This window comes from Heterodontus francisci, chromosome 20 (assembly GCF_036365525.1).
Source record: "Heterodontus francisci isolate sHetFra1 chromosome 20, sHetFra1.hap1, whole genome shotgun sequence".
In the NCBI taxonomy this organism is placed as follows: domain Eukaryota; kingdom Metazoa; phylum Chordata; class Chondrichthyes; order Heterodontiformes; family Heterodontidae; genus Heterodontus; species Heterodontus francisci.
The window spans coordinates 72747286-73324001 of record NC_090390.1 but is presented as its reverse complement, the minus strand read 5'-3'; the positions used below and the strand labels follow the sequence as shown (position 1 = coordinate 73324001).

General features: G+C 42.9%; 4 protein-coding genes and 2 long non-coding RNA genes across 12 annotated transcripts in view; 2 read left to right on the top strand and 4 right to left on the bottom strand.

Annotated features, from left to right (window-relative positions):
• The window catches only part of cusr (Copper-only SOD repeat protein), a 196554-nt gene extending 185062 nt beyond the window's left edge, over positions 1-11492 (bottom strand). For both annotated transcript variants that reach the window (XM_068053024.1, XM_068053025.1), the window contains exons 1-2: positions 11413-11492; positions 9122-11201 (exon numbers count right to left, since the gene is read on the bottom strand). In XM_068053024.1, the coding sequence (XP_067909125.1) occupies positions 9122-11201; positions 11413-11470 (2138 nt within the window). In that variant the 5' untranslated portion in view covers positions 11471-11492. The remainder of the gene's footprint in view (positions 1-9121; positions 11202-11412) is intronic.
• An 86715-nt stretch (positions 11493-98207) lies between these two features.
• Positions 98208-435275, top strand: add3a (adducin 3 (gamma) a). 6 transcript variants are annotated; one of them, XM_068053019.1, is made up of 15 exons: positions 98208-98301; positions 328879-329100; positions 367029-367167; positions 367249-367418; positions 372348-372428; positions 375738-375887; positions 375993-376136; positions 387834-387932; positions 393195-393368; positions 400020-400277; positions 417988-418107; positions 422467-422556; positions 424991-425123; positions 430452-430535; positions 432606-435275. In XM_068053019.1, the coding sequence occupies exons 2-15, from the start codon at positions 328906-328908 to the stop codon at positions 432875-432877; spliced, it is 2109 nt and encodes a 702-aa protein (XP_067909120.1). In that variant the 5' UTR covers positions 98208-98301; positions 328879-328905; the 3' UTR covers positions 432878-435275. The 6 variants fall into 6 exon arrangements, with proteins under 6 accessions (XP_067909120.1, XP_067909119.1, XP_067909123.1 ...); XM_068053018.1 differs by having other exon boundaries at positions 98245-98331; XM_068053021.1 differs by lacking the exon at positions 98208-98301 and adding an exon at positions 99028-99193 and having other exon boundaries at positions 367267-367418.
• On the bottom strand, positions 291610-303117 carry LOC137380968 (uncharacterized). Its single transcript, XR_010977098.1, has 3 exons — positions 302879-303117; positions 297303-297433; positions 291610-293461 (listed from the first exon to the last, which is right to left on the bottom strand). It is a non-coding gene; the product is annotated as an uncharacterized lncRNA (long non-coding RNA).
• A 9883-nt stretch (positions 435276-445158) lies between the features above and the next one.
• On the bottom strand, positions 445159-471082 carry LOC137380736 (uncharacterized). The gene is made up of 3 exons (XR_010977074.1): positions 470749-471082; positions 460044-460183; positions 445159-445317 (listed from the first exon to the last, which is right to left on the bottom strand). It is a non-coding gene; the product is annotated as an uncharacterized lncRNA (long non-coding RNA).
• A 176-nt stretch (positions 471083-471258) lies between these two features.
• On the top strand, positions 471259-547937 carry mxi1 (max interactor 1, dimerization protein). The gene is made up of 6 exons (XM_068053023.1): positions 471259-471515; positions 471768-471855; positions 478639-478668; positions 538202-538316; positions 538801-538972; positions 539679-547937. The coding sequence occupies exons 1-6, from the start codon at positions 471443-471445 to the stop codon at positions 539840-539842; spliced, it is 642 nt and encodes a 213-aa protein (XP_067909124.1). The 5' UTR covers positions 471259-471442; the 3' UTR covers positions 539843-547937.
• Positions 547938-548288: 351 nt separating this feature from the next.
• smndc1 (survival motor neuron domain containing 1) lies at positions 548289-576422 on the bottom strand. The gene is made up of 6 exons (XM_068053016.1): positions 576304-576422; positions 574134-574253; positions 556878-557020; positions 554997-555158; positions 550520-550673; positions 548289-548744 (listed from the first exon to the last, which is right to left on the bottom strand). Exons 2-6 carry the CDS (start codon positions 574251-574253, stop codon positions 548607-548609), a joined length of 717 nt encoding a protein of 238 aa, XP_067909117.1. The 5' UTR covers positions 576304-576422; the 3' UTR covers positions 548289-548606.
• Between the last annotated feature and the right edge of the window lie 294 nt (positions 576423-576716).

The window sequence follows — 576716 nt, the reverse complement described above, 5'->3', positions numbered from 1 at the left end:
CCTTCAATCGCTTTACTGATGATTGAGAGTAGGCTCATGGGGTGGTAATTGGCCAGCTTGGACTTGTCCTGCTTTTTAATGTACAGGACAAACCTGGGCAACTTTAGACATTGCCGGGTAGATGCCAATGTTGTAGCTGTACTGGAACAGCTTGGCTAGGGGCGCGGCCAGTTCTGGAGCAAAGGTCTTCAGTACTATTGCCGGAATATTGTCAGGGCCCATAGCCTTTGCAGTATCCAGTGCCTTCAGTCGTTTCTTGATATCACGCGGAGTGAATCGAATTGGCTGAAGTCTGGGATCTGTGATTGCTGGGGACTTCAGAAGGCTGAGATGGATCAACTTGGCACTTCTGGCTGAAGATTGTTGCAAATGCTTCAGCCTTATCTTTTGCACTGATGTGCTGGGCTCCCCAATCATTGAGGATGGGGATATTTTTGGAGCCACCTCCTCCAGTTAGTTGTTTAATTGTCCGCCACCATTCACGGCTGGATGTGGCAGAACTGCAGAGCTTAGATCTGATCTAAAAGCAAAATACTGCAGATGCTGGAAATCTGAAACAAAAACAAGAAATGCTGGATTCACTCAGCAGGTCTGGCAGCATCTGTGGAAAGAGAAGCAGAGTTAACGTTTCGGGTCAGCGACCCTTCTTCGGAACTGACAAATATTAGAAAAGTCACATATTATAAACAAGTGAGGTGGGGGTTGATCTGTTGGTTATGGGATCGCTTAGCACCATCCATCACATGCTGCTTACGCAGTTTGGCACGCAGATAGTCCTGTGTTGTAGCTTCACCAGGTTGACACCTCATTGAGGTATGCCTGGTGCTGCACCTGGCATGCCCTCCTGCACTCTTTGAACTAAGATTGGTCTCCTGGCTCGATGGTAATGGTAGAGTGAGGAAATATGCCAGGCCAAGAGGTTACAGATTGTGGTAGAGTACAATTCTGGTGCTGCTGCTGATCGGCCAGTTTCTCATGGATGCCCAGTTTTGCATTGCTAGATCTGTTCAAAATCTATCCCATTTAGTGTGATGGTAGTGCCACACAACACTATAATAGAAGATACTAAATATGATCTGTAACAAAGTTAAAGAAGCCAACCAAACTAACTGATATAGGTGTATCAACATAATCTTTTTAAATAATTTATTACCATCTGGCCTGGAACTGCAGTATCACATGGATTTCCCAGCTTAAATACCAGCCTCTGTTCTCCAGAAAAAGGAAACATGATCGAACATCGAGCAACAAATGTTCTTGTATTTTACTGTGTTACAATCTAGTCGGGAAACCAGTTACTATTTTCAATACAAAACAAATTCCACAATTTTTAGACAGAGGGCATGGTCAGCATTTTAGAAAGACATTGGCACAGGGTTGTGTTAGACTCTGGGGAAGAAGCATAGAGTTGCACTGTGCAAGCATATTCTGCATCCCAAGTCTTTGCCAGTCTTCACCCAATTCCCTAATTTTCTCTACCTGCTTGAATCTCTGCCTGTCTCATCACCGCCCATAGAAAAAGTTAGTAGTTCATATCACAATTCACAAGTGCTTCATTCACCAACACTTTAAATACATTCCTGTTCAAAGCTAGCATTGAAGGTGCTAGCGAGTAAAACCCATGACAAATATTGATAGTCACAGACTTGCAACTTATTCTTTCCAGGAGGTACAAGAGAGAATAGATACATCATACAACAGACCGCACTATCCCATTATCTTTAACGCACTAGGCGGAGTCAGTACTTGTATTGTCATTTGCAGATAGATCCTACATCTGACAGACAGTCTGTCATTTCAAAGCATTGCCAAACTCAAATAGGTGAGCCCAGCCTAATATGTGCAAATTAGCTGAAGGCAACTTTCCCGCCTAGCTCAAATGCAAACTTCTGCTGCTGTTGATTTAAAATTGGATGCAGGAAGTGGAACCACAACATGCATCATATAATGCATTTAACACAGTAATATGCACTACATATTTCAAAAACAGATACGGAGTTGCAATGTTCCCTTTAATTTCCCTTTGTTTTGCACAGCCCAGTTAAGATAATCATGCAGCTCTGCACGTACACATCTTAAAAAGGGATCATTTCTTCTGCGCGGCCTGTTTGTCCCCTGCATGGCAAGTTCTGGACTGTTGTGCGGCTGCGCACTCACGCAGCTTAGAGAGAATGTTGCTGATTAGTAACGGGAAAAGAATTGAGGTAATGAAATGCATGTAGAGAGGGAATAGAGTCATTTGTGGCACAGAAGGGGGCCATTCAGCTCCTCGAGCCCATAACAGCTATCCGCAGAGCAATCCAGTCAGTCCCACTCCCCCATTCGATCCCCATAGCCCTGCAAGTTTATTTCCTTCAAGCGCCCATTCAATTTCCTTTTGAAATCATTGATTGTCTCTGCTTCCACCACCCTCGTGGGCACAGAGTTCCAGGTCATTACCACTTGCTGCTCTTCCTCACATTCCCCCTGCATCTCTTACCTAAAACCTTCAATCTTTGTCCTAGTACCAGTTAATGGCAACTGTTTTTCGTTGTTTAAGTCAGCCAAGTCTGTCATAACCTTGTCTTTGGCCTCCTTGTCTCGAGAGACAATAGGTAAGCGCCTGGAGGTGGTCAGTGGTTTGTGAAGCAGCGCCTGGAGTGGCTATAAAGGCCAATTTTAGAGCGACAGGCTCTTCCACAGGTGCTGCAGATAAAATTGGTTAGCAGGGCTGTTACACAGTTGGCTCTCTCCTTGCACTTCTGTCTTTTTTCCTGCCAACTGCGAAGTCTCTTCGACTCGCCACGCTTTAGCCCCGCCTTTATGGTTGCCCGCCAGCTCTGGCAGTCGCTGGCAACTGACTCCCACGACTTGTGATCAATGTCACAGGACTTCATGTCGCGTTCGCAGACATCTTTAAAGCGGAGACATGGACGTCCGGTGGGTCTGGTACCAGTGACGAGCTTGCTGTACAATGTGTCCTTGGGGATCCTGCCATCTTCCATGTGGCTCACATGGCCAAGCCATCTCAAGCGCCGCTGGCTTAGTAGGGTGTATATGCTGGGGATGTTGGCTGCCTCGAGGACCTGTGTTGGAGATATGGTCCTGCCACCTGATGCCAAGGATTCTCCTGAGGCAGCGAAGATGGAATGAATTGAGACGTCTCTTGGCTGACATACGTTGGCCAGGCCTCGCTGCCATACAGCAAGGTACTGAGGGCACAGGCTTGATACACTCGGACTTTTGTGTTCCGTGTCAGTGCGCCATTTTCCCACACTCTCTTGGCCAGTCTGGACATAGCAGTGGAAGCCTTTCCCATGAGCTTGTTTAAATTGTGCATTGAGAGACTGGTTACTGGTGATAGTTGAGCCTAGGTAGGTGAACTCTTGAACCACTTCCAAAGTGTGGTTGCTGATATTGATGGATGGGGCATTTCTGACATCCTGTCCCATGATGTTGGTTTTCTTGAGGCTGATGGTTAGGCCAAATTCATTGCAGGCAGCCGCAAACCTGTCGATGAATTGCTGCAGACACTCTTGTGAGAGATGTTAATGCAGCAAAGAGGAGTTCCCTGATGAAGACTTTCCATACTTTGGTCTTCGCTTTTAGACAGGCAAGGTTGAACAACCTGCCCCCTGATCTTGTGTGGAGGAAAATTCCTTCTTTTGAAGAATTGAACGCATGAGAGAGCAGCAGGGAGAAGATCCCAAACAGTGTAGGTGCCAGAACATAGCCCTGTTTCACGCCACTCAGGATAGGAAAGGGGTCTGATGAGGTGCCGCTATGCTGAATTGTGCATTTCATATCGTCATGGAATGAGGTGATGATACTTAGTAGCTTTGGTGGGCATCCAATCTTTTCTAGTAGTCTGAAGAGACCACGCCTGCTGACGAGGTCAAAAGCTTGAGATCAATGAAAGCAATGTAGAGGGGCATCTGTTGTTCACGGCATTTCTCCTGTAGCTGGCAAAGGTAGAACAGCATGTCAATGGTGGATCTCTTTGCTCGAAAGCCACACTGCCTCAGGATAGACACGCTCAGCCAGCTTCTAGAGCCTATTTAAGGCAACACGAGCGAAGAAGTTCCCCACTATGCTGAGCAGGGAGATTCCACGGTAGTTGTTGGTCACCGCGGTCACCCTTGTTCTTAGAGGGTGATGATATTGGCATCGCGCATGTCCTATGGTACTGCACCCTCGTCCCAGCACAGGCAAAGCAGTTCGTGCAGTGCTGAGAGTATAGCAGGCTTGGCACTCTTGATTATTTCAGGGGTAATGCTGTCCTTCCCTGGGGCTTTTCCGCTGGCTAGAGAATCAATGGCATCAGAGTTCCGATTTTGTTGACTGCACATCCAGCTCATCGATGACTGGTAGAGGCTGGGCTGCATTGAGGACAGTCTGTGACAACATTCTCCCTGGAGTACAGTTCTAGGTAGTGTTCCACCCAGCAGTCCATTTGCTTGTGTTGGTCAGCGATTGTTCCCCTGCTTTAGATTTGAGGGGGGGCAATCTTCATGGTTGGCCCAAAATCTCTTAATGCCAATATACATTCCTCTGATATTTCCTGCGTCAGAAGCCAGCTGAATATGACTGCATAGGTTTTGCCAGTAGTCATTTGCGCAGCGCCTGGCTGTTTTGTGCCTGTCTTCTGGCAGCTTTAAGTGCTGCGGATGTTAACTCGTTAGGGGCTTCCTTGTGGTTCAGTAGTGTGATGCGCTTAGCGGCTATGACAGGTTCCAGCTTTTCAAAGTGAGATTGAAACCAGTCTGCATTCCGCTTCACACAATTGCCATAGGTGGTCATTGCTGAGTCACAGATGGAGTCTGATGTGGGCCCACTTGGTCCCTGCATCCCCTGTGGGAGTGTTTTGGAGGGCTTTTTCCAAGTGAATTTAGAAACTTACGTAACAGCTGTGGATGAGAAATTCTGCTCGTGTTGATGCGCGGGCGGCCCTTCTGCTTGGAGTGATGCAGCTTCTTTGGTTTGAGGCTAACCTTGCTGCACACCAGGGAGAGTGGTCGGTGTCACAGTCCGCACTGTGGAAGCTGCGTGTGATTTGAACGCTGTTTAAAGAGGCTCGCCTTGTGATGAGGTCCAGCTGGTGCCAACAACGTGATCTTGGGTGCATCCAAGAAACCTGGTGACAGGGTTTAGTGAGAAAAGAACGAGTTGGTGATGCAGAGGTTATGATAGGTACACAACTCAAGCAGTCTCTGCCCATTCTCATTCATCCTTCCAATGCCAAAGCGCCCAAGGCAGGAGGGCCATGGGTCATGGCCGGCCCCAACCCTGGCATTAAAGTCCCCCAGCAGGAACAGGTGTTCGGTATTGGGGATGCTACTAATGATATTATGGAGTTCCTCGTAGAACTGGTCTTTAGCTTCATGTTGGGAGCAGAGTGTTGGAGCATAGATGCTGAGTAGGTGTACTATACTAGAGGTGGTGAACAGTCGGATGGACAGTATGCATTCGATCCATTTGAGGGTGGCTCTATCATGCTGAGCAAAGAGTTTCTGATGGCAAAGCCCATTCCGTGCTGTCCTGGTTCTTCAGGATTCCTACCCTGCCAGAAGATGTAGTCTTGCTCTTAGAGATCCACTTGCAGGGAGGCATGTCTCCTGAAGTGCTGCAGTGTCCACATTGAGTCTACGGAGCTCGTTGTTGATGCTGGCAGTCTTCCTAGAATCGTTGATTTGTGCAAGGTCTTCCGACAGGCCGGGACATAGTTCTGACGTTCCAGCTTGCAAAACGAAGGGCTGGTACCTTCTTTCCTTTTTTGTTCGTGCTGTTTGGTGCGGTGTTACAGTCCACTTTTCGGGCAATGACCCTGAGCTCCAAGCACCCATTGAAGCAGGTGGGCTGTGGCGGGACAGAACCTCACTGACCGGGAGCTGCCCGGTTTGAGGCGGGCGGTAGCTGTCCATTGAGATGCGATCACCTTTCCCACCGACAAAGGCAACCCGTGGTGCCCAATCTCTACGCCAATTGAGCTGGACTTATAACCCGTAACTGCTGCCTTCCATGTTGATTTGGTCACTGTGAGGCGACTATGGAGTGACCTCTCCATGGCGCACGCCTGGGCGTATGTATGGAGGTTGCGAGTTGCCCAAGCGTCAAAACCCCCCTCTCGGCCTTCCTGGTGGGGTCCAAAGGAGTGCACAGCATGACATGTGGCACCAGTATGGCGGCAGGAACTGCCGGAAACATGCCAAAGGTGACACATGACCGCCTTCGGGGTTCTGCTCCGGATTTTCTGTTTGGGTTTACTCCCTTAGCCTTGGTCTCTCCAGCGATGCCCAAAAGGCAGTGGGGTTGTTGGGGCCGTTGAGGCCCCTACACAGGGGTAGGTGGATGCCGGTGGGGTGGGGGAGCGAGGAGGGTGAGGTGTAGGCAATAAAACATTGCATCAGCTCCAACCATTGTCCCTTTTACAATGGTGTACTACTGGGATCGGGATCCGGGAGCCGAGCCAGAGTTGTGGGAAAAAGTTTGTGTGGAAACAGCGCAGAATCAGCGAGTGAGCGGGAGCCACTTCCGGGACCATGTGGCCACTCTTCCTCCTGATCGCTGCCATGGACGGGCTCCCTGAACACAGCCAAGAGGCCTTCCTGTCCAGATGGCAGCGTCCAGGGTGGTGGTCACATAAGGCTGGGAGAGTACTTCACCGCAGAGAGAGGGTGAACGGCTCGCAATCCGGGAAGGGAATGCTGATGAAGACCCTGCCAGTGGTGACCAAGCTTGGCCATAATCTTGTACACCTTTATTAAATCTCTCCTCAATCTCCTTTGCTCCAGGGAGCACAACCCCAGCTTCTCCAAGCTAACCCTGTAACTAAAATCCTCCAACTTGGAGCCATTCTGGTAAATTTCCTCTGCACCCTCTCAAGGGCCCTCAAATCCTTCCAAGTGTGGTGACCAGAACTGGACACAAACCTCTAGTTGGGGCCTAACCAGAGCTTCATAATGGTTTATCATAACTTCCCCACTTTTGTACTCAATACCTCTATTCATGAAGCCAAGATCCCATATGCCTTGCTAACCACTATGTCCTGCCACCTTCAAAGATCAATACACATGTACCCCCATGTCCCTCTGTTCCTGCACACTTTAGAAATGTAACATGAAGTCTATATTGCATCACCCTACTCCTTCTGCCAAAATGCATCACCTCACACTTGTCTGTATTAAATTCCATCTGCCACCTATCTGCCCATTCTGCTAGTATATCTATGGCCTGTTGCAAATGGTTCGTATCATCCTCATTGTTTGCCACATCTTCAGATTTGGTATAATTGGTAAATTTTGAAATTTTACTCTATTCCAAGATCCAAGTTATTTATATACAACAAAAAAAGTGGTCCTACCACTGACCCCTGGGGAACACCACAGACTACCATCTCCAGTCTGAAAAACAATCATTTAATCACGATTTGCTGGTTTGTCTTAAGCCAATTTTTTTATCCATTAAACACTAAACTTCCTATTCAATGAGCCTCAATTTTGTTAACCAGCCTTTTATTTGGTACTTTATCAAATGCCTTCTTACAAGCCACATAGGCAACATCCACCGCATTCCATTCAGAATGCTTCTCTGATACTCCATCAAAAAATTCGATATTTGGGTAATTAAAGTCTCCCAATCTCACCATTCTATAGTTTGTGCACATTGGATTTCCCTGCAGATCTGCTCCTCTATATCACTCACTATTTGGAGACCTATAGAATACCTCTAGTACCAAGATCAGATCCTTTTTACTTCTTAACTCTCAGACATATGAATTCTGTTTTGTCCCCCTTCAAGGGCATCCCTTCTTTCCAATGTCTTCCCTAATCAGTACTGCCACCCCACCTTAAAGGCCTGCATGGGTCTGAAATTGAAACCCCACCCAGGCCTGACCCTACCACATCCAACCAGAATCCGATCCGGGCCCAAGTCCTTTGATTTTTTTCCCGCACCCAACCCGACTACTGTAATAAAGTTAATTATATCAAAATATACCTTGTCCAAATGTTGTGATCTTCCATTCCAGCAACAGGCTATTCCTGCAGAATCGTGCAGAAGTTCGCTCCCTGAACAAGGCAGCACTGTATCTGCGTCCAGCCTGAACTGAGCCCGAATGCTGGACCCGGAAGACAGACCTGACCCAAATCCAACACATGACGTAGGTTCTGGTCAGGTCGGTTAGCTATGCTTTACCCCACCTCCCTTTTTTCCTTCTCTCTTTTCTGAACACTTTGTTTCCTTGTATATTAAGCACCCAGTCTTCACCATTTTAAGCCATGTTTCCATTATTGCCAAATCATATTCCCATATGGCTATTTGTGCTTGTAGCTCACCAACCTTATTTACCACACTTTGTGCATTTATATACATGTATTGTAATCCTGTCTTTGCACTCCTCATAACCCTTTTCAGTCTGCTCTTATCGAATATGGAACTACTCCCTTCTCTAGTTCTGTTGAACACATGCACCTCTTTTCTAATTCTATGTTGGTGCCCATCCCCCTGCCAATTTACATTGCACATTTTTCAAAGTTGGGGAGAAGTTAAATGAAAAGGTAGCATTTGGCATTCCAGAATGTAAGGCCAACCTGGTTAGAAGGATCTGTCAATGAATTTGCCTTACTTTTTGAAATGTTAAGCCTCTCCCCAACTTTGAAATCCATTGAGCCATACAATCAAGAAAACCACAATTGATCTTTGGTTCATGCTCAGTTATCACATTTCAGTCAGGGTGGCAGTATGGTTGAGCCAATCCTTCAAAATTAGTAGGAGAAATAATCAGCTAGGACCTTCATTCCTCATCTCCATCCAGTTACCTCTGATGGAAAGTATGCATATGGATGCTGGGTGAAAAAAAAAGACTGGGCTAAAACATTCCCCAAAGTTCAGTCAGTTGCAGTCACTCATGATCTAGGATTATGCATATAAAAACCAGCCACCTGGGCAAGGTAGTGAGTAGCTACCGGTCAGTGCCCCTGGAACTGGATCCCTATCTGAGACACATTTTTGAAGAGATTAGTAAATTGGAGAAAAGAAAAAATACTTTTGAATACCTAGAATCCAAAGCCTAAAATGTCTAGAGTATTGAGAAGAGTAGTGAACCATTCCAATCAGCAAAAATGTACAACTTTGTAAAACTTACCGTGATCCATTTGTCCAATAAATAACCAATGAACGTCTTACAATGCTGTAAGGTCCAAACAAGGGCATGTTCATGTCCATGTATTTTACAGCGGTTTGGTTCAGCTCATTCAGTGTTCCAAATTTCCCACTGATATCACCCACTTCATATTGGTCAACTGTACCATTGCCTGGCTCAGGGGACAAAGATCCATTCACATTGAATGGGTTGTAACAGCCTTCAACACTCATGTCAGAACAGGCATCTATGTTAGAAGAACCAGCCTTGATGGGAAGAGTGTGGATGTTGTAAATTCCTGCTTCCCCATTCAGATCTGTTAAGTTAACCTGCACAATAGTATGGTCTAAATCAGAAAGTTGTTTGATTGCCACATTTCCATTTACTTTTTCAACACCCCTCCACGAGTCAACCTCCACTGAAGCTGGGCGAAGAAAGGTTACATTAGCACAAGCTAAGCTAGAGGTTACAAGATTTGCTTTATAAATGACAACTGACCGAGGAACAATGGACAGTGGCCCAGCAAGTGCTGAAGTACTGTCAGTAAAGAAGTACTTGGTGTCAACTGCACTGGTGTGGTTGGTGAGCTTTATTGTTTCATGTTTCTTAGCATAGTCTCCAACTTCACATCGGAAAGGGCTGTCTGGGCTACAGTCAGTGTTATACTGACTGCCAACATCTACTTTGAAAGGGTTAAAATGCCCCTTGGTACTTAAGCAAATATTTGAGTCAGAATCCAATTCAGAGCTGATTGGATATTTATGAATGTACCAAAGGTGATCAGCTGTTGTCGGAGCAGCCGAGTTGGCATAAGAAAGGTCCATAAAAATGGATAAGTCTGAATACGGATTGTTTTGCAGCTGTCGAAAAATGATTCTTCCTGCCACTGGGCTCTTAAATATGGCCACTGCTGTTATGACTTCCCCAGGGTATCCAATTGTAGCACACAGCCATCGTGATGCATCGGGGTGGTGGATAACTACAGAACGCCCAACAATGCTATTCCTCCCAAACAATGGGAGATTCCAGTCCTTAAAAGTGCTTTGAAACTTGTTCAACCCTTTTAAAAAGCCATGTCTTGCACTCAAGTCCCCTATTTCATACTGATCATGGGTTTCGTTTGTGTCTTGGGGATAGGAAGGGCTGGAAGCAACCTTTTTAAATGGATCCCAGTGCCCTCCTAGATTATCATTTCCACAAAGTTTATCTTCTGGAGTACGCTGCTGAGGCACTGGGAAATTGTGAACATGGTAGGAACTGGCCATCTGACGCAGATTCATCAGGGATACAGTGTAGTCTGTTGTATCAAATGGGGAAACTTGGCGAAACATGAAAGTGCCTTTGACAGCTTTCATATTTATGTAAGCCCAGACTTGCTTTGCCTCTATTTCCCGAACTTCAGTGCAAGACCACTCCGTGCCGTCGTACATGTACAGGAATTGTTTGGGGTTCCTGTCTGGTAAAGTGACTCCATCGCTGCGACTTTTTACAGGGTTTAAAGGGGTGCCCACTTTGAATATGCCGAGTAATGTCCAAGTGTTTGGCCCGTTGGTCTGTGCTGGGAGGGTACAGCTCTCTGCCCCTACTTGCAGGTAGAGAGACACGTTCAGTTCCATCTTGTTGTTAATTGCCATCAAATCCGTCAGTATCCTTGCTGAGCTTTCTTTATCATTCTGGCGGATGTAAACATCTCCGGCTATGGAAGAGAAAAATTTCCCCTGCCAGGTTTTAGTGTTCCCAACTTTCCTCACAGTGGCGCACGCTTTGCTTGCGTTTCGGCAGCCGTCAATGGTGACTGACAGATCGGAGAGGTCAGATTTGATCTGAAAAAGCATACTCTCCATCAGTGTCTTGTCCGTGCCGTTCGCCATGAATCCATAAATTTTCTCACCGATATTTGACTCGTTGCAGGGGTCCTCGGAATTACCGTACATGACGGGGAATTCATGTAAAGAAATGTTAAACTGGTCGCAATCCGCTGGCAAATTTATCAGGATCCACTGGGAAGAGGAATTAAACTCCACTGTACCCTGAATTCTTGCCATGTTTATATCAGCTATGTAGCGTTCGGAAAATACCGATCCTTTAAAGAAACAAAATACAATTATTTTCCGTCCTTACGCTGAGGCATACCAGCTTCCTTGACAAAAAAAAACACTATTTGCGTCAACTGTTAAAAAGTCTTAAACGAATCATCCCGGTACACTGTAGCACTCAAGTACTGTTTGGTTCCTGACAACTCAAAAGTATTAGAAAATCAAGTTGAAGTACTGTACAGAACAAAGATTACTTACCTAACACTGCAACAAGCAGCAAACTCCACATTAAAGCCATGATGGATGGTGCTCCCATGAACCACACAATGTATGCAGACTCCAGGCAACCAAATGCAAGACCTTTAGCTTTCACGAGTTTTATAACTCAGCTCATTCGAATAACTGCCTTGCGATTGGGTAGTTGAAATGTTGCTCAACCCACTTTGCTGACTGTGGCTGTCTTAACGTGGTTTTTAAAGATGGAACATTTTAAAGCTTGTTTTTGTTTTTTTAATTTAACATAACCTGTACAGTTTTTTGAAACACAAATTTTCTACACAATGTTAATTTATTTCAACCCAACGTTTTGGAATTTCCAGTGTGCCCGTTATTTCTGAACCGTTGTTAATTCTGTTGTTTGTTCTAGTTTAACAGTAACTGCAGTTGTGAATTAAGTCACTGGTGGCTCCGAACTTTTTGTGGGGCTGGCTTCCAAGTTATGCTGGACTGCAAGCTGCATGAATCATGTAACCAGACGGCAGATGTTCATGCAGAACATCACCCTGAACTGTGTTTCAGGGAAATATGCAAATAAATTTGGTGTTGCCACCCATTTACCAAATATTAGCATTGGGCCGAGCGGAGCCAGAGCTGCTGGCTACCTCTGTGCTCAGCAGAAAGCCTAGCAGTAGTGCTCATAGCAAGTGGTGCAGCCAGCCTTCTGTTCTCAAAGGCAGTCTATCCCTCTTAAAGGGAGGCTGCGCTGAATTAAAGGAGGCTGTTGTTGTATACTATTGTTGCAATTCTAAACAAGGAAAATAGAACACCAGGGCAGAGAGAGAACTCCAGACTCACATAAAATCATACGTGTGGAAAGAGATGCAGTGGTTTTTGTCAAGGTTCATCCCAAGCAGTTCTGTAGCACAGGAGCCTGTGCTCTACGGGCTGTTCCCAGGGACACACACCGAGATAAACATCAACTGCTGCTGGAGGACTATCAATTCGGTGAAAGATGCCCTTTGGTTTGCCCGAAACTTGCTGGTCTTCCAGCGCAAAGAATTGTCCGCGACCGAATGTTGCAGACTGGCACATTCCAAGGTCCAGGACTAAGTGCTGAGGGATGCACTAAAGCTTGGGGCAGCCGCAGCAAAGGCTCAATGGGGAAAGACCACAGTGTAAGGTCCCCCCACCAAGCTGAACTGAGGGGCTGGATCCATGGGAAACCCCTCAAACTGTATTGGGAAAATTTTCATGTGCTGTAAAATGTATATGGCATGAAAAATGAAATGGAAGGGCTGTGAGGCAACTTACTCTTGTATTGAAGGAAACTGACCTCCTTTGTACTGTTCATATTTTTTGGCTTGGTGCTGTTTGGAACTGTTTTGTCATGTATTTTTTGCAGATTTTTATGAATAAAGTATATTTTGGAAATAAAAAAAAATAAAATCGTAGATATAGAATCATAGAAAGCTTAAGGCACAGAAAGAGGCCACTTGGCCCTCGTGTCTGTGCTGACTGAAAAAAGATCCACCTATTCTAATCCCACCTTCCAGCATTTGGTCCATAGCACTGCAGATTATGGCACTTGAGGTGCATATCCAGACTCCATTTGAATGAGTTGAGGGTTTCTGCCTCAACTACTCTTTCAGGCAGTGAGTTCCAGACCTCCACCCTCTGGGTGAAAAAGTTGCCTTATCGCCCCTCTAATTTTTCTACCAATCACTTTAAATCTATGCCCCCTAGTCACTGACCTCTCTGCTAAGGTGAATATTCCTATCACCTCCACTCTATGCAGGCCCCTCAAACTTTTGTACATTTCTATTAGATCTCCCCTCAGCCTTCTCTGTTCCAAGGAGAACAACCCCAGCCTATCCAATCTTTCCTCAAAGCTGCATTTTTCTAGTCCTGGCAACATCCTCGTAAATCTCCTCTGTACCCTCTGAGTGCAATTTCACCCTTTCGTAATGAGGTGACCAGAACTGCACACAGTACTCAAGTTGTGGCCTAACCAATGAGTTATACAGTTCCAGCAAAACCTCCCTGCTCTTATATTCTATACCTCGGTAAATAAAGGAAAGGATTCCATATGCCTTCATAACCACCTTATTGACCTGTCCTGCTACCTTAAGAGATCTGTGGACATTCACTCCAAGGTCCCTCACTTCCTCTACACTTCTCAGTATTTTCCCATTAATCGTGTTCTTTGCCTTGTTTGACGTCCCCAAATGCATCACCTCACACTTATCTAGGTTGAATTCCATTTGCCACTTTTCTGCCCATCAGACCAGACCATCAATATCTACCTACAGCTCACAGCTATCCTCCTCGCTATTTACCACACGGCCAATCATTGTGTCGTTTGCAAATTTCCCAATCATGCCCCCTACATTTATGTCCAAATCGTTAATATATACCACAAAAAGCAAGGGACCCAGTACTGAGCCCTGCGGAACACCACTGGAAACAGTCCTCCAGTCATAAAAACACCCGTCAACACCCTTTGTTTCCTGCCACTGAGCCAATTTTGTATCCACCTTGTTTCATTTCCCTGGATCCCATGGGGTTTTTTTTAACCAGTCTGCCATGAGGGACCTTGTCTAAAGCCTTCCTAAAATCCATGTAGAGCACATCAACTGCACTACCCTCAACTATCTTCCTTGTTACTTCTTCAAAAAATTCAATCAGTTGGTCAAACAAGATCTCCCCTTAACACATCCATGCTGAACATCCTTGACTAATCTGTGCCTTTCTAAGTGACAGTTTATCTTGTCTCTCAGAATAGATTCCAATAATTTGCCCACTATTGAGGTTAGACTGGCTGGCCTGTTTCAGTTTATCTTTCGCTCCCTTTTTAAACAGAGTTACAACGTTAGCAATCCTCCAATCCTCCGGCACCACACCTGTATCCAGTGAGGACTGTAAAATGATGGTCAGGCCTTTTGCTATTTCCTCTCTTGCTTCTTTTAACAGCCTGGGGTACATTTCATCTGGCCTTGGTAATTTATCAAATTTCAAGGTGGCTAATCCCATTAATACTTCCTCTCTCCCTATGTTTATCACATTTAATACTTCACACTCCTCCTCCTTAACTACAATATCTGCATTGCCCCCTCTTTTATGAAGACAGATGCAAAGTATTCATTAATAACTATATCAACATCTTCTGCCCCTACATATAGGTTTCCTTTTTGGTCTTTTATGGGCCCTACTCTCTCCTTAGTTATCCTCTTACTCTTAATGTATTGATAAAACATCTTTGGGTTCATCTTGATTTTGCTTGCCAATATTCTTTCATGCCCCCTCTTTGCTTTTCTAATTTCCTTTTTGATTTCACCCCTCCACTTTCTATACTCCTCTCAGCTTTCTGTCGTATCGAGTTCTCGGTGTCGGACGTAAGCTTTCCTTTTCTGCCTTATCTTACCCTGTAGGCTTCTTGACATTCATGGAGCGCTAGATTTGGCCATCTCACCCTTTTTCTTTGTGTGAACGTTTACTCTGAACCTCTTGAATGGTCCCTTTGAATGCCTCCCACTGCTCTGACACTGATTTACCTTCAAGTAGCTGTTTCCAGTCCACTTTCGTCAAATCACTCCTCAGTTTAGTAAAATTGGCCTTGCCCCAATTGATAACTGTCACTCCTGTTCTATCTCTGTCCTTTTCCATAATTATGTTAAAACTGACTGAAGTATGATCACTACCACCAAAATGCTCTGCCACTACCACTCCTTCCACCTGCCCATCTTCATTTCCTAAAACTAAGTTTAAAACTGCACCCTCTCTTGTTGGACTTGCTGCATATGCGACACTAGAGGCCTTAGTGGTGGAGGTGGACAGGAGGAGAGGTGCCATGGTTCCGAGGGGCTCAAAAGGCCCTCAAGGACACCCTCAGAAGGGATTGGGAGCAGGTGGCCAGGAAGATCAATTCCCAGCACTTGGATCCGAGGACCTAGCAGCAGTGCCACAAGAAGTGTAATGACTTGACCATGCAAGTGGTCAAGGTCAGTGAATGCATCTTCACATGACATCTACTATCCACCACACTAAAAGCCTCTCACACTGTGCAATGCACCACATCCCCATCACTCACCCAGCAATAGTCCCTGGCACTCAGGACTCAGGCCTAGCATTCAGATACTCCACCTTACCCCCACACAGTTACCAGTGCTGCCAGCCGCACACCCACCTCTAACTGCCTCCACATACCTCCAGCTATTCAGTTATCACTGAGAACATTGAGGATGATGGTATGTTCCTGCCTTATGCCCCTTCTCAATATGAAGCTCACTCTTATTGTGCTATCTAGCGAATGAGCAAGCTGCATATGTTGTCAGCATGATACCCTTGCTTCACCCAACCCACTTCCCTCATCGCATCTTTCCCTTTCTGATTTTCTGCTTCCAGATATCCCAAGAACTGTCACCTGCCCAGCCACAGCAGCCCCAGGAAGAGGACAGAGAGAAACAGCACAGCACTGATGAAGAGACCCAGTCACTTGATCTGACACACGCAGCCACTAGCCCAGATATTGGCACTGAATATACCTTGGAGGTGACTATGAAATTAGGATCTGCATGTGCTGAGTCACCAGCATGACTGGGCTGCAGCCAAGCCAAAGGTAAAGGATGGTTCGTTTGCCAGCTCACCTGAGGGTGAGGTCGCAGATGAATTCTGCTACAGAGATCTCGATGGGGCAGCATACAGGAGAACACTGGTGGGCATGCACACCCAGATGCTGGGCGCATTGGCTAGCCTGTGACAGAACCTTCTGTCATTGTCAAGCAGCATGGATGAGTCAGGTTTCAACTTGGCAGAGGGTATTGTGCAGACCTTGCCCTCTCTGCAGCTTCTATTCTATTTCCCTGTCATCCTGCAGATGCAGAGGCACTGAAACTGCAGTCCGCATGCCTGTTGGAGTTTTGTGTGGACGGGTCACCAAATCCTCTGCCCTCCCTGTGAGGATGAAGCAATACTCCTTGCCAAATCCAGGAACTCACCAAAACACCTCCAGAAACACTCCATGGCACTTCCAGACACTTTAAAATAGCAGAAGTTCTTCAAATTCATCTTACCTGCAAGTTAGGTGGCAGGTCCTTTAATAACACTATTGCTGGGCCCGTCTTGCAGCAGAACGCTTGATCTTTGGTAGGTAATGTACAATTTAATTGAATGGGCCTGCAGGGTCCAAATTACAGCAATGGACCAGTTGGGCTGTGTGATGTCAGGACAGTACCAGTTCAGCTGCTTCCAGGGCATACAGCGGACGCCATTGCATGCACCCTTCTCAAGAGGGCATGCTGCTCTGACTGCACCTGCAGCAACTAGCAGCACTGCGCACACAACCCCCCCACTGCACCCCCCCCTCTCCACCGCCCCCCATCCCCAGGGATGGAGATTGGCTTCTGTATTGCCACTACGGATATGAATTTTGCGTCCTACATTTCTTCATTGTAAAACCCTGTTGCAAAACGGAGTGTGATACAATGAGCCTTAGCTCATTGGTAGCATTCTCACTTGAAACAGAAAGTCATTCAAACACTGCCTCGGACAATTAAGCACATAATGTAGTACAATACCTAGGGCAATATTTCACTATTGGAGGTGTCATCCTTGTGATGAGATGTTACACAAAAGTCTCATCAAGCCTCTCAAATGAAATTAAAAGATCCTATGGCCCAAACCAAGAAGAACAGGGGGGGTTTTCTGGTGTCCTGACCAACACTTATCCTTCAACCAACACCAAAATAGATGATCTGGTCAGTTATTCCATTGCTGTTTGTGGGATCTTGCTATGTGCAAATTGCCACATTTCCTGCATTGTATCAGTGATCACACTTCAAAAGTACTTCATTGGCTGTAACACATTTTGGGAGATCCTGAGTTGGTGAAAGGTGCTACATAAATGGAGGTCTGTGTTTCAAGAGCTGTCAATCTGGTAAATGGTATGGATGAGATTTACCATCTAAAAGAATGAGGCAGACTGCAAACACTTCTTACTTTTAGGAGTGCTAAACTTGAAAATAGGCCATACTTTAAACCAAAAAAAATGAATGAGTTTCACTTCAAATGAATTGGAGTTGGAAGCCTTGTGCTTTCATTCTGTATAATGACAACAACTTTGTAGAGGGGTTTAATAACAAGTGGCTAACTATGCTCAACAGCATTTAATTTGTTTTAATAAACAAATTAGGCCTTTTGCATCAAATACAGCCAAGCAAATTTTGGTATTGATTTCATTTTATGGAGCTTTATAAACAGAAAATCCCCCAAAAAATCTACAAAGTTGTTATTAGACAATCTTGTCTTGTCATGTAGCACTGAGGGCTAAATATTACAAAGTTCTATCTTTGGCTTCAACATTCCTGAGCTGTTTGAAAAAGCTTCAGTTTACTTTAATCACTGTACATAAACATAGATTATTTTCACACACGGTATAAATAATTCCCTATTTAAGTTGATGTACTGTCCCTTATATGACAACACACAGTTCGTCAGCTCAGAGACAGGAAACAGAGCTGTCAAGTTTATAATCAAAAAAGAGCTTAGCAGAATGAATTTTCTTAGTTTTTTTTTCTTTAATTTTCCAAGAAAAATGTCTTCCCCCACTTCACTCCTGAAGTTGTCGACACTTTCCTAGAATATCCCTCCCATTCTTTGATGAAGTATTGACTCTTGTCTTCTTTGCTGAAGGCATTGACTCTTTGCTAGGATACTGTTCCATGGATATTGCTCTTCCTTCAGTACCTTATCCAAGTTGCCAATATTTATGTGTAAGCTTTGAAGATGAACTTTTAGCAGACTGTTACCATATCCAACTCTGATCACCTCCTGATGCAAATTATGCTGGTCTTATATTGCTTCACTGTTCTGATCTGTATGGTTCAGTGCCATTCTATTTAGTGCATTTATCCACTGAGATTTTTGTATATCTATCGACCTCCTGTATTTGTCCCATGATTTTACTAATCCCTCTTTGTAACTGCCAGTTCTTGAAAGTGATCCAGAATCATAAGTGCTCTAATCTCCTGTCTTTCCTGCAAGAAAGTTCATTCCTCTGACAGCATAGTTGAGGTCAAGACAGCCTACTGAAGGAACCAAAAGTGAGGAATTAAACAGGACTGGAACTACAGCAGCAAAGCATATCAGCAGCAAAGCATATCAGCAGAAGCAAAGCAGCCAATATCTGGCAAACAGAGGGAAAAACTCAAATAGTGGCATCATAGCACAGAGTGCGGAGTGCATTAATAAATTTAGAGTAAGTATTTAGTATATTGGTTAGTGTATTTGGTAGCTAGTGTATTTATTTTATTGGTTTTGTTTTTAGTGATTAGCATTTTTTTAGTGGTCTACGTTTTATGGAGTTAAATTGGATAGCGATTAGCCCATACTCGTTGATTGCAATGCAGGCAGCACGCTAACTTCATGTTGACTGCTTATTTGAATGATCGCCGCGTACAGCCAGTAATAACCATACTGATCACTGGCTGAGTGCATCAGCATGGGGACAATATTGTGAGTGGCTAGTACCACTTAAAGCTAGCCTGCACGGCTTAAAGCTAAGCTGCACCTCTTAAAGGGAGGTGCATTGTTGCTGGAGCAGGTTCTGGGAATTATGGTTGAAGAGAATTTGACCTGGGAATGAGTGAGGAATAGCACTACTCAGGAGACAGTGGGTTCCAAGTCTTTCAGGGGCTGCAATGGAGATCTCAGTGGAAGAGGTGCAAAGGATATCCTATGTCCGCAGTGGGGAAGAAGGCCCTCCAGACACACAGTCAAAAGGCAGTGGGAGCAGATAGCTATGGAGGTCAATGCCAGGAATCAAGTGCTGAGAACCTGGATGCAGTGCTGCAAGAAGTTCAATGACCTCACGTGAGTAGTCAAGGTCAGTAAATGCATCTTCAAATGCCATATCCTACCACCTGCACCAGTGAACTCGCCACTACTCAAATCACCGCTGTCAATTCAAACTCATTCCTAATATTCAGATGCTTAATCGCACCCTCACACATTTAGTACTGCTGCAAGCCTCATATCTCACAAGTGCACACACTGCCAGCTATTCAACCATGATAGCAACATCATCCAGACTGTACAGCAATTACTGACACACTTCCCTCTCTCTTGCAGGACAGTGTGGTGCACAACAAGAGGCTGCAGGAGCTAAACAGAGGGGCACGGATGTGCCATCATGTCCTAACCCCCGTGGTGATGCTGGCCATTAATAGGATAGCCACCGCTGAAGCTAGCGGCGGGGCTGAAACCATCGCGATCCTCCTTCTCACATCCCACTTCCCCCTCATCCCACACTCTCTTTACAATCTGGAGATGACATAAGCATGCATTTACTTTAGTTGCATCCCCGCACCACAGCTTTACCCTTGTGCCTTTTTTCTTTTTCTCTTTAGATACCCAAGAGGTCCAACCTTGCCAGATAGTGGAGGAACACCAAGAAAAGAGTGATGATGAAGATACTGCACCATCACTTGATTTCATATTTACAGCCATCAGTTCAGATACTGACATTATGTGTATCTCAGAGGATAGATTAGTGGGGAGACACCAGGCACCAGTGGGCTACAGCATGTGTGGGGGCAAGGGTAGTGCATGTGCCAGCTCATCAGAGGGCAAGGTTGCACAGCAGTTCCACTGCAAAAGACTGAGATGAAGCAGCCTACAGAAGAATGCTGCTGGGTATGCACAACAGAATTCTTGGTGCTTTCGGAAGCAGCATGGCAAGCAGCATGGAGAAGTCCAGCACAAATGTGGCATGAGGCTTTGTGCAGAGCTGGGAGCCCATCCTGTCCAACATGGAAATGGTGGCCAACTCCATTCACACAGTTGTGGACCCAATCATGATGCAGTGTCTGATGGCCGATGTCGCACCTTTCACTGCAGCAGCCATCCAACATCTGGGTGACGCAGTGGAAACTCAAACCGCTGTCATGCAAGACTAGCTTGCTGCCATGCAAGCTCAGACACTTTTTTTCCAAATTCGTTAGTAGGATGTGGGCATCGCTGGCTAGGCCAGCATTTGTTGCCATCCCTAATTGCCCTTGAACTGAGTGGCTTGCCAGGCCTTTTCAGAGGGCATTTAAGAGTCAACCACATTGCTGTGTGTCTGGAGTCACATGTCAGCCAGACCAGGTAAGGACTGCAGATTTCCTTCCCTAAAGGACATGAGTGAACCAGATGGGATTTTACAACAATTGACAATGGTTTCACAGTAAATTCCAGAATTATTAATTGAATTCAAATTTCACCATCTGCTGTGGTGGGATTCGAACCCATGTCCCAAGAGCATTTGCCTGGGGCTCTGGGTTACTAGTCTAGTGACATTACCATTACACCACCACCTCCCTGACTGCTACCATTATGGCTGTGGATTACTGTCTGCAAAGGGGCTTGCAGAGTGTCACAGCAGTCCAGCAAACTGTCCTCCAATGGATTACTAGGATTGCTGAGGTGCCACCCCGATGGAGTGGCAGTAGCTCCATGGAGCATAAACCCACTGTCCTCTCCCATGAAGACAGCATTTGTCCTCCTGCCCCTGCCACTCCACCAGTGCCGTTGCTGCTGCCTGTCAGCCAGCCAGCATAGACCGCTGCCACCCATGCCGAGATGATGCAGTCCATAGCCAGGCCTTCTCAGCCTAGAGATGCTCCAGGTCATCCTCCAAGGCTATTTGCAGTTTGTTCCACTAAAGGTCATCAGTCTTCCACCAGTCATGCTGCAGCCACTAGGGTAGCACTGCATAGAAGCACTAGGACAGGCAAAGGCACACTGAAGACAGGCAATTAGGGAATGCAAAAGGGTGATTAGTTGACTTTTCTATGCAATATAGCATGATTTCATTTATAAATTTGGTTTGGAATGTTTATTTTGTGGTGGCTCTTAATTTTTCAACTTGGCACTGTGATGGTGAGTGACAGAGGAAGATAAGGTGTGAAACTGCTGGTGGATAAGAAATTGAGGTTGCATTTACTGGTATAGCACTCAGATGAGTTCTTCAGAAAAAGATTAGTGAAGACAAATCCCTTACAGTCAGAAACAGGGGAATTTATTACGGGGAACAAAGAAACGGCTGACGAACTAAATGCATACTTTGGTTCTGTCTTCACAAAGGAGGATACAAATAACATACCAGAAATGTTGGGGAACACAGGGTTTAGTGAGAGAGGGGCACTGAAGGAAATCAGTATTAGTAGAGAAATGGTATTGGGGAAATTGATGGGATTGAAGGCCGATAAATCCCCAGGGCCTGATGGTATGCATCCCAGAGTACTCAAGGAAGTGGCCCTAGAAATAATGGATGCATTAATGGTCATCTTCCAAGATTCTATAGACTGTGGAACAGTTCCTACAGATTGGAGGGTAGCTAATGTAACCCCACTATTTAAAAAGGGAGGTAGAGAGAAAGCAGGGAATTATAGGCCAGTCAGCCTGACGTCAGTAGTAGGGAAAATTCGAGATTTTATAGCAGAGCACTTGGAGAACACTGGTAGAATCGGACAGAGTCAGCATGGATTTACAAAAGGGAAATCATGCTTGACAAATCTACTAGAATTCTTCGAGGATGTAACTAGTAGAGTTGATGAGGGGGAGCCAGTGGATGTGGTTTATTTGGACTTTCAGAAGGCTTTCGACAAAGTCGCACATAAGAAATTAGCATGCAAAATTAAAGCGCAGGGAATTGGGGATAATGTATTGCGATGGATAGAAAATTGGTTGGCAGATAGGAAACAAAGAGTACAGATAAATGGGTCTTTTTCCGAATGGCAGACAATGACTAGTGGGGTGCTGCAGGGATCGGTGCAAGGACCCCAGCTACTCACAATATATATTAAAGATTTTGATGAGGGAACTAAATGTAATATCTCCAAATTTGCAGATGATACAAAACTGGGAGGGAGGGTGAGTTGTGAGGAGGATGCAGAGAGGCTTCAGGGTGATTTGGACAAGTTGAGTGAGTGGGCAAATGCATGGCAGATGCAGTATAATGTGGATAAATGTGAGGTTATCCACTTTGGTAGCAAAAACAGGAAGGCGGGTTATTATCTGAACGGCTATAAACTGAGAGAGGAGAATATGCAACGAGACCTGGGTGTTCTCGTACAAAGTATGAAAGTAAGCATGCAGGTGCAACAGGCAGTAAAAAAGGCAAATGGTATGCTGGCCTTCATAGCGAGAGGATTCGAGTACAGGAGCAGGGATGTCTTGCTGCAATTATACAGGACCTTGGTGAGGCCACACCTAGAATATTGTGTGCAGTTTTGGTCTCCTTATCTGAGGAAGGATGTTCTTGCTATAGAGGGAGTGCAGCAAAGGTTTACCAGACTGATTCCTGGGATGGCAGGACTGACGTATGAGGAGAGATTGAGTTGGTTAGGATTATATTCGCTGGAGTTCAGAAGTGTGAGGGGGAATCTCATAGAAACCTATAAAATTCTAACAGGGCTTGACAGAGTAAATGCAAGAAGGATGTTCCCGATGATGGGGGAGTCCAGACCAGGGGTCATAGTTTAAGCATATGGGGTAAACATTTCAGGACTGAGATGAGGAGAAATTTCTTCACCCAGAGAGTGGTGAACCTGTGGAATTCACTACCACAGAAAGCAGTTGAGACCAAAACATTGTATGTTTTCAAGAAGGAGTTAGATATAGCTCTGGGGTTTAAAGGGATCAAAGGATATGGGGCGAAAGTGGGAACAGGTTATTGAGTTGGATGATCAGCCATGATCATAATGAATGGCGGAGCAGGCTCGAAGGGCCGATGGCACACTCCTGCTCCTATTTTCTATGTTTCATTGACAGCCCAGGCAAAAAGGGGCTGCCAAGATAGCCTTCTTTACTTTTCCTGTTCTTCTCTCCTCTTCGTCCTCCTCATGCTCCTGATCTACTTTCCATATAGTGGTGGCAAGGACTGTCCCCTCATGTTGGCAAGGTTTTTTTTTAATTCATTCATGGGATGTGGGCATCGCTGGCTAAGCCAGCATTTATTGCCTATCCCTAATTGCCCTTGAGAAGGTGGTAGTGAGCTGCCTTCTTGAACTGCTGCAGTCGTTGGGTTGTAGGTACACCCACAGTGCTGTTAGGAAGGGAGCTCCAGGATTTTGACCCAGCAACAGTGAATGAATGGCAATATAGTTTGCGTGACTTGGAGGGGAATTTGCAGGTGGTGGTGTTCCCATGCATCTGCTGCCCTTGTCCTTCTAGGTTGTAGAGGTCGCTGGTTTGGAGGGTGTGGTCAAAGGAATCTTGGTGAGTTGCTGCAGTGCATCTTGTAGATGGTACACACTGCTGCCACTGTGCGCGGTGGTGGAGGAAGTGAATGTTGAAGATGGTGGATGGAGTGCCAATCAAGGAGGCAGCTTTGTACTGGATGGTGTCAAGCTTTTTGGGTGTTGTTGGAGCTGCACCCATCCAGACAAGTGGAGAGTATTCCATCACCTTGTAGATGGTAGACAGTCACTGGGGAAATAGGAGATGAGTTACTTGTCGCAGAATTCCTAGCCTCTGACCTGCTCTTGTAGCCACAGTATTTATGTGGCGGGTCCAGTTCACTTTCTTGTCAATTGTAACCCCATTACAAAATGTTGATAGTGGGGGATTCAGCAATGGTAATGCCGTTGAACATCAAGGGGAGATGGCTAGATTGTCGTGTGGCATGAATGTTACTTGCCACTTACCAGCCCAAGCCTGGATGTTGTCCAGGTCACGCTGAATCTGGACACACTGCTTCAGTATCTGAGGAGTCACGAATGGTGCTGAACGTTATGCAATCATCAGCGAACATCCCCAATTCTGACCTTATGCTGGAGGGAAGGTCATTGATGAAGCAGCTGAAGCTGGTTGTGCGACATGTAGCAGACCACCACAGACCTTGAGACCCACACTGCCAAGTACTGTAGGATTCCTCCAGAGCAATCCAGGCAGCAGCACATTGTTTCAGCACGCTAGTGGTGAGCTCTATCACATTTTGTGAGACAGCATGGCATGCGTGGATAAGCAAATGGTGCAGGAGGGAAGGCTTCAGATTCTTAGGGTATTGGGACCAGTTCTGGGGCAGGAGGGGCCTGTACAAGCTGGGCTGCTTGCTCCTAAACCAGGCTGAGACCTCTCAGGGAGGTTAACTAGTGCCGTGAGGGAGGGTTTAAACTAATTTGGTAGGGGGGAGAGGCATCAGCATGTAGCAACAGAGAGGAGAGACAAAATGCATATAAAACTAGGAGGGACAAAGCTACAGAACAAAGAATAGTGCAGAAAGAGCAAGAATTAGATGGAGGAAAAAAGCAAGGACTGTTACAAATAAGGTTGATGAGTTACATACTCAAGTGGCTAAATGGGGTTATGATATCATGTCTATAACAGAGATCTGGCTTAAACATGGGCAGGAATGGGAACTAAACATTCCTGGTTACAATGTATTCAGGAGGGATAGGGAAGGGAAAAGGATTGGAGGAATGCCAGCATTGATCAAGGATAATATTACTGTTCGACAGAGGGACAATATGCCAGAGGGTTCAAAGATTGAAACTATGTAAAGGAGTTGTTACATTGCTGGTTGTTTACTATAGACCCCCAAATACTGAGGAGATAGAGGAGCAAATATGTGGGCAAATTTCGGAGAAGTGTAAAAATAATACAGCAGTAATAGTAGGGGACTTCAATGTTGAAGTTAATGTTGCGGTCGAGAAGTGGGGTGTAGAGATATTGAATAGGATAAAAATAGAAAGGAGGTGCTAAATAGGTTAGTATCACTCAAAGTTAACAAGTTACCTGTTGCAGATACTTTGTACCTCTCAAGATTTGCATAATCCTAGATCACTAGTTTCCTATGCACTTTATTTCTCTCCAAGCCACTTCAATTATTAATGCACCACACTTAAATTTTGCTTAGATAGGCAGAGGTTAGCCTCTGGCTTGTCTTCCAATTCAGCATTCTTCATCTATGACCTCATACAGTAAGTGATGAAGAGCTAGTTGACTTAAAAAATAAGAAAGACTTGCATTTATAAAGTGCCTACATGACCTCAGGACATCCCAAAGCTCTTTACAGCCAATGAAGTGCTTCTGAAGTGTAGTCACTGTTGTAATACAGGAAACGTGGCAGCCAATTTGCACAAAGCAAGCTCCCACAAGCAGCAAAGGTGACTAGATAATCTGTTTTTGAGGGAAAATATTGGCCAAGACACCGGGCATAACTCCCCTGCTCTTCTTCAAAATATTGTAGAACTTAGAAATAAGAAAGGGGTGATCAATTTGATGGGATTATACTATAGGCCCCTCAATAGTCAGAGGGAAGTGGAGGAGCATATATGTAGGGAAATCACAGATATGTGTAGGAATTATAGGATTGTAATAGTAGGTGATTTTAACTTCCCTAATATTGACTGGGACTGCCTTAGTGCTAAGGGATCAGATGGGGAAGAATTTGTTAAGTGTGCCCAGGATAGTTTTCTGAAGCAGTATGTGGATGGCCCAATGAGAGAAGGGGCTACACTCGACCTCCTCTTAGGAAATGAGGATGGGCAGGTGGTTGATGTGTCAGTGGGGGAGCACTTTGGGATCAGTGACCATTACTCTAGTAGCTTCAAGATAGTTATGGAAAAAGATAGGACTGGTCCTCAGGTTGAAGTCCTAAATTGGGGGAAGGCTAATTTCGATGGCATCAGGCAGGAACTCTCAAAAGTTGAATGCGAGAGGCTGTTTACAGGTAAAGGGACGTCTGGCAAGTGGGAGGCTTTTAAAAGTGAGACAGGAAGAGTTCAGGGACGGCATGTTCCTGTTAGATGGAAGGGCAAGGCTGGCAAGTTTAGGGAACCTTGGTTGACAAGGGATATTGAGGGTCTGGTCAGGACAAAGAAGGAGGTATATGTCAGATATAGGCAGCTGGGATCGAGCGAGTCCCTCGAGGAGTATAGGGGATGTAGGACTACACTTAAGAAGGAAATTAGGAGGGTGAAAAGGGGCCATGAGATTTCCCTGGCAGATAAGATAAAGGAGAATCCTAAAAGATTCTATAAGCATATTAAGAGTAAAAGGGTAGCTAGGGAGAGAGTAGGTCTCCTTAAGGATCAGTGTGGCAATCTATGTGTGGAGCCACGGGAAATGGGCGAGGTCTTAAATGAATATTTCTCATCCGTATTTACCGTGGAGAAGGTCATGGAGGCTAGTGAGTTCAAGGGAGGGAACAGCGATATCCTGGAGCATATCAACATTACAAAGGAGGTTGTGTTGGAGGTTTTGAAGCGCATTAAGGTGGATAAATCCCCAGGGCCTGACCAGGTGTATTCAAGGATGCTATGGAAAGCAAGGGAGGAGATTGCTGGGGCCCTGGCAGAGACTTTTGTATCATCGTGAGCCACGAGTGAGGTACCGGAAGACTGGAGGATAGCTAATGTTGTGCCTTTATTTAAGAAGGGCAGCAGGGATAAGCCAGGGAACTACAGGCCGGTGAGCCTTACATCAGTGGTGGGAAAGTTATTGGAAGGGATTCTGAGAGACAGGATTTATATGCATCTGGAAAGGCATGGTCTGATTAGGGATAGTCAGCATGGCTTTATGCGTGGGAAATCATGTCTCACAAATTTGATTGAGATTTTCGAGGAGGTGACCAAGAGGATTGACGAGGGCAGGGCGATGGACGTTGTCTATATGGACTTTAGCAAGGCCTTTGACAAGATCCCGCATGGTAGGCTGGTCCAGAAGATTCGAACACATGGGATCCAGGGTGAGCTCGCAAATTGGATACAAAATTGGCTTGGTGATAGGAGGCAGAGGGTGGTAGTGGAGGGTTGTTTTTCAGATTGGAGGCCAGTGACCAGTGGTGTGCCGCAGGGATCGGTGCTGGGCCCTCTGTTGTTTGTCATATATATTAATGACTTGCATGTGAATGTAAGGGGCATGATTAGTAAGTTTGAAGATGACACCAAAATTGGTGGTATAGTGGACAGTGAAGAAGGTTGTCTTAGGTTACAACAGGATATAGAGCAACTGGGAAAGTGGACAAGGGAGTGGCAAATGGAATTTAATGCAGACAAGTGTGAAGAGATGCATTTTGGGAAGTTAAACCAGGGCAGGACATATACAGTGAATGGCAGGGCCTTGGGGAGTGTTATTGAGCAGAGACCTTGGGGTGCAAGTACATAGTTCCCTGAAAGTGGCAACACAGGTAGACAGGGTGGTGAAGAAGGCGTATGGCATGCTTGCCTTCATCGGCCGAGGCACTGAGTACAAGAGTTGGGACATCATGTTACAGTTGTACATAACGTTGGTTAGGCCGCATTTGGAGTACTGTGTGCAGTTCTGGTTGCCGCACTACAGTAAAGATGTGATTAAGCTAGAGAGGGTGCAGAAAAGATTCACAAGGATTTTGCCTGGTTTGGAGGGCTTGAGTTACAAAGAGAGATTGGATAGGCTGGGTCTGTTTTCCCTGGAGCGAAGGAGGCTGAGAGGGGACATGATAGAGGTATATAAAATTATGAGAAGCATAGATAGGGTAGATAGCCAGTGTCTGTTTCCCATGGTAGGGGTGACTAAAATGAGAGGGCACAGATTTAAGGTGAGAGGGAGGAGGTTTAAAGGGGATCAAAGGTGTAAGTGTTTCACACAAAGAATAGTGGGTATCTGGAATGAGCTGCCTGAGGAGGTGTTGGAGGCAGGAACAGTCAGTAGCGACATTTAAGAGGCATCTGGACAGGTACTTGAATGAGCAAGGCATAGAGGGATATGGAATTAATGCAGGCAGCTGGGATTAGTATAGATAGGCATTATGGTCGGCATGGACACGGTGGGCCAAAGGGCCTGTTTCTATACTGTACGACTCTATGACTCTATGACTCTATTGCCATGGGATTTTTTACATCCATCGAGAGCAGATGGGCCTTGATTTAACATCTCATCTGAAGGACAGCAACGCTGACAGTGCAGCACTCCCTCAGTACTGCACCAGACTGTCTGCCTGGATTCTTGAGCTCATGTCTCTGGAATGGGACTTGAACCCATAACCTTTTGAGTCAGAAGTGAGAGTGCTACCAACTAATCCATGACTGATACTTAAAAAAACTTAAATTAACTAACTAGATTTATTTACAGGAATTAAACAAGTGTGACACATTCTGAGTAACACAAGTTTATGTACAATGATAGCAGTAAATATCTTGAAGTTTCACAATTATGTTCCACTCCAATGAATGTGGCCAGGGTATCTTCACCAGGGTAACTGTAAAATGGTCCAGCACTCAAGTTCAGTTCTGTTTATTCAGGACCACCTTGATTCCCATGCTTTTGTAGTTCAGTGTTCTGTGTTTATTCAGGCAAAAGACTTAAATGTTTGAATAACCTTTCAATTTCTGGAATGTATGGCAAATTCTGGGTGGACATAAAACAACGCATATCGTTATTACAAATTTGATTGCATTATTGTTCTGATAGGTTGAATGAATCAAAGGGGAAACTTGTTCATGCTTCCCAGAGGATTTTTTCCAGTCTAGTGGACACATTAAAAGGATGAAAACTGAAATCATAAGCCATCTTTTGAATTTGAGAGCCAGACACACAGGAGCTGTGGCCATCTGAAACCTTCCCCAGCCTTAGTTTTACAATGTATAAATATATAAATGGATACAGAGATAATTCTGTTTCTATCTACTCCAATGCAGTGACGACAATACAATGGAGTTCAACACAATTCCTAGAAATCCAAAGTACTCTTTAGGTTGCTGTTCCCAAACAAAGCAAAATGGGGCTGATTTTCAATGCCTCCTTCAGGCACTAAAGAGCCTCCAAGATGGCCAAGATGGGGTCTTAAGCTGAAACTCCGATTTAGCCTGTGTTTGACACAAGACACCACCTTGGTAAAGGAGTTGAAGCTTGTGCTAAGAATGACCACCCCGATGATCTTTAAGGGGCTGTTTGCCACTTTAGTTACCTGCTAGATTGTGAGTAAACATGTCGTTGCTGAAGATGTCAAGCTTGACTTAAAGGCAAATCATCTTTTACTGTTCACTTGCTGATGGAGGTTTGAAGAAAACTTTTGAAACGCATTCGGAGACTTTCTGGGACAATGTCAAGACTTCACTAACACTCTATCAGTATTTATTCCGGAAATTATCTTAAGACTTCACCTAAAAAGGAGTGAGTGCTTTCCTCCTCTACCTTATTGGATATCTTACAGGAGTCACCAGGAAAAAGGGAGTGCTTGATTATGGGCACCTTACTAGGGGTTCCCATTGGTCTGCAGGAGGAATGGGAGAATGGGAGGAGAACATGAGGCCAGGCAGAGCAGCACCAGCTGCTGCAGGAGAAGGGGCCAGGAAGGTGAGATGGACTTCTACCCGTGCCACCAACGCCCCCACCCCCACCGCCACCAACTGCTATGGACATCCACCCTGCTCTGGACCTCCACCACCAGGACCTTCAGTGTCGCCCCCAAGAAACTGTGCACCCTCTCCCTCAGTCCCTGAGCTATTCTGAAACTTGCCACTGTGTGTCAGCCAGTGCACTGCACACTTTCAGTAGAACATGGTGCATGGAGCCCACATATACTGCTCCATGAAAATTGTATCACATCAGTCCTTGGATGCGAAACCTGTGGGTATCTCTAATTTCGCACCACCAGGCACATTCAAATTATACTAATCAGCAATTAGGACCAAAATCTCACTTTCAAACAGGTGCACCTTATTACCACAGCACCCATTTTCACCTGTTTGCACTCTTTCATCAAAATAACACCCACTGTGTATGCTTACAGATTGCAGAAATATTCCCAATTTTGAGCCTGAAAATTAAAAAAAACAAAACTATTTTTTTAGAATCAGAAATATTGCATCTGGACCTCACCATGCAATCGAAAAAGATTTTTTATTTCAATCAAATGTTATGTAAAGATAATGACATCACTTTCCCCGAAGTAATAAACTATCATTAAGAATAGTGTAACGGCGATCATACTGATGGATCGCTGCAGTGTTCAAGATGCTATCTCTCAGATGTGACATTAAACCTGTGCCCATCCACCCTCTCAGCTAGACTACATTTACCATGACAATATTCATAGAACTGGAGTTTTGCATTGTGTCCTTGGGCCTCATTATAATAAAAGAGGAAAAACTATGACTCTGTTTCTTGTTTTCCCACCAGTTCTGATTCCTACTTCAATGTCCTCCACACTGTTAGTGATCAGTGGTATCACCCCCTCATCTGACTCATGGTTTCAACCCCTTTCCAGAGACTTGACTACAGTTCAGATTAACACTTCGGTGTCGTACTAATGGAGTGCTGCACTGTCAGATGTGTGCCTTTCAGATGAGAGGTTAAACTAAAACCCGGCTTCCCTCTCAGGTGGGCATAAAAGACTGCACATCACTATCTGAAGAAGAGCAGGGTGTTCTCCCAGTGTTTTGGGCAACACCTAAAGCAGATGAGTTGGTCATTTATTTCACTGTTTTTTGTAGAACCTTGCTGTGCAAATTGGCTTCCACGTTTGCTGTATTACAACAGTGAATACACTTTCCAGGTACTTAATTGGTTTTGAAATATCCTGAAGTCATGAAAGGTGCTATATAAATGCAAGTTCTTTCTTCCTTAGGTCCAATGAAAGATTTGGATGTATTCCCCAAATCTCCGTGCTGCAATGGCAACTCCAACATATCCACAGCTGAAAACAATCAAGAGGAATATTCTCGCATTCCTTGTTATTGCAGTCATCAGTGTCAGTATTACTCTGTCATTATTTCAGAGATGGTAGCTGCCACTTTGTGGCCATTAGAGTCTGGGCATATAATGCCATTTTAATTCCACCTTTTTATTTTCACTGGGAGTACTTTATCATGTTGGACTCAGTCACCAGAACTGCTTTGTTTGTGCTCCAAAAGTAGTAAACCTTAATAATTTGTCACAAAGCTAAAATTTTTAGACTCATGCCATTGTAAATATAATTATAACTCTATTGAAAATTATCTTGAGGAAGGAACTGTTTTGGATACCGTCTTCCTGTTACTGTAAGTTTGAGAAAATAATACATATCAATAGTGATAAAATGTGTTTATATAATTGTAATCATTAGAGTATTAAATTTTGAGATAAAATTTAAAGTAACTCTAAAATGTAAACTGTTAGGGGTATATTAATGGACATATTAAAACATCCTCCCCATTTACAATGAGCCAGATTAAAATAAAATTGATTGAGTAAAAACATATATTTTTTGAGTATGATGATTTTATAGTTTTACATCATGTGAATTTGCTCTGAAAAGAGCAGTTGTTTCCTTGAAAAAGGAGTTCTTAGAAGAACTGGCAGGCCTTGACATTTCGGGCAGCATACTGTGCCTGTCATCTGGAGAAAAAACTGGAACAGGTGGAAACAGTAGGTTTATATATGGTGGAGAACAGGAATGCAGGCGGGATCTTACTCCTGATAGGTCATTACATGTTTTTGTTCTTGCTGGTACTGGGCGGCTAATTGTGTTCCGTGATAGGTCACTACATGCTATTGTTCTTGCTACTGTTTGGTCAGTTATTGTATCTTGTGTTAAGTCGATACATACTATTGTTCTTGTCAGGGTATGTTGGCTGTAGAGCAGGTGGTGATGTGTTTCTTGAGTAGGAGTAGCCAGATACCACCGATGAGTAGGCCACTGTCTTGGGGGACAGTGTGGTGTTGATAGACCTCCATAGCCTCTGACATGTCTTCTATGCCAGTGCATAAAGATGAGATGAGTATGGAATTGGACCATTCGATGCAACAGTTATTGAGTTGAGTGCGCTTGACGATGGCTGACTTGTCCTATTCATTGTGTTTTTTTCTTTCTTGGGAGGTGTGCGTCACTGGCAAGGCCAGTATTTGTTGCCCATCCCTAAATGCCCTTGAACTGAGTGACTTGCTCGGCCATTTCAGAGCACAGTTAAGAGTCAACCGCATTGCTGTGGGTCGAGTCACAAGTAGGCCAAACAAGGATGGCAGATTTCCTTCCCTAAAGGGCATTGGTGAACCAGATGCGTTACGACAATCGATGATAGTTTTTTCATCTCAGCACCATTACTGAGACTAGCTTTCAATTCCAGATTTTTATTAACTGAATTTAAATTCCACCAGATGTTGAGCTGGGATTTGAACTTGTGTCCCCAGGGTATTAGTCCAAGGCTCTGGATTACTAGTCAAGTGACATTACCACTGCACCACTGTCTCCCCTAGTTTGAAGCAGGCTGGGTGATCCTTGAGTCTAGTGTGTAGGCTGCGGCCTATTTCTTCAATGTAGACAAGTCCACAGTTGCATGGTATGCTATAAATGCGTGGTTTATTGTGACATGGTTTTTTGTCTTTTTGGGTATGAAGGATGGAGTGGAGCTTCTTGAATGACTTGTGTAGGACATCTATGTCCACTGACTTGAGTATGCATTGTAGTTTGTGTGAGTTGGAGCCGACGTATAGAAGGCTGACTCCTGTCTTGGTTGAGGTACTTGTTGCAGTGCAAGTGACAGGTGGATGTGTGTTGATCTTGTGGGAAGGAAATCCATTGAGTTGAAGTGTAAACTTGAAATGGCGCAGTTTTTGTAATGTTTCTTAACACTAATGGAGTAGGCTCTTCTGAGGAGGGTGTTGGAGACTAACTGAAGAGTGGACAGATGATGAAAAGAACAGCAATTCAGGTATCTGTCAGTATGAGTGGGCTTGCAGTAGACTTGGTATGCTGATATGCCGTTATGAGACTTGGCAATGAGAACATCAAGGAATGGTATGGAAAGTTGTTGTTCCATGTCAGTGATGAAATTGATGTTTGGATGTTGATTATGAAGATATTGTAGAAAACTATGGAGATCTCTCCTATCATGTTCCCTATAACGAAAGTGTAATCAACATACTGGAGCCAGAGTTTAGGTTGAAGAGTAGCTGAATGAAGTACTGTTTCTTCGAACTCTTCCATGAAAATGTTGATGATGATTGGTGACAGTGGAGATCCCACAGCAGCTCTATTTGTTTGAAATAGGAACCTCGCCATTGAAATGATGTTGAGGCACATCAGTAGAAGATTGTAAATCTGATCAGGTGACATCGCAGTTCGATTGGATAAGGAAGTGTCTTCTTCTAAACGTTGTTTAATGATAAGGCAAGTTTCCAGGTCAGGTACACTGGTAAACAGTAATGCGACATCAAAACTGACCATTGTATCTGACAGACTGATTTTGGTTTGCTGTATCCTTTCAATGACGTGCTTAGAGTTGGTGATATGGTGCATGGACTTTCCCATTTGTGGCTGGACAGTCTTAGCTAGGTGTTGGGCTGTCTTGTATGTTGTAGAACCTTTGGTGGAAAAAATAGGTCGTAGTGGAGCATCTGGTTTATGATTCTTGGGTTATCCAAATAAATCAGATAGGAAGAAGTAGTGATACTGAGTTTTTTGTATAAAGGCTTGGATAGAGCATTGTCCTTGTGTAGAGATGGAAGTTTACTGTTGATCTTCCTCTCGTTGTCTAGGGTACGGTTCTGTATATATTTTTTTCCACTCAAAGTAAGCTGCTAAATACAGAGCCTATCTCCGAGATGAAAAGGATCTTCACAATTCAGTCATCCTCTACTCCCTCATTTTTGGAATATTATATTTTCAATATAGTTTACTACTGACTATGATCAATTTGGGGACAGTGTTATAGAAATAAACGGTCTCCTATTCTAGTAAACTCAACAAAAATAAACAGCAAAATACTGCAGATGCTGGAAATCTGAAACAAAAACAGAAAATGTTGGAAGTACTCAGCAGGTTTGCCAGCATCTGTGGAGATAGAAACAGAGTTAATGCCCTGCCTGTCTTAAAAACTATTCTATTTCTAAGTAATCCCACTTCTAACAAAGGGAACTGAAATCATTTCTATCAGTGAGGCAGCTCAGTTTTTTAAATTCAACAGCATATTGAAAACTAGAGATTGTCAAAGAAAATGCAAAGAGTGACATCTGCTGGTAAATCCATGCATTAAAAAGTTTAAAATTCCTCAGCATGAAAGTAACTAGTTTCTAGATAGATTCATCAATTTTCTCCTTTATCCTAGCAATCCTCTGATAACTCTCGCTAGCAGTCGTTCTTCAAGTATAAGCTTAGGTACTGAGTACTGACTGTGAAATTGTGGGATGCTGTTATAGCCAAACTTGATACTGTCTTTGCCGATGTGATCCTGATGTTTTCTCAGCATACATCAGGCAGGCGATGGGCAGAGTGATCAGAATGCTCAATCTTCCACACATGATGCAACAAAACCTGGGATTAAACTTGGAATCTTTCCTGATCTGAGTAGCACCAAATCCCACAGCACATTTACCCAAGACAGATAAAGATGTTTGGCCTCCTTTGTTTCAGCAATATAACATAATGCTTTTAAAAATACTTATATCTCATATCAAGTGTCAGATTGGCTCAATTGATACCTTTTGAATCAGAAGATTATGAGTTCCAGCCTCACTCCAGGACTTGAGTACTTAATATGTACAAAAACTTACATGCTGTCGTGAGTGCTGCAATGTCAGAGGTGCCACCCTTCAGATGAGATGTTAAACTGAGACCCCATCTGTGTCCTGGTGGTTCAGATTAGAATTAATAGATCCCATGGTGATAGTCAAAGAAAAGCAATGTGATCCAGTATCCTGGTCAGCCTTCCTCTCTCAACCAACAGCACCCAAAAAAAATCAGATGAACAGATAATTCAAGCACTGCTGTTTGTGGAACACTGCTGTGTTTTCTTACATGACAACAGTGGCTGCAGTTCACTGTAACAGACTTTAGGACATTTGTGAGTTGTGTAAAGGCACAGTGGCGCAGTGGTTAGCATCACAGCTCCAGCGACCCGGGTTCAATTCTGGGTACTGCCTGTGTGGAGTTTGCAAGTTCTCCCTGTGTCTGTGTGGGTTTCCTCCGGGTGCTCTAGTTTCCTCCCACAGCCAAAAGACTTGCAGGTTGATAGGTAAATTGGCCATTATAAATTGCCCCTAGTATAGGTAGGGGAATATAGGGACAGGTGAGGATGTGGTAGTAATATGGGATTAGTGTAGGATTAGTATAAATGGGTGGTTAATGGTCGGCACAGACTCGGTGGGCCAAAGAGTCTGTTTCAGTGCTGTATCTCTAAATCAAATCAAAAATCACTACATAAATGCAAATTCTTTGTTAATTCAATCTATTTCACCTTTCGAAAGGATTTTTTTCTGCAACAGTTATAGCAACAATTAAGTGGAATTCAGGTTTGTTACCAAAAATATTTAATCTAAATCTAGAACTATTTCAATATTTTTAGCAGGCCTACAGCAATACACTTTTACTTTTTACCTAGCTCACTTTTGTAAGTTTAGGCCAAGAAATTCTCTCAAACCACAAATATCAGTTCCAAACAGCTGAAAAAAAATCAACATCCTGTTCATGTAACTGAAGTCATGGATAGAGTAAATAAATGATTGTGTCCTTGGAGAGATGACTCACTCACTACAAACTGTAGCTTCATTCTATGTCTTACACATTAGATAGGCTGCCTTTATACTGCCCCACTGTTCTGAGACCAGTGGTTTGCAACCAGCAGCACCATATTATACTACAGGCAAATCATTCCAAATCTACACTCCTGCTGCCATTCGAGAATTTTACACAGAAACATTAAAGAAAGATTTGTATTTATATCGCGCCTTTCAAGACTACCGGATGTCTTAAAGCACTTTACAGGCAATGAAGTACTTTTGAAGTGTAGTCACTGGTGTAATATAGGAAATGCAGCAGTTAATTTGCACACAGCAAGTTCCCACAAACAGCAATGTGATAATGACCACATGATCTGTTTTTGTGATGTTGATTGAGGGATAAATATTGGCCAGGACAACGGGATAACACTGCTGCTCTTCTTAGAAATAGTGCCATGGGATCTTTTACATCCACCTAAGCGGGCAGACAGGGTCTCAGTTTAACATCGTACCCAAAACACAACACCTCCGATAGTGCAGCACTCCCTGAGTACTGCACTGGAGTGTCAGCCCTGAATTGTGTGCTCAAATTCTGGAATGGGACTTGAACTAGAACCTACTGACTCAGAGGCAAGAGTGCTACCAACCGAGCCACAGCTGACACAGTCAAGTAAAAAATAGAAATTTTATGGCACAAAGGGAGGCCATTTGATGTGCCGTTCGATAAAGAGCTATCCATCCTATATCACTTTCCTGCTTTTGGTCTGTAGCCCTGTATGTTACAGCACTTCAAGTACAAATCCAAATATTTTTTAAATGCGTTGAGGGTTTCTGTCTCTGCCACTCTTTCAGGCAGTGAGTTCCAAACCCCCATCACTCTCTGGGTGAAAAAAATTTTCTCAACACCCCTCTAATCCTTTTGCCAATTACTTTAAATCTATGACCCCTGGTTATTGACCTCTCCGCCAAGGGAAATAGATTCTTCCTATCCAGACCGTCATAATTTAAGACACCGGAATTACATCTCCCCTCAGCCTCCCCTGTTCCAAAGAAAACAACTCCAGCCTATCCAATCTTCCTCACAGCTGAAATTTTCCATGCCTGGAAATACTCTCGTAAATCTTCTCTGTACCCTCTCTAGTGGGATCACCTCCTTCCTGTAATGCAGTGACCAGAACTGTGTGCAGTACTCTAACTGTGGCCTAATGAGTGTTTTATACAGTTCTAGCATAACCTCCCTGCTCTTATAATCCAAGCCTCAGCTAATAAAGGGAAGTATCCCATATTTTTTATTTCCAAAATATACTTTATTCATAAAAATCTGTAAAAATTACATTGCCAAACAGTTTCCAAACAGCACCAAAAAATACAAACATTGCAAGGGAGATCAGTTTCCTTCAATACTGTCATGAGTTTCTTCCCAACCCTTCCATTTCACAATTGTCATGTCAATTACAGTTATACATTTACAGCAATTGAGAATATTAACGATACAGTTCGAGGGGTTTCCATTGGATCCAGCCCCTCAGTCCAGCTTGGTGGGGGAACCTTACACACCTTCTTAACCTTTATCTACCTTCCCTGCTACCTTCAGGAATCTGTGGACATGCACTCCAAGGTTCCTCTGTTCCTCTACACTTCTCAGTATTCTACCATTTAATGTGTATTCCCTTGCCTTGTTTGCCCTCCCTAAATGCATTTCCTCACACTTCTCCAAATTGAATTCCATTTGCCATTTCACTGTCACCTGACAAGTCCATAGATATCTTCCTGCAGTCACTATCAATCACACAGCCAAATTTTGTATCATCAACAAAGTTCTTCCTGTGACCGCATGGGTTTCCGCCGGGTGCTCCGGTTTCCTCCCACAGCCAAAGACTTGCAGGTTGATAGGTAAGTTGGCCATTGTAAATTGCCGCTAGTGTAGGTAGGTGGTAGGAGAATGGTGAGGATGTGGTAGGGAATATGGGATCAATGTGGGATTAGTATAAATGGGTGGTTGTTGGTCAACACAGACAGTACAGGCCGAAGGGCCTGTTTCAGTGCTGTATCTCTCTATGACTCTATGATTCTATGACTTCTTAATCATGCCCTCACATTTAAGCCTACACCACTGATACATGCCACAAAAAGCAAGGGATCTAGAATTGAATCCTATTGAACCCAATGGAAACAGCCTTCGGGTCACAAAAACACCCAACAACCCATTACCCTTTACTTCCTGCCATTAAGCCAATTCTGGATCCAACTTACTACTTTCCATTGGATCCCATAGAATTTTACTTTCCTGAACATTCTGCCATGTGGGACCTTGTTAAAAGCCTTGCTAAAATCCATATAGACTACATCAAATATGCTACCCTCATTAACTCACCTTGCTACCTCCTCAAAAAAATTCAGTCAAGTTAGTCAGTCTTGGCCTTCCCTTAACAAATCCATGCTGACTGTCCTTGATTAACCCATGCCTTTCTAAGTGTCGATTTTGTACTGTCCCTCAGAAATTTTTCCAATAATTAGCCCACCACTGAGGTTAGGCTGACTGACCTTTAATTATTTGGTCCATCCCTTTCTTCCTTTTTAAACACTGTACCACATTAGCAGTCCTCCTGTAACACACCTGTAGCTAGAGAGGATTGGAAAATGACGGGTCACAGCCTCCAATATTTACTCCCTTGCTTGTCTTAGCGATACATTTCTTCTGGGCCAAGCAATTTATCTTCTTTCAAAGATGCTAAACCCCTTAATATTTCATCTCTCACTATGTTTATCCACTCCAATATTTCACACTCCTCCTGGTTAACTACAATATCTGCAATGTCCCTCTCTTTTGTGAAGACAGACACAAAGTATTCAATAAGAACAAGGCTCAAATCTTCTGCCTCCACACAGAGGTTCCCTTTTTGGTCTAATTGGCCCTAATTTTTCTTTAGTTATCCTCTTGCTTACAGCGTGCTTACACGCATCCACAGAACTTTGGTTCCAGGCATTAAATTACAAGGCCGCAAAATTGGATTCTGTAGTGTCCCTTGTGCCACCACAACAGAAGCTCGGAAGTGAAAAAATGATGCACACAGCATAACCAACCATTTTCAGTGGGGTCTGTGCAGCACCCCAAGCTGAGAAGGGCCTAGCGCAGGCGTGCCATGCGTATGTCAAAAGCTTTCACAGTGGGAAAATTGTGACATCAAACAGCTATTCTGCCTGATATGATGCACATTCAGAAAGTTGGACCACACAGTGAATGAATGCCTGTACTAACCACTCACAGCTGCATGAAGGGCCACCCCCACTTGCGCTATTTGAAAGGCCAGCCATCCAAGTTGCCGGTGAAGTGCTTTTGACTTATTTTTGCTCTTACAAAGTTCGTGAAAGTATTGTGCCTTTTTGGAGCTGTTGTGGTGAGTTTCTGGACTTGGAAGTGAGTGTTGCTGCATCCTGACAGGGAAGACAGAGAGGTTTTGTGACCTGTCCACACAAAGGCTGTAACAGTTATGGGAGTATGGTTGCAGTGCCTCTGGGTCTGCAACGCAACAGGCAAATGGAACAGAAACTGCATAAAGGGGAAGCTCTGTTGGCATCACTGTAGATGTGTGAGGGTGAGGTGCAGCATGTGAATGTTAGGCCTGAGTCTTGACTGCTGGGGACTGCTGATGGGAGTGTAGTGCATTGAGCAGTGTGAGAGGTTGGTGGCTGGGAGATGTTGTGTGAAGATGCACCCATTGACTTTGACCTACCCACACGAGGTCACGGAACTTCTTGTGGCACTGCTGCCAGGTCCTTGGGGCTTAGACCCTGTGAATTGGCCACCCTGGCCACCAGCTCCCATTCCTTTCTGAGGGTGTTCCTTGAGGGTTTTCTGGCCCCCTGCAGAAACAGTCTCTCTCCTCCTATGGACCTCCTGGACTAAGGCCTCCAGCGTGGTATCCAAGAACCTGGGAGTTCTCTCTCTTCCCTATTGCTCCATCTGGAGTTCTTTTCTTTCCACTCAATTCCTGCAGGGACAGTCATCAGAAGCTTCCTTCTAATTAGTGCCACTGCCCTTTAAGAGGTGCAGTCTAGCTGGAACACATGCAAGCCATACACACTGCTGGGCTCCCTGTGGAGTGTTCAGCCAGCCAGCAGTGTGTACCCGTATTAGAGACTTGACGGCAGAGTGGAAAAAAGCTTTAGGTCCTCAAGCTTTTGTCTCTTGCTCTCTCTCTTGTAGTTTCTTCTTGGTGTTGTTGTTCTCTGCCGCGCAGTAGCAAGGACAGAACTAATTTTATCCTGGCAACTTTCCAGTGAACCCTCCCCTTTCCCAATCAGTGATTAGTCTTGTATTAAAGGATGCCTTTCTTAACAAACCAAGGATCGTTTTGTGATGGTTGCTAACCTTTCGGATTTACACAAGTAGTACACAACAGAGGTCTTTGTGTTGACTACTTTTATCTCAATGCTTTTACTTTTCGAGAATGCCTTATCTCAATACGAGACAAATCTACGCAGAAGCTGGTTTCACTGTCTGTTCCCATGGTCTCACTTTTGCTGTAAGTAAGCATTTTAAAACTTGACATAATCTCCCAGAATCCCTCTGCCTTGACTATACTGTGCACTATTTCCTAAGTTTTTCCACTTTATCATACTACAAAGAAGGCCAGTTAGCTTAACATCTGTCTAGAGAAAATGTTAGAAGCTATTATTAACGACGTTATAGCAGAGCACTTAGAGAAATTGAAGGTAATCAGGCAGAGTCAACATAGTTTTGTGAAAGGGAAATCATGTTTAACCAATTTATTGGAGTTCTTTCAGGGAGTTACATGTGCTGTGGATGAAGGGGAACCGGTGGATGTATTGCACTTAGATTTCCAGAAGACATTCGATAAGGTTATTGCAAAAAATCAAAGCCCATGGTGTAGGGGATAACATATTGGCATGGACAGAAGATTGGCTAGCTAACAGGAAACAGGGAGTAGGCATAAATTGGTCATTTTCTGGTTGGCAAGATGTAATGAGTGGTGTGCTACAGGGATCTGTGCTGGGGCCTCAACCTTTTACAATTTATATAACTGACATAGATGAAAGGACCAAAGGTATGGTTGCTAAATTTGCTGATGACACAAAGATAGGTAGGAAAGTAGGTTGTGAAGAGGACATAAGGAGGCTACAAAGGGATATAGATAGGTTAGGTGAGTGGGCAAAATCTGGCAGATGGAGTATAATGTGGGAAAATGCAAAGTTGTCCATTTTGGCAGGAAGAATAACTGTTACAACTGACCGCTCCTGTCAAAACCCCCAATCAAAATATACGATTCTGATTGTGGTGAGACCAACGCACTGTTAATTCAATCCCGTTGTTCCACAGATCAGCTAACATATCATTTAAAACTTTCCAAATTAAAGAAAGACCCAACCAAATTGTACCATCTATTAACCCCCCACCACCCCCCCCCCCCCAGAATGAGGCTAACCAAACCAGGTGTCTTTAAATCAATAAATGAACTCTTTAATTAGAAGAACTAAATTTTTAACCACTATGAAGATATAAACAATATTTAAAATAAAAAAATTAGAGTCCTTGCAAATTTACAGTCCAATGTTGCTCGAAGTCCTCACAGAATGTTGCTCGAAATCCTGACAGGATGTTGCTCGAATTCCTCACAGGATGTTTCTTTCCTTCTCCAGCGAATTTCAACAATTAACGACTTGCAAACACTAGCAACAGAATCAATCTAACTTCAGAGTTTTTGAGGGATAAAAGATTGTCACAGTCTAATTTCCCTTTCTTCAATTTAAATTACCAGAGATCTGTGTTTTGGCTTGACTTTTTCTTAGAATTTTGAGAGATATTAATAAACAGACTAAAATCCTCTTCCTTCAGTTTAAATGGTTGAGAGCTCTTTTGCAGGTGTGCTCATCACAGCTATGTCCTCTGTGTCTGTCTGGATGAGAACAAACTGTCTTACTAACTGCCAGTTCAAAACTGAATTGTAACAGATGTATCGCATCTGGCTCATTCCCAGTGGCTATATCTATGGCAAAGAGAATGCACCCTTTGAATCACAGCCTCCAAATAGCTGTTTCTAAGGCAACGAAAATGCACCTTCCTATAACTCCCAAGGCTTGCTGGTTCTTAAAGCAATACTGATACTTTGCAAGCCTTAAAAGCAAACCACATATTCCAAAAAAAAACCTACAGGACCATGTCGTAACAAAGATGCATATTATCTAAATGGGGAGAGATTGCAGAGCTCTGAGCTGCAGAGGGATCTGGGTGTCCTAGTGCATGAATCGCAAAAGGTTAGTATGCAGGTACAGCATGTAATTAGGAAAGCTAATAGAATGTTATCGTTAATCACAAGGGGAATTGAATACAAAAGTAGGGAGGTTATGCTTCAGCTATACAGGGCATTGGTGAGACCACATCTGGAGTACTGTGTATAGTATTGGTCTCCTTATTTAAGGAAGGATGTAAATGTATTGGAAGCAGTTCAAAGAAGGTTTACTAGACTGATACCTGGAATGGGCGGGCTAGATTATGAGGAAAGATTGGACAGGCTAGGCTTGTATCCGCTGGAATTTAGAAGAGTAAGAGGTGACTTGAATTAAACATATAAGATCCTGAGGGGTCTTGACAGGGTGGATGTGGAAAGGATGTTTCCTCTTGTGGGAGAATCTAGATCTGGGAGTCACTGTTTGAAAATAAGGGGTCGCCCATTCAAGACAGAGATGAGGAGAGGGTCGTCTGCCTTTGGAACTCTTTTCCTCAAAAGGAGCAGAGTCTTTGAATATGTTTAAGGCAGAGGTAGATAGATTATTGATAAGCAAGGGGATGAAAGGTTATCAAAGGTAGTGGTAAGGTGGAGAAATCAGTTCAGGCTTGAGGGGCCGAGTGGCCTACTCCTGCTCCTAATTCGTATGTTTGTATGGTTCTAATAAAGGTAAGTGTTAGTTTATGATAAGTCATTTGTTACTTTATAATAGCTAGATTTTTACAATTAGTATGCTGGTTAGTAAATTTTAGCAACTTAATAATCTTACACACTCCATATGATGTAAAACAGAGAAAAGTTTGTTTTACTGTAAAACGACTGACATTTGCCCTTGGAAAAATAACACTGCGATATTTTGAGAAAACACACAAAATTGATATTACTAACGAGGACCCTAGCCTTGACCAACTTTCTGATGCCACTTCATCTGGAAGCTTACTGTTTCCCACAGCCTCTCCTGTCTATTATTTAGAGAGCTTTTTTTTATATCCAAAATATACTTTATTCATAAAATCTGTAAAAAAAAATACATTACAAAACAGTTCCAAAAAGCACAAAGTCAAACAATACAAAGAGTGCAAAGGAGATCAGTTGCCTTCAATACAGGAGTGAGTTGCCTCACAACCCTTCCATTTCATTTGACATGCCATGTACATTTTACAGCAAACAAGTATTTTCTGGCTACGAGGGGTTTTCCATGGATCCAGCCCCACAGTTCACCTTGGTGGGGGGTACCTTACACAGTGGTCTTTTCCCACTGAGCCTTTGCCGCTGCTGCCCCTAGCTTTATTGCGTCCCTCAGCACATAGGACCTTTGAATGTGCCAGTCCGCAACATTCGGTCTATCTATTATTTAGAGAGCTTCCTGCTCATGTGGACTCAGGAGTTTTCAATAGTAATGTCCTTTTCCTCAATTACATTCTCTGTCAGTGGTTGCGCATCACCTTTTCCCTATGGGGAGCAAAGACAGTAATAGAAAAACTTGATGGCATGGGGACTTGCTTTTGCCCCATATGAGTGAATGTATAATGAGAGATGGATGGGCATTGTCCCTTTAAATTAACTATTTTTGAAGACTAACAGAAACCTTTGTAACTATGTGATTGAGAGTTCAGCCTGTGCTTCAGCGTTCTACTTGGCATAAGTGAATTTTCCAGGTATATGAACGATAGTGAGGTTAGCAAAGTTACAGGATGTGGATTAGTTAGCAGTGTCTGCCGTACCTGGTCCATTCACAAGAGGTCATTGAACATCTTCCTGCATTGTATATCAGTTCTCGGGATAGTGGAAGTTGTATTGACTGCTTCTAAAACCTCCCCCATACAACCTGAAATCTCCATCTTTAGGAGTTCCTGCTCTCAGTGCCAAGCAAGCAATCACTTTTGACCCAAACTTTGGCTAACAACAACTCTATGGATGCAACTGTGAATCTGGGAACCCTTCCTGCTGCTGACATTCCTCTCCCCAAGGCTGCTGAAATGTAATGCCCCTCCTTAACTGGCTGCATTCTTTGAAAGACGGCATCTGCACTATAATTCCCTCTCCCTACTGGTAGTAACCCAGTCAACTGCAACCCACCCTGAATTACCAAATGACTACCCAAAAAGAAAATTTCAACAAGTCAGTAGCAGAGAGACAGAGGCAGGTGGAAGTCCTGCCCCACAGTTAGCTGGCCAATCGGAGGAGAATTCGGCCAAAAAGTTCAAATTATGACTGGTCAAAAGAAATTTAAACATGCATTTTGTAAATGTCACTAAAACTGCAAATCAAACATATATTTTTTTTAAAACTCACAGAACACTTATAATCATATTGAATGGCTTGGACCCTCCTTTGAATACTTGATACAGGTTCAGGCGGCACTTGAATTTACCATAAAGCTGCAGGCATCAAATGATTCTCTACTGCAGCTTCCCATTTTCAGAATGCCAAAACTCATCTGACTGCTGCACAGAGGTGATTTGCAGGTCAGGCCTTGTCCACCACTGAATGTTGCAGACTGGCACATTCCAAGGTCCAGGACTACGCGCTGAGGGACGCACTAAAGCTTGGGGCAGCTGCAGCAAAGGCTCAATGGGGAAAGACCACAGTGTAAGGTCCCCCCACCAAGCTGAACTGAGGGGCTGGATCCATGGGAAACCCCTTGAACTGTATCGGGAAAATTTTGTGTGCTGTAAATGTAAAAATATCTATGGCATGACAATGAAATGGAAGAGTTGTGAGGCAACTCATGATTGTATAGAAGGAAACTGATCACCTTTGCACTGTTTGTATTTTTTGACTTGATGCTGTTTTAACTTGTTTGGGAATGTAATTTTTACAGATTTTTATGAATAAAGTATATTTTGGAAATTTTTAAAAAATTTGCAGGTCAGGCCTGTTTGGGGGATAGGGGCGGGGGAGCTGATACTTGGTAGGACGAGAGTGAGCTGCTATAGTTTGTGGAGTCCAGAGGAGCAATCCTGCTCTTCCAAGCCCCATAATAATTTCACAGACCATTTTGGAGCAGCCTCCAGGAGTCCCTTTATGGATTGCTGGTTAAGCTGCTCAACACCTGATAAAACTGGACCTAGTGCAACAGCACCCCTCCCTCCATTTGTAAATGAAAATGGCAATTGGAGTCCTACAACTGGTGTAGTATCCCCTGATTTACATATTGAAACAGCTTCCCACCTGATCTGGGCAAGAATGCTGGGCACTCAATTAAGGTCTGCCTGAAAGTTGATTCAGGCAGACCTTGGGCCTCAAAGGAATTTCCAAGGTGTCTGCCCATCCATTTTTCCCTCTGCCGGTTGCTCATTTTTCAGGCAAGAAACGAACAAGCCAAAGTTAAAAATTGTCCTCAAATTCTAAATAGCTAACAAAATTTCTATTTTATTTGTTGGTTCAGAATTCTTATTAAAGTACCCTGTTTGCTTTTAAAATGGTCAATGACTCCAACATCTGTGTAAACATTTCCTCCTTTGGCACGCATTCTAAGCAGATTACTGTTATATGCTTCCTCTTTTGAGCCCATTAAAATTATTTTGCAGGCTCTAGCTTGCTAGAGACTTAGTAGTTGGCAGGAAAAAAGACAGAGGCGCAAGGGGAGAGCCAACTGTGCAACAGCCCCGACAAACAAATTTCTCTGCAGCACCTGTGGAAGAGCCTGCCACTCTAGAATTGGCCTTTATAGCCACTCCAGGCGCTGCTTCACAAACCACTGACCACATCCAGGCACATATCCATTGTCTCTCGAGATAAGGAGGCCCAAAAGAAAGAAAGAAAGAAATACACCATATTGTCATACCGTTTATTCTTTTTTGGTGTTTGTGCCAGTTCCAGCTGTTATATTGGAATCAGAAAAATGCTACTCCAATGTCAGATCACGAACCTGTGGTGGTCTCATTGAAGGCAGTCCAGCTACACCAGTTTTGTATTCAGCACTGAGTTCAGTAAAAACATTCATAGCAGAACACATTAGGGTCCCAAATGTTATAATGCTTACTCGTAATTACAGCTTTTGGGGACAGTAAAATTGCAGATTGGTGTTATCTGCTGCCAGTTTGGAACATCAACCCAACAAAAGTAATTAGAGTGATTAAGCAGTAATTAAGCTAAAAATGAAGTAGAATGGAAGGAACCACAATGACCTGCAATTAGCAATGACAAATCCCAGCATTAACAGGAAGCAGCATTTTGCCCAGGCTGAAGTTTTATTGAATCCCTCTCATGTTCTATAAGGAGTGTACTGTATGAACCTTGCATGCAGCAAGAACTGTTCACCAACAAGATACTCAGAAGAATGAACCTAGGAGGTGGAAGTACCAATTTACTATGCCCCTATGAAGTTTGTGACTCTGAATCACAGTGGTGCCAAAGGCTCTCAGGCTTAGCAAACAATTCTGAGCTAAATTATATTAGAAATTGCAAAGTGAGTGAAAACACCATGGTCAAACTTTCCTGCTGTCAGTCACCCTTAAAGTGACAATAGCCAGCAACCTTCATGATGCTAGCTTCATGCAGACATTTACTAGGCTCCCCTGATGGCTCCAAGTGCAAATGAACTGCTGAGCCAAACAGACCAAGAAAATCCTAGGTTTTCCCCTCATGTTTCTCCATTCCTTTCCAAAAGCATGTAATTATAAGTACAGTCCTGTAAGTGCTAGTTACCTCTTGTAGCTGGTCATTCTTCATGCCAGATACTTCACAATAAATTACAGCAGGCTATTTTTCCACGAGAATAATCGAAATGCCCGATACTGTTCTCACCTGATGTTCATGCACATGCACTTCCAAGTACATATCAGTGGATGCTGATCAAGACCATAATTATTTTCCCTTCCAACCAACTGTAGAACCCTGCTACCACCATAGCTGACATCAGCTAACCCAGAGTAGAGCAGTGATTAAAACGTGAGACATTCAAGGTCCACGTGTCTCAGTACAACACTATACATACATTTGTCCAGGAAATATGCAGAGGAGCTCATGAAAATCCTAGGTTTGCGTGCGTGAGAATTGACTTGTTCTGATGGTCCTATGGTCAAATAGCTAACCAACAAACACTAGATTGGCTCATATGTGAAAAAAGGAGACTGAGACAGGTATTGGAGGATTTTAGACCTCCGTGAAACCATATCCCATCATGGATAACTACCCTCAGTGCAGAGGTAGGGAAGTTAAAGATGTTTCAGACCTTCATTTGTATTAACACAAAAAATAGGAACACAAGTAGACTATATGGCCCATCGAGCCTGCTCTGCCATTCAATATGATCATGGCTGATCTTGGGCTTCAATTCCACTTTGCTGCCCACTCCCCATATCCCTTGATTCCCTGCGAGATCAAAAATCTATCTATCCCAGCTTTAAATGTATTCAATGATGGAGCATCCACAACCCTCTGGGGTAGAGAATTCCAAACATTCACAACCCTTTGAGTATAGTAAATTCTCCTCATCTCAGTCCTAAATAATTGGCTCCTTATCCTGAGATTGTGTCCCTGTGTTCTAGATTCCCTGACCAGTGGGAACAATCTCTCAGCTTCAATCCTATCAAACCCTTTCAGAATCTTGTATGTCTCAATTAGATCACCTCTCATTCTTCTAAACTCCAGAGAATATAGGCCCAATGTACTCAGCCTCTCACCATAGGGCAACCCCCTCATCTCAGGGACCAATTTAGTAAATCTTCGCTGCATTGCCTCCAGTGCAAGAATATGCTTTCTTAAATGTGGAGACCAAAACTGCACATAGTATTCCAGGTGTGGTCTCACCAAAGCCCCATACAATTTTAGTAAGACTTCTTTATTCCTGTACTCCAATCCCCTTGCAATAAAGGCCAACATGCCATTTGCCTTCCTAATAGCCTGTTGCACTTGCATGTTAACTTTGTACATTCATTGTACAAGTACCTCTAAGTCTCTCTGAACAATTAACACTTACAAGTTTCACAGCTCTTAAAAAAATATTGCTTTTCTATTTTTACAACCAAAGTGAATAACTTCACACTTCCCTACATTATACTCCATTTTCCAGCAGAAATTTCCTCCAATTAAATATTGGAAAGACTGAAACCATTGCCTTCAGTGCTCACCACAAACTCTGTTTCCCAGTTATCGACTCCATCCCATTCCTGGCAACTATCTGAGGTTGAACCAGACCATTCGTAAACTTGGTGTCCTACTTAACACTGAACAGAGCTTCCAATCACATATCCTCTCTATCACCAAGACTGCCTATTTTCACCTCTGTAACATTGCCCGTCTCTGCTCCTGTCACAGCTCATCTGCTTCTGAAACTTTCATCCATACATTTGTTATCTCAAGACTACTAATCCAATGCTTTCCTGGTCAGCCTTCCTCTTTGCACCCACCATAAACTTGAGATCACCCAAAACTCTGCTGCTCAGACCCTAACTCGCACCAAATTCCATTCAACCATCAACCTTGTGCTCACTGACCTACATTGGTTTCTGCTCTGGCAACACCTCAATTTTAACATTCTCATCCTTGTTTTCAAACATTACCATGGCCTTGCTGCTCCCTATCTCTGTAGCATCCTCCGAGATATCCATGCTCCTTTATTTCTGGCCTCTTGGTTATCCTTGATTTTCATTGTTCCACCATTGGCAGCCTTCAGCTGCCTAGCCCTTAAACATTGGAATTCTCTTCCTAAATCTCTCCTCCTCTCTTTCTCCTCCTTTAACATGTTCCTTGAAATATATCTCTGACCAAACTCTCGGTTACCTGTCTGAATATCTCTTATGTGGTGCAGTGTTAAACTAACATCCAGTAAACTCATTGGGCTTCTTTCTAGTTTTTTAAACAAATAGCAGAAAATATATTTTAATGTTAAGGATCTGTAGAAACTTCAGTTATATTGCAAACAATGCAAAAATTGTAGTGAATTTCAAAATAAATTTTATCAAATTGCTGCCTTGTTGCTAATGAGTTCTGGCTTGACATACCTTTTTACAGTCCTTTCCAAACTGCAACTGTAGATAGATCTGAGCAGTTTTGCTTTGCATCAGCACTGAAGTTATACTGTAAATACACCCTGGCCAGAGTTAGAGCCTGAACTAGCAAAATTCCACTTCACTTTGGAGTCAGTTTGGACCTTGATGCCTGATTCATGCTTCACAAACTTCAGCTTAGTGCAAAACCAAAACAGCTTTGCATCAAAGTTAAACTTATAGTGTGAATGGATTGCGAATCAATGCACAGGTAGTATTTGGCTGTCTAAGGAGGCAAAACTATTATTTGATGATAAGCAATGCCATTGACAATCCTGTGTGCTAAATTAATAGCTGGCAACCATTACAAACCTTGATGTAAACATGCCTGTGGCTAGTTTGCTTGCCATTAGATTACAAGTTTATCATATGTCATATGCCTTTTGCCAAGCTGTTCCACCACAGCTACAATTCTGACATCTACCAGACAAAGTGGATAATTGCCTAGGTATGTCCTATCCACAAAAAACAGGACAATTCCAATCCAGCCAATTACCATTCCATCAGCTTACTCTCAATCATCAGCAAAGGGATGGAAGGTTCGACAACAGTGCAATCAAGCAGCAGTTACTCACCAATATCTTCTTCTCTTCTTTGGCCTCCTTATCTCGAGAGACAATGGATAAGCGTCTGGAGGTGGTCAGTGGTTTGTGAAGCAGCGCCTGGAGTGGCTATAAAGGCCAATTCTAGAGTGACAGGCTCTTCCACAGGTGCTGCAGAGAAATTTGTTTGTCAGGGCTGTTACACTGTTGGCTCTCCCCTTGCGCCTCTGTCTTTTTTCCTGCCAACTACTAAGTCTCTTCGACTCGCCACACTTTAGCCCCGTCTTTATGGCTGCCCGCCAGCTCTGGCGAACGCTGGCAACTGACTCCCATGACTTGTGATCAATGTCACAGGATTTCATGTCGCGTTTGCAGACGTCTTTAAAGCGGAGACATGGACGGCCGGTGGGTCTGATACCAGTGGCGAGCTCGCTGTACAATGTGTCTTTGGGGATCCTGCCATCTTCCATGCGGCTCACATGGCCAAGCCATCTCAAGCGCCGCTGACGCAGTAGTGTGTATAAGCTGGGGATGTTGGCTGCCTCAAGGACTTCTGTGTTGGAGATACGGTCCTGCCACCTGATGCCAAGTATTCTCCGGAGGCAGCGAAGATGGAATGAATTGAGACGTCGCTCTTGGCTGACATACGTTGTCCAGGCCTCGCTGCCATAGAGCAAGGTACTGAGGACAATATACTCACTAGTATACTGTTCACCAATGCTCAGAATGGGTTTTGCCAGGATCACTTAGCTTCAGAGCTTATTAGCTCTTTTGTCCAGAGGAGAGGTGAGAGTAACTGCCCTTGACATCATGGCAGTCCTTGGCTGAGTATGGCACCAAGGAGCCCTAGTAAAATTGAAGTCATCAGGCATTGGACAAAAATTCTTCACTGGCTGGAGTACATACCTAGCATAAAAGATGGCTGTGGTTATTGGAGACCAATCATCTCAGTCACAGGACATTGCTGCTGGAGTTCTTAGGGCAATGTCCTAGGCCCAATCATCTTCAGCTGCTTCATTAATGACTTTCTCTCCATTATAACATCTGAAGTAGAAATGTTTACTGATGATTGCAGAGTGCTGAGTTCCATTTACAATTCCTCAGATAATGAAGCAGTCTGTGCCCAAATGCAGTAAGATCTGGACAATATTCAAGCATGGTCTGATAAATGGCAATAACATTTGTGCCACACAAGTGCCAGGCAGTGACCATCTCCAACAAGAAAAAGTCTAACCATCTCCCCTTGATATTCGACAGCATTACCATCGCTGAATTCCCCACCATCAACATCCTGGGTTGGGGGTTATGATTGACCAGGAACTTAACTGGGCCAGCCACATGAATATTGTGGCTACAACAGCAGATCAGAGGTTGGATATTCTGTGGTGAGTGACTCACCTCCTGACTCCTGATTTATTAATCATCTGGACGGAAGTGTTGAGGCCACAATCTGCAAATTTGCAGATAATCCGAGTATTAGAACTGTAGACGATGCTCGACTGCTTCAGGTGGATCCTAATATGTTGGGAAATTGGGCTCAGGATTGATATTTGAAATGATATTTAATTTGTATAAGTGTGGTATTATGCATGTGGGCAAAGCAAATGCTCATGATTAATGCTTTCTGTACAGGCTGTTTGAAAGAAGGTGGAGAACAGAAAAACGTCTGGTCGTTCTAGTGCATGGATCTCAAAAGGTACATGAGGAAAGTCACGAAGCGCTCGCTGGAACAAATAGGGTGTTGGGTGCATTCATAGGACAATTAGTTACAAAATGAGGCATACTATTTTGTCTTTGTACAAGACATTGGTCAGGCCTCACTTGGAATACTGAATCCAGTTATGGTCTCCTCAGATGGTGTGTGATATTGAGGTTTTAGAAAGGGTGCAGAGGAAGGTCCAGTATAATGCATCATAGTTATCAAGATAGGCTAAAAGGGTTGGGACTCTAAACTTTAGAGAAACGTAGACTTAGGGGTGATCAAATTAAGGTTTATCAGGTGATGAAGGGAATAGATCGTGTTCCAGTTGACAATTTGTTCCAATTAAATAGATTAAGGATGACAGGGGTTCATATAAAGCCTGGCTGCCCAACCTGGACCCAACCAACCCCGACTACGTGTCGGGTTTGGGTCAGGTCGGGTCTATATTCTGTGTCCAACATTCGGGCTCGGGTGGGGTCGGGCTGGACTGTACTGTTTTGTTTTATATTGTTTTCTTTTTAATCAATGTTTTGACGCAATTTTTTTCTGTACTAATAACATGTTTGATATTTTCGGGTCGGGTTGGGCATGAAAAAAAATTAAAAGACTTGGGCCCGGGTCGAGTTGGCTGTGGTCAGGTCGGGCCCGTGTCAGGTTTTAATCTTATACCCGAGCCAGGCTTTAGGGTCATAATTTTAAGTTGTGTAAGACCAGATCTAGGTGAGATGTCAGGAGGGGAGTCCTTTCCCAGAGAATAGTGGATCTATGGAACAGGTTGCTGTCTTGTGTGGTGAACACCAATTCGCTGAATTCCTTCAAATGAGAGATGAATCTATTTCTGGTTCGGGCAGGCTTCACTTCTTACAAAAGATAGGTACTTTCGGAAATTCTGGACTAGTGTTGCTCACCTAGAAGGGTCAGAGAGGAATTTCCCAGATTTTTTCCCCCCAAATTTGCTTGGGTTTTTATCTGTTTCTTTTGCCCCTCCTAAGAGATCACATGGTTTTGGGTGGGGTAGACAGTACATATATTGTAAAATATGAGATATCACAATTGTATCGGACATTGCTTGTATGTTCATATAGAGTCCCCAAAACCTTTCCACCATGTACAAGGCACAAGTTAGGAGTGTGATGCAATACTTTCCAATTGCCTGGATGAATGTAGCTCCAACAACACTCAAGAAGCTCAACACCATCCAGGACAAAACAACCCTCTTCATCGACTCCCAATCCACCCCCTTAAATATTCTCTCCCTCCACCACCAGCACCATCAACAAGATGCACTGTAGCAACTCGCCAAGGCTTCTTCAACTGTACCTCCCAAACCCACGACCTCCACCTACTAGGACAAGGGCAGCAGAGGCATGGGAACACCACCACCTCCAAGTTCCCCTTCAAGTCAAATATCATCCTGACTTAGAAATATATCAATGTTCCTTCATCATCGTTGGTTCAAAATCCACATTTCGTGCAAAAACAAAATATAAAAAATGGTATGGAAGCAATTTATGCTATTATAGAACTCCTGTGGCATTACACATGGTAAATTAGCGAATATGATTTCTCTTTCACCATTATGTTGCTATTTCTCTTGCCTTCTTACCTCTCCTTTTCGCTTCTGTCTTTTCGTTTTCTTCTTTCATGTGGGAGGCAGTGAGGGAGATGTGCAATGACATAGTATGGAATGAGCTGCTCAGGTTGCATTTACACTGTGATCTCATCACATACTTCACCCTGAGGCTTCACTCCAATTCTTTATGCCATTGGCTTCCCAATACCCTCTGCCCTTTCTGTCATCTCCAAACTTTCCATTACAACCAATATTTTTTCTGTATTAAAACATTCTTGTATCCTTCCCTCCCTGTCACTCTGTTTTCATTAACTTCACCCTTAACCTTCCCCCCTCCTTGGGGCGGGGGGCGGGGGGGTGGTGGGGGTCGTAGTGGTAATGTCACTGGACTAGCAATCCAGAGGCCTAGGCTAATATGCTGGGGAAATGGGTTCAAATCCCACCATGGCAGCTGGTGGAATTTAAATTCAATTTGGTCTGCACTGAGTTTGACGAAAGGAGTTTGGTAAGTGAATGAATTTTAAGGGTTAATCTCTCAAGACTGGTTTTTCTTTTGTTTCATTTACATCTAGCAATTAGTTGAAATTCCTCTTTCAGTTAAGAGGTTAAGTTAGGTTTCTTGCAGTTTTAAACAGTCTGAGAGTAGCTCTAGCTAGTTATTTATGTAGCTAGCTTAAACTGGTTTCTGAGCTCTAGCAGAGCTGACACAGAATTGCTTTCAGAGTATAAATTCAGGGGACTCTCAGTGCTGCTTGCCGGCACTGAGTGCTGCTGGAGGGCACTGAGTGTGAAGAAGGGAGTTTGGTAATTGATGGAGTTCGGTACAGAGAGGAACTATAAATTAAGAAAAAAATTAATTTGAGTGCACAGACTGTAAAGTGGGAGTTTGGTGCGTGAGGGAGGGGCTCCTTTCTTTCTTTCTTCTACATTTTTACAGCCTCCAGTAGCTGCCCCTTTCTTCGTTACAGGGGTCAAACCTGATCGGTGCGTAACAGGTAAGTTATTTTACTTCTCATTGTAATAAAAAGTTTTTAAAGTTACATTATGGCAGGTCAGCTCGGCAAAGTGGAATGTATGTCCTGCAGTATGTGGGAAGTCATGGATGCACCACGTGTTCTAGACGAACACATCTGCAGGAAGTGTCATCGGCTGCAGAAGCTTGAGCTCCGAGTTTCGGAACTTGAGCGGTGGCTGGAATCACTGTTGTGCATCCGCAAGGCAGTGGATTACATGGATAGCACGTTTAGGGAGGTGATCACACCACAGGTTAGGAACATGCAGGCAGAGAGGGAATGGGTGACCGCCAGGCAGTCTAAGAGAACCAGGCAGGCAGTGCAGGAGTCCCCTTAGCCTATCTTGCTTGATAATCAGTTTTTCACTTTGGATACTGGTGAGAGCGATGATTCCTCGGGTGAGTGCAGCCAGAGCAAAGTCCATGGCACCACGGGTGGCTCAGCTGCACAGGAGGGGAGGAAGAAGAGTGGAAGAGCAATCGTTATAGGGGATTCAATAAGTCAGGGAATCAAACAGGCATTTCTGTGGCAGTAAACGAGACTCCAGGATGGTGTGTTGCTTCCCTGGTGCCAGGGTCAAGGATGTCATGGAGTACATCCTTCTCGGGGAGGGTGAACAGCCAGAGATCGTGGTCCATATTGGTACCAATGACATCGGTAGGAAGAGGGATGAATCACAGAATAATACAGTGCAGAAGAGGCCCTTCGGCCCATCGAATCTGCACCAATACATTAAAGACACCTGACCTGTCTACCTAATCCCATTTGCCAGCACTTAGCCCATAGCCTTGAATGTTATGACGTGCCAAGTGCTCATCCAGGTACTTTTTAAAGGATGTAAGGTAACCTGCCTCTACCACCCTCCCAGGCAGTGCATCCCAGACCGTCACCACCCTCTGGGTAAAAAGGTTCTTCCTCAAATCCCCCTTAAACCTTCTGCCCTCACCTTAAACTCGTGTCGCCTCGTAATTGACCCTTAAACTAAGGGGAACAGCTGCTCCCTATCCACCCTGTCCATGCCCCTCATAATCTTGCACACCTCGATCAAGTCACCCCTCAGTCTTCTCTGGTCCAGCAAAAACAACCCAAACCTATCCAACCTCTCTTCATAGCTTAAATGTTCCATCCCAGGCAACATCCTGGTGAATCACCTCTGCACCCCCTCCAGTGCAATCACATCCTTCCTATAATGTGGCGACCAGAATTGCACACAGTACTCCAGCTGTGGCCTTACCAAAGTTCTATACAACTCCAACATGACCTCCCTGCTTTTGTAATCTATGCCTCAATTGATAAAGGCAAGTGTCCCATATGCCTTTTTCACCACCCTACTAACCTGCACTTCAGCCTTCCGAGATCTATGGACAAACACGCCGAGGTCCCTTTGTTCCTCGGAACTTCCCAGTGTCAGGCCATTCATTGAATACTTCCTTGTCACATTACTCCTTCCAAAGTGCATCACCTCACACTTTTCAGGATTAAATTCCGTCTGCCATTTTTCTGCCCATTTGACCATCCCGTCTATATCTTCCTGTAACCCAAGACACTCAACCTCACTGTTAACCACAATGATGTGGGATGAGGTCCTGAAAGCAGATTTTAGGGAATTAGCAAGGAAAGTATAAAGCAGGACCTCCAAATCAGTAATCTCAGGATTACTCCCAGTGCCACATACTAGTGAGCATAGGAATAGGAGGATTGATCGATTGAACACGTGTCTGGAGAATTGGTGTAGGAAGGAGGGCATCAGATTTCTGAGGCATTGGGACTGGTTCTGGGGCAGGTGGGACGTTAACAAGATAGACGGGCTACACCTTAACAGGACCAGAACTAACATCCTCGTAGGGAGATTTGCTAGTGCTGTTGGGGAAGGTTTAAACCAGTTTGTCAGGCGGATGGGAACCTGAGGGGTAGCTCAAATTGGAAGCAAGTAAAGTTGGTAACAGGAGGTAGAAAAGTAGCAAGTGACATTAGAAGGCAGGTGAAACAAAGTCGAGCATCAACTAGACTTAGAATGCAAATGACAAGAAGACAAGGTTAAAGGCACTCTACCTGAATGGACGCAGCATTCGCAACAAGGTAGATGATTTAAAGGCCCAAATGGAGGTCAATGGGGATGAGCTAATTGCCATAATGGAAACGTGGCTACAAGGTGACCAAGACTGTTCAATATTCAAGGATATTCAACAGGAATTTAGGAAGGACAGGCAAAAAGGAAAAGGAGCTGGTGTTGCACTGATAATAGGGGATGGGAGCAGTACATTAGTAAGGGAGGATCTCAGATCGCAAGAACAAAATGTGGAATCTGTTTGGGTGGAGCTAAGAAATAGCAAGGGACAGCAAACATTGGTAGGAGTTGTTTATAGGCCACCAAACAGTAGTGGTAGTGTGGGCATGGTATTAATCAGGAGATTAGAGAAGCATGTTGCATGGGTAATACAGTAATCATGGGTGATTTCAATCTGCATTTACACTGGGTAAACCTAATGAGCACTAATGTTGTGGAAATCAAATTGCTGGAGTGTGTTAGGGATGGTTTTCTAGAGCAGTATGTTGAGGAACCGACTAGAGAACAGGCTATTTTAGATCTAGTTTTATGTAATGAGAAAAGGCTAATTAATAATCTTGTTGTAAAAGAACTTTTAGGGATGAGTGACCATAATATGATAGAATTTTACATTATGTTTGAAAGTGAGGTCGTTCACTCTGAAGCCAGGGTGTTAAATTTGAACAAAGGAAATTATGAAGGTATGAGGGGTAAATTGACTGTGGTGGATCGGAAAAGTACATTAAAAGGTATGACAGTACATAGGCAATGGATAGTCTTTAAAGAAACATTACATAGTTTACAGCAACTATACATTCCTTCAAGGCACCAAAAGCCCAAAAGTAAAGGCAATTAACCATGGATAACAAAGGAAGTTAAGGAGTGTATAAGATTAAAAGAAAAGGCCTATAAAGTTGCCAGAAATAGTGGCAAACCTGAAGATTGGGAGGATTGTAGAATACAGCAAAGGAGGACGAAGAAACTGATAACGAAAGGGAGAATAGAATATGAATGTAAGCTAGCAAAAAATATAAAACGGACTGAAAAACTTCTATAGGTATGTAAAAAGGAAATGTTTGGCTAAGACAAATGTGAGTCAGTGTGACGGAAACCACACCTGCCAAAATGAGGCATATTAATTTCATCATTTGGAACATTATTTTTGACCTGTTACTGGACTTGAAATAACTTGTTTAAAAAGACCACAGCAATGGCTGAAAACATAGCTGCACATTTGCATTCTAAAAGACAGTTGCATGAAGAAGACAATGGGAGTACTCCCTGATTCAATTAGCCAGATGGGTTTTGTCAATAGTGATGAACAAGAGATATTGAGAGTCATTAAGCCAGCATTCCACCCCCACCACACCAACCCCCCCCCCCTCACCACCCCCCCAACTGAGACTGTCTGGTAAGCTTGAAGGAATCCACAAATCTCGCAGGCGAGGCTGCTCTAAACAAGGAGCTAGTCACATGGCTAACCTGCTCGCCAACCTGGGGGTTTTTGAATTGTGCCTGACACAGAACAGTTTTGGAAGAGACTGCAAGTGAACTATGAGAAAAGTGCACCTCTCTGTCTCTCGGTCCCTCTCTCTCACACAAAGTTCCAGGGATCCATGGAAGTAACTCAAGCCTCAAGACAGAAGACCAATGAAACAAGTTTGAAAGTGTGCACTGGGCCCCAACGAGAACTGCAAGATTTAACTTCAATCAAAGACTTTACATCCAACCTAGAACCAGTAACTGAATCCCATCTATTGCTTAAAACCTTTCCCCCTTAATTATTTCTATTCCTCTATCTCTGCTTGTGTGTGTTTATCGTGTATGCATGCAACCGTGGTCATGTCGCGTATTTTTTGTCGTTTTAACTGAATTGGAGTTTTAAGGTTAATAAACTTACACCTTTCTTGTTTAAATCTAAGAAAGCCTGTCTGTTTGATTTCTTTGCAATTACCATTACACAGTTGTAAGCAAGAACTCACTGAGAAGAAGCTATAAACACGGTGTTTTTAAAAATTAAACCAAAATTAATCCAGCCAAACCAAGAAAAGGCTGAGAGGGGAGCCCTAGAGCCTGTCCTCACCTGGTCGTAACAACCGGCAGAATCAGAAGAATTTATAATGGGGAATAGAGAAATGGCAGAGAAGATAAATGATTACTTTGTGTCTGTCTTCACTGAGGAAGATACAAGAGATCTCCCAGAATTAGAGATCCAAGGGATTAGGGGGGGATGAGGAATTGAAGGAAATTAGTATTAGTAAGAAGGTTGTATTGGAGAAATTAATGGAGCTGAAGTTTGATAAGTCCCCAGGACCTGATATTCTACATCCCAGAGTGTTGAAAGAGGTAGCTACAGAGATAGTGGATGCATTGGTGATCATCTTTCAAAATTCTAGGTTCTGGAGGTTCCTGCAGATTGGAAGGTCGCAATTGTCACCCCACTATTTAAGAAGGGCGGAAGAGAGACAACAGGGAATTACAGACCTGTTAGCCTTACATCAGTCGTTGGGAAAATGCTAGAATCTATTCTAAAGGATGTGATAAACGGACACTTGGATAATAATGATCTGGTTGAGCACAGTCAACATGGGAAATCATGGTTGATGAACCTGTTGGAGTTTTTTGAGGATATTACTAACAGAATTGATAAAGAGGATTCAGTGGACATGGTATACTTGGACTTTTAGAAGGCTTTTGATAAAGTCCCCCACACGAGGTTGGTTAGCAAAATTAAAGAACATGGGATAGGAGGTAGTATACTGGCATGAATTAAGGATTGGCTAACAGGCAGAAAGCAGAGAGTAGGAATAAACGAGTCATTCTCGCATTGGCAGGCTGTGACTAGTGGGGTACCACATGGATCAGTGCTTGGGCCCCAGCTGTTCACAATATATATCAATGATTTGGATGTGAGGACCAAATGAAGTATTTCCAAGTTCGCGGATGACACAGAACTAGGTGGGAATGTGTGTTTTGAGGAAGATGCAAAGCGGCTTCAAGGGGATTTGGACAGACTTAGTGTGTGGGCAAGAACGTGGCAGATGGAATATAATGTGGAAAAATGTGAGGTTATCCACTTTGGTAGGAGGAATAGATGTGCAGAGTATTTCTTAAATGGTAAGAGATTAGAAAGTGTAGATGTACAAAGGGACCTGGGTGTCCTTGTCAATAAGTCACTGAAAGCTAACATGCAGGTGCAGCAAGCAATTAAGAAGGCTAATGGTATTTTAGCCTTTATCACAAGAGGATTTGAGTACAGGAGTAGTGAAGTCTTGCTTCAATTGTATAGAATCTTGGTTTGACCACACCTGGAGTCTTGTGTGCAGTTTTGGTCCCCTTACCTTAGGAAGGATATTATTGCCATAGAGGGAGTGCAACGAATGTTCACCAGACTTGTTCCCGGGTCGGCGGGACTGTCCTAGGAAGGGAGATTGGGGAAACTGGGCCTGTTTCGAAGAATGAGAGGTGATCTCATTGAAACCTACAAAATACTTAAAGGGATAGACAGGGTAGTTGCAGCTAAGATGTTTCCCCTGGTTGGAGAGTCTAGAACCAGGGGACACAATTTCAAAATAAGGGGAAAGCCACTTAGGACAGAGATGAGGAGAAATTTCTTTACTCAGAGGATTGTGAATCTATGGAATTGTCTACCCCAGAGGATTGTGGAAGCTCAGTCATTGAGTATGTTTAAAACAGAGATTGACAGATTTCTAAATACCAATGACCTAAGGTACCTGAGGATAGAGTGGAAAAAAGTGTAAGATCAGCCATAATCGTATTGAATGGCAGGGCAGACTCCGATGGGCTGAATGGCCTATTCCTGCTCCTATGTTCCATATACTCCCCCCTCATTTCCAATGACTTCCCAAGTTTGGATGGCAAGATCCCAAAAGTTCCCTCACTGTCAATGTTTTCTTATTTCAGCTCCTGTTTCCCTGTGTTTGCTTTGATAGTTCAACTTTTGTGTAAGAATTAAAATAAAGATAAGAATTAACAATGGGCTGCATTTTAAGTCTCCGTGACCGGAGCAGGCGGCAGACGTCAAAAAATGTGGCCTGCGCATCATGGAGCCGCCACAATTTCAAACACGGCAGCTCATTTGCATGGCCACGTGTCCGCCCCGTGATGGCACGGTGCCATTTTTAAAGGGCTTACTATATATCTAAAATTTAAAGGGTCAGTTAATGGAAAGTTTTGGAAAAATGATTGAGATGACCTTTCCATGCATTTTCCCAGCCCTCCCAATAGTATATCACAAATTCCTGCCCTTTCTCCCCCTGAAATTCCGATATTGAAAATTTGACCTTCCCTCCCACCCCCGAAGTTCAGCACCTTTGTCCTTTACCACTTTCCATCACCCCACCGACCAATCTGAGGCGTTCTAACCCCGCTCCCCCACCCCCCCCCGCCCACACAGAGAAAAAACCTCCTCCCCCTTCCCCACAGGTGTCGTGCCACGTTTCCCCGAAAGGAGATTCGAAGGCGCGGCAATGTCGGCGGCAAGAATGAAGATGGCAACATGATGGCAGAATTGCTGCGGGCTGCATGGTAAGTAGGCATTTACATATTTTAATGGGGCTCCCACTGTCGAGCAGCAGGGTGGCTGCAAGAAGGCCTTGCCACTACCGCCGAGATTTGTTTTGGGGTCTGCCGATGTCGGGGTCAGTTGCAGGCTTCCACCGCACCGATCTTCATTGCCCCCCCACCGCCACTGTTCCCGGCAGCAGAGGGCCTTTAAAATCCAGTCCAGTATGTCTGTCAATATTCACAGGTGTCAGTAAGAAAGTTTCCATTTTATAACACTGTCGTGGTTCTGGGAGGGAGGGGAAGGAGTGAGGGTAGAAGTGCGGGAAATGGGCCGGACACGGTTGAGGGCCCTGTCAACCACTGTGGGGGGGAATCCTCGGTTGAGGAGAAAGGAAGACGAAGGATGAAATGAAACTCATTGAGGTGGGGGCATAAGGGGATAAAACTGAGTCCTTTGCTGAGTACAGAACGTTCATGCCAACACCTTCTCTTTTGTTATCTCTTGTCCCACCCCTGCTTTACTTGCTTAAAACCTTTTATATTTCTAATATTTGCCAGTTCTGATGAAGGGTCACTGACCTGAAACATTACCTCTGCTTCTCTCTCCACAGATGCTGCCAGACCTACTGAGTATTTCCAGCATTTCTTGTTTTTATTTCAGATTTCCAGCATCTGCAGTATTTTGCTTTTATTTTAGTGTTTACTTTATTGCCACTTCTTCTCCAGGAATGCCTACCTTGAAGAAGTTCTGCTCTTCTCTCCAATGGGATTTTCGTTTGTCTCTTTTACCTTGTTCACCTTCATTGCTTTCTATTTCCCTCCTGGTGTTTGATAAAGTGGCTACCAAAACTTGTTTTCACAGCCACATCTTCCTCAGTGACTGTCTCCGCTCCGACTTATTCCATGTGGATTCCAATTGCAGTTTCACCCACCATGTTTTGAATCCACTCAGGATTACAGGTATCTCCAAGATATACAACATTCCTCGGACAGCTGTTCTCGCCGCATCCTGAGATCCACACTCAGTGCTATGCGCCACCACATGTACACACGGGACCTCTCTCTCCAGAAGTAGCGCCTCACCTTATCTCAAAGCTGTTCTACTCTGCAGTTTCATTTCATGCTTGGTCTTATCCGACGCATTAACAATAAACATTTTTTCTTCCTTTCAGGTGTTAAGGAACTCAAGCTCCAGCAGCTGATTGGGACTAATGCCCCTCCAGATCCTTCTTCCCTTTCACTTCCCTCTGACTCCACCACTTCTAATATGACCCATTGCCATGTATTCACTATACCCTCTGACCTTCCCTTCTCTGATGCTGAACGTTCTGTACTCCCTCCACAATACCTTGGTCCACTCCTCCATTACCCCCACCACCTCGTCCCCTTCCCATGGCACCTTCCCCTGCAATCGCAGGAGGTGTAATACCTGCCCATTTACCTCCCCTCTCCTCACTATCCAAGGTCCCAAACACTCCTTTCACATGAAGCAGTGATTTACTTGTACTTCTTTCAATGTAGTATACTGTATTCGCTGCTCACAATGCCGTCTCCTCTACATTAGGGAGACCAAACGTAGACTGAGTGATCGCTTTGTGGAACACCTTCGCTCAGTCTGAAAGCATGACCCCGAGCTTCCGGTTGTTGGCCATTTCAACACTGCCCCCTGCTCTCATGCCCACATCTCTGTCCTGGGATTGCTGCAGTGTTCCAATGCAAGCTCGAGGAACAGCACCTCATTTACCGATTAGGCACGCTACAGCCTGCCGGACTGAACATTGAGTTCAATAATTTCAGAGCATGACGGGCCCCCTTTTTGATTCTTAGTTATTTTTTCTTTTTGATGTGCTTATTTAATTTTGTTTGTTTAGTTTGTTTCTACTGTGTCTACCCACTGTTTTTTTCATGTTTGTGCTTGGGGCCAGGCTGTTCAGTTTTCATTCCATTAACACCTTTGTCAGTTATTCTCTGTGACCTTGTCCTATCAACACATTCCCTTTTGTTATCTCTTGCCCCACCCCCGCTTTACTTGCTTAAACCCTTTTACACTCCTAATATTTGCCAGTTCTGATGAAGGGTCACTGACCTGAAACGTTAACTCTGCTTCTCTCTCCACAGATGCTGTCAGACCTGCTGAGTATTTCCAGCATTTCTTGTTTAATGCAGAACCATTTATTAGTTTCATCAGTGTACTGAAGTCAGTTTCTTTGTAGATTTTTTTTTCATATTCAAAAGCTTTTAAAATTAGCCTTTTAGTGCCCTTGCGCAGAAAAATGCTTAATTTTAAGAACTTGAAGGCCCGCAAATGGGCGCAGTTAGCGGAAACTTACAATGGTGATTGATTTGATCTGTGGCCGTGGCCAAATTTGTGGGAAGGGCTAGCTTCCCATGCAATGTTTTTTAAACTACCGCAAAAGATTGCAGAAACTCGAATTGCATTGAACATAATTTGTGCTTGAAATTCCTCGAGCTATTGTGCTGATTTGGCCGATTGCAGGCAAATTACACTGAAAGAAAAAGCACTATCTAGCTGAAAGGTCAGGCCATTTGTTCCATACACAAGTCTCTTGACTTGTTGTCTCCATGCTGCATAAGACCCAGATAGTATCTAATAGTCTCCTGACATAAAATAAAAACAGAAAATGCTGGATATACTCAGCAGGTCTGGCAGCATTTGGGGAGAGAGAAACAGGGGTGAGCCTGCCTCCATCTGCCCTCGAAGCCATGGCCGCATTTTACATGGCTCAGGCAAATAATTGCCCGCAATTGTGGCTTCTGGCCCCATGAGGCAGGATGTCCCACCTCCAAGAGCTGCTGACTCAGAGGGGCAGCAGCTCTACAGTGCTAGCAGTGCCACCAGGAGCGGTGGCCACTGATAGGACTGCACCCAGTGAGAAATGCCACCATGGACGCAGCCTCAGAAGCAGATAAGTGGGATCTGAGCTCACCGGGGCCAATGAGGCAGGCCCCAGCGAGCGGGGGGGTGGGGGGGGCGGCTAGTTGATCATGAGCACACAGGGGGAGGGAGGGGGGGTTGTTCCAGCGGGGTTGGCCAATGCCACTGGGGAGGCCCTCTGTGGAGCACAGGTTGTTTGATCAGGAGCACGCCCCCCACAACTCCCCCACAGCCAGCAAGGAGGCCCCTCAGGTATTACTTGGGGTAGCCTCCTTAGGTGGTGGTACCCATCCACCGCTGGTAAAATACCTTGATTGGCCTAAGGGCAGGCAGGGGGTCTGCCACCTCCCCCGCCACTGGTAAGATACCTGTAGGGGCGGGTAGGCGGCAGACACGCACCCATGTTATCCTACCCGATTTTACAACTTCCGCCTCGCAGCCCGCTGGCGGAGGGTAAAATTCCTGCCAGAGTTAACGTTTCAGATCTGTGACCTTTCATCAGAACTTGAAAAAGTCTAGAATGTGGACTCAACATTGAGTTCAACAACTTTAGATTGTAACCTCTGCCCCCATTTTGTTTTGCTTTTTTTTGCTTTTTTCCTTTGCTTTCAGATGGCAGCTATTCAGCATTGTGCAATTCACACCTCCTCTAGACTCAGCTTTTGTTTCTTTACTTGTCCCTTTGGCCTTGCAACATGAACCCCTTTGTCATTTAATCTCTCCTGCCTTCCACCCAATAACAGACCTTCCCTTTTGTTCTTCTTCCCACCCTCCCCCCTCTCACTTGCTCAAAACCTATTTTTTCTAACTTTTCCCAGTTCTGATGAAAGTTCACAAACCTGAAACATTAACTCTGTTTCTCTCTCCACAGACCCTGCCTGATCTGCTGAGTATTTCCAACATTTTCCGTTTTTATTTCAGATTTCCAGCATCCGTAGTATTTTGCTTTTGTATTGATCTCCTGACTGATCCTTTTGACCAAAAGCAACCTAAAAGTGACTTACCTAACCACACCCAAGCATAAAACAACCAATAGCAACTCAAACTTGTCTGAAGGGATGTTATGACTGAATTGTGTCATGTGAGGTATGATATCATTGGATGAATAATGATTGTAGAAAATAAATAATTGGCATTTAGGCAACCTTACACAGTCAAGAGCCATTCCAATGCAGTACCAGTTTTGGAAGTGAAAGTCCTGGCTAGCTTGCCTTGTTGTCAAAACAGAAATGCTAGATACAGTAAATTGAGATGCACCCAATATAGGTACTGTTCATGGAAACCTAAGAGAAGCTCTGACACTAGCAAGGAAAGTAGTCCTTAACTGAACCTCTGAGACATTTAATCGCTAAACATGACAATCAAGGATTAGTTATTGTGTTATGTGCTGCTTTTTTACTGAGCTACCCAAGGACTGCTTTCCATATGACACAAATAACAGTAGGACTTGCTAAAGTGTTGAGTTTGATAAACATAAAAACAAGGTGCTCTGCACCCATTTACATACTGTCACAGAACTATTTTTTTCTCCTCTGTTTAAAAACAGTGTGCTTTTAAGACTGAGCACAGTGTGCCAGCAGCTACACCTTTTCCTAGGTCACAGCAGGAGAGAAGGTCACATGGTGTATGGTAACATTTAACTGTGGATAAAGGCTGGCTTCAACCGATATGAACTACAGACCGGCGAAGCGTGCTTCACTGAAAGGAGGGATGCCTCTCTCTTAGCTGGAAAATCGATATTTATCTTCAGGCTCTGCATTGCCTAAGGAGAGAAAAAAACACTGGAAAAAAATTGTCTTCAAGAGGGACTCTGTCGTTTGTTTGTGTTTTCTGGAATTCTCAGTAAAGTTTCTACTGAAAAACTACCAATTTTAAAATCGAAATAGACCTGTGGCTAAACTCTTTGTTAAAAGAACTGTGTGATGCCTGTTGTAACCAAGTGCTTCGAATGCCTATCTATTTCGTTGAATTTGCCTGGAAACTTCGAGCGGCATCTGATTGTTCTAATCTGGGACACCTCACCAACCAGGAATGTAACTCACCAGGACTTACAACCCAGCTACTTACTTTATTCCGAAGAAATACTATTTTTAAAACCAGTTAACCGTTGATTTTTGAATGTATGTGTGTGAATGGCAGGGTTAGGATAAATAAGAAGTTATAAAGTCTTTAGACATAAATTTATCTTAATAGTGTTTAAGATTTCGTTTATTAATAAATAGTAATTAGTTGTTGTTTAACGATACCTGGTTTGGTCTGTTTTATTCTAGGAGTTACTAAAGTGTTTTAATTTGGCTAATTTCCAGTACGTGGGAAAACATTAATAACATGCTGTGATCTGTGGAGTATTGGGACTGAATTGACAGTGCATTACTCCCGCCTTGGTCATAACAATATTGAAACCCATGATGCCCATCCAGTTGATGTGGAAGCAGATAAAATCCTTCTTCAGTATGTACAATGAAGTTATATAATTAATATAAAAACAAGAAATGCTGGAAATACTCAGCAGGTCTGGCAGCATCTGTGGAGAGAGAAGCAGAGTTAAGGTTTCAGGTCAGTGACCCTTCATCAGAACTGGCAAATATTAAAAATGTGAAAGGTCATAAGCAAGTAAAGCGGGGGTGGGGCAAGAGATAACAAAGGAGAAGGTGTAGATAGGACAAGGTCACAGAATAGCTGATCAGAAGGTCATGGAGCAAAGGCAAACAATATGTTAATGGTGTGTTGAAAGACAAAGCATTAGTACAGATAGGGTGTTAACGGACTGAAAATTGAACAGCCGCAAGTACAAACATGAAAGAAAACAGTGGGTAAGCAAACTGAACAAACTAAGATGAAATAAAATAAAATAAACACAAAAAAATATAAAAAAGAAAACTAACTAAAAATAAAAGTAAAATGGGGAGGCCCGTCATACTCTGAAATTATTGAACTCAATGTTCATGTCCGGCAGGCTGTAGTGTGCCTAATTGGTAAATGAGATGCTGTTCCTCGAGCTTGGTTGATGTTCACTGCAGCAATCCCAGGACAGAGATGTGAGCATGAGAGCAGGGGGGAGTGTTGAAATGGCCAGCAACCAGAAGCTTGGGGTCATGCTTTCAGACTGAGCGGATGTGTTCCGCAAAGTGGTCACCCAGTCTGCGTTTGGTCTCCCCAATGTAGAGGACACCACATTGTGAGCAGCGAATACAGTATACTACATTGAAAGAAGTACAAGTAAATCGCTGCTTCACCTGAAAGGAGTGTTTGAGGCCTGGGAGAGTGAGGAGAGGAAGTAAATGGGCAGGTATTATATAATTAATATCTCTAACATCTGTTTGAGGCAGCTGGTGACACAGCATGTTGGTGTTCCAACATGCTATACAACAGAGTAGTAGTGCATGATGTTTATGCTTGCATTTCCCCACACAGTGATTTCATGATCTCTGGCTAACCATCTGCGGAAGAGGGATTGTGTTTAAGCTGGAAAACCATCCTGTGTTTAACCACAGAGAAAGAACCAAAATGGTAAAGAAGTCACATCTCATATCTCACCATAGTCATTGGCTTGGCTTTTAACCTGCAGTCGAGTTCTGTGAAGGGAACAAGGATGGTGGCTGCTATTATGAGGTCAGGAAACCCAGAGGAATGGGTTGGTCACCCACCCCTTGTCCGCCTCCGTTAAAATCAGAAGTGGGCAGGTACAGGGTTGGTCCGGTTCCTGTTCCAGATTTTTTTGCAATTTGACTTCTGATATGACCCTAACCCAACCACTTTTGGGAATTAAGATTCAGCCCATTACTTCACAGAAAATGTGCACATTTCTGAAGTATATCACTCTTAAATATAGATCCAAGTGCTCAACAAGGGTTACAACTGTGTCACTCATGCTAATCATCAATGATTCTTGATAGTTCCCAGTGATGGAAACTCTATAGTGAGCAATTGAAGACCTATATTGGGAACAGGTCATATCTCACTGTCTCAGCGAAAGAATGTGTGCACATGAAACACAATGCCTTAATAGATGGTAGTGGGAAGTGGAGGGGATAGAATAAATAAGAAAAACAGGGTACAAGCAACATTGTGTTGGATTTGATACTGTAATAATGGTAGGTAGAATGCAATCTGTCTCTGGTTCCTTTTTTCTTTGGCCTCCTTATCTCGAGAGACAATGGATACGCGCCTGGAGGTGTTCAGTGGTTTGTGAAGCAGCGTTCTTCCACAGGTGCTGCAGAGAAATTTGTTTGTCGGGGCTGTTGCACAGTTGGCTCTCCCCTCGCGCCTCTGTCTTTTTTTCTGCCAACTACTAAGTCTCTTCGACTCGTAATATGAGCTAAATTACCAAAGGTAAAGAAAAATGGAGACACTGCTCTTCTTGCTTGCACTATTGCCAAAATACTGTCAGTACTGGAGCCAGATCAATCAAGATGGGACAAGCTCCGGTGCTTTGTGAAGGATGTCTGAATGATGGAGAATGCTTTCATCAAGGTGCGGTGTATATGTGTACACTAGCCCTATGTGTTTAAAAAAATCTTACCTTGTTTTTGGATAGCATCTTTTACATAGTAAACTTTTTAAAAATTCATTCATGGGATGTGGGCATCACTGGCCAGACCAGCATTTATTACCCATCCCCAATAGCCCTCGAGAAGGTGGTGGTGAGCTGCCTTCTTGAACCGCTGCAGTCCATGTGCTATTAGGAAGGGAGTTCCAGAATTTTGACCCAGCTACAGGGCTGGGTTTGCTGTTGTTGTTTCCGGTGCCTAGGTCGATGCCGGGTGGTTCGTCCGTTTCATTCCTCACCGACTGTGTTGCAGTTAGATACAGCTGAGTGGCTTGCTAAGCCATTTCAGAGGTGTTACGGCTGACCGCTCCAGTCAAAGCCCCCAATCAAAACATATGATTCTGATTGTGGTGGGAGAAACGCACTGTTAATTCAATCCTGTCCCTCCACAGATCGACTAATATATCATTTTTAAACGTTCCAAATTAAAGACCCAGCCAAATTGTATCATCTATTAACCCCCGAATGAAGCTAACCAAACCAGGTGTCTTTAAATCAACAAATTAAATGTTTAATTAGAAAAACTAAATTCTTAAACACTACTAAGACATAAACAACATTTAAAATAGAAAAAATTAGAGTCCTTGCAAATTTACAATTTGCAATGTTGCTTGAAGTCCTCACAGCCATCCGATGGGGAAAAAAAGGTTCTTCAACAGTAGAACAATCCGTAGTCTAATTCCAGCAGTAAGTGATGCTTTCCTTCTCCAGCAATGAATTTCAACAACTTGCAAACACTTTCAATAGAATCAATCTGACTTTAGAGTTTTTTGAGGGATAAAAGATTATCACAGTCTCATTTCCCTTCCTTTAGTTTAAATTATCAGAGATCTGTTTTGGCTGGACTTTTTTGTGAATTTTGAGAGAGAATAATGAATAAACAGACTAAATTTTCTTCCTTCAGTTGAAATGGGCTGAGAGCTCTTCTTTCAGGTGCTAACACATAGCTGTCAGTCTGTATTTTGTTAGAACAGTCTGTCTCAACTAAAAAGCCAGTTCAAAAGATTATTGCAACATTGTATATCCGGTCCTGGGTCTCTGAATGGCTGTTGCTGGGTAACCAGGATGGATTCTTTGAAGCTGGTTGGTTCCCTCTCCATATGCTTGTATCCAACAGCAACCAAAATGCACTTTCTCTAACTCCTGAGGCCTGCTTGTTCTTAAAGCAGTACTGATCCTTTGCTGTCTTAAAGATACACCACATATTTCCCAGAGAGGAAAAAAGACAGGATCATGACAGAGGGCAGTTAAGAGTCAACCACATTGCTGTGGGCCTGGAGTCACATGTAGGCCAGACCAGGTAAGGACAGTAGATTTCCTTCCCTAAAGGACATTAGTCAACCAGATGGGTTTTTACGACAATCAACAATGATTTCATGGCCATTATTAGACAAGCTTTTAATTCCAGATTTATTAATTAAATTCAAATTCCATCTTCTGCTGTGGTGGGTTTTGAACCCCTGTCCCCAAAGCAATACCCTGGGTCTCTAGGTTACTAGTCCAGTAACAATACCACTACACCACTTAACATCCTAGTCCACATAAACAGAGAAAAAAATGGATACAAAGTTATCGTAGCAGATTAGTTGGGGAGCTAACCAATGGTATGGTTGAAAGGATAGATTTTGAGGATTTTGAAATTGGGGAGAGGTAGCAAGAAAGAGGAATTTACAGAGAGAGTCCCAGAGTACAGAGCCAAGATTCCTGAAAGCTCTGCAATCAAAGAGAGAGTAGAGGGAGGTATATGTGGATAACATATACGAACATGTAAGGCAGGAGAAGTTTGCAAGTGCAGGGAGGGCAATTTATAGACAAAGACTTTGAATTCCATTGGCCAAATTTTCATTTGTCTGTGGAGGTGGGACTGGAGGCAGGTGGGCTGGCATTTACCCACTACCAGCTGATGTGCTGGTTTGCCAGCATGCTCCCACCACCTGGCCATTTTCAATCAGGCAGGATTGGCCGGGGTGTGGGTGGGGAATGGTTACCCATCGCTTCCAATTAAAGGGCCTATTTTCCAGTCGGCATGCCAGCCCACCCCTGCTGAGGCTGAAACAAGGCTGAGGGATGGAGGCGGCCTCTCAGCAGCAGACCGGGGGGACCAGCACTCCATCCTGTATGGAAACCACCCCGCCCCCCCGCCATGATAACAGCCTGACAGCTGTGGCCTCTTTGATTTTAAAAAATTGTAAAGACTCTTTAGAGGGTACCTCCAGAGGCGGTCACTTAATTGACTGCCTTCTCGAAAATCGGCCTCTAGGTCCCAGCGCCGACACGTAAGAATTCCTAACTCATATTTCCTCCCGATAGCGGGCTCAGGACCCACAACAAAAATCCCGCTCCATGTATTAGGAGGAGGGGAGCCACTGCCTCACTGCTTCCTCCTGGAGCCTTCTGCTGGATACTCCCTTCCCACCAGTTGCATGCAAATGGCAGCAGAGTGTACAGGGCCCATATTCCCGGTGGATTTCCTTTTAGCTAGTCCAGTTACTGCTGCTTCCCAAGATTTTCCAGATCTGAATGGCTCAGTTTCACATTGCATTTACCAGCTCATTTATTTCCAATACTCACCACATTGTATCAATACATTGTATTGGCAACAACAGAACTTTAGAAACACTGAACATTGCAACATAAAGCAGCACATTCAAGCCTGTATCATTATGATCAACTAAAGGGGTTGTTAAATTTAGGAGGGCAGGAAAGGAAAAGGAGGCAGCTAATAAAAATAGATTAGGAATATTGTCACAATTACAATTGAACAACTGTAAGGAGCTTTCTCTCAAATCCTACAAATGAATTTTTACAGCTGTGTACTAAATTGCCTGAAGGGGGTGCTCAAATATCACTTTAAATGAATTTCTAAATTTCACAAACTGACATGACAACAACAACTTGTATTTATATAGCGCCTTTAACATAGTAAAATGTCCCATAGCGTTTTACAGACATGTTATTGAACAAAATTTAACAGCAAACCACATAAGGAAATATTAGAGCAGATGACCAAAAGCTTAGTTTTCAGAAGTGTCTTAAAGCAGGAAAGAGAGGTAGGGAGGCAAAGAGGTTTGGGAGGCAATTCCAGAGTTTAGTATCTTAGCATCTGAAGGCCAACAGTAGAATAATTAAAATTGGGGATGTTCAAGAGGTCAGAATTGGAGGAGCGCAAATATCTTGAAGGGTCATATGGCTGGAGGAGATTAGAGATAGGGCGGGGGGGGGGGGGGGGTGGGGGTGGGGGGCGGCTAGACCATGGAGGGATTTGGAAACAAGGATGAGAGTTTTAAAATTGAGGCATTGCTTAACCAGGAGCCAATGCAGGTCAGCAAGCACAGGAGTAATAGGTAAACAGGACTTGTAGCGAGTAACACATGCAACAGTTTTGGATGGCCTCAAATAATGGAGGGTACAACATGGGAGATCAGCCAGGAGTATGTTGGAATAGTCAAGTCTAGTGGTAACAAAACATGGATGAGGGTTTCAGCAGCAGATGAACTGAAGCAGGGACACAGTCCGACAATGTCACAGAAGTGGAAATAGGCAGGCTTCATGATGGTGGGGATATCTGGTCAGAAGCTCATCTCAAGGTCAAATATGACACCGTGGTTGCAGACAGTCTGGTTCAGCCTCAAGCAATTGACAGGAAGAGAGAGATGGAGTCAGTGGCTAGGGAACGGAGTTTGTGGTGGGAACCAAAGACAATAGCTTTGATCTTCCCAATAATTAGTTGGAGGTCATTTGTGTTCATCCAGTACTGGATGTTGGACAAGCAGTCTGACAATTTAGAAATAGTGCAGGGGTTGAGAGAGGTAGTGGTGAAGTAGAGCTGGGTGTCATCAGCAAAAATGTGGAACTGACACTGTGTTTTCAGATGATGTTACCGAGGGGTAGCATATAGATGAGAAATGGCGGGGGTGGGGGGGGGGGAGGAATGATAGATCCTTGGGGAACACCAGAGGTAATGGTGTGGGGGCAGGAAGAGAAGCCACTACAGGTGATCATAGAATAGAATCATTGGTTACAGCACAGAAAGAGGTCATAGAAAGTCTAAGGCACAGAAAGAGGCCACTTGGCCCATTGTGTCTGTGCCTGCTGAAAAACAATCCAGCCATTCTAATCCCAAGTTGCAGCATTTGGTTCTTTTGCATGAGTTGAGGGTTTCTGCCTCAACTACCCTTTCAGGCAGAGTTCCAGACCCCCACCACCCTCTGGGTGAAAAAGGTTTTCACCATCTACCCTCTAATTTTTCTACCAATCATTATAAATCTGTGCCCCCTCGTCACTGACCTCTCTGCTAAGGTTAATAGGCCCTTCACCTCCACTCTATCCAGGCCCCTCAAAGTTTTGCACATTTAAATCAGATCTCCCCTCAGCCTTCTATGTTCCAAGGAGAACAACCCCAGCCTATCCAATCTTTTCTCATAGCTGCATTTTTCCAGTCTTGGCAACATCCTCGTAAATCTCCTCTGTACCCTCGCTAGTGCAATTACATCCTTTCTGTAATGAGGTGACCAGAATTGCACACAGTACTCAAGTTGTGGCCTAACCAATGAGTTATACAGTTCCAGCATAACCTCCCTGCTCTTATATTCTCTTCCTCGGCTAATAAAGGAAAGGATTCCATATGCCTTCTTAACCACCTTATTGACCTGTTCTGCTACCTTAATCGATCTGTGGACATTCACTCCAAGGTCCCTCACTTCCTCTACATTTCTCTGTATTTTCCCATTAATCGTGTATTCCTTTACCTTGTTTGACCTCCCCAAATGCATCACCTCACACTTCTCCAGGTTGAATTCCATTTGCCATTTTTCTGCCCATCTGGCCAGACCATCAATATCTTCCTGCAACCTACAGCTATCCTCTTCGCTATCTACCACACAGCAAATTTTGTGTCATCTGCAAACTTATGATCATGCCCCTACATCTACATCAAAATTGTTAATATATAATACAAAAAGCAGGGGACCTACTGCTGAGCCCTGTGGAACGCCACTGGAAGCAGCCCTCCAGTTGCAAAAACACCCAGCAACAATTACCCTTTGTTTCCTGCCACTGAGCCAATTTTGTATCCACCTTGCTGCATTTCCCTGGATCCCATGGGATTTTATTTTTTTAACCAGTCTGCCATGTGGGACCTGGTCAAAAGCCTTGCTAAAATCCATATAGACCACATCAACTACACTACCCTCATTTATCTTCCTTGTTACTTCAAAAAATTCAATCAAGTTGGCCAAACAATATCTTCCCTAAACAAATGCATGCTGACTATCCTTGATTAACCTATGCCTTTCTAAGTGACAGTTTATCCTGTCTCTCAGAGCAGTTTCCAATAATTTCCCCACTACTGAGGTTAGACTGACTGGCCTGTAATTATTCGGCCTATCCCTCGCTCCTTTTTTAAACTGAGGTACAACGTTAGCAGTTCTCCAATCCTCTGGCACCACACCTGTATCCAGTGAGGACTGGAAAATGATGGTCAGAGCTTCTGCTATTTCCTCTCTTCTTTTAAAAGCCTGGGGTACATTTCATCCTGCCCTGGTGATTTATCAATTTTCAAGGATGCTAATCCCATTAATACTTCCTCTCTCCCTATGTTTATCACATCCAATACTTCACACTCCTTCTCCTTAAATAAAATATCTGCATTGTCCCCCTCTTTTGTGAAGACAGACGCAAAGTATTCATTAAGAACCATACCAAAATCTTCCGCCCCTACACATAGGTTACCTTTTTGGTCTTTTATGGGCCCTACACTCTCCTTAGTTATCCTCTTACTCTTAATGTATTGATAAAACATCTGTGGGTTCACCTTGATTTTGCTTGCCAATATTCTTTCTTGCTCTCTCTATGCTTTTCTAATTTCCGTTTTGATTTCACCCTTCCAGTTTCTATATTCCTCTCGGCTTTCTGTAGTACTGAGTACTCGGTGTCGGACATAAGCTTTCCTTTTCTGCCTTCCCTTACCCTGTAAGCTCCTTGACATCCATGGGGCTCTAGATTTGGCCGTCTCACCCTTTTTCTTTGTGGGAACATGTCATTCCTGTCATTCGGCCTGTCATGTCCATGTAGGTTCTCTGGAAGAGCTACTTAACTCGTCCCACTCCCCTGCTTTTCCCTGTAGCCCTGCAAATTTTTCTCTTCAGTTAATTATCCATTCCCTTTTGAAAGCCATGATCGAATCTGCCTCCACCAACTCTCAGGCAGTGCATTCCAGATCCTAACCACTCGCTGTGTAAAAAAGGATTTTCCTCATGTCACCTCTGGTTCTTTTGCCAATCGCCTTAAATGAGTGTCCTATGTTTCTTGACCCTTCCACCAATGGGAACAGTCTCTCCCTATCCACTCTATCCAGACCCCTCATGATTTTGGTCATCTCTATCAAATCTCCTCTCAACCTTCTCTTCTCTACAGAGAAGAGCATCAGCTTTGCCAATCTATCCCTGTAACTGAAGTCTCTCATCCCGGAACCATTCTTATAGTCTTTTCTGCACCCTCTCCACATTGCCTACACATCCTTCTTAAAGTGTGGAGCCCAAAATTGGATACAATATTTCAGTTGAGGCCGAACCAGTGTTTTATAAAGGTTGACCACAACTTCCTTGCTTTTGTACTCTATTTATAAAGCCTAGGATCCTGTATGCCTTATTAACAGCTTTCTCAATATGCCCTGCCCTGCCACCTTCAATGATTTGGACACATATACCCCCAGGTCCTCTGCTCCTACACACCCTTTAGAATTGTATCCTTTATTTTCTATTGCCTTTCCTCATTCTTCCTATGGCTATGACTGGATAGACAAGAATGGAACCAGGTGGGTGCTGTCATACCCAACTGGATGATGGCGGAGAGGCGTTGGAAGAAGATGGTGGTCAACGATGTCAAAGGCTGCAGACAGATTGAGAAGGACAAGGAGGGACAGTTTACCTTTCTCACTGTCACATAGGATGTCATTTGTGACTTTGGTAAAAAGCCATTTTGGTACTGTGGGAGGAATAGAAACCTGATGGGAGGGATTCAAACATGAACTCTGGAAGAGATCAAGGACTTTGTAAAGGAAAGGGGGATTGGAGATGGTGTGGTAGTTTGCAACTTGGAGGGGCAAGGTCTTCTTTTTGAGAATGGTGACAGCAGATTTGAAGGAGAGAGGGACAGTGCCTGAGGAGTAAGAACATACTTACATGGGAGTCAGGAAGGGAAGTTATAATGTCCTCTCCTTGACTATTTTTTAGAGATGAATGTGTTGTATACAACATGGGAGCCAGGAAGGGAAGTTATTTCATCTCTCTGACTGCTTTTTAAGGAAGAATGTATTGCGTACACAGTGTCATATCATCTGATGTGCTCAAAAGAGGAGTATTCAAGAATATACAAAAATTGGTGTCTGTAAAGCTGTATAAATATCTCAGAAAGAGTAACTATTAATTTCTGATACTATCATATTATATAAGGGGCTAGAGTGGGTAAGCAGTGCCCTGCAAAAGGCAGGAACAATAGCACAACCTCAGTTTGCACAGCTGTCGTACTGAAAAGGCACTGTTGAGCAGGGATATGGCAGCAACTTCATCAGGATAGCTGTAGCACTTTGAGGTAGTGCTCATAGCCCAATGAAATAAAATAGTAATATCAAGCAATGGCTGAGTGCAACTGACATAGCAAAGGCTATGAATCCCAAAAACATCCCAGCTGTAGTGCTTCTAGCAAAACTGTTCCAGTGTAACTACTGGCATGTTCCCCAAAATGTGGAAAATTGCCAAAGCTGTTCACAATAAGCAGGACAACCAGGCCAATCACTGCCCTAACAGCCTAGTCTCAATCATCAACAAAGTGATGCAAGGTGACATTAATAGTGCTATCAAGCAGCACTTACTCAATAATCTGCATGTTTGGTTTGACTTCTGCCAGGACCTCTCAGCTCCAGACCTCATTACAGGGTTGATCAAAACATGGACACAAGAGCTGAATTCCAGAGGTCAGGTGAGAGTGACTGCTCTTGACATCGGGGCAACATTTGACCAGGTGTGGCACCAAGGAAACCTCGTGAAATGGGAATCGGAAGGAAAATTATCATGGTTGGAGATATACCTGACTCCCATTAGCTGACATCCAAATGCCAATATAATTCTGTTTGTATAAACATTTCTAAAGTCAAGAGTTTTGATTGGTATATTTCTGTCAAGGAAGATCAATAAAAAAGGTACTCAATAAAAATACTGGACTGTCCTATCCTTTTAATCATATATAAAAAAAACTTCCATTTATATAGTGCCTTTCACGACCTCAGGACATCTTAAAGCACTTTACAGCCAATAAAGCATTTTTGAAAATACATGCTGTTATAATGTAGGATATTTCAATGTTGTAGTATTGCAATATTGTGGTGATTCACTTATAATTTGAGTTTGTTGCCTGAGATACTGTACCAACAAATCATTTTACAATCTTCCATTATGGTAGTCACACAGGAGAAAGAAACAATCGCCACAAGGACAGAAGGATTTCACAACACGACTTCCAAAACAAATTTGATAAGTTTTTTGAGGAACTCACTAGGGGAGTGGATGAGGGAAATCCAACAGAGATTGTCTACCTGGGCTCTCAGAATGCCTTTGATAAGGTTCTTCATACAAGGTCACTTCACAAAATTAAATCTTAAACATAGAAACATAGAAAATAGGAGCAGGAGTAGGCCATTCGGCCCTTCGAGCCTGCTCTGCCATTCATTATGATCATGGCTGATCATCCAACTCAGTAACCTGTTCCCACTTTCGTCCCATACCCTTTGATCCCTTTAGACCCAAGAGCTATATCTAACTCCTTCTTGAAAACATACAATGTTTTGGCCTCAACTGCTTTCTGTGGTAGCGAATTCCACAGGCTCACCACTCTCTGGGTGAAGAAATTTCTCCTCATCTCAGTCCTGAAAGGTTTACCCCATATCCTTAAACTATGACCCCTGGTTCTGGACTCCCCCATCATCGGGAATATCCTTCCTGCATCTTCCCTGTCAAGTCCTGTTAGAATTTTATAGGTATTTATAGGAATCGTCTGGTATTAGTAGAGATTTGAAACACTGATGTAGCAAATTTTACCAATCCCGCAGCCAAAATGTCGTAGTTGATGGATGTGAATCAGCTTGGTGGCCTGTTACTAGTGGTGTCTCCCAGGAATTGGTACTAGATCCACTGCTCTTCATGGCCTTTATTAATGACCTGGACAGCGGTGTTGGGAATATGGTAAGTTTGCAAATAATACCAAACTCTATGCAAGAGTTAAGATGGTAGAGGAGTGCAATCAAATCCAAAAAAAATTTAGGTGCGTTAGGGGAGCGGGCCACATAATGCCAAAACAGAATGCACATATCATTTGCAGGGAACAATACTGAAAGAGGTCAAGAGAGAAAAAGATCTTGATGTTATTGCAGACAAGATCGCTGAAGGTTCATGACCAATGCAGAGAGACTGTACCTAAAGTTCACAAGATATTGGGTTGTATTAATAGAATCATTCAGTATTAATCAAAGGACATTATTTTGAAACTGCACAGGTCGCTGGTTAGACCGCATCTAGAGTACTGTGTCCAGTTTTGGTGGGTGAAATCATAGCCTTGGAAAAGGTGCAGAGGAGAGTTTAAAGAACATCAACTACACAGATAGGCTCAAGGACCTTAGTCTAATTACTTTAGAGCAGCATAGACTTACAGATGACCTGATAAAGATCTATAAAATAATTAAAAGGCATCCCTGCTGATAGGTTATTCCAGTTTAACAAATTGAGGGCGACCAGGGATCATGAGTTTAAACAAAGTAAGAGTAGGAATAGATTGGATATTCGGCAGTTCATCCTTTCCCTAGGAATTGTGAGCCTCTGGAATACATTGCCAGTTGGTATGGTGGGTGCTGACTCTCTGCATGCATTCAAGAGGGAGCTGGACTGGTTCTTTGCTGGAACAGAGATCACATCATATAAAAGCTAAGTGGATTAACAGTTAACATATGCATGGTCAATATGATCTCCTGGACTTGTTTTGATCCCCTGAGGGGTCAGAAAGGAAGTTTCCATGGATTTTTGTTTCTTATTGGCCCTGGGGTTTTTTCTGTACTTTTGCCATGCCCAGGAGATTACATAGCTGCAGGAATCAGGGGTAAGGAAGACTTTGGTGCAGACTAGATGGGCTGGCTGGTCTTTTCTGGCCATCAGTTTATATTTGTAGATTGAGAGACAGTGGGCAGCAAGAGATCAGGAAAAATTAGATCAATGGTAGGAGACTCTCAAGGATGGCCCTGTAGGCACAGGCCAATCCGTTTGTAGCAGAAACAAGGCCATGAAGAGCTAAGGTGAAAAACCATTATTATAATAAAGAAATCCAACAAGCCCACATCCCGGCACATCTTCTGAATTTGGTTGAGCTAAACAGATCACTCAAAACGTAATGGATATTTGGATCACATGATTTTATAGAGCAACCAAAATAAAAGATGATATGAACTGAACATTTTTAATAATATAGGATGGGCCTCAGTAAATTGAACCCATTTGTGTAATTCAAAATCAGGATTCCTTTGTTTTAATTTCATCATATTGTTTCATTGAGATTGTCTCGTTAAACTACCATTGCTATGTGGAGCAGTGGTTGTGGCCAAGCATTAATTTTCAAAGTGCTATTTTATTATATTTTTATTTTTTATACCCTTAAAGTTTGCTTGTGATCATTATTATTAATACATAGGTCCATACACTGTGCAGCAAGCTAAAATGTACAGATTTCTGTTTCTAGACACTCTAAAGTTCCATTGCAGCAACCCAATTGGTTTTCACAGAATCACAGAATTGTTACAGCACAGGCAAAGGCCATTCAGCCCATCGTGTCTGCATCAACTCTCTGAATGAGCAATTCACCTAATGCCATGTCCCTGCCTTCTCCCCGTAACCCTGCACATTCTTCCTTTTCAGATAACAGTCTAATTTCCTTTTGAATGCCTCGATTGAACCTGTCTCCACCACACTCTCAGGCAGCGCATTCCAGATCCTAACCACTCGCTGACATGAAGAAGTTTTTCCTCACGTTGCTTTTGCTTCTTTTGCCAATCACTTTAAATATGTGCCTTCTCGTTCTCGATCCTTTCATGAGTGAGAACAGTTTTTCCCTATCCACACTGTTCAGACCTCTCATGATTTTGAATACCTCTATCAAATCTCCTCTCAGCCTTCTCTCCTCCAAAGAAAACAGCCCCAATTTCTCCAATCTGTCTTCAGAACTGAAGTTCCTCATCCCTGGAAGCATTCTCTTTTCTGTACTCTTTCCAATGCCTTCACATCTTTCTTAAAGTATGGAGTCCAGAACTCCAATACTCCAGCTGAGGCCGAACTAGTGTCTTATACAAGCTTAACATAACCTCCTTGCTCTTGTACTCTATGCCCCTATTATAAAGCCCAGGATATTGTATACTTTATTAACCGCTCTCACAACCTGTCCTGCCACCTTCAATGACTAATGCACATATACACCCAGGTCCCTCTGCTCTTACACTCACTTTAAAGTTGTACCCTTTATATTATATGTCTCTCCATGTTCTTCCTACCAAAATGATGACTTCATATTTCTCCGCATTGAACTTCATATGACACTTTTCTGCCCATTCCATCAACTTGTCTATGTTCTTTTGAAATTCTACACAGTTCACAATTGTTCCAAGTTTTGTATTAACCACAAATTTTGAAATTGTGCCCCGTACACCAAGTTCTAGGTCTTAATATATATCAGGAAGAGCAAGGGTCCAAAAACAAACCCCTGAGGAACTCCACAACAACTTTCCTCCAGCCCGAAGAACATCCACTAACCATTACTCTGTTTCCTGTCACTCAGCTAATTTCGTATCCATGTTGCTACTGTCCCTTTTACTCCATGAGCTATAATTTTGCTCACAAGTCTGTTGTGTGGCACTGTATCAAAAGCCTTTTGGAAGTCCACGTACACCACATCAACAGCATTGCCCTCATCAACCCTTTCAGTTACCTCTTCACAAATCTTCAGCAAGTTAGTTAAACATGATTTTCCCTTAACAAATCTGTGCTGACTTTCCTTAATTAACTCGCATTTGTCCATGCGACTATTAATTTGGTGCTGATATATTGTTTCTAGAAGTTTCCCCACCACTGAAATTTTAAATTAGTCCAGAGTTTTTGCTTCCACTAGTCAGAGAGTCCATTCCATTTCATGTGAATAAAGAAGAGCCTCCTAATAACAATCCTAATTGGTACAATTTTGGAAAATTTACCATTGGTGGTCGTACCTTCAGCTGTCTATGTGCTAAACTCTAGAATTCCCTCCGCAAACCTCTTTGCCTCTCAACTTCTCTCTCCTCCTTTAAGACGTTGCTTAAAACCTACCTTTTGATCAAAGTTTTGGGTTACTTGTCTTAAAGTCTCCTTCTTTGGCTCAGTGTCAGGTTTTGTCTGATTACACTCCTGTGAAGCATTGTGGCATGTTTTACTACATTGAAGTGATATAGAAATGCAAGTTCTTGTACACCTCAAAAAGATCACCTTTTAGTCGTCTCCTTTTAAGTCTGAAGAATTCAAGTTACTCTTATATTTCCTCATAACTGAGACTGGGGTCAGCCTCTTGGGTCTTCTCTGCATTATCTCAGTGCTTAATAATCTCACTGGTGTCAGTGTCTCAGCACCTAGAACTGGACGCAGAAGTGGCAGACAGCCATGAGACCCCAATCAGGCTGGTTCTTTTGGCATATCAGAAATGCTTAATTCTGAAAGAAATCAGTAAGAAACCTACTGTAAGTCTGTGACAGTGTGCATTTTAATACGTACATGACAGTGGGATTGTTTAAAGCCCTGAGTTACTAAAGAAATAAATAACAAATGTTTTATTCATAATTTATTGAAAGAACATAATTATTTAAAACATTTTATATTACAGATAAGTGCATTTTCACCTCCTCTTCTTTAAGTTGGGCAACCCAAAGTAATTATTGTATTCAATATAACCTTCCTTCAGAAATTCACTGCTCCAAGACAACCTTCTCCAAATTTATCACTATTCCAATTGTACCAAGAATTGTTGGCACAAGCTAGAACTCTTAAGGTTATGCCCAAGAACTTAATAGCCTCAATCTAAGAAGTCCACATGAAATACCAGGGCAAACTATATATAGCACTTCTACTGGCAATAGAATCCTCTTGTTCAAAGGACTATCTGGAAACTTAACTCTTGTTTGCACAATTTCAAGTGCAGAATAAATCATCACTTAATGGCTCACTCTTTTGGCAGCATGAATAAAGTCTTAGAATATCTGAACCACACACATTAAACTTGGTGTACATTGGTGACTTTGTGACTACTTAATGCTGACAATGTGTACATTTAACATAAAATGCATCACTTAATGATATTTATATGATAAACGGCATTTTCTTTGCCTTTTATTGGTTCTCTGTGCAACATATTCTGCAGCTAGAATAAAGGCCAGCAACCTGCTTCCAGGGCCATTGCCTACACTACATCTATTTTCCCTCTCTTCCTTTGCAATCAGCTGAGATGCCATCAGGAATTATGGGCACAAACCCACATCCTACCACTCCTGGTATACTTCACAGGTGCACTAACTTACTGCATCACCTTTTATAGTTTTAGCATTTACCTTCCAATTTGACCACGTTTCTTCTTTCTTATGTTTCCACTCCCATTCCAAGGTCAAACAACAGTAATAGCCAAGAGATTAAGCAAAAGATCTGTTCCCAGACTTCTGGGAACCGATTGGCAAAAGGCAATTGGGAGCAGCTATTCTCTCTGACTTTCCCAACATATAAGGAAGTGCCGAGATTTGAAGTGGAGCCTTTCCCAAGAAAGATATCTCAGATTGGGAACACATTCAGACCTAAATAGGGAACTGAACATGCATTGTGGCATTGATGCTCAAACACACTGCATCATGGACACGGTAACATGGTCATTATGTTACTGAAGCAGTAAATTATAGGCCTGGCCTAATAATTTAGCAGATTGCAAGTTCAAATGGCATCATGGCATGAATTTGAAATCAATTTAAAAATAAAGCAAATAAATCTGGAATATAAAGCTGATATCTATAAAAATGCCCTTGAAGCTGACGGATTGTCGTAAAACCCCAACTGTTTCACGAATGTCCTTTAGGGAAGGAAAACTGTGGTCCTTACCTGGGGTCTGGCCTACATGTGACTCCAGTCATTCACAATTGTGGTTGGCTCTTAACTGACCTCTGAAATAGTCTAACAAGCCACTCAAAAGATTCAAACCACTACAAAAAAGCAAGAGAACTTCCTATCTAACAGCACTGTGTGAATATCTTCACCATTTGGAGAGCTGCAGTTTAAGAAGGCGGCTCACTGTCACCTTTCCAGAGCAACCTGGAAAGGGCAATAAATACTGGCCTTATTAACTTCACCACATTGAGACTGAATATTTAAAAAAATTATTGAATTTACATAGCAACTTATAGGTGTTGATTTTAAAGGGAGGGGTACAGGAGGTTTCAGGAGGTGGTCACCCCACAGCTTAAGTGTGTGCAGGCAGAGAGGGACAAAAAAAGGGCAGCCAGTTAGTTCAGCAGACCCCTGAGAGCTCTCTAACTAGTATTTGGCTCTGATTACTGATGGGGGAGGTTTCTCTGGCAATTCCAGTCAGAACCAAGACCATACAACATAGGTGACTCAGCTAGGGCAGCACAGTGGTGCAGCAGCTCCAGCGACCAGGGTTCAGTTCTTGGTACTGCCTGTGCAGAGTTTGCAAGTTCTCCCCGTGACCGCGTGGGTTTCCGCCGGGTGCTCTGGTTTCCTCCCACAGCCAAAGACTTGCAGGTTAATAGGTAAATTGGCCATTGTAAATTGTCCCTAGTGTAGGTAGGTGAATGGTGGGGATGTGGTTGGGAATATGGGATTAATGTAGGATTAGTATAAATGGGTGGTTGTTGGTTGGCACAGACTCAGTGGGCTGAAGGGCCTGTTTCAATGCTGTATAACTCTATGGAGGGAGGAGAAAGGTCAAGAGAGCAATAGTTATAGAGGACACCATAGTTAGCAGAGCAGATACATGTTTCTGTGGTAACAGATGTGATTCCAGGATGGTGCCAGGGTCAAGGATACTACCAAGCGGCTGGAGGAGGGTGAACATCCAGAGGTCATGGCTCATATTGGTACCAATGACAAAGGTAGAAAAAGGGTTGAGGTTCTGCAGGCAAATTTTATGGAGTTAGGAGAGAGGTTAAGAAGCAGGACCTCAAAGGTAGTAATCTCAGGATTACTCCCAATGCCACGTATTAGAGTGTACAGAAATAGGATACAACAGATGAAGGCATAGAAGAGATGGTGCAGGGGCATTGGGACCAGTTCTGGAGAAGGTGGGATCTGTACAGGCTGGATGGGTTGCACTTCAAAAGGGCTGGGACCAATATCCTCACAGGCAGATTTGCTAGTGTTTTTTTTTGCCAGTGCTGTTCGGGAGGGTTTAAGCTAGCTAGGCAGGGGGATTTTATTTATTTATTTATTTGTTCCTGGGCAGTGAGTGTTGCTGGCAAGGCCGGCATTTGTTGCCCATTCCTATTTACCCTTGACAAGGTGGTGTGAGCCGCTTTTTTGATTCGCTGCAGTCCATCTGGTATAGGTACACCATCGTGCTGTTTGTGAGGGAGTTCCAGGTTTATGAGCCAGCGACAGCAAAAGGACAGCGTTATAGTTCCAAGTCAGGATGGTGTGTGGTTTGGAGGGGCACTCACAGGTGGCGGTGTTCCCATGCATCAACTGCCCTTGTCCTTCTAGGTGGTAGAGGTCATGGGTTTGGAAGATGCTATCAAAGGAGCCTTTCTGCAGTGCATCTTGCAGATGGTACACACTGCTGCCAGTGTTCGCTGGTGGTGGAGGGAGTGAATGTTTAAGGTGAGGCTGGGGAGCTGATCAAGCGGGCTGCTTTGTCCTGGATGGTGTTGAGCTTCTTGAGTATTGCCACAGAATTCCCAGCCTCTGAACTGCTCTTATAGCCACAGTATTTATATGGCTGGTCCATTTCAGTTTCGGGTCAATGGTAACTCGCAGGATGTTGATGGTGCGGTTTCAGCGATGGTAATGCCATTGAACATGGGAGATGGTCAGATTCTCTCTTGTTTGAGCTGCTCATTGCCTAGTATTTGTGTGGCACGAATGTTACTTGCCACTTATCAGCCTAAGCCCGAACGTTGTTCAGATCTTGCTGCATGCGGCCAAGGACTGCTTCACTATCTGAGGAGTCGTGAATGGTATGGAACACTGTGCAATCATCAGCAAACTTCCCCACTTCTGACCTTAGGATGGAGGGAAGGCCATTGATGAAGGAGCTGAAGATGGTTGGGCCTGGGACACTGTCCTAAGGAACTCCTGCAGCAATGTTCTGGGGCTGAGAGGATTGGCCTCCAACAACCACAACCATCTTCTTTTATTCCAGGTGTGACTCCAATCAGTGGAGAGTTTTCCTCCTGATTCCCTTTGACTTCAATTTTGCTCGGGCTCCTTGATGCCACATTAGGTCAAATGCTGCCATGATGTCAAGGACAGTCTCTTTTACCTCACCTCTGAAGTTCAGCTCTTTTGCCCATGTTTGGACCAAGGCTGTAATGAGATCTGGAGCCGAGTGGCCCCGGCAGAACCCAAACTGAGCATCGGTGAGCAGATTGTTGGTGAGCAAGTGCTGCTTGATAGCACTGTTGACAACGTCTTCCATCACTTTGCTGATGGTGGGAGTGGCAATTTGCTGGAATGGGATTTGTCCTGCTTTTTTGTGGACAGGATGGGAAACTGAGCATAGATTAGAAGAAAGAGCAGAGCTGGAAATGGAAGGCAGAAAATTAGGAAGAGAGTTTGGAAAGCAGAGCAAATAAAGGTTGGAAAACAGACAAAAAAGGAGTCTGGTTGTGCTTAATGGTATATACCCTAAATGCAAGGAGTATAGTGAATAGGGCAGATGATGTGAGGGCACATATTGACACATGGAAGCATGATATTTTTTTAGCTTTTACTGCAATAAGGCTTATAAGGGTTACAGGGTTTTCAGACAAGATAGAGAAAGGGCTAAAAAAGGAGGCGGAATGGTACTATTGATTAAAGAAACAATTTCTTTTGGGCCTCCTTATCTCGAGAGACAATGGATACGCGCCTGGAGGTGGTCAGTGGTTTGTGAAGCAGCGCCTGGAGTGGCTATAAAGGCCAATTCTGGAGTGACAGGCTCTTCCACAGGTGCTGCAGAGAAATTTGTTTGTTGGGGGTGTTGCACAGTTGGCTCTCCCCTTGCGCCTCTGTCTTTTTTCCTGCCAACTACTAAGTCTCTTCGACTCGCCACAATTTAGCCCTGTCTTTATGGCTGCCCGCCAGCTCTGGCGAATGCTGGCAACTGACTCCCACGACTTGTGATCAATGTCACACGATTTCATGTCGCGTTTGCAGACGTCTTTATAACGGAGACATGGACGGCCGGTGGGTCTGATACCAGTGGCGAGCTCGCTGTACAATGTGTCTTTGGGGATCCTGCCATCTTCCATGCGGCTCACATGGCCAAGCCATCTCAAGCGCCGCTGACTCAGTAGTGTGTATAAGCTGGGGATGTTGGCCGCTTCAAGGACTTCTGTGTTGGAGATATAGTCCTGCCACCTGATGCCAAGTATTCTCCGAAGGCAGCGAAGATGGAATGAATTGAGACGTCGCTCTTGGCTGGCATACGTTGTCCAGGCCTCGCTGCCGTAGAGCAAGGTACTGAGGACACAGGCCTGATACACTCGGACTTTTGTGTTCCGTGTCAGTGCGCCATTTTCCCACACTCTCTTGGCCAGTCTGAACATAGCAGTGGAAGCCTTTCCCATGCGCTTGTTGATTTCTGCATCTAGAGACAGGTTACTGGTGATAGTTGAGCCTAGGTAGGTGAACTCTTGAACCACTTCCAGAGCGTGGTCGCCAATATTGATGGATGGAGCATTTCTGACATCCTGCCCCATGATGTTCGTTTTCTTGAGGCTGATGGTTAGGCCAAATTCATTGCAGGCAGACGCAAACCTGTCGATGAGACTCTGCAGGCATTCTTCAGTGTGAGATGTTAAAGCAGCATCGTCAGCAAAGAGGAGTTCTCTGATGAGGACTTTCTGTACTTTGGACTTCGCTCTTAGACGGGCAAGGTTGAACAACCTGCCCCCTGATCTTGTGTGGAGGAAAATTCCTTCTTCAGAGGATTTGAACGCATGTGAAAGCAGCAGGGAGAAGAAAATCCCAAAAAGTGTGGGTGCGAGAACACAGCCCTGTTTCACACCACTCAGGATAGGAAAGGGCTCTGATGAGGAGCCACCATGTTGAATTGTGCCTTTCATATTGTCATGGAATGAGGTGATGATACTTAGTAGCTTTGGTGGACATCCGATCTTTTCTAGTAGTCTGAAGAGACCACGTCTGCTGACGAGGTCAAAGGCTTTGGTGAGATCAATGAAAGCAATGTAGAGGGGCATCTGTTGTTCACGGCATTTCTCCTGTATCTGACGAAGGGAGAACAGCATGTCAATAGTCGATCTCTCTGCACGAAAGCCACACTGTGCCTCAGGGTAGACGCGCTCGGCCAGCTTCTGGAGCCTGTTCAGAGCGACTCGAGCAAAGACTTTCCCCACTATGCTGAGCAGGGAGATTCCACGGTAGTTGTTGCAGTCACCGCGGTCACCTTTGTTTTTATAGAGGGTGATGATGTTGGCATCGCGCATGTCCTGGGGTACTGCTCCCTCGTCCCAGCACAGGCATAGCAGTTCATGTAGTGCTGAGAGTATAGCAGGCTTGGCACTCTTGATTATTTCAGGGGTAATGCTGTCCTTCCCAGGGGCTTTTCCGCTGGCTAGGGAATCAATGGCATCACTGAGTTCCGATTTGGTTGGCTGTATGTCCAGCTCATCCATGACTGGTAGAGGCTGGGCTGCATTGAGGGCAGTCTCAGTGACAGCATTCTCCCTGGAGTACAGTTCTAGGTAGTGCTCAACCCAGCGGTCCATCTGTTTGCGTTGGTCAGTGATTATGTCCCCCGATTTAGATTTGATTAAAGAAACAATTACAGCCATGAAAAGGGATGATATATTAGAGGGATCATCAAATGAGGCTATATGGATTGAACTAAGGAACAAAATAGGGGCAATCACACTGGTGGGAGTGTAAAATGGACCTCCAAACAGTCCGACGGAGATAGAAGAGCAAACTTGTGGGCACATTTCTGACAAATGCATAAACAATTCCGGCAGTAATATGGAGGATTTCAAATACTCTAATATTAACTGAGATACATTTAGTGTAAAAGGAACACGGAGCATAGAATTCCAAAATTGCATTCAGGAGAACGTTTTTCGCCAGTATGTGGCAAGCCCAACAAGATGGTAACAATTCTGGACTTAGTTTTAGGGAATGAAGCTCGAAAGGTGGAAGGGGCACCTGGGATCTAACCAAGAATGGCAAATTGGTTACAAAATTGGCTTAATGGCAGGAAGCAAACGGTAATTGTTGATGGGTATTTTTGCTGTTACAGAGGGGTCCGCAAGGCTCAGTACTCAGTCCCTTGCTTTTTATAACTTATATTAAAAGATTTCGCCTCCAATGTATGGGGCATGATCAAGAAATTTGCAGATAATACAAAAGTTGGCTGTGTGCTTGACAGTGAGGAGGAAAGCTTTAGGTTTCAGGAAGATATAGATGGTCTGGTCAGTTGGATAGAAAAGTGGAAAATGAAATTCAATCTGCACGTGAGGTAATGCATTTTGGGAAGTGCAACAAGGGGATATACAATAAATGGGAGGATACTGTGGAGGAACAGAGGGACCTTGGAGTGTATGTCCACAGATCTTTCAAGGTAGCAGGACAGGTCGATAGGGTGGTTAAGGCGGCATAGGCATGCTTTCCTTTATTAGCTGAGGCATAGAATATAAGAGCAGGAACATCCCGAAGGGGAAGGACTGGGACTAGCGAGGACAAATGGTATGGGAAGCAACAACTAATTTTTAGTAAAAAATGGGTGTAAGAATTGCTTCCATTAATGTGCGTAGCATTAAATCGACTACGCGATGTGTTTCAACCTTGGATTACCTTGCCAAGGTCAAAGCTGACCTACTGTTTCTGCAGGAGTGTGGAATACCACACCTCAGCACCTACAGGCAGTGGTCGCGATGGTGGTCCCACGGGCCATCGATCTGGTCGGGGGGTAATGACTGCCGTTCCTCCGGCCTGGGTATTCTGCTGCGGGGAGGTAACTTCACCATCTCCGAAGTTAAGGAGGTGGTGGGCGGCCGCCTCCTCGTAGCAGACGTGATGTACAACAACGCTCCGCTCCGGTTGATCAACGTGTACGCCCCGGTACAACGCAGCGAGCGGCTGACCGTCTTCCAGCAGCTCCCACTGCTGCTGGCGACGTCCAGGCCGGTCATCCTAGGCGGTGACTTCAACTGCATCATCGATGCGGCTGGACGATCCGGCAGTGACGACAGCAAACTGGACGCTACGTCCAGATTCCTAGTAGAAACAGTTAAGGATGGCAAACTGCACGACGTCTTCAGCAAACCTGCAGACGGAGCGCAGCGCAGATACACATGGTCAAGATCGGACGGGTCTGCCCGTTCCAGGATTGACTTCCTGTTTGTGTCCCGTGCTGTCACGGTCGGATCCACCGACGTCAAGCCGGTGTTCTTCTCCAACCACTGCCTCTTACTGGCCGACTGTCACTTACAGGACGACCAGCGGGTTGGCAGAGGGACGTGGAAGCTCAATGCGACACTGCTGACCCCAGAGAACGTTGAGGAACTCAAAAGGGATTACAAAGGTTGGAGGACCGTGAAACCCCTCTTTGAGTCTCCAGTTCACTGGTGGGAAGCGATAAAGGAGAACATCAAGAGGTTCTTCATCCACAAAGGTGTTCAGAAGGCGAGAGAGAGACAGAGGGAACTGTCCCGACTCCAGAAAATTATGCAAAATCTACTCCGGTTGCAGTCAATGGGGGTCGAGGTCAAGGAGGACCTCCAAGAGGTGAAGAGCCAGCAGGCCTCGCTCTTTGCCAAGGAGGCCTCCAAGATCATCTTCCGGTCCAGAGTCCGCTCCATCGAGCAGGATGAGACGTGCTCGCGTTACTTCTTCCAAAAGGTACACAGAGAGAGCTCTGTTATCAGCAGACTGAAGGAAGAAGATGGCTCGGTAACGTCTTCGCAGTCCGACATACTAAGGATCAGCAAATCCTTTTATGCTGGGCTGTATGACGCGAAGCCCACAGACAGCAGAGCCTCCCAGTCCTTCCTGTCATCTATCACAGAGGTCCTAGATGACAGCAGGAGGGAGAGACTGGACAAGCCGCTAATTCTGGACGAGCTGACACAGGCCGTCGAGTCTTTCGAGACGAGTAAAACCCCCGGGAGCGACGGCTTACCGGTCGAGTTGTACTCGGCCCTGTGGGACTGGGTCGGCCCGGACCTGCTGGAAGTATACGAGAGTATGCTCCTGGCCGGCAGCATGTCAGAGACCATGAGAAAAGGCATCAAAACCCTCATTTACAAGCAGAAGGGGGAGAGGGCAGAAATAAGAAATTGGCGGCCCATCTCACTGCTTAATGTTGATTACAAGATTCTGTCCAAAGTCATAGCCAGTCGAGTCAAGTCTGCTCTGGAGTTGGTGATTCACCCCGATCAGACCTGTACTGTACCCGGCAGGAAGATCTCTGATAGTCTCGCGCTACTCAGGGATACGATCGCCTACGTACGGGACAGGAGGGTGGACACCTGCCTCATCAGTCTGGACCAGGAGAAGGCTTTTGACAGGATATCGCACACCTACATGATGGACGTGCTTTCCAAAATGGGGTTTGGGGAGGGAATCTGCAATTGGATCCAACTGCTCTACACAAACATCAGTAGCGCAGTGTCAATCAACGGGTGGGAATCTGAAAGTTTCCCGATCAAATCTGGAGTCAGACAGGGCTGTCCTCTGTCCCCGGTCTTGTTTGTTTGCTGTATTGAACCCTTTGCTGAGTCTATTAGGAAGGATGCGAGCATAAGAGGGGTGACAATCCCAGGCAGCGGAGGCACTCAGGTCAAAACCTCCCTGTACATGGATGACGTCGCCGTCTTCTGCTCGGATCCGCTGTCCGTGCGCAGACTGATGAGCATCTGCGACCAGTTCGAACTGGCCTCGGGAGCCAAAGTTAACCACGGCAAGAGCGAGGCCATGTTCTTTGGGAACTGGGCTGACCGATCCTTTGTCCCCTTCACCGTCAGGTCAGATTACCTGAAGGTGCTGGGGATATGGTTCGGAAGTGCCGGGGCGTGCACCAAAACATGGGAGGAGCGAGTAGCCAAGGTACGACAAAAGTTGGGCATGTGGGGGCAGCGATCTCTCTCCATTGTGGGTAAGAACCTGGTCATCAGGTGCGAGGCGCTCACGTTGTTGCTCTACGTGGCGCAGGTCTGGCCCATACCCCACTCCTGCGCCGTGGCAGTCACCCGAGCCATTTTCCGCTTCGTCTGGGGATCTAAAATGGACCGGGTCCGGAGGGACACGATGTTCAAATCTCTGGACATGGGCGGGAAAAATGTACCCAACATGGCCCTCATCCTGATGACCACCTTCGTGTGCGGCTGCATCAAGCTATGTGTAGATCCCCAGTACGCAAACTCCAAGTGTCACTACGTGCTGAGGTTCTATCTGTCCCCGGTGTTGCGAAGGATGGGCCTGGTCACATTGCCGCGGAACGCACCATGCAGTTGGGCGGCGCCGTACCACCTATCCTTCGTGGAGCAGTTTCTGCGGAAAAACACCTTTGACTACCGGTCCATCAGGCAGTGGTCTGCACGGAATGTCCTCAAGGCCCTACGGGAAAAGGAAACGGTGGATCCTGTCGGATGGTTCCCCGAGCAGACCGTCAAAGTCATTTGGCGGAATGCCTCATCACCAGAACTTTCAAACAAGCACCAAGACGTAGCTTGGCTGGTGGTGAGAAGGGTCCTCCCCGTCAGATCCTTCATGCACACCCGAAGTCTCGCCCCCTCCGCACAGTGCCCCCGCGTTGGCTGTGGTGGGGAAGAGACGGTCGCCCACCTCCTCCTGGAATGTGCCTTTGCAAAGCAGGTGTGGAAAGAGATGCAGTGGTTTTTGTCAAGGTTCATCCCAAGCAGCTCTGTAACACAGGAGTCTGTGCTCTACGGGCTGTTCCCAGGGACGCACACCGAGACAAACATCAACTGCTGCTGGAGGACTATCAATTCGGTGAAAGACGCCCTTTGGTCTGCCCGAAACTTGCTGGTCTTCCAGCGCAAAGAGTTGTCCACCACCGAATGTTGCAGACTGGCACATTCCAAGGTCCAGGACTACGTGCTGAGGGACGCACTAAAGCTTGGGGCAGCCGCAGCAAAGGCTCAATGGGGAAAGACCACAGTGTAAGGTTCCCCCACCAAGCTGGACTGAGGGGCTGGAACCATGGGAAACCCCTCGAACTGTATCGTTAATATTCTCAATTGCTGTAAATGTAAAACTGTAATTGACATGACAATTGTGAAACGGAAGGGTTGGGAAGAAACTCATGACATTATTGAAAGAAACTGATCTCTTTTGCAATGTTTGTATTTTTTCGTGCTGTTTGGAAACTGTTTGGAAATGTTGAATAAAGTATATTTTGGAAATAAAAAAAAAAATAGAATATAAGAGCAGGGATGTTATGCTCGAACTGTATACAACACTAGTTTGACCACAGCTTGAGTATTGTGTCCAGTTCTGGTCACCACATTACAGGAAAGATGTGTTTGTACGAGAGAGGGGGTAGAGGAAATTGATGAGGATGTTGCCAGGACTGGTAAATTTTAACTATGAGGAAAGATTGGATCGGCTGGGGTTGTTTTCCTTGGATCAGAGGAGGCTGAGGGGTGACTTAATTGAGGTGTATAAAATTCTGAGGGGCCTAAGTAAATAGGGATGACCTATTAACTAGGGGGCATAGATTTAAAGTAATTAGTAGAAGGATTAGAGGGGAGGTGAGGAAACATTTTTCACCCAGAGGGTGATAGGGACCTGGAACTCACTGCCTGAAAGGTAGAGGTAGAAACTCTCACCACATTTAAAAAGCACTTGGATGTCTACTTGAAGAGCGGTGACCTGCAGGGCTACAGACCTAGTGCAGAGAGGTGGGATTAGGCTGGGTAGCTCTTCATTGACCGGCACGGACACGATGTGCCCAATGGCCTGTGTCGTAAATTTTCTACGATTTCTATAATTCTATTTCTATGTGCGTGGCAAATGCAGGAAGTCTGGCTAAGTGGAGGGCCTGACCATAAATGACCCATAAGGAAACTTAAAATTAAATTTACTGGCTTAACTGCCTGAACCTCTTCTGGCCCATGATCCACCTCTGGTAGATGTGGCCTGATGGGAAAGGCATCATGGTTCTCCTGCTCAGGCGTCCAACTAAAAATTGCAGATGGGGTCCCGATGACTTCACTGGACCCTAATCTGCACATTTAAAGAGAATTTTGCATCATTCCTATGGGTGTCCGATTCTAGTTCTCCAAAGAGCAGGCTAACAATGGGATGTGGCAGGAAGGCAGCAGGATCTGAGAGGGTAAATTTCAAGTGCCCCCCATGCAGTTTCCACCAGATGAGGAGTTAAAATTGAGTGTATTGTGTCCTCAGGATATCTCAAAATGCTTCACAACCAATGAATTACTTTTGAAGTGCATTATTGTTATGCAGGCAAATGGAACAGCTGATTTACAGAACAGTTGAATGAGAAAAACATCTGATTAAACATGTATTTTGCTATAATTTGCTATGTCGGTTTGGATAGAGTGTTGGCCAGGGCACTGAGAGAACCCCTTGCTCTTCTTCATATTGCCTTAAGATCTTTTAAGTGCACCTGACCAGGCCCTGGTTTAAAGTCTCATCTGTAGGACAGCACCTCATATAATGCAGCACTCTTTTAGCATAACACCAGAAAGTCAGTCTATGGCTGGGATTTTGTGTGGCCCTGAGCTGGGGAGGGGGCACGGAGTATCGCAACAGGTGGCCGAGGCGGGGGGAGGGGGGGGGGCCGTTACTTCCTGGTGGCCGTGATCGTCCTGGGGACGGGATAGGCTGATGACAGCCTTCCCGTCCAGAGGCCAATTGAGGCACTTAAGTGGCTTATTAACGGCCAATTAAGGGCCTCTTCTTGCTGCCTCTGAGATCTTACCAGCGGCGGGATGTGCCTCTGCCACGCTGGGAGGATGCCTTGTAAAACAAGGCGCCCTCCCTGTGGGCTTGGGGGGGGTCCTCCTTTCTAGGCATTTTGTGGCCCTTGGAGGACCCACACCAGGAACCACTTTACCCCCATGGGACCAGCCTGGACTGCATGACCACCCCCAGCCTTCCCTCACCAGGGCCTTCCAGACTGACCCCAGCCTCACTTACATGAGGTGCGGAGGTTCCAGCACTGGGCCTGGGTCCAAGGCCTCTGCAGTATCGGCAGTGGCCACCACTCCCAGTGGCGCTGCCGATACCACTGAGCTGCCTGCCCTCTGATAGGCCAGCAGCTCTTGGAGGCAGGATCCCTATCTTTAAAGGGACAGGGATCCTGGCTCATGAAACTTATAAGTTAAAAGACTGGAGGAACACGAAAAGGCTGAGGAGGGGCTCCCCCTGCCTTTTCGGCCAGGTGCCAGGAGCCCCGGCTCCAGCACAAAATCCAGCCCTATATATCCAAGTTCTGGAGTGGAGTTTGAACCCACAATGCTCCGATTCAGATCAACTAAGCCAAGTTCGAATTTGTGAGGGAAAAGTAGTTTGAATGTGATTTTTTGAAGTCTGTAAGTAATATAATTTTGAAACCATGTTTTAAAAAATTTGGGTAAGTGGGTAGCTTCTCTCTTCACTTATGAACCTATATGTACTCCTAATTCTTATGAAGAGCCATTAGATTCTTTTGTGTTACAAATACACGTGTGCATACATTTTCATTCCAAGGCCATTCATAATCCGATTACACTATTTACATTCTATCATTGATTTAAACACATCAATGCATTTTAAAGCTGTTTCTGGACTTTCCATTTATATATAATTTATATTGCTAGAACAAGGATATTAGCAATTTATCTGATGAATGGCATATATTGTTTTTCTCATTATACCTTGATAGCTGTGAAGACTGAAAGAGTGCAGTTAAACTCCAGTGAATGCCTGATATAATGCACCAAGCAAGGAAGTTATATTGAACTTGTACAAGACACTAGTTCGTCCTCAGCTGGAGTATTGCATCCAATTTTGGGCGCCGCACTTGAGGAAAGATGTGAGGGCATTGTAGAGAGTACAGAAGAGATTCATGATAATGGTTCCAGGGATGAGGAATTTCAGTTATGAAGATAGATTGGAGAAATTAAGACTGTTTTCCTTGGAGAAGAGAAGGCTGAGAGGTGATTTGATAGAGGTATTCAAAATCATGAGGGGTCTGGACAGAGTAGATAGAGAGACACTGTTCCCAAACTCGTGGAAGGATCGAGAACGAGAGGGCACAGATTTAAAGTATTTGGTAAGAGAAGGTAAAAGTGACATGAGGAAACGCCTTTTCACACAGCAAGTGGTTAAGGTTTGGAATGCGCTGCCTGAGAACGTGGTGGAGGCAGGTCCAATTGAAGCATTCAAAAAGGAATTAGACAGTTATATGAAAATGAAAAGTGTGCAGTGTTATGGGAAGAAGGCAGGGGAATGGAACTGAGGGAGTTGCTCTTTCAGAGAGCCTGTGTGGACATGATGGGCCGAATGGCCTCCTTTTGCACTGTAACAATTCTGTGATTCTGTGACTTCGTTCTCTTCTACAATTCAAAAGGTGCTCCTGCCAGAAAATTCTTTGGCTAAATTAGGTACAAAGAATTCATAGTATACAAATCACTGGTTGCCATGAACAATTTATACATCTTGGATTTAAGTACAAAGGAATTATTTACAAAATGCCATATTATTTGGGAAAATTTTAAACACACTGTAATATCCATGCTGTGCTCTTCTGAAATTACTTTAAAGTCTGAGTAAATCACCATTTTTAAAAATTATTGATGAGTAATAGCATTTCCAGTGAAAAATACTGATTTGACTCAGTTGAACATATTATACCTAAAAAGCTGGACATGTAAATATACCTAATTTCAAGTAGTTTTATAAATGGTAAAAAGAAAAGCTCCCTGATGCCTATTTGGGTAAAGTTACCACCTGGTCTAATACTCAGTGAAGACAACCTAACAGGTCCCAGTTCAGGACACCTTTAGTTGATTTCAGCTCAGCAATTAGCAGTGTTACTACAATGGGCTTCAATGTCGTTGAGCTAAGAAAGCAAAGGGTCAGATAAGTGCTATCAATTGATGGAAAGTGCTATGTGTGGACAGGATTAGGGCATAGCTGTGAAGCAAACTAAAGCTGAATACCAAGGAATTGTAACCGACTGAGTACCTTCATATGGACGAGAAAATTAATTCAACACTGACCATGGAACGAACTTCGGACCATGGCTTCATGGATGACTGCCACATTAGGCAGTCTGTTTACATATATACTCACACATAAAATAATAAATCTATGCTATTTTGGGGAGTTAAAATAGTACAGTGGATCATTTTGGATGAAGGTAAAACCCAATGACTGCTGATGGTGAAAACACTACTTTGCAGTTATGGTAATGGTAGCTTTTAAATGAAATAAAATATACAGGGAAGATTAGAAATTTTTAGCACTGTAACTGCCAAACATACTTGTGGTTGTAACTCATTCTGTGTTCACCTTCTCCTCAATTAAACTCAGGTTGTATACAAGGGAGTGAATTTTCACCGGGCAATTTTCCTCCACCTCTCCTCAATGCACTGCCTCTTACTGAGGCCCCACATTCTGAATGATAGCAGTTTGGTATATGTCAAATGAAAAAAAGAAGCTACCTCTATCTGACCTCCAATGGCACCCTCATCGCCAGCACCCCACCAACATTTTGGGAGTCACCACTGACTAGAGGTTTAACTGGAACAGCTCTATCAACACCATCAATACATTAACAGGACGAAGCTGAGTACCCTGTGATGAGTGGTTCATCACGCAAAGCTTTTCCATTATCTGCAAGGGTCAAATCAGAAGGGTGATAGAATACTCAACTGCAACAGTACTCAAGAATCTCAATATCATCCAGGACAGAGCAGTCTATTTGATCGCCATCCCTGCCAATTGACTGAATATCCACATCTTCCACCGCTCGCACACCAGGGCTGCAGTATTTACTAAGCATTGCAACAGTTCACCAAATTTACTTTAATAGCACCTCCTAGCCCAAGAATAGCGAGATAATGGGAACACCTTCAAGTTGCCTTCAAAAAACCATTATAACCATTCTCAATTCATTCCATCTTCGCTGCCTCCGGAGAATACTTGGCATCAGGTGGCAGGACCGTATCTCTAACACAGAAGTCCTCGAGGCGGCCAACATCCCCAGCTTATACACACTACTGAGTCAGCGGCGCTTGAGATGGCTTGGCCATGTGAGCCGCATGGAAGATGGCAGGATCCCCAAAGACACATTGTACAGCGAGCTCGCTACTGGTATCAGACCCATCGGCCGTCCATGTCTCCGCTTTAAAGACGTCTGCAAACGCAACATGAAATCCTGTGACATTAATCACAAGTCGCGGGAGTCAGTTGCCAGCGTTCGCCAGAGCTGGCGGACAGCCATAAAGGCGGGGCTAAAGTGTGGCGAGTCGAAGAGACTTAGCAGTTGGCAGGAAAAAAGACAGAGGTGCAAGGGAAGAGCCAACTGTGTAACAGCCCCAACAATCAAATTTTTCTGCAGCACCTGTGGAAGAGCCCGTCACTCTAGAATTGGCCTTTATAGCCACTCCAGGCGCTGCTCCACACACCACTGACCACCTCCAGGCGCTTACCCATTGTCTCTCGAGATAAGGAGGCCAAAGACATTCCTTTCTCACCACTGGGTCAATATCTTGACATTCTCTACCTAACACTGTTATGAAAACACTATTAGCACAAGAAGTATAATTCAAAGGGATGACCATACTTTCCAATCAAGCAGGGTTGGGCCTTTCCAGTGTCAACCACATCTCAAGATTTTTTAAAATTGTTATTAAAAGACACTTTTATGGTGGTGCTTGTTTCATTCCATTGTAAGCGACCAACATTTGTGCAGTTGATTTAGACATTTACAATGCTAAAACCAGCTCCCTTATATTGGTGACAGAAGTAATTTTGCACCAGTATAACAAAGCTGGTTTTAGCAGCTGTTGCACAGGTACTTAGGACTTTTGTGATCTGACGTAAACTAAAAGCACAGTGTGAAAATAGTTGGCTGCACAGATGTCTGAGAAATATTCAGCTGGAAATGCTGACCATATTGTTATGAAATACATTGTACGGGAAAGAATTGATTGCTAAGGGTAGTGCCAATGTTGGACAGCAGTGAATAATTTTTCTACTTCTGGGACCCACTTCAAAATTAAGTAAAACTAAAATGGTAATGGGGATTTAGGTAGGCTTCATTTTTTAAAGCAAAAATAGAAGTTTCAATTTGAGGATGCAATGTACATTCATTATTTTTTTCCAGAGGGGAGGGAATACTCAAATTTTGGAATGCAGGCTATATCCACACCAAAATGGCACTTAACAACTGACAATTTTTTCTAACAGTTCCCAATTTTATCCCCGCTAGTTATTGTCTTTTTAAAAAATAAGTTATGATTTTTTTTTCTTGGCATTCTACGCATAGCTTGAAGTTTCTGGTTGTTTTTGTGTTTTGCAGCTGTAGTAGACACCACCCCTCCCCCAATTCACTGCAGAGTTCACTAAATTCTCCCATTGTGTGGTCCCCACCCAGTACACATTAGGGGTCAACAGTGCTGGCAACTATGTTCAAAGCAACACTGAGAAAGTTGCAGCAGTTTTGACTCAGTCTATACTGTAACTATTCACGATTTTGCTTATTATATCCTCCGCATTATTGAAGTTGGTTGGGGGGGGCTGAAAAATGTTGCATACTGTATTGTGCCTTGTTTCCTCACCCCCTCCTAAAATACAGATAACACAACAAACTTTAAAAAATGCAAAATGAGATTTTTGCACAGCCCATACTAAAGTATACATTTCTCATTATATTTCACGTCTTGTAATACTGCAGTCTTCCAGCTGTTGACCACATGATGACTGCTGTTAACAGAGTAGTAAAATTTCTGCACCAATTGAAGCTGGTCAATGCTGGAAGGCTTTATCAGCTATTGCACGTACAGTTAAGAAAAACAGATCACACCATACAAAAAAAAAACCTCACATACTGGATCCACGCCTACTTCTTTCTGTTACAGCTTCTCAGGAGGATAAAGATAAGGGGTAAGAATAATCGGAAAACTAACAACTCTGGTGAGCAGTAATTTGATTTTCTTGCAGACTTGGGCATAATTCTAGTTAATGCTAACATTTGTCGAAGGACTGAAGATTTATGAGAAGGGGCTTTGGTGTTAACCACATCTGGGTGGCCAGATCTCTGCTTCTGTCCCAGGTAGTGGTTATTCGACCAAGACCTCGGGAAATTTAATTCGCTAGTGGTGCATATGCCTCGACAGATTTCCGACTTAAGAAAATAAAATTATTTAAGTTTCTTCCGTCAGATAGTCACCGCCCCTCTTTTCACCGCAAGCCTTTTTGAATGAACCACCCCTCAGTGGTCGAGTTTAAAAAGCCTGAGCTAGCCTGGTGTTTTTTTCTTTCACACTTTGCGGGTTAGTAATGACATTTAAAAAGTAAATTGCATATGGGGTGGTGGGATGGCGAAATACGCATTTATTTCTTTTCAAAGAACTGCAATTATATAGTGCACCCTGGGAGCCGCCCCTTTAAACGCACTAACAAGTCCAAATTTCAGTTGAATTGTCAAATGCAATGCATGGAGTAGAGCTTACCATCAGCTAAGCCTGTTCTAAGTATTTTAACCGGTTCTTAAAATACCATTGGGGAGATAACAGGAAAGACTTAACCGTTTTTTTTTTCAAATTGGCCTCGAGCGTTTGATCTCGCGCGAATCCCTCCCGCCCCTCCCCTGGCCGTGAGGGCGGGCGGCCCAGTGGTGCGCCGGCGCAGTGACTTGCGGCCGGGCGTCGTGTCTGTCTTTGCTGCTGTGTAAAGCCGTTCGAGCCCAGGCGAGGGGCCGTTTGCCGGAGGGAACTTAAAGCGTGAGGAATGCTTCTGTGGACGCGTTGTGGGCTAAAGAAGGACTTCACAATCGGTAATGGTTCACCTTCCGCTATCCTCCCGTCTCTTTAAAAGCTTCAATGTTTTGTTTTAATGCAAGGGAGAGGAAAAACTAATCTGTCTTGTGTCTGTTTACAAAGGACATGCTTTTATATGTACGCGTGTTCTAAAGTGGTGCTGGAGAGGTTTTTTTTTTCAAGTTAAGAGCAATCTTTCTGTCCTCCACGTCAGTGATTTAACTGTATAAAAGATTGTTGTATAAATAGCCTTGCAGTTGTACAACTCAGTGGAACGGACGCTTGCCGTCACCCCCCCCCCCTTTCTCCGCCCACAGTTGTATGATCTGTTTTGGCTATTAAATAGTTTTGATGCCGCAACGAGTTTAAACCAGTTTTAATAAGTAGGTTCTGATTTGTGATAGTTTTGGTTTGTCCAGACTCAGATGGGGGTTTCATGGAGTATTTGCGTGGGTTGCACGGATTGTGGCTGCTCATCTTTTCTTGGGGTTGAAGTGGATGAATTTAAATTCCAAATATGTTGACTGACTTTCATAAGTAACTTTTTTAAAGTAAAAAAACCTTAATCGCAGAGGATCCTTTTTATTAATATCTGCTTTGTAAATGGACTTTCCGTGAGTTATCAATACAACAAATGAAATTTGTAAACAGTAACACGATTTGTTTTCCAACTTGTATTGTAATGTGTTAAATGATTGTATTGGCGAAACTTTATGCACTTGACGTATTGCCTCAAAAACACAACATAATTAGCATTGATTGTTTCAAATATTTTACTAATGCAGAATAATTTTCGTTGGGATTTATTGAAGTGTGTGATCTGTGTCTGGGAGAAGTCTCCCAGTGTCCTCCAGGCTTGTTTTAATTATATAAAAGCAAAATACTGCCGATGCTGGAAATCTGAAATAAAAACAAGAAATGTTGGAAATACTCATCAGGTCTGGCAGCATCTGTGGAGAGAGAGCAGCAAGAGTTCAGTGACCTTTCATCAGAACTGGCAAAGGTTAGAAATGCAATAGGCTTTAAACAAATAAAGCGGGGGTGGGGCAAGAGATAACAAAAAGGAAGGTGTTGAACGATTGTTTTAATTATTACGGATTATCACTGGTGGTTGCCAATTAATTTTTAGAGTATTGGCCTTTCTTTATGCAGACTGGATTGGAAAGGCTTTGTCTCATTAAGTGACAGAAGTTACAGAAAAACTGTTCTCTTCACAATTGTACACAGGTTTAGGTATTGAATTAATGTTGCCTAATAAAATGTTGCAATGGCTTTAATTGTTATTTGACTGAACAGAGGTATGGTATACCTTTTGTACAGTTTATACAGTATATGTTTGCTATACTGGTAAATTATTTTTGATAGTGTGTATATCTACAGAAACAAATTTCTTTTCAAATTGTTGGAACGTACATCTTCTGGATTTTTTAAACTGTCTGGTCTTGGATGCATTTTCATATTTAACCAGAAGTCTGATTAACAGTAATCAGGCACATGGTGGCATATGCCTTCCATACTTAAAAATGGTTGTCATTATTTCACCTTTTCTTTTAGATTATGCTAGAGTGTGCCAATGCATGGGAATGTAATTATAATATTCATTCCAAAAAATAGTTACAAGTCAACAATTCAAGCTTCTGGCTCTGTTGATGTTTGTAGCTTATTTGAGCTTCACATATAGTTTATAAAGCTAACGGGGGATTGAACTAGCACATCTATCCTCATAAAGGAGGAGTTATGGTGGTATCCATTATATGATGTGATGTGCCTTTACATTGAACATTGTAATCTGGTTTATTGGTTTGTTATGCTATGTGCCTAGTGTAAAACATTGTTGAATTTCTGAAGCTGTTATCTGGTGGTGTGTTCTGCACACCATGTGAAGAAATAGTGTATTAATTTAACATTTTGGCATGTGACAATCAGCTACCTATTGTGATGCTTTTGGAAGAAATCATGTTTCATAGTGATCTAATTGGCCTGTGGGAAGCATGTAACCAGTGCTTTGCAATCTTTGGGGGTTGCATGCAGTCTCAGTGGTGGTTTCACTGTTTACTACTTCAAACACTTTGTGAGTAGGAACGTTTGTAATATGTCCTCTTCCGATGGTGCGTCAATATTAAGCTGTTGGAAATTTTGGATAGAAGTTTAGGGCGATTATTAAGCAAAATAAAAGCTCCTGGTTGCTTGGTGGGTGAATACATTGCCTGGTTTGACATTAAGTCAGGCAAGTAGAGAAAGTGTCAGATCTGGCTAGGGCATCCTTAGAGTATGAAGTAAAAGGTAACTTTAATTATCCAACTCCTGAGATTAGGTTTGTCTGAATGTCTGTGAAGAAAGCACCAAACTTCGCTGAAGTGCCACTTTCCAAGATGCAGTCGACTGCCAATGTTGATAACACTTCAAGGATAGTCACTTGGAAAGGTGACTGCTGATACAGTTCTTAGGTCATCATATCTCAGTAGGAATTCAGTTTTGCTTTTGGGAGGAATGAAAACTTTGAGCTGCAGATAGTGATATTTTTAGCTTGTGTTATATGCAAAAAGCTGCCTTCTGAGCACTAACTATATAATTGAATCTCTAATTTCAGATGCCATTAATTGTCAATGAAACTCATCAATTTGAAGCACACCCTTGTAACTTACTGCTGGATTTGACATAAATCAAATGCAAGATGTTGAGCTTGGTGACTATAGTATACATTACTTCACACTTCTGTCTCCAAAAATGGGATGGCCCATGGGAATAATATGCTACCCTTTCATCCCTAGCACAATAATTTTGAACTCAGATTGGGATTGTAATCTCTGCCTTCTGGGACATAGTGAGGATGTGAATGGTTTTAGATAAGTTCAAGTTCTTTGATTTCTCTTTCTAGCTGTAATGGTGCCACAATATATTAATTTGTCTGAGCAGTTTAATCCAGTTCTTATATTTTGGCACACAGAACAAATTGCTTTAATTTGGCATATTCACTTAAGAATGGCTCATAAGTTTTTCCAGTCTCATAACATGGATGCTGTGGAGGGTCCTGTTATAATATTGATGCCAAAGAGCATTCGGTTAGAACAAGGTGGGAATATACTCAATCTGGCTGTAAACACTAACAAAAGGAGTGGTTGATGCTGATTGTGGCTGTCGAAAGTGCAAAATTGTCCAATGTATCTTGAGTGCAAAACTGATGAAATAATTCTGAAATGTCAATTTTTTTTTTTTGCCATGGAAGCGCAAGCAAAGACGATTTTTTTTTTTGTTCCTGAGTCTCAGTTACAATTATGGAATTTTGTGAGTAATTTTGTTTTCTCCATCATAAGAGTAAATTCATTTACCCGAATACATGTTTCCATCAAACAATGGTGTGTAGTTTAAGTTGGGTGGAAATGGGAAAGACAGAATCATCACCAGCAACTGCTTTGCAAAAAAAAAATGGTGTCAGAGGTTATGATCTAATATTATTGAACTCAATGAGTCCGGAAGGCTGTAGAGTGCCTAATCAAAAGATGACGTGCTGCTCCTTGAGCTTGCATTGAGCTTCGTTGGAACAGTGTACGAGAGTGAGGACAGAGGTCCGAGTGGGACGGAGAGTTAAAATAGCAGGTAACTGAAAACTTGGGGTTATACTCGTGGACTGAACAGGGGTGTTCTGCACATTGGTCATCCAATCTGCGTTTGGTTTCCCCAATGTAGAGCCCACCACATTGATGCGCAGTGAATACAGTATACTAAATTTTAAAGTAGTATACAGTAGTTGTTTCAGACGGAAGGAGTATTTGGGGCCTTGGACAGTGAGAAGGTAAAAGGGCAGGTGTTGCATCTACTGCGCTTGTGTGGGAAGGGTTGTTGGATGGTTGAGGAGTGGACCAGGGTGTTGCAGAGGGAACAGTTCATTCAGAGGGGAAGGGAAGATTTTTAAAAAAAAAATATTTGTTCATGGGATGTAGGATTCTCAGGCAAGGCCAGCATTTATTGCCCATCCCTAATTGCCCTTGAAGGTTGTGATTAGCTGCTGCCTTGAACCGTTGCGGTCCATGTGGTGTAGGGACACCCACATTGCTGGTAGGAAGGGATTTTCAGGATTTTGACCTTGCAATAGCAAAGGAATGGCAATTATAGTTCCGAGTCAAGATGGTGTGTGACTTGGAGGGGAACTTGCAAGTGGTTGTGTTCCCATGCATCTGCTGCCCTTGGTCTTCTAGGTAAGTGGAGGTCATGGGTTTGGAAGGAGTTGTGTAAGGAGCCTTGGTGAGTTGCTGCAGGGCATTTTGTAGGTGGTACACACTGCAGCCACTGTGTGCTACTGGTGGAGGGAGTGAATGTTTAAGGCGGTGCACGGGGTGCTGATCAAGTGGGCGGTTTTGTCCTGGATGATATTGAGTTTCTTGAACGTTGTTGGATTTGCACTCATCCAAGCAAGTGGAGAGTATTCCATCACACCACTGGCTTGTGCCTTTGTAGATGATGAACAGGCTTTGGGGAGTCAGAAGTTGAGTTACCCACTGCAAAACTCCCAGCCTTTGACCTGCTCTTGTAGCCACAGTGTTTATGTGGCAGGTCCAGTTCAGTTTCTGGTCAGTGGTAACTCTCAAGATGTTGACGGTGTGGGATTTGACAATGGTAATGCTGTTGAACGTCAAGGGGGAATGGTTAGATTCTCTTGTTGAAGATGGTCATTGCCTGCCACTCGTGTGTTACTTGCAGATGTTATTTGCCCAAGCCTGAATATTGTGCAGGTCTTGCTGCATGTGGGCTTGGACTGCTTCAGGAGTTGCGAATGGTACTGAACACTGCAGTCATCAGCGAACGTCCCCGCTTCTGATGGTGGGAAGGTATTTGAAGCAGCTGAAGATGGTTAGGCCAAGGACACTACCCTGAACTCCTGCAGCGATTGTCCTGGGCTGAGGTGATTGGCCTTACCAATAACCACAAACTTTGAGCTTGGTATAGCTCCTACCAGTGAAGCATTTTCCCCTGATTCCCTTTGACTTCAATTTTGTTAGGCTCCTTGGTGGTTCAAGTGCAGTCACTCTCTCTCACCTCACCTCTGGAACTTAGTTCTTCTGTCCATGTTTTGACCAAGCCTGTAATGAGATCTGGAGCCGAGTGGCCCTGGCAGAGCCTAAATTGAGCATCGGTGAGCAGGTTAATGAGTAAATGTTGCTTGATAGCACTCAGTGACAACTTTCATCAGTTTGCTGATTGAGAGTAGGCTGATGGGGCTGTAATTGTCAGATTCGATTTGTCCTGCTTTTTGTGGACAGGACCTACCTGTGCAATTTTCCACATTGTCGGTTAGATGCCAGTGTTGGTGTCGTAGCTGTACTGGAACAGCTTGGCTCAGGGCATGACTAGTTCTGGAGCACAATTCTTTAGTACTACAGCCAGGATGTTGTCAGGCCCCATAGCCTTTGCTGTATCCAGTGCCTTCAGCTGTTTCTTGGTCACACATGGGGACCTCAGGAGGGGGCTGAGATAGATCATCCACTCGGTGCTTCTGGCTGAAGATGGTTGCAAATGCTTCAGCCTTTTCTTTTGCACTACACCATCGTTGAGGATGGAGATGTTTGTGGAATTTCTTCCTCTGGTTAATTGTTTAATTGTCCGCCACCATTCACGACTGGATAGTGTAGGATTTCAGGGCTTTGATCTGATCCATTAGTTGTGGGGTTGCTTAGCTCTGATGGTATCATGCTGGATGTGGTGGAACTGGTGTGGGATGAGCCATTTGAATGTGGGGAACCCTATCATGGTTCTGGGAGGGAGGGGAAGTGGCGAGAGCAGAAGTTCAGGAAATGAAACGGACACAGTTGAGGCCCCTGTCAGCCACAGATAAGGGAGCCCGAGGGGAGTCCTTGGTTGAGTAAAAAGGAAAATATATTGGAAGCACTGGTATGGAAATGGCATTGGCAGAACAGATGAGACTGAGAACCTGTAAGAATGAAGTAGTATACTTACAGAAAGTGAGATGGGAAGCATGTATAGTCAAGGTAGCTGTTGGAGTCAGTGGGCTTATATTGGATATTAGTTAGTGGCCTATGCCCAGAAATGGGGACAGGGAAAAGTCTGAGATGGACCATGTAAAGGCATGGTAAGGGTGAAAAATTGGCAACAAATTAAAATGTTTAAGTTTGGCTTTGGAACAGGAAACAGCACCAGTATAGTAATCAATGTACTGGTAAAAGCGAACCATGAAATTGGAGATATTTACAGCACGGAAGGAGGCCATTCGGCCCATTATGTCCATGCTGGTTGACAAGTAGCTATCCAGCCTAATCCTACTTTTAATTTCTTGGTCCGTAGCCTTGTAGGTTATGGCATTTCAAGAGCATATTCAAGTACTTTTTTTAAATGTTAAGAAGGTTTCTGCCTTTACCACCCTTTCAGGCGGTGAGTTCTAGATCGCCACCACCCTCTGGGTGAAAAAAGTTCCCGTCGAATTCCCTCTAAACTTCCTACCTCATAATCTGTGCTCGCTGATTATGGACACCTCGACCAAAGGGAATAGAAACTTCCTAGCCACACTATTTAGACCCCTCAAATTTTATACACTTCAAACCCTCAGCCTCCTCTGTTCCAAAGAAAACAGCCCTAGCCTATCCAATATTTCCTCAAACTAAAATTATCTAATCTAGGCAACATCCTCATAGGTCTCCTCTGTAACCTCCAGTGCAATCACATCTTTCCGGTAGTGCGGTGACCAGACCTGCATGCAGTACTCCAGCAAAACTCAAGAAGCTTGACACCATTCAGGACAAAGTAGCCCACTTGATTGGCACCCCATCCACAAACATTCACAAACATTCACTCCCTCCACCACCGACGCACAGGCAGCTGCATGTACCATCTATAAGATGCACTGTAGCAACACACCAAGACTCCTTAGACAGCACCTTCCAATCCCACAACCTCTAGAAGGACAAGGGCAGCAAATTAATGGGAACACCACCATCTGCAAGTTCCCCTCCAAGCCACACGCCATCCTGACTTGGAACTATATCACCGTTCCTTCACTGTCGCTTTGCCAAAATCCTGGAACTCCATTCCTAGCAGCACTGTGGGTCTACCTTCCCCACATGGACTGCAGCAGTTCAAGAAGGCAGCTCACCACCGCCTTGTCAAGGGCAAATAGGGTTGGGCAATAAATCCTGGCTGGCCAGCGACGCCCACATCCCATGAAAGAATTAAAACAAAAAAAAGCTGTGGCCTAACTAGTGTTTTATACAATTCCAGCATAACCTCCCTGATCTTACATTCTGTGCTTCGGCTAATAAAGGTATGTATCCTGTATACCTTCTTGACCACCTTATCTACCTGTCCAACCACCCTCTGGGATCTGTGTACATGCACTGCTAGGTCCCTGTGGTCCTGTACACTTCTTAGTATCTTACCATCTATTGTGTATTTCCTGGCCTTCTAGCCTTCCCCAAATGCATTACCTCACACTTCTCGGGATTGATCTCTATTTGCCACCGTTCTGCCCACCTGATTAGTCCATTGATATCTTCCTGCAGTCTGCAACTTTCTTCATTAACAACCACAAGGCCAATTTTTGTATCATCTGCAAACTTCTTAATCTTACCCCCTGCATTCAAGTCCAAATCATTGATGTATAAGTTACGAGCAAGGGACCTAGTACTGAGCCCTGCAGAACTCCACTGGAAACAGCCTTCCAGTCATGGAAACAGCCTTCCAGTCATGGAAACAGCCTTCCAGTCATGGAAACAGCCTTCCAGTCATGGAAACAGCCATCAACCGTTACCCTTTGCTACTGCCTCTGAGCCAATTTTGCATTTAACTTGCTACTTCCCCTTGGATCCCCTGTGCTCTTTGTTTTCTCACCATTTGCCATGTGGGACCTTTATCAAAAGCCTTGCTAAAATCCATATAGACTACATCAAATGCACTACCCTCATCAACTTTCCTTATTACCTCCTGAAAACATTAAATCATGTTAGTTAGACACGACCTTCCCTTAACAAATCTGTGCTGACTGTCTTTGATCTGTGTTTTTCGGTAATTTTCCCACCACCAAGGTTGGGCTGACTGGCCTATACTCCATCTATCCCTTTTTCCCTTTTTTAAACAATGTTACAATGTTAGCTGCCCTCCAGTCCTCTGACATCACGTCTGTAGCCAGAGAAGATAGGAAAAGGATGGTCAGAGCCTCTGCTATTTCTTCTCTTGCTTCCCTTTTAAGTTGTCAGGAAAACATGCTCCATCAAATAATTTTTTTTAATTCACTGGCTGGAAACCTGAACATTAAACTGGTGGAGATGAGCCACTCAATCCTTGCAAGCTTCGAACTCCGCCTGCTGACTGTGAGCATCGAGCCATATTCCCAGCTGCAGACTGTAGTGTTCGTTGGTTTAATTGATTTGTGTTCACCAATCGATGCTGACTACGCTTAATTACTTAAGTCTGAGGCGGAGAACTTCCCGGAAAGAGCAGATGGAGAACCATTCTCAAAGGAAGTCAGCTGCATTTGCTGTCTCCTGGAGAACCACTGAGTCAGCGTCTACATCTTTAAACCAGAAGCCTCAGAACTACCAAAGGAAGGTTGAGCGACTACCGAATTCAGCCTGAAGCTAGCAGAGTCATCAACCTCCACAGACAGTTATTTCTCTGGACTCTAATTCGACCAAATTATCCTTCCCCACTCTAACCTGTGTGCGTGTGTATAAAAATTGGAGTGTATTTTATTTTGCTTCGATCGGTTTAAATACAATAAAGTTAACCTCTTTTTTTTCTTTTTAAAATCGAGAAAACCTGTCTGATTTGGCTCTTATATGATCACGGCGCATAAGCAGTTAAACACTCGCTGAATTGGCCAGTATATACACTTTAAAAAAAATAAATAAATAAATAAACCTGTTGTGGTCAAATAAGGAGAGGGGGAAAAAAGGGAAGCCCTTCGACCCTACCTAACCCGATAACACAGTTAGGGACTCATTTCTTCCAGGTCTGGTGCTTAATCCATTTTTCAGAAGTCAAACAGCTTAATACTTCCCTCTCACTGTTAATTTCATCTAATATTTCACTCTACTCCTCCCTGATTGTAATGTCTGTATTATTTTTTTCTTTTGTGAAAACGGACACAAAGTATTTATTTAAGAACCGTACCAACGTCCTCCACTGTAACCATATGGTTCCCAACAGTCTCTATCCTCTTGCTCTTTATGTATTTCTAAAAAATCTTTGGGTTTTCCATTTATTTTACTTGCCAATAATTTTTCATGCCTCTTTACTTTCCTAACTGCCTTTTTAAAATTTCACTCCTACACATTTTGCACTCCTCTAGGTTTTCTGCAGAAGTGAGGGAGGGGACTGGTATAGGATTGGAGCAAAGAATGTTCCACAAATCTGACAAAAAGTCAGGCATGGCTCGGACCCATACTGGTTCCCGTAACAACCTGTACTAAATCTCCTCTTCATGGCCCTCAATGGGTTGGCTGCCTCTTTGTTGACCAGCTCAATAATTCCTTTGCATCCAGTTCAATAGATACACCTATCGCAGTAATGATAAATGTAACAGTTTTTTTCTGAATTAAATTCAAATCTTTATTTTGTGTATCAGTTTTGTTATCAAGGGAAAACAGCAGATGGAACATTTTGAGAAAACATTTTGAGCAATTTTTGGACAAACAACTAAGTAGTGCTAGCTAATCAGAGCCTATAATGCCATGAATCTGTTGGTATAGGGTGCTCCATTTTAAATGTGAACATGGTTATATTGAGGGGAAAAAAATGAGACGGCAAGTGTCTGTCATTTTTAAAGTACGGCATCCAGCAATATGGGTTTGTGGCATACATGTGGATTTAATATTTTTAATCTATATCTATAATTTTGTTATTTACATTTCCTGTCAACTTTCCCATTACAAATAGCTATGTTCACATTTCTGCCTCTATAAAATTGTAACTTTGTGATTACACTCCTGTTAATGGAAGCCTTTGGTACCACCACTGAAGTTTGCAATTACAGCATAAATTTGCATAGTTTCCATTTTAAAATGTGAACGAAGGAATTTATGATGGAAACACAAGGACAGAACCATTACTTTAAAATGAGGACTGAATTATGGCCTAATGCCATTTCTACCCTTGCTTCACCTGAGAAGTACACTTGATCTCAACATCCTGTGTGCATTGCCTTGCTAACGGTACAAGCGTGCACCATTCTGTTAATCCAACTGCTTGCCCCCCAACCCAAAAGTCATTGGCTAGACTTTCCCCTTCCCCATGGAAAATAGTGAATAATTTGGCTAAGATATTGGTCTGTATCCAGGAATATGATCCAAAAAGAAATTTGGGTGAATGTGTTATTTTCAGTGTTTAATTCAGTACTAATTAGAAATTCTAAACACATGATTTGCTGTCTTGCTATGGAGATCTATATGTGACTTCTTCACAAGGTAAATATGTATTAGGCAGACTGGTAAGCCCATTAACAAAATTCTACAGTCAAAGTTATGGTCTCAACTAACTTAGCTGGAAATTCAATCCTTGAATTGATTATACTTTGCACAAAGAAATACCCAACATTGGTGTTAAATTTGTTGTACACCAATTTGACTTTGTTTTCTGCTCTACCTAAAAGTTTGCCTGAAGGAGTGCCCTGGATTTACTTCTATTTAATCACAAGAATCAGTACAGATGAGTGAGGCCATCAGTCAGGTTTTGACTTACCCAACCAAATATCACTCTTTTCTTATTTTCATTGCATTGAGCTGGAATTTGGAGTAGCTTGGCTGATGGTTAACATCATCTTGCGCACATACATTGGAAGTCAGCTCTAAGGGAGACACAGAATATGGTTTATGAAGTGAAAGCATGCAGGTTGTTGCATTGCCCAACCTGTGGTTTGAGAGCAACTAGGAAAAATGACTTGGGTGAATAACATAAGAGCAAAAGAAGCTGTTTTGTTTTAGGTTTTACCTCTTGGGTTTAGCCGACCTTGCATCCCCTCTGATCCATAGAGTACCTTTTTTACCTATTAACTAGGTAAGTGATCATAAAGGAGAGCCTCTGTGCACCAGTTTTTACAATGTGTCGTGTCCTACTATGTGAGTTTTCTCTACAGTCTGAGATTTGGGTTTTGAGCCAGTAAATAAGACCGGTAGAATGAATAGTAAATGGTGTACAACGAGAATTATACTCTACTCTTTTTCAAACTATAAAGCAATAAGGCCACCATTCATTTGATCTCTCAAATATACTTTTAAATAGTTTTCTTGCTGTGGTTTCCATCTGACCCGCTCAGCTTAAAACATGCAGTCCTTTGACTGCAATGCTTTTTTTAGTCTTGCAGCCAAGATTAGACTATTCAATAACCTGCAACAGGCATCAGACTGTTGAGCTGACCATCAGAGGATTACAGCCAATATGTGACTCTTCACTGTTCACAAAGATCTGTTTATCAGACCGCTATCTGAGGGTTTACCTGTTTGAATTGTGCCAAGGTGGTTTGGAACCATCGTTGCATTTGTGCTTGGCCCACAGAAATATGATCCGGAATAAAATGCATCAGACAAGCACATCTCATTATTACCTTGGATCCACAGATAAGCACCAATATTGAAAGAACAGCTAATATTTAACTAGGGCCAGGATGTTTTTCTGTTTGATGTTGTGGAAGTTAAGCAGTTAGCATCTGCAATAGGTCCATTGTGCTTGCTTGTCTGTTCTGAGCTTTATTATTGAGAGGGGTTCTGTTGATAACCCACTGACCTTGGGTGTCAACCCCTTGCATGCAGTTTCTAGCAATGCAAAATAAGTTTAAAAATCCATTTTTATTATAGAAGCCATGGTGCCTGAAACCTGAAAAGTTATATTTATTGTACAGAAAGAAATTTTCCCATATTTATCTAAATCTATGAAAGAATTTTAGCATTACATTGCTAGATGAGATCACCCTAGTTAGATATGTTAATTTGGTGCTGCATGTATTTAAGCAATGACCACTTCCTAGTACTAATGCTATATTGTGAGAACTGAGAGAAACCTGTTTCACAAAGCAGTGATTTGTGGTTCATTAAGTGAGGCTTTGTCTTCTAAATTGAAAAGCACTTTGGAGGGTAGATGACTTAACAAAAATAGGTCCATACTCAGAACAAAATTATCGCAAGAAAACTAAATGTATTTGAAAGAAAGGAAAAACAAAGACTTGTATTTATACAGCATCTTTCATGAACTCTGGCTAGGACATCCAAAGAAGTACTTTGATGTGCAGTCACTGGAGCTCATTTAATCTAAAGCATTCTGTACCTTCCCTTGGCTGAAACCATATGCTTGGAGAATGTTAGCAAGCTTGATCAGTTAAGAAATTTGTGCTATGATTTGTTTTATGCGAACTCTCACTCACATTATAGTTGCCATAGCTTAGCTAAGAGGTGTTGCAGTGAGTGAGAAGGCTGCTTTCAGATTCAGTTTGTTAAGCAATAAGTTTGACATTATGTCTTGAGTATAACACTGGACTTGTTAATGCAGTGTTCCAGTAATTTGAATTCTCAATATTGCATTTTCTATACACAAATTTAAATAGTCTATAAAACTTACACTGGTAAAGAGGTTTATGTAGATTGAAAGAGGCAATTATTTAAGCAGATACCAAAGCATAGTTTTTTGGATTTTTAATATGCTAATAAACCCCATGAGCCACTATAAAATACAATTAATAAAAATCTGGAATTAAAATCTTGTCTCAGTAATGCTACCATGAAATTATCATCGTCATAAAAATCCATCTGGTTCACTAATGTCCTTTTTAGGAAAGGAAATCTGCCATCCTTACCTGGTCTGGTCTACATATGACTCCAAACGCACAGTAATGCGGTTGACTCTTCCTATGTTCCATTCTCCCTCTTCAGCTACCGTCTTAGGCTGAACATGATTGTTTGCAGTTTCTGCATCCAATTTGACCCTGAGCTAGGACGAGAGGTAAGGATCGTGCATAATATGAGGGTGCCTTTCCTCCATGGTTAGTAGCTTTTTAACACTCTCATGTTCTCAGATTTGTGTATGTAGAACAACCATTTGGTTGTGACCGTGGAGGTTGCAGAATTCTATCCCAGTGTGAGATTACTGTCAGAGTTTGGAGGATGGGAAGTAGTAGCTGTGTTGCGGGTCGTTGTTTTTCTGTTTAACTCCATCTGTGTCCTTAATCTTGAAAATGTTAAAGATTTGTAACCACAGAACATCCTAAAGGGATTTACAACCAGTGAAGTGCAGTGACTGTTGTAATGCAGGAAATGCAGCAGCCAATTTGCGCACAGCAAGCTCCCCACAAATAGCAATGTGATAATGACCAGATAATCTGTTCGTTGCGATCTGATTGAGAGATAAATATTGGCCAGGGTATCGAGAATAACATCCCTGCTCCTCTTCGAGATAGTGCCACGGGATCTTTTACATCTACCTGAGAGGGCTGACGGGCCCTTGGTCTAATGTCATCCAAAAGGCAACACCTCTGACAATGCAGCCCTCCTTCAGTACTGCAGTGGAGTTCAGCCTTTTTTTTGTGCTCATGTCCTGGAGTGAGGCTGGAACCCACAACCTTCTGACTTCGAGGCGTGAGTGCTACCAACTGAGCCACTGGAGTCATACCTTCACCAAGGTGAAGGTAGTAGTTTATCAGCAACCTGCATATCCCAACAAATAAAATAGCTCAAAATGAGAAAGTAAATGTGACTCTTTGCTCATGGTGCTTTTTTTAAAGATCTATATTGGTTCTCTTTTACTTTGTCCGGCAAGCCTCCTTACCAAACGAGTATGCAGACTGGCCTGCTTCCACAGCATGGTCACCACTGCTGTATTGCATTTTTTGAAAGTTCTTCTATTTCCCATGTGAACCCTGTGGCAGCCAAATGCAGACTGAATTTCGCAACTTTACAAGGCTGTACTTCAGTTGAATTGTTTTGTTTTCAATTTTAGCCCTGCAATCTGGTCTTATTCCTTCCAAACAAAGCTACTTAAACAGGATATTATGGGTGGAGTCCATAGTAAAGTTTCATGAATGTAGAATTAAGATGATTTGTAGAGGCTTTACTTTTCCTTGATTTATGGAGTAGATATTTATGTCCCCTGTGTCAACGAAGAATAGGCTGTCTTCTGTCTTTTCAGACACGAGACCACTGATCATCCAGTCCTGCAGTCGCACATCCTGCAGAAACTCCTCCACTTTGGTCTCAGCTTGTCTCAGTGATAGCCCAATTACCTCTGAGATGGAAGGTTCTGGCTTCAAGCCCCATGCCAGGACCTAAGTTGATACTTCAGTACAATATTGAAAGAGGGAGGGGGGGGGGGGGGTTGGCGGTTGCAGTGTTGTTTGTGCTGACTTTTCAATCAGATGTACAACTGAAGCTCCCATCTGTCTGCTTAGGATTTTTAAAAACCAAGTCAGTTTTTGGCAGAGCAGAGTTCTCTTGGCCAACATTCATCCCTCAACCAACACAAACAGAACAAATTAATTGGTCATTCATCTCATTGCTGGTTATGGGATCTTTCTGTGACTGCACTTCAAAAATAATTCATTGGTTGTGAAGCACTTTGGGACTGCCTGAGGACATAAGCACTGCATTAATGCAAATTTCTTCATATTTTTCAAGATTGCAAAATGCCAGTTCTGAAGACAGCAAAGGGAAAAACTACACCAGAGAATCAGAAAGATGGAGTGATGTCTGCTTCTGTATTCATTTTTCTTATACAATGAACAAGAAGAATACTTTTTTTCTGATGTCATTGATCTATGCTAATTGCATGAACACTAAATATGAACTGTTTCTGTGCAACCTCTTGTTAATGTGTTTTAAAATATTTGGTGTTATGAGCTTTCTTGATGCAACTCAGTGAAGGGGCCATCTGGACAGGATCTGGATTGGGTTGCAGATAAATTCTACTCCAAGCCTTCTCTTTGCATAATGATGTAATCATCCCAGTGTACTAAAGTGTGGCTTAACTCGCTTTGAGATGGACCAGAGAGCTTCCAGCACTGATTACATATCAGGAGACCCAAAAGCAAACTCTTCCTCTGCTGTCAAAACCAAGAGTGAAAGACAAGTGCAAGTAGAGACTATAATCTGACTAGCCTTTTTAGGTTGTTTTCAATTATTTTGCACTCCGGCTGCTTTGAAGGCTGCCAGACACCCTTGTAGTTAAGTGGGCTCTGGATAATGGCAGGCTTGTTAGAAACTGACCACTAACACAAATTGTTGGTGAGGGCTGGGACTGGATAAGGGGGTGAGAAACAGGGCACTTTGCTTTGGGGAGAGTTTTAGTAGTTGCCTTCTCAAATCATTCTAGTGTCAGTGTCTGTTTCCAGATGTGAATGCTATTTTTCATACTGTCTGAATTGGTAAGGAGAAATGAAAGTAACTTGTGATCATGCAGCTTGACTGTGACACCGAGGAGTCCTCGTAAAACGGAGTTAACTGAAGACCATGTAGAAATCTACCAGTGGCTGGAGCTGTACTAGATCCACAGGAAAGGAGGTTGTGGTTGTTGGAGGCCAATTCCTTTCACTTTTAGATAATGCCCAGATTTGTGCTGACACGTGGCAACTAATATTCATGCTGCATAAGTGTAATTTCCAGCAAGAAGATCACAGCCACTTCCCTCTAATCTCGATTGGCACCATCTTTGCTGACCTTCCCTGCCCCTAATCTCCATCACCATCTTGGGGATGGATCACTTCTGACCTGAAGCTTAACTCGACCAATAATATCATGCTAGAGTAAGACAAAGGCTTGGCACTCTGAGCTTCTCAGCTGCTGACCCCTTAAAACTTGTCCACCATTTACAAAGCTCAAGTTGGCAGTGTGATGGAATGTTCACCACTTCTGGATCAGTGCAACCACAAGTACACTCTAATTTGAACTCATCCAGGACAAAGTATTCCACTTGGTCGTTCACCCTGCCACTGGTCTCTGTTTCCATCCTGTCCACGACCGGTGCACTGGCTGTAGTAGTATTATCTACAGGACACACTGCAATAACTCAGTGATCTTTGCTACCTCCGAGCCCTGCATCCTGTGCAACTGATACAAGAGCAGCACCATCATGGAAATGCTATCACTTCAAGTTGTCTCCCTTGTATTCCGAATTGGATATACTAAGACAGGCAGATGGACGGTGCCAAATGGTTGCTCTGCTGCAGCTTGCTAGATCTGGGAGGGTGGGACATTGGCTGGCCACCATGCTAATCTGGCCAGTGGCCAGTAGTGGAGATTAGGGTTGAAGGGTGAAGGCAATGCAGGGGGTGTGGGGCAGCAGTGGCCGTGGACAGCCTGGCAACAGCATTGATTATAAAAAGTTTACAACATTATGCACGTGGGACTGGCTGCATTTTCTAGTAACAAATGAGCAGAATGGCACTACACCCACTTTGCCAATTTGTCCAAATAGGTGAGCAACCTAACCAGTGCCCTCCGGCGGTCCCTTTTTAAGGACGAGTGATTAGGTTCCTCACCTGGTTCAAGTGGGCAAAGCAGGTGCAGTCTTACTGTGCTCATGTGTACCTTGAAGTTGCAGTCAGTCCCAGGTGTGTCGTTGGACATTAAGGTTTACAAAATAATGAGGCATCTGCTAGTTTCAAATGGAGACCTGAGCTGTAAAGTTCGAAGAAAAATGTGGCTTGGTAGTAACTGCAGCATTCTGATTTTAGGGCTGCCGTGTTCCCATTCCTGCTTGGCGGATCAGGTTAAAAGTTGACCCTAATGGCTTTTGGACATGATCTTGTGCTGTTCCAATTGTGGATCTCTTCTAACAGCATAAAATGATCTCCTGAATCTTTGCTTCCAGCTTCTAGCCAAAGCCTGCATTTTGCAATGACCATTTTAAAACATGGAGAACCTCTGGAGAATTTTATTTAGTAGTATTGGGAGGATGAATGGATTTAACTTTTTTTTTGGAGTAGTTCCATGTTTGTGATTTGGAAGAATTGAGATGGGGATTCTTCACTTTGGCTGTACTGCAGTGGAATTGCAGCAGCTGGGAAAAGGAGAATTAGTGGAAGAACTGGAGAAGGTGTGACTCATCGGATTACTGGTGCCTGGCAGCATTGGGTGTGGGGAGAAATCCCATTCCTAACAGCACTAGTTAGTAATTTTTTTCTTGTTTCTTGGTTTCTGATTGTGTAACTCTCATAGAACCATAGAAAGTTTCTGGCACAGAAAGAGGCCACTTGGCCCATCGTGTCTGCGCTGGCTGAAAAATGAGCCACCCAGCCTAACCTACCTTCCAGCATCTGGTTCATAGCCCTGCAGGTTACGGTATTTGAGGTGCATATCCAGACTCCTTTTGAATGAGTTAAGGGTTTCTGCCTCAACTGCTCTTTCAGGCAGTGAGTTCCAGACCCCACCACCCTCTGGGTGCAAATGTTTCCTCATCTCTGCTCTAAACCTAATCACTTTAAATCTATACCCCCTGGTCACTGACCTCTCTGCTAAGGTAAATAGGCCCTTCACATCCATTCTATACAGGCCCCTAACAATTTTGTACATTTCAATTAAATCTCCCCTCAGCCTCCTCTGTTCCAAGGAGAACAACCCCAGCCTATTCAATCTTTCCTCATAGCTGTATTTTTCCAGTCCTGGCAACATCCTCGTAAATCTCCAATGTACCCTTGCTAGTGCAATTACATCCTTTCTGTAATGAGGTGACCAGCACTGCACACAGCACTCAAGTTGTGGCCTAACCAATGAGTTATACAGTTCCAGCATAACCTCCCTGCTCTTAAATTCTGTACCTTAGCTAATAAAGGAAAGGATTCCATATGCCGCCTTAATCATCATATCGACCTTCAGGGATCTGTGGACATTCACTCCAAGATCTCTAACTACTTCTGCACCTCTCAGTATCCTCCCATTTATTGTGTTTTCCTTTTGCCTTGTTTGCCCTTCCCAAATGCATCACCTCACTTCTCTGGGTTGAATTCCATTTGCCACTTTCTAGTCCACCTGACCAGTCCATTGATATCTTCCTGCAGCCTACAGTTATCCTCTTCACCATCAACAACCCAGTCAATTTTTCTGTCGTCCACAAACTTCTTGATCATGCCCCCTACATCTGCATCCAAATTGTTGATATCACAAAAAGCACGGGACCCACTACAGAGCCCTGCGGAACGCCACTGGAAACAGCCTTCCAATCGCAAAAACACCCTTCCAATCGCAAAAACACCCTTCCAATCGCAAAAACACCCATCTGCAAATATCCTTTGTTACCTGCCACTGAACCAATTTTGTATCCACCTTGCTACATTTCCCTGGATCCCATGGGCTTTTTTTTTAACCAATCTGCTATGTGGGTCCTTGTCAGAAGCCTTGCTAAAATCCATGTAGACCACATCAACTGCACTACCCTCATCTATCTTCCTAGTTACTACTTCAAAAAAATTCAATCAAGTTAGCTGGACATGATCTTCCCTTAACAAATCCATGCTGACTATCCTTGATTAATCTGTGCCCTTCTAGGTGATAGTTTATCCTGTCTCTTAGAATTGATTCCAGTAATTTGCCCTGCTCTCTCCTGTCAGTAAATGCCAAATGTTCAAAATGTTGGGTCTGTTGGAAACAGTTTCTCGGGTTCAGTAATACTGACGATGTTGGTTAGTGTATTCCCAGCCCTTCTGTGCCAGTTTTAGTCTGCACTGCTTACTGGTTATAATAACGATCACTTGCATTTATTTAGCACCTTTAATGTAGTAAAACAAATGAAGGCACTTCACTGGAACATTATCAAATAAAACTTTACACTGAGCCACATAAGGAGCTATTAGGACAGGTGATCAAAAGCTTTGGCAAAGAAGATTTTACGGTTTGCCTTGAGAGCATGGTCGAGAGGCAAACTAGTTTCGGGAGGGAATTCCAGAGCTTAGGGCCTAGGCATGGCTGCCAATGATGGTGTGATGAAAATTGGGAATGTGTAAGAGGCTAGGATTGGAGGAGTGCAGAGATCTGAGGGTTGTGGGGCTTGCAGATATAGGAGGGGCTATGTAGGGATTTGGGAACAAGGATGAGCAATTTAAAATTGTTGCTTTGCTGACTTTGAGCCATTTGTAGGTCAGTGAGTGCAGGCATAATGGGTGAACATGACTGGATGTGCGTTAGGATACGACCAGCAGACTTTCGGATGAGCTCAAGTTTACAGAGGTTTCAGGATGGGAGGCTGGGTAGGAGAGCATTGGAATAGTCAAGTTATGATGAAACAATTTTGTGTTCTGTGAACTGGATATTGTGTTTTGAGCACTTGAGCTCACATGCTTTCCCAAGTAGAACTGCTGAACAATTTTGTACCTTGATGTGACTGTAATTCAAAAAGCTGTTTTAATTTGCAGGATGCATGTGACTGAACAAGGTAGTAGTTCCAGCTTCCTCTAACATATAAAAGAATAAAGCACACTCTGGTTCGTAGATTCAAAGCTTTTTAAAAAAAAAACAATTTATAGTTGGTCCTTGGTAGAATCTAACCCACTAATATGTTAATTTCCTGCCTTGCCGTACACTGTCTCTAAATAGCTTTATTGGAACTGACCTTGAGCATGTGTCTTTGTTCTTTTGTGAGGCCTCCAAGGACAGGAAATGTAATTTTATTCATGACTCTTCTCTTGAAGTGTTGGTCAGTAGAGTTGTCATAATCCCATTATGTTCACCTCCATTATAGCAGTCACTACACTTCAATAGTACTTGGTTGGCTGTAAGATGCTTATGGATTTTCCTGGGATCTTAAAAGTGCTAAAGAAATGCAAATTCATTTTCAGTTCATAATTATCTTCTCCCAGAAAGCCAGTTGAAGGACAGAACTGGAGGCAATCTTTGCACATTGTTTAAATGCATTTATTTACAGAGATACAAATTGCAAATATGCACCTCCCAACCAAACAACCAGATTTTCAGTCTGTTCCGGGGGAGGAGGTGGTGTCGTGTCTCTGAACTAGTAAGCCAGAGGCCCAGGCTAATGCCCTGGGGGCATGGGTTCAAATCCCACCCTGTCAGCTGGTGGAATTTAATTTCAATTTTTAAAAATACATCTGGAATTGAAAACTAGTCTGTTTCATGGCACCATTACTATCATTGATTTGTCATTAAAAACGCATCTGGTTCACTAATGTCCTTTGGGAAAGAAATCTGCTCCCCTTACCTGGCCTGGCCTACATGTGACCCAGACCCACAGCAATGTGGTTGACTCTTAACTGTCCTCCTGAAATGGCCAGCAAGCCACTAAATTATCAAGGGCAATTAGGGTTGGGCAATAAATGTTGGCCTTGCCAGTAACGCCCACATCCCATGAAAGAATTTAAAAAAAATTATAAGAGCACAAGTGAATCCTCAGTTAATGTTCACCACCTGCATACAATTAAACACAATTAATATACAGTTAACAATGATTTCCTTTTTCTTTGGCTTATTCTATGTTTCCAACAGGTGAGAGAGCTGTTCCATGTTCAGTGATTCACCAGTAGTCATTAAAACTGGATGCTGTTGTCCATCCATATCTACTCCTTGGGGTATGGTTCTTAGGCAGCTTGTTATTTAAAGGGGGTGGAAGAAAAGAGAGACCAGGGGTGCTTGTGCACAAGTCTTTGAAGCTGACAGGACAGTTTAACGAAGTGGTAAAGTATATGGGATCCTGTGGCTTTACAAGTAGAGGCTCAGAATATAAAAGCTAGGAAGTTGTGCTAAAATCTACATAAAATAGTAGTTTGATCTGAGCTGGAGTATCTTGTCCAATTCTGGGCACCACATGTTGGGAAGGATGTGAGGGCTTTGGAGAGGGTATGAAAGAGACTTACTGGAATATGAACATAGATATACATACCAAACAGGAGTAGGTTATTCAGCCCCTTGAGCCTGCTCTGCCATTCTATAAAATCATGGCTGACCTGTTTGTGGGCTCAACTCCCCTTTCCTGCCTATCCCTGATACCTTTGACTCCCTTGTTTGCCAAGCATCCGTCTACCTCTGCCTTAAATACATTCAATGATCCTGTCTCCACCGCTGTCCAGGTAAGAGTTCCACAGACTCGCGACCCTTGGAGAGAAAATATTTCTCCTCATCTCTGTCTTAAATGCGAGACCCCTTATTTTTAAAACTGCACCCCCTAGTTTTCTGTCCCACAAGGAGAAACATCCTTTCAATAAAATTACCTCTCATCCTTCTAAACTCCAATGAGTACAGACACAACATGTCCAACCTTTCCTCATAAGATAACCCTCTCATCCCAGGAATCGATCGAGTGAACCTTCTCTGAACTACTTCCAATGCATATATCCTTTCTTAAGTAAGGATATCAAAACTGTACACAATTCTTGAGATGTCCTCCAATGCCCTTCATGTACAACTGTAACAAAACATCTCTACTTTTATATTCCACTCCCCTTGCAGTAAACAACAACTTGGCCATTGCCGCCTTAATCACTTGCTAAAACTGCATACTATCTTTTTGTGTTTCGTGTATCAGGATACCCAGATCACTCTGCATCTGAGTTATTTAATCTTTCGCTATTTAAATAATATGTTTTTCTATTTTTCCGGCCAAAGTGGATAAGTTCACATTTGCGCACATTATACTTCATCTGCCAAATCTTTGCCCACTCTCCTACCTATCTTGGCATCATCAGTAAATTTAGCAATCATGCATTCTGTCCCTTCATTCATGTCATTGATATCGATTGTAAATAGTTGATGCCCCAGCACTGATCCCTGTGGCACTCCACTAGTTACAACATGCCAACCTGGAAATGACCCATTTATGCCTACTCTCTGCTTCCTGTTAGTTAACCAATCCTCTATCCATACTAATATGTTACCCCTTATACCATGGGCTCTCATTTTATTTAGTAACCTTTGATGTGGCACCTTGTCAAATGCCTTCTGGAAATCCAGTTATACCACATCCACAGGTTCCCCTTTATCCACATTGCTTGTTACTACTTCAAAGAACTCCCATAGGTTAGTCAAACACGATTTCCCTTTCACAAAACCATGTTGACTCTGCCTGATTGCATTGAGATTTTCTAAATGACTTGCTATAACCTTAATAAATTCCAGCATTTTCCCTATAGCAGATGTTAAGCTAATTGGCCTGTGGTTTCCTGCTTTCTGTCGTCCTCCTTGAATAGTGGAGTTATATTAGTTATTTTCCAATCTGATGCGATCTTTACAGAATCTAGGGAATTTTGGGAAATTAAAACCAATGCGTCCAATACCTCTTTTAAGACCCTAGGATGAAGTCCATCAGGACCTGGGGACTTGTTCGCTTTTAGTTCTAATAATTTTATCAGTACCCTTTCCCTGGTGATGGTAATTGTTTTAAGTTTCCCCCCTCCCTCCCTTTCAACTGTTGATTCACAATTATTTCTGGGATGTTATTTGTATCCTCTACAGATGCAAAAAATTTGTTCAATTCCTCTGCCATTTCCTTATTTTCCATTATTAACTCCTCAGTCTCTCTAGAGGACCAATACTCACTTTACTTGTTCCTTTCCTCCTTAAATACCTGTAGAAACTCTTACTCTCCATCTTTATATTTCTAGTTAGCTTGCTCTCGTACTCTAATTTCTCTCATTATTCTTTGTCATTTTTTGCTGTTTTTTATACTCTGTCCAATCTTCTGACCTGCCACTACTCCACTGAATTGTATGCTTTTTCTTTCAATTTGATACTATGTTTAACTTCCTTAGTTAGCCACGGATGGTGCATCCTTCCTCTAGAGTCTTTCTTTCTCAGTGGAATGTATCTTTGCTGAGTGTTATGAAGTATCTCCTTAAATGTCTGCCACTGCATCTCTACTGACCTATCCCTTAACCTATTTTCCGAGTTTATTTTAGCCAGCTCTGTCTTCAAACCCTCATAATTACCCTGATTAAAGTTTAAAACACTAGTCTTAGTTCCAGGGTGAGAAGAGTGGATCTGAATGTGAAATTCAATCATGTTGTGATCAGTGCTACCTCGAGGCGCCTTTACTTTGAGGTCATTAATTCATCCTGTCTCACTACACATTACCAAATCTAGAGTAGTTTGCTCTCTGGTTGGTTCTAGAATTTGCACCAAGAAACTGTCCCGAAAACGCACCATGCAATTATCTTCCAGGCTACCTTTGCCAATCTGATTCGTCCAATCTATCTGTAAATTAAAATCACCCATGATTATCGCCAGACCTTTTTCGCAAGTCCCCATTATTTCTTCCTGCATACCCTGTCCTACAGTGTGGTTACTGTTCGGGGGCCTATAAACTACTCCTGTAAGTGACTTCCCACCTTTACTATTTCTTATCCTTCCAGCGATGAAGAATCACAGTTAAATGAATAGATTGGAGAAGGTGGGATTGTTCTCCCCGGAGAAGAGAAGGTTGAGAGGAGATTTGATGAGGTATTTAAAATTATTAAGTGTTTGGTAGAGTAAATCACGAAAAACTTTCCAACAGCTAAGTGTCAATAACCAGAAGGCATCAATTTAAGATGATTTGGCCAAAGAACCAGAGGCACTTTGAGATAAGGTGCTGGATACAGATTCAACAACCTTAAAGGGACTTGGATAACTACTTGGAATGATTGCAGGGGGAGGGGGGAAAAAGAGTGGACTAACCGTGCGGCGCAGTGGTTAGCACCACAGCCTCACAGCTCTAGCGACCCGGGTTCGGTTCTGGGTACTGCCTATGCGGAGTTTGCAAGTTCTCCCTGTGACCGCTTGGGTTTCCGCCGGGTGCTCCGGTTTCCTCCCACAGCCAAAGACTTGCAGGTTGATAGGTAAATTGGCCATTGTAAATTGCCCCTAGTGTAGGTAGGTGGTAGGGAATATGGGATTAATGTAGGATTAGTATAAATGGGTGGTTGTTGGTCGGCACAGACTCGGTGGGCCGAAGGGCCTGTTTTAGGGCTGTATCTCTCTGTTTCTAACTGGATTGCTCTTCGAAGATCTGGCACAGGCTCAATGGACCATATACTACCTCCTGTGTTGTACTGTTGTGATTCTGCATGAGTGGGAACCATCTGATTTGATTCTGTGTTCCATTTTGAGGTAGATGATTGGTGACATTTCACAAACTGACTCGACTAGTTTTGCAGCACAAAATTCCTGAAAAGTGGCTGGCAGTAATTGGTGCTTTAAAAGGATTGTTCACAGTCTGTGGGAAAATATTAAGATCTTATTTGCATAATTTGCCTATGATGATTTTTGATTTTTCACTGTTTAGGCTATTGAGATTTGTATCTTGGAAAATACCTTGGGTCTTAAGCCTTGCATGGTGACTGCTATGTTTTAATTTCAAAGCATAGCTTTTAAAACTCTGCTTCAACATCATAGCATTTATTAAACAAACTAGTTGATCAACTGTGGTGTTGCTATTGGCACAAAAATAATTTTGCCTCCCCTGCTCTATTTCAGAGGTTTCCAAACTGGTGTGCGTACCCCTAGGGGGACGGTAGACATCTCTGTGGCGTACGCAGAAGAAATTGTCTAATGGTGGAATTCAAGCTAATGCATATGACCTTTTTTTTTCCTGTCTGGATGTTTGTTCTGCTTGTATTTTTCCCAAGTGCAAGGGCATGTGATGTGGCTAGGGACAGGCTGGTGACTTTGTGACAGGGGGACAGGTTTCTGTGCAGTTTGGTCACCAGTGACCCCTTATCCTGCTCATTCAGTTTCATATCATCGGTCAGAGGACTTGCCCTCTTTTTCAAATTATTTGGAGCTGGTAGGGTCACCCTGGAGCATTGTCCAGGAGGCGTAGACCATCAGTGGCACTGCATGGAGAAGTGAGACAAACTGTCAGCCACCGGCGCTTTCCTGAGAGGTTGGGACTCACGGCTGGAGATGGATCTGTAGGGTCTGGCGGAGATGGGGGTCAACTTCTGTAGCCCGTTAACCTCAAACATCTCTCACAGGCTCTGAGAGATCCCGTGCCTCCAACTGGCTCCTCTAGCGAAGGAGGAGCACATCACCTGCCCCTGTGGGAGTCTGTACACCAAGAGGAGTGTGGTTCCTCTGGGATCGGTGCAAAGGAGCCAGGAGGAGTGGGCGAGCCTGGACGATTCCCGGTATATGGTGCAGGGCGAGCGACTCTGCTGAAAACTGATTTAGGTAACAAATTCAGAGTTTTTAATTTTTAAGTAAAACTAACTATCGTAGAAATAAATCTACATGTCACTTAACACTCCATTAACGCAATATACCATTTACATTATATATGAATATATGCATGACAGTAGTTATAAGGTCTTGATGAGAAAACATTTAATTGATTTGTGTGCAGATACAACACAATTACCTGAAAGCAAATTCAGCAAAAGTTTGCATTTGTATAATGCCTCTTAAATAAAGAAAAATGTTCCAAGGGACTTCACAATTGGAAGTTGGCAAGCAAAGGGATGTGAGCCATGGAGTGAGAGATTAGGAGAGAATGACTAAAATCTGGCCAAGAAGATGGGTTTTGAGAAGACTTTTAAAAGAACAGAAATTGGCTCCACTCTTCCTTCCCCGTGCCCCCCCCCCCCCCCCAATAACAAAGAACAAAGATAATTACAGCACAGGAACAGGCCCTTCGGCCCTCCAAGCCTGCGCCGATCCAGATCCTCTCTCTAAACATGTCGCCTATTTTCTAAGCTTCTGTATCTCTTTTCTTCCTGCCCATTCATGTATCTGTCTAGATACATCTTAAAAGACTCCATCGTGCCCGCATCTACCACCTCCGCTGGCAATGCGTTCCAGGTGCCCACCACCCTCTGTGTAAAGAACTTTCCACGCATATCCCCCCTAAACTTTTCCCCTTTCACTTTGAACTCGTGTCCTCTAGTAATTGAAACCCCCACTCTGGGAAAAAGCTTCTTGCTATCCACCCTGTCTATACCTCTCATGATTTTGTACACCTCAATCAGGTCCCCCCTCAACCTCCGTCTTTCTAATGAAAATAATCCTAATCTACTCAACCTCTCTTCATAGCTAGCGCCCTCCATACCAGGCAACATCCTGGTGAACCTCCTCTGCACCCTCTCCAAAGCATCCACGTCCTTTTGATAATGTGGCGACCAGAACTGTACGCAGTATTCCAAATGTGGCCGAACCAAAGTCCTATACAACTGTAACATGACCTGCCAACTCTTGTACTCAATGCCCCGTCCGATGAAGGAAAGCATGCCGTATGCCTTCTTGACCACTCTATTTACCTGCGTTGCCACCTTCAGGGAACAGTGGACCTGAACACCCAAATCTCTCTGGACATCAATTTTCCCCAGGACTTTTCCATTTACTGTATAGTTCACTCGTGAATTGGATCTTCCAAAATGCATCACCTCGCATTTGCCCTGATTGAACTCCATCTGCCATTTCTCTGCCCAACTCTCCAATCTATCTATATTCTGCTGTATTCTCTGACAGTCCCCTTCACTACCTGCTACTCCACCAATCTTAGTGTCGTCTGCAAATTTGCTAATCAGTCCACCTATACTTTCCTCCAAATCATTAATGTATATCACAAACAACAGTGGTCCCAGCACGGATCCCTGTGGAACACCACTGGTCACACGTCTCCATTTTGAGAAACTCCCTTCTACTGCTACTCTCTGTCTCCTGTTGCCCAGCCAGTTTTTTATCCATCTAGCTAGTACACCTTGGACCCCAAGCGCCTTCACTTTCTCCTTCAGCCTGCCATGGGGAACCTTATCAAACGCCTTACTGAAGTCCATGTATATGACATCGACAGCCCTTCTGTCATCAATCAACTTTGTCACTTCCTCAAAGAATTCTATTAAGTTGGTGAGACATGACCTTCCCTGCACAAAACCATGTTGCCTATCACTGATAAGCCCATTTTCTTCCAAATGGGAATAGATCCTATCCCTCAGTATCTTCTCCAGCAGCTTCCCTACCACTGACGTCAGGCTCACCGGTCTATAATTACCTGGATTATCCCTGCTACCCTTCTTAAACAAGGGGACAACATTAGCAATTCTCCAGTCCTCCGGGACCTCACCCGTGTTTAAGGATGCTGCAAAGATATCTGTTAAGGCCCCAGCTATTTCCTCTCTCGCTTCCCTCAGTAATCTCCTCTGCATGTCCACCAATGTGTAGCAAACAACTTAGGGCTCAAACTATCACTCCGAACATTGTACACCTACCCTCAACCAATCAGCCTCAACTATCACATTAATGGCATTTGGACTGTTGAACCATTTTTTAAGTTGTATATTGAATTTTAATCTGTACATTTTGGGCAATGTTTAGGCATTAAAGAAATGACAATATTAAATCTGTATGCTGGTAAGGGTATTTGGGCAGCTGTTAGATCTGGAAATGGGGTGTGCAATAAGTTTTGAGAACCTCTGCTCTATAACCAGTTTTTCCTGCCATTTCATCCCTTTTCTGTATAAGTCTTGCACTTTTGTAATTATTTCTGCTATTTCCTGGCAATATTTTTCTGCAAGCCTACCCGCTCTTTGTATACCTCTTCCATTTTCTCTTCACAGAATCACAAAATTGTTACAGTGCAGACGGAGGCCATTCGGCCCATCGTGTCTGCACTGCCTGTCCAAAAGAGCAATTCCCTCAGTTCCATTCCCCTACCTTCTCATAACCCTGCACATTCTTCTTTTTCATGTAACTGTCTAATTCCCTTTTGAATGCTTCAATTCAACCTGCCTCCACCACGTTCTTAGGCAGCGCTTTCCAGACCTTAACCACTTGCTACATGAAAAAGCTTTTCCTCATGTCACTTTTGCTTCTCTTACCAAATACTTCAAATCTGTGCTCTCTCGTTCTCGATCCTTTCACGAGTGGAAACAGTTTCTCTCTGTGTACTGAGTCCAGACCCCTCCTGATTTTGAATACCTCTATCAAATCACCTCTCAGCCCTTCTCTTCTCCAAGGAAAACAATCCTAACTTCTCCAATCTATCTTCATAACTGAAATTAGTCATCCCTGGAACCATTCTCATGAATTTTTTCTGTACTCTCTCCAGTGCTCTCACACCTTTCTTCAAATGCGGTGCCCAGAATTGGATGCAGTACTCCAGCTGAGGCCAAACTAGTGTCTTATACAAGTTCAACATAACTTGCTTGCTCTTGTACTCTATGCTCCTATTAATAAACCCCAGGATACTGTGTGCTTTATTAACCGTGCTCTCAACCTGTCCTGCCACCTTCAGTGACTTATGCATATATACACCCAGGTCCCTTTGCTCCTGCACCCCCTTTAGAATTGTACCCTTTATTTTATATTGTCCCTCTGTGTTCTTCCTACCAAAATGAATCACTTGACATTTCTCCGCATTGAACTTCATCTGCCCATTCCACCAACTTGTCTATGCCCTTTTGCAGTTCCACACTATCCTCCTCACAGTTCACAATGCATTCAAGTTTCGTATCATTTGCAAACTTTGAAATTGTGCCCTGTACACCAAGGTCTGGGTCATTAATATATATCAGGAAAAGCAAGGATCCCAACACTGATCCCTGGGAACTGCGTTACAAACCTTCCTTCAGCCTGAAAAACATTTATTAACCACTATTCTTTGTTTCCAGTCACTCTGACAATTTCATATCCATGTTGCTACCTTCCTTTATTCCATGAGCTACAGGTTTGCTCACAAGTCTGTTGTGCGGCAGTGTATCAAATGCATTTTGAAAGTTCATGTATGCCACATCAACAGCATTGCCCTCATCAACTCTGTTACCTACTCAAAAAAAACTCCAGCAGGTTAGTTAAAAATGATTTTCCCTTAAGAAATCCATGCTGACTTTCCTTAATTAACTTGCATTCCATTAACACAGTCCATGTGACTATTGATTTTGTCCCGAATTAAGTTTTCCCACCACTGGAGTTAAACTGACTGGCCTGTAATTGCTGGGCTTATCTTTACACCCTTTTTTTGAACAGGTGTGTAATGTTTGCAATTCTCCAGTCCTCTGGCACCACCCCCGAGTCGTAGGAAGACTGAAAAATTATGGCCAGTGCCTCTGCGATTTCTGCCCTCACTTCCCTCAGTATCCTTGGATGCATCTCATCCAGCCTTGGTGCTTTATCCACTTTAAGTACAGACAGCCTATCTAATACTTCTCTTCATGCACCTTGTCTGCAGATGACTTTCAAATCTCAGGTATCATCCATTCAATGGCACCAAATACCAAAATATAAACAAAAACAACCAATCATATTTGCATAACACATTTTGAGGCAGTAAAATGTTCCAAGGCTCTTCTGAAATATCCCTCTAGGTTGTCTTTACTCTAATTCTGGCCTCTTGAACATTCCTTATTTTAATCACTCTGCTATTGATGGCTGTGCCTGCAATTGCCATGGAGCTAGGCTCCCCTCCCTAAACCCCGCTCTCTTTTTTTTTTTGAAAAAACCTCCCTGCCCCGTTTGACTAAGCTTTTGGTCATCTCTCATATCTTGATGTGACATGGTGTCAGCATTTGTTTGGTAACGCTCCCGTGAAGCACCTCGGGATGTTTTACTATATTAAAGGTGCTATATAAACATTAGTTGTAGTTGTTGTAGAACATCACCACAAAAATTGATGCTGAACCAAAGAGTGAGCAACTGAGGCGAGTGACAAAATTCGGTCAAAGGTGTAAGTTTTAAGGAGCAACTTAGAGGGGAAAGTAATAAGGCAGAGGGGTTCAGGGAACAAATGCCAGACCTTAAGCTTTCAATAGTTGAAGGGACAGTCTCCAATAGTGAGATAAAGGAAGGGAAGGATGCACACCAGGCCACACTTTGAGGAACATAAAGTTCTCGGAGGGTTGTATGGCTGGAAGAGTCATAGTAATTACAGCACAGTAGGAGGCCATTTGGCTCATCGGGTCCCTGCCAGCTCTCGAGCAATCCAGTTAGTCCCATTGCCCCGCGCTATCCCCATAGTAGCCCTGCAAGTTTATTTTCCTCCAGTGCCCATCCAATTTTCTTTTGGAATCATTCATCATCTCTGTTTCATTCACCTTCAGAGGCAGCGAGTTCCGAGTCATTATCACTTGATGTGTTTTTTTAAAAAAAAGTTCTTCCTTTCATCCCCCATAGATCTGTTCCCCAAAACCTTAAATCTGTGTCCCCTAATCCTTGTATCATGAGGTAATGGAATAGCTTTTCCTTGTCTATCTTATCTAACCTTTCATAATCTTGTACACCACTATCAAATCTCCCATCAGTCTCCTTTGCTTCAAGGAGAACAACCCCAGGTTCTCCTACCTAACCTTGTAACCAAAATCCCTCATCCTTGGAGCCATTCTGGTAAATCTCCTCTGCACCCTCTCTCAAGGGCCCTCACATCCTTCCTAAAGTGTGGTGACTAGACTGGATGCGTACTTTAGTTGGGGCCTAACCAGAGCTTTATAAAGGTTCAGCATAACCTCCCTGCTTTTGTACTTAATGTCCCTACTAATGAATTCCAAGATTCCATATGTGTTGCTCACCATTCTCTCAATATGTCCTACCACCTTCAAAGATCATGCACATGATTCCCCAGGACCCTCTGTCCTTGTATGCTCTATAGAACTGTGCCATTAAGTCTCTCTTGCCTCTCCTTCTTCCAAAATGCACCACTTCACACTTCTCTGTATTAAATTCCATCTACCACTTGTCATCCCTGTTCTGCTAGCCTGTCTGTCATGTTGCAGTTGATTGGCATCATCTTCACTGTCTTCCACACCTCTCAAGTTAGGTGTCATTGGCAAATTTTGAAATTTTACTCTGTCTTCCAATATCCAAGTCAGGAAAAGCAGTCTCCCAACACTGACCCTTGGAACACCATTGTCTACAATGAAGATGGAGAGTGAGAGAGCTGATTCCGAGACTAGGGTCCTGAATCTAAATAAAGGAAACTATGAAGGTATGAGGCACAAGTTGGCTATGATAGATTGGGGAATGTTACTTAAAGGGTTGACAGTGGATAGGCAGTGGCTAGCATTTAAAGAACGCATGGATGAATTACAACAATTGTTCATTCCTGTCTGGCGCAAAGATAAAACAGGAAGGATGGCTCAAGCGTGGCTTACAAAAGAAATTGGGGATAGTATTAGATCCAAGGAGGAGAAATATAAAATGGCCAGAACAAGCAGCAAACCTGAGGATTGGGAGCAGTTTAGAATTCAGCAAAGGAGGACAAAGGGATTGATTAAGAAGGGGAAAATAGAGTATGAGAGTAAGCTTGCAAAGAACATAAAAACTGACTGTAAAAGCTTCGATAGATGTGTGAAGAGAAAAAGATGAGTGAAGACAAATTTGGGCCCCTTACAGTCAGAAACGGGGGAACTTATAATGGGGAACAAAGAAATGGCAGACCAATTAAATACGTATTTTGGTTCTGTCTTCACAAAGGAGGACACAAATTACCTCCCAGAAATGTTTGGGAACATAAGGTCTAGTGAGAAGGAGGAACTGTATGAAATCAGTATTCGTCGAGAAATGGTGTTCGGGAAATTGATGGGATTGAAGGCCGATAAATCCCCAGGGCCTGATGATCTACATCCTAGAGTACTTAAGGAGGTGGCCCTGGAAATAGTTAGATGCATTGCTGGTCCAAAGCTCTACTTCAAGGATGCTTGCAAGTGTGACCCTAAATGTCAACTATCGCACCTGGGAGCCACTAGCTGGCGAAAGAGGGAAGTGGCAACACATCCTGTGGACTGGTGTGCACCACCACGATGACCAATTGCTACAGCAGCTTGGCAACAGGCACCAAGGTCAAAAATGACCACTCTCAGCGTGACTTGGCGGCTTCATGTGCAGCACTTGCGGCAGAACCTGCCTCTCTAGGATTGGCTTTCACAGCCCATCAGCACACATGCACCAAGAGAAGATACCCCACCTAAATGGATTGTTTGCTGCGTATCCGTCATCTTTCGTAGATGGAAGGATGCCAACCTGTAACTATGGGGCAATGTCCTTGCACCCTTTCTTGAATAAAGGTGTTACATTTGCCATTATTCAATCCTCTGGTACCTCCCCCATATCTAGGGAAGGTTGGAAGATTATGGCAAGCCCTTCTGCTTTCTCCACTCCCACTTTCTTTGAAAACCCGGGATGCAAGCCATCCAGACTAGGGGACCTATCCACTCTAAGCATAGCCAGCCTTTCCAGTGCATCCATTACCTCTAACAGCATCTTGTTCCTCAATAAACACCGATACAAACTACTCATTAAGTATTCTAGCCTCGTCCTGCGCCTCTAAGTATATTATCATGGTTAGATATAGAGGGGAGCAAGACCATGGAGGGATTTGAACACGAGAGTGAGAATTTCAAAATTGAGGCATAGGGAGCCAATGTACGTTAGCAAGCGCAGTAGTGATTGGTGCATAGGACTTGGGTGCGCTTTATGTATAGGACAGCAGATTTTGGATGAGGTCATGTTTATGGAGGGTGAAAGATATTCTGATCTTTTGCTGATGCTGGGATGCTTCCATTTTTGGTCCATCTATAAATACCACATATGGTTACGGTTGAATTGTCTAAGAAACCACTGGTGCATTACTCTTCAAACTGTGCTATGGTGCATAAGTTTTTATCATATGACTACAAAGCTCTGCCTTTTAAGGATATAGCTAATCTGTAGTGGATAAATAATCCACTCGTTGCTTGAAACTTTTGCATACAATTTTTATGAGCTAAAAACTTAGATTCAGTGTATATGCTGTTAGAGTATTCCAGATGCTATCAAATCAAATTGCTATTTCTTATGTTTCTCATCTCACTTGTAGCAGTGGTGTGTTTATTTAAATCCATAAATATTCCAGCAAAATGGTGACAGTTGTGTGGATACCTTGCACAGTTCTGCTGAGGCAGTGTGGGTCGTGGAGACACATCACTGGACCACCCAACGTCAATCCAGTTTGTGCGCTGGTATTGAAACTGGTAGGCTTGATGTTTCTTCAGTAGGACTTCTCATTTGAACTTCCTACTATTTGAGTCTTCATTCCAATATATTTCGAGGTACAAGTTTAAGATAACTTTCAGCTTGCAATAAATCAATAAGAATAATTGAAGGTACCCAGATATTATTGAAGTGCTAGAACTGAACTTGTGGTTTTATTTTTTATTTTTTTAATCTGGCTTTTTTCTTCCAGAATTAATGACATGATGTAAGTGCCATGGAGCAAACATTGAGATTTTTTGCCATCCAGTGCCATTGAGAATGCACTGGAAAGGGTATATAGGCTGCTCACTTGCGTCGCTGACTGACCAATGTAGCTCAAGTAAAATTATACAGAAGCTACATCAAAATAACAATGAAGTCCTTGATTCTTGCTATGTGAGGCCAACATATTATGCATTCCAGTATCCTCAATCAGTTTCTCATCATTTGAGATTATATGTACCACCTATAGGCATCTGGAATCCTGGATGGCATTATAGGTGGAACCATGCAAAGGAATGACATTAATTGCTGAGCTAGCGAAAGGTCTTTTGGTTACTTAAATTAAGCATTGGTGAGAATTAACGCCAGTGTTTTCATCTGATTTATCGCTTTCCTTCTGTATTTTAATCTTGCTCTTTTTGCGCGTAGAGAAGCCTTCGGGTACGTGATTCATGCTAGTGTTCCACTTCCAGGACACGGAAAAACTTACATAATTGATTCTCACAGCAGGGTGATTGGAAAGGTGATTAGAGTCCATATCTCTGATTTGCTGAACAGTGGCAAACTCTCCTACATTGAGAAAAAAATCAAACCATTTTCTTTTATTTAGAGATACAGCAGTGAAACAGGCCCTTCGGCCCACCGAGTCTCTGCCGACCATCAACCACCCATTTATACTAATCCTACACTAATCCCATATTCCTACCACATCCCCACCTGCCCTATATTCCCCTCCCACCTACCTATACTAGGGGCAATTTATAATGGCCAATTTACCTATCAACCTGCAAGTCTTTGAGAGGAAAAACCGGAGCACCCGGCGAAAACCCACGTGGTTCACAGGGAGAACTTGCAAACTCCACACAGGCAGTACCCAGAATTGAACCTGGGTCGCTGGAGCTGTGAGGCTGCGGTGCTAACCACTGTGCTGCCTGAAAAAGGAATGGTCTACAAGTGATACTTACATTTGTTTATCTTTCTTTGAAGCTGACACTTGCATTCTCAACAAGGTTTGCATATATATTCCCCTTCCTACGCATATTCATGCTACCAAAGTCCTGGTCATAAATTTTTGTTTCTGCTCCTTCACCTGCTAAGGACAGACAATATTAAGAAACTTTGTAGTAGATTGTAACACATCATTCTGTATATACTGGATGTACTTCTTTGACATCATTCTACCCTCGTCTGAAGAAGCTGACACTGGGGAGGAATACCTTTCCACTGGTGGCAGATATGTCCTCTATTGCTTTTCCAAAGTTGCTGTTTTTCAGGTGAGTCTAGATAATGTGTATTGGCAGGTCATTTGTACTTTATGGATGCCACAACTGCTTTCCTATTCTGTTCCTGCCCATCATTCACACTTTTCTTTCCCCACATGTCAGTAGATAGCTATTGAACACAATTCCTAGGCAGCTTTCTCCTGCTTCTGACCCACAGTTGCTGAAGACAGTTGTAGTAACCCAACTGCAGTCTCAACTGAGATTACAATTTAGTTTTCTATCCTGACATCTCTACTACGCCAAATAGAATGCTGCTACAATTTTTGATGGAAATGGGATAGAAAATAGTGAATGGCAAAAACGTTTTTAATAGATGTACTGACATCGAGAAGTCGTATCATTTATCCTAATCAGTGCTATTGATCCTACAAACAACCTAATATACAGTTTGCAGGTGAAATGTAAATTTTCAGTATGGTCTAATTTAAAAAGTACGATATGCAGAGATCAGTTGCTACACTGAATAAATACTACAGTGTATAACCAGGAGACTTGAATTAGTATAATGTTCAATGACCTCTGGATGTCCCAATGCTCTTTATAGCCAATGAAGTACTTTCTGAAGTAATTACACTTCAGAATGTAGGGAAATGCAGCTGCCAATTTGCATACAGCAAGGTCCCGCAAACAATGAGATACACAACCCATCTAATTTGTTTCTCGTGATGTTGGTTGAAGGATACATTAGCCAATACATGGGGAGCACTCCCCTGCTGCTCTTTGAATAGTGCCATGGGATCGTTTACGTCCTGTTATTTAACATCTCCGCATAATGCCAAAGACATGGCATTCATTATAATGCAGAGCTATATACAAGGGCAGTATTTTAATACCAGGTTGCTGCTATTCGGCACAGGAGTAGCCTGTTCAACCCCTCAAGCTTGTTTTGCCATTCATGAATTTCATATAGCTGACTTGTACCTCCACTCGATTTTACCCGGCCTTGATCCATATCTCTTGATAGATTTTTACTGGGCAAATCTGTCTCAGTCTTGGAAACTTCACTTGACCTAACCTTTATAGCCTTTTGTGGGAGAATGTTTCAGATTTCCATTACCCCTTTGTGTGGAGGGAGAAAAGCCCTTTTATCTTTTTAAATACTTCAGTTAGATCACACCTCAACTCAAGGGAATACGAGCCAAATGTATTCAACTTGCCCTTATGTTATTCTGGTGAACCCCATCCAATGTCATTATATCCTTCCTGAAGAAGATGATGCCAAATAGAGTGGGGGCAAGGACACAACCCTGTTTCACTTCATACTTCACTCCAAAACTGCTGGAAGTGGAGCCATCAAACTGTACTGTGCAGTGCACTTTGTTATGGAAGGAACGGATGAGATTGAGGAGCTTCAGTGGACAGCCAATTTTTCCCAAAATTTTGGAAATTTGAATGGCTGTGTATTGATTTTATTTTAATCTATAGTGGAAAATTATTTAAGTAGACCCTTTAGTAATCGAAACAGACAGGCAAGCCCCTATATCGCAGTTGCCAAAACACGCAGTTGAACAGCAGGTTAAGGTAATGGATCAATCTCACTCTGAAGAAACATAGCATAACAGTTTTCATTGTACTAGTAAATCCCATCGATCTGTAAGTGTTCAGATGGCTCATAGGAATGGTGACACGATATGTAAAATAACAAGTTACTGATGAATAAAATATTATCATAATGGCCTGCACCTACCTTCCTTAAAAATGACCCTGAGCTCCTTCGATGGCTTACTGCTTAAATGCAAGGTATAATAAACAAATGGCATATAAAATGGAAGGGCTCCAAATTAAATCTTTGGTCTCCACTGATTAGTATCCCAACCACTGTCTCAGAAGAGATTAAGATTGCTTTCATCTCTTCTCCCACCAGCCCCCCAATCCCCACTCTTGGTTGGGAAGAGAGGGTTAAGGAAATTAGCGAGTGGTGGTTGGCGACTGTAGAAAATACACTTGTGTTGCAATTGGGTGATGGTGTATTTGGCTTGGCCCTTTAGGTATTGCCAGCTTATTCAACTGTATTGTCTAGCCACAAATGTAAATGATGGCTACTTGAGATGAGGTATGGGACAGCAGTAGATATCTTTAAACCTGCTGTAAGTAATTTACTTCCATCTATAAAAGAAAGCAGAAGAAAACTGAGGGGGAATAAAGCTTGAAAGTACATTTTTGAAGAAAACGTGTGTAAGAGCTAAAACCTGTACATAGATATGAAACCTAGAAGATGGAATGAGAGGAAGTGACAAATTTAAAATTCATTTTCATTTAAATTTGTATGTAATAGTATACTAGCATGAGCAGATGCCTTAAAAAGATAAAGGAGTGGGTTGAAATTTTTTCTTCAAAGTAGGTAGCTGGCGGGCAGCCATAAAGACGGGGCTAAAATGTGGCGAGTCAAAGAGACTTAGTAGTTGGCAGGAAAAAAGACAGAGGCGCAAGGGGAGAGCCAACTGTGTAACAGCCCCGACAAACAAATTTCTCTGCAGCACCTGTGGAAGAGCCTGTCACTCTAGAATTGGCCTTTATAGCCACTCCAGGCGCTGCTTCACAATACACTGACCACCTCCAGGCGCGTATCCATTTTGTCTCGAGATAAGGAGGCCAAAGAAAGAAGAAAGGTGCTATCAGCAATTTGTGCAGTTAACGATGTGCCTTTTAAAATTCAAGTATTCACTATTTTTCCTTGCCCTAGCCTAATGGGAGACTACTGGTTTTGAATTGTAAGCCCTAAACTATATGGAACAAAGCATTACATTGAACTTAATTTTCCTTTGGGACTATAAGTGAACTATTTCCATAGTGAACAGGCCTGTGAAGTTGCATCGTGTATGCCGTAAGTTCAACTGATCAATCGCTCATTGTACCTGATGCCTTTTTGTGGACCAAAACTACTGAATGTAATTACTTTCTAGAAACATACATTGGAAAGTAATTTTATTGAGGATTCAAATTGGTGTATGACTTTACTTCACTGTTTGCCAAACCCTAAGAGTTTAGGAGTATCCTATGAAAAATATTTTAATCTGGTTCTCCAATAAATGTAATTCAGGGTAAAAAGTAAGAATGGAATAAAATTATCCTATTTCTCGTCTACATGCTGTCCCTCGACGACATCATCTGAAAGCTTGGCATTAGTTTTCACGCACATGCTATGTAAGCTCCACCTTACCAGCACTTCTCTCGACTCCTCCCTATTGCTAAATTACCAGATTGTTTATCTGATGTCCAGTACTGGATGAGCAGAAATTTCTTGCAATTAAATATTGGGAAGACTGAAGCCATTGTCTTTGGTCTCTTGTGCAAATGCAGTTCCCTGGCTACCGACTCCATTCCTCTTCCTGGCAACAGTCTGAGATTAAGCCAGGCTGTTTGCAACCTTGGTGTCACATTTGACCCCCGAGATGAGCTTCTGACCTCATACATATTCATGCCAACACAAAGACCGTCTATTTCTACCTCCGAAACATCGCCCAACTTTGCTTGTGTTAGCTCATCTGCTGCTGATACCCTCATTCATGCCTTTGTTACCTCGACTTAACTATTCCAGTGCACTGCTAGTTGGTCTCCCACATTCTACCCTCCATAAACTTGAGGTCATCCAAACCTCGGCTGCCCATATCTTAACTCACAGCAAATCTTGTTCCCCTGTCACCTCTGTGTTCGCTGACCTACATTGGCTCCCGGTCAAGCAACATCTTGATTTTTAAAATTCTCGTCCTTGTTTTCAAATCCCATCCCTAGCCTTGCCCCTTACTATCTCTGTAATCTCCTCCAGTCCCACAACCTCCTAAATATCCGCGCTCCTCTAATTCAGGCCTCTTGTGCATCCCTGATTTTAATCAATCCACCATTGGTGGCTATGCCTTCAGTTGCTTGGGCCCCAAGCTTGGGAATACCCTCCCTACACCTAGATTTCCTCCTTTTTAAGAAGCTCCGTAAAATCCATCTCTAATCAAGCTTTTGTTCTCTTTTTATGGCTCGGTGTCATCCTTGGCTTTATAATGCTCCTGTAAAGCGCTTTGGGACATTTTTATTATGTTAACGGCACAAGGTATATATAAGTTGTGTGTTTTAATTTCCTATCTTATGATCAAGTTTGTTGTCTGTAGATTATGGAAAGCAGAATTCAGTATCCTGTTTAATCCTTATCCTAAAACAGGGTGGTGGGGGTGGGGGGGAGGGTGTGGTGTGGTGATGGTATGTGTTTGGATGACATTCATTCTTGGAGTTATTCTTGTTTGCAAAATGTCATTAAAATGCATCCAATGTAACTTGAATACTTTGCTCTTGCAGCATATATTCTATACCATTTTCCATCATAGGATGGATTAAATTTTTAACAATATTTGTAGACAAATATTTGGGTTCTGTGGATTGTTAATGACTATTCACTTGTTTTTCTCGTGATTTTTTTTAATGCTTTGGAAGGTGTGATATGTGATGTTGAATTTCAGTATTCTGGCATGTCATTGGATAAAACTTTGCTTTCATGGTTTGAAATACTGTCTGACACCTTGACTGGACCACTGCCTTATAATCATTGGACTGCCATCCAGCATTCCTTTTTATAGTTGCCTGTAGCTCTAGTTCTTTGAACAGGAGAGATTCGATATAATCTATTTGTACTGTGGTTCATTCATTGTAGATATCCAGAATAAGTTTTGTTATATCAGCATGACCACTGCATAGATCTCTATAACTTGATACAGTTGAAAATGCCCATCTAGAATCTTTTTTATTCTAGTTTATTTGAGAATAAAGCGCATGATGATTTAATTCTTCAAATATGTAAATATAGTTATGATTTTATATATTGGTGTCTTAACAGCTTAGAAGCACAAAAAAATGTTCCCAGTGTCTTTTGGTAACTGCTCAGGATCAATCTGAGCTGTAAATCTCAAAAGATGTTTTCCACTACCTATTTTAATTGTTACTGTTCCTTTCTCTAGACCTGGCTCCTCCCCAATTTAACTTGTTGAGTTGGGTGTTGTTACTGCAGAGTTCCACTTTTTATAAGTCAGAATTCAATTGCAAACGCAAGGGACCGACTTCCAGATGAATTTTTGTGGGTCTATTATAATTTGGGTCAACCAAAGCTTCTCTATTTTGATGGGGTCAGTCAGTCAGTTGTGGAAGTAGTCCGAGTGTCTGTATTTCTGTGATATTTGACTTGAACTGCCTTATATCTACTTAAATAGTAGCATAATCTAGGAATGTAACAATAGTACTGTCGTGATCTGGACTGGATATTTGTGCACTTAATCTCCTCCAAAGGCAAACTGAGCAAGCACATGGTTAGACAAGGCGTTGTATGAATTGCTACTTTATTTCATAGTGAAGTGAACATACAGAATAACTGATCGAATTCCTTTAATCCTATCCTTGCAACTAATCTTCAAGTAATAAAATAAAGCAACAAATATGATATGCTACCCCACATTTGTGGTTTGTTTTGTATAAACAAGAGGGCTTTCAACTGTCAGTCATAGAGAGATACCGCACTGAAACAGGCCCTTCGACCCACTGAGTCTGTGCCGACCAACAACCACCCATTTATACTAATCCTACATTAATCCCATATTCCCTACCACATCCCCACCATTCTCCTACCACCTACCTACACTAGGGGCAATTTACAATGGCCAATTTACCTATCCGCCTGCAAATCTTTGGCTGTGGGAGGAAACCAGAGCACCTGTCGGAAACCCACGCGGTCACAGGGAGAACTTGCAAACTCTGCACAGGCAATACCCAGAATTGAACCCGGGTTGCTGGAGCTGTGAGGCCGCGGTGCTAACCACTGCGCCACTGTGCCGCCCTCGAAGATTTCTATCTTCTTGACACTCATGACTGCCTCTGACTTCGCAGCCTTCCTGTTTCATGAAGCTGCATGTATCTGTTTTAAAATTTGCTCTTAACTAGAAAAAGGAATAAAAGGCTTCAGTGCAGTGGAGGTGAGGAAGCTTCTGATTGTTGAGACTGAGTAATGAATTAGTTATTTACATTCCGAGTGAATAAGTAAAAGCTTAAATTTCATTATGAAGTCCCTTTCTGGACAAGTTTTTTTTAAAAAATAAAATATCAGCAACTTGGAGGGCAGCAGAACTACAGGAGCCAATGAATGTGCTGCATTGGATCTGATTTAATTCTGGAATTTTGTTATTTGGCATAGTTTCCTGGAGCATAGGTTTAGTAGGTACACATTTAATAAGCAGAAGAATTACGAGAAGATGAGACTACAAAAAAAATGAACATTGCTTTTGTTGAAAATCAGTTGACTAGAACTGCGGAATACTTCCTTGTTTACTTCTTTCCTTGCTGATCCAGATATCAAATTCCAAGTTTTCATAATGTGGCATTTTCTTTCTTGCATACATCCACTTCCCCATAGACCAGAAATTGCTTGTTTGCTTTTCTTCTGTTCTTGTCATTCGTCACATTCGTGACTTTATGAAGTCAGAATTTCTGTGCACCAACTAAATTTGTTTGGAACATAGGAGCAGGAGTAGGCCATTCAGCCCATCAAGCCTGCCCTGCCATTCAATATGATCATGGCTGATCATCCACTTCAGTGCCTTTTTTCCCCATATCTCCTTATGTCATTTTGTATTTAGAAATTTGTCAATCTCTGCTTTAAATGTATTTAATGACTGAGCTTCCCAGCCCTCTGGGGTAGAAAATTCCAAAGATTCACAACCCTCTGAGTAAAGAAATTTCTTCTCATCTCTGTCCTAAGTACATAGTCAGGATGGCTTTGTCAGGGGGACATCGTGTCCAATAAACTTGATTGAATTTTTCGAGGAGGTGACTAGAAGTGTAGATGAGGGTAAAGCAGTTGATATAGTTTACATGGACTTCAGTAAGGCTTTTGATAAGGTCCCGCATGGGAGATTGGTTAAGAAGCCAAGAGCCCTTGGGATCCAGGGCAATTTGGCAAATTGGATCCAAAATTGGCTTAGTGGCAGGAGGCAGAGGGTGATGGTCGAGGGTTGTTTTTGAGATTGGAAGCCTGTGACCGGTGGTGTACCACAGGGATCAGTGTTGGGACCCTTGCTGTTTGTAGTCTATATTAATGATTTAGCCGTGAATATAGTAGGTGTGATCAGTAAGTTCGCAGATGACACGAAAATTGGTGGTGTCGTAAATAGTGAAGAGGAAAGCCTTCGGTTACAGGGTGATATAGATGGGCAGAGCAGTGGCAAATGAAATTTAATCCTGAGAAGTGTGAGGTGATGCATTTTGGGAGGACTAACAAGGCAAGGGAATATACAATGGGTGGTAGGACCCTAGGAAGTACAGAAGGTCAGGGACCTTGGTGTACTTGTTCATAGATCACTGAAGGCAGCAGCACAGGTAGATAAGGTGGTTAAGAAGGCATATCGGATACTTGCCTTTGTTAGCCGAAGCATCGAATAGAAGAGCAGGGAAGTTATGATGGAGCTGTATAAAACGCTAGTTAGGTGACAGCTGGAGTACTGTGTACAGTTCTGGTTGCCACACTATAGGAAGGATGTGATTGCATTGGAGAGGGTGCAGAGAAGATTCACAAGGATGTTGCCTGGGCTGGAGCATTTCAACTATGAAGAGAGGCAGGATAGGCTGGGGTTGTTTTCCTTAGAGCAGAGAAGGCTGAGGGGGGACCTGATTGAGATATACAAAATTATGAGAAGCATAGATGGGTTAGATAGAAAGAAACTTTTTCCCTTACCGGAGGTGTCAATAACCAAGGGGTATAGATTTAAGGTAAGGGGCAGGAGGTTTAGAGGGGATTTGTGGAAAAAAAAATTATCACCCAGAGGGTGGTTGGAATCTGGAACACACTGCCTGAAGAGGTGGTAGAGGCAGGAATCCTCACAACGTTTAAGAAGTATTTAGATGAGCACTTGAAATGCCGTAGCATGCAAGGCTATGGGCCAAGTGCTGGAAAATGAAATTAGAATAGTTAGGTGCTTGATGGCCGGCACAGACACGATGGGCCGAAGGGCCTGTTTCTGTGCTGTATAACTCTGACTCTAAGTGGCTTTCCATTTATTTTGAAATTTTGAAATTCTACACTGCACAGCCAGGGAAAATGTCTTAGCTGCATTTACCCTGTCTATCCCTTTAAGTATTTTGTAGGTTTCAATGAGATCACCTGTCATTCTTTGAAACTCTAGAGAATACAGGCCCTGTTTCCCCAATCTCTCTGCATTGGACAGTCTCACTATTCCGGGAACAAGTCTTGTGAACCTTCATTGCACTCCCTCTATGGCAATAATATCCTTCCTAAGGTAAGGGGACCAAAACTGCACACCGTACTCCAAGTGCGATCTAACCAAGGTTCTATACAATTGAAGCAAGACTTCACCACTACTCCTGTACGCAAATCCTCTTGTGATAAAGGTGATACTATTAGCCTTCCTAATTGCTTGCTGCACCTGCATGTTAGCTCTCAGTGACTTATTGACCAGGACACCCAGATCACTTTGTATATCGACACCTTCTAATCTCTTGCCATTTAAGAAATACTCTGCACATCTATTCCTCCTACCAAAGTGGATAACCTCACATTTTTCCACATTATTTTCCATCTGCCACGTTCTTGCCCGCACACTAAATCTGTCCAAATCTTCTTGAAGCTGCTTTGCATCTTCCTTGCAACGCACTGTCCCACCTAGTTTTGTGTCATCCGCGAACTTGAAAATACTACATTTGATCCCCACATCCAAATCATTGATATGTATAGTGAAAAGTTGGGACCCAAGCACTGATCTCTGCGGTACCCCACTAGTCACAGCCTGCCAGCGCGAGAATGACCCGTTTATTCCTAATCTCTGATTTTTGCCTGTTAGCCAATCCTTAATCCATGCCAGTATATTCCCTCCTATTTCATGTGCTTTAATTTTGCTACCCAACCTCCTGTAGGGAACTTTATCAAAAGCCTTCTGGAAATCCAAGTATACCACGTCCACTGGCTCCCCTGTTGGTAACATCCTCAAAAAAGCTTCGTCAAACATGATTTCCCATTCATAAATCCATGTTGACTATGCCCAATCAGATCATTATTATCCAAGTGTCCATTTATCACATCCTTTAGAATAGATTCTAGCATTTTCCCAACAACGGATATAAGGCTAACAGGTCTATAGTTCCCTGTTTTTTTTCTCTCCCTCGCTTCTTATAGTGGGGTGACATTTGCGACCTTCCAATCTGCAGGAACCACTCCAGAATCTATAGAATTTTGGAAGATGATCACCAATGCATCTACCTCTTTTAACACTCTGGAATGTAGAATATCAGCTCTTGGGGACTTATCAGCTTTGGCCTCAGTAATTTCTCCAATACGACCTTCTTACTAATGCTAATTTCCTTCAATTCCTCATTTCCCCCTAATCCCAAAGAACAGTACAGCCCAAGAACAGGCCATTGGGCCCTCCAAGCCTGCGCCGATCTTGATGCCAGCCGAAACTAGCACCTTCTGCACTTCCGGGTCTCATATCCCTCTGTTCTCTTCCTATTCATATATTTGTCGTGTTGTCTCTTAAACGTTGCTATCGTATCTGCTTCCACCATCTCCCCTGGCAGCAAGTTCCAGGCACTCACCACCCTCTGTGTAAAAAAAAAAAAACTTGCCTCGCACATCCCCTCTAAACTTTGCCCCTCGCACCTTAAACCTATGTCCCCTAGTAACTGACTCTTTCACCCTGGGAAAAAGCTTCTGACTATCCACTCTGTCCATCCCTTGGATCTCTAATTCTGGGAGATTTTTTGTATCTTCCTCAGTGAAGACAGACACAAAGTAATCATTTAGCTACTCTGCCATTTCTCTGTTCCCCATTATAGATTCTGCTGACTGCCTGTAATGGACCCACATTTGTCTTAGCCTGTCGAAGCTTTTCCAGTCCGTTTTTATATTTTTTGCTAGTTTACATTCATATTCTGTTCTCCCTTCCTTTATCAGTTTCTTCATCCTCCTTTGCTGTATTCTAAAATCCTCCCAATCCTCAGGTTTACTACCATTTCTGGCAACTTTTTAGGCCTTTTCTTTTAAACTTATACAGTCTTTAACTTCCTTTGTTATCCACGGTTGACTGCTTTTACCTTTGGGCTTTTTGTGCCTTGAAGGATTGTATATTTGCTGTAAACTCTGTTTACAAGACTATCCATTGCCTATTTATTGCCAGACCTTTTCATGTATTTTTCCAATCCACCTCAGCCAATTTGTGCTTCATACCTTGTTAATTTCCTTTGTTTAAATTTAACACCCTGGCTTCAGATCGAACTACCTCACTTTCAGACATAATGTAAAATTCTATCATATTATGGTCACTCATCCCTAAAAGTTCGTTTACAACAAGATTATTAATTAGCCTTTTCTCATTACATAAAACTAGATCTAAAATAGCCTGTTCTCTAGTCGGTTCCTCAACATACTGCTCTAGAAAACCAACCCTGACACACTGCAGAAACTTGTCCTCCACAGCATTAGTGTTCATTAGGTTTACCCAGCATATATGCAGATTGAAGTCACTCTTGATTACTGTATTACCCATGCCACATGCTTCTCTAATCTCCTGATTAATACCATGCCCCACACTACCACTATTGTTTGGTCTATAAACAACTCCCACCAATGTTTGCTGCTCCTTGCTGTTCCTTAGCTCCACCCTAACAGATTCCACATTTTGATCTTGCGATCTGAGATCTTCCCTTACTAATGTACTGATCCCATCCCTTCTTATCAGTGCAACACCACTTCCTTTTCCTTGGTGGTGTGATTCAGTAGTACTTGGTCTCTTAAATTTGTACAGATGTTCTTATCAGTCTAGCTTGTCTCCCAAAACACAAGTGAAAAGTTGGTTTCATATTTGTATGTGGATGCATCCAGGGCCACTTAATGTGTTAAATCCAATTGGCCACTTGCATCCAACAGAGACCTAACATTTGTATAAGTCTTACAAACAAAGCATTTTACTGCAATTAATGGAATGAATCCACTATCACCACAAAAGTTATCATGGTGACAGTGTTTGCTATCCACTACATTTTGGCAGATTCTAATCCTGATGAGTTTAACAGAACTGCACTGTTCTTTTGGCTCCTATTTAGACAGGTTTCAATTATATTCCTGCCAGTGTTGCTTATTTGAACTAGGAAAGATAAACATGTTGCTGGCATGTTTGATACCTGCCTGAATTAAGGCACCAAGCTTCAGCAGATATGCAAGAGGTAAGATTTACTTGGTCTCGTTTTATGTTCCCTCTTCTTGTCACCCTCTGCCCCTGCATGTCAGATCCTGTGCAGAAAGTTCACTTTAAAATGATGAAATGTGGAACTGAACAAAAAGCAAATCATCTTTTGTAGAATGGACTACGTTTTTAATGCACCATCAGGTTTCCAACTTTTTTCTTTTTCCTTTTTTTGCCAACTTCTTTATTTCCTCCCTGTGCGTCTCTTGAACACTTTAGCAGGGTTCCACAGATGACACTCAGTATCTTACTCGAATGACTACACTGCTTTATGCTAGGCTTGTCAGTAAAGGCTGGCTCAGGTCTGCAAATGAAACTCTGCCTGAGCCCGACCCGACCATCAGTCAACCTAATTGTTCATTTATCTCAGTGCTATGTGTGCATTGGCTTACACGTTTGCCTACAGTATTATGAAATTACTTCCACTTTTTAATATTTTGGGAGGAATTGTGTTGTAAAATTGTGGAAATGGATTTCTTTGGAGGACTGAAGAGATTATATAGATGCTGGACGTTTTTTTTTTAAAGAAGTCACTGGAAGGACTTTGGGAATTGGTTTAGAAACACACTTAGTGGAAGTCACATGTCTTAAACTAAATAAACTGTTGCCTTGGTGACGAGGGGGAGTTGTTTACAGAGGAATGACATGTCAAGCTTTATGGTAGTCAAGATTTGGTTTAACTTTGGATTGTTGAGAGATCAGTTGGGGGGTAAGCCTGCCAAGAGGTAAGCAACCAGCTCATCCTTTCTCAATCTCTCTGAAAAACCCTGAGAATCCAGTGTGTGATGGCTGAAACCCCTGATGTCGCATTTCACCTGGAAAGTCTGCCAGACTAATCCTCAACGTCGTCTGAAGAGAACTCCAGAAAGATCCCAGTGACAGCCATCTACGTGTATTTGGGACAGCAGAATAAAGGGACCACTGATATCATACCATATCTTCTCCTTATCCTTCAAGAATTAACAAGTATTTGGCCAAAATATTTTTTAAATCTTTTTTGTAAAGAGATCTCTGCAGATTGTAAATTGGCCATTGTAAATTGCCCCTGGTGTAGGTAGGTGGTAGGAGAATGGTGGGGATGTGGTAGGGAATATGGGATTAATGTAGGATTAGTATAAATGGGTGATTGGTCGGCACAGACTCAGTGGGCCGAAGGGCCTGTTTCAGTGCTGTATCTCTCTATGACTCTGACAGTTGAAAGCCCTCTTGTTTATACAAGACAAACCACAAATGTGGGGTAGCATATATTTGTTGGGCAGCGCAATGATTAGCACCACAGCCTCACAGCTCCAGCGACCTGGGTTCAATTCTGGGTACTGCCTGTGCGGAGTTTGCAAGTTATCCCTGTGACTGCGAGGGTTTTTGCCAGTTGCTCCGGTTTCCTCCCACAGCCAAAGACTTGCAGGTTGATAGGTAAATTGGCCATTGTAAATTGCCCCTTGTGTAGGTAGGTGGTAGGGGAACTGAGGGAAGGTGGGGATGTGGTAGGAATATGGGATTAATGTAGGATTAGTATAAATGGGTCGTTGATGGTCAGCACAGACTCGGTGGACCGAAGGGCCTGTTTCAGTGCTGTATCTCTAAATAAAAATTTCTTTTAGTTTTTTTCTTTAACTGGTATGTGTACGTACGCATTGGGCTAATTCAATCTGTGTGTTATTGCTTTGCTTCTTTACTGAATAAGTCTTGTTTTATAATTTAATAATTGCTGAAAGTAGAGACATGTCGAAGCTTTTTGTCTTGCACTCACTCGGACAATACGCAAGAATAACCAATGTAAGAGAAAACGACAACTTATACTGCATGAGAAGAGAGTGCTGATTGTCTGTTTGGCAAGCAAATTCTGGTAGAGGCGCCATGGAGAATGCACCAGTTTACGGTGACTGACAATTAACTGCCAAGCTTTGTTTGAAATTTAAACTGGGCAGCTTGACTCTGTTCAAGGCATTGCCCTGAGGAATGAACCAGTGAATGACTGTCAGTTATTTGTTTAGCTGAAACAGGTGCAATGTATGTACGTGTTCGTTCTTTTTGCAAAGAACAGGGCCCTGTGTATTAAAATATATTCCAGTACGTGTAAATGTGCCACACTGCGCGCCCTACTGACAATCTTAAATTGCTTGTCAGCGTACATTGTGGATTATTTAGCAAATGTTGTCCAATCATGGAATCACATCTAATGTTGGACACTGTTTTGAGTTTTGCAAGCACAGGTTGGTTGGTTGTGGCCTGTACCTTGCCCATGGCGAACAGCAGAAGGGCCATGCTTCATCCGATTTGCCAGTCTTTGGGATGTAGGTCCTATATACCTAGCATCACACTGACATTGAAATTCATATATCACATTACTCATTGGTCTATTAGGACGTCTTTTTGGCTTGATGGCAGAATCCTGTTAGTGGTGAACACCGCTGCATAGCAGCATGAAACAGCTAGCAGCTTAGCTTGGCAGTTAACTGTCAGTCACTGTAAACTGGTGCATTCTCCATAGCAATGTCTCTGCCAATCAGAGTTCACTTGCCAACCAATCAGCGCTCTCTTGTGCAGTAAAGTTGTTGTTTTCCCTTACATTGGTTATTCTTGCGTATTGTCCTGATGAGTGCAAGACGAAAAGTTTTGACGTCTCTATTTTCAGCTGTTCTCAAGTTCTGTACTGCCAGATGACTATTAATAAATTAATAATTTTGTTTATGAAAGAAACCTGGTTGGTGTATTTAATCTGAAATAAGAATATAGTATATAGTTGGCTGTATTGTTAACTGGATAAACATTTAAAAATATGTTGTAACCTGTGGAGAAGTGGAACTAGAGGAAGACAGGGCAGCTCTCCCGCCTCAGTTGCAACATATAATTGGGGGTACTGTGTGGGATAACCCAAAGCCAACAGCGTGCAATTGTAAGTGGGGTAATAATAATTGAAAAGGGGAAAAGGAAAGCAGCATGTTTCTTATGCATTAGAGTAAAGTTTACACCACTGGAATGGCGTTGTCAGTTGCTACGACCTTTCTAGAAAGGGAGGAATTATCCCTGAGTGATTTGCAAATCTTAACCAAGGCTAGACTAAAAGCATTGGCAGAAAAGTTGGAGTTACAGTTAAAACCAGGGGCCAGGAAAGCAGACATAATTGATATAATAGCACAGAATTTGAAATTCTAAGAAGGAAAAGACAATTCAGATAGTAAATTAACTACGATTCCGTTGTAGATGAAGCAGCTTGAACAGGAAAAAAAGTGAAATTCATGTTTTTTCAAAGAGAAAAAGAAAGGGAAAAGGAAAAAGAGAGAGCATTTCAAAAGGAAAGGAGAGAGAAAGGGAGCGAGAAAGGAAATCCGAATGAAAAAACGTGGAACTAAAGCAGAAGGGTGGCTTTGACTCCAGTGCAAGTTCTGAGGAGGAAGAATCTGATCAACCTAGGACCCAGTGGAGAGCTGCTTACATTTATGGAAGCCCTCCCGATGTTTGAGGAAAGGGATGTAGAAGCATTTTTCATTTCTTTTTGAAAACCTAGCGAAACAGATGAGGTGGCCGAAAAAAAAATTGGACACTGCTCATGCAAAACAGGTTGATGGGTAGAGTTCATGAGTTTTATGCCATGCTTTCTGAGGAAGCTTCTGCAGATTGAGATGGCAAAAAAGGCTATTCTCACTGCTTAGTCCCTGAAACTTGCAGGCAGAAATTTCAGAACCTCCGGAAACAGCCTGGGCAGACTTGTATAGAATTTGAGAGGGGAACTAGAATTTGATCGTTGGATGCGGGCAGTAAAGGAAGATGCCATGTATGAGACCCTTAGGGAAATAATTCTTCTGGAGGAATTTCAAAATTCACACCCTTCCTTAGTAAGAACCTACATAGAAAGCCAGAAGGTTTCAACAGCCTGACAGGCAGCTGAGATCACTGATGATTGCAAACTTGTTTGCAAGTCCAAACCTTTTTTCCATCACCCCCACAAACCCAAGAAAGATCGAAGGCGGAAGGATGAAAGGAAGGCTAGTAACCAGGGACAAGAAGGAATAGTTGGGAATGCCCCGGGACCACCTCGGGCCAGAAAGGAAGATGCTGAGGGTGGAAGTGAGGTCTGAAAGTCCAAGTATTTCCATTGCCACAAGGTGGAAAACCTTGCTGCAGAATGCTGGAAGTTGTGGGGTAAACCCATGGGACTTATTTGGGTACACGAGGCCAATGCAGTAAAGGGTCCCTGTCTGAGAGTATGACGGATCAGGCTGTAGCTCTGATTGCCGCTGAGAGTGCGGGAGATGTGAACAAGCAGAGAGCTATAGGGAATTACTTTTCCTTTTGACAATAACTCCTTACCCCTCAACTGAGGCAGGTAAACCTATAATAAAAACAAGAAATGCTGAGAATATTCCGCAAGTCTGGCAGCATCTGTTAAGAGAGAAGCAGAGTTAACGTTTCAGGTCAGTGACCCTTCATCAGAACTCATGAACAGCAGAACTAAACCTATAATTATACTTGGGGATACAAGAGCCACCCAAGCTCTTTTGCTGGGAAAGGCATAACCCTTCCACCAGAGAGCATATGGAATGCCAAGGTTTAAGTGAATGGTATTAGCGGGAAGTACATACCCGTACCTTTGTATCAGGTACACCTGGAGTGTGACCTAATGTCTGGAACAGTAACTGTAGGAGTTGTCCATTGTTTGCCTGTAAACGGAGTTGACCTACTCCTGGGGAATGATTTGGCCTGAGTGTAGACACAGAAAGACCAAGTCAAAGAGACAGGACAGTTACAGGAAAAGGTTCCAGGAGTTTTTCTTTCATGTAGTGACCTGAGCAATGGCTAAACAAGTTCCATTGTTGGAGGTCAAATTGGCATCGCCGACAGATAGCCGAATAGCTGAAACTTTCTTTGGGGATTTGGATAATTCGAAGGAAGTGTTCAATAAGTCTTCTCTGATTGAGGCTCAGCAAGCTGATCCAGAGTTAAGTAAAGTGGCACAATAGGTTCTAACTGAAGCTGAAGCAAAGGGAGTTCCGGAAGGCAACTATATTAAAAATGAAATTCTGATGAGGTAGTGGAGACCACCTCACAGACCTGCAGACGACGAATGGACGGTAGTTCACCAGATAGTAGTACCACCAGGAAATATTAAGGATAGCCCATAAAATTGCGATGGCGGGACATGTGGGAATCCAAAAGATCCAATCACATAAAAGTCAATATTTTTACTGGCCAGGTCATTCTAAGGACGTGGTGCAGTTTTGTAAAAGTTCTGTATGTGCCAGATTGTGGTAAAACCACAACCCGTCATAAAACCAGCACTTCTAGTTCCCATACCAGTTTTTGAGGAACCAATTAGTAGGGTATTGGTAGACTGTGTGGGACCTTTACCGAAAACAAAAATAGAACATCAATATATACTCGCTATTCTGGATATGGCTACTCTCTTCCCAGAGACCATTCCCTTTAGAACAATTTCTAATAAGGTAATGGTAGAAAAGTTAATTCCATTCTTCACTGGATATGGGTTACCAATTGAGTTTCAGTCGGATTAAGGTTCCAATTTTATGTCTAAAATTTTTCAGCAAGTCGTGAGTAATCTGGGTACAACACAGTTGATATCTTCAGCCTGCCACCCACAGACACAAGGGGCTTTAGAACGGTACCATCAGACCCTCAAACGATGATCAGGGCATACTGTCATGAGTATCCCCATGATTGGGACAAAGGGCTGAAATTTATTTTGTTTGTCCTCGGGATTCGCTTAAAGAGTCTAATGGTTTTAGTCCTTTTGAATTATTTTATGGACATGAGGTAAGAAGTCCTCTGAAACTAATTGAAAGGTTTTTCGAACAGAGGGACAAATATTCCATGTTAGATTATGTATCTGTTTTCTGGGAGTAGCTCACGAGAGCCTGCAAAGTGGCTCAGGAACACCTGAAAGCTTCCCAAACAGCCATGAAGAAATGGGCAGGCATGCATGCCAAGACCCAAACATTTCAACCAGGGGAATGAGGTGTTCGTATTACTGCTTTCACAGGATGAACAATTGAAATCACGGTTCAGTGACCCATGTAAGAGTAGTCAAAAAGGTTGGGAAACTAAATTATTCGATTGGCACCCCAGAAAGCCGGAAAAAGAATCAGCTGGGTTACATCAATATGTTGAAATGATATCGCTGCCGGAAGGGCGGTAAGCAATAACAGGTATGTCGGGTAGTTGGGACAGTGAAGGATGAAAGGGATAGTGAGCATGAAGCAGAAGGAGGCCTAGACAATTCTCAAATTGAAGCTTCTACAATCCAGTTAGCTAATACTGAATTGTTAGAGAAATTAGACACAGTTTTCGTATTTAGATGCGGAATTAGAAGACCTAACAAGGCTACTCACAACATTTAAAGGAATCTGGAGGGGTAAATCAGGATGTACAATCTGTGTCATACATGATGTGGATATAGGAGAATCCTCTCCTATAAAACAGTAGCCTTTATCGCTTAAATCCATAGAAACAGGCCCAGGTGAAAGTAGAAATCCAATACATGTTGGGAAACCACCTAATTGAACCCAGTCAAAGCAGCTGGAGTTCCCCAGTTGAATTGGTGCCTAAACCTGATGATTCACATAGTTTTTGCATAGACTACAGAAAGGTTATTGCAGTAACAAAGGCAGACTCCTACCCAATTTCTCGCATGGAAGACTGTATTGGCAGAGTTAATAATGCCACATTTCTTAACAAAAAGATTTGTTAAAGGGATACTGGCAGGTTCCTTTAGCTCAGGGTGTTAAAGGAATATTGACCTTTGTCACACCAGATGATCTTTTCCAATGCCGTATGATGCCATTTGAGCTGAAAGAAAAAATGCTCCAGCAACTTTCCAGAGACTAATGAGCCAAGTGGTAGCCAGTGTTCATAACTGTGTGGCTTACCTTGATGTGCTAATATACAGTGACGCTTGGAATGATCACTGGGAACAACTAGAAGTTCTGTTTAAAAAGTTACAGTGTGCTGATTTGGTGGTAAACCTTGCGAAAAGTGTATTTGCAAAATTGCGGGTAACCTACTGGGGTATATAGCAGGGCAAGTGTTGCCAAGAGCAGCAAAAGTACAAACGTTGAAGGAGTTCCCTGCCCCTAAGACTAAATGAGAAATCAAGAGATTTTGGGGATTATGTGGTTTCTATCACAAGTTTGTACCAAATTTTAGCACTATAGCTTCTCCACTGATGGATTTGCTACAAAAAAGGAAGCCAAGGTAGTGTGGTCAGGAGAGTGCCAAGCATCCACAAAAAGTAAAAGGCGGTGGAGTTGCATTGCTGGTTAAAGAGGAAATTAACGCAATAGTGAGAAAGGATATTAGCTCTGACGATGTGGAATCTGTATGGCTAGAGCTGAGAAACACTAAGGGGCAAAAAACGTTAGTGGGGATTGTATATAGGCCCCCAACTGTAGTGGTGATGTTGGAAATAGCATTAAACAGGAAATTAGAGACGCATGCGATAAAGGAACATCTGTAATTATGGGTGATTTTAATCTGCTTATAGATTGGGCAAATCAAATTAGTCACAATACCTTAGAGGAGGAATTCTTGGCGTGTATACAGGATGGTTTTCTGGACCAATATGTTGAGGAACTAACTAGAGAACAGGCCATCCTAGACTGGATATTGTGTAATGAGAGAGGAATAATTGACAATCCAGTTGTGTGAGACCCCTTGGGGATGAGCGACCATAATATGATAGAATTCTTCATCAAGATGGAGAGTGACATAGTTGATTCTGTGACTAGGGTCCTGAATCTTAATAAAGGAAACTACGAAGGTATGAGACGTGAGTTGGCTATGATGGATTGGGAAACATTACTTAAAGGGATGACGGTGGATAGGCAATGGCAAACATTCAAAGAGTGCATGGATGAACTGCAACAATTGTTTATTTCTGTCTGGTGCAAAAGTAAAACAGGAAAGGTAGTCAAACCATGGCTTACAAGGGAAATTAGAGATAGCATTAGATCCAAGGAAGAAGCATATAAATTCGCCAGAAAGAACAACAGACCTGAAGTTTGGGAGCAGTTTAGAATTCAGCAAAGGAGAACCAAGGGATTGATTAAGAAGGGGAAAATCGAGTACGAGAGCAAGCTTGCGGGGAACATAAAAACTGACTGTAAAAGTTTCTATAGGTATGTGAAGAGAAAAAGATTGGTGAAGACAAATGTAGGTCCTTTACAATCAGAAACAGGGGACTTTATTATGGGGAACAAAGAAATGGCTGACAAACTAAATGCGTACTTTGGTTCTGTCTTCACAAAGGAGGACACAAATATACCAGAAATGTTGGGGAACACAGGGTTTCGTGAGAGAGTGGAACTGAAGGAAATCAGTATTAGTAGAGAAATGGTGTTGGGGAAATTGATGGGATTGAAGGCCGATTAAATCCCCAGGGCCTGATGCTATGCATCCCAGAGTACTTAAGGAAGAGGCCCTAGAAATAGTGGATGCATTGGTGGTCATCTTTCAAGATTCTATAGACTGGAACAGTTCCTACAGATTGGAGGGTAGCTAATGTAACCCCACTATTTAAAAAGGGAGGTAGAGAGAAAGCAGGGAATTATAGACAAGTCACTAGTAGGTAGTCGGTAGTGGGGAAAATTCTAGAGTCCATTATCAAAGATTTTATAGCAGAGCACTTAGAGAACAGTGGTAGAATCGGACAGTGTCAGCAAGGATTAACGAAAGGGAAATCATGCTTGACAAATCTACTAGAATTCTTCGAGGATGTAACTAGTAGAGTTGATGAGGGACAGCAAGTGGATGTGGTTTATTTGGACTTTCAGGAGGCTTTCGACAAAGTCCCACATAGGAGATTAGCGTGTAAAATTAAAGCGCATGGGATTGGGGATAGTGTATTGCGATGGTTAGAAAATTGGTTGGCAGACAGGAAACAAAGAGTAGGGATAAATGGGTCTTTTTCCGAATGGCAGGCAGTGACTAGTGGGGTACTGTAGGGATCGGTGCTCGGACCCCAGCTATTCACAATATATATTAATGATATAGGTGAAAGAACTAAATGTAATATCTCCAAATTTGCAGGTGACACAAAACTGGGTGGCAAAGTGAGTTGTGAGGAGGATGCAGAGAGGCTTCAGGGTGATTTGTACAAGTTGAGTGAGTGGGCAAATGCATGGCAGAAGCAGTATAATGTGGATAAATGTGAGGTTATCCACTTTGGTAGCAAAAACAGGAAAGCAGATTATTATCTGAAAAGCTATAAACAGAGAGGGGAAAATGCAGCGAGACCTGTGTGTTCTCGTACATATGTCGCTGAAGGTAAGCATGCAGGCGCAACGGGCGGTAAAAAGGGCAAATGGTATATTGGCCTTCATAGCGAGAGGATTCGAGTACAGGAGCAGGGATGTCTTGCTGCAATTATACAGGGCCTTGGTGAGGCCACACCTGGGATATTGTGTGCAGTTTTGGTCTCCTTATCTGAGGAAGGATGTTCTTGCTATAGAGGGAGTGCAGCGAAGGTTTACCAGACTGATTCCTGGGATGGCAGGACTGATTTTATGAGGAGAAGGTTGTGTCGGTTAGGATTATATTCACTGGAGTTCAGAAGAGTGAGGGGGGATCTCATAGAAACCTATAAAATTCTAACTGGACTTGATAGGGTAGATGCAGGAAGGATGTTCCCTATGGTGGGGGAGTCCAGAACCAGGGGTCATAGTCTAAGGATACGGGGCAAACCTTTCAGGACTGAGATGAGAAATTACTTCACCTAGAGAGTGGTGAGCCTGTGGAATTTGCTACCACAGAAGGCAGTTGAGGCCAAAACATTGAATGTTTTCAAGAAGGAGTTAGATATAGCTCTTGGGGCGAAAGGGATCAAAGGCTATGGAGGCAAGCGGGAACAGGTTACTGAGTTGGATGAGCAGCCATGATCATAATGAATGGCGGAGCAGGCTCAAAGGGCCGAATGGCCTATTCCTGCTCCTGTTTTCTATGTTTCCATCTTTTGAGAGGCTGAACGCCATATTGATCATTGAACCAGTGTTGGCTGTCCTAAATTTCACTCAGCCCTTCAAGGTAGCAATTGATGCAGTGACCTGAGGGACAGTGCTGTCCTGTTACAAGACAATGAACCGGTTTAGAAAGGCCAGTGGGATACCTTTCCAAAAAGCTGAATTGTCACCAAAAGAGATACTCAACAGTGGAAAAGGAAACCCTGGGCTTACTGCTAGCTCTTAAGCATTTTGGAGTATATGTCTGCCACATCTACAGAGAGATACTGGTATATACTGATCATCAACGCCACCCACCCCCCCCGCACAGCTTTGTGGAAAAATTCAAAATCCAGAATACCAGGCTGCTTCGATGGATTTTACTTTTACAGCCCTATCGCATAAAAATTATCCACATTGCGGGGAAAAAAACTCATGTAATTGCTGATGCTTTGTCTAGAATGTAATCTTGCTTTGAGTTATGAGTATGAAGATGGTACAAAGCAGAACTGTATTAGTTTCAGGTAGTGAGTGAAATGTGTGTGTAAATTTGTTTTAATGTTATTTTCATCTTCGATGCTGGACTTTTTTGAAAGAGAGTCAGTGGAAGGACTTTGGGAATTGGATTTAGAAACTCACTTACTGGAAGTCACATGTCTTAAGCTAAATAAACAGCAGTTGCTTTGGTGACTAGAGGGAGTTGTTTACAGAAAAGTGACATGTCAAGATTCATCGTGGTCAAGAGTTGGTTTCGTTTTGATTTGTTTTGAGTTCAATTGGGGGTGCGACCAGTTCATCCCTTCTCCACCTCTCTTAGAAACCCTGAGTATCCAGTGTGTGATAGCCGAAACCCCCTGATGCAGCATTTCTCCTGGAAAGCCTGCCAGACCAATATTCAACGCTGCCTGAAGAAAACAGATCCAAAAAGATCCCAGTGAAAGCTGTCTTTGCGTATTTAGGACGCCAGTATAAAGTGACCACTGATCTCATTCCATATCTTCTCCTTTCTCCTTCAAGAATTAACAAGTATTTGACCAGAGTATTTTTTCTATTTTTTTTTTGTAAGGAGGTCTCTGCAGACAAAATTTCTTTAAAATTTTTCTTTAACCGGTGTATGTGTGCATGCACATTGGGCTAAGTTAGAAGGGAACTTTCATATTTCAATCTGTATAGGTTAATGCTTTGCATCTGAATAAGTCTTGTTTGATAAATAATTTTGTTTATTAAAGAAATCTGGTTGGTGGATTTTAATCTGGAATACCAATATAGAATAATTGGCTGTATTGGTAACTAGATAAACATTTAAATATATGTTGTGGCCTGTGGAGAGGTGGAACTCAAGAAAGACGGTGCACATCTTTTCTCCACCACCCCCCCCCCCCCCCCCCCACCCCCATCATAACAACAGAATAACAATTACATTTTGAAAACACTACATTAATTGTGGAAAGTGCTTTGGGACATCCTGACAACATGTAACATGGTGTATAAATGTGAAGTCTTTTTAATTTTTCTGTCCATGCGACACCCACCCATCCCTTTTCTACCCCCATCAACAATTCCATGGTCATTCCTATACTTTCTAACTGTCTGACATTAAGGTCTAGATTAATCAAGATTTCCTTCAGTTTAATTTTTCATAAAACCAAAGGGACACTATTCTTATATCGCCACCTGTGTACCCATGGCCGTGACTAATTCAACTTTAATGGTTGCCTTCTCAGTCTAAGTCATGAGGTGTGGAACGTATAATGTCCTGCTCAACCCTGAACAAAGCTCCTTCTCCAAAACTGATCCCTTTTGAATAACATTTGTTTCTCTCCAAAATATTGCCTGCCCCTTCCCAGCTCAGCTGTCTCTTGTGACTAGCAACCCTAATTTACCACCTTGTCGTCTTCACTTTTTTTTTTAACATCTTCCAAATTCCACTCTTCAGAATGCAATTTGTCATCTGTCTTGCAAAGTTCCTTTGGCCAAAGAGAACAGTTTACCCCTATCTGCTCTGTCCAGACCCCTCATGATTTTGAACACCTCTGTCAAATCCCTCCTGCTTCAGGGAGAACAGACCCAGCTTTGCAGCCTATCCACGTAAACTGAAATTGCTCAGATGACCAAAAGCTTGGTCAAAGAGGTGGCTTTTAAGACGTGTCTTAAAGGAGGAAAGCGAGATAGAAAGGGAAGAGAAGTGTTGGAAGAGCTTAAGGCATAGGCAGCTGAAGGCTGTTTAAAATCGGGGATGCCCAATAGGCAAGAATTAGATGAGCGCACATATCTGAGAGTTGTGAGACATGAGAAGATTCGAGGTTGGAAGGGGTGAGGCAGTGGAGGGTTTTGAAAGCAAGGATGAGAATTTTGAAATTTTGGAATCAAGATATTGTTTGACTGGGAGCCAGTTTAGATTAATGAGCACATGGGTGATTGGTGAGTGGGCCTTTGGCGCGTTAAGATATGGGCAGCAGAGTTTTGGATGACTAAGTTTACAGATGGTAGAATGTGGGAGGCCAGTTGGGCATATGTTGGAATAGTCAAGTCTATAGGTCACAAAGGCGTAAATAAGGGTTTCAGCAGCAGATGAGATGGGGGCAAAGTCGGGTAATGTTACAGAGGTGGAAATAGGCAGTCTCTGTAATGGCACAAATATGTGATCGGAGGTTCATCTCTGGCTCAAATATGACACCAGGTTGTGAACAGACTGGTTTAGTCTTAAACTAGGAGAGGGATGAAATCAATAGCTGGGAATTGAAAACAGTGGCTTAAGTCTTCCCAAAATTTAATTGGAGGAGGTTCAAGGATGGTCTTGACTTGTTTGCCACTTTATTTAATAGTGCTCTTCCCCCCCCCCCCCACAAACAATGCTCAGACCAATCTTTGCATCTTTGTTTTCCATAGGACCATAGAAAAGTTATGGCACAGAAAGAGGCCATTCAGCCCATTGTCTCTGCACCAGCCACCCAATCTAATCCCACCTTCCAGCACCTGGTCAGTAGTTTTGCAGGTTACAGCACTTCAGGTGCAGGTCCAGGTACCTTTTAAATGAGTTGATGGATTCTACTGCCACCACCATTACAGGCAGTGAATTCCAGACACCCACCACTCTCTGGGTGAAAAGGCTTTTCCTCAGGTCCCCTCTAATCCCTCTACCAGTCACTTTAAATCAGTGCCACCAGGTAATTGACCTCTCTGCTAGGGGAAACGGGACCTTCCTGTCTACTCTATCTCGACCCCTCATAGTAAGTCACCTCTAGTAAGTCACCCCTCAGCCTCCCCTGTTCTAAGGAAAACAACCCTAGCCTATGCAGTCCGTCTTCAGTTGCAATTTTCAAGCCCTGGCAACATTCTTATAAATCTTCTCTGTACTCTCTCCAGAACAATTATGTCCTTCCTGTAATGTGGTGACCAGAACTGTACGTAATACTCCAGCTGTGGCCTAACCAGCGTTTTATACAGTTCCAGCATTACATTCCTGCTTTTGTGTTTTATACCTCGGCCACTAAAGAAAAATGCTGCCTTCACCACTTTATCTACCTGTCCTGTCACCATCAAGGACCTGTGGACATACACTCCAAGTTCTCTGTCTCACTTCCTCTACCTCTCTCAATATCCTCCCGTTTATTGTATATTCCCTTGCTTTGTTTGCCCTCTCCAAATGCATTACCTCACACTTCTCCGGATTGAATTCCATTTGCCATTTTTCTGCCCACTCAACCTAACCATTGATATCATTTTGGAGTCGACAGCTATCCTCTTCACTATCAACTACATGACCAATTTTTGTGTCATTTGCATATTTCCCAATCATGCCTCCCACATTTAAGTCCAAATCATTAATATATGCCACAAACAGCAAGGGACCCAATACATTGAACCCTGTGGCACACCATTGGAAACTGCTTTCTATTCGCTTCCGATACTGCTTCGACCAAGCTCAATGCAGGGTTGAAGAATAGTATTGCAGCTCCTTTCTGGATACTTCTCTTTACTCTGGTCTGAAAAATGATGACCAACAACAATAGAAGTCACCTGGATTTTACAATTTGATTGTGTGCACCTTTTACAAATGTCTGACTGAGTTGGCCTTTGTCGAAGGGTTTAATATCTCAATACAGTATCTTAGAATCTATTAAGCTAATTACAATCTTCAGTAACTACTTGATAAATTCTTGACCTGTATCTATTTATTTTCCCCATCGCTTTTCTCATTAGCCATGTAAAAGATTTTTGGATATCTCTCCTGATCGCCACCCCCCCCCCCCCACCCCCCCACAACCTCCTCCACCAGTGCAGTTCTGATCTATACAAACTAGAAGACTCCAAGTATTTGTTTTTGCTGATTAGTGCTGTGTTAGCTAATGTCAGCCAGACTGGCAGTTGAGGTGCAAGAATTGACCTTAGTAACCCTGGGTAAAGGAGTAAAAGCAAATATCAGCCAGGGATCTTGATTCTGATGGCTTCTAGCATTTTCTGCTGTATGGTGCATATGTGTTGGGTGTTTGATGCTCTCCATGTTGATGATCTGTGGGCTTATATGTGAAAATAGCCACGGGCAAAATATAATGATGGGGCTAGAATAGATTCTAGCAAAGGTTTCTGCTTCAGGAGCAGCGGAAGGGAGAAGGCTGTTTAGTAGTGGCTGGCATCAGAGCTGAGCTCAATGCTGTCTTCACCCAGCACCCAAATATAACACAAATTAGGGGTTATAGGCTAGCGATCAGGAGCAGGTACGCTTGTGATTATTTTCTCTCTTCTCCCATCCCAAGTATGGAGGTACTTAGGCTAGTTGTGCCCATGTTACTTTGGCTCAGCTAAGCTGGGGAATCCGAAGAAGGATTTTTGACCCAGTAGACGGTGCTTACTGATTTAGGATTATAAAATGAACATGTATTTAAAAGGTAAGACAAAATTCTGAATTTAGCTAGGACTACAGTGTGGGATAGTTTTACAGAGTATATACAGCACAGAAAAAGGCCATTTAGCCCAACATGTTCATGTCAGTGTTTTTTTTAAAATTCATCCTTGGGATGTGAGCGGCGCTGGGAAGGCCAGCTTTTATTACCCATTCCTAATTGCCTTTGAGAAGATGGTCGTCCGACACCTTCCCAAACTGCTGCAGTCCATGTGGTGTAGGTACACCAATAGTGCTGCTAAGGAGGGAGCTCCAGGAATTTATCTAGCGACAGTGAAGGAACAGAGATATGGTTCCAAGTCAGTGTGGTATGTGACTTGGAGGGGAATTTGCAGATTAATGTTGTTCCTATGCATTAATGTTGCCCTTGTTCTTCCAGATAGAAGAAGCTGCTGGTTTGGAAGGTACTTTTGCAGGAGTTTTGGCGAGTTGCTGCAGTGCATCTTTGTAGATGGTACACTCTGCTGCCACTGTGCCAGTGGTGGAGGAAGTGAATGTATAAGATGGTGGATGGGGTGCTGATCAAGTGGGCTGCTTTGTCTTGGATGTTGTTAAGCTTCTTGAGGGCTGTTGGAGCTGCCCTCATCCAGCCAAGTGAAGAGTATTCCATCTCATGACTGACTTGTGCTTTGTAGGTGGTGGACAGTTTTGGGGGGAGTCAGGCGATGAGTTACTCACTGCAGAATCCCCAGCCTCTGACCTTCTCCTGTAGCTACAGTATTTATATGGCTGGTCCAGTTAAGTCTCTGGTCAATGGTAACCCCCCCCCCCCGCCCCCCTCCCAAGGATGTTGATAGGGGATTCAGCAATGGTAGTGCCATTGAATGTCATGGGCAGATGGTTAGATTCTCTCTTGTTGGAAATAGTCATTGCCTGATGTTTGTGTGGTGCGAATGTTAATTGCCACTTATCAGCCCAACCCTGAATGTTGTGTAGGTCTTGGTTACAGGCACGGACTGCTTCAGCATCTGAGGATTTGAGAACGGTACTGAACAATGCGCAATCATCAATGAACATCCCTACTTCTGACCTTGTGTTAGAGGGAAGGTCATTGATGAAGCAGCTTAAGATGGTTGGGCCTTGGACGCTACCCTGAGGAACTTCTATAACAATGTCCTGGGGATGAGATGATTGGCCTCTCAACAACCACAACCATCTTCTTTTGTGCTTGTTATGACTCCAACCAGTGGAGCGTTCTCCCCCGATTACCATTGTCTTCAATTTTGCTAGGGCTGCTTAATGCTCCATTTGGCCAAATGCATGCTGGATGTCAAGGGCAGTCGATCTCACTTTACCTCTAATTCAGCTCTTTTGTTGATGTTTGGACTAAGGCTGTAATGTGGTCTTGAATTGAGCCGTCCTGGCGGAATTGAAACTGAGCATTGGATGAGAAGGTTACTGCTGAGTAAGTGCTGCTTGATATCACTGTCGACGACACCTTCCATCACTTTACTGCTGATTGAGAGTAGACTGATGGGGTGGTAATTGGCCAGATTGTATTTGTTCTGCTTTATGTGGACAGGACATACCTGGGCAATTTTCCAAATTGTCAGGGAGGTGTCAGTGTTGTAGCCATAGTGGAAGTGTTTTGGTTAAGGGCACAGCTGATTCTGGAGCACAGGTTCAGCTTGTCTTTTGCACCTGATATGAGGGGATCCCCCATCATTGAGGATGGGGATGTTTGTGGAGCCTCCTTCTCTGATTAGTTGTTTAATTGTCCAGCGCCATTCATGACTGGATGGGGCAGGACTGCAGAGCTTGATCTGATCCATTGGTTATGGGATCACTTGGCTCTCCATCATGTGTTGCCTCGGCCATTTAGCGTACATGTAGTCCTGTGTTGTAGCTTCACCAGGTTGGCACCTCCATTTTTTAGGTAGGCCTGTTGCTGCTCCTGGTATGCTCCCCTACATTCCTCACTGAACCAGGGTTGGTCCCTTGGCTTGTTGTGCTGCCCAAAGCCTCTTCTAACCCATCAACATATCCTTCTGTTCCTTTTACCCCCCTCATGCTTTTCTAGCTTCCCCTTGAATGCATCTATGCTATTTGCATCAGCTGCTCCCCTGTGGTCAGAAGTTTCACATTCTAACTGCACTCTAGGTAAATAAGTCTCTCCTGAATTCCCTATTCTGTTTGTGAGTGACTTTTTTTTATATTTATGGCCTCTAGTTCTGGTCTCTCCCCCAAGTGGAAACATCATCTCTATGTCTGCCCTATCAAATCTGATAATCTTAAAGACCTCTTTCAGGTCATGCTCCAGTCTTCCTTTTTTCTGGAGTACAGAGCCTGAGTCTGTTCAGTTTTTCCTATAGGTATAACCTCTTGGGTATGATTCTAGTAAATCTCTTTTGTACCACCTTCTGTGTCTCTATATCCTTTTTATCAGATGGCAGCCAGATCTCCTCTTTGTATTCCAAATGTGGTCTAACCAATGTTCTATTCAAGTTTAACATAACTTTTCTTTTTAAGTCTAGCAATGAACCCCAGTGCCGTGTTTTTGCTTTTTTAATGGCATTATTAACTTGCATTGCTACATTCAGTGATCTGTGTATCTGTGCCCCAGATCCCTCTGTTCTTCAACCCCATTTAGACACTTCTTCCCAGGAGTAAGTAACCTCTTTATTCTTCCTACATTCTGGCTGCAACAACACTATGAAGGAATTTCTGCTAACTTTGATCCTCACCTACTTGAGTGAGAATTTTAAATCAGTATCCCATCATCACTTGCTCCCCAATCAGAGGAAAAGTGCATTTTTCCAATTCACTCTCTTGAAATTATGCATTTTTAAAATCACAATTGATTCTCCTTTTTACCTTCTCTGCTCCAGTTTCATAAGTCTCTGCTCATAACCATGGTTTCCCATCCCAAGCATCATCCTGGTGAATCTACATTGTACTTTCCATAATGGGTTGTCCAAAATTGTATACAGTACTCTGTGGCCTAACCTTCTGTTCAAATTTATAATTATTTCCTAACTCTTATTTTTCTATCCTCGTATTTTTAAAATTCAAAATGCTACTGGCTTTTTACTGCATTATTGACCTGCACTGACACTTTCAGGAAATTATATAATTGAACCCCCAAGTCTCTCGGTTCATCCACATTCTTTACTATCTTTCCATTGAGTTTACGCTTCCAGTCCTTGTTTTACCTCCCGAAATCTATCACCTTGCACTTAGTCACTTTTTAAATTGCATCTGCCTGCCTATTTCACTAACCAGCCTGTGTCTCCCTAAAGTCTTTTGCAGTCCGCCTCAATGTTCGACCAGGCGTTTGTGTTGTCATCAACAAATCTTGAGTGTGCTTTTTATGCTCAAATCCAAATGATCTGTATATAGAACAAAAAAGTCAACCAGCACTGATCTCTGGGGTACACTGCCAACCCTTCTCTAATCTGTTCAACACCAATTTCCCCAAATACAGTTTCCTCTGCAACAAACAACTTCAAATCTATGCTGCTGCATTTCCTCTTCCACCTCACTCTGCTATCATGCCTGTAATGCACTGCAGACACCCTGGATGGTTGGATGAAAGCAAGAAAACGGCTAATGTAAAATTAAATAATGACATCATTATAAACAACTTATTAAGCCACAGTTTTTGTTCACTATAGACCTACCAAATTAAAGTTATGAAAATTACAATTAATTAAGCAAGAAGTAAAACAAAACGACCAATCCAAACAGGTGAATTGTAAAAAAACAGTAACATTTAAAAATTAACAACCAAGGCGCAGTGGTTAGCACTGCAGCCTCACAGCTCCAGGGACCCGGGTTCGATTCCGGGTACTGCCTGTGTGGAGTTTGCAAGTTCTCCCTGTGTCTGCGTGGGTTTTCTCCGGGTGCTCCGGTTTCCTCCCACAAGCCAAAAGACTTGCAGGTTGACAGGTAAATTGGCCATTATAAATTGTCACTAGTATAGGTAGGTGGTAGGGAAATATAGGGACAGGTGGGGATGTTTGGTAGGAATATAGGATTAGTATAAATGGGTGGTTAATGTTCGGCACAGACTCGGTGGGCCGAAGGGCCTGTTTCAGTGCTGTATCTCTAATCTTAAAAAAAAAGATACAGTTTATACATTGGATTTTGAGATACGGCAAGTTTATTGCTGTGATAGCAGAGGACATATCATGGAATCTAGGAATCGTATAATGAGGTTTGCTATGGACTGATAAAGGAAAGGAAGGGGCTCAAGATTGTAAAAATAAAAATTCTCCCATGGAGAGGACAGGGAAAATAGATTGTATAAAATGAGAAAAAATAAAACCTGTGGAGAAGAGAACAAAAAGGATCATGGAGAAGGGGGCCACTCGTATGTCCTTGGGTAAAGCTCATAACAAACAGAGGAGTGTCTATTTAGAAACAAATAGTTGCATTTATCTCATGTCCACATCTCAGAAATACTTGACACAAATTGTTTATTGAAGTGTCATGACTAATGTAGGCAAGCGTGTAGACATTCTGCACTAGCATTATCTCACTAACTGCCATGACTTTGCTACCATCCCTTTAGACCAGCAACAAAAGAAGTAAGAACCTCAGGAATTTAATTAGATTGAGGTGAAGAATATGTGTAATTTTCTCCAGGTTATCTTTAACTTATATCAGAAGTTGCTTTTATGCCTTTTTACCTTTTTTTTTTAAAAAGGCGCAAATTCTAGATATGCAACATAAGATTCCATGGGTGCCAACTGCCTTCCAAAACCTTTCCAAGGTGGCCATTCTTCAACCCAGATGTTGTGTTGGCTCATTATTGAGGAGCTGCATCACAGTAATGCCCAATTGAGTCACGAAGGGATTCAGTAGGGATTACCAAATAAAGTTTGTAAGCGGGACCTTGACTGCCTTTCTTCCATCAAGCTGTCACTAAGAAGCAGCAATGAGACCGCGTACTCTATTGCTGGTCTAGTGGAGATCAGCTTACACCACCAAGATCATAACTTTAATTAGTAATTCATTAAAGAACACACTTTGCTTCATTTTTCTGTTTTAAAAAAAAAAAAATGATGTTGAGTCTGTGGGAATTTTATTTATTTCTTTGACATTCTCTTTCGGGGGGCAGCATCAGTAGCCCACTTGGGTTTTCGCAGTTGGACTGGCAAACTGGCTCCAATTCTGTGTGGACACTGAGTGAAAACCATCTGGAACTGATTTCCCCGCATTTACATTATGGAACTTGCTTATCCCAATGGTACAATCTTTCTTCTACATTTTGGAGCTGTGATGCTGTCAGTTTCTGGACGCTGAACTTGTTTGCACTATAGTGTGCAGTTGATTTAGTAGAGACCCATGTGTCTGAATTTGGCCGCACTCCTGTTGTGTAATCTTGTTGTACATACAGACATAACATCAAGATAGCTGACTAGCTAGGTAGGACTTTGGAACAAATTCCTGGAAAGTACAGTTGGGCACATGGTGGAGTGGGGGTTGGTGGTGGGAAAGCTGAATTGATGCTAAGTAATTATGGGACTTTGCAGCTTTGTATTAGTTAGTGGAGGTGAACTTAACTTTCATGGTCGAATATTGAGCTGTTTCGTTTTTAATCCTGGTTTGTAAATCACAATTATTTTTATTGATGTAGTCAGAATCACTGCCTGTAAATGTATTTTTTAAAATGACCATGCCAAATAAGCAGAAAAATTAATTTTGCCTACTGGGTGCTGTAAATGCTTGTACAGAGCCACTCTGCACGAGACAGTCATTGCGGCACAGAAGGAGGCCATTCGGCCCATCGAATCTGTGATGGCTCTCTGGAGAACAATCCAAACAGTTCCATTCCTCTGCTCTGTCCCTGTAGTCTTGCAAGTTTGTTTCCTTCAAGTGCCATCAATGTTTTTATTAACTTATCTTCAACATTGTTGAAGTCTCAATGCTCCCCAAATGATTTAGAACCAAACAATGAGATGGCAGCCTTGTGACTCAGACACTAGTTTTCTCTTATAAATACTGGTCAAACTTACACTGATACCCATTCAACGATCGACATGAAATCTTATGTACTGAATCACAAAAGTAGTCATTGCCGGGAAGCTGAAATTCATCACCCAGATCGAGGAAGGCGCTATGCAAGCATCCGTTTCCCAAAGAATGGTAATCACTGAATCAATGCTTCGTCGGTGGTTTAAAGATGAAGAGAAATTGAAAACGGTGTCCATGAAGATGGATGAAGGTGGCCAAGCACAAAGGAATGCCCAAAATGCAGACAGCACACCCCTCAACACTATGCGTGGTTCACCCAGTGAAGAGCTGAAGACGTATCTGTATCTGGTCCTGTTATTCAAGCTCAGGCTAAGAAGTTTTGCCACCAAATGAATTGAAATGCCAACGCCCCAGTAGAGTTTGGAGCCAGCAAAGGATGGTTAGCAAGATTCAAGAACCAGCATGGTATTTTGCAAATCGCTATAATAGGAGAATGGCCTGTGGACGAGCCAGCCGCAACAACATTTCCCATTGAATTAAAGAAGGTTTTACTTGAAGGAGGAGGATACATCAAAGAACGAGTCTACAACTGCAATGAGACAGCCCTGTACTAAAAAATGTTACCAGAGAAGACATTAGTGACAAGAAATTATACCAGCAAAATGTGCGGATTGATGCAGATAAAGAACAGGTTGATGGACCTCCTTTGTTACAACTAAACTGGTCTGCACAAGTTGGTTTTGCTCGATATCAGAAAATGCGTCAAACCACGCTTCTTCCATCTAAATCTAAAATCACTACTATGCCAATACTGAAAATAGTGCCAAAGCCTGGATGCCTTCATCAGTTTTCGAAGACTAGTTCCACCATGAATTCGTACCAAATGTCAAAGCATCTCGGGCAGAAAAAACTTGACAACTGCCAGAGAACCTGGATACACAAGATAGGAACACCAAATGTGTCTGTCTACCTTTTTTCTCCCTTCGCCCTCTGTTTTGAGCAACCTGTAGGTGCTAGAATATCACTAATGTGCTTCCTGGTATGCAGCATTTCTGCAACTGTGGACAACAGCACATACTCGACATGTGCCCCTGCAGCAACTAGGCGCATCCATATTGTTCTGTGGACCGCAGAAAGTTTTTACAGAACTCCGGTGGTCCACGGCCCCCCCAGTCTGAGAACCACCATCCTGAATATTTCCAAATACATGTTACAATAACCTGTCTACTGACCGGCATGGTTGAAAAGAATGTTTGTTTACTGCTTATTAAATCTTCCACTTGACAATTTGTGTTTCAGGAGTGATTTGAAATTTGTTTAATAGGTTTCAACTTGTTCAAGACCTATATAAAAATATAGTAAAATCTTATTACTTCTGGGATATGTTTGGAACCTTATGATTTGCTGGTCATTCATTTTATAGTTGTGCGTAGTTCTGTGTTTTTGCATGTAGATTTGAAGGAGTTTTGTTTTCTTGAGCAGAAATTGCTCTGGCAGAATAGTCTTGCACTGGTAGGTACCTTAAAAAGAAAGCTGCCATCTGGAAACAGTTGTTTGACTAATGAGAGCTGTTTAAAGGTTGTCATGTGAAGATCATTTTTAAATAAGGAAATACATATGGAGTCTTTTCTTGAGCAATATTAAATAAGACTAGTTTTTCTGGACAACACCAAGAAATGTGAAGTGTTGTTTTGAGATAATTGGTGGTGTGCTCACGCCTAAATCATGGGTTCATATCCCATTTCAGGATTTGAACATTCCAATCCAGGTTGACTCTTCATTCCAGCACTGAAGGAGTGCTGCAATGTCTAATGTACAGTGTTTCTGATAGAATGTTGAACCAAGGCCCCATCTGCCCAATCAAGTGGACATAGAAGGTTTCTGAAAAGTCTAGTAGGTTTTTCTAAGAAGAGCATGGAGTTCTGTTACTTCTCAGGTCAAATCCTCAACCAAAACTAGCGAAAAGAAAATACTGGAGGAGGACCATGCTATGTGCTGTCAAATCACTTAAAGTTCTTTAAGCATTTAATTTCATCAGTGATTGAAATTCCGAGATTTGTGTGATACTTCAGACACCTAGTTCAATTTGATCTTCCCCTCACCTCACTTTCCATTGTTAATGATTCTAGAGTAGCTGGAGCACCAAATAGGTTATGGGCAGTCTGTTTGGGCCCTTTTGTACAATTTCTTCATGTCTCTTTTTGCTTGGTCCATGGTTAAATATGGAGGACATCTGTCCTTGTTACAGTTGCTCCTTTCTGCAACCTTAATAGGCTATCTAATCTATAAACAGTTGGCGTGATGGCTTAAGTCCATAGGAAATGTGATGCATCTTCTGAAAAGTAGTTGGCACGTTTAAGTTGATCTTGGAGTGATCACTGTAGACTCTGAAGCGTACTTGACAGTATAAATCCTCTATGCATTGCCCTCTGGCAAGAAAGCTCTTCTCTGTTGGTTTTGAGCCAACAATGACATCAGTACTTTTGCAGTGTATTTATGTCTAAGTTGACACCCAAAAGTATTTGTTTCGGTTAACTAATCACTGATAAAACTGATCATGTCTCTTTTTTTGTTTGAGTTTTGTGGAGGTGCTTTGATTTAAATCACTAGACATAATGGGCCAGATTTTGGAGGAGTGGTGCATCTCGTGGCATGCCTGTTAGACTTTTTCCTTCACCTTCAGTTCAGTTTTATTTTTTTGTCCTGTAAGTTGCCTTGGCATGGTGGGGATGAGCTAATAGCAAGGGCAAAGGGGCAGTTGGAAAGTTGGTGAATAATTGGTTAAGGAGATGGGATCAATAGTCTGAGAATTAAGCATTGAGAAAGAAATGGAGGAATGATAGAGGAGGAAATAGGATGAATTAAAATCAAATCAAGAGCAGAAAGAAACAAAGTGAGGGAAAATAAATTTGTGTAGAGAAAAAGAGACAAAGGAAAAGTAAGAAAAAATTGTTAAATTTAAACATCATTAACAGCAATTACCTGTAAGAATGAAACTTCAGGTTAAATTGTTGGGTACTATTATTGGTTACATTTTATTAAATTTTGCTTAATTTTTGAAACATTAAGCAAGGTGTGATACTATACTGCTTATTGAAGGCAGGAACAAGATCTTGTGGATAATTCCAATAGCTAAAATAATTACAAAGGTTATTCTAGTTTGCCTTCCTTCAAACATTAATATATGTTGGGCTTGTTATCCTAAGCTTCTCCGAGGTAATCTTCCTCTTGAGCTCCCTCTGCATTGAGCAACTCCCCATCCTTGATTTCAATCTCCATCTCGACTCCCCATGCTCTCTGTAGTCTGATTTCGCAGCCCTCCTGTCTTCCTAAACCTTTCTTTTAAACTCTTCTGTCCATATTTAGTAGGACCCCTCCAACACCCCCATCCTTGCCATCTCATGGCTTCTCTACTCTTCGACAAAAAAATCTCCGACCACTTCCTTGTCGCTGAAGATGGAACAGGTGTTTGCAAGGACCGAGGGGCCAAGGGTGTTCTTTTGAGATGGGGGTCATTCACCACCCACACTCCCCTAGTTCCTTCCAGCCCCACCTCATTCCACAACTATCCTTGCAAAAGATGGTCCCTTAAGTCACCTTACAACTGCACTTCCAAACTCTCAACTATCTAGCTTTTGGCTTCCATTCTTCATGGTACTTCTGCAGCTGTGGATTTGCTTAATCACTCCCTAACTTCCACCTGATGCCCTTGCCCCAGTAAACCTGTTAATGTTTACCACGCTGATAATTCCCCCCAGTGTAGCCCCATCGTTGTTCCCTGAAAGCAGAGGGCGACGACTTAAGTGCATCTGTTGAACACCTGGACTGCATTGCACTCGTGAAACTGGCACTGCCAAAACTCTGCACTATTCCAGGATTATCCTAGAGAGCAAAAATAACCCCCGACCTCACTTCTCAGCCATCTGTTCCCTTACCTCCTCTCCCTTGCTTCCTCTGTCCTTGCCTCCCAAGAAAAGTGTGAGTAGCTCATGGACATTTGTCACCAAGTTTGAGACCATGCATTCAGTCTCTAATTGCACCCCATTTTCCCATGCCCACCAAGCCAGATCACCCCCAGATTCCTTACTGTTGATCCTATGTTTTTCTCTAGTTTCTTTGTTTTCTTTTTCCTTCTCTTCCCCCTCCCTCCCTCCCTCTTTTTGCTTGCATGCACTCTTTTCGCACACGCAGCATGCACGCTACTTTCACACCCTTCTCTGCGCGCCCCCCCCCTCCCCCCACCGTGACCTTCAGCGTATCTTGTCTATGAAGCCTGCTTCCTTGACTGACCCCCATCTCAAAAAAACACCCTTGGCCCCTCTGTCCTTGCAGATACCTGTTCCATCTTCAGGCTCCCTTTTCCCAAAAAATTTGTTCCCTACCAAAAAATCTTTCCCACAGTCAGGTTTCTGTCTCAAATCCAAGTCATAAACAACATATTCTATTCACTTGCCCTGCTCAACCTTTCTACAATCTTTAACATTGTTGACGACACCATCCTCCTCCACTGCCTCTCCTCTGTTTAGCTCAGTGAGACTACCTCTTGCTTGGTTCTGCTCTTAACTCCATTTGGAAACACAGCTTCTCCAGCAAAATAATCTTTTCCCATTCTTGTGCTGTTTTCTCCGGAATAGGAACATACGCACAGGAGTAGGCCTTTCAGCCCATCGGGCCTGCTCCATCATTCAGTTAGATTATGGCTGATCATCTACCTCAATGCCACTTTCCCATGCTATCTCCAAATCCCTTGATGTCATTTGTCTGTTTTCTGTCTTGAACATGCTAAGTGATTGAGCTTCCAAAGCCCTCTGGGTAGAGAATTCCAAAGATTTATCACCCTCTGAGTGAAGAAATTCCTACTCATCTCAGTCCTGAATGGCCTACCCCTTATTCTGAGACTATGTTCTAGGCTCACCAGCCATGGGAAGCATCCTATCTACATCCACCTTGTCACATCCTGTAAGATTTTTGTAAGTTTCAATTAGATCACCTCCAGAGTTTAGAGTAGTTCTATCTACATGTGGTCCCTTGGTGAAATATCCAACAGTCTAGGTTAGCTTCCACATGTATGCTGATATAGGAACAACCCTAAGAGGCATAGATCATATAGCCCCTCGAATCTGTTCCACTATTCTATTGCATTATGGCTGATTTTACATCGGCTTCATTTGCCTGCCTTTTTTCCTATCTGTTGATACTATTGCCCAACAATGTATAGATCTCATTTTTAAAAATTCAAATTGACGCAGCGCCAACAGCTTTTGGGGGGAGCTAGATCCAGATTCTCGTCCGTGTGGAAAAAGCTGATTTTGTTCCTAACTTGCCTTGCTATAACTTTAAGATTGTCCTTGCTCATTCTGGGTTCTTCCAACAAAGGAAGTAGTTTTTTTTCTATCTACCATATTGAATACTTTAGCATTTTAAACCTTGATTAGTTCACCTTGATACCCTGCTGTACTACTTTACTTTCTCTCTTGATCCCTTCACTGTCTCTGCTTTCTGACGTCCAGCTATGGATGAGCCACAGTTTCCTCAGTGATATATTGAGATGACGGAAGCCATTGTCTTCAGTCACCGCCACAGCAATATAGAATCATAGAATGGTTACCACACAGAAGGCGGCCATTTGGCCAGTTACGTCAGTGCCAGTTCTATGCAAGAGCAGCTCAGCTAGTCCTACTCGTGCACCTTTCTCCCCATAGCCCTGCAATTCTTTCTTCAGATAATTATCCAATTCCCTTTTGAAGGCCACGATTAAATCCGTTTCCACTACACGCTCAGGCAGTGCATTCCAGATCCTAAACACTTGCTGTGCTTTTTCAAAAAAAAAATTGTTCCTCATGTCACCTTTTGGTTCTTCTCCCATTCAACTTAAATCTGTGTCCTCTGGTTCTTGACCCTTTGCCGATGGCATCAGTTTCTTTCTCTCTCTCTCACTCCACACGGTCCAGACCTCTCATGACCTTGATCTCCTCTTAACCTTCTCGTTCCTGCGGAGCGCAGCCCTAGCTTCTCTTCACTGTCCATGTAACTGGTTCCAGGGATGAGAGAATTTATTTGTGTAAATCCTTTCTGCATCGTCTGTAATGCCTTCACATCCTTCCTAAAGTCCCAGAATTGGACACCAATACTGCAGTTGAGGCCGAACCTGTGTTTTATAAAGGTTCATCATAACTTCCTTACTTTTGTGCACTCTGCCTCTATTTATAAAGCCCAGGATCCTGTATGCTTTATTAACCACTTTCTCAACTTGTCTGCCACCTTCAACGATTTGTGCCAGGTCCCTCTGCTGTTGCACCCCCCTTTAGAATTGTATCCTTTGATTAGTGGGAGAGGCAATATAACAAAGTGTCTGCCCTTTATTTCCACTCATTCTTCTGTCTCCCAATTAATTTCAAACCTAAGACAAAAGACTACCTCTAATACTGTTACTGTAATAATTTAATCTGTCTTGTGCGGTACCTCACCAAATGCATTTTGGAAGTTCATACAGATAATATCCATAGACACTCCTTTATCTACCTTTATTGGTGATCTCAAAAAATTCAATTAGATTAGTTTCACTATGTCTTGAAATACTGCACTGCCTACTACCTCCACTTCTTTTAACTTGGATTTACATATTCGTCCTACATTACGCATAGATTTTGATTTGACATTTATATTCGAAAAGGTAGTTGATCGTGAACTGCATTCAAATGTTTCTGTAATGATCTTCTGCAATGACCGATGACCCCAAAGTCAGCAAGGTAACTTTTTTGCCTCCGAATTGCCTACCACAGTTTTTTTTTTAAATTTCTAGCTGAAGGGTAAACTTAGAGAAACAAGTAAATCTCTCAGCCAAATTTAAAAGTTAATCTTTTTACCGATAAATTTTCCATTTACAAGATCTACATGTCAGAGTACTTTACTATTGTCCCACTGAGATTGCTTGAATAATTTCAAAAACCTTTCACATTAACTTCGACATGACAGCGTTCAGCCTTTTGCTGATCCTTGTGTTTTATTTTTATAAAGTTGCTTTTATCATGGGTGAAATGTTTTAGAGTTTGGTTAATTTTTAGTATTTAAGAATGAAAATAGCTTGTTTGTTAGTGTCCTTGATGATTATGTAGTTTAGTGAAGTTTGTATTCTTCACCAATACGCATGTTTTCAATTTTTCCAACTTTTTCTCTTCAGGTTGGGTGTAGCTTATAAAATGCATCTATTTCTCAACATCAGGAAATGGATTATAAACATCAGTTTTGGAGTCAGTCATTTTCGGCATAGAAGGAGGCCATTCGGCCCATTGAGTCCATGCCGTTGACTTTTTTCTTAATGCATCCATTCAGTTGTCTCTATATCCATGCCTATAATTGTATGAACAGGAAATCGCCATGGCCAGAACAGAGGTTGGATGGTTGACCAACTGAATGGGGTGTAGTCTTTTCAGTCAATGATCTGTTCTGGAGATTGATTTGTTGTTTGATTGAATTTATGTTTTGTTCAGTCCTTTAACTTAAAGTGACAAAATAGAGTAGTTGGCATCTGGAGTTCCTCCTTTAAATAACTAAGGAGAGAGAGCACAAATTCTGAGTGTCTGTTTACGTGTATTTTTAAGGCATCATTTGAGTTGAAGTTTAAAACTATTATTCTGGAAAAGGGCGTTACATGAACTGTTTCAATTCCAGTGCTTGCTTTAATTTAACATTGGTGTATATTTGCTGTTTCCCTATCTAGATATCTGTGGGGGGTTTTTGAACTGCTCATTCAAGGTTAAAATAACTACTGGCAAGTCAATTTTTCTTCGTCTCACTCAGTTTCAGTTTCAATTTCAATCTTACACATACTCAAGTACAGCATGAGATTTGACATAGCTTAAAGCTGTTTCCATGCTGCCTCATTCCTGTGTCCTCTCTCTCGAACCAAAGGGCCACCCTCAACTGCATTTCAGTGATTCTCCATTTTGCACATTAACACATCTTGATGACCTTTGAATGAGATTACTGAATGAATGCCAGTTAATATTGAAATACTGTCAGGTTTATGCTTAGGTTTTTGAACAAGCTAAAGTTGGATTGGAACAGCCCAAATTTGTTTTATTTATGACAGACTTTCTGATGAGCCTTTTAACACCATTTAAATTGAACTTCTGTTCACATGGTATTCTTACTATCTTTGTACGTTTTTGATCTTGTCGACTAGAATCTGATGCACAAGGGTGCTTATCTCATGTTTGATAATGCGGAACAAAATCTTTAGAACCCTGTTGCCAAAGACCAAAATGCGAATTGCTTATGAAACTTTTCTTGAGGATGTTCAGTTTTGCTGTCAATTAGAAAAGTAATTTGTGTAACATGTCATTCTCTGATTTAGAGAGGGATAATTTCAGTTGAATTCTTAAAAGTAAGTGAAGAACAATCCATAGTTCATCTCAGTTGGCTGACATGCCGTTATCCAGAGTAAAAGATTTGTGGTTTGACAGAACACCCAGTAGACTTGAAAGGAAATTGGATCTTTTTTTTTTAACAGTTAAGCTTTCTTCAGGTAAATAATATAGTGATTGTGGCTAAAATTTAAACAGAATCCTGACTTTGCTTTTGCAACTACAATTACTAGCTGATATAAAATTCAAAAATCAGTGCCCTGGTCCAATTCCATTAAGGTTATTTTGTCATCAAATGACTTGTTGGCTTTTGTCGATCCTTTTTGGTTTATGGTAATTTCTCAACTCCAAGCACATAGTTGAAGCTTGAATATCTGACAATAAATGGTAACTATCAACATCTAGTTTCTATTTTTTAAATGCCAATTACAATTTTTGTTCAAAAATTAAATTTTTTCTCTACATTTGGGAACAAAATTATTTAAGTCATCTGATAGCTTAGTGATTTAAGATCTGGAATTATATTTGCTTCCTTTCTAAGAATCCTTCCAATATATCTATCATTTTTATATATTTCCGTGTTGTGAAGCAGATCAGTACTACATTATTATCTCAGCAATAGTGTCACTGCCTTGGAATTTGGTTTTATTTGTCTCTAATCTGATATGCCTTACCATTCCTTGGTTATTCTAGCCATAGTATTGTGAAGCTTTTAATGTGTGGTTACCAGTTCCACAGAAATGTATTTTTTCAGCTTGTATGGTAGCTGTATCTCATGGTCATAATTGCATATTTTTAGCATGAGTGAGAAACTTTGTAATGTTTTCATGTGTTAAGATGTGTAGTCGTGTCATATCACATGTCCGTCATGGCTCAGTTGGTAGCATTCCCTGGTCTGAGTCAGAGGTTTGTAGATTCAAGTCCCAATCCAGGACTTGAGTACCAAAATCTAAGATGACACAGCAGTGCAGTACTGAGCGAGTGCTGCACTGCCAAAGGTGAAGTCTTTCAGATGAGACCTTAAACCAAGACCCCATCTGCTCACTCAGATGAACACAAAAATCCCATGGTGCTATTTTGGAAGAGCAGGGCAGTTACCCCTGGTGTCCTGGCCAGTATTTAACCCTCAATCAAATTCGCAAAACAGATTATCTGGTCATTATTACATTGCAGTTTGTGGGAGCTTGCTGTGTGCAAATTGGCTGCCATGTTTCCGACAACCGTGACTACACTTCAAAAGCACTTCATTGGCTGTAAAGCGCTTTGGGACATCCTGAGGTGGTGAAAGGCACTATATAATTGCAAGTCTTTCCACATGACTGCTATGCTTATCGATTAATAAATGCATTACCTTATGTTCTTTATGTATTTTACTATTTATTTGATTTTGGCAAACCCATTCAGTCCTATTGTATTTTTAATCACAAGGGCTTGAATTTTTCGTTGGGCGGGAGGCCCCGTCCACTGGCCGAAAAGTCGGTGGTGAGCCCACCTCAGCTGGGCCTGGGGAGCCAGAATGGGATTTTTCGCTCCCCAGGCCTTTAATTGGTCTTGGGCGGGACTTCCACCTTCTTGAGGCAGGAAGTCCCGCTTAATGGAGCTGCCGGCCAATCAGTGGGCTGGCAGCTCCTAGTCCCAGCAGCACCACCGGGAGCGGTGGCCACTGCTGGGACTACACCCAGCCATCGCAAGCAAGATGAAGGACGGCGCCGGAACTAAGGTAAGTTTTTAGGGCCATGCTGAGGACCATCGGTTGGGCCCCGGCAAGACAAGGGAAGTCGGTTATGGGGAACGGGCGGAGTGTTTGTTTGAGTCTTCTGGGTGGCCCTCCGTGGGGCACAGGGTGCCTGATCAGGAGGGCCCCCCACCAGCCTGCAAGAAGGCCGACTGGTTTTGCCAAGTGGGTTTTTGAGACCTCAGCCGCTTGCCAGTGAAGGGTAAAATACCGGCGGCGGTGGGCTGAGGCCCTCGAGTGCCAGTTAATTGGCCACTTAAGGGCCTTGATTGGCCTGGGGCAGGTAGGCCGATTCTTGCCACCGCCCCGCATAAAATTGCAGCGGGGGCGGAAGAGGATCAGGAACGGCCCCCCCGCCTCCCATTCAATTTCCCCCTGCACTCCCAGCTCACTTGTTTGGGGGACAAAAATTCCAGCCAGGATCCTATGATGAATTCAATTGTGTTGTCCATCTGAAATAGTCGAGGGGAAAAAAAAAAGAATGATGTTTATGATACTAGGAGATAGTTTCCAACCAAAGGTATCTTAAGTGATTAGAGGAAGCCGACTGTAGAAGGTGTTTGTAGCTTTACAACAGAATTCTAGACTTCAGATCTGAAGTTTAAACAAGCTTCTTGGAGTTGGAAGGTGCTGTTGGAGTTTAATGCTGTATGCTTTTTGCCCCCCTCCTTCCTTCAAGTTGTGAACTCTGACTGGGCTACAGTTCCACAGGTTCTGGCAACCTTTTGTGTCTTGCCAAGTTCACTCTCTATGTATGAACTTTGACAGGGATTACCAGCACATAGTTTGATTGTGCAATGCAACACTATTGAACTGCATCCTGACTTCAGCCCAGTATTTATGTATATATTATTCACAAGGCATCTGTTCCCTTCCCCTCCAACTTAGGGAGACAGACCAATTGTTCTTCTCTCCTTATCGCCCTGGCAAAGGTTATCTCATTATCTAACTCTGTACAGACCAGGGATTGGCTATGGGCTCTTTTTTTTATTCTATATGGTGCATCAGCACACCAGATATTCACACATGACTTAATGAACCTTCCAACAGCTGAAGTATATCTAATGAGGCCATATGGATTGAGCTAAGGAACAAAAAAGGGACAATCACACTGCTGGGAGTGTACTATAGATCCCCAAACAGTCAAAGGGAGATAGAAGAGCAGATATGTAGGCAAATCTCTGAGAAGTGCAAGAACAATATTACAGTAATAGGGGATTTCAATTACCCCAATATTAACTGGGATAGTTTTAGTGGGAAAGGAATTGAGAGAGGAGAATTCTTGAGGTGCATTCAGAACTTTTTTGCCCAGTATGTAGCAAGTCCAACAAGAGAGGGCACAATTTTAGACTTAGTTTTAGGAAATCAAGATGGACAGGCGGAAGGAGTGGCAGTGGGAGAGCGTTTTGGTGGTAGTGATCATAATTTAGTCTGTTTTAACATAATTATGGAAAAGGGCAGAGATAGAACAGGAGTGACAGTTATCAATTGGTGTCGGGCCAATTTTACTAAACAGATCCCTGAAGGGAGCAGGACAGGTCAATAAGGTGGGAAAGAAGTCCTTTCCTTTATTAGCCAAGGTATAGAATACAAGAGCAATGAGGTTATGCTGGAACTGTATAACTCATTGGTTAGGCCGCAACTTGAGTACTGTGCAGTTCGGGTCACCTCATTACAGAAAGGATGCAATTGCACTAGAGAGGGTACAGAGGAGATTTATGAGGATGTTGCCAGGACAGAGAAAATGCAGCTCTGAGGAAAGATTGGATAGGCTGGGGTTGTTCTCCTTGGAACAGAGAAGGCTGAGGGGAGATGTGATTGAAATGTACAAAATTTTGATGGGCCTGGATAGAGTGGAGCTGAAGGGTCTGTTCACCTTAGCGGGGTCACTGACGAGGGGGGCATAGATTTAAAGTGACTGGTAGAAAAATTAGAGGAGCGATGAGGAAAAACTTTTTCACGCAGAGGGTGGTGATGGTCTGGAACTTACTGCCTGAAAGGGTAGTTGAGGCAGAGACCCTCAACTCATTCAAAAGGAGTCTGGATATGCACCTCAAGTGCCATAATCTGCAGGGCTGTGGACCAAATGCTGGAAGGTGGGATTTGAATGGGTGGATCGTTTTTCAGCCTGCACAGACATGGTGGGCCAAGTGGCCTGTTTCTATGATTCTATGTTTAAGTCACCATGTTTTAGTTGGAGGTCATCATGGGTCGGTTGTTCGCACTCTTTCCTCTTTGTTTGTCAGGACTTTATCAGGATTGCTGTATTGCATTGAAGGGTGTGTCATCTTTTGAATTAATAGATAATCCATGATACAGTACCTGTTCTAGTAGTTTAGGTAATTAACTTGAAATTGCACTACTAAAGGAGCAATTCCACTGGTGTCTTGGCCCAAGATTTCTCCTGCAACCACTTTCACCTAAAACAGTTTTGCAATTTGTTTCATGACTATTTAGTGTTTCTGGTGAAGCGTTGTGACTGCATTTGCTCAAATAATGACCACTTCATTGCTTGAAGTAATTTGAGATGTTTCAATATAAAGATGCTTTGTAGATACAAATTGTTAATAGTTTTAATTTGTTGGTTCCTCCTGTGAGATTCTGTCATAATCTTTCCATCACGATATTAGTGCAGATCTAAGAAAAGAAACTAAATTTGCTTTTATATTTCACTTTGGAAAGCTGACTGATAATGAAGTACTTTCTTGAAGTCTAGTTACTGTTGCAAATGTAGAAAACCCAACAGCCAATCTGTGCACAGCAAGCTCCCACAGAGCAACATGATAAAGACCAGATAGTCTGTCCGTTTTTGAGATGTTGATTAAGGAATAATTATTGGCCAGGACACGAGGGATAACTTAAAAGCAAAATACTGCGGATGCTGGAAATCTGAAACAAAAACAAGAAATGCTGGAATCACTCAGCAGGTCCGGCAGCATCTGTGGAAAGAGAAGCAGAGTTAACGTTTCGGGTCAGTGACCCTTCTTCCGAAGAAGGGTCACTGACCCGAAACGTTAACTCTGCTTCTCTTTCCACAGATGCTGCCGGAGCTGCTGAGTGATTCCAGCATTTCTTGTTTTTGTTTCACGAGGGATAACTTGCCTGGTGTTCTTTGAAATAGTGCCATGAGATCTTTTACGTCCACATGAGGAGAAAGCAGGTGGGGCTTTGGTTTGACAGCACCTCCAACAGTGCTAAGTACTGCACTGGAGTGTCGGGCTGTATTTTTTGTGTTCAGTCTCTGGATTGGGTCTTAAACCCACCAACCTTCTGACTCAGAGGCGAGGGTCCTAGCAACTGAGCCATGGCTGACACTCAATATAGGACTGCTGCCAAAGATTAATTAAAATGCTGGGTATCTAAAATAATTATCTTTTAATCTATTTATGTTCACTTAAATATCAATTAAGGCTTATTTGATATGACCACAAATCTCAAATGACACTGATGTATGTAATCTCAGGTTCTGTCTGTTACGAAGGAAATACTGACTTGGGAGAGTAGAGTAATTTTGAAACTGCTTGGTCTTGCAGGTGATATGCACCCCAGATTACTGTGTTATTTTTCCCTCCATCATTAATCCTTACTTTATACTTGTCAGCAGTATCTCTGGATTTCAAAGCCTGAAATGAGCAACATCAACTTAATTTTTAGTTTGACCCAAAATATCCATTTTTGAACTCGTACAACAGATTTGAGTCTGCTCTGGTTTTATGTTTTTGTGCTATGACAGCAAATTAATCCAACTTTTTCACTCTTAGATTGTATAATCTTCCTATTAAAAAGATCAGTTTGATTTGACTGGCCCTCTTTTTTTATTTTTTTTAAAAACTATGTGCATGCCTTTAGGCACATAAGAACCGGAGTAGCTCATCGAGCCTGCCCCGCCATTCAGTATGATCATGGCTGATCATCCACTTCAATGCCTTTTTCCCACAGTATCCTCATCCCCTATGTCATTTGTATTTAGAAATCTGTCAATCTCTGCTTTAAATATACTCAATGACTGACTGACAGCTTCTGCAGCCCTCTGGGGTAGAGAATTCCAAAGATTCACAGACTTCTGAGTAAAGAAATTTCTCTTCATCTCTTCCTAAGTGGCGTCCCCCTTATTTTGACTCCCTAACCAGGGGAAACATCTTAGCTGCATCTACGCTTTCTATCCCTTTCAGTACTTTGTAGGTTTCAATGAGATCGCCTCTAATTTTTTTAAATGCTAGAGAATACAGGCCCAGTTTCCCCAATCTCTCTCCATAGGACAGTCTCGCCATCCTGGGAACAAGTCTGGTGAACCTTCGTTGCACTCCCTCTATGGCAATAATATGCTCCCTAAGATAAGGGGACCAAAACTGCACACAGTACTCCAAGTGCGATCTAATAAAGGTTCTATACAATTGACGCAAGACTTCACTACTCCTGTGCTCAAATCCTCTTGCAATAAAGGCTAGCATAGCATTAGCCTTCTTAATTGCTTGTTGCACCTGCATTTAGCTTTCAGTGACTTATTGACCAGGACACCCAGGTCCCTTGGCACATCTACTTTCTAATCTCTTACCATTTAAGAAATACTCTGCGCAGTGGTTAGCACTGCAGCCTCACAAGTACAGCGACCCGGGTTCAGTTCTGGGTACTGCCTGTGCGGAGTTTGCAAGTTCTCCCTGTGACTGCGTGGGTTTCCGCCGGGTGCTCAGGTTTCCTCCCATAGCCAAAGACTTGCAGGTTGATAGGTAAATTAGCCATTGTAAATTGCCCCTAGTGTAGGTAGGTGGTAGGAGAATGGTGGGGATGTGGTAGGGAATATGGGGTTACTGTAGGATTAGTATAAATGGGTGGTTGTTGGTCGGCACAGACTCGGTGGGCCGAAGGGCCTGTTTCAGTGCTGTATCTCTAAATAAAAAATAAAAATAAATAATAAATCTATTCCTCCTACCAAAGTGGATAACCTCACATTTTTCCACATTATATTCCATCTGTCCCGTTCTTGCCCACTCCCTAAGTCTGTCCAAATTCCCTTGAAGCTGCTTTGCATCATCCTCACTTGGTTTTTCATGTTCGTGCTTTTGGACAGAGCTGTTCATTATTCTGTCATTTAACACTTTCTCTGCACTAATGCTTTGTCTTTCACCACACCATCAGTGCAGTCCCTTTACCTTTGCCCCATGACCTCCTTGTCAGCTAATCTCTCCTGCCCTCTGTCCTATCGCACACCTTCCCTTTTGTTCTCTTCTCTTCCCGCCCCCCCCCACCCCCACAAACCTGCTTCACTTGCTTAAAACCTATTATATTTCTAACCTTTGCCAGTTCTGATGAAAGGTCACAGATTTAAAGCATTAACTCTGCTTCTCTGTCCACAGATGCTGCCAGACCTGCTGAGTATTTCCAGCACTTTGTTTTTATTTGTTTGATTTTGATCTGTACTGAGCTAATCTTCCATATGACAGTTTGCACCAAGCTTTTAGGCTGTTTGCTGACAATGCCACCACTCGGTGGCGCTGCAGTGGTACATGCGCAAATGCAGCCTCTGCCACCAAAATGTCTCAGTCTGTGACATCAGGCAGCTGTTAGGATTAAAGATGGCGCTGCTCAAATAATCGCACGATGGCAACTTAAATACATGGCAGCGCACAATGGCCGGGGGGAGGGAACGGGCGGGCTGGGGAGGGAGGGAGCGAGGGGGGGGGAGCGAGCGGGAGGGGAGGGAACGGGCGGTGGGGGGAAGGAGGAGAGCGCACCTGCCACCAGCAAGGTCTTCGGCCGCGCTCTCCCCGCACCCGCTCTCTCACCGCTCCCCAGACCCCCTCTCCCCCCCCCCCCCCACCCCTGCTCTCTCCGGCCCAGATCCCCCCACCATCTGCCCGCGTTAGGCGATGACATCATCTGCGCATGCGCCAACCAGTGCTGGCACTGTGGAACGCAGTGCTGGCACTGTGGAACGCAGTGCATGCGCAGAGGGTAGGGACCAATCTGCACATGTGCCCAGATTGGCGCAGTCAGATGACGTAAACTGCCAGCTGCGTTGTCAGTAATCACTTTGAAGTTTTTATTGCATCAAACCCTGTCTGAGATTAGGCAACACTTGTATCAGAAGCTAGACCATTTTGTGATCCTAGTTCAACATAAGGACAGAAAGCGGGTGGAGGTGACTATGTAAACAGGATAAGGAAAAATAATGTCATAGGGTCTGTGTTCATCTTAGATTGCCTCCAATGACAGCAAATGCAACCCAGATGGTCCGGGAAGCTGATAAGATCTTGACAAAAGCCTTGGAAAAGAAAACTCATTTTGGGCAGTGAAAAACTTCAATTTGATGAATCCTGTAGCATTTGAATGGGAAGGTAGTCTTCATAAGTGTACTACATAATATTATTAGTGATTCCACAACTTTTCGATCTCCAATTATAAATGTTAATTTTAAAATTTGTTTTTAATGTAACTGAATTTGAATATAATCTAGAACTACAACAACAGCTTGCAATAATATGCCTATAATGTAAAGAAATGTTCCAAACCATTCAGAGGTGTAATCTGGCAACAGTGGATATTGAACCAAAGAAGGTTGTTTTAGGGTGAGGTGAGTGATAAGGAGGAGATGTTGGAGGAATTTAATGAGGGAGTTCCAGAGAGATGAAAGAATTGAGGTAGGGAATTCCAATGCATTGGACCCAGATGCTGAAAGCACAGCACCTGTGGTAGTGCTAAAGTAAGGAAGTTAGAGGAGTGAGGCCATGAAGGGATTTAAACAGAGAACTTGGAATTGTTACCCTGTCCCCTAATGTCACCATTGTAGGTCAACAAGGACAGCGGTGATAGGCAAGTGGGAATTGCTGTGGGATAGGATACGGTCAATAGGGTTTTGGATGGGATGGTTTATGGAAGTCTGGAGGCTGGCGAATGAAGTATTGGTATAGCTGAGCCTGGAGATGGCAAAATACGTGGATGTGGATTTCAGTGACAGGTGGACTGAGGCAGGGGTGGAGACCGGTGAGGTTATCAGGGTAGAAATAGGCAATTTTTGTAATTCAGAGTATTTAGGATCAGAAACTCAGTTTGTGTTGAATAGGATATCAAAGTTGTAAATTCTACTTCAGCCTGAGACAATGGCTAAGGAGCGGGCGGAATCAGTGTTAAGGGTGTGGACTAAATGTCTGGGGGAACACTTTGGGTAAGAGTTATCATATCATAAGCTTTAGATTAATAATGGAAAAGAGCAAGGAACAATCTAAAGTAGAACTTCTAAACTGGAAGAGGGCTAACTTCAGTGGGATGGGAGGAGATCTAACCAGGGTAAAATGGAACCAAAGACTAATGAGAAGAATTGTATCAGAACAATGGGTGATCTTTAAGCAGATGTTTCAAGTATAGGCTAGGTACATTCTAACAAGGGTGAAAGGTAGGGGAACCTTGGATAACAAGGGAGATAGAGAATATGATGGAACAATTAAATAGTGTATGATGCATGTCAGGTGAAATCTTCAAGCGAGAACCAGGCCACATACAATAAATTGAGAAAGAAGTGAAGAGGAAAATAAGACTAGCAATGATCGAATATGTGACTAGAATGGTAGTAACTTAAAATGAAACCCAAAAATCAGCATGTAAATAGTAAGTGGGTAGTAAGAGGTGGGGTCTCTTAAGGGCAAAGAAAGCAATATATTATGCTTAGGGCAAGGCTAGGGTCCTTAATGAGTACTTCATATCAGTGTTTATAAGTAAGAGGATGATAAAAATCAGTAGAAGGGGAGATGGTAGAGGTAATGGTTGGGGTGAAAATTAATAGGCAGGATGTACTGGAAAGACTGGCTATGCTTAGAGTGGATAAATCACCTGGTTTGCGCTCCAGGTTGCTAAAGGAAGTTGGAGTGGAGATAGCAAAAGGGCTTGCCATAATCTTCCAATCTTCCCTAGCTAAGGGGAAGGTGTCAGAGGATTGGTGAGTGGCAAATATGATAGCCTTGTTCAAGAAAGGCAGTGTAAGGACATTTCTAGGAAGTACAAGTAGGCCAGTTTAACATCCGTAGTGGATAACATTTTAGAAACAATAATCGGGGAAAAATATCAACCGGCACTTGGAGAGGTTAGAGTTAATTAAGGAGAGCCAACACAGATTTGTAATAGGCAGATCGTGCTTGACAAATCTAATTGAATTTTTTTGAAGTAATAGAGACGATTGATGAAGGAAGTGCAGTGAATGTTGTCTTTATGGATTTTAGGAAAGCAATTGACCAAGTAGCATATCAAAGGCTGTTACCAAAATTGAGGCTCATGGAATAGGAGGATCAGTGATGGCTTGGGTAAAAAAAATCAGCTTAAGGACCGAAAACAGTGAGTCATGGTAAATGATTGTATTTTCAGAACGGAGGATGGTAGACAGTGGTGTTCCCCAAGGTTTAGTGCTAGCACCACCTCTTTTTTTTTTTGATATATGTAAATGACTTGGATATTGGAATACAGAGTAAAATTTCAAAATTTTCCAATGAAACCAAACTTGGCGTTGTGGCAAACGGTCAGATTGATACCAATCGACTGCATTGATAGCAGAATGCGCAGACAAGTGGCGGGTGGAATTTAATACAGAGAAGTGTGATGTGATGCATTTTGGTAGAAGGGGTAGGGAGAGGTAATATAGACTTAATGGCACAGTTCTAAAGAGTGTGCAGGGACAGAGGGACCTTGGAGTCCATGTGCGCAGGACATATTGAGAGAGTAATTAGCAAAGCATATGGGATCTTGGGCTTCATAAAGATATTGAGTATAAAAGCAGTTATGCTGAACCTTTATAAAGCTCTGGTTAAGCCACAGCTAAAGTATTGCGTTCAAGATTTACCAAATGGTTCCAGAGATGAGGGATTTTGGCTTCAAGGTTAGGTTTGAGAAGTTGGCGTTCTCCTTGGAGCAAGCGAGATTGAGGAGAGATTTGATAGAGTTGTACAAGATTATGACAGGCTTAGATGAGTTCGACAAAGGAAAGCTGTTCCCAATAGTTGATGCTACAAGGATGAGGGGGCTCAGATTTAAGGTTTTGGTCAAGAGATGCATGGGGGATGTGAAGAAGAACTTTTTTTATGCAATGATTGGTAATTGGAACTCACTGCCGATGAGGGTTGTGCAAGTGGAGCTGATGAATGATTCTAAAATGAAATTGAATGAGTGCTTGGAAATAAACTTGCAGGGCTACAGGGATAAAGCAGGGGAATGGGACATATTGATTGTTCTACGGAGAGTTGGCATGGACTTAATGGACCAAATGGCCTCCTTCTGTGCAGTATGATTCTGTGACTATAGATATTGTTGCAGGAGCCGAAGACTGTGGCTTCAATCCTTTTGCAGCTGGCGAAAATTCCGGCTCATTCAAAACTGGGCATTGGATAAGCAGCATGGTAACACAAAGTGGAGGGATTGAGAAGGATGGCAGAAAGATGGAATTGGGTATTGTCAGTGTACATGAAAGCTGACGCCATATTTGTGGATGTTGTCGCCAAGGACTAGGAAAAGGGGGTGAAGGATGGCTCTTTGGGGAACCTTGGAGGCAGTGGTATGGAACTGTGAAGAGAATCTATTGGTAGAGATACACTGGTGGTGATCAGATGGGTAAAAGTTGAACCAAGTAAGGAACAGCATTTGGATGAGAAAGAAGAGGGGGTAGTGCTGCTGATTTTGAACAATGGAAAAGAGGTGTTGGAGGTTTGGTTGACTGATGTGCAACATAATGCAAGAGTGTCATATTTTGATTTCTAGCATTCCAAGTCTTGTTATAGTTGAATATTTATAATGTCTCCTCTGACTCATGATCTCTTTGCATCATGCGCCCTGATAGTGAGAGAAGGCCGGTGGATTGCTCCCACATCTCGAGCAATTGTTACCAAAAACCAATGGGCACATGGTGGGTGAGCTTGAAACTTTTTTATTATTGAGAAACTAAGGTAATCTATTAAGGTCATAGTTCATGGCATAAACAAGGCCACAAAGAGTAGGAGAGAGAACAATAACTTTAGGGTTGTGATATTAAAAGCCTGTACAGTATGAGAAAGGGAAAGTGGTGTTTAAGGATTTCTGTAGTTTCTGCCTAAAGCAAAGAGTATCACAAGGCAGTTGTTTGTTTTTCTCTTCTCTGCGGTGATGGAACTGAATTATATCCTTAGCTAGCCATGGTTGTACTGCTTTCCAGTGGTTTTATTTCTCAGCAATCTGTATTCATCAGGAATTATGAATTATTTGTGTTTGCCATTGCTTATCTGCCAGTATTTCCCAATTGACCTCAGCCTACTTGCCCTTCGTACTTCTGTAATTGGCTTTGATTACATTTAAAGCCCTACTTTTTGACTTAAACACATCACATTCAAACTTGATATGAAATTCATCATATTATGGTCACTCTTCCCATCAGTGTAAGATTACTACTTAACCCTGTTTCAGGTTGCTATCCGGTAATCCCTGGTGAAAAGCGTACATGCAATGTTGGGTAAAGCCATCACTTTGGTTTGGCTGAGATTTTTCCTACCATTTAAAAGTTACTTCGGGTGGGTAGGGGAGGCGTGGCACTAGAAGAATGCTAGTGCCTGTGGAATCCTACTCTCGGAATCCATGGAACAGGGTGGGGGAGGGTGGAGGGAGAAGTACTTCAAAATGGTTTTTTTTTAAAGCAAAATGATTGACAATCACTTGACAATGATACTTGACTGATCTGCTCAGAAATAATTTAATAAATAATGAACATAGATTCTTTACTCTTGGGTTTTTAATATTTGGCAACTTTAACAAAATCTTAGCAGAACTTCCTTTGCTTTTATAAAGTGAATCGAAGCACCTTTGCAATAGAGTCTTGATTCCTGGAAAAATGAGTTTTTTTGTTGTTGATTACTCAATGTGAGGTGGTTGACCAGAAGATGCCAACTTTTGAAGGTCATCTTGGAGTTAGCTGGAGTGACAATCACTAAATGTCACTGTCTGTCAGTTAAATGCATACTGACTTGTGCTCCATCTTTCCTGCAGGATTGCTGTAGCTCTAGGGCTAGTGGCTTCCAGAGCACTTAAAGGCTTACTACACATTAGTTAAGTCAGATCTTCTGACAGAAATGGGGAGTTCCTATCAGAAACTGACTTCTTAGCTGTTCAGCATGGGCTCATTTCCCAAATGTTAATCTGATATTGTTCATTAGTGCTGGTACTGCAGATCTAATATTCAAAAGTTTTATATCGATGGCTAAAGTCATGCATCATATCAGGAAGATTTGTGTATTGTCTTTATTAAATGACTTAAAATAGTAGTCAGCCTTATTTCTAAGGAAAGCTCATGATCTTTATTGTGTGCGGCCTATGGATGCATTCTCTGGACAAGAGCCCCAGTTCTCTTTAAATTCAAGCTAATCAAATTTTTGAACTTTTGAAAGACAATGGGTACTTTTGTATGTTCTAATCAGACATTAGGAATGGGTTATATTGCAGTTGTATGTCGAAAGCAAACTAATAAACAAGTTGCCAATTGTTAGAAATGGTTACTATATTCATTGCCTTCTTGAGAAGGATTTGTTTGATCTTCAGGTACGGCTGTTTCAAAGGAAAGATCGACCTGTGCCGTGGTATCCATCCTGGTATCCTCAGGTGCCTGCTTCAGACTGCCTGTTCCCTGTGAGGTGGCTTAGAACAACTCAATATAGTCATCAATTGTATAATACTTCATTAAAGACTTGTTGCAAGCTACTACACCAATTGACAATGGTTTGAACACATTGTTGAACCGAGTAGTTCATATATTGAGTATGTCTTGTATTGCTATTCTCTTAGGGAATCATAGAAAGATTGCAGCATAGTTGTATCCTTGCCAGACTTTCCAGATTCTTTGTCCTCCGTGTAGTTATCTTTAACTAAATCTTAGTTTTAGCCTGAATGTAACTTTCTGCTTATAGCAACTGTCTGTGATGTGAGCATAAATGAGAATTGTTGGAAGTAGTCTAAATTGTTAGTTCCCCGTTGCCCATTTTAAATTGGGCATTAAACCAATGTGATTGTATGTTTCCTAATTTGTGCAGTAAGAGCTAACCAAAGCAGAGCATGTTTATCTTTGATCAGAAGACCAGGAGAGTATGGGTAGTGTCTGTACTTCGACTTAGCTTTGGGTTTCTGATTAATTAAAGTTAGACATGGGAGGTTGAAGGCTTTGTGGATTATATATTCCTGGAAGTGGTTATCCCAGAGGCAGAGCGAGTTAGTGAGGAATGCAAACAGCTGATCATCCATCCGTTAGGGTAGGAAGAGGAAATGGACTGTGCAGGAATCTCCGAAGAGTATTGAATTGATAAACCGATATCGAGCCCTGCCTCCATGGCTAGAAGAGTAATCAGTATGCATTCTCCACCTCCTCCTCCTCCTTCCTCCACTTCCTTCATCCTCATCCTCCTCGTCTCGAGAGACAATGGGTAAGCGCCTGGATGTGCTCAGTGGTTTGTGAAGCAGTGCCTGGAGTGGCTATAAAGGCCAATTCTACAGTGACAGGTTCTTCCACAGGTGCTGCAGATAAAATTGGTTGTTGGGGCTGTTACACAGTTGGCTCTCTCCTTGCGCTTCTGTCTTTTTTTCCTGCCAACTAAGTCTCTTCGACTTGCCACACTTTAGCCCCTCTTTATGGTCACCCGCCAGCTCTGGCGATCACTGGCAACTGACTCCCACGACTTGTCAATGTCCCAGGACTTCATGTCGCGTTTGCAGACGTCCTTAAAGCGGAGACGTAGACGGCCGGTGGGTCTGATACCAGTGACGAACTCGCTGTACAATGTGTCCTTGGGGATCCTGCCATCTTCCATGCGGCTCACATGGCCAAGGCATCTCGAGCGCCGCAGACTCAGTAGGGTGTATATGCTGGGGATGTTGGCCGCCTCGAGGATTTCTGTGTTGGCGATACGGTCCTGCCACCTGATGCCAAGGATTCTCCAGAGACAGCGAAGATGGAATGAATTGAGACGTCGCTCTTGGTTGACATATGTTGTCCAGGCCTCGCTACCGTAGAGCAAGGTGCTGAGGACACAGGCTTGATACACTCGGACTTTGGTGTTCCGTGTCAGTGCGCCATTTTCCCACACTCTCTTGGCCAGTCTGTACATAGCAGTGGAAGCCTTTCCCATGCGCTTGTTGATTTCTGCATCGCGAGACAGGTTACTGGTAATAGTTGAGCTTAGGTAGGTGAACTCTTGAACCACTTCCAGAGCGTGGTCGCCGATACTGATGGATGGAGCATTTCTGACGTCCTAACCCATGATGTTCGTTTTCTTGAGGCTGATGGTTAGGCCAAATTTGTTATAGGCAGCTGCAGTCCTGTCGATGAGTCTCTGCAGACACTCTTCAGTGTGAGATGTTAATGCAGCTTCGTCAGCAAAAAGGAGTTCCCTGATGAGGACTTTCTGTACTTTGGTCTTCACTCTTAGAAGGGCAAAGTTGAACAACCTGCCATCTGATCTTGTGTGGAGGAAAATTCCTTCTGAAGACTTGAACGTATGTGAAAGCAGCAGGGAGAAGAAAATCCCAAAAAGTGTAGGTGCGAGAACGCAGCCCTGCTTCACGCCACTCGGGATAGGAAAGGGGTCTGATGAGGTGCTGCTATGCTGAATTGTGCCTTTCATATTGTCATGGAATGAGGTGATGATACTTAGTAGCTTTGGTGGACAATACGATCTTTTCTAGTAGTCTGAAGAGACTACGTCTGTTGGTGAGATCAACGAAAGCAACGTAGAGGGGCATCTGTTGTTCGCGGCATTTCTCCTGTAGCTGGCAAAGGGAGAACAGCATGTGGATCTCTCTGGTCGAAAGCCACACTGTGCCTCAGGGTCGACACGCTCAGCCAGCTTCTGGAGCCTGTTTAAAGCGACTCGTAAAGACTTTCCCCACTATGCTGAGCAGGGAGATTCCACGGTAGTTGTTGCAGTCACTGCGGTCACCCTTGTTCTTATAGAGGGTGATGATATTGGCATCGCGCATGTCCTGTGGTACTGCTCCCTCATCCCAGCACAGGCAAAGCAGTTCGTAGAGTGCTGAAAATATCGCAGGTTTGGCACTCTTGATTATTTCAGGGGTAATGCCATCCTTCCCAGGGGCTTTTCCGCTGGCTAGAGAATCAATGGCATCACTGAGTTCCAATTTTGTTGGCTGTACGTCCAGCTCATCCATGACTGGCAGAGAGTGGGCTGCATTGAGGGTGGTCTCAGTGACAACATTTTCCCTGGAGTACAGTTCTAGGTAGTGCTCCACCCAGCGGTCCATTTGCTTGCGTTGGTCAGTGATTGTGTCCCCTGATTTAGATTTGAGGGGGGCGATCTTCTTAATGGTTGGCCCAAAAGCGCTCTCAATGCCATCATACATTCCTCTGATATTTCCGGTTTCGGAGGCCAGCTGATTATGACTGCATAGGTGTTGCCAGTAGTCATTTGCGCAGCGCTTCTGGCTGCTTTAAGTGCTACAGATGTTAACTCACTGGGGGCTTTCTTGTAGTTCAACAGTGCAATGCGCTTAGCGGCTATGACAGGTTGCAGCTGTTCAAAGTGAGATTGAAACCAGCCTGCATTCTGCTTCGCACGTTTGCCATAGGTGGTCATTGCTGAGTCATAGATGGCGTCTCTGATGTGGGCCCACTTGGTCTCTGCATCCCCTGTTAGTGTTTTGAAGGGCTTTTTCAAGTGAATTTAGAAACTTATGTAACAGCTGTGGATGAGACATTCTGCTCGTGTTGATGCGCGGGCGGCTTGGAGTGATGCAGCTTCTTTGGTTTGAGGCTAACCTTGCTGCACACCAGGGAGTGGTCAGTGTCGCAGTCCACACTGTGGAAGCTGCGTGTGATTTGAACGCTGTTTAAAGAGGCTCGCCTTGTGATGAGGTCCAGCTGGTGCCAACAACGTGATTTTGGGTGCCTCCAAGAAACCTGGTGACAAGGTTTAGTATGAAAGAACGGGTTGGTGATGCAGAGGTTATGATAGGTACACAACTCAAGCAGTCTCTGTCCATTCTCATTCATCCTTCCAATGCCATAGCGCCCAAGGCAGGAGGGCTATGAGTCATGGTCGGCCCCCAACCCTGGCATTCAAGTCCCCCAGCAGGAACAGATGTTCGGTATTGGGGATGTTACTAATGATATTATGGAGTTCCTTGTAGAACTGGTCTTAAGCTTCAGGTGGGGAGCAGAGTGTTGGAGCATAAATGCTGAATAGGTGTACTGGACCAGAGGCGATGAGCAGTCGAATGGACAGTATACATTCCAAGCCATGCTGAGCAAAGAGTTTCTGATGGTGAAGCCCACTCCATGCTGTCTTGGTTCTTCAGGATCCCTACCCTGCCAGAAGAAGGTGTAGTCTTGCTCACTTAGAGATCCGCTCGCAGGGAGGCATGTCTCCTGAAGTGCTGCAAGGTCCACATTGAGTCTGCTGAGCTCGTTGTTAATGATGCGGTCTTCCGAGAATCGTTGAGTTGTGTAAGGTCTTCTGACAGGCCAGGACACACAGTTCTGACGTTCCAGCTTGAAAAACGAAGGGCTGGTACCTTTCCTTTTTTTTGTCGTGCTGTTTGGTGCGGTGTTGCAGTCCACTTTTCGGGCAATGACCCTGAGCTCCAAGCACCCATTGAAGCAGGTGGTCTGTGGCGGGACAGAACCTTACTGACCGGGGGCTGCCCAATTTGAGGCGGGCGGTAGCTGTCCAGATGTGATGACCTCTCCCACCGACAAAGGCAACCCATGGCGCCCAATCTCGACGGCAGTTGAGCTGGACTTATAACCCGTAACTGCTGCCTTCCATGTTGTTTTGGTCGCTGTGAGGCGACTATGGAGTGATCTCTCCATGGCGCATGCCTGGGCGGATGTATGGAGGTTGTGAGTTGTCCAAGCATCAAAACCCCCCTCTCAGCCTTACTGGTGGGGTCCAAAGGAGTGCAGAGCACGACGTTTGGCACTGGTATGGCTGCAGGAACTGTCGGAAACATGCCAAAGGTGACACATGACCGCCTTTGGGGTTCCGCTCCGGGTTTTCTGTTAGGGTTTACTCCCTTAGCCTTGGTCTCTCCTGAGATGCCCACAAGGCGGTGGGGTTGTTGGGTCCCCTGCTCAGGGATAGGTTGATGCCGGCGGGAGGAGGTGGGGGGGAAGGGGGTGCGGGTTGGGGGGGGGAGGGTGCGGTGGGAAGGGGTGGAAGGAAAGAGGTGCGAGGGAGAGCTGGGAAGGGGGCTGCGGGGGGTAGGGGAGGGGATGTAGTGGGGGTGATGAGCTGGGGGGTGGTCGTGAGGGGGGAGCTGGGGAGGGGGTGGAGGAAGGGGGTGCAGGTAATAAAACATTTCATCAGCTCCCACCATCGCCACTGATAAAGCTCAGTGTCCTCCGGGAGGTGGGCGACAGCTTCGAGCGCCAGTACCAGCAGGAATTCGCCGACATTATGCTGCAGATGCGCTTTGAGCCGGACACTACCCGTTCCCTTCTGTACTGATCTTATTCCCCTTGGGTTCTGCTGTTCCTTCCTCTCTGCACTGAAATACCGCATGTTATTCAGTTATTCACTGACTGCAGCACACAGGAAGATCCATAGCCCTGCACATTAGTGATAGTTAAAGCCCTGTATTAAAGCTATAGACCCTATAGTTTCCCTGGAGGATTTACACTACAATTTAATATTGGGTTCACCTCACCTCCATAGCAAATTGGCAGGAATTACTGGTACAAGCTATGCACAAATGTCAGCCTAATTCTAAGATGGAAGTTGGAATTTTGGGTCGACCTTGTGTGAAGTGGTGAAGAGAAGAAATTAGTTCAAGGTTGCTTTAGTCTTTGAATCTTGCATTGGACCTCCACAAAGGTGCTTAGAAATGGCAGTGAGGAAAACTTTTTTCACGCAGTGAGTGATTAGGAACTGGATTGCACTGTCTGAGAGTGTGGTGGAGGCAGGTTCAATCGAGGCATTCAAGAGGGAAGTGGATTGTTATCTGAAAAGGAAGAATGTGCTGGGCTATGGGGAGAAGACCAGGGAGTGGCACTAGGTAAATTGCTCTTTCGAAGGCCTCCTTCTGTGCTGTAACAGCTCTATGATTCTATCCGGATTGATTATTTGTGACAAAGGCAACCATTTAGAGGAGAGTAGTTAAGAGCAAACTCCTGTTGCAAATGATTGTCAAAGAGGGAAATGGTGAAGTGCAGCAGTAAAAGTGGATTTTACAGTCAGGTGTTTTTATTGCCACAAAATGATCTAAATGGTGTACTGTCTCCCAGGTGCCAAGGTAAGTGAACAAGTCCAAAATTCTTGGAGAAGGTAGGGGAACAGCCACAAGTGTGTTTCATGTTGGAAACCATGGCAAAGGGAGTTTCACGAGCTACAAGATAGATCCAAGTGCAGGCCTTTAAGGGTAGTAAATTTAGGAGTACTTCTGTTGGTTCAGCCGTAATCGTATGAATAACAGAATATAAGGCGAAAGTGGCTGGAGAGGAGAAAAAGGTTCACATTCATGGGACATAGAGATGACCAGTTCTGCGATGGGAATGGGCAGTGCAGGTTGCAAAGGAAAAAGACTAAAACAGAAAAGTCATAAAGAACTGATCAGAAGAAAAAGAGCTGTTGCCAAAAACATGACTCTGGTCATGTATCTGTTTTTGTGAGCCTGACAGTTGATGTTAGTGGACAATTCAGCTGACACCATTTCAGCTGAGTCTGATCCTGACCTGAACCAACATGTGGATTTATTTATTTTATTTATTTATTTAGAAACAGGCCCTTCGGGCCCACTGAGTCTGTGCCGACCAACAACCACCCATTTATACTAACCCTACAGTAATCCCAATGCAGGTCCCCAAATACTAATTTGGAATGGGTGTGTTGCTAGTCTCACCACCACCCTTGTTATGCATTTATATATTATTATAATGCGGTGATGACTTAAATAAACATTTCCTTGAACTGGCCACACTTGGTGTCCATTTTCCCTGCTGGTGCCACCCGAATATATTGGAGAAAATAGCGATGAGGGTGGGATAATATAGGCTGCAAACAGCAGTAGGGACTGCAGTGAACAAGATCAGCCAGCTCCTGCTGACCTGCCTGCTCAGATGGCAAAGATTTTGGCTGGATTGTGCGAAAGCTGAGCCTCAAAACTGTTTCCTCAGTTGAATGGGATGCTGCAGGGTCCTAATGTGCATTTGATTCAAAGTGCTCATTTGGGTTAGAGAATATTTTCAACCACTGACTAGACTGGCTTTCGGTATCACTGTGACGGACAGCCACAGTAAAAGCGTTAGGAAACTGGACGATATGGCTGCGCCCAAGGGATGCACTGGAAGGCTAGGAACAGATGAGAGGGTTTGAGAACCATTCAGTTTGTAGATGGAAAGAATGGATGTATTTTTCAAAGTTAATGACATTTTGGAACATGAAGGTGAAAGTGAAGGGGCCCAAAGTCTCAATAAGGCAATTCTGGAGTGCACGAAAGTATGTGGAAGTGTATGGCAGGGCTAACAAACTTTCTTGCACCCAACAAGGCAAAAGATGTGCCATTCAAAACAATCACCACCAAGTTGGAGGAACATTTCAACCTTCAGCCACTAGAGATGGCAGAAAGCTACAAATTTGGAACTGGAAATCAGAAAAGTAGTGAAACAGTTGGTGAATACATTGTGGCACTGAAGAATTTATCATTACATTGCAACGTTGGCACATTCTTAGACCGTGCATTGAGACAGATTTGTGTGTGGATTGGTGGACAAAAGAATCCAATCGAAATTACGAACACACACACACACTTACATTTGAGATAGTATGTAAGATTGCTCTTGCCTCAGAGATGGCATCAAAGAATGCTTGGGAATTTCAGCCTATGCGAGTGATTAGTACAACTGCTGTCCATTGTTGGAAGGCTTACACCAAGCCTAAATTGGGGAGACCTGGTCAGAAGAGTGCTGATGATAGCGGTTTAGTGCCTTGTTATCGCAGTAAAGGCAACATGGCACTTGCATATCAGTACAGAAATGCCAGGTGTTTTAATTGCCAAAAGAAAGGCCATATTGCAACTGCTTGCTGAGTAAAGACCAAAGCAGGAAAGAGAAATTATTCCAGTGGTAATGGAAAACGGGGACATCACAAGGGTGGGGTTCACAATCTTGAAGTGAATCCAGAGTGCCTAAGCAACGAGGAGCTCGGACTGTACTGCATTTATGCCACTAGCAATCACTTCAATGAAGGAGACTGTTGTACAAAGGTTTTGGTAAATCAACAATACATCAACATGCGCATCGATATGGCTGCAGATTGCTCCATTATGAGTAGAGATATGTCAGAGCAAATTCAGTGGCTTACCTCTGAGAGCACCATTCAGTTGAAAACTTATTTTGATGAGGCGTTAGAAACAAATGGAGCGCAAGTTCCTCAAGTTACCCATTGTCGTAGCGAGATATGTAAACAAGCCAATATTAATGGGAAAAGACTGGCTGCGCAAGCTGATGTTAGACTGGAAGTATGTTTTCTAAGGTGAGATGACCAAGAAGATTGATCAGCTATTGAGTAGTTAAAGTAACATTTTCACAGACAGCTTTGAAGGCATAATTGGTGTGAAAGCTCACATCCAAATCAGGCCTGATGCAAAGCCAGTATATTGCAAGGCTAGGTCAGTTCCTTTATGCTCTCAAAACCCAGATCGAAGAGGAGCTGAAGAAGCTAGAGAGAAATGGTGTTGTCATGAAGACCCCCGCCTGCCAAGAATGAGGCATATTAATTTCGTCATATGAACATTAATTTTACACTGTTGCTGGAATGAAGAAATGACTTGTTCAAAGAGATCACCAGACATTTGGCTGGAGGACATTTGCATACTAAGACAGTGCTTGGAGAGACAATGGGAACTGCTCACTGATTCAGTTAACAGAGATTGGTCTGGGCAATGGTGATCCACATCTTGTCGGTGTAAGAGACAGCACTATATCCCCCTCCCCCAACACAGTTTTGAAATCCACAAACTGCAGGAGTGGTTGTTCCCAAATAAGGGGTTAGTCACATGACTTACCTGGCCAGCTTGGAGTTTTGAATTGGACTCGCATGCGAGTTTGAAGACAGACTGCAGATTGCAACTGAACCTGAACCTCTCCCTTGGCTGGCTCTCTCTCGCTTTCTCACAAGCCTCCAGATCCACTGAAGTCGCTTAAACCTCAGAGAAAAGACTCTTAAATCAAAACAAGTTAAAGCGTGCACTGGGCCCCAGTGAACAGCAAGACTTACCGGCAACCAAAGACTCCACATTGAGTTCAAAGGACTGTAAATACACCCAGCTATTGCCTCAAATCTTTCCCCTTTATTCTTTCAAAGTGATTACTGACAATGCAGCCGGGAGATTGGTCCCCACCCTCTGCGCATGTGCTGCGTTCCACAGTGCCAGGACTGGTTGGCGCATGCGCAGATGACATCATCGCGTAACGCGGGCAGATGGGGTTGGTGCATGCACGGATGACATCATCGTGTAACGCGGGCAGATGCTGGGGGGATCTGGGCTGGAGAGAGCAGGGGGTGGGGGGAGTGGGGGTCATGGGTGAGCATCGGGTGGGGGGAGAGGGGGTCTGGGGAGCGGGTAGAGAGCACGGCCGAAGACCTTGCTGGTGGCGGGTGCGCTCTCCTTCTGCCCACTCGCTCACAGCATCCACCCCCCCTCCCCCGGCCTGCTCGCTCCCTCCCCTCCGGCCATTGTGTGCTGCCATGTGTTTACGTTGCCATTCTGTGATTATTTGAGCAGCGCCATCTTTAATCCTGGCAGCTTCCTGACATCGCAGACTGTGACGTTTTCGTGGTACAGGCTGCATTTGCACATGTGCCATTGCAGCGCCACCTAGTGGTGGAATTGTCCGCAAACGCAGCCTTATTCTTTTTACGTTTTCAGTCTCTATCCGCATGTGTGTTTATTGTGTGTGTATGCTCGCATGGTCGCGCCGCATATTCGTTGTTAACCGAATTAGAGTTTAAGCTTAATAAACTTCCACCTTTCTTGATGAAATTTAAGAAAACCTGTCTGATTTTTCTCTGCCTTACAATTGGAAAGCAGTGAACAAGGAATCACTGAGGGGGAGTTAAAAACACGGTGTTTTTAACATTAAACCCTGTTAAGGTTAGACCAGGCAAAGGCTGAGAGGGAACCCCTGGACCCTTTTCTCACCTGGTCGTAAGAGTGTGCTAGTGAAAACTGATCACTGTTATTGGGCAGCCCAATTGTAGTATTTCCCAAGTCAGACAAAACCATAAGACCATATGGGATAAACAAAGTCGCAATCAACCAGGCAGTGGATGATGAACAGTATTCACTACAGACCTCAAGATTTGTATGTGGAGTTAGCAGGATCCAAGCTATTCCTGAAGTTGGATTTGTCCCACGTTTATGCACAGCTCACTGTGGATTGAGAGAATTAGCAGTATCTCACGATAAACACATGCAGTTATACTCATACATGAAGCTGCCTATGGTGTGAAGACTTTCCAAAAATCTTCCAAGCTACAATGGAAAAGATTTTGCAAGGAGTGCTGCATTGCTTGTGCAGTCAGATGATGTGTTGATTGTGACTGCAACAGAGGCAGAGAATCTTCAAGTGTTGGATGAAGTGTTGTTAAGTCTCAATGTGAAGTTGCAGAAGAGCAAGTGTGCCTTTGTGCAATCTGAGGTAGCGTACTTTGGCCTGAAAATCAATGAAAAAGGACTACAGACTGTGAAAGAAAATAGAGAGCCTACAGTAAATGCCCCAAAGCCAAAAGATGTGTCTGGGTTGAACTTTTATTCTGCGCATGGTCCAATACTATTGGTTTCTACCTGAGCTTGCAATGGCGGCCCCATTACATGAGTTGTTGAGGAAAGATGTGAAATGGGAATGATCTATACCACAACATAGAACATAGCACAGTATTCTCATTTCCTAAGAGGAGGTTGAGTGTCGCCCCTTTTCTCATCGGGCCATCCACATATAGAACGTAGAACAGTACAGCACAGTACAGGTCCTTCGGCCCACGATGTTGTGCCGAACCTTTAACCTACTCTAAGATCAAACTAACTACCTACCCTTCATTCTACTATCATCCATGTACCTATCCAAGAGTCTCTTAAATGCCCCTAATGTATCTGCTTCTACTACAACCGCTGGCAGCACATTCCACACACCCACCACTCTCTGTGTAAAGAACCTACCTCTGACATCTCCCTGAAACCTTCCTCCAATCACCTTAAAATTATGCCCCCTGGTGATGGCCCTTTCCACCCTGGGAAAAAGTCTCTGACTATCTACTCTATCTATGCCTCTCATCATGTACCCTTCTGTCAAGTCACCTCTCATCCTTCTTCGCTCCAATGAGAAAAGCCCTAGCTCCCTCAATCTTTCTTCATAAGACATGCCCTCCAGTCCAGGCAGCATCCTGGTAAATCTCCTCTGCACCCTCTCTAAAGCTTCCACATCCTTCCTATATTGAGGCGACCAGAACTGAACACAATATTCCAAGTGTGGTCGAACCAGGGCCTTAGAGCTGCAGCATAACCTCGCGACTCTTAAACTCAATTCCCCTGTTAATGAAAGCCAACACACCATACGCCTTCTTTAACAACCCTATCAACTTGGGTGGCAACTTTGAGCGATCTATGGACATGGACCCCAAGATCCCTCTGTTCCTCCACACTACCAAGAATCCTGTCTTTAAGCCTGTATTCCGCATTCAAATTCGACCTTCCAAAATGAATCACTTCACACTTTTCCAGGTTGAACTCCATCTGCCACTTCTCAGCCCAGCTCTGCATCCTGTCAACGTCCCGTTGCAACCTACAACAGCCTTCCACACTATCCACAACTCCAGCAACCTTCGTGTCATCGGCAAACTTGCTAACCCAGCCTTCCACTTCCTCATCCAAGTCATTTATAAAAATCACAAAGAGCAGAGGTTCCAGAACAGATCTTTGTGGAACACCACTGGTCACCGAGCTCCATGCTGAATACTTTCCATCTACTACCACCCTCTGACTTCTATGGGCCAGCCAATTTTGTATCCAGACAGCCAACTTTCCCTGAATCCCATGCCTCCTTACTTTCTGAATGAGCCTACCATGGGGAACCTTATCAAACGCCTTGCTAAAATCCATATACACCACATCCACTGCTCTTCCTTCATCAATGTGTTTTGTCACATCTTCAAAGAATTCAATAAGGCTGGTGAGGCATGACCTGCCCCTCACAAAGCCTATCTCTAATCAAACTATGCTTTTCCAAATAATCATAAATCCTGTCTCTCAGAATCCTCTCCAATAATTTGCCCACTACCGACGTAAGACTGACTGGTCTATAATTCCCAGGGTTATCCCTATTCCCTTTTTGAACAAGGGAACAACATTTGCCACCCTCCAATCATCCTGTACTACTCCAGTGGACAGTGAGGACGCAAAGATCATCGCCAAAGGCGCAGCAATCTCTTCCCTCGCTTCCCGTAATATCCTTGGGTATATCCCGTCTGGCCCCGGGGACTTATCTGTCCTCATATCATTCAAAATTTCCAGCACATCCTCCCTCTTAACATCAACCTGTTCGAGCATATCAGCCTGTTCCACGCTATCCTCACAAACGACCAGGTCCCCCTCTCTAGTGAATACTGAAGCAAAGTATTCATTTCGGACCTCCCCTACCACCTCCGACTCCAGGCACAAGTTCCCTCCGCTATTCCTGATCGGCCCTACCCTCACTCTGGCCATCCTCTTGTTCCTCAAGTGTAGAACGCCTTGGGATTTTCCTTAATCCTACCCACCAAGACTTTTTCACGTCCCCTTCTAGCTCTCCTAAGTCCATTCTTCAGTTCCTTCCTGGCTACCTTGTAACCCTCTCGAGCCCTGTCTGATCCTTGCTTCCTCAACCTTAAGTAAGCTTCCTTCTTCCTCTTGACTAGCTGTTCCACATCTCTTGTCATCCAAGGTTCCTTCACCCTACCATCCCTTCCCTGCCTCATGGGGACAAACCTATCCAGCAATCGCAGCAAGTGCTCCCTAAACAAACTCCACATTTCTGTCGTGCATTTCCCTGAGAACATCTGTTCCCAATTTATGCTCCCCAGTTCCTGCCTAATAGCATTGTAATTCCCCCTCCCCCAATTAAATATTTTCCCATCCCGTCTGCTCCTGTCCCTCTCCATGACTATAGTAACGGTCAAGGAGTTGTGATCACTATCACCGAAATGCTCTCCCACCGAGAGATCTGCCACCTGGCCTGGTTCGTTGCCAAGCACCAAGTCCAACATAGTCTCCCCTCTAGTCGGCCTATCTCCATATTGAGTCAGGAAATCTTCCTGGACACACCTGACAAAAGCTGCTCCATCCAAACTATTTGCACTAAGGAGGTTCCAATCAATATTAGGGAAGTTGAAGTCACCCATGACAACAACCCTGTTACATCTGCACCTTTCCAAAATCTGCCTCCCAATCTGTTCCTTCATGTCTCTGTTGCTATTGGGGCATCTATAGAAAACTCCCAACAAAGTGACTGCTCCTTTCCTGTTTCTGACTTCCACCCATAATGACTCAGTAGACAAACCCTCCTCGACGACCTCCCTTCTGCAGCTGTGATATTATCCCTGATAACTGCCCTAGCTTCCATCCCCTCCGCACTAAATTGACAACAGAGATTAAAAAAAAAAGGAAAACCTTACCTTACCAAACCCTCCACACAAGAGGCCTTTTTTTTTGGTTGGAGGAGGAGGATGGGTGGGAGACACTACACGTGTAGTGTTTCGGGTTTTGCCACTGCCCGAATATATAGGTTTACTTACCCAGCAGTCCCCTTGTCTGCCGAAACAAAAGGTAAGTTATTTTAAACTGAAACTCACCTTCCCAGCTGACGCCTCGCTCGCACTATCGCTGCTTCAGAAAAAGCTGCTGCAAGATGCTTATGATGCATGTAAGCAAAGCTTGACCAATGGTGCACTGCTCGTTCATTACGATACATGTGACACTTCAAACTGTGGAGTTGGAGCAGTGATCAGCCATGTCTCACTTTCCAGTTGTGTTCAGTCACACATTTTCAAATGTTCCCATTGATCATGCAAGAAATGGAATTGTAATTATTTTTCAACTGTGCTGCTTCTCATTGGAATTTAATATGCAACAATTTTTTTTAATGTATGTGACTAGTTTGTTTACTAAAAACCTTTATCTTTTGCATCTATTTCTCTAAAAGACTTCTGGTTTGGATGGGCAAAAGACTTGGTTTTGAAAGCACAGAATCTGTTGCTAGGCAGCAGACCATATCCAATAGTCGTTAAAAATGGTATGAATATGCCATTGTTTCCTCTGCTGCTGGCGAAGAGCTGTAAACAAACAGACAGATGTCATTGATGCAAGTTTTATTTCTTGTGTCTTCCAAGTATTTGTTGTGGAGCAATACCTCATTATATCATTCACTTTGCATGATGCCAAGAGTTCAAATGTAGGTTAAAGGGTGCTGGATGGAGAATGGCTGAAGTTTTCTGGGAAGTAAATTAATTTTAAATTCCCACTCTTAACTATATGTATATTATTGCCTGGAAATTTCTTATTCATGTCGTGATGAATACCTAAGTATTTCATGAGATATGGACTTGTAGAATTTTTCTGTTTAGGTTGATTGTGCTGGAATACTGCTGTTCCCATTGCATTACTATAGTTACTGGCATATTGGATTGGCGTTTTTTAAACTGCCAGAAGGAGGAGACCCCACCATGCACGGGCAGGTACTGTGAACAAGGAAAATGAAAGTACTCTCCATGATCATCTGAATAAAAGATATGTTAACAATAGGAACAACTACTCACTTGAATGGTGTTTGCCTATTGCCTATAGCTGGAGAAATATTGGGCCTCTTTTCCTCCAACATCTCTCTCCCCATTTAAACCTTCCCTGTAAGAACATTCTATCAGGTGCCAGTGTTTTAGAATGTGGATGCAGCCATGTGGTCATGAAGCGATCTTTTTGTTGAAAGAAGGCGTTGGTTATGGACGGCTGCTTTTCTGCAGAGTTCAAAGAGTAAACGTCCGTTTTCATTACAGTTTCCAACTCCATGGTTTCCGAGCACTCCCTTCCATGCCCGGTTGTCACTGCCCACTCTGACGAAATAGCCAAGGATGACAATTTTGTCTTTGGGAGGGGCATTCTGGATGAGTTCATGTAGATCTGTGTAGAACTTATCTTTGTCAGCTGGGTTAGTCTTCAGAGTTGGAGCATAAACGCTGATGAGAGTTGCATGCTGCAGGTCTTGGAGGGTGAGGCGAAGGGGCATGATGCGTTCGGAATGGCCGATTAGCAGGCTTGAAAGTTGAGTGAGGCATTGTTTACCTTGAGGCCTACCTGACCAATAGAGGTTAGCCAGCATTGTGTTCTGTTAGGATGCCTTACTCCGAGAAGTGGACTCACTCAGTGCCCCTATGTCAATGTCTAGTTCTGGCTAGCTTATAGGCCACTAGGGCTGAGCGTCGTTGGGGGCGGCTGTTGTCACCAGGGTCGAGGATTGTTCTCGCGTTCCAGCAGGGGAGTTTCAGAATTTTTCCTCTTTTCCCACCTTTTGAAGCAAGATTAGGAGTTTGCGTTTCCTTCTCTGTCATAGTTTGCCCACGTTAAGAAATACCTGTTGACCGCGGCTAGCCAACTGGGTGGCAGGGAGACGAGCATTTGTTTAGGTCACCTTTACTAGGCCCCTCTGCAATTCAGGAGCAAGCAGCGCTGTCCTTCAAAAAGGCTGCTTAGTTGCTCAGGGTGCTACTGGGTGATGTCGTCTCTAGGTCGTCATCAAAACGAACAATATCCTGAGCTGCCTGCACGCAGGATTGTAACTGCGGCTGCCAGTGCCATATTGCACCTGCCGTTTGTGCCCCTTTCCCGTTACTGCAGGACTTACTTGAGTTATAGTTGGGGGGTGGGGGGGGGGGGGGGGGTGCGGTTTCCTTCCTGCCTGTGCAGTGGTGGAGTACAGTTTGCACTGACTGACCCCACGCTTTAAGCCTGGAGCTCATCTGTCGTGGCTCAGTGACTGAGATGATGGTAGCGAGGTCTCCAAGCCATCGGCTTGGATTCAGAGTTTCCCTCTCCTAGGTGGGTTGCCAACTAAGGCTTGAAGAGACACCCCCCTTCCCTTGCTATTTTAGCCATACCTGGTATACCAACAACTGTAGTCCACACAATATGATGTGGCATGCCTTTGGCCCAGAACATGATGGTCACTTGAGCCACTTGCAATCCTGCTGCCCTGGCCGTTACCTTTATCAAGAAAGACATACTCCCAGTGGTATCATGTTCACCATTTCTCCCCTCACCTGCGTTTTGCTTGTCAGCTGAAACGGTGTACCGGGGTGTGGCGCTTGGAGCCAGCAGTGAGCTGGGTGTAGACGATGACCAGGATTCCAGTCCATCCTACAAATTGGATGCAGCTGACTGAAAATACAGGGGTACTACCTCTATCTGAACATCCCATTACATCTTGGTGCGCCGGTGTGACCTAAAGGACGTCCTGCATTCTAGAGTCATGCCCAGTGCTGACTGTCATACAGACCACTGGCTCATTCGTTCAAAGCTGAACTACCACTTCAAGCCTAAGCCCAAGAACAGGTTTAAAGACAACCCATCAAAAGAAATTTCGAGTCAGCAACCTGCACACATCATATTGCAGAGATAGATATCAAGCACCCTTACAGACCAGTCATCCTGATCTCACTGCTGATTCCACTCCAGAAGAACTCTGGGAGCACATCAAAGCTGCAGTACTGGAAACTTCCAACGAGGTTATTGGACCCAGCACCAAGAAGAATAGGGACTAGTTTGGTGAAAATGACGAGGCAATTCAAGGTCTGCTACAAAGAAAAAGGTCAGCTCGTCAGGCTCACCTGGCTCAGCCAACCAGCCAAGAGTAAAAGACAGCCTACTGTCAAGCATGCAGCGCCCTTCAATGTAAACTGAGAATGTCCAAAATGACTGGATCACAGTTGCAGAAAAAACTCAACTGTACAGGCGACATAAGTTTCTATGAAGCTCTAAAATCTGTCTATGGACGAGCAGATCAAACCCAAAACCCCCTGAGGAGCACCGATGGCAAGACCCTACACGGCAACAAGGAGTCAGTCCTGGATCGCTGGTCAGAGCACTTTGAAACTATCTTCAGCGTCAAGTGCACAGTGCATGATACTGCCATCAATTGCATCCAATAACAGCTCGTCAAACAAGAACTGGATGAGAGCCCAACTCTGGAGGAAACTCTGACTGCCATCAACCAGATGAAGAGCAACAAAGCCCCCGGAGTCAGTGGAATACCACCCGAAGCCTGGGTACTGCCTGTGTGGAGTTTGCAAGTTCTCCCTGTGTCTGCGTGGGTTTCCTCCGGGTTCTCCGGTTTCCTCCCACATGCCAAAGACTTGCAGGTTGATAGGTAAATTGGCCATTAGCAATTGCCCCTAGTATAGGTAGGTGGTAGGGAAGTATAGGGACAGGTGGGGATGTGGCAGGGATATGGGATTAGTGTAGGATTAGTATAAATGGGTGGTTGATGGTCGGCACAGACTCGGTGGGCCGAAGGGCCTGTTTCAGTGCTGTATCTCTAAACTAAATCTAAACTAAACTAAACTTTGGATGATCAAATGTCCCGGAGAGCGCACTGTGCATACATTACCTAGGATTTCACCTACCTTTTAGAAGAAGTGATCTCGAGCTAGCCAAGAACTGAACCATCTGTCTTTTAAAGTTATACACTGGTAACTTGTTTCATAAGTCTACTTCTACATCTAACCTGGCCCCTACCTTGTGTGTCACTTTTTCTGCATGACCCCAGATCTTCTCCAATCTATCAATAGGAACACAATCTAGCTCTTGAACTATTTCATATATGTATCTTATCAAGTCATTCAAAAGCTACACATCTCTAGTGTAGCTGTTTAGGCTTATCTGAATGACTGACTGGCTATGGCCATTTCAAGTTGAGAATCATTCTTTTGGCCCTACTGTATACCTTTTTCAAAATCTCTATCACTGACTGTATGAGGGGACCAAAACTTAATGCAGTTTTCTAAATTTGGTCTCACTAAGCTCCAGTATAAAATGATGTCCTTTTTGTTTCATATTGAAAAGTTCTATTAATACAAGTAATACTCTATTTCCTTTGGCTATGGCCTCTTAGCATTGGTCTTGAACTGTTCCATGTAAATTGCAAGTATATGTGGTGGTGGTGCTATTAAATGTGTAACATTTCACTTCTCTAGGTTAAATACGATTTGCTAGAATTTGGTCCATTCCTCTGTGGAAATTGCATGCAGAAATTTGTTAGCCACAGTTCTCACACTTGCACGCAAATATTCCATCCTCCTGACTGTGGACCATCTCCCACACTTGTATCTGGATAGTTTATGGAGATAGGGCCATTGCTTTTAGCCACATATTGAATCCACTAATGTTACTGTTTCTTCTGGAGAGCCACACAGCACTTGGAGTAGATGCTGATCAACACCTGTGCTCCTTTTGTTCAATGCATTGACCAGTTATTTGTAGATCTCCTGTAAATCAAACTTCCTGTCCATAATATCATTAGCACCTACATGAAGTGCAACCACAGTTCCAATTCTTTCACCTTTCATTAGCTTGTTCACTCTTGTTACTAAGATCCTTCGCCTTGGCTCCTAGAAATTTTTATTGAATCTCAATGCAGCATTGAAATTATTGCTGTTATGTGTACAGTACAGTTATGACACTTTCTCAATAAAATCATTGTACTTGAGATCTAAATATAATGTAAATGCACTCTTTTCATAAATCTGATTAAAACTGACTTCCAGAGGAACTCGGCAGATATAATCAAATGACAAATTACCACGCATGAGAAAAGATATTAGCCAGGGCAGCAGTTGTGTTGTATAATTGAATGCAGTAACTAAAAATAAAAACAGGATTTAGTGGTCTTGCTAGAAAGTGCTTGTGGGTAACCAAGGACTAGCTTGGACTTGGCCCTTTTACCTTCCACAGTCACAATAACAGCTGATAGTCACTGTCTTTGTGTCAGGCAATAGGAATAGTCATTTGTTGGTGTGAGGGGTACCAGAGGACAGCTGGCACATTTGGGACTAAGCCGGAGCGCAAATTGGTGTTGTTGGGAACAATGGGGAGGAAACAGAAACTTATTTTGGAGGAAAAAAATTTGAAGACTTGGAAAATGCTTACAAGGTAAAAGTGGAGTTCAAGGCTATCGTAGACTTTGCAGTTCAAATAAAGGAATCAAAAATGAAACTTGAATTTATATCGCACCTTTCACAATCTCAGATATTCTTTCAAATCCTTTCAGATCCTCTGTTGGTTATCCACCCACTTCATATATCCCTATCATGACATTTTTATTTAGAATATAATTTTAGAAAAAAAAATTCTGAAAAGTACAAGCGTATTTTTGCCTGTTCAATTTTCCAATACCTCCAATAGCTTTCCTCCACATTTGGCTTCTTTCTTTCTGGGCTAAAACCTACCTTCTGCTTCATTACTCAGAGTCTTCACCCAGTCATCTTCCTGATGTGTTTTGCCACTCAGTACATACATGTCTTAGTGTGTGCTAGTTTTTGGGATCATGTACATATTTGAACTAAATGTTTATGTTGCTTGCATGTACATTCTCAAAGCAAATTAGATGTTATCAGTAAGAAGGGGAAAGGGAAGAAAGATATTAGACAGGGTAAATGAAAATGAATGGATGGACAGAAAAGTCATGAGAAAAGAATGTGAAGGTGGTGTGTCTGGTCAAAAAAGGGGGAAATTAGGTGAGACAAAGAAAACTACTCTGTAGGTTTAAAAGTTATTAAGAAAAATTGAGTAGGAGAGAAGTAGGGAGAATGTTGCAGGTAGACATCATGGGAAGCCAGTGTCAAAAATAACATTGTGAATAGCAGTTTTCAAACTTTAAAGTAGTTGCCCCTGTACTGTGGAATCTGTTGCACACCACCATAACCTCAGGCTGTATTTTCAGAACTGATTCAAGGGTATGAAGATTTTTATTAACAATTTTATATTCTGCTGTGGGAAGATTTGGAAAAAAAGACAATAGTGTGTTAACAAAATAATGTGCTTGGAAATTACTTCAAATTATAATTATTTTTTGATTCATTGCTTTCAAATCTGTACCAGAAGTTTATCTAGGTTTTGTATTTTATGCCCCACATTTGTGTTTAGTGGGCATCTAGCCCTAGATTTCTTTTTCCTCTTCTGCTGTGTTCTTGGTCCTGATGTCTCTGTCAAAAAATACTTTACTGCAGGCAGACTGGCCTTATCAGTATGGGGAGAGGAGAGAAGTTTCCCTTAGGAAATTATTAGGCAGCTATTACTGACTGCGAATGACTCACTGAAGGAAAGGGCTTTTATTATTGCAAAGATCTCTTTGCCAACACCCCATAGCTTTCTCACAATCCCTTCATACAAGGAAGAAAACCTTAAAATTTGGACTTATTTGACACCCAAAACATCCTGGGAAAACTCTGGCTGCTCTTTACCATAAACAGGCACTATTTAAATTCTGAGGTTGAGGGTATTAATTCAGTTTTTAATCCAGGTGAACTAAAATTGTGAAGGTAAGCACATTAACAATTTTTCACAGGTAGTGATTGTTATTGTAGGTGTTTTTTCCCCTCTAACTTTCACTTTAGATCCATATCTAACATGAATCAAAGTAGTAGCAATGCTTTTGTAGCTTGCCCAATTAACTCTTATTTCCTGTGAAAGGCTGGACAGTGAGTGCTATATGTAATTAACAACTTGAATCTAAAGGGAGGGAAGAGACAGTCATCTATCTCCTTCTGGAATTTGCCTTTGCAAAGTAAGGCTGGAAAGAGATGCCGTGATTTTCGTCCACGTTCACCCTGAACAGGTCTGTAACTCAGGACTCGGTACTGTATGGGCTGTTCACAGCGATAAACAGAGATAAACATCAAGTGCTGCTGGAGGACCATCAACTCGGTGAAAGACGCACTTTGGTTTGCCTGAAACTTGCTGGTCTTCCAGTACAAAGAGCTGTCCACGACCGAGTGGTGAAGACTGGCACATTCCAAGGTCCTGGACTACGCGCTGAGAGACGCACTAAAGTTTGGGCAGTCGCCACAAAGGCTCGATGGGGAAAGGCCGCTATGTAAGGCCCTCCCGCCATAGTATACAGAGGAGCTGGAGCCTGTATGTAAACCCCTCGCGCTGTATGCACCACAGAATATTCTTGGTACGTAATGCAAATGTACTATGTAAATATAACCAGAACTGTTCTGAAGAAGGGTCACTGACCTGAAGCGTTAACTCTGCATCTCTCTGCACAGATGCTACCAGACCCGCTGAGTATTTCCAGCATTTCTTGTTTTTATTTCAGATTTCCAGCTTCCGCAGTATTTTGCTTTTATTTTAGATAAATGCAATGTGGATTTGTTAATTTTTTTCCAGAACCAAATGGCAACTTTCAGTGGAATAAGATGGACATGTTAATTAACTTTTTTGTTTGTTTTGCAGGCTTTTCTGTAGCATTAATTCTGTAGAAATAATTTTCATCTGTACATCAAAAATAGCTGTAGCTTTAATGTGCCCAGATTATCCTTTAGTGATTGCTTCATCATTTACTATCACATTCTATTAACTCCGGCCACTTGAATTAAACAATTGGAATCCAACAGCTGAAATAGATGAGTATGAACTAGAAATCAGATAATACAGCTGTTCCCAACAGTAACAATGGTCTCCACAATTTTTTTGTTTAGACAAAATTGTTGGACAAATGCAATTCATATTGATCAACTTTTGGATGCAGCTATAGCCTGCAGTTTGAAATATTAAAACGGCACAGTGGCGCAATGGTTAGCACCGCAGCCTCACAGCTGCAACAACCCGGGTTCAGTTCTGGGAACTGCCTGTGTGGAGTTTGCAAGTTCTCCCTGTGTCTGCGTGGGTTTCCACTGGGTGCTCCGGTTTCCTCCCACAGCCAAAGACTTGCAGGTTGATCGGTAAATTGGCCATTGTAAATTGCCCCTAGTGTAGGTAGGTGGTAGGAGAATGGTGGGGATGTGGTAGAGAATATGGGGTTAATGTAGGATTAGTATAAATGGGTGGTTGTTGGTCAGCACAGATTCGGTCGGCCGAAGGGCCTGTTTCAGTGCTGTGTATCTAAATAAATAAAATAAATTTAAAAAATAAATAAATATTTTGGCTAGTTTAATACCAGTTTAGCAGTTCATTTTTGAGCTGCTGCTTTTGGTTAATCTCATTAGGGGATCACAAATAATTGTTAGCTTACATTTGGGTCATGTCTGAGCAAGATACAATTCTATATTTGGCTGCTTCAAGTATGGCTGTAGCACAAAGTTAGGATGGAGACATTTTTGTTAGTTAATGGACATTTAAGAACTATGTGTTTATAATAGATTTCAGAGGTGGGGAATGTATGCCATCATAAGGTCTGTCCTAAATTTGTGAGCTATGTTTTGAAGAACATTGCCAGAAAACAACTTTCAGTTACTATCTTGGTTGGATTAAACAACAGGGCCATTGATCTCTTGAAACTCTAAATCAAGTAGGGACTTTTTTAAAAAAAAAGAAATTTAATTTCATACATAAAGGAGTTGTTGACCTGGTTACACAATCTCAGCTGAGGAAAGTGTTTGATTCTTTGAATTTTATACTACTGATTGCAATCCTCAAAAAAAAATGGCTGCCTTAACCACACACATGGTATCTTGTTTCTGGATTCAGTTCTATTTTCTCCTGGAAGGTAGTATGCCAAATTACAATTACCACGTTCAGAACAACTTGGCTATATTTTTAAAGTAGTGTGATTTTTGTGTACAATATCTTCAGCTTAAGCAGACTTGCATTGATGCCACTTTGAGCCCAGTAAAACTGTGTCACATTACTTATGGTCCACCTTACAATGCTGACTTTCTGACTTTTACTGCAGCTCTGTAAGGGAAAGGATGCAGCACTGCATTCTTTGGAAATGCTGAGACGCGTATGGATAGATCTTCCCCCGCCCCCCTTTCCCCTGCAAGTATCCCTACAAGAAGCAATACCTGCAGACAGTTTTAAGTGCACAAATTATCCATTTCTGTATCATTTAAATATATGTACTGATCACCTATTAATTTAATCCATTAAATAGATGTTTTAAATGGAGTCTCATCTGTTGCTGGTCTATGTGTTTCATGTGTTTAACAACGTAAAGTACTGTTTTTAGTGATGCAACTGCCATCTTTTCTGTTCACTGACTCGAATAGACTTTGCTTTTCTTCAGGGGGACGAGTTCAGTTGTGAATCAAACAGTTGTCCTGGCTGTTAGTGATTTAGATTTAGATTTAGAGATACAGCACTGAAACAGGCCCTTCGGCCCACCGAGTCTGTGCCGACCATTAACCACCCATTTATACTAATCCTACACTAATCCCATATTCCTACCACATCCTCACCTGTCCCTATATTCCCCTACCACCTACCTATACTAGTGACAATTTATAATGGCCAATTGACCTATCAACCTGCAAGTCTTTTGGCTGTGGGAGGAAACCGGAGCACCCGGAGGAAACCCACGCAGACACAGGGAGAACTTGCAAACTCCACACAGGCAGTACCCAGAATTGAACCCGGGTCGCTGGAGCTGTGAGGCTGCGGTGCTAACCACTGCGCCCTGTGCTGTATAATTTCTCCTGCAATGTAGATCAGGTGGATTTCACAGCACTGGCAGCCAGATTTTCTGCAGAACTCATGAACACATTGTTACGACCAGGTGATGAAGGGGATCTCAGGCTCTCCTTTCGCTCCTTCTCTGATTTGTCCGCAACAGGGGTATTCTTTTTTAACACAGTGATTTAACTTACCACCTCAATGAGCACTTGCTTCTGTTCCTCTAATATAATGGCAAATAAATCAATCAGACAGATTTTCTTGAGTTTAAACAAGAAAGATGCAAGTTTATTAATATCACTCTAAACAGGTTAAAATTACGAAAATATGTGACGCATTCACACTCATATTCACACAAGAGGAAACACACAAATAGATTAGAGGGGGAAAAAACAGAGTTGGGAGGTTAGAGTCCTTAATAAAAATAGAATTTAAATACTGAGTCTGTGTCTTTAGTTGAAATTGTAGACCTGAAGTCCTTGCCTGGGCCACGTGCACAATTCAGGCTTGCTTGCTTCTTTGGTTCTGGAAGGCAGAAAAGATGCTTTATCCATGCCTCCTTAGTTGTTGACTGTAAGGATCTGTCGATTTGAGGCTTACTAGCAGCAGCTTGAGGCTTCTCTGGCACCTTATTGGAGAGAGAGGTGCTTTCTTGCCAGGTCTCAGTCACTGACTGACATTTGAGTCACCACTCTCAAATCCCCAGAGTGGCCCAAGCAGTCATGTGATGTGACCACCTCTTTGTATTTGAATCAGCATCTTATGGAATGATATTTGAAATTCAAGGCTGTTCAGACATACTAGGTCGAGCAGGTGGGGGGAGGGAGGGGAGGTTGGCTCTTTCAAAGTCAATGGGTGTCGATGGTTTTCGACCCCCATTGATAAGGTTATCCCAGATAAGTGAATCAGAAAGCACTCCATTGTTCTGGCTAGACTGGGTAATCACCTCTGTCTCCAGACTGCCTTTTGGCCATTCTTGTGCAAATTGTACGTGGCCTTCTTGGCTGCTCGCTGTTCTGTTTTTTAAAAGTTATTTGTAACAGTCTCCGTAAAAGTCTCAGTCAAAGTTCCACACGATGAAATGAATGTTTCCATTTGGCATGTGGGGTTTCCGTCACACTATGAAATGCACAATTTAGCAGCACATGTGGTTTCTTACTGCTTTTAATGTAGGGTTTCTAATTGCCATGGAACCTTAATTGGAGGGAACCCATACAGTCAAGGTTTCACTGAAAAGGTGGATTTGCCTACACTGTAAACCACTGCGCTTAGAACTTGTGTGAAGCATTTGGAGACATTGTGATTGCCGACAACAACATCTTGCATTTATATAATAACTTTTCCATAGTAAAACATTTGAAGGTGTTCACAGGAGTGTTATCAAACAAAATTTGACAGACACCTAAGGAGATATTGGCACAATAACCAAAAAGCTTCGACAGAGGTATGTTTGAAGGAGAAGAGAGAGACGGAGAGATTTAGGGAGGGAATTCCAGAGCTTAGGATCTAGGCAGCTGAAGGCACGGTCACCGATGATGGAATGATTAAAATTGTGGCAATGCAAGAAGCCAGAATTGGAGATCTTGAAGGAGTGTAGGACTGGGGAAGGTTAAAGAGATAGGGAGGGGTGAGGCCATGGAGGGATTTGAGAATTTAAAAATTGTGTCGTTGCCAGACTGGGAACATGGGGTGATGGATGAAGATGACTTTGTGCGAGTATGGCAGCAGAACTGTAGATGAGCTCAACTTTATGGAGAGTGAAAGATGTTCTTGATCTTCCAATTGTGCCATGTAATCATGACATCTATCTGAATTACAGGAATGAGTAGAGAGGATATCAGTATAATGTCTCATCCAAAGGTCTGCATTGATGTGTCTGCTTAAATTATGTGTTTAAGTCCTAGATTGTGGTTTCAATCTAATGACCTTTGGACTAAAATGTGAATGCTACCAATTGAGCCAAGCTGCAGTCCACTGCAGCGAGAGAAGAGACAAGTGCTTCAGACTTGTACTCTTGTCAGCTAATAATAACCAAATTAATAGTTGGACATACTTGCACACTTTTGATACATCTGTACTTTTAAAGGTAACTTTAGCCTTCCTCTTTACAAAAAAAAAATACAATATGCTTTTATTCAAAATGGTAAACATTTGACTACTGGTAAAATAGTACGTGGAGCCATGTTTTTTGTTCTGTGGTATGGCTTTTGAAAAACTTCGAAATTTGTTAAGGGAGTGGTTTGGATATTTTCAGCTAAGTGTATTGCTGTAATTTCAGGCATTTATGGTTTAAATTCATGCTGTACCATGAGGCTGACTTGTTTTTTCATTTGTTCACACACTTTGATAAAGTGAAACTCTTAATAGCAATCTTCTGACCCCTCTTGCAAGCCAGATTTTTAAAAAAATATATGATTTGAAGTGGTGGAGGACACCAGAGGGCTTCCGAAGAAGGGTCACTGACCCGAAACGTTAACTCTGCTTCTCTTTCCACAGATGCTGCCAGACCTGCTGAGTGATTCCAGCATTTCTTGTTTTTGTTTCAGATTTCCAGCATCCGCAGTATTTTGCTTTTATTCCCAGAAGGCTTAGTTGGTTAATACGCTCCAAACTGTGATGCTAATGGAAGGCAGGAAGGTCTGAGGATTGTTCTTTGTCACTTGAGGCACTATCAGTGCCTGTTACATTCTATGCATGTGCGGACACCAGATGAGGGCTGGAGCATTCTAGCATGTTTCATTTTCCTCCATTGCTTCCAAGTTGGACCCTTGTGGTTGTTCCTTTCCTTCAAAATGAATGCTGCTGCTTTGCAGTGTGCATAGTACCTCATTGGATTATATCACCAGTGTTGGCTACTTCTGCTCCTATTTCTTGTGCTCTTGTGACTCATAATGCAAGCAGCACCCAGAATAGTGGGCCTTTGGAGACAGCTAAAAGATAACATAACTAAAATCTTTTCCAAGCGGGAGGTGATATTTGCTCAGTTTTTTAAAAAAAGCAAATGTTGTGCAGAAGTCTCAAGTATTTTCTCTATCTTTGAGATCTCCAGATTAGTGCTGATTGAAATTCTTGGCGACCTACAACAGTCTACTTACTGATAATCCAAAATTGAATTCTCCAATAATCTGAGATGTGATTTCAAGCTAGACGAATGTTTTCATTACAGCCCTGCACCCACAGTCAAGCCTGACTCCAGCAGCAGTGCTGTAATGTAAATGATGTGGCAGTCGTGCCTCCAGTGGTAACAGCTTCACTTGGGAGTTTTTTTCTTCAGTGAGCTGCCACTTTGTTTTTACTTTCGGCAAACTTGTATAGCTTTCTTTTTAACGTTGCAGTTGCAACTTTTGAGCAGTTTCATATGTGGCCTTGCATACATCACTGAACAGATTCAGCTGGATGAGGTTCTGGAATAAAATCACAACAAAGCAGTGCTTTTTTTAATGCAATTTTTTTAAAGCTACTTTCTTCCCATCCCCTCCTCTCCATTGCATTTTTTCTAGTAAACAGTAGGGTGATTATTTCTGGTGGCTTGTCTCACATGGCATTTGCAAATGTTGTTGCATTTACTGTATGAAGGTTGGGTCCGTCATAATTGAGTGTCTTGCAGTTTCTTTCTTAAGATAATTGTCAGGTTGGCATTTCTGTCTGCGGGGCCACCAACCACTGGGAAATTCTTGCTTGGAAAGGATGATTGGTTGGCTGAAACCAAAGGTGGGTAGCACCTCAAAGACATGGGGGATGGCCACGCTGCTGCAGAACAGGAATTGAGGGTTGCAGGTGTGAATCTTGCACACTAAAATACATTCCTCCTGGGTCACTACTACCAAGGTCTGGGAGATCAGTCACCCATCTTGGAAGAGTCCTAGGCTGTCCAGGAGGGTTAGCAACCCTAAGTTATTAAAATGACAGGTAAATTCATGTAATATCCATTAAATCCTTTTAGGTTTTTTAAAATTGTATTCCTTCCCAAGTTAAAGATAATTGGAGTGAAATTGCAAAAGGCAGATGATGGGAAGGTATTTAACCTCTGGCCTCATTACATGTAGTGCACAAGGATGGTTTTCCCTACCTTCCTGACACTCCAGCTTCTGCTCTCTCTCTCTCTCTCTCTCTCTCTCTCTCTCTCTCTCTCTCTCTCTCTCTCTCTCTCTCTCTCTCTCTCTCTCTCTCAGTAAAACATGTAATGAAATAGAGCAAGGAAAAAAATTAGGTTGCTAGTACATGACTCGGGGGCAAGGGAGAGGGGAAGACAGAAAACATTGCGTGGCGCTACAGGGATGGGTGGGTGGATGGAAGTAGATCAAAGTATGTAGCCCAGTTTTCTGCAGCAGACTAGTATCTGTCTCCAAGGATAATAAAATACATTCCAGTCTTTCATTATAAAATCCACATGGCCAGTATAGCAAGGAGCTGAGCATTTTTCAGGCAGCAGAGTGACCAGCAAGGGCCAGGGTTGCTTTACTGATTGTCCGTCCCTCCCTCCCTCCCTGGATTGCCAACAGCAGCACCTGGGAAGGTTTGCAGCCTTGGTGTGGACTCTTTCCTAGTTCATTCAGTACAGTTGTAAAAGAGTGCCAGTTTTCTACCCAGAACAGTTAATAGCAGCTATTAGTGAGTGAAATGGTTACTTTGATACTTGTTTAGATGAAATGGTAACTGTCCACAGCTAGATATTGAAGGAGTGTTGTGTGTGCTGGGGCTTTGCTGTACACTGGCAATTACCTCCCAGAGTTGATCTTGCACCTCAGCTGTGGTAGACTCGAGTGAAGCCTGGCTACCCGACCCAAACCCGACCAAACCTGACTACGTGTCAGGTTCAGGTGGGGTTGGGTCTATATTCTGTGTTCAGCATTTGGGGTTGGGTCGGGCTGGATTGTACTTGTTTTTGTTTTGTATAGTTTCTTTTTTAATCTACATTTTGATGCGATTTGATGTTAAGTTTCAGATGTTAATTTATGTTGTGTTGAATTTTGGCTGAACTTCAGGGACTGTTTTATGAAATGAAACTAAGGTTATTGTGAAACTGCCTTTAAAGCATATAAAGAAAATATTTCAGATATTTTTCTTTAAATCAAATAGTGATTTATCCTGCATACTTCACTGAGTAGCTTCTACACTCTGGGAACATGGGATGAATCACTTTTATCTTGACCAATAATAAATCATGGACTACTTAACATGCAGCTTGGAGAAATCAAATGAACTTTGCTCTACTCCTCCCCTTAAGCACTCCAACCAAGAAAGAGTCTGCTATTCGTGTGGCTATGTCAAATGTGTTGCACTCCCTTAATATTCTTGTGTTGTGAGATGAAATATTTAGCATGATGCGAAAAGCAGGTAGTAAAGTAATGACCGCATGCTTCTAATTGCAATCTGGAGCCTTGGACCTTTACTCTACAATCAAGTGTGAAAACAATACTATTGTAAGATGCAGCTTAAAAGTAGATGCTTTTGGATCTTCGCCATCTTGCTGAACAAGAATTTGAAGCAGTGTTAATTTTTTCAAAAGAAATTGCAGGTGAATCAAGTCGTTGCTAGGCTATCTGCTTAAACTTGGATTCATTTGATACTACCATGGGCTCTCCTACTGTTAAAATATTTTTGACATTTAAATAACTATTTGTTACCTTTAATTGAAGGAGAAAAAAAATTGTTTGTTGCATATTGTGCTGCAATATGTTATTTGAAGTGTATTCCTGTGTAAAATGATGTCAAGTCTTCAGTCAAAAAAGTGACTATCCATTTGGAATGAATTTGCTTCCAAGTCCTTTTGAGTGTGTTGCCATTGAACCAGGGCAAGACGTGGCAAGTCCAATTTCAGCTGCTTTGGAGCCTTCGGATGTTGCCTTTGCAGCATATGTTAAGTTTCACAGGAGATAGGTGCTGGTAGGAAGTCACTCATTGATTTTATTTACGATGTCCTTGTCTGTAAATTGTTGGCTGGAACAAATGTCTAAGTATTTTCCAACTGTGCCATCATTCCTGATTATCAAAAGTCAAGCTAGCTACCTAATTTTCTTTCCCGGATTTACCAGAAATATACAGGTGTAGTAATAAGCTGATGGAATGAAGTTCAGATAAAAGATCAAACAAAAACTCAAGTTCTGTAAATATTTTACTTGAAATCATATTTAAATGTGAATTAGTTATTATGATATTCTTAGTTGAATCCCTTTTTTCCAATCATTAATTGTTTTCACAAATGGTGTGTTCATTTCTTTGTTCAACGCCACTTGGCACATTTACCTGAGGTGATCTCATTTAATAGTATGAGTTCCAACATCTGAAGTCAGTTACCAGTCTCTGGCTTCTAATTTCTTTAAAAACAACTCTGAACTTTTCTACAGATAACATAATAACTCCAGCTTTCTTATAACCCCAGCCAGTGAGTGTTATATTGATTTATTTTAGTAAATTGGTTGAAGCTGTGTATTTTTATGTACCTACTTGATTTGGACACTTATGCATACTGCATCTGTTAACTCATTTGTTTATCCATTGGTTTGTTTATGAAGAAGAATGATGGAACCCAATTACCAATTGGAAAAAGCTTTGAGGTTGATGTATTATTTGATATTTTTATACCACTTGGATCTGATCACCATTCTGTAAAAAGATTTAAAGAAACATTACATTAAAGAACTCTGATTAACTGAACCAAAATTACGCTGGCAGGGTTGGTGCTACAACTTGCCTTGGTATCCTCTCGGAGAGTGAAAGTATAAGCTATGGTTGACTTTCTATATTAAAATCTAGTGAGTGCTACTAGAAAGTGCACTTGTATGGATGTCTAATATGGCATGTGTGGCATGTGGCCCTGAAGCTACACCCCAACCTAAGTCAGTAGTGTTAGGAAACGATTGAAGAAAATTGGGAAGGAGGATTATTTGTCATCCTTAAATTTCATTAATGTAGATTTCTGCCCAAAGATCACAAGATAATTATGGATGAGAACAGTCATTTGGCTAGGATTCCCGATAGATCTTTTGCGGATTTGATTTATGTAATATTCGCCTGCAGTTTGCCGATGTTGCACATACCTTATAAAGGTTGGATCCCATGTAGTTGCTTGTGTATGAGTTTTTAGGAAAAATATAAGAAAAGTTAAAGGATGCCCATTTGTGTAAAAGTACACCTTTGTGTATTCCATTGCAAAGGCAAGATTTATAAGATGCATCCACATTTTTAAGCTTTTTCCTTTTGGTAAATTTAGAGGAGAAAGTTTTTCTGAGATTGTGCGACTTTGGAAGTCTCGGCCTCAGAAGGTGGTGGAGACGGGGTCATTGAATATTTTTAAGGCGAAGGTAAATAGATTCTTGTTAGGCAAGGGAATCAAAGGTTATCGGGGATAGATGGGAGTGTGGAATTCAAGACCTAAACAGATTCTGATATTGAATGGCGGAGCAGGCTCAAGGGGATGAATGGCCTACTTCTGCTCCTAATTCATATGTTCGTAAATGATCGGCCCCTTATCCTGAGTCTGTGCCCTGTGTTTTAGATTCCTTGACCAGCGGAAACAACCTCTGTGTCTATCCTATGCAGCCCCTTCAGAATCTTGTATATTTCAATGAGATTGCCTCTCATTCATCTAATCTCCAGAAAATATAGGTCCAATTTACTCAGCCTCTCATTATAGGACAACTCCCTCATCCCAGGGATCAATTTAGTGAACCTTTGCTGTACCATCTTCAATGCAAGTATATTCTTTCTTAAATGTGGAGACCAAAACTGCGCACACCACTCCAGATGTGGTCTCACCAAAACCCTGTAAAATTGTAGCAAGACTTCTTTATTCCTGTTCTCCAATCCCCTTGCAATAAAGGCCAACATGCCATTTGCCTTCCTAATTGCTTGCTGTACCTGCATGCTAACTTTCTGCATTCCTTGTACAAGCACACCCAAGTCTCTTTGAACATCAATACTTACAAGTTTCACATCTTTTAAAAAAAATTCTGCTTTTCTATTCTTACAACCAAACTTCTCGACATTATACTCCATCTGTCATCTTGTTGCCCACTCACTTAACTTGTCTATATCTCTTTACAGCTTCTCTGTGTCCTCCCCATAGCTTACCTTTCCACCTATCTTTGTATCATCAACGTGCTTAGATACATTACTCTCTGTCTCTTCGTCTATGTCATTAATACAGACTGTAAATAGCTGAGGCCCCAGCATTGATCCTTGCTGCACTCCACTATTTACTGCCTGCCAACTTGAAAATGTGTCATTTATAGCACTCTTTGCTTCCTGTCTGTTAACCAATCCTCTACCATGCTAATATATTACCCCTAATTCCATGAGCACTTATCTTGCTATTAACCTTTTTGTATGGCACCTTATTGAATGCCTTTTGGAAATCCAAGTATATTACATCTACTCATTTCCCTTTATCTACCCAACTAGTTACATCCTCAAAAAACTAACAAATTTGTCCAACAGGATTTCCCTTTAGTAAAATCATGTTGACTTGTTCTAATCATACTTGAGATACTGGATGGGCTTAAAAAATGATAGAGGAGGTATTAGAAAGGCTGGCTTTACTTAAAGTTGTAAAGCCACCAGGACCAGAGGGACGCACCTATGAATGCTGAGGGCGGTAAGGATGGAAATTGTGGAGTTCGGATGAAATGTCACTGACCTGAAACGGTAACTGCTTTTCTCTCCACAGATGCTGCCACACCTGCTGACTCTTTCCAGCACTTTCTGTTTTATTGGAAATTGCGGAGGCAATGACCATAGCCTTCCAATCCTCCTTGGAATTGGGGGTTATACCAGAGGGCTGGAGAATTGCATATGTTATGCCCTTGTTCAAATAAGGGTGTAAGGATAAACCCCGTAACTACAGGCTAGTCAGTTTAACCTTGGTGGTGGGAGAGCTTTTAGAAATGATAATCTGGGACAAAGTTAATAGTCACTTGGACAAATGGACAAATTAATTAAGGAAAGTCAGCGCAGATTTTTTTAAAGGCAAATCATGTTTAACTTCATTGAGTTTTTTAATGTTACAGAGGGTTGATGCGGTGTATTTGGATCTCAAAGGCGATTGACAAAGTGCCACATAATAGACTTGTCAGCAGAGTGGAAGCCCATGGAATAAAAGGGGCAGCGGCAACATGGTGTGAAGCTGGCTGAGTGACAGGAAGCAGTGAGTAGTGGTGAATGGTTGGTTTTGAACTGGAGGAAGGTATACAGTGGTATTCCCCAGGGGTCAGTATTAGGACCATTGCTTTTCTTGATATGTTAATGACCTATAGTTGGGTGTAAAGGGCATAATATCAAAATTTCCTGATCACAAAGCTTGGAAATATTGTGAACTGTGAGAAGGATTGTAATAGATTTCAAGACAGCATAGACAGGCTGGTAAAATGGGCGGACACATGGGAGATGAAGTTTAATACAGATAAGTATGAGGTTATTCATTTTGGTAGGAAGAGTGAAGAGGCAATATAAACTAAAGGGCCGCATGAGCATTGACAGCAGGGGATATATGTGTACAAATCGTTGAAGTTGGCAAGGAGGTTGAGAAAGCTGTTAAAAAGCCATACAGGACCCTGCCTTTATAAATAGAGGCATAGAGTACAAAAACAAAGAAGTTGTGATGAACCTTTTATAAACATTGGTTTGAACTCAACTGGAGTATCGTGTCCAGTTCTGGGCATTGCACTTTCGGAAGGATGGGAAAGGCTTTAGAGAGGGTGCAGAAGAGATTAGGAGAACAGTTTGTGATGATGGACTTCAGTTACTTAGATTGTTTGGAGAAGCTGAAACTGTTCTTAAAGAGAAGGTTGAAAGGAGATTTGATAGAGGCATCCTCAGCATCTACCCTGTGAAGCCCCCTCAGAATCTTGTATGTTTCAATAAAATCACCCCTCATCCTTCTAAACTCCAATGAGTATAGGCCCAACCTGCTTAACCTTTTCGCATAAGACAATCCCTTCATCTCAGGAATCAGCCTAGTGAACCTTCTCCGAACTGTTTCCACTGCTACCACTAGTGTTAAGTTGCTCCTGATGAGTTCATAGAATGTTTTCAGAATAGTTTCTTAGAACAGAATTTTCTGGAGACAACCAGCAAGTAAACATCGAAACATAGAAAACAGGAGCAGGAATAGGCCATTTGGCCCTTTGAGCCTGTTGCGCCATTCATTATGATCATGGCTGATCATCCAACTCAGTAGCCTGTTCCGGCTTTCGCCCCATACCCTTTGATCCCTTTAGACCCAAGAGCTATATCTAGCTCCTTTTTGAAAACATACAATGTTTTGGCCTCAACTGCTTTCTGTGGTAGCGAATTCCACAGGCTCAGCACTCTCTGGGTGAAGAAATTTCTCCTCATCTCAGTCCTGAAAGGTTTACCCTGTATCCTTAGACTATGACCCCTGATTCTGGACTCCCCCCACCATCGGGAACATCCTTCCTGCATCTACCCTATCAAGTCCTGTTAGAATTTTATAGGTTTCTGAGATCCCCCTCACTCTTCTGAACTCGAGCGAATATAATCCTAATCAACTCAATCTCTCCTCATACATCAGTCCCGCCATCCCAGAAATCAGTCTGGTAAACCTTCGCTGCACTCCCTCTATAGCAAGAACATCCTTCCTCAGATAAGGAGACCAACACAGCACACAATATTCCAGGTGTGGCCTCACCAAGGTCCTGTATAATTGAAGCAAGGCATCCTTGGCTTTACTAGTAAGCTATACTAGACCTGGTGTTGTGCAACGAGATAGGATTAATTTATGACCTCACAGTGAAGGCAGCCCTCGGCAGGAGCAGTCATAATATGATTGAATTTTACATTCAGTTTGAGGGAGAGAAGAGTGGGTCTAAGACTAGTATTTTAAACTTAAATAAGGGCAATTTATGAAAGCAGAGCTAGCAAAAGTGAAGTGGCAAAGTAGGTTAATGAATAAGTCAATAGAGATGTAGTGGCAGACAGTTAAGGGGATATGTCAGAATACACAGAATAGATACATTCCAAAGAGAAAGAAAAATTCCAAGGGGAGACCCACCATCCATGGTTAACTAAAACAGTTAAAGATACTATCAGACTTAAAGAAAAAGCCTATATTTGCGCAAAGATGGGAGGCAGGTCAGAATATTGGACCGAATATAAAAAGCAGAAAAGAAGGACTAAAAGATTAATAAGAAGGGAAAATTAGAGTACGAGAGAAAGCTGGTGAGCAATATAAAGGCAGATGGTAAGAGTTTCGATAGATATTTTAAAAAGAAAGAGTTAACAAAGTGAGCGTTGGTCCTGTAGAATGTGAGTCTGGGAATTAATAACGGCGAATAAGGAGATGGAATTAAACAGGTATTTTGCATTGTCTTCACTATTGAGGATACAAGTAACATCCCAGAAATAGCTGTAAATCAGGAAATGGAAGAAAGGGAGGAACTCAAGAAAATTACGATCACCAGGGAAGTGGTACTGAACAAATTGTTGGAGCTGCGGGCTGACTAGTCCCCGGGTCCTGATGGACTTCATCCTAGGGTCTTAAAATAAGTGGCTAGTGAGATAGTTGATGCCTTGGTTTTGATTTTCCAAAATTCCCTAGATTAGGGGAAGGTTTCATTAGGTTGGAAAAAAGCAAATATAACTCCTTTATTCAAAAAGGGAGGGAGACAGAAAGCAGGAAACTACAGGCCAGTTAGCTTAACTGTTGGAAAATGTTAGAAGGTATTATTAAAGACATTATAGCAGGGCATTTAGAAAAATTCAAGGTAATCCGGGAGAGTCGACATGTTTTTTTGAAAGGGAAATCATGTTCAACCAATTTATTGGATTCCTTTGAGCATGTAACGTGCTGTGGATAAAGGAGAACCAGTGGATGCACTGTACTTAGATTTCCAGAAGGTGCAACATCATTGTGGAAAATAAAAGCACATGGTATAGGGGGTAACATTTTGGCATGGATAGAAGATGGGCTAGCTAACAGGAAACAGTAGGCATAAATGGGCCATTTTCTGGTTGGCAAGATGTAACGAGTGGTATGCCACAGAGTTCAGTGCTTGAATGACTTGAATGAAGGGACCGAAAGTATGGTTGCTAAATTTGCTGATCACACAAAGATAGGTAGAAAAGTAACCTGCGAAGAGGACATAAGGGGGCTACAAAGGGATATAGATAGGTTAAGTGAGTGGTCAAAGACCTGGAAATGGAGCATAATGTGGGAAAGTGGGAAATTTTCCACTTTGGCAGGAAGAATAAAAAAGTATATTATCTAAATGGTGAGAGATTGCAGAGCTCTGAGATGCAGAGGGATCAGTGTGTCCTAGTGCATGAATTGAAAAAGGTTAGTATGCAGATACAGTAAGTAATTAGGAAAGCTAATAGAATATTATTTATTGCATATAGAATTGAATAAAAAAAGTAGGGAGGTTATGCTTCAGCTATACAGGGAATTGGTGAGACCACATCCGGAGTGACACGGAACACAAAAGTCCGAGTGTATCAGGCCTGTGTCCTCAGTACCTTGCTCTACGGCAGCGAGGCCTGGACAACGTATGCCAGCCAAGAGCGACGTCTCAATTCATTCCATCTTCGCTGCCTTCGGAGAATACTTGGCATCAGGTGGCAGGACTATATCTCCAACACAGAAGTCCTTGAAGCGGCCAACACCCCCAGCTTATACACACTACTGAGTCAGCGGCGCTTGAGATGGCTTGGCCATGTGAGCCGCATGGAAGATGGCAGGATCCCCAAAGACACATTGTACAGCGAGCTCGCCACTGGTATCAGACCCACCGGCCGTCCATGTCTCCGTTATAAAGACGTCTGCAAACGCGACATGAAATCGTGTGACATTGATCACAAGTCGTGGGAGTCAGTTGCCAGCATTCGCCAGAGCTGGCGGGCAGCTATAAAGACAGGGCTAAATTGTGGCGAGTCGAAGAGACTTAGTAGTTGGCAGGAAAAAAGACAGAGGCGCAAGGGGAGAGCCAACTGTGCAACAGCCCCGACAAACAAATTTCTCTGCAGCACCTGTGGAAGAGCCTGTCACTCCAGAATTGGCCTTTATAGCCACTCCAGGCGCTGCTTCACAAACCACTGACCACCTCCAGGCGCGTATCCATTGTCTCTCGAGATAAGGAGGCCCAAAAGAAGAAAGAAAGAATCCGGAGTACTGTGTACAGTATTGGTCGTCTTATTTAAGGAAGGATGTAAATGCGTTGGAAGCAGTTCAGAGAAATTTACTCAACTAATACCTGGAATGGGTGGGTTGTCTTCTGAGGAAAGGTTGGACGTGCTAGACTTGTATCCACTGGAGTTTAAAAGAGTAAGAGGCGACTTGATTGAAACATATAAGATTCTGAGAGGTTTTGAAAGGGTGGATGTGGAAGGAATGTTTCCTCTTGTGGAAGAATCTAGAACTAGGGGTCACTGTTTAAAAATAAGGTGTCACCCATTAAGAGAGGTGGGGAGAAATTTTTTCTTTGCGAGTTGAGTCTTTGGAATTCTCCCTCAAAAGGCAGTGGAAGCAGAGCCTTTGTTTTTAAGGCAGATGTACATATATTCTAGATAAGCAAGGGGGTAAAAGGTTATTGGGGGAGGCGGGAATTGAAGTTGAGGTTACAATCAGATCAGCCATGATCTTATTGAATGGCAGAGCAGGCTCGAGGGGCCGAGTGGCCTACTCCTGCTCCGCATTCATATGTCTGTATGCTCTCACTGCACACATTTCGCTTTTGTGTGGCTGATCAAACATGGCACAACTCTAAGATAGAAACTCTCCTCTGGAAGGTATCATTTCAAACATTGTACACAACCTGTACACCATAACTTTGCTAAAGTTTTACACACTTCTTGCAGGTAGACAGCAAACAGATTTTCTCATCCTTCAAGCTCGGAGTCCCAAAACTACAGCAACTTGTATTTTTATATAGCACGTTTAATGTAATAAAACCACCCAAGGCACTTCAAAAGAGCATTATGAAAATTGGCCACTGAGCCACGTAAGGCGATATTGAAGCAGGTGGCCAAAAGTTTGATCGAGGTAGGTTTTAAGAAGTGTCGTGAAGGAGGAAAGAGAGGCAGAGAGGTTTAAGGTGGGAATTCCAGAGCTTGGGGCCAGCAGCTAAGGCATAACCACCAATCGTGGTGCAATTAAAATTGGGGATGCTCAAGAGCTCGTCAAAATTGGATGATTGGATATCTGAGGGTTGTGGGGCTGGAGGAGATTAGAGATGGGGAAAGGTGAGGCAAAGCCATAGAGGGATTTGAAAGCCAGGATGAGAATTTTAAATAAAAGCAAAATACTGCAGATGATGGAAATCTGAAATAAAAATATAAAAGTGTTGGACATACTCAGGTCAAACTGCATCTGTGGAGAGAGAAGCAGAGTTAACGTTTCAGGTCTGTGACCTTTCATCAGAACTGAACAGAGGCCCAACCAGTCCCCATCCACCTTCAGCCTCCTCCGCCTGGCTGAACTTGTTCTCACATTGAACAACTTCTCCTTCAACTCCTCATTTCCTTTAAATAAAAGGTGTTGCTATGGGTACCCGCATGGGTCCTAGTTATGCCTGCCTTTTTGTGGGATATGTCAAACATTCGTTATTCCACTCCTACTTAAGACCCCTTCCTCACCTCTTTTTCCAGTGCATTGATGACTGTATCGGTGCCTCTTCCTGCTTTCGCCCCGAACTGGAAAACTTCATTAACTTTGCTTCCAATTTCCACCCTTCTCTCACCTTTACATGATCGATCTCCGATACTTCCCTTCCCTTCCTCAACTTCTCTGCCTCCATCTCTGGGGATAGGTTGTCTACTAATATTCATTGTAAGCCCACTGATTCCCACGGCTGCCTTGACTACACTTCCTCACACCATGTTTCCTGTAAGGACTCCATCCCATTCACACAGTTTCTCTGTCTCCAACACATCTGCTCTGATGATGCTACCATCCACAACAGTGCTTCTGATATGTTTTCCTTTATCCTCAACTGAGGATTCCCCCCCCACTGTTTGACAGGGCCTCAACCGTGTCCAACCCATTACCCGCACTTCTGCCCTCACCCCACCCCTCCCCTCCACTGCGCCCCTCCCCCCCCCACTCCCAGAACTGCGACCAGGTTCCCCTTGTCCTCACCTTCCACCCCACCAGCCTCCACATCCAAAGTCTCGTTCTCCACCATTTCCGCCACCTCCAGCGTAACGCCACCACCAAACGCATCTTCCCTTCCCCTCCCCTATCAGCGTTCCGAAGGGACCATTCCTTCTGTGACACCCTGGTCCACTCCTCCATCACCCTGACAACTCATCCCCTTCCCACAGCACCTTCTCGTGCAATTGCAGAAGATGTAATACCTGCCCTTTTACCTCCTCTGTCCTCACCATCCAAGGCCCCAAACACTCCTTCCAGGTGAAGCAGTGATTTATTTGTACTTCAATTTAATATACTGTATTCACAGCTCACAATGCGGTCGTCTCTACATTGGAGAGACCAGACACAGATTGGGTGACCGCTTTGCAGAATACCTCCGCTCAGTCCGAAAGCATGATCCCGAGCTTCCAGTTGCTTGCTATTTCAAATCTCCCCCCCACTCTGACTCTCATGCCTACATTTCTGTCCTTGGCCTGCTGTAGTGTTCCAGTGAACATCAACACAAGCTCAAGGAGCAGCACCTGATCTTTCGATCAGGCACTCTACAGCCTCATGGACTCAACCTTTAGTTCAACAATTTCAGGGCATGACTGGCCTTTTTTTTGTCATTTAATTATTTTATTGTATTTTTTAACCATGTGTCTATTTTTTCATGTGGGCAGAGTTGCTCATTACTCTGCTATTAACGCTCCCTCTACTTTAATGTTTTGTCTTTTACCACGAGCATTAACACGCTCTTTGCCTTTGTCCCATGACAGCTTTGTTATTCTCTCCTGCCCTATCGCACACCTTCCCATTTGTTCTCTTCCCTACCAAGTCCCAGCCCCTTCACTTGCTTAAACCTAATTATTTTCTAACCGTTGCCAGTTCTCATGAAAGGTCACAGACCTGAAACATTAACTCTACTTCTGTCTCCACAGATGCTGTCTGACCTGCTGAGTATTTCCAGCACTTCCTGTTTTTATTTGAGAATTTTAAAATTGAGATGCTGCATAACTGAGAGCCAGTGCAGGTCAGCGAGCACAGTGATGAAGGGTGAATGGGACTTGGTGTAAGTTAGGACATGGGCAAAGTCTAGAGCTAACATTTGATGAGGGTTTCAGCAGTAGATGAGCTGAGGCAGGGTGGAATTAGGTAATGTTAGTGATGGTGCGGAAATGTGATTAGAAGCTCACTTTGAAGTTCAGCCTCAGAGTTGCCAGGAAGAGGATGGAGTCAGTAACTAGCGACTGAAGTTTGTAGCAGCGACCCAAGATAATGGCTTTGGTCTGCCCAATGTTTAGTTGGAGGAAATTTCTGATCCTCCATTACTGGATGTCTGACGAGCTGTCTGATTTATCATTGGAGGAGTCAAGAGAGGTGGTGGTAATGAGGTAGAACTGGATATTGTCAGTTACATGTGAAAATGAACTGTTTTCAGATGATGTCACTGAAGAGCAACAGATAGATGAGAAATAGGAAGGGGCAAAGGATAGATCCTTGGGGATACCAAAGGTAACAGTGTGGGAGTGAGAAGAGAGGCCATCTGATAGGTTCTCAGTTTAGTTTAGTTTAGAGATACAGCACTGAAACAGGCCCTTCGGCCCACCGAGTCTGTGCCAACCATCAACCACCCATTTATACTAATCCTCCACTAATCCCATATTCCTAGCACATCCCCACCTGACCCTATATTTCCCTACCACCTACCAATACTAGGGACAATTTATAATGGCCAATTTACCTACCAACCTGCAAGTCGTTTGGCTTGTTTGATGAGCAGGCATGCATGCAGAGATTTGCACTGGTCTCCCAAGAGCCATTTCCTTCTTCCTGTGCCTCTCCCCACCCCCAGCCAACCTCACCAAATTTTTTTTTCTTTATAGCAATGTAGCCACCATGGATTATGTTCATTTCTGGCATCATGGCTGTTTACTTGATTGTGATTGTTGAAGTGCATATTGATTTTTCTCAATCACAGAATTGTTACAGTGCAGAAGGAGGCCATTTGGCTCATCGTGGTCTGCACGAACTCTCCAAAAGAGCAATTCATTCAGTTCCATTTCCCCTGCCTTCTCCCTGTAACCCTGCACATTCTTACTTTTCATATTGTTACGACCTAGGCGAGAGTAATGCACTGTCAATTCAGTCCCAGAACTCCACAGGTCGCAGCATATTATTGAAGTTTTCCCACCTACTGGAAATGAGCCAAATTAAGCACTTTAGTAACCCCCAGAATAAAACAAACCAGGTATTTTTAAGCAACAACAAATTAACTATTTATTGATAAACTAAATCTTAAACACTATTAAGATAAATTTATGGCTGAAGACTTTATAACTACTTATTTTCTCTTAACCCTAATGCGCACACACATACTTTCAAAAATCAACGGTTAACCAGTTTTAAAAATAGTATTTTTTGGGAAATAAATAAGTAGCTGGTTTGTAAGTCCTGATGAGTTATGTTCTTGGTTGGTGAGATGTCCCAGATTAGAACAATCAGGTCTCCAGGCGAATTTGACAGTTCATAATGAATAGGCGTTCAAAGCACTTCGGTTGCAGTGGGTGTCACACAATTCTTTTAACGAGGAGTATCGCCACAGGTCTATTTGGATTCTAAAATTGGTAGTTTTTCAGTAGAAAATTTACTGAGAATTCCAGCAAACATTGCCAGAGTGAAGCTGGAATTTGGTGCACGTGGGAATTCGGTGCAGAGGGGGAAAGAGGGGCTTCTTTTTCTTTTTTTTTTTAAGCCTTCAGCAGCTGGTGAGTCTTCCTTTGACTCCAAGGTAGATGATTGGTGAGTATTTTAGCATTTATCTTTCAAAACTCAGGTAATTTTAGAAATTGTAAGGCTTTTATTTGGTAATACTAGTTAAGCTTAGTAGATTGGGAAACAGTTAATTAATAAAGTAATTAAGTAATTAAAGTAAATTAACTAATAGCATAAGTAACAATGGCAGGACAGGTGTTAAGTTGCAGTATGTGGGAGCTTTTGGATGCCAAGGCGATCCAGGGCAAACGTGTCTGCAGAAAGTGTAAGCAGCCAGAGGAATTCCATATCCGGATTATTGATCTGGAAGCTGAACTGCAAACACTGCACAACATAAGGGAGAGGGGGAAATACCTGAACATTTTGTTCCAGACGATGGTCACACCTCTTACAACAGGGTCATCTGTTTTTGTCAGCGGTGAGGGACAGGAGGATGTGATCGTGAGTGAGGCCGGTCAAGGGACCAAGCAGACAGTAGTGGAGGAGCCTCAGACTTTGCAATTGTCAAACAGGTTTGTGGTGCTCTCAACCAGTGTGGACGAAAGCGAGGTCTGCAAGATGAATGAGCAGACTGACCATGGCACTGTGGTACAGGAAGCCATTCAAGTGGGGGGAGCAAAAAGGAATGTTGTGGTAATAGGGAATAGTATAATGAGGTGGATTGATACTGTTCTGTGCAGCCGAGAGCATGAGTCCGGAAGGCTGTGTTGCCTACCCGGTGCCAGGGTTTGGGACATCTCCTCAGGGCTGAACAGGAACCTGGAGGGGGAAGGATCCAGTGTCGTGGATCATGTAGGTACCAACAACATAGGGAGGACTAGGAAAGAGGTTCTGCTTAGACAGTATGAGGAGCTAGGCACCAAATTGAAGAGCAGAACCTCAAGGGTAATAATCTCTGGATTATTACCTGAGCCACGTGCCAATTGGCAGAGGGCACATAAGATTAGTGAAATGAATACGTGGCCCAAAGACTGGTGTGGGAGAAGTGGGTTGCGGTTTGTGGGACATTGGCACCAGTACTGGGGAAAGTGGGGGCTGTACTGTTGGGACCGTCGGCACCAAAACCGAGCTGGGACCAGTGTTCTAGCAAACTGTATAGCTATGGAAGCAGAGAGGGATTTAAACCAAACAAAGCAGTGGGGAGGTGGTGGGGGTGGGGGATCAAGCCTGGGTAGATGTAGCAAACTGAGGGCTAGAGTCAAGGCAGGAGAGCAGAATAGTAATGTGGGAAATGAAGGTCAGAGAATAGCAGGAAGGGACAGAGAGAAAAATCCTAAGAACACACCGACAGTCGAGACTAGATGTTCCAAAGATAACAAAAAGACAAAACTAAAGGCACTGTATCTGAATGCACGTAGCATTCATAACAAAGACAAACTGAGTGCACATTGAAGTAAATAAATACGATTTGATAGCCATTGTGGAGACGTGGCTGCAGGATGACGAGGATTGCGTCCTGAATATTGAGGGGTATATGACATTCAAGAGGAATAGGAAGCGAGGTAAAGGTGGAGGGGTAGCACTCTTAATCAAGGATTGCCTTGGTGCAATAGTTAAAGATGACCTTGCTTCAGGAGATCAGGATGTAGAATTGGTTTGGGTGGAGATGAGGAATAGTAGGGGAAAGAAGTCACGAATGGGAGTGGTCTACAGGCACTCTTAACAGTAACCATAATGTAGGACGAAGTATACAATAAGAAATATTGGGTGCTTGTGATAAAGGGACGGCTATAATCATGGGTGATTTTAATCTGCATATAAACTGGAAAAATCAGATTGGCGATAACAGCCTGGATGAGGAGTTCACAGAATATTTTCCAGATATAGTTTCTTAGAACAGCACGTTCTGAAACCAGAGAGCAGGTTATATTAGACTTGGTGTTGTGTAATGTGACAGGATTAATTAATGACCTCAGAGTAAAGATACTTCTAGGTAGCAGCAACTACAATATGATTATTATTTTTTTTATTATTAGAGATACAGCACTGAAACAGGCCCTTCGGCCCACTGAGTCTGTGCCGACCATCAACCACCCATTTATACTAATCCTACACTAATCCCATATTCTTACCACATCCCCACCTACCTATACTAGGGGCAATTTATAATGGCCAATTTACCTATCAACCAGCAAGTCTTTGGCATGTGGGAGGAAACCGGAGCACCCGGAGGAAACCCACGCAGACACAGGGAGAACTTGCAACCTCCACACAGGCAGTACCCAGAATTGAACCTGGGTCGCTGGAGCTGTGAGGCTGCGGTGCTAACCACTGCGCCACTGTGCCGCCCATGCATGAATTTTACATCTAGTTTGAAAGAGAAGAGTGAGTCTATGACTAGTATTTTAAACTTAAGGAGAACTGTGTGGATACGAAAACTGAGCTAGCTGAAGTGAACTGGGTTATTAGGCTGGGAGGTAGATCAATAGAGAAGCAGTGGCAGACATTCAAGGGGATATTTCAGAATACTCAGGATAAGTATATTCCTACTATAAAAAAAATTCTAAGGGGAGAACCCACCATCTGTGGTTAACTAAAGAAGTTAAAGAAAGCATCAAACTTAAGGAAAAGGCATATAATTGTGTAAAGATGAGTGGCAGGTCAGATGATTGGTCAGAATATAAAGAATGGCAGAGAATGACTAAAAGGTTAATCAGGAAAAAGAAATTACAGTATGAGGGAAAGCTAGCTAGAAATGTAAAAACCGATAGCAAGAGTTTCTACAGGTATTTAAAAAGGCAAAAAATAAATAAAGTGAATGTTGATCCTCTAGAGAGTGAGGATGGGGAGTTAATAGATAATAAGGAACAAATATTTTGCTTCTGTCTTCACTATAGAGGATATAAAAAACATTCCAGTAATAGCTGTAAATCAGGAGGTGGAAGGAAGAGAGGAACTTGGTGAAATTACAATCACCAGGGAAGCGGTACTGACCAAACTGATGGTGCTGCGGGCTGACAAGTCCCCGGGTTTCTGATGGGCTTCATCCTAGGGTCTTGAAAGATGTGGCAAATGAGGTAGTCGATGCATTGGTGTTAATTTTTCAAAATTCACTCGATTCTGTAAAGGTTCCATCAGACTGGAAACTAGCAAATCTAACCCCTCTATTGAAGAAGGGGAGGAGGCAGAAAACGGGTAACTATAGGCCAGTTAGCTGATGTCTGTCGTGGGGAAGATGTTAGAATTGATCATTAAGGAGGCTATAGCTGGGCACTTGAAAAAAAATCTCAAGGTAGTCATGAATAGTCAGCATGGTTTTGTGAAAGGTGATCATGTTTAACCAATTTGTTGGAGTTCTTTGAAGGAGTAACATGTGCCGTGGATCAAGGGGAGCGTACTGTACTTGGATTTCCGGAAGGCATTTGACAAGGTGTCACATAAAAGGTCATTGCACAAAGTAAGAGCTCATGGTGTAGGGGGTAACCTATTATATACAAACTGGGTGGTTTTATTTTAATAAAAAAAAAGTCAACAGCTGAAACTCTCCGCCGAATAAAGGCAGATGGAAGATTGGCTGTCTGGCAGAAAACACAGTATGCATAAATGGGTCCTTTTCTGATTGGCAGGATGTGACAAGTGGAGTCCCGCAAGGGCCTGTGCTTGTGCCTCAACCTTTTACAATTTATATCCATGACTTAGATGAGGGGAGTGATGGCATGGTAGCTAAATTTGCAGATGACACAAAGATAGGTGGGAGGTATGCTGTGAAGAGGACATAAGGAGCTTGCAGACCGATTATAGATAGGTTGAGTGAGTGGACAAAATTCTGGCAGATGGAATATAATGTGGGAAAAGTGAAGTTGGTCACTTTGGCAGGAAGAATAAAAAAGCAGAGTATTACTTAAAAGGAGAACGATCGCAGAATTCCGAGGTGCAGGGGGATCTAGGTGTTGTAGTGCATGAGTCACAAAATGTTAGTATACAGTTACAGCTGGTCATAAAGAAGGCTAATGGAATGCTATCCTTTATTACGAGAGGAATTGAAAATAAAATTAAGGATGTTATGCTTCACTTATACAGGGCATTGGTGAGACCACATCTTGAATACTGTGTGTAGTTTTGGTCTCCTTATTCAAGGAAGGATGTAAATGCATTGGAGGCGGTTCAGCGGAGGTTTACTGGATTAATATCTGGAATGAGTGGGTTGTCTTATGAGGAAAGGTTGGACAGACTGGGCTTGTTTTCACTGGAATTTAGAAGCGTGAGGGGAGACTTGACTGAAGTATATCAGTTCCTGAATGGTCTTGACAAGATGGATGTGGAAAGGATGTTTCCTCTTGTGTGTGTGTGGGGGGGGGAGGGGGGAGGGGTGGGGGGTGCGGGGGGGGTGGAAAGAGTCCAGAACTAGGGGGCACTGTTTTAAAATTAGGGGTCACCCTTTTAGGACAGAAATGAGGAGAAATATTTTCTGAGGGTTGTGCAACTTTGGAACTCACTGCCTCAGAAGGTGGTGAAGGCATGGTCATTGAATAATTTTAAGGTGGTGATAGATAACCTTGCCTAACAAGAATCTATCAGGGGTAGGTGGGAGTGTGGAATTCGAGCTTCACAGATCAGCCATAATCTTATTGAATGGTGGAGCAGGCTCGACCGGCCAAATGGTCTACTTTTGCACCTAATTCGTATGTTCGTATGACAGAGTCCCTCTTGAAGGCAAATGTTCTTTTTTCCGACGTTTTTTTTTAACCCCTCCTTAGACAATAGCACAGCCTGTAAATCAATATAGTTTTACTGCTAAGAGAAATAGACAGCTTCTTCCTTCAGAGCATGCTTCACTAGACTCTAGTTCAGACCGGTTGAAGCCAGTCTTTATCTTAAAGGTTACAGTACACCATGTGGCCTAGGAAACAGGATGGCACATTGTTTTAAACAGAGGAGAAAAAACAGTTCCCTGAGAATATAACAGTCTAATCCCCTTTTTGAATGCTTCAATTGAACCTGCCTCCACCACACTCCGTGCATTCCAGACCTCAACCACTTGCGTGAAAAAGTTTTTCTCATGTCAATTTTGCTTCTCTTACTAAATACTTTAAATCTATCCCCTCTCATTCTCGATCCTTTCACGAGTGGGAACAGTTTCTCTCCATCTACTGTGTCCAGACCCCTCCTGATTTTGAATACCTCTATCAAATCACCTTCTCTTCTCCAAGGAAAGCAGTCCTAACTTCTCCAATCTATCTTCATAACTGCTGCCAGAGACGAGGAATTGCAGTCTTGTGAATCTTTTCTGTACTCTCTCCAATGCCCTCACATCTTTCCTGAAGTGCGGGGCCCAGAACTGGAAGCGATACTCTAGCTGAGGCCGAACTAGTGTCATATATGAGTTCAACATAACTTCCTTGCTCTTGTACTCACTGCCTCTATTAATAAAGCCCAGGATACTGTATGCTTTATTAACCATTCTCTCAACCTGTCCTGCCACCTTCAATGATTTATGCACCTATACACCCAGGTCCCTCTGCCCCTGCACCCCCTTTAGAATTGTACCCTTTATTTTACATTGTTTCTCCATGTTCTTCCTACCAAAATGAATCACTTCACATTTCTCTGCATTGAACTTCATCTGCCACTTTTCTGCCCATACCAGCAACTTGTCTACATCCTTTTGGAGTTCACAATGCTTCCAAGTTTCGTATCATTTGCAAACTTCAAAATTGTGCCCTGTAGGCCAAGGTCTAGGTCATTAATATGCATCAGGAAGAGCAAGGGGTCCCAACACTGACCCCTGGGGAACTCCACTACAAACCTTCCTCCAGCCCGAAAAATATCCATTAACCACTACAATCATCAGAGCAATCGTCATCACTAGGGAAAAAGTACTGAACAAATTATTGGAGTTGAAGGCAGACAAGTCCCCAGGGCCTGATGGCCTACATCCTAGGGTCTTAAAGGAAGTGGCAGTGGAGATGGTGGATCCATTGGTTATAATATTCAAAAATTCTATGGATATGGGAAAGGTTCCAGTGGATTGGAAAAAAGCTAATGTAACGCCCTTTTTCAAAAAGGGAGGGAGGCAGAAAGTAGGAAACTGTAGACCGGTTAGTTTAACATCTGTCATTGGGAAATTGTTAAATCCGTTATTAAGGAAGTAATAACAGGACATTTAGAAAGTCAAAATGCAATCCATCAGAGTCAGCATGGTTTTAGGAAATGTACATCGTGTTTGTCTAATTTGCTAGAGTTCTTTGAAGCTGTAACAAGCAAAGTGGATAATGGTGATCCTGTAGATGTAGTATATCTGGCCTTCCAGAAGGCATTTGATAAGGTGCCGCATAAAATATTAATACACAAGTTAAGTTCACATGGGGTTGGGGGCAATTTATTAGCTTGGATAGAGGATTGGCTAACCAACAGAAAACAGAGTCTGGGATAAAAGGGTCTTTTTCTAGTTGGCAAGATGGTAACTAGTGGGGTGCCACAGGGTTCGGTCCTCGGGCTCCAACTATTTACAATCTATATTAATGACTTAGATGCAGGGATAGAAGGTACTATAGCCAAATTTGCAGATGACACTAAAATAGGTGGGACAGTAAGTTGCAATAAAGAAATAAGAAATCTACAAATGGATATGGATAGATTAGATAAATGAGCCAAAATTTTGCAGATGGATTTTTAACATGAATAAGTGTGAGGTTATCCATTTTGGTGGGAAGAATAAAAAGGCAAATTATTATCTAAATGGAGAGAAATTTCAGAGTGCTTCGGTGCAGAGGGATCTGGGTGTCCTCGTGCATGAATCGCAGCAAACTAGTTTGCAGGTACAGCAGGTGATAAGTAAGGCAAATGGAATTTTGGCATTTATTGCTAAAGGAATAGAGTATAAAAATAGGAACGCATTGCTGCAACTGTACAAGGCATTAGTGAGACCGCACTTGGAGTATTGCGTACAGTTTTGGTTCCCTTACTTGAGGAGGGATGTAGTTGCATTGGAGGCAGTTTAGAGGAGGGTTCACTAGATTGATTCCAGAGATTGGGGGCCTTGTCTTATGAAGAGAGATTGAGCAGTTTAGGCCTTTACTCTGTAGAGTTTAGAAGAATGAGAGGAGATCTTATTGAGGTATATAAGATGATTAACGGGATTGACAAAGTAGACGTAGAGAGGATGTTTCCTCTTGTGGGGCAATATAGAACAAGAGGTCATAGTTTTAGGATAAGGGGTAGCAGATTTAAAACAGAGATGAGGAGAAATTACTTCTCTCAAAGGGTCGTGAGTCTGTGGAATTCACTACCCCAGAGTGCGGTGGATGCCGGGATATTGGGTAAATTTAAGGAGGAGATAGATTTTTAATTAGAAATGGGTTGAAGGGTTATGGAGAACAGGCAGGAAAGTGGAGTTGAGGCCATGATGAGATCAGCCATGATCATATTGAATGGCGGAGCAGGCTCGAGGTGCTGAATTGCCTACTCCTGCTCCTAGTTCTTATGTTCTACTCTTTGTTTCCTGCCATTCAGCCAATTTCGTATCCATGTCACTACCGTCCCAACCTTGCTCACAAGTCTGTTTTGTGGCACTGTATCAAATGCCTTTTGGAAGTCCATGTACACCACATCAACAGCATTACCCTCATCAACCCTCTCATAAAGCTCTAGCAAGTTAGTTAAACGTGATTTTCTCTTAAATCCATGCTGACTTGCCTTCATTAACCTGCATTTGTCAATGTGACTATTAATTTTATCCCGAATTACCTTTTCTAGAAGTTTCCCCACCGCCGAAGTTAAACTGACTGCCCTGTTGTTGCTGAACTTATCTTTACATGCTTTTTAGAACAAGGGTGTAACGTTTGCAATTCTCCAGTCCTCTGGCAACACCCCCGAATCTAAGGAAGACTGAAAAATTATGGCCAGTGCCTCAGCGATTTCCACCCTCACTTCCCTCAGTATCCTTGGATGCATCTCATCCAATCCTGGTGCTTTATTCACTTTAAGTACATGCAACCAATCTAATATGACCTCTTTCTCAATTTTAATCCTTTCTAGTGTCTGAATTACCTCCTCTTTCACCATTGCCTGGGTTGCATCATTTACCTTGGTAAAGACAGATGCAAAGTAGTCATTTAATAACTTAGCTATGCCCTCTGCCTCCATGTGTAAATCCCTTTATGGTCCCTAATTGATCCCACTCGTCCTTTTAACACCTTTCTACTATTTATGGACGGAATTTTACTCTTGTTGGACGGGAGCTGTCCACCGACCGAAAAGTTGGCGATCCCACCTCCGCCTGGGCTGGGCATCCAGACCACATTTTACGGTCTCCAGGCCCTTAATTGGTCTGAGGCAAGATTTCTACTTCATTGAGGCAGCAAGTCCTGCCTAATGGAGCTGCCAGCCAATCAGCAGGCCGGCAGTTCTTAGTCCTAGCTGTGCCACCAGGAGCGGTGGCCACTGCTGGGACTGCAACCCTAGCTTTAAGAAGAAGAGGAACGACAGACCTGGGAAAAGTAAGTTTTTGGAGCCTCGCCGGGGGTGATTGGCTGGGTGCTGGCGCGACAAGGGTGGTCGATTTGGGGAAGGTTGGGGCATCGGGGGCGGCCCTCTGTTGGGCACAGGGTGCTCCCCCCACTCCCGCAGGCCGTCAGAAAACTGCTTTCTTTTCACAGGCAGCGTTTCTCTGGCCTGGGCCACCCACTTGCCGTCGGTAAAATCCCCTTGGCAGCAGAAGGAGGAGGCCCTTAAGTGGCCGTTAACTGGCCACGTAAGGGTCTTGATTGGCCTGGGGTAGGCGGACCGTTTTCGCTGCCCTGCTTAAAATGGCTGCGGAGGCGGGGGTGGGTCAGTAAGGGTTCCCTGAGCCTCCCACTGCATTTTACTCCCGCCTTCCCCCTCTACCATCCCACTCTTTGGGGAGGTGTAAAATTCCAGCCTATATGTTTATAGAAAACTTTGGGATTCCCTTTATTGGTACCTGCCAGACTCTCTTCATGCTCTCTCTTGGCTTCTCTTATTTGCTTTTTCACTTCCCCTCTGGACTTTCTATATTCAGCCTGGTTTTCAATAGTGTTTTCTACCTGGCATCTGTCATAATCACACCTTTTCTTTATCTTAATCTGTGGCTAGATACCTTCTGAACATTAATTGTGTGTGAACCATTTCTTTATATGTAGGCCATAGAGTAGATATGAACAACCGTGTTGTTCATGTTGGTGCCATGAGCAATATTGTACACCTGAGGGAAACCTACTTAGTGCAAGATCTGCAACCTCTCCAGCTAGTATCTGCTTTCCATGAGGAAATAGTTTAAACTGTCGCTCCTTGTATCACTGTCAGTCACTTGATGCAGATTTGTATGGCAGAATGCATGTTTCTGGATGATGGTGTGGAAATTTCACATTGTGGTCATTTCATTTCGATAGGCGGAGCTATTCCAGTTGCAGGTTATCCTGCACCAGATGTTGTAACTGTGGCAACGTCTCTTGTGAGGTGGAGGCAGTTAAGATCAATTGCTGACCAGCCCAGCTAGGCAAGGTGGTGGGATTCGATTTAAATGTGGGTCCCTATGTAGTGGCCATTGTGGGCAGTATGGCTTGGATGTTGCACCTGCATTTGGTGGCCTTTCATGAGTTCCTGTTCTCATCTGAAGCTTCCAACCTGTTTGGTAACTGTCAGAAAATGCCTGTGCTCATCACTTTGAGTGAAACTATTTAAATATTTGCTGAAACCCACAATACTGCAACTCCCCCTTGCTGCTCCCCGCCCCAAAAAAAAGTAGAGTTCCCAGCAAACACAACTTGTGCATGAGACAAAATGTAGAAGGATATACCAGCAAATGCCACAAAAAAGAAATCAGATGACCTGTTTGAGCGAGACAGGCCCCAGGATTTCAATTGCACAAATTAAGCTGGGTTAGCAGCATGTCATGGACGGCCCTTAGATTGCATTTGTGAATTCAGTGATGGCCTAATTTAAATAAAATACTTTACAGTTCAGTCCTGTGCAAACTACTATCTCAACATAATGTTAATTCCCATAATCTTTGGCCAGGAAATTGAGCTGTCCACAGATTTGAATGTGTGTACCGCAGTCCTGTCTCAAATCACACTCGCCTGCCTATTCAGAACCACACAAAAAAAATTACCAGCAGTTCAGGGAATTAGCTGAATGTTCATTTTTAACACCTTTTAATGTAGCTTTAATTATGTCTTCATCAGTTAACCAACAGAATAACAAAATTCCTCTATGTTTTCATACTGGGGGAGTCCAGAGATGAAAACTGAAATGTTCCAAAAATTACTATAAGAAATTGGTTTGGCAATGATTATTATAATTTTTTGGCAAATTTACCTGAAATGCAGTGAGCTTAATTGAGAGTAATTGTATATTAGGCTCTGTGTTTTTTGTTAAGCAAAACTAAGTCACATGTAATGGCCCCTCTGGGAAAATGCTTGTAGAATTCAGCTTTCTTTTTTTTTAAAAAAAAGGGCTGGCACAGTCTCTGTGGGAAAGTAGTCATTTATTTCCTTTGGCTGTTGCGGAGCTCATTAATGCTAACAGCTTTTGTTTTTGTGCTCAGCGATTCCAGAACATTAGATACTGGGTTGAAACTGCCCAAATTTATTAAGTTGTGACTCTTGCAGCTGGGGGGATATTTTAATAACATTACAGAAACTTTAGGCCAAGCCACTGGGTGGTTTTCCAAACCCGTTATACCACTAAGTTCCTTTGCAAAGACCCCTTCCTTTTTTTGGTGACGGAATGGGCTCTTTCAAGGTGTCTCTCCACACTCTTCTGAAATTGGACATATCAGAACACTTGGGTGGCTTTACCTCCCATTTTGTCTGAATGTCAGACAACCAGCATGACCACGCAGAGGCAGTGGGTGAGTCGAGTGAGGTACAGCTGCATGCTGTTAGTGTACATGTGGAACCTGGCACTGACCTAAGATTGATATTTTGTCAAGGCAGATTGAAAGTTCAAATCAAGTGTCCTTTCATTTCATGGTACAACAGACTGAGTCTCCAATGCACAGTGCTGTCTTCTATTTTAATTTATCCCTTATTAGTTTATTTTATTCATGGCGTTATTGAACGAATCCTGTTGATGCCGGGTGTTGTCATCAGGGCCACACTGGTAGACATGCCTGTAAACATGGTTTAATGGTGTTGTTAAAGATCAAGCTTTTACAAAAAGGGGAAAGGCAAAGTCTTGCCCTAACCTATCCCCAACTGAGTGGATTGCCAACTCCAAAATTTCTGTTTCTTTGGTACAGGCTACCCACCACTCAGCTCAGAGTGAGTTATATTGGGACTTTTAGTTCAATTAATTTTTTGTGCAACTTGATTCTGATTACGAGCATTGTCAACTGAAAGAAATTCGAGTGAAAATGTTGGATGTGACAAGTCATGCATTCCTTCTAGTGCATTCTATTTGTCCTTGCATCAGTTAGCAGCAAGACCCCAAAAGAATGGTGCTATCACATAAGTAGAGCTCTTAATCAGAAGGAAAGATGGATGCAGATTTAATTGTGGAAATTGGTGTGTATATGTGGGCAGTATGTGTTGTATAATTTTGTAGTTGCTGGGTCAAAAGGGCCAGTGCAACTATTTCCCATCTACTTATGTGGATTTGCCTTTGGGAAGTTTTGAAGTGCGTACATTTAAAAAAAATTAAACCTGTAGCATACATGAATACTGCAAACATCCAATTATGATTTTCACTTTTTGATGATTGATCTTATTGACAAGGTTCAAATGTATAAAGTGGTAGATTAGAAATCAGGTAGGGATTTTGTGATATACTTGAACAAATTAGCATTGAAAGGGAGGAAGTATTAGCTGTTTTAGCAGGCTTAAAAGTGGACAAATCCCCAGGCCCAGATGAGATGTAGCCCAGGCTGTTATGTGAGGCAAGGAAGGAGATAGCAGGGGCTCTGACACAAATTTTCAAATCCTTTCTCGCCACAGGAGAGGCACCAGAGGACTGGAGGATAGTGAATGTGATACCATTATTCCTGATGGGTAGCAGGGATAAACCAGGTAATTACAGGCCAGTGAGTCTAACATCAGTGGTAGGGAAACTGTTGGAAAAACTTCTGAGGGACAGGTTTAATCTCCACTTGGAGAGGCAGGGATTAATCAGGGGTTAATCAGGGATAGTCAGCATGGCTTTGTCAGGGATAGATCGTGTCTAACAAACTTGATTGAATTTTTCGAGGAGGTGACCAGATGTGTAGATGAGGGTAAGGTAGTTGATGTGGTCTACATGGACTTCAGTAAGGCTTTTGATAAGGTCCTGCATAGGAGATTGGTCAAGAAGGTAAGAGCCCATGGGACCCAGGGCAATTTGGCAAATTGGATCCAAAGTTGGCTTAGTGGCAGGAGGCAGCGCGTGATGGTCGAAGGTTGTTTTTGCGAATGGAAGCCTGTGACCAATGGTGTACCACAGGGATCTGTGCTGGGACCTTGCTGTTTGTAGTGTACATTAATGATTTAGACGTGAATATAGAAGGTATGATCAGTAAGCTCGCAAATGACATGAAAATTGGTTTCTTAAATAATGAGGAAAGCATTAGATTACAGGAGGATATAGATGGGCTGGTAAGATGGGCAGAGCAGTGGCAAATGGATTTCATCCTGATAAATGTGAGGTGATATATTTTGGGAGGACTAACAAGGCAAGGGAATATACAATGGATGGTAGGACCCTGGGAAGTACAGAGGGTCAGAGGGACCTGGTGTATTTGTCCATAGATCACTGAAGGCAGCAGCACAGGTAGGTAATGTGGTTAGGAAGGCATATGGGATACTTGCCTTTATTAGCCGAGGCATAGAATATAAGAGCAGGGAGGTTCTGATGGAGCTGTATAAGACGCTAGTTAGGCCACAGCTGGAGTACTGTGTACAGTTCTGGTCGCCACACAATAGGAAGGATGTGATTGCACTGGAGAGTGTGTAAAGGAGATTCACCAGGATGTTGCCTGGGCTGAAGCATTTCGGCAATGAAGAGAGACTGGATAGGCTAGGGTTGTTCTCTTAGAGCAGAGAAGGCTGAGGGGGGAACCTGATTGAGGTATATAAAATTAAGGGGCATTGATAGGAAGAAGCTTTTTCCCTTAGCGGAGGTGTCAATAACCAGGGGGCATAGATTTAAGGTGAGGGGATTTGAGGAAAAAATTTTCACTCAGAGGGTGGTTGGAATCTGGAACACACTAACTGAAGGTGTGGTAGAGGCAGGAACCCTCACAACATTTAAGAAGTCTTTAGATGAGCACTTGAAATGCCATAGAAGGATACGGGCCAAGTGCAGGAAAATGGGACTAGAATAGATAGGCGGTTGATGGCCGGCACAGACACGATGGGTCTGTTTCTGTGCTGTATAACTCTATGACTCTATAATAGAATGTTATCATTTATCACGACGGGAATTGAATACAAAGGTAGCGAGATTATGCTTCAGCTATACAGGGCATTGGTGAGATCACATCTGGATTACTGTGTACAGCATTGGTCTCCTTATTTAAGGAAGGATGTAAATACATTGGAAGCAGTTCAGAGAAGGTTTACCGGACTAATACCTGGAATGGGTAGGCTGTCTTACGAGGAAAGATTGGACAGGCTAGGCTTGTATCCGCTGGAATTTACAAGAGTAAGAGGCGACTTGATTGAAACATATAAGATCCTGAGGGGTCCTGACAGGGTGGATGTGGAAAGGATGTTTCCCCTTGTGGGAGAATCTAGAACTAGGGGTCACTGTTTAAAAATAAGGGGTCGCCCATTTAGTTTAGTTTAGAGATACAGCACTGAAACAGGCCCTTCGGCCCACCGAGTCTGTGCCGACCATCAACCACCCATTTATACTAATCCTACACTAATCCCAGATTCCTACTACATCTATTTCCCTACCACCTACCTATACTAGGGGCAATTGTTAATGGCCAATTAACCTATCAACCTGCAAGTCTTTGGCATGTGGGAGGAAACCGGAGCACCCGGAGGAAACCCACGCAGACACAGGGAGAACTTGCAAACTCCACACAGGCAGTACCCAGAATTGAACCCGGGTCCCTGGAGCTGTGAGGCTGCGGTGCTAACCACTGCGCCACTGTGCCGCCCATTTAAGACCGAAATGAGGAGAAATTTTTTCTCTGAGGGTCGTGAGTCTTGGGAACTTTCTTCCTCAAAAGGCGGTGGAAGCAGAGTCTTTGAATATTTTAAAGGCAGAGGTAGATAGATTCTTGATGAGCAAGGGGGAAGGTTAATGGGGGTAGGCGGAAATGTGGAGTAAACAGTTCAGCCATGAACTTGTTGAATGGCAGAGCAGGCTCAAAGGGCCAAGTGGCCATCACCTGCTCCTTATTCGTAAGTACCTCCACCTTGAATATTTTCAATGACCCCACCTTCACCACCTTCTAAGGCAGGGAGTTCCAAAGTGTCTCAACCCTCAGTAAAAACTTTCTCTTCATCTCTGTCCTAAAAGGGCAACCCCTAATTTTAAAACCGTGCCCCCTAGTTCTGGACTCCCCCAAAAGAGGCAACATTCTTTCCACATCCACCTTGTCAAGACCATTCAGGATCTTATATAGAGTCATTCAGCATAGAAACAGACCCTTCGGCCCACCACGTCCACGCCGACCATAATACCTACCTATACTAATCCCACCTGCCTGCTTTAATTCCATATCCCTCGATGTCTTGCTCATTCAAGTACCTGTCCAGATGCCTCTTAAATGTAGCTACTGTTCCTGCCTCCACCACCTCCTCAGGCAGCTCATTCCAGATACCCGCTATTCCTTGTGAGAAATTTACCTCTTTGATCCCCTTTAAACCTCCTCCCTCTCACCTTAAATCTATGCCCTCTAGTTTTAGTCACCCCCTACCATGGGAAACAGACCCTGGCTATCTACCCTATCTATGCCTCTCATAATTTTATATACCTCTGTCATGTCCCCACTCAGCCTCCTTCACTCCAGGAAAACAGTCCCAGCCTATCCAATCTCTCTTTATAACTCAAGCCCTCAAACCAGGCAACTTCCTTGTGAATCTTTTCTGCATCCTCTCTAGCTTAATCACATCTTTCCTGTAGTGCGGCGACCAGAACTGTACGCAGTACTCCAAATGCGGCCTAACCAACGTTATGTGCAACTGTAACATGACGTCCCAACTCTTGTGCTCAATGCCTCGGCCGATGAAGGCAAGCATGCCATACGCCTTCTTCACCACCCTGTCTACCTGTGTTGCCACTTTCAGGGAACTATGTACTTGCACCTCAAGGTCTCTCTGCTCAACAACACTCCCCAGGGCCCTGCCATTCACTGTATATGTCCTGCCCTGGTTTAACTTCCCAAAATGCATCTCTTCACACTTGTCTGCATTAAATTCCATTTGCCATCCCTTGCCCACTTTCCCAGTTGATCTATATCCTGTTGTAACCTTAGACAACCTTCTTCACTGTCCACTACCACCAATTTTGGTGTCATCTGCAAACTTACTAATCATGCCCCTTACATTCACATCCAAGTCACTAATAAATATGACAAACAACAGAGGGCCCCGCACCGATCCCTGCGGCACACCACTGGTCACTGGCCTCCAATCTGAAAAACAGCCCTCCACTACCACCCTCTGCCTGCTATCACCAAGCCAATTTTGTATCCAATTTGCGAGCTCACCCTGGATCCCATGTGTTCAAACCTTCTGGACCAGCCTACCATGCGGGACCTTGTCAAAGGCCTTGCTAAAGTCCATGTAGACAATGTCCTTCGCCCTGCCCTCGTCAATCCTCTTGATCACCTCCTCGAAAAACTTGAATCAAATTCATGAGACATGATTTCCCACGCACAAAGCCATGCTGACTATCCCTAATCAGACCATGCCTTTCCAGATACATATAAATCCTGTCTCTCAGAATCCCTTCCAATAACTTTCCCACTACTGAGGTAAGGCTCACCGGCCTGTAGTTCTTTGGTTTATCCCTGCTGCCCTTCTTAAATAAAGGCACAACATTAGCTATCCTCCAGTCTTCCGGTACCTCCCCTGTGGCTAACTATGATCCAAAAATCTCTGCCAGGGCCCCAGCAATCTGCTCCCTTGCTTCCCATAGCATCCTAGGATACACCTGGTCAGGCCCTGGGGATTTAGCCACCTTAATGCACTTCAAAACCTCCAACACCACCTCCTTTATAATGTTGATATGCTCCAGGATAATGCTGTTCCCTCCCTTGAACTCAATAGCTTCCATGACCTTCTCCACGGTAAATACAGACGAGAAATATTCATTCAAGACCTCGCCCATTTCCTGTGGCTCCACACATAGATTGCCACACTGTTCCTTAAGGGGACCTACTCTGTCCCTAGCTACCCTTTTACTCTTAATATACTTACAGATTCTTTTAGGATTCTCCTTTATCTTATCTGCCAGGGAAATCTCATGGCCCCTTTTCGCCCTCCTAATTTCCTTCTTAAGTGTACTCCTACATCCCCTATACTCCTCGAGGGACTCGCTCAATCCCAGCTGCCTATACCTGACATATGCCTCCTTCTTTGTCCTGACCAGACCCTCAATATCCCTCGTCAACCAAGGTTCCCTAAACTTGCCAGCCTTGCCCTTCCATCTAACAGGAACATGCTTGCCCTGAACTCTTCCTATCTCACTTTTAAAAGCCTCCCACTTGCCAGACGTCCGTTTACCTGTAAACAGCCTCTCCCATTCAACTTTTGAGAGTTCCTGTCTGATGCCATCGAAATTAGCCTTCCCCCAATTTAGGACTTCAACCTTAGGACCAGTCCTATCCTTTTCCATAACGATCTTGAAGCTAATAGAGTTATGGTCACTGGTTCCAAAGTGCTCCCCCACTGACACATCAACCACCTGCCCATTCTCATTTCCTAAGAGGAGGTCGAGTGTCGCCCCTTTTCTCATCGGGCCATCCACATATAGAACGTAGAACAGTACAGCACAGTACAGGTCCTTCGGCCCACGATGTTGTGCCGAACCTTTAACCTACTCTCAGATCAAACTAACTACCTACCCTTCATTCTGCTATCATCCATGTACCTGTCCAAGAGTCGCTTAAATGCCCCTAATGTATCTGCTTCTACTACCACTGCTGGCAGCGCATTCCACGCACCCATCACTCTCTGTGTAAAGAACCTACCTCTGACATCTCCCCGAAACCTTCCTCCAATCACCTTTAAAATTATGCCCCCTGGTGATAGCCCTTTCCACCCTGGGAAAAAGTCTCTGACTATCCACTCTATCTATGCCTCTCATCATCTTGTACCCCTCTATCAAGTCACCTCTCATCCTTCTTCGCTCCAATGAGAAAAGCCCTATCTCCCTCAATGTTTCTTCATAGGACATGCCCTCCAGTCCAGGCAGCATCCTGGTAAATCTCCTCTGCACCCTCTCTAAAGCTTCCACATCCTTCCTATAATGAGGCGACCAGAACTGAACACAATATTTCAAGTGTGGTCGAACCAGGGCCTTATAGAGCTGCAGCATAACCTCGCAGCTCTTAAACTCAATTCCCCTGTTAATGAAAGCCAACACACCATACGCCTTCTTTAACAACCCTATCAACTTGGGTGGCAACTTTGAGCGATCTATGGACATGGACCCCAAGATCCCTCTGTTCCTCCACACTACCAAGAATCCTGTCTTTAAGCCTGTATTCCGCATTCAAATTCGACCTTCCAAAATGAATTACTTCACACTTTATACTTCAATCATTTCTCTCCTCACTCCTCCAAACTCCAGTGAAAACGAGCCCAGTCTGTCCAATCTTTCCTCATAAGACAACCTGCTCATTCAAGGTATCAATCTAGTAAAGCTCACACCAAGTCCCTTTCACCTATCACCCCTGTGCTTGCTGACCGACATTGGCTCTCAGTCAAGCAACGTCTTAATTTTGAAATTCTCATCCTTGTTTTCAGATCCCTCCATGGCCTTGCCCCTCCCTATCTCGATAATCTCCTCCAGCCCCACAACCCTCCGAGATATCTGTGTTCCTCTATTCTGACCTCTTGAGCATCCCAATGTGCGCCTTCAGCTGCCTAATGCTAAGCTTTGGAATTCCCTCCCTAAACCTCTCCATCTCTGTACCTTGCTTTCCTCCTTTAAAACGCTCCTTAAAACCTTCCCCTTTGACCAAGCTTTTAATCATCTGACCTAATATCTCCTTATGTGGTTCGATATTTGTTTTATAATGCTCCTATGAAGTGCCTTTTTATGTTTTATTATGTTAAAGGTGCTATATAAATATAGGTTGTTGTACACCTTTTGAGGTAAATGTCTTGGGATGCTTTTCTATTTCAAAGGCACTATGTAAATCCAAGTTGTTAAGTTGCTGCATGGAACTGGTGCGCTGAGAACCAGCTGCAGCAGCCCATGTCTCACAATATAAAAGCAGCAATAGAGCTTTCCATTTTTGAAAAGAATGCCTTTTGTATTAAAATAAACTCAGACAATGATATCTATCTTAACTTGAGAGAAGCTTCAAGTCTTATTCTTTATGTATAAACTGACTAAAAGAGAGATGGGCAGTTGGAAAATCAGACTGGAAGGAAGATATCTATCTGGTGCTGGATAACAGGGTGGTGTAGGCAATGAAGAAAATAGAATAGATCTGTCATTTTCAAAGCAGCATGAATTATCGAGTGCCAAGAGTTTTACTATCCGGAGCAATTTATATGTGCACAAGTAAACATCTGATTTTTGCTTTGATTGTATTCAGTTATTCTAAGTGCCAGCACAGGTCAAAACACTTACTAGCGGTTTTATTTTTTGTTCTCTTAATCACAAACATTAGAACATTTCTTTAGATCTCTCAAATCTTAAGGCAGTTTTTTCAGGACATGCAGCAATTTAACTGCTCTTCAAGGTATCAAATATTAATGTCACTATTGTCTGCTATCTTGCTTAAGTGATCATATTTGAACTTTGTTGGTGAGGTTTTGATTATGGAGGGATAACAATCAATTCCATTAGTGTTATCTGTAACTCTTGGGTAATTCAGAAAATTAGCCGGAGTCCGTTTAAGACCTTTTGAAGATCCCACGACTTGGCCTAAAAAACATTTTTCTTTGGCTTAGTTGGGTCTTGGGGAGACTGAAAGCAGAGCAGCAAGGTGCATCTCCATCTTGCAATGGTGGATCAGGTCAGGGTTGGTTTTGCTGATGTACATTTGCAGGTGCCAGTAATCTGCTGAAGATTATCCCAAGGATTTGAAAAATCTAAGCCACACCGCCCCCTCAAAGAAAATCAGGTGAGTTTGGTTTATGGGGATTTTTTAAAAAATGAATATATGCAACAGGAACTCAACCTGCCTTGAATCCGTCTGCATCCGTTTTAGCGGAGACAGGATGAGGGGTGGTGGCCAATCCACCCAGACCCTGAGAAACCTAGCAGGTAAAAGGAGGCCACGAGGATTGCATCCATAATGTAAGTGTCTTTACAGCATTGTTTGTTGGTCTGGGGGGGGCGTCAGGAGTGTTTTCTTTGAGGCCCAAAAAGCTTAAGCCTGTAAAAGCACCTTAATTCCACCCCCCCCCACCACCACCCTCAATGAAAGGACTCTCACCACCACCATCTGTTCCTCCTCACCGCATCCACCTCCCCCACCCCAATCACCATCTCATTCCCCTCCCCATGCAATCTCTCTTTTTTCCTTTTACTGCCCCCACCCTCTGACAGCAATCTCTCCCTGCCTACTGCTTTGCTGCATCCTTCTGCTACAAGCTTTTCCAGTCAACCTGTCAGGCTGGTTGTCAAGTGGGTAACTTGGAGAAAAAAATAGAAAAGGTGTTGGAAAAGCCATACTTCCAGATTTCCCATCCACAACACCCCCTCCCATCCTCAAACACACAGCAAAAGTGCCTCTGAAATATTATCGGGGTGAGAGTTTTTGGCCCAGAGGGTGGGATGGGTTCCATTTTGCTACACTTAGGTTGGCGGAGTGGTCTTCCCCTCTCCAAGAATTTCAGAATCCGTGCATAAGATAGCTTAACTCTTCAGCGTAGTGCTGAGGAAGTGCTGCAATGTCGGAAGTGCCATCTTTTGGATGAGGCCCTCAACCAAGGTTCCATGTGCTCTCGGGTAACAAAAGTTCCCAGGGCACGATTCAGAAGTGAGCAAGGGAATCCTCCCAGTGTCCTGATCATCTCTCGTTCCTCAATCAACACCGAAAGTGGATAGTTTGGTTATTTATTGCATTGCTGTTTGTGGGACCTTGCTTGGCTTTCGGGTTTCCCACATTACAGCAGTGTGCTTCCAAAGTATTGGTCGTAAAATATTTTGGGACATTCTGAGGCCGTGAAAGGTTCTTTATAAATGGAAGTCACTCATTCAGTAAGTGAACTGCAAGAAGCACCTATCACAAGGTGCCACATAAAAGGTTATTGCACAAAGTTAGGAGCTCATGGTGTTGGGGGTAACATTAGCATGGATAGAAGGTTGACTGGCTGGCAGAAAACACAGTATGCATAAATGGGTCCTTTTCTGATTGGCAGTATGTGACGAGTGGAGTCCTGCAAGGGTCTGTGCTGGAGCCTCAACTTTTTACAATTTATATCAATGACTTAGATGAGGGGAGCGATGGCACGGTAGCTAAATTTGCAGATGACACGAAGATAGGTAGGAAAGTATGTTGTCAAGGGAACATGAGGTTGCAGACCAATAGGTTGAGTGAATGGGCACAAATATGGCAGATGGAGTATAATGTGGGAAAATGTGAAGTTGTTCACTTTGGCAGGAAGAATAAAAAAGCAGAGTATTACTTAAATGGAGAACGACTGCAGAATTCCGAGGTGCAGAGGGATCTAGATGTTGTAGTGCATGAGTCACAAAAAATTAGTATGCAAGTACAGCAAGTCATAAAGAAGGCTAATGAAATGCTATCCTTTATTATGAGAGGAATTGAAAATAAAAGTAAGTATGTTATACAGGGCATTGGTGAGACCACATCACAAATCCTGTGTGTAGTTTTGGTCTCCATATTTAAGGAAGGATGTAAATGCCTCGACGGTTCAGAGGAGATTTACGAGATTGATACCTGGAATGAGCGGCTTGTCTTATGCAGAAAGGCTGGACAGACAGAGTGAGCGGAGACTTGTTTGAAGTATCTAAGATCCTGAATGGTCTTGACGAGGTGGATGTGGAAAGGATATTTTCTCTTATGCGGGAGTCCAGAGCTAGGGGGCACTGTTTTTAAAATTAGGGATTGCCCTTTTTTGACAGATGAGAAAGTTTTGTTCTGAGGGTTGTGTGACTTTGGAACTCTCTGCCTCAGAAGGTGGTGGAGGCAGTGTCATTGAATAACTTTAAGGCAGAGGTAGATAGTTTCTTGTTAGGCAAGGGAATCAAAGGTTATTGGGATTGGATGGGAGTGTGGAATTCGAGACGCACATCAGCCATGATACTGAATGGCGGAACAGGCTGGAAGGACCGAATGGCCTACTTCAGCTCCTAATTTATATGTTTCTCCATTGCCCTCTTAGTTCCCTTTATAAAATGTTCTATTTGTCACCCTATTTAGTGATTCTTTCTTTGTTTCAACATTACTCAAGGCGGAAGAAGTAAGTTCCTACCTTTTATGGGCGGCACAGTGGTTAGCACCGCAGCCTCTCAGCTCCAGCGACCCGGGTTCAGTTCTGGGTACTGCCTGTGCGGAGTTTGCAAGTTCTCCCTGTGTCTACGTGGGTTTCCGCCGGGTGCTCCGGTTTCCTCCCACCTCCAAAAGACTTGCAGGTTGATAGGTAAATTGGCCATTGTAAATTGCCCCTAGTGTAGTTAAGTGGTAGGAGAATGGTGGAGATGTGGTAAAGAATATGGGATTGATGTAGGATTAGTATAAATGGGTGGTTGTTGGTCGGCACAGACTCGGTGGGCCGAAGGGCCTGTTTCAGTGCTGTATCTCTAAATAAAAAAAAGAGAATTACCAATTTAGCAATGTTGAAATGTGTTACTGAAAAATGTGAACTTAAGTGTACAGTAGTTACAAAGTTGGAGGAAAAGGGGAACCAGAGAATGAGGTTAATTAAAATTTGGAATTGGGACATGTTGCATATTAATGAAGTTAATTTTATGTTCTCTTGCATCTTTCACACTGTGGCCAAGACTGAGGTCAGTAAGTATACTTCCCTAGCCTGCCATTTGTCCTGTCACATAATGTCGCTTCCTGTGCTATATATAGCATTGCAAGTCACTTTTGTCACCAGTTGCATTTATGATGCTAGGATTCAAGAGAAACAATATTCAGTTCCCATGTATGTTTTCTTCCTGCTGATGCAGATTTCCTTTGCTTTGTTGAGATGTTTGTATTAGCTACAGAAGTCTCCCTTGTTAATCATTCTTGATTAGTGAAGGCAGTGTGTGCCTTTTCAATTATGACTGACTGTATTATGCATATTTGGAGATCATGGTGCAGGACTAGAATGCTGGAGCAATGAGCAAAACTTCTTCTTCTTCTTTGGCCTCCTTGTCTCGAGAGACAATGGGTAAGCGCCTAGAGGTGGTCAGTGGTGTCACGCCAAAGGTGACACATGACCGCCTACGGGGTTCCACTCCGGATTTTCTGTTAGGGTTTACTCCCTTAGCCGTGGTCTCTCCCAAGACGCCCACAAGGCAGCTGTTCATTTGACAAATAAAGCAAGTTAGGGTTATACCCTCATAACCAAAAAATACTTGCAAACTATGAAAGGGGAAATGAGCAAAATAACATTTTTCAATGTGCGTGAAACCTTGCAGTGCTTCAGATCTTACCAGTCTTCCTTGTCATAAATGTACTCTGAGGACAAACTTCCCAGGATTTTGCTTTGGCACCTGGGGGTGCCCGGTGAGGGAAGAGAAAGGGGAGACGAATGAGGGTGGGAGAGAGAAGAGGCAGGGGTGGGAGAGAGGGGACCTTTTCAGTCTTCAGTATCGTTATATAGGTGAACAACTAAGTGTTTTTCAAGCAAAGAGCCAATTATAAAATGTTTTGAGGACTATTAAATTATTTTTGTTGTCAAGGAAGATGTTATGTAAGTGTCATGAGTAAATAAAAATATGTAAAATTTTGCTCCATACTTTTGGGAGTTTGCTTATACAAAGTTAGGTGTGCGAGCCCCTGTTGCCTCATTTACCTTGTGGAAAAATTGTAGAACACCAACTGATGCCTGCTTTCTTAAATCACAGTTATGACTTCGAATTCTAGGATGTTTACTCCCGATGTCTTGGAAGATCTGTAGAGGTCTGTAAACTACACTGTGGATATTTATAGCTGGGAGCAAGGGGGAAAACACCTCTGGTTCAGGGCTTTTGCAGAGAACATTATATCTGTTATACTTTTAGACAGGTCTGTACCCAGTGTTTTGACAAGATCTTGGTAATTGCACTAAGCGTACACACCTACCTGGCTAACAGTCCTGACTTCTTGACAATTCACCTCTCTTGACCTGTCTGATCGATAAAGGTCAGACACACCACATTAACATTTGTTGAATTCTCCTCTGCATTAAGGATAACCTAAATTTTCATTGCTTCAGAGAGCTATAGGAACTGACAAGTTAGTTTCATGGTGTGCAGGAAATTTGAATCAGTAGGTTAAACAAATTGCAATGGGGTAAATTGGCTTCCCCCAAATGGGGAAAAAGACCTGGGTAGCTAGGTGTGAGATGAATGCCAAGGTGGTGGCAGTGAGGTAGAGTCGCAGGGGTCGGGGGAATAGGACAGGGGGGTTGAAGCTGGTCTTGTTATCTGTGAATATGGAAATGCTGTAAAATATAGCCTTTGACCTCAACCCTTGCAAGCTTTTGTCCTGGAGAGAATGTTACATTAAAAAAAATGCACGTACATAGCTCATGTATTAGTTTCATGTCAGTTTGCCTGGTGAAGGATTTTTAGCATATGCAGACAATGTTTGCTATGTGTTGCATGTTTTCTAGTCATGGAGTTGAAGAAACCCTCATCTATTAAGAATCTAACAGACTGTATAAACAATTCCAATCTTGACTACAGAGCAGTCCTCCATTAGAAGTGTATGGCTGATGTCCACATGATTACCTTGTGGGATTACCACTCCATAATGGTTCTGTAATAGAGCACTTTTTGCAAAATGTTGGAATAAGATTGAGTGCAGCAAACTCGTATGGCCACTCGTTGCTTCGTTTGTTTCCATCATTTTCATATGTCTGACTTTAATTCTGATCGTATTCATTTTAATGAGTTAGCAAAAATATTTAGGGTGTTACAAACATTTTAAGTCGGACTTTTTCCAGAGAATAAAAAAAAGAAAAAGCACTGGTTCCCCACAAATGCTTTGTGCAGCTGAAATCATTAATTCTTAAATTCTTTCGCTGTTTTTGTTGTGATGTCATTTCCTTTGCAGCTGTGTTGGGCACGATCCTAATGCTGCAATAATAGATGGGTTCTTTTGTTTCAAATAAAAATAAATATTTACTCAACAACACAGATTCAGTATTGAAGTTTAAATTAACATTTTGACAATCTAATAACTTTCTGAATTTTAAAAGCTTGGTGGAGAGAAAACTTGCAAATTAAATTGTTTTGTTTTTGTCATCCTTGGCAAATTCCCTTTGTAATTTGGAAGTAATCAAAATTCTTGTACAAGACATGAACAGTTTGTTCACAGTAAAAAAAAAGTGGATTTTTTTTCTATTTCAGAACATTCCTTCACTAAGTAAAAGAAAGACTTGCACTGACATAGCCCTTTTCATGACCACATTTTAGGGAGCTATGAAGACGAGAAAGCAGGACGTGAAAGGTAGTAATCCATGGATTACTCTGTGCCACGCGTTAGTATAGCGATAGGGTGAATGTGTGGATGGAGAGGTGGTGCAAGAGGGAAGGCTTTAGATTCCTGGGGCATTGGGACCAGTTCTGGGGAGGTGGGACCTGTACAGGCTAGACGGGTTGCACTTCAACAGGGCCAGGACCAATGTCCTTCCCAGGGCAGTTTGCCAGTGCTACTGGGGAGGGTTTAAACTAATTTGGCAGGAGGATGAAGAATGTTACATTAGAAAGGAAAAAACAAGTTTCACAATTAATTGGAAGAGCCAGATAGTACTAAAGGAAGAAGTATTAAGGTATTATGTGGGGCCAGATTAAGAGGGAATGCAATCAGGTCTCAATTAGGTTTACAGTGCATGTCAGTGAATGAATGAAACATGGTAAATAAGGTTGGTGTGCTGCAGATACAGATAGACCATGTGGGACTATGATGTCTTGGCGATAACTGAGACCTGGCTTAAAGGGTAGGACTGGATACTAAACATTCGTGGATATAAGGTGTTCAGGAAAGAAAGGAAGGAAGAGGGATGACAGTATTGATTAAGGAGAATATTACAGTCCTAGAGGAGTCCAGGACAGAATATATTTGGTTAGAGCTGAGGAACAATAGATCTACCATTACATTACTGAGTGTATTTTATAGGTCATTGGTTAGTGGAAAAGATGTGGAGGAGCAAATTTGCAATTAAATTGCAGAGGTGCAAAATCTATAGAGTAGTTATAATGGCCTTTTTCCTGATATGGACTGGGATAGTAATAATGTAAAGGGCAGAGAGGGCGAAGAGTTTCTGAAATGTGTTCAGGAGAATTTTCTACATTGTTTTCAGCCCAACAAGGAAGGTGACATTGCTGTATTTGCTTCTGGGGAATGAGGTGGTCGAAATGGATCAAATGTCAGTCGGGGGACATTTAGGGAATGTGGTCATAATATCAAGGTTTTGGTTAGCTATGGAAAAGGATATGGAGCAATCCAGCGTAAAAATACTGAATTGGGGTAGGGCCAATTTCAGTGGGATGACAACAGATCTGTCCCAGGTAAATTGGAATTGAAGATTGGCAGGCAAAATTGTAAGAGAACCATGGACTGCCTTTAAAGAGGAGATGTTTTGGATACAGTTGAGGTACATTCCCACGAGTGGGAAAGGTAGGACAAACAAAAGTCAGAGATCCCTGGATGACAAAAAAGATAGAGAATAAGCTGAAGTAGGAAAATGGACATATGACCGATATCAGGTTGATAATACAAGTGAGAGACAAACTGAACATAGAAAGTGCAGAGGAAAATAAGAGAGATTATGAGAATGGATTAGCAGCTCAGAGTAGATAGGAAGAAACTGTTCCTATTGGTGGAAGAACCGAGGACATCATTTTAAGGTGAATGACAAAAGAACGAAAGGACAAGGAAAAGCTTTTTTACACACTGTGATTAGGATCTGGAATGTACTGCCTGAGAATGTGGTGGAGGCAGATTCAGTCATGGCTTTCAAAAGCAAAAAAAAAAGCGAATTGGATAATTATCTGAAGAGAAAAAAAAATTGCAGCTCTAAGGGGAAAGGGCATGGGAGTGGGACTAGCTGAGTTTCTCTTGCAGAGAGCCGGCACAAACGTGACAGGCTGAATGGCGTGCCTTTGTGCTGTAACCATTCTATTACTCCATAGGACGTCCCAAAGTGCTTTACAGCCAATGAAGTACTTTTGAAGTGTACACACTGTTGTAATGTAGAATACTTTGTATACTTCTGAACTATGTATTGCACTTAAATACAAAGTCATTGCAAAACTGTAAAATGTTCACTAATTAAATGATCACAATAACTACTATCTATGAAATAAAATCATTTGGATCTGGGACAAAGTGAAGGCCAGGGCAAATCAATGGCTAGAATAGAGGCATAGACTACAAGAGCAAGGAAGTTATGTTGAACTTGTAGAAGACACTAGTTTGTCCTTAGCTGGAGTATTGCGTCATTCTGGGTGCCACATTTTAGGAAAGATGTGAAGACGTTGGAGAGAGTACAGAAAAGATTCACGAGAATTGTTCCAGAGTTGAGGAATGTTATGATTGGAGAAGTTAGGACTGTTTTCCTTGGAGAAGAGAAGGTTGAGAGGTGATTTGATAGAGGTATTCAAAATCAGGAGGGGTCTGGACAGAGCAGATGGAGAGAAATAAAAACAAAATTGCTGGAAGTAACTCTGATCTGACAGCATCTGTGGAGAGAGAAGCAGAGTTAAAGTTTCAGGTCAGTGACCCTTCATCAGAAACTGTTCCCACTCGTGAAAGGATCAAGAATGAGAGGACACAGATTTAAAGTATTTGCTAAGAGAAGCAAAAGTGACGTGAGAAAAACTTTTTCACGCAGTGAGTGGTTGAGGTCTGGAATGCACTGCCTGAGAGTGTGGTGGAGGCAGGTTCAATTGAAGCATTCAAAAGGGAATTAGACTTATATAAAAAGGGAGAATGTGCAGGGTTACGGGGAGAAGGCGGGGGAATGTGGAACTGAGTGAATTGCTCTTCCAGAGAGCTGGTGCGGACACGACGAGCCGAATGGCCTCCTTCTGCACTGTAACAATTCTGTCAAGTCACATCTTGCCACCCTGTGTCAATGGAATGGGCCTGTAGGAATTAGTGCTGGCTAACCAGGTTTGGAGTAAAGCTATCACATTCTCAGGACATCTTCTGCCTTTACAATGCAAATCCTTTCACACCAACTGTCTCAAAACCTCTGAGCTTGCTAGTTTGCCAAATTTTGAGCAGTTTTGTGTTATGGTTCCTTGTCCATTCTGGACTGAAGAACCCGTGTGTGTCTGGGCTAGTTTCAGGTACAGTTCCTTGAGGTGTAAAGACACTATGCTGTTCTGTTTAGTTCCCTGTTTTCATTTTTTTTTTAAAAAAAGGTGCTGGATGTAATGCCTCAGTTTGCAACTGGTGACGTTTTACTTTTATTGTTGCTTATCTCATAGATAATACATTATGTAGACAAAGTTATTTTAAGGTCTATATCCCCAATGTTGTGCAGTCAGTCTTGCTTTAATTGTGTATGTTGCACATTAATATGTCCAGAGCATTGACATTTGGTCATCATGCTTTTCTGATTTGCTGCAGAATAACTGCTATATATTAGCTGTACAGATTTGCTGAAATATAGATGATTTGGGAAGCTACGAGTTGGAAACAAGTAAACCACAGAAAAAGCCAATCATCTAATTTGTTTCTTTTTCCCCAAACCAGCCAGTCGGAAACAGTAACTGATGCAAAACAAGCCAATCATATTGCTGGTATATTCTTCCCACTTGTTGGAAATTTTGGAATCACTGGCTATATGTCTAAATATTTCACTTGTAACGTAAATGCATTTTCAAAATCTTACTGAAATCATTGAACATTGACGTTGGGCTGGATTTTACCAAGCCCACAACGTTGGGTTCCGTGGCAGGGGTGGGGTTAGCCTGGAATATGGGTCTGGCAGCAGCCTGCCACAGAGGCCGACGCTGGCAGGGCCCAGCCCGATCCTCCTGGCTGCGGCAAGGCTCCAAGGCGTCACCACCCCCCACGTCCCGGATGCTGGGTGATGGGACCTGAATTTCAATATTTAAATCAATAAAATTAATACATTTAAATAAATTTATCTTCCATCTTCCGGGCCTGCTGGGATCCTCAGTGTGATGGCCATCACTCCCGTGTCTTCAGTTCCCCATCCGGGGGAAGCCAGCATGACACTGGTGGAGAGGGGCGGGGGTGGAAATGGGGTCAAACAAATGTAATGGGTGTAGGGGATGGTGGGAAGGGGTGAACTTTAAACTTTGTGCAGTCTGTGGGGGAGATCAAATTTAAAAGCTAAAGAACAAAGAAAATTACAGCACAGGGACAGGCCCTTCGGCCCTCCAAGCCTGCGCCGATCCAGATCCTCTACCTAAACATGTCGCCTATTTTCTAAGGGTCTGTATCTCTTTGCTTCCTGCCCATTCATGTATCTGTCTAGATACATCTTAAAAGACGCTATCGTGCCCGCGTTTACCACCTCCGCTGGCAACGCGTTCCAGGCACCCACCACCCTCTGCGTAAAGAACTTTCCACGCATATCCCCCCTAAACTTTTCCCCCCTCACTTTGAACTTGTGACCCCTAGTAATTGAATCCCCCACTCTGGGGAAAAAGCTTCTTGTTATCCACCCTGTCTATACCTCTCATGATTTTGTACACCTCAATCAGGTCCCCCCTCAACCTCCGTCTTTCTAATGAAAATAATCCTAATCTGCTCAACCTCTCTTCATAGCTAGCGCCCTCCATACCAGGCAACATCCTGGTGAACCTCCTCTGCACCCTCTCCAAAGCATCTACATCCTTTTGGTAATGTGGCGACCACAACTGCACGCAGTATTCCAAATGTGCCCGAACCAAAGTCTTATACAACTGTAACATGACCTGCCAACCCTTGTACTCAATACCCCGTCCGATGAAGGAAAGCATGCCGTATGCCTTCTTGACCACTCTATTGACCTGCGTTGCCACCTTCAGGGAACAATGGACCTGAACGCCCAAATCTCTCTGGACATCAATTTTCCCCAGGACTTTTCCATTTACTGTATAGTTCACTCTTGAATTGGATCTTCCAAAATGCATCACCTTGCATTTGCCCTGATTGAACTCCATCTGCCATTTCTCTGCCCAACTCTCCAATTTATCTATATTCTGCTGTATTCTCTGACAGTCCCCTTCACTATCTGCTACTCCACCAATCTTAGTGTCATCTGCAAACTTGCTAATCAGACCACCTATACTTTCCTCCAAATCATTTATGTATATCACAAACAACAGTGGTCCCAGCACAGATCCCTGTGGAACACCACTGGTCACACGTCTCCATTTTGAGAAACTCCCTTCCACTGCTACTCTCTGTCTCCTGTTGCCCAGCCAGTTCTTTATCCATCTAGCTAGTACACCCTGGACCCCATGCGACTTCACTTTCTCCATCAGCCTACCATGGGGAACCTTATCAAACGCCTTACTGAAGTCCATGTATATGACATCTACAGCCCTTGTCTCATCAATCAAATTTGTCACTTCCTCAAAGAATTCTATTAAGTTGGTAAGACATGACCTTCCCTGCACAAAACCATGTTGCCTATCACTGATAAGCCCATTTTCTTCCAAATGGGAATAGATCCTATCCCTCAGTATCTTCTCCAGCAGCTTCCCTACCACTGACGTCAGGCTCACCGGTCTATAATTACCTGGATTTTCCCTGCTACCCTTCTTAAACAAGGGGACAACATTAGCAATTCTCCGGGACCTCACCCGTGTTTAAGGATGCTGCAAAGATATCTGTTAAGGCCCCAGCTATTTCCTCTCTCGCTTCCCTCAGAAACCTGGGATAGATCCCATCCGGACCTGGGGACTTGTCCACCTTAATGCCTTTTAGAATACCCAACACTTCCTCCCTCCTTATGCCGACTTGACCTAGAGTAATCAAACATCTATCCCTAACCTCAACATCCGTCATGTCCCTCTCCTCGGTGAATACCGATGCAAAGTACTCGGTTAGAATCTCACCCATTTTCTCTGACTCCACGCATAACTTTCCTCCTTTGTCCTTGAGTGGGCCAATCCTTTCTCTAGTTACCCTCTTGCTCCTTATATATGAATAAAAGGCTTTGGGATTTTCCTTAACCCTGTTTTGTGGGGGAAGGGCAAATAGTTAATGTCATTGTTATTGGAAGGGGGGGGGGGTGGGGGAGTGGGATGGGGCGTTAGAAACTTGAGAACTTTGGGGGTGGGGTGTAGCTTAAAAGATTTAAATTTGCTCTTTAAAATTGGCACCTGCCCACAAGCAGCTGACACATTGCCAGGGACTGACAGCCAGCCACTGCACGTAATTGGGGGGTGGTGGTGTGCCGTGGCTCTTTGGTGTGATTTTTGAGGTCAGCGGCTGGCTCTTAAAATCCAGCCCATTTTCTTGAAAATAACAGCAATAATTTTCCTCTGCTCAGCCCAGGCCCTTTTGAGGCTTGGGTCTCTGGTTGTATTCCATTTCCAGAGCATGGAATGATTAACTAGCCTCTCCTTCACGTATTCCCCAGGCTGATCATTTTGCCAGCTCAAGCATTTTTATACCAGGCAGAATCTTACTACTGGTGAAAAAAAAAATTTCTCTCTTGCTCCATAAATGTATGGAATTCTTTCTATATCCTTATATTTGAAATATATTGCAATATTTGAAATCATACTTGTGCTCGAATTTGGCAAATTTGTCATTAGAGAAAAAGATAGAGGAACAGAACATTCCAAGAATTATTGGAACAGAGGGAAAGAAACAATTACACAAATATAGCTTTTATTTTGTTCATGAGCATCACAATAGGAGGTCAACTGCATATAATTGATTGCATGCTATAAGCTGCTATCATTTTAAAACAATGTATTCTCTGACTTACTGTTAGCCACAGGACATTTGTTATCTCAAAAATCAGTGTCTCATTCATATTCAAGTTTCTCCACACTTGAAGATTAAGCGTTAGGTGCCATAAAGATTTTGATAAATCTGTGTAGGCGGATTGCATAGAACTGTGTGTTTATACTCCTGGGCCGCTCTTTGGCTCTGTTTATTTTTTTGTTTTGTTTTCCAGGCCAGTTGTTCCATAAAGGCTCTGCTGTTAGGAATTTTACCCACTTAATGTCAATTTTGCTGCCAAAGAGAGAAATAACCACTATCATGTAATAATATGATTAATGGCAATGTATAAATGCCTGACTAATAACTGTAGTCGGATGGTATAGCTACAACCAACAATAAAATGGCTTAAACTACATGAACCTTTTCATTCAATTAATTAGTGCTTAATTAATGAGTAAAGCACATTTGTAGTCATTGATGTTAATATTTCATATTCAGCAAACATTAGTCTGAAAGCATAACAATTCAGCATAACGGTGCATCATCGGACCCCTTTCCCATCCTGAGTGGTGTGAAACAGGGCTGTGTTCTCGCACCCACACTGTTTGGGATCATCTTCTCACTGCTGCTCTCTCATGCGTTTAAGTCTTCAGAAGAAGGAATTTTCCTCCACACATCAGATGGCAAGTTTGCAAAGTCCTCATCAGGGAACTCCACTTTGCTGACGATGCTGCATTAAAATCCCACACGGAAGAGTGTCTGCAGAGACTCAACGACAGGCTTGTGGCTGCCTGCAACGAATTTGACCTAACCATCAGTTTCAACAAAACGAACATCATGGGACAGAACGTCAAAAATGCTCCATCCATCAATATTGGACCACACTCTGGAAATGGTTCAAGAGTTCACCGACCTGGGCTCAACCATTACCAGCAACCTGTCTCTTGATGCAGAAATCAACAAGCGCGTGGAAAAGGCATCTGCTGCTATGTCCAGACTGGCCAAGAGGGTGTGGGAAAATGGCAACCTGACACGGAACACAAAAGTCCGAGTGTATCAAGCCTGTGTCCTCAGTACCTTGCTCTATGGCAGCGAGGCCTGGACAACGTATGTCAGCCAAGAGCGACATCTCAACGCATTCCATCTTCACTGTCTCCGGAGAATTCTTGGCATCAGGTGGCAGGACTGTATCTCCAACACAGAAGTCCTCGAGGCAGCCAACATCCCCAGCATCTATGCCCTACTGAGCCAGCGGCTTTTGAGATGGCTTGGTCATGTGAACCGCATGGAAGATGACAGGATCCCCAAGGACGTATTGTACAGCGAGCTCGTCACTGGTATCGGACCCACCAGCTGTCCATGTCTCCGCTTTGAAGACTTTTGCAAGCATGACATGATGTCTTGTGACATTGACCACAGGTCATGGGAGCCAGTTGCCAGCAATCTCCAGAGCTGGAGGACAGCTATAAAGGTGGGGCTGAAGAGAGATGAGTCGAAGAGACTTAGTTGGCAGGAAATGAGACAGCAGTGTAAGGAGAGAGCCAACTGTGTAACAGCCCCAACAACCAACTTTACCTGCAGCGCCTGTGGAAGAGTCTGACACTCTAGAAATGGCCTTTATAGCCACTCCAGGCGCTGCTGCACGAACCACTGGCCACCTCTAGGCACTTACCCATTGTTTCTCGAGACAAGGAGGCCAATAGGGAAGTCTGGTTAATTGTAGTGAAAATTCAATTCAAATCCAAGACCATTAAAATATGGTTTTTACATCTTCTCTACCAAAAGAGCTGATACAGTTACAGTATACTTATCACTCTTCAGTTGAAAATGTGTATCAAATAATTGGTCCAGTCCACTAATAGTTCAGTGTTGTAGCATTAGTTGGGGTACTGAATAATAAAGGTGAAAACCATCCAGGCTATAATGAATGTATTCTCTAATTTTCTGGGAGTTCACAGGTGATTTATTACGAGCATCGCTCCCTTAAGTTTTTGTGCACACCGCACAAGCAGATTAAGTTATAGGGACCAACTTGTACCCCATCTGCGCAGCGACTTTCTGGTTGCTTTGCGGCCATGCAACTTATCGGCTGTAATCATTTCTCTGCTGAGTTAGGCATTATTGGTTGGGGCAATTCTTTTTGTCTGTGTCCTCAGACTAATTAGGTGAAAAGTCGGCCAAACATCCCACCCTTCAAAGTTATTCTTTTAACTCTGAAAATACAAACATATGAACTAGGCGCAAGCATAGGCCATTCCATAAGATCATGGCTGATCTGTTTGACTTCCTTGCTTAAGAATCTGTTTATTTTTAAGGCAAAGGTAATCAATGACCCTACCTCCACCTGCTCTCCGGGGAAGAGTTCTACAAACACGCGACCCTCAGAGAAAGAATTTCTCCTCATCTCTGTCTTAAATGGGAGACCCTTTATTTTTAAACTGTGCCCCCTAGTTTTAGTCTCTCCCACAGGGGGAACATCCTTTTTACATCCACCCTGTCAAATCACCTCAGGATCTTGTATGTTTCAATAAAATCATCTCTCATCCTTCTAAACTCCAATAAATGCAGACTCGACCTGTCCACCCTTTTCTCATAAGATAACCCTCTCATCCCAGGAATCAAGTGCAAGTGTTTTGGACATGGAACCCATCGCACCAAATTCAAACCATGATCAAATAGTCTACAGACATTAGAATAACCACCTGCAATCTATAATGATGATGCACAATTTTTATATCTCCACATTTTCTGATTGGTTGATGGTTTGATTTGGTGGGGGGGGTGGGGTGCGGGGGTGGTGGGCATCAGGGGAATAGATCAACTGTGGGGGGCACGGTACGGGAAAGAGGAAAGGGGCATGGGGGGGACAGCATTGTGGGGGGGGGGGGGGGGGAGATTGCATGGGAGGTAGGAGGGGCAGGACAATAGCATGGGAGGGAGAAGGAGGAATGGCGGGGGAAATGACAGGAGGGAGAGGGAGGGGTGGGACGGCATGGGAGGAGACCCGGGAGGTGTGGAATGGGATTGGTAAAAGGGATGATGGTGGCATAGGAAGAAGAGGGTGTGATGGGGATGAGAGGGACGGCATGGGAAGGATGGAGTGGCATGGGATGGGGATTTAAAGTAGTATTGTTGCAATAAAGATACTAATTTCACTGCAAATGTTGAGGGTCTCTGCTTTTATATGACTTATTCACCAGCTCCTACAGACTACAACTTGAGTTGTTGACTTCAGTAAACAGTAAAATTGGATAAAAGCAAAATACTGCGGATGCTGGAAATCTGAAACAAAAACAAGAAATGCTGGAGTCACTCAGCAGATCTGGCAGTATCTGTGGAAAGAGAAGCAGAGTTAACGTTTCGGGTCAGTGACCCTTCTTCGGAATTGGATGTTCGTGTTGTAACTACTTTCATGATTATTTTTCAGTGTTGTGGTTTGAAACAATTAAAATAAAATCACCTGATCCCAGACCTTCCCTTTTGTTGATTTCGCGCCCCCCCCCACCCTCATTTCTTCACAACTCTCTGTTCCACATTTATTCTTTTAAAATGTGCCCCACCTTTGTGAATATTTCACCCAACCTTTTCCTGTTAGCTTGCAAATATGATGATGTGATGTAAATTATGCCAAAAACACAATTTCACTTGTATGAAATGTAAATTGAATATAACTGTTACGAAAGTACTTCAATTTTTTAATTTGGGAGGACTCGTGTTATAAAATTGTAGAAATGGATTCCTTTGGAGGATTGAAGAGATTACATAGACGCTTGACTTTGGGTTTTTTTTTAAAAAGGTCACTGGAAGGTCTTTGGGACTTGGTTGAGAAGCACACTTAACTGGAAGTCACATGTCATAAGCTAAATAAACAGGGGCCTTGGCGACTAGGGGGAGTTGTTTATAGGGAAGTGACATGTCGAGCTTTATGGTGGTCAAGCGTTGGTTTCATTTTGGATTGTTGTGATTCAGTTGGGGGTAAGCCTGCCAAGAGATAAGCAACCAGCTCATCCTTTCTCCACCTCTTTGCAAAACCCTGCGAATCCAGCGTGTGATAGGTGAAACCCCTGATGCTGCATTTCACCTGGAAAGCCTGCCAAATTAATCCTTGATGTCGCCTGGAAAGAACTGCTCCAAAAAGTGACTGCCGTCTACGCGTAATTGGGATGCCAGGATAAAGGGACAACTGATATTATTCCATATCTTCTCCTTTTTCTTTCAAGAATTAATAAATATATGGCCAAAGTATTTTTTTTTTCTCTTTTTTGTAAACAGATTTCTGCAGAGAAAACCTTTTTTTTTCTTCAACCTGTGTGTGTGTGTGCGTATTGGGCTAATTTCGGACGGGAACTTTAATATTTCAATCAGTGTGTTAATGCTTTGCATCTTAACTGATTAAGGCTTGTTTTATCATAAATTGATTTCATTAAAGAAACCTGGTTGGTGAACTTTATTCTGAAATAAAAAGTATAATATTTAATTGGCCATATTGGTAACTGGGTAAACATATATTTAAATGTTGTGACCGTGGAGAAGTGGGACGAGGTAAAGACAGTGCACTCTTCCTGCCTCAGTCGTAACATGTAATTGGGGGCACTGTGCGGGGTAACCCAAAGCCGATGACATGCAGTTGCATGTGGGGTAATAATAATTAAAAAGGGGAAAAGGAAAATACCAGATTTCTTGTGCATTCGAGTAAAGTTTACACTACCGAATGGCTTTGTCAGTTCCTGCGACCTTTCTAGAGAGGGAGGATTTATCCCTGTGATTTGCAAATCTTGACCAAAGCTAGGTTAAAAGCATTGGCAGAAAAGTTGGAGTTACAGTTAAAACCAGGAACTAAGAAAGCAGACATAATTGAGGTAATAGCAAGCATTTGAAATTGGAAGAAGGAAAAGACAATCCAGATGATACAAAAACAAGAAATGCTGGAATCACTCAGCAGGTCTGGCAGCATCTGTGGAAAGAAAAGCAGAGTTAACGTTTCGGGTCAGCGACCCTTCTTCGGAACTGACAAATATTAGAAAAGTCACAGATTATAAACAAGTGAGGTGGGGGTTGGGCAAGAGGTAACAAAGGAGAAGGTGCAGATTGGACCAGGCCACATAGCTGACCAAAAGGTCACGGAGCAAAGGTAAACAATATGTTAATGGTGTGTTGAAAGACAAAGCATTAGTACAGATTAGGTGTGAATATACTGAATATTGAATCCAGATGATAGTTCAGTTGAGATAGCTCGTTGCAGATGAAGCCGCTTGAACAGGAAAAAGAAACGAAAAAACTTAAACTTGAAAAACAAAGTAATGAGAAAACTTGAACTAGTATTTAAAAAGGAAAGAGATAAGAGGCAGGATAAAGAAATGGAGCAAGAAAGGGAATTAGAATTAAAAGAGCTAGAAAAAAAAAAAAGGTGGCCTTGATCTTGATGAAAATTCTGGTGAGGAAAGACATTTCTTCAACCCAGGACCCAGGGGAGAGCTGTTTAAATTTGTGCAAGCCCTCCCGAAGGTTGAGGAAAGGCACGTAGAGGCATTTTTCATTTCTTTTGCAAAAATAGCTAGACAGATGAAGTGGCCAAAGGAAAGCTGGACACGGCTCATGCAAAGCAAGTTGATGGGCAGAGCTCATGAGGTTTATGCAGTGTAGATTGAGATGGCCAAAAAATACTATTCTCGCTGTTTGATTTAGTCCCTGAAGCTTTCAGGCAGAAATTTCAGAACCTCCGTAAACAGCTTAGGAAGACTTGTATAGAATTTGAGAGAGTAAAGCAAATTAACTTTGATCGTTTGACGTGAGTACTAAAGCTAGAGGCCACGTATCAGACCCTTGGGGAAATAATTCTCCTGAAAGAATTTAAAAATTCACTCTCTCTGTTAGTAAGAACCCACATAGAAAGCCAGAATGTTTCAACAGACAGGCAGCCGAGATTGCTGATGGTTATGAGCTTGTTTACAAGCCCAAACACTTTTTCCATCATCCCCGCAAACCCAAGAAGGTGGGAGGGTGAAAGGAATGCAAGCAGCCAGGGAGAAGGGATAGCTGGGAACGCCCAGGGATGATCTCCTCAGGCCAGAAAGGAAGGTGCTGAGGGTAGAAGTAAGTTCCGAAAGTCTTGAGTGTTTCCATTGCCACAAGGTGGGACACCTTCATGCAGAATGCTGGAAGTTGCGGAATAAACCCATGGGACTTATTGAGATACACAAGGCCAATGCAGAGGAAGGGCCCCAATTGAGTGTACGACAGAGCAAGCTGTAGCTCTGACTGCAGCTGCAAGGCCAAGTTAAAAAAGAAAGTGTTTGGGGACGTGAACAAGATATGAGAGTTTTTCTTGTCAAAAGGAAAAGTAGCTCCTTATCCCTCAAGTGAGGCAGGTAATCCTATAGTTATACTTGGGGATACAGGAGCCAGCCAAACTTTTGCTGGGGAAAGGCATAACTTTTCAATCAGAGGGCGTGCTGAATGCCAAGGTTTTAATGAATGGTATTGGCAGGGAATATATACCCATACCTTTGGATCGGATGCACTTGGAGTATGACCTAACGTCTGAAACAGTAACTGTAGGAGTTGTCCATAGATGCTCTGTAGACAGAGTTGACCTACTCCTGAGGAATGGTTTGGCCTGAGCGAAGGTAGTAGCTTCTCCAGTAGTCACAGAAAGACCAAGTGAAGTTAAAGGGACAGAGCAGTTGCAGGAAAAGGTTCCAGGAATGTTTCCTTCATGTGTAGTGATCTGAGCAATGGCTAAACAAGTTCCATTGTGGAGGCCAAATTGACAGCACAGACAGATAGTCAAATATCTGAAACTTCCTTTGGGCATTTGGATAATCCAAAGGAAATGTTCAGTAAGTTATCTCTGATCGAGGCTCAGCAAGCTGATCCAGAGTTAAATAAAGTGGCACAATTGGCTCCAGCTGAAGCAAAGGGATTTCCGGAAGCCTACTATATTAAAAATTGGATTCTGGTGATGAAGTGGAGAACTCCTCACAGACCTTCGGATGAAGACTGACAGTAGTTCACCAGATAGTGATACCACGCAAGTATCACCAGGAAATATTAATGGTAGCCCATGAAATTGCTACGGTGAGAAATGTGGGGATCCTTATTGTTTAGATCCAGAGAAACAGGCCCAGGTGAAAGCAGCAATCCAATATGTGTTGGAAAACCACTGAATTGAACCCAATCAAAGCAGCTGGAGTTCCCAGTTGTGTTGGAGCCTAAGCCTGATGGTCAACTAGATTCTGCATAGACCACAGAAAAGTTAATGCGGTAACAAAGGCAGACTCGTACCCAATTGCTTGCTTGGAAGACTGAGTTGGCAGTGCCACGTTTCTTACCAAAAAAGATTTGTTAGAGATACTGGCAAGCTCCTTTAACACCCTGAGCGAAAGAAATATCTGCCCTAGTTACACCAGACGGTCTTTTCCAATGCTGAGTGATGCTATTCGGGCTAATAAAAAAAATGCCACAGCAACTTTTCGGAGACTAGTGAGCCAAGTGGTAGCAGTGTTACGGACAGTGTGGTTTACCTTGATGTGCTGGTATACAGTGACACTTGGAATGACCACTGAAGCTCTATTTAGAGAATTACGGTTAGCTGATTTGGTGATAAACCTTGCCAAAAGTGAATTTGCAAATGTGAGAGTAACCTACCTCGGGCATATAGTAGGGCAAAAGTACAAGCATTGATGGAGTTCCCTGCCCCTAAGACTAAACGAGAAATCATGAAGTTTTTGGGGACGTATGGTTTCTACCGCAAATTTGTACAAAACTTCAGCACGACAGCTGTCCCACAGGTGGATTTGCTCCAAAAAAAAGAAAGCCAAGATAGTGTGGTCAGGAGAGTGCCAAGCATCTTTTGAAAGGTTGAAAGCCATTTTAAATAATGAGCCAATGTTGGCTGCTCCAAATTTCACTCAGCCTTTCAAGGTAGTAATTGATGCTAGTGACCTGGGGGTCAGTGCAGTCCTCTTACAATGCCCATCACCAAGAGTGGCTCGGTAGCAGCACTACTGACTGAGCTGGCCGAGTCCTTAAGGACATATCTGCTAGACTGGGTCTGCGGCAGGTCGTGAGAGGAAAAACATAATTGACCTCATCCTCATCCATCTGCCTGCTGCAGATGCGTCTGTCCATGACCGTATTGGTAGGAGTGCCCACCGCACAGTCCTTGTGGAGACCAAGTCCCGCCTTCACATTGAGGATACCCTCCATCGTGTTGTGTGGCACTACTACCATACTAAATGGGATAGATTTCGAACAGATCTAGCAATGCAAAACTGGGCATTCGTGAGGTGCTGTGGGCCATCAGCAGCAGCGGGATTGTACTCAACCACAATCTGTAACCTCATGGCCTGGTATATCCCCCACTCTACTATCACCATCAAGCCAGGGAACCAACCCTGGTTCAATGAAGAGTGCAGGAGGGCATGCCAGGAGCAGCACCAGGCATACCTCAAAATAAGGTGTCAACCTGGTGAAGCTACAGCACAGGACTACTTGCATGCCAAACTGCGTAAGCAGCATGCAATGGACAGAGCTAAGCGATCCATAACTAATGGATCAGATCTGTGTTTTGCAGTCATGCCATATCCAGCCATGAATGGTGGTGGAAAGTTAAACAACTAACTGGAGGAGGTGGCCCCACCAATAAGCCCATCCTCAATGATGGGGGAGCCCAGCACATCAGTGCGAAAGATAAGGCTGAAGCATTTGCAACGATCTTCAGCCAGAAGTGCCAAGTTGATGATCTATCTCTGCCCCCTCCTGAAGTCCCCAGCATCACAGATGCCAGTCTTCAGCCAATTCGATTTGCTCTGCGTGATATCAAGAAACGACTGAAGGCACTGGATACTGAAATGGGCCCTGACAATATTCTCACAATAGTGCTGAAGACCTGTGCTCCAGAACTTGCCGCGCCCCTAGCCAAGCTGTTCCAGTACAGCTACAACACTGGCATCTACCCGCCAATGTGGAAAATTGCCCAGGTATGTCCTGTACACAAAAAGCAGGACAAGTCCAACCCAGCCTACTCTCAATCATCAGTAAAGTGATGGAAGGTGTAATCCACAATACTATCAAGCGGCACTTGCTTAGCAATAACCAGGTCAGTGCCACTCAGTTTGGGTTTTGCATGGGTCACTCAGCTCCTGACCTCATTACAGCCTTGGTTCAAACATGGACAAAAGAGCTGAACTCAAGAGGTGAGGTGAGAGTGACTGCCCTTGACATCAAGGCAGCACTTGACCGAGTATGGCATCAAGGAACCTAGAAAAACGGAGGTCAATGGGAATCGGGGGAAAACTCTCCGCTGGCTAGAGTCATACCTAGCGCAAAGGAAGATGGGTGTGGTTGTTGGAGGTCAATCATCTGAGCTCCAGGACATCACTGCAGGAGTTCCTCAGGGTAGTGTCCTAGGCCCAACCATCTTCAGCTGTTTCATCAGTGACCTTCCTTCAATCACAAGGTCAGAAGTGGGGATGTTCGCTGACGATTGCACAATGTTCAGCACTATTCGTGACTCCTCAGATACTGAAGTAGTTTGTGTAGAAATGCAGCGAGACCTGGACGATAGCCAGGCTAGAGCTGATAAGTGGCAAGTAACATTTGCGCCACACAAGTGCCAGGCAATGACCATTTCCAACAAGAGAGAATCTAACCATCTCCCCTTGACATTCAGTAGCATTATGATTGCTGAATCCCCCACTATCAACATCCTAGGGGTTACCATTGACTAGAAACTGAACTGGAATAACCATATAAATACCATGGCTGTAAGAGCAGGTCAGAGGCTAGGAATCCTGCGGCGAGTAACTCGCCTCCCGATTCCCCAAAGCCTGTCCACCATCTACAAGGCACAAGTCAGGAGTGTGATAGAATACTCTCCCCTTGCCTGGATGGGCGCAGCTCCAACAACGTTCAAGAAATTCGGCACCATCCAGGACAAAGCAGCCCACCTAATTGTCACCCCTTCCACAAACATTCACTCCCGCCGCCACCGACGCACAGTGGCAGCAGTGTGTGCCATCTACAAGATGCACTGCAGCAATGCACCAAGGCTCCTTAGACAGCACCTTCCAAACCCGCGACCTCTACCAACTAGAAGGGCAAGGGCAGCAAATGCATGGGACCACCACAAAGTTCCCCTCCAAGCCAAACACTATCCTGACTTGGAACTATATCGCCATTCCTTCACTGTTGCTGGGTCAAAATCCTGGAACTCCCTTCCTAACAGCATAGTGGGTGTCCCTACCTCACATGGACTGCAGCGGTTCAAGAAGGCAGCTCACCACCTCCTTAAGGGCAATTCGGGATGGGCAATAAATGCTGGCCTAGCCAGCAACACTCGCACCCAATGAATGAATAAAAAAATAAATAAATATAGCATATAATTGGCTATATCGGTAACTGGGTAAACATTTAAATAGATGTTGACCTGTGGAGAACTGGGACTAGAGAAAGACAGTGCACTCATCCTGCCTTGGTTATAACACTCTCTCATTTAAAAATAACCCAACCACTTTTTGTCAAGACCGCGACAATTTAAACACTGAACCATAAATCCATTCTAGAGCAAGCCAAATACGCCAGAAATGTAGTTTTCTCAGGCTGTAAATTATTGCTTTCTCACGTTTTGCTTTCATTACCCTATTATTTTCCTTTCAAATTTGTACTCTTGTCCATTGTTGCAGTACAAATGTGTACTTCAATCAGGCAAGATTTTTTTTAAAAGGTTGTGGAGTGCCTGTCATTTTTCTCCTGAATTTACTTTAATTTAGCTTTATCGGGGAATCAGCTGGTATTCTAGAGCATGCCACTAGGATCCTGAAAATTACACTTTTCGCTGACTGCAACTCTTTTAGCAGTTCAAAAATTTGACATAGTCTGACCAGAAATTACAATAAGATTTCATAATCTGATAAGGTTCAGATATCTGTGAAAGGCAGCACACTTGACAAGTTTATTTTTGTTACTTCTGTTTAGTTTTATTTAATAATCTCCGCTGTAACTGGCCTGTAATTCGGCATGGCTTTGGAGTGATTCAAAACTGAATAAACGCCTCTCTCTACTGTTCTCCATTTCTGCCTTTCTTCACAGCTGGCTGCTCGTTACTCTTTGGAATTCTTTTCCTCGGAGAGCAGTGAAGACTGGGTAATTGACTATATTCAAGGCTGAGCGTGACATATGTTTGAGTCGAGGGTTATGGGGGTCGGCAGGAAAGTCGAGTTAATGCCACAATCAGATCAACCATGATCTGACTGCAAGGTGGAGCAGGCTCAAGGGGCCGAATGGCCTACTCCTGCTCCTGTTTCATATGATCTTATGTACTGCAGGAATCCTTTCTGCTACCACTTTGTTGTTGCATCTGCATTTCTCAAATGAACATAGAATAAATAAGAGAGAAAGAATTTACATTCATATAGCACCTCTTGGGAACTCAGGATGTCCCAAGGCACTTTAAAGATAGCAAAGTACTTTTCAAATGTACTGTTGCAATGTAGGAAAGGCAGCAACCATTTTGTGCTCAGCCAGGTCCCACAAAGAGCAGTATGTAATGACTAGCTCGAGCACTCCCTTACTCTTTGCATAATGCCATGGGATCTCTTACATCCACCTGAGAGAGCAGATGGGGCCTTGATTCAATGTCCCTTGCAAATGTCAACCTAGATTTTGTGCTGAAATCCCTGGAATGAGGCATGCACACACAATCTTCTGGCTCTGAGATACGAGTGCTGAAGGCCTGCTCAGGTCGAGAAAAAGAACCCGACCTGAACCCAAATGAACCATAGCGGACCCGGCCCGAATCCCTCCGATTTTGTCCCAGGCCCAAGCCCAATCCAACCATCCCTTTATTTACCTTCCGATTCGGAACCTGCAGCAAGCTGCAGCACTTGTGTGATGACATCACTCGCGCACTGTGCAAACTCAGTTTCGTCCCAGAATCCCAGCTCAGATCAGTTTTTTTTAAATTTCAATACTTACCAGCAGAGCACTTGCCTTGTGTGTCTGGCCCGACCTGGACTTGCCCCTGCCCGGCCCAACCCAAGCCTGAAAGCCGTACCCGCAAGAGGAGCCCGACCTGAACCTGACACGTCGCCTGGTCCCATCGGGTTCGGTAGCAGGCCTTTAACGGGTGCTACCCACTGAGCTATAGCTGACACTGATGGTGGTTACAGAGAGAGACTAATTCTATCTAGCTGTTGAAATAAAATATAAGGGGTGTTGTGTGTCTTTCATTTGGTTGGCATCCTTTCAACTATGAAAGATAATGGACACGCAGAAAGTGTGGGGTGTCTTCTCTTAGTGCACTTCTGCTGATGGCTGTGAAGGCCAATCCTCGGGAGGCAGGTTCTGCTAGAAGTGCCGCATGTGAAGCTGTCAAGTGACATTGAGTTGTTTTCGGCATTGGCGCCTGTTGTCAAGCTGCTGTAGTCACTGATTGTTGTGGTAGTACACATCAGTCCACAGGATTTGTTGCCATTTCCCTATTTCAAATGAACATAGGAAATAGGAGAAGTAGGCCTCTTCTTGCCTGCTCTGTCATTTGATAAGATCATGACTTATCTGATTGTGGCCTCAACTCCACTTTCCTGTCTACCCCCGATACCCTTTGACTCCCTTGTTCGTGAAGAATTTATCTATCTCTGTCTTAAAAATATTCAATGACCTCTACTGCTCTCTGGGGAAGAGAGTTCCAAAGACACCCAAAGTTGAGAGAAAAAGAATTCTCCTCATCTCTGTCTTAAATGTGACTCCCAGGTGCAATAGTTGACATTTAGGGCCTCATGTCGCGCCTGGCCCCGGCTACCTCACCATACAGAGGGTCAATTGGTATGCGACTGTCTTCTATCTTGTGGATGTGTCCGATCCACCAAAGCTGCCTCTGTTTAATTAGTGCCAACACACTTGGGATCACTGCCTTTGAGAGGACTGACGCATTTGTGATTTTGTCCTGCGAGAATATACCCATGATGGGCCGCAGACAGCAAAAATTAAACTGAGTTCCTTTTCCTGGAAGCTGCAAGTCGTCAATGTTTCACAGCCGTACAGCAAGGTGCTGAGAACACAGGCCTTATAAACCATAAGCTATGGGAGGGGAGATGGTGGCGTAGAGGTCGTGTCACTGGACTAGTCATAAAGAGCCCTGGGGACATGGGTTCAAATCCCACCACGGCAGCTGGTGGAATTAAATTCAATTAATTTTTTAAAAATATGGAATTGAAAGCTAGTCTCAGTAATGGTGCTATGAAGCTATCATCGATTGTCATAAAAACCCATCTGGTTCACTAATGTCCTTTTCGGGAAAAGTCACTCAAGTGTCAGGAACAATTGGGGATGGGCAACAAATGCTGGCCTTGCCAGCGACGCCCACATCCCATGAAAGAATTTAAAAAATTTTGGTCCGAAGCGTCAACTTGGTGTTATCCCATGCACGTTTTGCGAGCTGGCAAAGGTGGTAGCTGCTTTCCCTATGCGTGTATCAATCTCTGGATCAAGGGACAGATTGTCACCGTGGACCCAAGGTAGCAGAATTTGCTAACTAGTTCCAGTGGGGTGTTATTTAGTGTAATCAGGGACGGAGATGCAACACCTTACCCCATGACTATGGTTTCCGTGACGCTTATAGTCAAGGAGAACAAGTTACGAGCACTGGAGAGATGGGTCTTTGTAGCTGAGTTTCTGTGTGAGCAACTAGTGCAGCATCATCAGCATAGTGGAGTTCTCTGATCAGGACACTATGTGTTTTTGTCTTTGCTTTCAGCATTGAAAGATTGTAGAGCTTGCCATCAGACCTAGTGTGCAAATAGAATTCTTCCAGATGCTCGGCAGGTCTGCACCTCCTAAAGCCATGCCCAGGCTATGAAATGTAACCTTTCGGCTTGGAAGCTGTAATGCGAGGACTGTGTGCCCTGGAATGAACAATGACCCACGCTCGACAGCAAGTGTACGCAAGACAGCCCTGAATGTGAGCTACACAAGCTTGTCGACATTGCTGCTCTGCAAGAAACCAGATTAGCCAACACAGGCTGTATTCGAGAGGCTAATTACACCTACTGGCATGGAAAGCGTGCTGAAGATCACCATGAGCGTTATGTAGTCTTTGCAGTGAGCAACCAGCTGACAGTCAATTGAGCCACCAGAGCAGCCTCAGAGTGCTTCATCTCCCTGCAGCTATCATCTGATGGAGATACAGTCAACATCATATGTGTCTATGCGCCAACTCTGAATGCCAGCATCTCAGTTAAAGAGCATTTCTATTACTTCCTAGGTGATGTTCTGAGGGACATCCCAAATGGCGAGAGGTTATTCATCCTGGGTTACTTCAACACACATGTTGAGGCAGACTGTGATTCATGGCCAATGTGCCCTGGTCGTCATGGGGTGGGCAAGATCAATGATGATGGGCAATGTCTTCTTGAGCTTTGTGTCCTGAATGAACTCTGCGTCACCAACACCATCTTCCAGGGCAGGCATCGCCACAAGATAACATGATATCCAAGCTGCGGACATTGGTACCAACTAGTACTAGTCATCACGAGGAGATGCGATCTGCCCAGTGTTCTTCACACCTGCATCTACATAAGCTCATATTGTAGCACCGACCAGCAGCAGCAGCAAACTGAAGGTGCATCCCTGAAAGTTCCACAGCTCCAAACACAATGGCACGCCATGCATCAACATCCTTGGCAAAAGCAATTATGCCAAATACCAGCATTCAGTGCTGTTGCTAGAATGCTTGCTACCCGCCAAAGCCTTAATGGGAAGCATCAATGCTAGCATTGATGAAGCTTGGAAGTCACTAAGCTCGATCATCCTGTGAAGCAGCAGAAGCATCATTTGGTAAAGGCGTGAACTATTCAGCTGAGATGATATCTTATTGCAAAAAAACAAAGCCTACATGATGCACAACATAAACCCAACAGCTAAGATACTGCACGACCTGAAAGTAGCCAAGACAGTCTTGCAAAGGGCAGGGAGATACTGTGCAAACAAATACTGGATTAACTTGTCAAGAAATCCAAACTGCATGTGACAAAGGAAATCTACGAGTTATGTATAAATGAATCAAGAGAGTGCTTGGCTCTGCCATCTTGCTCCCCTGAAGTCGGCAGATCAAGTACTCACAGACAGAGTAAACAGATGTCCTGCTGGGCTGAACGCTACTATGAACTGTACTGCTGTGAGTCAGACATCTCCCAGTCTGCGCTTGATGCTTTTCCGCAACATCCTGTCCGGGGTGAGTTAGATCAAGAACTCTAATCACTGGTGCTCGAAGACCATAGACCATCTAGTGAACAAAAGGGCACCCAGCAAAGACTGAATCCCAGCCGAGCTGCTCAAACACGGAAAGTCTCATTTGTTGCCATGCCTTTTATGAACACCACCTTTTCTGCTGGAATGTAGGTTCTGTTCCATAAGAGATGTGTGATGTCAAAATCACTACACTATACAAAAACAAAGGCGACAGAGGAGGCTGCAACAACTACAGGGACACCTCCTTAGCGTCAGGGGAAAGCCTTTGCTAGGGTTAAGCTTAAAAGACTCCATTTACTTGCAGACCAGGTGTACCTGGAAGCACAGTGCAGTGTCTCTGCTGGCAGATCAACTGTGGACTTGATCTTCTCGATAAGCCAGCCACAAGAGAAGTGTAGGGAACAGAATATACCCTTTTACCTTACTTTCATAGCATTGAACGCCTTAGTGAGACCTATCAGCAAGGTAGGGCTTTACAAGATTTGGGGAAAAATTGGCTGTACTTAGAAGCTCTTCAGTCTCTTTCGCTCCATCTATGACAACAGCAACTCAGCAAGGCTCATTCGACAGCATCTTCCAAACCCAGGACTTCTATCACCCAGAAGGATAAGGGCAACAGATGCATGGGAACACCACTACCTGCAAGTTCCCCTCCAATCCACACAACATCCTGATTTGGAACTATATCGCCGTTCCTTCACTGTGGCTGTGTCAAAATCCTGGAACTCCTTTTCTGACAGCACTGTTGGTGTACCTACACCCCAAGGACTGCAGCGGTTCAAGAGGCAGTTCACCACCGCCTTCTCAAGGGCAATTAGGGATGGGTAATAAATCCAGGCCTAATCAGTGACGTCCACATCCCACGAACGAATTAAAAAAAAAACACTGTGTACTGTACAATTTGGCTCCACTTCGGACAGTTTCGGAGTGAAGAATGGAGTGAAACAGGGTTGTGCCCTAGCCCTTACTGTATTTAGTATCTTCTCCATGCTGCTGACCTTTGCCTTCCCTGCAGATGTGGAAGGAGTCTTTCATTTACTCAAATTTATGTTGGGAAAGCAGGTGGGAAAGGTTGAAGTATGCACTTTCCAGAATCCTTCCCAACTTCCAGATGTGGGGCTGAGCATTGCTGAGATAGACAGGACAGAATCTCAAATAGACCTCTCTCAGTGTCCCAAACAGTTTTTTAAAAATTCATTCATGGGATGTGGGAGTTGCTGGCTCGGCCAGCATTTATTGCCCATCCCTAATTACCCTTGAGAAGGTGGTGGCATGCTGCCTTTTTGAAACGCTGCAATCATTGGGGTGTAGATATACCCACAGTGCTGTTAACATAGAACATAGAACATTACAGCGCAGTACAGGCCCTTCGGCCCTCGATGTTGTGCCGACCTGTGAAACCATCTGACCTACACTATTCCATTTTCATCCATATGTCTATCCAATGACCACTTAAATGCCCTTAAAGTTGGCGAGTCTACTACTGTTGCAGGCAGGGCGTTCCACGCCCCTACTACTCTCTGAGTAAAGAAACTACCTCTGACATCTGTCCTATATCTATCACCCCTCAACTTAAAGCTATGTCCCCTCGTGTTTGCCATCACCATCCGAGGAAAAAGACTCTCGCTATCCACCCTATCTAACCCTCTGATTATCTTATATGTCTCTATTGAGTCACCTCTCCTCCTCCTCCTCTCTAACGAAAACAACCTCAAGTCCCTCAGCCTTTCCTCGTAAGACCTTCCCTCCATACCAAGCAACATCCTAGTAAATCTCCTCTGCACCCTTTCCAAAGCTTCCACATCCTTCCTATAATGCGGTGACCAGAACTGCACGCAATACTCCAGGTGCGGCCGCACCAGAGTTTTGTACAGTTGCAGCATGACCTCGTGGCTCCGAAACTCGATCCCCCTACTAATAAAAGCTAACACACCATATGCCTTTTTAACAGCCCTATTAACCTGGGTGGCAACTTACAGGGATTTATGTACCTGGAAACCAAGATCTCTCTGCTCATCTACACTACCAAGAATCTTCCCATTAGCCCAGTACTCTGCATTCCTGTTACTCCTTCCAAAGTGAATCACCTCACACTTTTCCGCATTAAACTCCATTTGCCATCTCTCAGCCCAGCTCTGCAGCCTATCTATGTCCCTCTGTAACCTACAACATCCTTCGGCACTATCCACAGCTCCACCGACCTTCGTGTCATCCGCAAATTTACTAACCCACCCTTCTACACCCTCATCCAGGTCATTTATAAAAATGACAAACAGCAGTGGCCCCAAAACAGATTCTTGCGGTACACCACTAGTAACTAAACTCCAGGATGAACATTTGCCATCAACCACCACCCTCTGTCTTCTTTCAGCTAGCCAATTTCTGATCCAAAGCACTAAATCACCTTCAATCCCATACTTCCGTATTTTCTGCAATAGCCTACCATGGGGAACCTTATCAAACGCCTTACTGAAATCCATATACACCACATCCACGGCTTTACCCTCATCCACCTGTTTGGTCACCTTCTCAAAAAACTCAATAAGGTTTGTGAGGCACGACCTACCCTTCACAAAACCGTGCTGACTATCGCTAATGAACTTATTCTTTTCAAGATGCTTATAAATCCTATCTCTTATAACCTTTTCCAACATTTTACCCACAACCGAAGTAAGGCTCACAGGTCTACAATTACCAGGGCTGTCTCTACTCCCCTTCTTGAACAAGGGGACAACATTTGCTATCCTCCAGTCTTCCGGCACTATTCCTGTCGACAATGACGACATAAAGATCAAGGACAAAGGCTCTGCAATCTCCTCCCTGGCTTCCCAGAGAATCCTAGGATAAATCCCATCAGGCCCAGGGGACTTATCTATTTTCACACTTTCCAAAATTGCTAACACCTCCTCCTTGTGAACCTCAATCCCATCTAGCCTAGTAGTCTGTATCTCAGTATTCTCCTCGACAACATTTTCTTTCTCTACTGTAAATACTGATGAAAAATATTCATTTAACGCTTCCCCTATCTCCTCTGATTCCACACACAACTTCCCATTACTATCCTTGATTGGCCCTAATCTAACTCTAGTCATTCTTTTATTCCTGATATACCTATAGAAAGCCTTAGGGTTTTCCTTGATCCTATCCGCCAATGACTTCTCGTGTCCTCTCCTCGCTCTTCTAAGCTCTCCCTTTAGATCCTTCCTGGCTAGCTTGTAACTCTCAAGCGCCCTAACTGAGCCTTCACGTCTCATCCTAACATAAGCCGCCGCCTCCCTCTTGACAAGCGCTTCAACTTCTTTAGTAAACCACGGCTCCCTCGCTCGACAACTTCCTCCCTGCCTGACAGGTACATACTTATCAAGGACATGCAGTAGCTGCTCCTTGAATAAGCTCCACATTTCGATTGTGCCCATCCCCTGCAGTTTCCTTCCCCACCCTACGCATCCTAAATCTTGCCTAATCGCATCATAATTTCCTTTCCCCCAGCGATAATTCTTGCCCTGTGGTATATACCTGTCCCTGCCCATCGCTAAGGTAAACCTAACCGAATTGTGATCACTATCACCAAAGTGCTCACCTACATCTAAATCCAACACCTGGCCGGGTTCATTACCCAGTACCAAATCCAATGTGGCATTGCCCCTGGTTGGCCTGTCTACATACTGTGTCAGAAAACCCTCCTGCACACACTGGACAAAAACTGACCCATCTAAAGTACTCGAACTATAGTATTTCCAGTCAATATTTGGAAAGTTAAAGTCCCCCATAACAACTACCCTGTTACTCTCGCTCCTGTCGAGAATCATCTTCGCTATCCTTTCCTCTACATCTCTGGAACTATTCGGAGGTCTATAAAAGACTCCCAACAGGGTGACCTCTCCTCTCCTGTTTCTAACCTCGGCCCATACTACCTCAGTAGACGAGTCCTCAAACGTCCTTTCTGCCGCCGTAATACTCTCCTTGATTAACAATGCCACACCCCCCCCCCCCCCCTTTTTACCATCTTCTCTGTTCTTACTGAAACATCTAAATCCCGGAACCTGCAACATCCATTCCTGTCCCTGCTCTACCCATGTCTCCGAAATGGCCACAACATCGAGATCCCAGGTACCAACCCATGCTGCAAGCTCACCCACCTTATTCCGGATGCTCCTGGCGTTGAAGTAGACCCACTTTAAACCAAGTTCTTGCTTGCCAGTGCCCTCTTGCGTCCTTGTAACCTTATCCCTGACCTCACTACTCTCAACATCCTGTACACTGGAACTACAATTTAGGTTCCCATCCCCCTACTGAATTAGTTTAAACCCCCCCGAAGTGCACTTGCAAATCTCCCCCCCAGGATATTGGTACCCCTCTGATCCAGGTGAAGACCATCCTGTTTGTAGAGGTCCCACCTACCCCAGAAAGAGCCCCAATTATCCAGGAAACCAAAACCCTCCCTCCTACACCATCCCTGCAGCCACGTGTTCAACTCCTCTCTCTCCCTATTCCTCGCTTCGCTAGCACGTGGCACGGGCAACAACCCAGAGATAACAACTCTGTTTGTTCTCGCTCTAAGCTTCCACCCTAGCTCCCTGAATTTCTGCCTTAAATCCCATCTCTCTTCCTACCTATGTCGTTGGTGCCTATGTAGACCACAACTTGGGGCTGCTCCCCCTCCCCCTTAAGGATCCCAAAAACACGATCCGAGACATCACGAACCCTGGCACCTGGGAGGCAACACACCAACCGTGAATCTCTCTCGTTCCCACAGATCCTCCTATCTGTTCCCCTAACTATGGAGTCCCCAATGACTAATGCTCTGCTCCTCTTCCCCCTTCCCTTCTGAGCAACAGGGACAGACTCTGTGCCAGAGACCTGTACCCCATTGCTTACCCCTGGTAAGTCCCTCCCCTCAACAATATCCAAAACGGTATACCTGTTGTTGAGGGAAATGGTCACAGGGGATCCCTGCATGGCCTGCTGGTTCCCTCTCCTTCCCCTGACGGTAACCCATCTACCTGCTTCTTTTACCTGAGGTGTGACTACCTCCCTATAACTCCTCTCAATAACATTGTTAGAAAAGGAGTTCCAGATTTTGACCCAGTGACTGTGAAGGAACGGCGATATAGTTCCAAGTCAAGATGGTGTGTGGCTTGGGGGGGACCTTGCAGGTGGTGGTGTTCCCATGCCTCTAGTTGGTAGAGGCGGCGGGTTTGGAAGGAGCCTTGGTGTATTGCTGCAGTAAATCTTGTAGATGATACACACTGCTGCCACTGTTTGTTGGTGGTAGAGGAGTGAACGTCTGTGCATGGGGTGCCAATTAAATGGGCTGCTTTGTCCTGAATGATTTCGAGCTTCTTGAGTAGTATTGGAGCTGCACCAATCCGGGCAAATTGGGAATATTCCAACACACTCCTGACTTGTGCCTTGTAGATGGTAGACAGGCTTTGGGGAGTCAGGAGGTGAGTTACCTCCTAGCCTCTGACCTCCTCTTGTAGCCACGATATTTATATGGCTACCGCAGTTCAGTTTCTAGTCAGTGGTAACCCCCAGGATGTTGATTGTGGGGGACTCAGCGGTGGTATTGCCATTGAAAATCAAGGGGAGATGGTTAATTCTCTCTCTTGTTGGAGACTGTCATTGTCTGGCACTTGTGTGGCGTGAATGTTGTTTGCCACTTATCAGCCCTAGCCTGGATATTGTCCAGGTCTTGCTGCATTTCTATGCTCACTGCTTCAGGATCTGACCTTATGTTGGAGGAAAGGTCATTGAAGCAGCTGAAGATGGTTGAGCCTTGGACTACCCTGAGGAACTCCTGCAATGATGTCCTGGAGCTGAGATGATTGACCTCCAACAACCACAGCCATCTTCCTTTTATGCTAGGTATGACTCCAACCAATGAAGAGTTTTCCCCCTGATTCCCATTGACTCCAGTTTTGCTTGGACTCCTCGATGCCATACTCGGTCAATGCTGCCTTGATGTCCAGGGTAGTCACTCTCACCTCACCTCTTGAGTTCAGCTCTTTTGTCCATGTTTTGAACCATGGCTGTAATAAGGTCAGGAGCTGAGTGGCCCTGGCGGAACCCAAACTGAGCATCGCTAAGCAGGTGCCACTTGATAGCACTGTCAACGACGCCTTTCATCACTTTACTGATGATCAAGAGTAGACTGATGGGGCGGTAATTGGCCAGGTTGGATTTGTCCTGCCTTTTGTGTACAGGGCAATTTTCCACATTGCCGGGTAGATGCCAGTGCTGTAGCTGTACTGGAACAGCTTGGCTAGCGGCGTGGCAAGTTCTGGATCACAGGTCTTCAGTACTGTTGCCAGAATGTTGGCAGGGTCCGTAGCCTTTGCAGTAGCCAGTGCCTTCAGTCGTTTCTTGATATCACGCGGAGTGAATCGAATTGACTGAAGTCTAGCATCTGTGATGCTGGGGACTTCAGGAGGAGGCCGAGATGGATCATCCAGTCGGTACTTCTGGCTGAAGAATGTTGCAAATGCATCAGCCTCATCTTTCGCACTGATGTGCTGGGCTCCCCCATCATTGAGGATGGGGATGTTTGTGGAGCCACCTCCTCCAGTTAGTTCTTTAATTGTCCACCACCATTCACGACTGGATGTGGAAGGACTGCAGAGCTTAGATCTGATCTGTTTGTTGTGGGATCGCTTAGCATGCTGCTTCCGCTGTTTGGCAAGTAAGTAGTCCTGGGTTGTCGAGTCACCAGGTTGACACTTCATTTTTGAGGTAAGCCTAGTGCTGCTCCTGGCATGCTCTCCTGCATTCTTCACTGAACCAGGATTGATCCACCGGCTTGATGGTAATAGAGTGGGGGATATGCCAGGCCATGAGGTTACAGATTGTGGTTGAGTACAATTCTGCTGCTGCTGATGGCCCACAGTGCCTCATGGATGCCCAGTTTTGTGTTGCTTGATCTGTTTGAAATCTATCCCATTGAGCATGGTGGTAGTGCCACACAACACGATGGAGGGTATCCTCAGTGTGAAGACAGGACTTAGTCTCTACAAGGACTGTGTGTGGTCACTCCTACCAATACTGTCATGAACAGATGCATCTGCGGCAGGCAGATTGGTGAGGACGAGGTCAAGTATGTTTTTCCCTCACGACCTGCCACAGACCCAGTCTAGCAGCTACGTCCTTTAGGACTTGGCCAGCTTGGTCAGTCGTGGTGCTACTGAGCCACTGTTGGTGATGGACATTGAAGTTCCCCACCCAGATAACATTCTGTGCCTTTGCCACCCCCAGTGCTTCCTCCAAGTGCTAGTCAACAACAGCTGAGGGGGGAAAACGGTAGGTGGTAATCAGCGGGAGGTTACCTTGCCCATGTTTGACCTGATGCCATGAGACTTCATGGGATCTGGAGTCTACGTTGAGGACTCCCAGGGCAACTCCCTCCCAACTGTATACCACTGTGCCGTCACCTCTGGTGGGTCTGTCCTGTTAGTGGGACAGGACATACCTGGAGACGGAGATGGCGGTGTCTGGACATTTTCTGCAAGGTATGATTCCATGAGTATGACCATGTCAGGCTGTTGCTTAACTAGTCCGTGGGACAGCTTTCCCAACTTTGGCACAAGCCCCCAGATGTTAGGAAAGAGGACCTTGCAGGGTCGACAGGGCTGGGCTTGCCGTTGTCGTTTCCGGTGCCTAGGTTGATGCCAGGTGGTCCGTCTGGTTTCATTCCTTATCGACTTTGCAGCGGTTTAATACAACTGGGTGGCTTGCTAGGCTACTTCAGGAGGCAGTTAAGAGTTGACCACATTGCTGTGGGTCTGGAGTCACTTGTAGGCCACCCCAGGTAAGGACAGCAGATTTCCTTCCCTAAAGGATATTAGTGAGCCAGATGGGATTTTACAACAATCAATAATTGTTTCATGGCCATCGTTAGACCAGCTTTGTAATTGCAGATTTTTATTAATTGAATTCAAATTCCACCTTTTGCCATGATAGTATTCGAACCCATCCAGTGACCATATCACTACGCCACCACCTGCCCTGTTACAGGGAGGTAGGAATATGTTTACGCAGGAACATGGGAAATAGGAGCAGGAATAAGCCATTCGGCCCCTCGAGCCTGTTCTGCCATTCAAATAGATCATAGCTGATCTTCTGCCTCTGCCATTTTCCTGCAGTATCCCCATAAAGAGTCATAGAGAGATACAGCACTGAAACAGGCCCTTCGGCCCACCGAGTCTGTGCCGACCAACAACCACCCATTTATACTAATCCTACATTAATCCCATATTCCCTATGACATCCCACCATATCCTTTGACATCATTAGTCTTTCGATCTTTGTCTCGAATATACTCAATGACTGAGCCTCCACAGTCCTCTGGGGTAGAGAATTCCAAAGATTCTTGACCCTCTGAAAATATTCCTCCTCATCTTAGTCCTAAATAGCCTACCTCTTATTCTGAGACTGCCCCCTGGTTCGAAAACCTACCCCCCTTCCCCCAACCCTCCAGCCAGGGGAAACATCCTTCTTGCATCCACCCTGTTGAGCCCTGTAAGAATTTTGTATGTTTCAATGAGATCACTTTGCATTCTTCTAAATTCGAGAGAATATAGGCCCAGTCCCCTCAGTCTCTCCTCAGAAGATAATCCTGCCATCCCAGGTGAACTTTCGTTGCACTCCTCCTTTGGCAAATGTATCCTTCCTTGGGTAAGAAGACCAAAACTGTACAGCGTACTCCAGGTGCGGTCGCACCAAAGCTCTATACAACTGCAGCAAGACCTCTTTACTCCTGTACTCAAATCCTCTTGCAATAAAGGTCAACATACTATTTGCCTTCCTAATTGCTTGCTGCACCTTCATGTCAGCTTTCAATGACTTGTGAACAAGGACACCCAGGTCCCTTTGGACATTAACGCTTCCCAATCTCTCACCATTTAAAATATACTCTGCGTTTCTGGTTTTCCTGCGCAAGTGGATAACTTCACATTTTTCCACATTATATTACATCTGCCATGTTCTTGCCCACTCATTTAGATTGTCTAAATTCCTTTGAAGTCTCCTTACATCCTTCTCACAACTCATTCCCACCTAGTTTTGTGTCATCAGCAAACTTAGCAATATTCCATGTGGTCCCCACATCCAAATCATTGATATAGGTTGTGAATAGCTGAGGCCCAAGCAATGATCCTTGTTGGTACCCAACTAGTCACAGCCTGTCAACCTGAGAATGACCCATTTATTTGTACTCTCCGTTTTCTGTCCGTTAACCAATTCACAAAATCTATGCCAATATATTACCCCCAATCCCATATGCTCTAATTTTGCTTACAAACAAGGTCCACTGGTTTCCCCCTGATCTATTCTGCTAGTTACATCCTCAAAATACTCAAAAAGGTTTGTCAAACATGATTTTCCTTTCATAAACAAGTACATGTGAAAATATCTGTTGGATGCTGCTAAGCTAAAGAAGTCAATTTGTCTGAAGAAATTTTAATTGCTCAAATTAAGTGATAGCCAACAGTTTTGTGTATACATTGCAACAATTTCCAAAGTACTTCATTAGCCGTAAAGCATTTTGAGGCCGTCTGATGGTTGTGAAAGGCCCTACAGAAATGCAAATCTTTCCTTTTAATCGTCGTCATTTATCTACATTTTGAAACTAACATTTATTTTTTTATAATTGAAAGAGAATGTAGATTGTGTATATTTTATGTAATTGATTTGTTTTAAGTTCATATTGGGTTTAATTTAGAAACAGATTAATTACATTTTATCAGAGAGCACTATGTATTAAACCATCTTGATTTTAATGGAATCACCACATGTGGAGGGAGGAAACTAAAGACTGCCGCTCATTTCTGGCTGCTCTCACAGCTGTGTAAACAACAGACAGCATGAAGCCCTGCCAGAATGTCTTGATCACTTCATCTTAATTTATTGAATCTACATGGGAGAGAACAAAGATGTATTTCTAAACTCTGCACAAGGCTTTCTTTTCTGTTTGCTCATATACTCATTTTCACAAAATTTACCTTTAAGGCATTTTTTTATTGTTAGAGATCATTTAGAATCACATCTTTATTTTTGAGTTATTGCCCTGTAATTGCAATTAATTTTAAAATCTTTGATGAATGCAGTCAAATATATTTTCAATAACTTTTGCTTTTGTGGTAGCTGGTTGAATTTCACCTAATTTCACCAATTGCAAGTGGAAGTTTGGCAACAGCAATTATTGGCCCATATTGTCTGTATTTATTGTCCAATGAATTAAAACATAGTTGTTATAAATCTGAAAAAAAAAATCCTTGTAAAGCCTTATGTGAAGACAAAACCATCCTCCCAAACATTGAGTAAAGATATATGGCTACTAATTAACTTTGTTTATAGGAAATTATAAACTGTATCAGAGAACTCTCAATTTCTCTGCCCCCCTCACTCACTCTAACCTGTCCCCCTCTGAACTTGAGGCACTCCGTTCTGTCAGGTCTAACCCCGACATGGTCATCAAACCTGCAGACAAGGGTGCTGCTGTTGTTGTATGGCGTACCGACCTCTACCTTGCAGAAGCTTAACGCCAACTCACAGACACCTCTTCCTACCTCCCTCTGGACCATGACCCCACCACCGAACATCAAGCCACCATCCAAAGGACTATCACTGACCTCATCTCCTCTGGAGATCTTCCCTCTACGGCTTCCAACCTCATAGTCCCACAACCCCGGACAGCCCGCTTCTACCTCCTTCCCAAAATCCACAAACGGGACTGTCCCGGCAGACCCATTGTGTCAGCCTGCTCCTGCCTCACTGAACTTATTTCTTCCTATCTAGACTCTATCTTTTCTCCGCTGGTCCAGTCTCTTCCCAGCTACATCCGTGACTCTTCTGACTCCCTACGTCATTTTGACAATTTCCAGTTTCCTGGTCCCAACCGCCGCCTCTTCACTATGGACGTCCAATCGCTCTACACCTCCATCCCCCACCAGGATGGTTTGAGGGCTCTCCGCTTCTTCCTGGAACAGAGGCCCAACCAGTCCCCATCCACCACCACCCTCCTCCACCTGGCTGAACTTGTTCTCACATTGAACAACTTCTCCTTCAACTCCACGCACTTCCTTCAAGTAAAAGGTGTCGCTATGGGTACCCGCATGGGTCCGAGTTATGCCTGTCTTTTTGTGGGATATGTCGAGCATTCTTTGTTCCAGTCCTACTCAGGCCCCCTCCCCCAACTCTTTTTCCGGTACATTGATGACTGTATCGGTGCCGTTTCCTGCTCCCGCCCCGAACTCGAAAACTTTATCAACTTTGCTTCCAATTTCCACCCTTCTCTCACCTTTACATGGTCCATCTCTGACACTTCCCTTCCCTTCCTCGACTTCTCTGTCTCCATCTCTGGGTATAGGTTGTCTACCAATATCCATTATAAGCCCACCGACTCCCACAGCTACCTCGACTACACTTCTTCACACCCTACCTCCTGTAAGGACTCCATTCCATTCTCCCAGTTTCTCCGTCTCCGACGCATCTGCTCTGATGATGCTACCTTCCATGACGGTGCTTCTGATATGACCTCCTTTTTCCTCAACCGAGGATTTCCCCCCACTGTGGTTGACAGGGCCCTCAACCGTGTCCGACCCATTCCCTGCACCTCTACCCTCACCCCTTCCCCTCCCTCCCAGAACCGTCACAGGGTTCCCCTTGTCCTCACTTTTCATCCCACCAGCCTCCATATCCAAAGGATCATCCTCCGCCATTTTCGCCACCTCCAGCGTGATGCCACTACCAGTCGCATCTTCCCCTCCCTTCCCCTGTCAGCATTCCGAAGGGATTGTTCCCTCCGCGACACCCTGGTTCACTCCTCCATTACCCCCACCACCTCGTCCCCGTCCCAGGGCACCTTCCCCTGCAATCGCAGGAGGTTTAATACCTGCCCATTTACCTCCTCTCTCCTCACTATCCCAGGCCCCAAACATTCCTTTCAGGTGAAGCAGCGATTTACTTGTACTTCTTTCAATGTAGTGTACTGTATTCGCTGCTCACAGTGTGGTCTCCTCTACATTGGGGAGACCAAGCGCAGACTGGGTGACCGCTTTGCGGAACATCTCCGCTCAGTCCGCAAGCAGGACCCTGAGCTTCCGGTTGCTTGCTATTTCAACACTCCCCCCTGCTCTCATGTTCACATCTCTGTCCTGGGATTGCTGCAGTGTTCCAGTGAACATCAACGTAAGCTCGAGGAACAGCATCTCATCTACCGATTAGGCACACTACAGCCTGCCGGACTGAACATTGAGTTCAATAATTTCAGAGCATGACAGCCCCCCATTTTACTTTCATTTTTAGTTATTTTTTCTTCCTTTTTTTTACATTCTTTTTTACATTTTTTACTATCTTTTTTTGCATTTAGAATTTATTTCATTTCATCTTAGTTTGTTCAGTTTGCTTACCCACTGTTTTTTTCAGGTTTTTTTTCAGGTTTGCACTTGCTGCTGTTCAATATTCAGTGTATTCACACCTAATCTGTACTAATGCTTTGTCTTTCAACACACCATTAACATATTGTTTGCCTTTGCTCCGTGACCTTTTGGTCAGCTATGTGGCCTGGTCCAATCTGCACCTTCTCCTTTGTTATCTCTTGCCCCACCCCCACCTCACTTTCTTATAATCTGTGACTTTTCTAATATTTGTCAGTTCCGAAGAAGGGTCACTAACCCGAAACGTTAACTCTGCTTCTCTTTCCACAGATGCTGCCAGACCTGCTGAGTGATTCCAGCATTTCTTGTTTTTGGTTCAGAGAACTCTCTGACTGACTGTAAATACTTTCTATCAGGTTGGGAACAAGAAGCTACAAATATTTGAGAATACACTTTATTGGTGAACACAACCATAATGATACAAAAAGTTTTTTTGATAATGTCCCAAAAATGGGGCATTGAAGATGATTAAACATGATTATTCTGATAACTGGGATTATCAGAAACTTGGTGAACATCATAATTAAGCTTTTGAACTTGGACAATAAACATTGTATTTCTTGGGGGATGGGAGCCAAGATTAACTTTTCCCTTTTTATATTTTTACTTCATATTGCAATACTTCTCATACTATCAAAAGAAATTCTGGTGCCAGGCTGTTAATGACTGAAGCAACAAAAGAGGAATGTTCGTGTAATTTCAAGCTTTAGGACTTCCTACCTCTCATTCTACTACAGGCATCTTGAGTACAGAAGCTGATAATCCTTGATCCAAGTCTGATTGGTGTCAAGGAGATTGCTGCAGGACAGGGCTTTAATGTTAAATACTGGTAATAAAGTACATGGCAACAGGAGCAGAAATGTTACAGTAATTGCTAAATTATCAGACAGTTTATCCAACATCCAGTACTGGATGAGCAGAAATTTCCTCCAACTAAATATTGGGAAGACTGAAGCCATTGTTTTCAGTCACTGCTCCAAACTCTGTTTCCAAGCTACCAACTCCATTCCTCTCCCTGGCAACAGTCTGAATTTAAAGCAGTCTGTTCATAACCTTGGTGTCACATTTGACCCCAAGCTTCCAATCACATATTTGCACCTTAGCTAAGACCATCTATTTCCACCTCTGTAACATTGCCCAAATTTGCTCCGTCTCAATTCATCTGCAGCTGAAACACTCATTCATGCCTTTGTTACTTGCAGACTTGAGTATTCAACCCCACCCTGGCTGGTCTCCCACATTCTCCCCTCCATAAAGTTGAGTCATCCAAAACTCTGCTGCCCATGTCTTAACTCGCACCAAGTCCTGTTCCCCTATCACGTTTGTGCTCCCTGACCTACATTGGCTCTGGGTCAAGCAACGACTTGATTTTAAAATTCTCACCCTTGCTTTCAAATCCCTCCATGGCTTTGTTCTTATTGCTGTAATTTCCTCCAGCCCCACAGTCCTCCAAGATATCTGTGATGCTCTAATTCTAGCCTCTTGCGCACCCCTGATTTTAATTGTTCCACCATTGGTGGCTGCATCTTCAGTTGCCTAGACCCTGAGCCCTGGAATACTCTCCTTACACCTCTCTGCCTATCTACCTTGCTTTCCTCCTTTAAGACACTCCTTAACACCTATCTATTTGACCAAGCTTTTGGTCATCTGACCTAATAGCTCCTATGTGGCTCGTGTCATATTGTTTTATTCTCCTCGGAAACGCCTAGGGACATCTTATTGTGTTAAAGGTGTTATAGAAATATTCATTGTAACAAAACATAATGTTTGCAGTTGAGTCAGTGTCTAGGGGGCACAAAAAGTTGGCTTTGTGTTTGATGTTTTTTTGAGAAAAACATAATTCACGTTTGTTATTTGTAGCTGAAGACTAGAAGTTTGTCAGTAAATAGCAAAAAAATCTTGGAATATAATCCGAAATTGGCATCTCTGAATGTTGGTATGTAATGCAAGACTTCAAGGGCAGGTATAATTCTTGCACAACATTTTCAGCTGCACAGCCTATGCTGTTTTATCTGTGCAGGGTATGAAAATTAATATTGACTGATTACAGATGTATAACTTCTTTCTTCAAAAGAAAAATCAAGTCTCTAAGTTATTGTAGTGCAGTGTTTGCTATTCAGGTATGCTATTGAAGGAAACATTTTGGTCAATCTGCAAGAATGGAAATTGCTGTTGACGCATACAGATTATGGTGGGAGAAAAGGATTAAGTACTAATCCTTTGAATGAGCTGAGCCACAATTGGACAGCGTGGCACAGGACAGCTGTTTATCATAGAAAATTGATGTAGAATTGGGCAGCATAAAGTAAAGCCCATTTTATAGGTTAGGTCCGCAAGTTCTGCAAAGTCTTAAAGGTACACAATTTAAGGGAGTCGTAGCTACCTTGCAAAAACAAGTAATTAATTCACTGCAAAGTGATTTGGGCTATCCTAAGGATATAAATGGTGCTGTATATAAACATAAACCCAGAAGAGCTTGCTGCACCAAGCATAGGATGAGATTGTTTAAAGAAGGCAACACAAGACTGCCACACAGTTGTGGATGTGGCTAATCCACATGGAGGGCCATCATCACATGTAGCTAAACTGTAGGTAAGCAAGCCACTTTCCACTTTCCCAAAGGGAATCGCTTCAAAGAAGTGGTAAGTTAGATGTCACACATACATGAAACAGAACAAGCACCAGTGGAAAATTATGCTGCCTCAAGTTGTCAATATTTACACATTAAATAATAGGATTAAAGGATCATAGGAGCAGGAGTCGCCCATTCAACCCATCGGGCCTGTCCTGCCATTCAATATGATCATGGCTGATCATCCACTTCATAAGTAGTCTTGATCTCTCTGGCATGATCTTTCCACTCTTCACTCCCATTCAGATAACGAATATAGTTGCCTTATCCTGAAGGCTTTGTGAGTACCTTGGGCAGTCCTGCATGGTTCTGTACTACTACTCGTATTCACTGTGGGTGGCGCAATGGTTAGTACTGCAGCCTCACAGCTCCAGCGACCCGGGTTCAATTCAGGGTACTGCCTGTGCGGAGTTTGCAAGTTCTCCCTGTGACCGCGTGGGTTTTTGCTGGGTGCTCCGGTTTCCTCCCACAGCCAAAGACTTGCAGGTTGGTAGGTAAATTGGCCATTATAAATTGCCCCTAGTATAGGTAGGTGGTAAGGGAATATAGGGACAGGTGGGGATGTGGTAGGAATATGGGATTAGTGTAGGATTAGTATAAATGGGTGGTTGATGGTCGGCACAGACTCGGTGGACCGAAGGGCCTGTTTCAGAGCTGTATCTCTAAATAAAATAAATATATTTTGCACAGTGCTGTTTATTTGTTATTGGTTGCAATCTCGCAAGAGCCCACTATCAGATAGTATTTGAAGAACAGAATATGAAAATCCAGGACAAACTGTAGGATAAAGTGGCTTGGCATAGTTTCTTAAAGGAGCAAATCACATCTGCTAACTGTTACTTGTGGTTTGCTGATTTAAGAAATTGTGTAGCTGTGATGCTCATAAAAAGGTGAAGCATCTTGTGGTGCTTTACTATGTTAATAAAGGTTATTTAAATTAGAGTTGCTGTTGTAGTTCCCAGCTCACTGTTCCTCGTTGCTAATACATTAGCCTTTTACCCTGTCATGACTTTATTATCCTGCTGATTGAGATTCGCATTACTACAATGTAGTATGGAGCATGCAGCATATGACAACTAAGCTGGAAACTCTGAGGGACGGATGGTTGTACTGTAAAGCTGCCCCTGATTGTTCCAGACGTGAAGTATTCCTTTAAGAATCAAATAGTGACCTTAATTCTGGTTGTTCGATGAGCTTCGTTGCGCCTACTTTGCTTTCTGTCTGTGGTTGCCACATGAGTGTCATGGGTCATTTAACTGCATAAGTAGTCTTGATCTCCCTGGCATTATCTTTCCACTCTTCACTCCCATTCAGATAAAGAATATAGGTGCCTTATCCTGAAGGCTTTGTGAGTACCTTGGGCAATCCTGCATGGTTCTGTACTACTACTTGTATTCACTGTTAGGATCATTAAGATTTTTAATCTTGTGCCTGAGAGAATTTTTAAGAACATGAGAAATAGGAGCGCGAGTTGACCATATAGTCCCTCAAGCCTAGTCCGCCATTCAGTAAGATCATGGCTGAACCTACACATTAACTCCACTTGCCTGCCCTATCCAATATCCCTTGATTCCCTTTAATGTCCAAGAATCTGTCAAACTCAGTCTTGAATATACTCAATGATTGTGCATCCACAGCCCTCTGTGTAGAGAATTCCAAACATTCATAACTCTGCAGTGAAGAAATTTCTTCATCTCAGTCCTAAATGGCTGACCCCTTATCCTGAAACATTGACCCCTCATTCTAGACTCACCAGCCAGGGGAATTAGCCTCTCAGCATCTAACCTGTCTAGCCTTTTAAGAATTACCTTCATTTTAATGAGATCACCTTTCATTCATCTAAACTCTAGAGAATATATTCTACTCAAGTTTGTATCCATGAGAAAGCTAACGTTTCAGCAGAATGGTCGTCATACTTCTGTTTTGCTGTATGTTCCAATTCTGCTTCCCTCGTCACCCCAACTTTATACAGTACAACTATTAAAATGTATACAGTTGTGTGTATTTAACGTGATGAGATGAGAGAAAGGAATATAGAAATTGTAGCAAATCTTCTCTGAATTTATTTTTTAATGTTTTATATTGGATTTTACATATAATTATTACAATTGAGTACTTTTGAAAAGCAGGCAATACCAAAAGATTTTTCCAAGAAATTATATGCAGATTTAATGATGCCCATGTGTTCCATGTGCTGAGTGTGTGTAAATTCCCTTGTAATTTTTGAGAATAAGAATTGCAAGTGAATTTTTTAAATTTGTTCATGGGTGTGGGCGTTGCTGTCTAGGCCAGCATTTATTGCCCTTGAGAAGGTGGTAGTGAGCTGCTGCCTTGAACTGCTGGAGTTATTGGGGTGTAGGTACCAACAGTGCTGTTAGGAAGGGAGTTCCAGGATTTTGAGCCAGCTACAGTGAAGAAACGGTAATATAGTTCCAAGTCAGGATGGTGTGAGGCTTGGAGGGGAACGTGCAGGTGGTGGTGGTCCCATCTATCTGCTGCCCTTATCCTTCTAGATGGTAGAGGTCGCGGGTTTGGAAGGGGCTGTCAAAGGAGCCTTGGTGAGTTGCTACAATGCATCTCGTAGATGCTATACACTGCTGCCACTGCATCGGTGGTGAAGAGAGTGAATGTTCAAGTTGGTGGATGGGGTGCCAGTCAAGCGGGCTGCTTTGTGCTGGATGGTGTCGAGCTTCTTGAGTATTGGAGCTGCACCCATCCACGCAAGTGGAGAATATTCCATTACTCTCCTGGCTTGTGCCTTGTGGACAGGCACTGGGGATTCATGAGGTGAGTTACTCACTGTAAAATTCCCAGCCTCTGACCTGGTCTTGCAGCCACAGTATTTATGTGGCTGGTCCAGTTCAGTTTCTGGTCAATGGTAACCCCCCCCAGGATATTAGTGGGGGATTCAGCAATGGTTATGTCATTGAACATCAAAGAGGTGATGGGTTGATTCTTTCTTGGTCATTACCTGGCACTTGTGTGGCGTGAATGTTACTTGCCACTTATCAGCCCAAGCCTGCATGTTGTCCAGGTCTTGCCTTATCTGGACACAGGCTGCTTCAGTATCTGAGGAGTCGCGAATGGAACATTGTGCAATCATCAACGAAAATCCCCACTTCTGACCTTATGATGGAGGGATGGTCATTGATGAAGGAGCTGAAGATGGTTGGGCCTAGGACACTACCCTGTGGAGCTCCTGCAGTGATGTCTTGGGACTGAGATGATTGACCTCCAACAACCACAACCATCTTTCTTTGTGCTAGGTATGACTCCAGTCAGCGGAGAGTTTGCCCCCTGATTCCCATTGACTCCAGTTTTGCTAAATAGTAATGCTTGATTGGAAAATAAAGCAGTTCTGTGAAGTGGAGACTGTTGCGATCAGGTGATGAGGGGTCGCAAGGCTCCCACTTGTCTTTCTCCTTGTTTGACTGCAACAGAGTTTATTCCTTTCTAAACAGTAGATGTGCTTACCACCTCAGTGAATGTTGAACCTTTTACCTTTGTTTTGATCATTAGCAGAACTGATCGGACAGATTTTCTTGAGTTTAAACAAGAAAGAGGTGAGTTTATTGTACTTAACCTAAAATCCAACCTAACTAAAATACTAAACTCTGCTGCACTTCCTCGCTCTCGTGCGCTCGCTCGCTCGCTCTCTCTCTCTCTCTCTCTTTCTCTCACACACACACACGAGAGTCATGCACACAAATAGATTAGAGTACAGAGGAATAGTTTGGGTTGGATTAGAGTCCAGAATAAATAAAAATAATATACTGTCTGTGGGGTCTGGTAATTCAGTTGTCTTCCAATTGAAGTTGTGATCCTGAAGTCTGTAGTTGGTACATGTTCTTGGAGACAGTGGAGCAGGTGATCATCTTCCCGGGGGTCTTTGTCTTGGATCTTTTCCAACCAGCAGGCAAGCTTTGAACACTCCAAGGTCATCTATAGAGAGAGAAAGAGACAGACAGACATTCCCCTATGGATTCTGCCACTTCAAAATCTCAGCAGCTTCTGTCTCTGTAGCAAAAGGCTGCTAGTGTTTCACAGATGGCAAGACAGTCACATGATTGTCCAGTGTCCTTGTTTGCAATTTAATTAGGTTCAAGTCTAGGAATTTTCCTAGGAATTTTTAAATCTCTCTCAGGTCTCCTTGTTTCAATGTTTACCCCTTTGAGATACATCTCCAGTAGTGAAGGCTCCAAGATGGCTTTGACTGTCCCGCTAGCGAGGTGGTGCTAGATAATCTACTCAGTTATCCTAGCCATTGTTGTGGATGGGAACCTTGTTAGAAATGTGTCTCCAATTTGATGTCCTGGAATGTGAGTTAGTTCAATGCAAATTGTGGCCATCTTGGCTGCCAGCTTTTTAAAAGTTTAATGTAGGATACTAGCTTTCCTTTTTAATGTAGGTTTCCAACTGATGAATTAAAAGTCCTTATTTGACAAACTGATGAATGATTTCAAAAAGAAATTGGATGGGCACTTGGAAGTAAACTTAGAGGGCTACAGGATAGAGCCAAGGAATGGAACTGATTGGATTGCTCTGTAGAGAGCTGGCATGGGCTAAGTGGGCCAAATGCTCTCCTTCTGTGCCATTATGCCTCTGATTCTTCGTGTGTCTTAGATACTTGGCCTCAATATAAGTCCTCAAGAGCCAACAATTAAAAATTCTGGGTTTTGTGTGCAATTTTTTTTCTTTCATGGGATGTGGGCATCGTTGGCTAGGCCAGCAGTTAATTATATATGCAATACTATTCTTTGAAAGGGCAGATTTTGTTTTCTTTCCATGTGGGACCTGCTTGACTGGGATAGATATAGGAATTCATCTGCTCATTGGCAAATTGCTATTTGCTTATGAGTGAACTCTTAAAGCATACACCCAGGAAGTTTTTAATTGATAATGGACAAATTTGCAGCAGGCAAAGAATTACAGACTTTGTCATATAAGCTTAAAACCATAATAAAATTACCTATCTGGAAAGCATTGAACAATTCTTTCATTGAGCAAGAAGCAAAGCAGTTGCTTTTGTTGTAGACTCCAGTTCCTCATTTGGCGGATTGGAAGGTTGAATCTGTGGGTCAGGCTGGTGTGAGGCTGCACAAAAACCTCAGTCTATCATTCAGTTGTGTCTTTAACTCTTCTCTGTGAAACCTGGGGCCATAATGCCACCATCGAATTTTACCTATACCACCTCAGGTCCATCATAGCAAGACATGTGCAAGGATGCAGAAACATGCCAAACGTTCAAGTGGATATTGGATACTTTCTAAGGTTGACCTGAAGCAGAACCTGAAGCTTTGTGACATTTGACACAAATTGAGAGATGCTGAACGGACAGCATTCAATAATACAACTTAGTACTGCATCTCACAGGGCGGCACAGTGGCGCAATGGTTAGCATTGCAGCCTCATAGCTCCAGCAACCCAGGTTCAGTTCTGGGTATTGCTTGTGCGGAGTTTGCAAGTTCTCCCTGTGACCTGCGTGGGTTTCCGCTGGGTGCCCCGGTTTCCTCCCACAGCCAAAGACTTGCAGGTTGATAGGTAAATTGGCCATTGTAAATTGCCCCTAGTGTAGGTAGGTGGTAGGAGAATGGTGGGGATGTGGTAGGGAATATGGGATTAATGTAGGATTAGTATAAATGGGTGGTTTTTGGTCGGCACAGACTCAGTGGGCTGAAGGGCCTGTTTCAGTGCTATATCTCTCTGACTCACAGTTTACACCATTCACAGCAGCAAGAAGAGTAGTTGTTGCAAAAGTATTGTCAACAGAGCCAATCCAATGCTCAGAATGTGCAAATTGCAAAAAGCTCAATGTTTCATGATTAAATAAGAATAAGAACAAAATGCTGGAGTTTCTCAGCAGGTCAGAATGCATCTGTGGGGAGAGAGGCAGACTTGACGTTTTGGGTCGATGGCCTTTCATCAAAGCTGGGAAGGTTTGGAGATGTGGGTTTTGGGCGGGTGAGAGGTGGGGGGGTAACAGTGGGAGGGGAGAATCTGTAGTGGGGTGGAGGATGGAAGATAATGGGTGGCAGGAGGGTTGGTGGTGCGGGTCCAGGCGGAGTAGAGGTGGGACAGGTGGAAAGGTAGGGAATGTATCTAGCAGGTTAATTTTGGCAGAAGGGATAGTAAAAGGCAATATAGTGTTAATGGCACAGTTCTAAAGAATGTGCAGGGGCAGAGGGATCCTGGGGATTCATGTGCATAGATCTTTGAAGGTGGCAGGACATATTGAGAGAGTAGTTAGCAAAGCATATGGGATCTTGGGCTTCATAAATAGAGGTATTGAGTATAAAAGCAGGGAAGTTATGCTGAACCTTTATTAGGCCACAACTAGAGTATTGCATCCAGTTCTGGTCACCACACTTTAAGAAGGATGTAAGGATGCAGAGGAGGTTTACCAGAATGGTTCAAGGATTGAGGGATTTTAGCTACAAGATTAGGTTGGAAAAGCTGGTGGTGGTCTCCTTGGAGCACAGGAGATTGAGGGGAGATTTGATAGAGGTGTACAAGATTAACAGGTTTAGATAAGGCAGACAATGAAAAGCTGTTCCTATTAGCTTATCATACAAGGACTGGGGGCACAGATTTAACATTTTGGGTAAGAAATGCAGGGGGATGTGAGGAAGAACTTTTTTACGCAGTGGATGCTAATGACTTGGAACTCATTGCCTACAAGAGTGGTGGAAGGGTGGGGGGGGGGGGGCGGCGAATAATGATTTCAAAAAGAAATTAGGTGGGCACTTGAGGGAAATAAACTTGCAGAGTTACAATGATCGAGATGGGCGATGGGACTGACTGGAATTGCTCTAGGAAGAGCCATCATGACTCAATGGGCTGAATGGCCTCCTTGCTTTTATGGCATTGGAGACCGTGATCTCCTTAGTGGCATCATGGTTAGGTTACTAGACTAGTAATCCAGAGACCTGGATTAATTGGTCTGGCGACATGAGTTTAAAACCCAACGTGGCAAATGTGGAATTCAAATTTAGTTAATAAACAAATCTAGAATTAAAAAGCATGCATCAGTAATGGTGACCATGAATCTACCAGATTGTCATAAAACCCCATCTGGTTTACTCACGCCCTTTGTAAGAATGAAAGAAAGGCTTGCATTTATATAGCGCCTTTCATGACCACTGGATGTTTCAAAACGCTTTACAGCCAATGAAGTCTTTTTTGAAGTGTGGTCACTGTTGTAATGTAAGAAAGGGGCGGCACAGTGGCGCAGTGGTTAGCACTGCAGCCTCACAGCTCCAGCGACCCGGGTTCAATTCTGGGTACTGCCTGTGCAGAGTTTGCAAGTTCTCCCTGTGTCTGCGTGGGTTTCCTCCGGGTGCTCCGGTTTCCTCCCACATGCCAAAGACTTGCAGGTTGATAGGTAAATTGGCCATTATAAATTGCCCCTAGTATAGGTAGGTGGTAGGGGAATATAGGGACAGGTGAGGATGTTGTAGGAATATGGGATTAGTGTAGGATTAGTATAAATGGGTGGTTAATGGTCGGCACAGACTCGGTGGGCCAAAGGGCCTGTTTCAGTGCTGTATCTCTAAATCTAAAAGGCAGCAGCCAATGTCTGCTCAGCAAACCCCTATAAACAGCAATGTGATAATGAACATATCATTTGTTTTTGTGATGTTGATTGAGGGATAAATATTGACCAGGACACTGTGGATAACTCCTCTGTTCTTCGAAATAGTACCATGGGATCTTTTACATCCATCGAGCAGGCATTTGGAGCCTCTGTTTAACGTCTCATCCGAAGGAAATCTGCCATCCTTACCTGGTCTGGCTTCAGATACACAGCAATGTGGTTGACTCTCAGCTGCCCTCTGAAATGACTTAGCAAACCACTCAAGAAGGTGGCTCACCACCAACATCTTGAGGACAATTGGGGATGGCCATGTCCACATCCTGTTGAAGAATAATAACAAAAAAATTAACGTCACAGTATGTATGCTCCTATGTGCGGTAAGGTGCATGTGACACCAAAAGGCCTACTAACTTGAAAGTGAGGTGACAATGTGGATCTCTGAGGAACTTAATGACCTTGTCCTCCCAGATCCACCAAAAAAAAACAGATGGAGATCAAGAAAGTCCTGGAAAAATTCTTATAAGGTTAATCTGCTTTGGCAGTCTTTTTAAATATGAAATGACGCTTTTCCAAAGATTTGTTGAATAATGAGTATTTAAATATCAATCCAGCTCTGTTGACACAATGTAGTTTCCTGGAATTGTGATGAGGTTGAAGTTCATCAAACACAAGGCTAAGGTTAAGGGTCAGGGTATCAGATCGGATGAGCTTCCTGTGAAGGATATCTTTGGTACTATAGCAGTAGATGTTATGCCCAAGACATGTTGATTCATGTGCAGTGCTTGGTAATATTTGTGGTTTTGCTGTATCTAAAAGCTCACCATGATACTTTAGGTAGTAACTTTTCTTTTGGTATAAAGAGCCAGGAAAGCTGTGAAATTTTACCTTTTTTTTTGTATTGAGGGGCAATCTTGTGCTCTGATGCAAGTGTATGGTTGAGTGGATGGAAATGACTCAATAAATTTTTTTTAAAACTGCTTTGAAAAAATATGAAGCTATTAGTACTGGTTATGACACACCAAGTAATTCAAGTTGTTTTTTATTTACTCGTCTTATATATATGTTTCAGAATTGTAACACTGCAATTAGATTTATCTACCGGTCCGAGTTAACCATTGGAAGTTCCTAAGCCTAGTCTTTTTTCAACCTGTGCTGACATTTTCTGGACTTTATCCTCATTGGACTTTGCCATTTAATTGAGTGGGTAAACGGGGACCTTACCTGAGGGGGTTTCTCAGTAGTTTGGGAGTTCTTAAACATTTAACAGACCCCTAGCTGACCCTCCTCTTCCCCACCAAAACAGAAATAGGTCAAAACAAGAATAGTGTGGGAACATTGAGTGCTAAGATTGTACAATATAGACACCTAAGCCCACCATGTAGCCAGAACTTGGGACTGCTGCTCAAGTTATATCCTGAGACTTTGCCCAAGTACTGCCAGAATCCAGGAAGTCCCTTTGAACTAAACACAACTTTTTAAGGAAATTAATTCCTGAAATGCGCCAGCATTGGGAAAGGATGCCAATGTCTGCTTGCTTAAAAGGAAAAGGATTCAAGCATCTCGCAGTACTGGGAGGATGGTCTTGGGGAATTCATGCAGCAAATTACAGCATCACCTTCCCCGTTCTCTTGGCGTCTACTTGCCTGTCACTGGCAGACCCCAGGTTCTTCACCGTCTCTGTCAGCTCTCACCCATCTCTGGTCTCTACTCTGACCATTTGCTTCAGCCACTATCCTATCATTTTGTGCTAAAAACAAATAAATTTATATCAAAAGTTAGCTTAAAAAATACCTTTTTGAGTGTTAGTTCTGAGTTGGTTAGAAGAGCTAGGTTTGAACGACATTGAGAGATGGACTTTCGAGGACTGTCACGAGGAGTCTTACACAGGCAGAAACAAATAGCGAGGTAGGTTTAGAAGGCATTGCAAAAAAAAAAAAATCAGAAGTTGCATCGTAGGCATGTCTTTGTGGAAGTAATATGGCACAGACTTTGTAGCACAGGAAATGCATGCTGTTCTCAAAACTGTATTGTACTCAAGTTGAAGCCAAAATTTAAAAAAAAACATGCAACTGCAAGTTTCTGACCTTTATCCTTGTATTTGATTAGGAATTTTAAAAAATCTTTTATGCATGCATTTCATTCTCTTGTGGTGCTGCATCCACTTAGTGGCAGAATCCCCCATTTTATGCCAGATTAATTGCTAGTTAGCACTTGGTGCATATTAGTCATATTTAATGTGCACCCACACTGGGATCTTCTCACTAGTGCTCTCTTATACGTTTAAGTCTTCAGAAAAAGGAATTTTCCTCCACACTAAATCAGATGGCAGGTTGTTCAACCTTGCCTGTCTAAGAGCGAAGACCAAAGTACGGAAAGTCCTCATCAGGGAACTCCTCTTTGCTGACGATGCTGCATTAACATCCCACATGGAAGAGTGTCTGCAGAGACTCATCGATAGGTTTGCGGCTGCCTGCAGCGAATCTGGCCGAACCATCAGCCTCAAGAAAACGAACATCATGGGAAAGGACGTCAGAAATGCCCCATCCATCAATATCGGTGACCACACTCTGGAAGTGGTTCAAGAGTTCACCTACCTGGGCTCAACCATCACCAGCAATCTGTCTCTTGATGGAGAAATCAACAAGCGCATGGGAAAGGCGTCCGCTGCTATGTCCAGACTGGCCAAGAGGGTGTGGGAAAATGGTGACCTGACACGGAACACGAAAGTCTGAATGTTTCAAGCCTGTGTCCTCAATACCTTGCTGTATGGCAGCGAGGCCTGGACAACATATGTCAGCTAAGAGCGACATCTCAATGCATTCCATCTTCGCTGTCTCTGGAGAACCCTTGGCATCAGGTGGCAGGACCGTATCTCCAACACAGAAGTCCTCGAGGCAGCCAACATCCCCAGTATGTACGCCCTACTGAGCCAGCGGCGCTTGAGATGGCTTGGCCATGTGAGCCACATGGAAGATGACAGGATCCCCAAGGATGTATTGTACCGCGAGTTCGTCACTGGTATCAAACTCACTGGCTGTCCATGTCTCTGCTTTAAAGACATTTACAAACGTGACATGAAGTCTTGCGACATTGACCACAAGTCGTGGGAGTCAGTTGCCAGCGATCGTCAGAGCTGGCGGACAGCTATAAAGGCGGGGCTGAAGAGAGGCGAGTCAAAGAGACTCAGCAGTTGGCAGGCAAAGAGACAGCCGTGTAAGGAGAGCGCCGACTGTGTAACAGCCCCAACAACCAACTTTACTTGCAGCGCCTGTGGAAGAGCCTGTCACTCTGGAATTGGCCTTTATAGCCACTCCAGGTGCTGCTCCACAAACCACTGACCACGTCTAGATGCTTGCCCATTGTCTCTCGAGACAAGGAGGCCAGAAAGGAATGTGCAACAGAAGTTTTATTGAAATGTCAACAAAGGATGGGGGTCAAAAGTTCTGCAAAAATAATGCAAGCTCCTGTTATTGTCTGTTCCTCACCTGTTACTTTTATTCAACCTTTCCTTCGACAGCACTTTCCAAACCTGCGACCTCTACCACCTAGAAGGACAATGGCAGCAGGTGCATGGGAAGTTCCCCACCGAGCCACACCATCCTGACTTCGAATTATATTGCCGTTCCTTCACTGTCGCTGGGTCAAGATCCTGGAACTCCCTCCCTAACAGCACTGTTGGTGTACCTACACCCCATGGACTGCAGCGTTTCAAAAAGGCAGCTCCGCACCATGTTCTCGAGGCAATTAGGGATGGGCAATAAATGCTGGCCTAGTAAGCGATGCCCACATCCCACGAACGAATAAAAAAAAAAGTGTTACGTAGGTGGTGGTACTATTACAACAACAGCATTGTATGATGGGAAAAGTTTATAATGGGATGTTTTGTTTAGCCATTCATGGCCTCCTGAGCTGCCAAGTGGAGAAATTAAGTGCCTCCAGCAACAGATCTTAGGAAGGTTGATGTGATATGTGGCCGTATCATCCATCCCCTGTGCAGATTGAGTTGAGTGCTGTCTACTACCTTTAAGGGAGGTCAAAGCCAGAGACCTGATGTTGGATCAGTCATTAGGTGTTGGTTCTTTATGCTGTATTCATGCCATAATTCCATCTATCATGATAGTGGGTTGATTCCAGCTGCATGCATATTGGCTGCTGTTTCCCAGAACGGCCAATGTAATTTTAGGCACTTCTGTCATGGGTTTTTCAGGTCTTCATGATTGGGAAGGTTGGTGTTGTTCCTGATTTTTAATGAAAGAATCGAACATTCGTAGGTTACAGCCTAAAACACAATCTAATTTCAAATGTTAATTCTTTTCCAAAGTCATAGAAATTACGAGGCATTATGTTATATCCAGTAAGCCAAATACAGTACCAGGGTTTCTGTTGAATTTGTTTTCAGTGCTATAGTATCTGGTATTGCTTGTATAAAGTCACATTCTTTTTCATAAGGGCACAAGGACTTGCTTACAGGAGCAGTTTTGACATGGAATAAAGGAGAATTATGTGAAAAACCCAAGAACTACATTTCTTGTGTTACATCTGTCACACTACTTCCACAAAGACTACTTGTCTCAGTTCTATCACGTTATAATTAGATATTGCAAGTTATTGAAGTATCTGGGCAAGAGCATCAATGAAGCTTTGATGTGGTTGGGGTAAGGTCCTACAACTCTGGAATGAAAACGAAATACTGCTGATGCTGGAAATCTGAAATAAAAACAGAAAGAGCTGGAAATATTCAGCAGGTCAGGCAGCATCTGTTCTGATGAAAGGTCACAGACCTGAAACGTTAACTCTGCTTCTCTCTCCACAAATGCTGCCTGACCTGCTGAGTATTTCCAGCACCTTCTGTTTTTATTCCTACAACTCTGGTCCTAACCACCCTGAATTGCTAACAGTCCAGTTTCAAACTAATGATGTAAAGGAAAAAAACAGAAGCTTTGAAGTTAAAAGAAAAAAGTATTTTGTCTACTTTGACCCTTAGACTTTGTTCATAAAGGTACATAAGTGCTTTTATACTCTGGAGCAATGTATAATGGTGCAATTTACTTGCCCTTACAAAATTAGATATTTAGGTACCATTTAATTTTAATAAAAGCTGCAAAATGACTTTGTACAACTTTTATGTTTCTACTTAAGTTTAATATTCAATGAGATTTGCATTGCAAGCAAAGCAAGCATTTTGAATGGAAAGATTTCTTCAACCACACTGTTGTTTGTAGCCCTTTAAAGTAGAATACCATTTTAAAGAAAAAGATTGACCTACATTTTATATAGCCTCTATCACAACCTCTGGATGCCCAAAAGCACTTTACAGCCAGTTAGTCACTTTTGTAAAGTAGGAAACACAGCAGCCAATTTGCGCACAGCAAGATTCTGCAAACCGTGACATGATATTGATAGGATGACGTGTTGCTTTTTAAGCGATGTTGATTGCGCGATAAATATTGGCCAGGACATGGGATAACTCCCCTGCTGCTCTTCAAAGGTTCCATGGGAAGCTTTTAAAGCTGAGAAGACAGGGCCTCGGTTCAACATCTTACCCGAAAGACAATACAGCACTCCCTCAGTATTGCATTGGAAGTGTCTGCCTAGATTTTTGTGATGAAGTCTCTGAAGTGGGACTTGAACCCACAACCTTCTGACTCAGACACTTGGGAGGTACCTGGTACCTCCCAGCAGCAGAGTGATTCAGACAAAAGAGGCAAGTATCCTCAACAGAACAAACAATATAATACTAGCATAACAGTGCAGCAAAAACTTACATTGGGAAATAGAAGGACTTGCTCGAAATTAGCTCACATCCATTTTCAATTTAAGTGCTTCTCCACATAATGCCCAGGCTGCAGTAAGCATACTTAAAGGCTATCTTTTTTTCAAAAAAAAAGAGTGCTGTTTTATAATGCTTCTCCACCTCGAAATGTACTAAGGTCATTTGTGACGCTTCTGCCACTTCAGTCAATGGACTTCATTTTATAGTCCAAGGATCTTGGCTTCTAACCTTTTTAAAGTACCAAATTATCACTGCTTAACGTGATTCCACTACATTCCCAGTGTCTCGTTCCTATATGCATGCATAATGTAAACTGGAGTGCCGAAAACCTATTTGGAATATAAGGGTGGCTGACTTCCTCTATTCGGTTTCCACATCACAACAAGGGGCTGATCATTTGAGATGAGAAATTTCTTCACTCACAGGATTGTTGATCTTTGGAATTCTCTACCCCAGAGGGTTGTAGATACTCCATTATTCAGTATATTTAAGGCCGAGGTAGACATATTTTGGTCTTTCGGGAAATAGAGGGATGTGGGAAGTGGGCAGGTGAGTGAAGTTGAAGGTATTGTATGGCAGAGCAGGCTTGTCGGACCCTGTGGTCTACCCCGCCCCTATTTCTTCTGTACTTATGTTCTTAAGGTGAGCTGGTACTTTGTAGAGTTACATGTATCAAAATCTCAGATAAATGATTCTGAAAAGGACTGATTTCAGACACTATTATTTTGTAGACTGTTTAAAGTATTGTCAGTTAAGCTGTATACATTTCCTACTATGTAATTATAAAACTTGTAAGTACATTTAATTACTAATTTTATACTGAATGATATAGTTTCACAGCATGGTTTTTTTTTTAGGGTGTGCTGCCATGCAACCTTCAGTGCGAGACATTGCTGTAAAGGATTAATTGTCAATTTTGTGGGACGCTATTCCAGATCATGGCATGCTTGTGTGTGCAGGTTTCAAAGTGAGTGATACAAAGGTCTGCCTTGGGAACTGCATTTTGCTGTGACTCCAATGAAGGGAGTTGGAAGCTAGCCGAAAGATGGCCTACATGTTGACAGAAGACGCCCAGGATTGAACGGTTTTTAAATGCCTGGGAGGCTGGCCACAAAAAGAAAATTTTTTTTTTAATATGTCGGGCTGGGTGCCACTAACCCAAGATGCAAATGTGCAAAGCAGGGATCAGGGACACTGATGGCCAATGCACATGCAGAACTTGAGAAATGCCAGCACGTGGCCATAAAATGTTTTTGGTTTTTGTTGCCACTTTCAAAATTTCTCCCTCTTCTAAAGACACTGGCCTAGAAATTAAGATTGCACCCATGAGTTCGATATAGTGATAGGTGTGCACGTGCTTATTCAGCACCAGAAGTATGCCACCCGCCCAACTGGTAAATGCTCTTGCATAACTGCCTGGGACGTGCATCTATTTGCATATTCCAAGTACCTACCGTCTGTTTGGTGTCCAACCCATCTGCATGTATGAGTGCCTGTGCCTGACAGCACAGTCAAACCTGATCATGTTTCTTATCTGAAATCCATATACTCAGGCACACGTGCACCTTAAGACTGGCTTCACGAGATAGCAATCGTGAGTGTGAGCATGGCTGTTTTTAACCATCCCAACCCTAGTGGCACCAAAGCTAATTGCAGTCTTAATCATGCAATCCTTTACCTTCTCAAAACCTTGATCATAACCAATATCTCAAAAAAAACAAGAGATCTGTTATCACATTGCTGTTTGTGGGACCTTGCTTTCCTACAACAGTGACTACATTTCAAAAATGCTTTGTTGGTTGTATATCATGAGGTTGTGAAAGATGCTATATAAATGCAAGTTTACTTTTCATATAATTTTGAAAACCCTTGTAAGATTCCCTTTAACCATCTCCATTCCAATGGGGAAAAAGTCTCAATTTTTTAAACCAACCTTTATAAATTATAACTTTTCGTGCCTGATATTCTATAAGACACAAAATCAATAACAGTAGTGACTGTGTTGACTTCAATACGAACATGCATGTGAACATACGAATTAGGAGCAGGAGTAGGCCCCTCAGCCCTTCGAGCCTGCACCGCCATTCCATAAGTTCTGGTTGAACTGATTACTCCACATTTCCACCCATCCCCAATAACCTTCCACCCCCTTGCTCATGAAGAATTTATCTACCTCTGCTTTAAAAATATTCAAAAACTCTGCTTCCACCGCCTTTTGAGGAAGAGAATTCCAAAGACTTACAATCCTCTGAGAGAAAACATGTCTCCTCATCTCTGTCTTAAATTGGCGACCCCTTATTTTAAACAGTGACCCTCAGGAATTTATATATTTCAATCAAGTCGCCTCTTGCTTTTCTAAATTCCAGCGGATACAAGCCTAGCCTGTCCAATCTTTCCTCGTAAGACAGCCTGCCCATTCCAGGTATTAGTCCAGTAAACCTTCTCTGTACTGCCTCCAATGCATTTACATCCTTCCTTAAATAAGGAGACCAGTACTGTACACAGTACTCCAGATGTGGTCTGACCAATGTCCTGTATAGTTGAAACATAACCTCCCTACTTTTGTATTAAATTCCCCTCGCGCTAAATGATAAAGTTCTATTAGCTTTCCTAATTAAGTGCTGTCCCTGCATTTGCCAGGTCTTTGCCCACTCACTTAACCTATCTATATCCCTTTGTAGCCCCCTTATGTCCTCTTTGCAAGTTACTTTCCTACCTAGCTTTGTGTCATCAGCAAATTTAGCAACCATACCTTCGGTCCCTTCATCGAAGTCATTTATATAAATTGTAAAAAGTTGAGGCCCAGCCCTGATATCTGTGGCACACCCCTCGTTACATCTTGCCAACCAGAAAATGACCCATTTATGCCTACTGTTTCCTGTTAGCTAACCAATCTTCTACCCGTGCCAATATGTTACCCCCAAAACCATGAGCTTTTATTTTTTGCAATAACCTTTGGTGTGGCACCATATCAAATGCCTTCTGGAAATCTAAATACAATACATCCACCGGTTCACCTTTATCCACAGCACATGTAACTCCCTCTAAGAACTCCATAAAATTGGTTAAACATGACTTCCCTTTCACAAAACCATGTTGACTCTGCCTGATTACCTTGAATTTTTCTAAGTGCCCCGCTGTAACGTCTTTAATAATAGCTTCTAACATTTTCCCCAAGACAGATGTGAAGCTAACTGGCCTGTGGTTTTAGTTTTCTGTTTCCCTCCCTTTTTGAATAAAGGAGTTCTATTCACTATTCAGAACTTCCCTGAATCTAGGGAATTTTGGAAAATTAAAACTAACTATCCTGGTCTCTTCAACATGGAAGGTAGCCTAGATACAAAAATTATACTTTGTGGAAAACTGCTGGCACAGAAAGATCAACTATTTCACAAGCCACTTCTTTAACACCCTAGGATGAAGTCCATCAGGACCCGGGGACATTTCAGCCTGCAGCTGCAACAATAGGAGCTGATACTTTGTCTTTCACTTGCTCTCTCTCTTGCCACTCACAGTTGCTGAGGTTAAAAAGAAGATTGGTGTAGGAAATTGAAATGTCACAATGTCAAAGTGTTTGGTGCCATCATACAGTTAAGGCGTGAAGCACATTGCTCAAGCAGAAGTGGAACTTGGCTATAACTCATGCTATACATAACCTGGGAGCAATATTTGGTTACTGACTAACACCTTTCAACTTGAGGACAAAAAAGTGCACTACATAACTTTTCTGTGAACTATCATGTTTGATGTCTTCCTCACTTTCATGTTTGCACTCTTTCTCAATGATTAAACTTTTCTTTCCGTGCAAGCATTTTCCCACAAAGTGTAATTTCTGTATCTAGGCTACCTTCCATGTTGAAGAGGCCAGGATAGTTGAGTGCTCTGACTCAGACAGGGCTACTTGGTTGATCTCCTAGCTGCAAGTCTTCTTGAATACTTCACTGATAATGCAATCGTCACAAGGCGAGCCTCCTTAAACAGTGTTCAAATCACACGCAGCTTCCACAGTGCGGACTGCGACACCGACCACTCCCTGGTGTGCAGCAAGGTTCGACTCAGACCAAAGAAGTTGCATCATTCCAAGCAGAAGGGCCACCCGCGCATCAACACGAGCAGAATTTCTCATCCACAGTTGTTACAAAAATTTCTAAATTCACTTGTAACAGCCCTTCAAAACACTCCCACAGGGGATGCTGAGACCAAGTGGGCCCACATCAGAGACGCCATCTATGAGTCAGCTTTGACCACCTACGGCAAACGTGCGAAGAGGAATGCAGACTGGTTTCAATCTCATACTGGAGAGCTGGAACCTGTCATAGCCGCAAAGCGCATTGGACTGTTGAACTACAAGAAACCCCCCAGCGAGTTAACATCCGTAGCACTTAAAGCAGCCAGAAGCACTGCACAAAGAACAGCCAGGCGCTGCGCAAATGACTACTGACAACACCTATGCAGTCATATTCAGCTGGCCTCAGACACCGGAAACATCATTAAGAGAGCTTTTGGGCCAACCATCAAGAAGATCGCCCCCCTCAAATCTAAATCAGGGGACATAATCACTGACCAACGCAAGCAAATGGACCGCTGGGTTGAGCACTACCTAGAACTGTACTCCAGGGAGAATGTTGTCATTGAGACTGCCCTCCATGCAGCCCAGCCTCTACCAGTCATGGATGAGCTGGACATACAGCCAACAAAATTGGAACTCAGTGATGCCATTGATTCTCTAGCCAGCGGAAAAGCCCCTGGGAAGGATGGCATTACCCCTGAAATAATCAAGAGTGCCAAGCCTGCTGTACTCTCAGCACGACATGAACTGCTATGCCTGTGCTGGGACGAGGGAGCAGTACCTCAGGACATGCGCGATGCCAATATCATCAAAAACAAAGGTGACCGCAGTGACTGCAACAACTACCATGGAATCTCCCTGCTCAGCATAGTGGGGAAAGTCTTTGCTCGAGTCGCTTTAAACAGGCTCCAGAAGCTGGCTGAGCGTGTCTACCCTGAGGCACAGTGTGGCTTTCGAGCAGAGAGATCCACCATTGACATGCTGTTCTCCCTTCGTCAGGTACAGGAGAAATGCCGCGAACAACAGATGCCCCTCTACATTGCTTTCATTGATCTCACCAAAGCCTTTGACCTCGTCAGCAGGCGTGGTCTCTTCAGACTACTAGAAAAGATTGGATGTCCACCAAAGCTACTAAGTATCATCACCTCATTCCATGACAATATGAAAGGCACAATTCAACATAGCGGCACCTCATCAGACCCCTTTCCTATCCTGAGTGGCGTGAAACAAGGCTGTGTTCTCGCACCCACACCTTTTGGGATTTTTTTCTCCCTGCTGCTCTCACATGCGTTCAAGTCTTCTGAAGAAGGAATTTTCCTCCACACAAGATCAGGTGGCAGGTTGTTCAACCTTGCCTGTCTAAGAGTGAAGTCCAAAGTATGGAAAGTCCTCATCAGGGAACTCCTCTTTGCTGATGATGCTGCTTTAACATCTCACACTGAAGAGTGTCTGCAGAGTCTCATCGACAGGTTTGCGGCTGCCTGCAGTGAATTTGGCCTAACCATCAGCCTCAAGAAAACTAACATCATGGGACAGGACGTCAGAAATGCTCCATCCATCAATATTGGCGACCACGCTCTGGAAGTGGTTCAAGAGTTCACCTACCTAGGCTCAACTATCACCAGTAACCTGTCTCTAGATGCAGAAATCAACAAGCGCATGGGAAAGGCTTCCACTGCTATGTCCAGACTGGCCAAGAGAGTGTGGGAAAATGGCGCACTGACACGGAACACAAAAGTCCGAGTGTATCAAGCCTGTGTCCTCAGTACCTTGCTCTATGGCAGCGAGGCCTGGACAACATATGTCAACCAAGAGCGACGTCTCAATTCATTCCATCTTCGTTGTCTCCAGAGAATACTTGGCATCAGGTGGCAGGACCGTATCTCCAACACAAGTCCTCGAGGCGGCCAACATCCCCAGCTTATACACCCTACTGAGTCAGCGGCGCTTGAGATGGCTTGGCCATGTGAGCCGCATGGAAGATGGCAGGATCCCCAAAGACACATTGTACAGCGAGCTCGCCACTGGTATCAGACCCATCGGCCGTCCATGTCTCCGCTTTAAAGACGTCTGCAAACGCGACATGAAATCCTGTGACATTGATCACAAGTCGTGGGAGTCAGTTGCCAGCGTTCGCCAGAGCTGGCGGGCAGCCATAAAGGCGGGGCTAAAGTGTGGCGAGTCGAAGAGACTTAGCAGTTGGCAGGAAAAAAGACAGAGGCGCAAGGGGAGAGCCAACTGTGTAACAGCCCCGACAAACAAATTTTTCTGCAGCACCTGTGGAAGAGCCTGTCACTCTAGAATTGGCCTTTATAACCACTCCAGGCGCTGCTCCACACACCACTGACCACCTCCAGGCGCTTACCCATTGTCTTTCGAGATAAGGAGGCCAAAGAACGAATGCAAACTAACCAGCAACCTTTGAAAGTGTGCATTCATTGCTAATTCAGCCCTGAACTGTTTTCCAGACCTTGTCTCCTTGTGTGTGGAAATGTTGTGCCATCTGAGAGATGAGTACTACCTATTTAATGCTTTCAACATTATTATTTGCAGAGGGTTGCTACTGAATAATGCATAGTAAAATTTGTTTGAGTGACTTGTTTTGGAGCTGTCTATATACAATGAAAAATAAATCCTGCTTTTTTTAGTAGGAAGAAAAGGAAGGCTATAGAACCAGTTGATAGACCAGTTGTCAAGATATGAAATCTTAGCTGATATCACAGTATCATGGCAATACAGTAACAAGACTTTATCTGTACTCCTTTATGATGTAAAGTGTCTTTTTTCATTCATTAACTAAGCACCATTTGCATCAAGCATATTGCAAAAATCATGTCGACTAGGTGTTGATATCCAAAAAAAGGGACAAAACAAAAAGTTGTCCAAGGTAAGGAAAGTACTTAATTTATGTCACTTCAGAATGCCTAAAGCATTTTTAAAAAAAACATAATTGGCTGCTGTGTAATTGAAATGTTGTAGGGAAAAGCAGCAGACAGTTGATACACTAAAAGATCCCATGAACGTGATCAGATAATCTGTTCTTGATTTTAGTTGAGGGATAATTATTTCCCAGGGCACTGGGAGAATTCAACCTGCTTCCTTTCGAATAGTGTTGAGGTTGTGATTTGATAAAGACAAACAAGACCTCAGTTTAATGTCTCATCTGAAAGCTATTTCCTCCATACTACACTAAAGTGTTATCCTGGATTATGTACCAAAGTCTCGAGTGAGACTGGAATCATTGACCATATTACTGCATAGTGTCCCTTAGTACTGCTTGTCCTTGGCATATGTTTTGAAAAATGGATACCTAAAATTGAGCTGGGCTATGAATTGTTTTAATCGTGCCACATAGTTCCATGGTTTAATGTACTTTCATAATATTCTCACTTGGCAATAACTTTTGTTCACTGCCAGACTATGATTTTCTACTGTTCTTTCCTTTTGTTCAGTGTGAGCAGGAATTTTCATGTATTGTTATGAAGGTGCTTCTATATTTTTAACGTTTTTTTTGAGGACTCGTTTAAATTGTCGAGATGGATTCATTGGAAGGCTGAAGATTTTATAAATGCTAGAATTTTTTGGTGACAGTTCACTGAAAGGACACAGATGTTTTCAAACAACCTTTGCTGGAAAATCATGTGTTTTAAGCTCAATGAGCAACAGAAACCTTGGTAACCTGGGGAAGATGTTTGCAGAGAAGTCACATGACAAAGTCTATGGAGGTCAGGAGGCTGACTTTCTGTTTGTGGTTTCGCTTATGAGATATTGGTTCAGTTGGGATGTGAAGTGTTTTGAAGACTGTCGGTGTTTTGTCTGCCAAGAAAAAAGATAAACCTCAACTCATTTTGCCTGCACCACTCTGAGACCCTGAGAAGGCCAGTGTGTCAGCTCCTCTTCCCTCCTGTCTTTGGAAAAACCCTGCGATTCAAGTGTGGGTTGGCTGAAACTCCTGATGCCATATGTCTTCTGGAAAGCCTACCAGACGATTTCTCGACATCTCCAGAACAAGTTGCTTCAGAAAAGATCCCAGTGACCTGTCTCCGTATACCCTGACGCCAGACCAAAAGGGACAACTGACTTCCTTTCAAATCTTTTTTTCTTCAAGAATTAGTAAGGATTTGGCCAAAGTATTTTTTTTTTGTCTTTTTTTTGTAACAGATCTCTGCAGAGAAAAGTTTTGTATTTGTTTTCAGTGTGTGTATGTGTTTGGGGGATATAAAAAAGGAAATTTCATATTTCAGTTTGTATTAATGCTTTGCATCATTACTAGATAAGTCTTGTTTGATAAATAACAAAATTATCAGTTTATTAAAGAAACCTGGTTGGTGTATTTTATTCTGGGATCAAGAGTAGAGTATGATTGACCACATCAGTAACTGGGTAAATATTTAAATATATGTTGTGACCTGTGAAGAAGTGGAACTAGAAAAGACAGTGCACTCTTCCCACCTTGGTCGTAACATATAATGTCATCGATTCGTTTATGTACATTTCCTAAAAGGTGAATATTGCACTCCTGAATAGTGCAAAAGTAACACACCACTGTACCATTGGCCTTCCACTTGTATTTTTCATGTTTGTAAGAATGATGCATTCATAGCAAATAGACTGTACAACAATGTACAGCACTGTATGAAGAATGAATAAAACTAAGCAGCCATCACAGTTTTTGGGATGATTTGACAAAGCATTAACTGTGCAGATTTTGAAAACTGACTTTAAAATGATTTAAAGTGAAATTTTAAACAAGAATTCTAAGGAGGTGCAGTAGTGATGCAATATAGCCTAACACTTAAAATAACTGTTCTGGGGCAGCGAAAGGAAAGAATTCTGAGTATTGACAAACCAGAAATAGCCAGGAAAAGCTCAGTAACTAACTAAAACTGTATTGAATACTGGAACAGTATTTTAAAGCAACTCAGTTTAGCTTGAGGTTTAAAGAAATGTTCCTTTTATCTAATGTACTGGTTCAGTGTATGAATAAACAACTCTTCAGTCCAGTGCCAGCTGGCAACAGGACAGGAATATGTAGTGCTGCAACAATTGCTGAAGCATCATTTCTTAAATGTTCAGTACTTGGAGCACTAGTTGTCATGGCACTGTGAATGGCTATGTACACCATAGTGTGTTTACTGCAAGAGAGCATACAGACAGTAAGTGAACTGTTTTCTAAACTGGAAACAGTTTACATTTCATTCTTAAACAGTTGTCAGTTTATCTAAAGATCACGCATCTTGCATTTAGGTACCTTGTGCTTCGATAGTTTGTGTAAGAAATATTTGGAAAAATGTAGTTAACTATTTATGGCACAGGCTGAAATGGAAAGTGCAATTGCTGATAATTTAGAAATGTGTGGAGGCCCTTTATAAAAGTCAAAGCTTTATCAAGTACTTCTATAATCTTTGAAAATCTCTTCAGTTATAGGTCAAAACATTTGAATTACCAGTGGTGGTGTGAGCAATTGACTTCAGTCATATGTCTGCAAGTACTGATTGCCAAAGGCCATCCTCTCAAGCTTTAAAGAAGTGAACTGTGACTTTGCAAACCTAGGAAGCTCAATGCCAAAAGCTTTAGGAGCTGAAACAAACAGTAGCATACTGTAGAGGTTTATATTGGTACTGCATGTGATATATGAAAAAAAAAAGCCTGACTCTCATGAATCTTTGACTGTTCAATGATTCTGCTTAGACTTTGATAAATCATTTAGTATTAAAACTCTCCTGAAATTTAGTGGATTAAAAATCTCATTTTGCCTTTTTATTCGAAGAAAGCTAATAGTACTCTTTCAATATTAACATCTGTGTGTTTCATTTATTATTTAAGATGAGAAACCAATATGTAGGTGGAAGATTCATACTGCAAGACACCACCTAAATTGAGATTACCTTCAGGAGCGGAGAGCAGTCGGACCAGTGTGGAAACAACCAGAACTGGGAGCGGATAAATCCAGTGCGAGGCTCGGGGCCTTCACTTACCTTCAGGAGCGGAGAGCAGTCGGACCTCTTCCAGCGCGCCGGAGTTTTGAAAAAAAAAGTCGACAGTGACGTCACAGGAGAGCTGCAAGGTGATTGGTTGGTGAGTCACTGCTGTTAGGGAATAGCTCTAAATAGCTGGGTAAGTATCTCAGGTAAGAAAGGTTTAAAGTTTATTCCAAATATAGTAAGTAGTATTTTTTAGGGAGTTCTGTAGTAACGAGGACCAGGGAAGAAGGGCCCTAGAGTAACTGATATTATTGGACATTAAGATCTTGCAGAAGGTTTAATTAAATTTAAAGGGTTAAGTCATGGCAGGAGAGCTCAAAGCTGTGGTGTGCTCCATGTCGGAAGCCGGGAACATATCCAGTGCCCGGGACCAGCACGTGTGCAGGAAGTGTCTCCAGCTGCAGCTCTTGGAAGCCCGGGTTTCGGAGCTGGAGCGGCAGCTGGGAACACTGTGGAGCATCCACGAGGCAGAGAATATCGTGGATAACACATATAGAGAGGTGGTCACACCGCAGGCTCAGACCCCACAGGCAGGAGGGGAATGGATGACCACCAGGCAGAGCAAGAGGACTAGGCAGGCAGTTCAGGAATCTCCTGTGGCTATTCCCCTGCAAAGCAGGTATACTGCTTTGGATACTGTTGGGGGGAATGGCCTCTCAGGGGAAAGCAGCAACAGCCCAATTCGTTGCACCACGGTTGGCTCTGCTGCACAGGGGAGGAGTAAAAGTGTGGGAGTGCAATAGTTATAGGGGATTCAATTGTAAGGGGAATAGATAGGCTTTTCTGTGACTGCAAAAGAGACTCCAGGATGGTATGCTGCCTCCCTGGTGCTAGGGTCAAGGATGTCTCAGAGCGATTACAGGACATTCTGAAGGGAGGAGGGTGAACAGCCAGTGGTCGTGGTACAAACAGCATAGGAAAAAAAAAGGATGATGTCCTAAAAGTAGAATATAGGGAGCTAGAATTCAGTTGAAAAATAGGACCTCAAAGGTAGTGATCTCAGGATCACTACCAGTGCCATGTGCTAGTCAGAGTAGAAATAGCAGAATATATCGGATGAATACGTGGCTGAAGAGATGGTGTGAGGGAGACGGTTTTAGATTCCTGGGACATTGGGATCGGTTCTGGGGGAGGTGGGGCCAGTACAAACTAGATGGGTTACACCTGGGCAGGACTGGGACTGATGTTTGAGGGGGAGTATTTGCTAGAGTGGTTGGGGAGGGTTTAAACTAAAATGGCAGGGGGATGGGAACCTTTGCAAGGAGTCAGAGGAGTGGGGGGGAATCAAAGACAAGAACAAAAGACAGTAAGGGGAACAAGAAAAGTGATGGGCAGAGAAATCAAGGGCCAGAATCAAACAGAGTCACAGTGAAAAATAGTGGGAAGGGGACAAATGATGTTAAAAAGACATGCCTTAAGGCTTTGTACCTTAATGCGCGGAGCATTCGCAATAAAGTGGATGAATTAATTGTGCAAATAGATGTAAACGGGTCTGATATTGTCTGGATTACGGAGACATGGCTGCAAGGTGATGGGAAATGAACATCCAAAGATATTCAGTATTTAGGAAGGACAGACAAAAAGCAAAAGGTGGTGGAGTTGCATTGCTGGTTAAAGAGGAAATTAACGCAATAGTGAGGAAGGATATTAGGTCTGACGATGTGGAAGCTGTATGGGTAGAGCTGAGAAACACTAAAGAGCAAAAAACGTTAATGGGGGTTGTATATAGAGCCCCAAATTGTAGTGGTGATGGGAATGGCATTAAACAGGAAATTAGAGCTGCATGCAATAAAGGAACATCTGTAATTATGGGTGATATTTAATCTGCATCTAGATTGGGCAAATCAAATTGGTCACAATACCATAGATGAGGAATTCTTGGAGCGTATTCGGGATAGTTTTCTGGACCAATACGTTGAGGAACCAACCAGAGAACAGGCCATCCTAGACTGGGTATTGTGTAATGAGAGAGGAATAATTGACAATGTAGTGGTGCGAGATCCCTTGGGGACGAGCGACCATAATATGGTAGAATTCTTCATCAAGATGGAGAGTGACGTAGTTGATTCTGAGACGAGGGTCCTGAATCTTAGTAAAGGAAACTACGAAGGTATGAGGCGTGAGTTGGCCATGACTGATTGGGAAACGTTACTTAAAGGGATGATGGTGGATAGGCAATGGCAAACATTCAAAGAGTGCATGGATGAACTGCAACAATTGTTTATCCCTTTCTGGCACAAAAGTAAAATGGGAAAGGTAGCCAAACCATGGCTTACAAGGGAAATTAGAGATAGCATTAGATCCAAGGAAGAGGCGTATACATTTGCCAGGATAAACAACAGACCTGAGGAATGGGAGCAGTTTAGAATTCAGCAAAGGAGGACCAAGGGATTGATTAAGAAGGGGAAAATAGAGTACGAGAACAAGCTTGCGGGGAACATAAAAACTGACTGTAAAAGTTTCTATAGGTATGTGAAGAGAAAAAGATTGGTGAAGACAAATGTAGGTCCCTTACAGTCAGAAACGGGGGAATTTATTTTGGGGAACAAAGAAATGGCTGACCAACTAAATTTTTCTTTTATTATTCATTCATGAGATTTGGGAGTCACTGGCCAGGCCAGCCTTTATTGCCTATCCCTAATTGCCCTTGAGAAGGTGGTGGTGAACCGCTGCAGTCCATTTGGGGTCGTTACATCCACAGTGCTGTTAGGAAGGGAGTTCCAGGATTTTGACCCAGCGACAGTGAAGGAACGGCGATAATAGTTCCAAGTCAGGATGGTGTGTGACTTGGAGGGGAACTTGCAGGTGGTGGTTTTCCCATGCATTTGCTGCCTTTGTCCTTCTTGGTGGTAAAGGTCGTGGGTTTGGAAGGTGCTAAGGAGCCTTGGTGCATTGCTGCAGTGCATCTTGTAGATGGTACACACTGCTGCCACTGTGCGTCGGTGGTGGAGGGAGTGAATGTTTGTGGATAGGGTGCCAATCAAGCTTTGTCTTGGATGGTGTTGCACTTCTTGAGTGTTGTTGGAGCTGCACCCATCCAGGCAAATGGAGAGTATTCCATCATACTCCTGACTTGTGCCTTGTAGATGGTGGACAGGCTTTGGGGAGTTAGGAGGTGAGTTACTTGCCTCAGGATCCCTAGCCTCTAACCTGCTCTTGTAGCCACGGTATTTATGTAGCTACTCCAGTTTAGTTTCTGGTCAATGGTAGCCCCCAGGATGTTGATATTGGGGGATTCAGCAATGGTAATGCCATTGAATGTCATGGGGAGATTGTTAGATTCTCTTGTTGGCGATGGTCATTGCCTGGCACTTCTATGGCGCAAATGTTACTTGCCACTTATCAGCCCAAGCCTGGATATTGTCCAGGTCTTGCTGCATTTCTACACGGACTGCTTCAGTATCTGAGGAGTCACAAATGGTGCTGAACATTGTGCAATCGTCAGCAAACATCCCCACTTCTGACCTTATGATTGAAGGAAGGTCATTGATGAAGCAGCTGAAGATGGTTGGGTCTAGGACACGACCCTGAGGAACTCCTGCAGTGATGTCCTGGAGCTCAGATGATTGACCTCCAACAATCACAACCATCTTCCTTTGTGCTAGGTATGACTCCAGCCAGCAGAGGGTATTCCCCCTGATTCCCATTGACCTCAGTTTTTCTAGGGTTCCTTGATGCCATACTCGGTCAAATGCTGCCTTGATGTTAAAGGCAGTCACTCTCACCTCACCTCTTGAGTTCAGCTCTTTTGTCCATGTTTGAACCAAGGCTGTAATGAGGTCAGGAGCCGAGTGGCCCTGGCAGAACTCAAACTGAACGTCACTGAGCAAGTTATTGCGGAGCAAATTATTGCGAAGCAAGTGCCGCTTGATGGCACTGTTGATGACACCTTCCATCACTTTACTGATGATTGAGAGTAGGCTGATGGGGCGGTAATTAGCCGGGTTGGACTTGTCCTGCTTTTTGTGTACAGGACATACCTGGGCAGTTTTCCACATTGCAGGGTAGATGCCAGTGTTGTAGCTATACTGGAACAGCTTGGTTAGGGGCGCGGCAAGTTCTGGAGCACAGGTCTTCAGTACTATTGCTGGAATATTGTCAGGGCCCAAAGCTTTTGCAGTATCCAGTGCCTTCAGTCATTTCTTGATATCAGGCAGAATGAATCGAATTGGCTGCAGTCTGGCATCTGTGATGCTGGGGACTTCAGGAGGAGGCCGAGATGGATCATCAACTTGGCACTTCTGGCTGAAGATTGTTGCAAATGCTTCAGCCTTATCTTTCGCACTGATGTGCTGGGCTCCCCCATCATTGAGGATGGGGATATTTGTGGAGCCACCTCCTCCAGGTAGTTGTTTAATTGTCCACCACCATTCACAGTTGGATGTGGCAGGTCTGCAGAGCTTAGATCTGATCCGTTGGTTATGGGATTGCTTAGCTCTGTCTGTCGCATGCTGCTTACGCAGTTTGGCACGCAGATAGTCCTGTATTGTAGCTTCACCAGGTTGACGCCTCATTTTGAGGTATGCCTAGTGTTGCTCCTGGCATGCCCTCCTGCACTCTTCATTGAACCAGGGTTGGTCTCCTGGCTTGATGGTAATGGTAGCGTAGGGGATATGCTGGGACATGAGGTTACAGATGGTGGTTGAGTACAATTCTGCTGCTGCTGATGGCCCACAGTGCCTCATGGATGTCCAGTTTTGTATTGCTGGATCTGTTCGAAATCTATCCCATTCAGCACGGTGGTAGTGCCACACAACACGATGGAGGGTATCCTCAAGGTGAAGGTGGGACTTCATCTCCACAAGGTCTGTGCGGTGGTCACTCCTACCAATACTGTCATGGACCGATGCATCTGCGGCAGGCAGATTGGTGAGGACTAGGTCAAGTATGTTTTCCCCTCTTGTTGGTTCCTTCACCACCTGCCGCATACCCAGTCTGCCAGATATGTCCTTTAGGACTCGGCCAGCTCGGTCAGTAGTGGTGCTACCGAGCCACTGTTAGTGATGGACATTGAAGTTCCCCACCCATAGTACATTCTGTGTCCTCGCCACCCTCAGTGCTTCCTCCAAGTGCTGTTCAACATGGAGGAGTACTGACTCATCAGCTGAGGGAGGGCGGTAGGTGGTAATCAGCGGGAGGTTTCCTTGTCCATGTTTGATCTGATGCCATGAGTCGTCTTGGGGTTCAGAGTCGATGTTGAGGACTCCCAGGGCAACTCCCTCCCAACTGGATACCACTGTACCACCACCTCTGGTGGGTCTGTCCTGCCGGTGGGACAGGACATACCCGGGGATGGTGATGGCAGTGTCTGGGACGTTGTCTGTCAGGTATGATTCCATGAGTATGCCTATGTCAGGCTGTTGCTTGACTAGTCTGTGGGACAGCTCTCCCAACTTTGGCACAAGCCCCCAGATGTTGGTAAGGAAGACTTTGCAGGGTCGGCAGGGCTGGGTTTGCTGTTGTCGTTTACAGTGCCTTTGTCGATGCCAGGTGGTCCATCCAGTTTCATTCTTTTTTATTGACTTCGTAGCGGTTAGATACAACTGAGTGGCTTGCTAGGCCATTTCAGAGGGCATGTAAGAGTCAACCACAATGCTTCCTTACAACCACAATGCATACTTTGGTTCTGTCTTCACAAAGGAGGACACAAATATCATACCAGAAATGTCGGGGAACACAGGGCTTAGTGAGAGAGGAACTGAAGGAAATCAGTATTAATAGAGAAATGGTGTTGGGGAAATTAATGGAATTGAAGGCCAATAAATCCCCAGGGCCTGATGCTATGCATCCCAGAGTACTTAAGGAAGTGGCACTAGAAATTGTGGATGCATTGGTGGTCATCTTCCAAGATTCTGTAACAGTTCCTACAGATTGGAGGGTAGCTAATGTAACCCCACTATTTAAAAAGGGAGGTAGAGGGAAAGCTGGGAATTATAGACCAGTCAGCCTGACGTCGATAGTGGGGAAAATTCTAGAGTCCATTATCAAAGATTATATAGCAGAGCACTTGGAGAACAGTGGTAGAATCGGGCAGAGTCAGCATGGATTTACGAAAGGGAAATCATGCTTGACAAATCTACTGGAATTCTTCGAGAATGTAACTAGTAGAGTTGATGAGGGATAGCAAGTGGATGTGGTTTATTTGGACTTTCAGAAGGCTTTCGACAAAGTCCCACATAAGAGATTAGCATGTAAAATTAAAGCGCATGGGATTGGGGGTAGTGTATTGCGATGGATAGAAAATTGGTTGGCGGACAGGAAACAAAGAGCAGGGACAAATGGGTCTTTTTCCGAATGGCAGGCAGTGATTAGTAGGGTACCGCAGGGATCGGTGCTAGGACCCCAGCTATTCCATAGGACCCATTTAAAGTGACGGAAGAGAATTTAGTCTGTTTATTATTCTCTCTCAAAATTCTAAAAAGTCAAGCCAAAATACAGATCTCCGATAATTTAAACTGAAGGAAGGGAAGTTAGATTGTGACAATCTTTTATCCCTCAAAAATTCTAAAGCCAGATTGAATCTATTGAAAATGGTTGCGAGTTGTTGATCAATTGTGGTCATTGATGGAAGAAAGAGGAGTTTGAAACTTCGGGTGTTGGACTGTTTTTCCTTTCCTCATCAGACCCTGGAAGTTTGTGCGTGGTCTTTAATCAGAGGATTGTTCATCGGGAAGTGTAAATTTGCAAGGACTCAAATTTTTCTATTTTAAATGTTTATATCTTTGTAGTGTTTAAGAATTTAGTTTTTCTAATTAAACAGTTAATTTATTGATTTAAAGACAACTGGTTTGGTTAGCCTCATTCAGGGGTTAATAGATGGTACAATTTGACTGGGTCTTTAATTTGGAAAGTTTAAAATGATATGTTAGGCGATCTATGGAGGGACGGGGTTGAATTAACAGTGTGTTTTTCCCACCACAATTAGAATTGTATATTTTGATTGGGGGCTTTGACTGGAGCTGGGTACTGTGTACCGTTTTGGTTTCCTTATTTGAGAAGGGATATACATGTGTTCGAGGCAGTTCAGAGAAGGTTCAGTCAACTAATAGCTTGGATTGGTCGGGGGGGTTATCTTATGGAGAAAGGTTGGACAGGTTGGTTCTGTACCCATTGGAGTTTAGAAGAATGAAAGGTGATCTTATTGAAACATATAAGATCCTGAAGGGACTTGACAGTAAAGGCCTGCTACCCGAAGCGGACCCGACGACATGTTTCGGGGTCGGGTTGGGTTGCACTTCCGGGTCCGGCATTCAGGCTCGGATCGAGCTGGGTTGGACACGCTCTATCACAGGTAAGTGGATCCACTGTTAATTTAATTTTTGGTGGTTTTGTTACAGTTATTTTAAGCTTGTGCAAATCAGCAACAAAGTGAAAAATGGAAGGTAAGATGGTTGGGTCAGGCACAGGAAAAAATGGAAGGACTCGGGCCAGGTAGGGCTTGGGTCGGATGTGGTTCTGTCGGGCTCGGATCGGGGTTTTTTTTTGCAGACCCGAGCAGGCCTTTACTTGACAGGGTAGATGTTGAAAGGATGTTTCCCCTTGTAGGAGACTAGAACTGGGGAACACCGTTTAAAAATAAGGGGTCTCCCATTTAAGATGGAGATGAGGAAAAATTTTTCTCTGACGGTTGAGAGTCTTTGGAACTCTCTTCCCCAGAGAGAGGTGGAAGCAATGTCATCGAATATTTTTAAAACAGATGTAAATTTTTGACTAACAAGGGAGTCAAAGTATATCGGGAGTAGGTGGGAATGTGGAGTTGAGGCCACAATCACATCAGCCATAATCTTACTGAGTAGCGGAGCAGGCACGAAGGGGCTGAATGGCCTACTCCTGCTTCTGATTCATATGTTTGTATGTTCCAAAATCTCAGTTTCAAAAATTTTTTGTAGCTTGCTGAAAAATACTTGCATTTATATAGAATATTATTGCATCTCAGAAACATTTTAAAGTGCTTAATATACAACTGATTATTTTTATATAGTGTTATGACCAGGTGAGAAATGGGTGTAGAGGTCCCTCTCAGCCTTCACCTGGTCTTGCCGTAACAGGGTTTAATTTTAAGCACACCGTGTTTTTAACTCCCCCTTGGTGAATCCTTGTTCACTGCTTTCCAATTATGAGGCACAGAAGCCAGCACAAACACGTTTTCTTAGGTTTAAAGAAGAAAAGTTGAAATTTATTAAACTTGAACTTAAACTCTAAATCGTTTGACGCCTATGGATACACAACCTGCCCACGCTAGCATGTTTACGCAATACACACATGCAAATAGACACAGAAAAGAGCAGAAGAAAAATAAAATGGAAAATTTTGAGGCAATATCTGAGGAGTTGTTGTTACAGTTCTTCGAGTTCACTGTAGAGTCCTTGATTCTAGGTAGAACTTGCTTTTCGTTGGGGCCCAGTATTATTCTTAAACCTTGTTCGCTGTAGGAGACTTTTCTCTCTTGTGGTTCATGTGTCTTCAGTGGATTCAGAGGCTTGTGAAAAAGAGATGGGAGCAGACCGGAGAGATCTTCAGTCCAGGCGCAAACAGTCTTTGAGTTCAAACTCTTTGTGGCCAGTTCAAAAGAAAACCCTGGAACAGCCAGTTAGTCATGTGACCAGCTGCACTCACCAGTCCTGGCCCTTGTGGATTGTATCCTCCTTTGCAGGCCCTGGAATGCGCTTCCTAACCTTCAATGTCAGTTAGTATGTAAATGTTTTTTTCCAGCCACGGCTGATCTGTTTAACAAGTCACTCCAACAACAGTTAAAAATCAATGTTCATGACAAAATTGATGTGCCTCATTCTTGGCAGGTGGGGGCCTAGCATGACAATAGGCATATAGTAGCAATCATTTTCGACACATCAGTATTGCACAATTAGCAGTATGATGACCAACCTCGCTTGCTCACACACTCTCACTCGCTCATTCATAGAATCTCTCCCTCCTTTTCACACAGCGCCTGTCCAGGTGGACATTGAAAAGGTTCCATAGCAACATTTCAATTGACGGATGGCACTTCCAACAATGCTTCTTTTCAGTACTGCATTGGATGTCACCTTAGGTCAGGATTGTGCACACTACAGCTTCTGAGCCTCATGTAGCCCACATAACTGGCAATGTAATTGAAGAAAAATCCAGGCATCCAGCTTCTTGTGCTGATATCTCTTATTGGTTAATTTGTTCTATGTGAACTTTGTGAAGATTTGCCAAGGGCTAATTAAAGAGTGATGGGATGTACGATTAGTTGATACCTCTGAAATTTCTATAGTTTTCTGAAACTACAAAAGAAAAGGCTTGGAGCAATTATATTGCCAGCCCATACCCTCCATTGAAGAGAGGTATGTATGCAGTCATGAGACCTAAAGGAGAACTTCTACCAAGTTTCATCAAGTGAACTTTATTTAAACATTTTCATAAATAAAATTGTGGGACAGTGAAGATTGGTCAAATTACTTATGAACATGATTAAGGAGTTAGGATTTCCAATTTGAAGCAGCAATAACAATTGGTCTGAATTGTGAGATGCACTTATTTCCTCCTAAATTGTTAATGGTAGCAATTGAATGTTGTGGGAACACTTCTTCTGGAAGAGTCTACACACCTGAAGCTGGACTCTGAATGTGAGGATTGTTTGAGATTTCTTTCTGCAAGCCTTGTTGTGTTTGAAATAAGGGAGTGGCAGTGGCAACACCAAGAAGACAATAATGAGACTTGTTGCTCCTGTAAGCAATTTAATGCATTCATGAGATTTCAGCATTCTTTGTTGGTTGTCTCAAATTGTTCAGTTTCCTGGGCATTATTTAAATGTAAAAGCATACAGTTAGTGACCAGCAATATGTTAATGGTGCAGCAGAAATGCTTCAATGGCAATCAGTAAAGTGAAAATTCTTGCTACACATTTTAGTTGTGATATGTGTGAGCTAGGCACTATACTGACATTCACAAAGCCTTGTTGCAGCACACAGGAAACTATTTGAAATGTTTTCTTTGCTATACTAATACACTAATAACGTTTTATTAAGCTATTGAAAGACAAGTGGAATGGCACAATAAGTGTAACACAAAATCTTCCTGACTGAAAATTCAGCCTTTGTCCAGATGTAGCTTGTTGGGATTTCTATGAAATCTAATTGAAAAGAGCAATTCTCAGTGTTTCTTAAAAACCTAAAATAAATGAGAAGTTGCAATTTTTTAAAATTTGATTTGGCATAGTTCAAAAACAATAGGCTAGCTGGAAATGAAGCATCATATCTGCACGTTCAGGCAGAAGCACTAACAAGTAGGAAAGACTAAAGGGTCATAATGCAGTAAGAAGGGGGAAGTATTTCAGTGCAAACTACACCCTGTAGTCTTTCCATGAAAAACTTTATCATTGTGCCTGTAAGGAGAAGGACTCATTTTGAACAATATAAAAAACACTTTGAAAAACAGCCATGTCAACTAATGAGCTTTCCATTTGTATCCTGTGCCAGGATTGGCATACCAAGTGGAAAGGATGCCAATTGATGCTGTCCTCATTGATTTGCCTGAAGAAGGCAGCAGCAGCCACCGCCAAACATCTGAATAGGTTTTTCTTGCCAGGGAGAACTAACATGGCGAGGTTGCAGGAAGGTTTGCATTGATAGTGTAATTGAAATGAATGGGAACGAATGCAAATATGGTGCTGTTTCTTTGTACAGAATTTTCCTCTAACATGATTCATTGTATTATTTCTCAATTCTGAAATATTTCAATGTTTTAAATTACTGTTGTGAAAATCTTGTGCAAAATGTGGCATTTAAAATCTCAGCATAATTTTGAGTAGATTTTTCTGTAGTACTTTAAATAAGAAATAATACTGAAAATAGAGACATGTTGTCGAAACTTTTCGTCATGCACTCATCAGGACAATCCGCAAGAATACCAATGTAAGGGAAAACGACAACTTTATACCGAATGAAAAGTGAGTGCTGATTGGTTGGCAAGTGAACTCTGATTGGTAGAGACATTGCCATGGAGAATGCACCAGTTTACAGTGACTGTCAGTTAAACTGCCAAGCTTTGCTTGAAATTTAAACCAGGCAGCTTGACTCTGGTCAAGGCATTGCCCTGAGGAATGAACCAGCTGTCACTTATTTTGTTTAGCTGAAACAGGCGCAATGTTTGTACATGCTCTTTCTGTTTTCAAAGAACAGGGCCCTGTGTATTAATATATGTAGCTTCCAGTACAAGCAAATGCGCCACACTGCAAGCCAGACTGACTATCTTAAATTGGTTGTCAGCGTAATTCTTAGCACACTGGATTATTTAGCAAATGTTGTCCAATAGCGGAATCACACCTAATGCTGGACACTGTGTTTTGAGTTTTGCAAGCACTGGCTCGTAGGGTACGGCCTGTACCTTGCCCGTTGCGAACAGCTGAAGGGGCATGTTTGATACAATCCGCCAGTCTTTGGGACCTACGGCCTATATACCTAGCATCTCACTGGCATGGAATTCATATATCACATTACTCATTTATGTGATAGGCAGGACATCTTTTTGGCTTGACGGCAGTGTTAGTGGGAATACCATATGTGTTGCTACTTTATAATAGCAGCGTGAAACAGCTAACTTCACTTGTTGCTCAAATTGTTGGGATACATTACCCTTCGAGGGTAATTTGAGGTAGACTGGGTGCTTTTCAGGGCTGAAAATGATGGCCTTCGGCTCGTTCATAAGTTTACGCGATATACAGCGAGAAATGATCTGATCAGGGTAACCATTATCACGCATTGTCAATTAAAGACATTAAATAATTTTTACTTAAAAACTTTTTTTAAAAAAAAGTGTGTTCTGAATATAATCAATTATATCAGATAATACACAACTGAACATTGCCCTGACTTTGTCTTTCAGGTTAATCGTTTTAAGGCATCACTTGAAATGCTCATTTTTAAAAATCTTTTTAAGTTTAATTTTTGTAATTGATATATTTGAATTATTCAGGGTGGCTGGAGTTCATAACCACGATTCTTCCTTTGCCTCACTTCCTTGTTACCCTCAATATAATTGCACACTTAAGCGTTAAACTGTTCAATATATTTTAACCTTAATGGCTAAACATTTGCAAAAGACTAAGCAGGTTTTTTTTTTTGCACAGTCGAAACTTTCCGACTCTCAGAATTTTTAAAAGTTCTATCTTCCAAATGTTCCTTTTTCAGAACTTTTTTTTGAATTATCACAATGTCCTTTCAATTCTTGGCTGTAAGAGTTCAATGTGAAATCATTTTGGGGCGATATTGGTGAACAGAAGACTGCAGCACTGGATTATGCATTATATATTATTTAAAAAGGCAATTTTACCAAACTCATGATAGCTGGTGTGGGAAATCAGAAAAATAGAAATATTCACTTTGGGTACACGTGCATGCTAAGCATCAGCTTTTCACATTGATGGTCAGTGTTTTGTGGATCTGGTCAGAGCATTAATGTTGCTGACATAAATTAATGCAGTCAAGTCTCTTTCACTACTGCTCCAACACCCCTGCAGGTGGAGTTCAGGAGCTAATGCTCACCTTCCAGCACTGATGATTCATTTTGCCACCTTTTGTATACTATAGGCAGGAACTTTCATGACAGTGGAAGGTCCCATCTCCAACATACCGAGATTGCAATCCTAGCTGTTATTACTGAGAGTGGTGCAAACAAGAGCAGGAATGGCAAAGAGGTTAAACAAATATTTTGTGTTTGTCTTCACAGTAGAAGACACAATGAACATACTGGCAATTGTGAGGAACCAAGGCTGTAATGAAATTGAGGAACTTCACGGAATTAATATTAGTAAAGAGACTGGAGAAATTAATGGGACTAAAGGCCAACAGATCCCTTGGATCTGATGGCCTACACCCTTGAGTGTTAAAAGAGATGGCTGCAGAGATAGTGGATGCATTGATGTTTGATCCTTGATCCTCCAGAATTCTCTACATTCTAGAATGGTGCCAATGGATTGGACAGTAGCCAATGTAACCCCACTGTACAAAAAGGAGAGAGAAAACAGAGAGTTGCAGGCCAGTTAGCCTGACATCTGTAGATGATTAAATGCTAGAATCTGTTATTAAGGATATGGGTATCAGGGCACTTAAAAAATCACAATATGATTCGGCAGAATCAATGTGGCTTTATGAAAGGGAAAATTGCGCGTAATCTGTTGAGTATTTTGAGGGTGCAACTTGCAGAGTTGATATGGGGAACCAGTGGATGCGGTACGTTTGGATTTTCAGAAGGCATTTGATAATGCAAGAGGTTGTTGCACAAGATTAGGGCTCGTGGGATTGGGGGTAATAGAGTAGCATGGATTGAGGATTGGTTAACGGACAGAAAACAAAGAGTAGGAATAAACGGGTCATTTTCGGGGTGGCAAGGTATAACTAGTGGCGGGCCGCAAGGATCAGTGCTTGGACATCAGTTATTTGCAATCTAGATCAATAACTTAGGTGAGAAGACCAAATGTAATGTATCCAATGTATCTAATGTTCCAAAGCTAGGTGCAAAAATAAGCTGTGAGGAGGACACAAAGAGACTGCAAAGGTTATAGACTGGTTAAGTGAGTAGACAAAAAGGTGGCAGATGGAGTATAATGTGAGGAAGTGTGAAATTATCTACTTTGGTAGGAAGAATGGAAAAGCAGAATATTTTTTAAAAGGTGAAACAGTAGTTAATGTTGGTATTCAGAGGATTTGGAGGTCCTTGTACATGAAGCACAGAAAGTCAACATGCAGGTACAGCAAGCAAATAAGAAGGCATATGGGTATGTTGGCCTTTATTGCAAGGGGATTGGAATACAAGAGTAAGGAAGACTTGCCGTAAAGAAAAAAAGTCTTGTGTGTGTATATATATATATATATATAATGCCTTTCACAACCACAGGATGTCCCAAAGCACTTTACAGCCAATGAAGCATTTTTTGAAGTGTAGTCACTTTTGTAATGTAGGAAATGTGGCAGCCAATTTGCACAAAGTAAACGTTCGCAAACAGCAAAGTGATAAAGACCAAATTCTCTGGTTTTGTGATGATTGAGGGATAAAATATTGGCTGGGGCACTGTGGATAACTTCCCCTGCTCTTCTTTGAATACGCCATGGGATCTTTTACATCCACCTGAAAGGGCAGACATAGTCTGTTTAATGTCTCCTCTGAAAGATGGTGCCTCTGACAGTGCAGCACTCCCTCAGTACTGGGGGGTTCAGGAGATCATACCTGCAATATTGCGTACAGTTTTGGTTTCCTTACCCAAGGAAGGATACGCTCGCCTTTAGAAGGGCTGCAACAAAGCTTCAGTAGATTGATTCCGGGGATACAGTGACTGTTCTAAAAAGAGAATTTGAATAGAATGGGCCTATATTATCTGGAGTTCAGAAGAATGAGAGGTGATCCCATTGAAACATATAAGATTCTGAGAAGGCTTGCCAGGCTGGATCATAAGAAACTGTTTCCTGTAGCTGGAGAGTCTAGAACAAGAGGTAATAGTCTCAGGATAATGGGTCAGCCATTTAGGGTAGTGATGAGAAATGTCTTCACTCAGGATTGTGAATCTTTGGAATTCTGTGCCCCAGAGGCTGTGGATGCTCAGTCGAGGAGTATATTCAAGTCTGATCAATTTTGGGCACGAAGGGAATCGAGGGATACGTGGATCAGGCAGGAAAGTGGAGATGATGTAGAAGTTGAGACATGTTATTGAATGGTAGAGCAGGTTCAACGGGCCGTGTAGCCTATTCCTGCTCCTGTTTCTTATGTTGTAGCTTGTCCAACGCATGAGATCTAAGTAGGAAGAATTGAAGTGAAATTAATGCCAAGGGGGAGGGAATAATGCTTGGCAACGGGAAGGGGGGAGAAAGCTTAGCAAGGGTGGGGGTAGTGGGAGAAGGGAGTGTATGTCAGAAGGAAGATTAGATATCAGTGAAGGGGAAAGGAAAGAGTGAAAAGCAAGGAACAATGGAAGAAATTGATGAGAATGAAGGGCAAGCTAAATGCATGGTAATACACAAGGAGAAAATGGATAATAAAGGAATAGAAAAGGGAGTGATGCATTGACAGGAGAAGGAGGGAAACGGTGAGCAGCACTTCGGAAGGAGTAAAGAGGGAAGAAACTGTGAATCGCACATGGGCAGGGAGGGGGCGGAAATTGAGTCTAGGAGAGTACCAGATTGATCAGAAGACTGGAAGAAAGTTATCAGCCAGTTTAAACAGGTTGGAATGGGAGTGCCAGATTAAGTTGACCTGGTCAAAATTTTAAATCTTATTTTCAAACATATTTGTACTCCTCTAAAGAACTCAGGGCCAACATGTTGCTCCCATTTACTTGTAGGTGCTGTTTAGCTCCCTGGGAGGAGGCACCTATTTCAAACCTGTGCCAATATTCTTTCACCAATGCAGAGAGACATGGGATTGTATTCTACAGAAAATACCACCTAATCTCTGTTCATGTACAGTGAGCTACCACAGCCTATAACTGCCACCTGGAGTACCTCAACTCAAGGAACTCAGTGGAAGATTAAGCAAGCATTCTTGTATTTGATTGTGTAATACGGTAAAGTGGGCCATTTCAATCTTTCCACACAATGCTGTGTTTTATGCAGAGATTGGATGATGAACCTAATGTAGCCATCCTGTGTGCATTTTCAAGAATTGTTGCCCTTTTGCTGATAGTAAATATGTATACTTACAACAAAATGCAAGGGCTAAGGTGTTGCCATGCAGTGGTCTTCAGAGTGTCATGAACAGTTGAGCTTGTTTTGGATTGAATTGAATTACTTTCTGGCAATTTTGTTTTCCTGGCAGTCTTTAATACAACATAAGGGAGATAGAGCCTAAGTACCTGTACAATGTTTTTTTGGAAGCTTGAATTGGAGGGCTTATTTTCATGTGCCATAGCCTGTTTTCGGGTTGTGCTTGCAGTGCAACAGCATTAACAATCTATTTGTTTCTTTGTAGATTAACAGACAATAGACAACAGTGACCATGAGTGGTGATGCCAATGCCGGGGTGGTAACATCCCCTCCTCCGCCCAGTGTGATCCATCAAGGGAGCTATTTTGACCGCATCAATGAAAATGACCCTGAATATATTCGTGAGAGGAACATGTCACCAGATTTGAGACAGGATTTCAACCTGATGGAACAGAGAAAGCGGGTTTCTCAAATACTGCAAAGTCCTGTGAGTACTATTCAAAGAACTGGTATGGCCTCTCTTGGAATTAATTTATGAAGTTTGTGTGACTAAGCTCCATGAAAAAGCTGTTTCTGGGGTCTTAAAGTAGAAACAAGCTCTGTTTTATAATGCTGTAGTATCTGTTTGGAAAGGGTAAAAATATTAGTTGTATAGCCTACTATTTTAAATTTACAGCACAGAAACGGGCCTCCTCCCATCTTACTTCATCTCACCCTATCGACACATCCTTCCATTGCTTTCTGCCTCATGTAATTAGCTTTCCCTTAAATAAATGTATCTATGCTATTTGCCTCAACCACTCTATGTGGTAGCAGATTCCACTTTTTACCTATTAGTGAGTAAATTAGTTTCTCCTGAATCCTGTATTGGTTACTACCTTATATTTATGAGCCCTAATTTTGGACTTCCCCAAATGTGGAAACATCTTCTCTACGTCCAGCCTGTCAAAACCTTTCATAGGCCAGAATTCTCCCCCCCCGCAAGAGCAGGGTGGGGGGGGGGACATAAAATGGGGTGGGAGGCTCGGGGGCCCTTTCCAACCCGCCTCTGCTGCTATTTTACGTGAAAACTGGCCTGTCCATCCCAGGCCAATCAAGGTCCTTAAGTGGCCAGTTAACGGCCACTTAAGGGCCTCCACCTGCTGCCGGGGGACTTTACCCTTGGCGGTTAGGAGGTCCAGGCCTGAGAAAAGCCGCCTGACAAAAACAGTAGGCTTTCTGACTGCCTTGGGGGGGACGGGGACGGGGGGGGGCACGGGGGGTGATGGACCTCATGATCAGGCACCCTGTGTCCGACGGAGCACTGCCCCCAATGCCCTAACACACCCGCTATCCCCTCAGTCGACCACCCTAACCTCGCCAGGGCCTGACCGATCACCCCCAACGAGGCCCCAAAAACTTGCCTTCCCCTGGGGCCATCCTTCCTCCTCAGTCTTCAGCTGGGTTGCTGTCCCAGCGGTGGCCACCACTACTGGTGGCGCTGCTGGGACTAAGATACCTGCCCGCTGATTTGCCGGCAGCTCCATTAGGTGGGACTTCCTGCCTCAATGAGGTGACAGTCCCGCCTCAGACCAGTTAAGGGCCTGGGGATCGTAAAATGCGGTCCGGATCCTCAGACCAGGCGGAGGCGGGATTGCTACCACCCTTTCAGTCAGTGGACGGCACCCGTCTGACGAATGTAAAATCCCAGCCATAATCTTCTATCAGGTCACCATTCACCTTTGTAAAGAAGAGAGCCCCATCTCAGTCTTTTCTGATAGCTATAACTTCTCAGTTCTGGTATCAATTTTGTGAATCTTTTTTGCACCTTCTCCAGTACCTGTATATTTTATAATATGGAGACCAAAACTGAACAAAGTACTCTAGTGTTGTCTGACTAAGATTCTATGTAAATTTAACATAACTTCTCTGCTTTTGAATTTTATTCCTCCAGAAAGGAAACCTAATGTTTATTTTTCTTATAGCTTTGTTAACCTGTGTTGCTACTTTTAATGATTTGTGAATCTGTAGCACTAGATAGCTTTGCTCTTCTACTCCATTCACTGTTAATTTCCAAGGAATAAATGACCTCTTTATTTCTCCTACCAAAATGCACCTCCTCACACTTACCTACGTTGAAATTAATTTCCATTTACACACCCATTCTGCAAGTTTGTTAACATTGTCTTGTATTTTGCCACAGCTTTCCTCAGTATTAGCTATATTCCCAATTTGGTGTTATCTAGAAATATTGATATACTTCCAATTCTCAAGTCCAAATAATTATGCAAAGGGTGAACAGTGCTTCCAACACCGATCCCTGTGGAACACTACTTCCCAGCTTTCATCAGTCTGAGTAGCGACCTTTAGCCCCCAGTCTGTCTTTCCTCTTGTAGTCCCAGTTTCCTGTCCATTCTGCTCCTTGTCCCCTAACTACACATGCTCTGACCTTAGTCATGAATCTACTAAACATACTTTTCAATAGCGTTAAATAACTAGAATTAAATAAGATTTGTCAAGCACGATCTTCCCTTTTGAATTTTCATGCTGACTATTTTTTATTAGAGGTGACCTAACAGAGGTTTTCAAGATGATAGGTTTTATTGGAGTAGATAGAGAAAAACTATGCCCATTGGCGAACGGGTCAGTAACCAGAAGTCACAGATTGAAAATCATTGGAAAAAGGTCCAGACGGGAGATGAGGAGATGATGGCGTAGTGGTAATATCAATAGACTAGTAATCCAGAGGCCCAGGCTAATGCCCTGGGGACATGGGTTCAAATCCCACCATGGCAGCTGGGGAATTTAAAATCAATTGACCATAATCTGCAATTATAAAGCTAGGATCAGTAATAATGCCACTGAGTTGCTGGATTCCTATCCCAAAAGCTAAAAGTGAGTTGGGCAGGTACTGAAGGATGAGGAATTTACAGCCTTGGTTCAAACATGGAGAGAAGAGCTGAACTCGAGATCAGATGAGGGTGACTATCCTTGACATCAAGGCAGCATTTGACTGAGTATTGCATCAAGGAGTCCTAGCAAAATTGGAGTCAATGGGAATCGGGGGGGAAAATCTCTACTGGTTGGAGTCGTACCTAGCACAAAGGAAGTTGGTTGTAGTTGTTGGAGGTCAATCACTTCAGTTCCAGGACATCACTGCAGGAGTTCCTCAGGGTAGTGTCCGAAGCCCAACCATCTTCAGCTGCTTTATCAATGACCTTCCTTCAGTCATAAGGTTAGAAGTGGGGATGTTCGCTGATGATTGCACAATGTTCAGCACCATTTGTGACTCCTCAGATACTGAAGCAGTCAGTGTAGAAATGCAGCAGGACTTGGACAATATCCAGGCTTGGGCTGATAAGTGGCAAGTAACATTCGCCCCACACAAGTTCCAGTCAATGAATTTAGGATTAGTATAAATGGGTGGTTGATGGTTGGCACGGACCCGGTGGGCCGAAGGGCCTGTTTCGGTGCTGTAGCTCTCTAACAAGACAAGATAAAGGAAAATCCCAAGGTGTGTTCAGGGTAAGAGGATAACCAGAGAAAAAGTGGGGCCCATTAGGGATCAAAGAGACAATCTGTGTGTGGAGCCGAAGGACATAGGTGAGGTTTTGAATGATTTATTACTTTTCATCTGTGTTCACTATGGAGAGGGACGATGTAGGCTTAGTGATCAGGGAGGGGGATTGTGATGCACGTAATCCAATTGGCGTTGAAAAGGAGGAAGTATTAGCGGGCTTAAAGGTGGGTTAATCCCCAGGCCCAGATGAGATGTATCCCAGGCTGCTATGTGAGGCAAGGGAGGAGATAGCAGGGATTCTGACACAAATTTTCAAATCCTTGCTGGCCACAGAGGAGGTACCAGAGGACTGGAGGACAGCAAATGTGGTACCATTATTCAAGAAGGGTAGCAGGGATAAACCAGGTAATTATAGGCCTGTGAGTCTAACGTCAGTGGTAGGGAAATTATTGGAAAAAATTAGTGGAAGGAGGCAGAGGGTGATGGTCGAGGGTTGTTTTTGCCAATGGAGGCGTGTGACCAGTGGGTTACCGCAGGGATCGGTATGGGACCCTTACTGTTGGTAGTGTACGTTAATGTAGATGTGATAATAGGAGGCATGTTCAGTAAGTTCGCAGACGACACTAAAATTGGTGGTGTCGTAAATAGTGAGGAGGAAAGCCTTAGATTACAGGATGATATAGTTGGGCAGAGGAGTGGCAGATGGAATTTAATTCTGAGAAGTGTGAGGTAATGCACTTTGGGAGGACTAACAAGGCAAGGGAATATACAATGGATAGTAGGACCCTAGGGAGTACAGAGGGTCAGAGGGACCTTGGTGTACTTGTCCATAGATCACAGAAGGCAGCTGCACAGGTAGATCAGGTGGTTAGGAAGGCATACAGGATACTTGCCTTTGGTAGTGAAGGCATTGAATATAAGAGCAGGGAGGTTATGTTGGAGCTGTATAAAATGCTGGTTAGGCCACAGCTGGAGTACTGTGTACAGTTCTGGTCACTACACTATAGGAAGAATGTGATTGCACTGGAGAGGGTGCAGAGGAGATTCACCAGGATGTTGCCTGGGCTGCAGCATTTCAGCTATGAAGAGAGACTAGATAGGCTGTTTTCCTTGGAGCAGAGAAGGCTGGGGGGGGGGTGCGGGGGGAACCTGATTGAGGTATACAAAATTATGAGGGGCATTGATAGGTTAGATAGGAAGAAACTTTTTCCCTTAGCGGAGGTGTCAATAACCAGGGGGCATAGATTTAGGGTAAGGGGCAGTAGGTTCAGAGGGGAGTTGAGCAATAATCTTTTTCACCCAGAGGGTGGTTGGAATCTGGAACACACTGCCTGAAGGGATGGTAGAGGTAGGAACCCTCACAACATTTAAGAAGTATTTAGATGAGCACTTGAAATGCCATAGCATACAAGGCTACGGGCCAAGTGCAGGAAAGTGGGATTAGATTGGACGGATGCTTAACGGTCGGCGCAGGCGCATTGTGCCGAAGAGCCTGTTTCTGTGCAGTAAAACTCTGACGATCTTCTCAAGGGTAATTAGGGATGGGCAATAAATGTTGTTCTAGCCAGCGACGCCCACATTCCCAGGAACGAATCATGAAAAGAAGTCTTAAAGACAAAAGCCGGAGTTTGGGACTAAGCACAATTGCTCTTTCAAAGACCCAGCAGAGGCACAACAGGCCAAATAGCTGCCTTCTGTGCTACATGTTTCCATGATTTGATGATTATATTTTCAGTTTTTAGGTGGTTTTTCTGTTATATCTTTGAGTAAACGTCCCATTACCTTTCCTGCCACCGATGTTAAATTGACTGGTCTACAGTTGCCTGTACTTATTATTGTTCTTGCAGCATTAGATACAAAAGGGATCTTGCAACTAGTAGATGTCTGCAGGACTGGGAGCAACAACATTTTAATTTTGCTCCAATGGGGAATATGTTCTTAAAGTACAAATCCATACTCATAGTAGTATGGCGTGATGGAAAATATGTGGACTAGAACTCAGCCATTTCAGTACGACATGGGGAATAGTAGTATAATGGTTGTTACTGGACGAGTAATCCTGAGGCCTGGATTACTGATCCAGAGACGAGAGTTTAAATCCCACCACAGCAGCTTGGGAATTTAAAATCAATTAATTGCATATGATCTGGAATTAAAAAGCTAGGATCAGTAATAATGACCATGAAACTACCGGATTATTGTAAAAACTCATCTGGTTCACAAATATCCTTAAGTGAAGGAAATTTGCGCTCCTTAACCTGGTCTGGCCTCTATGTGACGCTAGACCCACAGCAATGTGGTGGACTCTTACTGCCCTCTGAAATGGCCCAGTAAGCCACTCAGTTCTATTCAAGAAGGCAGCTTATCACCAATTAGGAGTGGGCAATAAATGCTGACCTTACCAGTGATGCTCACATCCTGTGAATGAATGAAAAATGTTTTGAAAAGTCTCTCATACAAGTGAGGAATGGGGTCTCAAACCTATGATCTTAATCTTTGTAATATTACTTATTTTATACTGAAAAACAGCTATATCACTGTTTACAGGTCTTAATATTGGAAAGACAATAGTGCATTAGAAATTAAACACTTACTTTGGTTCTGTCTTCACAAAGGAGGACACAAATAACCTCCCAGAAACGTTAGGGAACCAAGAGTCTAATGAGAGGGAGCAACTGAAGGAAATCCGTATTAGTAAAAAAAAAAGTGCTAGGGAAATTAATGGGCTTAAAGGCTGACAAATCCCCACGGTCTGATGATCTACATCCCAGAGTACTAAAGGAAGTGGCCCTGGAAATAGTGGATGCATTGGTGGTCATCTTCCAAAATTTTATAGACTCTGGAGCAGTTCTTGCAGATTAGAGTGGCAAATGTAACCCCACTGTTTAAAAAAAGGAGAGAGAGAAAAAACAGGGAATTACAGACCAGTTCGCCTTACATCATTGGTGGGGAAAATGCTAGCATCTGTTATAAAGGATGTGGTAGCAGAACACCTGGAAAGCATAAATAGGATTGGACAAAGTTAGCATGGGTCTACGAAAGGGAAGTCATGCTTAACAAATCTATTGGGGATTTTTGAGGATGTAACTAGTAGAATAGATAAGGGGGAACCAGTGGATGTGGTGTAATTGGATTTTCAGAAGGCTTTTGATAAGGTCGGCACAGTGGCGCAGTGGTTAGCACCGCAGCCTCACAGCTCCAGGGACCCGGGTTCGATTCCAGGTACTGCCTGTGTGGAGTTTGCAAGTTCTCCCTGTGTCTGCGTGGGTTTTCTCCGGGTGCTCCGGTTTCCTCCCACAAGCCAAAAGACTTGCAGGTTGATAGGTAAATTGGCCATTATAAATTGTCACTAGTGTAGGTAGGTGGTAGGGAAATATTGGGACAGGTGGGGATGTTTGGTAGGAATATGGGATTAGCGTAGGGTTAGTATAAATGGGTGGTTGATGTTCGGCACAGACTCGGTGGGCCGAAGGGCCTGTTTCAGTGCTGTATCTCTAATCTAATCTAATCTTAGTCCCACGTAAGAGGTTAGTGTGAAAAATTAAAGCACATGGGATTGGGGGTAATATACTGGCATGGATTGAGAATTGGTTGACAGACAGGAAACAGAGAGTAGGAATAAACGAATCTTTTTCCGGGTGGCAGGCAGTGACTAGTGGGCTACCGTAGGGATCAGTGCTTGGGCCCCAGCTATTCACAATATATATTAATGACATGGGTGAGGGAACTTAATGTGACATTTCCAAGTTTGCAGGCGACACAAAGCTGGGGTGGGGGAATGAGAGCTGTGAGGAGGATGCAAAGAGGCTCCAATGTGATTTGGACAAGTTGGGTGAGTGGGCAAATGCATGGCAGATGCAGTATAACGTGGATAAATGTGAGGTTATCCACTTTGGTTGTAAAAACAGAAAGGCAGATTATTATCTGAATGGTAATAAATTGGGAAAGGGGGAGGTGCAACGAGACCTGGGTGTCCTTGTACACCAGTCGTTGAAAGCAAGCATTCAGGTGCAGCAAGCAATTAGGAAGGCGAATGGTATGTTGGCCATCATTGCAAGAGGATTTGAGTACAGGAGCAAGGATGTCTTACTGCAGTTATACAGGGCCTTGGTGAGATCACATCTGGAGTATTGTGTGCAGCTTTGGTCTCATTTTAGGAAGGATGTTCTTGCTATGGAGGGATTGCAAAGGAGATTTACGAGGCTGATTCCTGAGATGGCAGGATTGACATATGAAGAGAGATTGGGTTGACTTGGCTTATATTCACTGGGGTTTAGAAGAATGAGAGGTGATCTCATAGAAACCGATAACATTCTAACAGGACTGGACAGGATAGATGCAGGGAGGATGTTCCCGATGGCTGGGGAGTCCAGAATCAGGAGTCACTGTCTCAGGATACGGGGTATGCCATTTAGAACTGAGATGAGAAATTTCTTCACTCAGAGGGTGGTGAACCTGTGGAATTCTCTACCGCAGAAGGCAGTGGAGGCCAAGTCATTAAATATATTCAAGAAGGAGATAGATATATTTCTTAATGCCAAAGGGATCAAGGGATATGGGGAGAAAGCGGGAACAGGGTACTGAATTAGACTATCAGCCATTTTCTTTTTTGAATGGCGGACCAGGGCCGAATGGCCTACTCCTGCTCCTATTTTCTATGTTTCTCTGTTCAGTATATTCTGCTCATGACCAGCTAACATACTGGTTACTATGGATTTGTTGTACAGTTTTTGATGAAAGGGAGGAGCATCTTAAGTGTAAAATCTACAGAAAGCAATTAATGTAATTTTTTAAAGAAGATTGTCTTTTCTAAAAGGCCTTACCAAAAATTTTACAAAGTGATTACTGACAACACAGCCGGCAGCTTGCGTCATCCAACTGCGCCAATCTGCGCATATTGGTTCCTACCCTCTGCGCATACGCTGAGTTCCGCAGTGCCAGGACTGGTTGGTGCATGCGCAGATGACATCATCACGTAACGTGGGCAGATGGTCGGGGGATCTGGGCCAAAGAGTGCAGGGGTGGGGGGGAGAGAGGGGCCTGGGGAGCGGGTGTGGGGAGTGCGCGGTCGAAGACCTTGCTGGTGGCGGGTGCGCTCTCCTCCTTTCCCCCCCACCCCCACCTCCCCACCCCCCCCCCCCCGCCCGCCCGCTGGCTCACAGCCCCCTGCCCGCCCGCTGGCTCACAGCCCGCCTTCCATACCCCCGTTCGCTGGCTCATCCATCCGCCCACTCGTTCACTGCCCGCCCGCTCGCTCCCTCCCCCTCCCCGGCCTGCTCGCTCCCTCCCCCTCCCCGGCCTGCTCGCTCCCTCCCCCTCCCCGGCCTGCTCGCTCCCTCCCCCTCCCCGGCCTGCTCGCTCCCTCCCCCTCCCCGGCCTGCTCGCTCCCTCCCCCTCCCCGGCCTGCTCGCTCCCTCCCCCTCCCCGGCCTGCTCGCTCCCTCCCCCTCCCCGGCCTGCTCGCTCCCTCCCCCTCCCCGGCCTGCTCGCTCCCTCCCCCTCCCCGGCCTGCTCGCTCCCTCCCCGGCCTGCTCGCTCCCTCCCCGGCCTGCTCGCTCCCTCCCCCTCCCCGGCCTGCTCGCTCCCTCCCCCTCCCCGGCCTGCTCGCTCCCTCCCCCTCCCCGGCCCGCTCGCTGCCTCCCCCTCCCCGGCCCGCTCGCTGCCTCCCCTTCCGAGGCCTGCTTGCTTGCTCCCTCCCAGGCCTGCTTGCTTGCTCCCTCTCCTCCGAGGCCCGCTCGCTCCCTCTCCTCCCCAGCCCGCTTGGTTGCTCCCTCCCCTCCCCGTCCCGCTTGGTTGCTCCCTCCCCTCCCCGTCCCGCTCGCTCGCTCCCCTCTTGTCCCCCGGCCCGCTTGCTCCCTTCCCTCCCAGCCCGGCCCGCTTGCTCCCTTCCCTCCCCTCCCCGGCCCGCTTGCTCCCCTCCTCTCCCCGGCCCGCTCGCTCTCTCCCCTCTTCACCCCCAGCCCCCTCGCTCCCTCCCCTCCAGCCATTGTGTGCTGCCATGTGTTTAGGTTGCCATCGTGTGATTATGTGAGCAACGCCATCTTTAATCCTGGCAGCTGCCTGACGTCGCAGACTGATGTTTTAGTGGCACAGGCTGCATTTACGCATGTGCCATTGCAGCGCCACCTAGTGGTGGCGTTGTCAGCAAACGCAGCCAAAATTTTACCATTCATTTTTGTGAAGTAATTTTGTTTTCATTCGTTCGTAAAATGTGGGCATCGCTGGCAAGGCCAGCGTTAATTGCCCATCCCTAATTACCCTTGAGAATAAAAGGATTAGTCATTTTTATAGGTCCCCTTTTGCCCATACTTTGTCTCGATTAGTCATGCAGTGGAATGTTGTAGAATTCCCCACAGCTGTTGGCAGGCAAATTTGCTTCTGGTAGTTTGACATCTTTTGATTCTTTCTCATGCATCTTAGCATTTTGCTTCTGTATTTCCCACTCCCCTACTCATACCCGTTCCCAAACGAAGATAGTTTTTTTCCCCACTTCTACCATATCTCTCAAAAAGACATATAAATAGTGAAAGGGCAGTAAGATGGAGGGTAGGGCTGATTAGGGACCAAAAAGGGGATGTACATGTGGAGGCAGGGCATGGCTATGGAACTAAATGAGTACTTTGCAGCTGTCTTTACCAAGGAAGAAGCTGCTGCCAAATTCATAGTGAAAGAGAGGGTAGTTGAGATACTGGGCTAAAAATTGATCAAGAGGAAGTATGAGAAAGCCTGGCTGTAGTTAAAGTTGTTAGGTCACCAGGGCTGGATGGGATGTCTCCGAAGTCACTGAGGGAAGTAAATAAACCCAGCAACTACAAGCCAGTCAGTTTAACTTCAGTGGTGGGAAAGCTTTTAGAAAAGATAATCCAGGATGAAATTAACTATCTCTGGACAAGTGTGGATTAATTAAGGAAAGCCAGCAGATTTGTTAAAGGCAAGTCGTGTTTAACTAACTTGATTGAGTTTTTTGATGAGGGTAATGCGGTTGATGTGGTGTATATGGAATTCCAAAAGATGTTTGATAAAGTGCTGTATAATATGCTTGCCTGCAAAGTTGAAGCCTATGGAAAACAAGGAACAGTGACAGCTTAGATACAATGTTAACTGAGTGACAGGAAACAGTGTGGTGGTGAACAGTTGTTTTTCGGACTGGAGGAAGGGTAAACGGTGATGTTCCCAAGACCGCTGCTGTCCTTCATATATGTTGAAGACTTAACTTTGGTGTAAAGGTTACAATTTCAAAATTTGCAGATGACACAAAACTTGTAAGTATTGCGAATTGTGAGGAAGATGGTGATAGATTTCAAGAGAACATCGACAGGCTGGCGGAATGGACGGATAAGCGGCAGATGAAATTTAATGCAGAGCAGTGTGAAGTGATGCATATTGGTAGAAAGAACGAGTAAAGCAATATAAAGTAAAGAGGACAATTTTATAAATGGGATGCAGGGACAGAGACACCTGGAACATATATGCACAAATTATTGAAGGGAGCAGAGCAGGTTGAAAAAGTGTTTAAAAAGGATACAGGATCCTGGACTTTATGAACAGAGGCATAGAGTTTAACAGCAAGGAAGTTATGATGAACCTTTATAAAACACTGGATCAGCCTCAAGTGGAGTATGTGTCCAATTCTGGACATCACACTTTAAGAAGGACGTTAGACTTTTGAGAGGGTGCGGGAAAGGATTTACAAGAATGGTTCTAGAGATGAGGGATTCAGTCATGTGAATAGATTGGGGAAATTAGGGTTGTACTCCTTGGAGAAGATTGAGAAATTTGATTGAGGTTTTCAAAATCATCAGAACTCTAGACAAATTAGATAGAGAGAAGCTGTTCCCATTGGCAGAAGGGTCGTGAACCAGAGGACACAGATTTGAAGTAACTGGCAAAAGAACCAAAGACGACATGAAGCGGAAATGTTTTATAAAGCGAGTGGTTACGATCTCGAATGTGCAGCCTGACGGGATGGTGAAAGCACATTCAATCACTTATTTCAAAAGGGAATTGGTTAAGCACCTGACAGGAAAATATTTGCAGAGCTGCGGGGAAGGGCCCGGGGGAGTGGGACTGGCTAAATTGCTCGTGCAGAGAACCAGCATGGACCCGACAGGCTTAATGTCCTCCTTTGGTGCTGTAACCATTCTGTGATTCTGTGATAAGATACCTTCCATTCCTTTAAAATGTGGCACATTGTCTTTATTCCCCCAAATTTTAGATGATTCAGTATATTGCTTCCTTCCCTCAATAGTAAGCCTCAGACTTCCAATATGGCACATTGCTTCCCTTCCGCAAACATTGGATTATGGTCTTTGATACGGTGCAATGTCCATTTGCTCCCTTCTTTCTCCCTACCTGCTCCTTCTCCCATAAATAAAAAAGAATGAATTCAGCTCCATTTTACAAGCATTCTGTGAAATATTGATATTTGCGTAATTAGAATAGACGTTTCAAAGTAGTATTTGCACCTCTGATCTCCTGGATTGAAAGTCCAGCTGTGTACTCTTAAAACTACAGCAAAGATTTTGGATCAAAATAACCTTTTGAAGACCAACTTAAGTAAGGATCATGAGATGCTGCAAAATATAATTTTGGACAAGTCTCTGAGCGTGACAACATCTTCCAGATGCATATAGTCTCTTTGCATGAAGTTGGATTAGCATTATGAATCGTCTTCATCTGCCTGAACTCTCATTTTCTGCTTTTCCCAGCTGTTCTCAAAGTTTCTGCTGGGTCCCAAAACCAACACTGCTGGGTATTTTTAATCTGCAAACACAACATCATCTGCATTTCCCCCTTCTAGGATGATATTGTTATGGAATTTCTGTATATTTTTGTTAAAACTTGGAATCTCTATTTTTTAACTGAAGAGGCTGACTTTTGGGGGTTTTTTTGAAAGCAAGTTTAACCAGTAAACAAGTTTTTTTTTGCTGGAAAGCAGGCGATTTTGTTGTGACCAGCGAGAATTTATGACTAGCATGAGACTTGTCTGGAAAAAAAGTTTGGTTTCACTTTGAACTGTTAAAAGATGCTGGTTTTTGGAATCTGCATATGGGCCTGCCAGGAGATCAGAAGATGAACCAGACAACTATTACGTCTCTTTGAAGAATCCCTGCCCTTGAAAAGCAAAAACTTGTATGAAGTTGACTGTTGCCTCCTGCATGTTTGAAGAAACTCTGAATGGTTGCAGAAACCTTGGATCTTTTTAAAAAAAAAGGACTTTGCGTAAGGACTAAAACTGCTGTTGCTTCACATCTGGTGGAAGTCCTATGTGAAGCCCTCTGCAGTTGAATTTCTTTGAACACCTACCCAAACAGACAGTACATCAACCTTGCCTGGAAAGATTCCTGGTGACAGCCAACTATTCGACTTGGGACACCTCATGAGAACAATGGACTTCCATCTATCCTCTTCAATAAAAGTTTTTTTTTTATTCCTTCTATTCCTTTGTAACAGCTGTAAACAAAAATCCCCTTTTTCCCAGTTAACCGTTTTTTTGAGAGCTAGGATAGCAATACGGGGCTTTAATATTTCAATTTGCATATATATTTACTTCACTATTAGTTAAGACTTGGTTTCTAATCGATAATTTTGTTTATTAAAGAAACCTGGTTGGTGTGCTTTATTCTGGGGACAAATAGAATATCTAATTGGCTGTTTCAGTAAGTGGGAAAATTTATTGCTATGTTGTGACCTGTGGAGAAGTGAGACTGAATTAATAGTGCACTCCTCCCACCACGGTCGTAACACATTAATTGGGGGCTCTTGTCGGGATTATGCCCAATGTCAACAATGTTCAGTTGTAATTGGGGTGCTAATAATTGAAAAAGGAAAATTAAAGAACCAGGTTTCTTGTATAATAGGGTAAGTCTACACCACTGGAATGTTTGTAGCAGTTGCTGAAACTTTTCTTGAGAAGGCGGATGTATCTCCGTGACTTGCGAAGCGTAACCAAGGTTAAACTAATGGCATTGGCAGCACAATTGGGGTTAGAATTGAAATCAGATGCTAAAAAATCAGACATAATTGAAGTAATAGCTCAACATTTGAAATTGTAAGAAGATGGCAAATCAGCGGATATTGCAGTGAATTAGCTAAAATTCAGTTACAGATGAAGCAGCTTGAGCGGGATCAGGAAATTGGAAAAACTTAGGCTTGACAAAGAAAAGGAAATGGAATTGAAAAAACTTGAGCTTGAAAAAGAATTGACAATGAAAAAACTTGAACTACAATTTCATTGAAAGAAGAAAAGGAAGTTGGAGTTTAAAAAGCTGGAACTAAGTCAAAAGGGTGGCCTTGACTTAAAGGAAAATTCTGGTGAGGAAAAATCTGACTCCAACCCAGGATCCAGCAAAAAGTTTTTAAAATTTATACAAGCTCTTCCTAAGTTTGAGGAAAGGGACGTAGAGGCATTTTTCATTTCTTTTGAAAAGATAGCCAAACAAATGAAACGGCCAAAGGAAAGCTGGGCAGAGCTTATGAGGTTTATGCCATGCTTTTTGAAGAGGCTTCTGCAGATTGAGGTGGCAAAAAAGGCTGTTCTCGCTGCATATGTGTTGTCCCTGAAGCTTACCGACAGAAGTTTTGAAACCTCTGGAGATTGGCTGGGCAGACTTGTATCGAATATGAGAGGATAAAGCAAATCAATTTTGATTGTTGGATACGGGCACTAAAGATGGAAGTCATGTATGAGAATTTTAGAGAATTGATTCTTCTGGAAGAATTTAAAATTTCACTCCCTCCAGTAGTGAGAATTCATGTAGAGAACCAAAAGGTTTCAAAATCCAGATAGGCAGTGGAAATTGCTGATGATTTTGAGCTTGTGTATAAGCCAAAACCTTTTGTCCGAGACCCACAAAAACCTGAGAAGGATAGAAGGTACGAGAGTGAAAGGTAGGCAAGTAGCCAGGGACAAGAAGGGACAGCTGGGAACATCCCAGGATCCCCTCCTCGGGTCAGAAAAGAGGGTGCTGAGGGTGGAAGTGAGATCATTGTCACAAGATGGGACAAGATAGGTAAATTGGCCATTATAAATTGTCACCAGTATAGGTAGGTGGTAGGGAAATATAGGGACAGGTGGGGATGTTTGTTGGGAATATGGGATTAGTGTAGGACTAGTATAAATGGGTGGTTGATGTTCGGCACAGACTCGGTGGGCCGAAGGGCCTGTTTCAGTGCTGTATCTCTAATCTAATCTAATCTAATCTTTGTTCAGATTGCTGGAAGTTGTGAGGTAAACCCATGGGACTTGTTGGGGTACACAAAGCTAATGTAGGGAAAGGGGCTCTGACTGAGAGTATAGCATATCAGGCTGTAGCTTTAACTGCATCTGTAAAGCCAAATACAAAAAACATTGTGAGTAGGGGTTGAGAATAAGATACCTGAAAGTTATAGGGAATTCTTGTTGAAAGGAAAAGTAACTCCTTATCCCTGAAGTGAGGCAGGCAAACAGCCGCATGGAAGATGGCAGGATCCCCAAAGACACATTGTACAGCGAGCTCGCCACTGGTATCCGACCCACCGGCTGTCCATGTCTCCATTTTAAAGACATCTGCAAACGCGACATGAAGTCCTGTGACATTGATCACAAGTCGTGGGAGTTAGTTGCCAGCGTTCGCCAGAGCTGGCGGGCAGCCATAAAGGCGGGGCTAAAGTGTGGTGAGTCGAAGAGACTTGGCAGTTGGCAGGAAAAAAGACAGAAGCGCAAGGGGAGAGCCAACTGTGTAACAGCCCTGGCGACAAACTTTTCTGCAGCACCTGTGGAAGAGCCTGTCACTCTAGAATTGGCCTTTATAGCCACTCCAGGCACTGCTCCACACACCACTGACCACCTCCAGGCGCTTTCCCATTGTCTCTCGAGATAAGGAGGCCAAAGAGAGACAAGAGAGGCAGGCAAACCTATAGTTATACTTGGGGATACTGGAGCAACCCAAACACTATTGCTGGGGAAAGGTATAACATTTCCACCAGAGAGCACACTGAATGCTAAAGTTTTAATGAATGGTATTGGCGGGGAGTATATACCCATACCTTTGTATCAAGTGCACCTAGAGTGTGTCCTAATGTCTGGGACGGTAGCTATAGGAGTTGTCCATAGTTTGCCGGTAGAGGGAATTGACCTACTCCTGTGCAATGATTTGGCCAGAGCAAAAGTACTAGCTTCTCCCGTAGTCACAGAAAAACCAAGTGAAGTCAAAGAGACAGAACAATTACAGGAAAAGGTTCTAGGAATTTTCCCTTTGTGTGTAGTGACCCAAGCAATTGCAAAACAAGTGCCATTGCCGGAGGTAAAATTGGCACCACAGCCAAATATCTGAAATTTTCTTTGAGAATTTAGATAATCCAAATGAAATGTTTAACAAATATTCTCTGATCACAGCTCAGCAAGTTGATTCAGAGTTAAATAAAGTGGCACAATCAGCTCTAACAGAAGCTGAGGCAAAAGGAGTTCCAGAAAGTTGTTATGTTAAAGATGGGGTTCTGATGAGGAAGTGGAGACCACCACATAGACCTGAGGCCATTCCCTTGAGGACAATTACTGCTAAGGTAATAGTAGAGAAGTTAACCCAATTCTTTACTAGATGTGGATTACTGATTGAAATTCAGTCAAATCAAGGTTTCAATTTTATGTCTAAAATCTTTCAAGAAGTTATGGGTAATTTGGGTACAACACAGTTAAAGTATTCAGCATACCACCCACAGACACGGGGAGCTTTAGAAAGGTACCATCAGACCCTCAAAACAATGATCAGGGCATACTGTCATGAATATCACTGTGATTGGGATAAAGGGCTAGACTTTCTTTTATTTCCCACTAGTGATTCACCTAATGATTCTACAGGTTTTAGTCCTTCTGAAATAGTTTACGGACATGAGATAAGAGGTCCACTAAAAATAATTTAAAGAAAGGTTTTTAGAACAGAGGAATGAATTTTCTGTACTAGACTATGTATCTGTGTTCTGGGAATGACTCACAGAAGCTTACAATTAGGCTCAGGAACACATTAAAGCATCCCAAGCCACTGTGAAAAAATGGGCAGTCAAGCATGCAAAGACCTGAATATTTCAACCAGGGGATAAAGTGTTAGTATTATTACCTTTACAGGGTGAAGCATTAAAAGCATGGTTCAGCGGTCCATATAAAGTGGTCAAAAGAATTGGTAAGGTAAATTATTTGATTGACACCCCAGATCGCCGGAAAGAGTTGACTGTGTCATGTCAGTATATTAAAACATTATCATCGCCGGGAGAAGGATCAGCAAGTGCATGTATGTGAGGTAAGGAATGAAAAGGATAGTAAGGATGAGACAGAAGGAGGCCTAGACAAATCTCAAATTGAACTTCCTACTATCCAGTTAGTTAATACTAATTGCTCGGAAGATTTGACACTATGCTTTCATATTTAGATGCAGAACAACGAGAAGACAAACAAGGCTACTCACAGCATTTAAGAGTCTGTAGGGATAAGCCAGGATGTACTTAACCACACTTGATGTGGATGGAGGGGAAACCGTTCCTATAAAAACAGCATCCTTACCGCTTAAGCCCAGACAAACCGGCCCAAGTAAAAGCAGAAATCCAATACATGCTGGAAAACAACCTAATCGAATGCAGTCAAAGCAGCTGGAGCTCACCAATAGTATTCGTGCCTAAACCTGATGGTTCAACCAGACTTTGCATAGACTACAGAAAAGTTAATGCAGTGACAAAGGCAGACTCCTACCCAGTCCCTCGCTTGGAAGACTGTACTGACAGTGTGGGCAGTGCCATGTTTCTTACAAAGATAGATTTGTTGAAGGGATACTGGCAAGTTCCTTTAACACCCTGAGCTAAAGAAATATCAGCTTTTGTCACACCAGATGGGCTTTACCAGTACTGAGTGATGTCATTCGGGCTAAAAAAAAAATGACCCAGCAACTTTTCAGAGATTAATGAATCAAATGGTAACCAATGTTCCTAACTGTGTAGTTTATCTTGATGATGTCCTGGTATACAGTAATACTTGGAAGAAATGCTTGAAATAGCTAGAAACTCTGTTTAAAAAAAATTACAAGCAACTGATTTAGTGGTAACCCTGGCCAAAAGCGAGAGTGACCTACCTCAGGCATATAGTAGGGCAAGGACAAGTGTCACCAAGAATAGCGAAAGTACAAGCCTTGTTTGCTGATAGATTAATTGTTAATAAACTATTTTCATGCTGTAGTTCCAAATTGTCTGAGTTGTCTTCCACTTATTTTCCATAATGCTGTACTACAAATATGCATTTGTACTTGCAGAACTCATTCCCCGTTGGAACAAACTGAGATGCTGTGGAATGAATCCCATCACAGATAATGTTAGAATGATAACAAACGTGTGTGTTACTCAGAAATCCAAGCAAAACTGCTGGTTTATCCCGATTTGGATTTGTTACCTGTGATAGCTTAATATTCAAAAGTTTTGGAGCATCCTTGATGGACCTCATTTTCCATGGTTTGTTGAAGGGAATGGCTTATGGGTTGTGTGGAATTTATTGCTGCAGGGTTTCTACATTATAATATGCTCTTATCCCAGAGTGTTGAAGGCAGTGGCTATCGAGATATTGGATGCATTGGTGGTTATCTTTCAAAAATATATAGATTCTGGAACAGTTCCTGCAGACTAGAAAGTAGCAAAAGTAACCCCACTATTAAAGGAGGGAGAGAGAAAATGGGGAGCTACAGACCTGTTAGTTCAATGTCAGTAGTAGGGAAAATGTTAGATTCTATAAAGGATGTGATAACTAGACACTTAGAAAATTATATGATTGGGCAGCGCCAACATGGATTTATGAAGGGGAAATCATGTTTGACAAACCTGTTGGAGTTTTTTGAGGATGTTACCTGTCGCATAGATAAAGGAGAACCAGTGGATGTGGTATATTTGGATTTTCAGAAGGTTTTTGATAAGGTCCAACACAGGAGGTTCGTAAACAAAAGTATAGCATGTGAGATTGGGGGTAATATGCTAGTATGTGTTGAGAATTGGTTAACAGACAGAAAACAGAGTAGATATAAATGGGTCATTCTCAGGATGGCAAGCTGTTACTAGTGGGGTACTGCAAGGATCATTGCTGGGGCCACAGCTATTCACTATATAAATGATTTGGATGTGGGGACAAATGTAACATTTCCAGATTTGCTGATGAGACAAAACTAGGTGGGAAAGTAAGTTGTGAGGAGGATGCAAGGAGGCTTCAAGGGGACTTGGACAGGTTAAGTGAATGGGCAAGAACATGGCAGATGGAATATAATGTGAATAATTGTAAAGGTATCCACTTTGGTAGAAGAAACAGAAGGACAGAATATTTCTTAAATGGTGAGAGATTGGAAAGTGTTGATGTCCAAAGGGACCTGGGTATCCTTGTTCATGAGTCACTAAAAGTTAGCATGCAAGTGCAGCAAGCAATTAGGAAAGCAGATGGTATGTATGCCTTCATTGCCAGGGGTTTTGAGTACAGGAGTAAAGAAATCTTGCTGCAATTGTGTAGAACCTTGGTGAGACCGCATCTGGAGTATTGTATACAGTTTGGTCTCCTTATCTAAGGAAGGATATAGTTGCCATGGAGGAAGTACAACGGAGGTTCACCAGACTAATCCTTGGGATGACGGGATTGTCTAATGAGGGGAGATTGAGGAAACTTGGCCTATATTTGTGAGAGCTTTGAAGAATAAGAGGTAATCTCATTGAAACTTATAAAAATTCATACAGGATATGATAGGATGTTTCTCCTGGCTGTTGAGTCTAGAACCAGGGGACATAGTCTCAGAATAAGGGGTAGGCCCATTTAAGACTGAGATGAGGAGGAATTTCCTCACTCAGAGGGTGGTGAATTTTTGGAATACCCCAGAGTCTGTGGAAGCTCGATCATTGAGCATGTTCAAGACAGATATTGATAGATATCTGGATACTAATGACACCAAGGGATATGGGAATAGCGTGGGAACGTGGTATTGAGGTAGATGATCAGCCATGATCTAAATGAATGGCAGAGCAGGCTCGACGGGCTGAATGGCTTACGCCTGCTCCTAGTTCCTAAGGACTATTCTGGAAATGTGGTTTTTCTTCATCTGTTTTGTTCTGCCTAACACCCTCTTTAAAATTGTAGCAGTTGCGGGATAAATTTTCTTGAAGTTTTCCATCTTGTATAGTTTTTAAATTGAGGTGCACAGACCCTGACACATTTACAGGTGTTCCAATGGGGTCTGAGTGCTTAGCAGATTTCAGTCTATCAGCGATAAAGCATACTGCATGTATGTGAGTAGAATGAGTACGGCGCAGTGGTTAGCACTGCAGCCTCACAGCTCCAGCGACCCGGGTTCAATTCTGGGTACTGCCTGTGTGGAGTTTGCAAGTTCTCCCTGTGTCTGCGTGGGTTTTCTCTGGGTGCTCCAGTTTCCTCCCACAAGCCAAAAGACTTGCAGGTTGATAGGTAAATTGGCCATTATAAATTGCCCCTAGTATAGGTAGGTGGTAGGGAAATATAGGGACAGGTGGGGATGTGGTAGGAATGTAGGATTAGTATAAATGGGTGGTTGATGGTCGGCACAGACTCGGTGGGCCGAAGGGCCTGTTTCAGTGCTGTATCTCTAAAACTAAAACAAAATTCTTTGTTTTTCTTCTATTTTGTACATTTGTTAACTATTTATGCTGGTGTACAGTAACACAAAAATCTTCAATGGAATAATTGTTTTCAAAATGGCAGCTCACCACGACCTTCTCTGGGGTAATTAGGGGATGGGCAATAAATGCTGACCTAGCCAGCGATGCACACATCCCACGAATGAATAAAGGTAGCTGAAGCTGTCTTTCCAATGTTAGGACAGGGTGCAGCAATCCTTCACACAGGAAAAAATTGAAAACTGCTGGTCGTATAGATTGAAATCTCTTATTGAATCCATTAGAGCCTTTGCTATTGTGTGATGATGATCATTTGTTTCCTTATCTTATCACAGCGTGCAACTGGGAGGAGAAGTAGAAAGTTTATTCCATTATATTTGGAAGAGGTCTGTGACTGGTTCATAGGGATTCTCATCATGAATTTGAATATGCAGTTTTTCAGAGTAATAAGTGTGATGCTATACAAATTTTTTTTTGAACTTAATAAAGTAATATAGTCAACATAAGGTAGTTTCATCTCAGCAAAGAGTGTTCTTTGCAGCGTAGCATTTTTTTTTTAAGAGGATGTAACTCTTAGTAGAAAAAAGCTTTGTGATTAGCGGCGAGTGTTCCAACAAATACAAAATTCTGGAACTGTATTGCGTTAGAGTTACAAACCTCAACTCATCTATGCTAATTAGTAAAACTTCTAAATTACTTTCTACCATGCAAATTATTCTCAAAGATCAACAGACTTGTACATTCTTTCCCTGGAAGTGACATGGTGGTAAAAAAATTATACAACTTTGTTCCCCCTGCACTGACCAAGTATGCCCGAGTAAAATTGAAGTAAGTGGGAATCAGGAGGAAAACTCTCCACTAGTTGGAGTTATACCTGGCATAAAGGAAGATGGCTGTGGTTGTTGGAAGCCAATCATCTCAGCCCCAGGACATTGTTGCAGGAGTTTCTCAGGGCAGTGTCCTAGGCCCAGCCATCTCCAGCTGTTTCATCAATGACCTTTTCTCCATCATAAGGTCAGAAGTAGGGAAGAACTGCTCTGATACTGCACAACATTCAGGCTTGGGCTGATAAGTGGCAAGTAACATTTGTGCCATACAGTGTCAGGCAATGACATTCTCCAACAAGAGACAATCCAACCAGCTCTCCTTGATGTTCAATGGCTTTATCATTGCTGAATCCCCCACCATCAACATCCTGGGATTACTATTGACCAGAAACTTAGCTGGAGCAGCCACATAAATATTGTGGCTACAAGAGCAGGTCAGAGGCTGAGAATTATATGGTGAATAACTCACCTCCTGACTCCCCAAATCCTGTCCACCATCTACAAGGCACAAGTGAGGTGTCTGATGGAATACTCCCCACTTGCCTGGATGAGTGCAGCTCCAACAACACTCAAGAAGTTTGACACCATCCAGGACAAAGCAGCCCGCTTGATTGGCACCCCATTCACCACCTTTAAACATTCACTCCCTCCACCACTGGCACACAGTGGTAGCAGAGTGCACCATCTACAAGATGCACTACAGCAACTCACCAAGGCTCCTTTGACAGCACCTTCCAAACCTAGCAAAATTGAAGTCAGTGGGAATCATGGGGAAAATTCTCCACAGGTTGGAGTCCTACCTAGCACAAGGGAAGATGTTTATGGTTGTTGGAGGCGAATCATCTCAGTCCCAGGACATCGATGCAGAAGTTCCTCAGGGTAGTGTCCTAGGGCCAGCCATCTTCAGCTGCTTCATCAGTTACCTTCCCTGTATCATAAGGTCACAAGTGGGAATGTTTGCAGATGATTGCATAGTGTTCACTGCCATTCAGAACTCCTAAATACTAAAGGCTTGTTCTTCTAAGTGGTAAAGGGCAGCAGATCCATGGGAACACCACTACCTGCAATTTCTCTTCCATGTCGCACATTTCCTGGCTTGGAACTATATTGCCGTTCCTCCGCTGCCACTGGGTCAAACTCTTAGTCCCTCCCTAACAACGCTGTGGATGTACCTACACCACATGCATTGCAGCAGTTCAAGAAGGTGGCTTACCACCACCTTTCTGAGGGCAATTAGGGATGGGCAATAAATGCTGGCCTTGCCAACGATGCTGACATCCCGTGAATGAATTTTTTAAAAAACACTGAGCAGCCGAGTTGTCTCTGCTTGTGGGTGAGGATAAATGGAAGGTGTGGACTTACTCAAACAACGTGGAAAACGTTAAGTACTGCTTTGGATACTCATCAGCTCTTTCTAGTTGGCAGTAAGAGAGCTGTAAGTTAAAGAGGCCTGGGAGCAAGTTGCTTGCTCTTAACTAAATGTAACATTTCCAAGTTTGCAGACGACACAAAGCTGGGGGGAATGTGAGTTGCAAGGAGGATGCAAAGAGGCTCCAGTGTGATTTGGACAAGTTGGGCAAACGCATGGCAGATGCAGTATAACATGGATGAATGTGAGATTATCCACTTTGGTTGTAAAAACAGAAAGACAGATTATTAGTGATAGATTGGGAATAGGGGAGGTGCAACGAGACCTGGGTGTTCTTCTACACCTGTCGCTGAAAGCAAGCATTCAGATGCAGCAAGTAGTTAGGAAGGTGAATGGTATGTTGACCTTCATTGCATGAGGAATTGAGTACAGGAGCAAGGATGTCTTACTGCAGTTATTCAGGGCCTTGGTGAGACCACATTTGGACTATTGTGTGCAGTTTTGGTCTCCTTATCTGAAGAAGGATGTTCTTGCCATGGAGGGAGTGCAAACAAGATTTACTAGGCTGATTCCTGAGATGGCAGGATTGATGTATGAGGACAGTTTGGGTCGACAAGGCCTATATTCACTAGAGTTTAGAAGAATGAGAGGGGATTTCATAGAAACCTATAACATTCTAACAGGACTGGACAGGCTAGATGCAGGGAGGATGTTTCTGATGGCTGGGGAGTCCGGAACCAGGGGTCACAGTCTCAGGATATGGGGTATGCCATTGAGAACCGAGATGAGGAGAAATTTCTTCACTCAGAGGGTGGTGACCCTGTGGAATTCTCTACCGCAGAAGGCAGTGGAGGCCAAGTCATTAAATGTATTCAAGAAGGAGATAGATATATTTCTTAATGCCAAAAGGATCAAGGAATATGTAGAGAAAGCGGGAACAGGGTACTGAATTAGACGATCAGCCATGATCTTTTTTGAATGGTGGAGCAGGGCCGAATGGCCTACTCCTATTTTCTATGTTTCTGTAATGCAGAATAATGAAAGGCAGGCGATGCATAAAAGGCACAAGCCTTTCTAAAATGACTTTTTTCCCTCATTTTCCTTTATTCTCCAGCTTGAGAAGGTGAGAAGGCAACCTTCTAACAGACCTGACTTCACAAAGAACACATTGATATCTGTGCAGCTTGAAATTAGAACAGTTCTGTTCTACTCTCAGATTCTTCAGTGGCATGTAGGATCTCTGTCTTAGTGGCCTCTTACAGCACTGTTGGTGATTTACTGGACAAAATGTACAACTTGTTTTGCAATTCAAACGGGCCACCATAAAAGCTGTAAATCTTATCTCAGAAAAAAGTTTACACAGAAGTGTTGCCCCCTTTCTCCCCCACCCTCCCCCCCCCCAACCTGACACAATGATTACAAGTCAAAAATAATCTACCACAATAAGCACTAGAATTATATACATCAGCTTCAATGTACTGATTTTGTCTGGAAAAGTACATGCATTGTTGGAAGCAAAACAACTGCCATCAGGAGTGCAATGTTAGTCATTCCTGAGAACTGCTTGAATTGCTTTAAAAAATTGATAGCACATGTAGAATTCTACCCCTCTATTTATAAAGCATGTTATTATAGATAAGCAAATTGCACATTTTGCATTGCAAGTGCAAAATATCATAAGTAAAATTGGTAGAAATGTAAATTATTTTTCTTCCCCCTGTGTGTGTGCTTCCTCTTTCTCTCACTCATAGTTATCTTTCTCAACTTAATAGCCAAGGGGTAGTGAAGCTAATTACAGCATCCTAGACTTAGATCAACTAAATTGGAACGGAGATTCAAGCTGAAACCTTCTGCCCAGAGTTTTCCACCCACTAGTGAATGGGTTGAAAAATTGCAGGCTGGCAACAAAAGCAGAACACCCTGGCCTTTGAACAGTTTAATACTGCACCAAACAGTACCTTTTATCCAGAGGTATTATATATTAATGCATCTGTGCTTGTAGTTGGACTGCCAGATGTATTGCACTTAACCTTTTACCATGCTCTCGGCCATCAATTCCATATTTCTTCAGTCTAATCAACAAATGGTCTGTTCTTTTTATCAAACCAGTTGCGTGTGTTTAAGTTGATGAAGCAGTATCTATCCTCCGGAATAAAACAGAAAATGCTGGAAAGGGCATTGCCAAAAGCATTAACTTATCTTGCTCTTTAAATGTAACTTCTAAAGTAATAAAGATTACAGACAGACCTAAAGAAGAGTTCTGTAGGACTTCAAACAGTTATAAAACCCACGCCTTATGATCTGACCAATACAACTGCACTGTGACTTTTCCTATCTCTCTATAAACTAAAATATTGTGAAACATTGATGGCTTTGTGTTTGATAAAACTGCCTTGGAACAATGTAGTTATTGAAGTGACTTTTATGGTTCCAGTTCTATTTTGTAGATCAACAGTAAACAGTGTGCCATTACACATGTCTGGTTTACAGATGGCTGCTCTAGCCATCTGTGGGTTGCACATAGGATTCACAGCCTTTATATGCCTTTGTGTTCTTTGGCAGCTTACAGGCTAACATTAGCCCTAAGCTTAGTCACATGTCCTCTTCTAAAGGCTTAGAAGTGCCACTTTGAAATCCAAGGTAAGGAAATTAAATGTCTAGCTACTCCCTACTGCGGAAGCAAAAAACTAAAATTTTTTGCAATATGCAGTATGGGTACAGACACTAAACATTCAGTTATTGTTGGAAAAGATTGACTATTATTAACCATTTAAATTGACTACAGCAGCAGAGTTGGAAGTTTTGCAAAGATGGCATCGAAATGTTCAGTTACTGAAACAATTGCTCTTTGAGGGCAACTAACAGTTAGGAGTGACTGTCATGCTGATTCCTACTTAGTGTGGTACTTAGCCATGTAGGCCTGGGAAGTTAAAGCTTCAAACCCTGGCCTCAGTCCTGGCAGCAGTGGACTTTACAGTGATAATGATGGTGAAAATGCCAGCATTTGCTGTCATTACTCCACTGAAACTGACAACAATTTCGGGAATGCGCAGAATAACATGGAAATCCAGCAGTGTTGATATTGAGGCTGGAATTTAATGCCTTCCCCAAAGAGCAGTGGGCGGCGGGGGGGGGGGACATAAAATGGAGCGGGAGGCTCGGGGGCCCTTCCCAACCCGCTCCTGCCTGCACCGCCATTTTACGCAGGGCGGCAGCGGGGCGAAACAGCACGCCCACCCTAGGCCAATCAGTGCCCTTAAGTGGCCACTTAGCAGCCTCCGTCTGTCTCCATGGGGATTTTACACGTAGCTGATCAGGCGCCCAGGCCCGTGAGAAGCCGCCTGATAAAAGCAAGCGGCTCTCTTACGGCTTGGAGGGGGGGTCCTCATGATCAGGCACCCTGTGCCCAACGGAGATCCGCTTCCCTTCCTCCCAATCGACCACCCTTGCCTCGCCAGGACCCGACCGATCAGCCTTGGTGAGACACCAATATCTTACCTTCGTTCTCCAGGCTCCCCGATTGCTGGGTTGCAGTCTCAGCAGTGGCCACCGCTCCCAGCCTGCTGATTGGCCGGCATCTCCACGAGGCGGGACTTCCTGCCTCAGTGGGTGGAAGTCCCACCTCAGACCAATTAAAGGCCGGGGAACCGCAAAATGTGGATGGGATCCCCGGCCCAGGCAGAGGCAGGTTCACCACTGACTTTTCAGTCGGTGGACGGCTGCTGTCCGCCAAGGGAAAAATCCCAGCCTGAGTCTACACTCCTCCAGAGGGTACGCTGTAAAGGTCCCCATAGACTGCAGTTTCCGTTTTAATCATGATTTGATGAAAATCTCATCTATGCTATTACTCTTGCTGTAAAAAATCTTGAAATAATTGCACCTTGTTGAATGAGACATAGCTGGGTTTTTAGTAGTGTACTAACTTCATGATTACTACTAACACCCTTAATTGACTCTGAAAGGCTACTTTTATACTTGTGGATTGCCAAATTTCTCCATTATGATAAACCTCCACTTAAAAAAAAGTTTGCTTATATCGATATTTCAGCTTTTGTCTAAATCCAATCACAATCATTTATTTTGCTATCCAAAAACTTTAATCAAAAGTGAGGGTTTCAGTGTTTTTAACTTTCTGGTTTGCTGTGTGAGAATACTTCAATGTGATTGGTTGCTTACCTGCTGCTGCCACTGCATGCCTGGAGAGCCCCTTGACTTGACACCAAGGGAAAAACTACGCCACAGAGATCGCTAGATCTTTGTGGGCAGCTTTCTTTGAGGTCAGTGGCAAACGCCATTGCTTCACAGCTGATTGCAAAATCCAGCCCAATAGTTTCCCTTCACTTCCCTAGGCTGGAGGGGAGAGATCATTTAGCATTCCAGCACTTCATTTGCTATCTGTTGACCTCCGCTGGTTTGTATGCACTCATCCTTATAGTCAATAGGAATCTTTTTCTTGTTCTATCTCTCGCACTGCCACCCCCACCTCACTCACTCACATGCCCTCCCTCCCTGACCCATCCCTATACTTAAGCTGTACAAAGCTTTGGCGTATTGTATTTAATTGTATTACCCACACAAGATATCAAGACCCTAGAGGTTGTGCAGAAGAGGGTGAGGGCTCAGGGCTTTTACTTATTGGATCGCTTCAAAGGAGGTGGGGCCAATTTTATTAGCGAAATATAGGCTTAAAGGAAATGTGAGGTTTTTAAATTAATTTGATTCTAAGTGGATAGGTTATTTAAAATGGATAACAATGGGCGAAATAGGGGATATATATATAATGGGCCAAGAAGTAGGTTAGATGTTAGAATTATTTATTTTGGCAGTCATTGGTGTCTGCGACCATTTACCTGAAAGGGCATAGCCGTGCAGCCTTTTAAAAGGGTGTTGGACATGTTCCCAAGCGAGAGTGGTATTTCCAATTGTAGACATGTGGGGCAGCTGGGAAGAATAGGATTCATTACTTATTGTGTTCTTCTGCAGTTTTGCTTGATTAACAAGTTGGTTTTTACTTTTCCCAGAGATTACGTGAGGCTGCTAGGTAAATTGCGATTTCATCATATTTGGGGCTGGTGTGATGAGTTAATGTCCCTTTCTTGTCCCTTTGTGTATGTACTTCATATTTCTGTTGTTCTGTCCATTAAAACAATGATCTACTTTTGAATGCTTCTGAGACCAGAATTTAGGTGCCTTCTAGCTCCCGCTGCAGCCACCACTTTCCATGGAAAACTGGTCAGCTGACCTGTCAATCATATTACGCAGACACGCTGGCTGAAACCTGGAAATGTGGGTTTGGAACAAAGACTGAGGAGGATTGTGTCCAAAAACCTACGGCAAATCTTTAAATTTGTTGAGCTTTACTCCTGCTTTGTTTCAATCATCAGCCAAAATAAATGATATGCCACAGCCTCCTACTTTGTGGTTAGTTGCTGGAATGCGCACTTCTGTGGTCTAAGACTCCCTCTACTACCCCCTCCCCACCCCCCCCCCCCCCCCCCCCCAACCCCCAAACACCTCCAAAATGGAACACAGTGTTTGCATGCAGTGATTCAATTTGTCAAATAAAACTTGTCCATTAGTAGTCAGGAAATTAAAATAACCATCTGGCCTGGATTCTAACCTCAAATCCTGTGATGGGAGTCTCATGTTCTAGTTTAATGCCTGTCAGAGTTAGTGTACTGCATAGATGCTGATTGCACAAGAGATTGGTCAGGATTTTTAAAATTCAGTTCATTACACACAAAAGGTACTGTTATATAAGTAAGTGCACTAGCTGGTAGTTTATTGGTAATCCATTCAATGATTTCAATGAGTCGAAATATGTAAATACTGCCATTACAGACAATAGGACATTATGGACTCTAACAACATGGAAAGAAGATTTTGCATTCAGATAGTATTGGCACCTGTTGCATTTTTTATCTAAAAATGAACTTCTGTAACTAAAAGTCAAAATGTATAGCAACAAATTGAAGTTATCTGCCTTGTAAATTTTTAATTTTACTGATCTATAATAGCTTTTACATCAATTATTTACAAGACAGGTGTGACAATACTTTGCTTCCTTTTTGTTTCATTTCAAAGCTGATTGATTTTATTCTCGTGCTAATGTTGGATAAACTTTCTAGACTGGGAACAGAGCTGGGACCAATGACCTTGTGGGGCAGTTTAAACTAATTCAGCACGAGGCGGGGGCGGGGGGAGAACCAGGTTGTGGCATTAGAAAGGAGAAACAAGGTACACAAAGGATTAGGAGAGACCGATGGCACTGGAGTAAGAAATGGTAAGGTATTACATGAGGTCCGTCTAAGAAGAAATACAATCAGATCTAATTCAGGTTTACAGTACTTATAAGTAAACGCATGAAGCATGGTAAATAAGGTTGGTGAGTTGCAGGCACCGATAGCCACATGGGAATATAATGTTGTGGTGATAACTGAGACCAGGCTCAAAAAAGGGCAGAACTGGGTACTAAATATTCTTGAATACATAGTGTTCAGGAAAGATGGGGAAGGAAAGAAAGGAGGAGGGGTGGCAGGATTGATTAAGGAGAATATTATAGTGCTGAAGAGAGAGGATGTCCTAGAGGAGTCAGGGATAGAATCTACTTGGTTAGAGCTGAGGAACAATAGAGGTATGTTAAGAGTGCTTCCATTGTTTTTTAAATTGAGGATTTGTGTGTTAAAACTAACAAAAAAGTCCTTAGATGCTGGAACTTTTTAAAAAAAGTCATCAGAAGGTCTTTTGGACTGTGCTTGTAAACAACAGTTACTGGAAGTATGAAGGAGTGCTAAAAACAAGCCCTTACTGGAAGGCATCTGTCTTAAGATAATTACCCAGCAAGGTTTTCTTTGACCTGGGAAAAGATGTTTACAAAGAAGTGACAGGTCAAGATTTATAAGGGTCAGGAGCCTTGACTCGTGACATTGTTTTTGGTTTTGCTTTGGACAGTGAGTTGGTGATATGGACAGTGTTAAAAAGACAGTTGGAGAAAACTTGCCAAGGGTGAAAATCCCAACTCTTGTCCGTTCCAGCTCTTTGAAAAGCCTGCCAGTTTTCCATCTTTCAGAAGCTCTGAGAAGCAAGTGTAAGAAACAGAGTGAAGCTGTTGCTACAATTTTCCTGGAAAGCCTACCCAAACTGATCTTCAACATCACCAGTCAAAAACTATTCTAGGAAGATCCCAATGACAGCGGTCTATGTCTACTTGGGACGCCAAACCAAAACAAAGGACATCTGACATCTTTCCATATCTCTTTTTTCTTCAAAAATTAGCAAGTATCTGGCCAAAGTATTCTTTTTCTCTGTTTTTTTGTAACAGAGCTCTAAAGAGTAAATCTCTTCAGTTTTTCAGTTAACTGGTGTAAATGTGTACGCGCATGTGTGTGTGAGAGGCTTAAGGTAAAAGGGAATTTTTATATTTCAATCTATGTGTTAATGCTTTGCTTCATTACTGGTTATGTCTTGTTTTATAATAAACTGATAATTTTGTTGTTAACTAAAGAAACCTGGTTGGTGTATTTTATTCTGGGATAAAAAGAGTCTATGATTGACCATATCGGTAATTGGGAAAAAAATTAAATATATGTTGTGACCTGTGGGGAAGTGCAATTAGAAAAACAGTGCACTCCTCCCGCCCCAATCATAACAGGTACCATTGCATTACTGGGCATATTCTATAGACCACCAACTGGTGGGACAGATATAGAGGAGCAAATTTGCAGGGAAATTAGTTGCAAGGGCTATAGATAATGTGATAGGATAATTTAAGTTTCCCATTATCACTTGTATAAACTGGGATCGTAATAGAGAGAGTGAAGTGTTTCTGAAGTGTATTCAGGAGAATTTTCTTGAGCAGTACATTTCCAGCCAACGAGGAAGGAGTCATTTCTGGATCTGGTTCTGGGGTATGAGGTGTGTCAAGTAGAACAGTAATTATTTTATCATGAGGTTTTGGATTAGTTATGGAAAAGGATGAGCAATCTCGAGTAAAAGTATTAATTAGAGGAGGTCAATTTCAGTGGATTGAGGAAAGATCTGTCCAGGTAAATTGGAATCAAAGATTGTCAGGTAAAACTGTAATCGAACAATGGGCTGCCTTTTAAGGAGGAGATGGCTCTGGTACAGTCGAGGTACATTCCCACGAGAGGGAAGGGTAGGGCATCCAAAGCCAGAACATCTTGGATGATGAAAGACAGAAAGTATGATGAAGCAGAAAAGGGTGTATATGACAGATTTCAGATTGTTCATACAAGTGAGAACCAGGCTGAATATAGAAAGTTAAGAGGGGAAGTGAAAAAGGAAATGAGGGGCAAAGAGAGAGGAGGCAGGCAGCGAAAATAAAAAGAAATCCAAAAATCTTCTAAAGGCATATAAATAAGAAAAGAGTAGTAAGAGGAGGGGTGGGGCTGATTAGGGACGAAAAAGGAGACCTATGCGAGGAAGTGGAGGGCACGGTTGAGGTACTAAATGAATACCTCACGTGCCTCTTTATCAAGGGTGAGGATGCTACCAATGTCATAGTGGAAAAAGAGATAGTTGAGATAACAGATGGGCTAACAAGTCATAAAGCGGAGGTACTTGAAAGGCTGGGTGTACTTAAAGTTGATAAGTCACCAAGACTAGATGGGATGCATCCAAGGATGCTGGAAAGTAAAGGTGAAAATTGCAGAGTTACTGACCACAAATCATCTTATCCTCCTTAGAGGCGGGGGTTGCTCCAGAGGACTGCAAATGTTACACACTTATTCAAGATAAAGTGTGGGGATAAACCCAGCAAATACAGGCCATTCAGTTTAACCTTGGCAGTGGGAAAGCTTTTAGAAACTATAATCCGGGACTAAATTAACAATCACTTGGACAAGTGTTGATTAATCAAAGAACGTTAGCACAGATTTGTTAAAGGTAAATCATGTTTAATTAACTTAAATGAGTTTTCTGATGATGTAACAGACATGATGAGGGTAATGCGGTTGATATGGTGTATATGGACTTCCAAAAGGCATTTGATAAATTGCCAAGTAATAGGCTTGTTAGCAAAGTTGAAGTCCATGGAATAAAAGGGACTGTGGCAGCATAGATACGGAGTTGGCTGAATGACAGGAAACTGAGATTAGTGATGAAGTTGTTTTTGGGACTGGAGGAAGCTATACAGTGGTGTTCCACAGGCATCGGTGCTGAGACCGCTCCTTTTCTTGATGTATATTCATGACTGGATATGGGTGTACAGGTCACAATTTCAAAATTTGCAGATGACATAAAACTTGGAAGTACATTGAACTGTGAGAAGAATAGTGATAGAATTCAAGAGGACACGACAGGCTGGCGGAATAGGCAGACATGTGGCAGATACAATTCAACGCAAAGAAGTGTGAAGTGATACATTTTGGTTGGAGAAACGAGGAGAGGTAATATAAAATAAAGGGTACAATTCTAAATGGGATGCAGAAACTGAGAGCAGGGGTATATAACAACAACTTATATTTATATAGCACCTTTAATGTAATAAAATGTCCCCAAGGCACTTTACAGGAGCATCATAAAACAATATATGACACTGAGCCACGAAAGGAGCTATTAGGTCAGATGACCAAAAGCTTGGTCAAAGGGGTAAGTTTTATGGAATGTCTTAAAGGAGGAAAGTGAGATGGAGAGGTGTAGGAGGGAATTCCAGAGCTTTGGGGCCTAGGCAACTGAAAGCGTGGCCACCAGTGGTGGAGCAATTAAAATCGGGGATGTCTTAAGAGGCCTGATTTAGAGGACCTCTGATATCTTGGAGGGCTGTGGGGCTGGAGGAGATTACAGAGATAGGGAGGGGGCGAGGCCATGGAGGGATTTGAAAATAAGGATGAGAATTTTAAAATCAAGATGTTGCTTGACCGGGAGGCGATGTAGATCAGCAGGCATAGGGGTGATAGGGGAACAGAACTTTCTGCAAGTTAAGACACAGGCAGTAGAGTTTTGGATCACCTCAAGTTACCAGAGAGTAGGATGTGGGTGACCAGCCAGGAGTGGTTGGAATAGTCAAGTCTAGAGGTAATGAGGGCATGAATGAGGGTTTCAGCAGCAGATGAGTTGAGACTGGAGTGAAGTCGGGCTATGTTACGGAGGCAAGAATAGGCGGTCTTAGTGATGGCACGAACGAGAGGTTGGAAGCTCAGCTTGGGGTCAGATGCAATACCCAGGTTGCGAACAGACTGGCTTAATCTCAGACTGTTGCCAGGGAGAAGAATGAAGTCAGTAGCTAGGGAACGGAGTTTGAGCGGGGGCTGAAAACAATGGCTTCACTCTTCCCAATTTTTAATTGGAGGAAATGTGCACAAATTGTGGAAGGATAGGTTGAGAAAGTAGTTTTAAAAAAAAACATACAGGATCCTGAGCTTTACAAATAGAGGCACAGAGTTCAAAAGCAAAGAAGTCATAAGAACCTTTTTAAAACACTGGTTCGGCCTCAGCTGGAACATTGTGTCCAATTCTGGGCACTGCACCTTTGGAAGGATGTAAAGATCTTAGAAAGGGTGCAGAACAGATTCATGAGAATGGTTAACCAGCCAGTAGTGGTTGGAATAGTCAAGTCTAGAGGTAACGAAGGCATGGATGAGGGACTCCTTAGTGAAGAGAACGTTGAGAGGAGATTTGATAGAGGCATTCAAAATCATGAGGTATCTAGACTGAATTGATAGGGAGAAACTGTTCCCATTGGCAGAAGTGTCGAGAACCAGAGAAGACAGATTTAAAATGATTGGAAAAAGAACCAAAGGTGACATGTGGAGGAACCTTTCTATTCAGCGAGTGGTTACAATCTGGAATGCACTGTCTGAAGGGGTGTTGGAGGCAGTTTCAGTCAATGCTTTCTGAAGGAAATTAGATAAGCACCTGAATGGAAAAAATCTGTAGGAATATAGGGAAAAGGTACAGGGAGTGGGACTAGATAAATTGCTCCTGCAGAGAGCTGCCATGGACTCAACGGGCCAAATGGTCATCTCCTTTGCTGTAACCATTCTGCTTTTAGAATTAGAAATGGGGAACATCAGTAGAGATATAGGTTTCATTGCTGTGTAATCAAATTAAAATGAAGCCAGGGAAGTTCTCGCTGTAGTAGATCAGCTTTTTCATTAAACTAATCAGAGCATTGTAGTTTAGAGCATTCTGAAATTTTGTGAAATCTGCAGTTTATTCCACTAAAATGGAAACCTGAAATTTTCAGCAAAAATGCAAATATGTAATTTCATTCTCTAAAATACAAATTTGTCTTTTTCTGAAGAACATAAGAACTAGGAGCAGGAGTAGGCAATTCAGCCCCTCGAGCCTGCTCCGCCATTCAAAACGACCATGGCTGATCTCATCTCTGCCTCAACTCCACTTTCCTGCCCGTTCTCCATAACCCTTCAACCCATTACTAATTAAAAATCTCTCTATCTCCTCAAATTTACTCAAAGTCCCGGCATCCACCGCACTCTGGGGTAGTGAATTCCACAGACTCACGACCCTTTGAGAGAAATAATTTCTCCTCATCTGTGTTTTAAATCTGCTACCCCATATCCTAAAACTATGACCTCTTGTTCTAGATTGCCCCACAAGAGAAAAGATCCTCTCTACGTCTACTTTGTCAATCCTCTTATTAATCTTATATACCTCAATTAGATCTCTCATTCTTCTAAACTCTAGAGAGTAAAGGCTTAAACTGCTCAATCTCTCTTCATAAGACAAACCCCTCATCTCTGGAATCAATCTAGTGAACCTCCTCTGAACTGCCTCCAATGCAACTACATCTCTCCTCAAGTAAGGGGACCAAAACTGTATGCAATACTCCAGTTGCGGTCTCAACAATGCCTTGTACAGTTGCAGCAACATTTCCCTACTTTTATACTCTATCCTTTTAGCAATAAATGCCAAAATTCCATTTGCCTTCCTTATTACCTGCTGTACCCGCATACTAGTTTTCTGCGATTCATGCACGAGGACACCCAGATCCCTCTGTGCCGAAGCACTCTGACGTTTCTCTCCATTTAGATAATTTGCCTTTCTATTTTTCTGACCAAAATGGATAACCTCACACTTATCCATGTCAAACTCCATCTGCCAAATTTTGGCCCATTCACCTAACCTTTCCATATCCATTTGTAAATTTCTTATTTCTTTCTTGCAACTTACTATCCCACCTATTTTAGTGTCATCTGCAAATTTGGCTATAGTACCTTCTATCCCTGCATCTAAGTCATTAATATAGATTGTAAATAGCTGGGGCCCGAGGACCGAACCCTGTGGCACCCCACTAGTTACATCTTACCAACCAGAAAAAGACCTATTTATCCCGACTCTCTGTTTTCTGTTGGTTAGCCAATCCTCCATCCAAGTTAATAAATTGCCCCTAACCTAATGTCATCTTACCTTGTGTATTAACTTTTTGTGCAGCACCTTATCAAATGCCTTCTGGAAGTCCAGATATGCTACATCTACAGGATCCCCATTATCCATTTTGCTTGTTAAAGCTTCGAAGAACTCTTGCAAATTAGTCAAACATGATTTACCCTTCATAAAACCATGCTGACTCTGATGGATTGTGTTTTGACTTTCTAAATCTCCTGTTATTGCTTCCTTAATAATGGATTCCAACCATTTCCCAACAACAGATGTTAAACTAACTGGTCTATAGTTTCCTACTTTCTGCCTCCCTCCCTTTTTGAATTAGCTTTTTTCCAATCCACTAGAACCTTTCCCACATCCAGGGAATTTTGGAATATTATAGCCAATGGATCCACTATCTCCGCTGCCACTTCCTTTAAGACCCTAGGATGTAGGCCATCAGGCCCTAGGAACTTGTTTGCCTTCAATCCCAATAGTTTGCTCAGTACTTTTCCCTAGTGATGATGATTGTTCTAAGTTCTTCCCTTTATATAACCTCTACATTACCTGTTACTATGGGATGGTACTAGTGTCCTCCACCGTGAAAACTGAGACAAAATACTGATTTATTGTCTCCGCCATTTCTGTGTTCCCCTCTATTAACTCCCCAGTCTCATCCTCCAAGGGACCAACATTCACTTTAGCTACTCTCTTCCCTTTTATATACTTATAGAAGCTTTTGCTATCCGTTTTTATATTTTGCGCTAGTTTTCTTTCATAATTTACCTTTGCTCTTTTTATTTTTTAGTAACCCTTTGTTGATCTTTAAACGTTTCCCAATCTTCCAGCCTGCCACTGGCCTTTGCAATATGGTATGCCTTAGTTTTGTATTTATGTTATCCTTAACTTCCTTGCTTAGCCATGGATGTTTTCTCCCCCTCTTTCTTCCTCTCTGTAATATATTTTAGTTGGGAGGAATTGAATATCTCCTTAAACATCTGCCACTGCTCATCAACTGTCCTACCTTTTAGTCTCCCTGCCCAGTCCATTAGGGCCAAATCTGTCCTCATGCCTATGTAATTACCTTTGTTTAAATCCAGAAGGCTAGTGTTTAACTTCAGTTTCTCGCCCTCAAACTGAATTTGAAATTCTAGCATGCTATTATCACTCTTCCCTAGAGGATCCTTAATTAATCCCACCTCATTACACAATACCAAATCTAGAATAGCCTGCTCCCTGGTTGGTTCCACAACATATTGTTCCAAAAAACAATCTCTAATACATTCAATTAACTCTCCCTTAAGGCTACCCTTGCCAATTTGATTAATCCAATCTATATGCACCCATTAAAATCACCCATGATTATTGCCTTACCTTTCTTACAAGTCCCCAGTATTTCCTGGTTTATACTGTGCCCCACTGCGGAACTACTGTTTGGGGGCCTATAGATTGCTCCCACCAGGGACTTCTTTCCCTTGCTATTTCTTATTTATACCCAGACTGATTCTACATCTTGATCTCCAGTGCCTATATTGTTATTCACTACAGCACTGATCTCTTCCTTTACTAACAAAGCTACACCACCTCCTTTTCCTTCCTGCCTATCCTTCCGAAATACAGAGTACCCTTGGATATTCAATTCCCAAACCAGGTTTCCCTCTCAGTAATCGCCACTAAATCATACCCATTCGTCTCTATTTGCACTGTTAACTCATTTATTTTATTTCGAATGCTTCGTGCATTCAGATACAAAGCCTCTAAGTTTGTTCTATTTTCAAGTTTCCCTACTCTTGTACGATTCCTTGGTGTAATATGATGTTCACACGTTCTGTCCCTTCCTTTTATTTTCTGGTAACAATCAGCCTCATCACTAACCTAAATTTAAGTCTTAAATGTTTGATTCAGCAATATTTTTCTGGTCTTTCTCCCCTTTGAACACTCTGATGTGATAGCATAGTGTATTGTATCCCCTATGATTGATTTTCCTACTTCCATGTTTCTCCTATTCCCTGTAAACACTGTAGCCTCCTCAATGTTTGTTAGTATAGTTGAAGGTCTCAGTGTTTAGTCAGTCATTGGTGAAAGGTGAGATGTGGATTTACACTATAGCATGTAATGGGGTTTCAGTGAACACTCCTGCTGTCATGTCTTAATCAAACTTAACAGACATAATTTCACACTGGTATTGAACGTTAGAGCGATTGAATGATCTGTATCTTTGATTCTGCATGTGATCCGCAATATCTTCACTAATAATGGTAATCCTGGCACAGTGCTAAAGAAGGTAACATGGAAATGATACAACATTTAGTTGTACATGTGGAATAGAAGATTAGGGGATTTGCTATTCATTTGGAAATTGAACTTTGAAAAGTTTTCAAAATGGACTGTAGCAGCTCATGGGATATTGTGATTGTCACATGATTGATTACATTTCTGTTACTTTAAGCCTTTTGAGATCTGTAGTAGCATTTCTGCATGAAAGCCAAAAATGCAACAAGACTTTTTATTACTGAAATGTTTTTGAAGTACATTAGGGTTAGTGATCAACCCGTTGCTACTTTCTGTGCAATATCCTACCTAATGAGTTACTGATCTAACGCAAGGAAGCAACAAGTCATGACTTAGCAGTATTCCAAATAGAAAGTGGGGAAAGTAGTGAGAAAATCATTGCGTTTCTGTATGTACCTTGTTATTAAAATCTGCTGTCTGTGGATTTTAGGGAAGGATTGGCTCAGCTGAGATGTCTCCCTCCTGCACCCATTGTCAAATAGCCTGATAATATTCACTGTCTGGGATCTTGGGATGAAGCCATCTATGCCATATGTGGAGTCAAAATTTTCAAGGGAGAGGGCAAGGAATGATTGGGACGGAACAAAATTACATAACATTGATTATGCAAGTTGTTATATGAAAATGTATTTTGAGAATGAGACTTTTCTCATGCGTGGAGGTATCTAATTCAGGTAGCTGTAGTCAGAATTGCCCCTATATGCTCTCTTGCTCATTTTAAAACTGCTTTGGAATATGAAAGGTTGACTAAGCACTACAAATAAAAATTTATTAATAGTTTTAAATCAGTGATTACAAGTCTGTGGTAAATGTTCTATGTTTTATTAATACTTTGATGAAAAATTGCTTTTAATTCTGTGATGGTAAGATTACAACAGTTAATTTATAACTGAGACCCATAATAAGTTTTGGACCGGAGGGACTCCCCTTTGAGTAGCTACTTAGCAGATGAGATATTCCTATTTATCCTATGGGTGCAGTTTTCTGGCAGAACCTGAAGCACTTTAAATAATTCCACATTTCTGTCATTCTAGATGTGAGGCTAATCAGATAATTTGTAAGTGATTGATGCTTCTTTCACAAGTACTGTATAGACATATATGATCACTTTGGCCATGTCATTCTATTTCTAATAGAATTTAACTGAAATAAATGGAAAAAAATGAAGCTGCATTGTGATGCCAGATTGTTGCTACATTTGGTTTTTTTTCCAGTTGATATAGGGAAATACTTGCAGAAATTAAAATATAAGTGTTGTAAGAACATAGTGTGGAATAGGAATAGACCATTTGGCACATTTGCTCCTTCCACAGCTTTATCTGACACATGTAAATTGTCATTTCTGACTCGTGTGAGCAGTTAGACCTATGGGCAGTGAAATTATTGCTTAGGCCAGTAAATTTATATGATTTCAATTTCATGTTTTAATTCAAGTGCATTTGATTATAGGCTTTCAGAGATGAACTTGAGATCCTTATTCAAGAACAGATGAGAAAGGGTAATAACCCAGCTGGTCTGCTTGCCTTAAGACAAATAGCAGATTTTGTAATGGCAAGTTCTGTTGCAGCTTTACCCACAGCACATTTAAGTAAGTGCCTGAAAGATCTTTGTTCACTTCAAGAAATATGTATTTTGGAGAACTCAGATGTATCACCTTGAATTCTGTCAGGCTTTATATTTTCTTTAGGTCTAGGAATAACCACACCCATCAATGATCTGCGCGGCATTGAGTCTGCTGCTTTTGTGAAAGGAGAGAAGTTGACCCGCTGTAAAGTTGCAAGCCTTTATAGAATGGTAGATCTATTTGGATGGGCACATTTGACCAATACTTGCATAACAGTAAGTATGAATTACAGCAATCTGTTTTGTTTTTACAATGTTGTCTCTTCCCTCCCAATTTCTAATTTTAGATTTAGATGAGTAGTTTATATATTGAGGCGAACACAACTAACCATAAATATATAGATGAAAGAAGTAGTGCTAAATTTGTATCTTAAATTTATAAAATGCCTTGTAATCCATTTATAGCTTAACAGTTGTGTTCTTTTGTTTTCCCTTTACTGAAAGTTTCCGGTTGCTTTCTTGATTTTATCACCACAGGAACTATTCTGCACCTTGATAAAATCTTAAAACATAATAGTAATTGAAGAGGAAAAACATGTCCAAAACATAACTATCTGAAACGATGTTTAAGTTCCTTGCTACACCGCACCAGTGTTCAGCTCGCTGAATGAACTTCCTGTATTAGGTCTCTTCGTATGTTATAACTGTCAAATGCATAAAAACAGGATTGGCCATTCAAACTCTTGAACCTGTTCCACCATTCTATTAGATTATGACTCTCTACCTCAACTCCATTTACCTGCCTTTGCTCCATATCCCTTGATACCCTTACCTAACAAAAATCTATAAATCCTAATCTTCAAAATTTGCACTGTCACAGCATCCACAGCATTTTGGGGTGGAAGGTGGGGTGGGAAACAAGTTCCAGATTTCCTCTACCCCTTGTGTAAAAAAAGTGCCTGTTGATTTCACCCATAAATGCCAAACACTAATTTTAAGATTAGGCTCCCGTGTTCTGGATTCTCCAACCAGAGGAAATAGTTTCTCTGTATCTACACTCTTGAATCCCTTTATCATTTTAAAGAGCTCGATTAGATCCCCTCTCAGTCTTCTAAACTCAAGGGAGTGCATACTAAGTTTATTCAACCCTGCGTAATTTAACCCTTTAAACCCTGGTATAATTCTGGTAAATCTACGCTTTTCCCACTTCGGGACCAATATATCCTTCCTTGGGTGTGATGCCCAGAACTGAACACAGTACTTCAGATGGGGTCTATCCAGGACTGTGTGCAACTGAAGTGAGTTCCTTATTTTTGTATTCCAACCCTTTGAGATAAAGGCCAACATTCTATTAGTTTTTTTGATTGCACCCGTTTTTAGTGATTTGTGTAAATGGACACCCAATTCCCTTTGCTCCACGAATTCCTGGTGTCTCACCGTTGACAAAATATTACAGCCTTTCTCTGATCTGAAGTGGATGACATCACACTTCCCCAAATTGACATCCATCTGCCAGTTTTTCCTACTCATTTAATCTGTTGTGGACCTTTGAACTTTCCTGTTTCTGTCCACACATCCTACAGTGTTCAGAATTATTTGCAAACTGGATATACAACTTTCTATTGCTTCATGCAAGTCATTGATATATATGGTGAGATACTGACGACACAGTTCTGTGGTGAACACCACATGTCATGTTCCACCCATCAGAGTATATACCTTTTATTTCTACTCTCTCTCTCTACTGCCTCCCAACCAAGTTACAAGGTTACCTCCAGTTGTGTGCACTCTCATCTTTACTAATAATCTTTGTGTGGAGCCATGTCAAATGCCTTCTGGAAGTCCATAATCACCATCTATCCAGCATGCTATTGATTTCAAAAAAAATTTAGCAGGATTAGTCTGACATGACCTGTCCCTTTACTATGATGTATTATTTTACTTAATATGTTTAGAAATTCTCTTTCTGTCCTACCCCTTAAGCTATTCTACAATTAAAAAAAAAATCAGAAGACATACTAGTTGTAAACACTACACCTTCCCTCCTGTTGCCCTCTTAATCAGAAATTGTTATACACCTTAATGTTGCAATAAATGTGAAAATCTAATTTACCAACTATCAACCCGCAGGTACAAAACTTTATTGGACCAAAACTTGCACAAGCTCTCTTCTCTTACACTCTTGTCTGGTCTATTCACACAAATATTCAAGTGCTTGATTACAATAATGGTAATCAATCAGACTGTTAAAAGAAGCAAGAGAGGAAATAGCAGAAGGTCTGACCATCATTTTCCAGTCCTCACTGGATACAGGTGTGGTGCCAGAGGATTGGAAGACTGCAAATGTTGATCTCTGTTTAAAAAGGGAGCGAGGGATAGACCAAATAATTACAGGCCAGTCAATCTAACCTCAGTAGTGGGCAAATTATTGGAATCTATTCTGAGAGACAGGATAAACTGTCACTTAGAAAGGCACAGATTAATCAAGGATAGTCAGCATGGATTTGTTAAGGGAAGATCTTGTCTGACCAATTTGATCTAATTTTTTGAAGAAGTAACAAGGAAGATAGATGAGGGTAGTGTAGTTGATGTGGTCTACATGGATTTTATCAAGGCTTTTGACCAGGTCCCACATGGCAGACAGGTTAAAAAAAAATAAAATCCCATGGGATCCAAGGAAATGCAGCTCAGTGGCAGGAAACAAAGGGTAATTGTTGACCATTGTTTTTGCGACTGGAAGGCTGTTTCCAGTGGTGATCCGCAGGGCGCACTACTGGGTCCCCTGCTTTTTGTGGTGTATATTAACGGTTTGGACATAAATGTGGGGGGCATGATCAAGAAGTTTGCAGATGAGACAAAGATTGACCTTTTGGTAGATAGCGAAGGGGATAGCTGCAGGCTGCAGGAAGATATTGATGGTCTAGTCAGATGGGCAGAAAAGTGGCAAATGGAATTCAACCTGGAGAAATGTGAGGTGATGCATTTGGGGAGGTCAAACAAGGCAAAGGAATACAAGATTAATGAAAATACTGAGAGGTGCAGAGAAAGTGAGGGACCTTGGAGTGAATGTCCACAGGTCCCTGAAGGTAGCAAGACAGGTCAATAAGGTGGTTAAAAAGGCATATGGAATCCTTTCCTTTATTAGCTAAGCTATAGAATATAAGAGCAGGGAGGTTATGCTGGAACTGTATAACTCATTGGTTAGGCTACAACTTGAGTGCTGTGTGCAGTTCTGGTCACCTCATTACAGAAAGCATGTAATTGCACCAGAGAGGGTACAGAGGCAATTTATGAGGATGTTGCTGGCACTGGAAAAATGCAGCTATGAGGAAAGATTGAATAGGCTGGGGTTGTTCTCCTTGGAACAGAGAAGGCTGAGGGGAGATGTGATTATGATGTACAAAATTGTGACCATAGAGTTGATGTGAAAGGCCTATTTATCTTTGCAGTGAGGTCAGTGACTAGGGGGCATAGATTTAAAGTGATTGGTGGACGGATTAGAGGGAAGATGAGGAAAAATATTTCACCCAGAGGGTGGTGGAGGTCTGGAACTCACTGCCTGAAAGGGTAGTTGAGGCGGAAACCCTCAACATATTCAAAAGATGTCTGGGTATACACCTCAAGTGCCGTAATCTGCAGGGCGATGGACCAAATGCTGGAAAGTGGGATTAGAATGGGTGGAACATTTTTCGGCTGGCACAGACACGTGGGACAAGTGGCCTCTTTCTGTGCCGTACACTTTCTATGAAGCATTCTGTGAATTGGGAGAAAATTTGTCTTGGCATTTGTTTAAATCCTGGACAGAAAGAAAAAGAAAGAACTTGGTTTTATATCGATATTTTTATATATCTGTCTGTTCCAAAGTGCTTCACATACAATTAATTACATTAAAATACAGTCAGTGTTGGTGTGTAAGTGAATTTGCATTGAGAAAGGTGTCACAAACAGTGGTGAGATGAATGACAAGTTCCTTTCTGTTTGGGGTGTTCTACATAGAAATCCTGCTTCTAACTAGTAGTTCTAAAACATAGTAACGAGGCGGTTTAGATACTGATGAATGATTTCGATTTCTCTCTCTTTTAGGATGTGGTGGATGATATGGTGCTCATTGTGAGAAGAATTTTATTCAGGACAGTAGGAGAACTCTTCAAATAGTGCTTTAGGATCTTGAAAGGTTACTTGAATAGACTGTGGTTTAATGTCTCATCCAAAGAGCATCACCTTCACCCTGCAACATTCCTTCAGTACTGAACTAAAGTATTAGTCTATATTATGCGGTCAAGTCTCGGACTGCAGCTTAAACCCATTACCTTCTGATTTGGAAGCATTATGTAGCATGCATACATAAATCCTTTCAGCAACCAGGAAACATGAAGTCCTGTTTAAATTTGTGGTGTGGTGTCAAGCTATACAAACGATAAGATTGTTGGTTCAGTTCGCAGGCTGTGTTGTTAGCTCATGTCAGCAAGGCAGCAGTTGGAGTCCTACAATTAGACTTAGTACTCCTGGGCTAGGAAAAAAAATATCAGTTAGAAATTCATATTCCTGGTTGTTAAGTGACCCTTGCTGCAAAGTATTCACTTGGATATCCGGTAAGGACAGCATCTGGTTTGGCTGTGGTGCCATCTAAGATGAAATAGACTGCCAACAGTTTGATAGCAAGTGAAGAATGGCCATCTGGATTAGGTACCAGATTGCTCCTGATGTGCATGACCCTGTATCCAGTAAGAGTCCACCCCTTCATTTCAGCAACAGAGAAAATGAGAAGAAATGGAAAAATTTTAGACTGGTGTAACATGAAAGATTCTTCTGGGGTCCATCCTTGTACAATGGAGGAAAATTTACTCCACGATGACTATGCTTAGCTTGACTTGGGAGTGTTGGGCAGCATTGGGTGCTCAAAATGGAAAGTACTCCTTTCCCAGGTGTGCATGATCATCACCTTGAATATAAAATTCATAACTCTGTTTTTCTCAAAAATCCCCTTCATTTGAATCTTGTTTTAAGAGTTATGGATGCTACAACAACTAATGGGGGTAGCAGTTAATAGGTTACTGAAGTTCATGTATTCTTGACAGTATTATTTTTTGCAATGTCAGAAACTTGGATAATTATCTCTACACTGTGATAATTGTGTGATTGGCATCTTAAGGCTTTTGTTATTGAATATAAAACTTAGTGACTTTATTCATTTCATTCTCTTAGATCAGAATAAGCAAAGAACAGGAGCATTTTCTCATTATACCCAAGGGCCTGTCATATGCTGAGGCCACAGCTTCAAATCTTGTAAGTTTGCACGTATTGTCTATTTAACTGTTCCTTTTTTTAAGGTTCTATTGAAACAAATTGATGGAAACATATCTTTTTTCAATGATGGGACAGTTTGCTGAACTGAACTATTGCTTAAAACAAAATCAGGGTTCTTAATCCTGATGGCTATCCAGCATCCCTTGCTGAAAATCTGCATGTTTGGCTATCAGCTGGGGAGAGATTTGCCTGTGATATCATCAATAGTTGACTAGCCTTTCAATATTCACTATCCAGGGTTACAGAAAAATAAAGGTCACTTGGATGAGATGCCAAATGCCTTCAGGAGAAGAGGGGAGAAAATTCTTGAGAAAAAAATAGCACTAACTTCTTAAATTATGGGCTGAATTTTCGCCATGAAGATGAGAAACAGGAGCGGGTCTGTTTTTGGGTCAGATAGCAGGGGCTCTGACACACATTTTCAAATCCTCTCTGGCCACAGGACAGGTGCCAGAGGACTGGAGGACAGCGAATGTGGTACCATTATTCAAGAAGGGTAGCAGGGATAAACCGGATAATTACAGGCCGGTGAGTCTAACATCAGTGGTAGGGAAACTATTGGAAAAAACTCTGAGGGACAGGATTAATCTCCACTTGGAGAGGCAGGGAATAATCAGGGATAGTCAGCATGACTGTCAGGGGGAGATCATGTCTAACAAACTTCATTGAATTTTTTGAGGAGGTGACTGGGTGTGTAGATGAGGGTAAAGCAGTTGATGTACTCTACATGGACTTCAGAAAGGCTTTTGATAAGGTCCTGCATGGGAGATAACTCAGTTTAGGGGTTGGGGAGTGGTGATGTCAGTGAATCACATGCACAGGATGGAATTGGGAGAAATCACAAATGCAAAGAAAACATGGACACAGAGAATTTAGCCATCTGATTTGATGCACACATCATGTCACTGGGAAAATAAGAGATTAATCTTTCAAGTCATGGCCACTCTGCCTCTCTTTCTTTTCTTCCTGCGCACTCTCTGGTACCAATTCTCAATGCTGTTCACTAGACAAAGACTCCGCGTCTTATCTCCTTGCCCTACATCCTCCCTCCCTCCGCCACTGTCCCCTGTGCAGACCGACTTGCTTTTTATTCCTCTGTCTTCTTCTTCTTCTTCTTTGGCCTCCTTGTCTCGAGAGACAATGGGTAAGCACCTGGTACGCTTCAATCAAAACCTGTGTGAACACAGAGGCTCCAGCACTGATTCACTCTCATTGGACACTATCTCTTGATTGACGAGACATTCGGTCGTTGCTTGTCCCAACTCTGATTCTGATTAGTCTACTATCATGTCAGTCTTAATTTTTATACTCATAGATTTCTTTGTCTATTGAAACTATTAGATTGACTGCCTCTGCCACTTCCCTGCCTTTCCCTAGACCACTGAACCAAACCTCCTCTAAAGTTCCCTCATGCCCTCAACTTTCATTTGTCTCTGGTTTCTCTCCCATCCCTGCTCATGCCCTCTCCGCACTCATCTCGTCCATTAGACCTAGCTCCTGCTCTTTTGACCCTATTTCCACTAAATTGCTGACGACCTAACTTCCCTTTCTGGTTCCCCATGTTAACTGATATGTTAACAGTTCTCTCCCGTCCAGTACTGTCCCCACTCCTTCAAGTCTGCTGTCATCATCTCTTTCTTCAAAAAAAAACATGACTCCTCCCCCACCCCATCATCCTTGCAAACTGCTGCCCCATCTCCACCTTCCTTTCCTTTTCCAAAGTCCTTAAAGGTGTTGTTGCCTCCCAAATTCATAACCATCTTTCTAGGAACCCCATGTTTGAATCCCTCCAATCAGGTTTCCGCTCCGACCAGTGTACTAAAATGACTTATGAAAGTCACAAACAACATCCTATGTGACTGCGACAAAAGTAAGCTATCCCTCCTTGTCCATCTCGTCCTGTCTTCAGCCTTTGACGTGGGGGAGGCGGTGGCGTAGTGGTATTGCCACTGGACTAGTAACCCAGAGACCCAGGGTATTGCTCTGGGGACATGGGTTCAAATCCCACCACAGCAAAAGGTGGAATTTGAATTCAATTAATAAATCTGGAATTAAAAGCTAGTCTAATGATGGCCATGAAACCACTGTCGATTGTTGTAAAAACCCATCTGGTTCACTATTGTCCTTTAGGGGAGGAAATCTGCTGTCCTTACCTGGTCTGGCCTACATGTGACTCCAGACCCACAGCAATGTGGTTGACTCTTACATGCCCTCTGAAATGGCCTAACAAGCCACTCAGTTGGACAAGGAAGGAGAGCTGCAGCCAAGGGAACTGATGGTTGGAGGGAGAAGAGGGAACTGGAGTCATCTTTGGGAGAATATCTGTTCTGTGCTCAGAACTAGATATTTAAAGGGAACCCGTCCCATTATCAAATGAATATTTAAAGGAGCCTGACCCATCATCCGAAGGATATCTGCAATCAACAGGAGTTTGCCATTCCAGGCTGACTGTATGAACTAGGGGGCACTGTTTTAAAATTAGGGGGTCGCCGTTTTAGGAGAAAAGATGAGGAGAAATTTTTTCTCTGAGGGTTGTGCAACTTTGGAATTCTCTGTCTCAGAAGGTGATGGAGGCGGGATCATTGAATATGTTTAAGGTGGAGGTAGATAAATTCTTGTTAGGCAAGGGAATCCAAAATTATCGGTGGTAGATGGGAATGTGGAGTTCAAGACAGAAACACATCAGCCATGATCTTAATTGGTGGAGCAGGCTCGATCGGCTTAATGGCCCACTTCTGCTCCTAATTCATTTGGTCATATGGTCGTATTTACTTAGAACATATTTGGGCTTTGTATTGCCAGGTAGACTAAGAAGGGCTCATACTCTGAAACGTATAACTGTGCTTGTCTGTACCTATTGGTGTAAGCTCTATGCTTTTTCTTTGAATCTGCTTAGAACATATATTGAAGGTGCTGCCTAGTCCATAGTCGAATAGAATTTTGCATTGTATATCTGATCTAATAAAGCTTAATATTTAATTCAGATATGAGTGTGCTCTTACTATTTCTCAGATTGCTCTATGGTTTGGACATGAGAACTATCAAAGGTAGAAGGTTTTGGCCTACGGTATACTTATGCCTTTACTCCATTCTATATTTTTTTCATCTTGTGGCTCCCAATAGTTTTTATTTTAGGCAATTTTTTTTTTTTGAAGAGAAAGCTCTTCAGGTAAAAACAAGTCTGGTTTAAGCAGACAATGAAGGCTAGCTTATTATTTACTTGGCCTCTTAACAAAAAATAAGATGGTCAGGATCATAGATGTTCACCACATGCTTTTCTATAAATAGGTGAAAGTTAACATACTGGGTGAAGTAGTGGACCAGGGCAGCACAAATCTGAGAATTGACCAAGCATCATTCAGCCCACATGCTGCCATCTATGCAGTACGCCCCGATGTTCGATGTGCTATACATATACATACACCAGCAGCTGCTGCTGTAAGTGACTTTTTTAAAATTTAGTTTTCCTATTTTAACCTTGCAGCATTTGTTACATTCAATGCATGAAAATTATTTGTTTTCTTCCCCCCACAACACCTACAGGTTTCAACCATGAAGTGTGGAATCCTGCCAATCTCCCAAGAGGCCTTGATTGTGGGCCAGGTTGCATATTATGATTATCATGGATCACTTGATGAAGAGAGCGACCGAATTCAGCTCCAGAAATGTCTAGGTACAGCTTGCAAGGTAAGAGCACAGTAGCTGCTGCAGTGTTCAAAGCGGACAGTTGATGTTGGTGACTTTATCGGTTCTCTTTGTTTCTCCACCACCCCACATCCCCCAGCTTGGATGGGTTGCACGGTATAGCGTGGAAATAAATGAGAATCCTTGATTGAGCTTGAATTCTTGATCTATGCTAAGTTTGCTGATCTCAACCATGTTGGCAATAGAAGTACTACATTTGGGTTCAGTGTCTTTCAAACTATGGTGGGATAGCATTCAGCAATTTGAAAGTTCACAAGTTTTGTTGTTGAACAGCATTGCGCCAGCTGAATAGCTGGTAGATGAATAGCTTGCTGCCGTTCCCTCAGTTTTAACATAAAAAATAGAAAATTGAGCAAGTACCAAAGGCTAACAACCCCCAACTGTACTTGATTTTGTATTGAATTATTTGGTAAGGTTATAATGCAGTTTAAGCAATTTTTCAGCAAAGCTGAGCAGGGAGTATTTAAGAATTCAAAGTTTGCTACCAGTCTAAAATATATCTCTTTGAAATAAGCTTTTTACAGATTTAAAATGTAGCGCAGCTTGTTAAATATGTTCTTGAAAAGCAGTTGCTCCATCCACATTTGTGTTTCTGTATGTACCCTGTCTTTCCGAGTACAGAGTACAATTTACAAAAATGCTACTGCAGTCCCTGATGTGGAAGATCATTTTTGAATGGGCTAGTTGTGCAGGACATTGTTAACCTGTCATGATTCATCGCGGGGCCTCCTACTTTGTGGAAATATCCCAATCCCAGTGTAAAAACATATCTCCAATCATTGATATTATGTAAGTAGTCTATAATATATAAGGAATTGGAATACATTTGAATTCTTTTAACAGTGCCCAGTAAGTTTCTGTTCTGTTAAATAGATTTATGCATTATCTCTAGTAATTCAGTATGGTATGAATGATACTCCAGCATGCAACTGATGAACAATTCAACTTTATTAGTAATAATGCTTAAATATTGTAAATGCGTTGATTAAAAAGTAACGTTAAAAGCCAGTAAATTAAGCTTCTCTGTGCCTTATGTAGCCAAACCATACAGATCAGAAGGTATCTGGTTTGATTCTTGGTTTATGCTGCGATCATTGGCCTCAGTGTCTCTGATTGTGATAGACAAAATCAGCAGGGTTACCTGCTGCTGTTTGGGATATAGTGAAATCTTCTAGATGAATATCTAAGAATGTTAGGTGAGGACATTAGTTAATAACCTTAAAGCTTAAAAAAAAGTTTTAAATAAATAGTATCTAACATGGAACGACATCTAGGGTCTTTTGTATGCACATCCTGTGCCATGTGGGAACTGCAGAACATTTCCTTTTTGAGGGATGGCTGGTGTCATTACAGTGCATACAGAAGCTGAGAGTTTCACAGATTGCACTTTTCAGGAGGTCATCACTCCTACAGCCACTGAGAATTTAGGGAGCAGAGGGAGTGGACCACCTCCAGGTAGAGTAGGAGGAACAGATAGGCAGTGCAGGAATCCCTGGGCGTGCAGCAGTGACAAATCAGTATATAGTGTTGAATACCATCAAGGGTGATAACATCTGGAGGGAGTGCAATCAGAAGCAGATCCACAGCACCTTATGAGACTCGGTTGTATAGTGAAAGCATAAGCAAGTGTAGAAATGCAGTTGTTAGAGGGGATTCAATATTCAGGGTGATAGACAGTCATTCCCAAATGGTGGTGTTGCCTCCCTGGTGCTGGATAAAAGATATCACTGAACGAATGCAGGACATTCTGCGAGGGATGCAGGGAACAGCCAGAATTTGTGATGTGTGTTGGAACCAATGGCATAAGCAAGAAAAGGGTTGACGTCCTACAGGCAGAGTTTCTGGACCTAGAAAAAAGATTAAAGTACTGGACCTCAAAGGTAGTTATCTCTGATTACTCCCAGAGCCACTTGCTAGTATAGAAACAGCAAGATCATGGAGGTAAATGAGTGGGTGGAGAAGTGGTACATGAAGGAGAACTTCAGATTCCTGGGGCAGGAAGGATCTACACTAGCCAGACGGGTTGCATCTGAACAGGGCCGGGCCCAATGTGCTTGTAGGGAAGTTAACTATTGGTGTGGGGGAGGGGAAGGGGGAAGGGCACCATGTCAGAGTAGCAGAGATGAGAGACAAGGTACATAGAAAACTGAGGGAGACAAACAGCAACAGAAGAAATAGTGTAGAAAGAGCATGACTTAGATAGAGGACAAAATCAAAGCCCACTAGCATGGTGTTGAATGCATGTGTGTTAATGCCAGGAATGTTGCAAGTAAGCTTGACTAGATAATAGAATGTAACCATCTCCCCTTGATGTTCAGTGGCATTACCGTCACTGAATCTCCCACTATCAGCATTCTGGGGGGGATCGCAATTGACCAGAAACTGAACTGGACCAGTCACAAATACTGTGGCTACAAGAGCAGGTCGGAGGCTGGGAATTCTGCGGCAAGTAACCCACCTCCTGACTCCCCAAAGCCTGTCCACCATCTACAAGGCACAAGTCAGAAGTGTGATGGAACACTCTCCACTTGCCTGGATGGGTGCAGCTCCAGTAACACTCAAGAAGCTCGACACCATCCAGGACTAAGTAGTCTGCTTGATCAGCACCCCATCCATCACCTTCAACATTCACTCCCTCCAAATCTGTGACTTCTACCACCTAGAAGGACAAGGGCCGCAGATGCATGGGAACACCAAACCTGCAAGTTCCCCTCCAAGCCAAACGCTATCCTGACTTGGAACTATATCGCCATTCCTTCACTGTTGCTGGGTCAAAATCCTGGAACTCCCTTCCTAACAGCACTGTAGGTGTACCTACCCCACATGAACTGCAGTGGTTCAAGAAGGCAGCTCACCACCACCTTCTCGAGGGCAATTAGGGATGGGCAATAAATGCTGGCCGAGCCAGCAATGCCCACATCCCCCAAATGAATTTAAAAAATTACAGGTCCAAGTTGCCACTTGGGTTATGAACCCAAAATATTTTATCAACCTAAGTAAAAGGATAGTTAAAGGAATGGTGGGGCTGTTTGACTACAAAAATAAATCTTGTGGAGGCAGAAGGCATAACTGAGGGACTGAATGAGTATTTTGTATCTATCTTGACAGAAGAGGAGGATAAAGTGAACATAAATAGGAGGGGGAGTAGCCCATATGGACCCTGGAGCTTGTTCCACCATTCAGTATAATTATAGTTGATCATTTGCCTCAACTCACTTTGCTGCCTGCTCCCCATATTTCTTGATTTCTTCAGAGACCAAAAATGTGTCTATCTCAGCCTTAAATGTGCTCCTCAATAGAGCATCCACAACCCTCTTGGGTAGAGAATTCCAAAGATTCACAACCCTTTGTTATTTTTTAAAAATTCATTCATGCGATGTGGACGTCACTGGCTTTGCCAGCATTTATTGCCCATCCTTAATTGCCCTTGAGAAGGTGGTGGTGAGCTGCCATCTTGAACCACTGCAGTCCTTTTGGGGTAGGTAGACCCACAGTGCTGTTAGGAAGGCTGCAGTAGAGGGGTGGGGGTTGGGGGAGTAGAGATATTGGTTAGGATCGAAATGGATAGAAAGGAGATATTAAATAAGCTGACGACATTCAAAGTTATCAAGTCATCTGGTCCAGATGGGATGCATCCTAGCTTGTTGAGGAAAGCTAGGGTTGAGATAGCAGAAGCTCTGATCACAATCTTTCAATTCTCTGGATGTGGGAATGGTGCTTGAAGACCGGAATGTTAGACCCCTGCTCAAAAAAGGGAAGAGGGATAAATTAGATTAGATTAGATTAGAGATACAGCACTGAAACAGGCCCTTCGGCCCACCGAGTCTGTGCCGAACATCAACCACCCATTTATACTAATCCTACACTAATCCCATATTCCTACCACATCCCCACCTGTCCCTATATTTCCCTACCACCTACCTATACTAGTGACAATTTGTAATGGCCAATTTACCTATCAACCTGCAAGTCTTTTGGCTTGTGGGAGGAAACCGGAGCACCCGGAGGAAACCCACGCAGACACAGGGAGAACTTGCAAACTCCACACAGGCAGTACCCGGAATCGAACCCGGGTCCCTGGAGCTGTGAGGCTGCGGTGCTAACCACTGCGCCACTGGTAACTACAGTCAAATCAGTCCAATGTCAATGGTGGGAAAACGACTAGAGACCATTGACGAGGACAAAATTAATTTTCACTTGAAGCATGGGTTAATAAAGGGCAGCCGGCATGGATTTGTTAAAGGCAGATCGTATCTGATGAACCTGATTTGTATTCTTAAAATGAAGTAAGAGGGTTGATGAAGCTACTGCAGTGGATATTGTAATAATTGACTTTCAAAAGGGCATTTGATAAAAGTACCACAACAGAAGCACATAGTATTAAAGAGACAGTAATAATCTGGGTACAAAATATGTGTCAGCTGTGCCTCAGTTGGTAGGACTCTTGTCTCTGAGTCAGAAGCTTCTGGGTTCAAGACGCACTCCAGGACGTGAGCACAAAATCTACTGCTGCATTGTCGGAGGGGCCTCTTTTGGATGAGACGTTAAACCGAGGTCCCATCTTAGAGTCATAGAGTTATGCAGCAGCCCGTAGCGTTGTATGCTATGGTGTTTCAAGTGCTCATCTAAATACTTCTTAAATGTTGTGAGGGTTCCTACCTCTACCACCCCTTCAGGCAGTGTGTTCCAAATTCCAACCACCCTCTGGACGAAAACATTTTTCCTCAAATCCTCTCCAAACCTCCTGCCCCTTACCTTAAATCTATGCCCCCGGTTATTGACACCTCTGCTAAGTTTCTTCCTATCTGTGCCCCTCATAATTTTGTATACCTTTAACAGGTCTCCCCTCAGCCTTCTCTGCTCTAAGGAAAACACCCTAGCCTATCCAGTCTCTCTTCATATCTGAAATGCTCCAGCCCAAGCAACATCCTGGTGAATCACCTCTGCATCCTCTCCAGTGCAGTCACATCCTTCCTATAGTGTGGTGATCAGAACTGTACACAGTACTCCAGCTGTGGCCTAACTAGCGTTTTATACAGCTCCATCATGGCCTCCCTGCTCTTACATTCTATGCCTCGGCTAATAAAGGCAAGTATCCCAAATGCCTTCCTTATCTACCTGTGCTGCTGCCTTCAGTGATCTATGGACAAGTACACCAAGGTCCCTCTGATCCTCTGTACTTCCCAGGGTCCTACCACCCATTGTATATTCCCTTGCCTTGTTAGTCCTCCCAAAATGCATCACCTCACACTTCTCAGGATTAAATTCCATTTGTCACTGCTCTACCCATCTTACCAGCCCATCTATATTGTCCTGTAATCTAAGGCTTTCCTCCTCACTATTTACGACACCACCAATTTTCGTGTCGTCTGCGAACTTACTGATCATACCTCCTGTATTCATGTCTAAATCATTAATGTACACTACAAACAGCAAACGTCCCAGCACCGATCCCTGCGGTACACCACTGGTCACAGGCTTCCAATCGCAAAAACAACCCTCGACCATCACCCTCTGCCTCCTTGCCACTAAGGCAATATTGGATCCAATTTGCCAAATTGTCCTGGATCCCATGGGCTCTTACCTTCTGAACCAATTTCTCATGCGAGACCTTATCAAAAGCCTTACTGAAGTCCATGTAGACTACATCAACTGCTTTACCCTCATCTACACATCTAGTCACCTCCTCGAAAAATTCAATGAAGTTTGTTAGACACGATCGACCCCTAACAAAGCCATGCGGCACAGTGGCGCAGTGGTTAGCACCGCAGCCTCACAGCTCCAGCGACCCGGGTTCAATTCTGGGTACTGCCTGTGTGGAGTTTGCAAGTTCTCCCTGTGGGTTTCCTCCGGGTGCTCTGGTTTCCTCCCACATGCCAAAGACTTGCAGGTTGATAGGTAAATTGGCCATTATAAATTGCCCCTAGTATAGATAGGGATAGGTGGGGATGTGGTAGGAATATGGAATTAGTGTAGGATTAGTATATAAATGGGTGGTTGATGGTTGGCACAGACTCGGTGGGCCGAAGGGCCTGTTTCAGTGCTGTATCTCTGAACTAATCCCTGATTAATCCCTGCCTCTCCAAGTGGAGATTAATCCTGTCCCTCAGAATTTTTTCCAATAGTTTCCCAACCATTGATCTTAGGCACACCGGCCTGTAATTACCTGATTTATCCCTGCTACACTTCTTGAATAATGGTACCACATTCGCTGTCCTCCATTCCTCTGGAACCTCTCCTGTGGCCAGAGAGGATTTGAAAATTTGTGTCAGAGCCCCTGCTATCTCCTCCCTTGCCTCACATAACATCCTGGGATACATCTCATCTGGCCTGGGGATTTATCCACTTTTAAGCCCGCTATAACCACTAATACCGCCTCTCTTTCAATGTTAATTTGTTCGAGTATATCACAATTCCCCCTCCCTGATCTCTACACCTACATCGTCCTTCTCCATAGTGAACACAGATGAAAAGTAATCTCACCTACGTCCTCCGGCTCCACACACACATTGCCACTTTGGTCCCTAATGGGCCCTACTCTTTCCCTGGTTATCCTCTTGCCCTTAATATACTTATAAAACGCCTTGGGATTTTCCTTTATCTTGCCTGCCAGTGTTTTTTCATGCCCCCTCTTCGCTCTCCTAATTACTTTTTTTAAGTACTCCTCTAGGGCCTCCGCTGTTTTCAGCCCCCTGAATCTGCCATAAGCCTCCTTTTTTTCCTTATCCAATCCTCTATATTCCTTGACATCCAAGGTTCCCTGGACTTGTTGGTCCTACCCTTCACCTTTATGGGTACATGTTGGCTCTGAACTTCACTCATTCCTTTTTGAATGACTCCCACTGATTTGATGTAGATTAGTTCAGTTCAGAGATACAGCACTGAAACAGGCCCTTCGGCCCACCGAGTCTGTGCTGACCATCAACCACCCACTTATACTAATCCTACACTAATCCCATATTCCTACCACATCCCCACCTGTCCCTATATATTTCCCTACCACCTACCTATACTAGGGGCAATTTATAATGGCCAATTAACCTATCAACCTGCAAGTCTTTGGCATGTGGGAGGAAACCGGAGCACCCGGAGGAAACCCACGCAGACACAGGGAGAACTTGCAAACTCCGCACAGGCAGTACCCAGAATCGAACCCGGGTCCCTGGAGCTGTGAGGCTGCAGTGCTAACCACTGCGCCACTGTGCCACCCTAGACTTTCCTACAAGTAGCTGTTCCCAGTCCACTTTGACCAGATCCTGTTTTATCATATTGAAATCAGCCTTCCCCCCAATTCAGTACCTTTAGTTCAGGTCCATCTTTGTCCTTTTCCATAACTACCTTAAATCTTAGAGTTATGATCACTATCCATGAAATGCATCTCCACTGACACTTCTATCACTTGTCTGGCTTCATTCCCTCGGATTAGGTCCAGTACCGCCCCTTCTCTTGTCGGACTTTCTACGTGCTAGCTCGAAAAGCTCTCCTGTATGCACTTTAAGAATTCCACCACTTTTAAGCCTTTTGCACTAAGACTATCCTAGTTAATATTGTGAAGTTGAAATCCCCGACTATTATTACCCTATTATTTTTACACCTCTCTGAGATTTGCCTACATATCTGCTCCTCTATCTCTCCCTGACTGTTTGGAGGCCTGTAGTAAACTCCCAGCCAAGTGATTCCCCCTCATGTAGACGTAAAAGATCCCACGGCATTATTTCGAAGAGCATGGGCTTTCTCCCCAGTGTCCTGGCCAATATTTATCCCTCAATCAATATCACAAAAACAGGTTATCTGGTCATTATCATATTGCTGTTTGTGGGAGCTTGCTGTGTGTAAGTTAGTTGCCATGTTTCCTACACTGCAATAGTGAGTACACTTCAAAAGTACTTCATTGGTTGTAAAGTTCTAAGGGGCATCTAGGGGTCATGAAAGGTGCTATATAAATGCAAGTCTTTCTTTTCTAAAAGAAAAGAGTTGGAGAGTAGTGGTGAACAAATTTTTTTTTGACTGGAGGGAGGAATGCAGTGGTATCCCCCAGGGATCAGTATTCGGACTATTGCTTTGAGACCTGTACTTGGGTATAAGAGCACAATTTTGAAGCTTGTGAATGATATAAAAGTTGGCAACATAGTAAGTAATGAGTGAATGGGAAAGTAGCAGACTTCAGGAGGCCATAAAATGGTGAAATGGTCAGACATGTGGCTCCTACAGTTTAATTTGGCTGAGTGTGAAGTGATGCACTTTGGGAGAAACAACACTGAAGCAGCATAATCTAAATATCACTATTTTGAGGGCTAAGAGCTGAGGGGCCAGTGGGGTGCCATAGTCACAAATCCTTGAAGCTGGCAGGGCAAGCATAAGAGATAAAAGCAAAATACTGCAGATGCTGGAAATCTGAAATTAAAACAAGAAATGCTGGAACCACTCAGCAGATCTGGCAGCATCTGTGGAAAGAGATGCAGATTTAACGTTTCGGGTCAGTGACCCTTCTTCGGAACTAGCAAATGTTAGAAATGCCAAAAGTTATAAGCAAGTGAGGTGGGGGTGGGGCAAGAGATAACAAAGGAGAAGGTGTAGATTGGACAAGGCCACAGAGCTGACCAAGCATAAGAGATACCTGGCTTTGGAAATAAGGGCATTGCGTTCAAAAACAAGGAAGTCATGCTAAACCTTTACAAATCACTTGTTAGGTCTAGGCTGGAATATTGTTTACATTTCTGGGCACTACACTTAAAGAAGAATGTCAAGGCACTGGAATGGGTACAGAAGTGGTTTACCACGATATTACCAGGGATGAGGGATTTCAATATGTGGAAAGATTGGAGAAATGGAGATTGTTCTGCTTAGAGCAGAGAATATTTTGCGGAGACCTAATCGAGGTATTAGAAATTGAGGAGTTTTGATAAAGCAAGTACGGAAAAACTTCCTCTGGTAAGTGTGTCAGTAACAAAGAACAGCACAGGAACAGGCCATTCGGCCCTCCAAGCCTGCGCTGATCTTGATGCCTGCCGAAACTAACACCACCTACACTTCTGGGGCCCATATCCCACTATTCCCTTCCTATTCATATATTTGTCAAGATGTCTCTTAAACGTCGCTATCGTATCTGCTTCCACCACCTCCCCTGGCAGCAAGTTCCAGGCACTCACCACCCTCTGTGTAAAAAAAAAACTTGCCTCGCACATCCCCTCTGAACTTTGCCCCTCGCACCTTAAACCTATGTCCCCTAGCAACTGACTCTTGCACCCTGGGAAAAAGCTTCTGACTATCCACTCTGTCCATGCCGCTCATAGCTTTGTAAACCTCTATCATGTCACCCCTCCAACTCCGTCGTTCCAGTGAAAACAATCCGAGTTTTTCCAACCTCTCCTCCTAGCTAATGCCCTCCAGACCAGGCAACATCCTGGTAGACCTCCTCTGTACCCTCTCCAAAGCCTCCACGTCCTTCTGGTAGTGTGGCGACCAGAATTGCACGCAATATTCTAAGTGTGGCCTAACTAAGGTTCTGTACAGCTGCAACATGACTTGCCAATTTTTATACTCTATGCCCCGACCGATGAAGGCAAGCATGCCGTATGTCTTCTTGACTACCTTATCCACCTGCGTTGCCACTTTCAGTGACCTGTGGACCTGTACGCCCAGATCCCTCTGCCTGTCAATACTCCTAAGGGTTCTGCCATTTACTGTATACCTCCCACCTGCATTAGACCTTCCAAAATGCATTACCTCACATTTGTCCGGATTAAACTCCATCTGCCATTTCTCCGTCCAAGTCTCCAACTGATCTATATCCTGTTGTATCCTCTGACAATCCTCATCATTATCCGCAACTCCACCAACCGTTGTGTCGTCCGCAAACTTACTAATCAGACCAGCTACATTTTCCTCCAAATCATTTATATATACTACAGACAGCAAAGGTCCCAGCACTGATCCCTGCGGAACACCACTAGTCACATCCCTCCATTCAGAAAAACACCTATCCACTGATAGCTTCTGTCTTCTATGACTAAGCCAGTTCTGTATCCATCTTGCCAGCTCACCTTTGATCCCATGTGACTTCACCTTTTGTACCAGTCTGCCATGCGGGACCTTGTCAAAGGCTTTACTAAAGTCCATATAGACAACATCCACCGCCCTTCCTTCATCAATCATCTTTGTCAGTTCCTCAAAAAACTCAATCAAATTAGTGAGACACACCTCCCCTTCACAAACCCATGCTGTCTCTCGCTAATAAGTTCGTTTGTTTCCAAATGGGAGTAAATCCTGTCCCGAATAATCCTCTCCAATAGTTTCCCTACCACTGACGTAAGGCTCACCGGCCTATAATTTCCTGGATTATCCTTGCCACCCTTCTTAAACAAAGGAATAACATTGGCTATTCTCCAGTCCTCAATGAGGATGCAAAGATTTCTGTCAAGGCCCCAGCAATTTCTTCCCTTGCCTCCCTCAGTATTTTGGGGTAGATCCCATCAGGCCCTGGGGACTTATCTACCTTAATGCTTTGCAAGACACCCAACACCTGCTCTTTTTTGATAATGAGATGACTGAGACTATCTGCATTCCCTTCCCTACGCTCATCATCCACCAAGTCCTTCTCTTTGGTGAATACTGATGCAAAGTACTCATTTAGCACCTCGCCCATTTCCTCTGGCTCCACACATAGATTCCCATCTCTGTCCTTGAGTGGGCCAACCCTTTCCCTGGTTACCCTCTTGCTCTTTATATATGTATAAAAAGCCTTGGGATTTTCCTTAATCCTGTTTGCCAATGACTTTTCATGACCCCTTTTAGCCCTCCTAACTCCTTGCTTAAGTTCCTTCCTACTGTCTTTATATTTCTCAAGTGCTTCATCTGTTCCTAGCCTTCCAGCCCTTACAAATGCTTCCTTTTTCTGTTTGACTAGACTCACAATATCCCGTGTTATCCAAGCTTCCCGAAACTTGCCGAACTTGTCTTTCTTCCTCACAGGAACATGCTGGTCCTGGATTCTAATCAGCTGACGTTTGAAAGACTCCCGCATGTCAGATGTTGATTTACCCTCAAACAGCCGCCCCCAATCTAAATTCTTCAGTTCCTGCCTAATATTGTTATAATTAGCCTTCCCCCAATTTAGCACCTTCACCCAAGAAGTCATAGATTTTAAAATAATTGGCAAAAGAACTAGAGGGGAAATTAGGACAAATTTCTTCACACACAGGGTTGTTAACATCTGGAACGCACTACCTGAAAGTATGGTGGAATCAGATTCCTTAGTAACTTTCAAAAGGCAGTTGGACATGTACTTGAAGAGGACTAATTTGCAGGGTTATGGAGAAAAATCTAGGTGTGGGACTAAATTTGGACAGCTCTTTCAAAGAGCCAGCACAGGCACAGAGACTGAATGGCCTCCTTCAGTGCTGTAAGATTCGACTCTATGATGTGATTTGGCTCAGCTATGATGCCCCTCCAATATCACTATCTAGGCATATACATGAAGAATGCTTGAATTTGATAGATGAGGAAGATTGGTATCTTTGGAACCAAGATTCAGTGCCTTCAGACGAGGAGAAATAGGAAAGAAAAAACATTAGCAAAAGTAAAACAGAAAAATTGCTGTTGTAAATTGACCATTGAGTTAAACTGTAGCCTAAATGTATGATTGCTTTCTGCCATCTCTAATAGTGATTTTATTTTCAGGCATTGGTTCTTAGAAATCATGGTGTTATAGCACTTGGTGAGACCATAGAAGAAGCTTTTCACTACATCCACAATGTTCAGTACGCCTGTGAAGTCCAGGTAATGTAAAAAAAAAATGTACAACTGGTGCTAATTCATGAAAGTGATAATTTACATGAAATAGCATTCAAACCCATTTCATTGAAAACTTGGTTCCTATCTTTAAGTGTAGTCAATAAGCTTTAGTGGTGTGATTTTCATATGTAGGTTGAGCTCTTCAGACTATATAACTTTGTGTAATGTTTTAATTGACCCATTTTCTTCATCGTCCACAAAATTTATATAGTGCTTTTGGGCTATAGTTGGTACATACACTATGTGGTAACTAAAAAAGCAATTAAAGTTCTATGTCCAATACCTGGCCTGCGTTTAATTACATGATTTCAGCCAAGGTCGAGGAGGGAACACCACACTTGCCTTAAATGTTCTTGAGCTGGAGAGGAAAAGTAAACTAGGGTTTCCAACGATTGCTATCCAGTAAGCTGTGCTAGTACCAATGCCCCACTTCCATCCCCTTCTTTGGCTGCTTGCTCAGGCTAAAGCCAATGGTATGTAGCCTTGGTAACTGTTTGACTTTTGCAGTTTCAACACCATCATATTAATTTCCAAGACCAATTCATTTCACTGCCTGTCACCATTTGTACCTCACTCCCATCCTCACAAATTCTCATCCACTCTTGTCATTTTCAAGCTCAACTTCTCCAATGCTCCCCTTGCCAGCCTCCCTAGCTCCGCCTAGCACAAATTTTAATCATTGAAAACTCTAACCACTCTTCTGTCACTCCTGTACTCCTTATTTCCCAGATTGTTCTTGTTTACAAATATCTAGACAGCCCTACCTCACTTCTGAAATTTGCTCTAGCTGTATATTGCAGTTGGTATGTTCCGCTATCAATGGCAGCGCATTCAGTGTACACACCCCTATGCTATGAAATTCATTTCCCAAATATTTACATTTTGGTTTTATCTTCACTTGCTTTCAAAAGTTTTAAACTGTGTCTTTGATAACAATGCTGTTTCAAATATTACCAGAACAAAGAACAGTACAGCACAGGAACAGGCCATTCGGCCCTCCAAGCCTTCTCCGATCTTGATGCCTGCCTAAACTAAAACCTTCTGCACTTCCGGGGACTGTATCCCTCTATTCCCATCCTATTCATGTATTTGTCATGATGCCTCTTAAACGTCATTATCGTACCTGCTTCCACCACCTCTCCTGGCAGCAAGTTCCAGGCACTCACCACCCTCTGTGTAAAGAACTTGCCTCGCACATCCCCTCTAAACTTTGCCCCTCTCACCTTAAACCTATGTCCCCTAGTAACTGACTCTTGCACCCTGGGAAAAAGCTTCTGACTATCCACTCGGTCCATGCCGCTCATAACTTTGTAAACCTCTAACATGTCGCCCCTCCACCTCCGTCGTTCCAGTGAAAACAATCCGAGCTTTTCCAGCCTCCTCATAGCTACTGCCCTCCAGACCAGGCAACATCCTGGTAAACCTCTTCTGTACCCTCTCCAAAGCCTCCACGTCCTTCTGGTAGTGTGGCGACCAGAATTGCACGCAATATTCTAAGTGTGGCCTAACTAAAGTTCTGTACAGCTGCAGCATGACTTGCCAATTTTTATACTCTATGCCCCGACCGATGAAGGCAAGCATGCCGTATGCCTTCTTGACTACCTTATCCACCTGCGTTGCCACTTTCAGTGACCTGTGGACCTGTACGCCCAGATCTCTCTGCCTGTCAATACTCCTAAGGATTCTGCCATTTACTGTATACTTCCAACCTGCATTAGACCTTCCAAAATGCATTACCTCACATTTGTCCGGATTAAACTCCATCTGCCATTTCTCCGTCCAAGTCTCCAACCGATCTATATCCTGTTGTATCCTCTGACAATCCTCATCACTATCCGCAACTCCACCAACCTTTGTGTCGTCCGCAAACTTACTAAACAGACAAGCTACATTTTCCTCCTAATCATTTATATATACTGCAAAGAGCAAAGGTCCCAGCACTGATCCCTGCGGAACACCACTAGTCACATCCCTCCATTCAGAAAAGCACCCTTCCACTGCTAACCTCTGTCTTCTATGACTAAGCCAGTTCTGTATCCATCTTGCCAGCTCACCTCTGATCCCATGTGACTTCACCTTTTGTACCAGTCTGCCATGAGGGACCTTGTCAAATGCTTTACTGAAGTCCATATAGATAACATCCACTGTCCTTCCTTCATCAATCATCTTTGTCAGTTCCTCAAAAAACTCAATCAAATTAGTGAGACACGACCTCCCCTTCACAAAACCATGCTGCCTCTCGCTAATAAGTTTGTTTGTTTCCAAATGGGAGTAAATCCTGTCCCGAAGAATCCTCTTTAATAATTTCCCTACCACTGACGTAAGGCTCACCGGCCTATAATTTCCTGGATTATCCTTGCTACCCTTCTTAAACAAAGGAACAACATTGGCTATTCTCCAGTCCTCTGGGACCTCACCTGTAGCCAATGAGGATGCAAAGATTTCTGTCAAGGCCCCAGCAATTTCTTCCCTTGCCACCCTTAGTATTCTGGGGTAGATCCCATCAGGCCCTGGGGACTTATCTACCTTAATGCTTTGCAAGACACCCAACACCTCCTCCTTTTTGATAATGAGATGACTGAGACTATCTACACTCCCTTCCCCAGGCTCATCATCCACCAAGTCCTTCTCTTTGGTGAATACTGATGCAAAGTACACATTTAGTACCTTGCTCATTTCCTCTGGCTCCACACACAGATTCCCTTCTCTGTCCTTGAGTGGGCCAACCCTTTCCCTGGTTACCCTCTTGCTCTTTATATATGTATATAAAGCCTTGGGATTATCCTTAATCCTATTTGCCAATGACTTTTCATGACCCCTTTTAGCCCTCCTGACTCTTTGCTTAAGTTCCTTTCTACTGTCTTTATATTCCTCAAGGGTTTCGTCTGTTCCTAGCCTTCCAGCCCTTACGAATGCTTCCTTTTTCCTTTTGACTAGGCTCACAATATCCCGCGTTATCCAAGCTTCCCGAAACTTGCCAAACTTATCCTTCTTCCTCACAGGAACGTGCTGGTCCTTGATTCTAATCAACTGACATTTGAAAGACTCCCACATGTCAGATGTTGATTTACCCTCAAATAGCCGCCTCTAATCTAAATTCTTCAGTTCCTGCCTAATATTGTTATAATTAGCCTTCCCCCATTTTAGCACCTTCACCCGAGGACTACTCTTATCCTTATCCGCAAGTACCTTAAAACTTATGGAATTATGGTCACTGTTCCCGAAATGCGCCCCTACTGAAACAACGACCACCTGGCTGGGCTCATTCCTCAATACCAGGTCCAGTACGGCCCCATCCTTAGTTGGACTATCTACATATTGTTTCAAGAAGCCCTCCTGGATGCTCCTTACAAATTCTGCCCCATCTAAGCCCCTAGCACTAAGTGAGTCCCAGTCAATATAGGGGAAGTTAAAATCACCCACCACTACAACCCTGTTACCTTTACATCTTTCCAAAATCTGTCTACATATCTGCTCCTCTACCTCCTGCTGGCTGTTGGGAGGCCTGTAGAAAACCCCCAACATTGTGACTGCACCCTTCCTATTCCTGAGCTCCACCCATATTGCCTCGCTGCACGACCCCTCTGAGATATCCTCCCGCAGTACAGCTGTGATATTCTCCTTAACAAGTAATGCAACTCCCCCACCCCTTTTACATCCCCCTCTATCCCGCCTGAAGCTTCTGAATCCTGGAACATTTAGCTGCCAATCCTGTCCTTCCCTCAACCAAGTCTCTGTAATAGCAACAACATCATAGTTCCAAGTACTAATCCAAGCTCTAAGTTCGTCTGCCTTACCTGTTATGCTTCTCGCATTGAAACAAATGCACTTCAGACCACCAGTCCCGCTGTGCTCCGCAACATCTCCCTGCCTGCTCTTCCTCTTAGTCTTACCGGCCTTATTTACTGGTTCCCCCTCATTTATTTCACTTGCTGTCCTACTGCTCTGGTTCCCACCTTCCTGCCACACTAGTTTAAACCCTCCCGAGTGATGCAACCCGTCCTTCTTGTACAGGTCCCATCTGTACCTGAAGAGATCCCAATGGGGGGCACAGTGGCGTAGTGGTTAGCACCGCAGCCTCACAGCTCCAGGAACCCGGGTTTGATTCTGGGTACAGCCTGTGCGGAGTTTGCAAGTTCTCCCTGTGACCGCGTGGGTTTTCGCCGGGTGCTCCGGTTTCCTCCCACAGCCAAAGACTTGCAGGTTGATAGGTAAATTGGCCATTGTGAATTGTCCCTAGTGTAGGTTGGTGATAGGGAATATGGGATTACTGTCGGGTTCGTATAAATGGGTGGTTGTTGGTCGGCACAGACTCGGTGGGCCGAAGGGCCTGTTTCAGTGCTATATCTCTAAATAAAAAAATAAAAATAAATAAAAAAAAATCTGAAACCCTCCCTTCTATACCAGTTGTTCAGTCACGTGTTTAGCTGCATTTTCTTATAAAACCATAAAACATCTTCAGATGTTTCACTACATTGTAATGTGCAAGCTGTTGCTGGAAAGTGTGCATCTGTTGTGGTTATGATCTCCTCCCTTGATCAGAGGGATGTCTTTCACATGAGGAATTGCCATGGTTGCTGTACCAGATTAGAACCTATGAAACCTATGTTCCCGAGCATGAAGCAGTTGGAAACCTTTGGAAAGGTAGAAAATTAGCTAGGAGAACATGCTTTCAAATCACTCACATAAATTAGTTGGAAAAATGTATTTATTCATTAAGTCAATGATTATATCACTTATGAATCTCTGCCCAGAAGAAAGGTCCCTTCGGATTCAGCCACTCCTAGTAATTAGTCATAATTGGCTTTGATACAATATAATCTGTTGAAGTGCTTTTATGAATAGAGTTGGTTTAGAAGTTTAGAACAAGAGTTTCTTTGTATGAAATTAACTGAGTAAATGTTAAATCAAAGTGCTTTTTACGGTAATGAATCATCTTGCAGTTTTATACCTTTATCATACCATTATTTACAAATAATTCACTGTCATTTTCAATAAACAATACTTCACTGTGTTAAACTGAACAGATGTGCAGTGAATTTCTAATTTGTGGGTGAAGTCATGTCTGAAGTGGTCAGAGGATGTATATAAAGATCATGTGCACTATGCTGCAAAATGTCAGTTTACTTTTAATGTACAACTTGCACATTTTAAATATTTCTAAGAATGGTTCTCTTAAGCATTGCTTCTGTTGGGCTGATGCATTTAATTTAGAACCTGGAAGTGACCATATGCTTTTATTTGAAGGTGAGGGCCTTGGCAAGTGCAGGTGGAGTGGATAACTTACTACTGCTGGATCTGGAGAAATTCAAGCCTTACACGCAAAAAGTGGCTGCTAATGGAGTCAATATGGGAGTCGCACAAAAGTGGAGAATTGGAGAACAAGAATTTGAAGCTTTGATGAGAATGATGGACAATCTGGTGTGTATGCCTTCAAGATCCTAATCCTTGTTTTCAAATCGCTTCAATACCTCACCCCACCTAATCTCCATGATCTCTTCCAGCCACACACACCACACACTGAGCATTAGCTCATTTCGGTGCTGGACTGCTCCACGTTCTTTGCTTCAGTATCTGTAGTAATGCTTGCAGCCATTCCACCCTGCCAGATCTCTATGCCTTTCCACATAACTAACTTTTCCTTATTCCTTTCTGCTTAACGTTCACTATTTTCCTCTGCCTCTGTGTTGAGATGTCTTTCTTGACAAGCAAAATGCAACAAAAAAAAGTTGTATCTTATTGGAGTGATGTTTGGTTATTATAAATTGAAAGTTTCCTTCATGTCTATTTTAATCAGCTGCTGACTAAAAGCTGATATTTGTATTGAGTCTCTGGAGCATTTACATCTGACAGGATTAGAACTGGGTTTATACAACAATGAAAGTTGTCAGCCTTGACTCAGTGATGGCACCCTCGCCTTTGGGTTTAAGCCACACTCCAGGACTTGAGCATATTATCTAACCTGACACTTCACTGTAGTAGTAAAGGAATGCTGTGGAGTTGAGATGCCATCTTTTGGATCAGACATTAAACCAAGTTCAAGTGGGCATGAAAGAGGCCATGGCATGATTTGAAGAGGAGCAAGGGAGTTTTCCCAGTGTCCTGGCTGTTCATTTAATTTATATATTTTTTATTGTATGCAGGTGGTGGGCATTAGCTGGGCATTCATTTGAAATACATACAGGTCAAGAGGTATAAATTGATACAGACTCAAACTGTGGTTGTTGGGTTAGGACATGTATACTTGTAATGTGTAACTCTTGTCAGGCAAGCCCCCCACCTGCCAAGACTGAGGCAAACATTATTTCGCCACATGAACATTAAAACTTAAAATTGCAAGCTCCTGATTGGAAAGACATTTCCATAGTAACAGGCAGTGTTGGAACAAGGGGACCCAGTCGTTGTTTCCCCAATACACAGAAGAAGTGGCCAGACCAGTTTCAGTCACATGACTGACTGACTGTTGGGGTTTTTTTGAATTTGAACTTCCAACAGGGAAAGAGATCAGAAAGCACATTTCTCCTGGACTGAAAACACCTCTCTCCTGTCTGCTGTCATCTCGCTCTCACCAGCATCGGAAACCATGAACCCCAAGAGAGAAAAGTCTTCTGCAGTAAACAACGTTTAAGAAGAATATTGGGCCCCAATGAGAAGTAAGAGCTGCCTACAATCAAAGACTCTGCGGCGAGCTGGAAACACAGAAAAAGTAACAAGAAAGCCCCTTTTAGAGACTGCCTCAGACCTCTCCATTTTAGTTTTTTCTTCTCTGTCCCTATTTGCATGTGTGTATCATGTGTGCATGTTAGCTTGGGCATATGAATTAGTACTCAAAGCCTATTGCCAAAAATTTAGAACCCTCAAAAAGCAAGCCAATCAAACTTATCTGGAGTTTGAAAGAAGTAAGCAGCTGCCTTTTGACCAGTGACAGGGCTTTAAAAATACAACTCAGCTATGAGACTCTCAGAAGTAATCCTGTCAGAGGAATTTAAAAACTCTCTCCCACTCTCAAAAAAGACCCGTGTAGAGGAGCAGCGGGTTCAGGGAGCCCGGCAAGCGGCCATTCTGGCCGATGAGTTTTCTTTAAAAGTCGGTTTCCCAGGGGAGAACCTTTCCTAATCACCCCCACAAATCTGAAAAAGACAATGGGTGGGAAGGTGATATCTGCCCAGGCAGTCCTGGAAGAGAAAGGAAAGCAGGAGGCCCTCCTCCTGCCGAAAAGGAAGGTGCTGTGTGCAAAAGTGAGACCCGGAGACCTGTGTGCTTCCATAATAAAGCAGGGCATTTAAAAGCTGACTGCTGGAAACTAAAAGAAAGACCAGTAGGGTTAATCAGGGCACACTTGCTCAGTGAAGATGGGGGCCTGATGCAAAACACAGAACAAGCTGTGGCTTTAACTGCAGTAAAAGTGCAACCCAGGAAGCTTACTACGGCCAGTGCAGGAAATGTTAATAGGATTCCTGAAGGTTATCAGGGATTTGTGTCTGAAGGGAAAGTAACCCCATCACCCTCGAGTGGGGCAAGCAAGCCCATAGTAATTCTCGGGGACACAGGGGCCATCAGATCCCTTTTACTGGGAAAAGGGCTGACCTTTTCCCCAGAGAGTGCAATGGTGGTGATGAATGGCATTGGAGGGCAGTGTATGCCTATGCCTGTACCTGTACACTGGGTGCACCTGGAGTGCGACCTAGTTTCAGGACCGGTGACTAGGGATTGTCCCTAGTTTGCCTGTGGGTGGGGTTGACTTGCTGCTACGTAATGATCTGGCAGGGATGAAGGTGATAGCCCCCCCAGTAGTGAAAGAAAGACCCCAGGAGGTCAGCGAGACAGGGCAGTGGCAGGAGACGGTCCCCTGCAGAGTTCCTGTATGTGTAGTGGATCAGGCCAAGATCAAACCAGCTCCCCCAGAGGAGACTGCATTGGCACTGCAGGCAGATGACCATGAGGTCTGTCTGTCTGAGACTTTCTTTAGAAAGTTAGGAGACCCAGGGAATGAATTAAATGGATTTTCCCTAGGTGAGGCTCAGCGAACCGACTCAGTATTGTGAAAATTAGCACAGGCTGCCCAATCTGAAAGTGAAGCACAGGGAGACCCTGACTGCTACTATTTAAAGAATGAGGTACTGATGGGGAAATGGAGTTCTCCTCACAGACCTGAGGGCAAGGAGTGGACAGTAGTTCACCAGTTAGTGGTGCCACAGATGTACCAGGGTGAAATATTAATAAGGGCCCACAATCACGGACAAGGGATCAAGGAATATGGTGAAAAAGCGGGAACAGGGTACTGAATTAGACGATCAGCCATGATCTTTTTTGAATGGTGGAGCAGACCCAAAGGGCCGAATGGCCTTCTCCTGCTACTATTTTCTATGTTTCTAATGAGACTACAGTGGCTGTACATGCCGGTATACTAAAGCCAAAACTCCACTGCAGGAGTTGCCACATGTGCCAGGTTTTAGGGGAAACCCTAACCTACAGTGAAACCTGCACCCCTAAGTCCTGTACCAGTGTTGGGAGGACACTCCAGCAGACGACTGATGAACTGTAAGGGACCACTGCCGAGAGCAAAAGGGGACAGGCAGGCACACGGCTGGCAAATGTTTAGAAAGAGAAGGGGAAAAAGTGACCAAGAGGGCAGGTTAATGGAAGTCCAGGAAGAATTTCGGATGAAAACCCCTACTGTCCGGTCAGCCAACCCTGAAAAATGTGAAAAGTTCGACCCCACATCCTCCTATGTAAATACAGACTCTAGAAGCAGCCCACCAGTATTGCTCACAGCATTTACAGGAACCTGCAGGGACAAAGAGAGACCTTTACGGGGCACAGAAACAGTGAGGGTGATGCCTCACCTAGTCAAAGTGCCACAGGAGAGTGCAGCCAAGTCAACACAAATACCTACAGGTAGGAGTGTCCCAAAGAACAAAGGGGAGAGTAACAAAGACGCCTCCCCCACAGTCAGAGGAAAAGCGAACCACCCATCCCCTTAAGTCAAAAGTCTTTGCATGACTCAGAGTTCAGGTTAGACACCCCTCCCCACCCCCATTACCAACTTTCCTGAGGAAAAAAAGGGGGAAATTAAAGAAGCCCTGGCACCCAGAAAAGACCATTTTTAATAACCTTTTAAGATTGGTAAATGAATGAAAATAAATGAGAAATGCATGGTTTTTCTTTCTGTATCTTATATTTCTCTCAAACCCTGTAACAAAATGCGCCATTGTTCTTTAAATCGCATTTCATTTCCCTGGGTGTGGAGCTGTCTGGCAAGCCCCCCACCTGCCAAGACTGAGGCACACATTATTTTGCCACATGAACATTAAAACCTAAAATTGCAAGCCCCTGATTGGAAAGACATTTCAATAGTAACAGGCAGTGTTGGAACAAGGGGACCCAGTCGTTGCTTCCCCAATACACAGAAGAAGTGATCAGACCAGTTTCAGTCACATGACTGACTGACTTTTGGAGTTTTTGAATTTGAGCTTCCAACAGGGAAAGAGATCAGAAGGCACATTTCTCCTGGACTAAGAAGACACCTCCTGTCAGCTCTCATCTCGCTCTCACCAACATCGGAAACCATTGAAGATGCATGAACCCCAAGAGAGAAAAGACTCCTACAGTAAACAAGGTTTAAGAAGAATATTGGGCCCAACGAGAAGTAAGAACTGCCTACAATCAAGGACTCTAAGGCGAGCTGGAAACACAGGAACAGTAACAAGCAAGTCCCTTTGGAGACTGCCTCAAACTTCTCCATTTTAGTTTATTCTCTTTTCTGTCCCTATTTGCATGTATGTATTGCATGTGCATGCTAGCGTGGGTGCATCGTATATCCGGAGGCATTAGAGTTTAAGTTGTAAGGTTTAATAAATTTCACTTTTCTCCTTTAAATTGAAGAAAGCCTGTTTATGCTCATTTCTTTGCCTTATAATTGGAAAGCTGTGAACAAGGATTCACAAAGCTCAAAACACAGTGTGTTTAAAAATTAAACCCTGTTACAATAAGACCAGGTGAAGGCAGTAAGCGACCCCTCGACGCCTTTCTAACTTGGTCATAACACTGTAAATAAATATAAAGTGTGTAAAGACTGGCTCCAGTTCTATCCTTCCTGGGTCAGTCCTGCTGCAATCCTGAGTGCGGGATTGCTGAGGTGATTCTAAGTAACACTTGCACATACTTATCTCTCAGCTACCATACGTTAACACCACCGGAGGATAAATCCTGGCGCTTGTCGCTGATTTCCGTCCCGCTTTTTTTTAAAAAGCGGACCTGATAACTTTCAGGGAGTAGCTGCACCGTTTCTCTCTGAGAATTTATCTTTGCACGGGGACAGCAACAGACCAACCATTTGCAGCCACACTGCATCATGCACTTCAGTCCTCCACATGCATCAGGCTCTGCCCACTAAATCAAAGTGACAACTGTTTTGTACATAGGATTCCACAAATTACAGTAAGGAATTTTAAAAATTGCCATGTAAATAGTTTCAGGGAAGTGGTTGCTAATTGCAGAGACTAGAAGAGTCACACCTGGTTGAAAACGGGAACTTGCCCCTTCGTCCAGGTGCCCTCTATTGGATGGATTTAAAAATTGTTATACTCAGTACCCAAATGTTACAATAAAGTTTTAAAATATCTAATTAACCAGCTGTCATCCCACAGATGCAAAACAACAGAGTTTGATGTATGCCTTAATCTGACTAGTCAAAACGCTCCAAACAGACAAAAACTGGATATTATTATAGATTGTTTGCTTGTTTGTGGGACCTTGCTAACTACAAATTGGTTGCCATATTTGCCTACAAAAAAAGCATCTTCTCCAGTGGTTCTCAAACTTTTTACATTAAAGAACCACTTTTCAAATAGATTAGAAATCATTGACCCCCCACCCCACCACCTAAATTATAATACCTGGGCGAACATGTATTTTAGCACCCATTCTGGTATGTAGTCCTTAAATATTTTTAAACCTCCCTTCTCTTGAACAATGCTGAACTCATTTGATGCCCTCCACCAGCCTTGATAACTGCAGGTCTACCTGCCATTCTTCCTGCCACTGTCAGTGCTCCTCCATGCACACTCCCCTCTGAGCTGAGACTGCCAGCCCGCTATCCGCTGCACATGCAATAGCTGCACTTCGCTTCTGGCTCACACCAAGTCTGCTTCCAGGTACTGCTCATCAATTTTGAGGCCCCCCTGCAAAAGTCTGTACGGACCCTAGTTTGAAAAACACTAGTCTACACTTCAAAAAGAATGCATTGCTGTAAAGCACTCTGGGACATCCTAACGACAAGCAGACACTATATCTTTGATATTTTAAACACACAGTTATAATTAACTATATTTTTGAACTTGCAATCTTTCTGTAGACATTCTACAGTAGTTTTATTCGTGAGTGAAAAATGTGAGTAACCAGGGTAACATAACTGTGTAAACACAACATTTAAATACTGCTGGAAATACTCAGCAGGTCTGGCAGCATCTGTGGAGAGAGAAGCAGAGTTAAGTTATATCTGCCAGTTCTGATGAAGGGTCAGTGACCTGAAAGGTTAACTCTGCTTCTCTCTCGACTGATGCTGCCAGACCTGCTGAGTATTTCCAGTGTTTCTTGTTTTAATTTCAGATTTCCAGCATCTGCAGTATTTTGCTTTTAATTAAATACTGCTTGTTAGCTTTCTATGAACAAATTCAAAATATACAAACATGATTACCTATTCAATGCTCTTAGGCATTCTGTCTCCATTTCTGTTTGTTTCTTGTTTATTCAATTAACCATTTTCGTTGAGTAAATTGTTGTCATTGTATTTTCCTGTCATAGACCCATTCCAAACAAAATCATCCTACTAACTGGGATAGCAAGTAGGTGTGTTGACATCCAAATGGAACTGAAGCTTTCAATGCTATTAGTATGAAATTATGGACTTAAATTGCCATGTCATCAGGCTTACCCTTTCTGTTGTACTTTAGGGTTTTGCATATACTTTTTGTAAGAATCACTGGCTGGCCTGCTTTATTTTTCTTGGTAATTTTGTACCGGCAGAAAGAAAATGCTCATGCAGTTGTTACACTCTTTTTCTCTCTGCAGGGCTACAGAACAGGCTACACTTACAGGCACCCTATTCTGAGAGAAAAACTAAGACACAAGAGTGAAGTGGAGATCCCTGCAACTGTCACGGCATTTTCCTTTGAAGATGATACTCTGCCACGCTCTCCCCTCAAATTCCTAGCACAGAAACAGCAGCGTGAAAAGACCAGATGGCTGAACACTCCAAACACGTACATGAAGGTCAATGTCCCAGAGGAATCTCCAACTGGCGACTGCAGCCCTAGGTCAAAAACCACAGTAAGTAATAGTTTATAAATCTTCTGTCATTCTTAAAAATTTATTTTGGAATAACTCGGCCTTTGTTGGAACAACACTTCCTTTTGAACCAATGAGTTGATTCAGCCTTCAACAGTTAAGCAATGAAAGAAAAATATTATTGATTTGTCATAGAACAATTGATGAATTGAAGCTGTAAACAATTGTCTTACTATTCAGATGCCATCAATAAAATAAAATTAAATGTAAGCAACTAGCAAATGAAAAATTGAGAATATTTTATGATGGGCAATCGTATACTAGAAGCTTAATACTCTTCAGTTTTGAAAATGAACTTAGCATAGAAAAGATGAAAAATATTTTTACTACTTTATTGCAAGGGAAAAGCATTCTTTACAAACCTTAGAACCACATCAATGTAAAGTTTCATTTCTTAAACTAATCTAAATGTGATTACCTAATTAGTGCCTATTTTGCCTTGTGGGTGCAAAGCCAGTTAGAAATCGAGTTAACTCAGCCAATAATTTCAGGTTGGTCCCTTGTAGCCAACAGGGAAGATTTTTTTCAGAGGTGAAAGGCTAGTAGGCAAGCCCACTCACATAGAAAATAGGAGCAGGACTAGGCCAGTCGGCCCTTCCAGCCTACACCGACATTCAATACAACCATGGCTGATTGTCCAAACTCAGTACCCTGTTCCCGCATTCTCCCCGTATCTCTTGATTTCTTTAGCCCTAAGAACTATATCTAACTCTTTCTTGAATATATTTAATGATTTGGCCTCAACTGCTTTCTGTGGTAGATAATTCCACAGGTTCACCACGCTCTGGGTGAAGAAATCCCTCCTCATCTCAGTCCTAAATGGCTTACCCCTTATCCTTAGATTGTGACCCCCTCGTCCTGGACTCCCCCGCCATCGGGAATATCCTTCCTGCATCTAGTCTGTCCAGTCCTGTTAGAATTTTGTAGGTTTCTATAAGATCCCCTCTCATTCTTCTAAACTCTAATCAACCCAATCTCTCTTCTTACATAAGTCCTGCCACCCCAGGAGTCAGTCTGGTGAACCTTCGCTGCACTCCCTCCATATCTCTCACTGGTCTATCAGTCCCTGGGGTTGTTTTTAGTAATGAATGATGGAGGAGCTATAGTCTGAGTGAGGGAACTTATTTTACACAAGTATTGGAAGTGAAGCATGCAATACCACAAACTGATGGATGCAAGTTCAATCATCCAACTCTGCTGGGTCCTCAATCTGTAACTGTGCATGCACGAGACTGATGAATGGCAAGATGTGAAGTTCCCAATCTGAAGGAGGGAAAATTAGATTACAAATTTTTGCTGGTCCACTTGAATTTTCCTCCTAGGAATAAATCAGGCACACTACACTTTTGAGCGCAGATGATGATTTGTTCAAATATTCACACTGACTGCCAAAAGGAGAGACCATGGGCGACATAAAGTGTTTCCAATGTCAGGTGTTTGTTCTCATGCAGTTATTTATTTTTTTTAAGTCTTGTGTCTTCAACTAGGTAGAAGAAGTCAGGTTTTTAATTTCTCTTCCGCAGACAGCTATCACCTGGAACCTCACTCCCTGTTGAGCTGCTTAACTGATGCCTGGTATAGTTTCAGTCTGTGAGAAACTCCATACAGCTGGCTAGCAGCTAGGAGACTTGTAGGATTTTATTTTTAAACTGTTACGATGATGAGGACCGAGAATGGAAACTTCTGCACTCCAGGCACTTGCTTTAATCTCATTTAGATAAGTCCTCTGCTCAAGTCCTAAAATCAGTTTATGAAGACAACAACTTGTATTTATATAGTGCCTTTAATGTAGAATGCTTTAAGGCACTATTTTCTCTTTCAAGCTCTATCACTACAGGTTGTAGTGAAGAGCATTTCGGTGATAGTGATCACAACTCCCTGACCTTTACTATAGTCATGGAGAGGGACAGGAGCAGACGGGATGGGAAAATATTTAATTGGGGGAGGGGGAATTACAATGCTATTAGGCAGGAACTGGGGAGCATAAATTGGGAACAGATGTTCTCAGGGAAATGCACGACAGAAATGCGGAGGTTGTTTAGGGAGCACTTGCTGTGACTGCTGGATACGTTTGTCCCGATGAGGCAAGGAAGGGATGGTAGGGTGAAGGAACCTTGGATGACAAGAGATGTGGAACAGCTAGTCAAGAGAAAGAAGGAAGCTTACTTAAGGTTGAGGAAGCAAGGATCAGACAGGGCTCTAGAGGGTTACAAGGTAGCCAGGAAGGAACTGAAGAATGGACTTAGGAGAGCTAGAAGGGGACATGAAAAAGTCTTGGCGGGTAGGATTAAGGAAAATCCCAAGGCGTTCTACACTTATGTGAGGAACAAGAGGATGGCCAGAGTGAGGATAGGGCCGATCAGGGATAGTGGAGGGAACTTGTGCCTGGAGTCGGAGGAGGTAGGGGAGGTCCGAAATGAATACTTTGCTTCAGTATTCACTAGTGAGAGGGACCTGGTCGTTTGTGAGGACAGCGTGGAACAGGCTGATATGCTCGAACAGGTTGATGTTAAGAGGGAGGATGTGCTGGAAATTTTGAATGATATGAGGACAGATAAGTCCCCGGGGCCAGACGGGATATACCCAAGGATATTGCGGGAAGCGAGGGAAGAGATTGCTGCGCCTTTGGCGATGCTTTTTGCGTCCTCACTGTCCACTGGAGTAGTACCGGATGATTGGAGGGTGGCAAATGTTGTTCCCTTGTTCAAAAAGGGAATAGGGATAACCCTGGGAATTATAGACCAGTCAGTCTTACGTCGGTAGTGGGCAAATTATTGGAGAGGATTCTGAGAGACAGGATTTATGATTATTTGGAAAAGCATGGTTTGATTAGAGACAGTTAGCATGGCTTTGTGAGGGGCAGGTCATGCCTCACCAGCCTTATTGAATTCTTTGAAGATGTGACAAAACACATTGATGAAGGAAGAGCAATGGATGTGGTGTATATGGATTTTAGCAAGGCATTTGATAAGGTTCCCCATGGTAGGCTCATTCAGAAAGTGAGGAGGCATGGGATACAGGGAAAGTTGGCTGTCTGGATACAAAATTGGCTGGCCCATAGAAGACAGAGGGTGGTAGTCGATGGAAAGTATTCAGCATGGAGCTCGGTGACCAGTGGTGTTCCGCAGGGATCTGTTCTGGGACCTCTGCTCTTTGTGATTTTTATAAATGACTTGGATGAGTAAGTGGAAGGCTGGGTTAGCAAGTTTGCCGATGACACAAAGGTTGCTGGAGTTGTGGATAGTGTGGAAGGGATATTGACAGGATGCAGAGCTGGGCTGAGAAGTGGCAGATGGAGTTCAACCTGGAAAAGTGTGAAGTGATTCATTTTGGAAGGTCGAATTTGAATGCAGAATACAGGCTTAAAGACAGGATTCTTGGTAGTGTGGAGGAACAAAGGGATCTTGGGGTCCATGTCCATAGATCGCTCAAAGTTGCCACCCAAGTTGATAGGGTTGTTAAGAAGGCGTATGGTGTGTTGGCTTTTATTAACAGGGGGATTGAGTTTAAGAGCCGCGAGGTTATGCTGCAGCTCTATAAGGCCCTGGTTCGACCACACTTGGAATATTGTGTTCAGTTCTGGTCACCTCATTATAGGAAGGATGTGGAAGCTTTAGAGAGGGTGCAGAGGAGATTTACCAGGATGCTGCCTGGATTGGAGGGCATGTCTTATGAAGAAAGATTGAGGGAGCTAGGGCTTTTCTCATTGGAGCGAAGAAGGATGAGAGGTGACTTGATAGAGGGGTACAAGATGATGAGAGGCATAGATAGAGTTGATAGCCAGAGACCTTTTCCCAGGGCGGAAAGGGCTATCACCGGGGGCATAATTTTAAGGTGATTGGAGGAAGGTTTCGGGGAGATGTCAGAGGTAGGTTCTTTACACAGAGAGTGGTGGGTGCGTGGAATGCGCTGCCAGCGGTGGTAGCAGAAGCAGATACATTAGGGACATTTAAGCGACTCTTGGATAGGTACATGGATGATGGTAGAATGAAGGGTAGGTAGTTAGTTTGATCTGAGAGTAGGTTAAAGGTTCGGCACAACATCGTGGGCCGTAGGGCCTGTACTGTGCTGTACTGTTCTATGTTCTATTGGTCCTGAATTATATAGCAAGCTTACCAGCACTCTCCAGCAGTATGCCTTGGTAGGACTGGACCAGATAGGCATTTAGCAGCATTTGGCTTCCTTTATAAAGGACCACAAAATTTATCTTTTGTGCTGCTTTTTTTTTAAGCTGTTCCAAAGGTGCCTAAGATGCACCTGTAGTGCTGTGTGTGTCTGCCAGTAAAACTGGGGACCACCCCTGGTCCTGCATACTCTGGCAGAATAGAGATGAAGGTTTCTGAAGGCGCATCACAGCATTTTATACCAGAATCTCAGGCCCACATATATTTGGATCCTCACATTAAAACCTCTCATCTTGTGAATACACTGGAAACCATAACTTTCTATATGAAAGCCTCGTGTAGTTTAATTGATAAAAATTTATTAAATGTTTTTGACTGTGGCTGCAATTACTTGTGTGCTTTTGAGTTGGGTTTCCTAATCCATTAGTTTAAAGATATAAATTTATGTAGGTTAGTGTGTTTTGTGTTTTTAAAAATGGTTAAACATACGATTTCATTGTGGGAAATAGGAATTGCAATGTGCAATATATCAGTTATTTGCACAAAAATACTTGTGATAAATAGCATTACAGAGGAAGAAATTTTTTCTCATCTTTGACAAGATGATTAAAAGTATGAAGCAAAGCAAAAGAGTGCTGGCATCAGTCTCCTGTGTAAGAACATCATCTGCTTTCCACAATCAGTCATGTGGCTTATTATCCACGCTCTGGTGGGAGGTCCCTGCCATGACTTCTCTTGTATAGCTGTGATATTTTAGGTTAAACAAATGGGTCAGATGTCGGAAGCAATAAATGTAACATAAACTAGTCATCCCTCGTTAGAATTTAAGTTTACAAGCCAAATAGAGTCTAGTTTTATACCCCAGTGTCCTCTTAAAAATGTTAAGCATAGGTCTCTTCCTGAAAAATGCTGCAAGCACTGCAATAAATTTGATTTGACTTTATTTTTCACCATTTTTGTTAGATCCTAATGAGCCTAAAATGGCACACTATTGTAATGGGGGCTAACAGCTTGGATTTTGCAGGAAAAAGTCCATATTTGACTGGTTTAAAAAACGGAAGATGTTTTTACTTATTTAAAGTTGCTTAGGTTCTTCTAGATACTTATGTTTTAGATCAACGGGGATTGTAACTATGATGTTAATAGAATTTCCAGCTAATCAATTACAGATTTACCTGTCAGCTTGCAGTAAGGTTTCGGAACTTAATTGGTAATGTGTGAGCATACCAGAAGTTATTTCTGGCACTTTAAAGTCCATTTTACATCCATTGAAGACCAAGCATAAAATAAAAATTACATATATAAGGTACAAGAAAATTATTCTAAGACTGTTCTAATAGTAGAAGTTAAATTATGGTTATAAGCTATTTGAGCTTGACTTTTGCAACAATATAATCACAGTAATATTTTCAACAATAATATTACTGGAAAATTATAACCACTCACTATATTCTGCATTTATTTTATTCAGTCACAGTTTGTTTACAAAGAATTGCAATCCTTCTATTCAGTGCCTATTTTCCTTTGGCTGCATTAACAATTAAAATTTATGAATATTTAGATCATTTAAAAGGTTGAGTATATGGTTGACAATATATATATTTTTTTTCAGTCCTGAAATGCAAACTGGCATTGGTGCTTCCCAAGTGCAATATGGAATTGAGGCAGTATGAGTGCTTTGGGCAAGACTTGATGGCAAGCTTGAGATTTCTTTCCTCACAAATTTCAGTTTCTCTTCAAAGATCCTTGAACATGTTGCCCTCCAACTTCATGCCCATTTATCTTTCCTATAGTTCCCTATTCCTAGCTTCCAACCGCCTCACACTGAAATAACACCAAACTCTCAAACAACATGGGTGGCGCAGTGATTAGCACCGCAGCCTCACAGCTCCAATGACCAGGGTTCAGTTCTGGGTCCTGCCTGTGTGGAGTTTGCAAGTTTTTGCAAGTTCTCCCTGTGACCATGTGGCTTTCCGCCGGGTGCTCCGGTTTCCTCTCTCAGCCAAAGACTTGCAGGTTGGTAGGTAAATTGGCCATTGTAAATTGCCCCTAGTGTAGGTAGGTGGTAGGAGAATGGTGGGGATGTGGTAGGGAATATGGGATTAATGTAGGATTAGTATAAATGGGTGGTTGTTGGTCGGCACAGACCCGGTGGGCCGAAGGGCCTGTTTCAGTGCTGTATCTCTAAATAAATAAAATAAAGAAATATCCTTTGTGACTGTGGCCTTGTGCTTTATCCATTCTCAACCCTTCAGCAGCATGCAGCACAGTCATCAATGTTGGCCTCCTCTAATGTGTCTTTTGCCATCCAATAACACTGAACTGGCTTCGCATAGTTCCATTCCTCCGTATCTTAACATAACCATCACATCTTTAACAATGAATTCTCTTCCCTCTTCCTTAAAGTCTATCCTTGGTCCTCTTCTCTTCATCAACTTGTTGACCTTTGGTGGCATCATTCATAGACTCAGATTCAGCTTCCACATGTACAATAATCCCAGTTCTAGCTTTTTACAGCTTCTCTGGCTTTTCAAATCTCCCTATGCTGTGAGACTGCTTGTCCAACGTGCATCTTGAATGTCAAACTATTTTCGGCACAAAATGAAGAATCTAAATCAATTGTCTTCACTTCCTTCCACAGGCTCCCTACTCCTCTCGAGGCACTCTCAAGCTGAACCAGACTGTTCAGTCTTCTTGCCCTGTCAGGATCCAGATCCTCTCCAGCACAAAGACCACTTGCTTCTTTTTTTTTATTCATTCATGGGATGTGGGCGTCACTGGCCAGGCCAGCATTTATTGCCTATCCCTAATTGCCCTTGAGAAGGTGGTGGTGAACTGAGTGGCATGCTAGGCCATTTCAGAGGGCATGTAAGAGTCAACCACATTGCTGTAGGTCTGGAGTCACATGTAGGCCAGACCAGGTAAGGACAGCAGATTTCCTTCCCTAAAGGACATTAGTGAACCAGATGGGTTTTTACAACAATCGACAGTGGTTTCATGGCCATCATTAGACTAGTTTTTTAATTCCAGATGTAATTCCACCTACTGCTGTGGTGGGATTCGAACCCGTGTCCCCAGAGCAGTACGTTGGGTCTCTGAGTTACTAATCCAGTGACAATACCACTACGCCACTGCCTCCACAACAATGCCTGCCTCTTCACTGCTGTAGATGGCTTTGTTACCTCCAAACTTGATTACTCTAACTTGATGCTTAAATGGCTAATTCCACCTTCCAGAACGTGCACAAAGCCTTGCTCAGCTGTCATTTATCTTCACTGGCTCATGTTGATTATCTCAGCACATTAAATAGGAAAGCATCTTGAGTATTGCTGAAAATAGAGACATTTTGTCGAAGCTTTTCCTCTTGCACTCATCAGGGCAAATCGCAAGAATACTAATGTAAGGGAAAGCAACAAATTTATACCGTATGAGAAGAGAGTCTTGATTGATTGGCAAGTGGACTCTGGAAGAGGCGTTGCCATGGAGAATGCACCAGTTTATGATGACTGACAGTTAACTGCCAAGCTTTGTTTGAAATTTAAACCAGGCAGCTTGACTGGTCATGGCATTGCCCTGAAGAATGAATCAGCGAATGGCTGTCACTTATTTGTTTAGCTGAAACAGGCGCAATATGTGTACATGTTCTTTCTGTCTGCAAAGAACAGGGCCCTGTTTATTAATATACGTAGCTTCCAGTACGTCTAAATGCGTCACATGTAGTGACAGTCATTCCTCAGGGCAATGCCTTAACCAATCCGGGTCAAGCTGCCTCGTTTAAATTTCAAACAAAGCTGGTCATTCACCATAAACTGGTGCATTCTCCATGGCAACGCTTCTACCAACCAGATTCCACTTGCCAACCAATCAGCATTCTCTTCTTATACAGTATAAATATGTTGCTTTCCTTTGCATTGGTATTTTTGCGAATTTGCCTGATGAGTGCAAGACGAAAACTTCAACAAAATGTCTCTGTTTTCACCAAATCTCAAATCATCATTCTTGTAGTCAATTTCTTGCATCCCACCTCCCTATGCCTGACTGTTGATGCTTGCGTCCTACTCTCTAGAATTTCATGTCTTAATCTCTTCCTTTCTAGCTTGGTATTTGTTTACCCTTTACCTATCCTGTAATGCTTTTTACATAAAATGGGAACTGTAAATGCAGGTTGTTGAACCAGCGTTCTTGTAATGTGAATTGGGCTTGCTTGTTGGTACAAGTACAATTCTCCAGACTTTCGTGCTCTCGGGAAAATATCAGGATCAAATTGGTTACAGTTGCTTCTGGTTACATCCAGATATCCACCCAATGTGCATAATTTGCATTGTATTTTTCTTTTCGTACTCTATTTTGATCCTGTTTCTATTTAAAATTGTACCTTCTAAGTCTTCCCCATGTCTCAGTAGGGTGACCTAAGTATGAAATAAATGTAGTTGAGTTCTGTAAACACAGCTGTAGTATTCCAAATTATTTTGAATACGTCCAATTAATGCTACAATGTTAAACATCCAACAAAGACTAATTTAATTTGTGTTTGTGGGAACGATTCACATTGATTGTTCAAACAATGCATAAGTCCATAACATTAAGCACAGATCCCTCGCATGTAAGTGATAAATATTTTTTACATATTTAATACTTGTGCAAGACATTTTCTATGACTGAAAACACAGCCACAGAGTTCAGCATACCCACCTGTGAGGTCAGAAATACAAGGAAGTCTGTGTTTTCCTATGATACCAGATCTTGAGCAAATACTTTAGACTGAAATATGATCATAGTACAATACTTAAATGTGGTTTATTAGAAAGGAGTTCCCTTAGGTGGCAAGGTTATGAATTTTCTGTTCATTAAATCCCAACAGTATAGGACAGCAAAAAGGCTGGTTACTCCGTTAGCCTACCAACTTTTTAACTTCATAATTTGTACAGGGAGTTGTAATGTAAAATGCTGTTCACAACAGGCTTGTAAATTTTATAAAAGTGAAAGTAGTTTACAGAGCATGCTTGTTGACTTAGGTTAACTATCAAAACTCAAACTGTTCTAAGCATTCACTTGAAATGGGTGGGGACAGTTTTATACACTACTTATTTTTCTTTACAGCTTTCCCCAGCTTGCCACTCTTGTTAAAGTTATTTGTTTTCATGCCGTTCTCCATCTGGAGGGTGGGTCAGCACATTATGTAATTCCCTCAGCTTCCTCCAACAGTGCTTTCCAGTATTTCAAGTGCCAGAATACACCATTTCATGGGGCAGAATGGACAGAGTAGGTTGACTAAGTACTAACAAAATTCATTACTCATAGTGGTTCAGCTTGCTAAGACCTGAACACAGATGTATAAACTTTTCTCAAGAATATTCTAATGATTCCCTGCTGCAGCTGTCCTACTGTCTGTGATATAGTACATTTATACATAGGAATTTAAATCATACTCAGAGCTGGCCAGGCATATATCCACCCTATTTTAACCCTTTGACCAAGTTTCATGCCTGTGCACTTCCTGACTGCAATGTATTCGCCTTTGGATTGCACTATACAGGAAACTCCAAATGCTTATTCAGAAAAATGGTGCTGTTGATTTGGTTTTGTTTCCTATCTTGGAAGCTTTTATAAGTCCTCTTCTTGTGAATCTGTCTCTTGATTCTATATGTCCCCTTCCCTACTTTGCTTCCAATTTCACTGGCCTATTGTCCCATCCCTGCCAAAATATTGACCTCTGGCATTGTCCTCTTACTCTCCAATGTGTTCACTACCCTCCATTCCCATCCTGTTTGAACTGTTCCATCTTTGTACCTCTATTCATCTCTCTTAACCGCCCCCCAAATTTGCTGAATGTTATTGCCAATTAGTCTTGCTCCTCCTTTTGGTAATGTTCAGAACCATCTTATTCATACTATGGCGCTGGGATAGTGCATTCTAACATGTGGAGGAATGACAGTAGTACAGAATCCCTGCAGTATTACCGGACAACCAATGGACAGTTTTTTTTTTAAATTATCAAGGACTCCACATACCCATGAAACCTTTTGGGTTCGCCGGGGTAGGTTGTGCACTGATTTATACATTGGGATGGATTTTTGATTGTTGCACTTACCCGTATACTTTCTGTGGGGTTTTGCATTGGAACTTACTGTAAATTAGAGAACCAGAAAAAGCGCAGCACCTCCTCACTGGTCTTAGATGTTCTGTAGAACAGGGCAAGCAACTGAGTGTCTCCTTAGCCATTCATATTGCAGAATCATTGATTTGCAGAGTCTGAACCAGGAATTGTGAATTAGAAACAAAAACAAAATGTCAGAAATACTCAGTAGGTCAGGCAGCATCTGTGGAGACCGAAGCAGAACAGAAACTCAGTGTGCATTAGAATATTGAATTCAATGTCAAATCGGTTACAGAAAGTGAAATAGCGAGAGGGAATGAAAGATCTGATTCAGAGAAGCAGAGAACAAAGAATTTTTTTCAAACTAATACTTTTTTAAAATTTCCACCAATAATTAAAATCTGAAGGAATGGGACACCACAGTGTTACAACCAAGGCGGGAGGTGTGCACTGTCTTTTCTCGTTCCACTTCTCCACAGGTCACAATATACATTTTTTTTTTAAATGTTTACCCAATTACCGATGCACTCAATCATATACTGTACTCTTTATCCCAGAATAAAATACACCAACCACTTTAATAAACAACAAAGTTATCAATTTATTATAAAACCAGACTTAACCAGTAACGAAGCAAAGCATTAACACACAGATTGAAATATGAAAGTTCCTCTTTTTAAATTGCCCAACACACAAGCTCTCACACACACACTGGAAAAAAAAATACAGAAATTTTCTCTGTTGGAGGTCTGTTACAAAAAGAAACTAACAAGGAATACTTTGGCCAAATACTTGCTAATCCTTGAAGAAAAAAAGATATGGAAAGATGTCAGTTGTCCCTTTTTGGTCTGGAGTCCCAAATACGCGTAGACGGCTGTCACTGAGATCTTTCTATTGCAGTTCTTTTCCAAAGATATTGAGGATCAATTTGACCGGCTTTCCAGGAGAAATGTGGCATCAGTTTATCTATTTCATACACTTAATTCGCAGGAAGTTATCAAATTGATGGAAGAGGGTGAGCTGATGGTGGCTGCTATCTTGGATGGTTTTCTCCAATTGTCTTCAAAACAGTTCGCACCCCGAAACACTATCCAAAGCTAAACCAAAAACAATATTTCAAGAATCAAGCCTCCTGACCCTTATAAATTTTGATGTGTCACTTCTCTAAACATCTTCCCCAGATCACCAAGGTTTCTGGTGTTTATTGCTTAAAGCACATGACTTCCAGCAAGACTTTTTCTAAACAACATTTCTGTGTCCTTGCAATGAACTGTCAACAACAAAGCAAAGTTCAGCTTCTATGAAGTCTTTAGCTTTCCAATGAATCCATGTCCACAATTTAAATACAAGTCCTCAAAAACATATACTTAACAAAAAATATAGAAGCACTTTTATAACATCTCAATCCCTAGAGGAATGAAAACCCATTTTTTAAAGGCAAAGAGTGGAAAAAAACAGAAGATGACAAATATTAAAACACATCGACACTCATTCTCATTCACTCTTTCCTTGTAGCTAATACAGTTCTGCTTTGCACTCAGATTCATGAGGTGAATCCCTAGTAGCAAAAGAAATTCTCGCCCTTTATCCCAATCATGGGGATAGTAATGAAAGTATGACCTGATCATCGTTTTGAGGGACTGATGGTACCTTTCTAAAGCCACTTGTGTCTGTGGATGGTATGCTGAGGACTTTAACTGAGTTATACCCAACTGCCCATAACTTCTTAAAAAATTTTTGACATAAAATTGAAACCTTGATCCGACCGAATCTCAGTCAGTAATCCGTATGTAGTGAAGAACTGGGTAAACTTCCCTTGCACTACCTTAGCAGAAATTGTTCTCAAGGGAATTGCCTCTGGGAACCAAGCAGCCGTATCCATGATGGTGAGTATATATTGGTGTCCTGCTTTTGTTTTTGATCAGGGTCCTACACAATCTACCAACACCCTATGAAATGGTTCCCCAAAAACTGGTTTGGGAATTAGAGGTGCTAGTTTTATGGCAGGTTGTGATCTTCCCACAATCTGGCATGTTTTACAAAACTGCACCACGTCCTTGGAAAGACCTGGCCAGTAAAAATGCTGACCTATACATGATTGGATCTTCCGGATTCCATGACCTCCTATCGGAATTTCATGGGCTATCCTTAATATTTCCCAGTGGTACTTGGGCGGTACCACTATCTGGTGAACATCTGCTCTATCTTCATCCGTTGGTCTGTAGGGTGGTCTCCACTTCCTCACCAGAATCCCATTTTTAATATATTAGCCTTTTCAAACTCCTTTTGCTTCAGCTTCAGTTATTTTTATTTATTTATTTTTTGATTGAGATACAGCACTGAAACAGGCCCTTCAGCCTACTGAGTCTGTGCCGACCAAAAACCACCCATTTATACTAATCCTACATTAATCCCATATTCCCTACTACATCCCCACCATTCTCCTACCACCTACCTACACTAGGGGCAATTTACAATGGCCAATTTACCTATCAACCTGCAAGTCTTTGGCTGTGGGAGAAAACCGGAGCACCCGGCAGAAACCCACGCGGTCACAGGGAGAACTTGCAAACTCCACACAGGCAGTACCCAGAACTGAACCCGGGTCGCTGGAGCTGTGAGGCTGTGGTGCTAACCACTGTGCCTCTGTGCCGCCCTAGTCGATTGTGCCACTTTATTTAACTCTGGATTGACTTGCTGAGCCTTGATTAGAGAAAACTTATTGAACATTTCCTTCAGATTATCCAAATCCCTCAAAAAAAAGTTCCATACATTCAACTATCTGACTGTGGTGCCAACTTTACCTCCGAAAGTGGAGCTTGTTTAGCCATTGCTCAGGTCACTACACATGAAGGAAAAATTCCTGGAAAGTTTTCGTGCAACTGTTCTGTCTCTTTAACTTCACTTGGTCTTTCCGTGACTACTGGAGAAGCTACTGTCTTCCAGCCAAATCATTCCCCAGGAGTAGGTCAACTCTGTCTACAGGCAAACTATGGACAACTCCTACACTTACCATTCCATACATTAGGTCACACTCTAGGTACACCCGATACAAAGGTATGGATATATACACCCCACCAATACCATTCACTAAAACCTTGGCATTCAGTGCACACTCTGGTAGAAAAGTGATGCTTTTTCACAGCAAAAGAGTTTGGGTGGCTCCTGTATCCCTAAGTATAACTATAGGTTTACCTGTCTCACTTGAGGGATAAGGAGTTATTTTCGTTTTGCCAAGTATTCCCTATAACACTCATGTATCTTATTCATGTCCCCTGCTCTCAGTGGTTTTTTTACTTGGCCTTAGAGCTGCAGTCAGAGCTATAGCCTGATCTGTTGTAATCTCAGTCAGGGCCCCTTTCTCTACATTGGTTTTGTGTACCCCAGTAAGTCCCATGGGTTTACCCCGAAACTTCCAACATTCTGCACGAAGGTGTTCCACCTTGTGGACCTCACTTCCACCCTTAGCATCTTCCTTTCTGGCCTGAGGAGGAAATGCCGGGGCGTTCCCAGCTGTCCCTTCCTGTCCCCGACTGCTTGCCTTCCTTTCACCCTCCCTGGTTTGTGCAGGTGATGGACAGAGGGTTTGGGCTTATAGACAAGCTCGTAATCATCGATTTCCACTGCCTGTCTGGATGTGGAAACCTTCGGTTCTCTACATGGGTTCTTACTAATGGAGGGAGTGAATTTTTAAATTCTTCCAAGAGAATTAGTTTCCTAAGGTTCTCATATGTGGCCTCTACTTTCAGTGCCCACATCCAATGATCAAAATTAATTTGCTTTCCCCTCTCAAATTCTGTATAAGTCTGTCCAGGCTGTCTGCAGAGGTTCTGAAATTTCTGCCTGTACACTTCAGGGAACAACTCAGAAGCAGCGAGGATAGTCTTTTTTGCCATCTCAATCTACAGAAACCTCCTCAAAGCATGGCATAAACTTCATGAGCTCTGCCCATCAACCTGCTTTGCATAAGCAGTGCCCAGCTTTCCTTCGGCTACTTCATCTGTCTGGCTATCTTTTCAAAAGAAATGAAAAATGCCTTATGTCCCTTCAAACTTTGGGAAGGCTTGTACAAATTTAAACAGCTCTCCACTCGGTCCTGCACTGGAATCAGATCTTTCCTCACCAGAACTTTCACTGGAGTCAAGACCACCCTTTTGTCTTAGTTCCATCTTTTTTAATTCAAATTCTCTTCCTTCTTTTTCTCTTTGAAATTGTAGTTCAAGTTTTTTCATCTATTTTTCCTGTTCAAGCTCAAGCTGTTTCATCCACAACTGAATTTTAGCTAATTCAACTGCACTACCATCTGGTTCTCTTTTTTTCTTCCAATTTCAAATGGTGTGCTATTCCTGCAATTATGTTTTGATTTCTTAGCTCCTGGTTTTAACTCTAACCCCAACAATTCTGCCAAATCCTTCAGCCTCACCTTGGTTAAGTGTCTGAAATCACTCCAGGATACATCCTCCTTCCTCAGAAAGGTCATAGCAACTGACCAAGACATTCCGGTAGTGCACAAGAAACCTTTTTTTTTCCTCTTTTCAATTATTATTACCCCACTTGCAATTGCACGTCATCGGCATTGGGTTATCCCGCACAGAGCCCCCAATTATATGTTATGACTGAGGCAGGAGGTGTGCACTGTCTTTTCTAGTTCCACTTCACCACAGGTCACAACATATTTTTTTTAATGTTTACCCAGTTACCGATGCAGTCAATCATACACTCTACTCAACCCAGAATAAAGTACACTGACCAGGTTTCTTTAAACAGCAAAATAATCAGCTTATTATAAAAGACTTAACCAGTAATGAAGCAAAGTATTAACACACAGATTGAAATATTAAAGTTTCCCTTTTTAAATGCCCCACACACAAACACACACACTGAAAAAAATACAGAAATTCTCTCTGCAGAGGTCTGTTACAAAAACGACAAAAAAGAATACTTTGGCCAAATACTTGCTCGTGTCAGCTGTTCCTTTTTGGTCTGGCGTCCCAAATATGCATAGTCGGCAGTCACTGGGATCTTTCCAGATGCCCCAAACACTCCTTTCAGGTAAAGCAGCGATTTACTTGTACTTCTTTCAATTTGGTATACTGTATTTGCTGCTCACAACGTGATCTCCTCTGCACTGGGGAGACCAAACACAGATTGGGTGACCGCTTTGCGCAACACCTCCGCTGAGATCAAAAGCATGATCCTGAGCTTCCAGTTGCTTGCCATTTCAGCACACACCCCTGCTCTCATGCCCAGTGAACATCAACGCAAGCTCGAGGAACAGCATCTCATTTACCGATTAGGCACGCTACAGCCTGCCGGACTGAACATTGAGTTCAATAATTTCAGAGCATGATGGGCCTCCCTTTTTATTTTCAGTTTTTTTTCTCCATTTTTTATTTTTATTTTATTTTTTTTTATTTATTTTATTTTGTTTTAGTTTCTTTCATCGTTCATTTTTCTTACCATGTGCCTGGCCACTTTTTTTTCATGTTTGTGCTTGGGCCAGGGCTGTTCATTTTTCTATCCGTTAACAATCTCTCTGCACTTAACGTTTGGTCTTTCAAGACACCATTAACATACCGTTTGCCTTTGCTCTGTGACCTTCTGGTAAGTTGTTCTCTGTGACCCTGTCCTATCAACACCTTTATTTTTGTTATCTCTTGCCCCACCCCTGCTTTATTTGATTAAAACTTATTACATTTTTAACCTTTGCCAGTTCTGATGAAGGGTCACTGACCTGATAGGTTAACTCTGCTTCTCTCTCTGCAGATGCTGCCAGACCTGCTGAGTATTTCCAGCATTTCTTGTTTCTATTTATTTCCAGAGCAGTTCTTTTCTGGTCACATTGAGGATCAGTTTGGCAGGCTTTTCAGGTGAAATGCAGCATCAGTTTCTCTGTTTCATGCACTTGATTCTCAGGAAGTTCTCAGAGATGGAAGAGGGTGAGCTGATGGTGGCTGCTCTCTTGGCTGGTTTTCTCCAATTCTCCAACAGTTCACACCCCACACACTGTCCAATGTGACATCTCAGTGTCCTTTCAATGAACTGTCAGCAACAAAGTAAAGTCCAGCTTCAATGAAATCTTTAGCCTTCCAATGAATCCGTCTCCACGATTTAAATATAAGTCCTCAAAAACATATACTTAACAAAATGTAGCTGATCTGATTAGTAAGTTTGCGGACGACACAAAGGTTGGTGGAGTTGCGGATAGTGATGAGGATTGTCAGAGGATACAGCAGGATATAGATTGGTTGGAGACTTGGGCAGAGAAATGGCAGATGGAGTTTAATCCGGACAAATGTGAGGTAATGCATTTTGGAAAGTTAATGCAGGTGGGAAGTATACAGTAAATGGCAGAACCCTTAGGAGTATTGACAGGCAGAGGGATCTGGGCGTACAGGTCCACAGGTCACTGAAAGTGGCAACGCAGGTGGATAAGGTAGTCAAGAAGGCATACGGCATGCTTGCCTTCATCGGTCGGGGCATAGAGTATAAAAATTGGCAAGTCATGCTGTAGCTGTACAGAACTTTATTTAGGCCACACTTAGAATATTGCGTGCAATTCTGGTCGCCACACTACCAGAAGGACGTGGAGGCTTTGGAGAGGGTACAGAAGAGGTTTACCAGGATGTTGCCTGGTCTGGAGGGCATTAGCTATGAGGAGAGGTTGGATAAACTCAGATTGTTTTCACTGGAACGACGGAGTTGGAGGGGCGACATGATAGAGGTTTACAAAGTTATGAGCGGCATGGACCGAGTGGATAGTCAGAAGCTTTTTCCCAGGGTGGAAGAGTCAGTTACTAGGGGGCATAGGTTTAAGGTTCGAGGGGCAAAGTTTAGAGGGGATGTGTGAGGCAAGTTCTTTACATAGAGGGTGGTGAGTGCCTGGAACTTGCTGCCGGGGGAGGTGGTGGAAGCAGGTACGATAGTGACGTTTAAAAGGCATCTTGACAAATACATGAATAGGATGGGAATAGAGGGATACGGTCCCCGGAAGTGCAGAAGGTTTTAGTTTAGGCAGGCATCAAGATCGGCACAGGCTTGGAGGGCTGAATGGCCTGTTCCTGTGCTGTACTGTTCTTTGTTCTTTTGTAACAATTAAAGCTAATTTTCAGTGCCAGAGGCGTCGTTTGACAGTAATTAAGGCTTACCACACTGTTAAAAAGGTACTTGGACTAAAATGGACAAGACCTAACTTTTTCTGGTGAATTTAGTATGTATATATCAGGTGGTGTAGCAGCTTCACATCATTCAGTGTATTCAGTGGTGACTCTCTCAGTGAGACACCATGATCACGCAGCCTTTGGGACAGCAGAGCATCTCTGACAGCAACTTTGTGATTTCTGTGTTCAACTGCAGCTGCTAGAAATTGCTATCCACTTCCCATGTAAATAATGGTGAGTGCTGTTATTTCTACTACTAAATCCATTATTTTTCTTCTAAGAACCATGTAGAGATTTTATTTATTTTCCAGTGGAAGAAGGCAGACAGCACTTCAAAAAATAGTAGTGGAACACCAATCAAGATAGAAGATCCTAATCAGTTTGTTCCATTAAACACAGATCCACGGGAGGTCCATGACAGGAGAAACAAGGTAAATTTTGACTCCAATTATGAAACTGCCCGTACTTTTTCTTTTTTGTATTCTACTAAAGGGATATTAATAAATTTTACAACCATTGTCCTTGCGGGGAGGTTTCACTAGTGTGTTTGGGGGAAGTTTAAACTAAATTGGCAGGGGAATGGGCACCAGCATGTCGAAATAGAAAAGAGGAATAACATGCACAAAGTGAGAATGTTGAATAGTAGTAGAGAAGGAAGTAGTATCATTAGATAGGAGCAGACTAAGAAGGATAACGAGGATTATAAAGACAGATTTAGAACACACAAAGTGTGGTGAATAAGGTTGGTGAGCTACAAACACAAATAGCCTTGTGGGAATATGATGCAGTGGCAAGAACGGAAACATGGCTTAAAAATGGTGAGGGCTGGGTGCTTAAAATTGAAGGATACAAAGTGTTGAGAAAAAATAGGGAAGGATAAAAGGGAGGTTGCGTGGCTGTATTGTTTGGGGAAGACATTGTGAAGATGGAAAGAGAGGATATCCATGAGGGGGCTATTTGGTTAGAGTTGAGAAGCGAAAAGGGTATGATTACACTATTGGGTATTTCTGTAGGCCTCCAAATATTGAGAGAGAAGAGAAAATTTGCAGGGAAATTAAAGATGTGCAAGAACTATAGTGTGGTGATATTGGGGGACTTTAATTATCCAAATATTGATTGGGATAATGTTGGAGTAAAGGGAAAGGAGGGCGAGGAATTTCTGAAATATATTCAGGAGAACCTCCTTGACCAGTGCGTTCAGTCTAACTAGGAAGGAGGCATTGTTCGATCTGGTGCTGGGAAATGAGGTCAGCCAAGTGGACCAAGTGTCTGAGGGAGAACACAAGAAACAATCTAAAGCAGAACTTCTAAGTTGGAAAAGGACTAACTTCAGTGGGATGGGAAGGAATCTAGCCAGGGTAAAATGGAACGAAAGATTGACAAGAGAAACTTTAACTGAGGAATGGATAATCTTTGAGATGTTGTTTCAGGTACAGACTAGGTACATTCCAACAAGAGGGAAAGGCAAGTGAACCAAAATCAGGGCTCCTTGAAAGACTAGGGAAAGAGAGAATGTGATGAAACAAAAAAGAGTGTGTAATGTATGCCAGGTGAATTTGTCAAGTGAGACAGAGATGAGAAGAAAGTTTTTCTCTGAAGGTCATGAGTCTTTGGAACTCTTCCTCAAAAGGCAGTGGAAGCAGAATCTATAAATTTTTTAAGGCAGAGGTTAATAGATTCTTGATAAGCAAGGGGCTGAAAGGTTATTGGGGTAGGCGAGAATGTGGAGTTGAGGTTACAATCAGAACAGCCATGGTCTTGTTGAATGGCGGTGCAGGCTCGAGGGGCCGAGTGGCCTACTCCTGCTCCTAATTTGTATGTTCATATGAGAACCAGGCCAAATACAATAAGTTGAGAGGGGAAGTGAAGAGGGAAATAAGAATGGCAGAGAATGAGAGAACAGAATAGCAGTTAACATAGAAGGGAACCCAAAAATCATCATCTACTGACAATGTAAATAGTAAGCAGGTATTAAGAGGTAGAGTGGGTATTATTTGGGACAAAGAAGGTAATATATACTTAGAGGCGCAGGGCAAGGCTAAAATACTATCTGAGTACTTTGTATCGTTGTTTACTAAAGAAGGGGATGCTGACAAAATATCTGGAAGAGGAGATGGTAGAGGTGATGGATGTGGTGAAAATTGAGAGGCAGGATGTACTGGAAAGGCTGGCTATACTTAGAGTGGATAGGTCGCCTGGTCGGGAAGGCTTGCATTCCAGGTTGCTAAAGGAAATGGGAGTGGAGATAGTGGAAGGGCTTACCAAAATCTTCCAGTCTTTCCTAGATATGGGTGAGGTCCCAGAGGATTGGAAAGTGGCAAATGTGACATCCTTATTCAAGGTAGGGTGTCAGGACATTCTCAGTAACTACAGACCAGTCAGTTGATCAATGGTGGGTAACATTTTCAAAACAATAATTGTGGGGGGGCGGGGGGGGGGGATGCGAAATCAACAGGCACTTTTTTGGAGAGGTTAATTGAGAAAACTTAGCACAGATTTGTAAATGGCAAATTGTGTTTAACTAATCTAATTGAATTTTGATGAAGTAACAGAAGGTTGATGAAGGGCAGTCAATGGATGTTATTTATATGGATTTTAAAAAAGCATTTGACAAAGTACCACATAAAAGGCTGGTTTCTAAAATTGAGGCTCATGTATTAGGAGGGTCAGTGTCAGTTTGGATTTTTTTTTAAAAGGCTTAAGGACAGAAAAGACAGTTGTGGTAAATGGTTGTTTTTCAGAATGGAGAATAATCGACATTGGCGTTCCCCAAGGGTCAGTGCTAGGACCACTGCGTTTTTGATATATATATAAATGACTTGGATATTGGAATACAGAGTAAAATTTCAACATTTGCTGACAATACCAAATTTGGAGGTGTTGTGGATAGTGAGGATGATACCAGTTGACTGCAACAGGACATAGGCTAGCAGAATGGACAGAGAAGTGGCAGATGGCATTGAATATAGAGAAATGTGAGGTGATGCATTTTGGCAGAAGGAGGGAAGACAGTATAGACTTAATGGCACAGTTCTAAATAGAGTGCAGGGACAGAGGGACCTGGGGTGCATGTGCATAGATCTTTGAAGGTGTCAGGATAGATTGAGAGAGTAGTTAGCAAAGCATATGGGATCTTGGGCTTCATAAATAGAGGCATTGAGTACACAAGCAGGAAAGTTATGCTGAATGTGTACAAAGCTCTGTTTAGGCCACAACTAGAGTACTGTATCCAGTTCTGGTCACCACACTTTACAAAGGATGTGAGGGTCCTTGAGAGGATGCAGAGGAGATTTACCAGAATGGTTCCAGGGATAAGGGATTTTAGCTACAACGTTAGTTGGAGAAGCTGGGGATGTTCTCCTTGGAGCAATGGAGATTGTGGGGAGATTTGTTAAAGGTATACAAGATAATGACAGATTTAGGTAAGTAGACAAAGAAAAGCTGTTCCCATTAGCTGATGGTACAAGGACTAGGGGACACAGATTTAAGGTTTTGGGCAAGAGATGCAGGAGGGATGTGAGAAACCACCTTTTTTACGCAGCAAGTGGTAATGACCTGGAACGTACTGCCTACTAGAGTGATGGAAACGGAGACAATGAATGATTTCAAACAGAAATTAGATGGACACTGGCGGGAAATAAATTTGTAGGGCTACAGGGATAGAGCAGGGGAATGGGATTGCTCCACAGGGAACATGGGCATGGACTCAATAGGCCAAGTGACGGCCTCCTGTACAGTTATGACACTATTTTCATAACCAAATAATTATTAAGGGAAGATACTTTCAATTAAATTACTCTTACTGATTCCAATATACCAAAGATACCTGGTACAGGAACCCTGGTTCTGGATTGCCTCACTGGTACCTGCCAAGTGGGGCAGCAAAAAGCCACTGTCTGGAAATTTGATCTTAAATGGCTTAGCTACAGAAAAAGCACAGACGGGGTAGGGAGTATGTTAAAATTGTTGCCTTCCTATACACAGTAATGTTCCCTCTGTGTTTTTATTCTTTATGATTTATGCATTTTATTGAGTAATATTCATGTTTATGGATTCGATTTGTGTATAATTTGGAATTGAGTCATACGAACATATGAATTGGGGGTAGGAGTAGGCCACTCGGCCCTTCGAGCCCGCTCCACCATTCAATATGTTGGTGGCTGAACTGATTACTCCACATTTCCACCTGCCTCCGATAACCTTTCACCCCCTTGCTTATCAAGAATCAATCTACCTCTGTCTTAAAAATATTCAAAGACTCTGCTTCCACCGCCTTTTGAGGAAGAGAATTCCAAAGACTCACAACCCTCAGAGAAAAAATTTCTCCTCATCTCTGTCTTAAATGGGCGACCCCTTATTTTTAAACAGTGACCCCTAGTTTTAGATTCTTCCACAAGGGGAAACGTCGTTTCCACATCCACCCTGTCAAGACTCCTCAGGATCTTATATGTTTCAATCTAGTCACCGCTTACTCTTCTAAATTCCAGCAGATACAAGCCTAGCCTGTCCAACCTTTCCTCATAATTTTGTCATATTTGTGTAACGTGAGTAGATTGTTGTTTGTGCCGTTTCATATTTTAGTGGTGAAAAGTTCTTCCAAAACCCTTTGAACTTTTCAGGATAACATCTCACCAATCTGCCCAGAGCCAGATGGTTTTAATTGAAGGTAAAAGAATCGCATGAAACCCTTTGATCAGGTCAAAGATGTTTAATGACATTTGCAGTAGTGTCATGTTTCCTACCATATACAGCTTGTCTGAGCAAGGATTGACTAATTATTTTTATTCTAGATTCGTGAGCAGAATCGTTATGACATGAAGACTGCGGGGCCACAGTCTCAGTTGTTGGCTGGTATTGTTGTAGAGAAGAAAAGCAACCCGGTACAGTTGCATCATCTAATTCAATCTGTAATTTTTTTCCCCTTCAATTGCAGTTTTCCTGTTACTGCAAATAGTTGCAGTTACCACCATTTAAAATATCCATGTTAAAAATGGACAGTCACTTACATTTGCCAAAAAGTGATTATGCAAATACATAATGCTTAATGCCAATGTCAAAGTTGCCAGTTATAGCATCTTAGGTGCTCAGTTTTTATTTTGTGCAGACTGACCAAAGGAAAAAAAGAACTCTTATCTTTCCAGTGAATTGGGCCTACAGTCAATCAGCTTAAATGAAACAGATTAAATCACTTGTTGAATGATTGCAGTTTGTAACAAAGTTAGCATGTCTAAAGGTAGAATCATCCGAAACCCAAGTCCAGCTGTTTTCATTCAGGTACATAGTGTGTTGTCAGCATTTTTGTTTCTGTTGTTTCACCTACCTTTATCACAAGCTGTCGCATGAATATTAACTGCCCTTTCTCTGGTAACTGTAAGTGAAATTATTTTTAATGCTACCCATTTTTCCCAGCCATCATGTATAGCAGCAAAACACATTCACACGAATGCAACCGCTGTAAGTCGCAGGGACTGTAGTGGTAACTGGACTCTTTTAACTGCATTGTCCATCTTCTCAATTGTTTGCAAGACTGACCAGAGTCAAAGATTCATGATTTCTTTCAAATGATTGAGGTGACTAGAATGTGTTGTGCCAGGTTTGTTTTTTTTTCTTTGAATAATCTGATTTCATAAGAGGTGGGGGGGGGGGGTGGGGGAATCATTTTGGAAAGGTTCATGATTAACTTACTTTTCTAATACAAGAAGGGGAAATTAATAAGCATTCCGAAGAACTTGTTAGATAAAAGGGAGTAAGTGGTGTAGCTTAGGAGTCATTGTTGAATCCATATTTGTTCTTGATATATGTATAGATGACACAGAGCATAATCTTGAAACTTCCTGATGACGCAAAGGTAGGGGACTCAGCAAACAGCAAGGAGCATTGCAGTGGTTAGCACCACAGCCTCACAGCTCCAGCAACCTGGGTTCTGTTCTGGGTACTGCCTGTGCTGAGTTTGCAAGTTCTCCTTTTGACCGCGTGGGTTTCTACTGGGTGCTCCGGTTTCCTCCCACAGCCAAAGACTTTCAGGTTGATAGGTAAATTGGCCATTGTAAATTGCCCATAGTGTAGGTAGGTGGTAGGGGAATGGTGGGGATGTGGTAGGGAATATGGGATTATTGTCGGATTAGTATAAATGGGTGGTTGTTGGTCGGCACAGACTTGGTGGGCCGAAGGGCCTGTTTCAGTGCTGTATCTCTCTATGACTCTATGACTCTAAAAGACTTAAAGATACAGACAGGTTAGTGAAAAGGTATAATGGCAGGTATAATTTCTTGTGAATAAGTGTTGGGTAATACATTTTCGGAGGAAACACAAGGGATGGGAGTATATGCTCATGGCAAATTAATTTTGTACTGTTTGTTGTTTTGGGTGCTCCATTATAGAAATATTAAAGCTATAGAAAATGCACAACATAGACTCACCACGATGATGCCAGGGATGGAAAACTATAGTCATGTGGAAAGGCTTGAAATACTGGGACTATTTCCATTGGGGCAAAGAAAGCAAAGAGAATATTTAACAAATGATTATGGAATTTTTAATTTTGATATTGACTAAGGAAAAACTTTCTTATTGGCGAATAGATGATGACTCCTCATCAAATTAAAGTTTATCAGTGAGGAAAGAGGTTGGGAGAAAACTACACAAAGGGCTATCAGAGCAGGAAGAGGTTGAGACAGTAGCCATTATATCTCTTAAGGGGAAATTGTATCGATATTTGAAGCTGAGCAAGATTCAGTACTTTTGGGGTTAGTTTTGGATTGTTCTCGCAAAGAGCAGGCACAGCCACAATGGGCCAAATCGATGACTCCTGTGCTGTAAAATTTTGTGGTTCTGTGCATTTCTAATGACGTACTGAACCGAAAGTATAACGAATGTAAAGCAGAAAAGGGTTCAGTTAGCGTACTGTCTGGATGGTCTTTGTTGTTCTGGAGCTCAGGTCATTATAAACATTTTAATCTCTACGTCAAACTCTTTTCCATCTCACCATACTCGAATTAGCCCCTTGCAAATAATTCAGTTAAAACTTAGCCAAGGTAGCCAGAATATTTGTTATTTGAACACTGGAATTTGAACTTGAGTTTAGCACTCCAGTGTCATTGCTGCTAAGATGCCCTAGGTTATTTTGAATGGTAATAACTAACTCAGCTGAAGCCATTGCTGTACGTTGCCCTTACTGAGAAGGGAACTGTTTGTACAAGACCCGATCATTAGTCATGTACTAGAAATTCTATATCAAGCTATAAGAAGATGCTGTGAATTTTCTGAGAATTATGTGATATTAAAATGATTTATGTAAATGTATTTACTTCCCAGCCTATGCAGCTCGAAATTGAAGGAATGGAAGACCAGTTGCCACCAGGCCCACCAAACCCATTCAGTTATCTGAATGAGTGCGAATTGGAGGAATACAAAAAGATAATTGAACGGAAGCAACAAGGATTGGACGGTACAGGAAATTATGTATTTAGATATGAAAACAAATTGATAATACATCCTGAAATTTCACAGTACACTATGCAAAGAAACTTTTTTTTAAATTTCCATAATGAGCATAGGGAAGGAAATGTATTGTATTAGGATAAATTGGAAACAGTGACCTCTTGTGGTTGACTAAATGCCACATGTTGACTCTATTTTCACTTTCTAATATTTGTTTTTCCTGGTTTATTTAGGATTTCAGTTGGACCCTAACCTACAAAGTCCCAGAGTATTGAAACTCCAGATTTACAAAAGGACACCCATGTCCACAAAGGCAGCCTCTCCCTCCTTTAGTTTCATTGCTCGCTTTACAGCTTCCCCTTCCTTCAGAATGGATTTAAAGTTCTGGGTGCTCTGCCTCTGTCCACCTGATCATATTGGAAGTTCCAAGAGATGTTACAGTAGGCTTACAATCTAGTCCTCTTGTTTAAAATTGGGATCTGAAATAAAGAGCCTGTGATGAGTCTGTGTAGCATTCTCTCATTTTACAGGTTTATAGAACATTACAGCGCAGTACAGGCCCATCGGCCCTCGATGTTGCGCTGACCTGTGAAACCATCTGACCTACACTATTCCATTTTCATCCATATGTCGATCCAATGACCACTTAAATGCCCTTAAAGTTGGCGAGTCTACTACTGTTGCAGGCAGGGCGTTCCATGCCCCTACTACTCTCTGAGTAAAGAAACTACCTCTGACATCTGTCCTATATCTATCACCCCTCAACTTAAAGCTATGTCCCCTCGTGTTTGCCATCACCATCCGAGGAAAAAGACTCTCACTATCCACCCTATCTAACCCTCTGATTATCTTATATGTCTCTATTAAGTCATCTCTCTTCCTCCTTCTCTCTAACGAAAACAACCTCAAGTCCCTCAGCCTTTCCTCGTAAGACCTTCCCTCCATACCAGGCAACATCCTAGTAAATCTCCCCTGCACCCTTTCCAAAGCTTCCACATCCTTCCTATAATGCGGTAACCAGAACTGCACGCAATACTCCAGGTGCGGCCGCACCAGAGTTTTGTACAGCTGCAGCATGACCTCGTGGCTCCGAAACTCGATCCCCTTACTAATAAAAGCTAACACACCATATGCCTTCTTAACAGCCCTATTAACCTGGGTGGCAACTTTCAGGGATTTATGTACCTGGACACCAAGATCTCTCTGCTCATCTACACTACCAAGAATCTTCCCATTAGCCCAGTACTCTGCATTCCTGTTACTCCCTCCAAAGTGAATCACCTCACACTTTTCCGCATTAAACTCCATTTGCCATCTCTCAGCCCAGCTCTGCAGCCTATCTATGTCCCTCTGTAACCTACAACATCCTTCGGCACTATCCACAGCTCCACCGACCTTCGTGTCATCCGTAAATTTACTAACCCTCCCTTCTACATCCTCATCCAGGTCATTTATAAAAATGACAAACAGCAGTGGCCCCAAAACAGATCCTTGCGGTACACCACTAGTAACTAAACTCCAGGATGAACATTTGCCATCAACCACCACCCTCTGTCTTCTTTCAGCTAGCCAATTTCTGATCCAAAGCTCTAAATCACCTTCAACCCCATACTTCCGTATTTTCTGCAATAGCCTACCGTGGGGAACCTTATCAAACGCCTTACTGAAATCCATATACACCACATCCACGGCTTTACCCTCATCCACCTGTTTGGTCACCTTCTCAAAAAACTCAGTAAGGTTTGTGAGGCACGACCTACCCTTCACAAAACCGTGCTGACTATCTCTAATGAACTTATTCTTTTCAAGATGATTATAAATCCTATCTCTTATAACCTTTTCCAACATTTTACCCACAACCGAAGTAAGGCTCACAGGTCTATAATTACCAGGGCTGTCTCTACTCCCCTTCTTGAACAAGGGGACAACATTTGCTTTCCTCCAGTCTTCCGGCACTATTCCTGTCGACAATGACGACATAAAGATCAAGGTCAAAGGCTCTGCAATCTCCTCCCTGGCATCCCAGAGAATCCGAGGATAAATCCCATCTGGCCCAGGGGACTTATCTATTTTCACACTTTCCAAAATTGCTAACACCTCCTCCTTGTGAACCTCAATCCCATCTAGCCTAGTAGTCTGTATCTCAGTATTCTCCTCGACAACATTTTCTTTCTCTACTGTAAATACTGACGAAAAATATTCATTTAACGCTTCCCCTATCTCCTCTGATTCCACACACAACTTCCCACTACTATCCTTGATTGGCCCTAATCTAACTCTAGTCATTCTTTTATTCCTGATATACCTATAAGAAAGCCTTAGGGTTTTCCTTGATCCTATCCGCCAATGACTTCTCGTGTCCTCTCCTCGCTTCTTAGCTCTCCCTTTAGATCCTTCCTGGCTAGCTTGTAACTCTCAAGCGCCCTAACTGAGCCTTCACGTCTCATCCTAACATAAGCCTCCTTCTTCCTCTTGACAAGCGCTTCAACTTCTTTAGTAAACCACGGCTCCCTCGCTCGACAACTTCCTCCCTGCCTGACAGGTACATACTTATCAAAGACACGCAGTAGCTGCTCCCTGAATAAGCTCCACATTTCGATTGTGCCCATCCCCTGCAGTTTCCTTCCCCATCCTACGCATCCTAAATCTTGCCTAATCGCATCATAATTTCCTTTCCCCCAGCTATAATTCTTGCCCTGCGATATATACCTGTCCCTGCCCATCGCTAAGGTAAACGTAACCGAATTGTGATCACTATCACCAAAGTGCTCACCTACATCTAAATCTAACACCTGGCCGGGTTCATTACCCAGTACCAAATCCAATGTGGCATCGCCCCTGGTTGGACTGTCTACATACTGTGTCAGAAAACCCTCCTGTACACACTGGACAAAAACTGACCCATCTAAAGTACTCGAACTATAGTATTTCCAGTCAATATTTGGAAAGTTAAAGTCCCCCATAACAACTACCCTGTTACCTGCATCATTCAGAGTTGAGACCCAAGCTTCCAGGCTTGTACGAGGGTTGTTCTATAACTGGTTTCTAAGTGATGGTAGAGTGACTTGGGTAACTTTCTTTTCTCACTTTCTCTCATGAGGAGAGTGTCTGATGTTACCCTCCTGGCAGTAACATTTTTTAAAATTAATTTTTGGGAAGTAGGGACTTTGTCCCTGTTACCAAATGTTGGAATGTATTTGACCAATCACGTACTTGTGCATCATGCATCTACTTAAAAGCTCCCATGGCACTATTTGAAGAGAACACAGAGTTTTTCTAGTGTCTGGCCAACATTGGCTCTCAACCAACATCACCAAAATAGATTAACATTTATTTAATTTGTTGTTTGTAGGAACTTGCTGTACACAATTCAGCTGTGCTGGTTCCCTACATAACAGTGACTACACATTTAAAAATAATTCATTGATCCTGAAGCACTTTGGGACATCGAGGGTGTGAAAGGCACTATAATAATGAGTTCTCCTTTATCATCTCCTCCTCCTCTATCAACCGAATATAATTTTGAACAATGTAACATAAAAGTTTAAACTTTGTGGATGAATTTCTTTAGATAGAGGTTAAAGGCATGAGAGGCAATAAAGATGTTTGCAACAATCTGGATAATATCAATATAATGGAAGAAAATTAAGATAAAGTGTCATAATATAAACTAAATGTTTAATCGCAAGCTTTTAAACACACAATTTAATTCTATTCTTGAATTGTGCCAATGCATGCCAGTTATTTGCTCATTAATGGGTTAAATCTTGCATTCAGTTGTTTATCATAATTTCCTCCCCCACACACTGGTGTATACTGCTAAGGATATGAACTAGCAATCAGCGGCAGGATAAATTTCCAGCAAGAGTTTTGTGGAGTCTGTAACATTTAACAAAAATTTCTAAAGGAATGGTGAAGGGTTTAAAGGATAATTGGCAGCAATGACCCCCCCAAAGTTGTAGAGCTTTCCCATGTGTTATCCCATTGGCATATTGTTATCAATGTCATTATGGTGGTCAGCATTTTCCTATGGGGTTTCTCTGTTGCTTGGCAGGAGACTGAGGCAAAGTAAGGGATGGAGCATCTTATTATGTAAAATATTCCTGGTGGCTACTATAATTGTGTGGTTTGAGAAGTGGTGGAAATAGTTGTTCTTTAGAGCAATTTTCATTATTGCAATGCAAGTTCCAACCACTAAGATGCATTCTTGTTTCATACCAGAAATTTGCTCAACAATCAGACTGAGCCTTGCTCCCTTTATGTCCCAGGACTGTGTTTATTTTTTTCCCTACTTCCTTCATTTTATTTTGAGTTTCAGATTGCTTTTTTTTAAACTTTTTTTTTCTAGAATTTCCATCGTTAGTAATAAAACAACTTGGAGCCTTCAGTTGTAAACAATTTTCCATACCAACTGTCCTAATGAATGTTACTACCAATACTAAAAGTTTAAAAAGTACCAAAACAATGTCAAAAATTCATGGGTTCCCCTGATGATCCAGAGACTTGATCTTTACTGAGTTACCCATTTTAAGCTGCAGCAACATATACAACAATTGGCTTTTGTGGATCTCAGCCAGTGAAGCGAAAAATTAGCCAGAATCTCTGCTTTTCTCTCCACAGATGCTGCAAGATCTGCTGAGTATTTCCAGCATTTCTTGTTTCTTTTTCAGATTTCCAGCATCTGCAATATTTTGCTTTTATTATATTGAATATTCCTAATTGCTATCCTGATCCCAGTCTGTAGGTGGAGATTGTGTGAGGACAGATTACAGTTTAGTTGTTGTGCACCCCTGCAACCCCACCTCTCTCCCGCCATTGTCTAGTAGCTTGTTTTCACAATTCAGGCTGACATATGAAGAATGAACACTTGGGTGCAGTAACAAAAGACGGCCAGCTCCCCTGAAACTATACCTGGCATGAGTCAACATCATCGGGACTAAAAAATGTTTTTATTAATTTTGTATTAAATATTTTAACAACCATATAGCGTGTGAGGTATGAATGAAGAAACACAGATGTAGTTTATTCAAACATTACCTGGTAGACAATCCACGTCCTTTTAGATTAACTTCTTATCCTGCTCATTTTCACTTGCTTCACGAATGAAACAATTGCTGCTTTTTGTTGCATTCTCCATAGACTCCAGCTTTTGGTATTTCACAAAACAAAAAATGCAAAATTACATTTTCCACAATAAAAGGGCTATGTTGCTGGCTTTATGCTTTACATTTACTTGTAAACAAAGTATGTTTTAATTTTACTAAAAAAGCATGAAATCTTTGCACTGCATGTAGTATTTTAACATTAAAAAGAAAAACTAACTCTTCTCCTACAGATACGGAACAGGAACTAACATCAGATGATGGTTCTGCGTTATCACCACCTCAATCCCCACAAGCCGTACCAGCAAAATTAGAAGGTGGGGCACTTTAGCTGTAGTTCATTAGTCATTTGCATTCCCTGATGGCATTGATGTGTCTCTACCTTTTACATGTTTCAGTTTTCATTAATATTGCAACTTGTCTCAAAGAAAGCATTATAAGTACCCCACATGCTAAGTTAAAGATTGGCTTAATTTTCTTGAACATGATAGAGGCAGCATTCGGACTGTGCCATATCTCTGTATAGTGCGTTGCCTTCAGTAAGTAACGATGCGAGGCAAAAACTTCAAGTATTGTATGCATACTTTATATTTAGTGTTGCAGTAGATGCAATTCATTCCAAACAGAATATTAACTGCAGTAAGTTTGGAACTCAGTCATTCCCTATAAAAGAGTATTCCTCTCCCAAAATTGACCCAACTTCAACTCGTGAGCATCGTACACTCCTGGTGCAGGCATGCTATCTGGCTTTAGCTTTATTTCCATTTTGACAAGTTGTCTTCCTTACATTCTTCAGTTTATTTTATTACTAATTATAACTTCATATGTTGGAAATACTCTAATTTACCCAAAGCTAGCCAACCTACCTGGCTGCAAAAATTAGATTTTCTATTTCACTTCCTTTGGTATGCCCTCTAGCACAATCCTCTGAAAACAACCACACGCCAAACAATTTCCCCTTCCTCTTGTCACATTATTTTGATTATTCTGGTAAACCATGAACAGTCTTGATTATATAAAAGTGAATGGGAAGGGCACAGTAGTAGCATTGTGGTTATGTGATAGGATTAGTAATCCAGTATCTAGTAATGATCCAAAGACATGAGTTCAAATCTCACCATGGCAGCTGGGAAATTTGAATTCAGTTCAATAAATCTGGAAGGGAAAAATAGCTAGTATCAGTCAGTAATGGTAACTGTAACCACCTGATTGTTTAAAAAAAAAATCTGGTTCACTATTGTCCTTTAGGGAAGGAAATGTGCCATTAACACCCAATCTGGCCTACATGTGACTTCAGACCCAGAGCAAATCATTGACAGGCTGGTGGAATGGGCAGATATGTGGTAGATACAACTTAATATGAAGTGTGAGGTGATACATTTTGGTAGGAAGAATGAGGAGAGGCAATATTAACTAAAGGGTACAATTCTGAAGTGGGTGCAGGAGCAGAGGGACCTGGGGTTATATGTGCACAAATTGTTGAAGGTGGCAGGGCAGGTTGAGAAAGTGATTTAAAAAGGCATATTCAATCCTAAGAGTTATAAATATAGGCATAGAGTACAAAAGCAAGGAAGTTGTATGAAAATTTTTAAAACACTGGTTCAGCCTCAACTGGATCATTGTGTCCAATTCTGGGCACTGCATTTTAGGAAGGATGTGAAGGCATCAGAGAGGGTGCAGTAAAGATTCACGAGAATGGTTGCAGGGATGAGGGGCTTCAGTTATGTGCAGAGATTGGAGAGGATGTTTTTTTTTCTCCTTAGTGAAGAGAAGGTTGAGAGATGATTTAATAAAGGTGTTCGAAATCATGCGGAGTCTTGACAGAATTGATAAACTATTCCCATTGATAGAAGGGTCGAGAACCTAAGGACGCACATTTAAAGTGATTGGCAAAAGAACCAAAGGTGACATGAGGAATTTTTTTTTTCTGCAGGGAGTGGTTATAATGTGGAGTGCACTGCCTGATGGGGTGGTGGAGGCAGATTCACTCATGGCTTTAATAAAGGGAATTGGATAAACACCTGAAGGGGAAAAAATTGCAGGGCTACAGGGAAAGGGCCAGGAGGTGGGAGTAGCTAATTTCTCTTGCAGAGTGTTGGCATGGACTAGATAGGCCAAATAGCGGCCTCCTGTGCTGTAACCATTTTATGATTCTATAGGGTTGACTCTTCTGCCCTCTGAAATGGCCAAGCAAATAGCTCAGTTGCCAAGAAGGTGGCTCACCACCATCTTCTCAAGGGAAATTAGGTAATGGCAATAAATGCTGGCTTTGTCAGTGATGCCTACATCCCATGAATGAATGAATAATAAATATTCATTGTTTTTATTTTAAAGACATTTTAATAATTGACATTTTAACTTTCATATTCATAATCATTCTGCCTCAGAAAACACTATGCCAACAGTGGTGGTGAATGGAGGAAAGGAAGATGGGCAAGCTTTAGCAGAAGATGTGACAAAACGCATCAGCCAGTTAACAACCAGCACTGTGGAGAGTGTGGAAATTACCATCAGGTCAACAGAAAAGATAGATTTGAATGCCAGTGATACCCTTTCACCAGAGGGGTCTCCTTCGAAATCCCCCTCAAAGAAGAAAAAGAAATTCCGCACACCATCGTTCCTGAAAAAGAGCAAAAAGAAGGAAAAGGTGGAAGCATAATGATGGATATGCAGGAGTGTTGCACAATTAAAAAACTGGTCAGATATGTCAGTCTTGAATGCTTGATATTGACATGTTGCTCAGCTAAATGTGCTAAACTTCAGTTAACTGTGCACTGACCTAGAATAGACAAAAAGGCCAAATCTATTGAGATTATTAATCTGGCATTAAAATATTTTATTGCAAATTTGTTTAGTAATTAACCTTTTGCCAAAATTAAATCACGTTCTAGTGAATTCTAGACTTGGAACGGTTATACTGTGGAATTGATTTTAATCTTTTTTTTTTTAAAAACTCATCTCACTATAGCCAGTAAAATGGGGAAATTTTATACATTAAAAACAGATGATTTAATCCATTACTGACAACTTTCTATCTTAAACTTTTAATACTATGAAATAAATGTTACTAGCATGCAATATAAGGGTCTAATGACAGAAGAAAGAATGCCTGGCTCAAGTATACCTGAGTTAGAGTTAGGCATGCCATTGTTCTGATATTAATGGACTAGATTATACAAAACTGGAGTCATGTTGATAATGTTCTTGTTTTTTTTTTGAAAAAAGCTATACTGCACTTTTTGGTGATACATAACTAACTAGTGATTTAAATCCTAAGTGAATCCATGAGGTAACCAAATGAAGGAGAAATAATGCTACCAAAAAGGGAAAAGCAAGGTGTGCAATGGGAGTAAGTATTGGGGAAAGGATTGAGATATAACAAATAAATGGTAAAACAGAAATTGATTTTTTGGAACTGTGGCTCAACTTGTAGAGTAGTTTAAAAAAAAAAGGCATGAAAACAACATTTTAGATGCATGATCTAGAAAATTAAGCTACAACACAGTACCGAAACCAGTGCTGGCATTTTAATTGATCCATTTTTTTTCCCCCTCTTCACCTCTCTCTCTAACCCCAGAGAAGCCTGGTGATGTCAAAAACAGCATTTTATTTTAACTGCTGTATTGTAGGCTTAAGTCCATATTTGTGGCACTTGATCTTGTTAGCTACTAGATAGAATATGCTAACTTGGCTTGCCCACTGATGAGCCTTATAGGGTTTGGTCTAATAAATTGTGCTAGTTGACACTTTAATGCCCTCTGGGAAGAAATCTGTGCCCCATAAAGTTGGTTTCCCCAGTTTAAGACTGGTATTCAAAATGAATGGCCATTTTATGGTGTATATTCATTACAGTTGAGAGTTCACTCTGGGATGTTAATTACTGCACTGATCTTGAATCAGTGTTTTGCAAAGAAACCCTTTTTTTAAAACAAAATCTTCCAAGAGCAGCATGTTAGTTATTGAGAGAACGTCCTTTAAAATATCCTTCACATTATATGTTTTCTTGTATTGTTACCTGTAATGCGTTTGCTATAAAGTGGCTTCTCATGTACTATGGACTGTGCAGTGGTAAATTACATGATTTTTTATCTTGTTGAAAGACAAAGAAATGAACAATGATGGGCACATTCAAATAGTGTCCTAAGTTGTGATCATAATTAAATTTGCTGTTGATTGTCCACTTCCTACTTCTATCATGGGGACCCCACGTGCTTTTGCTGAACAAAATGATTATGTTGAGAGGGGGAAATGCATTTTTAATTTGAAGTTTTGTTTTGGAATGACCGAAGGATGGTATTTTTGTAAGCATAAAAAATATAAAAGATTTAAATATTGTAATCTCCAAATAGTTTCTCCATATATACAGCCCTATCTGTTTACTGGAGAAGATAGGTTTACCAGATTAATAGACTTCTGTTACTAATATTTTTACAGCTAATAATCTTTTCACGGTAACTGTCAGAAAATGATCTAGTAAATTCTAAGGAGTGTTTAAATTTATGAGCTAAGCTTGGACACTCAGCGAAAGCCACTACATGAGTTATCGAGAACAATAGATAATTAACCACTAGAATTGGGGTGTGTGATCTGAATCCCCATTAGCAATGTGAAAGGTAGTTTTATTCTGAATACTGTACGTTGATAAATGGAATTGGAGTAGTTGGAAGGTTTGAGGACATAGGATTGGGCTACGGCAATGCATCTCTGAAAGGGAACACCACCACGTCAACACTAATAAGTACTGGAAGGATTAAACAAGTAGTTAAACTTTAGTTTTAAAAATATACCTTTTTTGTAAACTCTTTAAGTGATCATTATCCAAACTTTGTGCTTCTGGTAACTTTTTTTGTTGGGGGGGGCCTCCTGTCTGCATAATTTATGCAGCCTTTATGCATATTGCTTTAAACTGAGTTAATTGACCTTGTTAACGCTATATACAAGTGCAGCAACCTATTGTCCTGTGGAATATATAAATGATGCTTAACAAAGTTGCTTTTAAAAGTGTTGCTAATCAATGTGAAATCCACCAATAAACAGTATGTTTTGATGTAGAAGCATCCCAGTTTCGAAATCTATCATTTGCATCTTATAATAGACTATTATCTTCCAATAACCTTACTCTCCAATTTAAGCCCTAATTATGTGATATAATGCCCTTTTTAAATTATATTCTGACAAATTCCATTGCTTTCTTATATTTTTGAAACTTTGTAAAGCATTAAACTGTTGGAGCATTTCAAAATCTGGAATCTGCTTATGGAAGAATGTAAAAGAAATGGCACTCTGTATAGCAGCTTACTTGCTCTATGAAAAATTAAATACCTATATAAACACACCAAAAATGGTCTTGCCTTTGCCTAAGTATACTTTGAATCTTTTCTTTAAGCCATGAGATGCTAATGAAAACATTTTTTGACTTGTATAAGTTTTTTTGTTTGCTCAGAAGGAAGATTAAAATGTGTTCCCAGTACATGAAAGTTTTAATATTAAGCCCTACAGATGTTTTACCCCTGCATGCATTGTTATTTACCTCCTTAGGATGTTTGAACAGGATATACAACTAAGATGTCATGTGTCCTTATGTTTCTGAAAAGATGGTTGTTAGTACAATCTGCTTTTATGTGTGCATTATTTTCAATCAGTAAAATCTAAAATTCAATCAAACAGTTAAAATTAAGTTGTCATACTCCCGTAATTTCCTAAATGCAACATCATCTTTATTTAGTATTCTCTACCTACGCTAAGTGTAAGCGCGTCAGATTTATGAAGGATATCAGAGAGACGCTGAAGAGTGTCTCTGCAGAATGAGGCAGCTCCGAAATCTGAGTTGGGCAAATATTGTATGCAGGTAGTCATATATATGGTAGTTGAAATTTAATGCAGAGAAGTGTAAAGTATTACATTTGAGAAAAAAAGACATAGCTACAGATGTTTGAAAAAGACATGGGAATCTATGCTCAACATGTCCAACCACTGTTAAGTCATAATCTACAGAGAAGAGAGAATGTTAAACCACATTTGAAGTAAAGGAAAAGTCAAAGGAGGTTAAGATCAGTCTGCACTCCTCCAATTCAAGCCTCTTGCACATCCCTGATTTTCTTTGCTCCACCACTGGGGGGTGTGCCTTTCAACTGCCTAGGCCCTAAACTCTCAAATTCCCTCCTCTCCTCTTTTAAGATGCTTCTTAAAAACCTTACCTCTTTGATCAAGCTTTTGGTCACCTGTCCTACTGGTCTGGATTTTGCTTTCAGCAGTGAACGAACAGCACTTGCTATTCACCTTGCTGACAGCTGCCTACAGACTTTTCATGAGTTTACAGTGGAGTTTTCCTCTAATCCTGCATCTTTACCAACACAGTGCCCTCTACAGAGGATCTGTGGCTTCTGTGAACAGGGCAAGCAACATCAAGGCTCATCACCCAATTACATTGAAATAGGCTCTTGAGATGCACAGAGCCCAAACCAGAGAGTATAAAGCAGCAAATTTATAAGTTATATTTAAATGATGTACAGAAAAATGAAACAAAGATTGGAAAATACAAATGCGATTAAGGGAGAGGGATGAGACTCGGAAAAGATAAAAATGTAATTTTTATTAAAAATCTCCAATATTGGTAAGTATATCGGCGAGGACTGCAACAGTGCACCCTGTGCAGGAGCAGAGTATATCTGACAGCAACTTCTGAATTTCCACTTTTTTCTGCATACGTGCGCATTCTAGAAGTTGCTGTCAGATTTCCTCCATTATAACGGTGAGCGCTGATAGCCTCACTGTTACTTTCATCCCAAATTCTGGACCAATGCCTTATGAGACTCGGCTGCAAATTTTGTTTGCTAACCATTCCTGTGAAGTGCCTTTGGACATTTAACTGTTCAAAGGTGCTATATAAATACAAGTTGTTATTGTAACACTTGCCAAACCATACCTTGAATACTGAGAAATACTGGTGACATTTAAACATGGAGGCAGGCAGAGAAGAGTCCCAAGACATCCATAGATGTAAAAGGTCTGAGTTATGAGGGAAGATATCCAGCTGTCTTACTATATTCAATAAATCAACAGATGACTGATCTTTTCATACACAGCAGACATGCTCATGTTGCATTCAAATTCAAGTATATAGCTCCTTTGATTAAGTCTCTTGCATCTCACCAAATGTCCCACAATCAATGACTTCAAAAGGAGGTTGGATGGCCACTTGAAGGAAATAGACTTGCAGGGCTATGGGGCTCGAGCAGGGGAGTGGGACTGAATAGCTCCATGAAGAGCTGGCATGTACCTGAATGGCCACCACCTGCACTGTAAATGACTCAGTGCTCTGACGCCACTATGACAATAGAAGAAAGCATTGATTGCTTCATTATTTCACTATATTAGTCAGCCAGTTTGGACTATAGGTGGCAGCATTGAGCTGCTGTAGCGTAAGCCAATTTTACTGAATCTGCCTTTTTTCCCCTTTTAATCAAGTAAAAGATGTTTTTAATGTACCTATCAGATTGGCTCAGTTAGTACTCTTGTCTCTGAGTCTGAAGGATGAGAGTTAAATCTCCATCACAGTGAAAAGCATCAAATCTAAGCTGGCGTTCCGGTGCAGAATTAAGAATGTGTTGCATTGTCAAAGGTACCTTTTTTTGTTAGATGAGATGTTAAGTTAAGGCCCCATTGGCCTGTTCAGATGAACATCGAAAAATCCCTTGCACCCTTTCAAAAAAAAGAGGGAGTTCTTCACATCCTAGCCAACATCACTAACAAATAAATGGTATTTCATCTCAGTGCTGTTTGTGGAACCTTGCTGTTGTGAAAATGAACTGCTGAGTTTGTCTACGAAAATAATGACTATACTTGAAAAAGTAATTAATTGGATGTGAAGTGTTTTGAGACAGCCCGGGGATGTGAAAGACCCTGTATAAATGCACATTTTCCATGGACAAAAAACATGTGGCCTGCAAATTTTTTTGATGCAAATTACATTCAGTACAACTCGAGTTCTGCAATCTTTTGTGCTAGTTTTAAAAAAATCATGATTGAAGCAGGCCTCACCCACAAAACTGGCCATGGCCCCAGGTTAAATTGATCACTATTGGCAGTTTCTGCTAGCTGTGCTCATTTGAAGAGGTTCCAAAAATTAGCTGCATCATTTGAGCACAAGAACTTTAATGGGAACATTTTAAAAGCTTTTGAATTTTTTTAAACTTCACTGTAAAAAACAACTGTACCCCAATATAACCAGGAAATAGTTCTGTATACTTGTCATTTACAGTCATTTAAAATAGGGTTACTCACAGCTGGTGGATTGGTACTGTTTAAAAATGCATATTTTTTCTCAATCCCATTTTCAGTTGTAATCAAACAACACCAAGTTACCGTTCTTAAAAATATTGTGGAAAATTTTTTACAATACATTTTATAAAACTGCCCTGCACTGCTTCATGGCAGATTTTGTGTTTAGTGATGTGTAGATCAGTTTGAGTGAAAACAAAAAAAAAATTCAAAATAGGTGCAATTTGTGCCTGTTTCGCTGATTGTGCCCAAAGCAATAACTCTACCCCATGTACCTCAGTCCATTATTTAACTTTGCAGAATGGGTAATGCCAAAATCATGAGGTGGGTCTGGAAGAGTAGCTAGAAAGAAATTGCTCCCATTGGCAGAAGGATCAAGCACCAGAGGGCACTAATTTAATGATGATTGGAAAAAGAACCAATGGTGACATGAAAAAAAATTTTTTACGCAGTGAATGGTTAGGATCTGGAATGACCGAGAGTGGTGGAGGCAGATTCAAAAGTGTCTTTCAAAAGGGACTTGATAAGCACCTGAAGAGAACATCTGCAGGGCTACAGGGGACGGGTGGGGGAGTGGAATTAGGTCAGTTTTTCTTGCAGAGAGCCAGCATAGACATGACGGACTGAGTGGCCTTCTGTGCTGTAACCCTTCTATGTGGAGGATGTTTCTGTTTTTCTATAGTACTATACATCCAGGCCTGACTCCACAAGTGGTGCCCGTTACCTCCTGGGCCATTATAATTTGTTTCTGATTTTATGTGTTGGGAATCTTGGGGCAAGAATGGCAGCTCAACATCCCTGGATATAGAGTTTTCAGGTGGGATAGAGAGGGGGATAAAAAAAGGAGGGGGTGTAGCATTATTGGTTAAGGGATCAATAACAGCTATGAGGAGGGATGATATGCTAAATGAATCATCAAATGAGGCCATATGGGTGGAGATCAGAAATAAAAAAGGGACAGCCCTCTACTAGGAGTGTACTGTAGACCCCCAAATATTGAGAGGGAGATAGAGGAGCAAATTTGTAAGAAAATTTCTGAGTGTAAAAACTAGGGCAACAATAGTTAGGGATTTCAACTACCCTAATATCAACTGGGATACAACCAGTGTGAAGGGCACGGAGGGGTACAAAATTCTTGAACTGCATTCAAGAGAACTTTTTTAGCCAGCACGTAACAAGCCAACTGGGCAAATGGATGAAGTAACAGTGGGTGACCATTTTGGAGATAGCGATCATAATAGTTAGTTTTAGCATAATCATGGAAAAGGACAAAGGTAAGACAGGAGTTAGTTCTAAATTGGGGGAAGGCAAATTTTATGAAACTGAGGCACAATCTGGCAAAAGTAGACTGGGACTGAACACAGCTACTGGAAGGAAAGTCAGTGGCAAACCAGTCTGAGGCATTCAAAAGCGAGATTCTACAGCACAGTGTAGGTATATCCCCACAAAGACAAAGGATGGTATGGCCAAATCTAGAGCTCCCTGGTTATCTAGAGGCTTACAGGGTATGTTGAAGCAGAAAAAGAAAGCTTATGGCAATCACAAAAAACTTAATACTTTAGAAAGCTAGAGGAGTATAGAAAGTGAAGTAAAAAAGGAAATTAGAAAATCAAAGAGAGGACATGAAAAAATATTGGCAGGTAAAATCCAGGAAAACCCAAAGATGTTTTATCACCACATTAAGAGCAAGAGGATAACTAAGGTAATGATGGGGCCTATCTGAGATGTACAAGGGAACTTACATGTGGGTGCAGATGATATGGGCAGGGTTTTTCATGAGTTTTTTGCCTCTGTCTTCACAAAGGAGAGGGATGATGCATTGTAGTAAAAGAGGAGGAGTGTGAAATATTAGATACGGTAAGCATAATCAGAGAGGAAGTAGGAGAGGGTCTGCCATCCTTGAAAGTTGATAAATCACCAGGCCGGGAGAATTGAACCCCAGCTTGTGAAAGAAAGCCAGGGAGGAAATAGCAGATACACTGAGGATCATCTTCAAATCCTCACTGGATACAGGCAAGGTGCCAGAGGATTGGAGGTCTGCGAACGTTATAACCATTGTTTAAAAAAGGTGCGAGGGATAGGTGAAATAATTATAGGCCGGTCAATCTGACCTCCATGGTGGGTAAATTATTAGAATCAATTCTGAGGGACAGGGTAAACTGCCACTTAGAAAGGCACAGACTGATCAGGGATAGTCAGCATGGATTTGTTAAGGGAAGGTCATATCTTACTAATTTCATTGAATTTTTTGAGGAAGTAACAAGGAGGATTGATGAGGGTAGTGCAGTAGATGTGGTCTACATGGATTTTAGTAAGGCATTTGACAAGGACCCACATGGCAGTCTGGTCAGTAAACTGAAAGCCCGTGGGATACAGTTGAATGGGACAGGTTGGATCCAAAATTGGCTCAGTGACAGGAAGCAAAGGGTAGTATTCGATGGATGTTTTTGTGAATGGAAAGCAGTTTCCAGTAGTGTTTCATAGGGCTCAGTGTTGGGTCTGTTGCTGTTTGTAGTATGTATTAATGATTTGGACTTAAATGTGGGAGGCATGATTGGGAAATTTGCTGATGACACAAAAATTGGTAGTGTAGTTGATGAAGAGGATAGCTGTAGACTCCAGAATGATATCAATAGTTTGGTTGAGTGGGCGCAAACGTGGCAAATGGAATTCAATCAGAAGTGTGAGGTAATGCACTTGGGGAGAGCAAATAAAGCCAAGGAATACACAATAAACAGGTCATGCGCTGTGACGTCATGCATCTCCTCCTCGTCCGGTCTGGCATGAGCTGCTTCGGCTCATCACCACTTGGATGGTTCAATCTCGGCAGTTTCTTCTTCGACAGCTTCGGCAGGTCATCCATCCTTGCCACATCCATATTGAGAGGAGCAGAAGACGTGAGAGACCTTGGAGTGCATGTCCGTAGGTCCCTAAAGATGGCAAGACAGGTAGATAAAGTGGTGAAGAAGGCAAATGGAATGCTTTCCTTTATTGGCTGAGGTATAGAATACAAAGGGAGGGATGTAATGCTGGAACTGTATAAAACGCTAGTTCGGCCACAGATGGAGTATTGCCTACAGTTCTGGTCACCACATTACAGAAAGGACATAGTTGCTCTGGAGAGAGAGCAGAGGAGATTTACAAGAATGTTGCCAGGGCTTGAAAGTTGCAGCTATGAGGAAGGATTGGATAGGCTAGGGTTGTTTTCCTGAGAACAGAGGGACGGAGGGGTAACTTAATTGAGGTGTACAAAATTATGAGGGGTGTAGACCTGAAACAGGAAGGACCTGTTTCCCCTAGCAGAGGTCAATTACCAGGGGGCACAGATTTAAGGTGACTGGTAGAAGGATTAGAGGGGACATGAGGAAAAACATTTTCACCCAGAGGGTGGAGGGTGTCTGGAATTCACTTCCAGGAATGGTGCTGGAGGTAGAAACCCTCAATTCTTTTAAAATGTACCTGGACATGCACCTGAAGTGCTGTAACCTGCAAGGCTATTGACCAGGTGCTGGAAGTGGAATTAGATTGGGCAGCTAGTATTTCACCGGTACAGACACAATGGGCTGAATGTCCTCCTTCGGTGCTGTAATTTTTCTATGGTTCTAAATAATATTGACTCATTCATAAAGCATCACGCTGGTGTCTTGGATTGTTCTTTGTTCAGCAATGTTGTCTCCCACCTTGTTAACAAGTACTCCTCCAATTTCCTCCCTTCCTTTCCTTAACGCACCTATTAATGTTTAGTATAGTTCCATGGGCATTGGTTAATACTTTGCCCAGATGTCACCCTTTGTGCATAAGTTAAGATGGTGAATATTTGACACCTAACATTTACACATGTACTTGTATCAGAAGTTACTGAATAATGACATACCATAAATCATGGTTGTCCCTAGCCAGTGCAGCCCACTTAAGTGCTCAGTGGTCAAATACATACTTTTTCAGAATCCTGACTCTTTTGCCTTTGGCTCATGTTAAATATTGTGACTGAGTGCACACACAAATAATCCCAGCACTAAGGTATCAGCCTCGAATCACTGTTTCCTCCAGAATTTATGTTCACTTTTGAACAAGACCTTGTCACCCACCACCCTCTTATGATTATATTGACATTCTGGCACTTTACTGAAGTTGTTCAAGAGTGACATACCTTTCTCACTGAAGCCTTCCCACCTGCCTAGACTTCCCACCATTTGCCCAGTTCAAATCACTGTCATTGTGATGTGTCCCTAATCACCAAATCATACTTTGGTCTCTCTTTTCTGCATTGATGAATTAAGATGGTTTGGATGGCCTTCCTCATTGCTAATTACCTTACGCTTTTTAATGTCAGGGATCAACCTGACTGCTTTTTTTTCTGCACATGACCAAAAGTGACCTGACAATGTGCTGCAAAGAAATTTGTATAATTGCATTGTGAGCTTGTAAACAAGTCAAAAACTTTTGCCAGACTTTTGTTTGTGGAAATGGCACCCCTTTTAGGAAGAATAACCTAAAGAATACAGAATGTTTCAGCACTTTCTAAAACAAAAAAATCCATGAGCTGAATTTTTGTACACCCCCCCCCCCCCCCCCCCCCAACAAACGTCAGAACAGAGGTGGTGGGGTGGGTCTGAAAATACTGGTGCCAGCCAAAATGTCAATTTCAGGTCACCCTTCCAGTGCTGGCAGTGTTAACTAGGGCAGGGAAGGACGGGTCAGGGATCCCAATCTCCTCCCCATTGAGGCCAATAAAGTATTTAAAAAGCATATTTGGCAGGGGGTGGGGGGGGGGGAATTTTGAAGGGGGCATGTGGGTTTCAGGAGGTGTCTGTTCCAGATCTGCTGAAGGGAAGTGTGTGCAGATTTGGGAGCCAGTCATTGCTGCTCCAGGACATCCCCCCAGCCCCACAAAAAAGGATCAGTGGAGCACTGGGGAACTCCACATTTGGTAAAGAGATACCCTTGGCGTTGCACAGGTGGCAGGGAGAGTGGGCACGCAGACACTGAACAGGATCATTACCTGCCTGCCATTGCAGGGCAGAAGAGCAGGGGACAAGGCTGCCAAAGACAATTGGGTGGCCACCTACCTAAAAGGAAGGCTACAGCTGTGTAATGTGGATACGACTGTCAGATTTTGCACCTAGTAGTGATGAATAGCAACACCCTCCACAGGAAAGGCAGCACTCTGAGCAGCAGGAGGGCACAAGAGAGGAAGGAAGGGCAGGAAGACACAGGATCTACTGGCGAAGACAGAGCTACCTGGAGATGACCGAGACAGTGCCACAGCAGACTGCGACTCTCTGGGCAGATGGCCACAGACATCTGCCAGAATTGGACAGTATTCATTTCATGACAGCCATGGCCTCTCAGGGACAGAGGGCATTGGGTTTCACCGCCATCTCTGGATTCCCCCAAAAGCAGGGCATCATCAATTGCACCCATGTGGCCACAAAGGCACCCAGTGACTGCCCACTAAGATTCATCACCGGGAAGTGCTTCCACTCCCTCAACATCTAACTAGTCTGCAAAAAGAGCTTCCTCCCTGTGTGCGCTCGCTTTCCTGGCAGCTGCCATGACTTCTTCATCCTCCAGCAGTCCAGGCTGCCTCAGAGCTTCACTCCAACCTCCAAAGTGTGTAGCTAGATCCCAGAGTACGAGAGATATCTCTTGAAGACATGACGACTCACGCATTTACAGGAGCCCAAGACAGAGGCACTGAGGCAATACAACCAATGTCACTTGCTAAGTAGAACAACTATTGAGCAGACCATCGGGCTTCTGAACTTGTGATTCCAGTGCCTGGACCAGTTGGGTGCCACCCTCTTATACCTGCCTGCAAGGGTCTCAGACATTGTGGTGGTCTGTTGTGTTCTCCATAACATGACCCTTCAGAGGTGTGGACCTTGAGGACAGTGAGGCCCTGGAAGGTGACAGCTCATCGCGAAAGGAGCAAGAGCGGGACGTGATAGAGGATAAGGAAGAGAAGGTGGAAGGAGATGATGTGAACAGAGAGGTACCCCTGCTGCACAACAAGGTGGCATCCTCCTGCCCCCCACCCCCCCCCCCCCCCCCTCCCTGCGAAGAGGATTTCTCTCCTCTCCCTCGTGGCTTCTAGTATTAGTTGCAGATTGGAACTACTGAAGCAAGGGGCAGCCCTGCCCTGAGTGCCAGGCCTCCAGTTCCCCTGTGACATTTTGCTTCCCTCTGGTGTCGTAGAAGGCTTTGGCACAATCTCTCCCTTAGGACAAACCAGCAGCCTCAGTGATTGCTGCCATGGGGGATTCTACATCAGTCCCACACTTCATCTGGCCTGCCTCTGTTCCCGCCCCCACTGGCTCTAATTGGACAGAAAACCCATCTCCATACCAACAAAGGGCTTACGCACATGAAAATCTTAACTTTGATCAGTCTCCCACTGGAGGTGGGTTGCTAACCTGAAAACAAACTCAGCTCCTGTTTTCCAACGCCATGGTGAAAATTCAGTCCCATATGTCAGCAAATCTATTGGGCAGCTAACAAGTTCACCCCAACACACAGGAAAAAAGGGTTTGACCCCCATATTCACTGTAATTCAAAGAAAGTAAAGCTGCTTGCAATTCTCAGTAATCTAGTGCCAATGAAAATAAATAACACAAATCTACCATTACGGATTCCCTCCAAAGCAAAGGAGGCCTTTTATTTGAGATGTTTTAATTTATAGACTTAGACATTGTAGTGGAAAAACTGCTGAGCAATACAGATCAAAAGGTGTCAAGTTCAATCTACCAGGTCATAACTATGCGAAGTTAGCTGATCCCAACATGCGTCAAATTGAGTCACCAGAGTTGAACAGTTCTCCTAAATTGAGGAAAAGGAAAAATCAACCAGCATTCCTGTCCTGATTTACAATCCAGTGTCCCCCTCCCACTTCCAGCTGGAAATCTGTGCATGAACATCATCAAGTGAGGACCAGGCTAGGATCGCAGCCAAACAGTCTGCTAACGATCAACGTCCGGTCTTGCACATGAAGGATGGCTACTTGGGAGAGATACTGTAGAACTTGCTGTCACCATGGGAACCATACCCACGCTTTAGTTAGCGCCTTCGGGTAAGGAAGAAAACTAGGGAGGAAAATGGTGGAATATCATCCTTGTAACTAGAAATAAGAGTTTGCATCGCCCTAAGCAAGTCGTACAAAGGTAACCAGACTGCCAAGTGGAGGGTGATGGAGCTGAGATTAGATGGAGATCAGGCAGATAAGAGTTTAACCTGCAGCAGCTGCTACTGTGCAGAAATATGCAACCATTCCAGAAGGAGCCACTGCAATGCAGGCCAGTATAATTGCCCCGAAATTGGAGAGTAAGTATAAGACAATGACATGGCACTTGATAAAACCAGTCCAATGTTATTGTATGCCTATGGCTGCACACATTCAATCCTTGCCCCATTTCCCTAGGTTTATCATTTAAAACAGATATTTTTACACAACCTAACTGGGTGGAGCTGGCATGTGGACAGAAAATAGACAGTAATATAGTAAGCCTTAGCAACAGTGGGAGTATTTGTAGGTGATAGGATATTGGCGAGCAAGCCTCAGTGTGAATTGGGTCAGTGTTACAACATGTGATGCGAGTCACTGGTGGTTGCTAGACCGTTAGAATCAGCAAGTGCAGAAACCATGGAAACTGCAGATACTGTGTTTACTGAGGCTTTCAAGCAGTAAAACCATCACCCAGTTCTCCAAATAACTTTTATCTGTCACTGCTCAGATAAGGAAATTTTTTTAAACTGTCAAAGGACAGACAGGAATGTGGACCTTTTATGTTGTATGTGGATGGATTTTACAGTTCCTCATACATGTCTGCACAAGATTCAATATGACCAAGATTTTTCAAGTAACGTAGGAAGGTTATCTTTCACCTTACCAAGTGGTAAATCCACCCAGATTTTATAAAATCAGCAAGATTGAAGTTTCATCCCAGGTTTATAGTAACACAAGGAACAACTTGCGTGTATACTCTTGCCCTCCACCCTAGTACAGCCCTTCCCCTTTGTTTTTTTCTCCCCCAACCCTTTCCCTGGCTCTGTACTAGCTTAAAACATGTTACATTTCTATCAGCTCCGTTGAAGTCATCGACCTGAAATGTTATTGCTTTCTCCACATGCATTCGAGCATTTTGTTTTTATTTCAAAGTTCCAGCACCTGCAGTATTTTGCATTTGTTGCACCTTTTATGCCCCCAGGATGTCCCAAAGTGCTTCACAGCCAACGAACTGCTTCCAAAATGCAGGCACTGTTATGTAGCCAAATACAGCAGCCAATTTTTACACGGCATGGTGCCACAAACAGCAAATTAAATAAATGGTCAGTTCATCCGCCAATAATGGTGTCAGCCCAGGACATCTCTCCTGCCCTTCTTTAAATAGTGCTGTGGGATTTTTTTTTTTTTTAAAAACCTGAGCAGGCAGACAAGACCTTGCTTTACAACAACAACAACTTATGTTTATATAGCATCTTTAACATAATAAAACGTCCCATGGTGCTTCTCAGCTCAAGGACATCTCCTCCAAAAGTAATGCATTGAAGTGTAGCCTAGATTACATCCTTAAATCTTTGGAGTACGACTTGAACTGATGATCTTGCAATTAAGAGGTGAGAGTGCTATCAATGTGATCAGTTTAGCATAAGCCAGCTACCACCTTAAGAAGTGTATTTGGGTGAGGTGGTGGAGCACATCCAATACATGCACATCATTTGCCCTACACTATTTCACCTAAATACCACTCTTCATGCGTGATGGGCAGTGGGTTCCACGCATATGGGCTCAATGTGCCCAGTGTAAGTAGCTGGAGGGAGAATAACTCAGCTTTCCACTTCAGGAAGTGTGAGTATATGGCCATCGGGGATTGGAATAAATTATCAAATAATCTGCTGACACTCAGGTTAGGATTTGGGTCAGGACCCCAATGTCAGGGTCAAATGGGTATCCTGACCCTACACTGCGTCAACAGCAAGGGGGAGGGGGGAGACAGCCTCCAGGCACTTGGCCTGTTCCTGACTCCATCAATTTATGAAAGTAAAAATACATCTCAAGAAGGGCCCACCCTCCTTTCTATATGACTCACTGGCTGAACTTTATTTTTGGTGAATTTGCTCAGACCTTTACTGATTCTTTACTCGTCTATTTTGAAACAATTTTATTTTGTTGACCTAGTTACCCAGTTATCTATTGCTGTGCTGTTGCTTTTTGTAGAGGTGTACTGATTAATGGAATGAAATACTTAAAAGTCAAAATTAGCTGCTGTGACAATGGCCTTAACTTTCCCAGTTTGGGGTCCATGTTCATTTTAGATTTGGTCTAAGTTAGTTTTCCCGCCAACTTCTTCCCTGCTCTCAGAGCATTCAGTACCTCATCCGAGCGTCATTTTTATGTACGAGTCTAGACAATGCGTGTCAGTGCGCTATTCGGCTACAGATGGCCTGATCCAGTCCTCACTCAATGCCGACACACAGATATACTCCTGCATATGATAGCAAAAGGAAACTAGGCTGATATGAGCCCCTCCCTAGCCTCGGGCTCTGTTCCCAATTGCAGCACTTGCGCTGCTTTCCTGACTGAAAGAAACAACAATTCGTAGAGATCATCACCCAATCTGGCATCTCCCTGGTCTGAATGACTCAGTACCATTTTGGACACTACATTTACCCACAGCAGCCCTTATAATGTATATTTACAAAATCAAAATGTGCATAAATTGATGGGGTTTCACATTTCATTGACTGAAAGAGGCTTTCAGTTTTTCAGGCTTTTCCATGGTTCAACAGGCTATGTGCAGAGGACTCCAGGCCTGCATAAAACAGTTAGCAAACACATGAATAAGGCACCTTAATGTGTGGGTTAAAGGAAAAACTATAAAGGACCAGATGGCAGTCTGTGTGGTATGTCTACTTTGACCTTACTGAGGACTAACAATCATTGTATTTGAAGAGAAATGTGTGTCAAAAGACTGCTTCTGGTGTCCTGCTGACAAACCAAATGCAGGTGAGAGCAGAGTTGGATTTTGCAGATTATTCTAAGACGCACAAGGAGGTTCCTGGATATGTGTCATTTATTTTAAATCTGCATGACAATAATCTGCTGAGCATTCTCTCCACTGACTTGCTCTCCTGCTGTGTGGTGCATTTGAGTAATGCACACAATCTGCATGACTTTCCGTTTGCACACCCTGCTACATCTGCACTCATTGTTTCTCTTACAGCCAGCTGATACAAGTATGCTTGGCTGAACTCTTGAGCTTTTCACTTGGTGGATGCCCCTCCGAAGAGTCTCGAGTCTCATTCTGCTTTGAAGCACTTTAAAATGTACTATTCATTTGCTTTCAAGTGCCAATAATCACTTACAGAAGAGTTACTCGTACAAATTTGAGGAGTTTTTATATTGCCCAAATGCAGTACTTTGTGTGTCCTTTTACTGGTTTAAAGAGACAACTTAATAACTTTTAACAGCATGCAAAGAGTGACCATTTTTTATTTGTTTCTTACCCCTAGTTTTGGCCTGCATCATTTCCGTGCCGACGTTTGGCTGTTAATATGAGCTAGCCAATTGGATACAATAATATAAAAGCAAAATACTGCGGATGCTGGAAATCTGAAATAAAAACAAGAAATGCTGGAACCACTCAGCAGGTCTGGCAGCATCTGTGGAAAGAGAAGCAGAGTTAACGTTTCGGGTCAGTGACCCTTCTTCGGAACTCAGAATTGGATACAAAATTGGCTTCGTGATAGGAGGCAGAGGGTGGTAGTGGAGGGTTGTTTTTCAGATTGGAGGCCGGTGACCAGTGGTGTGTCACAGGGATCGGTGCTGGGCCCTCTGTTGTTTGTCATATATATTAATGACTTGGATGTGAATGTAGGGGGTACGATTTTTTTATTATTCATTCATGGGATGTGGGCGCGCTGGCCAGGCCAGCATTTATTGCCCATCCTTAATTGCCCATGAGCAGGTGGTGGTGAGCTGCTTTCTTGAACCGCTACAGTCCATGTTGGGGTAGGTACACCCACATTGCTGTTAGGAAGGGAGTTCCAGGATTTTGACCCAGCGACAGTGAAGGAACGGCGATATAGTTCCAAGTCAGGATGGTGTGTGACTTGGAGGGGGACTTGTGGGTGGTGGTGTTCCCAAGCATTTGCTGCCCTTGTCCTTCTAGTTGGTAGAGGTCGCGGGTTTGGAAGGTGCTGTCTAAGGAGTCTTGGTGCATTGCTGCGGTGCATCTTGTAGATGGTACACACTGCTGCCACTGTGCGTCGGTGGTGGAGGGAGTGAATGTTTGTAGATGGGGTGCCAATCAAGCGGGCTGCTTTGTCCTGGATGGTGTTGAGCTTCTTGAGTGTTGTTGGAGCTGCACCCAAACAGGCAAGTGGAGAGTATTCCATCACCCTCCTGACTTGTTCCTTGTAGATGGTGGACAGGCTTTGGGGAGTCAGGAGGTGAGTTACTTGCCGCAGGATTCCTAGCCTCTGACCTGCTCTTGTAGCCACGGTATTTATATGGCTACTCCATTTCAGTTTCTGGTCAATGGTAGCCCCTAGGATGTTGATATTGGGGGATTCAGCGATGGTAATGCCATTGAATGTCAAGGGGAGATGGTTAGATTCTCTCTTGTTGGAGATGGTCATTGCCTGGCACTTTTAGGGTGGCACAGTGGCGCAGTGTTAGCACCGCAGCCTCACAGCTCCAGCAACCTGGGTTCGGTTCCTGGTACTGCCTGTGCGGAGTTTGCAAGTTCTCCCTGTGACCGCGTGGGTTTCTGCCGGGTGCTCTGGTTTCGTTCCACAGCCAAAGACTTGCAGGTTGATAGGTAAATTGGCCATTGTAAATTGTCCCTAGTGTAGGTAGGTGGTAGGAGAATTGAGGGAAGGTGGGGATGTGGTAGGGAATATGGGATTAATGTAGGTTTAGTATAAAATGGGTGGTTGCTGGTCAGCACAGACTCGGTGGGCCGAAGGGACTGTTTCAGTGCTGTATCTCTCGAATATTGTGTGACGCGAATGCAGTCTTGCTGCATTTCTACATGGATTGCTTCAGTATCTGAGGAGTCACGAATGGTGCTGAACATTGTGCAATCATCAGCGAACATCCCCACTTCTGACCTTATGATTGAAGGAAGGTCATTGATGAAACAGCTGAAGATGGTTGGGTCCAGGACACTACCCTGAGGAACTCCTGCAGTGATGTCCTGGAGCTCAGATGATTGACCTCCAACAATCCCAACCATCTTCCGTTGCACTAGGTATGACTCCAACCAACAGAGAGTTTTCCCCCCAATTCCCATTGACCTCAGTTTTGCTTGGGCTCCTTGATGCCGTACTCGGTCAAATGCTGCCTTGATGGCAAGGCCAGTCACTCTCACCTCACCTCTTGAGTTCAGCTCTTTTGTGCATGTTTGAACCAAGGCTGTAATGAGGTCAGGAGCTAATTGGCCCTGGCGGAACCCAAACTGAGTGTCACTGAGCAGGTTATTGCTAAGCAAGTGCTACTTGATGGCACTGTTGATGACACCTTCCATCACTTTGCTGATGATTGAGAGTAGACTAATGGGGCGATTAATTGGCTGGATTAGACTTGTCCTGCTTTTTGTGCACAGGACATTCCTGGGCAATTTTCCACATTGCAGGGCAGTTGCCAGTGTTGTAGCTGTACTGGAACAGCTTGGCTAGGGGCGCGGCAAGTTCTGGAGCACAGGTCTTCAGTACTATTGCCGGAATGTAGTCAGGGCCCATAGCCTTTGCAGTATCCAGTGCCTTCAGTCGTTTCTTGATATCACGCGGAGTGAATCGAATTGCTGAAGTCTGGCATCTGTGATGCTGGGGACTTCAGGAGGAAGCCGAGATGGATCATCAACTCGGCACTTCTGGCTGAAGATTGTTGCAAATGCTTCAGCCTTATCTTTCGCACTGATGTGCTGGGCTCCCCCATCATTGAGGATGGGGATATTTGTGGAGCCACCTCCTCCAATTAGTTGTTTAATTGTCCACCACCATTCACGGCTGAATGTGGCAGGACTGCAGAGCTTAGATCTGATCTGTTGGTTATGGGATCGCTTAGCTCCGTCTATCACATGCTTCTTACGCAGTTCGGCATGCAGATAGTCCTGTGTTGTAGCTTCATCAGGTTGACACCTCATTTTGAGGTATGCCTGGTGCTGCTCCTGGCATGCCCTCCTGCACTCTTCATTGAACAAGGGTTGGTCTCCTGGCTTATGGTAATGGTAGAGTGGGGGATATGCCGGGCCATGAGGTTACAGATTGTGGTTGAGTACAGTTCTGCTGTTGCTGATGGCCCACAGCGCCTCATGGATGCCCAGTTTTGCATTGCTAGATCTGTTCGAAATCTATTCCATTTAGCACGGTGATAGTGCCACACAACACGAAGGAGGGTATCCTCTATGTGAAGGCGGGACTTCATCTCCACAAGGACTGTGCAGTGGTCACTCCTACCAATACTGTCATGGACAGACACATCTGCAGCAGGCAGATTGGTGAGGAAGAGGTCATGTATGTTTTTCCCTCTTGTTGGTTCAGTCACCACCTACTGCGTACCCAGTCTAGCAGATATGTCCTTTAGGACTCGGCCAGCAGTGGTGCTACCGAGCCACTCTTGGTGATGGTCATTGAAGTCCCCCAACCAGAGTACATTCTGTGTCCCTGCCACCCTCAGTGCTTCCTCCAAGTGCTGTTCAACATGGAGGAGTATGACTCATCAGCTGAGGGAGGGCAGTTGGTGGTAATCAGCAGGAGGTTTCCTTGTCCATGTTTGACCTGATGCCATGAGACTTCATGGGGTCCAGAGTTGATTTTGAGGACTCCCAGGGCAACTCCCTCCCTCCTGGATACCACTGTGCCGCCACCTCTGCTGGGTCTGTCCTGCCAGTGGGACAGGACATACCCGGGGATGGTGATGGCAGTGTCTGGGATATTGTCAGGTATGATTCCTTGAGCATGACTATGTCAGGCTGTTGCTTGACTAGTCTGTCGGACAGCTCTCCCAACTTTGGCACAAGCCCCCAGATGTTAGTAAGGAGGACTTTGCAGGGTCGACAGGGCTGGGTTTGCCGATGTCGTTTCCGGTGCCTAGGTCGATGCCGGGTGGTCCGTCCAGTTTCATTCCTTTTTATTGACTTTGTAGTGGTTAGATACAACTGAGTGGCTTGCTCGGCCATTTCAGAGGGCATGTAAGAGTTAACCACATTGCTGTGGGTCTGGAGTCACATGTCGGCCAGACCAGGTAAGGACAGCAGATTTCCTTCCCTAAAGGACATTAGTGAACCAGATGGGTTTTTACAACAATCGACAATGGTTTCATGGCCGTCATTGGACCAGCTTTTTAATTCCAGATTTATTAATTGAATTCAAATGATTAATAAGTTTGCAAATGACACCAAAATTGGTGGCATAGTGGACAGTGAAGAAGGTGGTCTAAGGTTACAACAGGATATAGATCAACTGGGAAAGTGGGCAAGGGATTGGCAAATGGAATTTAACGTAGACAAGTGCGAAGTGATGCATTTTGGGAAGTTAAACCAGGGCAGGACATATACTGTGACTGGCAGGGCCCTGGGGAGTGTTGTTGAGCAGAGAAACCTTGGCGTGCAAATTTATAGTTCCCTGAAAGTGGCAACACAGGTAGACAGGGTGGCGAAGAAGGCATATGCCATGCTTGCCTTCCTCGGCTGAGGCATTGAGTACAAGAGTTGGGATGTCATGTTACAGTTGTACATAAGGTTGGTTAGGCCACATTTGGAGTACTGTGTGCAGTTCTGGTCGCCGCACTACAGGAAAGATGTGATTAAGCTAGAGAAGGTGCAGAAAAGATTCACAAGGATGTTGCCTTGTTTGGAGGGCTTGAGTTATGAAGAGAGATTGGATAGGTTGGGTCTGTTTTCCCTGGAGCGAAGGAGGCTGAGAGGGGACATGATAGCGGTATATAAAATTATGAGAGGCATAGATAGGGTAGATAGCCAGAGTCTGTTTCCCATGGTAGGGGGGACTAAAACTAGAGGGCATAGATTTAAGGTGAGAGGGAGGAGGTTTAAAGGGGATCAAAAGGGTAGATTTTTCACACAAAGAATAGTGGGTATCTGGAATGAGCTGCCTGAGGTGGTGGTGGAGGCAGGAACAGTGGCGACATTTAAGAGGCATCTGGACAGGTACTTGAATAAGCAAGGCATAGAGGGATATGGAATTAATGCAGGCAGGTGGGATTATGGTCAGAATGGACGCGGTGGGCTGAAGGGCCTGTTTTTATGCTGTACGACTCTATGATTCTAATACGTGCAAACATACCCAAGCGAGCCTTATCCTCGGGTGTTCATTTCTTTCCACACTCTCTAATGTTTTCCCCTCTGTCAAACGGGTGGGTACAATGCTGGGAGCCAGATCTAAACTGTTGCCTGTCCTCCAGTACTTCATCCAAGTGCCCACTCTATGAAGCGAGATGCTAAATCCCAGCAGGCTGTTCAAACTTGAAGGGCATTAATGCCAGGCCTGATCCTGCATTTTTCAGGATTTAACCAGATCGTAAAAGCAGCTGAACCCTGGTTCATTGTTTTCTCTTTTTCCCAGCACAGTGGTGCTGAAACCTCAGGTGGAGTATGGATTCACTTTCAAAAGAGAACTGGAGGAATTCTTCACATTTCGGGCTGGATTCTCCTCCGTCATCCTGCCCTTGGAGCGAGAGGAACAATTAGTGGCCTCCTCTCCTTCTGTTATGGTCCCCACTTTGTAGGCCTCAATCGCCACCCAGGCCTAAAAAAGGCAGGCAATGTTCCAATCCTCGGGGCACTTCTGCCCCTTTCATTGTCTGGCCAACTTTGCTGCTGCTTCAATGCTAGTCCCCGTTCCAGTTATGCTAGGATTTTTCAGGATGACGGAGGCAATGTCAGGCCCCCGACTTGGTGGCAAAGTATCCTGTTGGAATCCCACTCCCCACAGATGAACTCTGGCCCAGGAAAGCAGGTGAGTGGTATGACAGTGTCAAAGGGGCAGCTGGAAATCATGTGGAAACACCATCACTAGGAGGGGGAACCTCAGTTATTGAAGGTAGGCGGAGCTGACATCACTTGTCTTTAACAGTTACTGAATGAGCCACAAAGCTCCAGGAGAATGGGAGGAATTGATTTGGAAGGGCCGGGGCGTGCACCAAAATCTGGGTGGAGCGAGTAGCCAAGGTACAACAAAAGTTGAGCACGTGGGGGCAGCGATCTCTCTCCATTGTGGGTAAGAACCTGGTAATCAGCTGCAAGGCGCTCACGCTGTTGCTGTATGTGGCGCAGGTCTGGCCCATACCCCACTCCTGCGCTGTGGCGGTCACCCGAGCCATTTTCCACTTCATCTGGGGATCTGAAATGGACCGGGTCCGGAGGGACACAATGTTCAAATCTCTGGATAAGGGCAGGAAAAATGTACCCAACATGGCCCTCATCCTGATGACCACCTTCGTGTGCGGCTGCATCAAGCTGTGTGTAGACCTCCAGTACGCAAACTCCAAGTGTCACTACGTGCTGAGGTTCTATCTGTCCCCGGTGTTGCGAAGGATGGGCCTGGTCACATTGCCGCGAAACGCTCCATGCAGTTGGACCGTGCCGTACCACCTATCCTTCGTGGAGCAGTTTCTGCGGGAAAACACCTTTGACCACCGGTCCATCAGGCAGTGGTCTGCACAGAATGTCCTCAAGGTCCTACGGGAAAAGGAGAGGGTGGATCCTGTCGGATGGTTCCCTGAGCAGACCGCCAAAGTCATTTGGCGAAATGCCTCATCACCAGAACTTTCAAACAAGCACCAAGATGTAGCTTGGCTGGTGGTGAGAAGGACCCTCCCCAGCAGATCCTTCCTGCACGCCCGAAGTCTCGCCCCCTCCATGCAAGCCCCCGCGGTGGCTGTGGTGGGGAAGAGATGGTTGCCCACCTCCTCCTGGAATGTGTCTTTGCAAAGCAGGTGTGGAAAGAGATGTAGTGGATTTTGTCGAGGTTCATCCCAAGCAGCTCTGTAACACAGGAGTCTGTGCTCTACGGGCTGTTCCCAGGGACACACACCGAGACAAACATCAACTGCTGCTGGAGGACTATCAATTCGGTGAAAGACGCCCTTTGGTCTGCCCGAAACTTGCTGGTATTCCAGCGCAAAGAGTTGTCCACCACCGAATGTTGCAGACTGGCACATTCCAAGGTCCAGGACTACGTGCCGAGGGACGTACTAAAGCTTGGGGCAGCCGCAGCAAAGGCTCAATGGGGAAAGACCACAGTGTAAGGTCCCCCCACCAAGCTGAACTGAGGGGCTGGATCCATGGGAAACCCCTTCGAACTGTATTGTGAAAATTTAGTGTGCTGTAAATGTAAAAATGTATATGGCATGACAATGAAATGGAAGGGTTGTGAGGCAACACATGATTGTATGGAAGGAAACTGAACACTTTTGCATTGTTTGTATTTTTTGACTTGATGCTGTTTTAAACTGTTCGGGAATGTAATTTTGACAGATTTTTATGAATGTATATTTTGGAAAAAAAAAAATCTGTTCTTATCAGTTTAACTATCGGAAAAATTTTCATTTGCTTTAAGATGTAAAAATGTTAATGGCATGACAAATGAAATGGAAGGGTTGTGAGGCAACTCATGATTGTAATGAAGCAAATGGACCTCCTTTGCACTGTTTGTATTTTTGACTTGGTGCTGTCTGAAACTGTTTGGCAATGTATTTTTCACAGATTTTTATGAATAAAGTATATTTTGGAAATAAAAAAAAAATGGGAGGAATTGACCAGTGTTTTATTCCCCTAAATTAGCCTACGTTTTTCTTAAATTTTATTTTTGCATTTCCCAGGAGATTGCAGGAATGGGGTGTGTGGGGGGGGGGGGAGGGAGGGGTTGGAACAATAGAGTTCCTTGGCTGCATCACATCTGTAGAGACGATTAACTGGCTGGACCAGTTGGCCTTTTACTGTGTTATTTTGTATGTCCGTATGCTCTAACCCACTTAGTCTTGAAAGCTCACAAAGCTGTAGTCACGTTAAAAGTCTCCCTGTAAGCCACTGCTCGTTGCCCGCTGTAAACAGTTTTATGTGCACTGAATTGTAAATACTACATTCTACACCAATGTATGAATGTACATTGTAACTGAAAAACAATTGTAAAGTCGAGGAAAAAGTACTGCAAAACACTGTATAGAGCAGTTTGAAGACTCATTGAAAGTTGGCACATTTTTCCAAAGGAAAGCAAGGAACCAAAATATGATATTTTATCAGTGATGCCGATTAAAACTGGACCTGTACTAAGCATCGAGAAACCCTGACTGGAATGCTGGAGATGTAAAAGTGCCGGGACATGTTATTAGTGATGGATCTACTGGTTTTCAGCTGCAGAATATCCTATTTAATTTTCACATTGTTCAAGTTCATTTTGACAGCTGTAGTACCAGTTGTTTCTCTCAACAGTCAAGAACACAGAAATGAAAGGATGAAACACTACTCACACATCCTGCTAAACATCTTGCAGTACACTAGCAACTAACAGAGCTCCATACTGCTGAGATCAGCTTAATATCTGTGTTGTGAACATTTTGTTAAACATTTTCCAAAATTGGTTGCATGTGAAAATCTAGAATATGCACGAAGTCGTTGATTTGAGATATTGTCATCAGTGCCAGGTAAAACAGCTGGTCACATGACGCCATGTACCACAAGTTAGGAGAAGCCTGATCACCATTCTTCGCTAAGTTAATACAGAACAGGTACTTAAAAAATATCACTATATAATAGCAAGTGCTGACCGTGAGTTTAAAGCTGTAATTCCATCCCTGTGACCTGCTAGCATTTGTAAGATGCCCTTGCAGTTTTCACACATGCACGGGACAAAACAGATAGGAGAGGAAAAAGGGATAAGTGGTTTGAAGTGAGGGAGTGTTTGGGGGTTCATGGTAAACCTATTGAATCTTCTCGGAGGTCAATTTCTCTGGGGGTGTTTGTAGATTCATCTATTGGTTGAACTTTCAGTTCTCTGCTGCACAAGTTAAAGTATAGAATTCTAAGCAGGGCACTTTCCTTTTGGCTTGCTGGATTTTCTCCCAGCTTTCAACTGGATGGACTTTAGTGATGTTTGTCCTGGGTCTCTCTCTCTCTCTCTCTCTCCCCCCCCAGAGAGCTACCTTTTAGAGTCAGAGATACAGCACAGAAACAGGCCCTTCGGCCCACCAAGTCTGTCCTTTTAAGCTAAAAGCCTCTCACATCTCACCTCTGTTGGGAGACAGAGATCTTCCTCCCTGCTGTGACTGACAATAGCCCAGGATGTGGCTATTTCACACCTTCTTGGCTTCAGAAGAACCCACTCAATTCAAAAATGTCTCTTGATGGGTTCAGGATGGGTGTAATTGACACCTCTTAGCTTTGAAATGTATCCTCTTTCCTTGCCAGACAGCAGGACAGTTTGAATATATAAAGCCAGATCTTTTTGAAGCACATTGTCCACTTTTTCTAAAAGAAAAAAAAAAAAAAAAATCGATTTTTGTAACTCTTCAGGTTGAGATCTTGTATTTTCAATCGCTGTACTTTACCTGACCGTAACACAGGAATAAGAGAACACTTTGGATGCAGCTTTAATATATGCTGCTTAAAAACTTCAGGAAAAAGTAGATGAGGGGAAAATAATAAGAAAAACAGGGGAGAGAGAAAACTTCCAATAATTCAGCTAAACAACAACAAAGAGAAAATCTGACTTTAAAAGGCTGTTGACATTTTAAACTGATTAACAAATGAACAGATCTTCTTTAAAAATAAAAGTGCACAAAACAGTTCGGGATGCCAGCATTCAACCTGTGAAAGATCAGTATCTCACACAACATCTTACCCTTTTTTTTTTTAAATGACTTCTTTTTCTTCCTCCTGACCCCATGCCTTTTTTTTTTTAATAATTTGTTCATTCACAAAATTCTAGAATATGGGATGTGGGCATTACTGACAAGGCCAGCATTTACTGCCTATCCCTAATTTCCCTTGAGAAATAATGGTGGTGGTGAGCTGCTTTCTTGATTACAACTGAATACTGCCTTCTGAAATGCTCTAGCAAGCCAAAGAATGAACCACATAGCTCAGAGTTTGGAGCCACAGGCAGGACAACCAGGTAAGGACGGCAGATTTCCTTTCCAAAATGACATTAGTGAACCAGATTTATTTATTTATTTTTTAAAACAAAACTCCAGTAGTTTCATGGTCACTATTATAATACTCACTCTTTACTCCAAATTTATTTTAATTGAATGAATGAAATCATGGCTCCAGATAACTAGTCGAGGCCTCAGCATCACTAGCCCCATAAGATAGTCACTATCCTACCGTACCCCCTCTCCAACCCACCACTATTTAGTAAAGTGCTAATGGTTCCAGTCACTCATGCTAATACTGTACCTCAACATTTAAGCCTCTGTATCGACCACTGCAAACTCTATTCAAATTGTGACTGCCACATCACATCCTGCAGAGTTGAACACACGGGCACATCTGGCATTGTTTGCAGCAACATCTGCAAAAATGTCTGCATCCATGTACATGTCAACTGTCTAAGCAGCAGAACTGGAACAGAAGGGCAGTCAAATAATCATCGTCTCATACTGGTTTGGTTTCAGCTGATGCTCTTTCACAAGGCAATAAAGTTTTTTTTTAAAAACTATTTTGTTTCCCACAAATGAAAAAAGCAGATCAGTCTGTCTGGTCAAACAAATGCTTGGAATTAAAACACCTGGGTTCAGGACAAACCTGTGGAAAGAGGTGGGCCATTCAACTAATACGCAAAATTTTAATAAAGTAGTCTTTTGCAAAACCATTCTAGTGTATCAAATTCGTTTAACTGTTATCAATTACTAAAATAGGACAGTGACAATAAGAAAGGAAGGGTGGATGCTTTTGCTGATCCTCATGAACAATGATGTAGGCAGCAAAATGTGTGTTGTGGTAAATATTGAATTGATGCTCTGAATGACTCAGGTGCAGCAAAAGAGAATCATGCTCCATCCTTCTGCACAATAGCACAAGTAAGTGATACAAATGTGCTACTTGCAGTATGCAGTTTTAGTCTGCAGCCAACAAAATGGATGCAGCCACTTTAGATTAAAACTATGCTGAGGCGGCCTATATATAAATGTATATGGATATGAACTTTATGGTTGCTCTTAATAGTTTAATAAAGGAAATAGAAGATTATGAGCTGGGCACACTTGGACTGACATCAAACAGAAAACTTTAGCACTGACTAGGAAAACGTCATCTTTCAAGGATATCCAAATCATAAAAAAAAAAGGACAGAACCTTTTTAGAAGGTTTTAAAAAAAAAATGTTCTCAATTTTCCCTTCACCCACCACTCCTCCTCCCCTCCCCCGCTGCTTTCTAACATGCTGACACTTCCTGGTGTATAATTTTATGGGTGCTGACTGCAGCCCATCCCACATACTTCATCCAAATAGCCATTTTGCATGTGTAAGCCCAAACAGTGAGTAGGCACATGCCAGCTGAGCCCAATTCAACCAAATGCCCAGACGTACATAGTTCCCAGCAAGAATGACTGGATAGTGGTTAAGAGCAGGAACTCTAGTTTACTTTTCTTCCTTCCAGCCTAGACTCGCATACAGAGACTGACCCACTTGGACAGGGGTTGCTGACATCTGTGGCGTGTCCTCAGATCCTTCAGAAGAGCAAAGAAAAAAAATGGTTAGCGAAAAATGGGCAAGAACTATTTTTACGGCTTGCAGTGATATAGCTATATTGGCCTGGATAACAGCCAGCAGGTCTATTACAGCCTTTTCTGCATCACATTTTATTTCCACTTGTGTAATGTAGGTTGTGACGGAAACCACACCTGTCAAATGGAAACATTAATTTTGTCATATGGAACACTATTTGAACTGTTACTGGACCTTAAACACAACTTGTTTAAAAAAAGACCACAGAGCAGTGGTTGAAAACATGGCTGCACGTTTGCATTCTGAGACACAGTTGCCTAGAGAGACAATGGGAGTGCTCCCTGATTCAATTAGCCAATGGGTTTTGTCATTAGTGATGATCAAAAGACATTGAGAGTCATTGTCTGTGTAAGAGCCAGCATTCCACCCATCCGTGTCTAGAGAACTTTGAAGATTCAACAAACTTTGCAAGCGACACTGTCTAAGAGTTAGTCACATGACTAAGCTGCTGGCCAACCTGGGAATTGACTGAATTGTGCTCACAGTAAAGTTTTCAGGCAGCTACTTTTGAAGACCAAAGAAAAGCAAGGTCTCTCTCTCTTTGTCTCCTTCTCATCCAAAGTTCCAGTGACCCACGGAAGTAACTTAAGCCTCAAGATAGAAGATCCCTGCAGCCTTCTGGTACCTGTGAAACAAGTTTGAAAGTGTGCACTGGGCCCCAACGAGAACTGCCAGACTTAACTTCAATCAAAGACTTTACATCCAAACCAAACCCAGTAACTGAATTCCATCTACTACTTCAAACCTTCCCCTCCTCTGTATCTATTTGTGTGTGTGTTTATCGCGTATGCAGGCTAGCATGGTTGCGTCATGTATTTTTTATAGTTTTTAAGGTTAATAAACTTACATCTTTTTTGTTGAAACCTGAGAAAATCTGTCTGGTTGATTCCTTTACAATTACAATTAGAGAGCAGTGAGCAAGAACTCATTGAGGGGAAGGAAAAAAAAAAAACTGTTTTAAAAGTTAAACCCTGTTACAGCCAAACCAGGAAAAGGCCAAGAGCGGAGCCTTAGACCCCTTCCTCACCTGGTCGTAACAATATTGTTATGCAATTTTTAAAAAAACTAAATTTTAAAGCAGCAGCTAACTTAGAGCATGTTTTAAGAGTCCTTTGAAACATTACTTTTCATTTTTTAAAATTTTTTGAACTTGCTAAAATGGCTGCTTTTTGTAATCAGCAGTCAACAATTTTAGAAAAGTGAATACCATAATATCTTCAGTGACAGTGACTGGATGATATGGGTTTGTTTCCATTTCAACCATCCTCCTAGAGGCAATTATGATCTGTGTGATAGCATGCAGTACGAGGGTTGCCTGGGTGTTGGCCAAAAAAAAAAAAAGTCTTGCATTTATATAAACACCTTTCATGACCTCATGATACCCCAAAGTGCTTTACAGCCAATGAACTACTTTTGAAATGTAGTCACTGTTGTAATGTAGGGCATCGGTTTGACTTTGCTGCCTGTGCCCCCATGGCCAAACAGCAGATGGACACTCAAGATTAAATTCCTCTTTAAATGGGAAAAAAAAGGATGAATACCTGTTTTCTCACAATTGGCAACATTAACAAAATGTGATACTTGGAGATTGGTTTTAAAGCCACAGCCTGGAATTTTGGAAGTGGATTGTTAATCGTTAGGGAAGATAGGCAATGTTCAATTTTTTGTTTTTAAATTATTTTTGGGATCACTGCCTAGACTTGCACGAGACAGGTTAGCCGTTACTCAGTGGGCAGCACGCTTGCCTCGAGTCAGAAGGTTATGGGTTTGAGTCCCACTCCAGAGACTTGAACTTAAAATCTAGGCTGACACTCCTCCGCAGTACTGAGGGAGTGCTGCACCATCAGAGCTGCGATCTTTCAGATGAGACATTAAACCAAGGCCCTGTCTGACCTCTAAAGTGGATGTAAAAGACCCCATGGCACTACTTCGAAGAGCAGGAGTGTTATTCCGGGCGTCCTGACCAATATTTATCCCTTGAGCAATATCACAAAAACAGGTGATCGGATCATTATCACATTGCTGTTTGTGGGATCTTGCTGTGTGCAAATTGGCTGTCGTGTTTCCTACGTTATAACTGTCAAGAAAACACTGTCAAATGAAAAATATTAATTCATCAGTCATATTAGACTTTTAATGAAGAAAATCTTAGTTAACTTTAAAAACTGGCAGCCATGATGGCCACTGCAATTTGCATCTGAAACACCTCTGCACATTACAAAGCCCCAACCAGAGCCAGAGGTCTAATAAGAAGCCCAGCCAGAACAATGTTTTGGCTAACGAAGTAGATTATCCAGATCATCTTCGTTAGCAGGACATTCAAAGCCATCTCAAGTGATTCATAAATTGAAACGTCCTTCAAAGGGATAAACACTGACAACACCACCTGAGAGGGGTTTTGGGTTTTAGACTTTGGACCTCATTAAAAACAAAAGGGGATTGAGAGAACCATGTGACTGTCCGTCCATCTCTGAAAAACTGAGTTTTGTTACACACACAGAAGAGACTAACAATAACGGAGTGTGCAACAGCAGAGAAAGCTGTGTACCCCCTTTCTCTCTCTCCCCAGAAAACATCAAGTTTGAAAACCGTTTGTGACTGTGGACCTTCTAAGCCTACAGACTGCTACAGCCAGAGACCAGGGGAAGAGAGCCACCTATATTTCTGCCTTCAAGAAAGCCCTGAGCAAAGCGGACCAGCCACAAAGTGCACTTTGACCAGCCAAGGACTTCAAGAATACAACTTCAGCCGGAAAACCCCCGAATCATCCAACCCCACTGATTGTGTATTTAACTTTTATTTATTCTGGACTTTAATCCAACTAAAAAAACCTACTTTCCATTTTGCAAACTATGTGTGTGCGTGCGAATCTCATGTGAATGTGTAGCGTATTTAATTATTTTAGATCGAGTTGAGCTTAAGTATAATAAACTTACCTCTTTCTTGTTTAAACTCAAGAAAACCCACCCGATTGGTTCTGTCACAATCACAGTAAAGGGAAAAAGGTAAAACACTCACTAAGGTAAGTACAACCACTGTTTAAAATGAACAAACCCTGTTGTGGTCAAATAAGAGGAAGGACAAGAGGGGTGACTCTGACTAGAGGCCTGCTACCCGACCCAAACCAGACGACGTGTCGGGTTCCAGTCGGGTCGATCTTCAGGGTATGGCTTTTGGGCCGGGCCAGGCACACACGGTAAATGCTCTGCTGGTAAGTATTGAAATGAGAAAAAACAACTTATCTGAGCTGGGAGTCTGGGATGAAACTGAGTCTGCGCAGTGAGCGAGTGACATCATTATGACATCACTGTTCATGCGCTGCAGCTTCCTGGAGGTTCCGAGTCTGAAGATAAGCAAAGGGATGGCTGGCTCGGGGAAAAATTGGAGGGACTCGGGCTCAGTCGGGCTCGCTGTGGATCAGTCGGATGTGGGTCGGGTTCTTTTTTCCTGAGCCAAGCAGGCCTTTAATTCTGACCTCCTCTTCACTTGGCCGTAACACAACCAACTACACTTCAAAAGTACTTAATTGGCTGGAAAGCACTTTGAAATGTCCCGAGGTCCTGATGGGCTCCATATAAATGCAATTTATGACCTGTCAGAAGGCCTAATACCCAGGTATCTCCGTGTAAATCCTCATGTGGAGGGGGAAGGGGGGGGGGGGGGGGCGAGGAAGAAATTAAATGTCAAATTATGTTAGTACAGTGGGGTGCACATTCATCCCAACATGACCTATTGAAGGAGAACCAGCTTCAGCTGCTTCATCAATGACCTTCCTTCAAATCATAAAGGTCAGAAGTGGGGATATTCGCTGACGATTGCACAATGTTCAGCACCATTCGTGACTCCTCATATACTGAAGCAGTCCGTGTAGAAATGCAGCAAGACCTGGACAATATCCAGGCTTGGGCTGAAAAGTGGCGAGTAACACAAGTTCCAGGCAATGACCATCTCCAACAAGAGAGAATCTAACCATCTCCTTGACATTCAATGACACTACCATTGCTGAATCCCCCACTATCAACATCCTGGGGGCTACCATTGACAAGAAACTGAACTGGAGTAGCCATATAAATACCGTGGCTACAAGAGCAGGTCAGAGGCTAGGAATCCTGAGGCGAGTAACCCACCTCCTGGCTCCCCAAAGCCTGTCCACCATCTACAAGGCACAAGTCAGGAGTGTGATGGAATACTCTCCACTTGCCTGGATGGGTGCAGCTCCAACAACACTCAAGAAGCTCGACACCATCCAGAACAAAACAGCCCGCTTGATTGGCAACCGATCTGCAAACATTCACTCCCTCCACCACTGATGCACAGTGGCTGCAGTGTGTACCATCTACAAGATGCACTGCAGCAATGCACCAAGGCTCCTTGGACAGCACCTTCCAAACCCGCAACCTCTACCAACTAGAAGGACAAGGGCAGCAAATGCATGGGAACACCACCACCTGCAAGTTCCCCTCCAAGGTCACACACCATCCTGACTTGGAACTATATCGCCGTTCCTTCAGTGTCGCTGGGTCAAAATCCTGGAACTCCCTTCCCAACAGCACTGTGGGTGTATCTACCCCACATGGACTGCAGCGGTTCAAGGAGGCAGCTCACCACCACTTTCTCAAGGGCAATTAGGGATCGGCAATAAATGCTGGCATAGCCAGTGACGCCCACATCCCATGAATGAATAATAAAAAAATCAGTTGAGGAGCCTCTGGTGCTCGTGGTAGAAATGCTATATTCAGCAGCTTCCATTCCCCTCTCCAGCCGCCCATGCTTTTAAATAACGAGTGACGCAGGCAGAACTGGAAAGTTGAGAAAACAACGTTTTCAATCAGAGGCTTTGGGCGGGGACGAAAACCTTCTTCCAAACATCCACTTCTCTAATTCTACTTGATGATGCACAAAATTTTTATTTCTCCAAATGTTACACGATACAAAAGAACAGTGAAGTGTCGAGCTTGCTACAAATATGCAACAAATGTGTCTAAATTGACAGCTTTTACAAGCGAGACTTCGAATCTAGTTTCCGAGTTGCTGAGATGAGGTTAAAGACAGAGCTTGCAAACTCGTGAAATCAAAACAGTACTTTTTAATTAAAAAGAGGTGCACTGAAATTCGGATTTAAAGAAAACAATCACATAAGATCATTGTTTCACTTTAATCAAACGTAAATTTTCTAGACAGACCTGATGAAAAACATAAAACTTGATGTTTGTGGGTGAGAATGAGAGCTGGAGATTCCGGAAGAACCGGGATGATCTGATGCTTAATTCCGATGGGTTTTAATGCTCTGTCTGCTGGGGAATATCATTAAACCCGGGCGCTGAGACCCGCGCTAATCGCTCCATAACTCGACACATCCCCGGCAGCAGACACAGACAGACTGGGTCTCACATGGGAGAGAGAGAATAGGAAAAGGCGGAATGCCCAGGAAAGAGCTGGTTGTCATTTATCTGCAGCCCTGTCATCAGCAGCAAATCGCCTCTGTAACTCCGCTGGACCTTGTAGCTATGTCGCCGTTCCCTCTCAGTAACATCCTGAACACAAAACGAGTCTGAGCATCACATCAACACTTTTCTGCAAAATGTCCAAATGCTGCTGGAAGCAGCCAGTCACAGAGAAAGGATCGAGACACAAAACGGGAGTAAGTGCGGGGCATTCCTAGCCGTCTGAAACTTGCATGGAAAATTCGCGTGTTAGTTTTATTTTTAAAATAACACACACCCCAAACTTTCTACTGACTGCGCTTATGGATGTGGCTGGACTGCATAACAGAGAATGGAAGTTAGTTATTTAGTCATCGACTGACACCGCAAGATTTCTGCAGGATTAAGACTTTTAAAAAAAAAACCTTTCATAGCACAGGTGTGTTCCAAAAAGCAACTAAAATGTACAGAAAATATATTTTAAAAGAGTTAAGTGAATATGGCATTTCACTTTGGGTTTTCGATTATAAATATATCTGAGGAAAAGTTTAGTTTTATTTTTTGGCAAGTGGTATAGATCTAATGAATATAGATGTATATAATTTCACACTATGTACTGGGAAAATTTGTATTTAAAATATGTAACAGAGGAAGGTAAAATAAAATTAAGGAACGCTATTGTGCAAAGAAAGACGAATCTCATGCAGCATGTATTGTGTGATTAACATCTGGTTACTGCTTTTAGCTTTGAATAGATAAAATGTGAACAGTTAAGATTGTCTTTGGAGTCACTGTCCTCGATCAGTGTACTGATGATATTCACAGTAAAGACTTTCCGCTTTAGACTTCCAGATCCGTTTGAAAGCAACAAATACATTGTAAAAGCTGCTTTGCTTTTGCAACTGAAAAATAATCACTAAATCAATCCGTCTTTCAATATCCCGTCCGGTTTCATCTCTGAAATGTGTTGGGAGGCGGTGGGACATTCTCTTCTGTTAAACTCGCTGCTTTTTTTCTCCAGACAATTCCGTGTACAACTACACAACAGACAAGGACATACAAAGTGCAGCTATACAACACAAGATGCTTTCCTTTCGAATTATCATAGCACAGGAGTTTCATACTAGTTTTATTTAAACAAAGAAGTTGGGTTATCATTGGGTGGCAATAGTCTACGTGATGACAGGTAATTTTCAGTGCAACAGTCCAGAAAAATACTACTTCGCCACGTGCTTTGAAAAGCACGGACAAGTGAACATAGCCAACCAGGCGAAACTCTCCTTACCCGGTAACAATGCAGCCGTAAACAATCACATTGATCTGCACATTTGATTTTTTTAAAAATTAGATTTTTGCTTTTCCTCAGTAGGACATTACGCTTTAGTAAAACGTCACTGTGACAATGACAATAAGCTAGAATAAACACACGTTTAGCATCTATTAAATATGATGCATGGACGGAGGTCTTTCCACAGAAATGCTTACTGTCCCGAGTTACCGACAAACACCAGACTAACTGAACAGACCTAGTTATTAACACACCAAGAACCAGTGCCTTCTGTTTCAATCGACTCCTGATAGAAGACACAATTTACTAATACATATGTTGCTATATGTAATGAAGGGGAATACAGACAGCACATTGCTATGGGTTTAGTACCACGGGAAACCTCTTGGCGGATGCTGGAAATCTAAATAAAAACAGAAATACTGCAAATACTCAGCAGGTCAGGCAGCATATGGGGAAAGAGAAACTACTAACGTTTCAGGTCGATGACCTTTTGTTAAGAGTTGTGCTAATTGCCTATAATTGGACTCCACCCTGCTAACGAAGCTTTTTAAAAAAAAAACCTTAGCGGTTTCAAAATGACTGCAACCTAGTCTGCATGATTTATCAACTGTTCAATTATTGGCAAAGTTAAAATAACAATTGTATTCACCCGAGAAGATTGCTTTGTTTGCATTGAATCAACAATCCTAATGTGTCTTGGTAAAAAGACTGTTATAATTGATTTTGCTAGAATTCAGTTGCGGGAAACAACATATTTTTCACGTATGAACTTGTTCTTGCAAGTGTTGCCTCCCCCACTCCAAACACACCATGTTATCTCTCCAAGTCATCATTTAAGTGTCTGGTAGTTTGCCTATTTGGGAAGCTGCACAGCCTTATGATAGTCTGTAGATTAACTAGGGGCAGAATGAAATGGTTTACAGATCAATTTTTGCCATTCAGCAGGTTGGATGAGAGTTGACCAAACCCAGTACGGGTAGTACTCATGCTGCAGTGCTGGCCTCTGACAGAACTTCACTTCAGCTCTATGGGTTTATAAATCCAAGATCTGTTGCCACCTGGTCTTGATCAAAAATATGCAACTGAAGTAGGGCATTACTTATTCTTCATTTATTTCTCCTTTACAAGATCTTAATCTATTTCTTCTCTCCCACTCTCTTCAACCTTGGTGATGTTCCTACTCCTTAGCTTTTACTGAGGGATGCATTTACACTACAAGTTTAGCATTGGTGAGAAACCTTTTTTTTAAAAAAAAAAGCACAAAACCTGCATTATGGAAATCTAAAGGGAAACAGTGAAATTCTCTCCCAGGATTTAGGATGCATTTATAACTGTAATGTTGAAGTAAAGCTGCATTGCACTTATAATGGAAGTACATCTTAGGTTTCTCAATTATAAAAAAGTGCATTGGTGTCAGTGTAGTAACACACCTCCACTCCGAAGTTAATGCAAGTGAGAATCAGGAGATATATATAGATAATATAAACATGGTGGATTCAATATCTCAGTCAAAAAAAGTGTCCCCTCAGGCAAAGGAAAGAAAAGAGAGCAAGTCAATCTAGGCTATGATTAAAACAATTCCTAGTGACTGCTCATGAAAGTTTCAGGCTGAGGCCAAGAGAAGGTGCCATGTATGCACTGAACTTTAATATTTGTTAATTTGTTGGTAAAATGGTTAAATGAAGAGCTGTGTGCAAATGTTTTTTATTAAAATCAGAGAGCTTTCTATCCATGGTTACTGAATGGTGTTGGATGTTACACAAATATACACAAGTGAAGTATATTTACTTGTATTATGAAAATGTATTAAGTGATTTCTACTAAAATTGGTGTTTCTGGCTAAAATGGCATAGCCATAGTCTCTGGCTAGTGAGCAATTTCTACTGGATACCATTGTCCCAGGGCACATTTCCACAGGTGCTGGCAGTTATTCATCCAAGTGGCCTCATGTGCAAGGCGAGAAAGTAAATGTTAGCAAACTATTTAACTAGCAGACAGCCAATCCTTCCCCAATATCCATAGACATGCACCATTTTTTATTAAACCAGAAGTGACTGGGTATGTTTTTTTCCCTCTCCTGCATTGGGACAGTGAGTCTAATTGCAGTAACCCTGATTGCCGATTATAATCAGTGTTAAATGTAACTGCATATTAGTAAGTTAAACAAAGTGAAATTGCCTCTTCATTCCCATTTTAAACACTTTCTTATCTTTCAATAGGCCAGACTAGTGTTCAACTGTATAGCCAATTAGAGGCTAATTGAATCATGTCTCTACATTGCTAACTGCTTATAAACCCCCAGCTCCTGGCCCTAGGGTAAGGCTATGCTATCAAGGTCAGAAAAATAAGTAGGACATGTCCAACTTTCTAAATCATTTTTAATAATTATTCTCTCTTTAACATTGTTTTGCAGCTGCAACATTTATATCACTTTGAAGAGTGACATCTGACATATACATTGTTATATAAACTGATTTTGATTTACACAGTTGAGACAATTATGTATTGTGATAACATAAAAATGGAATTGCAACAAAATTAAAGTAGCTATCCAAATATTCATCAACCTCCTGGATAGAGGTTGAAAAATTACATATAACAAGAGGGCCAAAGAACACAGTGTTCCAAAAGGGGATCTAAAAATCACCAACTTCAGCAAGGAAAGCTTCTCATATCGTAGTAAGAGCAATTACAGGAAATATGGTGAAAAGCTGAAATTTCCTGTTGAGAATACATTTGCAGTAAGACTGGGTGCAGATACAAACACTTGAAACAAAATAGCACAAACAGCTGAAAACATCTTTATCTCCACATGCACATCAAAATCAGTTCTGTTGTGTTTTTTGGATGTGGGTAGTCATGGGTCACTTGATTTAGTTTTTACGTGAAATAATAATGCATTTGAGAAGTTGTTGTTCTGCACCAGGCTTGTTGACAAAGACATTTCTAAAAGTAGAATCAACATTTAAACAATGTTTGAGGGCAAAGTTTCTGCTTTTAAAATATTCACAACCTCTTTGTAACGGATTAGGTTTTCTCTGAATGGTTGTAAGCAGGATTCCAAAATCATCAACTGCAGGCTACAAATATCCTTAGTAATCACTATCTGAAGACTTTTGTAGATATACATCACATCTCATGCATTGCATATCATGCCTGCAAACACGACATAGCATAGCAATGAGTTGCATGACCAGTTAATCTGTTTTTGTGCTGTTGGAAGCTGGAATGTTGGCCAGCGTCCAGAAAGTACCACAAGATCTTTAACCATCTACCCGAATCGCTGGAACAGGCATAAGGGGTTCAGGTGAAAAAAAGTACAAACCTTCTGTCGAAAAGGCTGCAATTCAGCCAAACGTGCATCGGCATTAATGCTGCTTAGCAATTTTTTAAAGCATTTTCTATTTTTGTTTTACAGAAGTCAACTGATAGATTGTTCCCAGTTTTGCCTAAGCAAGTTTTTTTGCGTGAAAGCTAACTCGGAATAAGTAATTGTAAATGATGTTGACAAGAGGATGAAGCAGAACCAAAAGCTTTGAGCTGCCAGGAAATATTAGGAGTGGGAGTTTGTGATAATAAAGACAACGTCATTTAAAGAAACCTGTACATCTTTTAGGGTGAGACAGGCGTGAAATCAAAATTAATCACTCCGAATGATACTCCTTGACAATCTAAAACCCGAGCTAACCAGCTTGGGATATTAAAGTATTCAATGTTAATACACTCGTTACCTTCAATAACATATTGCATTGGAAGTATAAACTTGGCTTCTATGTGAATGAATGGAACCCACCTGTATTCCCCATGCAGGGTCGCGGAGTTTTAAACTGCTACATTTCCCGCTACATGCACGCGAACACGCCCACCAGCACCCGGATGCGCTACCGACATGTGGCTTATCACATGAAACGCAGCGTCTTTGTGGGGGAAAGAAACACAGGTGGGCCGCCGATTGGTCGCCTACGGGCTGCTCCCCGCCCCCCTCGCGGAACTTCACCAACCAGCGGCGAGCAGTTCCCTGTGACGTTATCAGTTGCCGGGTCGCTCGCTCGGTCCCGGCCGATTTGGGAAAGAGATGGTGCTGGTTGGGAGGGGGCGGATGAGAAACGAAAGCCGTGGCATTGCGGGAATTGCAGTCCGCCGACGTCACGCTAGTTCATTGTGAATAGCGGAGGGGGAAGAGAAGAACTACATCTCCCGTCGTGCTCTGAGCGCAGGCGAGGGTGGGGAAGGGACTGACGCAGGCGCAGTGGGGCCGCTCTGTCGGAGCCGTCCTCCTCGATATATCCTGAGGTAAACAAACTTGGACCGAGAGAGAGTGAGAGGAGGGACGGCTGCTTGTAGATCGCTCGCATCCCCCTTTTTACCTTTCATTTTTATTTTTTTTAATTCTTTTTTTTTAGAAAAATATAAATTCCACCCCTTTACTTTTTATACCTTATGTATATATAATAATTATATATACACGACCAAATATAAATAAAATAATGAACTCAGTACAATCAATCAACATCCAGAGACTGTTAGAAGCAGCCGATTATTTAGAGAGGAGAGATCGAGGTAAAACGGGACGGCGAATAAACAAATCCGATAAATTATTTATTTATAAAAATTCAAATCGCCCGAGTTCCAACTGCCATTAACCGCAGTGGAAGAAGCAGCAAACAAAACCCCACGACGCCTACAAATAGATCGATCTCTCCCTCTATATACATATATATATATATATATATATAATAAAGCTGCGATCGTCAACAATAGCACAAAACAAAAATACCAAACGTGAACTTTGTGTTTTTGTTTTTCTTTCAGAAGCTGAGCACGGATATGCATCGACGTTACCTTGCAAAGTCGAGGGGACGAGGAAGAAAATGAAAACCAAAAAGAATTCGAGCAATAGGTAAAAAAAAAAACCCTCGAATATATTTATTTATAAATACACTTTCAAAACAAAAAAGGTTGTACTGAAGCCGAGGTAAATGAAAGTGAAACGGTTAAGAACGCTGTTTATGTGGTTGCCACTGACTGTACCCGCCATTTTATATGTATTTTTAATTTGTTTTTTTTTTCTCTGAACCGCCGACAGCTCTGATTGGAAAGTCCATCAACTTTTAAAAATATATGTAAGGTTTTCCTCTGCAACATTTTTGTGAGTGTGGGGTGGGTAGTGCAAAGTGTTGGAGGGAAAAGGAAAGTGCAAAGCTAATAATTTTTTTATGGGGAAGGAGAGAGGAGTTCGAGCGCCATCTGTAATCAGCTGATGGTCAGATTTACAGTTTAAAAACATACACACAGGGATATGAAATTAAAAGGGGACACGGAAATATCAATGTGTTTTACACGCCTCGCCTCTCAATTTTATCTCCTGTAATTTTACATGTGGGGATAGTTCATCAGTTTTTAGCCTCCTCCCGAACTGTAATTTTACAGAAAAAAAATCTAAAGTGCATAAATGATTAAAAAACACCAAGAGTGTTAATTATTTCAGCTGTATTTTCTTGCCTGTCAGAGAATGCTATGATCGTTGGGGAAATCGTGCAGGACCAAGGCCTTTCATTTAGTTCTTTACGTATTTTAACTAGTTGCTGTGTGTCCTAATTGAGAAAAATAGACATTTTATGGTTGAAGTAATGGAAATTTGTGAGTAAAGTTTAATGAACTTTCATCATGATGCACAAAATTGCTTAGTTCCCGCTAACATCATTTTTGTTTTATTTAAGTAAGCAGAATTCAAAGAGTGACCTTTAAATAAACATTCAACCTGCTCACCTGTTTAATTTACATTTGTTTACTTTTTGGAAGCCAATGTTTCTTTCTTGATGGTGTAAGGTAGAAACGGCAAGTTTATGACTAGATAATCATTACTATGTGAACATACATGCAAACATACGAATTAAGAGCAGGAGTAGGCCACTCAGCCCTTTGAGCCTGCTCCACCATTCAATAAGTTCATGGCTAAACTGATAACTCCACATTTCCACCTACCCCCGATAACCTTCCACCTCCTTGCTTATCAAGAATCTATCTATCTCTGCCTTAAAAATATTCAAAGACTCTGCTTCCACACCTTTTGAGGAAGAGAATTCCAAAGACTCACGACCCTCAGAGAAAAAAGTTTTCCTCATCTCTTTCTTAAATGGGCGGCCCCTTATTTTTAAACAGTGACCTCTAGTTCTAGATTCTCCCACAAGGGGAAACATCCTTTCCACATCCACCCTGTCAAGACCCCTCAGGAACTCAATCAAGTCGCTCTTACTCTTCTAAATTCCAGCAGATACAAGCCTAGCCTGTTCAATCTTTCCTCGCCCATTCCAGGTATTAGTCCAGTAAACCTTCTCTGCACTGCCTCCAACGCATTTACATCCTTCCTTAAATAAGGAGACCAGTACTTTACACAGTGCTCCAGATGTTGCCCTCTATAGCTGAAGCATAACCTCCCTACTTTTGTATTCAATTCCCCTCGCGATAAACGTTAACATTCTATTAGCTTTCCTAATTACGTGCTGTACCTGCATACTAACCTTTTGTGATTCATGCACTAGGACACCCTGATCCCTCTGCATCTCAGAGCTCTGCAATCTCTCACCATTTAGATTATATGCTTTTTTATTCTTCCTGCCAAAGTGGACAATTTCACATTTTCCCACATTATACTCCATTTGCCAGGTCTTTGCCCACTCACTTAACCTTTCTATATCCCTTTGTAGCCCCCTTGTGTCTGCTTCACAAGTTACTTTCCGACCTATCTTTGTGTCATCAGCAAATTTAGCAACCATATCTTTGGTCCCTTCATCTAAGTCATTTATATAAATTGTAAAAAGTTGAGGCCCCAGCACAGATCCCTGTGGCACACCACTCGTTACATCTTGCCAACCAGAAAATTACCCATTTAACACTACTCTCTGTTTCCTGTTAGCTAGCCAATCTTCTATTCGTGCCAGTATGTTACCCCCTACACCATGAGCTTTTATTTTCTGCAATAACCTTTGATGTGGCACCTTATCAAATGCCTTCTGGAAATCTAACTACAATATATCCACCTGTTCCCCTTTATCCACAGCACATGTAACTTCCTCAAAGAACCCCAATAAATTGGTTAAACAAAATTTCCCTTTCACAAATCCATGTTGACTCTGCCTGATTATCTTGATTTTTTCTAAATGCCCTGCTATAACATCTTTAATAATAGCTTCTAACATTTTCCCTAAGACAGATGTTAAGCTAACTGGCCTGTACTTTCCTGCATTCTGTCTCCCTCCCTTTTTGAATAAAGGAGTTACATTCACTGTTTTTCAATCTAAGGGAACTTTCCCCAAATCTAGGGAATTTTGGAAAATTAAAACTAATGCATCAACTATCTCACTAGCTATATCTTTTAACACCCTAGGATGAAGTCCATCAGGACCCGGGGACTTGTCAGCTCCCAGCTCCACCAATTTATTCAGTACCACTTCCCTGGTGATTGTAATTTTCTTGAGTTCCTCCCTCCCTTCCATTTCCTGACTTACAGCTAATACTGGGATGTTACTTGTATCCTCAATAGTGAAGGCCAATGCAAAATACCTGTTCAGTTCCTTATTATCCATTATTAATTCCCCAAACTGACTTTCTATAGGACAAACGCTCACTTTGTTAACTCTTTTTAAAATATCTATAGAAACTCTTACTATCTATCTTTATATTTCTAGTTAGCTTTCTCTCGTACTCTAATTTTACCTTCCATATCAATTTTTTAGTCATTCTTTGCTGTTTTTTATATTCTGTCCAATCTTCTGACCTCCTCCCATCTTTGCGCAATATAGGCTTTTTCTTTAAGTTTGATACTACCTTTAACTGTTTTAGATAACCATGGATGGCGGGTCCCACCCTTGGAATTTTTCTTTCTCGTTGAAATGTATCTATTCTGTGTATTCTGATGTATCTCCTTAAATATCTGCCACTGCATCTCTATTGACCTATCCCTTAACCTAATTTGCCAGTTCACTTTAGCTAGCTCTGCTTTCATGCCTCATAATTGCCCTTATTTAAGTTTAAAATACTAGTCTTGGACCCACCCTTCTCTCCCTCAAACTGAATGTAAAATTCAATCATATTATGATCGCTGCTACCTCAGGGCACCTTAACTATGAGGTCATTAATTAATCCTATCTCGTTGCACAATACCAGGTCTAGTATAGCCTGCTCTCTGGTTGGCTCCAGAACGTACTGTTCCAAGAAATTATCCCGAAAACGTTCTATGTACTCCTTATCTAGGCTACCTCTACCCATCTGATTTTTCCAGTCTATATGTAGGTTAAAATCCCCCATAATTATCACTGTACCTTTCTGACAAGCTGCCATTATTTCTTCCTTTATATCCCGTCCTACAGTGTGGTTAATGTTGGGTGGCCTGTACACCACTCCAAGTGACTTCTTGGTTTTATGATTTGTCATGTGGTATGTAGATTATTGAAATGTTTTGACTACATGCTCAAGATGAAAGGCAGTATTGCAACTGAAAATAATCTTTTTTTAATTGGAGGTTTTAGTTTTCAAATTGCATTTTATTGCAAACTCTGCTTGATAGTGCATGTCAAGACATGTATGGATAAAATAGGTTGTGGTGTGCCTATTCCCCACCCCCATACCTTCCAGTACATCAGGAAGTGGTAATTTTTCTTGGTGTAAAGTTGATACCAAAACTTGCCGCAGCCAAAATCTACACAATGCATAAACAATCTCACTAGTCAACTTCATCAAATTGTGCCCATTTTCTTGGGGAAGACACTAACTTCTGCAATGGTACAATTCATTGGGGCTAGCACCCCCACCCACCCAACCAACCAACCCCATAGCTTCTGATCCCATATCCTCACAAGAGCACCTCTGTAACATCGTCTGTCTCTGCTCCGCCTCAACTCTGCTGCTGCTCAAACCCTCATCCATGCCATTGTTACCTTTTGGACTCCACTGTTCTCCTGGCTGGCCTCCCACTCCCACCTTGCACCCTCTGTAAATTTGAGCTCATCAAAATCTCTGCTGCCCATTTCCCATCTTGCACCAAGTCCCACTCCCCTATCACCCACGTGCTTCCTGACCTACATTGGTTACAGGTTCCTTCAATGCCTCCAATTTAAAATTCTCATTCTTGTTCAAATCCTTTTATGGCCTCACCCTTTCCTACTCTAACATCTTGTAACTGTGGCTTCATGTGCAACCGCACTCTCTTCAAACCATTTGCTGCTGTACATTTTGTGACTAGGCTGTAAGGTCTGGAATTCCCTCCCTAAAGCTCTTTGCTTCTCCACCTCTCACTCCTCTTTTAAAACTCTCCTTAAACATACCTGTATGACTAGGCTTTTAGTTGCTTCTCTTCACATCTCCGTTTTTAGCTCATTGTTGTTTCATTTTGTCTGCTGTAAAGTGCCTTGGGACATTTTTCTGCATTAAAGGTAGTGTATAAATGCACATTTTTTTCTTGTTAACAAATGTCTGCACATTTCAAAGTGAATAGCAGATGCTATATTGTTGAACTAATAAACTAAAGAATAAAAATAATATTCATTGGCTAACTTAAATCTTCTGCAGAGTAGGTGTGGATTGGCTAGCTGATTTGTTTGTTTACAACAAGGAAGTATTGATGCATAAATTCGACAACATTGCTCTCACTTTACATCTATAAACCAATTTAGCAGAGCAGAAACCTGTGCCCAGTCTACACGTTAGGGCCACAGCTAAATTGACTGAGGCCTGTTTTTGATTGGCCTAACTCAATATTGAAGTAAAGCTCTATTCAATTGAAGCTCTGACTATTATTTCTAGGTCTTGAGCAACCTAACTAGTGATCCTTAAAAGGAAATCTTTCAGAAATTTTTTTTATGGAGTTGGAAGGAGCTGCAGTGCTCCTGACTCCACAAAACAACTGCAGGCCATTGCTAGTCAATCCCCTCCCCACTCTGAATTAACTTGTCGGCTTCAGTGCTGGCAAGCTACATCTGGCCAACTCCTGATTGACTATCATCACTGTCCTGAATTATGATAATGAGGCCCGAGCATGAAGTTCGGGCAGTCCTCTCTATTTTGAAGTATTATTGGTGCATGCTGCCAGAATAGCACCTGGTTTTGAGTGCTAACAAATTTAGATCTATTAATGCATTTATTTAATTCTCAGTCACTTGATGAATTTGAGTAGACTCCTCCTAGTTGCTCAGTAGTTAAATTCACTATTTAGCATAGTAGTGAGTGGTCCAGACCAGGAAGATTCCATGTTCCCGTGGGGCATTGATCTTTTGGAGTGAAAAATTGTTAGCAAAAATTAACATATATTGCTTGTATTGAAATACAATCCTAAAGTTCTACTTTAATCTAATCTTTTTGATTGGTGATAAATTGAACGTATGTTTGTGATGTTCAACCTGTCATCCTCAAATATTAGCCAGTTTGAATATTTGCTGAAAAGATATGTTCATGAATTCATCCTTGTAAGTGAATGTTTCACCTATGTTGTTTAAATAACATGAAGAAACCTATACATTGCCTTGTGTATAATTCCTACACTTCTGCTGCAGATTATGATATTGTGGTCGGTTGTGAGGGGGCACAGTAGCATAGTAGTTATGTTATGGGGCAAGTTAGTAATACTGAGGCCTGGACTAATAATCTGGAGATGTGTTCAAATCCCACCATGGCAGCAGGAAAGTGTAAATGCAGTTAATTAAATAAACCTGGAATAAAAATCTAGTAGCAGTAATGGTGAGAATAAAACTGTCTTAAAAATTCACCTGTTCTGCCGTCCTTACCTGGTCTGACCTATATGCGACTTCAGATCCACAGTGATGTGGCTGACTCTTAACTGCCCTCTGAAGTGGCCTAGCAAGCCACTCAGTTATAGAGGGATGGGCAATAAATGCTGGCGTTGCCAATGATGTCCGCATCCTGTGAATGAATTTTAAAAAGTGGTGGTATGTAGCTAGAAGTCCCCTGCTTGTTTTTTGTTCTTGGAAGCCTTCTTTGATGTTATGCACATTCAGATGCAAGAATGTTTTTAATCTAAGGTTGATCTCTTATTGGCTATTCCTCCTGTAGCCAGGGATTGCTGTCTTTTTCGTATAATTCATGGCAGGACTTTGGAATTCACAGATTTGGTGTTTTGTTTCTATGAATATTTTGTGTTTTTATAAAAAGAAATAACATTATTTGTATTAGGTTAGATTCTTTGTAGAGATAAATATATGGAGATCAACTTCAGCTTCAGAACTCCTAAGGTCCCAAATTCAATCATTGTCATTGCTGAATTGGTTGATTCTAGTTGTGGCAGCCCACTTGGCTTCAGCATCCTTGGTTTAGCGACAGAACAAAACTCAATCAGAATTCCTGCCTACGATTGCTGTCCAGTGGCTTCTGCTGGGAATTCTGCACGTGTATTGTTAGGTGAAGATAGGATCAAGCTCAGCAGAGATGACTCCTGTGATCCAGAAGCCTACTGAGACTCACTGTTTAGGTATAAGAATGGTCACTTGGATAAGATACCAAAGGGCGAGTGGTGTGCACAAATCAGCACCTTCAGGAGAGGAGGGAAGAATATTGAAGGAACAAAAAAAATGCAGGTTAATTAAGTTTAAATGTGGCAAGTTTATTTCTCAATGGTTCTGATAGAGATGTTTTAAAAAGCTTTCAAAATAACTGTTAAATTTCTGTCTTGCAGATCTACACACAATGAATTAGAAAAGAACCGGTAAGTCACTTACACGAGAACTGTCACTCACTTATGTAAGCTGATAATGGCCATGAAGATTTTTTTTGTAAATATATTAAATTGAATGTAATTGTTTTAATTATAAAATTTGAGTCCTGAGACCTGACTCTTCCAACAAAATAAGGAAGGCGGTCAGCAATTTTTTGATATGGGTTTAAGTTTGAGAAAGGCTTTTAGTTTCCCCAACAGAAGAAGCAATGTGTTTGCAAAATGCAAGTAGATGTCTGACCTACTTTAAGCAGAAAATCTGTATGCGGAATACTGGTTGCCTTTTTTTTCCCCTGACATGCTGAACTCTGATTGGGTCACATGGTGGTGTTGTTGCCAAGGTGTCAGGTTACTGAGGCACTGTGAGTGAGTTCTTATGAAGTGGCAAAAAAACCTGAATGGTCACACCATTCCAGAACTGTTATTTACGCTACAGAAACAATCCATCATGCACTTTTCATTGAATTGGTATAAGTAGAATGGTACAGAACATTGTAGTGTTCTGGGGAGCCACATTGACCTCAGAGAAAATTCACAATTTTCCAGCATTTTTATTTTTATTGTTGACTTGCAGTGTGTTGATTCGAACAAGTTAACATTTTATTCCAAATTTTTATGCCCAAGTTGGTGGTTTCTAACACTGAAGGTAGTTTAGCATTAGCGCCAAGCACTCCTAAATTGAAGAGTAACACTCCCTTTATTCTGCTGCAACAGTGTAATATTTTGGAAAAGTATCCCCTCTGACATAAAGCATGATTTACCATTGCTTGTAGCAGCCATCTTCTGGCCTGGCCTCTGAGTGAGATTTTCACTTCATTGCTCATTTTAGGCATTTCCGCATTGAGGACTCTGTTCAGACCTGGGTTGAGACCATCCAGTCATATTTTAGTTTGTACCAATACAACCACAGAAGGAACAGACTTTCATCCAGTTAGTCTGCCTGGGATTTGAACTCTGTCCTGATAGTGAAAAGGCAATGTATTAAGTGACTGCCATCCAATTCTGGCTTTTCTAATTTGGTGAAAAATAACCTGCTGTGTGAATGATCTTTTAATAGTGACTGCATCACTCAGTCCCTTGCAGTGATATTTATTCATATTCTTTATAAGTAAATTCAATGCTTATAAATATTTTGTGGTGAGGATATTTTAGACCATTTAGTTGTATAAAATAAACATTTGGGAAAAGGTTCCATATTTGCATTCTAAATTTTAAATCATGGATCAACCTCTATTTTTCAGAATACTCTTTGTAGTTGGATATTTTCACAGTGATTATATTTTCATGGAGAGTTATTTCTATAAAAATGAGAATATATTCATGTGGAAAGTAACCAGTTTTACATTATAAAAAAGACAGATTTGAGGGGCTGGAGAAAAATTGGTAGATAAATTGTAGCACACATTCTGGAATAAAACATTGAGTTATATATCACATAACACCTGATGAGTGATTTATTTTCTGTAATTCATAGCTGGGGTCTCTCAACTCTGGTTTCACTCCCTCAGTAGCGCCTTTGAAAAGGATCAATTGATAATCTCTGATTTGTTAATTTCACAAAGATTGAGATGAAATCTCGTTACAGAATCTGAGTGGGGCTTTATTCCCGTCCATTAAGGGCAGTTTAAATGTGAATGAGTTATCCACCTGAATTTAAACCTTATTGTAAAACAAAATCAGCAGTTTCTGAGGGAATGTGGATTGAGAAATAAAAAGAATTCCAAAAAAATTATTAGGGCTAATTTTGATTTTCAGTTGTGGTGGAAAATGGGGGCTAGCGGCATAGCCACTCATTCTACACTTTGCTTGGCTTCAGTGGAAAGGGAATTGAGTGGGGTGTATAATGGGAGGCCGATTTGCCAATGCCTGTTTTCCACCACCACCAAAAGTTAAAATAAACCCGAATGAGTATAGCCCTAGTTATTTTATGTTGTTCTACATTGTGGAGAGATGAAATAGTTGGTGGTTAAACATGATTGATACTATATTCTGATGTGTGCTAGGGTCAAGGCTGCATGTGTTTGCACAGTACTACATTCCATCTGGTTCAAGTCTTAAGCCTGGCTCACATATACTGGATATGAATTTTTTCCCCTTACTACTTAAGGGCCATTACAGGCCATTACTTACTACCATTACAGGTGCAAGATCTTTAACCACCAAACTCCCAAATGTTCCACTTGAGCTGGTGCAAAATTTATTATTTGGTTATTATTTATTACATATGTTAATGATTCACACATTAGATGAGGCATTTTCATGACTGCTATAAATTGATGGTCTGGCTGTCTGAGATGCATTTAGTTCAATTCATAGCTGCATTACAGAACTTCACAAATATATTCTCGGTATGCTTTATTGAAAAAAAGAATATTTTTTAACAGCGCTCAATCAAATAAAGTGTTGATGGGTTTCAAAAATAATGACCATACTGAGGTATGGTGCTAATTGCTTATTGTCAACCAACAAAAGGTAGGAAATTGGTAGCCTGGGTACACTTTTTTAAACTGTGAGAACCAGGTAGTAAATGTATAATAAGGAATATCGCAGTATTCAAGTTTCAGACCAGGTTATAATTACCTAACTTTGTTTTAAGTAGCTTATCTCTGCTTTCTTTCTGTATACATGAAAAAATACAGATGGTTGTAAATGTGGATTTATGATTTCAGTAAATTAAAGGTGTCATCATTTGACTATTATAATTATAAAAAATACTGAGAACGTGGGCAGCAACCTTGTCTTCGACTTCTGCCTTTGTCTGTTTCAGACAGGTTGTAAGAAAATAGCCCTGTGCATTAATTTGGAGATTACATGCTCTCCATTTTACCTCTTTACTTAGGGAAGTATCTTCTGCTCTGCTTAACTCTGCTTGGTGCTTTCTTCTCACAGCTTGGTCAAGAACAGGAACCTGTCATGTGGGCTGTCCTCTGTGTGTGCACATATGCCTATCATTGCATAACATAGTAGGGCTGATTTTAACTTTCCCCGATCAGCTCCATTTCTGTAATTTTTAACTCTCCAGTGCTGCGCGAGTCTCATTAATAAATGCAAATTGGGGTCCTATGACACATATGGAACCCCATTGGAATTTTAACTGTCTTCTGAGTGAGGCGGCTACTCTGGCAAGTAAACCTGTTGGGACGTCAGCAAGGCCCACTGAAGCAAGTTTAAAAGAAAACAATTCTTATTGGGGCCTGGAGGAACAGGAGTGCATTTCTGAACTCCGCAAGGCCTCTGCTGTCCCAGGTTCCTCAAATCCCTCCCATGCAAGTCACAAGACCCAGCAAATGTCCCTCTTCCTAGACTTGCCTTTCTGCCAACTGACTTCGTCCGATATTGGCAGGTGGCCTGCTAGTCACCTGATTTTCCTTCCTCCCTGCCACCAGTTGCTGCTTTCCTCTGGAAGCGACTGAGTGGCCAATCAGCGGGATTTAAATAAGGCACAGCAGTTAAAGTCTGCTGAGTCCTAAGGCTGAATTTTCGAAGGGCTGGCGAGGCAGGTCCGGAGACAAGTGAGCTCACAATTTCCCACTACTAGCCGGCGTGTTGGTCTGCCGACATGCTCCTGCCTCCATGGAATTCTCACGGAGGCTGCGACATGGGCGTGAAGTCTTCCCGCTCGCCAGTGGCGGGTAGTCAATTAGGCCAATTAAATTGCCCATTGAGGGAAATTATCAAAAGCCGGCTGGAATTCCTCCCCCCCTCCCCACAATGGCAGGCTGGCAGCTGTGGCTGCTTTTTATTTTTCATGTTTGAAAACTTCTTCAGAGTGTGCTTGACATGTCTTCTTGTCTTCCTACCTATATTGACAGCTCCCACCTCTGACAGTGGGTCTGCTGATCTTTCAGTGCTGGAGTGCCTCCTACTGCCCTCCAGGCTCAGAGCCTGCCCTCTGTCCTTAGTTGAATGGGGCACCCAGATGTAGCCACTTAATTGGCCACCTCCTTGAAAACCACCTTCTGGGTCCTGGTGCTGGCATGTGTGGGTTCCTGTTCCCCTATCACTCCTGTGCTCACTGACCTACATTAGCTCCTGGTCAAGCTGCATCTAGATTTTAAAATTCTCATCATTGTTTTTAAATCCCTCCGTGGCTTTGTCCCTCCCTATCTCTGTAATCTCATCCAGCCTCACAGCCCTCTGACATAGCTGGGCTTTTCTAATTCTGGCCTCTTGAACATCCCTGATTTTAATTGCTGCACCATTGGTGGGCATGCCTTCAGTCGCCTAGGCACTGAGCTCTGCAATTCCCTCCCTACACCTCTCCACGTCTCTACCTCACTTTCCTCCTTAAAGACACTCCTTTAAACCTACCTCCTTGGCTAAGCTTTTGTTCAGCAGACCCAGTATCTCCTTATGTGGCTCAGTGTCATATTTTGTTTTATAATGCTGCTCAGGAGCACCTTGGGATGTTTTGTTATGTTAAAGGTGTTATATAAATATAAGCTGTTGTTATATGTCCCCAACTTGCACTCCAGGATGGAATTGCTGTCCATTACCGCTGGGAGTTAAAATCAGTTCTAGTAAATTTGAGAAAAAATACATTGAACTATTTGTGGGTGCAATATAATCCAATTATACTGAAATTTATGTGTGACTTCCAGATATTGGAGAAATGGAGATAAAGCAATCTTGCTTAGTTTCTTCCAAAAATACTTTTTATATTTCTGGTTGACAATTGGACTGGTGGTCCTAGGGATCGGCATAGATTGAGAAGGTCAAGTACTCCAAAGGGGACAATGGACACAACATTGCTGGGAGAGAAAATAATAAATTTTTGGGGATCAACTTTAATGTTGGCTGCAAACAGGAAGAATCAGACCGTGAAGTAAGATAACAAGCAGTCTTTCTGAGAAAAACAAGTCTCACTCCTTTTTCTTGTTGGTTCTGAAGAGATGTTGGAAACTCCTGTCCACATCAGGTGACTGCTTTATTAGCATACACAAAAGAATGTGAAGATGGACAATCCATTTTTTGACTGGTGTAATCCTGGATGCAAAGTCTCCTGCATACCAAGGAAACCTGTCAGGGTGTTTGGAACAGACTGTCAAGTGGGAAGGCTTTAAAAGGCCAAAGAATTGATGTGCTTTGAGGCCTTTTCTGATCCTTTGGCAGTTTCTTTTGATTTTATTTTACTGCACAAACTTAAGCTTTTATAATGTGGGTGTTGTCTTCTGAGGTTCATCAGAAAGGCAGATGCAGAGCATTTTCATCTGCTGCAGGGATACCCTTGGCAACTGTCCAACATAGGGCTGCCACATGGACAGTAACCATCAGCTTTGTCCTGAAGCTTGGCTGCATTTCCTGGCAGGCATGCTGCAATGCTGATTGAACTTTGCTGAAGTGGTTTAGACTAGAGAATTGAGTTTTCTGCACTTGACCATTCAGGTAGAATTAGCACCAGTTGTAAACAATTTAGAATTATTTACATCTATAGATGAAAATCAGCACTGTTGTGGAGGGTAGCAGGTCAAGGTTGAATACAGGAAATGGGAACAGATAAATGATCTAGAGTTTCCCTTGAGATAACTGGTAATAAAGACTATGTGTTAACATTTTCTGTGAAGAAATTAAATGAGGGATGGGGATCTTATGACAAGGTAGATGGGGGTGGCACAGATTTAGACAATTACAACACAATTTTGCATACATTCGTGGCCTGTGGGTGTCACTGGCAAGGCCAGCATTTGTTACCCATCCCTAGTTGCCTTTGAGAAAGTGGTGGTGAGCTGCCTTCTTGAACCACTGCAGTCCATGTGGTATAGGGACACCCACAGTGCTGTTAGGGAGGGAGTTCCAGGACTTTGATCAAGCGACAGTGAAAATATGGTGATAAAGTTCCATGTCGGGATGGTGTGTGACTTGGAGGGGAACTTGTGGGTGGTGATGTTCCCATGTGTCTGCTGTCCTTGTTCTAGGTGGTGGACGTTGTGGGTTTGGAAGGAGCTGTTGAAGGGGCCTTGGTGAGTTGCTGCAGTGCATCTTGCAGATGGTACACACAGCTGCCTCTGCACGCTGGTGGTGAAGAAAGTGAATGTTTAAGGTGATGGGTGGGGTGCTGTTCAAGCAGGTTGCTTTATCCTAGATGGTGTCGCGCTTCTAGAGTGTTGAAGCTACACTCATCCAGGCAAGTGGAGAGTATTCAATCACACTCCTGACTTGTGCCTTGTACATGGTGGACAGGTTTTGGGGAGTTAGGAGATTAATTATTTGCTGCAGAATTCCCAGTCTCTGACCTGCTCTTGTAGTCACACTATATGCCTGGCCCACTTAAATTTCTGGTCAATGATGATACCTAGGATGTTGATGGTGGTAATGCCATTGAACATCAAGGGAAGATGGTTAGATTCTCTCTTGTTGGAGATGGTCATTGCCTGGCACTTTTGTGGCTCGATTGCCACTTAATGAGTCCAAGCCTGAATGTCTGAGGAATTGCGAATGGAACTGGACACTGTGCAAACATCAGCGAACATCCCCAATCTGTCCTTATGTTGGAGGGAAGGCCACTGATGAAGCAGCTCAATATGTTTGGATCTAGAACACTACCCTGAGGAACTCCTGCAGCAATGTCTTGGGGCTGAGATGATTGGCCTTCAACAACCACAGCCATCTTCCTTTGTGCTAGATAGGAGTCCAACCAATGGATAGTTTGCCCCTGATTCCCATTGACTTCAATTTTGCTAGGGCTCTTTGATGCCACCTTCGGTCAAATGCTGCCTTGATGTCAAGGGCAGTCACTCTCACCTCTGGAGTTCTGCTCATTTGTCCATGTTTGGACCAAGGTTGTAATGAGGTCTGGAGCCGGATGGCCCTGGTGAAACCCAAATTACGCATCGGTGAGCAGGTTATTGGTGAGTAAGTGTTGCTTGATAGCTCTGTCAGACACCTTTCATCATTTTGCTGATGATTAAGAGTCGACTGATGGAGCGATAACTAGCCAGATTTATTTGTCCTGCTTTTTGTGGACAGGACACACCTAGGCAATTTTTCACATTGTTGGGTAGATGCCAGTGTTGTAGCTATACTGGAACAGCTAGGCTAGGGTTGCGACTACTTTTGGAGCACAAGTCTTCCACACTACAGCTGGGATGTTTTTAGGGCCCAGAGCCTTTGCAATATCCAGTGCCTTCAGTTGTTTCTTGATATCATGTAAAGTGAATCAAATTGGCTGAAGACTGGCATCTATGGCCGTGGGGGCCTCAGGCGGAGGCCGAGATGGATCATCCGCTCAGCATTTCTGGCTGAAGATGGTTGCAAATGCTTCAGCCTTGTCTTTTGCACTGATGTGCTGGGCTCTGCCATCATTGAGGATGGGGATGTTTGTGGAGCCTCCTCCTCCAGTTAGCTGTTTAATTGTCCACCACCATTCACGACTGGATATGACAGGACTGCAGAGCTTTGATCTGATCCATTTGTTGTGGGATTGCTTAGCTCTGTCTATAGCATGCTTCTTCTGCTGTTGTAGCTTCATCAGGTTGGCACCTCAATTTTAGGTATGCCTGGTGCTCCTCCTGTCATGCTCTCCTACATCCTTCATTGAACTGCAGTTGGCCCTCTAGCTTAATGCTAATGGTAGAGGGACATGCTGGACCATGTGATTACAGATTGTGGTTGAATACAGTTCTGCTGCTGCTGATGTTCCACATCACCTCATTGATGCCCAGTTTTGAGCTGGTACATGTGTTCTGAATCTATCCCATTTAGCACAGTGGTAGCGCCACACAACATGATGGAGTGTGTCCTCATTGTGAAGACGGGACTTTGTCTCCACAAGGACTGTGTGGCGGTCATTCCTACCAATACTGTCATGGACAGATGCAGCCGCGGCAGGTACTTTGGTGAGATCGAGGTGAAGTAGGTTTTTCCCTCTTGTTAGTTTGTTCACTACCTGCCGCAGGCCCAGTCTAGCAGATATGTCCTTCAGGACTTGGCCAGCTCAGTGATGGACGTTGATGTCCCCCACCCAGTGTATGTTATGTGCCCTTGTTACCCTTGGTGCTTCTTCCAAGTGCTGTCAAACATAGAGGAGCACTGATACATCAGGTGAGGGAAGGCAGTAGGTGGCAATCAGTAGGAGGTTTCCTTGACCATGTTTGACCTGATGCCATGAGACTTTGTGGGATCCAATTTGAGGACTCCCAGGGCAATTCCCTCCCAACTGTATAGCACTGCCACCTCTGGTAGGTCTGTCCTGCCGGTGGGACAGGATATAGCCAGGGATGATGATGGAGGAGTCTGGGACATTGGCTGTAAGGTATGACTATGTCAGGCTGTTGCTTGACTAGTCTGTGAGACAGTTATCCCAATTTTGGCACAATTTCCCAGATGTTAGTGAGGAAGACTTTGCAGGGACAACTGGGCAGGGTGTGCCTTTGTTGTTTCCTGTGCCTAAGTTGATGCTGGGTGGTCTGTCCAGCTTTATTATCATTTACCTTTTCTGTAGCAGTTTGATACAACTGAGTGGCTTGTTAGGCCATTTCAGAGGGCAGTTAAGAGTCAACCACATTGCTGTGGGTCTGGAGTCACATGTAGGCCAGACCAGGTCAGGACGGTAGTTTTCCTCCCTTGTAGGACATTAGTGAGCCAGTTGGGTTTTCATGACAATCCAATAGTTTCATGATCATCATTACAGAGACTAACTTTTTATTTCAGATTTATTAATTGAATTTAAATTCCCCAGCTACCAAAATTAGTACCAGATTGGCAACTACCTTCCAAAAATGTCTCTTGTAGAAAAAAGGTACATTACAACAGATGCAGAAGGAATTGCTTTTCTCAGGTTGGGATGAAGGCACAATATTGAGGTAGAGTGGAAGGAAGATCATTTTGTACATTGCCATATTGTGCTGAACTTTCACACTGGTAAGCACAGTTGAAAATGCACAAACCCCTTTCCCCTTGATGATGAAAAAATGAGCCATCCGAGCTGGAAAGGCATTGTAAAAAAAAAAGTACAGAATAGACAAATTTCATTGGCTCATATGGGCTAAAGAACTTACATATATATCATACTTTCCACATCCTCAGGTATACCATCGCAGCAAATGGATTACTGTCTTTTTAACGCTATTGTTATATAGGAAAACACAGCAGCCATTTTGTGCATAGCAAGGTCCTACGAACAACACTGAGGTAATAAATTTGACTAATTAATCTGTTTTGGGCCATGAGTGATAAAAGGAATACTAGGAGAAGGAGATTCAATATATAACACGAGGGAAGACTTCTTTAGTTTTACAAGCTGCTAATTTGTTTTGTGACAGATATTTTTGCTGGTCGTTATGATGTTTCCTTCGACTGAAACCATTAAGATACAGAATTGCTTATGATTTAAATATGCAGTACATAAATTTAGGGATCAGTTTTTAAAAAAAATAGATTTTTTTGGCATTGCTTATTGCCAGTTTGTCGATTAAAAATACTGAGGTGGCATTGCTCCTTCCCTTCTTTAACTCCAGGAGAATGTAGACTAGATATTGCTTCTTGGTGTGGTAGGTAAAACTGATTTACCATCAATCCATTTGTTTTAATTGAGTTCCCACATTATGAAGCCTTCTTAAACTTACTTTTCTAACCATGCTTTCAACCAGCTTCCCTAATTTTCCCTCCTGCTTGACATTGAACTGTGAAATGTCTTGGGACGTTTTGCTGTGTTAAAGACACTATGGCTGTGAGTTGTTGGTAATGATTGTGGGGTCACCAGCGATGTAGATATAGTGGTATGTGCCATCTGCTAGAAGGATACCTGCAGATACCAGACAGCATAGAATTGGCATATGCAGTTACTGTAATAGTCAAGTCGTCTGAAATTTGGCTTTATCTGTTTGTGAGTATCATGTAGCATCATCTGGACATAACCCACAAACAAATTTGGGTGCTGGACTGCAAGCTCATACATGCACCTTGGGTTTCCTTTTCCATCCTTTTTAACCTGTCTTAGTCCTGCCCCTTCAGCCGTGGCACAGACTGCTAATGGATTGAGGTGCTGTTTAAAGCTCTTCCAAAATAAGGAGGTCAAAGTTCTGAACTTGGGGCTGAAATTTTGGGCCCAAGAGGGGGCTGGCACAGAGACAGCTTGCAGTGGGCATGGAGGCAGGCAGATGCTGGTTCGTTCACCTGCTCCATTCCACCCCCTGGCCATTTTGCTGGAGGTGGGATTGGGGAGGGGTGGTGGCAGGGCTACCTGCCGCAAGCACTGGGTAGCTAATTCAGCTAGTTAAGGCAGAAGCAAAATATGGCAGATGCTGGAAATCTGAAATAAAAACAGAAGATGCTGGAAATACTCAGCAGGTCTACTGCAGCATCTGTGGAAAGAGAAACAGAGTTAATGTTTCAGGTTGATGACACTTCATCAGAACTGGGAAAAGTTAGAAAGGTAGTAGACTTTAAGTAGGTCAAATGGGGTAGGGTGGAAAAAGAGCAGAAGGGAAGGTCTCTGGTAGGGCGCATTTTGGGAGACATGAAACATAGAAACACAGAAAATAGGAGTAGGCCATTTGGCCCTTTGAGCCTGCTCTGCCATTCATTATGATCATGGCTGATCATCCAACTCAGTAACCTGTTATAGAAACTAGGAGCAGGGGTAGGCCATTCGGTTCTATCACAATTGGTTACATTTAGCATTGCATTTAAAAATAGATAAATATGATATTTTCTCCCTCCAATATTTACCCTTCTTTGGCTGAGAGGGCATATTGGTCCAGCACATGGAAAGTACATAAAGTGTATAAGCATTTTGCAACATTACTTTTTTTTTCCAGGACCTCAAAACTCTGGAGCCTGATGAGGCTGTCCTTCCTTTCACAATCCCAAGGCTTTTTAAAAACTAAGCTTGACTTCATTTAATCATTATTTCCTAATATACCATAGCTGTTTTCTCTTTCCCATTTTCAACCATGGTAGTGTTATACCCTGCAGGCCCTGGCATTTCACCTTGGCTTTTTAGTTTTAAGAAATGAATTCCACAGAAAGTATTAGAGCTACTGCTTGAGTTTATCAGGAATTTCTGAGTCATTTGGAAAGGGTCCTATTTTTCAATAATACTTTTCAGCAATTCTTTTCAGATGAGAGGGTAGCACTGCTTGAGATTTGGTTTCCTCATTAAATCCTGTTCTTGTGATTGGTTTACTAAGCATTGCGACTTGAACAAATGACCACAACAATGCCTGTTTTCCTACCCTAAGATGAAAAAAGGTCAGATTGCGAGACAACACTTGATTAAACAACCTGGCTGATAATTTGACATTAACATGTATAATGTGCAACTAACAGCGTGCATCACATTAAGTGATGGACAGCACTGAAACTTGAACTTAGCTTGGGAATTGAGTCATAGAGTCATTTACAGTACAGAAGAAGGCCATTGGGAGCATTGAGTCCATGACGGCTCTCCACCGAGATATTCCGTCAGTCCCACTCCTTTGCTCAATCCCCGTAGCCCTGCAAGTTTATTTCCTCCAAGTAGCCATCCAATTTCCTTTTGAAGTCACTGATTGTCTCCGCTTCCACCACTTGTCTTCCCATTCTGCATGCCTATCTATGGCCTGTTGTAGGCGCTTCATATCATCCTCACTGTTTGCCACACCTCCAAGTTTGGTGTCATCGGCAAATTTTGAAATTCTACTCTGTATTCCAAGATCCAAGTCATTTATATATAGCTAAAAAAGCATCAGTCCCAGCATTGATCCTTGTGGAACATCACTGTCTACCATCCTCCAGTCTGAAAAACAACCATTTACTGCTGATGATGAAAGGTCATCGACCTGAAACGTTAACTTTGTTTCTTTCCACAGATGCTGCCAGATCTGCTGAGTATTTCCAGCACTTTCAATTTTTTTTTCAGATTTCCAACATCTGCAGTATTTTGATTTTATTTACTGCTACTCGCTGTCTTCTGTCCACAAGTCATTTTTTATCCAGTTGGACACTGACCCTCCTGTGCCATAAGCCTCAATTTTAACCAGCCTTTTATGTGGTACCTTATCAAATACTTTCTTAAAATCCATATAAACGACATCCACTGCATTCTCTTCATCAACCTTCTCTGTTACTTCAGCAAAAAATTCAATTAGATTAGTCAAGCATGATCTCTCCTTTACAAATCCATGCTGGCTCTCCTTATTTAATTTGAACCTCTCCAAGTGTGCATTGATTTTTTTTCCCCAATTATTGTTTCTAAAATCTTACCCACTACTGATAAGTTAACTGGCCTGTATTTGCTAGTACTGTCCTTACACCTGTAAGAGGTCCGTTTCCCCCCTTACTGATGATTCTTGACTTTAGGATTTTATAAAGGACAAATTGCACGGACACAGGGTTACGCTGAACCACAAATTTCTTTATTTAAAAAAAAACACCCCTCCTAAAATCCTGTTACAAAGACCTCTAACTAATCTAAAGGACACCACAGGACACCTTGATAGATTAATCCGATTTAAATCCCTCCATGATTTAACCTCAGCGCTCACCCAAACACAAGTCACCACGACTTATTAAATAAACCTTTTGAAAAACCACAGGCAAAACCCCAAATTCACTCAATTTGAAACCCAAACCCTCCCAGAATTTGGTTGCTACACTTAAAATTGTTTTAAAACTCTTAGTCCCAAATACCCCTTGGATTTGGCTGATCACTTACAATCCCTCCACGCATTTGGGAATTGTAGGTCCATGAGCCAGGTTGACCATTCCTGACCCTCCTTCTGGACTGCAGCACCCACAGAACAAACCCTTTCAAGATTTGACTGAAAAACTTACAATCACCCACTCGGCTGGTCGTTACCAATGTTGATTGTAGGCCTGGACCTGAGAAGACCAGTCCCTGTCCCTCTTCACATAACAGCAGCTCCAAACCCTTCAATCTTGTCCCTTTTATGATGCTGCTTATCAAAATATCATAATCACATCTCCCGAAGTCATCCTGCTGGATGGTCAGCACTTAGCACCTTTTAATCCTTTTCCTCTGTTACCTGCCTGGTCCAGACAGATCCATTTAATGCTGATGTGATTTCTCTGACCGAGAACAATGAACTCCACCAAGGTGAGGTAACCCAGGCTGCAAAGCTAATATCCATGAAAGAGGTTTCTCTCCTGTCTTGACAGGAGTGAATGCTGTGCTCTGGGACCAGTTAGTTGTAACAGTGGCCTCCCCAATCACTTAACATGATGGCAGTTATGCTGTGTCACTGTTATGATAATGTCCCAAATTTTGGGCGGCACAGTGGCACCGCAGCCTCACAGCTCCAGCGACCCGGGTTCAGTTCTGGGTACTGCCTACGTGGAGTTTGCAAGTTCTCCCAGTGACCGCATGGGTTTCTGCCGGGTGCTCCGGTTTCCTCCCACAGCCAAAGACTTGCAGGTTGATAGGTAAATTGGCCAGTGTAACATTTCCCCTAGTGTAGATAGGTGTTAGGAGAATTGAGGGAAGGAGGGGATGTGGTAGGGAATATGGGATTAATGTAGGATTAGTATAAATGGGTGGTTGATGGTCGGCACAGACTCGGTGGGCTGAAGGGCCTGTTTCAGTGCTGTATCTCTCTATGACTCTATTCCAGTCCTTTAACAGTATCAGTTCTGTTGTGATGTTTGAAAATTGACTCATCGGAATGCAGCCTGACTCAGTGTGCTTTGTGTTGAGGTTTGGCTCTTATCCAGAGTACTAGTGTCCATGGGGGTTGGGGTTCCTTCTCCATATTACACAAAGTCCAGTTTTAAAGTCCAGTTGGCGGGGAGAGGAATTCCGATCCCACACATCCTTTCTTGAATAAGGGTGTCACATTTGCCATTCTCTAATCCTCTGGCACCTTCCCCGTATCCAGGGAAGATTATGGCAAGTCTTCCACTATCTCTATCCCCACTCCCTTTAACAACCTGGATCCAAGCCATCCGGACTAGGTGACGTATCTATCCTAAGCATAGCCAGCCTTTTTAGTACCTCCCCGTTCTCAATTTATACCCTAGCCATTGCCTCTACTGTCTCCAATTCTACCAATATTTTGTCAGATTCCACTTTCTTAGTGAACACTGATAAAAAGTACTCATTAAGTATATTAGCCTTGCCTTGTGTCTCTAAGCATATATTACCCTTTGTCCTTAATAGGCCCCACTCCACCTCTTACTACCCACTTGCTATCAACATGCTAGTAGAAGATTTTTGGGTTCCCTTTTATGTTGACTGCCATTCTGTTCCCATGTTCTTTCTTTGCTAGTCTTACTTTCCTCTTCACCTCCCCTCACAACTTATGGCCTGGTTCTCACTTGAAGAATTCACCTTCATGCATCATATACCCTCTTTTTTTTGTTCCATCATAATCTCTATCTCCCTCATCATTCAAGAATCCCTGTTTTTGATTCCCTTACCTTTTACTCTTGTTGGATTGTACCTAGCCTCTACCTGAAGCATCTCTTCCTTAAAGATAACCCATTGTTCCGATACAGCTGTTCCTGTCAGACTTTGGTTCCATTTTACCCTGGCTAGATCCTTTCTCAAAGTGTTGAAATTCGCCTTCTTCCAATCTAGATGTTCTGCCTTATTTTGTTCCTTGCTTTTCTGCATTACTAGTCTAAACTTTATGATACGATGATCCGCCATAGACACTTGGTCCACTCGGCCCACCTCATTTCTCAGCACCAGATCCAGCAATGCCTCCTTTCTAGTTGGGCTGAGAATATAATGATCAAGGAAGTTCTCCTGAAATCATTTCAGAAATTCTTTCCCCTCCTTACCCTTACTCTAAAATTATCCCAATTCTTATTTGGGTAATTAAAGTCCCCCAATATCACCACTCTATAGTTATTGCACATCTCTGTGATTTCCCTTCAGATTTCTCTCTCTCTATCTCTATCTCTATTTCTCTATCTCTATATCTCTCTCTATATCTCTATCTCTATATCTCTATCTCTATCTCTCTCTCTCAGTATTTGGAGGCCTACAGAATACTCCTAGTAGCGTGTTCATACCCTTTTTGCTTCTCAACTCTAACCAAATGGATTCTGTCTTTGCCGCCTCAAGGACATCCTCCCTTTCCAACACTACAATGTCTTCCCTAATCAGTACTGCCACCCCACCTCCCTCATTTCCTTCTCCATCTTTTTTGAACACTTTATATCCTTGTATATTAAGTGCCCAGTCCTCACCATTTTTAAGCCATGCTTCCATTATTGCCACTGCATCACATTCCCATACTGCTATTTGTGCTTGTTGCTCTCCAACCATATTCACCACACTTTGTGCGTTTACACACATGCATTGTAATCATGATTTTTCATTCCTCATCGTCCTTCTCAATCCGTTCCCATCTTATATGGAACTGTTCACCTCTAGTACTGTCTAACACTCAGGTTATGCACCTTATTCCTCTTTTCTATTTCTACATGCTGGTGCCCATCCCCCTACCAATTTAGTTTAAACCTTCACACTCATGAATCTCCCTGCGAGGACCTTGGTCCCAGTCCTGTTGAGATGCAATCCGTCTCTTTTGAATAGGTGCCTTCTGCCCCAGAACTGGATCCAATGTCCCAAGAATCTGAAGCCCTCCCTTCTGTACTGTGCTTCAAGCCACACATTGACTCTTCCTATCTTCCTGTTTCTGCTTTCACCAGGGCATGGCACTGGGAGTAATCTAGAGATTACTACCTTTGAGGTCCTAACTTCCTCCCTAGCTCCTGAAAATCTGACCCTAGGACCGCAATACTTGCCCTTGCTATGTCATTGGTACCAACATGTACCACAACCTCTGGCTCACTGCCTTTCCCCTGCAGAATATCCTGCACCCTCTCTGTGATGTCCTTTACCCTGGCACCAAGGAGGCAACACCCCATACGGGACTCTCAATAATGGTTACAGAAATGCCTATCTGTCCCCCTGACTATGGAATCACCAATAACAACTGCATTTCTGCACTTTGCTGCTCCCTCCTGTACAGTCCTGTGCCCATTGGTGCCATGGTCTGGACTGTACTCCTTCAAGGTGTTGTCACTCCCAGCAGTTTCCAAAGCTGAGTACTGGTTTGAGAGTGGCATACACCCTGAAGACTCTTGCACTTCCTACCTTTTCCTATTCTTTCAGTAGGTCACCTATCTACTATCCTGAACTCTAGCTGCCTGGGGGTGACCACCTCTTGAAATGTATGATCCAGGAAACTCTCCTGCTCCCTGATGCTCTGCAGTGATTCCAGCTCCCCTCAAGCCCAGAAATCCTGAGCTCGAGCTGAAGCAGCTGGACACACTTCCTACACACGTGGTCCCCCAAGACACATGAAATGCCCTGAAGATCCCACATGGCGCTAGAATTGCAGGCAACAGGCCGCAGCTGCCTATCCATGATCTAAAAAAAATGCTTAACTATTTGTATTGGGGTGCTCGTCCAGTTGAAAGTTAGTTTCTGACTAGAAGACTGTATTTGTGTTAATAAAAAATGCTGCCCATTTTAAATTATCCTAAGTTTACCAAAGTAGAGTTTTTTAGCTTTTGCAGAGGGCTTGTGCTGAGAGTTAAACGCTTGTTGCCACCTTGATACCATGATGCTGCCCTATTAAATTATAGTAGCCACTGGAATTGATGGAGATGGTCAGGATTGTGGGAAGGCATTGTGGGTATGTGAGCTTGTAGCTAGAGGGAATTGGAAGAAGTATCACAGAATCGTTAAAACACAGAAGGAGGCCATTCGGCCCACTGTGTCTGCACCATCTATCTGAATGAGCAATTCACTTAGTGTCATTCCCTGGCCTTCTCTCCGTAACCTGCATATTCTTCCTTTTCATATAACTATCTAATTCCCTTTTGAATGCCTCAATTGAGCTTGCCTCCACCACTCACTTTGGCAGTGCATTCCAGATCCTAACCACTCACTGCATGAAAACGTTTTTCCTCATGTCGCCATTGCTTCTTTTGCCAATTACCTTTAATCTGTGCCCTCTCGTTCTTGATCCTTTCACGAGTGGGAACAGTTTCTCCCTATCTGCTCTGTCCAGACCCCTCATGATTTTGAATACCTCTACCAAATCTCCTCTCAGCCTTCTCTTCAAGGAAAACAGTCCCAACTTCTCCAATCTATCTTTGTAAATGAAGTTCTTGATCCCTGGAACAATTCTTGTGAATCTCTTCTGCACTCTCTCCCATGCCTTCACATTTTTCCTAAAGTGCAGCGCCCAGAATTGGACACAATACTCCGGTTGAGGCCGAACCAGTGTTTTATACAACATAACCTCCTTGCTCTTGTACTCTGTGGCCCTGTTAATAAAGCCTAGGATACTGTATGCTTTATTAACCACTCTCTCAACTCTCCTGCCATCTTCAATGAAGTATGCACATATACACCCAGGTTCCTCTGCTCCTGCACCCCCTTTAGAGTTGTACCTTTTATTTTATATTGTCACTCCATGTTCTTACTACAAAAATGAATCACGTCACACTTCTTTGCATTGAACTTCATCTGCCACCTGTCCCGCCCATTCGACCAATTTGGCTGTGTCCTTTTGAAGTTCTACACTATCCTCCTCACAGTTCACAATGCTTCCAATTTTCGTATGATCAGCAAATTTTGAAATTGTGTCCTGCGCACCAAGGTCTAGGCATTAATAACAGGAAGAGCAAGAGCCCCTGGGGAACTCTGCTACAAATGTTCCTGCAGTCTAAAAAAATACCCATTAACCACTACTCTGTTTCCTATCATTTAGCAAATTTTGTATCCATATTGCTACCGTCCCTTTTATTCCATGAGCTATAACTTTGCTTACAAATCTGTTGTGCGGCACTGTATCAAATGCCTTTTGGAAGTCCATATACACTACATCAACAGCATTACCCTTATCAACCCTCTCTGTTACCTCTTCAAAAAAATTCCAGCAAATTAGTTAAACACCATTTTCCCTTGACAAATCTGTGCTGGCTTTCCTTAATTAGCCCGCATTTGTCCAAGTGACTATTAATTTTATCCTTAATTATTGTTTTCAGAAGTTTCTCCACCACCTAAGTTAAACTGACTGGCCTGTAGTTGCTGGGCTTATCTTTACATCCTTTTTAGAACAAGGGTGTTACGTTTGCAATTCTCCATTCCTCTGGCACCTACCCTGAGTCTAAGGAAGACTGGAAATTATGGTCAGTGCCTCTGCAATTTCCACTCTCACTTCCTTCATATCCTTGGATGCATCTCATCCGGTCCTGGTGCCTTATCAACTTTAAGTACAGACAGCCTATCCAGTACCTCCTCTTTATCAATTTTAAATCTTTCTAGTGTATTAATTACTTCCTCTTCCACTTTGACTTGGGTAGCATCTTCTTCCTTGGTAAAGACAGATGCCAAATGTTCATTTAATACCTCAGCTATGCCCTCTGCCTGCATGCGTAAATCCCCTTTTTGGTCCCTAATCAGCCCCACTCCTTTTACCACATTTTTACAATTTATATGCCTATTAAACATACGAATTAGGAGCAGGAGTAGGCCACTTAGCCCTTTGAGCCTGCTCTGTCATTCAATAAGATCCTCTGCCATTCAATAAGATCATGGCTGATCTGATTGTAACCTTGACTCCACAGTTCCACCTACCCCCAATAACCTTTCACCCCCTTGTTTATCAAGAATCTATCTACCTCTGCCTTAAAAATATTTAAAGATTCTGCTTCCACTGACTTTTGAGGAAGAGAGTTCCAAAGACTCTGAGAGAAAAAAATTTCTCCTTATCTCTGGAAATAATGGGCAACCCCTTATTTTTAAATAGTGACCCCTGGTTCTATATTCACCCACAAGGGGAAACAAACTTTCCACATCCAACCTGTCAAGTCCCCTCAGGACGGCACAGTGGCGCAGTGGTTAGCACCGCAGCCTCACAGCTCCAGGGACCCGGGTTCGATTCCGGGTACTGCCTGTGTGGAGTTTGCAAGTTCTCCCTGTGTCTGCGTGGGTTTTCTCCGGGTGCTCCGGTTTCCTCCCACATGCCAAAAGACTTGCAGGTTGATAGGTAAATTGGCCATTATAAATTGTCACTAGTATAGGTAGGTGGTCGGGAAATATAGGGACAGGTGGGGATGTTTGGTAGGAATATGGGATTCGTGTAGGATTAGTATAAATGGGTGGTTGATGTTCGGCACAGACTTGGTGGGCCGAAGGGCCTGTTTCAGTGCTGTATCTCTAATCTAATCTAATCTTGTATGTTTCAATCAAGTCACCTCTTACTCTTCTAAACTCCAACGGATACAAGCCTCCCCTGTCTAGCCTTTCCTCGTAAGACAACCCACCCATTCCAGGTATTAGTCTAATAAACCTCTGAACTGCTACCAATGCATTTACATCCTTCCTTAAATAAGGAGACCAGTACTGTACACAGTACTCCAGATGTGGTCTCACCAATGCCCTGTATAACTGCAGCATAACCTCCCTACTTTTGTATTCAATTCCCTTCGCAATAAACGATAACATTCTATTAACATTCCTAATTACTTGCTGAATCTGCATACTAACCTTTTGCGATTCATACACTAGGACACCCAGATCCCTCTGCATCTCAGAGCTCTGTAATCTCTCACCATTTAGATAATATACTTTTTTATTCTTCATGCCAAAATGGACAATTTCACATTTTCCCACATGATCCTCCATTTGCTAGATTTTTGCCCACTGACTTCACCTATCTATATCCCTTTGTAGCCTCCTTATGTCCTCTTCACAACTTACTTTCCTGCCTGACTTTGAGATTCCCTTTTATGTTAGCTACCAGTCTCTTTTCATACTCTCTCTGTTTCTCTTATTTGCTTTTTCTCTTCTCCACTGAACCTTCTATATTCAATCTGGTTCTCCATTGTATTACCCACATGACATTTGTCATAAGCACATTTCTTCTTCTTTGTCTTCATCTCTATCGCTTTCATCATCCAAGGAGCCTGGATTTGTTTGCCCTGTCTTTCCATTTCGTGGGAATATACCTTAACTGTGCCCGAACTGTTTCTTCTTTGAAGGTAGCTTGTTGTTCAGGTACCGTTTTTCCTGTCAACGTTTGATTCCAATTTATCTGGCCCAGATCTAGTTATTTATTTATAGATACAGCACTGAAACAGGCCCTTCGGCCCACCGAGTCTGTGCCGACCAAGAACCACCCATCTATACTAACCCTACAGTAATCCCATATTCCCTACCACCTACCTACACTAGGGGCAATTTACAATGGCCAATTTATCTATCACCTGCAAGTCTTTGGCTGTGGGAGGAAACCGGAGCACCCGGCGAAAACCCACGCGGTCACAGGGAGAACTTGCAAACTCCGCACAGGCAGTACCCAGAATTGAACCCGGGTCCCTGGAGCTGTGAGGCTACGGTGCTAACCACTGCGCCACTGTACCCCATTGAAATTTACTTTCCCCCAGTTATTTATTCTTACTCTGGAGTGTTCTTTGTCCTTTTCCATAGTCAACCTAAACCTTATGATACAATGATCACTGTCCTCCAAATGTTCTCCTACTGACACTTGGCCCACCTCATTCCCAAGAACCAGGTCTGCCAGTGCTTCCTTTCTCATTGGAACTCTTGCCCCTCTCTGCCCTTTACACTACTACTAGTCCGGTCTATATTTGGATAATTAAAGTTCTCTTTTATTGCTAGTCTGTAATTCTTGCACCTCTCTGTAATTTCCTTGCAAATTTGTTTGGACCAAGGAAAATAGAAGTGAGGCGGCAGCAGATTTTCTTAATTTATCTGAGACCAACTTCAGAGATAAACATTTGAGAAGAACTGTTCAAGTTGACTAGGATTCCACTCCTGATGACTACCCACTGACCCCTGCTGCAAGTGTGCTTGCTTATATGAAAATCAAGAGAACAGTTTACTCAGCTATGATGTTCCTTATGGCCTAATAAAACATCAATACTTGAAGTCCAAGTTTGCACTTGAAGAATGGCCAAATGTGCAAGGTACTAGAAGATAATACCTGATAATCCATACCACAGTATGAATCACTACCTTCCAGACCAGGAGGAATGAGTAGGAAATTGGAGGAAAAAGTGCTATCTTAAAGTCTTCATTCTAATTTTGCACGTCTAGGTGAGGCATAGTGGAAAAAAAAAACTAAGCAGTCTCAGTGTGTATAGTTATTTCCAGGATGTGGTCATTGTGGTATAAACATAACAAGCAACTTAGCCCACATCACTTCCTCTTTTAAATTTTAAAGTGGGAATTTTGGTAGACCAGAACAACACAATTTTAAAAATATGCTGTCAATTGCATGCATAGTTGGCAGGTTGGATAGCTGTCCTCTAGAGGTCTTAACATCAGCATATTGGGCAGTCTATCATGCTGCCTCTAAACTGCCAAGCCTGTGTGATTTATATAATTTATATATTTTAGTTTAGCATTAAAACTACAATGTACCATACTATGAGTTCAGTTCTTAAATGCGTCATTCACCAAAAATGATGTTTTGAGCTGTTTTAGCTGAGGAATTGTAGCAACATGTTTGCTGTTGAAAATTCAAAGTAATTAAGATATTTTGCAATTCCATTTTCTGGCTTTGTTAACAAAAATGATAGTCATGACAATAGCTTGATTTTTTTTCTGAAGGAATAAGATCTATAAACCAACAATTACTATTACTACACCAACATTAGCCATTCTAAGAGCCATTGACAGATGCCTGGGGTCATATGTCACTTTTCCTTTTGGCCTGCCAGTTGGTTTGGGGCCTGGAGAAACCAACAGAGAAGGGAAGAATCTGGGTTTGTATGCTCCAAAAAGTGTATGAAAGAAGTTCTGGACCTCACTCCTTTGCTGGACTCTTGGCTTACAGGATTCCTGAGGGGGGAGTTTCTCTGACATTACGAACTTATTATGCACAATTAATAACTGGATGAGTGGTAGAGTAAATACTTATTATTTCCTTTTGGACAAAATAAAATTATTTTGGGTCATTGGTATTGTGCCATTACACATTAGAAACCATATAGCAGTTTTTTTTATTCGTTTCTGGGATGTGGGCGTCGCTGCTAGGCCAGCATTTATTGCCGATCCCTAATTGCCCTTGAGAAGGTGGTGGTCAACTGCCTTCTTGAACTGTTGCAGTCCATGTGGGGTAGGTACACCTACAGTGCTGTCAGGAAGGGAGTTCCAGGATTTTGACCCAGCGACAGTGAAGGAACGGCGATATAACTTGACATTCCAAGTCAAGATGGTATGTGGCCTGGAGGGGAACTTGCAGGTAGTGGTGTTCCCATGCATCTGCTGCCCTTGTCCTTCTAAGTGGTAGAGGTCGTAGGTTTGGAAGGTGCTGTCTAAGGAGCTTTGGTGCGTTGCTGCAGTGCATCTTGTAGATTGTACACATGGCTGCCACTGTGCATCGGTGGTGCAGGGAGTGAATGTTTCTAGATGGGGTGTCAATCAAGCGGGCTGCTTTGTTCTGGACGGTGTTGAGCTTCTTGAGTGTTGTTGGAGCTGTAGTGTGCGTATGCATACAAAATCATAAAAAGTTTAAGGCACAGAAAGAGGCCATTTGGACCATCTTGTCTGTGCCAGCCAAAAAACAATCCACCTATTCTAATTCCACCTTCCAGCATTTGGTCCATAGCCCTGAAGCTTACGGCACTTGAGGTGCATATCCAGACTCCTTTTGAATGAGTTGAGGGTCTCTGCTTCAACTACCCTTTCAGGCATTGAGTTCCAGACCATCACCACCCTCTGGGTGGAAAAGTTTTTCCTCATCTCCCTCTAATTTTCTATGCCCCCTCATCACTGACTTCTCTGCTAAGGTGAATAGACCCTTCACCTCCACTCTATCCAGGCCCCTCAAAATTTTGTACATTTCAAATCAGATCTCCCCTCAGCCTTCTCTGTTCCAAGGAGAACAACCCCAGCCTATCCATCTTTCCTCAGAGCTGCATTCTTCCCGTCCTGGCAACATCCTCGTAAATCTCCTCTGTACCCTCGCGAGTGCAATTACATCCTTTCTGTAATGAGGTGATCAGAACTGCACACAGTACTCAAGTTGTGGCCTAACCAATGAGTTATACAGTTCCAGCATAACCTCCCTGCTCTTGTATTCTGTACCTCGGCTAATAAAGGAAAGGATTCCATATGCCATCTTAACTACCTTATCGACCTGTCCTGCTATCTTCAGGGATCTTCTCGGCATTTTCACATTAATTGTGTATTCCTTTGCCTTGTTTGACCTCCTCAAATGCATCACCTTACACTTCTCCAAGTTGAATTCCATTTGCCACTTTTCTGCCCATATGACCAGACATTAATGTCTTCCTGCAATCTACAGCTATCCTCCTCGCTATCTACCACATAACCAATCTTTGTGTCGTCTGCAGACTTCTTGATCATGACCCCTACATTTACGTCCACATCGTTAATATACACCACAAAAAGCAGGGGACTCAGTACTGAGCCCTGTGGAATGCCACTGGAAACAGCCCTCCAGTTGCTAAAACAGCTGTCAACAATTATCCTTTATTTCTTACCACTGAGCCAATTTTGTATCCACCTTGCTGCACTTCCCTGGATCCCATGGGATTTTATTTTTTTTATCCAGTCTGCCATGTGGGACCTTGTCAAAAGCCTAGCTCAAATCCATGTAGACCACATCAACTGCACAACCCTCATCTATCTTCCTTGTTACTTTAAAAAATTCAATCAAGTTGGTCAAACAAGATCTTCCCTTAACAAATCCATGCTGATTATCCTTCATTAACCTGTGCCTTTCTAAGTAACAGTTTATCTTGTCTCTCAGAATAGATTCTAATAATTTGCCCACTACTGAGGTTAGACTGACTGGTCTGTAATTATTCGGTCTATCCTTCGCTCCCTTTTTAAACAGAGGTACAACGTTAGCAGTTCTCCAATCCTCCGGCGCCACACAGTGAGCACTGGAAAATGATGGTCAGACCCTCTGCTATTTCCTGTCTTGCTTTTAACAGCCTAGGATACGTTTCACCGGGCCCTGGTGATTTATCAACTTTCAAGGAGGCTAATCCCATTAATACTTCCTCTCTCCCTATGTTTATCACATCCATTACTTCACACTCTTCCTCCTGAACTACAATATCTGCATCATCCCTCTTTTGTGAAGACAGATGCAAAGTATTCATTAAGAACCATAGGGTGGCGCAGTGGTTAGCACCGCAGCCTCACAGCTCCAGTGATCCGGGTTCGATTCCGGGTACTGCCTGTGTGGAGTTTGCAAGTTCTCCCTGTGTCTGCGTGGGTTTTCTCCGGGTGCTCCGGTTTCCTCCCACAAGCCAAAAGACTTGCAGGTTGATAGGTGAATTGGCCATTAGAAATTGCCCCTAGTATAGGTAGGTGGTAGGGAAATATAGGGACAGGTGGGGATGTTTGGTAGGAATATGGAATTAGTGTAGGATTAGTATAAATGGGTGGTTGATGTTCGGCACAGACTCGGTGGGCCGAAGGGCCTGTTTCAGTGCTGTATCTCTAATCTAATAATCATACTAATTTCTTCCGCTCCTACACATAGGTTGCTTTTATGGTCTTTTATGGCCCCTACTCCTTAGTTATCCTCTTACTCTTAATGTATTGATAAAACATTTTTGGGTTCACCTTGATCTTGCTTGCCAATATTCTTTCAGGTCCTCTCTTTGCTTTCCTAATTTCTTTTTTGATTTCACCCATCCACTTTGTATACTCCTCTCGGGCTTTCTCAGTGTCGGACATACGCTTTCCTTTTCTGCCTTATCTTACCCTGTAGGCTCCTTGACATCCATGGGGCTCTAGATTCGGCCACCTCACTCTTTTTCTTTGTGGGAACATGTTTACCCTGAACCAAAATAAAAGCAAAATACTGCAGATGCTGGAAACTGAACTAAAAACAAGAAATGCTGGAAATACTCAGCAGGTCTGGCAGCATCTGTGGAGAGAGAAGCAGAGTTAATGTTTCAGGTCAGCAACCCTTCATCAGAACTGACAAAGGTCAGAAGTGTAACAGGCTTTAAGCAAATAAAGCAGGGGTGGGGTAAGAGATAACAAAAGGAAAGGTGTTGATAGGACAAGGTCACAGAGAATAACTGACCAGAAGGTCATGGAGCAAAGGCAAATGATATGTTAATGGTGTGGTGATAGACAAAGCATTAGTGCAGAGAGGGTGTTAATTGACAGTAAAATGAACACCCTAGCCCAAAGCACAAACATGAAAAAAAGTGGTAAAATAAAATGAATGATAAAACAAACTAAAATAAAATAAATAAATAAAAAATAACTAAAAATAAAAAGGGGGGCCCATAATGCTCTGAAATTATTGAACTCAATGTTCAGTCCAGCAGGCTGTAGCGTGCCTAATCAGTAATTGAGATGCTGTTCCTCAAGCTTGCGTTGATGTTCACTGGAACACTGCAGCAAGCCCAGGACGGATATATGGGCATGAGAGCAGGGGTGTGTGTTGAAATGGCAAGCAACCAGAAGCTCGGGGTCATGCTTTCGGACTGAGCAGAGGTATTCCGCACAGCGGTCACCCAGTCTGTGTTTGGTCTCCCCAATGTAGAGGAGACCACATCGTGAGCAGCGAATACAGTATACTACATTGAAAGAAGTACAAGCAAATCGCTGCTTCACCTGAACCCCTTGAATCTCCCCTTTTGAATACCTCCCACTGTTCTGATATTGATTTACCTTCAAGTAGCTGTTTCCAGTCCACTTTTGCTAAATCACTCCTCAGTTTAGTAAAATTGGCCTTGCCCCAATTAAGAACTCTAAACTTCTGTTTTATCTCTGTCCTTTTCCATAATTGTGTTAAAACCGACTGAATCTTTGAATAATTTTGAAAAATATCATCATCTAAATCACAACTTAGAAACTTCAAAAATTTATTGTTGGAAAGAGTCACAGTGGTATGATGATACTGAATATTCCTTAATTCTCTGTATCTTGCCTTACAAGATAGAATTTGGTTCTTTAAAATTGTTGTTTAAACTTATTTTTATTTCCTGCTAACCTTGCATAATTTTCATCTTTTGTGCTTCTGCAGAGCACATTTTCAAGTGGTATCTGTGACATTTCATTTGTATTTAGGTGAACTATGTAATTTTAGAAACTGTAAAAAATAGCATACTCATTGCGTTTTGAGGTGCATTTGGCAGTCTGGCAAATACTTAACAGTAGTGTTTAACCATACGTTTTGAAAGGACAAGTGTGAGTGATAGGTTACCAGGCCGGAAGTTTACGCCCTCTGCAGGAGTGGGCTGGGGGTGGGGTTGCGGGAGGGTGCCGTTCCCATTGCCTTCCTGCCCCTGCTGCAATTTTACGAGTGGCAGGGGAAGTGCCAAATGGCCTGCTCACCCCAGGCCAATTAAGGCACTTAAGTGACTGATTAATTGCCACTTAAGGGCCTCCTCCTGCAGCTGCTGGTATTTTACCAGTGGCAGACGGGCAGCTCAGCACCTCAGGAGGCCGCCCAGCAAAACCTGGTGGGCCTCCTTTTTGCGGGGGTGGGGGGGCCTCCTGATCAGGCCCCACGGAGGTGCTCCTCCACGGCACAAGCCACCCATGCTGGAGCCAGTTGTCCTCAGCTAGGCCCCACACATCATTATCACAATTTCGAGGCCTCCTCCATTGCTGCTCCTCTCACTGTGTGTAGTGGCCTCCCGGTGGCGCTGCTGGGACTGAAGGGCTGAGAGCTTGCCAATTAGCCAGCAGTTCTTGGAGGTGGTATCTCCTGCCTCAGACTTGTACTGACTTGAGGAAATACTGTGTTGAAGTCATGCTTCCCCACAGGGAATGAAATCAGGTGAGAAGCAGAGTCACTGCTGGCTATTTCCATACTCAGCTCAGTGGCCAATTTCAGGGCAACAACAATTTGTGTTTCTAAAGAATTCCTAATGGATAAAGAGATATCTCAGACTTTACATGTTGTCGGTGTCATGCAGGCCCCCACCTGCCAAGAATGGGGCATATTAATTTTGTCATATGAACATTGATTTTAGACTGTTGCTGGGAAGAAGAGAAGGCCTGTTACAAGGGCTGCCAGACACTTAGCTGAAAAACATTTGCATACTGACAGATAGTGCTTGTGGAGACAAAGGACTATTTGTCACATTCAACTCATAATGGATTTTGATCACCAGACATTGAAGGTGTAAGAAAGAGCATTCCAGAGACTGCTAAGGTGATACAATCCACTAAAGCCAGAACTGGTTAAACCAGCTGGTCACATGACTAACTGGCTGGTCCAGGGTTTTTTGAACTAGTCACAGAGTTTGAACTTAAGAAAGACTGTTTGCTCCTGGAGTGAGAAGACCTCTCCTGTATGCTCCGATCTCTTTCTCACAAGCCTCTGGACCCACTGAGGACACATGAACTTCAAGAGAGAAAAGTCTTCTACATCGAACAAGGTTTAAAAAGAATACTGGGTCCCAACGAAAAGCAAGACCTACCTACAATCAAGAAATTTAAAGAACAAAGAAAATTACAGCACAGGAACAGGCCCTTCGGCCCTCCAAGCCTACGCCGATCCAAATCCTCTATCTAAACCTGTCGCCTATTTTCTAAGGGTCTGTATCTCTTTGCTTCCTGCCCATTCATGTATCTGTCTAGATACATCTTAAAAGACGCTATCGTGCCCGCGTCTACCACCTCTGCTGGCAACGCGTTCCAGGCACCCACCAGCCTCTGTGTAAAGAACTTTCCACGCATATGCCCCCTAAACTTTTCCCCTTTCACTTTGAACTCGTGTCCCCTTGTAATTGAATCCCCCACTCTGGGAAAAAGCTTCTTGCTATCCAACCTGTCTATACCTCTCATGATTTTGTACACCCTCAACCTCCGTCTTTCTAATGAAAATAATTCTAATCTACTCAACCTCTCTTCATAGCTAGCGCCCTCCATACCACGCAACATCCTGGTGAACCTCCTCTGCACCCTCTCCAAAGCATCCACATCCTTTTGGTAATGTGGCGACCAGAACTGCACGCAGTATTCCAAATGTGGCCGAACCAAAGTCCTATACAACTGTAACATGACCTGCCAACTCTTGTACTCAATACCCCGTCCGATGAAGGAAAGCATGCCGTATGCCTTCTTGACCACTCTATTGACCTGCGTTGCCACCTTCAGGGAACAATGGACCTGAACACCAAATCTCTCTGTACATCAATTTTCCCCAGGACTTTTCCATTTACTGTATAGTTCACTCTTGAATTGGATCTTCCAAAATGCATCACCTCGCATTTGCCCTGATTGAACTCCATCTGCCATTTCTCTGCCCAACTCTCCAGTCTATCTATATTCTGCTGTATTCTCTGACAGTCCCCTTCACTATCTGCTACTCCACCGAACTCAAAGAACAGTAACCAAAACCATCTTCAGATATTGCCTCAAACTTTTCCACGTTATTTCTTTTGCTCTTTTCTGTCTATATCTGCGTATGTGTATCGTGTATGCATGCTAGCGTGGACGCGTCGTATATCCGTAGGCGTTAACCGAATTAGAGTTTAAGTTTAATAAATTTCAACATTTTTTCTTTAAACCTAAGAAAACCTGTTTGGCTAGTTTCTTTGCCTTATAATTGGAAGTTAGTGAACAATAATTTACTAAGGGGGAGCTAAATAAAAAACGGTGCGTTTAAAATTAAACCCTGTTACGGTAAGACCAGGTGAAGGCTGAGAGGGAACCCTAGACCCCTTTCTCACCTGGCCGTAACATTGGACAAAGAGTGAATGTTGATAAGAGGCCAAAATCACAGTTATAGTTCAGGCTTTTGAAACAGGGAGGCAAGTGACAAGGCACCAGTGCTGAGAAGGAGTTCCAAAGAATGGGGTTTAGTGGTTGAAAGAGGGATACTAAGAACATAAGAAATAGGACCATACGGTCCATTAGGCCAGCTCGGCTATTCAATATGATCCTTGGCCTCAACTCTGCTTTCCCGCTTGCTCCCCATATCCCTTAATTCCCTGAGAGACCCAAAATCTGTACATCTGAGCCTTAAATACATTCAGCACTAGAGCATCCACAACCCTCTGGGGTAGAGAATTCCAAAGATTCACAACCCTTTGAGTGAAGAAATTTCTCCTCATCTCAGTCCAGATGATTGACCCCTTATCCTGAGACTGTGCCCCCATGTTCTAGATTCCCCAGCCAGGACAAACAACCTCTCCATGTTTATCCTGTCAGACCCCTTCAGAATCTTGTATCTTTTAATGAGATCACCTCTCATTCTTCTAGACTCCAGAGAGCATAGACCCAATTTACTCAGCCTATCATAGGACAACCCTGTCATCCCAGGAACTAATCCATTGAACCTTCACTGTACTGCCTTCAATACAAGTATATCCTTCCTTAAATATGGAGACCTAAACTGCACACAGCACTCCAGGTGTGGTCTCACCAAAGCCCTGTACAATTGTAACAAGACTTACTTATTCTTACTTATTCTTGTACTCCAAATCCCCTTGCAATTTGCCTTCCGAATTGCTTGCGATATCTGCAAGCTAACTCTGTGTTCCTTGTACAAGTACACCCACGTTCCTCTGAACATATTTACATTTCATGCCATTTAAAAAATAAGCTGCTTTTCTATTACTACCAAACTGAAAAACCTCACACTTCTCCACATTATACTTCATCTGCCACCTTGTTGCCCACTCATAGAGAGATACAGCACCGAAACAGGCCCTTCGGCTCACCGAGTCTGTGCCGACCAACAACCACCCATTTATACTAATCCTACATTAATCCCATATTCCCTACCACATTCCCACCATTCTCCTACCACCTACCTACACTAGGGGCAATTTACAATGGCTAATTTACCTATCAACCTTGTCCACTTTGGCAGGAAGAATAAAAAAGAAGCATATTACCTAAATGATGAGAGATTGCAGAGCTCTGAGATGCAGAGGGATCTGGGTGACCTAGTCTTTGGCTGTGGGAGGAAACCAGAGCACCCGGCGGAAACCCACAAGGTCACAGGGAGAACTTGCAAACTCTGCACAGGCAGTACCCAGAACCGAACCCGGGTCGCTGGAGCTGTGAGGCTGCAGTGCCATTACTCTCGATCTCTTTGTCTAAGTCATTAATGTAAATTGTCAATAGCTTAAGCCCCAGCACTGATCCTTATGGCGCTCCATGGGTCACAGCCTGCCAACTTGAAAATGCCCCATTTATCCTTACTCTGTGCTTCCTATCTGTTAACCTATCCTCTATCCATGCTAATATATTGCCCCAACTCCATTAGCCCTTTTCTTATGTATTAACCTTCTAGATGTCACCTTATCAAATGCCTTTTGGAAATCCAAGTATCTACTGGCTCCCCTTTATCTAGCCTTCTAGTTATATCCTCAAAAAACTTTTAATATATTTGTCAAACACGATTTCTCTTTCATAAAACAGTGTTGACTTTGTCTGAGCAGACTATTTTTTTTTTAGTGCTTTGTTAAGAATTCCTTAATAATAGATTCCAGCATTTTCCCGACGACTGATGTCAGGCTAACTGGCCTGTACGTCCCTGTTTTCTCTTTTCCTCCTTTCTTGAATAGTGGAGTTAATATTTGCTAATTTCCAATCTGCTGGGACCTTTCTAGAAGCTAGAGAATTTTGGAAAGTCATAACCAGTACATCCACTATCTCTACAACTACCAAACTCTTTTATAACCCTAGGATGTAGGCCATCAGGTCCTAGGAAATTGTCAGATTTTAGTCCCTTAAGTTTCTCCAATACTTTTTCTCTGCTGAAATTATTTATCTTAAATTCTTCATTCTTATTAGCATCTTGGTTACCCTGTATTTCTGGTATGTAATTATCATCTTCTACCTTAAAGACCGACACACAATATTTGTTCAATGTCTCTGCCATTTCCTCATTCCCCATAATAATTTCTCCTGTCTCTGCCTCTAAGGGACCAACATTTATTTTAGCTACTCTCCTTTTTATATACTTGTAAATGCTCTTACAATCTGTTTTTATATTCCTGACTAGTTTACTCATTTTTGTTTTTCCTTTTTATCAACTTTTTGGTGGCCATTTGCTAGTTTCTAGCTGGTCCAGTCTATATGAAAATTAAAGTCTCTCACAAATATTACTTTGCCTTTACTACACGCTATGCAGGGTGATTTAATTAGACATGAGTTATTTTTTCGGATTTCCAACGGCAAGTTTTTTAATCGCAATTAAGTCAGCGACGTGTTTGCGCCAGTCCGGGGTTCCCCCTGCACAGTGGTAGATTGCAGCTTTGCATGCATTTCCATGCCATGAATACTCATTATCCTACACTTAGTTCAAATTAAGTCCTACCTGACAGTTTTAAGTTAGCGGCGAGCGGTATTCCCATGCCACCCAGTTCACGTTCGGCTTTGTGCAGTTGTGTCTGAGGTCAGTGGTTTCATGTTTTGAACTCATTAGCACAAGGAAGGCCAACATTGGAATGGATGTTTGGCTCCAGGCTCAGCAGAGAGTTGTCACGAATCATACATTTTGAGGAACTCTCAGCTGCCAGGAATTTTTGATGAACCAGCCAAAGTAGATGGCTGGATTCTGGGTGACAAGGGTTCACCCCCTTTGGACATGGTTGAGGACACCAGCACAGCTGAAGAAAGATACATTGCTGCTCACGCATCCACCAGAGCCATCATCAAACACACCATTGTTATGTTGAAAATTAGCGTCTGCTGCCTTGACTGGTCTGGAGGGGTTCTTCAGTATGAGCCACAGAGTGTCTCACGATTAATCATTGTCTGCTGTGCATTGCACAACCTGGCAATTGGACGTGGCAACGTTTTGCATGCGAGGAACAGGAGGAACACCAGTCCTCCTCAGATGAGGATGACTATGAAAAGGGGGAGGACAACAATGCAAATGATGCCATTATGGATATAAGAGCCATGGAGTTACATGCAAGGGACATCAGGGAGAACCTCATATTTGCACATTTCAGCCAACATTGAGATACTAAATAAAGGAACATTGGGAGGAGAAAAAAAATTCTCCAAATATGTTCACATACGCCTGAGTTCTTATTCATTACTGTAATATAAAAGACAGGTTCTTCTGACAATAGCATGTGAACCTTTCAGTGGAGATGTGCCTAATGGCCTGTCTGCTATCAACTTCATTGAAAGCAAACTCTGTCTCCATGGAAATAGCATCCTGCATCAAGGCATTACCCCTCACACAAAGGATGCTATAATGTTGCAGCACTTTTATGCAATTGGCAGATCAAATCTTTTCTGGGTTACGATGGAACTGCAGAAACATCTATGCAAGGAATGTAAGGAGGTGACAACAGAACTAAATTGTAAGGCATGTTGGTAAGGAAGAATGTGCAAAATCTTCAAACGATGAACAGCCATCATTGAAGACTGAAGGTTCAAATGTCAATGATAAAAGGACACTGGACACTTTCAGAAATTGCATTACCATAGGCCTGCAATAATCATTTTCCTTTTCAACTGAATCAAAGTGAATAATTTATGCGAGTGCATCAGATATTAAAACAAATAAATATGTATTGAAATGTCATTAATCTATGTACAATATTTACAACCCCTGTTCCACCTTCATGCTCAGAATTTTTTTTGTTTCCTTATCCTACCACTATGTCTTGGGGCAACCCTGACATAAGCAGCTGAGGCAGAGGCAGTGCACTGTCCTGTTGCTGTGGATGACCGTGGCGGGCGTACAGGGCCGTGATGGCTCCATCCTACTAGGGGTCTGCAGCACTGGTGCTTGAATATCCTATGTGTGCTCACCTGCTGGAAGTAAGGGGGTCAGTGTTGGAGTGGGGTGGGGGGAGGGCAAGATGCCACTTGCCCTAGGGGTGTTCAGAGAGAAAGACCCCAGGCAACTGGCATGCGCTCATCCTCCATCTGGGTGCATGATGGCACCTGCCTGTTTCCCTGAAGGGAAGGAGCACCCGTAGGGAGGTCCAGGTTCCTCCTCTCCCTCTTGCTTAAACCCTCCTGCATGGAACCCATGGCTGCAGCGATAGAGTGCAGGTCAGAGTGCATATGGCTCGAGTGCTCAACCAGACTCACCATGGAGCTCGTCAAACTCTTGACTAAGGAAGCCATACGCTGATATGCCTGGGACATGACAAACGTCATGGCTTGCATGGACTCCTCCATGGCACTCACAAAGCCACACATTACCTCAGACATCTCCGACATATTTTCCACATGGCTTTGCTGCACATTCAGCAGACTTCTCAGAGCAACAAACAGAGGATCATCATCAACGTAGGGCTGTGCAGGGCCCTGGTCCCCAGGAATCCTCTGATTGTCAGGGGACCCGGCTGGCACATGTTCCCTCAGCTGCTGGGATGGGTCTGTGTCGTGCACACCAGATTGTGACCCAGATTCTAATCTTTTCTAATCTTAACCCCCCCCCCCCCCGCCTCAAGACCGTGTGGATATATCTGCTGGTGGAGGTGGAAGAAGATGGAGGTGATGGTGCACCCTCTGGGGCATTAGCAGCATCCTCCCCAAGGAGGAGTTTTGGATCTCGCTCTGTTGTGTCGCTCGAGTGCAGCCACCTGGAGTGGAGACACAAACAGAGGCACATTAAGCATCAGCAGAACATGAGGTCACACATTTCCCTTGGTGTGTACATATGGCTGCAAGACTGAAGATGACAATTAATCCTTACGCCTTGAGGTTCCTGCCTTGCCATCTGCGACGGCTCTGGCTCCCTCCTCTCAATTTCTGCAGCCTCCTCTTCAGCTGGTGTCAGGACTCTGATGTTTGGGACACCTTCACCTGTCTTTGCGCGCTTCCGCTGGTTGTGGGTGTGTTTTATCCTGCAGGAGACCGTGCAAATTTAATGACATGTCAAAAGATGCACCACGCCCATTGTATACATGCATAGGCATCGCTCATTCTGGAGTGGCTTACATACGACACATCCAAGCACATAAAAAAATGCCAGAAGTCAACTTTCCGCACAATCATTTGGTGTATGGCACCAAGGCTGTTCTCTCATTCCATTGCATGCCTTGTCTGTCATCTGTCTAAAACACATGGAGCCAGGAATAAAAACAATGGAACAGCTTCAGCAAGACCACTTATCCCTGCCGATCGAAGCAAGTCATTGATACACTTCTGACACTGAACCCAGGTTTGTCGCATAACCCCACGGTTCAATACCTCCTCTGCTACCTCCACCCAGGCTGCCTTAGTCAGGTGGGAGGGTCTTCTGAGTTCATCTGCAGGGAAGAGGACCTGTTGCCTTTCCCTGATGGCCTAGAGGAAGACCTGCAGGGAGGCATCCCTGAACCGTGGGGCAGGACGCTGCCTGCTGCCTGACATATTTATAGCTCTTGCTTTAGTCAAAAATAATATGAGGGGGAGTTGGTGCTCAGGGTGAGAAATTAACAAAGAAAAAAACAGTTAAAACTAAGTAAACGATATAATTGCGGTAAATCTGCAGACACTTCACAACCACTAAGCTGCTGATTCTTGAGGCTTGAAACGCAGCTTGATTTATAGCAGTGGCGTTCATGGTGCTTCACAGAGTGATGGCAGGTTCCACCAATGAAAGTCTGTCCCCGCCACAATATTGCATGTGTCTCCCATGCCCGTTGCCGCTCCGATCATTTGTATGTAAAATTGCATGCAAAATGGGAAAAATGGAGGAAGGGCAAGTTCTGCCAACTTCCGGTCCCGCTGTCAGAAATGCCGCAGGACTCATAAAATCCCGGCTCGTGCCCGTAATCGCAATTAGATCTAAACCATTTATCTCTCGTGCCACTAGTTCATCTATCTTATTGCGAATGCTTTGCGGATTCAGATAAAGAGCCTTTAATTTTCTTTTACTGCTGTTATTTGCTTGGTCCTTATTCGCTGATGCATTATTACCATTAAACTCTCTGCCCCCACTCTGCTTGTCTTTACTCAGATCAGTACACTGTTCCATTGTTTCGACTTTTTTCTTTAGATTTCTAAATCTCCCTCACTTGAACCCTTCTCCCCCCTACCCTCGATACCCCTTCCCAGCTCCCCCCTCGCACTCCCTTCCCCTGCACTCCTGCCCCTCGCACCTCCTCCCACCGGCATCCACCTATCCCTGAGCAGGGGCCCTAACAACCCCACTGCCTTGTAGTCTCTGTAGAGATCAAGGCTAAGGGAGTAAACCTTAACGGAAAATCCGGAGCGGAACCCCGAAGGCGGTCATGTGTCACCTTTGGCATGTTTCTGGCAGTTCCTGCAGCCATACCGGTGCCAAACGTCGTGCTCTGTACTCCTTTGGACCCCACCAGGAAGGCCAAGAGGGGGGTTTTGACGCTTGGGCAACTCGCAACCTCTATACATCCGCTCAGACATGCGCCATGGAGAGGTCACTCCATAGTCGCCTCACAGCGACCAAAACAACACGGAAGGCAGCAGTTACGGGTTATATGCCCAGTTTAATTGGCGTAGAGATTGGGCGCCACGGGTTGCCTTTGTCGGTGGGAGAGGTCATCTCATCTCACTGGACAGCTACCGTCTGCCTCAAACCAGGCAGCCCCCGGTCAGTAAGGTTCTGTCCCGCCACAGTCTACCTGCTTCAATGGGTGCTTGGAGCTCAGGGTCATTGCCTGACAAGTGGACAGTAACACCGCACCAACAGCACGACAAAAAAAGGAAAGAAGGTACCAGCCCTTCGTTTTGCAAGCTGAAAGGTCAGAACTATGTGTCCTGGCCTGTCGGAAGACCTTACACAAATCAACGATTCTCGGAAGACCGCTATCATTAACAACGAGCTCAGTAGACTCAATGTGGACATTGCAGCACTTCAGGAGACACGCCTCCCTGCAAGCGGATCTCTAAGTGAGCAAGACTACACCTTCTTCTGGCAGGGTAGGGATCCTGAAGAACCAAGACAGCATGGAGTGGGCTTAGCCATCAGAAACTCCTTGCTCAGCATGATAGAGGCACCTTAAAATGGCTCGGAACGCATACTATCCATCCGACTGCTCACCGCCTCTGGTCCAGTACACCTACTCAGCATTTATGCTCCAACACTCTGCTCCCCACATGAAGTTAAAGACCAGTTCTACGAGGAACTCCATAACATCATTAGTAGCATCCCCAATACCGAACATCTGTTCCTGCTGGGGGACTTTAATACCAGGGTTGAGGCCGACTATGACTCATGGCCCTCCTGCCTTGGGTGCTATGGCATTGGAAGGATGAACGAGAATGGACAGAGACTGCTTGAGTTGTGTACCTATCTCAACCTCTGCATCACCAACTCGTCCTTTCATACTAAACCCTGTCACCAGGTTTCTTGGAGACACCCGAAATCATGTCGTTGTCTCCAGCTGGACCTCATCGTCACAAGGGAAGCCTCTTTAAACAGTGTTCAAATCATACGCAGCTTCCACAGTACGGACTGTGACACCAACCACTCCCTGGTGTGCAGCAAGGGTTAGACTCAAACCAAAGAAGCTGCATCACTCCATGCAGAAGGGCTGCCCACGCATCAACAAGAGCAGAATTTCTTATCCACAGCTGTTACATAAGTTTCTAAATTCACTTGAAAAAGCCCTTCAAAACACTAACAGGGGATGCAGAGACCAAGTGGGCCCACATCAGAGGCTCCATCTATGACTCAGCAATGTCCATCTATGGCAAACATGTGAAGCAGAACGCAGATTGGTTTCAATCTCACTTTGAAGAGCTGGAATCTGTCACAGCCGCTAAGCGCATTGCACTGTTGAACTACAAGAAAGCCCCCAGCGAGTTAACATCCGTAGTACTTAAAGCAGCCAGAAGCGCTGCACAAAGAACAGCCAGGCGCTGCGCAAATGACTACTGGCAACACCTATGCAGTCATATTCAGCTGGCCTCCGACACCGGAAGCATCAGAGGAATGTATGATGGCATTAAGAGAGCTTTTGGGCCAACCATCAAGAAGGTCGCCCCCCTCAAGTCTAAATCAGGGGACACAATCATTGACCAACACGAGCAAATGGACCGCTGGGTGGAGCACTACCTAGAACTGTACTCCAGGGAAAATGTCACTGAGGCCGCCCTCAATGCAGCCGAGTCTCTGCCTGTCATGGATGAGCTGGACGAACAGCCAACAAAATTGGAACTCAGTGATGCCATTGATTCTCTAGCCAGTGGAAAAGCCACTAGGAAGGACGGCATTACACCCGAAATAATCAAGAGTGCCAAGCCTGCTATACTTTCAGCACTCTACAAACTGCTTTGCCTGTGCTGGGATGAGGGAGAAGTACCACAGTACATGCGCGATGCCAATATCATCACCCTGTATAAGAACAAGGATGACCGCGGGGACTGCAACAACTACCGCAGAATCTCCCTGCTCAGCATAGTGGGGAAAGTCTTTGCTCAAGTCGCTTTAAACAGGCTGCGGAAGCTGGCTGTCCATCGAAAGGATTGCGGCTGCCTGCAACGAATTTGGCCTAACCATCAGCCTCAAGAAAACGAACATCATGGGGCAGGATGTCAGAAATGCTCCATCCATCAATATTGGCGACCACGCTCTGGAAATAGTTCACGAGTTCACCTACCTAGGCTCAACTATCACCAGTAACCTGTCTTTCGATGCAGAAATCAACAAGCGCATGGGAAAGGCTTCCACTGCTATGTCCAGACTAGCCAAGAGAGTGTGGGAAAATGGCGCACTGACACGGAACACAAAAGTCCGAGTGTATCAAGCCTATGTCCTCAGTACCTTGCTCTACGGCAGCGAGGCCTGCACAACGTATGTCAGCCAAGAGCGACGTCTCAATTCATTTCATTTTCACTATCTCTGGAGAATACTTGGCATCAGGTGGCAGGACCGTATCTCCAACACAGAAGTCCTTGAGGCAGCCAACATCCCCAGCATATACACACTACTGAGTCAGCGGCGCTTGAGATGGCTTGGCCATGTGAACCGCATGGAAGATGGCAGGATCCCCAAGGACACATTGTACAGTGAGCTCGTCACTGGTATCAGACCCACCGGCCGTCCATGTCTCCGCTTTAAAAACATCTGCAAACGCAACATGAAGTCCTGTGACATTGATCACAAGTCGTGGGAGTCAGTTGCCAATGATCGGCAGAGCTGGCGGACAGCCATAAAGGCGGGGCTAAAATGTGGCGAGTCGAAAAGACTTGGCAGTTGGCAGGAAAAAAGACAGAAGTGCAAGGCAAGAGCCAACTGTGTAACAGCCCTGACAATTTTATCTGCAGCGCCTGTGGAAGAGTTTGTCACTCTAGAATTGGCCTTTATAGCCACTCCAGGCGCTGCTTCACAAACTATTGACCACCTCCAGGCACTTACCATTGTCTCTCGAGACAAGGAGGCCAAAGAAGACTCCTGAATACTGGTGCCAGTGCCCAGAATCAAAACCCCTTCTTCCCACACCACTGTTTGAGTCATCTGTTTAATTCTCTAATTTGCTTGATCCTGTGCCAGTTGGCACATGGCTCTGGTAACAATCCAGAGATTATTACCTTTTGAGGTTCTGTGTTTTAATTTGCACCCTCACTCCTCAAGCTCTGTCAGCAGCTCATCATTCATACTTCTACCTATGTCATTGGTTCCTACGTGGACCACGACAATTGGATCCTCCCCCTCCCATTCCAAGTTCATTGCCAGCCACGAGGAGATGTCCTTAACCCTGGCGCTGGGCAGGCAACACAACCTTCGGAACTCCCGTTCGCTGCTGCAGAGAACTGATTTTGATGAGGGAGTAACAAATGAAAATTAGACTGATGTCAGGAGCAAAGGGAATATGCATAACTTATGGCTGGAGGAATAGTTGGGAGGGATGAGGCTTTGTATGGATTTGAGGACAATAACTTTGAGGCATAGGAGTCATTTGAGCTTGGCATGTAGAGAATGATGGGGATGTGATGTGAATGCAGACTAGAGTTCTGGATCATTTCTAGTTTATGGAAGGCAGCAAGGAAAACATTAGAGAAGTCCAAGGTCAAGGGAATAAAAGCATGCATTAGGCTTTGTTGACAGAGGGTCAGGGAGATGGGGCAGAAACTGACGATGTTTGAAAGATGAAAGAATGTTTTCTAGGTGACTGATTGAATGAATTTGAGAGAGGAAACTGAGTTAAAGTCAAGTAGGACAGGATGCCAATGTTTCAAGCCTCTGCTTGGCCTGAAGTGGTGTCTAAGAAGGCTGATGGGTCAAGGCTGGAGCCACAGGAGCCAAAGAGGAAGGCTTCAGTTTTGCTGGCACGTAGCTGGAGGAGGTTTTGCTTTATCTTAGTCTTAGTGTTGGATGGTTGTTGGAGAGTTAAAACAGCACCAGATTTGTTCACTGAGTTGGAAAAGTGGAGCTGAGTACTATCATTTTATATGCGAAATCTGACCCCATATTTCCGGATGATGTTGCTAAGGGGTAGCATGTAAAAGATGAAGAGGAGGGGTACAGCAGAGCTAATTGCAGGCATGGATAGAGAAGACATTGGAGTTTCCTTGAAGCAACTAGGAGGAGTGGAACCATGAGAGAGCAGTATTACGGAGTTGGACATGTGGAGGATTTACTGCTGTTGCCAGTTAATGTAAATGACAGTTGCTGGTGGTGCTTGCAGATAGAGCTGGCACTTTTTTCTATCTGCCCAGGGATTGAGCTCTCGGCCTGCCTGTACTACTGTTAGTGCCTTGGAATAAAGTAGTACAACCTTCCAGCAAATGTATTGCTAGAATGGTAATATCACAAATGTACATGTTATTTGCATGCACAGTTCAGTGTGGGTGCTCATTGCTACCATGTAAATAAGCCATGATGCTGTATCAGCAATAACAGTATGTATTTATATAGTGCCTTTAACATAATAAAATGTCCCAAGGCACTTCAAAGAAGTGTCATAAAGTAAAATTTGACACCAAGCCACGTAAGGAGATATTAGGGCAGATGGCCAAAAGCTTGATCAAAGAGTTAGGTTTTAAAGATTGTCCTAAATGAGGAAAGAGAGGTAAAAAGGCAGAGAGATTTAGGGAGGGAATTCCAGAGCTTAGGGCCTTGGCAGCTGAAGGCACAGCCACCATTGGAGGAGTAATTAAAATCGAGGATGATCAATAGGCCAGAACTAGAGGAACGCAGATATCTTTGAGGGTTGTGGGACTGGATGAGATTAGAGAGGTAATTATGGTTGGACGGAGAGGCGAGGCCACAGAGAGGGCCATGCGGGCACCAGAGCTAACAATGTGGGAGTGTCAAGAGAAGACATTTTTTTATTCGTTCATGGGATGAGGGCGTCGCTGGCTACGCCAGCATTTATTCTCCATCCCTAATTGCCCTAGAAGGTAGTGGTGAACTGCCTTCTTGAACCGCTGCAGTCCTTGGGATGTAGGAAGGGAGTTCCAGGATTTTGATCCAGAGACAGTGAAGGAATGGCCATATAGTTCAAAGTCAGGATGGTGTGTGGCTTGGAGGGGAACTTGCAGGTGGGGTGTTCCCATGCATCTGCTGCCCTTGTCCTTCTAGGTGGTAGAGGTTGCAGGTTTGGTAGGTTTTGTCGAAGGAGCCTTGGTGAGTTGCTGCAGTGCATCTTGTAGATGGTACACACTGCTGCCACTGTGTGTCGTTAGTAGAGGGAGTGAATGTTGTTGGTTGTAGATGGTGCGCCAATCAAGTGGGCTGCTTTGTCCTGGGTGGTGTCGAGCTTCTTGAGTGTTGGAGCTGCACCCATCCAGGCAAGTAGAGAGTATTCCATCACACTCCTGACTTGTGCCTTGTAGATGGTGGACAGGCATTGGGGAGTTAGAAGATGAGTTACTTGCTGCATAATTCACAGCCTCAGCATTTATGTGGCTGATCCAGTTCAGTTTCTGGTCAATGGTGAACCCCAGGATGTTGATAGTGGAGGATTCAGTGATTGTAATGCCATTGAACGTTAAGGGGAGATGGTTAGATTCTCTCTTGTTTGAGATGATCATTGGCTGGCACTTGTGTGGCTCGAATGTTACTTGGCACTTATCAGCCCAAGCCTCGATGTTGTCCAGGTGTTGCTGCAAATGGACATGAGCTGCTTCAGTATCTTTGGATTCGTGAATGGTGCTGAACATTGTGCAATCATCAGCAAACATCCCCACTTATGACCTTATGATGGAGGGAAAGTCATTGATGAAGCAGCTGAAGATGGTTGGGCCTTGGACACTACCCTGAGGAACTCCTGCCGTGGTGCCCTGGGACTGAGATAATTGACCTCCAACAATCACAACCATCTTCCTTTGTGGCTAGGTATGACTCCAACCGGCGGAGAATCTTCCCCCTGATTTCTTTGACTCCAGTTTTGCTAGGGCGCCTTGATGCCATACTCGGTCAAATGCTGCCTTGATGTTGAGGGCAGTCACTCTCATCTCACCTCTGGAGTTCAGCTCTTTTGTCCATGTTTGGACCAAGGCTGTAATGAGGTCAGGAGCTGAGTGGCCCTGGCGGAACCCATACTGAGCGACAGTGAGCAAGTTATTGCTGAGCAAGTGCTGCTTGATAGCACTGCCGACGACCCCTTCCATCACTTGCAGGTGATTCTCTGGCTTAGGTTATATAGATAAGAATGGAACCAGGTGAGTGCTGTCCCACCCAGCTGGACCTTGGTGGAGGATGGTGTGGTCAGCTGCTGCAGACAGGACAAGAGGGATGAGGAGGGATAGTTTCCCTTTGTCACAGTCACATAGATGCCATTTGTGACTTTGGAGCCATTTCGGTACTGTGGCAGGGCTGGATACCTGATTGGAGGGACTCAAACATGGAGTTCCAGGATTTGGGAGGTGACAATACCTTCAAGGACTTTGGAGAGGATAGGCCGATGGAGGTGGCGTAGTAGTCTGCAAGGACAGAGAGGTCAAGGGTTTGTTTTTTGAGGGGAGGGCTGATGACAGCAGATTTGAAAGAGCGAGAGAGACAGTACCTTAAGAGGGAGAACCATTAACAATATCAGCTAATATGGGAGCCAGGAAGGGAAGTTGGATCACTTCTCCTGCAGCATATAATGAACTGAGTTTTCTCGGTCAAATATTCTTGTGGTCTGAAACTTGTTGTTCAGGAATTATTGTACTGTAATTGAAATAATTACAACCTCCGTTGAACTGAGGTAAAAAGAAGCAGTCCTGTTGTTCAATGACTGGGTGTTATATGGCAGCTATTTGTTTCGATAAAATATTATTACTTGAGAATTCTGACACTGACCTGGATACAAGAAATATAAAAAGCTTTCAATATACTTTAGAAATGCTCAGTTCTTCCTGTTCCCATAAAGCTAGTTTTGCAATATTCCACTTTTCACTAAACGTCACCTGTGTATTTCAAAGTGAATATAATTGAAGGGTTGACCACAGTGTGACACTTGATAATAAAGGAGTAGTTTGTGCAGTGTGACTGCATGCTGCTAAGCTTTTATGGGCTTAGCTTTACAAGCAGTATCTGAACTTTGCAAGCTGAAACATATTTAAGCACACCTTTGTGAATCTAGTTTCTTGCCTCCACCCTTCCCTGCTTCCTCCCCCATTGTGTATTAGTGAAGTGATAGATTGCTAGGAAAGTAGCAGCGAGGTCTATTTTGTAAGATAGAACCCAGCTGTTCTGTTTTTGTATAGAATACATTAAATGGTGAATGCTAAAATCTAGGAAGGAAAGGCTATAGGTTTGATTGAGCAAAGAAGGAGCTAAAATGATCTCAACAGTAGGATGGGCTGTTTGAGACTTGTAGTTTTTTCTTCTTACCTTATGATCATGCAGAAGACTATTTGTGAAACTGCAGCATAATCCTTGTCGGTCATATAACTGAACTGGGTATTTAGCTTGAAGTTTCACCTGCTTGGAACAACAAAGCTTAAGTGGCTGGTGGGGGAGGCGGATATGTGCTGGAACAGGCGTTTCAAAGGCCAGTATTTTGCTACGAACTAATGGAGCCACGAGCTCTTCAGTACAGCTTTAATAAGAAATTCAACTACTGTGGCTTTCTAAGAAATACAGGTGGTAGTATTTAAAAAGGCTCCCTAATTTAGTTCTACTCTACACTTTAGTTGTTATGTTACCTTAAACTGTAATTATTAGCTTACCATTATTCTACAAGTAGACAATATTTCAGATTGGTGTTACTAACCAATCAGAGCTGGATACACTGCTAGTAATGCAGTTATAACGCAGTAAATACACTTTTTAAACTGATCTGTAACGCTTATTGCATAAGGGACCAAAAACCTAGTTGGTTTAAAGGGTTCAGGTTCAGTGTTGATAACGAAGAGCTCCTCTATTTATACAATTTATTCTAAAAGGCATTAAGGTGGACAAGTCCCCAGGTCCGGATGGGATCTATCCCAGGTTACTGTGGGAAGCGAGAGAGGAAATAGCTGGGGCCTTAACAGATATCTTTGCAGCATCCTTAAACACGGGTGAGGTCCCGACGGACTGGAGAATTGCTAATGTTGTCCCCTTGTTTAAGAAGGGTAGCAGGGATAATCCAGGTAATTATAGACTGGTGAGCCTGACGTCAGTGGTAGGGAAGCTGCTGGAGAAGTTACTGAGGGATAGGATCTATTCCCATTTGGAAGAAAATGGGCTTATCAGTGATAGGCAACATGGTTTTGTGCAGGGAAGGTCATGTCTTACCAACTTAATAGAATTCTTTGAGGAAGTGACAAAGTTGATTGATGAGGGAAAGGCTGTAGATGTCATATACATGGACTTCAGTAAGGCGTTTGATAAGGTTCCCCATGGTAGGCTGATGGAGAAAGTGAAGGCGCATGGGGTCCAAGGTGTACTAGCTAGATGGATAAAGAACTGGCTGGGCAACAGGAGACAGAGAGTAGCAGTGGAAGGGAGTTTCTCAAAATGGAGACGTGTGACCAGTGGTGTTCCACAGGGATCAGTGTTGGGACCACTGTTGTTTGTGATATACATAAATGATTTGGAGGAACGTATATGTGGTCTGATTAGCAAGTTTGCAGACGACACTAAGATTGGTGGAGTAGCAGATAGTGAAGGGGACTGTCAGAGAATACAGCAGAATATAGATAGACTGGAGAGTTGGGCAGAGAAATGGCAGATGGAGTTCAATCAGGGCAAATGCGAGGTGATGCATTTTGGAAGATCCAATTCAAGAGTGAACTATACAGTAAATGGAAAAGTCCTGGGGAAAATTGATATACAGAGAGATTTGGGTGTTCAGGTCCATTGTTCCCTGAAGGTGGCAACGCAGGTCAATAGAGTGGTCAAGAAGGCATACGGCATGCTTTCCTTCATCGGACGGGGTATTGAGTACAAGAGTTGGCAGGTCATATTACAGTTGTATAGGACTTTGGTTCGGCCACATTTGGAATACTGCGTGCAGTTCTGGTCGCCACATTACCAAAAGGATGTGGATGCTTTGGAGAGGGTGCAGAGGAGGTTCACCAGGATGTTGCCTGGTATGGAGGGCGCTAGCTATGAAGAGAGGTTGAGTAGATTAGGATTATTTTCATTAGAAAGACGGAGGTTGAGGGGGGACCTGATTGAGGTGTACAAAATCATGAGAGGTATAGACAGGTTGGATAGCAAGAAGCTTTTTCCCAGAGTGGGGGATTCAATTACTAGGGGTCACGAGTTCAAAGTGAAAGGGGAAAAGTTTAGGGGGGATATGCGTGGAAAGTTCTTTACGCAGAGGCTGGTGGGTGCCTGGAACGCGTTGCCAGCGGAGGTTGTAGACACGGGCACGATAGCGTCTTTTAAGATGTATCTAGACAGATACATGAATGGGCAGGAAGTAAAGAGATACAGACCCTTAGAAAATAGGCGTCATGTTTAGATAGAGGATCTGGATCGGCGCAGGCTTGGAGGGCTGAAGGGCCTGTTCCTGTGCTGTAATTTTCTTTGTTCTTTAATGCATTTACAGGGATGTGGCTAATTACAAACTGTTCTTGTACCATTTTTAAAAAATGTATTTTTGGGATGTGGCCACTGCCAGTAATTATTATCCATTACTCCAGCTCCTATTTCTTATGTTCTTGTATTACAAATGAATGGCTTGCTGGGTCACTTCAGAGGGCACTTAAGAGTCAGCTATATTGGTATGGGACTGGAGTCGCATATAGGCCAGGTAAGGTTGGCAGATTTCTTTCCCTAAAGTACATAGCAATCTTCCCTAAAGGTCTTTTTACATCAATCCAACAACTTCACAGTAACTTTTACTAGTACCAAATCTTTAAAACTTTAATAAAAATTCTCAAACTGCCTTTGTGGTATTTCAACTTGTGTTCTCTGGATTATTAATCAAGCCTCTGGATTACTAGTTCAGTAATACAGCTGCCACACTAGCATAACATTCATGGAGAAGCAAGCTTCACATTGCCTTAAGAGTTTCATGTTAAATTGTTACCATATGAAACTTGCTCTGAGCAAGTAAAGTTTCACAGCAATATTTTTAGTTTAGTGTGATTTACACTGCCTTCTTGCATGGCATTGTTTGAATTTGGCTTTTATACTTTAGTATAAAAAAGGTATTTTAATCCCTCTGTGGTCTTTCTGTTCCCTATTGCCGTAACCTTCTCCAGTGCTGTGTCCCACCATTGGCTACTGTGCCTTCAGCTGCCTTGGACCCATGCTGTGGAATTCACCTCCTAAACCCTAGCGCCTCTCCCCATTCCTCTCCTCCTTTGTCCAAGCTTTTGGTAATAGCTCCCCTTTGGGGTTTTTCTTCATCAAAAGCGCTATATAAATTGTTATTTAATTTGTGTCAATGTTACTGAATTGGGTCAAATGAGTTGCTCTTTTATTTCTATCCTTTTTTAAAACTCCATGCCTTCCCTGTGCGCAAAGGCCACTGGAGATTAGTTAGTAGAATTTTCATGGCAGTTTACTTCTCTGCTCTTTCTTGTGGTCTCCTGCCCATGAACCATCCCAGGCCAAGAGGACAGGGAAGTGACCTGTTCCATGGCCTCAGCCAGTGGCGTTTTACAATTAGAAGATGATTTTGGGTGATGTTAGGGAATAACCTTGAGTGACTCCCTCCAGTTTTTCCTGCCTACCTGTGGGAAAGCATCTGGACCCACTAAGCACCTCATTGGAGTGTAATTGATATAAACAAAGTCTTTCTGCTCCATATCACGAGAGTTATGCAGTTAAATATAGTGTTATGTTAGAGGAAGAGGCATATAATGTTGCCAAAAGAGTAGTAAGCTTGAGGATTGGAAGGATTTTAAACTTCAGCAGTAGAAGACAAAAGAATTCCAGAAGTAATGAGGAACCAAGGTTGTAGTGAAAATGAGGCACTTAAAGATATTAGTATTGTTACAAAAGTCCCTCTGCGCTTTGTTAAATATATTTTTTGAGGATTCATTTTTGAAAGATTGAAGAAATGTTAAACTTTGGGGTTTTCAAAGGGAATCCTGTAAAGGCCAATAATAACAAGAAATGCTGGAACCACTCAGCAGGTCTGGCAGCATCTGTGGAAAGAGAAGCAGAGTTAACGTTTCAGGTCAGTGACCCTTCTAGCAAATATTAGAAATGTCAAAGGTTATAAGCAAGTGAGGTGGGGGTGGGACAAGAGATAACAAAGGAGAAGGTGTGAATTGGACAAGGCCACATAGCTGACAGCACAGTGGCGCAGTGATTAGCACCGCAGCCTCACAGCTCCAGCGACCCGGGTTCAATTCTGGGTACTGCCTGTGTGGAGTTTGCAAGTTCTCCCTGAGTCTGCGTGGGTTTCCTCCGGGTGCTCCAGTTTCCTCCCACGTGCCAAAGACTTGCAGGTTGATAGGTAAATTGGCCATTATAAATTGCCCCTAGTATAGGTAGGTGGTAGGGAAATATAGGGACAGGTGGGGATGTGGTAGGAATATGGAATTAGTGTAGGATTAGTATAAATAGGTGGTTGATGGTCGGCACAGACTTGGTGGGCCGAAGGGCCTGTTTCAGTGCTGTATCTCTAAACTAAAAACTAAAAAAGGTCGTGGAGCAAAGGCAAACATTGCTTACCCACTTTTTTTTCATGTTTGTACTTGCTGCTGTTCAATCTTCAGTCCGTTAACACCCTATCTGTACTAATGCTTTGTCTTTCAACACACCATTAACATATTGTTTGCCTTTGCTAGTTCCGAAGAAGGGTCACTGACCCGAAACGTTAACTCGCTTCTCTTTCCACAAATGCTGCCAGACCTACTGAGTGGTTCCAGCATTTCTTGTTTTTATTTCAGATTTCCAGCATCCGCAGTATTTTGCTTTTATCATGTAAAGGCCACTTGACTTTGAAAAACAGTCTCTGGAAATGTTTTTTAAAAGGGGCACGAGAGGTCTTGTGTGGAAAACAAGCCTTTTCGGGCAACCACTTGACTTCCAGCTCAATAAACAACAGAGAACAACCTGGAGGAGTTGTTTACAAAGAAGTGACAGCTCAAGATTGAGGGAGGTGAAAAGGTTGACCTCCTGCTGTCGGTTTCGCTTTTGAATTGTTTTGACTTAGGGTTGAACTGTATAAAAAGGGAGAGAACTTCCAAGGAGAGAAGAGAATTCCTAAGGAAGGAGAGAAGACCACAACCCAGCTCAGCGTTTCAGCACCTCTGTAAATAAAAGACCCTGAGAAGTCCACCGTGTCAACTTATCTCGTCTCCTGTCTTTGAAGAAGACTGCTAATTTAATTCTCAATGCCGCCTGAAAAGAACTGTTCTATAAGATCCCAGTGACCCGTCTACGTATACTCGGAGGCCAGACTGTATGCCAGTTTTGGGACACACATAACATGTGCTGTTTCTTCAAGAATGGGCAAGTATTCAGCCCAAGTGTTTTCTGTCTGCAATAGAGCTTTAAAAACAAAAAACCCTTTATTTTTCCGGTTAACCGGTGTATGTATGTGTGTGTGTGAGTGTGAGGGGCTAAGGTAAAAAGGGAACTATAATATTTCAATCTGTGTGTTTATGCTTTACTTCATTAATGGTTAAGACTTGTATTATAATAAACTGATAATTTTGTTGTTTATTAAAGAAACCTGGTTGGTGTGTTTTATTCTGGGATTAAAAATAGAGTCTATGATTGACCGTTTCGGTAAGTGGGGAAAAATTTAAATATATGTTGTGACCCGTGGAGAAGTGGAACTAGAATAAACAGTGCACTCCTCCCGCCTCAGTTGTAACAGTATTAGTAAAGAAATAATAAAGAAATTAATGGACTAAAAGTCGACAACTCCCCTGGACCTGTTGGCGTGTACCCTGGGGTTTTAACAGAGGCGGCTACAGAGATAATGGATGAATTGGTTTAGATTATTCAGAATTCCCTGTATTCTAGAACAGTCCCCATGGATTGGAAGGTAGCAAGCGTAACCCCACTTTTCAAGAAAGGACGGAAAGTGAAAACGGGGAACTATAGGCTAGATAGCTTGACATCCGTAGTAGGGAAAATGCTTGAATATTATTAGGGACATGGTAACGGGGCACTTAGAAAATCATAATATGATTGTGTAGAGCCAACACAGATTTATGAAAGGGAAAATCGTGTTTGACAAATCTGTTAGAGGTTTTTGAGGATGTAACTAGTAGGGTGATAAGGGGAAATCAGCGGATGTAATGTATTTGGGATTTCAAAAACATTCAACAAGGTGCTGCACAAGAGATTATTACACAAAATTAGGACTCACGGGATTGGGCGTAATATATTAGCATGGATTGAGGATTGGTTAATGGACAGAAAACAGTAGGAATAAATGGGTTATATTCACCTCCAGGCGCTTATCCATTGTCTCTCGAGATAAGGAGGCCAAAGAAGAGAAGAATTCGGGTTGGCAGGCTGTAACTAATGGAGTACTGCAAGGATCAGTGCTTGGGCCTCAGCGATTTACAATCTATGTCTATGACAGGTGAGAGGATCGAGTGCAATGTATCCAAGTTCACTGATGATTCAAAGTTAGGTGGGAAAGTAAGCTCTGAGGAAGATGCATAGACTGCAGAAGGATTTAAACAGGTTAAATGAGTGGGCAAGAACAGGGTAGCTGGAATATAATGTGAAGTTATTCACTTTGGTCAGAAAAATAGAAAAGCAGAATATTTTTTAAATGGTGAGAGACTGGAAAATGTTGGTATTCAGAGGGATCTGGATGTCCTTGTCCACAAATGACAAAGTTAACATGCGGGTACAACAAGTAATTTGGAAAGCAAATGGTATGTTAGCCTTTATGACAAAGACATTGGAGTATCAGAGTAAAGAAGTCTTACTGAAATTGTATAGGACCTTGGTGAGATCACACCTGGAGTACTGTGTACAGTTTTGGTCTCCTTACCTAAGGAAGGATTTACTTGCTTTGGAAGGAGTGCAACAAAGGTTCACCAGATTGATTCCTGGGATGAGGGGATGGACCTATGACGACAAATGAGTAGAATGGGCCTCCCTAGGGTTTAGAATGAGAGGTGATCTAATTGAAACATATAAAATTCTTAAGGCCTTGATAGGGTAGATGCTGGGAGGATGTTCCCCCTGGCTACAAATCTAAAACTAGGGGTCACAGTCTCAGAATAAGTGGTCCGCCATTTAGGACTGAGATGGAGAATTTTTTTACTCAAAGAGTTGTGAACCTTTGGAATTCTCTACCCCAGAGAGCTGGGGATGCTCGGTTGTTAAGTTTATTCAATACTGAGATCAGTAGACTTTTTCGGACACTAGGGAGGACTATGGCGATCGTACGGGTAGGTGAAATTGATGCAAAAGATCAGCCATGATCTTATTGAATGGCTGAGCAGGCTCGAGAGGCTGAATGGCTTACTCCTGTTTCTGTTTCTTATGAGTTATTTGCTATGTTTAGATTTAAAATTTGTCATATAGAGTAAATGCATAGTTTTCCTGGGTTTGTATTTCAGTATGTTTCCATTAAATAAGTAAAGATAAAATTTACATTAAAATAAAATGTTACTAATTCCTGTTGAAATTGGTGTTTTCTTGGTGAAAGCCAACTATTGTTACCAGCTGTGTTGTAAAGGTTTACATTTGTGCTGTACAAATGTTTGTCCTATTGTACCTATAACAGCAAAATTGTATTGATTTTAATTCTTTTGTCCCCCTGGTGACATATGGTTGTTCAAACAGTTGTTGTAGTTCACATAAAACCTACTGTTTGAACAGTAGACTGATGCCCTGATGGAATAAAGTACCATTTCCAGCAAGTTGAAATGTATTCAACTCATTAACAATAAAAAGGGAGGTTTATTATGTGGAACTCTTCTTTTAAAAAAAAAATGACCAATTGATTTGATATTGTGGCAGTTGCAACATATAGTCCCCAAACATTTGGCATGACACGTCGGGGGGTCAGGCACTGCCCCATGAAGAGAAATGGGAAGATCAGAAACGATAATTGTTGCTGGGCTGTTCCAGTACATTCCCTAGTAACTGGCTCAGGAGCAATGTAGGCCTGGCAGTAAGTTGTTTGGCCTCTTCCCTCGTATTCTTCATGGCCCAAAAAGAATGGGCGGTGCAGTGGTTAGCACCGTAGCCTCACAGCTCCAGTGACCCGGGTTCAGTTCTGGGTACTGCCTGTGCGGACTTTGCAAGTTCTCGCTGTGTCTGCGTGGGTTTCCACCGGGTGCTCCGGTTTCCTCCCACCTCCAAAGACTTGCAGGTTGATAGGTAAATTGGCCATTGTAAATTGCCCCTAGTGTAGGTAGGTGGTAGGAGAATGGTGGGGATGTGGTAGAGAATATGGGGTTAATGTAGGATTAGTATAAATGGGTAGTTGTTGGTCGGCACAGACTCGGTGGGCCGAAGGGCCTGTTTCAGTGCTGTATCTCTAAATAAAATAAATAAATAAAGGAGGAAAATCCTTTGATAAGTAATGAACTATAAACATGTACAAAACTGATTGGAAATCAACTTTGACATTTCAATATTCTATTTTAGTTTTAATAAAATTGTAATCTTCAGTATTATTGGGAGAAGAGTTAAGATGCGTTTCTGAGCTTATGAGTCTTATGAGGAACTCAATTCATATATACAAACAATATATAAGCTTGATTACTACTGACAGCTGATGCTGATTCAGCTGTTACATTGTCAGAAACAGTAATATCATCCAATGTCAACTGTATGCACTTCCTGTCTACTAAACTAAAAGCAAAATACTGCGGATGCTGGAAATCTGAAACAAAAACAAGAAATGCTGGATTCACTCAGCTCTGATGATGCTACCTTCCATGACGGTGCTTCTGATATGACCTCCTTTTTCCTCAACCGAGGATTTCCCCCCACTGTGGTTGACAGGGCCCTCAACCGTGTCCGACCCATTCCCCGCACCTCTACCCTCACCCCTTCCCCTCCCTCCCAGAACCGTGACAGGGTTCCCCTTGTCCTCACTTTTCATCCCACCAGCCTCCATATACAAAGGATCATCCTCCGCCATTTTCGCCACCTCCAGCGTGATGCCACTACCAGTCGCATCTTCCCCTCCCTTCCCCTGTCAGCATTCCGAAGGGATCGTTCCCTCCGCGACACCCTGGTCCACTCCTCCATTACCCCCACCACCTCGTCCCCGTCCCAGGGCACCTTCCCCTGCAATCGCAGGAGGTGTAATACCTGCCCATTTACCTCCTCTCTCCTCACTGTCCCAGGCCCCAAACACTCCTTTCAGGTGAAGCAGCGATTTACTTGTACTTCTTTCAATGTAGTATACTGTATTCGCTGCTCACAGTGTGGTCTCCTCTACATTGGGGAGACCAAGCGCAGACTGGGTGACCGCTTTGCGGAACATCTCCGCTCAGTCCGCAAGCAGGACCCTGAGCTTCCGGTTGCTTGCCATTTCAACACTCCCCCCTGCTCTCGTGCTCACATCTCTGTCCTGGGATTGCTGCAGTGTTCCAGTGAACATCAACGCAAGCTCGAGGAACAGCATCTCATCTACCGATTAGGCACACTACAGCCTGCCGGACTGAACATTGAGTTCAATAATTTCAGAGCATGACAGCCCCCCATTTTACTTTCATTTTTAGTTATTTTTTCTTCCTTTTTACATTTTTTACAATCTTTTTTTGCATTTATTTCATTTCATCTTAGTTTGTTCAGTTTGCTTACCCACTGTTTTTTTCAGGTTTGCACTTGCTGCTGTTCAATATTCAGTGTATTCACACCTAATCTGTACTAATGCTTTGTCTTTCAACACACCATTAACATTTTGTTTGCCTGTTCTCCGTGACCTTTTGGTCAGCTATGTGGCCTGGTCCAATCTGCACCTCCTTTGTTATCTCTTGCCCCACCCCCACCTCACTTGTTTATAATCTGTGACTTTTCTAATATTTGTCAGTTCCGAAGAAGGGTCACTGACCCGAAATGTTAACTCTGCTTCTCTTTCCACAGATGCTGCCAGACCTGCTGAGTGATTCCAGCATTTCTTGTTTTTGTTTCAGATTTCCAGCATCCGCAGTATTTTGCTTTTGTCTTCATTGTGTTATTGTTTGCATAATAAGCATATACTAAGTAGCTCACTAAAAGCAAAACATTGTTTTCTAATTCTAATTCTTTTTGCTGTTGTGGAGTGCAGTTGTGTGATAGATGCAACATGATGTAGGTGTAAGTGACAGTACTTGGAATTCCTCTTTCTCTATTTCACAGATAAATTTACAGTTCTATTCTCTAATATATGCCACACAGTCAGTGATAATTCCCTACCGGCAGGGCAGGCGCGAGAGTGGGAAATCTACACTGCTTATCACGTGAAACCATATACCTTTAGGGTTCCAAGTACTGTCTCAATATACATATATGTATATATAATATGTATAAAAATAATGATTTGACGTAAGTTTTACATTTCATATTCATGCAGCATACTCAGCCAGCAGAGTGCTTTGCTAGGTTCAGGTGGTGCTGGATGGCTACCAAGATAGGCTAAAGTCATGAGCTGACTGTTTGACTGGAGGGCCTCCTGGCCCTCTGCGGATAGGTCAGTTCTCTCCTCCTTTCAACCTCTTGCACTCAGGCCTCCAGCGCTGCATCCAAATATCCAGAATTCCCCTCTCTGACCTGCTGACCCATTACTCGGGTTTCTTCCTGTGCCTAATGTGTTTCCCAACTAGGTGAATGAGCTGCTGCAGTCAGAATGCACCTGCCTTTTAGAGGTGCAGGCTGGCATTAAGAAAAGCAGGTTAACTTTAATTGGTGCTAACCTTGCACGTTCTTGGCACCACCCCGCCCCCGTCTGCCTGCAGCCACTCAGCAGCGTGTTTAGTGCTGGGTTGCAAGCCACTATTATGGAAATAAGCAGGCAATATGAAGTGTGCGGGCTTCCTACATTACTTTCAACGGGCAGAGGTTAATCACGCATCACGATTCCTGTGCCCGTTATCAGGCCTTATCGAAGTTTTAGCCCTAAGAATGAGAAATATGCCCTTTAATTTTAAAATGAATCATTTAATGAAATGAGGGAGTACTTCAAAAATATTTCACTGAAGCACAGCAACAAAGCGCAAGGCTGATCTATTGCAAAACAATCTTTATTTGACTAGTTCCGAAGAAGGGTCACTGACCCGAAACGTTAACTCTGCTTCTCTTTCCACAGATGCTGCCAGACCTGCTGAGTATTTCCAGCATTTCTTGTTTTTATTTCTTTATTTGATTAAATTACTTGCAACATCTTACAGAGGTGAATACAATATAGCATCATAAAAATTAAAGAAAATGAAAGCTCCAGTCTCATGAGATCTTTTTTATGTTGTTACGGGTTACTACAATAGCTTACATATAACATCTTAAATGGATGACAGAAGTGGTGTTAGTACCCTAGCATGGGAAAGATTAAGAGCCAAATCATGGTCAGTGGCATTGTCCATCAAAAGCACCACCACCTTGGGCCACTTTCTCATCCAGGCACTGAAAGATTGCAGCCACTTTCCGTAAATTGTTTGTCATCTGAGCAGAGTTTTCATATTTTTAAAGTCAATGAAGATTCTTGCTTTTCCAGGTCATAAGCGGTTTAATCTTGACTGAGCTGTTTGGTTTGTACGCAACAACATGTAAGGCGTTCTTTTTTCGTTTTGCTGCTGCACACCCTTTTTTTGGCGTAGGTTTCATCAGGTAAGGCATGTTAGAAGGGTCCCGTGTCATCACAGTTATAAATGCAGTCAAGTGAATACTCTTCCAGCAAATCCCGTAAAACTTGCTCAGTCCATGCATCAACTGAGGGTTTGCCACTGCATAGCCTCAGGTTCAATGGTGACATGTTTTATTAAAGCGGGATCTCTACGTGCTACACTTGTACATATGCAGAAATTGATAGAAATGAAATTGCAATAAAATAAACTTTTCATAATTTGGGGGGAAAATGGGAATATAGAAATTGTTGTGTTAGAACGGGAATTGCAATTAAGTTAGTTGCAAATAAACATGTACAACTGTAGCTAACGTGAAGGACTGCAAACTAACTTCATGTTGGACTGTGCCGTGTACTCTCGAGCTGGCTGTCTGCCTGCTATTCCTTCCTGTGTCTTCAGTGAGCAATTACATAACACCCACTACTTGGCTTTTCCTCAGATATACTCCATTTTTATGGTAACTTGCAAGATTGTTTCCAGCAGAGAAAGGACTAAGAACAGACTTCATTCTTATCCTAAATAACCACAGCTAGAGATAAATAACTGCTGTTCAGCTAATCTCTAAGAGCAAAGTGCTGTCAGTAGCAAAAATAAACTGCTGTTCCCACTGTCCCTTACATGAATTGGCAATTCAAATGTAACCAAAGGCAAGTTGAATTTGGTTTCTTTGGTTTTGCAACCTTGGCAACCTGTTTGACACTGAGCCTAAGCTTCCGACCCCATATCCTCTCCATCACTAAGACTACCTACTTCCACTTTCATTACATGATCAAGCTCTGTCCCTGTCTCAGCTCATTTACAGTCATAGAGCACTGAAACAGGCCCTTCGGCCCACCGAGTCTGTGCCGACCAACAACCACCCATTTATACTAATCCTACATTAATCCCATATTCCCTACCACATCCCCACCTTCCCTCAATTTTCCTACCACCTACCTACACTAGGGGCAATTTGCTGCTGAAACCCTCGTCCATGCCCTTTGTTACCTCTACACTTGAGTATTCCTATACTCTCCTGGCCTGCCTCCTGTCTGCACCCTCCATAAATTTGAGCTCATCCAAACCTCTGCTGCCTGTATCCAAACGCGCACCGAGTCCTGTTCATCCATCAAGCCTTGACTTACATTGGCTCCCAGTCCAACAACCTCGATTCTAAAATTCTCATCCTTGTTTTCAAATCCTTTCATGACCTTGCCCCGCCCTAACCTTCTGCAGCCCTACAGCTCTTTTGAGATCTCTGCACTGCTCCAATTCTGACCTCTTGCACATCCCTGACTTTCAACTATTGGTGGCTGTGCCTTCAGCTGCCTAGGCCCTAAGCTCTGAAATTCCCTCCCTAAATCTCTGCCTCTACCTGTCCTCCTTTAAGATTTTCTTAAAACCTACATCTTTGACCAAGCTTTTGGTCACCTATCTTAATATCTCCTTATGTGGTTCAGTGTCAAACTTTCTTTGATAATGTTCCTGTGAAATGCCTTGGGGCATTTTACCATGTTAAATGTGCTATACAAATCCAAGTTGTTGAGTTGTCAGCATGCCCATTTAGACCAAAAATGCAATTTCTCCATTGATAGCCTGACGTTAGAGATCTGTGACCAGTGGCACTGGTCTTGAACTTTTGTTTATTTAGGCCTTACACAGAGCTGACTTACCTTATATTTGTTTTAAGTAGGATTTGTAAAAGGGAGATCATGGTTGATTAGTTGAATTTTTTGATGAAGTAGCAGAGAAAGTTGATGAAGGGAATGGGGTGGATGTTGTCTATATGGATTTTAATAAAGCGTATGATAAAGTAGCACAAAAAAGGCTGGTTAACAAAATTGAGGCTCATGGAATAGGAGGATCAGGGTCCATTTGGATAAAAAATTGGCTTAAGGATAGAATACAGCAAGTCCAGGTAAATGGTTGTTTCTCAGACTGGAGGATGGTAGACAGTGGTGTTCCCAAGATTCAGTGCTAGGACCACTGCTTTTTTGCCATATATAAATGACTTGGAATACAGAGTAGAATTTCAAAATTTGCCGATGACACCAAACCTGGAGGTGTGGCAAACAGTGAGGATGATATGAAGTGCCTGCAACAGGACATAGATAGGCATGCAGAATGGGAAGACAAATGGCAGATGGAATTTAATGCTGACAAGTGTGAGCTGATGCATTTTGGCAGAAGGAATAAGGAGAGACAATATATACTTAATGTGCTCTGATGAAAGGTCACAGACCTAAAACATTAACTCTGCTTCTCTCTCCACAGATGCTGCCTGACCTGCTGAGTACTTTCTGTTTTTATTATATACTTAATGGCACAGTTATAAAGAGTGTGGAAGAACAGAGGGACCTGGGGGTTGTATGTGCATTGATCTTTGGAGGTTGCATGTGCATTGATCTTTGGAGGTGGCAGGATATATTGAGAGAGTGGTTAGCAAAGCATTTGGATCTTGGGCTTCATAAATAGAGGCATTGAGTACAAAAGCAGGGAAGTTATGCTGAACCTTTATAAAGCTCTGGTTAAGCCCAACTGGAGTATTGCGTCCAGTTCTGGTCACACACTTTAGGAAGGATGTGAGTGTCCTTGAGAGGCTGCAGAGGAGATTTACCAGAATTGTTCCAGGGATGGGTGATTTTAGTTACAAGTTAGGTTGGAGAAGCTGGGGTTGTTCTCCTTGGAGCAATAGAGATTGAGGGGAGATTTAATAGAGGTGTACAAGATTATGCCGGGCTTAGATAAATTAGATGAGGACAAACTGTTCCCATTAGCTAATGGTACAAGGACTAGGTGACACAAATTTAAGGTTTTGGACAAGCGATGCCGGGGCAATGTGAGGATGGACTTTTTTACACAGCAGGTGGTGATGACCTGGAACTCGCTGCCCACGAGGGTGGTGGAAGTGGAGACAATCAATGATTTCAAAAGGAAATTGAATGGCCAATCGAAGGAAATAAATTTGCAAGGCTACAGGGATCAAGCAGGGGAGTGGGAATGACTGGATTGCTCCGCGGAGAGCCGGCATGGACCTGATAGGCTGAATGGCCTCCTGTGCCATAAATTACTCTGATTGCATAACCTGATTGCATAAACTAATTGGTGGGGACCTCGGGAAGAGGCTGAGATGGATAATCCAGTCAGCACTTCTGGCTGAAGATGGTTGAAAACACTTCAGCCTTGTCTTTTGCACTATGTGCTGGGCTCTGCTATCATTGAGGTTGGGGATTTTTATGGAGCCTCCCCTTCCTGTTAGTTGTTTAATTGTTCACCACCATTCACAACTTGGATGTGGCTGATGAAAAGTCACAGTCCTGAATCGTTAACTCTTTCTCTCACCACAAATGCTGCCAGACCTGCTGAGTGTTTCCAACATTTTTTCTTTTTATTTCAGATTTCCAGCATGCACAGTATTTTGCTTTTGTGACTTAGAAATGGTTATTTAGCGCACAATTCTACATTAGATTTTATGCAATTTTATACATATGGAAAAATATGTATGATCCCAAATCGAAAAAAATGGCTATATCTATTATAAGTTCTGAACAATCATTGCAAACTCATTAAAATAGTTAGGCAAAAAAGATGAATAGGAAATAAAGGACTCGATTTTTTATTTTCCCTTTCCTTTCAATTGATACTTTATCGTATAAGCTTTTAATTGATATTGCTGTAATACTTGCTGTTGTGAGTGAAAGTTCTGGTAAATGATAGTTAAAAGTTCATTGACATTATAGTAAAAGATCTTGCCCAATAATCTGTCAGCCAACATGGTGATATATGTAGCAAAGTTTGAAATGAAAGCTGCAGTTCCATCACTCAATCAGTAGCTATAAGAAGTCACTGGTTCACAGTGAAAAAACATATCCTGGCAAATTTCCCAAAACTACAAATCTTCTTGCCTTTTATGTCTGTTCGAAACCATTTATTAAGAAACCTGCATGAAGGGCTCACTGAGCTTATCCAGTGATTAGCTGAGATACACCGGCTAGGAAGATCAAACTTCATTCGTCACACTGTGTTAAATTCACTGATCTTATTCGTGATTGTGGTAGGAGCTCTCCTGGGTTAGAGGGGGGATAAGAATTGGCTGGGTTTGCTATCCAGCAATGCCTGGAAGCAAGTTTTTCTATTGAACATCAAGCAAGAGCAAGGTCACACTCCGTTGTGCTGTCCCTTACAACTAGGGAGCTTGCCAACATTCGTCGTCAAGACTCATAAATAGTAATGGCAACCTGGGACCTTTGGAAGTGTACTTCTGAGGCAGTTGACCCATTGCTGAAGACTGAAGAAAATTGGCAAAATTTTATTTTTACATTTCATGGTGCAATGCTGTATACCACATCCTTTATAAAAATCATAAACCCAATGTCAAATTATACAGGCCTCTATCTAGGAAAGCAGTTTTAATATATTTCGATACTAGACTAACCAGTAATTCCAAAACTACAGAGTAATGGATTACATCCATTCATTTTTATTTTTCCCTCTGTAAAGCACCTTAGGATGTTTGTCTACATTACAGGCACTATATAACTGTAAGTTGTTGTATGGGGTGTGATTGCAAAGCTGTAATCTAATGGAGGGATTTAGCCAATGTTCTAAATTGTAATATGAACCCTGATATCACATTCCAGACTTGAAGTCACCCATTGCTAACTAATTTAATGTAGAATGTGGGTTTGTTCGGTGTTCTGATTTTGTGATTGCAGTAACTGATATTATACACATAACATACTGCATTTCCTTGATGTGTAATGATTTCACAACCAATTCACAGTTTGCAATAAAAACAGAAAATGCTGGCAATACTCAGCAGGTCAGACAGTGTCTGTGGAGAAAGAAACAGAGTTAATGTTTCAGGTCGATAGCTTTACATCAGACTGGAAAAAGTTAGAGATGTAATAGATTTAAGCAAGTACAGAGGTAGGGAAGGGCAGGGGAGGAAACAACAGAAGGGTAGGTCTGTGATAGGGTGGAAATCAAGAGTGATTAAATGACAAAAGGGATGATGGTGCAAGGCAAAAGAGGGTAATAGTGGGACAGTGGAAGAAACGAAAGATCAGTCTAGAGGAGCTGAAAATGACAAAAGCAGGATCGTTATCGGCAGCTACTGTCCAAAAAAATGGGGGCAGAGGTTATGATCTGAAACTGCTGAAGCCAAATGTTGAGTTCGAAGGTTGTAAAGTGTCTAATTGAAAGATTAGTAGTAGTAATAGTTCATAACAACATTTCTGCAGTTTTATCAAGAGATAATCTGCAATTGATTTCAGGAATTTCCATATTTGAAAAGTATAAGAAATTAATTCTTCATTTGGCATTGCATCACTAAGTCGTAAATGGGATATCTAATGTGGACTTGATCAAATGGTGCACTTCATACTTTGTATGGCCATCAAAGTTCTATAGAAAATCGAAGCTCATGATATAGTACCAAACAAAATGCTGGCATTTATTCCTGTCCTGGTCTTTATCAGGTGGACAATTGATATTAGGTGTTGTCTGAAATATTAGTAATTTATCTAGGTTGTTGTACATATAATTCCAGTGAATATTCCCTGAAATGTTGCTTAATATTGGCTTACTGTTAGACTGAGTATAAAGCAAGATGATATCCTGTATTTTTGATTACAGGCGAGCACATCTTCGTCTCTGCTTAGAGCGATTGAAGGAACTTATACCACTGGGATCAGAGTGTACCAGGCACACTACTCTTGGTTTACTCAACAAAGCCAAAGCACATATTAAGGTAAAGCAAAACACTACAGCTGCATTTTTCTCTGTCAGATTCTAATAAATTCTTGATATCTTTCAGTTTCTTTTGCAGTATGTCATTTCATCTGTAATCATTTGTGAGAAATGTTTTTTTTAAAAACTTAAATTATTGATTTGTAGCATAATTAAAATGACTAAATTATGTAATTATTATGGAGTGTTACTCCAGTGGACCTTTTGAGAAATTCATGAGAAAATTATTAGCTATTACCAGGTTCCAATTTCTAAAGCATTTGATTAAAGAAGTTCTGTTGATGCAAGTTGTTTGCAAGCAGTTGTTTCCTAATGGGATTCCACCATATGTGATGTCCACAAACGCTTAAAATATTCTAAGTTCATGACCTGTCTAAAGTCACTACTGTGAATTCCTCTGGTCTTGTTTAGCTTGGCAATTCACTGCTTTGATTAGCTTGCTCTATAAAAACTAATTCATCATTTTGTGTTTTACTCCATTGCAGAAACTTGAAGAGCTGGATAGGAAGTCACTGTACCAGATTGAGCATCTGGAAAGGGAACATCGTTTTTTAAAGAGGAGACTGGAACAGCTACAGGGTCTGCCAGAGAATGTACGAATACGAACGGACAGCATAGGGTCCACTCTCTTCTCTGATCGTTCAGATTCAGAACAAGGTAGTATTTCATAAAGTTTCTGTTTCCCAGTCACTTTCTATTTTATAGTATTCAGAGTAGTGCTATACAGTGGTGCATTTCATCTCATCTAAAACCCTTAATAATCTTGTCTGCTCATGATAATCATAATCCATTGCGTGACAAGATAGCATGAGTGAGCTGAAGCTCATAATGAGGCTTTTTAGAAGGACTAAGAAGGATATATTTCCAGGGACATTAACAAACTGTTGTACTTTCTGCCATGCATTTGCATTAATATGCCTATTGGCTCTCTTGTGGATGAAATGATAGGTTTTTCATGTTATTAAAGTATGTCACTTGCGATATAAAGTGTTAGGAAGCATATTGTTTTCAAGAAACTATTTTTCCCCCATTGCTTATGCATAGCAGTGCAGCAGTTAGTTGAATCAAGCTCCATTTATAAGGGGTAGTTTTGCAAAGCATCTGGTATTGAGCATCACTAGATGGGAGTATGAGGCCACAAGGCACTAGTGTTGTTACAGGCTTACCTTCGGCATGTTTCTGTCTATCCAGACTCTACAGCATGAGCAGAGCCTCGCAAATTACTCTGTAATACAAAGGTATAGGCCTGTAAACAAAACTACAAAATTATCTTGTAGACAACTTAAATCTGATAAAACAATCAATATATCTGGCAGTATTACCTGATAACAGTGCTAATGATTTTGCTTTTGCTTGTTTCCAGAAGAGATTGAGGTGGATGTTGAGAGCACAGAGTTCTCCCATGGAGACATGGACGATATTAGCACTTCCAGCATCAGCGACCTTGACGACCACAGCAGCCTCCAAAGTGTTGGTAGTGATGAAGGCTACTCCAGCTGCAGCATAAAGCTGTCCTCATCAATATAGACAGGAAGACCCTGGAGCTACCTGCAGAGAAGATATGTCTGAGGGATCACAATATGATCAAGCTACTTCAGCTCTGGACTTTTGTGGAAAAATAATAGGTTAAGGACATGTGCTTGTACTACAATACTTATGCACAAGGCACTCACCTAGTACTGAGATACATTGCATTGTTTTGAAGGAAAAAAAAGCACATGGTGCATAACATTGTGGGTACATAGCGTGACCACTATTCAGATCGTTTCTTCGTGTATTTGCAGATAATCCATTAGTGTCAATTTAGTTGGAAAATACAAGCCTTTTAAAAAAAAAATGCACTTTTAAGCTGAAGAGTATCTTGTTGTGTAGCCCAGAGTTCCGATGTGATTTGAACAATGTCAGAAAGTTTGTGACTTCCTGACAAATTGTTTCTAACCTGCACTTGGAGGTCTTCATTACCTTTTATAAAACCTGCAGAGATGTTCTCTTTGTGAAGACCTCACCAATCAGATTGTTTAAAAGTCTGTTTACTGTAAAAAAAAACTTACCCCAAATAGAGATTGAAGAGCATTTTACCAAATTGGTAAATTATGGTTGATTTTATTTGGTGTGAAAGAAACAAATTGTATCCCTCAGTTCGTTTTGATTCTCTAAGTTTTATGAAGTTAAATCTTAGGGACTGTTTTCTCCTTTTGTTTTTATTTTTGTTTGTGCTAATGTTGTGCCTTCTAACTTGTGTATTGTGTTGTCATGAAGTTAGTGTCTCTGTTATCTATTTGTCCCTGCATGTATTCAGAGCGGCTTAAAAATAGTTCAATCTTAATCTTTTTTTCTTCGCCTCACTCCAACCTTGGTTCTATAATAGAATGGCCTGATTACTGTAAGCATAACCCTGACTTCCCCGCCCCCTTCAGAAGCAGCAACTTGAAACCCTCAAACCAATAAAGTTATTAAATTAGCTTTGCAGGAATAGAAACCTATAAGCTTTGCATCTGTTTTAGCTGTTGGCATATGTGCACATTGCAGCACGCTGTTAACGGTATTGAGAGAAGTGAAAGGTTCTATTATTGCTATGGTAAAATCCAATGTTGGTGTTAACTACAGAAGCATTAGCAGTAGATTCAGATCTACAGCCTACATACATAGAGGTGCATCTTGTTAAACTGAAATTTAAAAACCACTAGGGATGTTTAGGCAGAAGGTCTGTCTGTATTTGAATTTAACTTTTGGACGTAGCTGAAGCTCTGGCACTAATCATTTTAAATAAGAAATATTTTAATTTAAAACATATATTTTCTACAAGTTGTGACTTGTTCTTTTTGCGATGTCCTTCCCCTGGAAGTCCATCACTACTCTTAAGGCTCCTAGAGTTGAAGTGCGTGCGCTTTTAAAATCAACCAGTAAATAATTTGGGAAATGATCATCATTTCTCAAAAATGTACTCTGTATTTCAGTTGAACAAAAAAAGCACTTCCATATAATCAAACATCCCTTCAATTTCACGTTATAATTACAAAGCTTTTCAGGTCATGAACCAAGTGTAGGGTCTATGTGTTGGGTGTAGTTTAGATAATTGGAAGTGATAATTTGAACATTTGTTTTAGATGATTTCCAAATCCAAATTTAAGTAACTTAAAAGCTATTAGTTTTTCTCGTGCTTTGCCTATTTCAGATGTATTTTAGAATTTTGGATTTGGAGTATCTGAAGTAGATCTAAACTGAAAATTAATCTGAAGGGTCATCCTTAGTATATTTGTTTGCCTCTTTGAAGGGAGAAATTGTTACAGGTTACAGTTTTAACTGGGCTTGTATAAATATTTACAAAAGCAATGTTGCCGAAATACATCAAATTGCACTAAAGGCAAAGCATGTTACCTACTGCATGTGTTTTCTATAGATTCTAAAGTAAAGCCATGAAAAGAAGCCAAAAAAAATTCCACATTTGGAGAAACTGAAAATTTTATAATCTGTTTCCACATAACTAAAAACATTTAAAACAGGCAAGCATTTATTTCTGGTGCTACTCAATGATAGTTAATTGGGACACATTGTTAGCAAAATTTGAAATCGCTAGTTGGTATCATATATTTACAATTCTTACCAGCCCTATTGGTTTAGTAAGTTAGTTATCGAGCTCATATGGCCAATATGCACATCTGGCAGCTTTGCGATAAATATTATAGCATGCTCACTTTTTTTTTTGTTTTCTTTGCCGCTTTTCTGAGAAGTGAGCAGAACCTGAATGTAAAACAAAAGGCAGCTTTTTACCAGAACACTCAGCTACAGAATCCTGTGACTGACTGGTGTGTTTGTGCTGTTAGACCAACAGAGATTCCTTGTGTATTTCTAGGGTTACACTTAATAATGTACAGCAACTTCCACAGATCTACGTGAGACATATCCTATAGATTTTGCCTGAATCTGATTTCATTGATGACCAAAATCCTGTAAGTCGTATGCTTCTTATTTTCACTTATCAAGGTCATTTGGAAGTAAACCTGGAACTAGCTGGTTATCATCCAAGCTCCTTGCAATTGAAGTTGTACAGTACCATAATCTTCTTAAAGGGTAAAGCAAATTAGCTAGGACTGGCAGATTCAGTTCATATTACTCGAGTTTGTGTTGATGAGGTTTGACTTCAGTAATATGACTTAACAACATTGAATGTTGAGCATTTAGTAATGCTGGAGCAGTTCTTTGAATTTTGTCAAATGCCACTTAGCGCAGCAGTTACATATTTTAATATGTATATTCAAATCTCTCAATAGATCACAACCACATCCAGTTACTGCATACATTCATAAACAACTGTTGCAACAAAATCATGGGTAACAGGAATTTTATGCATGTGTACAGAAGATTGACAGGAATACAGGGAGTTTGGGATTCAGTCAGAAATTTATGAAATGGGTTTTTAAAAATTTAATCAGTTATAGGTGAGAACACAAAGTTCAATGAATGGCACAATAGTACCAAAAAAAGCCTTAAATTACATCACTGTGATATCGCAAAAAAGAAATAAGCAAAACTATTTCGGTGCAGTATTTTATGTTGATGCTGTTAGTTTGATATAATGTGCAAGAACGTGTGATGTATTTCCCCTTACTTTCAGCAGTAACAGCCAGCAATAATTACTTGGCAACTATTAATTTTTCCAAGTGGTTCCAGTTATAGGTTACTTGCATGATGGATTCAATTGATTGGCTCATTGAAGAAACTAAGGTGGAAGAGAAACCACTGCTTGGTTAATGGTACTAACCAGAGAGTTTAATATTCACAGAGTAATCAGTGAGCAGAGCTTTGTACTGCTATTTATCACAATCTTCATACCAATAATAATTCTTTGTATCAGTTTTACTTCAGATGGTTATTTTGGAAAGAATGTCTTTTCCCCCGTCTTAACAGATAGTCACTGCATATTTTAAAATACAAAAACTATGCTGCTCGTTTTACAGCAGCCCTTTGCAACTGTTGGCCTGTTCTAGGCCTGTGCAATTATGCACTGAATTGATTACTATATCTGGTTACATACGCATTCCTATTCATTGAGAATAATCTAATCCTTCACGTGTGGGTACAGTAATCAGTATTTTCATTTGTTATGCCCTTCGTGCCAGTTAAATGTTCAACCAGGCAAAATTACATGTACAGTGTATTTTTAAGACAGATGTACATGATTTTCCCATTCCTCTGTGTGTAAAGACATCCCATCATGGACCACTTTTCTTCCCTCCCTTATTTGTTACACATTGCATCTGTAAAATTTTGTCAATTTATGCCAGCTATCACAGATGATGTTTTCAGTGCATTTTCCTCGACAGTAACTTTGCCTCCTGAAATATCTTCCAGTTTTGAGTGAAAATGAACTCCCCAAGAACTGTCCCAGTCTAATCCAGTATTGGAGGCTGGATCAGATGCTGTTGTCAATGGCAGACACCAATCCTTCATATTAACAAAGTAATGCATTCTCCCTTTTCATGCATGCCCACCGTGAGGTACAGACTTCCACATTAGGTTTGACACCCTGCCAAGATGTGGTTACATTTAATCATCAATGAAGTTATACACGGGGTCACTAGTGCTCAATGATTTCCTGCAACTTAACTGTTTCTTCCACTTACAAATTCAGTAGATTCTAAGTATAGGTAATTGCTAGCCCATGATCGCCTGACCAGTTTTTGTTTTCTAACACATATGTACTTCATTGCCTGTAAAATCTTTGGAATGTCCAGAAGTCACAAAAGGCGCTACATAAATGCAAGTTCTATTATTCAGTTAACATAAACAGTGTTGTACATTCTTCACCTTTCCTCAATACAGAGAAACAACGACAGCAGAAAATCTCACCTAAAATGCTATCACAGAAGCCATTTTAAAATTGATGCAATAATGGCATGGTACAAATTCCTATAAAAAGTCAGAATTCTTACAATGCAAAATAGAACTGATCCATAAGTCTGTCACAGTTGGTTTCCAGAATCCAACCTGAACAAAGCAGTTGCCCACTTGACTTTCAGGTGAAGTTTACTTGAAGGTATTTCATACCTTCTTCAAAGTGTGGGTATAGTAATCAGTATTTTCATTTGTTATGCCCTTCGTGCCAGTTAAATGTTCAACCAGGCAAAATTACATGTACAGTGTATTTTTAAGACCGATGTACATGATTTTCCCGTTCCTCTGTACGTAAATGCATCCCATCATGGACAACTTTTCTTCCCTCCCTTATTAACTCCATTAAGCTTAGCTCCTTAAAACTTGCTTTGCAAAAACATGTCAATTTAGCAGCTCAAATTTTCACCAGTTATTGGTTATCTACTACTAAACACTAGATGAAAAATCAGGTAAGACATCTAGGTGTTATGCGGAAGCTAGGCAACATATGGGAATGCAAATACTCCGCACAGTAAGTTATTTTAAACAGTTTAAAATGCCCGCATATTGAGATGCCCCCAAACTCACTGCAGATATTTTTTTGCCATAGATATTGGTTTGACTTGTCAAGCAATTGGTCTCAAGGTGCCACAGAATTCTAGGGTCTTTGGTTAAACATTATCCTCGCTACAAACATGCCAAATTACTTTTGATAAGTTCTCCTCTCCCAAAACAGTACTGAATTGAGTTTTCTTCCAGATTACTAAAATCCCTGGAGACAGCTACTTCGGGTAGGAAGGACACAATTGCATGGTGCTGTCCTAAAATATCTCCAAGATACCCACGATTCTGTTACCTTCTCTCTGAATAGTTGATCTGCCCACAATGGTTGGAATAAAGATGCATAAAGATTATTTTTAGCCCTTTTAGGATTTCCAGTAGTTTCCTATACAGATCACTGAAAATCTATTGTGAAAGAAGCTATAATGCACCTATTTCCTCAAGCGACTATATTGTTATGCCTTCACTTTCATTGGGTCAAAATCCTAGAACTCCATCCTTAACAGCACATAGACTGTGGTTCAAGGTGGCAGCTCACCACCACCTTCTGAAGGGCAATTAGGGATGGGCAACAAATGCTGGTCTTGACAGCGACGCTCAGCCCATGAAAGGAAAAAAACATTTGTGGTTCCTTTTTAAGAACTCAAATTGACAATGAATGTTGACATTGTAAAATTGATATACTACACCACTGCTGGCTGCATCTCCTCCCCCTATTTAGTTTCCTGCCATTTTTGTATCTAATCTACTCCACATGTACATAAACTACACTTGCAACTATTGATATGGTGCTGTCACCCAGAGTTTACACTAACAAAGATGATTTTCAAATAAACTCTTTTCCTCCCTCGACTGTCCCCACTCCAAATCAAAGAATATCACTTTGTATCACACCTTCAGAATTTGCCTCAAGCTTACAATATTTGCAACTACAGATTCAAAACAATAATTAGATAGTACTGCCAGCTCTCTTACTTGGCTTATTAAAGCATGAACGGTTGTCATTTACAACTTTAAGGCTTCATGGCTTCCACATTCTAGAAAGTGGTACTTGTTCAGCTTACTAAAGTGGCTTAAACATCCATCTAAGCAGAAAGAGATTTTAAGACTATTTGTGAACACAAGTATAAATGGTTTTTCTATTTCAGGAAAAAAAAGTCAATGAAATTAAAAAATTAGTTTAAAAAAATTAAATCCTCATCAGAATAAGCGTACCTCAGGTCAATGTTCTTTACCCGACCCTAGCTACATTACTGTGCCTATCCACACTAACCTGCCATCTTACTATTAAACAGATTTCACTTATCAAATCTCACTTTTTCAAATAATATTAGGTTAACAAAATATACTTTTGGCTTTTATCTCAGCAGTAGGTAATAGAGGCAAATACTGTAGTTAATGTACAGCATAGGCAACAGCAGCAGCACTTATGCATTCTAATCCACTTAAAGCAGCTGGGTAGAGCTTCACTGTTCTGTTCTTTCGCCACCACCCCACTACTCACCTAGTTGGCAACTGAGCATATTTAATTCCAAAAGCCAGCATTTTTTGGCCATAAATATCAGTACTGTTCAAGTCCCTCACAAGTCTGTTGTAGAATGAAGTAGTTAGAGTCTAGATTTTAACATATTTGAGCAGCTCTCTTCATTGGAATACAGATTTTAAAAGATCACTTGAAATAAGCAGTGGCACAATTATTATAATAATGATTAAAATCAAAATGGCACTGTTTTCTTGTGTAGGTGCTATTTATAATTCCAACATATTGGTTTAACAATTATAACCAACTTATAGCCTGAATCACATGCTGCAAAGTATACAAAATGAGGCTTGTAGCAAGTCTTAAGTAGAATGCAGTGCAAAGGAAAACAGGACAAATCGTTTTTGAGGTAGACTGACCATTCAGTGTGTTTGTGTATAAAGACTGGGTTCATTCTGGTTCTAACAAGTAGCACACTTGTTCCCTAAGCTACCCTGATACTAAGTTGCTTTAATTGTGTTTGTAGATAAACCTCTATTATTTACCTCTTGTATAAAGCATAAAATAAAATTTCATTTTGTGAAATACTGTAATAGTTGTGCCATCTACATTGCTAACAGTGGAAGAGTGACAATGTGCATGTTAATTTGGAAGGAAATGTATGCACTTCTACTTTAACCAAAAAAAAGTTGTTTTCACATTTCCCCCATAACATTTTTTCTCCAGATTCCAGCTCATATTACTCTCGCTGATCCTGACTTTCCAAAATTCTCCAATCATTGATCGATGGGATCCTAATTTTAGAGCTGATGGCATGAGACTTTCTCACACTAGTGCAAATTTTCAACATGGAGTTCCTATCAAGTAGAGTTGAGCTTTGTGTGGAATGGAATATTGCACAACACAAAATTTCCTCTCCAGCAACAAGTGCTGACCATACACCACCATTCCTGCAGTAGAAGCAACCACATAAGCTAAATAAAATGGCAATCCTAAACATTACATATGCTTTTGCTAATATTGCAATTTGATTATAAACATTTCCCATTAATTCTGAAAATATTATGCTAAACAGAAAAATTAAGACACAAGCGCCTGGACAGCCAGCCACAACCCACTCTTGGGACACTGGCAGGTGGAGAGTTTAACTGGGACAGTACACCTGTCACACTGTAATGCAGGTGTCCTAAGGTGAGCTCAGGGAGGACAGAACTCAAGAATTTTTACATTGTGTAAATGTCACCATTATTGACAATCTAATTTACTAAGCAAATCAACAGTATCATATTCTGTATGTAGTTGGAGTGATTTGAAATGCATTATGTTTGACAGTGGAATAGTGACCAAGAACCATTAGATTTTGTAACAGTTTTCAGTGTTTCTTGGGTCAGTAAATTGGTTCATTAGAAAATAAGTAACCAGGTTTCTTTCCTTCCTCTTGAAATCCAAATAAAATGTGAAGAATCAAATTCTTTCCCTGGACATAAAATTTGAACAAATTATTCCTGGATATTAAATATACTTTGTTAAAATTGGCAGTACTCTCAGCAGTAATGGGTAAAGGTTAAAATCAAGTGGCACATAGTCCTGAAACTAGAATATTACCTCCCTCAATCTTTTCTCCCTTCTGCAACCACTAGGCTTTTAAATGCCAAGGCTGGCAGCAAACTGATTTAGTTTCTTCCCTACTCTTCTTGAATTATGGGTCTTGGCCCTTCACCCCAGTTTCCCACTGAATAAAATGTTTTTTAAAATGTAGAATGTTTCCTTAGCCATAATTGTTCTTTTGAAACAAAATACTCCCACTTTAGTGTTCACAACATCCAAGAGGTGAACAATTCATCCAGGTGGCTGTTGCTCTGATGTTATCTTTGTGGAAGCACTGCAAGATGGCACAACTCTCCCTCCAGTTGTTCTTTTTCCAAAGCTACTGTTCAGCTTAGACTGAAAACTCAGCATGGGACACAGCAAGCAAAAAACTAAACTTTCATAGCACAGTCAACATCTCACTTCATTCACTAATTGAAAATTTATTTTAAGCCAGCAAATACACAGGAGTGATTTTACATTTTTTATTTGTTAAAATTGCCCAATTATACATACAAAACAAAAAAAACTTCAATTTGTAAAAATTACACTTCCTGAAATAGGAAGACTGATCTATCAAATCCTCCACCTGCGTCAGTAATGGATGGTAACTATACACATTAATCAACTTTTTCACATATCTGGTATCACACAGCTACAACTCTGTGCTGATACACCAAATAAACTTGGCAAAAAAAACCTATTAAAAGTGCACTAATATAATACGACATCCAGAAGAGAAAATAGGAAGAAATACATTATCTTGGAAATCATTTATACAGGTGCTAGTTACTGTGGCATAAGATGCCGCACATTGTATTTGGATGTGTCTTGGTACTGAGTCATCGGCCTGTCTGCTATTCCACATGTGCCAACTCCAACTTTTCCAGTCACGCTCTCTGGTGAGGCAAAAATGCTTTTCTTCACCTTTATAAAAGAAACAACATTAAACCCAAATAGCTTTCAAAAACATTTTGTTGGCAAGTAAATTGATAAATCTATCATCCACCAGAAACACATTTTTTGATCATTTCCATTTTAAATTTGACTACTTTGCCTGCTAACATAATTCTCATCAAAACAGCATGTAACAACAGACTAAATGGCACTGACATGTACATTACGTACTTGCATAACTTTGCTCACTCTAAAAAGTGATGACAAGACTAAATGTTACATCAGGTTAAAATCATATGTCTAAAAATCCCAAAACAGAATAAACCCAACTTGTAACTCATTATAGCCTGTGTGTGTGGACATTTAAGAGAACAAGGCGGACACTTAATAACCGACTCAGTTGAAAGAAGTGTTCAAATTCAAAAACAAGAGACATGACAGAACCCAAAAGTTTTACTTGTCTTTGGTCATGGTAATGTAGCATGACTAAGCAGCAACTAAACTGCATCATGAACTAGTGGAAGACATTCTGTGCAAAATTTTGCACATGGTGAATGCATGGAGATCCATTTAGTTGCAAAGTGCTTCTTCACAGGTAAGAATAAGGTAAACTTTTAAATCAATTCTGCATTTCAGAGTAGAAAGGGGACACTAGTTACCCAATAGATCAGTACTGACATTTACAACATCAGCATTGCACTCACTGAAACACAAGAATATCTGATGAAATCAGGGGCAGATTTTCTTTCAGCACTTAATAAAGATGGTGCTAAGTGTTGTGATTAACTGGAAAATGTAAACATGAATTTTGGCCAGGTCCAAATCCTGATGAGCAGCTAGGACAAAAGAGGTTTGAGTGTCACAAAGTGTACAGGGAGTGATATTCACTACATGCTCAGCGAGTCTGCAACTCAAAAGTGACAAATCTCAGAGAAGCTATTAAGGAAGAGGGATGAAAAAAATTGAAATGCTCTTCAACACTGGGACTACAGTGGACGTTTTCTCTTACCCACCCACACCTCCCAACATGAACTTCCTCTTATCTAAACCAAAACAGCAGCCAAAATGTTGAAGATGGTGGCAGCTACTAGTGGATTCAGTCACAATGTTTCTTTACAGCTACTTAAGGAATATAAAAAATATATATTCCACGGGGGCATTTACTTTATTTCACTGCAGTCCTTCTGAAGTTCACACGGACATATTACAGTATTAGAAATAACTTGCCAAATGAAACACCAGCAGGAGATGGCAAAGAAACATTGCAAGACATACAATTAGAAAAAAAAACAAAAAATGGGAAATTGCACACAACAGCAGTCCAGAATGCCCAAAGCATAATTAAATAACCCTAAGTATTTCAAGTGAAAAATACATTACAGTTCATTTTGCTTTCTTCTTTCTAAAGGGAAGTCACCAAAAATGGAATAATAGATAAATGCATCACATTATGCAGACCAGAAGATCCCAGGTTCAATTTGTGGTCTTAGCTGATCTAAATCCAGGCAACAGTTGGGCCCTGTGCTATTGGGTTAAGGAAAAAATAAAATCTAAAGTTCCCACATCCAACTGCTATCCAATGGTTCCTGCTGGAACTGTTGGATATTGGGTACAATGCCAACGATCTAAATAAAAAATGAACACCTGAGTGATGTACCAGAAGGGCCATCACTACCCCTGCAATTTTGTGCGTCAGTTCCTTCATAGGGGTAAGGATACGAGAAGAGGCAAGAATTGGCACAAAAAGACAGGACATTCAGAAATAGAAGTGAAAGCTGCAGAATGTCTTTAACTACAATACACACCTGTCCTTTTTTGTTCTTGGAATAGGCTCTGTTATTAAACTGTTGCCATTTTACTTTTTGTTCCTCTCGTTCCTGTTCAAGCTCCTTCATTCTCTGGGCCTTTTTCAATGCTTTCTTCTTCTTATACTCCCTCTGTTGGGCAACCATTTCCTTTCTGTAAATAGCCCAAAACAAAAACCATTAAGAAAATGGTATAACTTAAGATTTTGTTTCCCATGTGTTAGAAACTGCTGTTAGGGAATAGCTCTAAATAGCTGTGTAAGTATCTCAGATAAGAAAAGTTAAAAGTTTATTTCAAATATAGTAAGTAGTATTTTTTTTTAGGGAGTTCTATAGTAACGAGGACCAGGAAAGATGGCCCCTAGAGCAACTGATATTATTGGACATTAAGATCTTCCAGAAGGTTTAATTTAACTTAAAGGGTTAAGTCATGGCAGGAGAGCTCAAAGCCATGGTGTGCTCCTCATGCTCCATGTCGGAAGCCAGGAACAATTCCAGTGCCCGGGACCAGCATGTGTGCAGGAAGTGTTTCCAGCTGCAGCTCCTGGAAGCCTGGGTTTTAGAGCTGGAGCCACTGTGGAGCATCCACAGGCGGAAAGTATCGTAGATAGCACGTATAGAGAGGTGGTCACACCGCAGGCTCAGACCCCACAGGCAGGAGGGGAATGGGTGACCACCAGGCATAGCAAGAGGGACTAGGCAGGCAGTTAAGGAATCTCCTGTGGCTAGTCCCCTGCAAAACAGGTATACTGCTTTGGATACTGTTGGGGGGAATGGCCTCTCAGGGGAAAGCAGCAACAGCCCAATTCGTTGCACCACGGTTGGCTCTGCTGCACAGGGGAGGAGTAAGAAGTGTGGGAATATAATAATTATAGGGGATTGAATTGTGAGGGGAATAGATAGGCGTTTCTGTGGCCACTAAAGAGACTTCAGGATGGTATGTTGCCTTCCTGGTGCTAGGGTCAAGGATGTCTCAGAGCGGTTACAGGACATTCTGAAGGGGGAGGACCACAGCAGTGGTCGTGGTGCACATTGGAACAAACAGCATGGGCAAAAAAAAAAAAGAGGTCCTGAAAGCAGAATATAGGGAGTTAGGAATTAAGTTGAAAAGTAAGACGGCAAAGGTAGTGATCTCAGGATTACTACCAGTGCCACGTGCTAGTCAGAGTAGAAATAGCAGGATATATCGGATGAATACGTGGCTGAAGAGATGGTGTGAGGGGGAGGGTTTTAGACTCCTGGGGCATTGGGACCGGTTCTGGGGGAGGTGGGACCAGTACAAACTGGACGGGTTACACCTGGGCAGAACCGGGACTGATGTCCTAGGGGAAGTATTTGCTAGAGAGGTTGGGGAGAGTTTAAACTAAAATGGCAGGGGGATGGGAACCTTTGCAAGGAATCAGAGGAGGGGTGATCAAAGACAAAAACAAAAGACAGTAAGGGGAATAAGAAAAGTGATAGGCAGAGAAATCAAGGACCAGAATCAAACAGGGCCACAGTGAAAAATAGTGGGAAGGGGACAAGAAATGTAAAAAAGACAAGCCTTAGTGCCTTAACGCGAGGAGCATTCGCAATAAAGTAGATGAATTAATCGCACGAATAGATGTAAACGGGTCTGATATAGTTGGGATTACGGAGACATGGCTGCAAGGTGACCAGGGATGGGAAATGAGCATCCAGGGAAATTCAGTATTTAGGAAGGACAGACAAAAAACAAAAGGCGGTGGAGTTGCATTGCTGGTTAAACAGGAAATTAACGCAACAGTGAGGAAAGATATTAGCTCTGACGATCTGGAATCTGTGTGGGTAGAGCTGAGAAACACTAAGGGGCAAAAAACATTAGTGGGGCTTGTATATAGACCCCCAAACTGTAGTGGTGATGTTGGGAATGGCATTTAACAGGAAATTAGAGATGCATGCGATAAAGGAACATTTGCAATTATGGGTGACTTAAATCTGCATATAGATTGGGCAAATCAAATTAGTCACAATACCGCAGAGGAGGAATTCTTGGAGTGTATATGGGATGGTTTTCTGGACCAATTGTTGAGGAACCAACTAGAGAACAGGCCATCCTCGACTGGGTATTGTGTAATGAGAGAGAGAGGTAATTGACAATCAAGTGGTGCAAGACCCCTTGGGGATGAGCGACCATAATATGATGGAATCCTTCATCAAGATGGAGAGCGAGATAGCTGATTCTGAGACAATGGTCCTGAATCTTAGTAAAGGAAACTAGGAAGGTATGAGGCGCAAGTTGGCCATGACGGATTGGGAAACGTTACTTAAAGGGATGACGATGGATAGGCAATGGCAAACATTTAAAGAGCGCATGGATGAACTGCAACAATTGTTTATCGCTGTCAGGCCCAAAAGTAAAACAGGAAAGGTAGCCAAACCATGGCTTAGAAGGGAAATTAGAGATAGCATTACATCCAAGGAAGAGGCATATAAATTCGCCAGGAAAAACAGACCTGAGGATTGGGAGCAGTTTAGAATTCAGCAAAGGAGGACCAAGGGATTGATTAAGAAGGGGAAGAGTACGAGAGCAAGCTTGCAGGGAACATAAAAACTGACTGTAAAAGTTTCTATAGGTATGTGAAGAGAAAAAGATTGGTAAAGACAAATGTAGGTCTCTTAGTCAGAAACAGGGGAATTTATTAAGGGGAATAAATAAATGGTTGACCAACTAAATGCATAATTTGGTTCTGTCTTCACAAAGGAGGACACAAATATCATACCAGAAATGTTTGGGGAACACAGGGCTTAGTGAGAGAGAGGAACTGAAAGAAATTAGTATTAGTAGAGAAATGGTGTTGGGGAAATTGATCGGATTGAAGGCCGATAAATCCCCAGGGCCTGATGGTATGCATCCCAGAGTACTTAAGGAAGTGGTCCTAGAAATAGTGGATGCATTGGTGGCCATCTTCCAAGATGCTATAGACTCTGGAACAGTTCCTACAGATTGGAAGGTAGCTAATGTAACCCCACTATTTAAAAAGGGAGGTAGAGAGAAAGCAGGGAATTATAGACAAGTCACTAGTAGGTAGTCGGTAGTGGGGAAAATTCTAGAGTCCATTATCAAAGATTTTATAGCAGAGCATTGACAGAACAGTGGTAGAATCGGGCAGAGTCAGCAAGGATTTACGAAAGGGAAATCATGCTTGATAAATTTACTAGAATTCTTTGAGGATGTAACGAGTAGAGTTGATGAGGGGGAGCCAGTGGATGTGGTTTATTTGGACTTTCAGAAGGCTTTCGACAAAGTCCTACATAAGAGATTAGCGTGTAAAATTAAAGTGCATGGGATTGGGGGTAGTGTATTGCGATGGGTAGAAAATTGGTTGGCAGACAGGAAAGAGTAGGGATAAATGGGTCTTTTTCCGAATGGCAGGCAGTGACTAGTGGGGTACCGCAGGGATCGGCGCTAGGACCCCAGCTATTCACAATATATATTAATGATTTAGATGAGGGAACTAAATGTAATATCTCCAAATTTGCAGATGACACAAAACTGGGTGGGAGGGCGAGTTGTCAGGAGGATGCAGAGAGGCTTCAGGGTGATTTGGACAAGTTGAGTGAGTGGGCTAATGCATGGCAGGTGCAGTATAATGTGGATAAATGTGAGGTTATCCACTTTGGTAGCAAAAATAGGAAGACAGATTTTTATCTGAATGGCTATAAACTGAGAGGGGAATATGCAATGAGACCTGGGTGTTCTCGTACACCAGTCACTGAAGGTAAGCTTGCAGGTGCAACAGGCCGTAAAAAAGGCAAATGGTATGTTGGCCTTCATAGCGAGAGGATTAGAGTACAGGAGCAGGGATGTCTTGCTGCAATTATAAAGGGCCTTGGTGAGGCCACACCTGGAATATTGTGTGCAGTTTTGGTCTCCTTATCTGAGGAAGGATGTTCTTGCTAAAGAGGGAGTGCAGCGAAGGTTTACTAGACTGATTCCTGGGATGGTGGGACTGACGTATGAGGAGAGAGTGAGTCGGTTAGGATTATATTCACTGAAGTTCAGAAGAGTGAGTGGGGCTCTCATGGAAACCTATAAAATTCTAACAGGACTTGACAGGGTAGATGCAGGAAGGATGTTCCCGATGGTGGGGGAGTCCAGAACCAGGGGTCATAGTCTAAGCTTATGGGGTAAACCTTTCAGGACTGAGGTGAGGAGAAATTTCTTCACCCAGAGAGTGGTGAGCCTGTGGAATTCGCTACCACAGAAAACAGTTGAGACCAAAACATTGTATGTTTTCAAGAAGGAGTTAGATATAGTTCTTGGGTCTAAAGGGATCAAAGGGTATGGAGCGAAAGTGGGAACAGGCTACTGCGTTGGATGATCAGCCATGATCATAATGAATGGCGGAGCAGTCATGAAGGGCCGAATGGCCTACTCCTGCTCCTATTTTCTATGTTTCTATGTAAATAAGAATCTTGGTTATACAAACACATTTAGCTGACTGCCAACACTCACTTCGATTTGGGTTTGTCGCCACCCAGCTCCTCAGAATCATTTCCTTCTTCAACAGGTTTTAGGTTGGCCAAGGGGAGCACATCAGCATTACCGTATCCAGAAAAGGTGATGGCAGCCGTACCATTCTCCTGGTCAATCTCTTCAATCTCCGCTTCATATAATCTGCAAGGAAGTTAGGGCTGTAAGCATGTGAGTAGAGGTTTGACAATCAGGCCCTACAAGCCACTAATCAAACTCTAAAACATTAGAAGTAAAGTTAAAACTATGTTATAAATTATGTTTCACAAATCATATGTAATTTATTGAAAACCAATGCTGCAAATTTATCAACAGACACTTGTGAACACTCATGTTTTAGATTGACAATATTTCTGCCAGTTTAGAAAAATCTATTTAATGTTCAGTTTCAACCATTTATTAAACATTAATATAAGTGGCTCTATTAATATAATTCTGCTGCTATAAGAATTTCAGTTTGGAAAAATGAAATAAAGGCTCGAATTTTGCAGTAGTAATGACAGCGAAACTGCCTGCATTCACTGTCATTACTCCCCTGAAACTGACAGCAATTTCTAGAGTCTGCAGACACGCACACAGTTCAACACAGAAATTCAGAAGTTGCTGTCGGTGATTCTATGCTACTCCACAGGATGTATGTTGAAGTCCCCCAGCCTGCAATCAAATAGAAATCACTAAATTGATGAGAACTTGCCCTTGACACTATTAGTCTCACTGTAAAAACCAATGAAAAAAATTATACCTTGTTGAATGAAGTGTAATTGGGTTTTTAACAGTGCACTAAGTCATTATTACTCAACAGCCTCACTAACCCTTAAAAAACTTTTATATTTGTAGAATGACAAATTTCTCCATTATAAAGAAAAAAATTCACGAATTTTCACATTTTTTTCAATTTTTATGATTTTGCAGCTACCTTAATCCCATGTGTATGTCTCATTTACAGAGCAAAATAAGTGTGAAAAATTCAGTGCGTTTTACATCCTGCTTCGTTGTCTGAGAATACTTAAATGTGATTGGCTGCTTACCCTGCTTGATGACATCACTTGCTAGACACCTAGACATCCTCTCGACTTGGTGCCAGATTCATAGTGACATTGGGAATGAGGCAATCCATGTCATAGGGATCGCTAGATCTTTGTGGACTGCTTTCTTTCAGACCAGCTGCATGCAGTCACTTCGCCACTGACCATGAAATATGGGCCAATGAAGCCACAGTGATCATTTTAGATGAGCATATATCGTTACCAGAAAGTCTAACAGGTGAAACGTTATTGCTGCTTGTCTGCCAGAACAGCTTGGAATGAGTATATATAGATGCACACTGGTACATTATGGGAAACTCTTTTCTAAGTTTCCACCAGAGGTAATTTGAAAAGTCTGCACAAGGAGCTCCCTTTTCAGGTGTCTATCGGCCACGCGCCATCTCCAAGCACCACCATGTTCCATGGATCATAAAAAGCAGGATGCAAGAACAAACAATGACTTGGGACGATTCTGCTTCTGATGGCAAAATCTGTGGGTGAACCTGCCAATTTTGCACTGGCCTTTTAAGTCACCAGTGTACCCACAGAAATTCGAAACAATCAGTAAAATTACCACAGTAATGGAGACACCTACTTGACTAGTCTTGGATTCTCTCAAACAAAACAAACTATAAATAAGGTGACGATGTGTAAACAACAGGTTTGATGACCACCTTTAGCAAGCTTTACAAAAAAAAAAATCCCTCTGCCATATTAATTGCTGTATTACAGATTAAATGTGATTGACCCAAGTGACAAATTCCAGAATAAATCTCAGAGAATCTCTTACCATTTTCTACTGTTCTACTGATGTATTGTTAGAGAGTTCTACACTTACTGTCCATCCTCATTCCAAATGGCCATACACTTGTCACCAGTCTTCCATTTGTGACTGGGCATGGAATTTGCTGAGCTGTCTGCATTGGCTGCAGCCACAGAAGGCTGATTTGACAGCAGGTCCCTGGTCAGCTCTATAACTTCCTGTAAGACATGCAAATAAATATAAAACTTAGTGTTGGTTTCTTTAAAAAAAATTAAACTATATCTTACACTTTTGCATCTAGTTTCAGCACCAAGCTGGTTTATTCAACATTTTATTCACGGTTAAGCTGAAACCTAATTTCATTGCCCCCAAACTAATAAAACCTCATCTCTCCCTCCATATTCAACATTATATGATCACTTGATGCAAGGATTAAAGCCAGGCACTTAAGGCTTGTATGCCAACATAAACCATGCTGCTGGTCTCTCAAAATGGTGCGAACACAAATTAAAAGGTTGACAAGCAAATTAATCAGTATTTCAACATAAATTTCAGTACCAAAATCACCACTCCAAAGAATGTTTTTTTAAATATTCTAATTTAGAATTTTCTCAAAATAGGATTCTTTATTTAGGACTTTCACAAAAGAAAAACATTGCTGCAATTAGACAACGGAAACCAAAACATTGATCCTTGTTCTAAATCCCACAGTATTTTACAGTAAATGTGAATGGTATTGGCATGGGACCGGTTTAGGTATTTAAAATTGATTTGATTGGTACATGCTGGTATTGGTTTACCGAGGTCTCAAAATTGCCTTGGCTCGGGGCTTTTCCCTTACAAGACATTTCTATAGCAACTTGTTACATCCAGGATTGCAGTAACTACCCCAGAGTGTTAAGATTCACAATATACAGATGGGCACTCACAATTCAATCAAAGTCCTACTCAGCATTCTCCATCTATACCTAGAACCAATGTACACTCAATTTTTTTTGTGCTGCGCAGCCGACTTAAGTGCGTGGACCCTTTAATTATTTTTTGCATGGTTGCACACGCAACGTAACTTAAAGGGGCTGACTAGTGCACAGCCTGCGTGGGAACATTCCAGTTGCTGCGCGGTCATGCTGCTTAGAGGGAACAATGCCTAGAATACTTGGAAAACCACCCTAGCTGGAAACCAGTCAGTACCCAGCTACTTTACAACTTTTCTAACTCAACTCCTACGATTTTGGCCAGTTCAATCCATGTATAGAAGTCACAAAACTGCACATTTCTCACTTTTGACTAGTTTCTGCTAATGTTTCAGTTTATCAAGTCCTCATCCATGTCTTTGCTACAGACACGACTATTTCAATCTTCTCCTGGTCGGCCGCCCACTTTCCATCCTCCGTAAACTTAAGCTCTCACAAAATTCTGCTTCTTGTATCCCTTCACCCATCAACACAGTGCTCACTGACCTGCAGTTGCTCCCAGTCTGGTAATACCTCGATTTAAAAATTCTCCATGGTTTCGTCCCCTCCCTGTACCCTCCTCTGGCCTTATAATTCGCCATGATCTAAGCACTCCTACAATTCTTTGATTTCCACTGCCTTCAGCTGCCATGGCCTTTAGCTCTGGAATTCACACACTAAACCTCACGTCCTCCTCCTTTATGTCACCCTTTAAAACCTACTTCTTTGACCAAGCTTTTACTCACCTGTTTTAATATCTGTTTATATGGCTCTGTTTTGAACAGATGAGAAAGATGTCTAGAGGTCCCTCTCAGCCTTCACCTGGTCTTACTGTAACAGGGTTTAATTTTTAAACACACTGCGTTTGTAGCTCCCACTTGGTGAATCCTTGTTCACCTCTTTCCAAGTATTAGACAAAGAAACCAGCACAAACAGGCTTTCTTAGGTTTAAAGAAGAAAAGTTGAAATTTATTCAACTTAAACTCTAATTCGGTTAACGCCTACGGATACATGACGCGCCCACGCTAGCATGCATACGCGATACACACATGCTAACAGACAGAAAATAAAAATAAACTGGAAATGTTTGAGGCAATATCTGAAGAGTTGTTACGGTTCTTCGAGTTCACTGCAGAGTCCTTGATTGTAGATAGATCTTGCTTTTCGCTGGGGCGCAGTATTCGTAAACCTTGTTCACTGTGGAGACTTTTCTCTCATGGGGTTCATGTGTCTTCAGTGGCTGCAGAGGCTTGTGAGAAAGAGATGGGAGCAGACAGACAGGAGAGGCTGCGACGAGCAGGTCAGGAGAAATCTTCTCAGTCCAGGAGCATTCTGCTTTTTGCCAAAACTGTTTGCACAAACTCAAAAAACTCTGGTTGCCCAGGTTAGTCATGTGACTGGCTGGTTTGACCATGTCCATTTGTGTATTCGGCCATCTTAGCAGTCAACCTGGAATGCGAGCTCCCCCACCATCACTGCCTGGTGATCAAAAGTCCACTATGGGTTGAATGTGTCAGGGAATGGCTGCTTTGTCCTTCCAAACACTGTCTGTTAATATGCACATGTCTTTCCAGCCACAGCTGATCTGTTTAACAAGTCCTTTCTTCACTCCAGTAACAGTTTAAAACCAATGTTCATGACAAAATTCATGTGCCTCATTCTTGGCAGGTGGGGGTCTAGCAAGACACCTTCACACCCAGCAGAATGAAATGCGATGAGAGAAAAGGGCATTCGTTAAAAGGGTCGAGAGAAAAATATAAGATACAGAAAAAAATGCATTTCTCTCATTCATTCACAAATCCTAAAACTTATTAAAATCGCCCCTTTTTTGGCCTCCCAATAAACATGTCGTTTTTTGGGGGGAAGTTTCTCTTCCGTTTGCCCATTTCCATGGTTACCTAGGGTCTTTGTTCCAGCTGAGGTAATTTTTTTTCCAGGATAGTCAGTAGTGGGTGGGGCTATCCTGAACACTCTTTCAGCGCTTTGCTGAGTCATGCAAAGGCTTTTGACTTTAGGGGGCTGGGTGGTTTTCATTTTTCTGACTGTGGGGAAGGATTCTTTGCTAATCTCCCCTTTGTCCCAGAGGACACTCCTGCCTGCAGGTATTTGTGCTGATTCTACTGCACTCCCCTGTGGCACTTCGACTAGTGAGGCACCACCTTCACGGTTTCTATGCCCCCTAGAGGTCTTTGTCTCTGCAGGTTCCTGTAAATGCTGTTAGCAACACTGGTGGGGTGCCTTTAGTGTCTGCATTTAAGTAAGAGGATGCGGGGTCTAACTTTTCATATTTTTCGGGGTTGACTGACCGGACAGTAGCGGATTTCATCCGGTATTCCTCCCGGACTTCCTTTAACCTGCCCTCGGTCACTTTTTCCCCTACTCTTTCTAAACTTTTGCCAGCCTTGTGCCTGCCTGTCCCCTTTTTTTCTCAGCAGGGGTCCCATACAGTTCACCAGCCCTCTGCTGGTCCTCTTAACACAGGTACAGGACTTAGGGTGCAGGTTTCACTGTAGGTTGGGGTTTCCCCTCAACCTGGTACATGTGGCAAGTCCTGCAGTACTCAACCACATCTTTGTGGAGTTTTGGCCAGTCAAACTGCTGTCTTATGCAGGCTTTGGTCTTTTGTATACCAGCATGTACAGCCACTGTAGTCTCATGGGCCCTTAATATTTCTCTCCGGTACCTCTGCAGCACCACTAACTGGTGAACTACTGTCCATTCCTTGCTCTCAGGTCAGTGAGAACTCCATTTCCTCATCAGTACCCCATTCTTTAAATAGTAGCAATCAGGGACTCCCTCTGCTTCACTTTCAGACTGGACAGCCTGTGCTATCTCTCACAATACTGGGTCGGCTTGCTGAGCCTCAGTTAGGGAAAATCCATTTAATTCATTCCCTGGGTCTCCTAACTTTCCGAAGAAAGTCTCGGACAGGCAGACCTCATGGTCATTTGCCTGCAGTACCAATGCAGTCTCCTCTGGGGGAGCTGGTTTGATCATGGCCTGATCCACTACACATTCAGGTAAACTGCAGGGGTCCATCTCCCGCCACTCCAGTCTCTCTGATCTCCTGCGGTCTTTCTTTCACTACTGGGGGGGGGGGGAGGGGCTACCATCTTCACCCCGCCAGATAATTACCTAGGAGCAGATCAACCCCGTCCACAGGCAAACTAGGGACAATCCCTACGGTCACCGGTCCTGAAACTAGTTTGCACTCCAGGTGCATCTGGTATACAGGTACAGGCATACACTGCCCTCCAATACCATTCACCACCATTTTGGTGTTCACTGCACTCTCTGGGGGAAAAGGTCAGGCCTTTTCCCAGTAAAAGGGATCTAGTGGAGCCTGTGTCCCTGAGAATCACCATGGGCTTGCTTGCCCCACTCAAGGGGTATGGGGTTAAAACCCTGATAGCCCTCAGGAACCCTATTAACTTTTCCTGCACTTGCACTCATACTGCAGTTAAAGCTACAGCTTATTCTGCTGTGCTTTCCATCTTCTTCACTGAGCGGGTGTGCCCTGATTAACCATACAGGTTTTCCCTTGAGTTTCCAGCAGTCAGCTCTTAAATGCCCTGCTTTATTTCAATGGAAGCACACAAGTCCCCGGGTCTCACTCTTGCTCACTGCACCTTCCTTTTCAGCTAGAGGAGGGCCCCCTGCGCCTTCTGCTTTCCTTTCTCTCCTAGGATTGCTTCGGCTCCTAACACCTCCCCATCCTTTGTCCCTTTTGGATTTGTGTGGGTGACTAGGAAAGGTTCTCCCCTGGGAACCAACTTATAAATTAAAGCAAACTCATCGGCCAGGATGGCCGCTTGCCGGGCTCTCTTGACCCGCTGCTCCTCTACATGGGTCTTTATGGAGAATGGGGGAGAGTGTTTAAATTCCTCTAATAGAATTACTTCCCTGAGATTCTCATAGCTGAGCCATACTTTAAGAGCCCCCAGCAACTGGTCAAAAGCCAGCTGCTTACTTCTTTCAAACTCCAGATAAGTTTGATTAGCTTGCTTCTCAAAGGTTCTAAACTTTTAGCGATAGGCTTTGGGTACCAATTCATATGCCCCGAGAATAGCATTTTTGGTCAGATCATAATTTGATGAACTGTCATCAGGCAACAGGGAATAAACCTCATGGGTTTTTCCAGTTAGCTTGCTTTGCAGTAGAAGAGGCCAGGTCTCAGCAGGCCATTTTAGCTGCCTTGCCGGTTTCTCATAGGATGCAAACAATGCTTCTACATCCTCCAGATTGAATTTTTGAATTGGTTGAGCAAGTTTTAACAATTTTGTTCCCAGTCCTGAATTATGTTCCTCCATATTGACCATGCGTTCACAGGGGTTCCTCTTTCGCCCCCTAGTTAACTCAAGCTGCTTCGACTCCCTCTCTTCACATTCCTTCCGGAATGTTCTTTCTCTCTCCCTTTCCTCAAATTCAAGTTTCCTCTGTTCCAACTGTACCTTTGCTAACAATAACCTGTCGGAGTCTGCTTCTAACCCGTTTCTGCTTCTTCAAATTCAAGGGGAAAATGGTTGGCCACTAGCCTTAGGAGTTCAGACTTCCTAGCCTTGCCACGTACAGTGATCCCACACTGCTCAGCCATTTTCCTCAACTCCTCCATAGACAGTGCTTTTAACTAATCTCAAGTTACTTCACCTTGGCTTGCAGAGCTACTAGCTTCAGTTGCAGACATGTTAGTATCCAAGCACAAAACCACAAGAAAACCTGTATTGAAATCTTGCTCTTTTTTGATTGGGAACAATTTGGCTTCCCACTTCCAATTTCTCTAGTTTGTCTGGGGGTAAAATTCCAGACGCTAGCACCCAAATTTCTGTTACGATCAGGTGAGAAAGGTGTCTAGGGCTCCCTCTCAGCCTTCACGTTGTCTTACTGTAACAGGGTTTAATTTTTAAACACACTGTGTTTTTAGCTGCCCCTTGGTGACTCCTTGTTCACCGCTTTCCAAATATAAGGCAAAGAAACCAGCACAAACAGGCTTCCTTAGGTTTAAAGAAGAAAAGTTGAAATTTATTAAACTTAAACTCTAATTCAGTTAACACCTAGGGATACATAACACGTCCACACTAGCATGCATACACAATACACACATACAAAGAGACAGAAAAGAGAAGAAAAATAAAGTGAAAAAGTTTGAGGCAATATCTGAACAGTTGCTGTTACGGTTCTTTGAGCTCACTGTAGAGTCCTTGATTGTAGGTAGATCTTGCTTTTCATTGGGGCCCAGTATTCTTCTTAAACCTTGTTCACTGTAGGAGACTTTTCTCTTTTGGGGTTCATGTGTCTTCAGTGGATTCAGAGGCTTGAGAGAAAGAGATGGGAGTAGGCAGACAGGAGAGACTGTGGCAAAACAGCCAGGTGAGATCTTCTTAGTCCAGGAGCATTTTGTTTGTACAAATTTATAAAACTCAGGCTGCCCAGCAGGTTAGTCATGTGACTGGCTGGTTTGACCATGTCAGTTTGTGCATTCCGCCATCTTAGCAGTCAACCTGGAATGCGAGCTCCCCCACCTTCAACATCTGGTGATCAAAAGTCCAATGTGGGTTGAATGTGTCAGGGAATGGCTGCTTTGTCCTTCCAAATGTTGTCTGTTAATATGCAAATGTCTTTCCAGCCACAGCTGATCTGTTTAACAAGTTCTTTCTTCACTCCAGTAATAGTTTAAAATCAATGTTCATGACAAAATTCATGTGCCTCATTCATGGCAGGTGGGGGCCGAGCATGACAGCTCAGTGTCACATTAAGTCTGATAATGCTATTTTTACAATAGTGAAAGAACCATATAAATGCAACTTGCCGGTGTAGTAAAGACTCCAGGTTCATGATAGACAACACAAAATATAGCCACTTCCACCCTGCTGCCATCATTTTGGATAAAATTTTACAGCCTACATTCAGACAATACTCAGTAACTAATGCACTCAGATCTTCTAGGCTGCATTTATGCTACAAATCAAACCAGCTTTGCCCCACTGGTAGTTCAACAGATGCTAAAGCTGCAGTGCAACTCCAGAGTCAGGGATGACCTGACACTGGAGCAAAGCCAAGTGAGAGTCCCTGGAGCAGAAAGTCTCACTCTACTTCAAAGTCATGTCCGGGACTGGCTCCAGATTTACACCACAACTGACTAACAGTATAAAGCAATCTGCAAGGTTAATACTCCCCATTACAACCTCCAATCTCATTAATGTCAATAGTATTTGAGGGCAGAATCACAGATCTAGGAAGATAAACTAATTTTAAATCTATGGCCCTGATCAGTGACAACTTTGCTATGGGAAATAGGTCCTTCCTATCAACTCTATCCAGACTCCTCATAATTTCATACGCCTCAATTAAATCTTGCCTCAGCCTCCTGTGTCCCAAAGAAAACAACCCCAAGATACTGAATCTTTTATTGTAGCTATATTTCTCCAGTCATGGCAGCATCCTTGTAAATCTCCTCTATACCCTCTCTAAATGCAGTCACATCCTTCCTGTAATGCATTATCCAGAACTGCACGCAGTACTCTAGCTGTGGCCTAACTAGTGCTTTATACAGTTCAATCATAACATCCCTGCTCTTATATTCTATACCTCTGCTAATAAAGGAAAGTATCCCATATGCTTCAACTACCTGTCCTGATACCTTCAGGGATCTGTGGACATGCACTCCAAGGGCCCTCTGTTCTTCTACACTTCTCAGCATCCTACTATTTGTTGTGTATTCTGTTGCCTTATGTGACATCCCCAAATGCACTCCCCAAAACCTCCAGACTGAATTCCCTTTGTCACTTTTCTGCTCACCTGAAATTTTCCTGTTGTCTACAACTTTCTTCCTCACTATCAACCACATGACCAACTCTTGTATCATCCGCAAACTTCTTAATCATGCCCCCTACATTTAACTCTAAATGACTGATATACATCACGAAATGCAAGGCACCCCTTACTGAGCCCTGCAGAATCCTACTGGAAACAGCCTTCCAGTCTCAAAACCATCCCTTGACCATTGTGCTTTGCTTCCTGCCATTGAACCAATTTTGGATCCAACTTCCCATGGATTTTTATTTTTCTGACCAGTCAAATGTGCTACCCTCATTGAATTTTTTGAGGCGGCAATGACGATGGTCTATCAAGTTAGTCAGACACAACCTTAACAAATCCATGCTGACTGTCGTTGAATAATCCATACTGACTGTCCTCGAATAATCCGTACATTTCTAAATGACTATTAATACTGTTCCTCAATTTTTTTTCCAGTAATTTACCAAACATCGAGGTTAGGTAGACTGACCTGTAATTACTCAGGACTATCCCTTTCTCCCTTTTTAAACAAGGATATGTTAGCAGTCCTCAGGATCATGCCTGTAGCTAGAGAGGACTGGACAATGATGGTCAGAGCCTCTGCTATTCCCTTCTTTGCTTCTCTTAACAGCCAGATCATTTTATCCAGATCTGACAATTTACCTACATTCAAAGAAGTTAAAACCCTAAATATTTCCTCCCTCACTATGTTCATCCCATCCAATATTTCACACCCCTACTGCTCAACTACAATGTCTGCATCTTTTTGAAAAACAGTATTATGAACCACGTGCATGTTTTCTATGCTAATGACATCAAGGGATATCTCGGGAAAGTAGCGTTGAGGTAGATGATCAGCCATGATCTAATTGAATGGCGGAGCAGGCTCAATGGGCTGAACGGCCTACCCCTGCTCCTATGTCCTGCCTCCACACACATTTACCTCTCTAATTGGTCCTGCTTTTTCCTTAGTTATCCTCCTGCTCTTTAACCACTCTTCCCATGGTTTTGCTGTTTGCTAAGCTTCTGTTATTGTTTTTTTTTTCTCCCCCTTATGTATTTAATAGGGTTCCATAGCTTGAAAATCCGCTGCTATTTGAATGAGGGTTTCTGTTGCAATACTCTTCAACCCTTTAAACTGGTTATGTTTTCTTTCTCACTTCCTTCTTAAAGCCTGAACATGAAATTCTCACCAAGCGGTCGTGTGCATTACCTACCCTTGGAGATCTCTCATTACCAATGTTATCTATTTCTACTGTAAGCACTCAATGACAGTTAAAAGACACTTTACCAGTTGCAGATGTGTGGATTTGAATATGACCAAAATGTAATAATTTTAGATTTTTGATAAGAACTAGTCTATTTCTTTGGAAACCATAAAGCTTGAAGGGTGGAAGTGGATTGTGGTTCATATAGTGGCTGAGGGGCACCTCCTGGTCCTACTTTGTCCAATGGAATGGAGGTTAAGGAAAAAGAGATTTATTTTGATTTCTTGTCTTTTTGGTCACCCTTGCTAACAGAAGTTCATGAAGTGACACTGAAGGAAAAATGTGCCACAGGTTGGGCAAAGGGAGAAAACAATTTAAGGGAAGTGTAAGAGGACAAAATGAATGCACATCCCAACTACACTTAAAGCAAAATTATAAAGTTTTTTTTTTAAACCGGAAATCTTGCTCCTCTTCCACAAGCTCCTAGCAGCCAGCCATTTCAGGGTTCAAGCTTACCAAGGAACCAGGTGGTACTGAGTTTGAATACTGCTGACATCCAATTGTCATTCTCTTCAGTCCTGCATTCCAATCACTGCCGGAGTCACTTGCTGGCTAACCTCATGGCCGATATTAGCTCTCCGCTGAGTTGGAGACCTGGAATAGCAATTTTCCAAAGGGAAATGGAGGTGGAGTTGTGGAGGAATACAGGACACTTTCAAAAAAAAATCTCAATGCGATGGGAAAGTGAAGAAATATTTGATTTTACATTCACTTTCTCCTTTAAGACCAGGTCTTGACAGCAACAACATATTTACAGACTAGGGGAATGCTAGAGACAACTGTTCAACATTTTACTTCGCTCCCTCCCAAAACACTTGTGAAACCCCCCACCTGATCCACTGTCCTCTAGAAAGCAGAACAGCAGCAAAAGCTTTTTAATTCATTCATGGGATGTGGGCGTCACTGGCTAGGCCAGCATTTATTGCCCATCTCTGACTGACTTTGAGAAGGTGGCGGTGAGCCGCCGCCTTGAACAGCTGCAGCCTGCGTGGTGTAGGTTAACCCACAGTGCTGTCAGGGACGGAGTTCCAGGATTTTGACCCAGTGATGATGAAGGAATGGCAATGTATTTCCAAGTCAGGATGGTGCGTGACTTGGAAGGGAACTTGAAGGTAGTGGCTTTCCCGTGCCCTTGTCCTTCTAGGTAGTAGATTTCACAGATTTGGGCGGTGCTGTTGAAGGCGCCTTAGCGAGTTGCTGAAGTGCGTCTTGCAGATGGTACACACTCCAGCCAGTGCGCAGGTGGTGGATGGGGTGCCTATCAAGCGGACTGCTGTGTCCTGGATGGTCCTGAGCTTCTTCAGTGTTGTTGGAGCTGCACTCATCCAAGCAAGTGAAGAGTATTCCATCACACTCCTGACTTGTGCCTTGTAGATGGTGGAAAGGATTTGGGGAGCCATGAGATAAGTCACTCCGCAGAATTCATAGCCTCTGACCTGCTTTTGTTACCACACTATTTATGTGGCTAGTCCAGTTGAGTTTCTGCTCAATGGCGACCCCCAGGATGCTGATGGTAGGTGATTCAAGTAACGAAATACGACTGAATGTCATGGGGAGATGGCCAGACACTCTCTTGTTGGAGATAGTTATTGCCTGGCAGTTGTGTGGCACGAATGTTACTTGCCACTTATCAACCCAAGCCTGGATGTTGTCCAGGTCTTGCTTATGAAGGCATAGATTGCTTCATTACCTGAGGAATTGTGAATGAAACTGAATACTCTGCAATCATCAGCAAATATCCCCACTTCTGACCTTATGATGGAGCGAAGGTCGTTGATGAAGATGATGATTGGGCCTAGGATACTGCCCTGAGGAACACCTGCAGCGATGTCCTGGGCAGGGATAATTGGCTTCCAACAATCACTACCACTTTCCTCTGTGATAGGTATAACTCCAGCCAGAGGGGAGTTTTCCTCCTGATTGCAATTGACTTCAATTTTCCTCGGGCTCTTTGGTGCCACACTCAGTCAAGTAACGCCTTGATATCAAGAGCAGACACTCAGCTCACCGATTGAGCTCAGCTCCTTTGTCCATGTTTGGGCCAAAGCTGCAGTGAGGTCTGGACACCAGGTGTTCTGGCAGAACCCAAACTGAGCATCAGTGCCAGGTATGGGTAAGAAAATGCAGACTGGATAGCACTGTCGACGACACCTTCCAGTGCTTTCTTGATGATTGAGAGTAGGTTGATGCAGCAGTAAATAGCCGGATTGGATTTGGCTTGCTTTTTGTGGACAGAACCCACATCAGCAATTTTCCACTTTAACCCATGGATCCTAGTGTTGTAGCTCTACTGAACAGCTTGGATAGAGGCACAGCTGGTTCTGTAGCAGATGTCTTCAGCACTGCAGCCGGGATGTTGTCAGGGACCATAGCCTTTGCTGTGCTCAGCCGTTTCTTAATATCTCATTGAGTTAAACAAAATGGGGAAGACTGGCTTGCGATGATGGGAACCTGGGGAGGAGGCTGCGATGGATTATCCACTCAGCACTTCTGGCGGAAAATGGCTGCAAATGATTCAGTCATGTCTTTTCCACGCAAGTGCTGGGCTCCGCCATCACTGAGGATGGAGATGTTAATGGAGCTTCATCCTCCTGCTAGTTAATTGTCCACCACCATTCACAACTGGATGTGGCAGGACTGTAAAGCTTTGAATTGATCCACTGGTTGTGGAACTGCCTGGTGTTGCGCCTGACATGTTCTTCTACAATGAACTAAGGTTGGTTTTGGTAGAGTGAGGGATATGCTAGGCCACGAAGTTTCAAATTGCGGTGGAATAAAATTTTACTGTTGCTGATGGCCACAGCTGATGCCCAGTTTTGAACTGCTAGATGTGTTCTAATCTATCCCATTTAGCATGGTGGTAGTGCCACACATTATGGAGGGTGCCCTCAAAGTGAATATGAGACTTTGGCTTTATAAGGACTGTGTGGTAGTCACTCCTACCAATACCGTCACAGACAGAAGCATCTGTGGCAGGTAGATTGATGAGGACGAGGCCAAGTAGGTTTTTCCCTCCTATAACCACCTTACACAAGTCCTGTTTGGCATCTATGTTCTACTGGGAGACAGGGTTACCCCAGCCAGCCATGCGGTCTGAAATGGGACAATTAATGCAATAGCAGCATAGCATGAATGGAAACCAGAGGCTGGGGAAGAGAAATCAGACGTACAGATAAGCAACAAGGTAAAGCAAGTCAGTTGTCTCTATTGGTCTGTCTGATTAATAGCAAATTCAAAGGTTAAAGCATGGCTCTTTATTCCTGGTATATCTATGCAGCAACATGTAGTTGATGCTAAAATTGAAGGGTTGGGTTTTAATTAACAAAAATATATAGTCAGCACTTCTCTCAAAAGCCTGTGTTAAATATAGATCCAAGTTTAGCAGGACTTCTACAAGTACTGCTAACTGGCAGCTATATTTAGCACATGCATTTACCATGCCAAACCTATAGAAGGATTTCCTATTTACTAAACTAGCTTCAGGAAGGGCTACATCTTGTATCTTGACTTTTGTGGAGCACCATCTTGTGGCAGGAAAGAGACTACAAAAAGATACAATATGAAATTGGGGCTTCTGAAATTTGTCAAAAAAAGAAAAGAAAAACTGCAGATATTACAAATCAAACAAACCCACCGCCCCCCCCCCCCCCCAAAATGCTAGAAACAAACAGGTCAGACAGCATCTATGGGGAGAACAGACAAGTTGACACGTGGATTGTCACAGAAAACGTTAACTTGCCTGTTCTCTCCATAAATGCTTCTAAAGGAAATTGGATGGGCGCTTGAGGGAAATAAATATACAGGGCTACAGAGATAGAGCGGGGGAATGGGACTAATTGGATTGCTCTACAGAGAGCCAGCATGGACTCGATGGGTCAAATGGCCTCCTTCTTTCCCATAATGATTCCATGACTCTATAAGTTAGATACTGGTTTAAAAACCAGACTAGTTATTTATTGTAACATGACTACTCTATTTCCTTACATTAGATGCCCACAGGATCCTTAATACCATTGCAACAAATCAGAATGCTTTCACGTGTAGCCTTATAAATCTTCTGATACTAAGAATTAGAATCATATACAGCACAGGAGGCCATTCAGCCCATCAAGTCCTTGCCGGCTCTCCACAGAGCTATCCAGTCAGTCCCACTTCCCCACTTACACCCCGTAGCCCTGCAAGTCTATTTCAATTCTATTGCAAGTAGCCATCCAACTTCCTCTTGAAGTGATTGTCTCCGCTTCCACCACCCTTGTGGGTACTGTGTTCCAGGTCATCACCATCCGCTACTTTAAAAAGTGCTTCCTCATATCCCCCCTGCTTCTTTTACCCAAAACTTTCAATCTATGGGAACAGTTTGTCCTTGTCCAACAAACTGCAAAAAATAAAAAGGTAATAATGAAGTACAATACCTGGTAACAGAAGCTTCAGCAACTAGTATGGGATTGATTGACATTGGCACCATTTTTGCATATGTGAAGTTGGAAAATGAGTTCCAATCAAGTCTGGCAAGGATTCCTCACTCAGCTAAGGTAAACCAGGTTTTTCAGACCTCTACCCAAGCTATTCCTGTATGTAAATATTCTATTTTCAAAGCACTGTCACTCTGACTTTGTAACAGCCACCTGTCCATATATGTATCTATGTAACTCAAACAAAATACCCAGGGAAAACAAAAACTTTTATTGATAACAGATGCTAATAACACACAGGTACAATTGGATAATTAATAGACATGTCCAACTTAAGTTTTCTGTGGTATTCCTAAGAAATGAATCTTAATTCATTTAGATTATAGAGTTTGAACTCAGACTAGAAACCAGGGGGATAAACAATGTTTTAGGGTGAAATAAAATTCTGTTAACTATTTTAGCCAATTAGATCTATTTCAATCCATGTGCAACTGGTGACAAGGATTAATACTTACTCAGAACAAGATGCAGAGTCCATTTCCACCTGAAATCAAACATGGCGTGTATCAACTGTGAAAAAAAGATGTAAAATATAGAAGTACTACAGTCTGATTTCCCCTGAATGCGATATCATGGCAGCTTGGGTTATGACGGATTGCAACAGGCCTGATGTTTTGATTATACAGTAATAACTAGAGTATGCTACTTTTAAAAAAAAAATAAAGGGAGATGGATGGTAACAGAGGGAGAGGAATTAACACATCCTTGCAGCAATTTTGGACACAGTGACCCCAACAAATACATACATAAAGCTTATGGGTTTATCCAACTAACAGGTGATCGAGCACGTTGATAATCTAATTTATTTAGCCGCCGAACTGTAGGATGTAGGTTCATATTTGAGATTTCCCACTAAGCAAGTTCCTAATCCTGCATATGGCAGCAATAAGAAGTGTCAAAACAGATGTTAAACACTTCCTCACAAGGCAAGAAAAATGCAGGCATGACACTGTAGATGACTTCTGCATATCTCATTGAGCAAATGAATAGCTTTATGAAAAGGTTCCCAAGATGTGGCAACCCAGGGAACTGATAAATGATTTGTTCTTTTTAATACAACAATTCAATGTTTTTGTATTCCTCCCATAGCGCTGCTTTGTGGAGTCTTATATCCATTTGCTGCTTACACAGTTAGAAAGATGGAGTGACTCAGAACAAGTTGATTCACTTCCAACACACTGACTGCAAATTACTGTCTTGAGGTGGAGGATATGCCATCTGTTCTCCCCTCACCATCCAATCTCTGCTGTGAATGTACAAATTCCATCAATTTCCTACAATATAGGGTGCAGTTGTGTAGTGGTTATATTACTGGACTTGTCCAGAAGCTTGGACTAATAATCCAGAGAATGAGAGTTCCAATTCCACCATGGTAGTTTGAGAATTTGAATTCAGTTTTTTAAAATCTGGAAATAAAATGATATCAGTAAAAATGAAGCATGAAGCTGCCAGGTTGCTCTAAAAACCCAACTGCTAATGTTCTTTAGGAAAGGTAATCTGCTCTCCTTACCTGGTCTGGCCTATATATGGCTCCTATACCGACGATTGACTTTTAACTGCCCTCCGCAGTGAATTTGAATCGAACTGCAGTTTAATAAGGCAGCCCAACACCATCTTTTCAAAGCAAGTTGGGATGGGCAATAAATGCCAGCCTTGCAAATGATGCCCACATTGTAAGGATGATTTTTTTTAAAAAGCCGAGATCAATACAGGACTCTACAAGTTACTTTTAAAAATTAAGTAATGAAACTACCATTGCAATAGCAGAGTAATATGGTCACACACACGTAAAACTATAAAAGGAACTTCTAAATAAACTTCATGGCTAGGTTATGCAAGTTTTGCAATAGTGAAGTTCAGAGCTCTACCTCTTACTGCCAGATTAAAGCATTGCACATAAGTAAGAGTCTTCTTTTGAAAAGGGAGCTAATCACAATACGTATGATGGTTGACAGGATGGAAAGGAAAAGGCGGCAGCAAGTCTCAGGCAATCACATGCAACCAAACTTAACAACATGACAATGGTCCTTAAAAATTTGAATGGATTTTGTGCATAAAGTGTATAAGGTGACAATACAAAACTATGAGCACAGAAAGGAAGTCAAAAGACTCCAAACTACTTTTCTGATGCCTCCGGTTACAAAACACCTGTCACACTTTACATTTGATACAGTAAAAGCTTTGTTATCCAGCACTTTACCAACCGGCAAGCTCTATTATCTGGAATTTCCAAAATCTCCCTAAACAAGTCTTGATTATAGTAACCGGAATCCATCTGTCACTCCAGACATCACTCAAAGCTCTCCTGGGCCGAGTTCTCCTGAGTGCAGTCGATTGATCTCTGCATTAGTGTAATTTATACATGAAGTTTACTGTACCTCAAGATTTCTATGCATCTTTACTGCCTCAAGATTTCTGTATTGTACATCTTCTTGTACTTTGTATGTAATCATTTCTAAAACTATTGTATTGTCTTGCCTTGGTAAGTACAACTCTTGATTAACTGGCATATTCAATTATGCAGCACCAGCACATGCCAGGTAACAAAGCTTTGACTGTAGCTTATTTCTGCTAGTCACCAAGCATTTGCAGAACAATACAGTGCACTGTTTGTACTTAAAGCTAAGCGAAGAATCCTAGTGAACTTCAGCTGCTTCTATATTCAAACTATTTGAGTTCAAATTGCAGGATGCTGGTGCTTGTGAGCCAGCTCCCAGTGTATATACTAAATGTGTCTCCCTTATCCAATGGCAGGCTTGTAATCAGTTTTTCATCAGCCAATGAGTTTGCTATTCTGATAAGGGAACTGAATTTAACTGCGTTATCAGTCCCCTGGAATCCAAACTAACTCATACCCAGTTAAAAGTGGTTTTAAATTATCGAAAAGTCTGATTATATGGATGCCCAGGAGTAAGAAAATTTGCATCAAGACTTATGGATCAATTCACACACAAAAACACACATATATTCCCAAGTTACACAATCTAAATTATTTACTTTGAAATTAGTAATGTGCAGTATTCAATCCAAGGAATCGTAAATAAAGATCATAACCCCAAAGATCTAATTTTTTCATTCCAGCCAAAGTGCTAACACTACTTGATAATTTTTTGGTTTTAAAAGAAAAATTACATCACGCTGGACGTTTTGGGAATTACAAGTTTTGGTCTATTTTAATTTTCAGTTGCAGAGGCAATCACTGAGCCGCTTATTTTACTGCTGAAAGCAATAAGCGTGATTGCCTTTGAGAAAGTGATTTTACATAATTTGAATATTATTTTACATGCTCCAATGGCTGCTCAATAGAACCATGTGTCAAAATAGATTATTCTTCTAGATTCCAGATGGCTTACATTAACCGTGTGCTTCCAATTAGGAAACTCTTGGGCTGACAGTACATAACTTTCATATTTTTGTTGTAACAAGACAGTGAAACACTGACTCAAGGCAATGGCAGGAACAGCTACTCAGTGAATATTATACTGAATATTGGAAGAATAAGACAATCACTATACTTTCCACAAGAAGAATCACCCATTACTTGCAGCATGAAGTTGTTGCAAAATCAGAATACTTCCTGTATTAAGTGATTTGATTTCTTTTTTTTTTATTTGGTTCTCGTTTCCAGCGATACGTTGGAAACACATTGTTCCGAGTGCCACACTATCATCCTGTTCAATAGATGTTATTCAGCAGTTGCTTTAATTAATAAAGATAGCTGTGCTTGAACCACCTTATTGTTGCATCCTGTAGTTCCACTAAAAACTTGTTCATCAATAAACTGGGGGGAGGGAGAATCTTATCTTTGAGTAGAAAATGTGTATTAAAAAATACAACACCAACCTGCAAATCCTTCTGTAATTTAAGGAGATCTTCATTGTCTGCGTCTGTAGACAATGCAGCTTCTACTTGTTGAAGTTGTGCCTTATAACTGGCCAGCTGTTTTGCCAGTTCATCTGACATCTACAAAAAAGCAACAATTCAGTTAAGTGGAAACACTAACCTGCGTAGCCTAATAAAGATTAACACAGGTTCACAGTAAATGCCATTGCTAACACTCCTGTTGATATTCAGCCCTGATAAATAGCAGCGAGAACTAGATAGAATTTACAACATGGAAACAGGCCCTTTGGCCCACCAGGCCAGTGGGGGATACTCCCCTTGAGCATCCTTCCATTCTACTTCATCTAACCCCATCAACATATCCTTCTATTCCTTTCTCTCTGATGTACTTATCCAGCTTCCCCTTAAATGCAAATGCCTCAACTACTCTACATGGTAGCGAGTTCCACATTTTCACCAATATTCTGATAATCAATTGTCCACTTAAAAACAAAGTCAAACAGGAAAATTTGAATTTGTTTTATACAAATGGCACAGTTACATCCACAATTTAAAAATACACCATCTGGATATTTTACATTGACATTGCATTTACCAAGTTTTCCAAGAATCCATGGGAAGATAAAAATGTAATTCTTTCCCTCCTCCCCATTCAATGAAAAGGGTGCTTATCCTTTAAACAGCATCTTGAGAAATATCTCAAAGCACTTCACAAAATCGCATTTTGACTTATGTATGCTAATCAAAATAAAATAGTTACACTAACTGGTGAGAGTACATCATAGGGGCCTAAATCTCATTAAATTATATTTATTTACTACATAATTTATATAGATATTTTAAAGAATTTTTTCACCCAGAACTTCAGATAAAATCTGCAAAGATTCAAGTTTAAACAAACAATTTCTCCTGCCTCCTTTCAAAGTGTCCAGAGTAAATCTTCCATGCTTCAGAAAAATATCCAGTCGTAGCCAGAGGATCACCTACAATGGGTTCTCTTCCCGCTGTCGCACTGCTACCTCTGGTGTCCCTGAAGGATCTATCCTTGGCTCTCATCTATTTCTCATCTACATGCTAGCTCTCAGCGACATCATCCAAAAACACAGTGTCACTTTCCACATGTAGCTAATGACACCCAGCTCTATCTCATAACCACCTCTCATGACCCGTCTCTAATTTATCAGACTGCTTGCCCAATATCCAATACTAGATGACAATCAGAAATTTCCTTGAAATAAATATTGGTAGGACTGAAACCATTGTCTTTAGTCCTCACTACAAACTCCATTCCCTCATCACCAAATCCATCCTCTCCCTGGCAAATTTTATTGGGATCAACCAGACTGTACACAACCTTGATGTCATATTTGAGCCCGAGGTGAGCTTTCAACCACATACCCTTTGTTACCTCTAGACTTGACTACTCCAACACACTCCTGGCTGGTCTCCCACATTCTATCTTACTTAACTTGCACCAAGTCCCATTCCCCTTATACCCCTGTGCTCACTGACCTACATTGGTCAGTGACATCTTGATTTGAAAATTCTCATCCTTGTTTCCAAATCCTTCCATGGCCTCAGCCTCTCCCTATCTCTGCAATCTCCTCTAGCTCCATAACCCTCTGAGTGATCGTGTTGCTCTAATTCTGGCATCTTGTGCATCCCCGATTTTAATCACTTCACCATGGGTGGCTGTGCCTTCCATTGCCTAGGCCCGAAATTCTGCAATACCCTCCCTGCACCTCTCTTCCCTCTTTTACAAGAAATCTACAGCTTTGATCAAGCTTTTGGTTACCTATCCGAATATTTCGTGCTGCTTTGTGTCTAATTGCGTTGGTTTATGCTCCTGTGAAGGGCCTTAGGATATTTTATCACACTAAGGGCACTATGTAAATACAAGTTGAACTTGTACAGGCCCCATCCGCATCGCCCCCACCGCCGACTTTAAACCGTGCCCAAGCAGTTACAAACTCGGTTACTTCCGGAGGATTAGTTTAGCTTTAGCTTTTCCCCGGGTAAAGCGGGCACCTTCCCGCTCTGAGCCGACGCTCGCATTAGGGCCAGGCCCGAGTCCCAGGCACCAGGCCTCGGGCCTAGTTACGCACTTCAGGCAACCACCGGTCCCGGGGGGTGGACAGCAGCGGCCCGCCTCCCCCCAATCTTTACTCACATTTACACCGACTGCGTTCAAATCCCCGGGCTATATTTTAAAGAACTCTTTATGAAACGAACAAGACTGAATATCCCCCCCCCACTACAACTTCGCAGCCGTTTCCTGTTTCTCCTCAGCAACCCCCACCCCCCCTCCCAAAATCTCAGTAACAACCTCCCGCGAGAACTGTGACGTCATACAGCCGTCGGGGCGTGGCCAATGTCCCAGGCCTGTCACTCATCCGGAGTGACAGCTCCCTGCACGGCGCCGCGCTGCCTGCAGATGCCAGCTCATACCAAAACAAAAGGTTTTGCACAACCTCAGGACGTCTCAAAGTTCTTTAAAGCTAATGAAGTACTTTTGAAGTGTAATTATTGTTATCATGTAGGAAATACTTGTGCACAGCAAGCTCCCATAAACAGCAATATGAT

Excerpts from the sequence above, each read along its gene's own strand:
- mxi1 (XM_068053023.1), top strand. The coding sequence starts at position 471,443 with ATGAACTCAGTACAATCAATCAACATCCAGAGACTGTTAGAAGCAGCC. Across the intron at positions 471,516-471,767 it reads TTTAGAGAGGAGAGATCGAG|AAGCTGAGCACGGATATGCA; the intron begins GTAAAACGGGAC and ends TTTTTCTTTCAG. Across the intron at positions 538,317-538,800 it reads AAGCCAAAGCACATATTAAG|AAACTTGAAGAGCTGGATAG; the intron begins GTAAAGCAAAAC and ends ACTCCATTGCAG.
- add3a (XM_068053019.1), top strand. The coding sequence starts at position 328,906 with ATGAGTGGTGATGCCAATGCCGGGGTGGTAACATCCCCTCCTCCGCCC. Across the intron at positions 372,429-375,737 it reads AGGCCACAGCTTCAAATCTT|GTGAAAGTTAACATACTGGG; the intron begins GTAAGTTTGCAC and ends TTCTATAAATAG. Across the intron at positions 393,369-400,019 it reads TGAGAATGATGGACAATCTG|GGCTACAGAACAGGCTACAC; the intron begins GTGTGTATGCCT and ends TTCTCTCTGCAG.
- smndc1 (XM_068053016.1), bottom strand. The coding sequence starts at position 574,253 with ATGTCAGATGAACTGGCAAAACAGCTGGCCAGTTATAAGGCACAACTT. Across the intron at positions 557,021-574,133 it reads AATTACAGAAGGATTTGCAG|GAAGTTATAGAGCTGACCAG; the intron begins GTTGGTGTTGTA and ends CATGTCTTACAG. Across the intron at positions 550,674-554,996 it reads GGCGACAAACCCAAATCGAA|AAAGGAAATGGTTGCCCAAC; the intron begins GTGAGTGTTGGC and ends GGCTATTTACAG.